Genomic DNA, 529445 nt, shown 5'->3' with positions numbered 1-529445 from the left:
CTCGTGATGGCCAGCGCGATGGCAGTGTCTTCCGCCTCCAGAGCGGATGGGACTTTAACAGAAGCAGCGTTTAAGATTCGCCTCTCTCCGGTCACTACACTCACTACGTATAGCTGTTCAGTTCTGTTTTGCTGCATCTACGTACACTGCAGTTTTGTCGTTGTGATATCTTGTCCTGCAGGGCCCTAGCTCTGGCAGACCGCCTTCCCTCATGTCTACCTGCTAATATGTTCTTTGGAATTGGCTTCACTATCAAACGACGCCTAATAGCCTGCCGCAATGGAATTCTTCCCGCTGATTCCATGAGGGGGTTCAACCCCAGATTGTGTAATATTTGCCTACCCACCTCCGTGCGAGATAAAACGGGCCTGCTGTGCAATTTTGGTGAGCCTCAATAAGCTCTTCAAGGTATTGTAGATGCCCAAGTTGAGCATTTGTTCAGTGCTGGCATACTTAGGGAGTCCCTAGAGCCGCCTTATATGCAGTACGTATTATGCTGTTGATTTTTGCTCTTATCCGAAAGGCGTAGGTGGTAGTATGGGAAGGAGTATACAATGCGGCTGACCAGGAAGGCTTCAGTCAGCCGCATAGATCTCCCTCCTTCATTCCGTGATGTCGCGTGGCTACGCGCCTAAGCAGGCCGCATATCTGGCGGGCCGTGGCTTGCAGCCTCGCTATCGCCTCAGAATTGTGGTATTATGCTGCACCAGCATTCCTAGGACTCGTATCGTTAAGACTGGCGGGACTGGTCCATCCTCCATAATCACCTGTATGGGGGTAACCGCATCTCCCGCCGTCCCAGTTTTGGCAGATTTGTTTCTAATTATTAGTCATTCAGATTTTTAGGAGAGCACGCAAGTCCGTTACGCCGGAGGAAGCTCTGCACCGTGTCAGCTGCTTTTTGGAGTGCATCTGTGATTTCCCCATCCGATCCACTGTTAGTCCAAATGGTGATATCATCCGCGCATATGGAGTGCTTGATAAGCGGTAGTTTCCCTAGGAGGGAGGGGAGAGTTCGCATGGTGACATTGAACAAGAAGGGCGAGAGGACCGCACCCTGAGGAGTGCCCCTGGTCCCTAAAGGAACTTTCCACTCGTAACTTCCCCTAGGTGAAACTCGGCTGTCCTTTCTTTAAGGAAATCCGCAATGTAGCTATGCATTCGCTGTCCTACATTGCATTTCGGATAAATTGGCTAGGATCGATTCGTGGGCCACGTTGTCAAAGCTTTGCTAACGTCCAGTCCAAGAATAGTGCGTGTAGCTCTAATGGGACCTGGATGGAGAATGTCGTTTTGAATTTGCCAGCATGAATCATGTGTGGATAGATTTGGCCTAAAACCGATCATGGTATCCGGAAAGAGCTTCTCTTTTCTACGTATTCATTGAGTCTGTTTAAGATAACGTGCTCCATAACTTTACCGAGACACGATGTTAGAGAAATAGGACGGAGGATTTTCCAGATCTAGCTTTTTGCCTGGCTTGGGTATGAAAATTACTTTAGCGTGCTTCCAACTGGTCGGTATTGTTCCCTCTTTCCAGTGGTTGTTGAAGAGCTCGGTGACCTGCTTTACAGAGTTGTCGTCTAAATTGCGCAACATTTTATTAGTGATTCTATCTTCACCGGCTGCTGCCGTGCTTTTGATTTGGTTTAGGACTGCCCTAACCTCAGATTCTGTAATATCTCATATCGAGTACCTCATTGTTTTCCCCGGTATAGGTATCTATTGTTGGGAGATCCGTGGTAGTGTTAAAGTAACGTTCCTTGAGCTGTTTAATAAGGGAATCATTGTCTCCTGGAAAGGAGTGCACTACCCTCTGTAGGTTTTTATGCGATGTTGTTTTGGTCTGATTAGGATCGATTAGGTGTTTGAGGAGGAACCACGTATTCTTGCATCCTAGCTGCCCGTTTAAACGATCACACATTTGATGCCAGTGCTCTTTACTGAGCTGTCGGGAGTATTGCTCAATCTCTCTTTCGATGTAAGCGAATCGCTTACGAAGATTTCTGTTGTGTTTGTGCATGAGCCATCGTTTTTGAAGGCTTTTCTGTGCTTGCCACAGGTGGACTAGCCTAGAGTCTGGGATCGGACCGTCTTCCTCAGTTTCCACTTCCGTGGTTGCACTATGTGCATCTTGCACGAGGGTGGACACCCACTCTTCGAGGTTGGTGATCGACGCAGGTTTATGTGTACTGTGGATATAACAAAAAGAGTCCCACCCCGTGTGCTTAACTTTAGGCCTATATCTTTTATAGCCCTTAGAGGAAATTGTGGTGGTCAAAATGTAGTGATCGCTTCCCACATTTGCCTCCGTATTCTCCCATGTGACATGCTCAATGTTTCTCACGAAAGTTAAATCGGGTGAGGCGTTATGGTTAACACTGTTACCTATGCGCGTAGGGCGTTCCGGGTCGTTTAGTAGGGTAAAGCCGAGATTTTGAGCGGTCTGCCAGATCTGTGTACCCCTCTTTTCGCATTTTTGATAGCCCCAAGCCGAGTGTTGGGCGTTAAAATCGCCGAGCACTACAAGTGGGGCTCTGTTAGCGTATTTGTAGGCTTTATCCATTAGTTTGGACGCAGCTTGGCTCTTGTCTTTTGGGGGGCTATATACGTTTAGAATGTATGAGCTTTGATCGGATCGTCGCTTTGGTAGAATTTTGACAAAGGTATAAGATAATGCATCGCATTCTAAATCTATTCGATTAGCCGTTAAATTTCTATGGATCATGAGTGCAGTGGCCGGAGAGACGCCTGCGGGTGGGATTTCATTATAGGCTGTAAAGCCAGATAGTTTAACCTCAACTCTCGTTTCCTGGAGGGCCAGGATATCATGTATAATTTGGTGATTTTGGATTACGTATTCCAGAGCTCGGCGTTTTCGACCGAAGCCTCTGCAGTTCCATTGCCATATTGTTATGGGTGCGCCAGCCATCACGAACGCTTGTGAGGGTTCCACTCGCGCTGAGCTAGCACTGTGTGATCTAATTGGGCCTCCTGCAGGGCGTCGAGCCTCGAGGTTGCGCGTGGTAGTTTGTCGCTATCGCTTACGGCAAATCTGTGGCCTCCGGATTTCAAATTGCGGATGGGCCGGAAGTGCTTCTTGTGCCCGTTCTAGTCCAGTGTGAATCACAAGTGCTTTTACTGTCATACGTAGAGCAGAAATACTATCTGTCTGTTGTTTAATTTGCATAACCTGGCTGGCCATACTAGTCATATTAGTCATTACATTTCCAACATAGCTTCAGCTTTGTTATTCGCGAGTCTGGCATTTCTACTTTTTCTCTCTTTTCCACAATCGACTCTACCGGGCTAACTGACTTTCGTTTTGCAATCCGGACATGCTCAGTTTCCATGCTAGCATTCGCTGCTGCCTCACGTTCAACGCAGGTCACAGTTCCGCTCGCGTTTTGAATATGTGAAGTACTGGTAGGTTTTTGTTCGTTTTCCAGCCGTAGAATTTTGTCATTGGCCGCTGCCAATTGTTGTTGAAGCAATTTTACCTGTTCCACCAGCTCCCTCACCTGTGGATCTTGTGGTGACTTGGGCAGGGACGGCGCTGCAGACTTGCTGCCCCCACAGGCTCCTTCAGTGGCTCTGGAGCCTGATTGGCCCGCTCGTGGTCGTGATGCCGATCGTTCTCTCCGTGGCCGGGCTTCCAAGGAAGCTCCTTGCTGGGGGTTTCCTTGTGGTGTTGTATCGGCTTGGTAACCCGATGTGTCGCTTTCCCAGGCTAACCGCTTGCTGGTCTCTTCTTGCTCGGTGCTGCCATGCCTAGACGAAGATCTTCCCCGACTCTGGCTCCGGCCCGACAGTGGAGGGAAGGATTCTGATCGGTCTCGAAAGGTCTCCTGGGTTCTCTGTTTGGAGCGGGATGGCCTGTCCATTATAGCGGTTGGAGTTTCTTTCTGGCTATTTGCGATGCTTGTTGTATCCTTGCTAGTATGTTTGGACTGAATAAAACGATACTTGCAGCTGCGACTGCGGGTCAGGTGTTTACCGTGGCAAACTATGCATAGCGGAGTGCACTTTGGCTTTTCTCCCTCTGGTGGCGATGAATGCTCCTCTCCACACCTTCGGCTCTTGGGGCAAGCGGTCGTGGTAGTGGGCATACGTCTGCGCGGTGCCCCAGCTTCCAGCAGTTGAAGCATGCCTCCGGCCTCTCCCTGAATGGGTACACATTCAAGGTAAAGCATCCATACCGAACGGGTCTCGGTAGGTCCTTTCCGGCTAAAGTGATCACGAGGTGTTTGGACTTGCCCAGTCTTCTCGCGTTCACTGTTGGTAGCTGTGGGTTCTTCTTCGCAAGCTCAGATTGGATCGCCTGGTCTGTCTCGTCTGTGTAGGCTTTGTACACTGCCCCACGTACGGAATCGTCAGGGGCAGGCACATATGCCGACACCGGCATTTCGATGTTATATTTTTCACTGCGTAGTTGTCCGATAGTCCTGTATGCGTCCGCCCGCTCTCGGTCCGGCGTGCTAATGGTGATAGTGTTCTTAATAGGGTGCACTCTCACCTGGTCGGCTTGTTCGGCTTGCATGACATCGATTGTGATGGTCGAGTGAATCGATTCCAAGAGCGCAGCGAGGCCAATGTTGGTTAAGTCCACAGCACACTTGGGCCGAAGCACAATCTTGTAATCTTCTTCAGGCAGGCGGGGCATAGGTTTCCGTCGCGGCAGTCGCGGCGGACGCACCTTGCGCTTGGCGGGAGCCGATGCGCCCGTGAGGCCCACCTCTGCGGTAGGCTCGGAAAGGTCGCTTTTCTTGCGTCCGAAACGCTTTTGCAGGTCTAGCGGGTCCAGCGGGTTGGTCGATCCTTTTGGGTGCTGCCACGTCCCATCGTTAAGCTCAGCAGGGTCAATATCCTTGCCTTCGACGGTACATTACATTCTTGACTGCTCGATACAGGCTGGTGAAGCGAAGCGTCGTTAGGCCGGGCTTCGCGTCGGTAGCGCCGGACCCAGCGTCGGAGCAGCGTGGCGCTTGCAGAAATCGGTTAAAAGCCGAACATCTTGCTTTGCCGGTTCTTCCAAAGGTCCGTGTGCGTGTCGGACCACTTAGCGAAGGTCCCTGGCAAAATTGATCAGGCTACTTGGGCCGGTTGCGGAGATATTCTCGAAAAGGTACCGAGCGCATGCGAGATGCGTCCGTACCCGCGAGAGCTCAACCGCGTTCCCTCTTTGCAGGATGAAAGTGTTTATTTGGCTGAACTTGTGGCCGGAAAATGAGAACTAGAACTACAGCAATACACGCTGTACAATGATAGCGGCGAACAGGGCGTCGTCCGTCGATCAACTGACAAGTGGTGAAGCGCGTCGGCTTTTATACAGGCGCTATCGAACTTTCCAGCGATATCGCTGCTTGTTGCGCATGTTCTAGAATAAGCTCGAGCGTTCGCGTCTTGCGCGCAATCTTAACAAAACGATCTACTAATCTCGTGAAGCTTCTCGAACACTGAGGCGCGGTTCGCGCTGAGCGTCGCTGGCAGTTTTTGTGGGCGAAAACGGAATACAACAAAGTGATAATAAGGAACGCACGTGGCAATGCCCCCCTCTGAAAAAGCATCGCCCCGATGCTTAAAACAGAACATGGGGGGGGGGGGGGGTATGGTCAATGCATGCAACAATAAATAGCAAAAAAAGAAAGTACAATAAACAATAATCGCAAGCAAGTACAATAATAAAGGAAAAGTACAGCCATCAGATCACTAACGCGCGTAATACGGCTTGAGGCGCACGACATGGACGACTTCAGGTCGTGCACGGCGCTGCTGAGAGTTCGTAATGCCGTCAGGGACAACCTCGTAGTCGAGTGCGCCGAGGCGTCGGAGTACTCTGTACGGTCCGAAGTATCGTCGAAGAAGCTTCTCACTAAGTCCCCGTCGGCGTATTGGCGTCCATAACCACACACGGTCACCGGGTTGGTATTCCATGTGGCGTCGTCGAAGGTTGTAGCGGCGGCTGTCAGTCGTCTGCTGGTTCTTAATCCGTAGGCGGGCGAGCTGTCGTGCTTCTTCGGCGCGCTGTAGGTAGGTGGTCACGTCGATGTTTTCCTCGTCGGTCACGTTTGGTAACATGGCGTCGAGCGTCGTTGCCGGGCTCCGTCCGTAGACCAACTTGTATGGCGTCATGTGCGTCGTTTCCTGTACGGCCGTGTTGTACGCGAAGGTCACGTACGGAAGGATGGCATCCCACGTCTTGTGTTCGACGTCAACGTACATGGCCAGCATGTCGGCGATGGTCTTATTTAGACGCTCGGTGAGGCCGTTGGTCTGTGGGTGGTACGCGGTGGTCCGGCGGTGGCTTGTGTGGCTGTATTCCAAGATCGCCTGAGTTAGGTCAGCCGTAAACGCCGTACCTCTGTCCAGGGGCGTAGCCAGAAATTTTTTTCGGGGGGGGGGTTCAACCATAGTTTATGTATGTTCGTGCGTGCGTTTGTATGTGTGCGTGTGTATATACGCAAGCAAAACTGAAAAATTTCGGGGGGGGGGTTTGAACCCCCCAACCCCCCCCCTTGGCTACGCCCCTGCCTCTGTCGGTGATGAGAACCTCTGGGGCGCCGTGTCGAAGGACGATGCTCTCAACGAAGAACTTGGCTACCTCAGCGGCACTGCCTTTGGGCAGGGCTTTTGTTTCGGCGTAGCGGGTGAGGTAGTCGGTGGCCACGACGATCCATTTATTTCCGCAAGTCGACGTTGGGAACGGCCCCAGGAGGTCCATCCCGATCTGCTGGAATGGTCGCCGAGGAGGCTTGATCGGCTGGAGGAAGCCGGCTGGTCTTGTGGCCGGTGTCTTTCGTCGCTGACAGTCTCGGCACGTCCTTACGTAGCGAGTGACGTCGGCGGCAAGGCGTGGCCAGTAGTACTTTTCCTGTACTCGTGCGAGCGTGCGGGAAAGTCCGAGGTGTCCAGCCGTCGGGTCGTCGTGCAGGGCATGCAGAATTTCTGGTCGCAGTCCTGAAGGTACAACGACGAGGTAGCTGGCTCGGGCAGGAGAGAAGTTCTTCTTTACGAGGACGTTGTTTTTCAAGGAAAATGATGCCAACCCTCGCCTGAATACTTTTGGGACAACGATGGTCCTGCCCTCCAGGTATTCAAACTAGACTCTTCAGCTCCGGGTCGGCTCGCTGTTGTTCGGCGAAGTCGTCGGTACTTATATGGCTCCCAAGAAGCTGTCATCATCGTGGCCGTCGGGCGGGTGGTGGGTCGACGGGGGCACGAGACAAGCAGTCGGCGTCGGAGTGTTTCTTTCCGGACATGTAAACGACGGTAATGTCGAATTGAAGTCGTAGGCTCCACCGTGCGAGCGACCTGAAGGGTCCTTCAAGTTAGCTAGCCAACACAATGCGTGGTGGTCGCTCACAACTTTGAAGGGCCTGCCGTAGAGGTAGGGGCGATAACTTGGATCTAGCCCAGATGATCGCTAGGCACTCCTTTTCCGTGTGGAATAGTTCGCTTCTGCCTTTGATAGCGACCGGCTAGCATAACTGACTGGACCCTTTCCTGCCGGCAGTCCTCTTCTGCACAAGGACGGCGCGAGTCCTACGACGCGCTTGCGTCGGTGTGGATTTTCCGTATCGGCGTATCATCGAAATGCGCTAGTATCGGAGGCATCTGAAGGCGTCGTTTCAGTTCTTTCAACATGCTTCGCCTTGCGCCGTTTCCCACTTGAATGCACGCATAGGTCGGCAAAAAGTGTGGAGCTCACTCAGACTCACTCATGAAATATATTTTGCTGAGAGCTCACTCGGACTCAGACTCACACCAAATTTTTCTCCACCGGACTCTACATCGGACTCAGACTCACTGAAATTTTTCTCAGCCGGACTCACTCGGACTCCAAACTCACCAAATAATTACTCACTCGAACTCACTCAGACTCAGTACTCACGGCTCTATCTGAGTCTGAGTGAGTCGACATCATGAGTCGGGTTAGCGTATAATTTGGCTTTCTGACCATGGTGTCAATGCGACTTTAACACCAATATCTGGCGTAATTGATGCTCTACTTGGGCACCACCTTTTGACCTCGTACCTTCAAATATAAGTTATCAGTGGTTGCAGTCCAGTAAGGACATTTTTTGAAAGAGGTAACTTCCAGATATATTTTTATCAAGAATTTTCTGTGAAAGAGATTGCGGGGGGAGGTGAACCTGCCCCCCCCCCAATACGTAACTCACGCCTTTGATTGATAAATATAGAGCTGGTGTATCAACGCTAGTGCTTTGAAGTATGTGTGAGTCGGCGGGAGTATAAACGTGAGCCGACATAGGGCTGATAGTAATGGTGAAGTTGTGTAGAAATAACGATAGGTCGGCAAAAAGTGTGGTGCTCACTCAGACTCACTCATGAAAATATATTTTGCCCTGAGAGCTCCTCGGACTCAGACTCACCAAATTTTTTCTCCACCGGACTCACTCGGACTCAGACTCACTGAAATTTTTCTCAGCCGGACTCACTCGGACTCAAGCTCACCAAAATATTACTCACTCGAACTCACTCAGACTCAGACTCACGGCTCGATCTGAGTCTGAGTGAGTGTGAGTGAGTTCGACTCATGAGTGAGTTTGCCGACCTATGATGGCACGTTCGCTCTTCGTGAGGTGAGTTAGCGGCTCGGCGATTCGTGAAATTCCTTGACGAAGCGCCTGTAGTAGGCGCACAAGCCGAGAAAACGGCGCACGGATTTGGTGTCGCTGGGTGGCGGGAAGGCAGCGATGGCAGCTGTTTTACGCGGGTCTGGGCGAACACCATCCCTGCTGATAACGTGACCCAAAAACAAGAGCTCCTCGTACGCGAAGCGGCACTTTTCAGGCTTCAAAGTGAGGCCGGAGGTCTTGATTGTTTCAAGTACAGGCTTCAAGGCGCTGGAGGTGTTTCGTCGAAGCTTGAGGCAAACACAACGACGTCGTCCAAGTACACGAGGCACGTCTGCCACTTCAAGCCAGCCAGCACTGTGTCCATAACACGTTGGAATGTCGCAGGTGCCGAACAAAGACCGAAGGGCATGACCTTGAACTCGAAGGAGGGCCGTCTGGTGTTATAAAGGCCGTCTTTTCTCGCTCTCTCTCGTCGACCTCGATTTGCCAGTAGCGGTCTTGAGGTCCATCGACGAAAGTACTTCGCGTTGTGGAGTCGATCCAGGGCGTCGTCTATCCGTGGTAGAGGGTACACGTCCCCCTTCGTGATTTTGTTCAGGCGACGATAATCGACGCAGAAACGTAGGGTTCCAATCCTTCTTCCTCACTAACACTACGGGAGACGCCCACGGACTCTTGGACGGCTGGATGATGTCGTCGCGTAGCATTTCGTCGACTTGCTTCTTAACGGCGTCCCTTTCTCGCGTCGAAACCCGGTAGGGACTCTGACGGAGTGGTCGAGCATTTCCTTCCGTATGATACGGTGTTTAGCAAGGGGCGTTTGCCGGACCCGTGATGACGACGAGAAAACAGTCCTTGTATTCTTCAGAAGGCATCGGAGCTGTTGGTGTTGGCGGGCGGGAAGGCTTGGATTTACGTCGAAGGATGGCTCAGGCATTGCGGTTGTCGTTGTAGCTTCGTCAGAATCTGAAAAGGCAAACGCATCGCTGACAGCCAAGATTTCTTCGATGTACGCAATCGTCGTGCCCCTGCTCAGGTGTCTGTATTCTTGGCTGAAATTTGTTAGCATCACGCTTCCTTTCCCTTCATACAGCCGAGCAATGCCTCTTGCGACGCAAATGTCACGGTCTAGCAGCAAACCCTGATCGCTCTCGATGACACCTTCGATGCATTCAGCCGTTCGGTGCCGACGGGAATTATGATGCTGATCTAGGAGGAATGGTGACTTGATCCTCGAGCACGTTCAAGGCATGTTGACATGGGTTTGTATCCGGCGGTGTCGCTTTCTCCGACGATAGGGTTATCGACTTGGTTCTTAAGTCGATGACGGCGCCGTGGTCACTTAGGAAGTCCATTCCAAGTATCACATCCCTGGAGCAGTTTTGTAGGATTACAAAGCTCGCAGGATAAGTCCGGTTGTTGATAGTGACTCTCGCCGTGCAGACACCAATCGGCGTTATTAGATGGCCTCCAGCGGTCCGGATCTCGGGGCCTTCCCAAGCAGTCCTAACTTCTTCAGCTTCGCGGCGAACGGTCCATTGATGACAGAATAGTCGGCTCCGGTGTCGACGAGAGCTGTGACGCTGTGGCCGTCGATAAGGACGTCGAGGTCGCTAGTTCGTCGTCTTGCATTGCAGTTAGGTCGTGGCGTCGGGTCACGGCTACGTCGGTTTGTTCCGCTGCTTCCCCGTTGCGTTGTCAGGTCCACTTCGGTCCGCGAGGCTTCGTCGTCAGGGCTCTGTCTGGTTCGCGTCGGGTCTTGAAGGTTTCGTCGTGGCGTCGTCGTCGGCGGCGGAGGATCTTCGATGTTTCGTCGTACAGCAACCGCACCTCCATCGGTTGCTGCCCTTAGTTTTCCGGATACGGGCTAGGCGACCGGCCCCGGAACGGTGCCAGTGTACTGGCGGCGTTGGGGAGAGGCGTAGCGGCATGGGCGACGGGCGATCCGGGAAGGTCCTCGGGGGGTCCACTGCGCTCCTGCCAGATAGTCGGCGATGTCAACGTGGTCGTTCACCCTGCTGTGGACGCGGCGCGTCGATGGCGAACCCGCGGCAGTCCCATCCGTCGATACTGCAGCGGCGGTAGGTGGTGGCCGGCTTCTCCGCAGTGGTAGCAGAGTGGACGATGGTCGGGGGCGCGCCAAACGTCCGGTCTTCCTCGGCGTGTATCGCTGGCCGGTTGGCGGGCGGTATGGCGTAGGTGGTGGCGGCGGTGGTGCCTGGCGGCGGAACTCCTGTGGGCGGCGCGGCGACTTGACGCGGGCGCGGAGGGCGGGGCGTTGCGTCGGGCTGCAGCAGCATAACTCATTGCTTGAAGCTGCGGCGTGCCGGCTGAGGTACACCCAGTGACTCTTTGATTTCCTCGCGGACAATGTCTGCGATCGAATCCACTTGAGGCTGCGGCGAAGGTAACAGCTTGCGCAACTCCTCCCGCACGATCGCTCGGATGGTTTCGCGCAAGTCGTCGGTGGCTAGTGAGTGCACTTCGGAATAGGTTGCAGACAGCGGCGAGCGGTTGTACTGTTTCGTCCGCATGTCCAGTGTCTTTTCAATAGTCGTAGCCTCGGTGAGGAATTCGGCGACCGTCGGTGGGCGGGTTGCGGACAAGTCCCGCGAAAAGTTCTTGTTTGACACCCCGCATGAGCAGGCGAACTTTTTTGTCCTCCGCCATCGCAGCGTCGGCCTGACGGAAAAGTCGAGTCATCTCTTCCGTGAAGATGGTGACGTTTTCGTTGGCAGCTGCACCCGGGTCTCCAGCAAAGCAGCGGCCTTTTCCTTGCGAACGATGCTCGCGAAGGTATTGAGGAACGTCGTCCGAAAGAGGTCCCAGGATTGAAGGCTCGATTCATGGTTTTCGAACCACGTCTTCGCGGCGTCTTCTAAGTAGAAGTAGACGTGGCGCAGCTTCTCTTCAGTGTCCCAGTGGTTGAAGGCGGCGACTCGCTCATACGTCTCCAGCCAGCTCTCCGGGTCTTCAAACGACGATCCACCGGAAAGTTGGTGGCTCCCTTGGCTGTTGCATCACTACCGTTGTAGGTGGCAGGGAGTCTGTCATCGTCTCGGTGGTAGATGTGACGGTCTTCGGCTGCCTGGCGTTTTCGGGAAGGAGCCCGTACTCTGGTTGTAGTCCCTTCTGCCGGCGGCTGGTTCGAGGATCCGGGTTGACCTTAGAGTCGGCTTCTTCGCGGCTTGGGCTTGGGTCAGCGCTCCGCGGTGGCGTCTGGATCATGAAGCAGCACCTCCACCAGATGTCACGTGGTCGTGACGTCGACGAAGGCAGCAGTCGGCGTTTGCAGGATGAAAGTGTTTATTTGGCCGAACTTGTGGCCGGAAAATGAGAACTAGAACTACAGCAATACACGCTGTACAATGATAGCGGCGAACAGGGCGTCGTCCGTCGATCAACTGACAAGTGGTGAAGCGCGTCGGCTTTTATACAGGCGCTATCGAACTTTCACAGCGATATCGCTGCTTGTTGCGCATGTTCTAGAATAAGCTCGAGCGTTTCGCGTCTTGCGCGCAATCTTAACAAAACGATCTACTAATCTCGTGAAGCTTCTCGAACACTGAGGCGCGGTTCGCGCTGAGCGTCGCTGGCAGTTTTGTGGGCGAAAACGGAATACAACAAAAGTGATAATAAGGAACGCACGTGCAATATCAATCTAGCTACACGACCGCGAGTGCGCCATGAGCGTGGCATGTAAATAATATCGTACATGACATGCATGTCATGGTTTTCATCTTACCACGTGTCAGTTATGTTGTCGCCATGCAGAAATGTCTTGTCATACCAGTTCTCGTATATATCCCTTCATTTAAACGGCCGCGAGCGCCCCGAGACCCATGTCATGTAAATCATGCTGCACATGACATGCGCGTCATGATTTGCATGTTCGGACGAGTAATATGTTCTTCATGAACTCTTGTCACGCCGTAGCAATTTTGGTATATATGAAATTAACGTAACGGCCGCAAGAGCCCAAAGGCTGTGAAATGTAAAGTATACCGTTCATGACATGCGTGTCATGATAAAATTTTCATGATATACCTGTCATTTTGTTCGTAATAAGGCCATGTTATGACACACCAATTTTGTATAGATTCCATTAACGAAACGGCCAGAGAGCCCAAAGGTCGTAGGCGGATAGATAGATAGATAGATAGATAGATAGATAGATAGATAGATAGATAGATAGATAGATAGATAGATAGATAGATAGATAGATAGATAGATAGATAGATAGATAGATAGATAGATAGATAGATAGATAGATAGATACAGTGATGTGATTGATTGAAGCTGTTTTGGAGCAGGTTTTTGGAGCAGGAAAAGGGGCTTTTGGAGCAGCCAAAAACGCGTTTCTGGAGCAGGGAAAACTGACTTTTGGAGCAGCTAAAAGCTCACTGCCAAGTAGAAAAAGGGACCGTGTGAAGCAAAACAGCCAACTAAGGAGGAACTCTTTTGAAATAAAAGTTCTGTCCAATAATGGGTGTTGCATAACACCACTGGATCACCGAACAGCCCCGTAAGTGTAATCATTGACGTTGCGGTCTTATCAGGCCCGTAGCCAGGGGAGGGGGGGCGCCTAGGGGCCCGCCCCCCTGAAGTTTTGTATCGAGCTCAAAGTCGCAGAAGTTCGCTAAGAATGCTTCGCATTTAAAAAAAACTGGAGCTCACTTACTCAAGAAAAATATTTTGCTCCGAGAGCTCACTGTGACTCAGACTCACCACATTTCCCTCATCCGGACTACCTAAACCTTTTATCGACCAGACTCACATCGAGCTCAAACTTTTTTTATTTAAATAGAAAAAAAATAACATCAGAACGTAGGCTACATTAGAGCCGGCTATCTCACCAACAAGAAGAAAGAGGCCATAACAAGAAAAATGAAACAAACGAAAAAATAGAAAAGAAAAACAATCAGCTGAACTACGCACATATGCAACATGCGTCGTAAACTTAGCACTTGCAGAGTCCAAGGGTAGAGTCTAGCACATAAACGGTTGTGTCACATAACACCTCGGATGCAGTCCACAAAGCCAGTCTCCCATATAAGGACATATGACATGACTAGAAAGTATTCTCAATAATACAATGCTATGAGAGCAAAGAGCCATCACAATCGTAAGCAGTTCATTAAGTCTGTATCAAGCTGCCCGATCAGGCCCATATAGAATAATAATACCGCTCTCTAGAACTGACGCTGCATGGAAGCTCCGCGTGCTTGCTCGTCAATGCACCACGTCGCAATGGAAACGAGCCGCACTTCAAGCATGAGCGACTATATTCCCTGGACCCAACTCTCAGCCTTCAAATTCCTCCAGGCCTTCGTCGAGGTGACGCTACCCTCCTGTGCAGGTTATGGTTGGGGTGTCGCATTTACGCGCGCATACGCGTGCCGCATAGGAATGGACGACACCGCATCATGTGACCACTGCGGCAGTGATGAAACAATTCAACATATTCTGTGCGACTGCCCACAGTACTGTTCAGAGAGACAGTCACTTTGCAACGCGCTCGATAAGTTGGACGAACCGCACTCTGTCGGAAGAAAGAATCCTGCGCCATCGACCGGACCAAACGTCACAGAAAAAAAGACGGCAGATCCCACGAATTGTGGGATCGATGTAATGCGAAGCAGCCAGCAAGAGCTGCATACATCGTCTTGTATGTCATTGAGGGAAATGCGTGTCATGGTTTTCATGTTAACTCCTATTATTTATGTTCGTCACACAGTCACGTCGCGCAATACCAATTTCGGGGTAGATCAAGCTAGCGAAACGGCCGCCAGCGCCCCATGAGCGTGGCACGTAAGTCATGCTGTGCATGACATGCGTGTCATGGTTTTCATGTTAACTCCTATTATTTATGTTCGTCACACAGTCACGTCCGCGCAATTACCAATTTCGGGGTAGATCAAGCCAGCGAAACGGCCGCCAGCGCCCCATGAGCGTGGCACGTAAGTCATGCTGTGCATGACATGCGTGTCATGGTTTTCATGTTAACTCCTATTATTTATGTTCGTCACACAGTCACGTCGCGCAATACCAATTTCGGGGTAGATCAAGCTAGCGAAACGGCCGCCAGCGCCCCATGAGCGTGGCACGTAAGTCATGCTGTACATGACATGCGTGTCATGATTTCATGTTAACCTCGTGTTATTTATGTTCACCACACAGTCACGTCGGCAGATACCAATTTTGGTGTATATAAAGCTAGCGAAAACGGCCGCCAGCGCACCATGAGCGTGGCACGTAAGTCGTGCTGTACATGACATGTGCTACTGCGTCAATTGTGTACTACAAAGTCAGGAATCGGATGGAAACCCGTCTGGTCGGAAGGACAGCACCTTCCAGCAAAGACATGAAAGAAAGAAGAAGCTTGCATCGAACGTGCTGGCCAAACACACAGAAGACTGACCCCAAAATGGACTGGGATGATGGCAAGAAGAGAAAAGAACTGACTTCTCAGCTTCATCTCGACTCGCTGACAATCCAGACAATGGCGCACATGCTTAATCCTAATGGTGGCAACTTCCCACATGTGCACACACGTTGTCTGTCATATTTTTTAAAACATTCGTAACCAGACTGTTTGCACATTCTTTATTCATTGTGAACAAGGCTCCCTTTAATGTGAACATTCATGGTCGTGTCATTGAAAGCTGGTCCCCATGGTGTACTGAAAAGTTTCAGCACAGATCAACCGCCTGGAGGCTATCTGCAAGCTGTGCTAGTTTCTAAGGGTGAAGCCACTTGGAAAAATCCCGCCAAGTGGACCAAGAGCCACCTCGTGTAAGAGCAAAGGTCGCTGTGATGCTGTATGTTTGTCGCGTGTCACACAACCTGGAAAAGACTGGCAAGCGAGCAGATTCTTCTCTGCCCGTTTGAAGCTGTCTAGACCAGTGGTTCTCAAGTGGGGTTTCTGCGAAAAGTAGGGGTGTCTGCAGATACCCATTTAAATAAAAACTGCTGCATGCTTGTGTTGTGAGCCCCTCCCCAACTCTCACTGCAAGGGGTCCCCTCATCTATTCCACCGGTCCACATGGCTGAGAAACACTGGTCTAGACTTTGCAGAATGACAAATCCTTGACTCCGGAAAGCACCAGCCTGTATCGTAAAACACCGAAGAAAGTATGTCAAATGCCAGACGGGAGTGGTCTACGATATTCCCCTGTCATGTGGCAAGAAGGGCCGAACTGAGCAATGCCTCCGACAGCATTGCAATAATGTTAGCAATGGCCCAGACATTGCTTCTGATTATTACGACGTCTTTTAATATTTTCATAGCAGCTATTAATCAAAGACGTTATTATTCCATCATAAAAATCCATACACCCCTATCGCGATGCTAATTAATATCATGCATGATTAGTAGTGGGTATCGAGAGCAGTGAGTAGCATAAGAAAGCGCACGAGGAGGCACACCGTACTACCTGGTCATTGCAGCTGTAAGCCACACAGCAATCAGTCTGGCCAGTTTTGCACCCAATAAAAGCTGTGTCGCTGCTTCTCCGCGCATCTTCCAGAGCGCTAGTGGTGTGTGCAGCTAGGTTCAATTGCCCAAGACAAAACAAGCTGCGATCTGCACGTCACTTGACTTGCAGTGCATAATCACAGCCTTCGAGGAGGCTCTCTAGCTGATCGTCCACGAGCCGGGCTCTTCCCTGAAAATAGAACCACACTTGGTTTGAACGAACAGAGAGCACGCAACGTGGTCGAAATGCTCCACTCGTGACCGAACAAGTTCGTTTGCCTAGGCCAAATCACACCAAGTTAGGTTTTAAAATGAAAACTTTTTTTAGGAAAACCTCACCAATCTCAAAAAATCGCCTCAGCGTTAATAACTCGAGTCAAAGCCAAGGGGCGTAGCCAGAAATTTTTTTCGGGGGGCGTTTCAACCATACCTTTTGTATGTTCGTGCGTGCGTTTGTATGTGTGCGTGTATATATACGCAAGCAAAACTGAAAATTTTCGGGGGGGGCGGGTTTGAACCCCCCCCCCCCCCCTTGGCTACGCCCCTGTCAAAGCCGATTGGGGAACTCACGTTTTCGTTTTTTCGCCGGTCCTGGCAGGCACGCATCTCCGGCCGAGTCGTCCCTCATGCAGTCTCTTCCAAACAGGGCACGCTCAAGTTCTGTGCGCCATCCGTCGTGGCGCCGCGGCTTTTCTTCGCGAAGACATCGTGGTTGTTTCCGCAGGCCGGATCAGACAAGGCACCAGACTTCGCGCTTAGGACTACGTACACATCACTTTAACACAGCCGACGCGTTGGTTGCCATCAGTGGTTAGAGCACTGGTCTTGTAAACCAGGGGTCGTGAGTTCAATCCTCACTGGTGGCTGATAATGTTGTATATTTTTTCTTTTGTCTGTGTGCGTCTTTTTTATTAACAACATCCTCGACCGTGGGAATACGCGGAGCATCCCTAAATTGGAGCCAAGTGTAGTGGACGCGTGGTCGGGTATGTGTGTGCGTTCTCGGGATTACCACCCGTGGTGTGTATGGTGTCACGTGGGCGTGACGTCGACGAAGACAGCAGTCGGCGTTTGCAGGATGAAACTGTTTATTTGCCGAACTTGCGGCCGAAAATGAGAACTAGAACTACAGCAATACACGCTGTACAATGATAGCGGCGAACAGGGCGTCGTCCGTCGATCACTGACAAGCGGTCAAGCGCGTCGGCTTTTATACAGGCGCTATGGAACTTTCCAGCAATATCGCTGGTGGCGGCGTTATCTCTCGACAAAGCTGGAACATTCGCGTGCGGCGCGCAATCTTAACAAAACGATCTACTAAAATCGTGAAGCTTCTCGAACACTGCTTCGCGGCCAGCGTCGAGCGTTGATACCGTCCTTGCTGGTCAAACTCGAACACATCAAAATAAAAGAAGGAGCGGGCGTGCATTGCCCCCCCCCCCCCCCTCTGAAAAAGCATCGTCCCGATGCTTGCAACAGACCATGGAAAGGAAAAAAACAAGTGCATACACAAATAAATTACAATAACAAAGGAAAAGTAGAGTCCCCAGGTTCGCTAACGCGCAAAAAACGGCTTAAGGCGCACGACATGGACGACTTCAGGTCGTGCGCGGCGTCGCTGGGAGTTCGTAATGCCGTCCTGAACGACCTCGTAGTCAAGAGCGCCGTGACGTCGAAGCACCTTGTATGGGCCGAAGTATCGCCGAAGAAGTTTTTCACTGAGCCCACGTCGTCGTATCGGCGTCCAGACCCACACACGGTCACCGGGTTGGTACTCCATGTGGCGTCGTCGAAGATTATAGTGACGGCTGTCGGCCCTCTGCTTGTTCTTGATGCGCAGGCGGGCGAGCTGTCGAGCTTCTTCGGCGCGTTGCAAATAGGCGGCAACGTCGAGATCGTCTTCGTCGGTGGCGGTTGGTAGCATTCCGTCGAGCGCCGTTGCCGAGCTCCTTCCGGTAGACTAGCTTGTACGGCGTCATTTGCGTCGTTTCTTGCATGGCCGTGTTGTATGCGAAGGTCACATACGGAAGGATGGCATCCCACGTCTTGTGTTCGACGTCGACATACATGGCCCCGCAATGTCGGCGATGGTCTTGTTTAACCGCTCGGTGAGGCCATTGGTCTGTGGGTGGTATACGCTGTGGTCCGGCGGTGGCTTGTTTGGCTGTATCTCAGTATTGCCGGAGTTAGGTCAGCAGTAAACGCCGTACCTCTGTCGGTGATGAGGACCTCTGGGGCGCCATGATGCAGGAGCATATGCAGCTTTTCTGGACACCAGCGGCCTAGTTCGCGTGAATGACACCACGTGGCGTATCGACCTTAAAGAATTCAAAAGTCCCCGCCATGACGTATGCAGTGACGCGGCACTAAATAAAAGAGAATTCAAAAGAAACAGTACACAGGCCACGAGACTGTCGCTTCACCTCGGTGCGCAGAAAAGAGCGCTGTTTGTCGACGTTATCTCGACGGCGACGACTGGCAATGAATTGGCAGTTTTTCTAGACGTGCCGTGCCAAATGTCTGGCCGTTATAGACGCGCCCACGATGTATCAGAGAATCGCAGTTTTTTTTATTTGTTTGTTTGCTTAGTTTCTTGCGCTGCCGTACCGGTGAGCTTTTGGAGCAGCATGCTGCTTTCTCCGAGTTTCTTTTGAGCTAGCGGGAAGCATTATGTTTGGGTACGAACAGGATATTGTGGTTGCATAATAACCGAATTTCCTTTGGGTACCACTTAGGTGCTGCTCGTTTGCTCGTTGCGTTACCTCAAATTAAAACTGGATAAGTTTGAGAACGCTAGGAATGAGAGTAAAAAAAGGAAGTTAAAGATAGTTTTTATTTGTTTTCATTTATTTCTTATTGAAATGTGACTGCCATCGCAAGCTTGGCGCCGTCTAAGCGGGTGTGCAAAAATGACACAGTCGTTGAAAGATGACCTTGTACACCGGAAAATGTGAACTTGGTTAGTTTTTTTTTTGTTAGGAATGAACGTATGGTAGAACATATACGACTGACGTGTTGTGTAATAATCTCTAGATCTGCTGTCTATCCCGCTAAAAAAGGCACTTATCTATCCTAATTGCATTTCTTCTTTTTTCTTTCTTTTTTTTCCTTTTTTTTTCTCACGGTCGACTGACCTCATATGCTCGAGGTGATTGTCTTGAATCCTGTTGGCGCAGATACACCAATAGGTTACTCTAATGGGCTGGAAGTTCTCCTGAAGCTCTCCTATCATGTTCTGTAGGCGCAGTCCTCTTTCAACTTTGCACTACAGCCAGCACAAATTCGATCATGAATCACCTACTGGCTCAATCGTCCGCTTCGATCAGCACAAAGAATTTCTGAAGAGCGAATTTTGGCGTTTTTGCGCTGACAACAACGATTGTTAATGCAACATAATATAGTAACTGTTCCTACAATCTCTCAAACCACTTCTTTATTCTGTATCACTCGTGATGTAGAGTACAAAATGCAATTGACTTGCTCAACAACGGGTCACAAGAAACACCAGAGAAAAGCGAACCCTTTAATTCCCCCTTCTTTCGTTCACCCAGCATATGAAAATTTCTTCCATTGTGAGTGGAGCTCCTTCTGTTGCCACGAAGATGTGCAGGCGTTCCAAAGGAAATCTTAAGCCTTTCTTTTCCAGGAGGTTCCCTTAAGAGAACGATGGTGCTTATGCGCACAGGAATTTTGATTAGTAGTTTTTCACTCGTAGCAATGACTGAAAAAATACCAGTCTTCAGCCAGATAAAGCCTAGCGAAATCTGCTTTTTCCCTTAATATCTACTGCTTTTCAAGCAGTAGTCTTCTTCCTCTGAAGCCCAACGGAAAATGACCCATGTCGAATAGAATGATTACAGCTCCGCTCGAGGGTCTTCAAAACCGGAGCTTTTTTTTGTACTTCATGATGCAAAATATCAGCCGCGTATTGAATCCTGGAATCTTCTGGCTTGATAGGAATGTCAAAGCTGCGAAGACATTCCTGGCTGGGATTCTTTTTTGGCTCAAACGTGTAGGCCCACCTTGAAAGTACCTTCCACTGTATCGGGTAGTTTTGTCTCTATTGCAGATAAGGAAATCATAGTAAAATAGATAGTAAGAAATATATATTTCAATATTAAATTTTACTGCAACATAAAGTTTCAATAGAAATACGCGCGAAAGCGACTAAGAAAAATTAATAATATTTCAGAAGACACGATAACTGGCATGTAGCCTCGACTTTAATAATAGGGATATCTGCACACAGGTGGAAAGTCTGGTTAATGCGCATCGATAGCACAGTGCTATCATAGATGCACGCGTTTTAGAAAACACCCTCTAGACATGGTATTCCCTCTCAGCTTTGTCTGAATGGAAATAGGTCAAAGAATTGAATTCCTGTGAATCTGATAACATGTTATTTTTTTCTTAGATTAGGCCCTAAATCTGCCCTAAATGGTGGCTCTGCGCTGTACAGCACACTCGTGTGCTTTACAGCGCAGAGCCACCATTTAGGGCAGATTTTGTAGTGACGCGGAAATTACCTCCTTGATAGTGAGAAAGTTCAAATATGTATACACAGTAACCTTCTCAATATTTACTTATGGACAAATATTTGGGATCGTGGAACATGAGGTGAGCATGAGTGAGGTCACGCATTTTTAGAGTAAATACTTACTCTATCACTATATATATTCGCGATGTGCTTTCTTAAAGGGTCTGACAACCGACCGAAATGTGTCACAAGACCCTGGCTGTGAATTACAGTGACATAAACGAGCTTTTTTTATTCACCATATGATTAGGATTTGTATTGTTGAACTGCGCTTTGAAAGTCACAACGGCATGTCGCGTTGCCTGACGGGCAAGCCTTCATAGTGCACGAATGAGATGTGCAGAATGCTGTACGCAGTCCGCTGCTATTTACTAAAGAAAAAAATGCGTTTAAAATGAATCCGCACGTTATTAGGCATTCTCGATTTATTCTGTGCTTATAAAAGAGTAAAAGGAGTTGACGTTGAGAGGTGGCGTTGCCTTCGCGACTACTAGTGAACGCATGTCGAGCAACGGCGCATGCGCGCGGCGCTTTCTACATTGATTGAACTTCCAGGTAGCACACATCAAAAACCGGAAAAAAGGCATTCCGTACCGCTGGGGCTGTGGCATGGGCTTCGCAAGACACTGACCTACGTAGGCGGTGTCACGGCTGAAACGTTAGTAAAGGCATCTTTTCTTTTTTTAGTGAGTGCTACCCGCAAGGCATTCTCTACACACACGCACACACATTATATATATATATATATATATATATATATATATATATATATATATATATATATATAGTGCATTACCGACACGTTAGTCATAAGCCTGAGGCGAACAAGCAAGACGAGCTTGATCTGTTCATTAGTTTGATGAACCGTAATTAGGCTTGGCTCGGGAACACAGTGCGGAGGGCAATCTAGTGAGCGTCGAATACTTGCCTCATTGAATCGGTAAGCAGAACTGTAAAGCGAAAAGCGCTAGTTAGTTTTGAAGTCTTCTTCCTCGCTGTTTTCATTCACTCTGTTGTACATTGCTGCTATCATGGGTACCTCTCAAGGGAAAGTCATCAGTAAAGACAACATGCACGTGTCCATGCCTGGACTTCCCTCTTATTTACTCCCTCTTATTACTCTTTCAACGGCGTGAAGTGGCGTTGTGGCATGAAGGGCAGTGTGTAATCGGCTAATATTCCCTATGAAATTACCTATGCTTTTCAGGAAAGCAGCGTACACTAAAGAACGTGTTGAAGGGTGTCGTTTCGCCTCACAAAAACAGTCCTGATATCGTGCATGCCTCTCGATTGCATTATCGCCGCGCGCCCGGCACTTCCAGGTCACAGATGGCATGCACGTTATGAGCGTGAGACAGCATTTTTCATAGGAAAGTGGCAAGTGCCGAGAATTCAAGAAAGGAAACGCAAGCCAGCAGCAAAGCAGCCGGTTGAAGATCTCTCGTCGTTGCTATGGCAATGGCGCGCGCGGGCGCGCTCGCTTCCGAGTCTACTTGCCTACCGTTTCGCCGTCTGTTCCGTGCACACCGGTCCCCGCCGCCGGGCTGCGCCAGTCAGCAAGGGGGGGGGGGGGGGTTGGGTAAAGGGAGGGGGCACTTGCTGAAGGCCTTGACAGTTTGAGAGAAACACCTATTCTCATTATTCTTGTCGGTAAAACACCGCCTCCGTCAAACTTTTGGGAGCGGAGGCGGGCCCTACAGGCATACCCCCTAGCTACGGGCATGGCCTCTGGACTCCTAGGTGGCCCCGGTCGGTCTACGAAACTTCTTCCGAAGTACCACGGCCCGTACCGTGTGGTCTAGCAAGCCTCGCACTTCATATACGCCGTCAAGTCGCTTGAGACTTATTGTAATCAAACAATGTCGAGGCATGAGATTGTGCATATGGACCTGCTAAAGCCTCACTGTCACTGTGCAGCTGTCCGTAATTAGCCAGGATGGCTCTTTTTCGGAGGGGAAGTAAATGTAATGCAAAAGAGCAGCACTACTTGCAGAAGCAGAGAACGCTGCTCCCGTAGAAGAAAAGGCGACGATTCGACAATACAAGCTTTGCGTTGGTTCTACTATTACTGGTTACGTTTCTGCGTCGTCTCTAATAGTAGAGTACTTCTTTAAAACGCTTCATTATATTACAAATGGCTGCCCTTATGCTTCCGTTGGTTTCGTTTTGTATTGCCTTCTTATGGTTGAGGTTAACTAAAATGTGGGTTCTTTTTCTTGGTTATTAGGTAATGGGTTGCGTGGTAATAAAAAATAAAACATTTAAAGTTTACTTGCTCCATTTCCAAAAGCGAAACCGAAACTGCAGCAAATATCTTGGGTGCAATGCTCCAGCGAAAAAACAGGCAACTAAATCTTCAGCAGCGTTGTACTAGTAATAATAATTGCTGGAGTTCTACGTGCCCAAACCATAATATGTTTATGAGGCGTGCCGTAGAGGAGGGCTGCGGAAATTTCGACCACTTCAGGTTCGTAACGTGCATCTAAAACCAAGTACACGAGCCTCTAGCATTTTCGCCTTGTTCAAAAATGCTGGAGCCGCCGTCAAACCTGTGCCCTTTGGGTAAGCAGCCGAGCACCGTAACCGCTGTACCACCGCGGCAACATAAGCAATTCTGAGAGAGACAAAAAAAAAGAAAAAAATCGCATTGGGATTCGAACCAAGGCCCCAGCGCTTGCGCGCAAACAGCCGGCACGGATGATCAACCCATTCAGCCACAGCGCGCGGCGGCTAGCCCGTGATACGATAGCTATTATAAAGATACTATGGTCAAACTATCCTTGCAAACGCTCCTTGCAAGTGTCCCCACCTTCCAAAGAGCAGAAACAGAATGCAAAAGTGAAAACAGCTGCTTTCTGTTTGCAAAAATGCGCTGTAGACCATAATTCGATGTTTCACAGCGCAAGGAACGAGGACGACATTGGAAAACACACACAGCGCTGAACTTACAACTGACTATATTTTCAAAACTTACAGCAATATATATGCGCTCTTCACCAGGAAACAAAAAGAATAGAGCAATGAAGCATACAAAAAATTCCAGAAAATATCGTAGAAGCCCAAACAATTTTGAAACGTGATAAAAAGTGCACGACTGCAGCTTCGCTTGCTCTTTCGAGCAACGAAAGTGAATTTCTCGTGATCGCAAAATATATGTGATATCGATGATGGGTTGTTGTTTCCTGCGACTACAATTTTTTGTACACCAGGCCTGCAATTGTCGCGTGACCAAAATCACGTAACATCGCACATCTACTTATGTGACTACAATCACGTAACAACTAGCCACGTGACTAAAAATCACGTAAAATCAAGTATTTAGTCTCGCCACTAAAATCCCGTAACGTCACGTAACTATTGACGTGACGTGTTGGCGCCAAAAACTTCGGAACAACCGGGTGCGCGGGGCAACCTCAGCGTCTGCACTGGACTCTGATAAAGATGTACTTTCTCTCTCACGTGACTAAAATCCCATCACGTAACTACTAGTGACGCGATATTTCCCCTTCAGAAACCACGCAACAAGTGCGTACTCTGGGGAACCGACCGAAACCTGAGAAGAATAGATTATCCAAGCCTAGCCATATCCTATAATACTATACTAGCAAAAACCTTGCACCTCTAGTAATAGCTTGGTATTACTAGCAAAACCTTAGAAGAAGCAAGGTCGAACGCTAGCTCCGCTTTCGGTTCCAGCCTTGCGCAACCTGCTGCGCACATTTTCATTTACAGATGTTTAAAACGGCATCTTATTGAGGTACGTTGAGGTGGGCTGCGAGTGCGTGCGAAAAGCTGCTGAATTACAGGATTTTCGTTTTGTAACTGGGAGCACCAGTCCCTGGACTTCCCGAAAGCTTTGATCCACACACGTCATATCACACGGACGTATCCAATGCAGCGCACAGTGCTTTGTGATGTTAAAGGAGAAGGCATGCTGGTTTTTTTTCTGTTCACGTAGGGCGATAGATATGATAAGAGATGAATAAAAATCCCAGTTTCACCGCAGGGACGATGAAATGAGTGCGATAGCAACAAATTAAGTAAAGCTGGCAGCTATCTCTTCTAGATCCAGTCTCGCGTAACTCTACAAAATGGTGCTGTAAGAGAACACAGCCACTCCAGGTAGGAAAGGGGATTTCGCACAGTCTCTGAGTTGAGAGCGCAGCATGTAGAAGGGTATATGAGCCGTCCGCTGATGCTTGTCGAGACAGCAATTTTGATTTCATTAAAGTTAAGGCGAAATCATTGCACTGCTGTTTGAAAAAGAACAAATATTTTTTCCTATTCTTTGATTGGCTTAATTATCTGTTGGTCTCATTAGTAGTGTCTAACAAAAAAAAAAAGAACCCCTCGAAAAATTCCACTTCCTTCGTTAAGATTACGACAGACACTTGCGTTAGCCCTAAAGTAAAAAGCAACTGCAAAAACGTCTAACTTTGTCATTTAATTACTATGCCTCGCTTGTCTAAGCTTAGTTCGCTTCCTTTACGTTGCTGATTTGTAGGTACCTCAGAAGATCGTAACGACGTCATGAGAAGGGAGAAATAAGTTTCCACCACAATACGCGTACAAAAGTTCGAAAGAGCTTTGTTCACCATAACTTGATCAGGCGTTCTGTTCCTTAGGACGTTTATAAAAGAATAAAGTAAGAATTACAAATGTAGATCCGAACGATGTGATACGCGTGGAGTGTTTAAACATACACTAAAAAAGTCGTATAATAAAGAGAAAAAGAAACGGCAGCTCAAGATTACAGTCAAGAACCGAAACCGAAACGAAAGCTCTTTTTTGTTTCGGCGGCGACATCCTGTGCGAAGCTGTGGAACTAAGTCACGGGCTGAAAAAAAAATGCTGATCCGTCGCCAGGAATCGAACCGATGACGGCGCGGTTATGCCGCGCTCTGAACTTGAGCGGTCAACTCGCTCGGCCACAATGGACGCCGTGTCGCCTGTGGTAAGCAAGGGTTTATCAATTTACCACAAACATTTGAGCGACCGCGCTTCAAAAAACGCGTTAGGGAACAATGTTATGCCAATTGCGGCAAGTTGAGAATGGCTTTAAACGAAAGCTGAGTGTCAGGACTACATGTGATTTCCTGACCATTAACATAACTTGCTTAGTTTTACGACAGTGACCGTTTTTGTCTCGAAAAACAGGCCACATTTTCCGTCGTTTCCATAGACTCCCATTGTACAATCTTTAACTGCTCTGGGAACAAAATTGAAGCTTACTGCAACATGATCGCTGCAGTCCTCTCGTGCGTTTAGGTTCCCAGAAGCGCTCTGTTGTCTGCGTTTTTCAACATTCACCCTCTACACTTAATTATTCGGGAAAAACTCGCCAGTTCCATTGAAAACGCGCTAGCTTCGCGCCGGGGCCGCCAGGGGCGCTGGCTGCGATGTGTCCACAAAAGCTGGATATGGATGTTCTCAACGAAGAACTTCGCTACCTCGGCGGCACTGCCTCTGGGTAGGGCCCTTGTCTCGGCGTAGCGGGTGAGGTAGTCGGTAGCTACGACGATCCATTTGTTTCCGGTATTGGACGTCGGGAACGGCCCCAGTAAGTCCATCCCAATTTGCTGGAACGGCCGTCGAGGTGGCTCGATAGGCTGCAGAAGTCCGGCTGGCCTAGTCGGCGGTGTCCTGCGTCGCTGACAGTCCCGGCAGGTCTTGACGTAGCGAGTTACGTCGGCGACAAGGCGCGGCCAGTAGTACTTGTGGAGATAGGTTTGCACTAGGCTTACCTACGAGCGCGACCATGTAGGGACGCGACGTTCTCCACTGCCGCTGCGTGCGACGACGCTGGGGCCGGGTTCGTCGTTTTCTCCGACACGGCGCAGAAACCACGCACGAGGCAGGGTAACAACAACAACGGGTTTATTAACCCAAGATGCAGCACAGTGCGACACTCATGGGCTTGCAGGCCGTATAGGGAACTCCGCAAGACCGAGCAAGTACGCTTGCCTACGGCGCCACGACTATCACACAAAGGGCAGCAGTCGAGCACACGAACGAGAAGCCGCCTGCTAGAACAGCGCGTCAACCTCTCGTCAAGGCCTGAGAGCATCTGACGCGGGCAAGCCCGCGCCAGACAGAAGCGAGCTCAAGGGGGAAGGGGGTTGTTACTGGCGGCCAATGAGAACAGGCGTTGCGCAGTGACGTAAGCTAGCTTGGTGGCGTGAGCATGTGAGCATGTCGAGGCATGCCCGGACGCGTGCCCGCGCGCCGGGAGGCCGACGCATGGCTCGCACCAGACAAAGAGGCCTGGCGCTGCCGCCGTGGTCACCATACCGCCGATTAGCGGCGGCGGCGGCGGTCCCCGGCGCTCGAGCCGCGCAGGGCTAACACGCGGGCTAGCTGGGGGAACGAGGTGCCAAAGGGGAGGGCGCGCTCGATTCCCACATACTTTTCCTGTATTCTTGCGAGCGTGCGAGAAACACCCAGGTGTCCAGACGTCGGGTCGTCATGCAGAGCCTGGAGGACCTCTGGTCGCAATGTCGAAGGCACTACGAGAAGGGAATCGGCTCGAAGCGGCGAGAAGTTCTTCTTAAGGAGAACACGGTTGCGCAAGAAAAACGACGTCAGTCCTAGCGTGAATACCTTGGGAACAACGGTGGTCCTGCCCTCGAGGTATTCCACAAGGCCCCTGAGTTCTGGGTCCGCTCGCTGTCGTTCGGCGAAGTCTTCGGCACTTATGGTTCCCAAGAAGCAGTCATCCTCCATGTCGTCCTGCGGCGGTGGGTCGACGAGGGCGCGGGACAGGCAGTAAGCGTCGCAGTGTTTTCTTCCGGACTTCGGTTATGTCAAATTCTTGAAGTCGTAGGCTCCACCGTGCGAGGCGACCTGAAGGGTCCTTCAAGTTAGCTAGCCAACACAAGGCGTGGTGGTCGCTCACAACTTTGAAGGGCCGGCCGTAGAGGTAAGGGCGAAACTTCGATGTAGCCCAGATGATGGCCAGGCACTCCTTTTCTGTTGAGTAGTTGATTTCTGCCTTATAACTGATGACCCTTTCGAATCCGTCGGTCTTTTGCACAAGGACGGCGCCGAGTCCTACGCTGCTTGCGTCGGTGTGGATTTCCGTATTGGCGTATTCGTCGAAATGCGCAAGTATGGGAGGCGTCTGCAGGCGTCGTTTCAATTCTTGAAATGCTTGAACTTGCGACGTTTCCCACCTGAATTCGACGTCGGCCTTCGTGAGTTGCGTCAGTGGCTCGGCGATCCGTGAAAATTCCTTGATGAAACGTCTGTAATAGGCGCACAAGCCGAGAAAATGGCGTACGGCCTTCTTATCGGTGGGCGTCGGGAAGTCAGCGATGGCAGCTGTTTTCCGAGGGTCCGGGCGAACACCATCCTTGCTGATCACGTGACCCAAGAACAAGAGCTCCTAGTACGCGAAGCGGCACTTTTCAGGCTTCAAGGTGAGTCCGGAGGTCTTGATTGCTTGAAGTACAACTTTAAGGCGCCGAAGGTTTTCGTCGAAGTTTGAGGAAAACACAACGACGTCGTCCAAGTATACGAGGCACGTCTGCCACTTCAAGCCGGCCAGTACTGTATCCATACCCCTTGAAAAGTCGCAGGTGCCGAGCAAAGACCAAAGGGCATGACCTTGAACTCGAACGGGCCGTCTGGTGTTATAAAAGCAGTCTTTTCTCGGTCTCTCTCGTCGACTTCTATTTGCCAGTAACCGGTCTTGAGGTCCATCGACGAAAAGTACTTTGCGTTGTGTAATCGATCCAGGGTGTCGTCTATCCGGGGAAGGGGATACACGTCCTTCTTCGTGACTTTGTTCAGGCGACGATAATCCACGCAAGAACGTAGAGTCCCATCCTTCTTCTTCACTAGCACCACCGGGGATGCCCACGGACTCTTCGACGGCTGGATGATGTCGTCGCGTAGCATTTCGTCGACCTGTTTCTTCACGGCCTCGCGTTCCCGCGTCGAAACTCTGTACGGGCTCTGACGGAGTGGTCTGACGCTTTCCTCTGTTATGATGCGATGTTTTGCCACGGGAGTCTGCCTAATTCTTGACGACGACGAAAAGCAGTCCTTGTATTGCAAGAGCAGGGTTTTGAGCTGTTCTTGTTTGTGCTTCTGAAGGCTGGGATTGATGTCGAAAGCTGGTTGCGGCGCTTTATTCGTCGGAGTAGGCTCGGGAGAATCGGTGAGGCCGAAAGCATTGCTGGCTTCTACGATTTCTTCGATGTAGGCGACCGTCGTGCCTTTGCTCACGTGCTTGTACTCGTTGCTGAAATTCGTGAGCATAACTGTTGCTTTCCCTGCCCGCAGCTCTGCTACTCCTCTTGCGACGCAAATCTTGCGGTTAATCAAGTGGTGCTGGTCGCCTTCAACAACGCCTTCCAGGTCTGCTGATCTCTGAGTGCCGACGGAAATGATGACGCTGGAGCGAGGGGGAATGGTGACCTGGTCTTCCAGCACATTCAAGGCGTGCTTTCTTGGCGGAGTGTGCGGCGGTAGTGCCTTTTCCGTGGGCAGTGTTATTGACTTAGACCTCAGGTCGATGATTGCACCATGAAGGCCTAAGAAGTCCATACCAAGGATGACATCTCTCGAGCAACGCGGCAGGATTACGAAGTTCGCGGGATAAATCCGGTTGTTAATGGCGAGTCTCGCTGTGCAGATTCCCTCCGGCGTTACGAGGTGACCTCCAGCTGTCCGGATTTCGGGGCCTTCCCAGGCTGTCCTAACTTTCTTCAGCTTCGTGGCGAACGGTCCACTGATGACAGAATAGTCGGCTCCGGTGTCGACGAGGGCTGTGACGCTGTGGCCGTCGATAAGAACGTCGAGGTCGCTAGTTCGTCGTCTTGCGTTGCAGTTAGGTCGTGGCGTCGGGTCACGGCTACGTCGGTTTGTTCCGCTGCTTCCACGTTACGTCGTCAGGTCTACTTCGGTCCGCGAGGTTTCGTCGTCAGGGGTTCGCGTCGTGTCCTGAAGCCTTCGTCGTGGCGGCGGCGTCGGCGGCGGAGGGTCTTCGGTATTTCGTCGTACAGCAACCGCACCTCCATCGGTTGCTGCCCTTAGTTTTCCGGATGCGGGCTAGGTGACCGGCCCCGGGTTGGGCCAGTGTATGGTCGGCGTTGGGCAGAGGCGTAGCGGCCTGGCGACGGCGATCGGGAAGGTCCTCGGGGGGTCCACTGCGCTCCTGCCAGATAGTCGGCGATCAGGGGCGTAGCCAGAAATTTTTTTCGGGGGGGGGGGGGGTTCAACCATACTTTATGTATGTTCGTGCGTGTGTTTGTACGTGTGCGTGCCTATATACGCAAGCAAAATTGAAAAATTTCGGGGGGGGGTCGAACCCCCCCAACCCCCCCCCCTTGGCTACGCCCCTGTCGGCGATGTCACGTGGTCGTTCACCCTGCTGTGGACGGGGCGCGTCGACGGCGAACCCACGCAGTCCCGTCTGTCGATAATGGCAGCGGCGGTAGGTGTGGCCGGCTTCTCCGCAGTGGTAGCAGAGTGGACGATGGTCAGGGGCGCGCCAAACGTCGGTCTTCCTCGGCGTGTATCGCTGACCGGCTGGCGGGCGGTATGACGTCGGTCGTGGCGGCGGTGGTGCCTGGCGGCGGATCTGCTGGTGCGGCGCGGCGTCTTGACGTGGGCGAGGAGGGGGGGGGGGCGTTGCGTCGGGCTGCAGCAGCATGGCTCATTGCTTGCAGCTGCGGCGGTGCCGGCTGAGGAACACCCAGTCACTGTTGGATTTCCTCGCGTACAACGTCCGCAATCGACGTCAGTTCGGGCTGTGCAAAAGGTGCGAGCTTTCGCAGCTCCTCTCGCACGATGGCTCGGATCGTTTCGCGCAAGTCGTCGGAGCCGAGGGCATGAACTGCTGCGCTGTCTTGGAATGCGCGGCGATTCTACTGTCGGGTGCGCATCTCGAGCGTCTTCTCGATGGCCGTTGCTTCCGAGACGAATTCTTGAACTGTCGATGGGGGGTTCCGCATCAGCCCGGCGAAGAGCTCCTGTTTGACTCCTCGCATAAGAAAGCGGACCTTCTTGTCGGGCATGGCAGGGTCTGCATGACGGAACAGCCTTGTCATCTCTTCCGTGAAGAGCGCCACGTTTTCGTTCGGCATCTGCACGCGGGTCTCGAGCAGAGCCTCAGCACGCTCTTTCCGGACGACGCTCGTGAATGTCGCGAGGAACCTGGCGCGAAAGGTGTCCCACGTTGTCAGGGTTCGCTCTTGGTTCTCGAACCAGGTACGAGCGGCGTCTTCCAAGGCAAAGTACGCATGTCATATAGCTTGTCTTCGCTTGTCCAACCATTGAAATGAGTGACTCGGTTGTAGGCTTCGAGCCAGCTTTCCGAGTCTTCAAATGACGACCCGCGGAAGGTTGGCGGCTCCTTGGGCTGCCGGAGAAGGATCGGCGCAGGCTGTACGGGGTCGGTCATCGTCGCTGCGGTCGATGTTGGGATCTGGGGCTGCCTGGTTTTTTCGAGAAGGAGCCCGTACTCTGGCTGCAGTCCCTTCTGCCTGCGGCTCGTTCGACGATCCGGGCTTTCTTTGCCGTCGTCGTCGTCGCGGCTTGGGCTTGGGTCAGCGCTTCGCGGGGGCGTCCGGATCATGGAAGAAGCAGCACCTCCACCAGATGTCACGTGGTCGTGACGTCGACGAAGACAGCAGTCGGCGTTTGCAGGATAAAACTGTTTATTTGGCCGAACTTGTGGCCGGAAAATGAGAACTAGAACTACAGCAATACACGCTGTACAATGATAGCGGCGAACAGGGCGTCGTCCGTCGATCAACTGACAAGCGGTCAAGCGCGTCGGCTTTTATACAGGCGCTATGGAACTTTCCAGCAATATCGCTGGTGGCGGCGTTATCTCTCGACAAAGCTGGAACATTCGCGTGCGGCGCGCAATCTTACCAAAACGATCTACTAAAATCGTGAAGCTTCTCGAACACTGCTCCGCGGCCAGCGTCGAGCGTTGATAACCGTCCTTGCTGGTCAAACTCGAACACATCAAAATAAAAGAAGGAGCAGGCGTGGCAATGGGCTGAATTTTGAGTTTATGCACCACTACTTCCCGCCATCAGACATTACCTACAGATCAAACCAATACCCAAAAACACCCTGGCGGGCAGACACGACGCCAGGAGAAAAGCCAGAGCAGATAGGCTAAGCGAAAAGCACAAGCAAGACCAAACCGCGGTCTTCGTCGATACCGCGCCAGCCAGGGACACAACACATACACCCTGAGTGCCGTGGACGGAGAATTCAAAATCGTAAATGTGGCTTCCACTAGAGCCGCATCAATCCAGGAGGCCGAAGAAATGGCCATAGCGCTGGCCATTATGAATCCAACTACCCAACGAACTTACAAATATGTATAAAGATGACAGGAGATTGTCAGCTTTGGAAAGGGAAGTGTGGGACTAAATACAGCCAAGGTTCTGAGAAACTTCAATGAGAATGACAGAACCAAAATCAATCTGGTCTGGGTCCCTGCTCACTCGGGAAACCCCGGTAACGAGGAGGCGCATAAAGTGGCCCGCAGGGTTAGCAAACCGGGTCGCGCTGTCCTTGGAACCGGGCCCCCCGATAGGAGAGGCAGTGACCTCCTATAACGAACTTACAAATATGTATAAAGATGACAGGAGATTGTACCCCATATCGTACAGCAACCTCACGAGAGCGCAGGCCACTATCCTTCGCCGAATTCAAACGAACACCTTAACCACTCCTCACCGCTTAGCGATATTCACAGGCGGATAGGTTGAGTCTATAACATGCAAAAATTGCGACAAAAATGTCATAGCAAACCAAAGTCACATTCTCTGGGAATGCGAGGGCCTTCCCCCACCCAGAGAGCTTCTGCCAGCAGAAAGCAGTCATTGCATGGGCAGAAGAGGTCGTCGCAGACAAGCGGCCAGCTCCAAACCCATGAAGTTTATTTTAATAAAGTTGTATCCTCCTCCCTCGGGATTACCAGGCACTATGAAGCAGGGGCGTAGCCAAGGGCGGGGGTCGGGGGGTTCAACCCCGCCCCCCGAAATTTTTCAGTTTTGCTTGCGTATATGCACGCACACAAACAAATGCACGCACGAACATACATCAAGTATGGTTGAACCCCCCACCCCCGAAAAAAATTGCTGGCTACGCCCCTGCTCTGAAGGGTGGTTATCAGGGGCGTAGCAAAGGGGGGAGGGGGTTCAACCCCCCCCCCCCGAAATTTTTCAATTTTGCTTGCATATTATACATGCACACATACAAACACACGCACGAACATACATATATTCATGTATGGTTGAACCCCCCCCCCCCGAAAAAAATTTCTGGCTACGCCCCTGGTGGTTATAGTGCGACGTAATACCATTATGTATACACATTACGAACATCTGGTTGGGCAACCAGATGTTGGTTTTATGTAAAATTTACACCATTTCCGACTAAAGGGAACCATGTTGGGATATGCGAAGCAGCGCATGGGTCGATTAAAGTTCCGTTCGTCACGGGCACCTTGCCCGATGTTAACGCGTCCTTGCAAGTGGAGCACACCGTGAATTCACTGTAGTTGCTGTTACTCGTCCCGAACTCTTGTTGGAGCACGCCACACGGGTTCATCGCGCGTCTGCAGAATCTCGTTCCCCGACGCCATCACGTGATTGCTGATAGAGTGTAAGGGGGAGAAGCCACAGCGTCTTACCCAGCCCCTAGCTTACACAGGCCCGAACGCGCTAGCGCATGCCAGCGCGTTACCAAGCAACCCTGGCCGACTGCTGACGATTGGCTTATTATCACTGGGAAATAGCCGGCAGCCGACTTCACTGGCCACCAGGCATACGAAAAGGGTCGGCCGGAGATGCGCTGTAACTACGTCGGCACTAGGTCGGCTAAAAGTACCGCGACCGTCCTGCCCGCCGCCATATTTGGTCCAGCGCGGCCGACGCTGCGGCGGCGCGGTGTTGATTTCACGCGGAGTAACGCATGTTTTACGCATTGCTTGCGCTTTTGCAGTCCCGAATGAAGCATGCCGTTGTTCTCTTACTGATTAGGAAAGAAAGAGCCGCAGTTTTCACTTGCCTACACGCCAGGGGCGTAGCCAGGGGGGAGGGGGGCTTATGGGGCTTCAGCCCCCCCCCCCCCCCCCCCCGAAATTTTTCGTGCTCTCATACACCACCAACCAGCGGCGTCACCCGCGTGGTGGGATTTACTGGGCTTGAAGTGTTAGCAGAGCCCTCAAGTGTTAGCAGAAGCAAATTTGATATCGCGGGCTCTATACACAGCTGGCTCAAAAGTGGATGATGACACAAAACATCAACTGCTAGCTTCTCCTTTGATTCCTCCGCCATGCTATATGTTTAAGTCTATGAACGATTTTAAGCAGAAACGAAGTTTACGTGGCTTGCCTGGACATGTACCGATGGCTTAGGTATACTGAGCGCTTCAAGAGGGTGCATTTTTCCGAGTGCGTGTCCTTTTTAGCAGAAGTGAGATTGGCAAGGGTCAACATGCGCGCACTAAGGCCCTCGTACCCAAGCCATTTCCAAAGTGGAAGCACGCCCTCGAAGTCTTCGGTGCACATGAAATCACTAAATATCACACCGACGCTCATCTGGTAGCCGATAGTTTTCTTCAAACCTTCTCAGGATGTGTGCCCAGTGTTGTTGATCAACTGGACCATGGCAGACAAATTCAAATAACCCAGGTGAAAATGATTCCCATTCCCAGCTGGATTATGAAACCTGGAAATCTTTCCAGGCTGGAAAATTTCCCAGCTGGAAATGGGAAAATTTCCAGCCTGGAAAAATTTCCAGGTTCCATAACCCAGCTGGGAATGGAAATATTTCCAGCAAATATTTCCAGCAGGAAATGGCAAAATTTCTAGTTGGAATCCTTCATTCCCAGCTGGAAATGGAAGAGTTTCCAGATTTGACCTCGCATCGCATGCATCTTATCATGGTTCCTACAGGACCTGTTCGTCCAGTGAACTGCACACAGTCAAAGAGCATGGTGGTGAAATTTAACAGCATTTATTTGAACGCTTGTAGCAAGTGTTGGAACATATCTCGAGATATAGAATGAGTTTGCTCATATCCTCGTACACCACCTGAAAAAAAATATTTATACATAGTGAGCAAACATCAAAACCACAATGACCCATAAAACGCAATTCTAGCAAAAGTATAGTTTTACCAAATCACATGAACAGCATCAATACAGCTTTCAGAAGCAGTACCACAATACAAAGTCAATGCAGTGCAAAGCAAAGGTGAGCAAGATCTGATGAGCACTGCGGTTCATACTGTAGGTGCTATGTAACGATTATTTATATCGACCTTAAACTACTCCGAATAGGGGTCCAATGAGTTCACTTGAACATATGCAATTACTCGCGTGTGTTGCATAGACGCATGCGCACCAGTAGGCACAAGCATTGCACGGCACAGGGCTACTGGAGACAAAGGCTGCTTACACAAACCGTAGTGTACTTCGCGCATATATAAACATTACACGCAGCCAGGTAACATGACACCGTGACAAAGAAGCCCACAAACATTCGGGACAAACATTCACTTATACTTGAAATATATAAGTGCATCTTACCTCAAAATGGAACAATTAGGGCTGAGAAAATCGCTGTCACTTGATCGGCGCTGGTGTAGCCAAGACATCGCACACAGTATACAGCAATAAAAACCGTTCGAACATGCTGGTCATCACTCGTAACACTTTCCAGAGATAAACCTGACCACAAAGAACTATTCCATGTAACTGTCGCACAGATCTTCATCAAGGAAACTCCCTAGAGTAGCGAACACCGAGCACACACACGCACAGATATCACCAATATCACCACGACTAGCCGCCATGTGCTGTACGAAACTGTGGCTGACTGCGGCGACGTAATAATTTATGCGGTCTATCGGACCGCTTTCATTAATGGTGTTAACCTTAAAAAAAAGAAATATAACTTTTGTACGCTGTACTTATATTACCGAGTAGGTTATTATTTAGCATTAACGTCATAAGTCGCCGAGAAATGATACGAGAATAGAGCTACTGAGATGCCAACAAACATCGCGGCAGTGCGGCGTTTTTCATGGCCGCGGCGTCGGAGGGAGCAAGTACACATTGTAGAGCAAGTTAGCAAAGTTCACTGCTATTCGATCGTGGCACTCAATGGCGAATGCTGAAAATAATGCCCCTTTTCATAAGGAAGTAACTACTATTGTTTAAACACTAGCTATTGGCGCAACGGCTCAATGAGGAACTGAGCAAGCACCTGGTTGGACGTATACAGTTGTAACATTTGTAATGCCGTGTCGACCGGGCGCACGACTACTGAAAAGGTCAAATAAAAGTGCGTGTTACCCCAGCCATACATATTTTTCAATTTTTTTGCAACCCAGCCGTACGGGGCGCGGAAGATCGCGGTTGTAAAATGTATCCAATTGCCATGTGATGAATATTCAATGTGGTTCTCAGACATGGATGTTTCAGGGAGACCCCTTGCATTCAAAGGAAGAGGGGGTGGGTGGGTTATACGCAATATGCAGCGTGTGAAATAGATGCCTTTTATTTCTACGTGGCAAAGAATGGTCAGGCAAAAGTGCCGCGTCAATTCGATCTGAACAACTTGTCAATAAATTCTCTAGTCTGCAGCCACATTCAACCTGTTTATCGCGATGTTTGTTTTTGGATATATGCAAGCCTGGAAAAAGCATGCTCGCATATGTCGTAGAAAACTGCAACAGAAACTTTACAGCCACCTCATGACGGAGAAACATAAGTCAGCTCCGTCGTACTGTACAAATGTAATGCAGTGAAGCATACCAAAAACCAGAAGGGGCCGCTGTCACGGGACATAGTGGGCCTTCAAAAAACTCTCTCTTTTTTTGCAAGCTTATTTGGGTTTTGCAGACCCCGAAGAATGACCTCGCAGACCCCCATTTGAGAACCACTGTTCTAAGTCATGTCTAAATGCACGGTCTGCATTATACACTTAATCTGCTATCACTTAATTGTATGCAGATCAATCTTTGGGCAGCTGGAATTCCTTTTGTCAACTATACCACTTCCTCGCTCGAACAGGAAAATTTGATTCTGAGCAAATTATTTCCCAACTGAAGCTGGAAAATTTTCCAGCTGGAAATATAACTTCCCAACTGGAACTGGAAACGTCAAGCTGGAAATGGCTTTCCAGTCGGGAATTATTTCCATATCCATGCTGGAAATACCATTTCCAGCCTGGAATGGGTTTCATTCCCAGCTGGAAATACAATTTCCAGCTGGGAATTGGAAAATTTCCAGCCTGAAGAGCGATTTCCAGCTGAAAACCAGGCTGGATACCCGTTTTCCAGCTGGGAATTCACATCCCATTTTCACGTGGGAAGAGAGACCCGAAGGAAGTTACAGCCTATTGTTGAGACAGTTCTCTTTTGTGGGCGGCAAGGTGTGGCTCTTCGTGGACATAGAGACAGTGGTCCCATGTATTCAAGCACAGCCTCCTCTACAAATACAGGCAACTTCAGAGCGCTGCTTCACATGCGCGCGGATTGTGGCGACACAGATCTAAAAAAGCATTTGGAAAGTTGCCCAAATAAGGCCTCATATTTTAGTACAGATGTACAGGGGTGGTCAAAAGTTCCCAGGCCGCAACGCCCGGCCGCGGAGCAGCGGCTCGCTACTATCGGGGCGCTGCCATCGCAATCATGCCTTGGCGCACACTGGCGTCCAGCGTGTGCGTGGAAGGGGAGGGGGAGGGGGATGTATCCTTCTCTCTCTTTGTTGCTCTCCTTCATAAGGAAGCTAGGTATAAACTACTACTGTGCAGCGCTGCTCATTCCACTGAGATGTTCCAACTAGCCCCAACACAAGCTCTTCTGAATATATTTTGGGCTCCGACCAAGCTCGTATGCAGCGAAATGGCCTGCGAAGACGGCTGATAGAAACACCGCAGTGTCAATGGAAAGTTAAACGCACGATATTGTTATCCAGGAAGCCGAAAACCACGGTAATGTATATGGTGCCTAGCTAAATGTGGCCGCAATCATGATGCGTCAGTTTTCCGGAAGACTGCCGCCTCGCTACACGCTGCACAGTAGTAAAACATCGACGAGCGGACAGTGAGGGAACATGACGCACCAAGTTTATATGTCGCTTTCTTATCAAGGAGAGCAAGAAATGGAGAGGGGTGCCCCTCCCCCTTCACGCACACGCTCGACGCCAGCGCGCGCCAAGGCGTGATTGCGATGAGAGCGCCCCGATAGCAGCGAGCTGCTGCTCCTCAGCCGCGCGTTGCGGCCTGGGAACTTTTGACCACCCCTGTACATCTGTGTACTAAAAATTTTAGTTGCTTGGGAACGCGCTGGCATGCGCTAGCGCGTTCGGGCCTGTGTAAGCTAGGGGCTGGGTAAGACGCTGTGGCCTCTCCCCCTTACACTCTATCAGCAATCACGTGATGGCGTCGGGGAACGAGATTCTGCAGACGCGCGATGAACCCGCGTGGCGTGCTCCAACAAGAGTTCGGGACGAGTAACAGCAACTACAGTGAATTCACGGTGTTCTCCACTTGCAAGGACGCGTTAACATCGGGCAAGGTGCCCGTGACGAACGGAACTTTAATCGACCCATGCGCTGCTTCGCATATCCCAACATGGTTCCCTTTAGTGGGAAATGGTGTAAATTTTACATAAAACCAACATCTGGTTGCCCAACCAGATGTTCGTAGCCAGAAATTTTTTTCAGGGGGGGGGGTTCAACCATACATGAATGTATGTTCGTGCGTGTGTTTGTATGTGTGCATGTATAATATTCAAGCAAAATTGAAAAATTTCGGGGGGGGGGGGGGTTGAACCCCCCCCCGCCCCCTTTGCTACGCCCCTGATAACCACCCTTCAGAGCAGGGGCGTAGCCAGCAATTTTTTTCGGGGGTGGGGGGTTCAACCATACTTGATGTATGTTCGTGCGTGCATTTGTCTGTGTGCGTGTATATACGCAAGCAAAACTGAAAAATTTCGGGGGGGGGGGGGTTGAACCCCCCGACCCCTGCCCTTGGCTACGCCCCTGCTTCATAGTGCCTCGTAATCCCGAGGGAGGAGGATACAACTTTATTAAAATAAACTTCATGGGTTTGGAGCTGGCCGCTTGTCTGCGACGACGTCTTCTGCCCATGCAATGACTGCTTTCTGCTGGCAGAAGCTCTCTGGGTTGGGGAAGGCCCTCGCATTCCCAGAGGATGTGACTTTGGTTTGCTATGGCATTTTTGTCGCAGTTTTTGCATGTTATAGACTCAACCTCTCCGCCTGTGAATATCGCTAAGCAGTGAGGAGTGGTTAAGGTGATCGTTTGAATTCGGCGAAGGATAGTGGGCTGCGCTCTCGTGAGGTTGCTGTACGGTATGGGGTACAATCTCCTGACATCTTTATACATATTTGTAAGTTCGTTATAGGAGGTCACTGCCTCTCCTATCGGGGGGCCCGGTTCCAAGGACAGCGCGACCCGGTTTGCTAACCCTGCGGCGGGCCACTTTATGCGCCTCCTCGTTAGGGCCCGCTCACGCTAGCGGCACGGCAGCCAGCCGTCTGCCGCTTTCCGTTCTCAGGCTGCCGTGCGCAAGCGATTTCGTTCGCGCACGTCAGCCGTTCTTTGCCGTAGGAAGAATAGGGGGGCGATCGGAGATCTCTGTTCTGCGCCGTTCGTTCGCGTTCGTTCTGATGATCGCACGCGATTGGCTGAAGCCGGACAACTCACGCCACTCTAAGGGGCGTGGCCATTTCTTTTTTTTGCTTGATGTTTTCTTTTTTGGTGACGTCATGCCGCGTCATAACGAGCATGTCGTCTGCTAAAAGTGAACGGAGTGCGAGACCGTTCGCTCGCGTTCTCTCGAGCGAACAATGGCGTCGCACGGCAGTATTTCGAGTGATGCGGTGGTTGCGGCTGCCGCAACAGCTGATTTTGAGAAAATGGCGCTTGCAACGGTGCTTCCTTGCTACGTTGGCGTTTCTCGAAGCAGACGCAGAATGGTAGGAGGTGCGAAATGCGTTTGAAGAGATGAGCGAGTGTGAATTCCGGCGTCGCTTTCGTTTCTCGAAACGTACTGTACCTTGGTTGTGCGACGATCTCGGCCCCGTCATCGGGTGCCAACGAACCAGTGGGATTTAACAGAGCGGGAGGCGTGTGCGCGCTGAGATTTTTTGCGATCGGATGCTTCCAGCGAGCTGTCGGCTGCGAGGAATTCAGCGGCCTGTCGCAGTCGTCCGTCAGGAACACGCCATTACTGTCGTTCGCGGGCAAAAACGGTGGGTGGCCTTTTCCGGAGACCACAGACGCGAAGAGCGAACAAAGGCGGCGTTCGCGCGGCTCGGGAAGATTCCCGTTGTGGTCGGGTGCCTGGATGGTACGCTCATCGCAATCCCGAAGACCCATGGCCTGAGCTCCGCGGACACGACGTATTACATGTCGGGGAAGGGACTCTACGCATTCAACACCATGATCGTGAGTATTATTCATGCATTGTATGCGTAGCGAATTGTTTCATTTATATCGCTTAAACTTTCCCCTTTACTGAGGCTGTTGCAACTGAGTATAGTGGGAGCGGTATTTTCGATCTATCCAAAACGGGAATTGGTTCGTTTCAGGGCACTTCGCTTAGGATAAGCGATGAAATCATGTGACGCGGAGTACACTTTGGTTCAGCGGCCTGCACAGTGCATAATATTACCGTTGCTCGTTCGCCATGTGTACCCGAAGCTTGATTCTCGATTTGTATTTGTTGAGATTAGCGCTCCCAGAATGTGCCGTAGTATGTCCTTATTGTTCATTGTCGTGATGGACGTTACATGGATCAATACATGGATGGATGAATAAGCTTTATTTCGGTCCCTCGGAACGCGCCCTAGCACGTACATTAAATACGCATTGTTTCATAACCCTTTTTTCAGTCGAAGTTTTTCGTGTTGTAGATATTTTGTGATACATTGCCTTAAACATACAGCAGTAATTTGGTTAAAAGGCTTTGGTGGCTGGAAGATGGGTTGTTCCAAGCAGTAAACATGCAGACTACCCTTTGACACTGCATTGTCCTCGTGTTAGAACTTATGGTACAAGTCCTACCCTGTCGATGATTTGTCCATAGCTATGTTTCAACAGTCAGTAACAGTGAAGACAGATGTAGTTACATTAACATAATACCCAACATTGTACCCAAGGTCATTTATGGGTACAATTTTGACTGAATTGAATTCTGCAGACATGTGATGCCGACCTCTGGATGTCAGTCCATGTTTCCTGGGGTCATGTCATGACTCGTGGGTATGGCAGGGGAGCCCTCTCCGTCAGCACCAGGAAGCAAAACTTCGGCTTGCTTGGTAAGTGCTGTCAATGCTTGCCACATTCAAGACGTTATCACTACAGCTGTCATGCCGACCTCGTGCAGGAGACTCCAGCTATACATTAGAACCGTGGTTCCTGACACCAGTGCCCGGACGACCAGCTCGTGGCACCCCTGATAACCACAACAAGGCCCACACCGCCATGCGCAATGCTGTGGAGTGGTGCATCGCTGTAAGCTTGTGCACAGCTGCTCAAGCATCATTGCTGCTTGTGCAGCTCTGCACGACATTGCGTTGGCGGCACATGAGCCTGTTCTCGAAGGGGACGATGACGACACCGACGATGCTGAGCTGCTGCCAGCAGCAGCTGAGCTACCACCACCACAACGGGAGCCAGCAGCAGCGCAACCGTGTAGTGAACCTGTTTCAAGAACCACAGGGCCTGCATGCTTGAGCACCTGCGCAGAGTACGCCGCCGCCTGCAACGACCTCGGCAGCATTGTGTGGTGCGTGTTTGTCTTTGTTCATTGTGTTTGTCACTGTGTTTTTTTTTACTACACTTCAAATGTTTGCTACACATATCAACGAAACAGCGTTCTCCTATCAATGAATAACCCCCTTGAATAGGTTGGCAAAAAATGTGAAGCTCACCCTGACTCACTCGTGAAATATATTTTGCTCTTGGGGCTCACTCGAACTCAGACTCACCAAAATTTTCCTCAGGCGGATTCACTCGGACTCAGGCTCACTAAAATGTTTTCACCCGGACTCGAACTCACCAATGTATTACTCACTTGGACTCGCAGCTCGATCTGAATCTGAGTGAGTCGACTCATGAGTGAGTTTGCCGACCTATGCCCCCTTGTCACACAACGCCATGCTGATGAAATGCTTCGACCAGGTTGTAAAATATGGCGCTTCACACTAAGCACAAGTGAGAGCTCAACTGTGAATGGCACATGGTGCCATTCACAGCCAAAGTGGTAACCTGAAAAGGCTGTTTGAATCAGGACAGCAACATGCGGTAGCTTTAGTGCAACAAGAATGGTGCCTGTAAATGAAGTGAACAACATGGGTGGTGTCAGAATTGAAATTTTATTACAAGTATCATGAGCAATGCACATAAAAAGCAAAATAAATAAACATCCCTTAAATTTAATGCCAAGGAAAAGAATATAAAAGTAGCTTCCTTTTATAATATACAAATGGAGTTATTACAAAGTGCCTGCTGCTCCTCTGCAGCAACACACGCGTCTCGCAGCACGAAAGTCATTGTATTACATGAAAACAAGGCACAGTCGAACCGGTATTAATCGAACTCGCAAAAAAAATGCAAGTTGTTGGTTGCTGATATGTCTTCCTCTATTATTGATTTCTGTTTGTACCCAATCCTATTGTCTAAACACTTCTAAGCAACAGAACACGTATTCGACAACTATTTTTTGGTCTTGCAATATTTCAAAATTGTTGTGCAACCTAGACCGTTCACAAACGCATTTCTTTTTTTCTAGGATGTGTAAAAATCGATAGAAAACGTACAGTGTGCCACAATATTCTACACGTATACACTATAAACATAAAGATACACTACAGTGCACTATGCGCATATACTACAAAATTGCTGAATGCATGACTTTGTATAATGAGATTTTAAAAAATGACATGGCAAAACATGATTTATAAATGAAACCACACTGTGCTATGCACATGTACTACAAAACTGCTGAATGCATCACCTCACACGATGAGATTAAAAAGAAATGACATCGCAGGACACGATTTACCATTGAGCTACACTTTACTATGTACAATGAAACAGCACATCAGTGCTTCTGGTATGCAGAAAAAGAAAATTAACTGAGAAAAAATTGCAGGGCACCATTGAAGCAAGCCAGCGTATCATAGCTCGTGATGTGAACAAAAATAAATCTACATATATGTACAACTAGTCTTTACAAATCACTGTGCAGGTGCCTTCCGCTGCAATGAGGGCCCGGGCGAGGGTACCAACGCCTTGCAATTCGTGGACCACGTCATCGAGAAGTTGAACCTGGCGCAGCTTTCCAATGATGCCTGGCCCTGCCGCCTGGTGTTTGCGGCTAGTAACTCCAGCGCCTCGGCCTGCCGGTTGCCCCCATCTCGCAGCTGCGGCATGAGCTGGAAACCAAGAAATATGTTGCCATTATCATCTATAAATTTCCTGCTACCGACTCTTCGCTGGAAGCTTCTGTTCGTGAAGAGTTTCAGTGTGTACAACAATTTCCTCTCTGTTGAAAATCCACTGACCCAACGGCATCCATGAATGGTGCTTGGTTCACCGCGCAACCAACGCACTTCGTTTGGACAGACCAAAGCGGTGCCGGAATTCATTTTCGCTCATCTCATCAAACGCATCCCACGCCTCTAACCACCTCTGCATGAGAAGCAACCAAACAGCCCTTTTCAGGGCTACACAATCGTTTGCCCGGCTTTACCGATGACCGACACAATCTCCTTCCGAAACCCTAGCTGCTGCAGTATGCAAAACATACAGCAAGCAGGTGTAACACAGGTGCAAACATGTGCATTTGTGTATGATGGCTATGTGAAAAAGCTATATAACGAGCTTGCATTTTGAACAGTATATTTAGCAATAGCACATTTTCATTTCACTTTTGAAGCAATTGACAAAATAGGGAAACATTTCAAGATGAACATTTTTGCAATGCTACCTTTTTGCTACATTTCACCATAACTGCAAGGCAGGACACCTGTTTATTCCATCTGACAGTTATGCATACAACTAGCTCCTGCAACCGTTTGCCAAAATTTTTTTGTGCAGCCTTTTGTCTTTATGCCCACAGATGTCATCTCTTCACAAACATATGCCTGCACGCATGAGCATCACCTGTGAGCATGTAACACCATCTACAGTTAATCAAAAACATCAGTGAAACTTACGTGTTGGGGCACGGGGAAGATCCTGGGCCACATCCTCTTCAGCCACACCATCAGCAGCTGGAGCAGGGCTCACCTGTTATAGTAAGAAGTTTCTTGATTGACACACTGAGTGCAATAAGAAGTATGGAGTGGAAGTGGACAATAGCAATGTTTTTTTTTAGAATGTTTCAACAGCGGCATGCTATGACACACAGACTTCGGAGAGAGGGGTGGAGGGAGGCAAGCCTACTGGCTACGCACCTCACTCGACTCGAGGGTCTGAGAAATGGGTTGGAACACGTAGGGTGCTCTAATGAGCTTCGAAATATAGTTCGCGGCTGTTCTTTCGTCATCACCGCAAATGTGGCTGTTTTGCTTTCTGTTCTGAGCGGCACAACGTGTTAGCACCTCAGACAACGCGGCGGCCGGGTGATTCACTCGATATTGTTTGAAAAAGTAAAACTTACAGCGCGTAATGGCTCGAAGCAAATGAGCACACTAATTCGCAGCATACAAGTAACAATGATATTCTAAGCCAGTGCTTACCGATTCAGATCACCCGAACTTTGGGCCTCGCGTACTGTCGACCCGCGCGGTCCCTGTCAAGCACGACGCGGCCGCGGTAACCCGTAATCTGGCCGCCTCCGGTGCCGCTGTAAAGCACAAGCGGGACGTGTAAGATGACCGACCACAATACAATTGTGCTCGCACTCACCTCTGCTGCTCTCGGAGTTTGGCAAGGCTGTGGTGTTACGCGCAGGGACTTCGTTCAAAAGCGCTACCAGCTCCTGCCACATGTCGTCCCGGTCCTCCCTCGTGAACGACGGCTCCAGCGGGCACGACAGCGTCGCGATCTGTGGGTGCTCTTTCACAAAAGCCAGCAGAAGCTCCTTTTGACGATCCGACACCCGAGAACCAACGCAGACGTTGCGATGGGACGACATTTTGAAACTGCGTCAGCCGCTACTTTTCTCTTTTTTTTTTCGCGTGCGCGACACCATCTAGCGACGACGTCGAAAAAAAACTAACATTATTAAATATCATTACTCAAAGCTGTTGCCGTTTGAAAGAGTGTTTGAGCTTGAGAAGCGAAAACAATAATTTTCTGTAAAGTAATTATATTTATTAAAAGGCGAGAAACGCTTCACGGTCCCCATGCCGACGTCACAGGATGCGCGTCTACTTCCGGAAAGCTCTCCGCTTCACGATTGGCTGTTCTCTTCCTCTCGGCGGTTCTAGGCGGGAGAGCTGCGCCTCCTCTCACTTTTGTGACGTAGGCACCGCAGAACGAACGCGAACGAACAAAGATCTCCGATCGCCCCATAGAGTTTCCTACAATAATACCTAGAGGGAAATCTGGCGCTAGTGAGCTGTTGGATGCAAGGGAATGACGGTATATGTGAGCTTCGGATTGGCTTTGAGTGACTTGAAAATTACCCTGCTGATCGGATTTGTTTGTTCAGTTTCGTTTTCTTGGCCCGTCCGCGGTTGACGATGTCATGATGGTCGCTCTTTATTTATTCGGAGTTATTTATTCAGTGGCCGAATACATGTGGTTGCAATGGTTGTAGCGTTATTGCGTTGTAACATGTTTGTGGGTGTGGTGTGTTCGTGTGTGTCATACGTACTGGTCGCATCATTGGTAGTGACGGCAAGTGGATGTGAAAGTAGTGAAAGTAGTAGTTCTACGTTATGTGTGTCAGATGCCTTGCACTCTCTTTCCTTTTTTGTTGTTTGCGTCGAAGAACTCGCAGTCACGTTGTGCGTACATTCCTCGTTGACGTGATCGTGAGCTACGAACAGTACTGAATCACTAGTGTCCACGTGCCAGCTGATTGGTAATGGGGTCTAACCACCCAAGGTGATCCAGCTGGTTGCAGGGGTTAGCAAAAAGATGCGGGGTGTCTCATCTGGTAAAGTCGATGCGTCTTATTGTGCCCTGCACAGTCGATCTGGTGTCGCTTGCGCAGTGCGCTTGTTATGTGGTCCGGTTTAGGAGTTCAATTTGTGAACTGCTGCCGCTTTTTACCTAACAGCGTTCATCGTTCTGTTCAACGGCGTTGTTTTGTTGCGTGGTAGGTGCCAAGACAAGGAAAGCAGCGCTAGCTCGTGAGAAAAGGCACAGGATTCGAGCGGCGAAAGTTTCAACGTAGAAAAGGTGAGGAACCGTTCTTACTTGACAAAACGATTGTGAGTTAACGGTATTGAGAATGCCTGGCAACTTAAAGTGGGTCGTATTGGCAAGTACTTGCTTGATGGCTTGTTTTACCTTTGTGTACCGCACGTTGCACTTGTAGTTATCGCTGGACGCTGCTGTGAAATTCTCTTTGTCTGTGCTTGTTTTTGCCCAGTTTCTTCAATGCTATTACACTGTGCACGCTATAGTCGCGTGAAAGCGTGACGAGTATAATGTTTGTCTCCGTGAGTGTTGCGGTTGAACAGTCTTGAAATATACTGAGTATGTGCAGCGCAATGGTACGAAGACAAGAGAAGACACACAAACCATAGAGTTTCCTACAATACTTACTAGAGGGAACTCTGGCGCTAGTGTCTATGGGAGCTGCAATGCATCGCGCTTCAGCCAGCATGGGAATCATGGGTAGTACACGGATTTGTCTAAACTTCGTTCTTTCGGCTCCGTTTGGCTCCGCGTCGCCTGCATCCGCTTTGTTGAAAAACGAAGTTCAGCAAAAATCAGCAGTTTCACTTCACCACTTTAACTTCTTTAGGCTCACCGATTCAAATCTGGTCACGAAGTTCATAACGATCCATTCTTTTATCCGAAAGAAAACCAAAACATAGCAATAAACAAAGCCACAAGTGCGTTCGAAGCCCACAAGCACGAAGACTAGGCAAATCCGTGTACTACCCATCATTCCCATGGTGGCTGAACGATCGCAGCGCCAGAGTTCCCTCTAGGTCATTTTAGGAAACTCTATGACACAAACGACATTGACTGTCTTCTCTTGTCTTCGAACCATTGCGCTGCACATACTAAGTATATTTCAAGACATGTACCAACTCGCCCATCAACGGATCCTTCGGGTGAACAGCTTTGATGTAGCGCAAAACGATACACGGACGCGGGAAGGCACATAAGGACACAACACAGCGCTACTAGAAACAACATACCTCACTGCCAACGTTGCGTTTTCTGACGTTACAGCTTCTGTAACGTTTTATGCGACTCCAAATGGCAGATCCCTTGGCCGAGATGCCGTCAAACCAGACCACTTATAAACCATAATCGCCAAGCAGACAGTTGAACTTGGGGATCACTGAGAGACATGCACGAAAAAAGTCGCTCTACCTGAAGGAAATCTGGACAAAGATAATACTCATGTCAATGCTTATGCAAGAAACCCAACTTCTTAGGCGGCAATGCTTTCGATGGCTTGCTAATACACAGATCACTGAATGCATCAATAAGTTCAGCTTAACAATTAGACGAGTGATCTCATCTTTATAGTGACGATCAATGACTGTGTTGTGAAACAAAGCTTGGCAACCACACGCAGGAATGTGGAGAGTTAGAGACTCTTCAGGCAGCTGTGTCCGTGAGTCATTTAGTGCTACAAAGCTGTTAAAGTGATTTGCCAACAAGCTCACATTGCAACCCTCGGCGTAGGCGAGCCGGCATGATGGTTGCTTGAAAATACCTCAAATTATTCATAGAAAAAGGCAGAGGAAGAAAAAGGTGTTTGACCTTTGGGACTGTGTGAGTTGCGTGTCACTGCATGAGGTGTTATGTGTAATAGTTCTATTGAAAATGTTGTTTCATATTTACAAGTGTAATGAACGTGACTTACCATCTCTGTACTGCCGTGCTTTGGTGCTGTTATTGTGGGATGCGTTCGAACAGGGCAGGAGTTCAATTGCAGGGCAGGCGTGAAGTGACGAGAAATCGTTCAACAAAGAATGCCACTGGACCCAATGAGGGGGCTTGTTTAAAAACATCGTTAGTTCAATTGTGAGCCTTGAGTTTCAAAAATGGCATTTCTTGCATAGTGAAATTTTATGTGCCATGCCAACAGTGCGACTTCTTTTACTGTGGGGTAATGTCTACTGAAGAATGCATTGCTTTCCACTCTCTTTGGCCTACTGGGTAAAGGCATCTGCCCTTATCCCAGCGTTTCCCAGGGGGAACCACGAGGAGGTGAGAGTGGTGGGGCTAAGCTAAGCCCCTCCCCCCACAATTTTTGTGTGCCCACAAGCAGCACCAAGTTTGCCAATTGTATCATTATAGTAGCGCTGAGATTCATTCGCAGCAACCACAATAAATTACAAGTTGCACTAATATTTGCATGAATCGCCTGGTCAGATGACCTGGATATCGTAAATGAAAGAAAGGTGGTAATTATGTAACTGGCTTTGGAAGAGCCACATTGTCAAAACAGTAAACAGTACAACATAACTACACACAAGTAGTGGCTCTCGCTGACTTTGCATGAGCCACATTGTCAAAACAGTAAACAGTACAACATAACTACACAAAAGCAGTGGCTCTCGCTGACTTTGCATGAGCCACATTGTCAAAACAGTAAACAGCACAACATAACTACACAAAGTAGTGGCTTTCGCTGACTTTGCATGAGCCACATTTTCAAAACATTAAACAGTCCAACATAACTACACAAAAGCAGTGGCTCTCGCTAGCTTTGCATGAGCCACATTGTCAAAACAGTAAACAGTACAACATAACTACACACAAGTAGTGGCTCTCGCTGACTTTGCATGAGCCACATTGTCAAAACAGTAAACAGCACAACATAACTACACAAAGTAGTGGCTTTCGCTGACTTTGCATGAGCCACATTGTCAAAACAGTAAACAGCACAACATAACTACACAAAGTAGTGGCTTTCGCTGACTTTGCATGAGCCACATTTTCATAACATTAAACAGTCCAACGTAACTACACAAAAGCAGTGGCTCTCGCTGGCTTTGCATGAGCCACATTGTCAAAACAGTAAACAGTACAACATAACTACACACAAGTAGTGGCTCTCGCTGACTTTGCATGAGCCACATTGTCAAAACAGTAAACAGTACAACATAACTACACAAAAGCAGTGGCTCTTGCTGACTTTGCATGAGCCACATTGTCAAAACAGTAAACAGTACAACATAACTACACAAAGAAATGGCTCTCGCTGGCTTTGCATGAGCCACTTTGTCAAAACAGTGAATAGTTACAAACAAGCGGGGACTCTCCCTGACTCTGCATGTGCAGCCTTGTGCTGTTGCTTAATGGTTCACTGGTGCACAAATAACACGCGTTTAGTCAACATGTGCCTCAGGTATGCACCACGCTCCTGTGCTGTGCGGCGGCGGCCAATTTCCTTCAGGCGGAGTGTTATGTACTTCTTCTGCAAAACTTTAGTGAGGCTTATCACATGCTGTGGGTCCTCAATGTAGTGACGAGAATCATTGAGAATGGCCTGATGTTGCCTTGCAAATTCTTGGAAGGCCCTAAGTGTTGTCATGTGAACACTCTCCCCTGTTTGGCTGCCTTTGCGAATCACTGCCTCAGCTGCATGCATAGCTGCGTGCACAAAACGTGACGGTTCTACAAGGCCACCATTATTCCTGATAAAAGTCAGCAAGCTAGTGACAGTGTCACTGGTCAGCATTGCTGCACAGTCTACACAGTGAAGATGTTTGCTGACTGACCTGACTACAAATCCTCCGATGTAACTAACTACCTGACTGGCATATTCGCTCAAAGCGAAGTAGTCGTGTTCAAGCAGGGGATCCTCCAGTGCAGCTGGCTGCTCTTCACTGCTGTGACTGAAGGTGCTGCTGGGGTGCACCTGGCTTCGGGAAAGGCATATCCCTTCGGTCTCTGCTGTCGCATTGGCATTCTTTGAAGCCAGGACAGCAGCATGAACGATGGTCTGCCTGTAGGCGTGCCGGAATTGTGCAGCCGAAGGGTTGTTGTTCCAGCCGCCTCGCTGCCGAATGCAACTAAAGTACATCTCCAGCGGGTCCTGGTTGAGGTGTCGCGTGCAGATGTACCTGTAAACAAGAGGCAAAGTAGCATCTTGCCATCTTGGTACCTCATACACACACACACACACACACGCGCGCACGCGCGACCCCATCACTTGTGCTTGTCCTACCCACTCATATCACTACGCCTGTCACCAGGTGCCTTTACTTTCTTTTTTTTTCTGGCAGTGCCATGACAGTGGTCATGGGTGTCCAGATGTTTAAGTTCAGCTGCCATGACATCTTATGCATGGGCAGCAGTAATTCTGAATAGTGGCCACAAAGCAGAGATTGGAGTAAAAATAAATGTGTGTGCTAATTGCAGGCTCCCTGTGTGAAAACATTTTCCCACAACAAAGCAGAAAACTGGGCGAGTTGGCATGGATTCATTGTTAGCAGAGTGCACACACTGACGACAGAGACAGAAAACAACATGACACAAGCAGTCACTTTCAACCTGCCATTTAGATACTGCACTGGCTCCTGCCTTCCTGTCATGCCTCTTGCTTTTGCATGTGGGCTGTTCTTTTTGTTTAATGTATACACATAATGTTTCAGCAGTGATATTGACTTATTGCGTTGGTTTTCTTGCAGTCAGCAGGGTCTTTATTCATCCATTCTTTAAGTATTCCTTCAGAAATCATACGTAACATTACCGTGAGCACGAGTTGAAAATGCTGAACTTGAACTGTAATTAAATGCAGGTTATTGCAAGATAATTTCATGCCCACTGCAGTGGATTAAAGAAGTTGCACCAACACGTCTGATATTCACTTGTGCTGCAAAGGACACATATAGTGAAATAACGCTGAGGAAGTGCTCATGAGCTTCCAGAGGAACACCTAATTGTGACGGATAGATTTAACATGGCTCTAAAGATGTCTAAACTAAGTAGGTGTGTGAGCACATAAGGTGAAGAGTAAAAGGATAACTTGTGATGTGCGCTAAGAATGTGAAAGATCTGTTGAAAGGGAATGACGAATTTGAAATGTTGCACTACATTACTTTCTCACCTTGGCCCTCGTCTGTGAAAGAGTGTCGAGGCTCATGCACTATTAAATGCCGTGTTTGGAGCAGACGCCTCTGGTGAGGGTCCGCGGCACAGCACAAGCCCTTTGGACTTAAGAACATGAAATGTACAGACATCACAATTGTAAAACTGCTTTGGTGTTGCACTGTACTGTGTCAAGAAGGAATGCCTGATAACTTTGAGTGCACGGCTGGCACGTTGAAAGGAACTTTGTTTTTTCCCTCACAGCCCCTTCTTGACAATCCACTAAGACATGGAGCATGGTCAACTTCTACCACAGGTTGGAGATGCAGAACCAGCAGCAAGTAACGCATTTCTCGGCTCAAAGGTTTGTACACTTGCATCACAAGTCATCATGCAAGGCTTCTCACCAGGATTGAGTATTGCAAACAAATAAGCCTGGGGCTTCCAACACAGGGTAGCAGTTATGTAAGTAAATTATGAAATGCCTGCATGGCATAAAATTCTTGAAATTTGAAACAGCCAGAGTGCTGCATGCCCTTTTTCTCACTGAAACCACACTTCAGAAGAGAGGGGAAGAAAACGTCTACGCCAATGTGATGTGCATTCATTTTTTTTTAATTTAGTGCATGCTGCAGTCTGCAGACCAAGCAGGAGGGTCCCAAAAAGGGTCAACATAGTGAAAGAAGTGAACAAGTTATACAGCAAGTTATGATAAGCATGAGTACTGAAAGACATTGGAACATCTATAACTGGTTTGGATTTTGTCAAAGGTTGCGATAGTCCAAACACTGCATACCAACCAGAAGCAAACCTGCATGCGCCAGCGTCACTACACATAAGGCTCTTTATTCCTGCATTGCAATCGTGGCCACAACACAGGTGACAGACAGCCAGCATACTGATCCCGTGCCACCAGACAACCAACAGAAACATAGGTGTTTCTGTTGCAAGGCCTCTTCTCTCTTTGCTTGCTTTGTTGTGAGGCAGAGAACATGCGTGTTGATCTTGCTACTCATACCAATGTTACTTTAAGTGTCCTAAGTGTTTTTCTTGCGATAATGTGCACCCCACTGTCATGTCGAGGCTGGACAGGCAGCTGTGTTGATGTGTTCCATGTAGTTATATGCTGTGTGTCCTGTTGTGGACTGAAATTTCGAGAGGTGCATGTCCTTTGTAGCTTGTTTGAATTTCTGCTTCACATGCAAGAATAATGACTTCCTCATTGGCTAAAGAGGAAAGTGACATTGTCCTTATGTAAAAAGTACATATATCACTGAAGTTAGACCGCACATGCTATGTGAGGTCCGTTGCAACTGCCATGTAGGGACATTAATGCTTTGGGTGGATGCCTTCAAGGGGTGCCAAAGTAGCTCATAATTAACATTGCCACCGTTAAGTTATACGCCAAACCACAGCATTGGCAGTTTAATTTCCTGCTTACGTGACAGAGACCTACTCTTTAAAGGACAGTAGAGCTACAAAAAAAAACTTTGGCTCTCACTGGTCCTCTGATAACACATTTCAGTTTCATGCATCACAACATAACTGAGAGCACAACTGGGAGAACTAAAAAGGCTAAGTAACGCTTTGCTCTACAAAGGTAATTACTTCACTACGCATTTCTTTTTTTTTTGCCATGTCCATGTACTGCCAACATGGTAATTCACTACAACTTACATATATGTGTTCTCACCTGCAGAGGTTGGCATCAAAGAGTTTTTCTGCCAGCAGGGAGACACTCTTGAGGGTAAATGCCATCGCGATGACAGACATTCTCCTGCCGTCCTGGGCAACGAGCCGTTCATTTGCCAACCGCAGCTCCATCAGTTCTTGGCCAGCAGCCTCCATGGACCTCTCTTTGGTGAGTGAATGTTGATGGCCGCAGGGGAGCCTTGAAACCAGCAGCAACAGGATTGCTGGAGTTCAGCAGGTCAAATGCACTGCAAGGGAAATAATAGTTATTAAATCAGATTACGCACCACCACATAAATTCAAAAGGACATTTTTAGATGTGCATGCAAACTTTCAAAAAAGATTGAAAGATCCTGCAGTCTGTGCAGTTACAATATTTGAGACTGTTCTTGTAAAGTTCAGCATTCTTTGAACTTTCAGCTTCACTTCACATTTCCTCAAATTTTTTCAAAAAAGGTTTGAAAACCTGCACTTGATAAGACGCTCCAATGCCCACAATCAGCCTAAGGAAAGTTATCAAAGTACTTGAGATGTTCACAATTGTAGTGAATGATGCTTGTTATTATGTTGTACTGAAATGCAGCAAGAAGGATAGCACACGAACGTGAGAAGGAAGAAATGTTTTTTCTTTTTTCTTGAGTTTCTTCTCATGCTCTTGCTCAATGTATTCAACATTATTTACTTGTAACGTTACTTTCACTTCTGGTAGGTTTCCAATATCCATTGAGGTGAAGCATTATTCTCAGTGTTGAATACAAATGTGGTTGCAGGGCTCAGTTATTATGTGAATATTTTATCCACATAACCTAGACAATGCTACTACTAATCTGTATGCTTGCATCTGAATGACTGTTGCACACCTGACGCACATTGCTTTCTTTTTTCCAACATCATTTAATGTAACACAGATACGACTTTGTGGCATCATGCCGCTTGTATACACTCGTATGCTGCACCCGACAGAGTCCACTTATGCTTGCCTGTATGGGATGTAATGACCCTGAATAGCGTCATTTCATTCCTGTGAATGAACGGTTCATCCATGATGTAAAGTGTGTTTTTCTTTCGTGTTCCTTTTCCAAAGATTTGTAGAAATTAATGTTCAAACTTTTATTATTAACCTGTCTACCAGCGGTGCATAGTGTAATATCTTGCGAAATTTTTTTATTGCTATTTCACAGCAGAAATATATTTATTAAACCTGTGCATCTAACAGTTGTGACCCATTAAACTTGTATTCTTGCCTAATATATATGCTTCACATTTATGCTGCTGAGAAAAAATGGTGACCACATGTGGTGTTCATCAACATTCATCAGGATCATGTGGAACTTTTTATTGCTGCTGTTACCTTTGATGCAATTGATAACAAAGTATTGTATTTAGATGCATTGTGCACCTGCTTTATTTACACTGCTCCACAACAGCTTCTAGTAATGCTCCTTGTATAAAAATATTTGCTGGGTGTATTTATTACACACAAAGAGAACTGATTGAGACGGAGGAATGGCCCGCCATTCTATGTAGACCTGTGTGCCCTTTCGAAGTAGTCAACATTCACTTTCTCTCTTAACTTCTCTGTACTACAATGTTTCAAATTCCAATAAATTTGCGTCTTATTGTTGAGTACATGTTGTCTACTCATTTCCTTATAAACAATTAAAAAAATACTACATTTACTCAATAGTAACGCGACCACTATTGTAACACGGGTGGCGACTTCTCATTGCGTCCAGGAAGAAAAAATAGAATTACGGTATTCGATTGTAACACGAGGATCGACTTAGGTAGCAAAAATGTGGAAAAAAACTCTCGTTACCTTCAAGTGAGTAAGGTAAACGCTGTACATACTTTCAATCTTGACTATTTCTTGCCGACATTATTGGAGAATTGAACGTTTCTCTGCAAAAGCACTTCGTAACAGGGGATTTTCTCTTATGGAACAATTTGGCAGAGCAGATGCATCTAATTCTAACATGTTCACATACATTTCCTCCATCCCTCGGCTGTACAATGCATAATAGCAGTTATCTATGTTGAATGCAAACTTTCTTGTGTAATACAGAAAGGAAGGTATGCAGGTGGATCTTAATTGTGTGCTTGCTTCTCAACAACCTGCTCACATAAATATCGATCTGTTCTATACCTTTCTCTTAATTAAGCTGATATTTGCCTTCGTTTGACTTCTGCCAAGTGTTTCCCCAAACTTGTTATGTAATAGAAATAGAAAGTAAATTAATTCGTTTTTTTTTTTGGAGTTATTAGCAACTAACATTAGCAATTATTGATCAATATCATCCTGAGAAATGTGAACGTGTGGTTGAAATGTTGGACAACTAAGTGTAGGAATACAGTTGAAGCTTCCTTACCGGTCTACCATGGCCACAAACTTGGCTGTACCCTTGCAACCATGGAAACCTGGCAGCTTCAGCAAGGAAGCAAACTCCAGTGCCTTGCTCACGGAGCTGCTGAATGTCTGGGCCGCCAGCTTCACCTTCATGATCTGATCAGGGCAAGCAGAGCACAATCGTAGAATTATGCATGAACACATGCAGGGGGGATAATTTCTTTGCCTCATGTTACTGTTGCTTTGTTCTAGACATAGAAAAGAAGTGTGATTGTTTTTGAGGAGAATCACATTAATACTGTTCTTGCACTATTAAAGTGCATATAGCCAACCTGTATATATCATCTGTTGTCCCTCTTTTACGTAGTAAACACTAAAAGGGATCTCATCACTGCTGCCTCCATCCATATGTCTGAAAAAATGTTGCAATGGCGCCAGCAGAGCAGTAAACAGCATGCTTGAATGACGTGCCTTCTTCGTTAAAAAAATTGCATTGCAACACCTGGAATATACATTATACAGTAGAAGAAGCTCATTAATTCGACCCACGGAAATTCAAAAACTCAGATAATTCAAACGTGTTCTCTGCTTCTGGCCAGCATATACATTGTTTAATGATGTCATACTCTAGTTACTTCAGTCACATTTGACCACGGCTTCGTTAATTTGGACAATCCTCATAGTGCGCTGAGCGTGAAGCACTGCTAACGTGCGACGCAACTCAGCAAAAGTGGCGGTTGGGGACGACCCAAATGAGGCAGTGCACTTCGCGTTGCTATCTTCATCAGTTAGTGCCACGATGTTGTCCACATGTGGATTCAACACTCAGCAGCTTCGTTTTGCCTTGATGCAATGCACGCACAGTGTCACAAAACTAGGCTTGTGCGAATAGTAAATTTAGGTTCGAAGCGAATAGTGATTTTGGTCGAATAATTTCGAATCGAATTCGAATAGTATATATGACATATTATTAAAAAAAAAGAGCATATTTGTCATGACCCAACCAATCTGCAAAACGTTTTTTTAATTGTAACAACGCATGCGCAAATGTCATTATTTTTGGTTCAAAGGAAGTGGAAGTAACTTTCAAGAGCAGCAGGATTTGGCTTTCGGTAGAATGCAAGTGATAACCTGTAAAATGTGTTACGTTTTAAAATTTACTATACTAAGCCAGTATAACAAGTTTTTAAACTTAAAAAATGATGATTCATGTGAATTAATATGTTCATTTAACCTTGAAGTGGGGCTTCGCGGCGGTGCGGATTCTCCCGGGAAAGGTGTATTCACGGTATAGCACTCCTCCACTGCAGTGAAACCACCTTTACAGGAGGGTACAAGCGGACAGTGCGATTTTCTCTGTAAAGGTGTATTCACGGTATAGCACCCCTCACTGCAGTGAAATCACCTTTACAGAAGGAGTTACACGCGGACTGATATACACCTATTCGTTCATTTCGAATACTTCGAAATTTTCAACAATTTAAATTCGAATCGAAGCGAATTCGAATGCTGTATTATTCGTTCGAATATTCGAAGTGCTCGAATATTCGCACAAGCCTACACAAAACATGTCGGAAGCTGTTGAAGATGATGAGCTTTCAGCCGCGGTCTGCATGCTGGCATAAAACACACTTGCTACATCACGATGGACGAACGATAAGTTGCTGGCCATTTTACCTGTGAAAGAACTTATTGCCGAATCTGCATGGTGGTGTTGGTGGCAGCGGTAATAGGCTCTAGCGGTAATAAGGGAGGGATGCAGAGCATGTTTTGGGCTCATTAAACTCGGGAGTCTTGGCCCATGGTCACATAGTGGACGAAGCCATGGGATAAGTATTGCGTCTTTTACCCTGTTTTTTTTGCAAAATAAGTACAGGGTGTGCATATTCATCAAGAAAATGATGAAAGTATGTTGATGTTACTGGCATTCATTTACTGTTGGCTTGATACTTTCTAAAATTCGACATTCAAATAATTTGGACATTTCTTCCAGTCTCGTAAAATCCGAATAAGCAAGCTTTTACTCTAGTATTATTGATCGTAACCATTTGTGGAGTTGTCATCACTATTAAAGTTGGACCCTCTTTGAAAAATGTGGCTATGTACCTGATTACAGTACATGCATTATGTCAGGTGACCTCACCTGCTGGTAGTAGGCGATGTGGGCCTTTGTAAGCTTGTTGGCTGCACGCAGACCTTCCCTCTCCTGCAGTTCTTGTAGTGCCTTTATGTGCTTCCAGAGCACTGTCTGTGAAAACAAATTGTGCTAAGGGTTAATTGGGTGTATGCTAACCTTTCTGCAACTGTAGTGCCTTTCTATGTGTAGTTATAACATTTATATTTTTCATTTTGTGGTGTTATCATGTAATCATACAAATGCATGTGCCTCTTTGAATTGGATCTTATGTGATTGCTGAAATGTTTATCATTATTACATTCAGGTTGCCAGTAGTGCTGACAGCTGGCGCCTACATTAATTGAAGGGTACATAATCCACAGTTTCTCCCACCATTGTGCTGTGCACCGGCAGAAAACATATTGCTCTTTTTGTAACCCATTACAGTGCACACATTTTTAAATTAATTTGCCTGATGACATGGGCAATATCAAGAGCAAATGACAAAATGAACTAGTGCAGCAGCTCAATTTCTTGAAAGTGTTCATGTACAGTTAATGTTCCACACTTAAATGCGATTTCAATGTGAAAATCAGGGGTCACGACATCAGCCAGCAGCCCTGAAGCTTCACAGCCTCCACAGCCATACTGCTCATCATAATTCATTACTTGGGCAAACTCCTCCATTTCTACAAAACGCATTAATCCTCACTATTGATTGCATCCTTGGGTTGCTGAACAATTTAAATTACGCATGCAGGTACAGTGCTTTCACAGCATCATCAGTATTTCAGCATTCAGTGTTTAAGTGGTACTGTTTGGTGCAAAAAAAAATCATTAATTAGAATTTTTATTTTAAGTGAACAGTAGCTGCATATCACATAACTTGTCCAGATCACTTTTTCAGTTCACATAAAAATTCCAGTCATGAATGAAGCCCAAACTTGCATTTCGCTTGTGATAACAAGACCTGCCAACAAACAAATGATACATCATTTAATAAAAATGGGGTTGATACCACAAAATTTAATGTATGATGTAATGATATAACCCACCTACTTCCTGAATGGGCAATAAAGAGGATTACAAAAGCTTAGCACCCATGCTGCCAAATTTCTGAAAAGGGTGCAGTACCAGAAATGTCAGTGCAAACATATTGGGAATAAAGGACATATACACACTGCTATAGACCCCTGCATTTCCCTGTCCTTAACTATATAGCAAAAAATGCTTTGTTCAGTCCCCCTCAGATATCTGTTTCCAGGAAAGCAGGGATGCTACCTAGAGATTAAGTTGGTTGAAAAATATTTATGCCACACAAAAAAGTATTCTACAATACAAATGTCATTGAAAGGTGGTTCACAGGGTAAGTGAGTATTACTGGCAAATAGAGAAAATGGCTGTAAATAAGTTGAAGAAGTACGACTACTTTACAATATGCTTTTGGCACACTTAAGATAAATCGCATAGAAGGTTGTATTGTGCAATGCATTGCAAAGAACATGAGGCCCTTCTAAAGCACCAAAGTCTACAGACATGGAAATCTGCAATGTTGATTCATTATTGCAGTGCAGGTGCTCACAAAATGTAATGTATTCTTTTAAAATAATGTATTCGTTTGAAAGCCACAATGATCTTGAAAAATAGAACATTTCTTACCCCGTAAGTTTTGCTCAGCAGAACTCCCTTGTCACCAAGAAGGTTCCGAAGTAGCTTCAGGGCATGGCAGGCATCGAACAGGAAGAAGATGACTTCGTCTTCCTTGCTTGGATGAGGGAAGAACGTCTTCAAGTTCGCAAACGTGTGCTCATGAACATGGCAGCCGAGCAGTTTTGCCATCGTAACATTGGCAGCAAGGCAGTCGCACACAACAGCGACCACTTCCAAGCCGCATTCAGTGATGCAGCAAATGGCCTCAACGACTAGGTTCTTGAGCACCTCTCCAGAGAGTCCCGCTGAAAGGAAATAGCCAAATGGCATTTTCCAGGGTGCTGCTACGCCAACTACCATAAAGACGAGTGCATCAGTCGCCAGTGGCACATTGTCCGCATCGATGGGGCCCTGGCTGTTACCCAGGTCGACAAAGCCAATGAGGCGGCCACTGGGTGTGTCTAGCTCGCAACCTTTTTTATGCTCATTCCATCGAGCACAATAGAGCAGAGGCGCTCTCTCGGGGCATCATTTTTGTGCTTCACTTTCAGGTCATCCAGAACTTCGGTAGTGAACCCTGGCCAACCTTTGACGACTTTGAGCCATTGCCTAATTACTTGTACACTTGGCATTGGAAACAGTGTTTTCAGGTATTCGTAGGCACGTGGCGAGTAGTAATGCACAGTCATCGCAAACTTCATCTCTTCACTGTATCTTCTGCCACGAGGTTGCTCTGCTGCATTTTTGCTCCAGTTTTTCATTATTTCTAATGGCAGGTTTCCAAACTCTTCCAATTTTTTCTGTGCTTCATCTGACAACATGTTCCTTCTTCTCATTTCACTAATGATATTTTGTAGATTCTCATTCCTCCCTTTTGCTCTTGCTGCCTTTACCTCTAGTACCTTAATCTTTTTTCTTGCTGATGTGAGCATTTCACCCAGCCTCTTCACCTTTTCTTCTGGGCACTCCCTGGAGCTGTAATCATGGTCAGAGAGGCTTGCTGTTTGTTCAGCACTCGTCGATGGCTGTTGCGAAAGGTCGATTATTGTCGGCGAGTCATGCCTGGCAAGGTCTTTAGAGCTGCTGGCTTGTGGCACATCCTGGAAGACATCAGAAAAACACCTCTGTGTACAAAGAAATGTGCAGCCGACATGATCTATAAAGTGTTCCTTTGCGGAAATGTTTCGGTGTGATCACTGAAGCAATTTTACTATCATGGTGATTTGTAATTGTCTCTCTGTGCTTCGTACACTAACCTTGTGACTAAATTAAGTCACTGGGCGTTATGTTTGCGTACCCACTTATGAATGCCTGGCCCTAATGTTCAAGTTTAATTTCTGCTTTCACGCTGTCATTAGAAGTGCCTAAGGTCGCTGTTGTAGTTCTGTGCACAAAAACATTCTTGGAAGGACACATTACTGCTGTGGCTTCTTACATTCCACATTTGACCACCTCAGTGCACACTGGTCACAAAAATAGAACTTGAATTGTAACGCATTATAAGTTTAAGGTACCATGAAACTGTTCAAAAATGTGGGAAAAACACAAAGTGAACACTGGCTTCCATAAATGGTTTCTTCGAATGGTGTAAAGATGCTCCCTTTTCTGGTTCAGAAGCTGGATGCTTGAAGCAAGAACGTGTGTGCAAGCTAGCTGAACCTCTTTTAGCATAGGTGACCGATTTTTGTACAGAGTCGGGAACACGCACACCGATTCTTTTTATTTGCCTTTTGTATTCATCACTTGGAAAACATTGCTACAACTGAAATGCAGGGAAAGTGTAGTATTCCTGAAAGCCTATTAGAAAAACATTAGGCTGTCCTTGAGGCACGAAACGTCTTTCATATGGATGATGCTTAAAGCAGCAGAAAGCTTACAGCCTGCTTTTCTAGTACGTGTGAGCATTGTTTTACAGTTTCAAAACATCTTTTCTGAATTATGCCTGCCTTGAATGTCTGTAGCATCCTTGCTTTAAGTACTAGTCTTTCAGAATGTGTACCATTTCCCCGCTTCTTGAAACGAACATTTACATTGTGCCCTTCCTATTTGGGTTTTGTACTATAAACCCACAATAATGACAAGACCATACCACCTCCTTAAGGAAAGTAACGACGATTGCTGATGTGCACAATTTTTTGCATATTTTCGTCTGTGCAATTAACCTGTCCAGTTGAGTTGTTTTGTGTAGTAATGCCTTCAGATTTTTGCACTATGATGCAACTTTATATCATTAAAGTTGTATCGCTTTTGTTGCTCTACAACGTATGCCTCCAGGTTTTAATAAAATTATTACATAAGCAAACATACATGTGTGCTTTCACTGGACTTCGGATGTTCAAACTGTGAAGGCACAGCACCCTCCTGTAGCAGACGTTTCTGCAGACCGCTCCTAAAGTCCTCTGGCCTGAAGTGTGCGGAACACAGCATGTGATGGCTTGCGGGCTTAAAGCCTGGCTGTCGCATGGCATCAAGCCATTTCTGCAGGAGAGGTGGGTTTTCCAGTGGGAACCTGCATGAGTTATAAAAAAAAAACAATGCAACTGAAGTCAAAATAAAAATAAATTTGGTACAATATGAACATGCTTTCTCCTCGTAATTTTTTTTCTTTTTACAGCTTCAGCGGGTGACTCGAGGACTGCTAATAATATTGGCTTCATCTGAATTCCTGCCGAGCATTTAATTGTCAAGAAGCGCTTCACAATGTGTAGAAACTTTTTATTGCCTAACTTCCTTCTCTGTAACATCACAGTATTCACCGCTGTAGAAGGAATGAAGCAACTAGAACAGCCGTAAAGTAACGCGCGAACGGCGGACGAATAACGCTTCCACTCTAATTTCGTGTTTGGATGCTTGGCTCCGTTTTGTTTCTCATACCTCGGCCAACAGAAGCGAATAAGCATTTTTCCATCGCTTACCTGTGGTGCGACAAGTCTGTTCTCCCGGGTTCGTACTCTTGTGAGCAATACAGGTAAGCACAACGCCAAGGCATCGTGACGGTAGTTCAAGTACCGGCACTTTGCGCGGGCGCACGATTGAGCAGACGACAGTTGCACAAGTTTCTTCTCGCGCAAACTGCGTCATGTTGTACCTGCCAGAGCGCTTAATTTTGAACATTGTGTAATAAAATACCAAAATAATAGCAGTAATGAGCCTCAATCTTAAATGTCAAAAACCATTATCAACGTACTGCTGAATCTGGAAGAGAAACCAACGGCTGCGCTCTAGCACTGTGTCGCTAGGTTCATGTTTACTTAAAACTTACGTTATGCTTTCATTTAAAGTTTTCCGTAAGCGTAATTTTTTAAATCAGACTATATAACAAACTGTACAAGTCTTTCGCGCTAACAATATATTTAGAGAAAATGGGTTTTTGAAGGCGTATCTACGTTTCGATCCAAGCCTCGCTCAACACCAGCCAACACAAGCCTCGCAGACACATATCCCGTCATTCCCATCGCGCCAACAGCGCCCCTTAACAAATTCGCATAGACGGTGGCGCCAGATTTCCCTCTAGGTATTATTGTAGGAAACTCTATGGATCGCCCCCCCATTTTCTTGCCGTTCTGCGGCTGCCGGAGACCACCGTGGCCAATCAGCGACGGAGGAGCGGTTGCCATGACTACGGCGCGCCGCGTCGTCTGCTTTCGGCTTTCCGCGTCATGTGCGTCTGCCGCGGGACGCTTCGAGCTGCTTGCTTTCTGCTCCCCGTTTTTCAAGCTAGAAGTGCGCATGTCGTTCGTGTCATTGCCAGGCATGGTTCCAGCAGTCAATAGAGCCTTTTAGTCTGCCCGGCATTAAAAAAAGCGTCGCGTAAAACCAAATAAAGTGTCCCCAAGCTGGCGCCAGGTCAAGTGGCGCCAGCTATGGAGGATAAGAAACAACTAACAAACGCGTAATCCATGTCCTCCGAGCATTCGGACGCGCTCATCTCGACTCGCTAAGCCTAGAGCATTGATTATTTGAGCACGGCTCTCAAAAACGGGGCTGAATCGACACGAATACTTTGCTGTCGAAGCTTAAGGACATGATTCTAAAGCAAATGGAAGCATCAGTTCGGAGCTTACACGCTACAGAGCGCACGGCGGCCACTTGATAGATTCGAGGTGGACGACAACCGCTTTTGGAACTGCGGCCATGTTTTTCGGAGACTCGCCGGCGAAGCTTGCCGTGCAAAGTAGGACAGCTCTCGCGCGTGCGGCGACGGCGGATGTTCTGCGGCGCCGTGCCGTTGCGGCAGGCTTGCCGCTAGCGTGAGCGGGCAGCGGGCCCTTACCGGGGTTTCCCGAGTGAGCAGGGACCCAGACCAGATTGATTTTGGTTCTGTCATTCTCATTGAAGTTCTCATTGAAGGCTGTATTTAGTCCCACACTTCCCTTTACAAAGCTGACAATCTCCTGTCATCTTTATACATATTTGTAAGTTCGTTGGGTAGTTGGATTCATAATGGCCAGCGCTATGGCCATTTCTTCGGCCTCCTTGATTGATGCGGCTCTAGTGGAAGCCACATTTACGATTTTGAATTCTCCGTCCACTGCACTCAGGGTGTATGTGTTGTGTCCCTGGCTGGCGCGGTATCGACGAAGACCGCGGTTTGGTCTTGCTTGTGCTTTTCGCTTAGCCTATCTGCTCTGGCTTTTCTCCTGGCGTCGTGTCTGCCCGCCAGGGTGTTTTTGGATCTGTAGGAAATGTCTGATGGCGGGAAGTAGTGGTGCATAAACTCAAAATTCAGCCCATACACACCACGGGTGGTAATCCCGAGAACACACACACATACCCGACCACGAGGGATGTTGTTAATAAAAAAGACGCACACAGACAAAAGAAAAAAATATACAACATAATCAGCCACCAGTGAGGATTGAACTCACGACCCCTGGTTTACAAGACCAGTGCTCTAACCACTGAGCTATGATGGCAACCAGCGCGACGGCTGTGTTAAAGTGATGTGTACGTAGTACGTAGTCCTAAGCCAAGCTCTGCCGCGCGAAGTCTGGTACCTTGTCTGATCCGGCCTGCGGAAACAACCACGATGTCTTCGCGAAGAAAAGCCGCGGCGCCACGACGGCTGAGCGCACAGAACTTGAGCGTGCCCTGTTTTGGAAGAGATTGCATGAGCGACGACTCGGCCGGAGATGCGTGCCTGCCAGGACCGGCGAAAAAACGAAAACGTGAGTTCCCCAATCGGCTTTGACTCGAGTTATTAATGCTGAGGCGATTTTTTGAGATTGGTGAGGTTTTCCTTAAAAAAAGTTTTCATTTTAAAACTAACTTGGTGTGATTTGGCCTAGGCAAACGAACTTGTTCGGTCACGAGTGGAGCATTTCGACCGCGTTGCGTGCTCTCTGTTCGTTCACACCAAGTGTGGTTTTATTTTCAGGGAAGAGCCGGCTCGTGGACGATCAGCTAGAGAGCCTCCTCGAAGGCTTTGATTATGCACTGCAAGTCAAGTGTCGTGCAGATCGCAGCTTGTTTTGTCTTGGGCAATTGCACCTAGCTGCACACACCACTAGCGCTCTGGAAGATGCGCGGAGAAGCAGCGACACAGCTTTTATTGGGTGCAAAACTGGCCAGACTGATTGCTGTGTGGCTTACAGCTGCAATGACCAGGTAGTACGGTGTGCCTCTTTGTGCGCTTTCTTATGCTACTCACTGCTCTCGATACCCACTACTAATCATGTATGATATTAATTTAGCTTCGCGATAGGGGTGTGTTGGATTTTTATGATGGCATAATAACGTCTTTGATTTAATAGCTGCTATGAAGATATTAAAAGACGTCGTAATAATCAGAAGCAATGTCTGGGCCATTGCTAACATTATTGTAATGCTGTCGGAGGCATTGCTCAGTTCGGCCCTTCTTGCCACATGACAGGGGAATATCGTAGACCACTCCCGTCTGGCATTTGACATACTTTCTTTCGTGTTTTACGATACAGGCTGGTGCTTTCCGGAGTCAAGGATTTGTCATTCTGCAAAGTCTAGACCAGTGTTTCTCAGCCATGTGGACCGGTGGAATAGATGAGGGACCCCTTGCAGTGAGAGTTGGGGAGGGGCTCACAACACAGCATGCAGCAGTTTTTATTTAAATGGGTATCTGCAGACACCCCTACTTTTCGCAGAACCTCACTTGAAAACCACTGGTCTAGACAGCTTCAAACGGGCAGAGAAGAATCTGCTCGCTTGCCAGTCTTTTCCAGGTTATGTGACACGCAACAAACATACGGCATCACAGCGACCTTTGCTCTTACACGAGGTGGCTCTTGGTCCACTTGGCGGGATTTTTTCAAAGTGGCTTCACCCTTAGAAACTAGCACAGCTTGCAGATAGCCTCCAGGCGGTTGATCTGCTTGCTGAAACTCTCCGGTACACCATGGGGACCAGCTTTGAATGACACGACCATGAATGTTCACATAAAAGGGAGCCTTGTTCACAATGATAAAAGAATGTGCAAACAGTCTGGTTACGAATGTTTTAAAAAATATGACAGACAACGTGTGTGCACATGTGGGAAGTTGCCACCATTAGGATTAAGCATGTGCGCCATTGTCTGGATTGTCAGCGAGTCGAGATGAAGCTGAAAAGTCAAGTTCTTTTCTCTTTGCCTCATCCCAGTCCATTTTGGGGTCAGTTGCTTCTGTGTGTTTGGCCAGCACGTTCGATGCAAGCTTCTTCTTTCTTACATGTCTTTGCTGGAAGGTGCTGTCCTTCCGACCAGACGGGTTTCCATCCGATTCCTGACTTGGTAGTACACAATTGACGCAGTAGCACAAAGAACCACATGGACCCCGAAAGACGGGACTCTGTGTTCATTGGACGGGATCGCATCTATGTACAACACTGTGCAAAGGAAAAGTTAGAGGGGAATCCGATCGATCAAACAGGTTTCCTTCTCTGACAAACAGATTGAGGGCAACTGTTTCATTTCGGCTGTGTTTTGGGTTCAGCCACATTCGAGAATATTGGTTCGGGCTCCATGCCCAAATTCCAGTTTGGATTTTGTTCGACACCGTGATGCTAGGGCATAAAGTGTTTTTATTTAGTGAAAGCTCGATGTGTCCCAAGGCGCAAGTGTGGCAGGCGTGACACGATGGCACCACGTGACCAGGCAAAGGTTCAAAGGGCTCGAGCCAGAGGTTGAGCCTACAGTGGAGTTGCATGCTTGTTTCCACATCCTCCTCATGTGAGGAGAGAGACAGAGCAAGTTGTACAGGAGCCTACCAAGTGTGGAAGTTCAGCACATGACCACCAACAACAACAACGAGGGGACAAATCACTTCAACGGAACAGTGTGCGCATAGTCTCGCTTGTGGCAGCCATTCGTTTTAAGTGGTACGAATGGTTGGCAAAGTGTAATCGACCTTGAAAATGTGTTTTTCAGTGGCACTGTTTGGATGCAACCTTGTGTGTGGACGAGGATGTGCGGCTCGCCCTGTCCGACACCAAGTCAGCCTTGCTCGCAGTGGCAGAGGTGTTGGAGTCGTGTGTGGTGTTGCAAGTGCTGCTTTCACCAGCCCATGTGCATTGCCTGAGCCATGCCAGTGACTCGCCACGCAACTCTGTGAACCGACAAGTGCAGACCCTCATTCATCATTTCTTTGGCATCAGTCACGTTTCAGGTGTGTGTATTTTGATGGCTCTTTATTAGTGCAGCGTATGGTGGCCCCCACCCCAGCTGGAGCATAGCTATGAAATGCTCAACTTGCAGGGTGTCAGTACACTCATATGCATAAGGCGCGCTCAAATATCAGTAATGTGCACTTGGGAATAAATGAAATGAAAACCAGTCAGTCATGACCACCATCTCCTGTAAGCATGATTTTACTTGTACAGTTTATTTTGGCCTTGCATCATATAACAGTGTGAAGTTGCACTCATTACTTCTAAAATGTGTTCTGCTTTGTCATTCACCATTTGTGGTCTACCTGCCCACAAGGACCCATCAAACAGAGGCCCCGTCTTTCAATCTTTAGGAGCGCTTTTAATCACATTTTTTGAAAAGGGGCTAATGGACTTGAGTGTTGGATCTTTTCATCACAAGCAAAACTACTAGTATTCGAATGTCTCTTCTCTGGCAGCTTCCAAATGTCTTCTCGTACTCATCTTGTATGTCACATGTTCAGGCAAATGGGTTAAAGTGCTCACTTACTCATTCCAAATCGCTCTAGACTACCTCTGTCAATCTAACCATATTAGCGTGCTCAAGGCCATTCAGTATGGCACAGTTAGATTTGTTTATACAGCTTGTTCTTGTTTCATCGGGGTCCCTGCTCCGAAATCCATAGCTGATCTCGAGCTTTACAATGAAAGGTTTCTTGTCTGTGTTTATATCGTGAATGTTATTGCACCTCTCACATCATTTAAATGGAATTTTCTCAACGGATAAGTCACCACAAGGCCGTCGGTTCACTGCCAACATATTTATGTATCCTCTGTCTAAACAGCAAGAGTGTAGAACAGCTTGCCTGCCTGTGTACTCTAGTGACCCAAGCAAACTCAAGGAATCATCAGGTAAAGTTTGTTTGCCCTCGTGCAATGCCCCTAATGGGGGCAATACATAATAAATTGTTGCTTCTGCATAGCGGCAGCATTGGCCACCTGAAGTGATGCACAGTACATGATCATGCTGCTGTTCATAAAGAAAAGGCCAAGTCTATTGCTGTTATCGTGTCAGCCAGCCTGGGCAATTTAGAATGGCTTGGTTAAGTAAACGACAGGTAAACGGGAGTGTGTTTCAACATTTATTCAAAAGGCATCACTGCACATTGCTGACACACCTATGCAGTCTGCTTGTATGTGCACAGTCATTGCAATGGAAGTTGCTGTAAATGTCTTGCCACTGCAGTTCACATAGTCCTCACCATTTCATGCATCCACTCCATGCACCAGGTGCGACGATCTGCACAGCGCATGTCTTATACAGTCATTGTTTTTCTCACAGGGCACACGGAAAAGTTTCAGAGGCAGGACCTTGATTTGCTCTATGCCAGGATTGCGGCTGCTCAGTCGTTGCAGCCAGATGTAGATGTGGACGCTGTTCAACATGCGTCATTGCGGCCAACACTGCGGCCATACCAAAAGCAAGTGGTCAGTTGGATGCTGAAGCGAGAACAGCCCATCGCCCGTACCTCGACGGAAAATTTCCTGTACATGCCACTGGTTGACTGCTATGGGAAACTACTTTACTACAACAAATACGCAGGCTTGTGAGAATGCTTTAACCATTTACATTATTTTCCGTTGCAAAACTTTCGCTCCCTAATTTCAGTTTTAGTTGCAGGCAATGTGATTCTACTCTGCCTGTTTTTGAGTTGCCTACAAATATGTGAAAGAGAAGTTGGGTCAGAACTGACAATTGGGCGAGTTGGTGTACTTCTATCCTGAACGAATACTAGCGCGACTAAAACGAGGACGAGATTAGAAAAGACAGACAACAGCGCTGACTCGCAACTAAAGTTTATTCCGAAAAGAAGCAGAATAAATAGCAACTGGAAACCTAAGAAAAGAAACATCCATCACGCATGCTCAAAGTGACAAAACAAACAAAGAAAGTCTCTGTGGCTGATGAGACGGGGACGTGACGCAAGCTATCCGTGAGGTATGATACTTCCGCATCTGATAGTGCCAACAAAGGCTGACTGATGCAATTACCACCTTCCAGTGACATGTAAAACGCCTCCATGATCTCCCGTGAGCGCTGCTCTCTGTGGCAATGCAAGATTTCCGTTTTATCAAAGCAAGGTTTACAAGCACTTCTTTGACAATGAATGGCTAAATGGGAACCTGTGCCGTTTTTGACATTACGCGCATGCTCCTGGATTCTGATCTTTGCGCACCGACTGGTTTGCCCAATGTAAAACATGTTGCAAGAACATAGAATTTTATATACTGCATTAGTTTCGACAATCAACAAACTTATTCCTGTGTTTTACCGCGCAGTTTTGCCGTTTGTCTTAATTTTCTTCGTTTAACTTCCTTTGCACAGCTGGACATACCTGCCGCATTTTGTGGCCAACACTGAAGACGACATCAACTTGGTACCTACTACCCACATTTTTAATTCCATGCGACAGCCTATGCATATAAGGAATCACTGCTACATTCTTTCGAATAGTAGTGTGATTATCTTCTGTTTCCTTCTGCCCAGCATTTACTCTCTTTGCCACTTTTTCGCAGGCCCACGAGATAACCCATTCAGGGTAACGTGCTTCTTTAAGTCTTGAAACCTGCTTTGTGAAGCTTTGTTGCATTTTGTGGTAACAAGATTTGAACAATGAAGACTGAATGCATGAAACACTAATGCCACTTTTTACCACTTTCGAGTGATCAGATGAATATGCAAGCAAACGCTTATCTGCTCTAGGGGAATACTCCCAACAAACGTGATCTTCTGCTGAAAAAAATAGACTTACATCTAGAAATCGCAACTTATTTTCAGTCGGCAATTCACACGTGAAACTGAGCCCCCTGCCACATTCCCTAAACAATTTGAGAACATCGATTACTCTTCTTTGTACATCAAAAGTCTTAACAATAACTAAAAAGTAGAGCTGTGCGAATAGCAAAATTTTGGGTGCGAAGCGAATTCGAATAATAAAGATTGAGTGAGAATCGAATAGAATATTTTCGAATAATTTTCGAATATTTCTCAGACATTTTTCGAATAGTTTGAAGTGAAATTACAGAAAAAGTTGCAGAGAATCTCTAAGTATGTTCTTGTGAGATAGCAACATGAAAGTGTTTCTTTTCGCTAGGTTGATGAAGTGCTGGTGGGGTCATATTTCATAGTTGTCTTTCTTATCAAGAGTGAGGCAATGTAGATGCCGAATTGTATTTATGTACATGATTTGGTGCAACCAAAGTGTTGACGACAACACTTTACGCGTGATAGGCAGAGATGCCATTTCCTCAGCCTCTCCTTCTCTTTCAACTTCTGTGGAAGGCCAACTGATGTGGCGGACAAGGGTGTGCTCCCTTGAAGTCCGGAGTTCCAAATCTGCCTCGTAGACGTCGATATATAAGAACGTCTGAAATTTTGGATGCTAAAAAGCTTCGGCTTCCGATTTTTTCGACTTCCTTCCCAAATTTCAGGTCCAAAACAGCATTAATTGAGCCCCCAACTCTGCCACATCTTTCATCTCCATATTGGAACCAGCGCTTTCTTGAGTTAATACATTTGCGACCATAGCGGAGCTTGAAAGGCAGCTTTGCCGCAATACGGGGGTGTGATGAGGTGAAGCATGTTGAAAATCTAGGGACCACTTCTAAACGGACGTTGACTGTCTCTTGGCTAAGTTCGACCGTAACGGCCCTTGAAAGGCAGCTTTGCCGCAATACGGGGGTGTGAGGAGGTGAAGCATATTGAAAATCTAGGGACCACTTCCAATCAGACGTTGACTGTCTCTTGCCTAAGTTCGACCGTAACGGAGCTTGAAAGACAGCTTTGCCGCAATACGAGGGTGTGATGAGGTGAAGCATAATAAAAAATCTAGGGACCACTTCCAACCGGACTTTGTCTCTTGGCTAAGTTCGACCATAACGGAGCTTGAGACAGCTTTGCCGCAACACGAGAGTGTAATGAGGTGAAGCATATTGAAAATCTGAAGGGGTCACTTTCAAGCGGACATTGACTGCATTTGTTTTTGGGAAGTTTGAATAGTAAAATTTCAGTGCGAATCGAATCGAATAGCAAACACTATTCGAAAAATATTCGAAATTTCGAATATTCGCACACCCCTACTAAAAAGTGTGAACTGCCAACTGAAAATAAGTTGCGATTTCTAGATGTAAGTCTATTTTTTTCAGCGGAAGATCACGTTTGTTGGGAGTATTCCCCTAGAGCAGATAAGCGTTTGCTTGCATATTCATCTGATCACTCGAAAGTGGTAAAAAGTGGCATTAGTGTTTCATGCATTCAGTCTTCATTGTTCAAATCTTGTTACCACAAAATGCAACAAAGCTTCACAAAGCAGGTTTCAAGACTTAAAGAAGCACGTTACCCTGAATGGGTTATCTCGTGGGCCTGCGAAAAAGTGGCAAAGAGAGTAAATGCTGGGCAGAAGGAAACAGAAGATAATCACACTACTATTCGAAAGAATGTAGCAGTGATTCCTTATATGCATAGGCTGTCGCATGGAATTAAAAATGTGGGTAGTAGGTACCAAGTTGATGTCGTCTTCAGTGTTGGCCACAAAATGCGGCAGGTATGTCCAGCTGTGCAAAGGAAGTTAAACGAAGAAAATTAAGACAAACGGCAAAACTGCGCGGTAAAACACAGGAATAAGTTTGTTGATTGTCGAAACTAATGCAGTATATAAAATTCTATGTTCTTGCAACAAGTTTTACATTGGGCAAACCAGTTGGTGCGCAAAGATCAGAATCCAGGAGCATGCGCGTAATGTCAAAAACGGCACAGGTTCCCATTTAGCCATTCATTGTCAAAGAAGTGCTTGTAAACCTTGCTTTGATAAAACGGAAATCTTGCATTGCCACAGAGAGCAGCGCTCACGGGAGATCATGGAGGCGTTTTACATGTCACTGGAAGGTGGTAATTGCATCAGTCAGCCTTTGTTGGCACTATCAGATGCGGAAGTATCATACCTCACGGATAGCTTGCATCACATCCCCGTACAGAGACTTTCTTTGTTTGTTTTGTCACTTTGAGCATGCGTGATGGATGTTTCTTTTCTTAGGTTTCCAGTTGCTATTTATTCTGCTTCTTTTCGGAATAAACTTTAGTTGCGAGTCAGCGCTGTTGTCTGTCTTTTCTAATCTCGTCCTCGTTTTAGTCGCGCTAGTATTCGTTCAGGAGAGAAGTTGGGGCTGGCAATAGTTACTCTAAATCACACACTTTGTGTGAAGGCAGCACAAATTTCTTTTATGGCAGTAGCGATTATGTTGACAGCACATTTTTGCTGCCACGTATCAAGTGCGAGAGCGATGATGCTTCACATGTGCGAGTGAAAGCGCGCCCCTCCAGTGGCTTCTGCAAGGCTCGGGGAGGGTCTTAGGGCTGCGTGCTTACTTTGAGCGGCCGAGCCTTTGTCCCGTGTGCTCATCACAAAGTTTGCATGCAAGTCATAGACAGCACAAAGGGCGCTTCACTCTGAAGTTGAACTAGTGCGGAGGCAGGGACGAAGAACACATTTTATTCTTCCGACAACCCTCAAGCATGCATGCAAGACCGGGGAAAGTAAAATAACATGGTTTCTACAAACACCACTTAATCAAATCCTATCAACCAGAAAGCTATATTTCATTTTCACAGAAACTGCGCAAAAAACATAGACAAAGGGAGAAGGAAACAACAGCACAAGCGCATGCTAACAACTGAATTTTTTTATTGAAAACACCAAACTATATAGGGCAAAAACCACGTGTGCATGATTAACACCACATTGGACCTACATGGGCGCATCAACATAACCAATCAGTGCTTTGTGTAATGCTACGGAGGACTTGGCAACACAGCTGTCTCCAGCTTTAAAAATAAAATAGGCTTCAACAAGCTCATGTGTCGTGCGTTCCTTGCCCCGCGCAAGAACCTTGGTTCCTCGGAAAACCGGGCTGCAATACGATCACGGCAATGTAACGGCATGCTTGTTGAAGGCTGTCCCTTCGTCGATAACCGGTGATAACTGGTGGATAACCGAGAAAGAAAGTTGGAGGGCACTGCACAGAAGTGGGTTGAGTGTAAGGCCACGCATAGGGACGGTCTATCAGACTGTGGTAAGGGAGAAGTTTACTCCATTTCTCTCTCTTGTGGTAACAACTATATCGGGCAGACTGACCGTTGTCTTAATGAGGGGTTGAATGACCACCGGTTATCAATGAAAGGACTGCCTTCAACAAGCATGCCGTTACATTGCCGTGATCGTATTGCAGCCCGGTTTTCCGAGGAACCAAGGTTCTTGCGCGGGGCAAGGAACGCACGACACATGAGCTTGTTGAAGCCTATTTTATTTTTAAAGCTGGAGACAGCTGTGTTGCCAAGTCCTCCGTAGCATTACACAAAGCACTGATTGGTTATGTTGATGCGCCCATGTAGGTCCAATGTGGTGTTTATCATGCACACGTGGTTTTTGCCCTATATAGTTTGGTGTTTTCAATAAAAAAATTCAGTTGTTAGTATGCGCTTGTGCTGTTGTTTCCTTCTCCCTTTGTCTACGTTTTTTGCGCAGGTTCCCTGAAAATGAAATACCAACTCACCCAACACTCTATTCTTCTGAGAAATGGTCACGGAAGGAACGCTGATACAACGATCACTAAATTTCTGTATCTACATAGCCTCACCCAGTTCCCGAGCCTCCTTGTGTTTACTCTTCCGCAATATGCATGCATTGCCCAGCAATGGTTCACACGTGCATTCCTTACAGTGATACGGCGAATGAGATGCAGTCCCATTTTTGATAGACAAGGCGTGCTCTGGTAAGCAGTCACCAGCCAGTTTGGCCGATATACATCTTGCCGCAGCTCCGTGGAATTTCGTACACAACAGTTGAACATTTGGTGAAACGCATTTTCTTTGTGTGTTCTGTTGTACATGAAGAACGCAGGATCAGAGGGTAAAACTCTATTGAGCTGCTCGTAGTTGGAGAGCAGACTGCCCCGGTGGAGGAGGTTTACAATACAGGGTGGGAAACGCGATTCTTTAGTTCACGGTGGCTGCACATAATTGACAGCCATGCACACGCAGAGGCCATGTGGTCTCTCACTACACGTTAACGTTGTTAAACACTCACATTTTGCCGTTGCTTACATTTGTGTGGCTTTTTTAGTTCCCAACATGTTCTTTTGCACAGTCAGGACTCTTAGCAGATGACACTTGAGCACAAATACGAGAAAGTTTTCTAGGAGCCGAAAACACTACCGGCATGTTAGGGCAGCGCCTCCTGTATCTTTCTGTGCCTGTGCGAAGGAGAGGAGAGCAATGGGAACCGCCCGTTGGCGTTAGTGCGGCTTTCAGCCGCCACACGCCACCACTGGAGTAGAGCCGCCGTCACGCTGTCGCTCACGGAAACACAGGCCGTGGCTGCATTTGCAGCTGTTATATGATTGCGTTTTTTGCTGTATTTGTGCTGTTTGAAGTATAATCAAAACTTTTGTCAACGGTAATAGTGTAGCACTTGTCGCTTTTGGCAACGAGCCCATTTTAAAGGCATGTGTCGTTAGTGGCTATTGCTGATCGAGGCGCTCGCACGTCGTCTGCTCAGCCGATGTGAGTGCAGGCAAGTGATGCATGTCACCATTGAGTTTGCTTGTCTAAGAGTCGGTTTTTCAATGTCTAAGAGTCTATTTATGAAAGCAGTGTTTGCCAGTAGCAAATACTGAAAGCTTGGGCGCTCCAAGAGCCCCGATGCATGCTAACGTTTACTGGTGTAGCAGACTACACTCAAGCCTGGAGTGTATGCGCTAAAAAATAGCACGAAATGTCACTCGGCTGCTTCCAAGGACGCACGGGATGTCATGTTCGCTTTGTGAATCTTTTGACTAGTACATTTGTTGCCATTGAGAGGAAGCAACAGCTGGTGCCAGAAAATGAGGAACTATGCCATGCGATTCCATCATTTCAGAGCTTAAAGTACTTTTATCGTGATGGTACGAAAAACAAGCAAAAACAGCTCCTTCTGCTGTGTACTTCTTGCAACACTGCCCTATCTATGGGAAGAGACGCTGTTCAAGTAAGTCGTAGTGTGGACTCTTAACTTGAGCTAATGCTACACGCGTAAAAAGTGCGGCCTCCAGTCAGTGCTGTCAATTAGTAACATGATACTTTGCAAACATGCCCGTAGAAATCACTGCGAAAATAGAGAGGTCATTAAGGCGAAAGCCTTGGGTGCCTGATCAAACATGAAAATTGACCGTCTGTGTCGGCGGTGGCAACACGAGTGATGCAAAAAATCATCACGTGACGGCGTCACATATTGCCAAAATTTGTGAATTCATTATGGCGTCACTATATGATGCCATGATGACGTCATCACGGGACATCGTGGTTTTGCACTGCCTCTGTGATTGGTGGGCCGATCACGGAGACAGTGCAAAACCAAATTAGGTCCAGAAAGCTTTCGGAGAGGGCGGGGGACTGAAGAAAAAGAAGGAGAAGATGGCTTTCGCCGTCGAGTCGTCTTAGACAAATGCATAAGACGACTTTGTGCTCTTGTTTTCAATATGAACGTGCTGCGATTCCCGACTTTCATTGATTGCGCCATTTCAATGGCGTAAAATAAAAGCAATGATTGCGGGCATTCAAGCCTATGCCAACTCTTTCACGAAAGGGGCTTTTCTGCGAAATGTTTAGCTGTGTCGTACTTGTCGGTGACGTTGAATACGTAGTTGCAGAGAAGTGGCCTCAGGACTGATATAAGGTCCATGAGCCTGTGCTCGTTGCTGTCATTGCCCTTAAGCAACTTTGAAGAACAAAGAGCTGGCACGGCGCAGTCCACTAAGGTAGTCAGGGGCTTCTCCAAGGTCTGATCCTCCTGCAAGGCACATTCAGCAAAAGCTTTTAAAAGGTCCAGAACAAAAAGAAGTTGATCCGATGGCTATAGGAGCCCACCTCGGGTATTGGCTCTCGGTGAATGGGAGGATCGGGTGGTTGCTCACCGGCTTCGTGCACAAAGCAATGCAGTTCTCGCAATCATACTTCCTTACAATCCTTGCAGTGTAGCCCCCCACATAGGCGATAGCCGAAACCTGAAGCGATGGCAAGTGCTGTGGCAAAATTGCAGTAATAAGTCTCCGCAGCACCAATCTTGCTCTCAAGAGCTGCGGCACTGCTTGCACAGTCGATGTCAGAACAGGAATTGAAGCGGAAGCTCGTTGTGCAGAGGAAAGTTTACCATCCACTACATGTCCCGACATTGCAGCATGTTCTTTGAGGGCAATATTGGAGGCTGCATTCGATGCAGCAATGACAGTCTGCAATAGCTTGTCGAGACCTGACAGTGCAGCTCGAACGTCCCACACATCGTTGCACCCGGATGACATTCGCAAACTTCAAAAGAGGATTCAATTGGATTGCCGCTAAATTTTCATGTCAGCACTAAAAAGAACTTCAAAAAGAACTTCAGCACAAAAAGGAAATTCAAATGCAATTTTCGCAGCAGCAGCACGGTCAGACCGACTGCATGCGGCATACGTGCCTGAGAAAGCCTCTGAGAAGCACGAATGCAATTAAACTCGGATGCAAACACGAATTCCTGAGCTTCGTAATACGCGCGGCCGTTCAGCGCCAGCTTCGCGTAATCTACTCGCCGCCATGCGGCAGCGCGCTCGTCGGCCTGAGTTCCCCCAGGCACTGAAAAAATAGAGAAGGCACTGGTTATGCCTAGATGGCACATTTTTTGAGGAATGAGCTACCCTGTGTATGTAGGGAAATGAAGACAGGACGCATCTTGTTATCGCTTGCTTGGAAAGCATCATTCATTGCACTGCCCAACTTCCTTTAATGATGCTTCGCAGACAGGTCCTAACAGAAAGGAAGGGAAACCAGCCTAGAAATTTGTAGTTGGAAGCTTCACAATGGGCAGAGTGAAATGGCAAAAATTCTTTCTGGGCACGAGGATGATACATCCAACAGACATGGTCTTCCTTAATCGGGAAAAGAATATCTACAAATTGCACTTAGTCAGTGGGAGGAAGCTCATGAGTAAACCTTAGCCCTTGTTCGAGTGCCTTATGACGTCCGTGGCATATTCAAAGTAAACACAACTTGGTTGTTTTCTCAAAACAAGGGAAGTATTGAAACACCCTCAAAACCTTGTCACTTACTGTTTCGAGGCCATGTTGAAAAGGACAGTGTTGCACAACACACATGATCCTTTCTTCTCTACATCATGAGAGGAAGTAAACCTTGCTTCAAGGCGAGCTAACAAAACTTTCAACCGCAACTTCAACATTGTTCATAAAAAGCACCTCCCCATTTTTGTCTATACAAGACTGTGGCGACACAGTGCACTCAAACCGGCGCAGCCTCCGCCTCGTCACTATCTAACCCGGCGTGACACGGCTGCATGCTACACCACGCCTCAGATGAGGGACAGCGCCACCGCAGCGTCATCGGAGGTTTACGTCACTGACGGTGGCTATAAAACCAAGCTGCAAGCTTGGAAGTGATCATTCCTTCGCTACCCGACTGAGCGCAGCGTCGGTATGCTCGCCCCGCCGCTGCTGCTACTGCACTAATAAACAGTCGTTACGTTTTATGTTGGGATGCGTCCTTCTATCGACACGGCATCCTACATCTGGTGACCCGGAAAACGAACACACCGCACCACCATGGCCGACCTGGAAGCGCTTGCCGCTCTTCACCAACATGTATAAGAACTTCAAGATCAACTGCAGGCCCTGCAGCAGCAACATCCTGGCAACGTCTCCACACCCCTGGCCGTACCTGCTGGTGCCGCTGAGGAAGTCAGCGCCCATGCTGCCTCATACGACACCTGGCGTGTCGCTGTCAAGCTTCCGCCGTTTTGGGCGGAATCGCCCGAGGTCTGGTTCGCCCAGGTGGAAGCCCAGTTCTCCCTGGCGCACATCACGCAAGACCGGACCCGCTACGATTACGTCGTCACCCACCTGGATGCATGTTATGCCAGCGAGGTCCGGGATATCCTTGCCAACCCACCAACAGCTAACCTCTATGAACACCTAAAGACTGCACCCATCCGCCACCTGTCACTCTCGGAAGAACAGAAGGTACGACAACTTCAGTCCGCAGAGCTTGCCGAGCGCAAACCTTCGCAGCTCCTGCGCCACATGCGTGTGCTTGCGGGCAACATGCAAGTCCAGGATTCCTTCCTGCGAGTGCTTTGGCTCCAACGACTCCCCCCGCACGCCCAGGCAATTCTGCAGGCTCAGGTTAGGCTGCCTCTCGACGAACTTGCGGAGATTGCTGATCGCGTCATCGAGGCCTCCTTGCTGCAGTTCTCGCCCACCATCCAGGCTGTCGCCGCATCGCTGAACACCACAGAGCTTGCGCGCTGTATCGACGACATCGATCGACAGCTCGCCTCTATTCAACAACGCCTGGGTGAACGTCTCCCGATGCACCAGCACCGCCACTCTCAAAGCCGTGACCATAACACCACTTCGTCGCGGCAACCCGAAAACGGCAAGTGTTACTACCACCGACGCTTCGGGGACAGAGCCCGGCAATGTCGACCACCCTGTTCCGCTGGGCATGCGGAAAACGCCAACGGCAGCTCGTAGAGACGGCCGCAAGCTGCCAACCCGGAGGCCGTCAAATCTTTGTCACCGACCAAATCACGAAGCAGCGGTTCCTTGTCGACAGCGGTTCCGACATTTGCTGCTACCCGCAATCCCATCTTCAAGGTCCTCGTCCGCCTACATCTTTCGAGCTCAGTGCGGCAAACCGCTCCACAATCAAGATGTACGGCTCGCTCCGTCTGCACATCCAGCTCAGAAACTTACACCGTGACCTCCACTGGAATTTCGTCATTGCCAAGGTCGCCGAGCCAATCATCGGCTCAGACTTTCTGGCGTACTATAACCTCCTCCCGGACTGCCGCAACGACCTCCTCAACGACGCGACAACGGGACACTCCACACCAGGCCAGCGAAAGACCGCCCAACAGCCAAGCATCAAGGCACTCAGTGTCGACAATCATTTGCCGTACCACGCCATCCTCGCCGAATTTCCTGGATTGACGCGCCTAGCGGACTGCCACGTAAAGTGCAGCACACCACCGTGCACTACATCCCGACCACTTCAGGCCCCCCGGTTTTCTGCCGTGCTTGTCGCCTTGCCCCGGACCGCATGCGCATAGCTAAAGCAGAGTTCGAGGCCATGCTCCGCGAAGGAATCGCCCGCCGCTCTAACGGTCCATGGGCCTCGCCACTTCACCTTGTCCCGAAGAAGACCGAAGGCTGGCGGCCCTGTGGGGACTACTGTGCCATCAACGCGCGCACCATCCCGGACGGGTACCCCGTCCACCACATACAAGACTTCGCCCATCGCATTCATGGCTGCCACGTGTTCTCCGTGCTAGACTTGATGAAGGCCTACACACAGATACCCGTCAATACGGATGACGTCTCGAAAACAGCAATCATCACTCCCTTTGGCTTGTTCGAGTTTCCCTTCATGAGCTTCAGCCTGAGGAACGCTGGACAAACCTTTCAGCGCTTCATCGACGAAGTCGTCCGTGGTCTCGACTTCTGCTTCATTTACCTCGACGACATACTGGTATTTTCCAGCGATGCCGAAGAGCACCACAGGCACCTTTGTCTGCTGTTCCAACGCCTCGATGACCACGGTCTACTCGTCAATACCCAAAAAAGTACGCTAGGTGCTACCATCGTCCGCTTCCTCGGCCGTGAAGTTTCATCTGAGGGAACTCGGCCCTTGCCCCAACGTATCTCGGACCTGCAAGATTACCCTCAACCAACCACCGCTAAAGATCTTCGCCGTTTCCTCGGCATGCTGAACTTTTACGGGCATTTCTTGCCACACGCAGCCGACTACCAGGCTCCCCTCCATGATGCTTTGGCTGGCCTACGAGGAAACCAACCCGTCACGTGGACACCGACGTTAGCTAAAACTTTCGAAGAATGCAAAGCCGCCCTCTGCACCGCCGCGCTTCTCACCCATCCCGTGCCAAACGCTCCCTTGAGACTCTTCACGGACGCATCTAGCTTTGCCATCAGCACCGCCCTCATGCAACGCATGGACAACACCTGGTATCCCTTGGCGTTCTTCTCCAAGAAACTCGCAGCTTGGAAAACAACCACTTCAGTCGCCAGTTCCACTGACGAAACCACGACCACCGCCCCGACAAGTTTGCCAGCCTACTACAGAGAACTTCTGGCGATATACGAAGCAGTGCAACACTTTCGACATATTCTCGAAGCACAGAACTGCACCATCTATACTGACCACAAGCCTCTTACCTACGCCTTCTCTCAGCGTCGCGACAAGCTCCCGCCTGTACAGCAGAACCAACTCTCGTTCATTGCACAGTTCACCACCGACATCCAACATGTCAGCGGGAAAGACAATGTGGTCACCGGCGCGCTTTCACGTGTAGCAGCTATCAGCTCTGTGCAGATAACAGCGGACGTCCTCGCCGAGGCTCAGACTACGGATGCCGAACTGCAGGAACTTCTCAAGGGCAGGTCCTCACTACAGCTGCAACAAGTTCCCATACCAGGGTCAACAACCACAATCTGTTGCGACATGTCGACAGGACAAAGCAGGCCCTAAGTGCCCCTGTCCCATCGCCGTGGTCTTTTCAACCAGCTTCAGAACCTCAGCCATCCCAGCATACACGCCTCTACACGCCTCGTGGCTGACCGCTATGTCTGGCCCTCCATGCAGCGGGATTGTCGCACCTGGGCGCACTCCTGTATTTAATGCCAACGCGCTAAAGTCACCAGACGTCGCGTCACCACTTGGAACATTCCCTCAGCCCTCCGGTCGGTTTGAGCACATCCACCTCGACATCATACGACCCTTTCCCCCGGCTGGACCCTATCGCTACTGCCTCACCACCATCGATCGGTACACTCGATGGCCCGAGGCATGGCCCCTCGAGGGAAACACCGCGAAAGACATCGCCTCAGCCTTTTTCACCAGCTGGATTGCTCGTTTCGGCGCCCCACTCCGCGTAACCACCGACCAAGGACAACAGTTCGAGTCGCACCTTTTCAGGCTCCTTGGGCTGACCATCGGTTTCAAACGCTTGAGGACCACCAGTTACCACCTCTGTGCCAACGGAATGATCGAGCGTTTCCACCGAAAGTTCAAAGCAGCCATTATGGGCCACCCGGACTCAACCTGGCTCGAGGCCATCCCAGCCGTCATCCTCGGTTTTCGCGCCACCTTCAAGCCGGACATCCACGCTACACCAGCAGAGTTCGTCTACGGGGAACCACTCCGTCTCCCAGGTGAATTTCTCGCTGCGCTGCCATCCAGCACTACGACGTCAGATCCCACCGACTTCGTCGCCCGGCTCCAATGCACCATCGCCGCCTTACGCCCTTCACCTGCAGCCCACCACTGCAAGCCTACACCTTTCGTGTTCAAGGAGCTAGCATCGTGCACGCACGCCTTCCTCCGTGACGACACTGTCCGCAGGCCTTTCCAGCCACCCTACAGCAGACCCTACCTGGTCATCCATCGCGACAACAAAAATTTCATTCTGCACCTGAACGGGAACGACGTCTGCGTCTCGATTGACCGGCTCAAGCCCGCATACATCGCTTCGAACGAACCGGGCAGCGCCACTCCATCCACAGGCATCTACGTATTTACCCGCATAGTTTGCGCCCTCGCATAATTTGCGCACCCCTAATATTTAGCCAGCTTTGCTAAAAAAAAAATATTTACTCGCATATTTTGCGCTCCCCGCCCCGCTCGAGCCAGCTCGCCGGCCCGCGCGCACGGGGAAACTTTGAACGGCCGCGGCCCTCACCGAGCAGGCGAGCGCAGTCATACACAAGACAGGCTGCGAGTGCGAAGTCCCTTCTTCCGATTACTTCGTTCTATTCTCCGGAAACCGCCGAGACCGTACCAACCTACCCGAACACCAAACCTGTTCACGGGTTGTCGGAACTGTTCGAGCGTTCTCCCGCCGTGAGAATGCATGCACGCGACACGGCACGGACTACTTTCTGCATCGGAGGCGTGCGAGGGTCAGCCGCGCCAACATTTCCCCTCGCTGACCCTCCTCCTCTGCGTCCACGCTGCGACGCAGCCTTCGTTGATTTCGGAAGTTAAGGTTTCGCGATCAGCCAGTTGCGTTTTCACTGTTCTCTGCCGCTGGGCTACAATAACTATTCGGCAAAATTCAAGCTCACTGTTATAGAATTTGCCTAAGGAAACGGGAACCGTGCCGCAGAAGAGTTCGCTTTTTAATACAAGACCGGGAAGGAGAGCGTTCCGAGGACCGAAGCATGGAAAGTTTCCTGCCGTTGAAGAATACCTTTTCAAATATGTGCGAGAGCTTAGGCCCACCGGTATCGCCGTGCCGTGGCACTTCGTTACTCCCAGCATTGTCGCGAAGAGCTTCAAGACGCTTCAACGCACTCGACGGAAGGACGACGCGCTTTGGGAGGGCGGTGACAGCGGCCGCGGCGATGATTCTCAGTCGGACTTCTCAACCAGTGATTCTGACTAGACCGTGCATGACCGAATCTGGCTGGTTAAAGTACGTGCTAATTCTGTTAAAAACCCTTCGTTTGCGCTATAATTTATTTTCTTCTTTAATGTATTATATCGCACGTGTTAGCTAACACGTGCGATATAATACATTAAAGAAGAAAATAAATTATAGCACAAACGAAGGGTTTTTAACAGAATTAGCACGTACTTTAACCAGCCAGATTCGGTCATGCACGGTCTAGTCAGAATCACTGGTTGAGAAGTCCGACTGAGAATCATCGCCGCGGCCGCTGTCACCGCCCTCCCAAAGCGCGTCGTCCTTCCGTCGAGTGCGTTGAAGCGTCTTGAAGCTCTTCGCGACAATGCTGGGAGTAACGAAGTGCCACGGCACGGCGATACCGGTGGGCCTAAGCTCTCGCACTAGGACTATATATTGTGCGTTATTTCAGATGTGCTCGCGAAATCTCCGCGTAATTTGCGCACCCCCTTTTTGGAGCTCCAAATTCACGAAAAAAAGTGCGCAAATTATGCGAGTAAATACGGTATCCACAGCCGCCGACGTCGCAGCCCGCTCCAGTCACGACACGCTCTGGACGTCTGGTACGCCTCCCAGATTTCTACAGACCCTGAGGGCTCCGCACTCCGCGGGGGTGGGGGTGATGTGGCGAGACAGTGTGCACAAACTGGCAAAGCCTCCGCCTCGTCACTATCTAGCCTGGCGTGACATGGCTGCATGCTACACCACGCCTAAGATAAGGGATAGCGCCACCGCAGCGTCACTGGAGGCTTACGTCACCGACGGTGGCTATAAAACCAAGCTGCCAAGCTCAGAAGTGATCATTCCTTCGCTACCCGACTGAGCACAGCGTCGGTATGCTTGCCTCGCTACTCCTACTGCACTAATAAACAGTCATTACGTTTTATGTTGGGATGTGTCCTTCTATCAACACAGCATCCCACAAGACCAAACAGCCATAAAAAGCTCTTCGTAGGGTATCAAATAAAACAGCTCTTCTACATCTATAGAGAAAAAGTACCGAGCGGAGCGGTTGTCTTCAAAAAACTTAATAACGTCACCGGAATTCTTGACCATAAAGGGATCACCAAAAGCTAGACTGTTCAACTGTTAAAGGCCAACTCTGGCGATTTTTTGGCCATGTCAAAGTAACGGTGCTTTTATGTTCCTGAGATGCTCCTGTCACGGGCCCGATAGCAGAAATACTCGGCAAATTGGAGAATAATTTTAAATAAGCAAAAAAGCGCAACACCGAAACCCAACCGAGCATACTACCTTCGCATGACGTCTAAGTGGGGACAAAACCGGAAATCATGCAAGGCATGCCGGTCCCGCCAGCGCGTAGTATGAAAGCTGCGAAAGCAGCGAAGAGCAGACGCTCAGTAGCTCAGTTGAAAGTAGACTCCGTCGGAAATCTTGTGTGTGACTGACCGTGTCACGTGCACAAGCTGAGCTGTCGGAAAATAACAGCTGCGATTCCAACGCATTTGGAGGCCAACTATAATGGCCATTCCCCTTCGATGAAATGGAACACACCTGTTTAGCTCTTTGCTTGCCTGGTTGCGCATTCCACCGCCAGATGGCACCACCTGTTCAGGCAGCTCAAGTTTGTGGGGACATGATCGGGTAAAATGCTATTGCTGAGAAGTTTGCAGACTAATTCTAAAGCAAAGTTTGAGATTGGGCTAGTTGGTAATCCATCTTCAACAATCAGCGCAAGAACGGACAAGGGACAAGAAAGGGAACATAGACGAGCGCTGTCTTACAACTGAGGGTTTATTGAAAAAACGCACATGTATATATGTCATCATACCACGTCACGTGAGCGCTCACAAAAAATCGCGTAACTATCGTGAACAGGTTAAGCAGAAACCACTTATCGGACATGAAGAAATACATAATGAACGAATGCGCAGAAAGGCCACCGAAAAGCATATCAGTGGTGTGGATCATAGTTTACGCTGTCAAGAAAAGCCAGCTCTTTCGGGGTCAAGGCAACCGAGGGCTTGCTGACGCAGTTACCTTTGGCGATTATCGAGGCCTCAATGATCACTATGGTTTGATCATTTGCATGTTTGGCCAGGACCCCGGTCTCTTCGAATGCTGGCGTACAGCCGCACTGGGAATAGTGCTGGGCAAGGAACCCGTCATTCCTCTTTTGTACCTTCAAATTGTGTTCTTGTAACCTGACGTTCAAGCATCTCCTGGTCTGTCCAACATATTTTAGACCACAGGAAAGGGGAACACTGTACACAACTTTGTCGGCACATTCAACAAAATGGTTTTTATGTTCGCCCTTACACTTGTGCGGCGCCTGCTTCACGGGGCATGTCCTAGCACACAACTGATGCAGTTTGTGCGGCGCGGAAAATATGACAGAAACACCCGAACGTAGGCCTATCTTCTTAAGCCTATGTGACACACGATGCAAGTAAGGAATGACTGCCACCTTCTGCCTTGATGCTGGCTGTCCTTCGCCAACTCTGTTGGCTATTCTGATTCTTCTTCGCAACGCCTCCGCCACTGAAATCAGCAGATGCGTCGGCTAACCCGCTTCCTCAAAACGAGCTATTCCCGCTCTGAAGCTGCCGTCAACAGCGTGAGGGCAGGATCTGGTGAGTGCATTCCAAAGACCAGTGTGCACGATAGCCCTTTTCACGAGCTTGCTCTGGGCTGACCCAAATGGCAGAAGTGGCTTATTTGCCCATGGTTCGTACACAGGTGATTGCCTGAAAGGGTGAACTTCATGTCTAAGAAACGCAACGAACCATTTTCCGGGACTTCATGAGTAAGCGACAATGGACTTAGGCACTCTTTGAATATAGCCAACGTGTCGTGAACAGAAGAATCAAAAGCAGCGTCATCACAATCTATTAAAATAAGGTAGTCATCCACATACCGAAAGCATTTTTGAACCCGTGATTCTGAAAGCTGGCCGCAGACCTTCCTGTCTAGGTGTGCAAGAAACTGATCGCTTAAAGCTGGGGCTATGCAAGAGCCAATGCACACGCCGGTTTTTTACCACCGACACACCGTACCAGTTGGCAACATTCGTAGCAGTTGGCAACATATAGGGGACAACTGCTAGTCGGATTTTTTCCCGATCTTCCTTCAACCTCTGCTTCTTTGCCACAGCGACCACGTAAAGAATGCTGCTTTCAGCAACTCAGCAACATGATTGTTCAGGCTGTCATGTATCGGCTGAATACAACTTCTCCAAGACTTTCTTCAAGCAAAACATGAGAATCATCAGTTTTACCGTCTCGGAATGTGCAGAATCGTACAACAACAGTTTTTGAACCTCTTAAAAACAGCGCAAAAGGAAACGACGCGGATGAGAGATGATTTAAGGACACACCACAGTTCTGATGTGCAACTGAATTTTATTTGATACTGCATGCAGACACTGACAACCTATCGTGCACCGATGTGACCACTCTTTATACACGGGACGTCAGAAAGCCCCCATCTCGAATCCAAAAACATACCAAACAAGCCTAAAAATGTCAGGCACTTCCACGGGTTATGGTAGGGAGTGTTCCCAAAATAGGTACTCGCTGTCATCTAAGGCAATGCAAGGAGAGCTGATGCACTGTTCGCCCCTCTCTCTAATGTTAAATGCCTCAGTTATCTCTGACTTTGGTGAACTGATTGCATCTCTCTGTGATGAAATACAGGCTCTGCAAAACGAGCTACATCTATGTGCTTGAGTCATCCATCAGGTGCACCCTTACCTGACCCTGTAGGCCACATCGCTTGTTGATGATGTGTTTTATGATGCAAGGGCCTAGTGAGGCGTCTTAGTTTGCCAGGATGGCTATACAGTAGAACCCCGCTGTTACGTTCCTCACTGCTGCGTTTTCCCGGCTGTTATGTCGTTTTCCGCCGGTCCCGGCATAGCTCCCATAGGATACAATGTATTGGGAACCCCGCTGTTACGTCATAACTGTCGGACCGTTTCCGTATGATACGTCGCGAAGTGCGCTCGGAGCCGACCGAGTGACTACCGAAGAGAGCAGCCATGGTGCATTCTCACGCAGCTTGGCCTGGTTTGACGGTAATATTAGCCGCATTAGAGGCGCAAGCAACAAGATCTTTCAATTGATGCAAACAAAAGCATGGCCTTCGAGATTCGTATTGCAAAGATGGCGTCTATAACGTAATTGCTCGCAAAAGCAAGGCCTTCGAGATTGGCATTTACTAATAACAAAAGCATAGCCTTTGAGATTTGTATTGCACAAACATGGCGTCTATGACGTAATTGCTTGCGAAAGCAAGGCCTTCGAAATTGGCATTCACTTCTGCCATCGCGTTGGCGTAGACTCATCATCATCGTTATTTGTCGGAGGACTGGAGGAGTTCGAGCTGGTTGGAGCTCGCATGGTCATGCGCGCGGTTCGCGGGCGGTCGGACTCGCCGCGCTGGTCGTGATTGCGTGTGCTTAGTTCTTTCATGCCTATAGCTGTTGGTGTTAAAAAAAATCACATACGTTGATTACATTACTGTGGATGAGGCCGTCCCCACCTCCGCATTTCTATCCATTGTCTAGATCGCGGCTGAGCATGCCAATTTTCGTGCTGCTTGTAAGCACTGAAAGAAAATTCTGTACCAGTAAATATTTTGTCGTTTTTCCTGTTTTTCGGCTCTTACGTTTCACGTCTGTTACGTTTATTTCCTACGGTCCCTTCAAAAACGTATCAGTGGGGTTCTACTGTATTAAGAAGATAATCATCCACTGGTGCCTTTTTGAAAACACCAAGGCTTACCTTGCATCAAGGATGGGCTGTATAGCTCTCATTGGTTGCTCTCTTGCGCTTCACATAGGTGGTGGCTCAGTGTGCTGTGATGATGGTGCACAGAATGCAGATGCTGTTGGCAGCTGTACAGCGTGATACACACACATCACCTCAGCAGGAAAATTTTTAAAACATTGTTTTATCAACAGCCATTCAACCTATGAGGAGTGGCTCGGTGGTTACAGTGCTTGGCTGCTGACCCAAAGACACAGGTTTGAACTCGGTTGCAGCGGTCACACTTTGATGGAGGTGAAATGCCAGGAGCAGTGACGTTAACGAGTGGTTGAAATTATCTCTCATTTCCCGAGTGCATTGCATTTGCATGCTAAGCCCCATAAACTAAGCTACGTAGCAAAGAAATTGGGTTTCCTACAATAACCGTCTGGCTTGTATGGTGGTGCTTCAGTTAATTTGTTTCTTGCTTCCTCTGTGCAGTGAGAAAACGACATAAAGTTAGAACAAACAAAACTTTTAAGGTTGTCATCTGGATGCCCCGAAAATGGCCAAGCTAGATTATGGCGATGCCTCATGGTTTGATGTTGCAGCTTTGTCGAAAAGAAGATGGACTTTGCGGCCACATCTAGACCTGGTGGCATCTTGGCCGATGAAATGGGACTTGGCAAGACAGTGGAGATGCTGGCATGCATCCTGCTGCACCCAATGCCCACCTGTGATGAAGCCACGGTGGGTGCAAAAGTTTATTGGGTGTCGTCATAACATTACATAAAGCAAGCACGGGTCGCTACACTTGGCAGTGGGAAGCAGTGCAAGTAACGTCATCAGGATATGAATAAAGTTGTACTAGAAGGGGCAAGGAAGTGGCTATGGATTAAGGGTCATACTATGAATCTCTGGTAGGGGTGCGACGAGGCTTAGACTGTTTGGTAAAGGGGCACTATACAAATGAGCAAAATACTAAGATGATTCACTGTACAGGAGGCCTTGCTGCTATTACAGCGCCGCAGCAAATATTCTGGCATGCAAAAAACTGTATAGAAACCATTCGATGTGGAGGGATGAGCCACTTGAAGTTTTACATTTTGTGTCATTAAACTCTGCAAACACTGGACTTGACAAATGAACATGACCACTAATTTTCAGCTAAAAATGCTAACCTGAGACGCTATGTACACAATTGTGTACACCGCTTGTTTCTGCTACTTGTGTCGACTAGGGGCTAAGAAAAAGCAAGACATATTGAGCTTTGGATGAATTGAACCTCCTGCATAATAAATTTCTCCTCATTTAACTTCAGTTTACAGTGTACTGTTGCATATGATCATTTTGTGAAGGCACCACCACGTTCGACGTGCCGTTTCCTGTGAGCCATGTGAAAAGTGTAATTTTTCTTTCCTAAAAATGGACATCACCAAAAATGAATTTGCACTATATTTCTAGCCTGAGATTTTCTACTACCGTATTTATTCGAATCTAAGCCGATGTTTTTTTCGAAAAAACGATGTGCGAAAGTGGGGGGGTCGGCTTAGATTCGAGTACAATGATTAAGTCTTTTTCTTTCCTGGCTTTGCAAATTTCGGGGGTCGGCTTAGAATAGGGGCATGGTAGATTCGAGTAAATACGGTATTTATGCCAAAATAGAGCATGGATGACTTCAGGATAAATATTAATGAGAACTAACAGACAATAATGCCAAGGAAAGTATAGGGGATGTTATTTGCAGTAATTAGGATATAAATGTGAAGAAAGTAAAGTGGACGAAAAGATAACTTGCCGCCGGCAGGGACCGAAACTACAACCTTCGAATAATGTGTCCGATGTTCTACCACTGAGCTGCAGTGGCGGTCATCCTCCCGTCCACATTTCTGGTGTATATATGTGCATTTAAGCCTAGGAGTGTCAGTTAGCGCCAATCGCAGCCATGGCGGCAAGTGTGGAACACTCTTTTTCCGCATCGGCACTGGCTAACACTCCTCGGTTTAAACGCACATATATACGCCATAAAGTGGACGGGAGGACAACCGCCGCAGTAGCTCAGTGGTAGAACATCGGACACGTTATTCGAAGGTTGCAGTTTCGGTCCCTGCTGACGGCAAGTTATCTTTTCGTCCACTTTACTTTCTTCTCATTTCTATCCTAATTACTGCAAATAACATCCCCTGCACTCTCCTTGGCATTGTTGTCAGTTAGTTCTCATTAATATTGTGTCTAACAAAAAAAAAGAGCTCTTAAAAGTTGTCTTCTTTCCTTCATTCAGGATAAATACATATTTAATTACAACTTAATTAGGATTAGTAACACACATAAATTAACATATTATGACATTATTTTTGTTATAATAGAACACTGAGTGCCTTGAAATCAATTACGCACACTTCTTCACAGGTGGCGTCGGGGTATTTTTCGTATATGTCTTTTTTTTCTTTGTCATTGCTGTGATGTAAGGAGAAGTGTTGCAGTGATAGTATCTGTGTGATACAGACTGATGGATGAATGACAGGAACGCCAAGACCATGTCTCAGTGCAGAGCGATGCTGCATCTCAGTGAATTGCTCCTTAGCCATAGTGTACACCTGCAGTATCTTGTAAATAAAATAAATACAGGCGTGCAGGGACTCACCTGCATGCATGCTGTGCTGTCACTACATGTTCACTGCAATTAATGTGGCTTGCTTATTACACCTAAAAATACAGCAGAACCTTCATTACATGTCTCCCGGTTCTGCGACGACCCGCATTTTTCAACGAATCGGTTCGGTCCCGGCAATACACCCATAGAAATATAATGCATTAAAAACCTCAGTTATATGACGCAATTTTACGACTCTCGGATGCCATTCAAGAAAAAAAATCGCCTTTTTTACTCTATTCTAATGCCGCCCAAATATTCACGAGTGCAAAATAAAAGCTTACGTGCCCCTCAGTTGAAGATTAGGAAGAAATTAAGTGAGAGAGCTACACTATGCCTTCTTAGAATAGAAAGTTTATTCTGGCGTTCATGTGCTTCTCTGATCCAGCTTTCCTGGCTTTAAGATCGCTTCTGGATACGCCTCGATGGTGTGTGCATCCTAGGGCCGTTACCTAGATAAGCTCGTTCTACATGGAGTAGCTTCAGATAGTTCATCTTTGAGATGCATCCGGATATTTTCACATTTTTGGCCTGTGGAAACTTCCCCTGGTCGAAATGCAGCTGAAGATCTGCTCCCTTTGTTTGCGACACTCGCAGTCAAGCCTTGAGAACACAAAAAGAACGTGATCCAGCTATCTTCAGCGTGCAAAATAACTTTTCCTTAATTTGAGCATCCAAGCCCAAAAAGCCCAAAAACATGAAATTTGGTGTCGTCTCTATGGCTTCCCCATCAAGATAGAGTTGTGTTCGCTTATGTATTCTTTGGTCTGATGCGTAGGCGCCCACCTTTCACGAGGCCACTTCACACTATAGGCTAGGCAGGAAATCCTTTCCAGATCCACACAGAGAGCTAACTGGGAAGCAGGAGATGGCCCTCCGACTCCTCCAGACTATAGATAGTTCCCGTCGCCAGTATACGGACATTTCGCTAAACTGCTCAGCGTGCGATCAGCTAGCAACTTTTTCTCATTTAATGTGCCGGTGCCCCGCTTGCGCATTTGCACAACAAAGCATCACGTCTTAAAGTGCATCGCAAGTCCAGATCTTGCGAAACGACTCCAGGCAGTCCGGGGAGCCTGCGAAGCGATCGGGAACCTTTGGCTCCCAACCCCTTCACGGGTTTTTAGGAACCCTCGTCTCAGGACACAATAAAGTTCCTCTGTCTGTCTGATGCGTAGGTAGGTCGACTTGGAAGGGGCTCACTTAATGCTTCTGTCGTGAAGGCCTTGGGGTCTTGCCGGTTGGTGTGCGAGCCTCGAGTGGTCCATAGCTTGATGTCATCCACTTGTGCCACTTTGCATAGGCCGATGTTGAAAAGGAGCCAGCCTTGAGGGGTGCCTCGTCTCGGTGGCTAGTATGGGAGTGAGCATGTTCTACCTCTCCCAACATGCATTGCTTAACCCCTTAAGTGCTTTGGACGAGCAGGGCTCGTCCTAGTGGAATAGGTACACCTCTCTAGCGTTCAGGAGGAGAAGCGCTCGTCCACAGCTCAGATTTCGTGTAATCCACCAGATGGCAGCATTTTCTTAACAATTTATTTTTCTCCTGCGGAAAGAGCGTGGTTTTTGTGTGAAAAGATGGCTTGTGGTGGCGGCGACCCATGCATATCTGGCTCGGCAACGCGAAAAAGAAGCTTTTCATTTTCGCCATCTTCTTCGAGTGATGATGATTCGGATACAGATGTTTATCTTGTGTCCGGAAGTGAAGGCAGCGATGGCGGTGAATTGAGCAGCTCCTCCGGTGATAATGGAAGACAGAAAACGGGAAAATGTCGAGAATGGAAACTCGCTTTTGGTGCAGGAGCTGCAACAAGCTGCTTTGCGTTATTCCGTGTTTTGAAATTTTCCACACATTCCCGAAGCTTCCCATGTCCAATAGCCCAAGGGTGCTTAGCCTACACAAGTGAAGGAAGATGTGGCGTCTGCAACTGTTTTCTTTATAACCTTATTTTTATCAGCAACAGGCAGCTGGTTTCCTATGCATTGTCCAGAAATAAACTTTATTGTGTTGATTTGACTAAGTATGTGGTACAAATATTTTTTACACATCGACTACCTACTTTTTAGTACAATCAGATTCGAAATCAACAATAAATAAAATTGGCACTTTTGGATGGGAAATTTTCAAAAAAAAAATAAAGCACTTAAGGGGTTAAAAGGGTCATGAAGCACCCCTTGGCTTGTTGAAAAAACACATCCTGCGGAAAGCTGACACAGCTATGAACCGCTCAGCCAAATATTGCAGTTGTGTGCACCGCGTAAAGGCTACAAGCGGAGTGCGAAGTTGCTGTTTTATCAGGCGCCCTCTTTTCAAACAGAGGCCGGTTCTCACTCTCGTCGGTGGGTGGGGCATCTGTCAGTTGATGTCATGTATCTGTTTCTCCGCCTCGCAAGAGACATAGCATCCTTATTGGCCAATAGCCAACATAAATCAAGAGCGGTGTTTGGATCAGATGCGCTTGTTCCCGTTGACACTGTGTATAATAGTTGTAATTAAATAAACAGGCTGAAATATGGAAAAACTTGGTTGCGAGTTTTCAAAAAGGTGACTCACTTCTGGTAGAGGCCAACTGTCGTCTGCTGAGCTCGGCGCGCCCACGCACGTTCGAGCGTAACCTAAATTTGGCCACACTGCCTTTTTGGTATCGCAGCCTCTTGTGCCTCGCCTGTTTTGATTAGTTTTGAATGTCATAACTGGCTTCAAATTTTACAAAACTTGTGTATGGCATTGAGTTCTAACTCCACGGATCTCGTGCTGACTTGATCAGTGCATGCACAGATTTAGTTACAAGCAGGTTCATAATTAACAGGCCGGAGAGCGGCCCCTCTTGAACCATGAGGGTTCGATTATAGCCGAGGGTTTTAACACTATTATTCTTTTGACAGAGAATGCACACAATCATTTAACTTTTGGATAATACACTTCACGTCAACGATATCCCGAAGATGGATTCAGTGGTAATGTCGAAATAATACAACCTGAATTCCACTGTCAATAACTCACTGAGAGCACATTTGCTTCCAGTCGTCTTCAAAGAACAACCATTGGCGTGTGTTTACGCTTACGTAAGGCCACTATGTAATTTGTGTGGCGTCATGCAGGACAATGTGAACACCTTCGGCTCCGAAGTCTTTGGTTCGTCGTGTCGTGCCGTTATGAAAATGATAAGCGTGTGCCCTCTTTGAGTGCTTCTCCGTATATCAACAGTGCTTCGCTCGCCTGAAATTCGTGGATACCAGCGTGACAAAGGTATCTTCAGTTGGCCGAACGTATGTGCATTCCATGGGTGTATGCTGTGGGGCAATTTTAGTAATTTCTGCCGAGAGTTGCACGCGTCCAGTGGCAGCAGCGTGTTCTGAGCTGTTCTAAGACTGCCTGTGTTTGCATTGTAGGGGTCTGGGCCAGCCGCCGCGCAGAACCCCTCAGAGACGAGGACGAGACACTGAGCAACACGTCTTTATCATTCCAAGACTCGGCCGCGACTCACTGTCACCGGCCACTGAGCGCGAGCTGTGAGCGTGTCCGTGTCCATCGTTCTCTTCTACCGTTTGTGCGCTCGCGGCTGCCGCTCCCATAGCACATAAAAGTTACACACGCATCCGCCACAGTTACAAGGATATTTAAAGTGCGCCTACTGTCGCGAGCTGAACGATAAACTGTTTCCGCACTTAGCACTTATTTGCAATTCACGCTTTAGCGTGGCATACAGTGGTTCTCTATAACTGATATTTTGTATTTAGTTGCTTTCATACTTGTAGACTACCTACTATCTTAATAATTAAACATTATTATTAGGCATCACACCACCACGTTAAAGCCAATGCCAAAAGTGTGCACTGATGTCAAGCTAATCTAGTAACGTTGGTCAAGCACAACATCCACAAATTTACGAGTGGCATGTCTCCTGCAAAATAAAAAAGTTAATGCACTTGCACTTCTCCCTTGTGAACGTCCATGTGTACTTGGCACTCCCCTTGCACAGATGACGCAGTACGAATTAAAAAAAAAGTATGTATTAGAGTCCTCCTCAGTGAAACAGCTGTTCTCCAGAAAATAATGGTTCGTTTGAATTGCTAGTATACTATATTCAGAGCAGTAGGCAGGTTGGCTTGTTCACAGAATTTTACATGCATAACACAGAAACAGGAAGACTATAGCAAATAGGTACAAAACTGGAAAAACTCAGTCATATATGCATTCCCTCGTCCACCTGCACATTATGTTGAAGTTCACTTATACAACAGTCACCTTCAATTATGCTGCGATTGATGAAATATCACCCGACCTACGTTAGAACACAGTGATGACGTGTTGCCTAACCTCCTGTCATCTATTTCTCTTCCACAGTGTGTTCTAATGTGTAAATCATGTGTTCTACTTCTTTGGTAATAAAACACTAGCCGTTATGTATATTTCCATTTTTGTGCACAGAAACTGCACCCAATACTGAACACATCGAACAACATATAGAGTACAGCCCAAGCACTATATATAATTCATAGCAGTAAAGCAACTTGAAAGTAATGTGTAAAACCTCCTCGTAATGCCTACTGACATGTGCACTTCACAGTGCCAGTATCTAAGCACAATCCAAAGAAATGGGATGCACAAGGAACTTGGTGTCAGCCTACACATGAAGGCAACTAAATTAGTACAGTAAGGCTAGCTTTACTTTTGAGAAATATGCAACCATGCAGATAGGCATGTTCTAGTTTTTTATTGCATTAGTTTGCACTATGGCATCAAAACATGTCGCACATGATCATACAGTTGAGTTTCCTGCAGAAAAGTATAAAATTGATTGTAGATCCACTTACCACAATTTATAAAAGCATTCAGAAATGCCCACGAAATGACAACGCTGCCTTCATATACTATTGCTCCACAGATTTACTCACAGATATCTGAAAACTAACATAAATTTCTAGAATTATGCTTGGGAGCTTGTCGGCGTTATCACATGACTACAGTGTACCAATACTTCTATTATGCATAATTAGTACATCTATGTTTACAATATATCCATGCCAGCCAGTGCCATCTGCAACTTAAAGTTCTTCATATTTAATTCCTCACTTCATGGCTTATGCATAATTACCATATTGAAAATTAAGCCCAGCGTTATGGCTTCAAGATCAACTTGAAATTCGGCAATCATGTGCCCAAAAATTAAAAATTTCCTATAAATAGTGGCTGATGGCTTGGCACATTGGATTCTAGGACTTGATACGCCATGAGGTTGAATAAAATTTGACCACGCACATATAGAGGCTGTAAAGCAGTCGGGACCTAGGTTCATAGTTAAAGAAAGCGGGAAAACAAACCCACAACACACATAGAAATGAAGAAGACAGGACGACGTGGTACTAGCAACTGAAGTTTAATGCGTATATGTTTTTACATGTTTTTACTCTTTCTGCGACTGCGTGATTTTTTAATTTTGTAGTTTTTTCATACTATATCTGTATATCTTTCTGTGGTTTGCATTAAACTTCAGTTGCTAGTATCGCATCGTCCTGTGCCTTTCATTCTCATTTCTCTGTGTTGCAGGGTTTTTTTCCCGCACTTTCCTTAACTAGAATACATATCAACTCGCCCCATGTACTGTCCATTTTAGGATAAAGTGTGCTGAATATAGCCGGTTCCACTAAGTGTCATTTTTAACAATGTGAAATTTTCAAATGCACATGCTACTGGAAAGGTTGCACACAGTATCATGCATAACACTCTGCATCAATCCCGGTATTTGCCCAAGTGCTGTAAGATGTAAGAAATGTTCATGATAGTGTACAGTGAGGCACAGTGGAGTGTTCCCACAATACACTGTCTCGTACACAAGCAGTGGGCGAGCAGCTCTTGCTGGTTTGCCAGAAATGTCTTCCTGAAAATGATACAAAAAAGAAGTTCATTAAGCTTTCTGTGTCCATAAAAATGAATTTCTTGCCAAGGACTCATAGTTGATTATACTTATTGCAGACTTTTTTAACAAAACATGAAACAAATACAAAATTGTGAGGCTGCTAAGTACTATCTTGTGAACTTTTCACTTGAAGTACACATGGCGAAAAATACCTAAAGGTAAAGAAATGCGAAACAACACCAGAAGTGTAACTCTTGTCCTGTGTACCACCATTCGGGTAGATTTCGATGTCATCAAGTTAGCATTATAGTGTAAAGGGGTGTGTATGTTCGTGAGGTTCACTTTGTATTTAAACACGTTGGACACTAGATTCTTGTTCAGCCACAGCTGCTCTGTTTAGGACTGAAGATTGGGCGACTTGGCATTGATTCATGGCAAAAATGAACAGCGTACTTGTAATGAGGACAAAAGAAGACCTGGACACAATACCAGTGCTTTTACCTTGTCAGAAATTGTGTCAACAGTGAGGATACTGTGTACAGATCATAAATACTATGGCAACATCATGAAAAACAAAATAACAAGAGGGAAGAAACAAGGTGATTCAACAACGATGTTCAACAGGTTCCGCTGAATTATATCAATGTGAATAAAACAGCCTTGCACAACTAATACATCTCCTAAAGGCTATAACTATGCATATGTAACCCTGGCAAGTTCCAGTACTGATATGCGACTAATGAAGTGACAATACCATAAAATGCATGTTCTTCACAACACACACTGTCACTTAGCGGATGTCTGTCACATCATTGGCCATAATTATGTTTCATCATATGTTCACAATTATGTGACGATTGTGTCACCTGTTAACGTGCACAAATTGACATTGAGACGAAAGATCAAAACAAGCAAATCAGGCATGAAAACAGAATTAATAGAAAACAAATTTGGCTTCAATACACATTTCATCACATGACAGTGTGATAATAGCGGCTTTTTTTTTTGCTTTAGTGTGTACTCCTTGAAAGCACTCTGCTTCATTTGTGCTTTATCGCAAAGAGAAAAATTATGTTGTACAAACATCGTATTTCAAGACACACTCGCGCATCGATTGGCTGGCCGTGTAAAGCATGTGAGACGGGAGTTTCTAAACACGCATTACAAATCGTCACTATGTGAGCTTAATGACTTTTCTTCTTTTTTATTTTTCATTGCACTTTTCACTCGACGCAATGTGCAGAACGACACCTACGGCTGCCCAAGCGACGATAAGAACGCATGAACAGAGGAAACATAAGTATTACTTACCATTTGTGTTCCTGATGGTGCCGCAAACGCAGCGTGCCCATCATCTGCTTGGTAATATACACAGCGGCAGGCTTGCTTGAGTCGCCGGGTCATTGTCGCACCATCGCACTCGCAGTACGGCATGTTGCACTGTCGTCAAACCACGCATTTCACATCCAGTGGTGAGAGCAGGTACAAAACGCGCACATACGGCCGACACAGCTGGGCAGTTCAGAAACGGCGTACACAAGGCTGAGGTATTCCCATGACTGCATTGCTTGGGCAACCTGCATGCTTCTGGGGCCAGCCTAAAACGACTCCCTTCTTGCGTTTCTTTCTTTTAGATTCAAAGCATCTCTTGCTCGAGGCTATGTCCCATGGCATGGTAGTCCGCACTCACATTACGCATGTGCAACTCTCCTCCTTCCCTCTCTCCAACAGCTGCGCGTTACTCTCTCCACTTCTCTACCAGCACCTGCTTGCGCTTCTCCTGCGTTCTCGCTTCTGCTCTCGCGGCGCATGCGCTACTCTCCTCCTCTAGTCTCCTCTCCTTCAAGTGGTAGAGCGCTGCACGCGTTCAGTCCAGCGCTTGCTTTGGTTGACTTCTATGAAATGGGGGCTCGACATGCCGAAATTCTCTCCTGCGCCGCGATGATGCGCGTCCCCTCTCTCTCTCCTCTCCTGCGCTGCCTCCCTCTCACGCGTGGAGCCTGTAGACCGCGTTCCCCGCTCGCCCTGTGAGAATAGACCTTTTTCAAGCAATCCCATAACCCCCGCAGGCGCGCGAAGCACTATGGGAAAAGTGTGTACGGCGAGTCCGCCGGCTGTTCCGTCGCTCGCTGCTCGTTGGTGCCGCGGGAGTACCAAACGAAAAAAAAAAACACGTCGCTGATGGTCGACTATTATTAAATCCTAAATACTGCACGTCTGAATGCACCTGCATGTATCTCTACGCATAAAATTCGAAAGGAATGATGCAGTCAGTGTAGGTATTACAGAGCGGATGTATACCGGATGTAGCAGTTAAACGGCATGCGAGTTATCATGTGCCGATACATGCAGTCAGAACGTGCTATTGTGAGCAATGTGAGCTGGAACACCGAATTCATATTTATTCAATGATTACTTGTTCACAAGCAGCTATGGCATTTAATGCCATAGCGGCTCGTGGCCTTGTTTAACCAAACTGTATAGGTGTTACGGTGTTCAGGTATAAGATGACTATTTGATTTTAATTGACAAGTCATGCGATGTACAAAGAGCACATTCTAAAAGTGTTTAAAGAAAAAGGAAAAGGGATGTGACTAGAATTCACTTGCGAGGTGCCTTGCTCTGATAATTTGCAGTTTTTTAATACTACATGTTTTAAGTTTCACTGCGGATCATGTTTGCGGGCAGTATAGTCCGTGTTCAGTGAAATCGGTGTTTAATTTCGCGTCGTCACATTAGAATATTGTTAAACGAGGAATCGTGATGTCATGGTTACGCACGGCATTGGAAAAAAACTTGCGCACATAAGATGAGCAGTAGTTTCCAGCTGCAAAGTGATCGCCTTAAAAGGTGGGATATTCTGCGTATCGTTGCATCGGTTTGCGAGAATTGGTTCTCATGGCAAAGAAAGATTAATACAGACATCCTCCATCCGTGAGTAATGAAGAAACTAGAAATTTTGCAGTTATTCCACATATGTATGAGAAGTCCCATGACCTGCCGAATGTAGAGAAAATATGTGGGGGTGAATGTTGTGTTTGCCGCCCCAAATAAGCTTTGTCGCATTAAAGTCGCAGGGGTCTGCGGTGGGCAAAGAAAAATGCGGTCAGAGGCATGCCAATTGTTTTGTAAATTGTGTAGGAGTTAACCGCAAATTTCTATTTCTTGTGTCCACATGTACATTGGCCAGACTGGTCGATAAATTAACACGCGCCTCAGCGAGCGTCGAAATTCATTGAATGGAGCCGTGTCATCTCACGTCGCTCTGTCAGTCATGCAAATGTAATCCCATATTCGAAAGCACAGTAATTTTGTACCATCAACCTAATCAGACAACGCGAGAAATTTCGGAGGCATATCATGTCACAAATAACGCCACACGTTGTGTCAGTCAACGTTCTCAGTAGTTACAAGACAAGGAATTCAATTTGATTAATCGACCCTAAAGACGTGCCTTAGTTGTTTGACTATTTGTGCCTCGTTATGACATGCGGGATGCACCCCTATTTTTGTATATATGCTTTTTCTCACGCGTGTGATAAACTTTCACTTGTGAGTGAGTGCTAGATGGTTTGTGCGTTTCCTTCCTTGTACTGCATTTTTTCTTTTTTCATTACCTGTAGTTATAGTACCAATGAAGGTTAGTAGGCAGTTATCGTTCTTTACATGTATGGTGCGAGCGACGCAGTGAATGTATCTCATTTCCCCAAATGCCGACTACACGATGTCGATGGACGTTGATTCCAAATGCATCTGCGAATCATGCACCACTCCTGCACTTCATAGGCAACCGACTTGTATTTTTTTTTATTTATGCCGTTAGGCGCACTGGCAAAAAAAAATAAATAAGAGATGACGCTTCTGAGCCGCTCAGCTGGTCCATCAGTGGGACAGATGGAAATCGTCGAGAGGCCGTCGCAGCTAAACACTGAAGTTCGTGATTGAATTGCACAGTAACGTGTTGCACCTTCCCAAGTTCACTGCGTCTAAGAAGTCCTGGCACGGCGCAAGCGGAAAGCTACAGGGCGGCCCGTGCGCTCGTCGCGGCTGCTGCGGCGGCCACTGACCTTGCGGTGTACGCACTTTTCCCATGAGAGCTTGCTCGCCTGTTGGTGGCGCTCGTGTGCTTGAAAAACGGCCAGGCTAGAGGGAAGACACGACGCGCGTAGTGTTCCTCTTCGCGTTCCACGACGCGAGGTCGGTAGCAAGCCCAACAAACGCCAACGGAACGCGATCGTGCAATTGCACCGGCTTCGCATCGCCTCATGGTCCCCTTTAGTGGGAGATGGTGTAATTTTTTTTGCTTTTTTTTCCTTCGCGCGCGCATACGGCGCGATGCTTTCTCCCACCTCGCTTGTATTCGATGCATCTGATTGTCTGATTCCCTCGCTCTTGCCGACGAGTAGGCGGGCCGCAGCCATCGGAAGGTCGAAGGGCATGTTATCTCATTTCCTCCCATTCACAGCGGCCGCTTAAAGAGAATCGCGTTTTTTACAGCGAAAGCTGTTATGAGATCATTTCACCGGCCGTTTTTGGCGCCGTAGTTGTCCACCGCCGCCGCCGGTGTCCGTAACCACTATCGCTCAAAATAAGAAAAAAAAAAAAACGAAATAAGAAAAAATTCCGGGATGGAACGAGGTTCGAACGTGGGTCCTCTGCGTGGGAGCCCAGTATTCAACCTCTGAGCCATGCCGGTGCTTGAAACTGCTTTGCAGAAAGGTCCTATACAGGCTTCATGTCGGGAAGGAACCACATTAGCATATGCAATATAGCGTGGTAGAAGAGTAAAATAAGCACCAAGCGTCGCACAGCGCGAATTCTGTAACCAGGCGTCACACAATGCGAATTGCGCAATGAGAAGGTTGTTGAATGCTTCCAACCCATTACAAAGGACTCCGCCATAATTCTTCATCGTCATCAGGCACAGCATCAACAAAGTGTGCATAATGCCTTACATGCGTTGAGCAGGTACCACGGCTCTCCGTAGAATGACGAAAAATGGCATAATGCCTGCTTTCCTACTTCTCAAAAATTACAAGATTTATAGTGTAGTGGGTTCCTCGCAAGTGCACTTGTATTGGTTGCCAAGGAAGCCCATAAGCACATGATCCATTTCCTCAGGGTCTCAGTAAAGTTCTCCCCCCCCTCTCTCTCTCCCACGTCAACGTTTGTTATACAGCATAGCGGGCGAGGGAAATAGCGACCGGGCGTCACCCAATGCAAATTACATAACTGGTGGGCCGTTTAAAGCTTCCAACCGATTACAAAGGGCCTAGCCATAGTTCTTCATCGTCATCAGTCGTCGCGTCAACAAAGTGCACATAATTCTTTACAGACGTGTAGCTGGTGCCTCGTTTCTCCGCAGAATGACGAGAATAATGGCTTAGTGGGTGCTTCCCAACTTCACAAAAATTGTGATTTATGGCGTAGTGGGTACCTTGCTAGTGTACTTGTATTAGTAGCCCCAAGAGAGCTTACAACGTGCTCTAGAAACGCCGCTCTTCCAGCTTTCGCTGTGACTGTGCTGCGGTTTCAGCGCAGGCCTGGTGTTTTTTTTCTTTTGCATCGCGTTTTCTCCGCACGGGATTTTATCGGTGCGTTGAGGCAGGCTGCCTTGGCCAGTTTGTTATCTAAAAGCGTATACTGGGTGCGCATGCCGTGCCAATCGGCCACATCGAGGGCTTGCTGGCTTTTCCTTTTAGTTTAATTTTGATTTGATGGAAAAATGACATAAGCGAAGTCATTCTGTGGTCGAAGTGCTCTGTGAACCCGAGCCCAACAATCCAAGGTGTGCCCTCTGCAGCATTCCGTACGACAATGTATATCAGTCAACGAGATAAAGAAATTATTAATTAGTGCATTCATGAATTTATTAAGCATTCTGAGAAATTTCTGCCTTCTTATGACAACACACTTCTTCCCCCTGCACAGCTGCATGCATGCCCGCCAGCACTGAAGGCATTGTAGAGAGCTTCAGAAACAAATAAAAAGAAAGCATGACAGAGGAGGTGAAATGGGAGTTTTTGGTCTTGTTCATGATGAATGACGTTAGATTGTGAATTTGCCTCCTTTCTCCCGCCTTTTATCCACATAATTTCTTAACAAAGTAAAATTGAGGATGCAGAGCCTTATTAACACACCTAATTACACTCTACGGGAGTATGGTCCAGATTCAGGTACTAGTACCTAAGGAGGACTGCAGCCCTTAAAACAGTCCAATTAGGCTAGTTTGCGTTTGCAGTGTATCGCACACACAACCTCCGTTTCCTACGGTCAGTGGCAGCTGCCGGTTCCCAAGTTGTAGACCTTAGTGGTGTGTCACTATAAGGGTCGAAACCCATTTCCCGTGTCGTACGTTCAATCCACGCTTGGAGCGTGGGATCCATCAACATGCTGTTACGCCTGCTGCTGACTCGAAAACAAGCTGCACACAGAGGACGTAAGCATGCGCGCTTCCAAGCAAGTAGGCGTGCGACTAAGGGAAACATAGTGGATTAGACGACAGTACCAATGCATATAGATCGCGTCAGTGCCTAAACCTCAGACACGATACACCGCGCCAGACCGCGCAGCGAGAAGCAGCCAACTGGAACTATTAGCTGTCAGCAGCACCCGTCAACACCGCTAAGTTACGCGGAAAGGAAACCACACGACATTGAAGCGAGGTGACGTAATGAGCTGGGCAGGGCACCTCCAACGGCGCTGCCCTCTCCTCCGGAATGAAGCGAGTTGAGAGGGAATGCATCATGTAGATATAGCGATCGCTATATCTCCGGTCCTACTTTAGCTTTTCGAAAAAAGCAGGTCTCAGTTTCACCGCAAGGCCGAAACAATGAATGCGATAACAAGAAATTGAAATGTCACACAAAGAACCAGAAGCAGCTCGACACTTGCAGCGTACTGCTGAAGCACAAAGAAGGACGCCCTAAAAGAACACACAGGCATGCACAGGGCAAGCGTGAACTAACAACTGTCACAGTTGTTACGTCTCTGTGCTTGAGCAACACGCTGCAAGTGTCGACAATGGAGAATCAGACTCTCTTAGATATTTCTTCTTCTTTTAATTAAACTGCGGCGCGCGGAGTGAGCCCCTGCGTCTCTTGCCACACGGGGGCATCTGATGCAAGGTGTGCCCGGTGTTCTTTGTTTTTTTTTCTTCCACATCACGAGTGGGTACAAAAAATGGCCATTTTGTCGTGCGTGTCTCAAGGACAGTTTTCAAACCGAAAGAAAATTAGGAGCGTTGCTTGATAGAAAACATTCTCACACTCCTCCGAGATTTACTTACCACCAGCGGTACATGGTGTATATAAAAGCTCGCCGTTAATTTGTCGGCGCATACATGGCGGGTGGTTGAGTTGTCTAACGCAGTGCACTGGGGAATGAGGGGTTGCTGGTTCGAATCCGCGGTCAGGTACTTCAGAATTTTTTTCTTTTGCTTTATTTGTCTTGGTGCCTTTTATATATATATATATACATATACATATCCGGGTCATGACGGCGACGGCAAAAATCAGCCGAGAGTGTCCATATAATTGTTATTGCAATAAAATTCTTTCGGCTATATATTCCTGGGAAGGGTCTGGCTCATTCCAAGGTGTTTTTCACGCCAAGCGCGAGGGGTGATTCATGACCCCTTTAAGGAGCCTTGCATGTACCAGTATGTTCTGTGTGCACACCCGATGTCCTCGAGGGCCTCATTCTTGAATGTCGAGTGCGAGCTTTGTCCGGACTTCCCAGTTCAGGACTTAGCCTTTGAGCAGCAGGAAGACCCCTTGTGCCAATACTCCTTTCCTGAAGGCAAACACTGTGTATGGAAGCAAACCGTTTTGCTGCTCTATGCATGTCTTTAGTCTGTTGAGGACGACTCACTTGAATATTGTGCCCAGGCATGAGGCGAGTGAGATGGGCCGTACTTGTAGTTCGCATGGTTTACCCGGCTTTGGTATTACAATTATGCTTGCCGTTTTCCATTCCGAGGGTAGTCGATCACGGGGTTTCCATAACACGTCTTTCAAGAAATCGGTTAGCTCTTGGTTGGCCGCATCACTCGGGTTTCTCAGCATCGCGTTGGTAATCGAATTTAGGCCAGGTGACATGTTTTGCTTCAATGTCTGCAAAGGTTTCCGTTTGCTCTGTTTTAAATCTTGGTTTCCTTGGCCGTGATAATCCCTGAAGCTAGGTGAGGGTGCCTGTGCTTCCACGGTATAGGGAGTAGTCCTCTTCTGTGCCTGGGTATTCTCCCATGAGTTTCTTCATTCGTTTCTGCACGCATGCTGGAGGGGTCCAGCATGCAACGAAGGATAGCCCAGGTCTTTTTGATGCTTCGGGAGTCGCAGAGAGTTTACCAGTCGTTGTTATTGAGCTCTCTGGCATAGGCATTTGCTGTCCGGCATTGTAGCTTGTGGTGTTGTTTTTGTTGCTGCGAGTGCTTTGCTGGACTTTTGCGGACACCCAGAGGTGTGCCAGGTGGTTGTCTACTGCCGACGCCTCTGGTGTGGTGCGATATTCTTTGGTAGGGGTATTGTATGTGTCTTTAAGGAAAACACTCCATTCTCCTGCCCAGGTTGGTGTTAGAAATGCTGTCTGTGGTTGGTCCCTGTAATTTATTCCAGTAAGTGAGCTTTGCCGTCCCCAGGAATTGGCGTACTTTTGCCCTATGTAAGGAAGCTAGTGTCACGGATTCGGGTGGTTCCAGGCGATGGACACAGACAAAGACTCATGGCACAGCACAACACATTTATCAAACAAATGCATGGCACACAGAAAATGTACAGAAATGCCAATGACTGCAAACAAACTGAAGCTTGACACATACTGCACTACTGTAGCCTTAGTTCAGATGGTGCTTCGGGCCGACCTACTTGTTGCAGCCGACTTGGTTCATTGCCAAAGTCAAGTTTGTCGTCATTCCTGTTCGGTCATCCGTCATGGCTCACGATGCTCTCACCAGTCTTAGTGTCCACTCTGCAGCCTGATGAGTTGGTCGTTGCCTGTCCATACAGTTCGTTGTAATGCTGGCCTGACTACTAGGCCCGTTAGGCCTAAAATCATCATCGGCTTGTTCCCAGTTCACTTCTCCTTGTTTTCCTTTGCGGCTTGGTTCACCTCCCGCTTCTAGAATCTTCTAAGCATGCGCTCGTGCCTACTCGAACACTTTTTCGTCGTCTTTTTGCCTCCGAAGGGCTCTCACTCATGACATCTAGCTTCATGGCGATACGTGAGGATCTTTTTTTAAAATTTTTCCTGCATTGGAGGCTGTGATCTCCAAGTCAGACCTGGTCAACAACTTGTCGCCCAGACCCAACGGCGGGGGGGGGGTTCAGGCCAGAGGGTTCCTGGGATCCTACCACCTTCAGTAACTAGCCACTCGTCAATAAATGTTGTTGTTGGGGTGCAGGTTATACACGAGAAAATACTCTTATCTTTGCAGCTGAGCATCATGACATAATTAATTGGCTGGGATGCAAGTCTTTTTAAGCCTCACCTTCTTTCTCGTATGTGTATACAGGGTGTCTACCGACCGGGAATTCTCAGGGATTTTGGATAGTCTGGAAAAACTCGGGGAAAACTCAGGGAAATTGTGCTCCCATCAGGGAAAATCCACAGTAACTTTATTGAAAGGGAACGAAAATTGCGGTAAAGCTGGCTCGAGGTTTTGTGAACGCATTTTTCAAATAGAACGGCTGCTGCGGCTGCGGGGAAGGGGTGAACCTCGATGCTCTCCTCGCCTTCGGAGCGGTGGAATGGGAGACAATGCGTGGCATGCGGGAACTATGAACCACGGCACATCGTATCGCGCATTGTTGTCAGGGTGTTCTGTGACTTCACCGTGTGCTCTGTATTCTTTGTCGCGCGTGCTGTGCATTAGCACCCGATTGTAAAGTAAGAAGCATGATTAGTTGTAGAGGCGGTAGAGTAGATGTAACGAGCTTGAGTCAAGGCTAGTATCTTGCAAGCCAACCCGATCGGCGAGATAAAAGACGACGACGCTTGTTGGCGGTTATCGGAGAGCTCACTCACTCTGATCCTGAGCTGCAAAGATGCCATTTAGGACTCTGTGAAGAATAGAATAAATTTCCAGGCGAGAGCGAGCGTAACTAACAGGCCCATTTACAGCAAGTGAAAGCTTTTTCTTTTTTTTTTCCCCCCGGTGAGGGGCACTGCTGAAACAACTTTTAGGCAGTCGACCGATATTTTTGGGGGCTGCAGCTCGCAATTATCAGCCACGCCACTGCTTATGTGGATGTTTTGCTACAAAGCCGAATTACAAAACTTTTCAGAGCCAGTCCCACTTGCTCGATTCGGCGCGCGATGTCGGAGGACAGAAACGTGGCCACCATAATCGAATGTGCCGTAATTCAGACTGTTGCCGTGCTTTCATGCGATCTTAGCCCGCAGCTATTTTGCTCCAGCGAATTTTTTGCCTTCGCCATGATCTTCCTTATCAAGTCCAAATCGCGATTATATCACCCCGCACATCGTATACTCTGTGTGCGAGTGAAAGTGCGCGAGCGCTGCCGACGAACGGGGCGTAAGCAGAGATGTGACGAGCTGACCGTCTCCTTCGTGCGATGGCCGCACGGAGATAGGAGCCAGAGAGTTGGGAGGGGGGTGTGCTGCGTGAGTCCAACAGGAAGTGCATACTTTGTACCAGCGGGTGTGGTCGCGTGTGCCGCGATATCTTTAGAGGGGATCAGCAGACGACTCATACCATTGTGGGTGTTGTGCTCTAATTGCAAAACTGCCGTTAAAGCCATAGCAGTGACGGATCCAAGGGGGGGGGGTAGCGACGATCGCCTCGACGCCCCCCCCCCCCCCCCCCAAGTCAGCCTTCGCCCCCTCCCTTCAGTGCCTGTCGTCCACCTCCTTTGTCAGGCTGCCTGTTGAGTTTGCCCCTTTGTCAGGTTGCTTGGCTACACTGCCCAGAAGGGGTAAAGAGAATCTTGTCCGTGCTCTCTCCTAATCGCTCTACCATTTCCTGCTTCCCTATGCACATTTCCAACGAAGGCTTCTTAGGCGCCGCCATAATCCCCTCTGGGCTGTTGCAAATATGCGTGACCCCCCAATATGCACTGCTGAGGCAGTGGCTTCAGCCTTTCTAACCCCCCCCCCCTACTTGATCGGATGCTGGAACCCCCCCTCCCCCACGCCTTCCTATGTAGACACCTGGATCTGCCCCTGAGCCATAGATAGGTCACTTCTGTTACTGCAGTGACTTCAAGGAGTGAGCTGCTAGCCTATACTTGTATAAAATTCCTATTTGTTGCTATCGGCTTTCATTATTTCGCTCTCGCGGAGAAACTGTGACTTATTTTTCTAACATGCGACGGTTTTCGAAGTTGCGCGTTCGTGGAGACCAAATGGTTCGGCTGGGCAACGTGATAGCGAAGGCGTCGCACACTCTGGTCAATGCGTGAGGATTTGACAACATGCAGCAGCAGAATAAGCGCAATTCCACAGTGCGTTAAACCTGCATTTGTTTTGTCTCTACACATGCCACTCTGGCAAGGCATCTAATTGTGATTGCTGCACTTCAGGCTCAACATGATTTTTTTTTCACGCAAAAAAAAGGTTTTTTGATGTTGCCGCATTAGTCAAGCATTCTTGTGGCATTTTCAGTTTAAAATTAATCCTTCGGTAACTATGCCTTGCATGAAAGGTTGAATTTCAGTTTAACGAACTTTCTATATAACGATTTTGAGACCTATCGCTGAAGGGATTGAAGCGGTCTCAAAATCACTCATAGAAAGCAAGCAAGCACATAATGCTGAAGTTTACCTATCGTTACTTAAACTAGTCCTGACGCTAAACTATTTTGAATTTGATTCGTCCTACTACCTACAAACTTTCGGCACTAGTATGGGAACCCCTTTTGCGCCAACATACGCCAACATTTTTATGGGACACTTAGAATCGAAGCTGTTGGAGTCATGTCCAGTGAAGCCTTCCACCTATCTCCGTTACATAGACGACATATTTATCATATGGGAACATGGCGTAAGTACACTAAACGCATTCGTTGACCACTGTAACAAGTTTCACTCCAGTATTAAATTCACCATGCACCATTCTTCCAGTGAAATTAACTTCCTAGACATGACGGTGTCTATTGAAGCAGGAAAATTAAAGACGACGCTTTACAGAAAACCAACAGACAGCCAGCAATACCTAGATTACACTAGTCATCACCCGTGTCACTGCAAAAAAGGGATATTTGTAGGACAGGCGAGGCGTATAAGAAGGATCTGTAGCGAAATTACCCGCATGATGCTCTAAACAAGGTCTTCAACGAAGCATGTCAACGAGATAGGAAATCATCACTAGCTCAAAGGGCCCCCGTAGCACAGCCTAACCAGCCGCCAGCATTTATAACCAAATACTCAAATGCGCTACCAAACATAAATAATGTCCTCCATAAGTATTACCCAATACTGGCAAGCAACGAGCGCCTTAGAAAAGCGTTTCCCGGAGTACCAAAGGTCGTGTGTCGCCGCAATAGGAATTTTAAGGACATGTTAGTGCATGCAAAAGTAAACCCTCATTCTACTGCCCACATAACACCTTGTTCTCGTCCAAGATGTAAGACTTGTAAGCACCTTCAAGATGACGTTATAGTTAAAAGCACCGGAAGTGATTACGTTCATCATATAAAATCTAGTTTTACCTGCACTAGTTCAAACGTTATCTACATGATCGAATGTTCATATTGTCAAAAATGGTACATTGGCGAAACGGGACAACCTGTTAATATTAGATTAAACGGGCATCGCGCGGACACGGCGAAAAAGTTACCCAAAGCAGTGGCACAGCATTTTAATGTAGCAGGTCACAACTTCGAAGATCTCAAACTTTACATACTTCAGTCAAACTTCCGGTCCCCAAGAGACAGAAAATATACAGTCGTACCTTATTCACAAGTTCAATACACTCCAGCCAGCAGGCATCAACGTTTCTAAGGGGGCTCTTGAATCTATTCGGTATGGTACATACACAATGAAAACGAATGAGAGTTAAGCCCTTCTTCTAGGCATTTTGAACCTACTATTGTTAAAATGCCACGTGCTTCCATTGACAATCATTCAGTGAAACGTACACCCTCCCGTCCCCCCCCCCCCCCCCGCCCCCCGCTTTTTACAGCGAAAGCTGTTATGAGATCATTTCACCGGCCGTTTTTGGCGCCGTAGTTGTCCGCCGCCGCCGCCGCCGCCGCCGCCGGTGTCCGTAACCAGTATCGCTCGAAATAAGAAAAAAAACTAAATAAGAAAAAAATTCCAGGATGGAACGAGGTTCGAACCCGGGCCCTCTGCGTGGGAGCCCAGTATTCAACCTCTGAGCCATGCCGGTGCTTGAAACCGCTTTGTTAAAAGGTCCTATACAGGCTTCATGTCGGGAAGGAACCACATTAGCATATGCAATATAGCGTGGTAGAAGAGTAAAATAAGCACCAAGCGTCGCACAACGCGAATTCTGTAACCAGGTGTCACACAATGCGAATTGCGCAACGAGTAGGTTGTTGAATGCTTCCAACCCATTACAAAGGACCCTGCCATAATTCTTCATCGTCATCAGGCACAGCATCAACAAAGTGCGCATAATGCCTTACATGGGTTGAGCAGGTACCAATGCTCTCCGTAGAATGACGAAAAATGGCAGAGTTCCTGCTGCCCTACTTCTCAAAAATTACAATGATTTATAGCGTAGTGGGTTCCTCGCAAGTGCACTTGTATTGGTTGCCAAGGAAGCCCATAAGCGCATGATCCACTTCCTCTGGGTCTCAGTAAAATTACAATGATTTATAGCGTAGTGGGTTCCTCGCAAGGGCACTTGTATTGTTTGCCAAGGAAGCCCATAAGCGCATGATCCATTTCCTCGGGGTCTCAGTAAAGTTCTTCGCCCCCCCCCGTCTCTTTCCCACGTCAACGTATGTTATACAGCATGACGGGAGAGGGAAATGGCGACCGGGCGTCACCCAATGCAAATTACATAACTGGTGGGCCGTTTAAAGATTCCAACCCATTACAAAGGGCTGAGCCATAATCCTTCATCGTCACCAGTCGTCGCGTGAACAAAGTGCACATAATGCCTTACAGAGGTGTAGCTGGTGCCTCGCTTCTCCGCAGAATGAAGAATAATGGCTTAGTAGGTGCTTCCAAACTTCACAAAAATGTTGATTTATGGCGTAGTGGGTACCTTTCTAGTGTACTTGTATTGTAGCCCCAAGAGAGCTTAACGGGCTCTAGAAACGCCGCTCTTCCAGCTTTCGCTGTGACTGTGCTGCGGTTTTAGCGCAGGCCTGGCGTTTTTTGTTCCTTTTTTTTGCGTTTTTTATGACTCATCCAGTCGTCGCGGTGGCCTCCCCCCCCCCTCCCCACCCCTTCTCCCTTCTTTAGGAGAGAGCAAGAAGCATATACACACGATAGCTAAGGAAACCAGTTCCAGCCTTGAAGAAGACAAGTCCACTTGTCGAAACGTTGGCTCGAGCACCCACCCCCTGTTTACGGATTTTTTCATCGCAGCTTCCATCTTCCACTTCCTGCCGTTTTTTGGATTCCCTCTGACACTTGCGCTTCACAACCAGGGTGTCACAAAGCTAAGCTGCTTCGATTTAGTGAAAGAGATGTAACAGTCATCAGGGAAAATGAGGCTGTTTGTAGGTGAACACACTTACAGAGTACAAAGAAAGATAGTACAGGACATACAAAACAAAGAGAAACAGGCATACACAAAGCTACAAAGTACATCTTGGCAATTTGTTACAAAAGAAGAGTTTCAACGTTGGGTACAAAGAGGCAAGGCCACTGTAGGGGAGAGGCTTGGTGGCAACGGTACAGGAGGCACTTGCACTCCACAAGTGACGACAGATGACACGACAGTAAACGCTGGGCCTGGTGGAGGGCATTGGTCGTTGACCTGGAGACGCAGGTGGGCCTAGATCGTGGGTGCTTGCAACGATTCGCAAATGCCAAGAACTGGGAAGAAGCTCGACAAGGTGCCAGAAACCCTTATCTTTCCCTCGTGGGGGGTGCTCAAGTGCCACAGGTGTGGTACATCACCTTCGTCGTCTTCTAGTTGCCGTCGCCACTCCACTCGCACACATCATCATGCATGGCAAGAAATGCAAAACTGGGGAAAAAAACATGCTTCGTTGGGAGCTTATGTCATGTCATGCGCGAGGTGGACGCAAGACATGGGAATAGCACATCAGTTGCGCTGAAAGGCTTTCATGTTGGTTGGCAGCTGCTGTATATGGTTATCAATGCCATTTGCTTCTTTGTGTGCAACTCTGTAGATGTTGGTGTTGTGCCCCTTGTAGAGCGACCAGTGTGGTGATTTGCCCCCGACCCGGGTGGAGTGCCCCGAGTGCCATGCCTACCACCACGTGGCATGTCCTCCTGGTGAGAAAAGCCTCTGCCCACACTGCTGGGTGGACCCTGCTAAGGTGAGTGCAAACCTTTAGGACATAATTGGCAGGCAGAAACAGTACTGGTTGCTTGCAGTGGGTTCACGCAGCTCTGCGTGCTTGTTGGGTGCACAGAGGTGCAGTTGTCCTGCAGGTGGCACATGTTCGAGTCAGTAATATTGTCTTTATTCTCAAACCCATAGCATGATGTCAGTTGGCACCCTAAACAAAATAGGGACAAGACCAAAGGAAGGGCATATTCTTCTGCGTACTCACCCAGCTCACCACTTGGGCAGCATCACCAAATATAAGACGTAACTGAGGCATCAAGGTGAGCGCAGGGGATGAGGCACATTATAGAGCTTGTGCCACTGAATGCAGCATTAGCTGCTGGGTGTGTCCAGATAAGATCGAACACGAGGTCCCGGTCACCATTCCCGATTTTCATGAAATTTGCTGTAGGTCTAGGCATTACACCCAGAACAATGGTTTCGAAGTTAGTTTTGCGAAAAAAAAATTTGTTCGCCTGAAAAAAAAATATACAAATTTTGGCCACAAAAAACACTTTTCCGCCATTTTCGCGATTTCTGTATTTCGAGCGCACCTAGGGAAAAAACGGTGCACTTCTTGGTCACAATATTTATTCCCCTCAAAGAACAAATGAAATGCAATCTTATGAGTCTATTATTTTCCTTGTTTGTCGAAGCACTTTTGAAGAAAAAAATCACAAACTTGGCAAATCGCACAAAATACCTGTATTTGAGGAATTTATTGCTGCAAACAAGTTAAAGCGAGGATAACAAAAATCAATACATATTAACTTTGATACCTTCGCTCTCTTTTACAATAACTTTCGTGGTTTTATCACGCTCCATTTTACTCGATAAGTGGGCTGAAACATAAGTAATTTACCAAAAACGCCGAACTTTGAAAATAGTTTTCTCAAAAAGGCCATTTTTAATTTTTTTTTAAATCCCTCTGATTGAAGTCAAGGACGTCATCTATCATTCTGCCTAAAGAAAACGTTGCATTATTTTGGTTGCTAACAAGCTATAATGCGTCAAATGTGACCAAGTCAGCCTAGCGGCCGCGTTGTTCCTTCTGTGCCGAAACTTAAGATATGAATTGTCGTAAATACTTGCACGTGACATAATCACAAATCAGCAGCTCCACACCAACAAATGCGCAGCCAGGTGTCATGGTTTAGCAAGCTTTGTCTTGCGATCAGCCACTTTACAAACCCGCAGTAGCGGCCGCTCGATGCTGCGGGCGCTGTCATTACATGAGTGCCGCTTCGACTGCAGATGAGCTCCGCTTGCGCGCCAAACTACGCTCAGAGGACGAACAAGAGAAGGAATGCATCATTACTGCTCACTACTGCTTTAAGTGGCCGTTACCGATGTCTGTCGAGATAGCGTGTTCGCCAGTGCTTGCGACCGTCCCCGTCTCAACGGCGCCCCTTATGGTCCCTTGCCCGACAAAATAACTGGTAAGCAAGCGACGACAGGCCTCGCACGCGGAGCGACGTTATCACATGTGCCCTTCGCGTGACGGTGACGGCCGGGTCGTTTCATCTCTGCTTCAACCGCGTTCGTCCCTAGCGCTAGCACACTTTTACTCGCACGTGAAACAGACGATGCGTAAGCGATGTTATCGGTTTGGACTCTGTACAGATCAGCGGCGACCGCAAAATCCCGCTAACAGTGTCCATATAATTGCTATCGCAGTACCCCCCCCCGTTGAGTAGATCTCCCGGATTCCGTTTCTCCAAACTTGGCAGGTATGCAGTACAGATGCATAGAGAGGTGGTGCACTAAAAGAAGTGCTACCACAGTAGATAACTCGTGTGTGTGGGTCTTGTTTGGAATGTGGGTGATATATTGCCCTCTATCAGGTGTGTGGAAGCGCTGTGGCTCAGCTGTGAAACGATTCAAGTAAGCGCACTTGTCATCTACATGTTACTCGATTGCTGCGCATAAGATGAACCACTGCAATTGGCAACGAAAGGTGCTGGCACCTTCTAGTGCCAACAGGTGGCAGCACACATCTTTCATAGCACCAGTGCAGGAGACCCATCATGCATAGTGCAATAGAGGTGTGATATTTTATTAAAAAGAAGGAAAAGACCTATCCTAGACAACATTGCATTCATTTCTTTGTTGGTATTGTCAGCGCTCATCAGGAGATGCAGATTTGCAGTTGGCAGTTAGTGCGCAGATCTTAGTGTATTCTTGTCAGGTGCTGAATGAATTCACAAGGTTCTACTGCATGTTTATTTTTATTTATTTATTTAAAGAGTCCTTGCAGGCCTCGTTAGAGGCATTGGGTAAGGGGGGCATCACAAAAAATAAAAGATCATACGTAATGAATGCATATCATACAGGATGAAATGGCTCAAAGCACACATACCTCTTTTTGAACACATCAAAATGTTGGCCAGCAATATTTAATTCAGAACTCTTTCAGACATGGCTGTGACAATGGGCCCACTGGAGGGAAGTAAAAGGCCTTCATTTCTTCAGGCGGAGCTGTTTAATAAGCCGGGCCTTGGATGATCGTCATCACGAGCCTCTCCTTCTGCTTTGCTCCTAGGACATGTGTACCGATCTGCCCCGCACGGGATGCAATCACTGTGAACCACTTGGCTATCCAGGCATGCTAACAGAGCATATCATAGCCTTGTAGAGTAATAATAAAGAGTCACAGTTTCGCCGCAACGGCGAAGCAATGAATGCAATAGCAACAAATTGGAATGTAACGCGAAGAACGGAAAGCAGCTCGAAATTACCAGCGCGTCGCTCGAGCCCAAAGGACACACGAAAAGAACGCACACAGGACGAGCGCGAACTATCATGCGTCACAGCTCGACACTTGAAGCGCACTGCAGAAACATAAAGCAGGACGCACGAAACGAACGAACAGGCATACACAGGACGAGCGCGAACTAAATGTCGCAGTTGTTACTTATTTCTGTTTGAACAGCGCGCTCCTTTTGCAAATGCGGCCGCTGCAGCGAGCGAAGTGACCTTCGTACGCTCTGTGACTTCAGCACGGACATCGCGGGTAAAGCACAAGAAATACAACCCCCCGCTCAACCCCGCGCCTGCCCCCCTTCTTTCCTTGGGATAAGCGCACGAAGGTGACCACGCCCTGTTGGGCAAAGAGCATCGGCGTTCGCAGGAGCGGGGCGGCGACCTTTAAAGCCCAGCGCACTCCTTGCGCCATCTCGCTGGTAATGAAGAAATGCTTATAAGCGCCTGCCGTCTCTGAGTCCGGCCAGCGGTAAAGGGTGTGTATATAACACTCGCTGTTAGCTACGCGGATGATCTGCATTTCGTGGCGTAGTGGCTAGCGCCACGCGCTGCCGAGCGAGAGGTCCCTGGTTCGATTCCGTGCTTCGGAAGCATTTTTCTGAATTATTTTTCTTTGGGGCTTTTATGTATATATATATATATATATATATATATATATATATATATATATATATATATATATACGCACACACACACACACATACATACATACATATACAGCGCATGACGGCGGTGGCGACGGGGACGGACAAAAACCAGCCGAAACTGCCCATGTAATTGCTATTGCAATAATAATATCTGGGGTTTAACGTCCCAAAACCACGATGTGATTATGAGGCACGCCGTAGTGGAGGGCTCCGGAAGTTTCGACCACGTGGGGTTCTTTAACGTGCACCTAAATCTAAGTACACGGGCCGCAAACATTTTTGCCTCGATTGAAAATGCAGCCGCCACGGCTGGGATTCGATCCCGCAACCTTCAGGATAGCAGTCGAGCGCCATAACCACTAGACCACCGTGGCGGGGCAGACTTGTAGAGTAGGGTATGCCAAGGGGGTGGGAAGAAAGAGTAAAGCATAACATAGAAAGAAAGAAAGAAATAGATAGAGAAAAAGAGGGAGAAAGAGGAAACTGAAGAGACGCAAGGACGACAGAGAAGAAGCGTCCTTCACAGTCGGCTGAAGCTTCCCACGGAACGAAGGTGATGCTTGCCTGCTCTTGAGGTTTCAGCCAAGGATTAAGTAGCTGTTTTTGGTTTTATTGTCCTTTCATTGTTTATCATAATGCAATAGTTGTTTGATAGGTGTTTTTGTGCAGTTCAGACTTCGCTTGGACCAGGGGCTTTCCTCTGGTCAGAGTATTTTTTCTTACGCAACGGCATCTCATCCGTTCCGGTGGCTCTAGTCCTGACGGCATCATTCGGATGAAGAACCCGAAAGCCATTCAGACGGAATTGCGGTCGGCGACGACCCAGTACATAACAGAGGTCCGCCAGAGGAGGTATAATCGGCTTTTCCCCAGACCACTCCTGTGTGCAAGATCTTCTAAAGTGCTCGATGTTTGCATCCAATCCGGTGAGCACGTTCATACCTCCACATTTAGCATGCACCAGAGGTCTAGTCCGTGGCATTGATGCCAACATGACACCATCTGAAGTACTACAATTGTTTTCTCCAGCAGGTGTTTATCAGTGTGGACATGTGGTTGACAAGAACAAAATACGGAGTCCGTCATAGTAACATTTGCAGGGTCGGTATGACCATCAGAAATTAAGGCATGCCCTCTAATTTGCAGAGTCGAACCTCTTTCCCCTCAACCTCTCCAGTGCGTAAAGTGCTGGCATTATGGGCACGCCATAAAAGGTCTGCTGTCAAGTGTAGAGTATGTGGGGAGGATCACAATGCTAGTGAGTGTCAAAGCAAGGCACAAAAGTGTTGCCTATGTAACGAAGCTGTTCTGCAAAGACATGTGAGCTGCAAATTCTTGAGATAGCTGAACGAAGACGCTGTTCTTGTAGGGAAGCAGTAGCTGAAATACTGGCACGCACACAAGTTTCGTGGAAATTTGCACTTTTTATCATACGAGGACGGACTGAGTACACACAAACACAGAGCACAGACTAACAACTGTTTTTTTTTCAAGACATTTTCCTCACATATACAGTCAAATCTCGTTACAACGAACACCACATTAACGAACATTTCAAATTAACGAACTTTTAAGAAATCCCGTGCCGACTGCTCATAGTTTCAATGTAAAAATATTTCACTACTACGAACTTCAGAATAACGAACATTTCAGAATAACGACCGTTATTTAATTCCCGTGTAATCTTAACAACGCCTCAGTACTACGAACTTATATCCCGAAATGCGAGGATTCTTCGATTTCAGTGTATCGGTCATGGCAGTCGGAGCTGTAAGGTAGCAGACGACGCAGCGCGAAGAGCGGATGCCCTCCCGCTAAAACCTGAGATGGCACGGGAGGAGAAAGACGAGGGCGGAGAACTTTTTTTTTTTTTTTTCCCTTCGTTGCGGAATGGTTGCGGAGGGCGACAACGCATCAGGTTTTGTAAAGGCCCAACTGCATGCATAGCACGCAGCTACAGTGTACTAGAATGGGGCAGTGGGCTCACTGCCGTATCCCTGCGCCGCGCCGCCGCGGCCCTCTCCGCGTCGACAGCTTGAGCGCCCGCCAGGGGCGCTGCCGCCAGTTTCTCCTGAAAACTCTTGCGGGGTGTGGAGCGTGTCCCCTTGGTCGGTGGGGGTTAGGCTGGTTACGCTGTAGTTGCGGGGGTATCAACAAACGCGGGGTTGGTGGCGGGGAGAGGGCCACCACAATGACACAAAAAGAGATCACAAAAAAAATGAGGAGGGGAGGGAGTCGAGCATTTTATTCTTTTTTTTTTAAACTGATCCAAGTAGTTGAAGCTACTGTTTCCATTTGTGTGTGCCCTGCAGCGCATGTTCACTCCGTTCATTCGCTTGAAGGACCTTTGTCGGCACCCCGCGTGCCGCTTTACTGCACTTATATATGCTTGTTTTTCTGAAGGATCGGCATCTGTGTCTATCCGCAAATCCTTGTGCGCTGTGTCCTTGTCTGTTTTCTTTCTTCGTCCCTGTCTAGTCGCGCTTACCACTCTTCATGCATATCCGCAAATCGCAACTGTCTCAAAGACGGCCCGCCGCTGCATCTGGACGGGAGGGACGCGCTTTTTTACAGCCTCAGGCGGTCGTGCACATAGAGCATGCAGCGTACGTGCAGAGAAATTTCTGGGGCTGCGTTTGACAACAAAAAACAGCTGGACCCAACGAAGCTAGGAGTGGCCGCAGAGTCAAGTGTGAAAGCAATAAAAGCAAGAAAACGCGCGAGGGTGGTGACAACAAAACCATACTCGTGCTTTAGTAAAAAAAAAAGGGGGGGGGGTTAGGGGTACTTCTAAAAAAATAATAAAGAATGCTGGTACGTCGTTGCTTGTTTCGCTATCGAAGTCCTAAGCACAGAACTATACTGACGGATGAAACGGGCTGGATAGTGACGTACAGAAAAAGGAGATGTAGATGGGGGCTGAAGTAGCTCTCATTAGGAAGCGGGGGAGGTCCAAAGGGATTGGGCTCTCTTTGGGATGCCCCAGTTGCTGGTAGGTCGACGTTGTCGTCGGCTGTCGACTGCAAACATCGCCGGCGTTTCTTGCTGTCCTTTATTTTTCATTTTCGTAGTCGACTAGCAGATGTTCATACACGTTTGTTGCATCTGTTTATTGTTCGACCACGAGTGACATTTTCGGCATTGATAATTCATATTGTGATATGGCAAACATTTGCGCATACATAGGCAGGGTTTTGTGTATATAAAATCAGTATGTCAGTGCGTGACACTGTCGAGTGTTTCTTCGTGTCCTGTTTTATCCGCGCTGGTGCAATTCCAAGGTGCAATAAAAACGTGTACGCACGTGATACATGTTACTTGTTATGTACTCATATTAACTATGTATAAATATTTTTTTATTGGGTATACGAGTCCAACTGCAGTTTTGGTAACCTTGTACGATCTACGTCTGTAAATAAAAAAATTTTCAAGCGTACGGTGCGGATACATTTATTACGAAGCCGAGTGATTCCGCCCATTATTGATTCGCGAAAAAAAAAAAAGAACATTAAGTGGGTTAGTTACACAGACCAGCTAGATCATATATACGCGAAAAAATTTTTTAAATGAGGCGTTGTTTATATTCGGCATAGTGGGGCTCGAAAGGCGGGAGTGAAGTCGCTATGACAGCTACAGTGGCGAAAGTGCATTGAAAATCGTATCGATCAGCCGGACAAAAAAAAAAAAAACCGAACGCCCCACCCTGTTATTGCAGCGGCTGCGTGGAGGAGCATTCATTTATGCAATAGCCGCTTAAAACATCGCTCGCCCTCCGTAAATCAGTCACAACGACAGTAATTTATTTCACAACACACAGAAAACTTGCATCAAAAGAACTTCCGTGAGTTGCGCACCGTAAGATTGACTTTTCTTGCGCGCAAAACAACAACGCGCGCTATCCGCGCCCTGCAACCCGCCGGAAAGTTTCAGATAGATAGATAGATAGATAATGTGGCCAAGTACCCTTTGCAACGGGTGGACTCAATAAAGTGTCCTAGCCATATATGAAAAAAAAACCATGAAGGAAAAGAAAACATGAGTTAAAAAAACACACACACACAGACACGTCAGAATTCAGAGGTCACACACTTCCAGCGCCGTGAGTGTCCGCCGTGAGTGTCCGCCTTGTGTCCCTCCACCACACTTCGAGGCGAGCTTTCGTGGTGCGCACACTTTTGCCACAGCGGTTTCCCTCCGCATCGAGAAATCCGAGGGCTTGCGGCAGAGTGGTGCCCTCTGCCGTAGGGGGAGTCAGCTTCGAACAGCGTAGGAGCAAGTGCTCGATGGTCTCGCGCTCGCCACCGCAGGACCTGCACACCGCCGCGCGCGTCTCGGGGGCGCAATCAAAACGGCTTCGATAGTCGAGAGTGCGCAGCGCACCCGCCCGAGCCTCGAAGAGGAGGGCACCACCACAGCTGTTGTCGTACAGCGCTGGCTCCGTCGCAATATCTTCCTTGTTTTCCCGGTAGAGGTTGAGGGTAGTCTTGGGGAGCATGGCTGAACGCCACATTTCTCCCTCCGCCTCGCGAACCCGGTCACGAATGCCTTTAGCAGTCTCTCGCTCAGGTCCAGTTTCGACATAGTCGAGGAGGCCGTATTTCCGCCTCAAGAACATCACTCTGGACCTCCATTGAGTGCGGATGCCCTTGATGTAAATGTAACGAAAGAGCCTGCGTGCCCACCTGTTGTCATTCATGGTCCGTAGCCGACATTCGAACGAGATTTTGCTGCTGGCCTCTCGAGCCTCGAACGAAGACCATCCGACATCCCCCTGGATAGCCTCCACGGCGACACGGCCATGGCATCCCAAGGCTATGCGGCCCACCTCTCGTTGCCCACGTTCCAGCCAATCCCGTGTTGGGGCTGACAGACATATGGCCGAGTTAGCGTAGGTAAGCGCAGGCACATGCACGGCTTTCCACAGGTCGCGCACCATGTGGTATCGGCTGCAGCCCCACAGGCATTGTCGACGCAGTATGCGGTTGGCTCGCTGTGCCACTTGTCTCAAGTGGTTTTCATGCCCCGCTATGAGCTTGTCTGAGGTGGACAGTATCACGCCTAGATAGCGATATTCCTCCAGTCTGGGAAGCTCCTCGCCATTTGGTAGTACCAGAGCAGCCTCGCCACAATCACCAGAGAACCGGAGCACCGCGGACTTCTTCGGATTGAAGGCCAGGCCTAGAGTGTCCAGGTGGTTGGCTGATGTCTCGACCAGATGCTGCAGTTGCGCCTTATTTTCGGCCAGTAGCACGAGGTCATCCGCGAAAACGAGGCCGGGGAGTGTCCAAGTCGTTGGGGTGCCGTCGTCGGACCAGTTGAGCTTGAACCCCACACCTGAATCCAGGAGGGCATGTTCCAGACCAGCTGTATATAACATATACAGCAATGGGGACAGAGGGCAGCCTTGTTTCAGTCCCCGCTGTACTGTTACTGGGCGCGTGCGTGTTCCACCAAAGGTGGTTTCAACTGTGTTGCCAGTGTAGAGTCGGCGCAGTAGTTCGATCCACACAGGCGGCATATTGAGGTCTTCCATCCGAGATAGAAGGTGTCCGTGTGGCACGCTATCGTACGCCTTGGCCACGTCCAGAAAGCAGGCGATTAGCCCACGCGATTCCCTGCGTGCAATCTCGATGCTCTGTATGAGCACAAAGAGATTGTCCTCTCCTCGCCGATTCCGACGGAAGCCATTTTGCAGCTCAGTAAGTGGTCCCTGCGTCTCCGCCCACCCACTCATCCATCTCTTTATGACCTGTGTGAACAGTCTGTACAGCACACTGGTGACGGTAAGTGGTCTATAGTCGTGTAGTTGGTCACTGTTGCCTCCCCTCTTGGGCACCAGGCACACCTTGCCGCGGCGCCAGTCCTCTGGGATGGGGTCACCACGAATAATGCCGGTGAAGATGGACGCCAAGGTCTCTCTTGCATTCTGTCCAAGCCGTTTCACTAGCCCAGGTGGAATTTCATCCAGACCTTTGGCGCTGTGGGCTCCAATGTTGGACATGGCTCGGTCGATTGCCACACGGGACACCTTCCACTCGCACTCCGCCGTGGTGTCGTTGTCCATCTCGCATCCTTCTTCACGAGGCTGGTATGGCACTCCCTGTTGTTCTGGCGACGGGTTGTCATACATTCGCTGCATGTGGATCGTCAAGTGTTCTTCCAGGTCTGCGACAGCGTGACCTGTTGCGTCTCGGAGAGTAGGAATGGGGGCCTCGCGGTTGAGCGACGAGATATATGTCCAGAATTTGCGCGGTCCGTTGTTGCCAGCTTCTGTGATTGCACGCAGTTGTTTTTGATTGCTTTCCGCGATTTTTTTCTGGACCATCTGTTGCATGTCTCTCTTGGTGCGCAAAACGCTGTGAGCCGCGCCGCCTGTCGGCGGCGACATGAAGTGCGTCACGCTCCGCCGCTCAGTGAGCGCACTATAAACTTCTAGAACACTGTACCAGGCCCCGGAAAGTCTCAAGTTCCAGCGATCGCCGCAGAGGGCGAAAAAATCGACCGCGGCGAGTTCCAGCTTCAAACACCGGGAGTGGATCTACTAACCTCTGCGTTAGGATAACATGGCGACGTTGTGGTGGCCGCCATTCGCGCTATTTGACTTTTTATGTGGGGGCGCCCTCGTCGGGCCCAAACTTGTAATCTACATGTAATCACGAAAGAAATGGAAATAGAGAAGAAAACTATTTGTTGGAAAGGAAAGAAAAAGCCAAAAAGTTGGTGGAACAAAGAAATCCGGGAAGCGATCGAGATGCGACGTCAGGCATCACGGGAGCACAGACAGGCAAAAAAGGAGAAGCGGCCACAGGACGAAGTCAACCAAAATATGGGAAATATATTTAGAGCAAAAATCCATTGTGCAGAAATTAGTCGAGGCAAAAATTAAAGGTGAAAGTGAACGCTGGATGACAGAGATTCGCGAAAAGAAGAAGGCCGCGCCTAGGATATTTTGGAGCCACCTAAAAGCGCTGGGTAGGAAGTCTGTCACAATGCAACAACATATGGTAGATGAAGGAGGAAATAAATTGGAAGGATATGAAGCGCTAGGTTACATCCGAAAGATAACAGCCGATTCGTTTTAAAAAGGTCCCCCAGGGGATTCCCCCGGTGAGTAAAAGTACGCAAAGGAGTGCAACCGACGAAGATGTAGTACTAGAGAATTTCAATTGGAAGAAGGCCGAAGGAAAAATTCCTAAGCGCACTACTCCGGGCTTAGATGGGGTTCCCGTCAGCCTCATTAACGAACTCGGACATAACACTAAAGAAGCACTGCTGAAAGCCGTAGAAAAGTGCTTACAGGAGAGGGAAATACCAGACAGTTGGAGAAAAAGTAGAATGAACTTAATCTATAAAGGCAAGGGAGAAAAGGATAACATTCGCTCGTATAGACCGCTAACAATTACATCGGTGCTATACAGGTTGGCGATGCAGGCAGTAAAATTAAAAATAGAAGCGTGGGTAGAACAAAATGATATTTTGGGAGAACTTCAGAATGGATTTCGAATCGACAGGCGGTTAGACGATAATCTGTTTGTTCTTACCCAGTGTATAGAAATATCTAAAATAGAAAACAGGCCCTTATACGTAGCTTATCTAGATATCACCGGGGCGTATGACAACGTTAATCAGGAAATTTTGTGGGATATATTGAAGGAAGTGGGCATAGGTGACGACTGTGTACAGCTTTTGAGGGAAATATACCGAGGAAATACAGTTTGTATAGAATGGGAAGGAATAAGTAGCAAGGACAGCGTTGAAATTAGCAAGGGGCTGAGACAGGGATGCCCTTTGTCCCCGCTGTTATTCATGCTGTACATGGCGAGGATGGAAAAAGCGCTAGAAGGTAGCAACATTGGATTTAATTGTCACACAAACAGGCCGGAGCGATGGTTGAGCAGAAGCTTCCAGGTCTATTTTATGCTGATGATATTGTCTTATTTGCGGACAGTCAAGATGATATACAGCGACTGGCAGATATATGCGGAAGGGAGTGTGAGGCTCTAGGACTAGGATTTAGTGCAACAAAATGTGGATTGATGGTATTCAATGATCACGGAGACCATACGGTATTAATACAGGGCCAAAAAATACCGAGGGTAAGCGAGTACAAGTACCTCGGAGTATGGGTAAATGAGGGGGATAGATATATGGAGGTACAAGAGAAAGCATCGGTAGCAAAGGGAAAGAGGAATGCTGCAATTATGAAGCACAGAGCTTTATGGGGATACAATAGGTACGAGGTGCTTCGAGGGCTGTGGAAGGGTGTGATGGTTCCGGGGCTTACATTTGGGAACTCAGTGGTGTGCATGAAGTCAGAGGTGCAATCAGGAATGGATGTAAATCAAAGGACGGTGGGCCGCCTCGCGTTGGGCGCTCACGGGAAGACGACAAATGAGGCGGTAAAGGGTGATATGGGATGGACAGGCTTTGAAGTGAGGGAAGCGCAGAGCAAATGAGATTCGAAGAGAGGCTGAGGAAAATGAAGAAGAGTAGATGGGCAGAGAAGGTTTTCAGGTATTTGTATAGAAAAAGCGTTGACACGCAGTGGAGAAAAAGAACTAGGAGGCTCACCAGTAAATATACGGCTAGCAGTGCGGGCGATATGGCAACAAGGAGCATTAAGCGGAATGTCAGAGAGGCGGAGAGGACTTATTGGATGGCAGCGATGGAAAAGAAGCCGGCTCTGAGTAACTACCGAAGGGAAAAAACGAAATAAGGAGGGAAAGGTTTTATGATAATTCAAGGGGAAGCGCTTTACTGTTTGAAGCAAGGTCGGGCTGCCTTAGAACGCGTAGTTATAAAGCGAGATTCAGTAACGAAGAAGAACAATGTACCTGCTGCGGGGGAACTAAGGAAACGATGGAACATGTACTGGTTGAATGTGGCGATATTCACCCAGGTATACGTGTGGGCACGAGTCTACATGAAGCTTTGGGTTTTAGGGACAACAATGGAAAGCTGAACACGTCCGCGATAGAAATAAGTAAGAGACGGTTAGAGTATTGGTGGCAGAAAAGTAGAGATAAAGAACAAAAATAAATAATGGGGGAAAAATAAGGTCATTCTGCCTTAAGAGGCAGAGAGATTGACCGTGAATTTATATTTTTTGGTATAATAACATAGATTTAATCAATGTAGATAAGGTGTTAGGCCAACATGAAACAAGGAAGCTTTTTTTTTTTTTTTTTTTTTCTTCGAGCCTGGTGGCAGACATGTCACCGCCCCGTTTTAAAGGGGACGCTCATAGCATCCATCCATCCATCCAACTTCAAATTAAAATATTCTTGAAATAAGGAAGTTTAGTTGTTTGCTTACTGTTGCACTTCAATAAACAAATTGCTGTTTATACGAAGTGGCCTTGCCTTGCCAGGTACCACGTCATCAATCTTTTGTAATAGTTTTTGCTCCAACAGACTCGTAGTTGTCAGCAGCCTATCGGCATCATTATCTTCATTTCAAAATATACGGCGGCGCAACGACAGGTAACGGTTCGCCGTGCATTGGGATGGGTCTCGCGCTGTTTCGTTTCGCTGTAAATGTTTCGAGCCACTGCCGGCCGACACACTCGCTTTGTTCTGTTCGTTTTGACTCGTTAAAATCCTTTCGCGAAGTGCATTCAGCTGACTTCAGGGGAACGAAGGGACCGTTGAAGCTTTCACCGGGTGACACTCGTTTCAAGCCCGAGAATATACGGACCGGTGAGTAAAAACCAGGAGGTTAAACCTCCTTTTTGGTAAAAACCCATTGCTTCAGTTTTTTTTAACCAATGGCTTTGTGTGGGTGTCACACGGAGGCGACGCACTACAATATTCAATTTTTCAACGTCATACTCTGTCGTTGAGAAAACGTGCGTTTCTTGCGGCGTGGCTTCACGTGGGAGCGGGTTGCTGAGTTATCGTTCGGTTAACATTAACCAGGCCACTGCAATAAATAAAGGGAGGCAATTGCATCACCAACGCCTCGCATGTATCTTCGTAACTAGCCCGTATATCAGTGCAAAAAACACATGAGTTATAGTTTGCCGGATCGCATTTGAGAAGCCAGGTTTAGAGGTCTCATTTCTCCTGCTGTCAGTTTAGGTTATCTGTACTACACATTTAGTGTAACAAAAGCTTCACATAATTATGAGTGTACTTTCACTTTAGTGTGATAAAAAACCGTCACTATAATCAGAAATATCTTTTTTTTTTCTGCTGTAGCCTCCTGGCCTGACAAGGAAACAGCTGTGTGCAATGAGCAAGGCACCTGTTACATGACACGCCTTGTAAAGAAGCTAGCCCGAGTGATACAACATGCATTATAAGGTACGTTTACATATATGTATAACAAACCACTGTTTTTGTTCACTATATTTATATGTTTACTTTTACAAAATGTAATATTTCATTGATTGTGCTTATCAATATCTTGTGATGTCATTAATTGTTTTTCCAGGATTGCCAGGCAACGACAGGGTGACTACCCCCGAATGTCCACTCTGCAAGTGCGGCGAAACATGTGAACGTCTGCTACAACAGGTCATCTTGAACCTCACGCTTCCAATGCTGTATTTGTGAATGGTTTACCAGGCATCTCATGGAGGTGTGCCTACAATCGTCCACCAGCATTAGCTGTCTACTGTGTCATGCAATCTACACCGCAATAGCGTTGAAATTGAGCACTAGCTCCGTGCATTAGTTACGTTACCTGGCACTGCTGAGCTAAACGACGCAGGTTTTATACCCAGCCACGGTGGTCACATTTCATTGGGGGCGAAATGCAAAGACACTCGTGTGCTTAGATCTGCGTCTGAAGTTCAGGGAAAGACGGAAGCTTGAAGAGACTAAAATTTGTGAACAAGAGGTGTCGCTGAAGCAAATGTTTCGACAAGCAGTCTTGTCTTCTTCAAGGCTACAACTGCGTTTGGACTAGAGTTGCCCAGTACTGCATGATTCATAATCATATCATGGTTTGCATGTGAATCATCAGAAATTATAAATTTAAAGGTAAATATATAGAAGTCTGTCTGGCTGGGCAAGATTATAAGAATAAAAAGACTCTCCAGCCACATTTAATCATTAGTCTTCTTAATTTAAAAAAACTAAGAGACCAAACGGGTCTCGAAACGTAGGGTCAGTTTTTTTTTAAATTATAAATCACATTACAAAACGAACATCACGGCAGTGAGGGGAATTAACAGTCTTTCCAACATCTAATAATATCTGGGGTTTAACGTCCCAAAATAACGATACGCCGTAGTGGAGGGCTCCGGAAATTTCGACCACCTGGGGTTCTTTGACGTGCACCTAAACCTAAGTACACGGGCCTCAAACATTTTCGCCTCCACTGAAAATACAGCCGCCGCGCAACGTAAATGCAACATTTAGTTGTGCCTTACGAGACAGTTTAAAAGCTATGCTCAAAACTGTTTTGCCTTAATTAACTTTGTTTAGATCATATAAGTTTACAAAAAGATACGACAAAGCTTTACAAGGCTGTGCTCAATTACATTAGCCTTTGCACATATGTTCAATGGGCTCCTTCAAATTATTTACAGCTAATAACAAATTATAAGTGTGGCGAGCACTTCTTCCAGCACAGCTTCACCAAGCACATTTACGTTGTCGTGATGAGTGAGATTGTGTTCAGTGAGTATGGTAGTGTTTTCTTTTTTTACATAGCAGAGGGTCTGCAGTATGTACATAAGGGTCTGCAGTATGTACTAAATAAAACGTCCCAAATTTGTTTGAACACACCTACTTCTGCTGTTTGTTTAAACTAACATGTCACAGTTGTAGCACCTACCACTATGAAGTGAAAGTCTGTGAACTACTGTCACGAAAAAAACCTAGGAAATCGAAGAGGTAATTTAAAACACACATGAACTTGGACTTATCCACAGCCACACTACAAGATTTTACGTATTGTCACGGGGTCGTGACGTCGACGAAAGCAGCAGTCGGTGTGTCCAAGATGAAACTTTTTATTCGGCCAAACTTGTGGCCGGGAAACGAAAAGTCAAACTACAGCAATACACATTGCACGTCGGCCGTCGATAAACTGATCTGTGGCAAGGCGCGTCGGCATTTATACCTGCGGCATCGAACATTCGAGCATTATCACTGGTGGCTGCGTTAGTTCGACAATAAACTGAGCTGTTTGCAATTGCACGCTCCAGCCTAACAGAAGATCCTAAAATAATCTGGAATGTTCCCAGACATTCTGGCACGGTTTGCGCAACGCAGTAACTACACGTGCAATTGGCCAATAACATAAAACATAGAAAGAAAGGAGCGCATGTGGCAGTATTTCAAGCCGGAGCTTCTAAAAGTAGCAGGGAGAATACATACTTGAGCTCCCAAGCCCAAATATATTGAAAAAGTAAATAACACAATAACAAGTATGCAATATATATATGACCTTTATTTATCCAGCATTGGCACAGGTTCACATCATTCCCCACAGTTTGATTTCGTGAGTGTTTGCTTGCAATAGAGTGCTCAAGTTCTGTCGAGATGTCTATGTGATGCAGAGATTGTGCTTACGGCTGAGCAGTTGTTTAGTGTTCTGTGCAAACACCAACAAAGATGTATACACTGCATGCCTAAAGCTTATTTTCTTAGAATTGTGCTTCTAGAATCTGTAAGCACTCGCCTTATATCTCTGTTTCTTTAGCATTCATCTACGCTGCATACTCAGCAGTCCGATTACTACTAGCGCCAAGAAATTCTAGCTGTAGAAACAAAATGAGCCTGAAATATTTTCTTCCACCTATTACCTGAATACGTAATACCTATGGTATGGCTTCACGGCCGAGAATTTAGCCGAGAAATTCGTGCCTGCCCTGTAGACACAACGCGATATCCCTTATTTGTAACGCATTCAAGGTGACATCGCAGAGCGAGAAAGATGCAGAACTGTACGCATCCGCGATTGTTTAGGTAAAAGATTAATCAAAACTACATTGCTCTCACTGCGCCAACTATCTGTCGGCGTAGCGCACGTTTCGTTTCCGACTCCACACCATGCACTCAAAGATCAACACAACCTGACAAGCGCCGCATAACTAAATGAAGGATAAGACCCTTGTCCTAAAGCTATGCTGTTAAAACCCAGACGCTGCTACACAATGAGAGCAACGTTCTTTCAGCGATCTCGGTGTTCAGTTATATGCACATATTTGTCAGCTTTCGACGTGTATGAGTGACTTGTTTAGCTTGGACCTGACTGTATACATTGCTTGTACCAGCTTGGGCACTCACAATAAACGATGCAAACCTTACTTGATTGACGTTGTTTTTGCCAGTCGAGGCCAGTTTGGTCACCTGGCGATAAATATTACACACGCGAGCAGCGATTTAGCAACGACAAAGAATAAAATACCACAGGGAGCAAAAAGTGCAGTAGCGCGACCAGGGCGATCCAACCGCAAAAACGCGTTAATCTAATGATGATGATAGTACTTGCAAGGTCAATCTAAATAGGTCGCGAAACTCGGAACGAAAAGTGGTCGGAAACCTATTGCGACAAACATCAACACCCGCGTGACGATTAAAGCGCTACTAGGTGAGGGGGGGACAAATAATGAAAACAAAAAATTAATTAAGCGTTTATTTTCATTAGTTTTAATTTTATTTGTCACGAATTAAATTAGTAGATTACTTTAATCAAACTTTAGTCTTGGGTATGTGGTTGAGTGGCCAATTTTTTTCGTTTATTTTCAGAAACAGCGGGCACATGCAGGCAGTCCGGTAACATGGGCCAACGGTTTTGCGCATTTTGAGATGCAAATGGCGTCGCTCGTTCTTGCGCAGATTTGTGCCTGTCGTCCGTAGGTGATTTCCTCGCATAAGCGTTGTTTTCTAGTCGCGGTACTGGCAGAAGGTAATATAGCCCATCGCAGCCATCGGGAACCGTTTCAGTGACTGTGTTTTGCCAGCGCACGGCCGGCGTGCTGTCGCCCTTCGGGACGATGAGTCCGCCACGCCACGTGAAGAAACGCTGCGCTGTCTATGGATGCATGAGCAACACGTGTGCAAGGTTTGTGTGTGTGATGATGTGGATTGTGTGGCCGTGACGGGGCGAAGAGAGAACGACAGTTCTGCTCTGCGGTACGCCTTGGAGGGGAAGACGACGAAAAGGAAGCGCGAGCGGGGCGTGCGGCTCGAGGAGTTGGAGCGCGACACGGTTGGAACGGCAGCCGCTGGTCGGCGGCTCGGGTCGCGACATCGCTTAACCAGGCGTCCGGCAGCCATGCGGACCTGGTGAGCCTGATTCCCGCTCTGTGCCCGGTGCTGACACAGAGACCGGCAGCCTAGTCTGTCCCTGGCCTGAGGTCCTGGGGCCCGAGTGGTGTCACGAGGTGGCCGCGGCTCATGTTGGCGACGGGCAGCTAACCTGCGCTGCAGTGGCCTGGTGATCTACCGGCCTGCAGTGCCATCATCACCACCACTACCACCTCGCCACGGTCAAGGCAGCGTGACTGTTGACTGCCAAGGAGTACCGGTGACGACCGACCTCGCGGCAGCGGCAAGAGTTCATAACGGCGAGTAGGACAGTTTGTGTTCGAGGCGTGTAGGACGTTTAGGATGTAAATAAGGAATGCTGTAGTGTGTTGTGTGTGAATCGTCAGAGTTATCGGTTGTGTTAGTCTGTGTTGTGTGTACAGAATCACCTGACTGCCGGTTGAATTATTTCGGATCCTGGGCCCACATTACACCATCACAGTGTGCACGTTGAATTGTTATCCTACTTCTGATTTCTGTGTTATATATTTTGGGGTAATATCCTGTTCAACTGCAATATTTCGCCAATAAAGTACACCTTATTTATCAAATCTGTCTTTTTCGTCTTCCCGTTATCTTGCAGGCTTCCATTATGGAGCCGTCATAGTGATAAGAGAAAGAACATGCAGCTATAAAAAAAGTAAGAAGCGGCGCCCTGTCAAAAAATTTCATAATTTCGCGCCATTCGCGTTAAAACGTGACGTCATTTCCGGTTCCGGTTGTGACGTCATCTTTTTCTTTTTTTTTAATTCTGTTTGTCCCCTCCTCACATAGATGGCGACTGTTGCAACAACTAGCCACCGGCTTGACACGTGGGCTTCTACGGAAGTTACGCTACCAGTTTACATATACCTTGGTACTTGCAGCGCCATCTCGCCTCGCTCTATTACAGTTCAGTACGCCGCCGCTACCCTTATTTCCGTACTACAGTCAAAGGTACAGTTTCCGTTCTCTAAAGTTGTAGATGTTCTCTGACTGTACACGCAGCTTACGAGCGAAGGCGGCTGCGACAAACGGGCTCCGTCGCGCTGCTCGATTGAAAACTATTGCGCGCACGCAGGCAAATTGCGAAAAAGAATTACAGAGTAGATGAATGACAACATGCCAAATTTATTAATGTCTTGTTTGAGATAAAGATGCCATAAAAGCGTTTCGGGACTTCCTTTTTTCGCAATCTTATGTTTAACCGCGGCAGTAGTATCTGCTGTGATCCCATGGGGCGCCCGGAAGCGTACGCTGCCTACGCTACGTCGCACTTTGCAAACTGCGTTATGTTGGGGTTAGTCCACGAGGCGCATCTCGACAACGTTTCCTCTTGCTGTCATAGAACGTTTAAGAAAAGCCGCAGCGCCTCACATCGTTGCTTCGCAGGGAGAAGGGCTACCTCACACGACGACGATGTTGACATTGCAGCAAGCTACCACCAATGCAGCAAGCTACCACCGAAACATCAAAACGAACCGTCGATCATAAATAACGACAAAATACGGCCGCTGCCTCGCTCTCCGCGTGAGATGGGGCTGTAAAGAAGGTAGTCTATAACTTGCATTCCTTGAAGTACGCGCCGATTGGAAGCATCACGAGCAAATTGCAACCGAAGCAAGGGTCAGAGATGCTGCCATGTTGTTGGATATCGTCATGCTCACTTCCGGGCGACAAGCGATGTTTTCTGGCTTTCCAGAAACCTGGGATGCCTTTCGTGCTTTTCGCGCTTGGCCAGTGGTCAGAACGACGGTCCGCTCGCGTTATCAGCGCGATCAGCCAGCCGTGTGGAATCGGAAATAGCATCGTTTCGCGATTGCACCCCTGCGACAAGCGACGGCGATGGATGGCCCTCCGCGACAGCAAATCCTGTCGGCCGTCGCTCAAAACTCGCGTGCATGCAGTTGGGCCTTAAAGGATTGCAGCGATGACATGGACGACGATGTCACGGTAGCACCCGAAGATCGCGACGAGTCCGTGTCGGCCACAGATGCGTTGGACTACTTGAGGAAACTCCGCATATTCATAGAAAAAAGCGGAACAGCGACCGAAGCGGCGGATAAAAATGCGGACGGTCTAGAATCGTTCGTGACGCAGAGTTTGTGCTGCACCCATCAAAAAATGATCACGGACTATTTCAAATAAACGTGCCTTGTCTGACGTTCACGTGTGCATTGTTGTGAGAAACGAGTTCAAGGACGTACCGTTGCAAAGGTAGGACGTTTGCGTTACTGAAATTCTATTGTTATGGTAAATTTTTGGGCTTTCACTATAACGACCTTTCAGAATAACTATCATTTTTCCGCGGTCCCCTGAAGTTCGTTATACCGAGATTTCACTGTATACCCAAAGGAAAGCATCGCAAAACCCGAAGCAAGATAAAATATTCAAATGGGCATGCACATGACAAGAGTTAATTTGTTCCTATGAAGTGGATTTCTTTTGAAGAAAGATTAATGGATGGTGCGCTATTACATTCGTCGGCATGTGCCTGTGTCATCATATAAGATTCGGTTATAACTTTTTCCATTTTATTCTGAACCTGCGACAAGATTGTGGTTTTCTCGAAAAGCGGCTCACATTTACACTGCGAAACGTGTTGCTGATTGCCCGGATGCGTGATTAGTTGACTGCGCTTGTCTGCGCTCTGTGTTTGTGTGTATTCAGTCCGTCCTCGTGCGATAAAAAGCGCGAATTTCCAAGATGCAACACCAACGAGCCCCTGTAGCTGCTCTTGTTTCTAGTTTTCTAGTTCTAGTTCATGGGGCTTTCGTGTTCCTGACCTCCCCCCTCTTCCTCGTGTTTACTTCTTCGTGGAATGCATCGCAGAAGAAAGAGCAAGAGCTCGAACTCTCACATATGCATTGAACAAAGGTCTGATATCGCTGGTTATTTTAGCAGTATTAGGAATAATGGCGCCTACAGAAAAAACTGCTCGGAGGCTGTGCAAGATGCTGCGTGTGGAAAGCTGCAGACAGGTATGTTTCTACCACCAATGCATTGAAGTAACATCTGCCAACGTATTGGAAAAAGAAGCTTCAAAAATGATGACGTGCCATTTTCACAAGATGGCAGAAGCTCTTGGGGAGCAAAACTGGAAAAACAGCTTTTCGATGTTACCTCTGAAAACCAAGAATAAACGCAAAGACGGACAAGGCCATATTAATCTTTCGGAGTGCCAGCTACCGGTGAAGGTGCAATGCACGATCGACAAGGGACCAAAGTTTGCGGTAAAACCCACTGTAAAACCGGCAAAGTTGATCGGAGTCGTACATTGGATTGCTAATCAAGTTCCAGAAGGAAAGAGAGAGGCAACAATCTCGGAAACCATGGGCTGAGTCATGCGGTATTCAAAACCAAAAAATCGAGGATGTGCTGTTAAAGAAACAGTCAACTATCTCACACACGCCAACTTGAAGCTGCTGCTAATGGACAAGACCGCAAGGTTTGTGGCCATGAAGAAAGATGAACAAAAGGCGACAGAAGCAATTATGAAGAACTTTGAAGCTACGGACTACGATGAAAGAAATCTAAAGCTGGTGCAAAATTTGACTGTAAAAACATGTGAAAGACTTGGCCTCAACAAGCTAAGAACGAAGGTAAAAGGAAGTAGTGAACTCACCCTAAACCCGTTTTTCAACATTAAGATGCATAAAGAAAACCGCCCCTTTCGAATGATCGTCGAGGACAAAGGAACATGGCAACGATGTGTGGCTGTGTACCTAAAAACGCATCTGTCTGTTCTGCCAATAGAAGACCCATGCATGCTACGTGGATCCGAGGAAGTGATCGCCTTCATCAAGGAAAGTGAGCCAATTATGTGTTTTTCTATTGACGTTAAATATATGTTTTACAATATATCACAACCGGCAGCTATCCAAGCCGTTGAAGAGTGCATAGAGTCGTTCGGTGAAAGGGCTTTCGAAAAATAATGTGGAACCAGTGTGCACGGTTTTATTGAACTTCTAAAACTCTATCTCTCTTCTAAAACTCTATCTGCAATCACTGTTTCTTGAATACAGAGGTGGTGTGTACACGCAGCGAGACGGAATCTGTATTGGCTCATGCTTAGCTCCTTTTCTGTGCAATCTTTTTATGGCAAAGGGAGACCGACTTTTAATGCCGTTTTTGAATGAGATGCATGTGAAAGCTTGCTTTAGATATGTGGATGACTTTCTGCTTTGCGTACCATACGAAAAAGCGGCTTCTGTTGACGTGGAAAAAATCTTGCATAAGGTCACACAGGCTTTTCCAGGGCTAGAATTCACATTTGAAATGCCAACTGAGTCTTCTTTAAAGTTTCTAGATGTTCATATTTTTCTAAATTGTGATCATACATGTTGGATGTACTTAACAAAAGGAATAAAGGCCATCATGAGATACAGTGCTGCGCATTCAAAGTTAATCAAATGGGGAGTAGCATCTTCTAGTCTAAAGCAAAGTGTGCAGAAATTCTGTCCTCATAACCCTTTTAGTCACGGTGTGTACAATTGTACACATCAACTTCGAAGTCGCATCATGCACCGCGTGTTTCTTCAAATGGCCTGAAACTTAGTGTGCACATTCGTACAGGCTTCCTAAGTGGACAACTAGCGCTTATTTAACTTCAATATGCTGTATATTGCTGCAGACGATCACTTTGCTAGAGACACTACCATGTTCGACGATCGTTCGACGTGCGACGTTCCAGGACCAACGTCAAGAGTATTTTTTTAATTTTTTCCTTCGCTCGAAAAGCATACAACCAAAAAAGAAACTGTGCATGCATTTTGGGCCTAATAGTTGATTCCTTTTATGCAAGGATTGAAGCTGACTGATTGCAGAATAATTAGATATTTAATTACACACTAATTAACATTAATTACTGTAACTCACACAAAACAACGCATTCCTTAATTTTATTTCTTGGAATGTAATACTGAGTGCCTTGAAATCATGCCATGGAAATTTGATGCATTTGCAGACAGTGCATCATAGTAATTCGTGACTGAAAGGGATAAAATAGCGCAGAGCGTCAACATACAGGTGGAAAGGCTGAAGTGCAGTGAATTTCCTGATTGTGTGATTGCGTCGGTGGCTGAAAAGCTGTTAAAGACAATTAGCGTAAAAAAGAATGGTAAAAGTGACGAATCCACTACTGAAAAAGCAAGTCCGATAGTTCTGCCATATATCCACACAGTCTCACATAAGCTAAAAAAGATTGCAAATGCACAGAATGTCAAACTGATTTTCTCGGCTCCGGAAAAACTAATAGGAATGTGTCGAAAAGTTAATGGCTGCAAGGAAAGAAGCCAGAGTAACATTTGCAGTATAAACCACGTTAGAAAGTTTGTGGAATGCAATAAGGGAGTAGTTTATGACATTCCTTTGACATGCGGTAGGAGATACGTCGGACAGACGGAAAGGTGTTTAAATACAAGATTAAGAGAACATCGAAATAACTGTCAACTAATCACGCATCCGGGAAATCTAGCAACACATGTTTCACAGTGTAAATGTGAGCCGCTTTTTGAGAAAACCACAATCTTGTTGCAGGTTCACGATAAAACGGAACGAGTTATAACCGAATCTTATATGATGACACAGGCACATGCCGACAAATATATCAGCGCACCACCCATTAATCCTTCTTCAAAAGAAATCCACTTCATAGGAACCAATAAACTCTTGTCATGCGCATGCCCATTTGAATATTTTATCTTGCTTCGGGTTTTGCGATGCTTTCCTTTGGGTATATATGCGAGGAAAATGTCTCGAAATAAAACAGTTGTTAGTCCGCGCTCTGTGTTTGCGTGTACTCGGTCCGTCCTCGTACAATAAAAAGCACGAATTTCCAAGATGCAACACCAACTAGCCCCTGTAGCTGCTCTTAACGCACACAAGGTTACACTGGTGTTACAGCCCGCCATATTCCACCAATGGAAGGGTCTCTCTCCGTTTCTGTGGCAGAAGCCATCGAGGAGGCCTCGCTGGGAACCTTTGTGAGTCGTTAGCCCAAATACTCACGAACCAGATGGCCCAAATATTAGGCACAGCGGAAAATCTCAGCCTAACACCTCACAATAGTGACAGTTCAGGACCTTCAAAGGAGGCAGTCTCGCCTCGGGGTGCTCAGTCTCAAAGTGAGGTCGTCAGGGATGACGTGCAGGACTCAGATGAGACGGATCCCCGATCGCTAAAGCACTCACAATCACCTTTGGCCAAGAAAGGTACTACAAAGACCAACAAGTACCAGAAGCCTGTCTAAAGCTGATTTTCTGAAAGAAAGTATTTTAAGCGAGGCACTCGCCGAGTCTATTTTAGCGAAACCATATGGTCACTTAAGATTCTTCACTGGAACTGCCAATCCATTTGCACGGCTGCAACCGATTTGATATACTTGGCATCGAAATTCACTCCAGATATCATTGCTCTACAAGAAACGTGCCTTTCAATGCATCAGTCTTTTCGATTAAATAGATTGAGATCTTTCCGGCAGACCGTCCATTGAAAGGCGGAGGTCTGGCATTTTTTATCAATAATCGAGTAAGTCTCGAGGCAAAAATTGCATATAAGCATATGTCACTTGAAAGCGAAATTTTCGCCTTGGAAATGATGTTGCCAGGCTGCCCGCCTCTCTTGTTATTCAATGTGTACTTCCCTACAGGTCTGCAAGATACTCGATGTTTGGACGCTGTAGTAACATCTGTTTGTAGGGATAAAATTGTGGTGGGCGATTTCAACTTGCATTGTACGTGTTGGGGATTTTGCACCAATCGGTGTGGTAAACGATTGTGGGAGGGGACGTCAGATAACAACCTGCGTTGCCTTAATTCTAGAATGCCTACCTTTATTTTTGATCGATCTCGCTCGGCCTTGGATGTAAGCTTTGTGAGTTGGTCACTCACTAGTGTATCGTGAACAGCCTTGGAGTGTGGCACCAACAGCGATCACTTTCCAGTAATGTTTGAGATCTTTTGCCCCATGACACTGTCACGTTCTCAGACTCGAGTATTTATTAATTATAACAAATTTAAAAAAGATCTAGAAACTGCTTTGGCCATCAATTCTGAAGACGAGAAGATACAAAAGCTATGAGACTAAGTGCATTGATCGAAAGAACGTACAAAAAGGTAGAATTTGTTGTTGAAACTGTAAAGAGTACAACCCATAGTCCTTGGTGGAATTCAGACTGTGCACACGATTTCCGATGATGACAGGTAAGTTTGGAAAAAACTTATGTATAACCAGTGCCCCCAAAATTGGTCTTATTACAAGTTTTACGCTGCAAGTTTTAAATGCACAGTTTCTTTAGCTAAAGAAGAATATGATAGGACACACCATGACTGCCTTTCAAAACCTAAGAACAAAAATGCTCTGTTTAGGTTTATGAGACCACGTAAAATTCTGCCATCCCCAACTAATATAGATTGCGAAATTATGTCGTCACATGAAATGAAGAAATCTTTGGAAGTCATAGCTAAAGGCCTGCAGTGTCGATTTACATCAAGTCATACAATTTGCAAATACCAGCGTTAATCATGGATTTTACTATAGTTACATTGGAAGAATTAGCTCAAGGGATTCAAGATTTGCCCTCGTCAACTGCAGGTTCAGACGGAACTACAGTTACTATGATAAAAATATTATTCAAGTTATCACCATGTGACCTCCTGAACACTGTGAATTATTCGTTAAATTACACCTGGATTCCATACAATTGGAAACTAGCTAAAATAATTCTGATACAAAAGCGACAAGGATGAAGCTATAACATAGAAAACATACGACTTATTTCTGTTACTTCGAATATGGTAAAACTCTTTGAGAGGGTGCTCCATAAAAGAATTACAATAATCTGGTTGGTGGAAGTATTGAATCCACATCCAATTGGCTATTGAGCAGTAGACTGCTCCATATGGTGCGCACACGCAGACTTGGAAAGCCGCATTCAGCTTGCTTGAAAAAGAAGGCAACATGCTGCTCTAGTGACACTAGATATAGCCAAAGCATATGACAGTGTGGAACATTCAGTTTTATCGCACATCTTACAGAGCCACAATCTCCCACAATATATTGCCATATAACCTTTGCATACGTTGATATACCGGTGCTGATTGACGGTTATGCGGTTAGTGCTTTAGTGGATACCGGGGCTGACTATTCGATTTTAAGCGGGAAAATGGCCGCTCTTCTGAAGAAAGTAATTATGCCCTGGCGTGGCTCACAGATGAATGGCTGGTGGACACGTCATCACTCTGCTGGGAACCTGCGCGAGTAGAGTTCGGATTTGTGGTTCTACTTTCGTAGCAAGTTGCCTTGTCCTACGTGACTGTTCCTGCGAGGTCATTCTTGGTGTTGATTTCCTGCAGGAGTATGGAGCTGTTATTGATCTCCAAGAGCATCGCATCACCTTCTCAGCCGACCTAGCAATCGACAGGCTGGACGATCAACGGCATGCCAACGTTCTTCGTCTTTCCACTGACACTGTAACGCTCCTTCCACGAGCCAGTGTCATAGTTGACGTCACATGCTGTGGATTACGAAATGGTGAAGCAGTTGCAGAAAGTAACTTGGAACATCTGCTCACCCAAGGTGTTTGTGCGGCACGGAGTATCATACTGTTTCATGATGGCCGATCTCAACTGCTTATTACGAATTTCAGTAACGAACATCGACACCTTTTCACTTCATTAGCGTTTGCAGATGAAATAGCAAACGTTCGGAACTGCTTCACATCTGAAGCAGTCGAGCCTGCAGATGCATCACTGGCCAATATCGATATAAATTCTGACATGTCGTCCGATAACGAGACAACACTGCGGAAGCTCTTGCTTAAATTCAAGTCATGCTTCACCAATTCTTCTAAGGTGCAGCAGACTTTCCTCACTAGGCACAGGATAATCACTTACGATGACGCATGCCCAATACACCAGCAGCCTTACCGCGTGTCAACGAAAGAACGTGAAGCGATTTGATACGCAAGTCCGAGAAATGCTTGACGATGGCATCTTCAAACCTTCCAACAGCGCCTGGTCATCTCCAGTCGTCCTAGTCAAAAAGAAAGACGGAACGCTACGCTTTTGCGTCGACTACTGGAAGTTGAACAACGTGACTAAAAGGACGTGTACCCGCTCGCATGCATCGACGACTCATTAGATAGGCTACACCGTGCCCAATATTCTTCCTCTCTGGATTTAAAAAGCAGGTATTGGCAGATTGAGGTAGATGAGAGAGACCGCGAGAAAATGGCCTTTGTGACTCCCGACGGCCTTTATGAATTTCGAGTACTTCCTTTTGGCTTGTGTTCAGCACCGGCAACTTTCCAGCAAATGATGGACACTGTACTCTCTGGAATGAAGTGGCAGACTTGTCTCGTGTACCTCGACGATGTAGTCGTCTTTTCTGAAACGTGCGAGCAACATCTCCATCGCGTGCGAAGTGTGCTAGAGGCTATTCGATCAGTAGATCTCACACTCAAACCATAAAAGTGTCACTTTGGTTATGAAGAGCTCAAGTTCCTCGGCCATGTAGTGAGCGCCAGAGGAGTCCGACTTGATCCTGACAAGCTTACTGCTGTAGCCACATTTCCGGCTCCTACTGACAAGAAAGCCATCCGGCGCTTCCTGGGCTTGTGCGCCTATTATCAACGATTTATTAAAGGCTTTTGATGATTTATTAAAGGCCTCTCTACCTTACTGCTTTATTAAAGGCTTTTCGAAGATAGCGGAACCCTTGACTCACCTTACAAGAAACGACATGCCATTTGTCTGGGATAATGAGCAACAGGCTGCTTTTGCCAAACTACGACAGAGCATGCAGTCAGCACCCGTTCTTGCACATTTTGACGATGATGCTGACACAGAGGTGCATACTGACGCCAGTAACATAGGCCTCACCGCAGTGCTCGTCCAGCATCAACACGGAGAGGAAAGAGTAATAGCCTACACCAGCCGCTGCCTGTCCCGTGCCAAGGCGAATTACTCGACCACAGAGAAAGAGTGTCTCGCAGTCGTATGGGCGATCACCAAGTTTCGCCCTTACCTCTATGGTCGTCGATTCAAAGTGGTGACGGACCACCATGCCCTCTGTTGGTCGGCAAACAGACGTGATCTCTCGGGACAACTGGCCCGGTGGAGCTGGCACCCACAGGAATTTGATGTGAACATCATTAATAAGTCTGGCCGGAAGCACGAAGACGCTGGTACACTCGTATGCACCCATTCATCTCGTCAGTCAGGAGGCAGAGGACGATGACAGTTTCCTGGGCTCTCTTAGCTCATCGGACATGAGCAGACGGCAGCGAGATGATGAAGAAATTCGACCGGTCATCGATTATTTGGAGGGTCGTAGCGCAGTTATACCAGGCCATCTATCCTGCGTGTTGATATCCTTCTGCCTCCGAGACAATGTCCTGTACAAGAAAAACACCCGTTCTGCGAGCCGCGCTTACCTCCTCGTGGTTTCGAGGGACATGTGGGACGACGTCCTCTTCGCTTGTCATGACGAGCCCACATCTGGCCAGCTAGGCTACTCACGAACACTCGCCAGAGTAGGCGACACTTACTATTGGCCCAGACTTTCAGCAAGCGTCAAGCAGTACGTCAAAGGCTGTCGTGAATGCCAGCACCGGAAGACATCCCGTAAGCCGGCTGGGCTACTTCAACCAATTGACCCTTCTCATAAGCCATTTGGCCAAGTCCGCATGGACCTTTTCGGCCCGTTTCCTCTGTCTACCGACGGCAACAAATGGATGATTGTCGCAACTGACTATCTGACACAGTATGCCGAGACAGAGGCGATCCCACAAGCCACAGCTTCCGAGGTAGCGCAGTTCTTCATGTGCCACATCGTCCTGCATCACGGTGCTCCCTCTACAGTAATAACAGATAGAGGCACAGCATTCACTGTGCAGCTTATGGATGAAGTTTTTTGACTAAGCAACGCTAAATATCGAAAGATGTCTGCTTACCATCCGCAGAGCAACGGACTTACTGAGCAACTAAATAAGACAGTCACAGACATGATCTCCATGTACATCGACGTCCAGCACAAAACATGGGATCGGATTTTACCTTACGTGATGTTTGCTTATAACACCGCCGTTCAAGAGACAACGCAATTCACACCATTTTGCCTTCTCTACGGCCGCGAAGTTCAGACGATGTGGGATGCTATGCTTCCTTGTCAAGACGCTGATCAGTTAACAACTGACGCCGAACAATTTGCAGAGCGTGCCGAGGAAGCTCGCCAGCTCACGTAGCTGCACATCGGTCTGCAGCAACAGGCAGATGCAAGACGCTACAACGTTCGCCACAGAGACGTATCCTACAGTCCAGGAGAGCAAGTTTGGTGTGGACCCCTGTTCATCGCCGCGGCCACTCCGAAAAGTTCCTAAGCAGATACTTCAGTCCGTATAAAGTGTTACGCCGCGTGAGTAACGTGAACTACGAAGTGGTTCCGGACACTGCGTCGTCAACACGAACACAACAAAGACAACCGAGCTCTGACATAGTTCATGTCGTGCGCATGAAGCCTTAGTTTGTGCGTTCATAATTTCTCCTACCGTTCATTTTCTCCCCCTCCTATTTGCGCCACTGACAAAGGCACTTTTGTCAGCATAAAAATACGCTATTTCGTCATTTTAGCATTAACATATTTAAGCTTAAACAATATTTAAACACTACCAATCGTTCAAACATGTTGACCATGCAAATACTATAGGTAGCGAGGCAGCGCCATCTCTGGCAGAAAAAGAGAAACTGGGGTGTAAGCAGCGCGCTTTTTTCCTTCTCTCCGCCGCGTTGCTGCTCGCTTCTGTGCACGTGCAGAGCTCTCGCGGTGCACTTGCGGTGCCTCACAATGTACCGCTTGCTGTGCGGCTTCAAAACGATTTTCAAGCTTGACTGGCACTTCCGAAAAGCGAACTTGATAAAATGAGAAAGGCTCGTCAATCACGTTAACGGTGAAGAGCAGACGATCGACGACAACGACGCCCGACTCAAAGCCAAATGCATTTCCCAAGTTGCGATTACACCGTGTAGGACGTATACCTCGAGGTAAGTCTCATTCTGTCATGTTAAAGATGAATAATGGTCCACATGCACTCCGAAATGAAGCCGTACATGCTATCGATGTTCTGCGGCGTGGACTACGAATCATGATTGTTGTTTTGATATGGCATGCTTATAGTAGCAGTCGTGTACTTTCGTGAACAAACGTTTGCGGCGTGCGAAAAAAAGATTATACGGCCATGGCACTGCTTCCTGAGAAGGTTAGAGTCAAGTCCTCCGTGCCGCTGGAGAATCACCCGCCGATTAAGACGTGAGGCAGCTAGCTGAGCTTTAACCACTGTGAAGCAAGATGAACTGCTCGCCTCATTTTTTCGGCACTCGCGTCATGCTTGCAGTCTCTTTTTATGATATCGACATGACAGGCGTATAGAACCTGCTGCGTGAACGCGGCTAGAAGATCGCACAAAGTCAGGAGGTGGTTACTTCAAGGTTGCAATTGCAAAGCGTGTATTAAGTGCCAGTTATATTTAGCGGCTTAAATATATATATGACCCTAATAAAGTGACAAAAACAAAGCAAACCTGCAGAACGATGTCAAAGCTTGCTGCAAATGCACAGACGTCCATTCCGGTGTGATAAAGCAGCCTTCCCGACGCGTGAATTGCAGGCGCCGTACTTCTGACAATGTGCCGAGTTCAGTTGAATTCAACCAACCGCGCAATGCTAACGGTATAACGCGAATGTGAACGTTCAACAACGACGGGTAGGTCTCACGAACACGGAGAATCAAAACACAAAGTTGCTTCACCTACAACCGTAACTGGACTTTAACAATACGAGAAGACAGCGAGTAATCATTAATGTAGTCGCTGCGTGCATGCGCCGCGTTACTTACCGATTCAGGTAGTCGGAACGAACGAAAGCGATGAACTCAGACAGCCAAAATAGAAGGCGAGACAGCGCTGTCAGCTATCCACGCTTGCCGCCTTTATTTCTCGTACGACACGCCCAGGAAACGATACAGTTTAACACGTGAATCGTGTGCCTTGGTGTTGTCTGCACTGTTGTGGCTGGTCGCTAAACCGCAATACTTCGGACCACGCTTGCGCTTCCGCGGGGTCGCTTCTGCCATCGCGGAAATGCGCAGCTTCGCACAGCAAGCCTCTCGGTTCAACGTACCCAGCTGACGGCCCCCCAGTTACCTGCACCGAGAGAAGAACGCGTGCGCACGTGCGCCAGCGTGCGCTACCACTACCGTGAAAGGGGCTGAGTCGGCCGCGCAGAAGGTTCAGAGCTTTCCGACAGAGCCGCAGCGCGGCTGGCGCGGCGCTATCGTCGCGCCGCAAACTTGAGCTTGGGTTCCCTATGGGAATTAGTAGGGTGGTTGTACTGCACGAGATATGTCGCCAAGCTACTATCCTTTGACCTTGGTAACGTGTTTTGAGTACTTTTGCAGTTCTTTTAATGCATCTGATAACATCAGCTTTATAGGGCGTTCATTCTTAACTCGATGAAACTATCAAGATGACTTCCCTACGTTGAGGAATTACAGGAATGGAATCGAACTGCCTGGCCATTCCCAGAGCGGGAATGGGCTAAGTTTTTGTTGCAATAGCAATTATATGGACAGTCTCGGCTGGATTTTGCCGTCGCCGTCGCCGTCATTCACCGTATATGTATAAGTATGTATAAGTATGTATGTATGTATGTCTGTATGTGGTGTATGTATATATAATATATATGTGTGTGTGTGTGTGTGTGTGTGTGTATATACAAAGTCCCAAAGAAAAATAATTAGGAAAATGCTTCTGAAGCGCGGAATCGAACCAGCGACCTGTCGTTCCGCAGCGCGTGGCGCTAACCACTATGCTAGAAAGCGCAGATCCTTCAGGTAGCTAACAGCGAGCGTTATATACACACCCTTTACTGCTGGCAGGACTCAAAGATGGCAGGCGCTTATAAGCGTTTCTTCATTACCAGCGAGATGGTGCGAGGAGCGCGACTGGCGGATTTAAAAGTCGTCGGCGAGCTCGCTCGCTTCTTCTTATATTTGCGCAGAGAGAACCTTGCCTTTCCGCTGTCTGCTCGCGCGGTTTTCTCGTGGTGAGGGGAAGAGGGATGTTTCGAGCTTTCACCGTTATGTCCGCGCTCATGTTACGGAGCGTACGAAAGTCACTCGAGCTCAAGGGACGCCGCTAAACGAACAAACAGAAGATGAGCGCGAACTATCAAGTGTCACAGCTCGACACTTGAAGCACGCTAGTTTCCTTCGCTGCTTCGGCCGCGTTTGCAACAGGAGCACTGTTCAAACTGAGAGTATCCATTGGCGAGCCTCACTTCGTATAGCATTAGTTTCTTGCTATCGCATTCATTGCTTCGCCCTTGCGGCGAAACTGTGACTTTTTTCATTCCGAGGAATTGAAAGGAATGGAAATGCGGCAAGTTCTAATTCCCCGGAATGGAATTGGAATGGAATGGAGGCGCCCATTCCGCAACACTCCTTCCCACCCACTGCAACGTGCTCAGCCATAATTCTTCATCATCATCAGCCACAGCACAAGTGCAGATAATGCCTTACAGATGTGTAGCGGGTACCGCCATTCTCCGAAGAATGACGAAAAATGTCATAGTGGGAACTTCGCTACTTCAGAAAAATTGCGATTAGTTATGACGTAGTGGGTACCTTGCATGTGTACTTGTATTAGTTGCCCCAAGAGGCAACAACGGGCTCTACAAAGTCCGCTCTTCCAGATTTTGCTGTGACAGTTCTGCATGCTCCACGCATGCCTGGCAATCTTTTTACAGCGAAAGCTGTTATGAGATCATTTCACCGGCCATTTTTGGCGCCGTAGTTGTCCGCCGCCGCCACCGCCGCCGGTGTCCATAACCAGTATCGCTCGAAATAAGAAAAAAATTCCAGGGTGGAACGAGGTTCGAACCTGGGCCCTCTGCGTGGGAGCCCAGTATTCAACCTCTGAGCAATGCCGGTGCTTGAAACTGCTTTGCAAAAAGGTCCTATACAGGCTTCATGTCGGGAAGGAACCACATTAGCATATGCAATATAGCGTGGTAGAAGAGTAAAATAAGCACCAAGCGTCGCACAGCGCGAATTCTGTAACCAGGCGTCACACAATGCGAATTGCGTAACGAGTAGGTTGTTGAATGCTTCCCAACCCATTACAAAGGGCTCTGCCATAATTCTTCATCGTCATCAGGCACAGCATCAACAAAGTGCGCATAATGCCTTACATGTGTTTAGCAGGTACCAACGCTCTCCGTAGAATGACAAAAAATGGCACAGTGCCTGCTTCCCTACTTCCCAAAAATTACAATGATTTATAGCGTAGTGGTTTCCTCGCAAGTGCACTTGTATTGGTTGCCAAGGAAGCCCATAAGCGCATGATCCACTTCCTCGGGGTCCCAGTAAAATTACAATGATTCATAGCGTAGTGGGTTCCTCGCAAGTGCACTTGTATTGGTTGCCAAGGAAGCCCATAAGCGCATGATCCATTTCTTCAGGGTCTCAGTAAAGTTCTTCGCCCCCCCCCCCCTCTCTCTCCCACGTCAGCGTATGTTATACAGCATGACGGGAGAGGGAAATAGCGACCGGGCGTCACCCAATGCAAATTACATAACTGGTGGGCCGTTTAAAGATTCCAACCCATTACAAAGGGCTGAGCCATAATTCTTCATCGTCATCAGTCGTCGCGTCAACAAAGTGCACATGATGCCTTACAGACGTGTAGCTGGTGTCTCGCTTCTCCGCAGAATGACGAATAATGGCATAGTAAGTGCTTCCCAACTTCACAAAAATTGTGATTTATGGCGTAGTGGGTACCTTTCTGTGTACTTGTATTGTAGCCCCAAGAGAGCTTACAACGGGCTCTAGAAACGTCGCTCTTCAAGCTTTCGCTGTGACTGTGCTGCGGTTTCAGCGCAGGCCTGGCGTTTTTTTATCAGAACAGCGGTCTCGCACATCACAGAGTACACTCAATGACGTGCTGCTTCTGAGATCGTGCTCACTCCCTTGACACAAAACATTGAGCCTACTAAAAAAATTCGTCTTTGTCTTGTGAGAAAATAAATACTATGACTTTCAAATGAATACTGGTTTGTGCTAGTTAGGAATACGTGGTACAGTTACTTCCACTCCTCTGAAGAACGTGTTTTACCCTTGTCCCACTTTCTTAAAAGGAGGGCAAGTAACTACATCACAAATCCAATGTTTTTTTTAGGATTGCCTTACCTTCGATTTTTTTTTCATACAAAAAAAAAAAACGTTACAAACTGTTACAGAACGTTTTTTTTTTTTTTTTTCGTTCCGGAACAGAAATGCAACGGAACTTTTTTCGCTGGAACGAAAATAAAACCGAAACGAAAAACATTTCGTTCCGACACCCTGCCCCTGTGTCACTTTTGTTTAGAAATGGAATCAATAGAACACTATGTTTTATCATGTCGCCGATACAGCTTACTAAGAAAAAGACTTCTTGTTATCCCATTCGCTAACCTGGGGCTGAACTTGACAATTGACAATGTGCTTACCTTCGGTGCTTCAGCTCTGGGCTTCAGCCACAGGAACCCGTTTGACGCCGTTTGTAGATACCGTCACGAAACAAAACGAGTACGACTTGAAATTCCAAGTTGTATAAGTATTTTTATAATAGTTATGACTTAAGAGAAAGAAAATAAAGGTTTTATTATTATTCTAATTTCTATTCCGGACAACGATTAAAGTGTCTGATCTGAATGTCTGAAGAATAATTATTGCACTCTTTCCTTATTACGTTATCAATGTTCAATACTGAAAATACCTAAAAAAAATCATGAGATCAATTCTTGGCCAATCCCCCTGCAGAGTGGGTATGTGGCAGTGGTTACCCTTGTTTCAGGCTAGTGAGAACCTGGCATAATTTTTTTCAGATGATTTTGCAGTCCCTAGGGAGCTAGATGCTGACTGTACAATCAGCTCAGTACATGCAGCAGTGGTTACATAAGTGAGCTGGCATCACGTTTCCATCACCATTGGTGGAAGAGAAGCGCAGTAGTGCTTGTTTTAATGATGATGATGTCAAGGAAAATGAAAGTGGGCAAACCGGTTGCCACCACAGGGACACTGCTGTCGGCATAGGTCGACAAAAAGTGTGGAGCTCACCCAGCCTCACTCATGAAATATATTTTGCCTTTAGGGCTCACTCGGACTCAGACTCACTGAATTTTTCTCAACCGGACTCACTTGGACTCAAACTTGCCAAAATATTGCTCACTGGGACTCACTCAGACTCGCAGCTCAAGCTGAGTCTGAGTGAGTCGACTCATGAGTCCATTAGCGTATAATTAACTTTTTCAACCATAGTGTCAAGGCTCTTTGACATCAATATCTCATAATTGGTGCTCTATGGTGCGTTTTGATCTCGTACCTTGAATTTCGAGTTATTGATGGCGACAATCCAGTAAGTACATTTTTATTGCAAAAGATGACTCACACGAGATGTTTTTATCAAGAACTTTCCGTGAAAGGATTTGCTGGAGGGAGGTCAAAGCCCCCTGACCCCTCTGTAACTCAAGCCTCTGATCAATAAATATTGAGGTGGCATACGAACGCTAGTGCTTTGAAGCATGTGTGAGTTGCGGAAGTATAAACGTGAGCTGACTCAAAGCTGATAGTAATGCTGAAGTTTAGTAGATAGGTTGGCAAAAAGATGTGGAGCTCACTCAGACTCACTCGTGAAATATATTTTGCCCTCCAAGCTCACTCGGACTCAGAATCACCAAAATTTTCCTCATCCGGACTCACTTCAACTCAGAATCGGGAAAATATTACTCGGCCTGAGTCTGAGTGAGTTTGCCAACCCATGGCTGTGGGTGAAGCTTCTTTGTGCCTTTCCTTTCGGGCACCAAGTGCTTCTCCAAGGATTCCATCTCGTGGCGAGGCTCGATAGCGTTAAGACTTGTTCTTCTTTTCTGGCAGGAGAAGATAGGAGTGAAGACCACCCTGATAGTGTCACCATCAAGCATTAGCTTCCAGTGGCTGGAAGAGATTGAACGACACCAGAAGGATGATGCGCTGCGTGTGATGGAATATCGGGGTGTACAGAACCACGGCTTTGTCTCGCCACTGACATTTGCCAAGTATGACATTGTGCTGACCACTTATGAGGTGCTCAAGAAGGAGCTCAACTTCACCGACTTGCCACACATCAACAGTGAGTACCTTCTTCCTCTTTTGACCGTGCTTTATCTGCAGATGCCTCAGTAAAGCTGCTGTTGAAGCACTACATTTTCTATGCTTCCTGTGCAGTGGAGCACTGGTCTTAGATTGTATCAGTCTTAGGTTTGCAGAAGCAGTGGTCTTTCTGTTATCATCGTTAATGCTCATTGATCCAAGCCGAAACTTACTTTGGAGAGTTTGGTGTTTCTAAAACTGAATGTAGAACTGGCGACAGTAGTTTACAGAACGTCGGCTCCATGGCTAGTGTGAATTTCTGCTCCTTTAATATGCTACACTTTTTATTTAGTGGACAACTGCGAAGGTGGCAAACGCTACTGTAGGCTGAAATGTGTAGCGTGTAGAGGCTTTGTTCCCAGGCCTAGGGAAAATTCAGCATTTTTGCAAATCTTGTGTGTTGCACACTTTTGTAACTGGCTGTAGTACATGTTATGCTATGGAAAATAAAAGGCTTGGTTTTGCTCCTGGTATTCATGCAAATGGTCAGTGTTCACAATGGCAATGGTGGGTTGCACCAGAATGCTACGCTTGTGACTTTCCATGCCAAGCTGTTCAAAAATGGCTTTAGTTCAGTTCCCAACTAAGTGGACAGCCTGTTTACTTTATCCTCAAGGTAATGTGAGTTTCCGCACTGTTGTGCCATTCAAAAACCATTCCTCTTTCTCTGAGGCTTCCCCATGGTCTGTGGCATTCCACAGGGTTCCCTGCTCGGACCTCTTCTCGTTATTCATGATTTGGTAAAAATTTAACTGTACGTGGTTGACTGCATGATGTCTTCGGATATAGATAGTGGCAGCGACTAGCTACGTCTGCCTTTGAAAGAATTGTAAAATAGTGTAGTGACTGGCAGATGGCTATCAACTTTGACAAAACACTTTTTATGAAAATCGCACGCAGGTGTAGTGTTTTACGTCTGCCATGCTAGTCATACCATAAAGTTGTATCCCCATCTTGGATTTGTTAATAAATAAATAACTAAATTTTACTGGATTGATCATGTGTGCATGCAGTCGTCGTAATTACTTGCCTCGTGAGAATGGGATGCATGCATAAGTGCATTCCCACTCGCCTCTGCTCACCTGATTTCAGAAGACGCCTCGATTATTCCAAGTCTCATGCAGCACCTGTTGGAACATTGTTCAATGTTTTTCTTTGGCTTGTGGTGGCGCTAGTACACTCTGCAAAACATGGATGAGAGAACTTGCAATTTGCGAGGAAAACCATGGCAGAGAATATTTGGGTCGTTTGGTTGAAGCAGCCATGTTGCAAGGATGCTACTGCTTTTGTTGAAAGAAAGCGTAATTAAGCTGACAGGAGCTCCTTTTTGATACCATGCACATTGCAAGTACGTTAATTAGGGCTGTGTGAATATTAAATTTTCAGCTGCAAAGCAACTTTCATTAACACAGTAAAAGCTCGTTGATTTGACCCTCGTTCATTGAGAAATCGAATCATTCGGACGTGTTTCCTGGTCCCGGCCAGCATATGCATTGCTCAATGGAACTCTTGTTAATGTGGTCACATTTGGCCGCAACCTGGTTAATTCGGACGATCCTCGGAGCACGCCGAGCGCAAAGTGCCGCAAAAGAGTGAAAAGGACGTTTGCAGGCAATTGAAATGAGGTGGCTCTGTCTGCATTGCTATCCGTTAGTGACTACGGTTTTGTCCATATGCACATCCAGCACTCAGCAGCATTGCCTTAACTAGATGCAATGTGCACGCGATTTCACAAAACTCAAGCATGGCGGAAGCTGTTGAATTGCTTTCAGCTGTGGCTGGTATGCTGGCATAAAACTCTTTTGCTACGTCGTCATGGACGAGCTATGAGTTGCCGGGTAGTTTGCCCGTGAAAGAAGTATCATTACGTGTGCGTGGTTTTGGTGGCGGTACGCAATAAGGGGGGAGGGGTGCAGAGTACATCTTGGGCCAGTGAAACACTGGTCGCATAGAGAACGAGGAATTACGGCTTTTATGCAGCTCTTATGGAAAAATAAGTATAGGGTTTGCGTACTTATCAAGAAAATGTATTGATGTCATTTCGATAATTCTGCATTCAGTTAATTCGGACATTTTTTCCAGTCCCTTGAAATCCGAATTAACTAGCTTTTACTGTAATAACCAAGTGCAAGTTGAATCGAGTATTTTTGAAAATGTTTTTGAATACGAATGGTAAAAGCGCTGACTTGTTTGCCTAGCAGAGGTGAAAAAGTGAGGTTGTCGTGCATCACATAATATGCCCACACTGCTGCATTATTGCAGTGCCACATCACAAAGGCCTTTTGGCATGTCACCATTCCTGCTGACAACACGCTCACTTGTCTTGCGTCTAATTCTTTCGGATGGGGGTGAATGACAACTGATGCATCTGGGAATAATGCTGGGTTTCTTCATTATTTTCATACGTTTCTTCCCCACGTGGCACTCTATTGCAACACTGTGCTCGGCCCCACGTGTGATGCCGCGTTCGGGCCACTACACTGGAATGCTGGCACAACATTAGCAAGAGCACTCTGGGAGGGGAAGAGGGAACCAATTTGTCTAGTATCTGTGCACCAAGTTTTGTGAAATTTAGCACAGGTATGTAATTCTCTGTGCCGGTTTCAATACTTACTTTTTGTGGTGTTTGATTATTACGAATAGTATGAGCACCTTGCATATCGAATATTCAAAGTTTTGGATGTTTGCACACCTCGAATGTTATGTGCACTTGAACTATGCTAGTAGGGAGCTCACCCAAACGGTTGCAGGCTTATAGTAGCTGGCTGCAACATCTATGTTTTGAGGCTGTAAAAGAATAGCATGCTCAACACACTAGAAGCCTGATCGGGTATGTTGGCCACAGCTGCTAACCTATGCCCCTCATGTGCTTATGGGACTTTTCACGATGTCATTTGCAGCGTGAATGCCAAAGCCACGTTCATGAGGAAACGGCACGCCTGCTAGTTCACTAAATGGCATAAATAAGTAAGCCATGGGCACAAGAGAAGCCTAAACTACTAGCAACAGTTGGTTCAGACTAATTATTAGGGCCTCGGGTAAGCAACGTAACCATCTCAACAAATGTGAATGAAACTGCAGTGTCACTGCCGTCCCACTGATATAAAATTCGAAAATTGCTTTGTTGGTGTAGCCTAAGCATATAGTCATAGAGTGACAACAAAAATAGCACATTCACATTCACTGTGGTCGCTAAAAGGCAGAAGAAATAGAAGTCTTGCTTCAAATAACCGTCTTTTGTGTGTATGTGCTCAAGTACTGGGAGACTTTCTCGGTATATGTATATATGTATATACGTCTGCCCTTATGACGGGACACGAGATTCAATTTGTCCGTCATTTTGAGATGCCCAAAAAGCTGACAATTTTTACCTCTTACACATTTCCTTGACGCAGGAGCAGCATTTGTCGGCTGCCCTGGCATGCGCGGGTTGATGTTGGGCTTTATGGGACCTCATGGCAGTGGCAACAATGTACCTAGAGTGTCCACATAATTGCCAAGGGGTGGCTATGCTGGGTGTGGTGATCATGTGCATACCTCCTCGCCCACTGCAGAGGTACTGCAAGTGGCTGTCTAAGTGCAGACCACAAACATGAAATCAGGGCTGCTGTTTTCGTGATAATGGGCATACATCTCCAGTGGACTTGCACGTTTGCAACTCTCTGAAATGAGAATGACGCAGCCTGCACTGTCAACCCAACCTGGGTGAGGCACCACTGCGTTGGTGGCAACACCAGCTTGTTGTGGGGCAGCCTTCGTTGTATTCACTGAAATAAAAAAGATACTTAAAAGTGAGCACAGCACTGCTTGACAGAGCAAGCCCAGATCTTCAAGTGTGGTCAAGTGTTGTCGCATCCACCAGGATGCATGAGCAGTGGCTATGAAGATGGTTGTCAATGGTTCAAAGGTATACCTTAGCTGCATTCAGCATTGTGCCTTCATTGGCTCCCAGGTGCACAAACATGCGTCTCCCGAATGGTGATTCGGCTGCTTTACTGGAATCCCGTGGCATGGTCACACGTACTTTTATTCCCACATTATGGCTGTTCCTGTGCAGAGCCTTGTCAAATCACACATCAATCGAGCAAGAGCTGTCAAGGCACTGGTTTGAGCCACACTGTCTTTCACAATGCGCCTAGCTGCCAATAACCGGCAACTTGAAGTATTGTAGTACTTGCGCTTGTCCGTCTCTCCTTTTTTCGTCCCCGATTGTTTTTGCGCAAGTACTACAATGAATTCGTTCCAACTAGGCCGGCTAGCAGTTTTGCTTCAACTTGAAGTACATGCAGGACCACACACAAAAATGACATCCTTATTGAGACATGCAGTGTTTTACATACAGTTGAACCCCTTTATAACAGAGAGTTACGTATAAGAGGCGCCTACGTAGAAAGAGAGCTTGGTCAGAACATGGTGCCCTGCTTATAAGAGACTTCTCCCATAAGGCACAAGAACTGCTCCCCAGTGTGTGTCTCTTATAAAGGGGTTCAACTTATGTACAAAATTGCGCTTAATGAGAAATCCAATAATGGTTTCTACCTGTTTATTTGATTACAAGAGCCAAATACAGGAACGCAAGGCAGTAACTTCTATGCATGCCGGCTGAACGATTCTCTTCAGTCATTACTGCCCAAAAAGGCATTGTGCACGCAATCTTGTTTTTCTGCAGCCAAATGGGGGATAATGTGCTCGCCTGAAACTCGCAAAGCATTGCAGGTCTTTTCAAAAGCAGACACTAAAGGCAAGGGGCAGAGAGCATGCATATTTCGGTGCTTTGCAATTGTTTATCTATTTAACAATCTTGCGAGATGTCACAGGACGGAAGGCAGACATTTATAAATACCAAACAGTCGATCAAAGCAATGATATAATGCGAAATGCAGGAAAACTAGTCACTGTCAGCACTCAAAAGGAGTGTTGCAGTAAAGGGCTAATCAGTTCTTGAAGTTTCAATGAAGCGATAGTGCCCGACATCGGTGAGGCTCTAACGACAAGTGGTGCAGCCCTGCTCCCATTCACTTGGCAAAAAGTGCTGCTGTGTGTGGGTGGAGAATATTTGAAAGATGCACTCATGCTGGAGCAGTGCGGTAACAGTTGCCCCCTTGTCCATTCTTTGTCAAATAAAGCATTGTCATGCTGTCGGAGTCTCCTCATTTTGTGCTGCTAAAAAATTGCCTTTTTGCTGCTCAGCAGATCACTAAGCATTATAGGGAATCTTAGGCTTCTAGTGCTCAATCACCAAGTGCTTTCTGCTAAGTTTAATATGTATATCATTAATCACATCATTAAGATTTGCTATGTTTTGTGCACAAAAAAAATCTAGATACCAGTGTGGCCTCAGTGAGCAGAATAAAGGTGTCAAATGCGAGAGCCGGCCATTTTCTTTCTTGCTGCAGCGTGTTCGCTTAAGAAACCCTGTCCAGCGCTGAGCAAGCCTTGTGCATCACCCCAGGTGCTGAGAGCCGGTCCTTTCGGAAGCCACGCAGGTTCCGGCCTGTGCCCTGCCCCTTGACGGCATTGCTCTGGTGGCGCGTGTGTCTAGACGAGGCCCAGATGGTCGAAGGCACGGCCACCAAGGCAGCTCAGATGGCCCTCAAGCTGTCGGCAGTCCATCGCTGGTGTGTCACTGGAACACCCGTCCAGAAAAGCCTGCACGGTCAGTGTGGTGGCACCTCAAGTGCCAGCCCCATTGGTTGATGGCAATATTCGAGCTGCTGCTATAAAATAGGCGCAGCCTTGGCCTCGCCTGGCTTTCACTAGCCATATGCCCTGCTGGTCCAGTTGCATTATATTTCAAAGCTTGAAGGGGCACCAGTACATTGGTCCATTTAGATTGCTAAGTGTTTCTTTGAAAACTCTACTGTCTTTCGGGAAGAAGAGGCACGGATGTCACAAGTTTAAAATCAAGTCATTGCGCCATATTTCTGCTATGTGCAACAAAATGAAGCTAATAAAGTAGTCTTTCGTACAGATTGAAATATTGCACATAGAGGTTGTACATAGAAATAATGAAAAATTAAATGTCCTCTGGAACACAAGGACAACATAACAAAGCGGGAGTAAACATAGATGCTTGAGCAAAAATACTGCAGTAAAAAAAAATCAAAGATATACAAAACATGGCTCATTGCCTCTTTTCTTACTTTGAAAAGTTTGGTACACATGTCTGCAAAACTTTTTTTTTTTTTGGTGTGCTTCAAAACAGGTGCAGTACTCGTGCCCCATGGTGCCTGTGCCACTCAATGAAACAGTTTTGCACAGTAGTAAAGCACTTCTCTAATAGCTTGTTGAGACTCTTTCAAATAGAAATAAAACAATGTGAGCAAACAGCAAGCCTCTTTGCCTACTCGTGAGAGAAGCTAATGTGAAACTACGCTCATCTACGAGTACTGGCTCCGAGGTCGACCCTCGTCCAAATTGCTCTTTGAAATAAAATCCGAGCTGTCAAAGTCACCTTCGGACTCCTCGCTGCTCGACTCATAAAAAAAAATCGGCCGTCGAAGCAGCCGAGTCACGCGATTCACGTCAGTTTTCTTGCGCGGCCTGACACGAGCCCGATGCCACGGTCCTCTACGTTCGCTGCTGCCGCTACCCGCAAATTTCTCTCTCATGTATCGCTGCCTTCCGGGAAAATGCCAAACTATGCCGAAACCGAAAGGCTAGGGATAAAACAACACGCTATATTAAGCAATACATGTAAAAACGAATGTAAATTTGAACGTGGCAGCGCACGGAAAGCATGTGTGATTGATGCACCAAGGTCCCGAAAGAGTTGATTTTGCCGTTATAGGTTTAGACATTAAGATAAGAGAAAGCCAGTAGTGCCAATCAGAAATGTTGTTATGTGCTGGCAGTCTTATTCAGCAGTCTCTTGAGAGTGCGAGAATCCCACACTTGAAGTAATGTATTCTCTGCTAGAAAACCTGGTCTGAAAGAAGCTCCATTTGAATGGCATAACCAGCAAACTAGTGTACTTCTACAGCCACCAGCTCTAGCCAGCCCACAAAAGAAGCACTTTTCTGTGCACCCTGTGTGAGCTCTCTCCTCCTACTCCCCTCCCTGATCCAGTGTAGCCCGCTCTGGTTAAATTAAAACTTGTGTGCTCTCTCACAGCCAGTGATTACTATTTCTCAAGCCAAAGATTTTGTTTGTAATCATGCCATTGCTGTGCCTGTGGGCTGCATCCCCATCTGGTTTTTCTAGCAGTGTTATCCTGCCTTTCAGTTCCTTCATCTCCAAAGGTGCTAATGTTTACACGGAGGACCTCAAAATTCTAAGCTCCAGCAAACAGCACTTTGACATGCTGTGAGCTAGGCACGTTGCCACAGCCCTTTGTGGTCTCTTGTCGGGCTGACAACGCAACACGACTGCAGGGGCTCGTGCGCGTTTTCTCATTGCATTGTGCGGCGTCACCTCTGAATGAGTAAGCAAACTTGTTTTACTTGAGTCTCACACCGGAAGGTGGGCAAAGGACTGCAAAAGCTTTGCAGCAAAGCGAGCCCCATTGCTGTGTCCTTCGTGGCCGGCATCAGCCCACCTTATATGTATTTGCTTTTCAGGTGGCACTCATTTACACATTCATGCAGTCATTCTGTGTCCTCTTGTGTGTTCACACTGCCAGAGAGCTGAAATGATATGCAGCAGCACATTGCAGTGATTTGCTTGGTGCTTTGTTGCAAGTTCTCACTCGATGAAACTTGTTTCCCTGCATAGACTTGTATGGCCTGCTGTTGTTTCTTGGTGAGGAACCCTACGATGTGAGATTATGGTGGAATGAATGCCTTTTGATGCCATACTGCCATGGGGACCCTGAGCCACTTGTCACTGCACTCTCAAGGTGCTTCAGGAGGACCCTCAAGGAGAACGTCCTCGAGCAGGTGTGCCACAATGGGATACACTGGATGTCCTTGTTTTGATACTAGTTGCAGCTTTCTAGCTGTGTAACTGGTTAGTGTGACTGGTTATAAGGGAGCTGCTGCACTACAAAAAGCAGACATTTTGAAGAACTGCATATTTATCATCATCATTGTCCTTCAACAATCATTGTTCGAGGAGGCCTGGCATGTCTGCATTGCACTCACGCATGTTCATGAGAGATACAACTATTGTTTTTATTTTTATCTCCAGTCTGAAAAAAAAATGATGGTAGCTTTGCTCTAGTGGTGCCAAGCCTGAAAGAAGAGTCTCTCTACCTTTGTATGTCCCTCTATTTCACATGTTTTCGTTTCACACTCACGCCTGCTGTAAATGGTAGTGGGGCTTGCCCAATTACCCGCTTGAGTTTTCTGGTGACACCGCACAAACTACGGCTGTGAAAACTCTCAGATGTGAAGACATGCATGGGTCAAGCGTTTCAATCTTTTCAAAACTAAGTGTTTACAGTGAAACCTCAGTGATACGATCACAGCTCATACGAATTTCAGGCTGATAAGAATTTTTCGTTGTTTCCGGGCCAAGGCCCATTGGCCTGCAATGTAATGGAGTACGGCTGTTGCGAACCGATTTTCACCCAGCGACGTTTGATACGAACGTACGCTACCGCCCAGGTACGAAGAGGTGCTGTCTGCGCTGTCGCGAAAGACGTGCCAAGCACGTGCGAGCGCGGGAACGCAAGCGTGGGCATGCGCGCTGCACCGCCAAATCGTCAGAATCACGGTGTGAGAAAAACACTTTTTTTCTTACGGTCAGAATAAACCTTCAGAGACTCATCACGACCTCCGACATTGTGTGCGCAAATCTTTGAGGCTCTTATGTGCCTTCGCGCTTCGATTACAGAGGACATTAGCGCCATGCTTCTTTTCTAACGCGTCGACGCGGGCTACCGTTGCTGTACTGTGTTTACACGTGCCTGCTTCGTGCATCAGACATCCTATGAGAGGTGGACGAGGACCGGAAGAAGGCAAGGACGGTCTTGGCGAAGGAGTCAGGCCTCACAACGTCAACATGCGCGACCGTTGAGGTCGCACTTGTGCGGGCACGGCCGTAAATCTCCAAAAGAACCTCCCCAACACCTCCGCGATAACAAAAATCATAACAGAGGACCGTGGTCCTCTAATTTTGTGGCCTTGATCCATCGCGTCAAAGCGCTTCTTTCCCTACTTTCACTGCAGTACTCCGTTGTCATGCAAAAAAGCATACTAAAACTTGGAAGGGGCTACTGCTGTCGCGGGTCACAAGGCACCTGGTTCATTAATTAAATACACGCGTCCGGGCCGTACATTTACGAGTGCTGGTGTGATTATCGACATATAAAAACTTAACTGACAATCATTCAAGGTTCTTCCTGACTTTGCTGCGGCCCTAAAAAACAATAAATTAAAATGTATGCCAGCTTTCTTTTGTCGGATGCTAATTTTCCATGCTTTCTGGTGATACGAATTTCGGATGATACGAATATATTTGGCGGTCCCGTGAGATTCGTATCACCGAGGTTTCACTGTATTGTGTAGTGATAATGACGAGGGTATCAAGTATGCTGGCAGATCCATTTCTCAAGTTTTTTAGACTCTAATTAGAGGAACTTCAAGTGGCTAGTTTAAGAATATTTTGCATAAGTTTCGATTTGGCAAATCATTTGATTTATACATGAAAAAAGTGAAGTGTACAGACCGCACCACTTCAAATCTGTCTTGTATTGTTAAAAAATGGACATCCGTGATAGCACAAAATTATAAGTAATAATTGGCCTGCTTTGAAAGCAGACTCGGCTTCATTCTTGGGGCACACTGTGGAGAGCACTGTAATCTTCTAAGCAGGCATTTATGCACTTTGCTTTGCATATTTCTTGTGCGTATAGCTTTTTTCATAGTTCGGGAAAAATTATGTGAATGTTAGTGTAATTAAAAACAACTTCATCGAGTATTTCTGGGAATTTCACTCTACATGCACAGTCATATCTTTGCTCTAAAATGAATATTTGCTATCTTGCATAACAGCATTGCTATATTGTTAACTGCACTTCAGGAAATGCTTTGAGAAACTTAAATTGACTTCCAACAGTCTGCCATTAGCCTCCTCTGTGTAAGGCATTTTTTTTTTAGTTTGACTCCAGTTACCGATGTGGAACACACCCAGTAATTGTTGCATGGCACTGTATACAGTTGCATAATATCCAGTGGTTTTGCCACCAAAAATCAGAAGAGGTGGGTGTTATCTGTGTATTTTTTTTCTAAGTTGCCAGGTGAAATATCAGCATTTCCTTGATAGGAGTGGCACAGAAAATTTTCACTGCCAAGTTATGTTTAAAGCAAGTTAGTAATGTTCAAATGAAATGCTAACATCAAAATGCTGTCCGTGCTCATGCGCCTTGTTTGGAGCTACATCTATGAAGCTTTCATTTAGGCAGAGTGTATACGAAGCCCCGCTAACCTTTTTCAGATTGGCATTCCACCACAGGACAGCATTTTTCACACTCTCAACTTCTCTCCCGTCGAAGAAGTTTTCTACGAGCGGCAAGCTGACCAGTGTGCAGCAGCATTCAGGGAACAAGTTTGCAAATTTCCCAACCACAGCATCAGGATTGAACAACTGGACAGGCATTCTGTTGGACTGGTGAGTCTGCCTTCCCGCTGTGCCTTCTTGTGAGACACTGATTGCAGCACAGCCTTGCTCCTCCTGAAAATGGGGGTACCCCACCACGCTTTGCGTGTGCAGGATCAGCCGCACAAAAACCCTTCGTCGAGTGCAAGACTGGCATTGTTTACTTACGAGTCGCCCAGGTGGATGTTGTTGTGAGGGGTTCGAAACACATAAAAACAACAGTCGGAACATTCAAGCTGTCCCTGCACATTCGTGAGCTGTGCAAAGAAAACACATGTGTGGGACTTTCAAAAGTGAAGCATTTCTCAGTCTTTGAGCAGCTATGACTTTGTGCTCTCGCAGCCATTTCGTTAACACGATCCACATATATCACAATTGCTATGGCATGACAAGAGTGCATGAACAACATATGACAAGTTGTAACATGCAAATCATGAGATTCATATCATGGACGGCATAATTTACATGACGCGGTTTTTAAGCGCTCGCAGCAGGTCTATTCACTGAATGTATACCAAAATAGCTATGACCAGAGCCATATATACCCTTCGGGAGAGTTTGGCGATTCTTTCATCTCGCCGTGCCCCGCCCCAGCGCCACCCTCTTCTCGTGACGTAAACCCTCTCTCCTCGCCGGCACCGGCGGGCGGTAGCGCAGCGCAGAGTGGCGTAGTCTGGCAGAGCCGCGACGGTGAGGCGCCGGCGCACCACGTTTACACAATTGCTGAGGAGCGTGCGTAGGTTGCGAAGCTCTTGTGCGAAGCTGCATCTGATCTCGCGCGCGTATTCATGGTGACTGCTCCTCATTCATGCATGAATTAGTTGCGTGCGATGGGCTGTTGTTGCACGGTTGGCTGCTACAAACAGCAGCGTGCACAGTTTCCGCCTTTTTAGGCTTCCCAAGGAAAAGAAGCGACAACGCCTTTGGATTAGAAACATCAGACGCAGCAAATGGACCCCGACCAACTGCTTCATGTGTGGAGATAGGTTTGCGAAACGCTTACCCTACGAGGCGACCGTGAAGGGACGCGACGTTCTCCACTGCCGCAGCGAACAAAGACGCTACGGCCGGGTTCGTCGACTCCGGCACGGCGCAGGAAAGGCACTCGAGGCAGGATGTCAACAAACAACATGGGTTTATTAACCCAAGATGCAGCACAGTACGACAGTCACGGGCTTGCAGGCCGTAAGGGGAACTCCTCAAGACCGATCGAGTACGCTTGCCAGCGGCGCTGCGACCATCACACAAAGGGCAGCACTCGAGCACACGAACGAGAAGCCGCCTGCTAGAACAGCGCGTCAACCTCTCGTGCTAGCCTGAGAGCATCTCTCGCGGGCAAGCCCGCGCCAGACAGAAGCGAGCTCAAGGGGGAAGGGGGTTGTCACTGGCGGCCAATGAAGACAGGCGTTGCGCAGTGACGTAAGCTAGCTTGATGGCGTGAGCATGTGAGCATGTCCAGGCATGCCCGGACGCGTGCCCGTGCGCAGGGAAGCCGACGCATGGCTCGCACCAGACAAAGAGGCCTGGCGCTGCCGCCGTGGTCGCCAAACTGCCGATTAACGGCGGTCCTTGGCGCTCGAGCCGCGCGGGGCCAACACACATGCTAGCTGGGGAACGAGGCGCCAAAGGGGAAGGCGCGCTCAATTCCCACATTCCCCCCACCTAAAGACCGAGGCCAGCCTGTGAAAGAGGCTGTCCGAGGCCAACTGGCAAGGTCAGCTCAGCCGCAAGGCGGCTGGCGAACGGGGCAAAGTCCAACAGGGGGGGTGTCGTCTTCCCGAAGGTACAAGCCCAAAGGTCGGCCATGGCCACACAAAAGTTCCACCAAAAGTTCCACCAGAAGTTCCACCACCAGGGAGAGCCTACTGCCGGAAGAAGGTCCGCAGCCCAGGAGGATCGGGGAAGACTGCACAAGGGCGGGCAGCCAGCCCGCTTGAAGTTCGCCGGACTGGAGAGGTTGGCAGCCGGGAACGTACGAGGCGTGGCTGCCAGTTGCGTGCGGCAGCCAACCGCCGAAAGTCGCTGGGACGAGGACCACACAGGAACAGCAGGCCGGAACAGCAGGCAGCCAGGAACGGAGGCCGGAGGGACCACGCTCGGGCCTGGGCCAAAGCTTGAGTGGGCGAACCAGTCGCCGAGGGCGGCTGCCGAAGCTGCTAGGTGGGCCAGGCAGGATGGAGGTGGCTGCAGGGCAGAAGGCAGGAACGAGACCACAGCCGGGAGGACCAGGGAACAGCAGGCCATCAGGTTCAGCAACAGGCTGGCAGCCTGGTAGAGCCAGGCGCAGGGAGACGACTGGGCGACGCAGGAGTGCACAGTAGTGCCCCCGGCATAGCCGGCTTGCCAAAAAGGGGTGCCTGCCTGACAGTGCTGCCCAACAAAGGGGCGCTTGCCAGGTTATGGCTTGGACAACACGTCAGAGGGTATTTTCGGCCAAGAGGGCCTTCTACCACTTCCAGACGTCCAGCTACCTGTCAGTGGGAGAAAGGTTGCTTAGGTGCGCTTCCGCAGGTTGTACCGATGGCGTGGCTTGGAGCCAGCCTTCTCACGGTTTTCCTGCGGTTCGGTGACCGCCTCCCCCTCTCCCAAGTTGCTGCCGCGGGCAACGAAAGGGTTTGAGGGCGGCTGCATGAGCCCGGGGGTCTTGCCCGCACGAGACTGCACGCATTGTCACACGAGGAGTGAAGAGCGTCACGTTTAATGCCTGGCCAGGTAGCAGAGCGGCACAACTTTTAGAAAGTCTTACGGCCACTCGCATGTCCGGCCAACCGCGAGTCGTGGAAATAGCCGAGGGTGGCTTTCCCGAGACTGCGGGGTACCCCCACCTTGAAAGACTCCTTGGGAGCTTCCATCCAGTGGGATGTGGAGCGCAGGAGAACTCCGCCGGCGACAAACAGATGCGAATCCAACGTGCCCGCAGCAATACCAGACTGCGTAAACGGCACACGGCGCCGACAGCAATACCAGACTGTCAATACGCGCCCGCTCCTTGGGAGCACGGCTCTTGGAGCCCGAAACGGATCGCACTGCTGTGCCTTTGGTGTCTCTTCTCTGCTTAAGAGGATACCAACTGACGTGACGTGCTCACCCGAGGCGATCGACTCGGACAGTCACTTTGCCGTCGGGGTTCGCGCCTTTCGACCCACTGGAGCCAGAGGCCCCGCAGTCTACTCGATGCGATTGCTCTCAGGAGTGGCGAACACAAGTGTCAAACAGAAACGGGGGCACGCGGCAAGGCGTGAGTCACGACGTTTGAACTCCCTTTCCGGTAGCGCACAACGAAGTTGTAGCGCTGCAGAGTCAACGCCCAGCGCGCGAGGTGGACCGAGGGCTCGCGCAAGCGCTTAAGCCAGACGAGCGCCATGGGGTCCGTTTCCTCCACCAATGGCACTCCATTGACATAGCAGACAAGCTTCCGGCGAGCGAAATCTCGAGTGGCGTCCCGAACTTAAAAGGCAGCGGCAGCCACTACGAGGGTTGCAAGTGGTTGTAGGGCGCCGAAAGGGACGACCCCGTAGCCACCGCTTGGGAAGTCATTCACGATACCCGTGCGCGCGAGAAAGACGCGACCGATAATCACGGGCAGCGAAAGACCAGGAAGATGCACAAAGCACTGTCAGCGCGCGCGATTCTCCCAAGGCACAACCAACCGCGAAGCACCGCACGAAACAGCGGTGCTGCTCACGAGATGGAAGGCAATGTTTTGCCTGGAGCCGTGCCGCAATTGTGTGCAGCGGCTCCGAGGCAGGCGCCGCCATTCGACGGTCGCGCGCCTGTTCTCCGCCGTGCACGCTAGACCTAAAGGGGCCAATAAACGGCACGGAGAAGAGTAGGGTTTCCGCACCGACGCAACCGACAGATGCATGATGCCTCATACGACAGGCAAACGAATCGACAACGGAGCACGGTGGCTCACCTTTGCCGAAAGCGTCGCCAAGGCGCGCATGAGGAAAATGATCGTCGGAAAACGCGGCGACGGTGTCGCCTATGCGAGCGGCTCGCGGACGACACTCAACCCTTTACGCTCGTGACAACGATGGGCCAGCAAGCGTGTGAATGCCAGGACCATGTGGCCTAGGAAGGGACGCTCCGGTGCGGCGGTTTGGTCACTCAGCTGCGCTGCTAACAAAGGAAGGCCAGCGAGCGGAGACGACGCATTGGAGGGGCCCGAAAGCACGTACTCCGCGTGTCTCGAACAGCTGAGAAAACCCGATACTGGCTAGGCTAGGACTGTAGTCCACCTTCGAGCGGTCATCACCAAAGGAAGCCCCAAGACGGGATCTCTCCCGGTGGCCGAAAGCCGAGGGCCGCTAAGGCGAGCTTACCTCGTGCTGCCGGCGTCGTCCGCATCGAACGAGATCAAGTCCGTCGCCACGGGATCGAGCAGGTACGAGCGCCTCGAGAGGGACTGCTCCGCTGCCATGCCGAAACCAAGTTGGGCGCCAGTTATGTGGAGATAGGTTTGCGAAACGCTTACCCTACGAGGCGACTGTGAAGGGACGCGACGTTCTCCACTGCCGCAGCGAACAAAGACGCTACGGCCGGGTTCGTCGACTCCGGCACGGCGCAGAAAAGGCACTCGAGGCAGGATGTCAACAAACAACACGGGTTTATTAACCCAAGATGCAGCACAGTACAACAGTCACGGGCTTGCAGGCCGTAAGGGGAACTCCGCAAGACCGAACGAGTACGCTTGCCAGCGGCGCTACGACCATCACACAAAGGGCAGCAGTCGAGCACACGAACGAGAAGCCGCCTGCTAGAACAGCGCGTCAACCTCTCGTCAAGGCCTGAGAGCATCTGACGCGGGCAAGCCTGCGCCAGACAGAAGTGAGCTCAAGGGGGAAGGGGGTTGTCACTGGCGGCCAATGAGAACAGGCGTTGCGCAGTGACGTAAGCTAGCTTGGTGGCGTGAGCATGTGAGCATGTCCAGGCATGCCCGGACGCGTGCCCGCGCGCAGGGAAGCCGACGCATGGCTCGCACCAGACAAAGAGGCCTGGCGCTGCCGCCCTGGTCGCCAAACTGCCGATTAACGGCGGTCCCCGGCGCTCGAGCCGCGCGGGGCCAACACACGCGCTAGCTGGGGAACGAGGCACCAAAGGGGAGGGCGCACTCAATTCCCACACATGTTATGCGAAATACGTACTTGAGTATTTCGCTTGAATATTGCTGGGTATTGTAAACAGCGTACCATTAACACAAACTTATTATTCGTTGTGTAATGGGGCCCTTTCAGGTGCACAAACTTCAAAAATCATTTGGTCACGCTGAAAAAAGGAGTTTTATGGTTCACGTTTCGAACGCTTGGGCAGATTGAAATTTTGCACCGATCACGCTATAGGTGTCAAGCGTGATGTGTTGCGTTTACGTAATTAATCGCGCGTTCTGAGCACGAGCTTGAGATGTTACCATTATGTTGTGAGGGGAAGATTTATTTCGATATCGCAGGTTAATGCCGCCACATGATGATTTGCACTGCCTCCGTGATCAGCCCACCGATCACGGAGGCATGCAAAACAAGATGAGGTGTAGAAAGCTTGCGGTACCTCCGATCTTGGAGGCAGTGTGAAACCATGTTAGGTCCACCAAGCTTTTCGAGAGGGGGGGGGGGGGTGAGGAGCAATACATCGACTGAAGAAAGGAAGACTGCTTTCACCTTCGAGTGGTCTTAGGCAAATGCATAAGGGACCCTGTGAGTTTTTTGCTCTTATTAGAGAGTTTTAGTGCCGAGGACTCCAAGCCGCTTGCTTATGCACGCTCTTGCGTTCCAAGGTCAGAGCCATTGCAAGCTTTCTGAACGTCCCTGGGTCTTGCATTGCCTCCGTGATTGGTGGGCCGATCACAGAGGCTGTGCAAAGCGCTGATGTCATGTGATGACAATATCAGATGACGTAATGTAATCCAACGTCAGCGTGGCGTGGACGCGTCACAAATTTGAGCTATCTACGACGTCCTGGTGACGTCATCACAGGATATTTTGCCTCACTCGAGTTGGCGCTGAAGCCTTGGGACTCCAGTCAATTCGCACGTTTCATGAGGCATCTAAGGCGTTCGCCCAAAGAGCAGTGCTTCAATGACCATGACATTCAACAGCGTGAATTCTGCTTGCATGAACACCCCCATACTGTTGAAAGCGCAAGCATTGGGGATCTGATTTCTGACTGTACAGATCTTGCGCACTTGCCGGTACTCCGCTCCCAAAGCAAATAAAGAAATCAATGTTGTATATATAGCACACTCAACAGTTCAACGCCAACTTCGGAGCGAGCATCATCGCAGGGTCGAAAAACTTCTCACGAGATCACTGTGCAGAGAAGCGCCAGCCAAACTGTACTAAACATCTTCAGCGTCAGAAACATTACCAAGCGTCGTTATTATTGAACCTAAGCTTCAAAAATATTAATCAAGAAAACAAACCAAAACAGACACAAACCCACAGGTCTCCTAAAACAAAAAGTCACCGATGATTATGATAGTCCCTCATGCGAATTCTGAGTGCAGCTTTGTGTTGAGGCAATGCCAACTGTGTTTGAAGTTCTGGCTATCTGCATTGGAACATTTGTTACATATTGCCACAGAAACTGCCATTGCTTGAGTCCTACGCACACCACTCTGTGCATTGCAGGCGTCGCAAAGCAAGCGAAATGCTGACATCGACAAGCGAGACAGTCGCAGTGCACCCACCAGTCCTGCATGTGCACGCGCTACAACCGAAGGGCAAACATGCGTGACGGAGGAAGAAAGCAATGTTAGAGGCCAGTGGCTCGTGATATCTATGAAGCGTGGAAACTTGGGCAAGTTGGTAGGTCATAATTGAATACAGTAAAAGCTCGTTAATTCGGATTTCTAGGGACCGGAAAAAATGTCCGAATTAACCGAATGTCCGAATTATCGAATGGTCGAAATAAACACAATAAATGCACGAGTTTTTTCAACATACCTTTACTTAACAAAGTAATCGCGGATGCTTGTCTGTTTTCGAGCAGAAATTCGCGCGGACACAATTTTTCTGAGCCCTTCAAGGTGCTCAGCAGCTCGCATGATGTCTGCAGTACCGCAAAAGTTTCACCCGTCATCCACGCTTTTCGGTTGGCACGGTAATCCACGGGAAGATTGTTGATGTTCTTAAAGCAGCGTGGCTTTTGAACCTTTCCGATAACGAGAAGCGGCAAGCGCTCTGTTGCCGTCACGTTGGGGGATAAAAGTACGGTTACTCGTTCCTTGCTTCTTGCTGCCGATTGAAGGATCCCCTTTCATCACTCTTCATCACTTCTTGTCGGGAGAGCCCGTTATTCAGAGCACGCAAAATTTCTACTTTGGTGGTGAAGTCCTTGGCCTCATACTTGGGCCGCTTCGCCGGCGTTGCCATCGGCGGAGAGTGCGGTCGCACGAGAAGTCAGCACAAAAGCACCAGCAACGATCAAGCTAAAGGAGCCGTACAGAAACGTTCCTCGATAAATCGGCGATCAACGATGCAGCACACCCATGGCACACCAACAGGAACAAAGCAACAAAACCCACACGCGAAAATAAGGCGCTTCAACCAGTCTCAATCCAAGCCAAGTCAATAATTGATGTCCATGGCGATGCTGCGTTTGAGCTTCACTTTTGTTCCGAATTGTTCTTTTTTCGTTTTCGAGCCTCGCCAGCGGCCCGAAAGTCGCCGAATTATCCGATTTGCGGTCAAATCTGTCCGAAATAACGAGCGCCCAGTCTCATAGAGTGATGCGTATATTTACAGGGACCAGATGACGTGTCCGAATTAACCGATTTTCCGAATTAACGAGAGTCGAATTAACGAGCTTTTACTGTATACGAACAGCGCAACTGACAAGGACAAAGGAAGGTAACAACACACAGCGCTGTGTGTTGTTACCTTCCTTTGTCCTTGTCAGTTGCGCTGTTCGTATATTCACTCGTGATATCGACAGACTCCGCGTTCTCTGTCTTTCGTCCTCGTTCGCCCTATCAGTTACGCCGACATCGATGCCGAACAACGCAGGAACGGGTGCCTAACAGCTGCACTCTAACAGCACAGCGCACATTGTAGAACGTCGTGGACTCGAATCGGCTTACACAACTCTAGAAGTCAGTTTCTTTATGATTTGGGCACACATAATTCTCCCCATATTCTACGTTAAACTTGTATAACAATGTGCTTGCACAATTTCGCTTTCGCAATTTGTTTAGCAGCGCTAGATTTCACAAATGAACAGCGCGTACATAACCTCAGCCGTGTGCCCGTCGCGCGTAAGGACATGGTGGACGGCGCCGGAGCAGAGGCGTGGCGGTGACATGAACGACGTCATCACTGCGCCGCAATGTCACTGCCCCGCCCATTCGCCAGACTCTTCCCATATACGGCTCTGGCTATGACATGACAGGACTGTATGACAAACATAAATGACAGGTCCTAACACGCAAATCATGACATGCATCTAGTGTACCGCATAACTTACACGACACTGTCTTCATGCACTTCTTGCCTTTTTGTTGACATGATATATACCAAAATTTGTATGCCATTACATGAGCGCTTGACGAACATAAATGACATATCATGCATTGTATATTCCAGAATGTACGTTTCATTAGCATGGTATATCCCTTTCCAACCCCACGACCAGTGTACTGGACATAAGAAAAAAAGCGTTGCAGAAGACCAGCCGAAGCCAAAACCGGTGTGATGAGGTTTATTGATATAATGAAGTCGCAATGAGGTCGCAACGAAAAAGGACCGTACGGTAACACAGTGCAAGGCTGGCAAAAGCGGCACAGGCTCTACTGCAATCAGAACACGGGTCGTTTTTGTCCTCTTTCACAGGCACATACTCGTTCGTGCATCTGCTCCGCTACAATACCCCCGGGGTGAAGCGTAGCCATCCTGGCGACTCGGGAGTACGTAGCATGAGGGGGTCATAGTAGGCCTTGGGACGGTCGACGTGTGCGGTCTCGCATCCTTGACAGCGCAAATCTGGCGATTGTGTGAGGTGCTCGACGATGCAGTTCACCGGCGAGGTGGCGTGAATGACACGGTACGGACCATGGTACCGCGCCAGAAGTTTAGAGGAAAGGCCAGGGACGTGGGGGTACCCAAAGCCAAACAAGGGAGCCAGCAGGAAACGTAGGAGCTGGGTGATGAACGTCGTCGTCATGTCTTTTGTCGACCTTAAGCTCAGTGGCGGATCCCCTCCGCCCCCCGCGCGCTTTTCACCTCACCGAAGGCAATTTTTCAGAACGTGGAATTTTTTCAGGTGGTCGCTGTGGCCATCCCAATCCGAGGCTACGAAACCACCCCTCACACAGCCAGCACTTTTGTTAAGAGTGAAACAGGCTTTCTGGAAAACATTTCTTCTGCGTCCTGCATCTTTCAAATACGCACCGACAAGCACAAGCCTCAACTATTTTGCTAAAGCAACTGCTGCCTTTATGGAAGCGAGCTAACGTTTCCTCCCCACTCCCAGGGCCATCCGCTCTTCAGGAAAGCGAGGGCTCTTCCATTCTCCCTTCCTTTCCTCAGAAGTCTGTTCAGTGTCATTCAAACTGGCATCTTTCGTGCCCCAGAGCGTGCTTTGCTATGCTTTTATAGGGGGCAGAACAAGTTACCTTTCAGTCAACCTTCAGCGGCTGGTGCAAAAAAAAAAAAAAAAGAAGGCAGTGGTGCTGTGAATTATATTTGCCGAATTGTCGCCGAGCAAGCCTCCGAGAGCAGGTGCGCGGGGTATAATCGAGCGCGACTCCGAAAGCTCTGTTTGACCGTCCGTCAGGCTGCAGAGAGTAGAAAGGGCATTTTCTGGCAACACGACCGGCCAGAAACGTTTCTGAGAAAAAAAAAAAGACAGGTGGTAGGACCGTTAGATCGCAGGAGTCTTCATTCTTAACACTTTCTTGGCCGCACCTATTTCCATTGATAGTATGTTATCGATGACTTCAAGTTGACTTCAAAGATTACTTCAAAAAAAAAAGGTGAAAAAGAAAAGAACACCAGGCCTGCACTGAAACCGCAGCACAGTCACAGCGAAAGCTGGAAGAGCGGCGTTTCTAGAGCCCATTGTGAGCGCTCTTGGGGCTACTAATACAAGTACACTAGCAATGTACCCACTACGCCATAAATCACAATTTTTGTGAAGTTGGGAAGCACTTACTATGCCATTATTCGTCATTCTGCGGAGAAGCGAGACACCAGCTACACGTCTGTAAGGCATTATGTGCACTTTGTTGACGCGGCGACTGATGGAGATGAAGAATTATGGCTCAGCCCTTTGTAATGGGTTGGAATCTTTAAACGGCCCACCAGTTATGTAATTTGCATTGGGTGACGCCCGGTCGCTATTTCCCTCTCCTGCCATGCTGTAAACATACGTTGACGTGGGAGAGAAGGGGGGGGGGGGGCGAAGAACTTTATTGCGACCCCGAGGAAATGGATCATGTGCTTATGGGCTTCCTTGGCAGCCAGTACAAGTGCACTTGCGAGGAACGCACTACGCTATAAATCATTGTAAGTTTTGAGAAGTAGGAAAGCAGGCATTATGCCATTTTTCGTCATTCTACGGAGAGCCGTGGTACCTGCTAAACGCATGTAAGACATTATGCGCTCTTTGTTGATGCTGTGTGTCATGAGTAAGGAGAGGACGTATGGACGACGAAGACGACGAAGTAGGAGGAGAAGCACGGGGAACAGGCACGAGCGCGTGCAGGGTAGCACACGGCGCGATGCGCGTGACACGAGCCGTAAACGAAGGCAGCAGTTTGATGAGCTGGCATTGTTTGCGTGGCTACTGAAGAAGAAGGTCGCATTGGCAGCTACGTTCTGTCAACGGGAAGGCAGCGAGCGTTCGATTCCGGAGGCCGTGACGCTGGCACTCCGTGGCGTGGCCGTTGACCTCGACGACGCTCGGGCGAGGCTCCTCGGAGGTGCTGCAGCACCTTGCGGCAATTCCGGATGCACCAGCAGCAGTCCCCCTTCAAGCTTCAGCCAGCAACAATCCCCGGGACGCCACGTCATCATGTACAGCAGGGGCCTAGCTCGTACTTAGGCCTAAGCGGCAGCGACGCCTGGCCACGTCAGCGTCCGGAAAGAGGCTTACGGCAGCGTGGCCAACCGTCACGTATCGGAGCGACAATTGAAGAGGATCGTGGGATACATCGACTGCGGATCCAACCCCACGGACACGGGACTTATGGAGTTTCACGGAACCAAGTAAGCGTGTTCCATCCAGACTACGATTCGACGGCGAGGCCTACGTGGCCAGACACTCTAGTAGCGACGCTAGTCATAGGTTTAAAAGTACTGAGAGTTGTGTTTGTTGACTTTCGCATATTTCCTTTGTGTTTGTAAGATTTTTTCTATTAGTTGTTTTGAGTGTTTTCTTATAGTTTTTCTTGTGTGCAATTAAATTATGTTTGCTGTGCCTACCTGCGCCTTCTCAATCTATCTACAACGCACACGCCTCCGAGATCGGTGACACTGTGCCTGATGACGATGAAGAATTATGGCGGAGCCCTTTGTAATGGGTTGGAAGCATTCAACAACCTTCTCATTGCGCAATTCGCATTGTGTGACGCCTGGTTACAGAATTCGCGTTGTGCGACGCTTGGTGCTTATTTTACTCTTCTACCACGCTCTATTGCATATGTTAATGTGGTTCCTTCCCGACATGAAGCCTGTATAGGACCTTTTTGCAAAGCAGTTTCAAGCACCGGCATGGCTCAGAGGTTGAATACTGGGCTCCCACGCAGAGGGCCCAGGTTCGGACCCCGTTCCATCCTGGAATTTTTTTCTTATTTCGAGCGATAGTGGTTACGGACACCGGCGGCGGCGGCGGCGGACAACTACGGCACCAAAAACGGCCGCTGAAATGATCTCATAACAGCTTTCGCTGTAAAACAGGTGGTAGGACCGTTAGATCGCAGGAGTCTTCTTCATTCTTAAAGTTAAAGTGGATATGTGAGTTGCCCAGCGGTCGTTAACTTCGGATAAAGCAGAGATGGATTATCTTGGTGCTTACTAAAATGACCGCCTCGTGTAAGGGCTTGCCACGAGAAGTCAAAAGTGTTTTCTTTCATGGGCTCTGGTATGAATGAAAAACTGTCAGTTGCCAGTTAGCGCTGGTGCCGTCGCCTCGTCTTTTGGGCTCCCCGTTTCTTGGGCACATTTTTTCTTCCAATGATACCAAGAAGCCCAACATTCCAGTTTCCTCAAAAAAAAAAAAAAAAAAGGCCAAGGGTAGGGGGGGGGGTAACAAAGGGAGGCTTACTGCGAAACTACATTCAAGGAATACTAGAGCTCGCTGTTGTGGGAATACTCATTTATCGAGCAGGTGGCCTGCCCTTTCCTCTTTCACTCTCCTCTTCCCAATGACACTGATCCGTGTTCACTAATCTTTAGCGGAAATATGCGTTTTCTTCATCATCAAACCAATACTGTTCATTCATTAAGTGGCAGCGCCAACCCACGACAACGAACGAGAATGGAATGCAAGGGACCAGACAAGCGACGACTCGTTGCTTAGCTTACTGACGAAAAGGCAGTTACATGATTTGCAAACTTTCAACTAACTTTATTTTTTCGCCGTCAACAATATATGCCATCAGTCACATGGTCACAACGCTAATCACTTTTCACTGTCAGATCACAACAAGCCACGCAAGAATCTCTTTTCACCATGCAATAAGGAAACAGTAGGCTGGCTAACACGCGCGTTTCCTCTAGTTGATATAAAATAGGCTTCCAAAAGTTCCCGTGCGGTGCTATCTTGGCTTCGGCCCAAAACTGATCGCTCGGAAATTCGGTACGCACATGCAATGTCGGACATGCGCTGGTAAATGCGCGTTCTCTTTATTAATTATGGTCAATTCATGTTCCCTTGCACGAACGTTGATGCACCTTCCACGTTCATTTGCGAAACTAAAGTCCATGCCATTATCGCGGAACACTTTTAACGCATCGAGAACAATGCATCCTCGTACAGCTTTGACATAAATAATCAAATATTCCGCTAAAAACCGAAAAACATTTCAAGTAAACCATTTCCAGTTTTTCTATAAACTCTGGCCAAGCAAATAGCTCTGAGCATTGAGGCAAACGTCAAGCCAATACATAACCCATAATTCTGCACATACGTGGCGCTTTCGTATCAGATAAATGTATTGGAAGGTACAATTTCCAACAATGTTTTAGGAGGTATTGTGCTATTATTTCCGAACTTGTCTTTAACATTATCATCACAGATACACAATTTTCAGCTGTTAGCTAGTGTGAGGAATCGAGTAGTAGAAGTACATGTCTAGTGAAAACACCACAACCCACTGGATTTTTTTCTCTGAAATGCCCACTTGAGAATTCAGTATGACAAGTGGGTCGCAGATCTTTAGCCTCAAAAGCTGATTCTGAATAAAGCGAGCTATATGTTGTCGCCACGTGGTTCTTTGAGTAAAAGTGGCTCGCCTTTGTTTGGGCGCTTTTTGCAAGAAAATTACACTTCAAGTTCAATATGCATGTTTTCATTGGTTTATGGGGTTTAACGTTCCAAAGCGACTCAGGCTATGCCCTAGTGGAAGGCTCCGGATAATTTCGACCGCCTGGAGCTCTTTAATAACTCGGTTAAGACGAATTCTCGCTTATGTCGAACAACAGAGAACTGTTTGTTTGGTTTCCCATAGACTCAATACGAAAAAAAATTCGCTTAAGACGAACCGCCCAACTGTACTCTTCTGTTAAGACGAACTTTCGCGGTGATTGACAACGCTGGCGATTCTGCGAAACGAACACTGCAGTCTTGGTGGAGCATTCAGGCGACCGAGAAAAAGCAAAAAAGCAAAAAAAAAATTGCTTCCCCGAGCAAAGACTCAAATCGCGACGCGGAGGGCGCGAGATAAATGAAAACGGATAAAGCCGGTATTCCCCCTCACCCCCAGTCTGTGGGTGGGGAAGGTGCGGTCTTTATCAGCAAAGAAAGCAACAAAAAGAGTAGGGGGATTTACAACTGGGACCCCCAAGCCATTGCGTCCATTGCGACGGGAACAAAACTTGTCTGCGCATTACAATCATCGCCATCACACAATGACGTAGGACCTGTGTGCGGTGTATCTGTTTCCAGTGAAGTGCAAATTGTGATGAGCCATTTTGACTATGGAAGTGCACGACAAAGGAAGGCTATTTTGTACACTGAATATAGCTGCATGTGCGCGAGGCTTGTGACCGTGAGTAGCCCGATGGGATATCTTCAGCTGCACATCGATCAGGAAAAGTTACTACGGGCCGAAAACAGGAAAATATCCGGACCTCGAAGAAAACCTTGCAGACTTTCTTAAGCAACTCAGCGTATCACGACTTTGTCAAGGCAACAGCACGCAACCGAGGCATATCCAGAAGTGATCTTAGAGCCAGCAAAACAGGCTCACAGAAGAAAAGAAACTGCCAGGACAATAAATTTATATTATTTGAAGGAAAATTGTGCTTCTCTCGCTCTCTCTTTTTTTTTTGTAATCGTCAACATAGGAGCGTGCTATAGTTTTATCATTAAAATGTGGTAGCAGTATCTTCATGGATCTTTTTATTTTTGAACCCGTGAAATCAGGCACTCGTACGTTTCGTCTAAATACTCTGCTTGTAGCTTTTATCTAGGTGAGCCAAATAAATGCTTTTTCATGTCTTTTTGCCCCCATTGTAAGTCTACTCCAGTCAGTGTTTCAAGTAACATATTTGGATGCACTTGGCATGTTAGCATCTCTCTTTTTGGGGGCACTTCTGATAAGCCGAACTCCTGATAAGACGGACAGATGACCGCGGTCCCTTCGAGTTCATCTTAATGGGTGTCTACTCTATGTGCGAAATCGCACAGTACACGGGCCTCTAGCTTTTTAATTGCCTCCATAGAAATGCGAGCCTGGCCGTGGTTGAATCTGCGTCGTTCGGGCTAGTAGCCTTCCACCGTAACCATTAAGCCATTGCGGCAGCTCCACAAGGTGCATATTTCTTGTTTTGTTAATCGAAGAATACAGACGTTCTGAAGTGATCAACTTAAGTAATTCCACAGCGGGATGCCCTGCAGTCTGTCATCTATTTTCCCCCTTTTTTTTTCTTACTGGCATGTCATGCGACATTAACCCACAAAGCCGCCTTCTTTTTACCAGCAGTGATAATATGCAGTCACCTAGAAGCGAGATCAACTTTTCGGAGTGTTGTCCGTCCTCACCCCAGCTATTGCAAAATGCATCTAGCATTTTCACGTTAAATTAACAGATTCAAATAGGCTGGATTGATAAGACAGCAAAAACTGTTGAACCAGAGCACTCTAGTGTAAGAAGCGATACGCAACGTAAGCGCGTCACTGTTCACCTCATATACAGTTGGCGTCAGAAGTTTAGAGGCGACTAAGTCTGCATCTGACAAAACTTTGAATTTAGCGATTTGTGAGTGTACTCGGTCGAAATACACAGTACATGTTGTTAGCTCATTTTTTAACACTGCGAAATCTAAATTCAATGGTGCCTGCCAAAGCAATCAGGATATTCAGTTTTTACTTATGTTTCATGGTCCATAAACTTTTGACGCTTGCTGCACATGTATACATCTCATTTCTCACGGAGTTAAGCACGCGAGCAGCCATTTAGGCATTAATGCTTACTTTTAATGCTCCCGATAATTTTAAACAAATCGGCCGTGCGGACGATAAAAAAAATGACAAAAGAAACAACGAAAATTGTACGTCTTAAAAAAAATGATATTCAGCTTGTTAACTGCAGAGTGAGTGTAGTTTACATGTAGCCACACACTTACGATCATGTTTACATCGTTTAGACTGGCTGGTATAAAAACAGCTGGTTGAAACAGCATCGACAACCGCTAGGTAAAGGTAATTAATTACTCATACTTAGCTGATCATTGCAAAAGAGTGTCAAATTTGTGAGCCAGTTTGGCCTGATTCAAAGATTTTCTTTGCTTACAGAAACAAAATTGCACGTAATATAACAGAAGCCTTACATATCAGGAGACGTTCAGGTAATTGTGTAAGCGAGCCATAAAGCTTACTAACGAAGAATTTTCACATGGCAGTGTCACGTGATTATTTTGTGGTTCCTGTGCGTTTTGTAGACAAAATACTTTATTTTGCAAATTGGTTGTACAATGTGATATTTTTTTTGTATGGCCTTACTCACGTGCGCTAGAGTTTGCAAATCATGTAACTGCCTTTTCGTCAGTAAGCTAAGCAACGAGTCGTCGCTTGTCTGGTCCCTTGCATTCCATTCTCGTTCGTTGTCGTGGGTTGGCGCTGCCACTTAATGAATGAACAGTATTGGTTTGATGATGAAGAAAACGCATATTTCCGCTAAAGATTAGTGAACACGGATCAGTGTCATTGGGAAGAGGAGAGTGAAAGAGGAAAGGGCAGGCCACCTGCTCGATAAATGAGTATTCCCACAACAGCGAGCTCTAGTATTCCTTGAATGTAGTTTCGCAGTAAGCCTCCCTTTGTTACCCCCCCCCCCCTACCCTTGGCTCTTTTTTTTTTTTTTTGAGGAAACTGGAATGTTGGGCTTCTTGGTATCATTGGAAGAAAAAATGTGCCCAAGAAACGGGGAGCCCGAAAGACGAGGCGACGGCACCAGCGCTAACTGGCAACTGACAGTTTTTCATTCATACCAGAGCCCATGAAAGAAAACGCTTTTGACTTCTCGTGGCAAGCCCTTACACGAGGCGGTCATTTTAGTAAGCACCAAGATAATCCATCTCTGCTTTATCCGAAGTTAACGACCGCTGGGCAACTCACTTATCCACTTTAACTTTAAGAATGAAGAAGACTCCTGCTATCTAACGGTCCTACCACCTGCTTTTTCTTTTTAACCTTTTTTTTTTCGGAAACGTTTCTGGCCGGTCGTGTAGCCGGAAAATGCCCTTTCTACTCTCCGTAGCCTAAGGACGGTGAAACAGAGCTTTTGGCGTCGCGCTCGATTATACCCTGTGCACTTGCAAGAAGGTCCTCCCAAGTACACCGTTATACAGGTGCCGAGCGGGAATTGATGAATGTCTGCAGAATTTTGTTGAATGGACTGATTCGACACGCTCAATTGCTCTCGTAAGCTTGCTCGGTGGCACTTCTCTTGGACCAGTATTTAAGCAGCAGTGCAATACTGTCGGAGGATACTCTCACTGAGGACTCTCAGGTGCCACTGCAGACTGTCAGCTCCGAAGTCCCATTTTTCGTCTCCGCCCAATCTCCATCGTGGTCTTCGGGCACCCATGGAAGGAACCGTTACTCCGGCCTACTAGCACTTGGAAGATTGAACCGCCGGTGACCAGCTTTTTATCCAAGTTTCCTGGGTTCCTACTGCGTTGACCAATGCGTAAGTTTTTCAAAATTTTGTTATTAATAATCCTTGCGTATGAAATGCTGCGGGTAAAATGTATGGCGCTGTCCTTTGTGTATCGCCTAACAAAGTTTTAATCAAGTGAAAGCCATATTTTGCGTTTATCAGGCGTGTTTAAAGCGCGTCCACATTTGTGAACAGACGTTGTGAGCGTAGAGCACTCGGTCCCCCATTCGGGTGCATAAATCAGTAGTGTGCGTGGAGATTTGTGGGTGCTTTCTTTCATGTTTCCCAGCATGTCATCTCGCTTATATCGTTTTTACCTCCCCAGATGGTTTAGTGCTTTATTATTTTATACATAGTGAGGAACATACAGTCCTTTGTGATGACATGTAAGCGAATGGCCTAGGCGAAACACTCCTAATACTGCTTGTATACAACTGCGCAGCAGTTACGTATTTTTGCAAAACGGTATTTCGCTGTACTGAAAAGATGTGTCTGATGAAATGGAAAAATAAACGCGTACAAAAGGCAATGAGTACGGCACACGGGAGGTCTATCAAAATACAACTGATTGAAGCAGGGTTTGGCCAAAAAATTAACCAGATCTAGCACAAATCGAAATGATACCAGGGAATACAGCACGAAATTAGACCAAAAGCTCTATAGACCAGACCAGCCCACACTATTAAAGGAGTACTTACATGATTTTGGGACATCGTAAAAGAGACATTTCTTGTTTCTTTGGTATGCAGCGTTAACACTGTCCACACACCGGTGTTGGACAGCATGTGCAAAATATTTCACTTTGATTTTAAAGTTTTCACCGCTGAGCATTAGCAAGACAGGCTCACCGCAGTGGTTATTATTCGGACGAGTCAACGCAATTCCACTGAGTTTGCGAACTCTGCGTCCTGCATGCAGCCTAAATAGCAGAAATCCCTGTCAGGGTCAGTGGACGGTAATTCAATCATCGCTATTTACGTGGACCTCGAGCAGTATGACTCATGACTGATCTGCCACTTGTACAACCAGTCCGTGGCGAGTTGCTGTCTCCCCCTCACGTCACACTGCGATGACACGTCACTGAGAAGCCGCCCCCTCGATATCGAAACCGAAAGTGTTTTTTTAGAGTTCTCGACACCCGTGGTCTTATTTAGAGTGAAAATTCAGAAATATTTAAAATTCGTGTCGGTACTCCTTTAAATAGAGCTAGTAAAAGCTAGTAAATGCATGCACCTAATAGTTTTGAGCCTATTTTACAACCTCCCGGGCATCTCTTACTAGACAGCAGCTAGTAAGCGCTATTGTTACTAGCCAGGGATGATATCTTGGTGTTTTAACTTGGAAACTACTGAGCCACCTTCTTCGTAGACGGTTCTAATCTTATGAAAAATTTCAACAGTCTAATTTTTTTATTACGTTGGAAGAACTGTTACAGCTATGTGATTGCACGCATACATGCAAAAAGTAGGGTACAAAATATTCGGTATCAAATATTCATCATCCCTTCACATCACTTCACTTTATTTTCCTTACAAACGTCACATTTGAGGTATTACATGAGGAGTGGGGTTTACAGAGTTCTTCAAATTCGTGGCTCCATACATTTATTAAGTAGTGCTACATCTTAGTTTTATTGTAAATGTTGTTGAACGGGTGATTTCGGCAATGTTGCGGGGCAGGCCATTCCAATCAGTTGTAGTCTAAATTCCATGGCTATACCATACGAAGAACTTAGAATGGGCTAATCGCTTGAGTTTTTACTATTCACTTGCTAGCCCAGTAGTGAATTTCACTAACCTGCAGTTTCTTATCTTCCACTGCCAAGACGGTAGTGCTTTTGTGACTAATAAACGGTTAGTATTAGATTGAGGGACCATGGTGTTGGGTTAGTGATGTTGCCGGCCTTTCTCTTTTAAGAGTGTAGCTGCCAGTAGGGGACAGGAGAAAATGGTTTTGATTACCTCCCGAAATTTTCTAAAGTTAGAAATGCGATACATTTGCGAAAAAAAATGGCAAAGTCGAGTGTTGTGCTTCAAATGCAATATTTGCTTGTTCCTGCATTACATTAGAGAGTTTTAGCTAGTTACAGAAATACAGTGCGCATTTACACTACCGTATGGCGGTAGCACTCCTCCTTTCCCGGTTCATGGTTTCCTTGTTGTGCTGCAGATGACGAGACGAGGACGGTAGGTCGATACAGGGACACAGGACAGGTGGTGCACAAACTTACAACTTGTAAGTTTGTGCAGTTGTAAGTTTGTGCACCACCTGTCCTGTGTCCCTGTATCGACCTACCGTCCTCGTCTCGTCATCTGCAGCACAACAAGGAAACCATGAACGACCACCAACTAGCCCAATTCATCGCTCTTCTTTCCCGGTTGCCGACCTTTTGCGGGTGAAGGCACCCCAACACCACAAAAGCTTTTTCACCAAGTTACCAAGTGTTTTTTACCAAGTTACGCTAATGCCGTGCCGTACACGGTACGGTGTCACCGCACCGCTCCTGCTTTCTCTTTTGTGCATTTGCTGCCCCTAATTCCAGTGAGGGTGCATCAGCACTACAAATGCTTTTCTTCAAAAATGACTGTGGAATTGTCACGCCTCAGTGCTGCCTCTCAGTCTATGTATGGTGAAGGAAGAACCTGTTGTTCGGGGCACGCACAGTAACTGGTACTGGGAGCTGCAAAAGCACAATGAGCTAGAAAGGAGGAGTGGTACGGTAATACTGTACCGTATATGGCACGGTATTACCGTAATTTTCTAAAACGCTCTATTCGTTTCTTGTATTGCTACCATGCTTGCAAACAATTTTGTACGTTTGTGTAATCATTTGTACCGTTTAAAAATGAAAACTGTTTTACAATTTCTTGTCTGCACTTCTGAAACCATTCCAAAAGATGTGTTGCAAAGATTCAGCTTTGTTTCGCTTACACTTTTTTCTTCGGTAGTGAAAAACGGTTAGTGTGAATTATACCTCCGTTTTCTTTCTTCTTACAGAAATTACTGTGAAGAATGAAGCGGGCGAGTACTAAAACAATCGACAGTTTCTTCCGTCCAGCCGCCAAGAAGACTCTCCAAGAAGACTCTCAAGCCTGTCGTACGGAGACTCCATTCCCCGCTCCTTCGTTGCACGTGGATAAGATTGATGCTAATGATGACTGCATGCAGAACGCCGAACACAAAAGCAAAAGATAGGACACCAAGCTCTTGACAGCCAGTGAGAGTGGAGGCACTTCCATGGTGTCGGGTTTCTTTGGGCATTGGAAACTTCGTGGAAAAGCAAGTTGACAACTTCTCCCCAGAGGTGTTTGCTGGAGTCCCATTGGCAGCTGCCAGAAAATTATAGCTTCCCGCACTCCGTCCACAAGAAAGGGGGCAAAGAGGAACAAAGATATTTGAGCAGCTTAAATTTGCTTAAATTTGAGTGGCTTGTTCTGTCGGACAGTCAGGAAGGTCTATATTGCAAATACTGCGAATTGTTCGCAACAGGCATCGTTGGAGGCTACCAAAGAAATGTTCCACTTCAGAAACTTGTGACGAAACCGCTCAGGACATTTGCGAGGCTACTAGGCAAGGATGGCGATCTTCCTTGGCATGAAGCCACCAGATACCACAAGGAAGCAGTGGAAGCCGCAAAGAACTTTCTTGAGTGTGCTGGTGCACCAGAAAGAGATGTCGTGAACCAAGTTCGCAAACCTTCAGTGACTGAAAACAGTGACTGAGAACAAGAGTGTCGCGAACCTTCAAGTGACTGAAAATAGAAACCGTCTGATACACATCATAGAAAGCATCATATTTCTGGGGCGTCAAGGCATACCGCTTCGTGGACATAGAGATGATGGCTCGCTTCTCGACAACTCACAAGAGGCTTCGCCAGTCGCTAACGAGATAAATTTTCGTGAACTATTGCGCTTTCGGGTCTCCAGTGGTGACATGGAACTCGAGAGGCATCTCGCCAATGCGTCATCTCGGGCAACATATATAAGCAAGACAACCCAGAATGAACTAATCACGTGCTGTGCAGAAGAGGTACTTTCTAGGATAATTCAACAGGTACAAGAATCCGGCATGTACAGTGTTATGTTTGATGAAACTACTGATGTTGCTCATATGTCACAACAGTGTCTTGTTTTGCAATATGTCCACAACAACATCATTCGAGAAGACTTTGTACAGTTCGTAGACATTCGTAGCGATATTGGTAGCACGGCTGTTGGCTCTGGTATAAGTGAGCCCGTTGTGACAGGAAGGACCCTCGGGCAACAAGTTATTAAGGCACTGAAGGCATTAGGAGTTGATCTCGAAAAGTGCGTTGGTACAGGTACCGATGGCTGCAGCGCCATGGTCTCTCAGATTTGGGGCGCTGTATCTGAAATGAAACGCTCAGCACCCAATGCTGTGCACTGTCCTTGCTTCAACCACGCACTAAACTTGTCGCTGTCAAAATCATCAAGGCTACAGTCCATTAGAAATGCTGTTGGTGTTATGAAAGAGGTGATTTCTTTTTTTACAGCGTCACCGAAATGAAATATTGTTTTGAAAACCATCCTTGGTGGTCAACTGAAAGGTCTTTGTGAAACGAGATGGATTGAGAGGCACGACGGCGTTATCAGATTTCGTGATTCACTTGGGACCATGGTCGAGGCTTTGATCTCCACTTGGACTGAAATGCACAGTTCGGCGAAAGCTAAAACACTCCTTGCCGCCATAAAAGGCGGCGAATTCCTCGTTACTATTATCTGCTTGGCAGACATGCTGGCCCATACGCTTCCGCTCAGTCGTCTCTTCCAGAAACAGTGTGTTGACGTCCAAACGGCCAAGAAAGCATTGGTGGACACCATGGTTGTTCTTGATAAGCGAAGAGTGGACTCTGCCGAAACATTTTCACAACTCTACAAGGACGCCGTCGCCCTGGCAGATGAAACAGAGATTCGGTCGCCACGCATTACTAAAAGACAGACGTACAGATGCAATGCCCCTATGCCTGATGTAGAGAGCTACTATAGGACGGCAGTCTACGCTCCATTACTGGACAATATGTTCACTGACTTAAAATCGCGATTCACTGTTGAGGTGGAAAGTGCGTACGAACTTTGTCTTTTTGTGCCGTCCCAAATTCACGCTACAAAACAGGACGATAAAAAGCATCTCGCAAGTATTTCTCAGCACTATTCCGCGTTCGTGGGCACAAATGCGTCAACGACAGCAGAGATTGTTAAAGCTAAGCTACATCTATGGCGACAGAAATGGATGCGCGAGGTCGAAGACAGAGGGGAAATTCCCACTACCGCTGCGGGAGCACTGGACATGTGCGACAGGGAAATCTTTCCTTTAATCCACACATTTCTTCAGATACTGGCCACTCTACCTGTAAGTGTGGCCAGTACCAAAAGGTCTTTTTCTGCTTTACGATGTCTGAAGACGTGGATGCATTCTCAAAAGGGTGAAGAGCGTTTGACTGGACTGGCATCGTTACATGCTCATAGGGACACTGCCATTGACACGTGTAAAGTGATTGAGCGGTTCTCAACCAAATATAGTGCACAGCGGAGGTTAGAGCTTGTGATTTAAGCAGCCTCCATAGTTTGAGTATTTACAAGCTTAATTGCTGAAGATACCAACCCCACATGCTTTTCTAACAAACCTGTGAACCTTTTTATCACGAATATACACATTTATTCGTGTGTAAATATCGTTTTTCTGCTGCACATGTTTCTTTTTGACTCTTGTTTTGGTTGTTAAGATTGCTGCCATTTCTTATGCAGTTATGCAGTTATGTTTACTTTTAGTAAACGTTATTGTAGTTGTTTTGTATCTCTCTAGATACCTCATTGTGCTTGTTGTGCATGACTCATGAATGATGAGTGTTGCTCTACTTTCCTATATACCAAGCTCGGTGAGACTTTTGGTGTAATTCTGGAAATTGCCGCTCTATGCTGGTTAATGCTGCTTGCGTGATTTGCCTAATTCCCTCTCGTGTTCATATTTGTCGCCGATATTACCCAGATTGCTGCGTAAACTTTTAGATTTTAGTGATATTACAAAATTCGACCATGCCCACCATGTCAATAAATTGTTTTCAAAACTGCACGTGGTTTTCTGCGAGGTATTATTTTAGATAATGAAATGGCACTGAGCAATGCAACTGAGAACAAAAATAATGAGCATTTGGTTACTAACGTGAAGTTTTAAAGTTGGGCATTGCCCCCCCCCCCCCAAAGCAAGCGCCTGGATCCGCCCCTGCTTGAGCTTCACCTGTCAGGGAACGAGCCAACTGACGGCAGTCTTCGGAGTATCTGGCGACTTCAGAAACTGGAGTGCACTCAGAGGCATCAGGGCGGTTTGTGAGTGTGGTGTCCAGTGGGTGGGTAGGTTCGTGGCCGTACAAGAGAAACAGGGGTGAGACAGCTGCGCATTGCGCATTTTTGATACGATTTCGTTTTCCTGCGCCATGCTGCTCCAAAAGCATAAAAATCGTAAAAATTGCGCCCAACTGCGCCGGAACAGCCTCACAAGCAAGAATTTTCAAGCCCGTGTCAGTTTCAGCATGGGAAAACGTAACTTTAGGAGCAGCGCCAGGAATACGTTCGCAGAACACGTTAACACGCCCAAGCGTGTCTTTCTATTCGCCTTTGTAATGGAGGCTTCCTTAGTGCTGTGATAATCGCTTCTGAGCAGTTGTAAATATATGTGACCCCCCCCCCCCCCGAAAAAAAAAAATGCGCTGCCGCTCCGCTAGCTTGCTGCTTCTCAGTAGGCTGTGTGTTCTGGCGCTACCGTCAACTGTCGCGTAGCGAAAACTATCGAGTGGCATACGTAGTGCGGAGCGGGGTTGTTCACTCTCAGTTTCTTTATTGTGCATAGCTTGTTCCTCTGCGAGCTACTGTTTTGATGTCGACGCTGCTGCGTGTGTTCTCCCGCAATGAGCAAAGGTGAGTATTTTTCGTGTGGATAGAGCAAATATTTTCGGCTGCATGCGTTAACCTCGTTAAAACATACCTGCCGTGAACGCGGCTTAACTATGCATTAAATGGTAGTAGGCACTAACCACCAAGTTCCGATTTACATCTTCTGGCTTGCGCCGATGCCGCCAAGGAGGAAATAAATGCAGTGCCGCTGTAAACAGTGCCTCAAGTGCGTACGACAAAGGCTTTTTTGTTTGTTTGTTTGCCGCAGCGCTGTTTCAGGCTGTCTCGTACGACCGTCCTATAGCGCATGGTGGCGACATCAAGGAGTGTTTCGAAACTATTACGCTTACAACGGCGCTACGCTTGCAGCGCCGTGCGCGCATGCGTTTGACGACTTAGTGTTTGAGCGGTAAGGTTTCTTGGCGCTCGCGACCCATTCTTGAAGGCGGTGCCGCACGAGGTGGCAGCGAACGATGGTGCAGCGCGCTTTTGTTATCACCTATTAAAAGCGTGCAGTACACTTGACGCTACGCCACCCGCGCGGCTGAGCAGATAGCTGAAGGCGCTTTATTGTGATGGGGTGCTTATAGGCTTACGCATTCCACGAAGGGGAACACTGACTTACAGGAAGCTCTGGGGAAGCTTGAAAAGCTAAATAAGCAGACCAACAAGAAGTCAAAGCAGTAATGTGCTAAATGGTATTGCTTATCTAAAGCAAGGACCTACTGCTGTGTGACTACAATTCTTGTGCAATCAGTTTTTTTTTATTATTTGAGAAGTGTGATGTTTTTTCTTTTGTTTTCAAATGTAAAGTGAACCTAGTTGGAAAAACTTTTTTCATCTATTTCATATGTTGTTACTCGGGTTATATAAATTGCGTGGTTTGTAAAAAAGTAGTGTAGTTCATACCTGGTGATAATCTGTTAAAAAAATCTTTCTCCAAAGGCTGTTTGAATGTTATGTGTATTCTAAGCCGATTAAAATATGTGCTTGTTCCTCCAAGCTGCTACAAATTTGTTTTTTCAAGCTCCAAAAACGACATAATAAATGCCGCTAACTGCTCCCAAACAAAGTTCTCCTGCTCCTAAATTGAAATTTTGCTGCTCCCAAAACTGCTCCCAAATCAATTTCAGCCGTCTCACCCCTGGAGAAAGAACGGGGAAAAGCCGGTAGTCGCTTGCATCGCGGTGTTGTGAGTGAACGTAACAAAAGGTAGTACAGATTCCCAGTTAGTGTGGTCGGAGGAGGTATACATCCTCAACATGTCACCGAGTGTGCGGTTGAACCGCTCGATGAGAGCATTTGTCTGTGGATGGTAGGTGGTGGATTTCCGGTGAATGATGTTGCATACAGCGAGGAGGGCTTGGATGACCTCCAACAGCAACACGTGACCCCTGTCACTGAGTAGTTCCCGCGGAGCACCATGGCATAGAATGAAGCTGCGAAGAATTAAAAGTGCAACATCACGGGCGGTCGCTGCCGGGAGAGCTACAGTCTCTGCATAGCACGTCATATGATCAACGCCGACAATAATCCACCGGTTTCCAGAGCCACTATACGGGAGGGGGCCGTAGAGGTCAATACCCACACGGTCAAATGGGCGAGCCTGGCACGGGAGCGGCTGCAACGTGCCAGTAAGGTGTCGCGGAGGTCTCTTGTTTTGTTGGCATGTAGTGCAAGACTGAACGTATTCCTGCACAAAGCGATACATTCCTCGCCATTAGTATCGCTGACGCAGCCTTTCGTAGGTTTTCAGGACGCCAGCGTGAGCACTTTGGGGATCTTCATGGAAATTCGCGCGGATGTCGGAGCGCATATCACTAGGGACAGCAAGGAGCCACTTCCAACTACCTGGCATGTAGCTGCGGCAGTACAGAATGTTGTCTCGCACGGAAAAGTGGACTGCTTGGCGGCGTAGCGCTCTCGTCGAAGGGACAGCAGACAGGTCAATAAGGTAGTCAAGCAACAAGGCAAGGTATGGGTCTTTACGCTGCTCCGAAAACATGTCAGTGGTTCCGAGTGGTGACAAGGTGGTAAAGAGGGGTGACAGAGAAGCCACATCTGGTGTTATTGGCGAGTGGGAGAGTGTATCCGCATGCTTGCGACCGGAACACTATACGACACGAATATCGTATTCCTGCAATCGGAAGTGCCCAACGGCCCAGGCGTCCCGACGGGTCTTTCAAGGTGGAAAGCCAACAGAGAGCGTGGTGGTCTGTAACCACATCGAAAGGCCGGGCTGTAAAGGTACGGGTGAAATTTCGCCAATGCCCAGATTATCGCCAAGCACTCCTTCTCTGTCACGGAGTAGTTTAATTCAGCCTTCTTGAGAGCACGACTTGCATAAACGACAGCGTATTCACCTTGGATGCCTTTCCGTTGGGCCAAAACTGCACCAAGAGCAATGCCACTTGCATCGGTGTGAATTTCTGTGGGAGCAGTAGGGTTGTAGTGACGAAGGATAGGTGGTGAGGTCAACAGGCGGCGCAACTGGCGAAGTGTATCATCACATGCAGGTGACCATGCAGAGATACCTTTGCTGGTGGCAAGCAGACTCGTCAAAGGTGCGATGATGGACGTGAAGTTGCGCACGAAGCAGCGAAAATAGGAGCAGAGGCCGACAAAATTTCTGAGGGCTTTCATCGATGTGGGCTTTGGGAATTCGGCGACAGCTCGAAGCTTATCGGGATACGGAAGAACGCCGTCTTTTGAGATGACATGTCCCAAGATGGTTAGCTTCCGTGCTGCAAAGTGGCACTTCTTGGTGTTAAGTTGTAGGCTCGTAGAAGTTAGGCACGTGAGAATTTCATGCAGACGAGCAAGGTGTGTCGGGAAATCTGCTGAAAAGACTACTATGTTGTCCAGGTAACACAAGCAAGTCTTCCACTTGTGGCCTCGAAGGATGGTATCGATCATGCGCTCAAATGTTGCAGGCGCATTGCAGAGCCCAAATGGCATGACGTTGAACTCATATAGGCCATCGGGCGTTACAAAGGCTGTTTTAGGGCGATCACACTCAGCCATTGGCACCAGCCAATACCCAGAACACAGATCCAAGGATGTAAAGTACTCGGCGCCTTGTAAACAGTCAAGAGCATCGTCTATTTCCGGTAGCGGGTAGACGTCTTTTATCATAATTTTGTTTAAGCGGTGATATTCAACCCAAAATCAAATGGTGCCATCTTTTTTCTTGACCAATACCACAGGTGATGACCAAGGACTTTGAGAAGGCTGTATGACTCCACGTTGAAGCATGTCATCCACTTGCTGCGTAATGACGCAGCGCTCTTCGGCGGAAACGTGGTAAGGCCGCTGTCGCAGGGGCGAGTGGGAGCCGGTGTCGATAGTATGACTGATAGTCGTGGTGCGGCCTAACGAAGGTTGTTGAAAGTCGAAAGAAGAGATGAACTTGTCAAGGAGAGGAACAAGTTGGCGGCGATGAGAGGGGGGGAGGTTTGCATCAATGGCGTCATCGAATGCTGACGAACTTGATGGCTGAGATGCAGGAGTGATTGTGGCAATGTGACAACATGTGGTGTCATCGGGAAGATCAAGATCACCGATGCGGTCAACAGGTTGCACATATCCTAAAGTTTCACCACGGATTAAGGCAATGGGGTAGTTGCAGTGGTTTGTAACCAGCATTATGGTTGACCCAGATGCAGTTATGAGAACGGCAAACGGGAGAACGATGCCCTCGCGTTCATTAAACACTGGAAATGGCGTAAACACTACCGTGGCATCAGGTTGAGCAGTACACGAAAGGGTAATAGGGACTGAAGCTTCTGGAGGCAAGATGGTGTCAGCATCAACGATGAGGTTGCAGGGAAGAAGAGAGCGGTGGAGCGATGAAAATTCACATGTTGGCACAAGGGACACTTCCACATGTGAACAATCGATGATAGCTTCATGACGTGAAAGGAAATCTCAACCCAGGATGAGGTCGTGAGAGCAAGGTGGCAGAACAAAAAATTCGACGATGTACATAATAGACAGTTGTAGTTAGCGGGCTTAGCGGAATAGTGGGATCGAAACGCGCATGCGCGGTAACCTATACAACCCGTAGCGTTAACCGTACGCACGCTATTTTTCAGATTTAGCGTTACCGTGTTTGCGTGGTTAACATAGTGTACGTAAAACATGCCGGTGGTTTTGGACGCCCGCTTTGAACTGAACTTAGCGTTGATGTGGACGGATTCACTTCTTTCACAGCAAGCAATTGTGTAGAATGGCTTCGCTTGCCTTCAGGTAGCTTCAACGCCCGAATATTATGGATAACTTAGTGTTATTTTTGAAATCGCTTCCTATTTCGAACATCCCTAGGCCTAACTAGGAGATTGGTGTAAACAAATCCAACACGCAAAATTTTTTATTTTGTATCTATTTACTTTTATTGTTGTTAAAAAAAGTAGTAATGTTGCTTCGTGCACGGATACAAATGAGCATTCTTAGTTTTTTTTCTTTTTACTTTTTTAACACATTCACCTTCCTCCAGGTGGCGCCACCGTCCCAGCTTGGGCACGTAAGCCATCCCGTAAACATTATCCCGCTAAACTAAAACGCGCTGTCAGCAACAAACGTTTGCACCGCGGTAACGCTATTCCCTTAACCCCCGCTATCACGCTAACGCTAAACTATAACTGTCTAATGTCTTGGATGACGACGCGCACCATACACACAGCTGAGGAATGAATGCGTTGCGCGCTAGCCATGTACAGCACCATGCCACAGAGAGATGTTGTCACTTTCTTGAGTCTCCGACAAAAGTTTGTGTTCATCATCACAGAAATGGCGGCCCCGGTATCTACACGCACTAGTGCGGCGGCTCCCTCAACATCGACATCAATAACGTTTTGCGACAAAAATGGAGGCCTTGAGAATTGTGCACAAGTTGCAGTTCTTGCCTCTGGAACTGCACTGATTAGTTTCCCTCATCAGAAGGCGGTCGACGACGCATAGGCGATGGCGACTGGCAACGAGGAGAAGGGAAACAAGCACTTTCTGAGCGGCGATCCGAGTCGGAGTGCCTCTGTTCAGATGCAGGTGGTGTGGCATGTTGCAGCGCGTAGGTAGAGTTAGGCGTACGCAGGTTTGGGACGGCGGCGGCAGAAGACGCGCGCAATATGGCCAGCAACGCCACACGCGAAGCAGATAGGGTGGTTGTCATGGGTGCGCCACGCATCTATGGACAGAAGAAGGCGAGGCGGGATGCGGTGGGGGCCGCGCGACCACAGTTGCGTAGCTGAGAGGGGAAGATGGAGCAGGCGGTGCGTAGCCGGCACTTGAGAGGGAGGACGGCATGGAAGTGCACGGGTAAGGGGCCGGAACTGCAGGTAGGGCCTCACAAATTTGGGTGTGTATGGCCTGCTGCAGTGTCAGAGGCAGGCTTGCGGTGGGCGCGTCGCTATGAGGCAGCAGGGAGAGCTGTCAGGCCACTTCCTCACTTATAAAGTCCTTGATCTGGTTAGTAAGTGTTCCCTTGCAAACGTTGCCGTTTGCGACTGCGACGGCCGAGATCGAATCTGGTGGTGGGAGACTTTGCCGGGTGATAGAACGCTGACAGCGCAATTCATCAAAGCTCTGGCACAGGCTTACGAGCACTTCCACAGTGGTCGGGCTTTTCGCCAGCAACATCTGGAATTCGCCATCTTCGATACCCTTGAGGATGTGTCTGATCTTCTCGTCTTCCGGCATAGATGGGTTATCCTGCCTGCAGAGGTCTACAACATCCTCAATGTAACTGGGAAATGTCTCGTCAGGCTGCTGTGCTCGGTGGCATAGATGATGGTCAGCACAGAGCTTGCGGACCTCTGGTCAGCCGAATGCTTCAGTCACGAGGGTCTTGAAGGCTGACCAGTTGGCGATGACGGATTGGCGGTTGGTAAACCAAAGTTTAGCGATGTCAGCCAAGTAAAAGATAATGTAGTCGAGCTTAGAGTCGTCGTCCCACTTGTTGCTGGTGCTTACGCGTTCGTATAAGGAGAGCCAGTGTTCGACGTCGTGCTCACCACTTCTGCTGAAGATGGGGGGGTCTCGTTGACGGGCAGCGCTGGGGCAGGGGGACGGGGCAACCGATGGTGCTGGCTGGGCAGCGACTGCGTCAGTCATGTTATCCGGTGGTCTCTCACCTAACTTGCGAGAACGGAGCTCCAGGTCTGTTTGGAGACCTCCGCAACCTCCACCAAATGCGATGAGGTTTATTGATGTAATGAAGTCACAACGAGGTCGCCACGAAAAAGGACCGTACGGTAACACAGTGCAAGGCTGGCAGAAACAGCACACGCTCTCGCGCAGTCAGAACGTGGGTCATTTTCGTCCTCTTTCACAGGCGCATACTCGTTCGTGCATCTGCTCCACTGCACTGGAACCATTTTTGCGGCTTCTATCAGAGGTGAGCGACATCTTTTGTAATGTAGGTCCTCCCTCACCTACATTGTCTTGCAGGCGTTCCTTAGAGTAAGGGCATTGTCCATGAGGAAAATCGGGCGCTTGAGATGCTCAAGTAAGGGACATTATTTTAGGAGCTGTGCTATTCATGGATTTAACTGATGTTCTCTTGAAACAATGTTGCGAATAGGTAGCCTTTGCAATCAGAAGTTTGCTCACAATGCAAGAATGTATTTATGTCCAGTATACTGGACACTAGAATGCCATTGGCACGCATCGTGCCAATGGCATGGAGGGGAAAAAAAAATCTAGGAGAGAGCGTCATATGACAATCTTGAAACCCAGCTACAAAAAATGAAGCAGAAGCATGCTGAGAATTGTAAAAAGAGCATGGATCATGAGGAGGGAGAGGCATCGAAGGAGGTTGGCTTGTGGACGCTAGGTGCGCGCACTCGTCAATTTGTTTCATGAGCCCAGCAAACTAGAAACGGTTTTTTTATTTTTCTCGGGTCAAAACAAACGGTTGTTGTGTTTTTCCTGGGCAGAGCAAAATTCAAGAGAGAAAGCGGAATGTGTGTGCCCATAAGCGAAATGAATAAAACCCAGTGTCCAGTATACGGGGCATCCCGTGAAAACCGTCTCCTTAATTTTTGTGCATACTTTTCAGTACCCTAGAAAAAAATGTAAGAAAAACTCTTTCCTACCCTGCAAAAAACTCCGGACGGAAAAGGATATATGAGATAGTACATGCGTGCATGCATGACAAACATGTGATAGTGAACTACACGTCATGACATGAATGCTTTTGTTTGCCTCAAGGACAAACAATGCGATGTATGCAGCTCCTTGCTGACTGCTTCGCATTACATCGATTACCACAGTGCATGGGATGTGCCGGATCTTTTTTTCAAACTTTTTTAGCACTGTCATTTCTGTGTGATCTTGCCAGCTGATGTAACGGGTCGAGGGAAAGACTGGCTCTTGCCCTAGAAAAGAAACGAGACCACGCGCTTCTTCTTCTCCACTCGAGAGCTGGCTCGGTGGTCACACTTTTCAGGAGCCAGCTACTCGTTGGTTTATTAAAGGACCCAATACGTCTAAAGTCTCGTGACAAACTGGTGGAGGTGTGAGGTAGCCCTCATGGATGTTGCAGACCCATCCAGGGAGCCGCCCTACCAGCCCAGTGCCAGTCAACACTCCCAGCATAGGGGCAGCCACCGAATCAGGGGATTGCCTCCGGAAGTCGCCGATACGGTTCCCACCACTTCGACATGTATGACCAGCACTTCTGTGCAAACTGCTCCAACCGGCATGGAAGGCGCAATGTTGAACCGGTATACATTTGAGAGCCCATGGGTCCCGACGACGTTCCATGGCATGGCTCTCGAAGACGTCGAGGACTAGATGGTCGACTTCGAGCTCGTAGCCACCTTGAACCAATAGGACAGTGCGGCAAAACTGGGACATGTCTATTTCTACCCAGAGGACAGGGCACGTACCAGAACCGTGAGGAGCAACTGACATTGTGGCGTGAATTCTGTTGTAGGCTTCTGAAGACCTACACCAGTGCCGATCTCCAAGAACGAGCGATTCAGGCCCGCGTCAAGTTGCCAAACGAACTTCTGACCACATACCTCGAAGACATGACGCCCCTGTTCAGACGAGCTGACCAAAGAATGGCGGAGGACAAGAAGTTGCGTTATCTGATGCGCGGGGTCAAGGAGCAGCTCTTTGCCAGCCTAGTGCGGAGCCCTCCAAAGACGGTCGTGGAGTTCTTGTCTGAGGCTGTGACCATGGAAAAATGCTGCAGCAGTGATCCAACCTGTATGAGAGGCACGTCAACAGCATCTCCGCTGCTGACATTTTCACCGCCATGGAACCATCAATGACTGCCTACGAGAACTCATCCGTTCTGTAGTGTGTGAAGAGTTGCAAAAGGCTGGCGTAACGCCTCATGCTATGCTCAGCTCTATTGCAAATTAAAGACGAGCTGCACCAGGCCCTCCGGGACACCTTGCGTCCTGATAGCGCTGCGCCCGCTCCTTCTGAATACCGCCGCGAGACGATCTACGCTGAAGCCTTAAAGCGCCCTGCTGCCTCTATGCTGCTGTTTGTTCGTTGCCCTCCTACTGTGTCACTTCAGTCGGCGCAGCCCATACCATACTACGAAGATAGGTCCGTGCTGCGCCAATCACCCACCATTCAGATCAGCCAGTCGACTACATCGACGACAGGCGCACGTCTCCTCGGAAGTCGGATGTTTGACGCACACCCGACCCCCGACCTCTGAGCTTTCACTGTGGTGAAGCTGATAACTTGTACTGCCAGTGCCCATACCGCCACCGTAGTCTTCGTGGCTTCTCTGCGTACTCACCGCCACCCCAGTACGGTCAGCAACCACGGGTCATTGAAGACTACCTCTCTCAGCAGCGCGCCCCACCACCTGCCAGGTGACAGTCGCGCTCGCCGCCGCAGCGGTATTCTACCGCACGGTTGCCCAGTCCCCGCCAGGAAAACTAACTGAAGTGACCTCTGGGGCTGGGGTCTCTGATGGTCGAAGTGCTGAAGACCTCTGATTGACACAGATGCAGTGATACTGATTCGACATCACCTGCTGCTGCATGGGACGACTCGACGTACCAGTGACGATTGATGGTTATGCGGTTAATGCGTTGTTGGACACCAGCGCAGACTATTCTATATTGAGTGGAAAACTGGCATCACAGCTGAAAAAACGCCAGGCCTGCGCGGAAAGCGCAGCACAGTCACAGCGAAAGCTCGAAGAGCGGCATTTATAGAGCCGGTTATAAACTCTCTTGTGGCTACTAATACAAGTAAATTAGCAACGTACCCACTATACCACAAATCATAATTTTTGGGAAGTTGGGAAGCACCCACCACGACGACATTATTCGTTATTCTGCGGAAAAGCGAGGTACCATATATAAGGCATTATGTGCATTTTGTTTGTCAGACTCGACGATACACTTGACGATCCACAACCACGTTCACTACACACCCTTTATTCACCGCGCCACATATCCAACATGTCCGACCTCCGTCTCGTACCCCCTCCCTGCTCTTCCCGTATTCCCGTGCGCCCCCTCGCTGCTCACCCGACACTCGCGCCATCTTGTTCCTCCGCCATCAACCACACACAGCCTCCGAGACCCGCACCCAACACACGCGCACTCCTCACTCCCCTATCTCTCACAACTCTCCCCCCCCCCTCAAAGTGTGAATCCGTGGTGGAAGGGAGAAGTAATGGTTCGTGGTACAGCACTAACTGATCAGCATGGGCGATGGTTCGACGACGTCCCGTTGCTGGGTCACTGAGGATGAAGTCATTTTCACCAATCTGCTTGACCACCCGATAAGGTCCACCACGCCGCGGTGCCAACTTGGCCGAAACACCCTTGGCTGCATCACTCAAAGTGTGTGTGTCCAAGAGCACAAGGTCACCTTCTTTGATGGTCGTTGACTGTCGATGGCGATCATAACTTGACTTCTGAGCCTGCCAGGCAGCTGCTTGATGCTTCTTAGCATACTTCATGGCTTCTCCAAAGCACTGCCTCAGTTCTGCAGCAAGTGCATGGTGTGCTGCTTCTGGAGGCTCCGTATCATCCTTGTCGCCTGCAGGTTCCCACGGAGTGCGCAACTCTCTGCCATAGCAAAGCAATGCTGGAGTATATCCGGTGACCACGCTCTCCGCCGTGCGCATGGCAAGGCCAATCTCGGGTATATGGTGGTCCCAGTCTTTGTGGTTAGTGCAGTATGCTCGTAGACACTGTTTAATCGTGCCATTGTGGCGCTCCACCATTTGTCCAGCCGGCCGGTAAGGCACAGTATGCCGATCCTTGATTCCCCAGTGTTTCAGAAGATTGCGCCATAATGTGCTAACGAAGGGCTTCCCGTTGTCGCTGGTGATGGCCACGGGTGCCCCATGGCGGCAGAAAACTTGGACCATGCACTCCAATATTTTTGCACTGGTTGCTGCTCGTAGAGGGAACAACTCGGGAAACTTAGTGAACTTGTCGATGACTACTAGCAAGTATTTGTGGCCCCGAGGTGTAGAGGGCAAAGGCCCAATGGTGTCAACACTGAGCTCTTCCATGGGTGCTGTCGCCCACTGACCGCTCATCAGGCCTTCAGGCTTTTTGCGTCGAGGTTTTGTGCGCTGACAGATAGCACAGCCCTGCACATACCTTGATATGTCTGCCCGCATGCCCAGCCAGACAAATTGTGCAGCTACACGTCTCAAGGTTTTGAAAAACCCTGCGTGGGCGGCCGTGCGGTGATCATGCGCCATTTTCAATGCCAGGTGCTGAAGGTGAGAAGGCAGCCATGGTACCTTTTTGTTGCCTCTTAGCTGAACTAGCAGTCCATTTGGCTCCAGTTCTGTTGTTTCTGCCAGATTATGGAAAAGACGATGATCAGGGTCTGAATTTGGGAGCATAACCCCTTGGACCACGGTTTTCAGTTTTGAGAGACGGCTGTCACGAGCCTGCTCTTGTACAAGTTGTCCGGTGTCACTTAAAGGTGTCGTATCGTCCTCCAAGGCGACTGCTATTTGCTCAAATGTAATCTTCCCTTCAGGTTCTTGTGCAGCAATGGGAAACAGTTTCTCGGGCAGGCTGTCACTGGGGTGGTCTTCACCTTGAAGAGGGGCTCTACTCAGGGCATCTGCGGGTATATTTGCTAGCCCCCGTCTGTGTTTTATTTTGCAACTGAAACCCTGCAGGCGAAGGACCCAACGCTTGACCCTGGGCGAAGCTTGGTCGGTGCAGAACATCCATGACAAGGACGAGTGGTCACAGTGTATCTCGAACTCCGTAAACTCAAGATACGCCCTGAATTTGTCCACTGCCCACACCACTGCAAGGCACTCCCACTCCTGGACAGTATAGTGGCTTTCGGCCTCTGTGAAAACCCTGCTAATGAAGGAAATGGGCTGCAGTCCATCAGGGCCAGCCTGCAATAGCACAGCTGCAATGCCAATGCCACTTGCATCCGTCTCCACCACAAAGGGTCGATTTAGATCTGGAAGGCTCATAACTGCATCCTGAGCTAAGGAATGCCTGAGTGCGGTGAAAGCTCACTCTTGGCTCTCTTCCCACCGCCATGGCTCGTTTTTCTTCAGAAGGACAGTGAGTGGATGTGCCGTCAGTGAGAAGTGTGGTATGAAGCTGCGATAATAACCAGCAAGTCCCAGGAAAGCCTGCAACTGTTTAATCGTGGTGGGTGTTGGATAATCCAGTACCGCCCGCACTTTCTCTTCATCTGGTCTGCACTGCCCAGGGGAGATGACGTGGCCCAAAAACTTAAGGGACTGACGGCACACCTGCATTTTATCAGGGTTAATCGTAAGGCCAGCATTCTCAATACGCTGCAACACCTCCCTTACATGCTCGACATGGCTCTCGAGACTTTCAGAGTAGACAAGGACATCGTCCAGAAACGCCATGGCGAAGTCGTGATTTATTCCTTGCAACAGCCGGTCCATCAAGGTCTGGAATAATGCCGGGCCACCTGCCACCCCGAAGGGCATTCTCGTAAACTCAAATGTGCCCTGGTGGCAGATAAAGGCTGTTTTGGCAATGTCAGCCTCAGACATGGGAATCTGAAAAAACCCCTGGGAAAGGTCGAAGCTTGAGAACCACACTGCACGGCCCAATTGCGCTAGCAGCCAGTCCGTTCGAGGCATTGGGTAGGCAGGTACTCGGGTACGTGCGTTCAGCGGCCGGTAGTCCACAGCAAGCCGGTAGCCTCCAGACTTCTTGGCCACAAGCACTGGGGCGCTAGTCCAAGGGCTGGTGCTAGGTCTTATAAGGCCCTTTTCCAAAAGGTCATTCACACATCCTTCAATGATCTCTTGCTTTTTTGCATTTACTGGCCGCAACTTGCATCTCACAGGCGCACTATCTCCAGTGTCAATGGAGTGCTGAGCGAGGGAGGTACATCCAGGAATTGCAGTAAACAAATGAGAGAAGTCATCGAGCACCTTATTCATGGTCTGTATGCCTTCGTCAGCTGGAAAAGTTCCCGTGCCTGGTACAACAAGCACTTCTTCAAAGAGGCCCTGCAGGCAATAAGATTCGCCGTCTTCCTCTATCGCGAGCGCAGCAGTCACATCTCTTTCACGCTTTGCAAATGGCACAATGCACTGCGGGTCAGTTCCAGTAGTCCACCCACCCAGCGCTACATGTAGGAATATGCCTGTCGCATTCAAAAAGTCTCTGCCAAGCACAATGTCCCGGCACAAATCTGGCACGCACAGGAAACGTTGTATGCGGCTGCTTGTGGCCCACTGTATCTTGCACTTTAGGGATGTGGTTGACCGCAACCAACCTGTTGCCAGTCAGAGTGCTCGTTCCTGTGTCCTGGGTTTGGCGCCCGTCGCCTCGGCCACCCTTGCCGCTGGTGTTCCAAGCAAGCTCACACTTGAGCCTGTATCCAGCAGGGCCAAGAATGTAGTCTGCCCAATTCGCACTTCCAGGAGAGGCCCTCTGTTGCCGGCCAAGGCCGCCACTCGCAGCGCTGTCTCGTAGGTGCTAGCCGGAGTAGCACCTACCATCTCCCGTTTCCCGGGCACTGTGAGCGGATATGTCCGATTCTGTTGCATAGGTAGCAGCGGCGCGGGCCGCTACGCCGACCCGAAGGGCACTCGCGGGCAATGTGACCGACGCCTCCGCAGCGATGGCAGGTGACTCCACCGGAGTCGAGCGGTTGATATCCTTGCGGCTGTGGCGGCGCTGGGAAATGAGGCCTTGTAGCAAAAGCGGGCGATCTGTGCAACTGGTCCCGGTGGTAGGACGGCTGTATTGCCGCGGGGTGCAATGGCCAGTAAGATGCCGCCGACGGATGCTGCAACAGTGCGGTAGCCGCCGCCATCGTCACTCCAGGCCTCGCTCCTGACAGGCGGGCCACATTTACAGATGGCTGGAAGGCGAGGTCCCGCGCAACTTGATCGGTTGGAGGTGGCGGTGGCTTGTACTGGAACCGCCTCCAATAACGCTCCATGAGGCCGTCAGTTGCCTTTGCCAGCTCCACGAGATTGGCAAACTGCTTGCCTTCCACCAAATCTTGGAGTTGCGGATGCATCTGCCGTAACACACGGTCAACCTTTTCAGATTCCGGCACTTCACCGCCGATCCGGTCATAATACGCCGCGATCGTGTAGATGAACTCTTTTAGGTTTTCTTCGGGGTGTTGAGTGCGGAGCTCAAGTTCTTGTGTCAGGCGCCGCTTCGCGTCAATCGAAGAAAACTCCGCTATGAACGACGCCCTGAAGTCATCCCACTATGAAAACGACTTCACGAAACGCAGCTATAACTTCGCGCTACCCTCCAGTGCAGCAGGCACGACGTGGCTAAGCCTTCTGTCGGCGCCGATCCCAGTCACCAGGCAAAAGGTCTCCAGCTGGTCGAGAAATTCCTCGGGGGACTGCGTGTCACTGAATCCCGTGAACCTCGGGGGTTGACTTCCCGCGGACCGCGGAGCACAGTCACCTGTCGGAATGCCGCCGCCGTCATGGGGCCTGCAGGCATGGGTTCGGCCGTCATGAGTCTTTGTCTAACGGCCGCCGCGATTTGCTCACGCTGTATGGCGGAGCCGTTTGTTTGCCCCAGCAGATGTTGAAGCAGCTCCTCCGGCACATTCACCACGTCCATCTCTGTTGTCATGTCGATCCCGGATGAGCCCCAACTTGTCAGACTCCTCACTCCCCTATCTCTCACATGTTGATGCGACGGTTGATGACGATGAAGAATTATAGCTCAGCCCTTTGTAATGGGTTGGAAGCTTTGAACGACCCACTAGTTACATAATTCATATTGTGTGACGCCCGTTATTTAACTGTCCCACCACGCTTTATAACACACGTTAACCGGAGAAACGGAGAGCGAGAGACAGAGAAAGAGAGAGGGAATTAACTTTATTGAGACCCTGAGGAAATGGATCATGGGAGCCTTATGGGCTTCCTTGGCAACCAATAGAAGTGCACTTGCGAGGAACCCACTACGCTATAAATCATAATTTTTGTGAAGTAGGGAAGCAGCCACTATGCAATTTTTCATCATTCTGCGGAGAACCGTGGTACTTTGTTGATGCTGTGGCTGATGACGATAAAGAATTATCGCAGATGCCTTTGTAATGGGTTGGAAGCATTCAAAACCCACTCGTTGCGCAATTCGCATTGTGTGACGCCCGGTTACAGAATTCGCGTTTGTGTGATGCCTGGTTGTTATTTTACTCTTCTACCACACTACATTACATATGTTAATGCGGTTCCTTCCCGACATGAAGCCTGTATAGGGTCTTTTTGCAACGCAGTTTCAAGGTTTCAAGCACCGGCATGGCTCAGAGGTAGAACACTGGGCTCCCACGCAGAGGGCTGAGGTTCGAACCTCGTTCCATCCTGGAAATTTTTTCTTATTTCGTGCGATAGCGGTTACGGACATCGGCGGCAGCGGCGGACAACTACGACGCCAAAAACAGCCGTTGAAATGATCTCATAACAGCTTTCGCTGTAAAAAGTAATCACGCCGTGGCATAACTCGCAGATTCGGACAGCTGGTGGCCATGTCGTTACTCCGCTGGGCGCCTGCGCTACTAGGGTTTACATTCAAGGATATACATTCGTAACATGCTGCTTTGTCCTACGCGATTGCGCCCGCGACATTATTCCTGGAGTTTACTTTCTACAGGAGCATGGTGCTATAATTGATCTGCAAGAGCATGTTCTCAGCCGAGCACGTTCTCAGCCGTTCTGCACGTTCTCAGCATCGACGCGCAGGACTACGAATGGCATGTCAACGTACTTCGTGTTTCTGCAGACAGTGTAACGCTTCCTCCACAAGCAAGTGTCCTGGTTGACATCACATGCTGTGGTTTGGGCGATGGTGAAGCAGTGGCCGACACAAACTTAGAATACCTACTGAAACAAGGCATTTGTGTAGCTAGAAGTGTCATACAGCTTCGTGGTGGCCGATCGTAATTGCCTGTTACAAACTTTAGCAACTAGCGTCGACACCTTTTCCACAGCACTTCGATAATGTTTGCCAACGAAGTAGCAAGCGTTAACGACTGTTTCACGACGGAAGCAGTGGACACCGCAGACATGTCACTTGGTAACATCGACAACAATCCTGCACTGTCGACCGATAACCAGACTGCGCTGCGCACACTCTTGTTGGAATTCAGGTCCTGCTTCGCAAGTTCCTCAAAGGTGCGACAGACATCCATCACTCTGCACCGGATCATCACGCACGAGGACGCATGCCCAATAAACCAGCACCCTTACTGCGTGTCGGCAAAAGAATGTGAAGCAATGCATACGCAAGTCCATGAGATGCTTGACGATGGCGTCATCGAACCGTTCATCCAACAGCTCGTGGTCGTCTCCAGTCGCCCTTGTGAAAAAGAAAGACGGGACGCCACATTTTTGCGCCAACTACCGGGAGCTTAACAATGTCACTAAAAGGGATGTGCACCCACTGACTCGTATCGGCGACTCGTTAGATAGACTTCGCCGTGTCCACTATTTGTCTTCTCTCGACCTGAAAAGCAGGTACTGGAAAATCGAGGTAGATGAGCAAGACCGCTAGAAAACAGCCTTCAGGACTGCAGGTGGCCTCTACCAATTTCGAGTACTACCTTTCGGCTTGTGTTCAGTGCTGGCAACATTCCAGCAAATGATGGACACTGTCCTCACAGGACTGAAGTGGCAGACTTGTCTTGTGTACGTTGACGATGTGGTGGTATTTTCTGCAACGTTTGAGCAACATCTTCACCGCCTGCGGAGTGTGCTAGAAGCTATCCGATCGGCAGACCTCACACTGAAGCCAGAAAAGTGCCACTTCGGTTATGAGAAGCTCAAGTTTCTTGGGCATGTAGTATGCGCCAAAGGGGTCCGGCCCGATCCAGACAAGCTTGCCGCTGTGGCCGCGTTACCAGCTCCTGTCGATAAGAAAGCCGTCCGGCGCTTCCTTGGTTTGTGCGCCTACAATCGCAGGTTTATTCACGGCTTTTCACAGATAGCGGAACCCCTGACTTGCCTCACAAGGGACGACACGCCAATTATCTGGGATGATGAGCAACAGGCGGCTTTTGCTGAACTGCGACAGCGCATGCAATCAGCACCCATTTCGACGATGATGCTGATACAGAAGTGCATACTGACCCCAGTAACATTGGTCTCGATGCAGTGCTCATTCAGCGTCAAGATGGCGTGGAAAGAGTCATAGCCTATGCCAGCCGTTCACTATCCTGTGCTGAGGTGAACTGTTCGACTACCGAGAAAGAGTGCCTCGCAGTCGTTTGGGCAATCACCAAGTTTCACCCCTACCTTCATGGTCGCCCTTTCAAAGTAGTGACGGACCACCATGCCCTCTGTTGGTTGTCAAACATGTGCGACCCTTCAGGACGACTAACATGGTGGAGCTTGCGGCTACAGGAATTTGACGTCGCCGTCGTTTATAAGTCTGGCCGTAAGCATGAAGATGCTGACACACTGTCGCGCACACCCATTCATCTCGTCAGTCAGGGAGCAGAGAACGATGACTGTTTCCTGGGTGTCATCAGCTCGTCGGACTTGAGCAGTCGGCAGCGAGATGATGGAGAGATTCTACCGATCATTGATTATGAATCAGATGCTCTATTTTTCTTGAAATACACCAAGAAAGGTACAGAAGCCAAAGGTATAGCAATACCTGACAAAAGGCCTCTGTACCGGTTTTACAGAAATGTTAAACAACAAATACCCCGCACTTAGAGGACCGCAGCACAGCCATGCCACGCCATCTGTTCCGCTCGCTGACGTCATTCTGTCTGCAAGATGGCGTGCTGTATAAAATGAACGCCCATTCGAATGACCTTGCTTACCTCCTGGTGGTTCCCAGAGACATGCACGGCGACGGCCTCTTTGCTTGCCACGACGAATCCACCTCTGGCCACCTTGGATTCTCGAGAACACTTTCCAGAGTAAGTGAGAGGTATTATTGGAGTGGACTTACGGCAAGCGTCAAACAGTACGTTAAAGGCTGTCGTGCACGCCAGCGCCGAAAGAAGTTTAACCGGCTCAGCCCATTGAGGCACCTTGCACACGCTTCGACCAAGTCGGCATCTCAAACCATTTCTCGTCTGCTGGTGGCAACAAACGGGTTGCGACTGAACACGCTACACTGAGACGCAGGCGATCCCACGAGCCACGGCTTCCGAGGTAGCGCAATTCTTCATGTGCCACACCGTGTTGCATCGCGGTGCTTCGTCCAGTGTAATAACAGACAGTGGGACAGCATTCACGGCGCAGCTTACGGAGGAGGTTTTTGAACTAAGCAACACCAGACACCGAAAGACGACCGCGTACCATCCACAGACCAAGAGACTTACCGAACGACTGAATAAGACGCTCGCAGACATGATCGTAATAGAACTTGTTCTTGGGCTAGTTGCTTACTTGTCATATTGAAGATACTTAGCGCAACTTGGCATTCACTCGAGAAACACACTCACATTCACACACGCTTCCACTCAAGAACACACCCCACACACAGCACTCACTACCAACTGTTTATTGTGCGGGGCTGATCATCCGCAGGAGCAGTGATCAACAAAGAAATGCATGTGCAGTGAGCCACCAAGTGATGCAAGATCCAGCCACACCCGAACAAAACAACAAAGGATAAAGAAAACAGAAAAGACCAGCTAGGAGCACTTCTAGCCTCGAGAAAAGCGATTTCCTTCTGAAACAAAACCACTAGCGAGGGCTTGCTAACACACCGATCCTTATTTTTTTCTATAACGAAAGACGTGCTGATGCTTTGACGCTTCTTCCGAGAACCTGCGTGTTTGAAAACCGTGGTTCACACCCACGTGCTGCAGCATTTCCCACAAGATGCGCGTATTTTTCTTAGTTTTTTTGCGCATGCTCCCTTAGCCGGTCATTCAAGCACCTTTCGGTTTGACCGACGTACACTTTTTGTCATTGGTTTTCAAGTTCACCACGCACTAACAGGCCAGAGAGCTACTGCTTACACACCTCCTATGCTCTCCTACCCAGATACAGTGTTTTCTCTGCTGCAGGCTAAACACGCAATCACTATATTGCTTGGAAGACTAGTGGGAGTAGCATTGTTTCTTACTAAATAATGCACTCTAATCGGCTAAGCTAGCGGCAAGACAATTTGCTTCCTCAACTTGCAAAAATGGTTGTAGAAATAACAAGCACAGTTGTGACATTAGCCATAACAGTAAAACCCAAACACCACATGCACGAAAAGTCTGTGAGCAACAAAAAAGGCCCTTCACACTGCTGTACATGTGTCCAGTGATTGGGTATTGCATAAATGGTAATGTGCTTACGGGAAAGATAAAAGTGCACAATGGTATTTGCGCCATCATGCAGGAGCTTCTTATTGATGTTCTTGTAGCTATATGGTGACCCGCTACCTGTTTGACAAGCAAAGAGTGACTCCATTCAATTACAAAAGGGACGAGCAAAAACCACTGACAGCACAGCATATGAAGGACTTTTGTGTCAAGCAATCAACCCGATTGGATTGTTTTGAAGGGAAAATATTACACCCTGAACCGAAAAGAGAAAAATTTTGAGATACTGGCCGCATTGGAATGTGACAAGGGTAGTCATAGTGAATAAACTTTCAAGCAAATACTTTTGTGTATACATTTTTGCTGCTACATTATATGCATCTGTAATAAGAAATTTGCAAATGTATCAAAGCATCTTAAAAGGGTGATGGACCACCCCTCGGGCTTGGTGAGAAAACACATCCAGCAGGTAGTAGATGCAGCTGTGAACAGCTCACTCTATGAACAGTCCTGCGGGGCAAGCAGAGAAGCAGAGCGTGAAGATATCATTTTCTCAAGTGCACTCTCTTCATCCAGAGGCCCATCGTCACTCTATTCAGTGGGCGGGGCACCTGCTGTCTGACGTCAAACTGGCATGGTATTGGCCAATAGCCAACATAAATCGAGGGCGCCATTTGGATCAGGTGCGCTTCTTTCCCTGGGGCGCCGTATAGTGTGCTAACACGACACAGTAGCCACACTTGCGCAGTGGGAGAGAGCGTTTTCATGACGCACACTGATGTAACTTGTTTCCCTCACGCACACTCGTCAGGTCGAGAGAAAGTGCTGTGCGACAAACCCCCGTAGCTCCGCTTGTTCTTGACGGATTCGAAATTTTTGTTCCTGAGGCTGAGGTCATTCGATGATTGCTTGGAAACGTGGTTCAGGACCCGTATGGAAAATATTGTGTATCAGATACAATTGCAGTAGCATCTTGCATCTGTAACTCAAATACCTGGTATCGGTCTTTGCGCAGCGCACGAAATTGACAAGGACACAAGAGAAGAGGACGAGACAAGCGCTGATCTTCAACTGAAAGATTTTATTTGAAAAGACAAATATATATATATACAGAAACACACGTGCCACGCAAGATTACGCTCGCAAGATTGCGCAAAGATGGATAAGTTCCAACTCGCCCGCCTATCAATCCTACCTGGTATCGGATTGTGATACAATTTTACATAGTACCTTTGTCCATCCCTGCTGTCTGCCAACTGTACATGTGTGGCCTGCAGTGGGCCACGCTGACTCCTCTGAGATTTCAGTCGGTCTGCTTGTGCCTTTCATTTCGATGTGTCAACTATCACGTTATGGTTCATAATTCAAGCAATTCTCTGAAATAATCAAAGTTAATTGTACATCCATTCTTGAATGTCTTTTTTCCATTCCGTCATCATTGCTGCACAGCTCGAGTGAACACAATTGCTTCACTAAAAAAATTGGGAAATGCTACTCAAGGAATTTTTTTATTTTATTTATTTATTATTATTATTAACGTTTTTTACATTCACCCACTGTTATGGCAGCCCACCTTGAAGTTTTTAGGACAACTTTCGGTACAACGTCCAATTTTTTGCACTGTGATGCAATTAACCATTAATACGTTTAGAACGTATTAACTATATTTTAATGTCGGGACTCTGCGGGCGCTCGTGTGTATAATTGTGTCCCATGACGACAGACCCTTCCAAGTGTTTGGATATTTCGGTGCTTGGCACCTTTGCATTGGGGTGAAAGCAACTTTTGGGAGCCGGCTGCCAATGAAATGGCACCCGAGAGCACTGGCTGAAAGAGAACCAACATGGCAGAGGCTGTGGCTTCAAGTAGCACACCTGCAAAGGGAGTGGGAAGTGCTTCAGCTCGTTCTCAGATGTCTTCCTCTGAGCCTGTACTGACCGTCAAGCAATGAAACTTGAGCTCTATCTGCCGAGCTTTCTGTGCTAGTGTGTGATCAATTTTACAGAGAGTTGCATAGCTTTTGCTCTGTACCAGGACAATGGGCAAAATGTAGGACTGTTTGCCTAATCGGGCGTCCTGGTCCCCTTTGCACTAGTAATGATGTCCTATGAGGCAAAAAGGCCTGCATTTTACCCACTGTCCTGGTAAAGAACAAAACCCATCCTTCTTTATTTACGGGCCATTAATCACTCACATTCTTTCCCATCAACTGTAGAATGCCAGAAACTTACTAGAAAGTGCAGATAAAATTTGTTAGTAAACGCAGAAAATTAGAACCTGGAAAGTCTTAACTTAAAATGTTCAGAGCCCAGTAATCAGTTAAATAAAACTTGTGATGATGACATAAGCAATAAAGAAGATAACGGCACTCCCCGCATGCTAATGAAATCTTGGGGATTATTTCATCCAGATCCAAGTCTTACAAGTACCAATAAAAAAGGTGCCAAAAATGGCATGCCGAGAAAAGCACATTTTGAAGGTAAAATTGAAAGCTTGTCATGTGTGAAAAATCAGCTTTTTTATTATCATTTCTTCCTTCATGGGAGCTTGGAAATGATGTTTATTTTGAGACAGTGCACAGTTGTGTGCTGCAGTGAACTGGTCCGACTGTCTGCCATTGCAGCTGCTGCAGCCACTGGTTCGCTTGCGACAGGCCTGCTGCCATCCACGTGCTGTGCGGGGGGCCTTCCTGCCCATGAGGACCGAGTAAGCTGCTCCGCTTGGCTATTCAGCACTTTGACCGTTTCTGTCCGTCTGTCGTCTCTTTGTATGTACCAAAATTAGTATGAAAGGCTTGAGTGTATGTGATTCGTGCGTCACGACATGAATAACGTGACTTGCCCTCATGGTGAAACCCTTTCCAAGTCACGTGTGGCACATACCCGTGGTATGCTGATGGGCACCACCCTGTGGGCTCTGAAAAGGCACACTCCGGAATACACACGGACACGCCGTAGTGCAAACAAACAGCTGGACAACGGCCAGCTTGCAGCCGAATCTAACAAATTGCCGGTAATAATACTGTCCGACAGTACGTACGTTGGTGCTCCAAGTGTCAACGCGGGAAGAGCCCACCTCACACAGTCACTCTATTGTATGCGTTGAGGCAGTGACGCATTGATTAGAAAATGGCCACGTGTGAAGCCGAGCACCAACAACAACCGTCCTCTTAATTCGCTGGCGCTCCCGTCTGTGCCCTGTCCATGCTACAATACAAATAATCCAATATAATGCCAATACAAGTCACAGGCAACATAACACATACAATGCACGTTCGACTTACGTCCGTCCACGAATGCTGCCTAACCCCAGAGAGAGAAAGCGCTCTTCTTCGAGCACTAGCGTAACCTCGCTTCCCACCTAGCGCGCGACCACAGTGCCATCTCTTGCTCGGTTAACCACGTCAACTAGAACTAATGCAGGCATGCGCCACGAGGCGAAAACGACTTTGCAGGGACTATGGCTCCCTCACACTCTTAACGCACGAAAGCATGCCGTGTCGTTGAAACTCCGGTGTCAGCATCGGCACAGCAACGAATGAAAATCACGGCTCAAGCCGCAATCGAACCCAGGCATTCTGTGTGACAGTCCAGTATTCTACCACAGGGCCACATCAGTGCTTCAAACTGCCTAGGAAAAAGACCACATACAAGCATTACTATGAAATAATCGTTGGCAGTGTTGGCTATCCGCTTTTGTGTAAGAAGCATTACATACGTACACCTATGACTCTGCAAGCTGCAGTCACATGCTGCTCGAATACGCCGACAACCGGTATTTATGGTATGCACGTCATCGCAATGTAGCATGCACTTTGTAGTGATAAAACTGACATCTCTGCTCTAACTTGTTGTTTTGTGAACACAAGAGAACATATTTACGACCTAGAATCATGGCAGTTGCAACTATAACTATATGCTTGCTCATGGTTGTGCATTAAAAATCAATTCGGCCACATTGGTGGCTTTGTAACTTTGATCTCACAAAAATAATGCAACGTGTTTTTAGATTAAGTTAGATCATGTGCTTAGCTTAAATTCTGGGGAGTGTAAAGAAAATAAAAGGAGACATGTCCTTACTTAAGCATTTTTGGTGTGCAGTTGACATCATTCTCAACAATTATTTTTGGCACACTTGTTAACCTGATGTGTGGCAATGCTCTTGAATATTTTGCACATTTTGACTGTCATACAAGTGGAGCAAAAAAAGTTTTGAAATTAGGGCATTATTGAGCACTGTGCCATATTCATGATTTTTTTCTTTAAAATAAGGGCTGCAATACTTCAAGGTAACAGCATTTGCTAAACTTGCGCTATTCATAGTATGCCAAGAAATAGTATAACCTCGTTACAACAGATCTGCTTACAACAGACATTCGAACACTACAGACCAATTTGCGGCATTATGCCACCCTCCCTATCTGTTCTATTGATTGAGCTTTGTTTACAATGGATTCTGTTACAACGGACATTCGGATGTAATTGACTAAAATGTCAGGCCAGCAAGGTGGTCAGGGCCCCTTTACAGTGGACTTTTCTACCACGGACATTCCAAATTCGATAACTTCCAACTTCAAACATCGCTTGGTATACTTTCGGGACGGGAACAGCGCGCTGGATGTCGACATACCTATTTAAGAACAAAGGCCGCCAATCTCCGGTCTGTCAATGATCAGTTATGCCTAGCCGCGGCGACAAACAATTCAGCGCGCAGCATGCTTGGTCTTGCGTTCTGGGGAAGCAACGTGCAACATTGCTAGCCACTGCCACCACTGCTCCGAGCGGTTCCAAGGAGCCAGCGGGCGATGTGATTCGTTCCTTGCGACGGAGCACATTGCGGCTTCTTCACTTTCGCATGTCTCCTAGCGTAATGTTCTTGCCTGCAACGTTCGGATTCATCTCATACGTGGGCGCCGTGAGCATAATTATAGCCACGACTTTGAGCAGAAAGCTTGGCAACAATGTGCGTGACCGCTCTGCCCTATGTTTCAAAGTACGTCATGCTCGATCGCAAGTACAAAAAGTTGTCCCCGGATGGTCTTCGACATGAGGTCCAAAGTGTTGATAAGCAGAACCGCTAACCGCGGCTCCGACGAGTCAACGCTATTAGTCTGTTCAAGACGTGCGTCTGCGATGTTCGTGACGAATGTGGCGTGATATCATAATCTGATGATAGAGCTTCCGCTTGAAGCTGCCAAAGTAAAGCATAATTATATCCTAAATTATCGTCGACCTGTGAACACAGAATGCGTCACGTCACTAAGTAGTGCAATTTTCGACAGCCGTGACCTCGCGACGCACAGGCAGCAGACGCTCTCCCGGAGCGAGCATCGGTCCAGTGGCGAGACATGCTGGAGCAACATGGCAGAAGCAGCCAATTGGAGGCCTCGAAACAAACATCAAACGTCTGCTTTTTGTACGCTTGTTTCTCAATGGAGGAGCTAACTGAAGTGGGGGTTTTGAATATGGAGAATTGCTCTTTCCGACAAGCGCATAATGGCGCTGCCAGGTTGCGCCGTTGCGGACCTATTATTTTACAGCAAAAGCTGTTATGAGATCAGAACAAGGGCCGTTTTTGGCGCCTTAGTTGTCCACCGTTGCCGCTGGTGTCCGTAACCACTATCGCTCGAAATAAGAAAAAAAACTAAATAAGAAGAAAATTCCAGGATGGAACGAGGTACGAACCTGGGGCCTCTGCGTGAGAGCCCAGTATCCTACCTCAGAGCCATGCCAGTGCTTGAAACTGCTAAGCAAAAAGACCCTATACAGGCTTCATGTCGGGAAGGAACCACATTACCATATATAATGTAGTGTGGTAGATGAGTAAAATAACAGCCGGGCGTCACACAATGCGATTTGCGCAACGAGGGGGTTGTTGAATGCGTCAAACCCATTACAAAGGCCCCTGCTATAATTGCGACAGCTGCAGCATCAACAAAGGGCATATTATGCCTTACAGGTGTTTAGCGGGTACCACGGTTCTCCGCAGAATGATAAAAAATTGCATAGTGGCTGCTTCCCTACTTGACCAAAATTATGATGATTTATAGCGTAGTGGGTTCCTCGCAAGTGCACTTCTACTGGTTGCCAAGGAAGCCCATGAGGTATCCATCATCAATTTCCTCAGGGTCTCAATAAAGTTATTTCCCTCTCTCTCTCTTTCTCACGTTAACTTATGTTATAAAGCGTGGCGGGAGAGTTAAATAACCACCGGGCGTCACACAATGCGAATTACGTAACTAGTGGGTCGTTTAAAGCTTCCAACCCATTACAAAGGGCTCAGCCATAATTCTTCATCGTCATCAACCGTCGCATCAACAAAGTGCACATGATGCCTTACAGATGGTAGGTATCTCGCTTCTCTGCAGAATGACGAATAATGTTGTGGTGGGTGCTTCCCAACTTCACAAAAATTATGATTTGTAGCATAGTGGGTACGTTGCTAGTATACTTGTATTAGTAGCCACAAGAGAGTTTGTAACGGGCTCTAGATATTCCGCTCTTCCAGCTTTCGCTGTGACTGCGCTGCGCTTTCCGCACAGGCCTGGCGTTTTTTGTTTTGTCTGAGTTTTTTATATGTTATGTGGGCACATACAAAGTGCACGGAATGGAAAATTTGATTTCCAGAAAATGCTCCCAGCACGCTAAAAAAATATTTGAAGGTGGCGGCGTGCGGCTGTCCTCTTTGCTCACTGCAGTATTTTTGGATTTCATGGCCGAATTTAATGCGAACTATAAATATTGTGTCCGAAAGTTTTGCTGCTGGCTTTAATATGCATTACTGTGAATTACATCCATGCTTTTTTATGCCGTCCTCAAAAGGGGAAAAAAATGTGAAAAAATGGCAAACACAGCCCAAATAAAAAAAGTCTGCTAAGTTTGATGTGCCTTGGTGCCTTTTCTTTTTCACACGGGAACTTCAAAACAGTGTCAAATGTAGAAAAGAGCCGTTGTAACATTTCTGCAGAAGATCTTTGTCCTACTGGCAGCTCAAAAGAAGATAAAAATTGGTAAAGAAGCAAGTTTTTTCAATAAAGCTCATTTTCAAAAAATAAAGTAAACTCCGGTCTCAATGTTGACAATTTTTTATCGAAGAACATCGATGTCATTGAAAACACGGTTTTAATATGTCCTCATTTGCTTTGTTCACGAGATATAACAGGCCAAAATGACCCTTGCTGTGTGTGCTCACTTCAGTGCGATTGATGGTTGTTATCAGCTAGCACTGTGCGTAAATGTACAGTTTTAATTATTTTGCTGCAACAACACTTTGCTCTGGTGTTTTGTCGTCAAGAAAAATGTATTCTCAGATTTTATTTGTATCTAGCGTGTGCAGGGGTGGGCTGCTGCTGCTCTCTGAAGGGCTAACGCGTACGCAGTTTGCAGCCTACAACCTCAACTTACCCCCCGCCATTATTCGCTAATCGGAAGCACGCGACACACCACGAGCGCATGGTTTAGATGACTTTGCCAAAACTCGCCTTACACACCAAACAAAGCATGTGTATGCAGCAACAGGCCACCTTAATCTGTAACTAAATGCCACAATCAGCAGGCGCACTGTTACGGAGGGGCTTTTTCACTGCCTGCTTGCTTCCCTTCAATTACGTGCATTACACGCTCTAACCATCTTCCCCATTCGACGTACACTGTGCCTAAACAACATTTGTAAAAAGTGGTTTCAGTCATTCCTGAGGCTGTTTATTTCGCCTCCCACTATCACATGTTTTCGGCGTCGCAGATAACGTCTTCCTGTATCACCTCAACGCTTCCTCAGCGTTTCAGCAGCCAGAAAACATGCAGTGCGGCATGACTAAGAAATAAGTGGCCAAAGTTGCCCAATTTGTGATGTTTTGTCAGCACTCTACTAAAGGGTTTTCCCACGTCGAGAACAGCAGAAGTCACTGGTGGCGCCAGGACGGGCATATCCTTAATTTTGACAACGATGTGTGGTCCACACATTAATTATCGCAGCACAGAGCATTTAGACACCCTTAGTCATAAAATGTGAAACCGTGAGGAGTTCTGGAAACTCATTCGTGACAGCAGCACAGAAGTGAGAGAATGTGTGCGGCGCTGTTCGGTATAAACGTTTCGACTTGGCTTAGCTATTCACTACACGCAATGAGCGCGGCCCATGGCTAGGTGCAAGTATTCTGTGCAGATTATTTACGCATTCACAAAAATAGGATTGCTGAGAAAAACATTTTCGTTGCTGCTTTTGTTGTTGCCTACCTCCAGAAGCTACTGCCATAGGCTGAGGACCTTCGTGACACCTGCTAGTATATCTTTACGCACCTCAAGAAAAACCTGTCTACATCTATGAGGACTGCGATGAGGTATACCAGGCATTTCTTCAGGAAGAAGAAGCAATTGATATCTTGAACAGGTGCGCCCACCTTTCCTCTAATGCTTGTAGGCAAGGTTGTAGGCTGCAAACTGTGTACAGGTTAGCCCTTTTAGAGGGCTGCAGCAGCCCACTTTCACACGTGCTAGACTCAAATAAAATCTGAGAACACATTTTTCTTGACGACATGCCGCCAGAGCAATGTTTTTCTGCAGCAAAATAATTAAAACTGTAGATTTACGCACAATGCAAGCTGATAATAACGATCAATCGCACTGAAGTAAGAGCACACAGTAAGGGTCAATTTTGGTCCATTATATCTCGTCAACAAAGCAAATGAGGACATATGATATTAAAACCGTGTTTTCACTGACATAAGCGCTCATCGATAAAAAATTGTTGTCAAAATTGAGACCGCAATTTTTTAATTTTATTTTTTGAAAATGAGCTTTTTGAAAAAGCTGCCTTGTTTAACTATTTTTTTCTTCTTTTGCACTGGCCATAGGAAAACGATCTTCTGCAGAAATGTTGCAAAGGCTATTTTCTATATTTGACACTGTTTTGAAGTTTCTGTGTGAAATTGGAAACGCGCCAAAGTGCACCATTCTTAGCAAACTTTCTTCATTTGGGCTGTGTTTGGCATTTTTTCACATTTTTTTCCTTTTGAGGAGAGCATAAAGAAAGCATTCATGTAATTCACAGTAATGCGTACTAAAAGAAGCAGAAAATTTTTCAACACAACCTTTATAGTTTGCGTTAAATTCGGCCGTGAAATCCGAATTTATTGTGGTGAGCTAAGTAGGACACCCGCGCGGCCACCTACAAATATTTTTCTGACGCGCTGGGAGCGTTTCTTCAAAATAAAATGTTCGGTTCTGTGCACTTTGAATGTGCCCACATAACATATAAAAAACCCAGGCAGAACAAAAATATCAACAGGACAGGCATGTTCGATCTCTCGTGGAATCACCCTACAGAAACTGAAAATGTGACTTTCAGAAAAATCGATTTTTCTTAAATTTTCCACGATAAGAAAACTGCGTCCTCCATTAAGAATAAATCTGTTCTTTGACTGCGTTTTTGACTCGGAACTCTCTCCGGTTGTAAAAGATCCATTCAGTGTTTACATGAAAGTCTGTGGTAAGAGTTCTTGGAGAGAGCTGAGCTAGTTGGTAAGTATTCATTCTAAAAAGACAGGGCATACACAAACACGGACACAAGAAAGAAGTCGGGACGTTTGTGGTGTCCTGACTTCTTTCTTGTGTCCATGTTTGTGTCTTTTTAGAATGAGTTCTTGGATTTTGCATAGTCCCTTTACAACAGACCAAAATCCCCTTCACTGTGAAGGTCTGTTGTAATGAGGTTATACTGCATTGATACCAACAGCTACAACAGTATTTTCTGAAGGATCTCCTCAAAGTCCCATTTCTGTCCAATTCGTAAACGGCGGTTCTGGCTTGGTGGAGACTTCAGAATATTTTTGACGAAGGCAAGTTTTTTTCCGTGAAACTAGCATCGGTGGTGTTCTCCTGGCGTCTTAGGCAGAAAAAAAAAAATATATATATATATATATATATATATATATATATGTGTGTGTGTGTGTGTGTGTGTGTGTGTGTGTGCGTGTATATTTTTGCGGGGGAGGGTAAGTAAAGAGAGCCATTCTTGTGAACATACTTTTTAGGTCAGGGTGGACGATTGGGCTAGTTGGTGATGGAGTTTTTTTTTTAAGTGAATAAAACTGTGCGTAGGACAGAAGACAGGCATACAGGACAACTGCTGACTAACAAGTGAATTTATTGAAGACACAAAAACTGCCACTTCTAACAAGGCACATGCGCACTCCAAAAGCTCTTTATCCGCCCAGGTTCATTCAAGCACTTATCTGGGCCGAGCCTCATAATCACTGTGCTCGTCTTTTTCATCATGTCGTCTGTGCAATGAACCGTGATAAGTTAACAGCTTGTGTGAAACAACTTTTGTTTTTCTTTGATGATAATGTACCAACAAGCCCAAATTTCAACTGAGCTGATCTTTTGTTATGTTAGTTTTGCAAATTGCATCCACAGGTTATGCCATTGGTAGCCCAGGTACACTGGACCCGACAAGGATCACAATGTAGCATTAGTAACTCAGCACGAGACGGCCTCACTTAACTGCACAAGAAATCCATATTTTTAGACCTGCACTTTTTTCCTCCCTCCTGTATCCTTCGCATGCAGTGTCTTTTTTGACGGCATCTTCAGTGCACACGTGCACTGGCAGAGTATAACGACATTGGTGGTACATGCATAGTAACAGTGCTATGTACGCTTTTGGGTACAGCTGCTTCATTCTACATATCCGGGTTCACATACGTGTATAGCAGTGTATGATGCATTGACCTTGCTTGCACTAATTGTGTATCCCCAAGAAATTTTGTAATTGCGATATCATTGATTACTGTTGAGTCACATATACAGCTCTGAGCTTGAAACCTGTTTAAAAAAAAAAAAAAAAGAAATTCTAATATCTGACAATACCTACGGTGGCCTTAATTGCCCCTGTTGCTAAATTTTCATATATTTGTTTATGCAAAGAACTGCACCAGAATCAGTTCACTTGATGGTGAGCAAAAATTTTTTTTTTTTAATTTACATAAAAACTCCAAAAGTAAATGAAGCACTGATCTTGGCCTCTATTTGTGTTTGGCTTGCACTAAAGGCAGATATCAAATTTGTAATAGTAATAGACCTTATGTAAAATCTGCTGCCATCTAGCGGCCGCCGTGCGCATTTCCGCCATGTTAAAGGCTAGGCGCGCTCCGCATATGTAGACACAGAGCGTACGTATCAACGTGTGACGGCTGATACGAACAGCAGTGCCAACATATTTTCGTGTGCAGTGTTGCTCAGATTGAGGAAATTGGGCTGCTGAAAAAAGCAGATCGTTCCGTGACTCTGATTGCCGCTTACGACTAACGCCGTGTTTATGTTCGCCGTTATTAATAGATGCGCTATGGGACAGCATTGGCACTCATCGGAGAATACTCTTTCGTGTCATGCCGGAACGAGACAGTTTTCGCGCCGTGTGCTTCCAGGCATAGACAAACCGGCTTCGTGTACATGCTTCAAAGCTGCATCGCGGCTATTCGCGCATGCCTGCACAGCTGTTGACAGCATTACTTTGTTTATTACATTGCGATAACAATAACATGGTACTATACAGGTAGCTCGTGTGCATCTTCAGTTCTCAGCGAACGGACAGATTGTGCTAGAGTGTCTCGTTTGTAGTTTTGTTTTCGATTGTGGAGTTTAACGTAGCGTTTGTTGGGTTGCTTTGCTCACGTACTGCTTCACTATATATGCGTATTTTTCAAGCATTTCATGTGCTATCACTGCCAAATTCAGAGGCACGGCCCGTTTGTCCTGGCAGGCCTCCCCCCCCCCTTATTTTTTCTTTATTTATTCCCCAAGTAGAGCACATATCAAGTTCTCCCAAAAGCTGATCCCCCTTTGAAAAAATCCTGTATCAACCCCCATGTGCTATGAAATGTCAACAGATCAGGGGCGTAGCCCGAAATTTTTTTCGGGGCGAGGGGGGGGGGGTTCAACCATACTTTATGTACATTCGTGCATGCGTTTATTTGTGTGCAAAATAGAAAATTTTCGGGAGGAGTTTGAACCCCCTCCGCCACCCCCCAGCCCCTTGGCTACGCCCCTGCAACAGATGCTTCAAGTGTGTAGGACTTCTGGTGTGAAATTGAAAAAAATGCTGCTCCGGGAAATATGTTACATTCGACCGTGAGTGCATTACCTTTGGTTACGCACTGAGGTGGTTTCACAAGTGTTCAGTCGGTGACGCAACTGTCTTGCTGCAATGAATTGAAACTGAAAGGCGCCTGTAAGCCCCGAGGGCAACGATGTGAACGCGAATATTCTTGGCAGATCGCGTTCTTTGCGAGCACGTGCCGGAAGGACATTCTATAAAATATCAGCTAATCGGCACCTACTTCTTGGAGCAACTAAAACTTTTTATGTTCACTTTTCATGCGCGTGAGATGCGGAAAGGTTAATCCTGCGGTAATTCAATACATAACATACGTCGGTGACTACAGCAGCGAAATATTTTTTTATTTCAAAAATAAAAAAGAGGTCAACGTTTTATTTAAAATTAGGTGCACAATACATCAGGTCGACGTAGGCTGCCTCTTATGAAATGCGCTTTGAAATGGGTCACCAGCACTTATCGTCATCGCTGTGCCTAGCCGTGTCGCGCGCTAAAGCCTCTTCCCAACCATCCTACACTACATGTGTAATACTCAGATAGTTAACAGCGCTTTATTCGCTACACTGAATACGGACAGACAAAATTTGTAACCTAGCACAAAGCTTCATTCTCAACGACGACATGCCATATATATACATGTGACTCGGTGACAAACTTGTACCTTCTTCTCGTTGTTAGGCAGTTATTTGCACGTAATAACTGTGAACGTAATAACTAGGAAATGCCGGTAACGTGTACAGGCCCTCACACACACGTCTGATGTTTTTATGCATCGATTACCTACTATCAAAGCAGATGCAAGCAAGTTATAGCAGCGACAGCAGTACGATTCGTACACAAGCCTCCAACATGGCGCCGAATCGGTAGCTTCTTCAAAGCTCCGACAGATGGCAGCAATTTTCTTCTAGTGCTTCTAGTGCACACTTCTTCTAGTGCTTCTCGCGGCCCTCCCCATAGTCACGTGGTCGTGACTGTGAAGAAGGTGGCACTCAAGCTATTAGGGATGAAACTCTTTAATTGGGCCAACTTGTGCCCAGGAAATGAAAAGTACAAGCAGTACACGTTCTACACTGATAGCGGCGATCACAGCATCGGACGTCAGTAATCTGATCTGCGGTAAGGCGCATCGGCATTTGTACATGGGGCACAGAAGATTCCAGCCTTATCATTGGTGGCTGCAGTAGTTCCAGAATAAACTATGCTGTTCTCGTTGCGTGCTCAAGCTTATCAGAAAATTCTAAAATAATCTAGAAGGTTCCCAGACACTCTGGCACGGTTTGTGCAAGGCAGTAATTACACATGTAACGGACCAGTTACATAAAAATGTAAAAAGAAGTGTGCGTGACAATAGAGCAGTATCTACGAATTGAAACGACAAGACATTACAACACCTTTGGCTGATTTCCTCACTCCAGTTTCTCTTTTACAACAAGAGGCTCCTCCTGTGATGACATTTGTCATTGTGTGTGTAGTGTTGGGAATTGACAGAATTAAAAACAAGTCTAGCAGTGAAATTCTTATTGAGCATTGGCCACAGAAGACTTAGCTCTTGCCACCCATGGTCAGCACGCATCACTTCACATGTGCTTCAAGATGAGCATTGGCACTGATGATGTTTTATTGCATGCACTCAAATGTTTTGCTGTAGGATATTAACTCGGTATGGCTCGCATTTATGCAGTGGCACAGAACATGGAACAAATGTATGCATCATTGTGTTGTGAACCTAATTAGGTCACGAACCATGTTACCATTTGTTTTGTCGGGCTTTACGATTGCTGTGTTGCTGTTTTAGTCAGTATTGCCTGCATAGCACTGAGGTATGGCAACATTTTTAGAGAACCGTGTTGCCATCACGGCACTTCCTTCCGAGTCGTAATACAAGCGAGTCCTCTCAGGTGGTTGCAAGCAGCAGTAAGGCTTCTTGTGACCAGGCCGTTGTGCCGTCATCTTTCATATTCAACAATGGTGAATAGTTAATTCTGGAATTGTCATTGAGTGAGATGAAGAGAGCCTTGCTGTGACTCGCTTCACATGTGTGTGACAGCTGCAGTTGATGTGAGCTTTTGGTCTGCAGCTCGTTAACTATGGAGGAACTGTTGACATCGCTGATCAAAAAAACAACAGTGGAATGTGAAGAAGCACATCGACGAATGGTGTCTTCTATGAATGGTGAGTGGTACTTTCCAAACAGCTTCTCATTTCGGTACTACATAATAAAAACGCATACTGCTGTCACATGCTGTGCCGTATTGCACAGCATGTGACAGCTGCAGCAAAAACATCATGAACTTGAAAATGGGAGTAGCAGGGACACACCAAACTTATTTTTCTGTAAGTGGGCATGCTTTTTTGACGTCCTTGTCTCTGACTTGACGTGTCGTGGGAAGTGATGACAATGCGCTGCGCATGCGTGGAAAGTCTTGTGCGGCAATGTACAGAGGCGTCCACTTCCACCTTGAACATCGCACCATGCGACCAGTGCTCCGTGGAGCGCCTCTCTTTGCGGGCGCTTGGGGAACTAGCGCGCAGCTGTAGGTGGGGCCTTCGTCGTGTCGTGTGCTAAAGAGTGGCGCTTGCAGGGCAGATAACCCGCACTTTTGAATTAGTGCATTGCCTTCAAACTCCCATTAACCATTTTGCTCCCATTGTCATGAGATTTCGTACCAAAATGACCTGTGGCAGCTATACTCGTCATCAACAAAAATTTGTCCCACATGGAACCAATGAAGAAGACTATACTGGTTGTGTTTCTTGATTCTAGATGGCCAAATTGGCCCAGTTGTGTCTCAGCTGTCATTTTATAGCCATGTTTCATTGCCATGCGGTGAAGCCATCTTCCAGTTATCTTTTTTTACGCAATTAGCCAACTAAAGGAACCCCATTGAATTGAAAAATGGTGCCGTTTTATTCAGAAAAAAAAAAAGAGTTGAACAAAAAACATTTTTTGGTACAATTTTCTTTTTTTACGGTAGCGACTGGGTTAAATGATGAATTTTTGTGTTTTACTTTCCTGGAGTTTATGAAGTACATTACAGGCATTGAACGAGCTGCAGTGCGACTGATTATCCACACATTGGTTGACTCAGTTGGATGCCGACTAAGTGGGTGGTGGCACAAAGCACCTTGCTGATGCCACAGGGTTTGCATGCATTCAACTGTTCCTTCTAAACAAGCCACTGCTCAAGGATCTGTAGAATGGTGGTGAGAGGCTGTTCCAGCACCAGAACCTAATTCCAACTGTCCTTTTCTTCTGTGCTGCTTGTGTCCGGGGGTCATCCATACTCTGAACTTGGGCACGTCTTTCATCATCTTTCCAGCTTAGTCGGCAACTGCCCCGTGGAAGGCACACTTTGCGATCACCAAACTGCTTGTTTGTCATTAATTTTCCTGGTGTGTGTGTGCAATTCATGTTTGCGTTACATATAAAGAGGGCTGCGAAATATTTTAATGAAGCCTTCATCGAAAGTCTTTTACGTTTGTTTTGTACAGCTGATGCAAGGGGCTGTGTTCTTGAATGGAGAGCAGCCAGTTTACGATGAATGGTCACTTGCAGGCATCGCCGGTATCCACATCATCCGGGGCGAGAGGAGGGCGGCTGCGGACGTGTACCGAGAAGTGCTCTGGTCGGTCAAGGACCACAGCAGGAACATCAAGACCGACCGGCTGCAGCAGCTGCATGCCCTGCACAACCTGGCCCAGCTGCTGGATGATGTCAGATGCAGTGGTGCCACTCCTACAAGCAGTTTCCTCGATCCTGCTCGTCAGGTGTGGACAGACTCCACAGCGTCCCAGAGAGTTTCCTACATTCCACAGGCCCCCAACGATGACAAACTGCACGAGGAGGCAGCCAAGTTGCGAGAGTCCTACTTGGAAGGCTACCTGAGCACTGTTGGCTCAGCCAAGAAGCAGCTCGTGCAGACGACCCACGCAGTTCAAGAAACCATCCACAAGTTTTCGCTCCCCAAAAGCCGGCCGTGGTGGAACACCCTTTTGAGGGCAAGCATCGAAAGCGGTAAAGACGAATGGCTCCTTAGGAAGGTTAAGGACGACCTGGAATCGAAAAAGTCCCATCTCAAGTCTTCAAGGATCGGTGACCAGTAAGTGCGATTACGCCATGTGCGTAGCAAGGCTGACAATATTTCACTGCAGAAACAGTGGCTAGATGAGAAAAGTGGCCTTAAAACGCCCTTGACATCGACAGTGTTGGTCTATCTGACAAAAACAGCATTCGCATATGCTCTGAAATAGCTGAAATGAGCCTCTTGGCAAAACTTGTCCACTAATTATCGGCCTTGTTTGTCGAAGAAATGCAGGCAACATTTGGGAAGGACAGGTACACATCAATGTGTGCTCATTTCAGTGATACAAAGATTATTTCTTTCATGCTAGAGGAGGTAGTTTATTAGCTAGAATGAACATTGTATTATTTTTTCTTATAATACACTGCAGACCCAGCAAGGCAGGAGGGGCATAAGCGTGCACTATGAACAGATATAAGAAAAAGAGAAGGAAATGAACACTAATACATTTCGTTAATAAGATGTAAAATACACTGCAATAATGGACACTTGGAAGCTTAAGAGAACCAGGATTATTGCCCATGCACCACAACACATAGGAGCAAATAATATATTAGCAGAATAACATAATGTACAAAAGGTGCATGGAAAACAATGACACATTCCACAACCTATTTCATCAATAGTTTCAGTGCTCCATATTCGAGTGAGTTATTCCAGTCGGTTATGGTGCAGGTGAGTTCTCGTGAGATAAGGTGTTCAGGTATGAGGGTGCACTTCGTCAGCAAGAAAATGAATTTAGGTCTATGAATTTTTCTTTGTAAACTTAATGTTTGAATGTTATTAGCTGGTAGGGGAGTCATTTGGGTGATGTTTAGAAAGAGTTAATCAGGGCCACTGTGCGTTGGATCATTTCCAGAGCGTTATAGTTGATTAAAGGATTCCACTCTAGTGGAGGACGGATGAGGGAGTAATGTGTTGTTAATCAAGGGATAGGGGGAGCCTGTTTTAATTGATGTCTCAGAAAACAAAGCTTTCGGAAGTCTGCCTCGCCGATGTTAGAAACACAGGTGTTCCAGGATACCCAGCTATTATTATTCACAAACTTCTGTGAGAGGTGCACAAGCGATGCTATGGAAAGCAGATAAATTGTTAATTTTTCTAGTGATTTTTAGAAAAGCCGATTTGTTAGCATTTAGTTCCCTGTGCCATTTGGAACACCACAATTTTGAAGGTACGAATGAAGTGCGCTTTGGTCTTCACTGCAGGTTATTTCGATAAGCAATACCAAGTCACCTGCAAACAGCCTCATCTGTACGGGGATTTAATTACATTAACAAAGTCATTAATATGACATTAATAAATCAACAAATAAAGACTTCCTATACACAAATAATGGAACACCTTCTCTGCCCATCCCACCCAAAGCTCTTTCTTGGCTCCCCCTTGTGGAAGAACCCTGTGCGCATGCCTGTCAATTAAGTATGGGCATTTTGAAACAACGAGATGCCCATTGCTCAAGTGCAAGTTGTTTGATGTCAGCCTTTGAGCTGAAGGACAGAGATTGCACCCAAATGTGGAGCCATACATTCTCTGGGAAAAACCGCTGGGGGCAGCGGATTGATTGGCTTTGAACTGCAGGGGATGTGTTTGCTGAAAGGAAACTTCTTTTTTCTTTTTCATAAGTAAAGGTCCTTCACCTCTAAACCATAGAAGATGTGCTGGCATACCAGGAGCACCATAAACTATGACAGCTCTCACGCATCCATTTTGCTGCAAGAGTTTGTCACGACGTCAAGACACACGAGGTGGTCATGTTTCGAGGGTTGCTTTTGCTTGCTCCCACGCCAATGTGGAAAGGGACGTATCAAGATGTCGCAACTCGGTGCAGGCTCTTGGAAGGCAAAGCTGCTTTCAAAAAGCTATGACTATGCAAGGCTGCTCTGATAGCTGACATCATTCTTTTCATTGTCCCACACCTTCATTATGCTAGTGGCATAATATAGTATTTTGCATACTAGTTGGGCTAGTCGAAATGTATACTAGTTAAAAATAATATGTCCAAACTCAGTGAGCTAAGAAAACCGTGCCACGCTCAGGTTGACGCTGTGCTTCACAGAGTGACACTTTCTTGTGGCATCATCTGCTTCAGTGGGGGGTCACATGCTGCAGCCTCCAAGTTTTGTGCACCAAAGTCACCCTTTGGCAGTAACTGTTTACCGGTAATGTGTTGCTGTTGACCAGTTGCTTTGTTATGCTGATGTCTAGCTTTCACTTGTGCAAGGTCGCTTTTCACATGGTTACAGTTGCTGAAATGAACACGGTTGCTACTAATAAAGAAATGGCATTTAGGCAGTAAAAGAAAAGCAAAGAAATACCTATTATGGAGGCAGCTAATGCCAATATACGTGTAACAGACGTACAATATCTCCTTCCTACAAATTTTCTTGTCTTGGCACCATAGGTCGGCAAACTCACTCATGAGTCGACTCACTCAGACTCACTCAGACTCATACCGAGACGTGAGTCTGAGTCTGAGTGAGTCCGGTTGAGTAAAGTTTTTGTGAGTCTGAGTCCGAGTGAGTTCGGTTGGGAAACATTTTGGTGAGTCTGAGTCCGAGTGAGTCCGGCTGAGGAAAATTTTGGTGAGTCTGAGTCCGAGTGAGCCCTAAGGGCAAAATATATTGCATGAGTGAGTCTGAGTGAGCTTCAGAATTTTTGCCGACCTATGGTCCCATCTACTCAACTTTAGCATTACTATCAGCCCTATGTCAGCTCACGTTTATACTCCCGTATACTCCCGCATACTTCAACGCACTACCATTCATATGTCAGCTTAATATTTATTGATCAGAGGCGTGAGTTGAGGAGGGAGAGGGGGAGGAGGTGCCTTGACCCCCCTCCCCCGCAAACTTTTTCACGGGAAGTTACTGATAAAAATATCTCGTGTGAGTCATGACTTTCAATAAAAAGGTCCTTATTGAACTGCGAACTCAGATAACTCGTATTTGAAGGTACGAGATCAAAAGGTGTTAAGTAGCGCACCGATTATGCGAGATATTGGCGTTAAAGAGCATTGATATTATGGTAGAAAAAGGATAATTTAATGCTAACGGACTCACGAGTCTACTCACTCAGACTCACTCAGACTCACATCGAGCCGTGAGTCTGAGTCTGAGTGAGTTCGAGCAAATAAAATTTTGGTGATTCTGAGTCCGAGTGAGTCCGGTTGAGAAAAATTATAGTGAGTCTGAGTCCGAGTGAGTCCGGATGAGGAAAAGTTTGGTGAGTCTGAGTCCGAGTGAGCCCTGAGGGTAAGATATGTTTCGTGAGTGAGTCTGAGTGAGCTCCAGATTTTTTGCCGACCTATGCTTGGCACTGCGGTTATTGCTATCTGTGGTTATTTATGGCTACCTACAGTTATTGCTATACGGATATCACACAGAAAAGGCGCTAATGCTGCATCTTCTTGGGGCTGGCCAGTTGGCAGGCGTCGACCAATAAAAAGAATGATGCAGTTAAAACTCGATCTAACAAAACCCAATTTTACAAAGTTCCCAATCTAACGAAGAGATTTCCATTCCCTGGCAGGTGCCCATATGAACAAAACATTTAGCAAAGTTTTTCCCAAAACAGATTTCTTTATAATTTTGACACAAATGGCTTTTTCTTTGAACGTGCACTCTAACGCTGTTGAGTTAAAATGCGTAGCTGCCATAGTTGTGAGCATAGTTTTCTTTTTACGAGGCTGCACGCAGCACCCATGCACTAAAGTGTGGACTGCCAGTAGCTTGCCCGAGGGGGCTTTCGTTAGTGTATGTGAAAACTGGCCCTTTTGTGCCTGCTTGCACAAGTTGGTTGTCCCCAGCTGGGCTTAGCTACCTGGTCATGTGAGGAGGCTCCAGGTTAACAATTGTACATTTCTAAGGGCCCATTTTATGAACTTCCCAGCTTGACTAAATATAAATAATTTGGTCATCACTTTGAGTTTCAGCTGTATGCATAATTGAGAAAATCCGAATGGGACATTTTAAAACTCTGTCTGCCTTGTCTTACATTCCTATCGCATGTAAATTGATTCTGATCTGTCTTCCTCATTTTTCTTTCACTGGGACATCTTGTTTATGTTTGTAACACTATGGAGCTCGAAGGAATAGGAATAGGAACAGATGTATGTACAATTGGTTAAGCGAGCAGCACTGCTGATAGGAACAGCTCACGCCAGTCTATCTTGTTGCCGTCCTTTTCTTCGTCTTGTAGACCGCGATGCCACTGGTACGTAGCAATATTGACTGCCTTGTAGCATTGGCTGTCCTTGAGTCAAGGCTACGGAGATAACTCACAGTAAGGGCACTGGAAAAAAATTCGGCAGATCCCATGCCTTCTAGGAATTGGTTTCATGCGAAGCAGTCGGCGAGTAATTGTCTATTCTGCATTTTCTGGTTTTGGGCCAAGCATTACGAGGTGGATCGACATATTTTTTAAGTGCAGTAGTTGAGTGCACAGTGTGGGCTTACCAGGAATGTCCACTACACTGGAGTTTAAAAGGCCAACTTATGGTCTGACGTAACGTCAGCACACACGTTACAGTATAACCTCATTACAACACACGTCATAGTGAAGAGGATTTTGGTCTGTTGTAAAGGGAGTTGTAAAATCCAAGTACTGTTACCACAGAATTTTATGTAAACGCTGAATGGTTCTGTTATAACTGGAGAGAATTACGAGTCACAAACGCAGTCAACGTACGGATTTATTCTTAATGGGGGACATGGCTTTCTTACCACGGGAAATAACAAAAAAAATTCTGAAATTTTCTGAAAGTCACATTTTCAGTTTCTGTAGCCCTTTTTCTATTTGATTCCAAAATATATCTTCACTGAAAACTACGTAGAAGTGTATATTTGAAGAAAAACAATGCTCAAAAAGACAAGAGAGGGTACACACACAGCGCTGCACTCACAACTGTCTTTGTGTTCCCTCTTTTTGGTCTTTTGTCTTTTTGAGTGCTGTTTGTCTTCAAATATGAACAAGCACCAACTAGCCCAACTTGCCATTTTGTTACTACATAGAAGTGCTGTAAAAAATTTGTTGCGCCTGCCGAGGTGGCGAAAATAGCCAAGGTGGCGAAAAAAAACAAGCGTTTTTCAAAAAATTATAGCTCTACAACGGCGCAACCGGGCACCGCCATTCTGGGCTCGTCGGAAAGAGCATTTCTCTGTATTGAAATTCCCCACTTCAGCTAGCTCCTCCATTCAGAAATAAGCGTACAAAAACCAAATGTTTGACGTTCGTTTCAAGACCTCCGATTGGCTGCTTCTGCCATGTTGCTCCAGCTCGTCTCGCCATTGGACCGATGCTCGCTTCAAGAGAGTGTCTGCTGCTTGTGCGTCGCGAGGTTACGGCTGTCAAAAATTGCGCTACTTAGTGACGCGTTGTGTGTTCATGGGTCGACAATCATTTGGGATATAATTACAGTTTACTTTGGCAGCTTCAAGCGGAAGCTCAATCATCAGATTACGATATCGCGCTGCACTCGTCACGAACATCGCAGACGCGCGTCTCGAACCGACTGCCCCGGTTAGCGGTTCTGCTCATCAGCACTTTGGACCTCGTGATGAAGACCATCCGGGGACAACTCCTTGTACTCGCGATCGAGCATGACGTACTTTGAAACATCGGGCACCGCGGCCACGCACATCGCAGCTGAGCTTTATCTGCTTGAAGTCATGGCTAGGCCTAACTACGCTCACGGCGTGCGCGCCCACGTACGAGACGAATTCGAACTTTGCAGGCAAGAACATCACGTAGGCGATGTAGGGGACATGCGAAGGCACAGAAGCCGCAATGTGCTCCGTCGCAAGCGACGTATCACATCGCCTGCTGGCTCCTCAAAACCGCGGATGGGCAATTTACGCTTCGGCAGCGTACCCCCCCGCCGGCCAAGCTCACCGTGCTGTGACCACTCAGAGCAGCGGTAGCAGCGGCTAGCAGTTTCACGCGTTGGCACCCCAAAACGCAAGACCAAGCACGCTGCGCGCCGATTTTTCGTCGCCGCGGCTAGGCATAACCAATCATTGGCAGACCAGAGATCAGCGGCCTTTGTTCTTAAACCGGTACGTCGATATCCGGCGCGGCTTTCCCGTCCCAAAAGTATACCAAGCGATGTTTGAAGTCGGAAGTTATTGAATTTGGGATGTCCATGGTAAAAAAGTCCGCTCTACAGGAGTCCTGGCCACCTTGCTGGCCTGACATTTTAGTCAATGATATCCGAATGTCCGTTGCACCAGAATTCGTTGTAAACGAAGCTCAATCAATAGAACAAATAGGGAGGTTGGCATTACGCCACAAATTGGTCTCTAATATTCGAATGTGTGTTGTAAGCAGGTCCGCTGTAACGAGGTTATACATTGAAGCAAATTGAAGGTTATGGTGCTTTGATGTGAATATCATGTGTAACTCTCGTTAGCATATTCCTGCGGGGTCGAGCCACGCTTGACTACAGCTTGCTGAGTCGTAGGAATACAAATGTAATGTTTATTAATAAGACGGCTATAACTATAAAAGCAGAGCCAACATTGGAACTCCAATTGACATTAACCCCTACATGACACCTATATCATAGGAGTGCATATGTAATCTTTATTGCTTTCTTGTAAAATTAGATAGCCAGCACGACAACCACTATTGACGTTGCACCGACATTACACCTGCACATGTTTGTGTACAGCGCGAGGAACGACGAAGACCGAAAGAACAGAAGGGACAAGGACGAGCGCTGACTCGCAACTGAAAAGATTTATTGAATAACACATGTACGTAAAAGCAGAAAACATACAACACTGCGCAAACATGCTGCCGTACCAACTAGCCCAACTTTCAATACTGTTACACCTGCACAGGCTGTTTTACAGCGAAAGCTGTTATGAGATCACAATAAGGGCCGTTTTTGGCGCCATTGTTGTCCGCCGCCGGTGTCCGCAACTGCTATCGCTCGAAATAAGAAAAAATTTCCAGGATGGAACGGGGGTTCGAACCTGGGCCCTCTGCATTGGAGCCCAGTATTCGACGTCAGAGCCATGCCAGTGCTTGAAACTGCTTTGCAAAAGGACCCTACACAGGCTTCATGTCGGGAAGGAACCGCATTAAAGGGACACTAAAGGCAACAATAACAGAGAGCTGAGCTAGTTGGCAAGTATTCATTCTAAAAAGACAGGGCGTGCAAACACGGACACAAGAAAGAAGTCAGGACACCACAAACGCCGACTAACAACTGAAGAGACGCACAACGGCTGAAAAGAAAGAAGGCACGAAAACTTATCTGCGCATGTCCATGCAACAGGCGAACCTATCAATCCGGCACGTGTGGCGGTCTACGTGGAAGATAACTGTTAAGGCATTTGATTTCATCTTTATGCAAGTTAATCGACGGTTGGCTCACGCATGCGCTACCACTATTCTCGATATGCCATGCTTCAATCATCAGGCGCGTTTCTTCATTTCTATGACGGTACAACACTGCGCATTCATCGAATTTCGGCGTGCACTTACAATCTCGACAATGCAAAGATAGATTAGAAGGTGAGCCTCCTGTTAGCGATCTCTTATGTTCCAACAATCTCTGGTTAATGCATCGGCCCGTTTGTCCTACGTAGAAGCGGCCGCAGCTGAAAGGGACCTTATACACCACACTCGTACGGCAATCAGTGAATTTGTTGGTGTGTTTTACAAAACAAATATCGGTCCGCTTCTTTTCTTTTACTGGCTCAATCTTCCTCTGCACAGCGGCACAAATCTTACCTAGCTTATTGGCAGCCGTGAAAACAACATTAACGCCGTATCTACTTCCTACTTTCTTTAGCCTGTGAGATACACAATGAATGTACGGTATACCTACGACACGTTTCTTCCTATCGCTTTCTGCAACCATGCTTGGACTTAACACAATAGACTTCTTTAAATGTTCAGCGACCGTGGCCACTGCATCACGAGGATACCCTACATCTAAAAGACGCGTAACCTGTGCGTTAAAGCTATCATTCATTTTGTGCTCACACGACTTGGTGAGGGCTGATTTAAGGCAAGACATGGCGATGCCGTTTTTTACAACCTTTGAGTGCTTCGACGAAAAATTTAACAGCGGTTTCGAAGATCTAGGAGAATACTGCCAGCACACGTGGTTCTTCTGGAACATTAAGGAAATGTCTAGAAATTGTATTTTATTATTCTGAGGCACCTCTTTAGTAAAGCTCAGCCCACCTCCATTTAATTCAAATTTTTCGCTCATGGAAGTTACCACGTTTTCAAAGTCCTCACCACTACAAAAGATCAAGTAATCGTCCACATAACGAAAAACCTTAATAACCGAATTACCTAAGGCGCCTTCCGAAAGATTGTCAATCTTGCTAAGGTATAAATCACTAAGAACCGGCGCAACCTTAGAACCAATACATATCCCTGATTTCTGCACATAAACGCCTTCCTTCCAACATACAAGCGTCGACTTTAAATACATGGAAAGGATTTCTAGAAATGCCCCGGTAGAAACACCACATTTATCGGTGAAAACCGTCAGGTGCGCTTGTTCGTTAATACATTCATTAACACAATTTAACAAGTCCTCATGCGGCAAAGAATAATACAGGTCTTCAATATCCATACTAAAAGCTTTACATACTAAAAGCTTTACAACAGCCGGGGTTCTCCTCTGAGAGGAACTGAACTAGTGCCTGAGAATTACGCATACGAAAAGGGTCTAAAAAACTCAAAGAGGTTAAACAGTTCTGCAGATAACTAGATACAGCGACTTGCCAGGTGCCTTGCTCTGAAACGATTGCTCGAAAGGGGATCTCGTTCTTATGTGTTTTGGCTGAAAAAAACAATTCCAAAGTAAGTGATTTAGCCTTCTTGACATTACAAGCTATTCTCTCAAGATTATGTCTTAACAAAAGGTCGACAGCATGTTGCCTAACTACTGATGGCTTAAGTTTTATCGTCCTAAAATTCTTTTCTATGGCTGCTAATGCTTTTTCTGAGAACAAACTGTCCGGCATAATTACAAAATACCCTTCCTTATCTGAAATTACCGGCCTGAGTTTCTTCTCGACACAGTAATTAACCAAAGGCCGGATAGGATCAGAACACTTGAGATGCATATTAGAACCCTTGATGCTAGCAACGCAGTCTGAAATGCAGTGGGAACGCTCTTCTTCAGGAACAAGTCTAGTGATTGTACGGGGCAAACTTAAAACGTCTATTGGTTTCAGGTTCACCTTAAAACAGTATTTAGGACCTTAAAACAGTATTGTGTTAAGTCCGAGCATGGTTGCAGAAAGCGATAGGAAGACACGTGTCGTAGGTATACCGTACATTCATCGCGTATCTCACAGGCTAAAGAAAGTAGGAAGTAGATACGGCGTTAATGTTGTTTTCACGGCTGCCAATAAGCTAGGTAAGATTTGTGCCGCTGTGCAGAGGAAGATTGAGCTAGTAAAAGAAAAGAAGCGGACCGATATTTGTTTCGTAAAACACACCAACAAATTCACTGATTGCCGTACGAGTGTGGTGTATAAGGTCCCTTTCAGCTGCGGCCGCTTCTACGTAGGACAAACGGGCCGATGCATTAACCAGAGATTGTTGGAACATAAGAGATCGCTAACAGGAGGCTCACCTTCTAATCTATCTTTGCATTGTCGAGATTGTAAGTGCACGCCGAAATTCGATGAATGCGCAGTGTTGTACCGTCATAGAAATGAAGAAACGCGCCTGATGATTGAAGCATGGCATATCGAGAATAGTGGTAGCGCATGCGTGAGCCAACCGTCGATTAACTTGCATAAAGATGAAATCAAATGCCTTAACAGTTATCTTCCACATAGACCGCCACGCGTGCCGGATTGATAGGTTCGCCTGTTGCATGGGCATGCGCAGATAAGTTTTCGTGCCTTCTTTCTTTTCAGCCGTTGTGCGTCTCTTCAGTTGTTAGTCGGCGTTTGTGGTGTCCTGACTTCTTTCTTGTGTCCGTGTTTGCACGCCCTGTCTTTTTAGAATGACTAAAGGCAAATAACAATTTATGTCAGAGTGAAAGCTCAAATGTATGACAACGTCTAAAACGGCAGTATTATCAACAGCAGTGCCCTACTTACCGAGAAATTAAGCTAAACGTTTCACACGATGAGCGCCACGAGTGGGACATTTTGCAAGTGATCCCGATGACGTGGGAGAGTCTGAATACAATTAATCACTCGTAATCAAACTAGCTGCAATAAAAAAAAGAACCTTCCATGCATCAAGACATGTAATAAAATGCTGCTTGTTCGTTTCTGTTTGAATTATGGAAAAAAGAACCTCTTTGACATTGTCATGGGGAATGGTTCAGAAGTTCTGTTTTCGCCGAACTGCACTTCGCCCAGCACCCTGCTTCGCTCACGCGGTCACGTCTCAGTGGTAGTTTGAGTATCACGTACTGCCGCGTGTGTTTTGCACGCTCGTGAAAGTCGCTCTGACAGAAAGTTCGACAAAATACCACATGCATGTGATGTTGCCGGATGCCCAAATGGTGCACGCCGCCAGTGCAAGCCACCGCGCAGTAAAGGCGGGCAACGTTGGGCATGGCAACAGTGACGTGTGAAATACTGCTTTCAGGCAGGTGATTTGAAGTGCGCTAACGCGATGCGAACCACTAAAACGTGATTTTATTTCAAAATAAGCACTTCCTTGGCACAAAAGTAGCACTACGAGGTTTCTGGACCGCTATTTCAACAATCAACGTCGATTTAATATTTGCCTTTAGTGTCCCTTTAACATATGTAATGTAGCGTGGTAGAAGAGTAAAATAACAACCAGGCTTCACACAACGCAAGTTCTGTAACCAGGCGTCACATAATGCGAATTGCACGAGTGAATTGTTGAATGATTCCAACCCATTACAAAAGGGCTCTGCCATAATTCTTCATTGTCATCAGCCACAGCATCAAAAAAGTGCTCATAATGCCTTACAGGCGTTTAGCGGGTACCACGGTTCTCCGCAGAATGACGAAAAATGGCATAGTGGCTGCTTCTCTACTTCACAAAAATTATGATGATTTATAGCGTAGTGGGTTCCTCGCAAGTGCACTTCTATTGATTGCCAAGGAAGGCCATGAGGCCCCCATGATCCATTTCTTCAGGGTCTCAATAAAGTTCTTTCCCTCTCTCTTTCTCACGGTAACCTATGTTATATAGCGTGGTGGGAGAGTGAAATAACGACCAGGCGTCACACAATGCTAATTACATAACTAGTGGGTCGTTTAAAGCTTCCAACCCATTACAAAGGGCTCAGCCATAATTCTTCATCATCTTCAGTAGTTGCATCAACGCATTGCACATAATGCCTTACAGATGGTAGCTCGCTTCACCGCAGAATGACGAATAATGGCTTGGTGGGTGGTTCCCAACTTCACAAAAATTATGATTTGTGGCGTAGAGGGTACGTTGCCAGTGTACTTGCCCCAAGAGAGTTTATAACGGGCTCCAGAAATGCCGCTCTTCCAGCTTTCGCTGTGACTGTGCTGCACTTTCCGCTCAGGCCTGGCGTTTTTTTTCCAAACCAGTTTCTACACCTGGCGTGGCTCTCTGGTAGAATACCTGACTGTCACGCAGAATGCTTGGGTTCGATTCCTGCCGAGATCCTAATCTTTATTCTTTGCATTCGTCGAGTCAACGCTGCCGTTGTCGGTTTCTCTTAACACTCTCGCATTTAAATTACCAATGTCTGTTCTCGCCGTTCCTGGGAAGATATAAAGTGTCGATCACCTGTGTCGCATACCCGTACACCACGACCCGTAGTAAACAGGTATGTGTCACGCGTGTCTGGACGAAAGGGCGTGACGACGTACACGACAGGATTTTCACGTTATTCATGTCATGACCAGACAGTCATATTCGTCCAATCCTCTTACCCTCCCATGCCACTTTTGTTCTACACCAAGTTAAGGAGGCAATCAAGAGAGCACCCAGACGTAGGCGGCTTAAAGGGCCTAGGGTTCCCTAAGAAATGCTTTGCATTTAATACCAAATGAACAGTTGACACTTCAATGATGATAACTGCTCACATTGTACAAATCATAAACAAAACTTGAAAGATTTTGTTAGTTTTCACAAAAAGCTATATAAAAAAAGAAAGTTTGCACAGGCTGGGTTAACGGCTTGAACTAATAGATTCTGCGACTTTGCCATGTGAGTAGTGTCAACCATTTTCAATATTTTGGGAGCACATGACTGCATTTCATTCAGTCAGTTGTAAAGAACCAAGGCTCTCAGGTGTGGATGACTCTGTGTGTAATAATAGCCATGAAATCTTGAGCAAGCGCTATGGTGAAAGATAATCGGACAAGGTTTGGAGGCCTTGCTCAGTCGCGACCCAACATTCAAGATGGTGGGGGAAGAATCTCTAAGAAGAATGCACACCTGTGCTTCTAAGAAATGCTTTATTGAATATGCATGTGTTCACTGTTTTTACTAAACCGGAGGGTGTCCTCGTGGGAAATTCATGTGTTATGACAAGAGGGCAAGACGTTCTTCAAATGTTCCGACAATTTGTGACGACTCAGCATGCAACCCTGAGGCATCACACTGTAACAGTACTACGAAATCATGCACATAATATTTGACCAATACCTAAAATGTAGCCATCATTATACTATTTAGAAGCATTTTGTTGGCTGCTGACTAACTCTCTGCGCAAGAGTGCCTGCACAGCGGCTGTTACAAGTGCAGCTGTAGTGGTGTGGTGCAGATTTCACGATAAGCTTGCTGTAAGCTGTCCATTCCCCTGGCATTTGATTAGTAGCTTCAACTGGCCACAGGTTCAGCACAGCTCATGGATTGCAGTATGTGATGGACACACAGCTGCGGCAACTGGAGGCAGCCAGGGAGGAGCTGATGGGTGCAGTCCAGGCTCTCTCAGCCAACCCATCATCGCCCAACGAGGTCTCCGCAGCTGTCGAATGCCATCTCAGACCAAGCAAGAAGAAAAGAGACAAGTAAGGCTGTTTATCCGCTTGGCTAATAAGCTGTGCAAACAGCAAAATTCTGAGTGCAAAGCGAATTCAAATATTAAAATGTAAGTGTGAATGGAATCGAATATTTTGCAAATATTTTTTCAATACTTCAAAGCGAAATGACAGGAAAAAAAGACTTTGTTGTAGCCATAAGTCGGCAAAAAATGTGAAACTCACTAACACTCACTCATGAAATATATTTTGCTCTTAGGGCTCACTCGAACTCAGACTCACCGAAATATTCCTCATCCAATCTCACCCAGACTTGAGATTCACATAAAGTTTTCTCAACCAGACTCACTTGGACTCAAATTCACATAAAATACTGCTCACTAGGACTGACTCAGACTCATGGCTCGATCCGAGTCTGAGCGAGTTGACTCATGAGTCCATTAACCTATATTTAACTCTTTCGACCATAGCGTGAAGGCTCTTTAACATCAATATCTCTCATAATTGGTGCTCTGCTTGATGTGTTTTGATCTCACACCTTCAAACACAAGTTATCAATGTTTACTATCCAATAAGGCCACTTTTATTGAAAGAGATGACTCGCATGCGATATTGTTATCAAGAACTTCCTGGGAAAGATTTTGCCGCAGCACTATCAAGCCCCTCCCCCGCCTCCCTCATTTTGCAACTCACGCCTCTGGTCAATAAATATTGAGATGGTGCATGAACGCTAGTGCTTTGAAGTATGTATGAGTAGACCTGAGCGTAAACGTGAGCCGACATAAGGCTGATAGTGATGCTGAAGTGGAGTAGATAGAACCATATGTCGGCAAAAAATTGCGGAGCTCTGTCAGACTCACTCATTAATTATATTTTGCCCCGCCACGGTGGTCTCATGGTTATGGTGCTCGACTGCTGACCCGAAGGTTGCGGGATCGAATCCCAGCTGCCGCGGCTGCATTTTCGATGGAGGCAAAAATGTTTGAGGTCTACGTACTTATGGTGAATTCCATTGGAAGATTCGGAGCACTTCCGGTAGCAGTTTTTCTGCTCCATTCGGAGCAAGTCTGTTCCATTGGGGTGTGTTCAGATAAGAACGTCAGTGCATGTCCGTCGACCCCCTGTAATTTCGCGAAAAAAATATATTTCGTTGTCCGCGTCCCCAAGACCACAAAACCACTTTTAGTCTCGCGAAAAAAATTTCACCTTCCTTAGAAAAATTTAGAAGTCTCCACTGAGCCGCAACCGCCTTTTTCGAATTTCGCGGAAATGGGATTTCGATGAGATGCCACAAAAAAACTATTGCAGCTGTAGGTCTGACAAATTTTCTCTACATACTACGGATAGCTTAAGTTGACGAAACATTATTACTTTGCAGTTTTGATGCTGTTCTTTTAAGAAAAATATTCGCAAAATCGGCACAATGTTCAATAATGCCCAAATTTAAGGTTTTTTTTTTCTCCGCGCGTATAAACGCCAGACTTCCCAAAATTTTTGAGAACATTGCCATATGTTAGCTTAATAAATGAGCCGAACGAAATCGCTGAGAGTGACTTGAAACGTTAACGAGAAATGTTCAACTGAGGACAAGTCTCTAAAAATGCAATATTTCGAAGGTCATTTAAAAAAAAACACCATCTTCGATTTTCTTTAAACGCTTCATAACTAAAGCCAAGCACGTGTTCTAACTTAATCTGTAGAAACATGTTGCATTATTTTTGTGAGGTAGGAGTTATGAAGCACGAAAAGTGGCTAAATTGACGTAAACTGAGTAAGCCAACATTGAGCAAGCATGGAGCAATAATTTCCATTATCATTATTTTTAGGTCGTGAATGTGTTCTGTGGATTGACGGATTGACAGAAAAAAAGAGGAACAGTTGGTTCTGAAGAGCAAATTATTACTACGTTTCACGCAAATAAAAAAAAACTTCTACATGGGTCCCAGCCACTGAGCATGCCGCGATGCTGAGTCACACGCTTCGCAGGAATCGCTTTCAAAATCTTTTGCGCATGCGAGCCTGCGTACTGCTCACAGAGGTGGCTGGAGAGGATCCACGGCTGGATGTTTATCGCTTCCCATGGCACGTCGGTAATGTGATAACGCAGACGGTGCGTGGCGGCACAAGCGGCGCTTCTGGAGCCCGACCGCGCTCGCGCGCTCCCTAACAAAAAAGAAAGAAGAAAGAACATAAAACACAAACTCTTCATAACTAAAACCAACCACGTGTTCTAACTTAATCTGTAAAAACATGTTGCATTAGTTTTGTGAGGTAGGACTTATGAAGCACGAAATGTGGCCAAATTGACGTAAACAGAGTAACCACAAGATAAGCGAGCATGGAGCAATAGTTTCCATTATTATTTTTAGGTCCTCAGTGCGTACTGTTGTGCTCGAGGGACAAGAGCTTGACAGAGAAAACCAATGAGTTGCCTTAAAGTGCAAAGTTGTTCATGTGCGTGCGTGCACGCGTCGAAGTTTTGGTCCATATGTAAGGACTAACCGCAAGATTTCTAAAAATGTAGTCGAGTCGTGCTCTCGGAAGGAACAGTTTATTTATGCCTGATGTATACACAGGGCGTCAGAGTCATAAGTCATAGTCAGACAAGTTAGACAGTCACTCACGTCCCTGAAGCAGTTGTGTTTTTTGCTCCTGGTGAAGCAACCTTGTGATCTTGATTACATGCAGCAAGGGGGGCGCCTTGCGCTAAGTGTTAGTTGCACCCAGGGTGACCGTCGTGGAAAGCCGCGGTCATGCGAGTACCACCCACAAGAGTTCACAACACTTTTTATACTTAGCATGTGCATTATTGTTGGTGACGTTCAGTGTCATGTCTTCTTTGTTACGCCTGTATCACTGCGTTCTTCGGAACGATGCTTCCTGCTTCTTTACACGAGGCATGGTTGTCACTCAATAAAATTGACCTAATTTCGTAATGAACGTTTTTCATTTTGTAGAGAATCATTTTTAGCTGAAGAAGCTCCGTTGTAGAGTTATTCTTGTTTCATGCGCTGAAAAGCAGCGTCTAATCCGGCACTTTCTTCTTTGGACATTCGGCTGTTCTTGCAACAAGCAATTCGTTGCGCTCTTGGCTGACGCGCGTCCACTGCCACATGTGCCACGACTGAATGCAATGCGCTGGACAGATGCACTGTCACTTCTTTGTTTTCATTTCCCTGAAGGCTTTCAAGTCAGCACTTGGAAGGTGAATCAGCGTCACATTCTGTAGCGTTGTGTTGAGAACATCAACCATGTCTTTCGCGAACTTAATAACTGATGTGGCGGAGCTGCGGAGGTTGTGTAAGGTTGCGTGATGCTTGACGACGCCCCCAATTCCATCGCAAGCATTCTTGCCGTGCCCCGCTGCGGAAAATTGCCACTGCACCGAGGCGTATTTGGTAGCTGTAAGTTCGTAACGTGGCGTTTTGGGCGTGTTGGTATGTTGTACTGAAGATTATGGCGCACGAAAGACACGGACAAAGGAAGACGTGACACACACAGGCGCTATGTGTGTGTCACGTCTTCCTTTGTCCGTGTCTTTCGTGCGCTATAATCTTCTGTAAGTTCGTGAAGCTGGTACCTGTTCTTGAAATGGCTCGGGGCACCATCACTGACGTATGTAACATGTGCATATAAAGGAGCAACACCCTCGAGCCACTCGTGCACCTTTTCGAGAGCGTAGCATGCGTGGGCGGAGTCGTGGCTAGTGTCATCGCTTATAAGAGCGCAGCTGCGGGTTCCTTTTCTAGTCATGACGACGCATGTGAAGATGGAGACTTGGGTTTTTTGCCAGTGATATGACTGAACTTCTCCCAAATTTGCACTTTAAGGCAACTCATTGGTTTTTTCTGTCAAGCTCTTGTCTCTCGAGCACAACAAAACACATTGAGGACCTAAAGATAATGATAATGGAAATTATTGCTCCATGCTTGCTCAGTGTTGGCTTACTCAGTTTACGTCAATTTAGCCACTTTTCGTGCTTCATAACTCCTACCTCACAAAAATAATGCAACATGTTTCTACAGATTAAGTTAGAACACGTGCTTGGCTTTAGTTATGAAGCGTTTAAAGAAAATCGAAGATGGTGTTTTTTTTTAAATGACCTTCGAAATATTGCATTTTTAGAGACTTGTCCTCAGTTGAACATTTCTCGTTAACGTTTCAAGTCACTCTCAGCGATTTCGTTCGGCTCATTTATTAAGCTAACATATGGCAATGTTCTCAAAAATTTTGGGAAGTCTGGCGTTTATACGCGCGGAGAAAAAAAAAACCTTAAATTTGGGCATTATTGAACATTGTGCCGATTTTGCGAATATTTTTCTTAAAAGAACAGCATCAAAACTGCAAAGTAATAATGTTTCGTCAACTTAAGCTATCCGTAGTATGTAGAGAAAATTTGTCAGACCTACAGCTGCAATAGCTTTTTTGTGGCATCTCATCGAAATCCCATTTCCGCGAAATTAGAAAAAGGCGGTTGCGGCTCAGTGGAGACTTCTAAATTTTTTTAAGGAAGGTGAATTTTTTTTTCGCGAGACTAAAAGTGGTTTTGTGGTCTTGGGGACGCGGACAACGAAATATATTTTCTTTCAGCGAAATTACAGGGGGTCGACAGACATGCATCGACGTTCTTATCTGAACACACCCATTGGCAGATTGAGAGTGCTCCCTGTGCGTTTCATTGGCAGATCCGGAGCAGCTCCGCCGCCAGATTCACTCCACGGAGCAGCTCTCTCTACTCCGCGAAAAATGGTGGATTCGACCGGAAGTCGCAAGCTCCCCGCACGTGCGCAGAGCATGGTGTATCGCGGGCGTGGTGCAATGCACTGTCTGACTGCGTTCGTTCTCTACGCTCGCGCTCGTGAAGGCGAAAACGTCGTGAAACGCGGGGAATGCTGGACGCTTGCAAAGCAGATGTGTGCTAGCGCCCCCTACCATTTACTCTGGCAAGGGCGCTTGTGTTTCATTGGCAGATTTCCTTCGTCTGCACTCCGCCAGAGTGGAGTGCTCCAGCGCAGAGTTCGTCGGCAACTCCAAATCCGCCAATGGAATTCACCATCAGATTTAGGTGCACATTACAGAACCCCAGGTGGTTGAAATTTCCGGAGCCCTCCACTAGGGCGTCTCTCATAATCATACCGTGGTTTTGGGACGTTACACCCCAGATATTATTATTAATATTATTATTATCATTAATTATATTTTGCCCTTAGGGCTGACTGAGACTCAGACTCGCCAAAATTTTCGTCATCCTCGGACTCAGACTCACGAAAATATTACTCGGCCTGACTCACTCAGACTCATACTCACGGCTAAATCTGAGTCTGAGTGAGTCTTAGTGAATCGACCTATGGTTGTAGCGCAGCAAAGGACATGGCCACTGGAAAGAAACGTATGACAACACTCAGTGCTAACACACACAGCGCTCTGTTAGCTCTCTATGTCCTCATACGTTTCTTTCTGGTGTCCACGTCCTCTGCCACACTACAACAAAATTTAAGAAAATGACCCACTACCAACAAGCCCACGTATCCACCCTTACAGAAAAAAATGTTGCAGAGGATCTCTAAGCATATTCTTACAAGGTAGCAACATGAAAGCGTTTCTTTTGGCTAGGTTGGTGAAGTGCAGGAGGGGTGGTGTTCCCTAGTTGTCTTATCAAGAATGAGGCAATGCAGAGGCCGTATTTTATTTATTTACGTGAATTGGTGCAACCAATGTGGTGTCAAAAACACTTTACATGTAAAAGGAAAAGACGCTATTTCCTCAACCTCTCCTCCTCCCTCAACTTCTGTGGCGGACATGGGCACACTCCCTTCGAGTCTGGAGTTCCTCATCTGCCCCATATAAATGTCAATGTCTAAGAACATCTGAAGTATCCGACGCTGAAACTCTTCGGCATCCGATTTTTTGGACTTTCTGCCCAAATTCCAGGTCCGGAATGGCCTTAATGAAAGCCTTCACCTCTCACATCTATCATCTCGTAGGTTCGAACCAGCTCTTTCAAGAGTCGATCCGTTTGCGGCTGCAGCAGAGTCCGAAAGGCAGCTTTGCCACAATGCCAAAGTGTGATGCAGTGAAACATATAAGTGTGATGCAGTGAAACATATAGAAAATCTGAAGGGACCATTGTCACGGCCCAGTGCGGCAATGTCTTTACGGATAAGCACCGGAACGCGCCCAACACTTATGATAAGCATCTTCAGCTTACCGCTCAGTAGTATATGTGGTCTAGCGCAGTGGTATGCGTATAACCCGAACGCGCCGCACCGCCTTTAACGACTTAGCGGTCTCTTTGTGTGAGCCCCCTAAATGCCGCACAGACGCGTTGCCTTCACAAATGAAAGCAGCTCGCCATCGCCGCACCCATGTGCGGTCAGGCATCACGAACATTTTCATCACAAACGCATGTGTACGGTACAGCAAGCGCTTTGGCAGTGATGGCTTCAGCTTAGTTGGCAATGTGCTACACACAACTAGGAAAGATTGGCTTCACGCAGCAGCAAATGTTGCATATCGGTGGAGATTCAGTGACGCATGGGCGCATCATTTACGTACACACACGCATTGGGGAAAGCCAGACGAGTCGTCCGCTCTTCCACCAGTCTTTGTGTTCCGCGTCATCGTTTTCAGACTCGCCATGCGAGAGAGCCATAATCTATTCCACGCCTTGCTGGCATCGGCGGCGCTCATCACGAGACGCAAATTTGCAATTGGCAGTTGGCACGTAGTTAAGCGGGGTTTGTGGCAGGTACCGAATGTATTCACGAGAGCTTGGGCGTGCACCAAAATGCCTGATAAGTGTTGTAGGAGGCATTAAAGCTATTTCGGACGTGGCTGTAACGATTTGACCGCTTGAGCGAGATTAAAAAGCATGAACTTGTCTTTTCGGACTGCCCGATTTTTCTAACGATTTCACGGTCCCTTCCCTAGAGAGTCCAAAAAATCAGACGTTGACTGTATTTATCTTCTGCATGTTCGAATACTTGAGATAGTAAAATTCCGGTGCAAATCGAATCGAATAGCAAAGACTAGTATTTGAAAAATATTCGAGAGTTAGAATATTCGCACAGCCCTACTAATAACTCGGACATCGTGTGCAGTTGACACTCATATTTGTTTTCCTTTTCAGTGTGACTAGGTTTCTTCGACTAAAAATGTTACATATGTTGTGTATAGCTTGGTGAATGATGCACCTGAATGTATTGGAACGTTCTAGAATTCTAACCAGATTGCATGCACAGCACAAACAGTAGAGTACATTTTGGAACACATGTGACCACAAGCAACTCGCGCGTAAATAGCAGATTCATGACAACCAACAATTGTGCTCACCACTATTGCTACCCTGTGAGTGTTTCATCTTACTGGGCCCAGTTTCGTTCAGTGAAATAGCTGCTGCCTTTGGTCTAGTGGTTATGGTGCTTGACTGCTGACCCAAAGGTCGCAGGATCAAATCCCGGCCTTGGTGGCTGCATTTCAATGGAGGCAAAATGCTGGAAGCCCGTAAGCTTAGATTTAGGTGCACGTTAAATGGGCTGTAAAAGTGTTACCATGAGATTTGTTAAAATCTTCGTTGAAACTGCAAGGCTGAGCTGGTCACATTTGACACATTGTAAGTTGTTGGGTACTCAAATAATGCATTTTTTTTAGGCAGAATCGTAGACTGCATTATTGACATTATATAGTGGGATTTTCAAAACAAAAATTTATAAATGCCTTTCTTTTAGTTATTTTCAAAATTTCATTGTTTGCGGTAAACGGCTTATATTCAGCAAGCTTTTAAATAGAGCTCTGCGAATATTGGCTTGGTGATGCGCTTACGGTAGGGACACGTTACAAAGTACACAGGACACAGTGTTAACAGGGCGAGCGCAAACTTCAGCGCTCGTCCTGCTCGTTTGCGCTCGTCCTGTTAACACTGTGTCCTGTGTACTTTGTAACGTGTCCCTACTGTAAGCGCATCACCAAGCCAACATGAACCAACTAGCCCCTTTCATCGCATTACTGTGCGAATAGCAAAATTTTGGGTGCAAAGCGAATTCGAATTTCGAAGTGTGAGTGCGAATCAAATCGAATATTTTTCAAATATTTCTTGAAAATATCTAGAATATTTTTTTAATACTTCGATGTGAAATTGCAGAAAAAAAAAAAGTTAGAGAGGATTCCTAAGCATATTCTTATGAGATAGCAACATGAAAGTGTTTCTTTTCGCTAGGTTGATGAAGCACTGGTGGGGTGGTGTTTCATAGTTGTCTTATCAAGAATTAAGCAATGTAGAGGCCGAATTCTAGTTATGTACATGATTTGGTGCAACCAAAGTGTTGCCGACAACACTTTACATGTGATAGGCAAAGATGCCATTTCCTCAGCCTCTCCTCCTCTTTCAACTTCTGTGGAAGCCCAACTGATGTGGCGGACAAGGGTGTGTTCCCTTCAAGTCCGGAGTTCCAAATCTGCCTTGTAGACGTCGATATATAAGAACATCTGAAGTTTTGGATGCTAAAAAGCTTCGGCTTCCGATTTTTCGGACTTCCTGCCCAAATTTCAGGACCAAAACAGCATTTATTGAGCCCCCACCTCTGCCACATCTTTCATCTCCATGTTAGAACCAGCGTTTTCTTGAGTTTATACACTTGCGACCGTAGCGGAGCTTGAAAGGCAGCTTTGCCGCAATACCGGGGTGTGATGAGGTGAAGCATGTTGAAAATCTAGGGGCCACTTCCAATCTGACGATGACTATATCTTGGCAAAGTTCGACCATAACCGAGCTTGAAAGGCAGCTTTGCCGCAATACGAGAGTGTAATGAGGTGAAGCATATTGAAAATCTGAAGGGGTCACTTTCAATCGGACGTTGACTGTATTTGTCTTTGGGAAGTTCGAATAGTACAGTTCTAGTGCGAATCGAATCGAATAGCAAACACTATTCGAAAAATATTCGAAATTTGGAATATTCACACACCCCTACTTTTAAAACACAGCAGCAGTTGTGAGAACCATGAAAATTATGCTGCTCCACAGGAATAAATTATTTTGAAAAGTCATGGTAAACGGAGATAATGAAGCATTTGGAGAAAGGAACTTGAATGGCCAGAGGTGGAAGGATTACAAGATGCCTTCCAAAGCCAGCCGCTGTGTAGAAAGTGTGTGCCACAAAAGGCTTCGTTTGATGCCAAGAAAGTGGCCCATGTGCACCATGTATTGTAACCTTTGCACGCCAGCCTCATTCTCAAAGCAAATTGTGTGTGCAGGTGCCAGTACTGCATTGTGCATGAGCTGTTCAACTTGTACGAGGGCCGCCTGTTCTGCTTCTCTGAGGACACCGTACATGAAGAGGCTCAGGACAAAGAGGATGCCTTGTTTGGCACGCTCCGACGGGGCAACTGGGGCGACAGCAACGTGGAAAAGATCATCAAAAGTTTGAACAAGAGTTCGTCTCTGGCAGGTGCTCCCTTTTCATTCGCACCACTTTTTCCATTTCAACTGAAGCTAATCATTTCCTAGCAGGATTTGCATAAAGCCTTGACACCAGTGACGGAAATTTTTGCTTTCTGTACTTGGTCATTTTATTTGCACTGCTGTGTTTCTCGGATGTAATATGCAAATTCAACATTTACTGCAGCTCCAGCAGCACACAGCATTTATTTACGGGCCCTTGCTCAGTGTTCTGGTCCAGTCAGTACTCAAATTTTCATGCTGGTGGGGGATCACAATTTGTTGTGAAGTGAAACCTTGTGTGCAAGGTTTTATGCTGTGTTGCATTATGCTTTCCATCTACATGCCATTCCACTGCTGCTGTCTCTTTGCTTCCTTCACTCATCCTGCATGATTCACAGAACGTTATACAGTCGAACCCACTTATAACGATCCCAGATATAACGATCTATCGGTTATAACGACCATATTTCGGTGCACTTACGATTTTCCTATGCTACCCATTGAAACTGCGTCCACATATAGCGAACATTTTTCAGACCCTCCTACTTTTACAACGAACACTTCAGACACGGTCGCGGTAAAAATATGGCGTATACGAAGCGAAAAAAAGTTAAAGCATGCCTTCTAAAGCGTGAGAGGCGCGCGCTCGCGCGTACCCCGGTCCAGTTTACTCGTGACGAAGATACCCGAGATCGGCGAGCACCGCACGCGCTGCTTTCGGACGCTACGAGCGAGGTCGCTCGCTTTCCGGTCGTTGCTTCAGTGGCAGAATGGCAGTGGGGAATAGAAAAAAAAGAAAAAGAAACAGTAGGCAGCATGAAGCCTTGCAGTCAGCTTTCGCACGGCAACCTTTCCTGGCACCGTTCTCTGCAGCTACGACCGCCTACCATGAACCTATGCCTTGGAACGCAAGAATCCATAAAATGCAATAAGCGATGACGGCGACAACTTTTCGGCGCTTAAATGTTCACTGCGTCGACGTCACAATGTGCCGCAAAATGTCTCATCTTTTCGGTAATGGCAGAGACCGGCCGATCAATGATTACGACTTCCGCGCAATTGCGGCGATTCCTTCACGGACAAGCATCAGAAGAGAGCGAAGGCGATGTGGCGGCCGGCGATGAACGTGCCATTATGATTTATCGCCGACAACCTTATCACAGTCATCTGCAGCTATCGGCTCGGCTGCACGTGTGGCGTAAACTGTTCGGGGTGACGGCGGTACAAGCAGTACGAGCAGGGGCGTAGCCAGGGGGGGGGTTGGGGGGGTTCAAACCCCCCCCGAAATTTTTCAGTTTTGCTTGTGTATATATACACTCACACATACAAACGCACGCACGAACATGCATAAAGTATGGTTGAACCCCCCCCCGAAAAAAATTTCTGGCTACGCCCCTGAGTACGAGCGCGCGATGCCATTGCCGGTCGAAAGTTCGCTTCCGCCGCGCCGTGCGAGATAAAGTGCACGTCGCTTCGTGTAAACGAAACTAGCTCGCTGGTGTTGAGCGACACAGGCACCGAGAAACGTTGATGCACTTACAGCGAGCGTATACAGCGTGTTTTATTAGGCGGCAACCCAAGCGCGCCGCGCCTGTCGTGCAGGGCCGTCAGAGCATCGCGGAGATGTAGAGTGCGCGTTGCTTCCAAAATGTTTGTCTTCGCCACGTTGAACGAACAGGCCGCTCGTCGCACCCGTGCACGCTCCGAAGTGAAACGGGCACAAAGAGCGCACAAATGCGCGCACAAATGCAAGCGGCCCGGCAGTGATGGCGTGAGCCGAGTAGGCGACGCGCTGCACGCAACTAGCCAGGGATGATCGGCTCCACGTAGCGGTACCGCGGTTCAATGAAACGTTGTCGCTTCACTGCAAAGGCGGTTTAATTCAATCGTGCACGCAGCGGGCCTCGCTTCACAACGCGAAAAGGCCTAACTTCTCACCGGAGGAGTTGTTAGCACTTTTCAATAAAAATGCGCAGAAAAAAAAAGCGGCTTGGTCGCTAAATGCACGTTTTTGAGGGCGAGTCCATTTACAACGAACTACTGATATAACGACCAGTTTTCGCGGCACTTTCGAGTTCGTTATAAACGGGTTCGACTGTACCGCCATTTTGAACTAAGTACTTTCTGTAAGTGGCGGGCATGATTTTGTGGTCCTCAGCCTAATCTTTTTTTTCATGCATGCATGCGATCTTAGCCCAACCACCAATAAATGGCGCAGATCCTGTAAAAATCTGCACGTATGTAACCAAAGGTATGGTTTAGTGCTTCACGGATCCAATAGATCTCTACCGGGTAAGTCGCACTGTGGTAACTATGTCATGGTGTGGCCTCACCAGCATAACTTTACTGGCATGCGTGCAGTGGCTGTGGTTCTCAAAACAGCACAGCTTCTGGCACAGCATAGTACTACAGTCACATAATGCTTGGTGCACGTTTTTCTTTTTTTTTTTCTCTTGAACCTCTACAATCATGTTATTGTTAGCAAAATTGGTTGTGGTGTGTGCTGCCAGAGAACATATGGGTGTGTGGTAAACTGCGTGATTAAGATTTAGCCATGCTGGCTGGCTGTTTAGCTTGAGGAAGTTAACCCATGTGGTGTTCTATGCAAGGAACATTGGCATCATTTTAAATATGCGCCGCGTTTGTTGTGGCGTGTAGTACGAGGTGAAAGGCAGCGACATTACCGGCTCATTTTCACAAATGTTGAAATTGACAACATTGTGTGTGCTGTGTGATCAACAATCGTGTTGGCATGTGTTGTGTTTAATAGGATCAGTCACAGTGTCTGGTTGTCAATGAAGCTTAAAATTCGTTATTTTATTGTAAAGGTAAAAGTGACTTTGACGCAATCATCTGTGAATGTGTGCATCTCAGTGTTGTCTGGGATCTGTGCAGAAATAAATGTTGTACATAATCTCTGGGCTGAAAGGCACAACTTTGCGTGAGCTTTTAACATGTTTTACCGTTGCCAAAGCTTCATGTATGCTTTGCCAGGGAGAATGCACGAACCCACTAGCGGAGATCTGATTGGTGTTAAAGGACCGACAACCGATTTTTCTCAACCCAGTTTTTTATGGCGCAATAGAAAGCTCACCCTTGTAGTGTTTGTAGCCGCAGCGGTTAATCCCAAAAGCGCGTGGTTATTTTATTAGCAGTATTTTTTTATCTTAAGAGTCCCTGAACTGTACGTACATATCCTCCAGCAACGCTATGAAGCAATAGCAATGCCGATAGCCCTCCTTGCATTATGCTCAAGGTTTTTCTGTCACAAGAGTGGGTGAAACTGTGGTTACCACCTTCATATTGACATTTTCTACCGTTTTGGAATATAAAAAGCAGGTAGAATAAGATTTTCGAACACTTGTCGTCACGCAAGATCTCTTTACCGCCTCGCAACTGTGGGGATTGAGGCTTGCCCGTCGCCATTGCGCGGGTTTTTTTTTGCCTGTTTCTGCCATTCTCATGTCCGATCATGCCGCTCCCCTCCTCCGCCGTCCTACGGCACTGGACGAGCGGGGGTGACGTTAACCCCCCTCACCCTGGCGCCGGATCTCGACGGTGACGCCGCATTCGAGTCTCGCGTGCTCACGTCTCGCGAGACGTTTTGCGTGGCGGGAGGGTCAGTGGTCAGACTCTCTCTGGACCTCGTAGGGTAAGCATGTATTTTCTTTCCCGTCCGTCAGCTCCTTTGTTTGGGCTCTCTCGGACGGAGTTCGCTAACGGTGCCTTGCGCCAGCGGCGAGCGCTTACCTTACATTGTCCTTTTCCGAACGCTAGGCTGAAGAGCGGTGCGGTGCATTCGCACGTGGTCATACTACGCCGAAACCGTACCTATCGAAGCCAACGCGAGCGGAGTTTGCCCTTGCTCGAGCGATCGGGCCCTGTGGTCACAGATCGTAACAGTACGCAGCATAGTCGCGAGGGTCCGTTTCCCTCAGCAGCATGTCGCCGTGAGCCCTTTTGCCCGCGGAGACGTGCTTGCGGCACCCTTTGTGTTGTACTTTCGCCCGTGGCATGGTTAAGCCTGTTTTGCTTCTCCCGCCGCCTTTGGGAGCAGGCGTTGTACTGCGTTTTGTGGTGTTGCCGCAGGCATTAAAGTGTTGCGGATGTCGAGAGCAGTACTGTGTACTTGCCACGCTGCGCTCGGCGCCTTGTTGCGCTTGAACGTACGTGTGCAGCGGCGCGCTAGTTCACGCGAGGCGATGGCAGACGCGGCCCTGTGGCTCGCTAAGTCCGAACCCACGCTAGTGGCCGTACTCCTGTGAGATACGTGCACACTACACAACCTAGGCGCATGTGGCTTCTGCAATTAGTTCTGGCAACGCGTCGTCGGAGGTAATCACGGAGGCCACGAGGTGCTGTTCTTACTTTTCCAACATGTCAGCAGGTCCCGCTAGGCCCTCAGCTAACAACGTTCTTGCTGCCGCTCATGAGCATCGGGTCATACGACAAGTGAAGGCGGCACCACTGTTCTGCTCAGTGCAAACGAATGCATATCTGCATGTTTTAGGTTAGAAGACATTATAATAAAAAATTGGCCACGTATCTGCGTGCTTCGCTGCAAATTCCGTCGAAAGACGATAGACGAGCGCTGCGTTATACTGTATATGCTACCTTTATGTAGCAGAGTTGCGCATAGGTCTGGCTAGCAACCACAGCTATGCGGCGAAGACACGCTCCATTTTTGCAGGCGACATGCCTACTGGGTCACCGATCGGCAAGTCTGGCGTGTCGAAGACCGGTGATTAACTTTACTGTGAATGACTAGTGCCAATCCAGTTCGCTGCGGCGGCGTGATCGAGAAATACAAGAATTGACCCGAGCGTCAGCTTCTCCGCAACGCTTGGTTGCTAGCCGCGTTTGGAAGACAGATGTGCAACTCTGCTACCTAAAGGTAGCATATACAGTAACTCTATGCTGCGTGAGATATGGGCGCCATCTCGGGAAACATGAGCTTGTGCAGAGGGTTTCTTTCCTCCGTGGCAGAGGGCGTTATACCCCATGAAGTGGACGGTGGGATGGCCGCCGCGGTAGCTGAGTTGGTAGAGCATCGGACGCGTTATTCGAAGGTCGCATGTTCGGTCCCTGCCCGCGGCAAGTTATCTTTTCGTCCACTTTTCTTTCTTCACATTTACCTTACATTTACTACTAATAACATCCCCTATACATTCCTTGGCATTATTGTCTGTTACTTCTCATTAATATTGTGTATAACAAACAAAAACGAGCCCTTAAGATTTCCACTTCTTTCCTTCATTCATAGCGAGGGTCTCGTTCTGGCAGACTTGATGCTTTCAGGTAGTATGCGAGGGATTATTGGTCAGCTGCCAGCTCGTAATAAGTTCACATGCTACGTGACTCCAACAGGCAGAAAAAAGAGTGTTCCACACTCGCCATCATGGCTACTGGCGGCGCTGGCTGACACTCCCACGTTTAATGTACATATATACCCCATAAAGTGGACGGGGGGATGGCCGCTGCAGTAGCTCAGTTGGTAGAGCATCGGACGCATTATTCGAAGGTCGCAGGTTCGGTCCCTGCCCACGGCAAGTCATCTTTTCGTCCACTTTTCTTTCTTCACATTTACCTTACATTTACTACTAATAACATCCCATATACTTTCCTTGGCATTATTGTCTGTTAGTGCTCATTATTATTGTGTATAACAAAAAGAAAAGGCGAAAGGAGGAGGCCGCCGGCTCCTTCGTTCCTGCTCTCCGAGCCGATGGTAACGCGGAGAGCGTAGGAGAAAGAGAGAGAAAAAAAGAAATAAACAAAGCCGTTCCACAAGTTGGAGAACGCGCCCAGCAGGAGTACAGTCCGAGCCCTCTCGCCCTCACGTTTTCCGAGCGTTTCGGGTGTCGGGTGAGGCGCGGTGTCACGAAGGTCGCAGGGCTCAGCGAGTGCCGAAGCGCGCCTTCCAGCTAGCGCGGCGTTCGATATATCCGATGGCGGGTAAAACTACCGTTCAATATAGACGTGCGAATTTCTATACTTTTACAAAGGATTTTCAAGGGGATAAATTAGGAGTTCGATGTAGCCGAAAATTTGATATATGTGGGTTCGATATATCCGTGTTAGACTGTGTAGGCAATAGTACTTCTTTGTTGCACCAGTAAAGAGGGGACATTTAAGTTGAAAGCCAATTTCTATATGCTGCAGCTTGAGAAAACAGCACTTTGCAGAAACTTCTATCGAAGCAATGCAGACAGACGCAGCACTGCTACAGAAAAAGGTTTGGCCGGTGGAACTTTTTAAGCACCTGCTCTGAGGATGGAGCTTGTGGGTTTGACATCAAACTGTATGCAAACAGGGAGAGGTGTATTTGCAGTGACTCCTGGGAGAGTAAGGAGCTGAGCCTAGGTCGTTTATCATGCGTCTGAAAAATCAAGCTACACACGGACGCCACAGTTATTCCCATGGTGAAACTTGTGGCGCACAAAAGAGACATGGACAAAGTGATGACAGGACGATGCGCTTACTTCCAACAGAATGTTTATTAACCCCTTAAGTGCTTTATTTTTTTGAAAATTTCCCAACCAAAAGTGACTATTTTTTTTATTGCTGATTTCGAATCTGATTGTACTAGAAAATAGCTAGTCGATGTTAAAAAAATATTTGTACCACATACTTAGTCAAATCAAAACACGGAATAACGCAAGGGGGCCTGTTGCAGCTCCTGCACCAAAAGCGAGTTTCCTTTCTCAATTTTTTCCCGTTTTCTCCTCGCTTCCGAGAGCAAACGAAGCACATTTGAAGAAACTGCTGAATATATTCCATAAGGTCATCTGGCAATGACAAGTTGAAAGCCTTGCTTGGAATGACCAAGAATGGAAAGCGAGGAGGCTTCACAGGAGGATTGTCCGCATCAAGCAGGATCCACTGGCGAGCACTCGCGATGTTCGCTTCCGAGCTGTTTTCATCATCACCGGAGGAGATGCTCAATTCACCGCCTTCGCTGTCTTCACTTCCGGACACAAGATAAACATCTGTATCCGAATAATCATCACTCGAAGAAGATGAGGAAAACGAAAAGCCTCTTTTCGTGTTGACGAGCCAGTTATGCATAGGTGCCCGCCACCGAAAGCCATCTTTTCATACAAAAACCGCGCTATTTCCGCAGGAGAAAAATAAATTGCCAAGTAAATGCTGCCATCTGGTGGATTACACGCAATCTAAGCTGTAGAAGAGCGCCTCTTGCCCTGAACGCTAGAGGGGAGTACCTGTTCCGCTAGGACGAGCTCTGCTCGTCCAAAGCAGTTTGGGGACAGTTTGGGCAGGTCGTCCAAAGCAGTTAAGGGGTTAAACAGAGGCGAAACATATACAGTCGAACCCGTTTATAACGAACTCGGAAGTGCCGCGAAAACTGGTCATTATATCAGTAGTTCGTTGTAAATGGACTCGCCCTCAAAAACATGCATTTAGCGACCAAGCCGCTTTTTTTTTTCTGCGCATTTTTATTGAAAAATGCTAACAACTCCTCCGGTGAGAAGTTAGGCCTTTTCGCGTTGTGAAGCGAGGCCCGCTGCGTGCACGAGTGAATTAAACCGACTTTGCAGTGAACCGACACCGTTTCAATGAACCGCGGCACCGCTACGTGGAGCCGATCATCCCTGGCTAGTTGTGTGCAGCGCGTCGCCTACTCGGCTCACGCCATCACTGCCCGGCCGCTTGCATTTGTACGCGCATTTGTGCGCTCTTTGTGCCCGCTTCACTTCGGACCGTGCACGGGTGCAGCGAGCGGCCTGTTCGTTCAACGTGGCGAAGACAAGCATTTTGCAAGCAATGCGCACTTTACGTCTCCGCGATGCTCTGACGGCCCTGCACGACAGGTGCGGCGCGCTTGGGTTGCCGCCCAATGCATCAACGTTTTTCGGTGCCCGTGTCGCTCAACACCAGCGAGCTAGTTTCGTTTACACGAAGCGACGCGCACTTTATCTCGCACGGCGCGGCGGCGGCGAACTTTCGAACGGCAATGGCATCGTGCGCTTGTACTGCTTGTACCGCCGTCACCCCGAACAGTTTACGCCACACGTGCAGCCGAGCCGATAGCTGCAGATGACTGTGATAAGGTTGTCGGCGATAAATCATAATGGCACATTCATCGCCGGCCGCCACATCGCCTTCGCTCTCTTCTGATGCTTATCCTGAAGGAATCGCCGCAATCGCGCGGAAGTCGTAATCACTGATCGGCCGGTCTCTACCATTGCCGAAAAGAAAGACATTTCGCGGCATATTGTGACGTCGACGCAGTGAACATTTAAGCGCCGAAAAGTTATCGCGGTCATCGCTTATTGCATTTTATGGCTTCTTGCGTTCCAAGGCATAGGTTCATCGTAGGCGGTCGTAGCTGCAGAGAATGGCGGTTGCCGTGCGAAAGCTGACTGCAAGGCTTCATGCTGCCTATCATTTTTCTTTCTTGCTTTCTTTTTTCTTTTTATTCCCCACTGCCATTCTGCCACTGACGAAACGACTGGAAAGCGAGCGACGTCGCTCGTAGCGTCCGAAAGCAGCGCGTGCGGTGCTCGCCGATCTCGGGTATCTTCGTCAGGAGTAAACTGGACCGGGGCACGCGCAAGCACGCGCCTCTCATGCTTTAGAAGGCCTAATTTAACTTTTTTTCGCTTCGTATATGCCATATTTTTACCGCGACTGTGTCTGAAGTGTTCGTTGTAAAAGTAGGAGGCTTTGAAAAATGTTCGCTATATGTGGACGCAATTTCAATGGGTAGCATAGGAAAATCGTAAGTGCATCGAAATATGGCCGTTATAACCGACAGATCGTTATATCTGGGATCGTTATAAGTGGGTTCGACTGTACGTTGTGGTAGCCTCGATACTCACCGGAGTCCAAGACCACCACGAGTTCAGGCTTAGCGAGCCACAGGGCTGCATCCACTGTCGCCTGCTCATGTGTAGCGCACCACTCCGCGCGTGCTCAGCTAGCAAAGGTGTTGAGCGCCGCGCAGCAAAACGGACAGTGTTCGATCTAACAACACAGACACAAACACTTTATTTGCCTTTGGCCGCACCCAACACAACATCCGCTCCCAGGACACAGGGAAGTAAAGGGCTTCCCACGTGAATGGTACACCAAGGGCAACCGCGAGCACGTCACAGCTGGCAATGGCGAGCTTTGACACGCCTCTCGAGAAGAGGTCCCTCGTGGCTATGCTGTGCACTCTCAAGATGACCACTGGGCCTGGTCGTGAGAGCTAGGGCAAATCTCAGTACACATGGGCCTCCGGCAAGTGCGGCTCAGCGTAGTATGACCATGCATGAGCACTAGGCACCGTTCTCTGGCTTAACACTTTCGTGACCGCGCCTATTCCCATCGATAGTATGTTATCGATGACTTCAAGATCAAGTTTTGGCACTCTCTGAGCGGTTCTGGACAGCTAACGCAATACAAAGCATAAAATAACATGTTTTTTATCAGTTTTGTTTGCGAGTTTGTTTTTTCCACCGTGGGGAGATTTTTAAAGCTCATTCGCAGTCGGGTAGGTGAGCGCTCGTTGTTTCAGACTTCGCGTCGACGCCGCTCGCGGGTGCTCCACAGAAACAGCAAATATCGACGGATTCCGATTAATATGAGCGGGAATCTCTGGATGATGGTAGCAGCACATGCACGGAAGACGACTTCGATTCGCCAGGCTTCAGTACGGATGGCGAAAGTGCGTCAAACCTCCCCGGAACATCAGCAGCTATCCGCCGGTAAGTTTCGTCTTCTCCTCGGGTCGTTTTATCGTCGATGTAAACGTATCCAGTGCGTTCTAAAAATAACAGCTCTTATCTGCAAGGTGTTAACTTCATTCGGGCGGGAGCATTTGGCGCTGGCTGCAGAAAGAGCGCAGTTCTCTTCACGAAGACGGCGCGGAGCGGACTTTGACCCAACGCTCCGGTGTGCTGCGCGGCGGCGTCTTCATGTTGTTTTTTAGCGCAGAAGTCGTCAGAGAGACATGCAACCACACAGATAAGTATGCGTGGATGCATACTTTCGAAAAGCCAACATACAGTGAGAGGGACGGATCCATGGAGGGACATTACTGAAGAGAAGATGAGCAAGTTCGTCTCACTCCATGTGTACATGCTAATCGTTGAAGTCCCGCGCTTGCATTGGTGTTGGGGTCGACGACACGTATTTCCAGGCCTTCGTCTACCGTCAGTGATGCCACGGAAAAGTCAACGCTTCTTGAGTGTCTCTGATCTGAAGAAGACGACCGTCGCATCCCACGAGAATCTTCACCATGTGTCTTCTCTATTGCAACACATGAACGATTTTTCTACGCTATCTTTTAACCCCGCCGGAACCTTTCAGTGAATGAGAAAATGGTGAAATATGAAGGTCGGTATGGTATTCGGCAGTATATGAGCGAGAAAGAGGTCAAATAAGAGTACAATTATGGATTTTTGCAGATTTGGAACAGGCTACACTGTTCATTTCAACAAATACACAGGAAAATTGAAAAATACCAGAACTGCAAACTATGCTAGGAAAGCTGAACAGAAAAAAAAAATTTTTTCCCGAAACATGCGCAGCCAGCCTTTGTTTCACCGCGTCGAGAACCTGCATCGCGTGGTGGCATGATAGGCACTAGTGCCTATATTCTTGTATTTATGTAAATAATCTTTGTACTTACAGAGCTTATATTTCCACTATTATTCAACGAGGGCGTTGCGTTCAAAACGTATATTTCGATTTTTTTTAATGTTTAACTTTTGCAGAGTAGCATTGATGTTTTTATGAATCTTTCTTTCTTTTTGATGCATTTTTCTTTGTTTGATAATTTTTTTATTTTATTGGAAATAAAACCGTTGTTTGAAATTAATACTGTTGGAAAGACCAATTCTTCCTCTATCATTTGATACCCTACACTTTAGCATCAATTATAATTCTTTGGCAGGGAAAAAATATTTCCTAGACTAGCCAAAAACAACCGATTTTTCCGCGGTCACAAAAGTGTTAATGTACGGAACTGGAGCTCACACAAAAGTAAACATGCCCGCTGAGGATGCCGAGGATGCCAAGGCACCCAGGCAGGCTACAGTAGAGCACTGCACGAGCTGTGATTTCCGGGCCTGGGCCAGGCCCGAGCCCGAAACACATTCAAGTTTACCCGCCTAAACCCAGCCCGGTGGCTCAAAGCGAGACCCAGGCCCGGCCCAAACCCAAGAAAATCTTTCACCTACCCAGCCCGGCCCGACTGCAAATGGGACCCGACAGGGGCCCAAGCCAATAATTTAGGTGGTGTTGCCCAAACATGGAATCGACAGCAAGTCGTTTTAAGAAGCAAATATCTACTATCCGTTGGCACATTATTCGCTGACAATTATACTTTAACCTGCGATAATTCCTTGTACAAAAGGGCCGCATTGAGCGGACATACTGGGTATGATGAACATTTGTCTGGTAGTGGTATACTGTACCAATTTTTTCTGCAAATGCAATGGGAATCGTCAAGAGCATGTTCTAGCAGATATTGTAGCTAGGAAAGTGATTTGCAGCATGAGTTCACTTTCAATAGGGAGCGCAATAAAGACAGAGGACAGGATGCTCTCTTCAATTTCTGTTTTTATTGCACTCTCTATTGAAATTTAATGCGTGCTCTACCAACAAAGCCAACCATGCACTCTTCTGAATATGGAGCTGCTGTCTTCAGCATAGTAGCACCTTACCACAGCAAGAGAAATAGAGGGAAAAAGCCAAATTTATAGCCTTTGTTGTAAACACACTAACCTTGACCAAATTATAACGAACCGCGTGCTCCACGTGTAGTTTTAGAAATATGTACAAGTAGCCGAAAGGAAGCAAAAAAATATTCATCATAGCGTTCTTTTCATATATCACACCACTGCTTGAACACGTAGTCTATAAATTTTATGGCATAGTTTATAGTTATTCCTTAGCATGTTAATCTGCAAAAAGGCTAACTATCAAGACATTCCGTCTTTAAAGGGTTCCTTACCAGGCCACATAGCAAATTTTAGTTATATGCTGGAAGTTGTTGTGTGCCGAATGAAGAGCATTATGGCGCAAGAATTTTTCAAATAGGTTCATTACGAGCTGAGAAAAACCATAATTTGTAGCGGTGCGAAACCATGATGCGAGGAGGCGAGCTTCAAAACCACTCACCCCGTGCAGCCTTCGCAAGCCAAATCCCTTTCCTGCGCTCTTCGGCAGCGGACGCATGAACATGTCATGCACATGCATAGTCACGTGCGCATGACGTGCCCGAGCCGTGTTGCACGGCCGCTGCCTCTTTTTTTTTTTTATGTAGCGGCCGTGGGCATTGTGTCGGTTTCCGTACTGCCTGTGTCTGTGGGACAGACGTGAAAGCTGAGGCATTTGTATGGGCACGAGATTAGCGGTATCGAGAGCCACATTAACATTTAGGTAGACGCGGGAGAATAAAGGAGCCTAATGAGGGCTCGAACATGCCAGAAAATTACTTTTGTTGTCAGGGCTGGCGTCTGCTTGACACGCAAACCACGAGCACATGAACGCATTCGAAACGGATGCAGATTAGTCCCGCATCTTGCTGCGATTCGCAGTAAGAAAAAGAAAAACACGCACACATTCCATTTCTGTGTTTTATTATTTCTCTCAAATTTTGTTCATCTGTACAAGCTACAAATTACACAAACTACACATGTTGCATCAAATAATTATCGCAGTGTCGTGTGGGAGACGTCAGAGTACAGACGTCTACGTAGAGGAGCAACGTCAGAGCAGCGACAACTTCGTAGGGCCATTCCTAGTGTCATCCCCTCCTTCTTTGGGCGTGCGCCCACGAGACGAAGGGAAAGCGACCTTCAGCTTGAAATTTGACCTATCTCCGTGGCGTGTAGCATTGCAAATTTTGACAGGCACGATTGTGAATGCCCAGTGTATGCATTGCGCTCGTCAGTCCAAATTGGTCAGACCTGGTGAGGGGCCCTGTCTTTAAGCACACCATGCGCTGTTGCATCACATATTCTGCTTGCGCTTGCCACAGGGGCGCACATCAGCTTTGCGAATTGTGCAGGCATTGGCAGTTGTTGTTCTTACCTTCCACCACTGGAGCAAAATTAGGACGTCTTCGTGGACCTCTGCAGAGTAAACGTAGCTGTCCAGCTCATCCCTTCGTTCTTGTTCCCGAACATCGTGCCACTCTTCAATGTCATCTATAAAACTCCTTTATTTAGGGCTCCTCCTTGCAGTTTTCAGCAGTGTATGTTATGAACGGTTTGCACCGTGCTCTTTTTTTTTCCATATTGTGATGATGTATGCCTTCCTAACAATGTTGTACCGGTATAAGGTGGCCATTGGACTACGCGGGTAGGGCTGGCAGGAGGTGGACGAAGTGATTTCGATCTATTTTCAGGGTTTGTTCCATCTTTTTAATAAAGGCGTGAATAAGCTTCTCAACGCTTAACGATTGGATGCATATGGTTTGTGACACCACTCGGCAAGGAATTCGTAACTGTCTTTTTTTTTAAGCCAGATATTTCATCAAGCAAATATACTTTGCCCCCACACCATGTTTAATGGACATATGCTATTCCTGCACATTCCAACACTGTTGTGACAGTATCACGTAGCTCTCGCACTGTATAGCACAGGGGCCTCAAACACGTGGCCCACGGGCTGCATGTGGCCAGCAGCCTGCATGTGACTGTCTTCATCCCATTTTTAAAATTTTCTTTATGAGTACGTTGAGCTACACAGGCATGACAGGTCTAAAGCAATTTTTTCGTGAGGCACCCCCTGCAGTCACCATGTTTTGATACATAACTGTGAAACAAAACTATATTTCAGAATTGGCGTCCAGTTTTTAGTCATTTTGGAGATAGGTATCGATATGTTGTTGGAATGCTGCCGCCAAATCTCCTTCAGAAATGACCCATATATGAGACATGGGAAAGGTCTTCTTTGAAATGGCAACGTTAGCTGACATTTTGTATAACCCGCTCTAACTTTGTCTCACCGTCCTGGCCTTTGTGGGAGTAAATAAATTTTCGTGAAGGTGACCAGTTAGCTGAGGGGAGCTCAGACATCAACACTGTGGGCACACAAAGGAGGCTGTGCATGTCCATCTCGCGTCACATGATCACTGAGACCTGTGACAGAGTCACGGAAAAAGAATGTGCCTTTATAGGGATCCATGTAACAACACTCTGCACAGACCTTTCATTTTAATGGAGGGCTGGAACTTTCAAGAACGTTTGCCCACTTTGAAACTCTGTGATCACTCTTGTGATGATAAGTTATGGGTATAAATTTATTACGTATATTACATTTAGTAATGCGATTAAAGAATAACACGGGATATAAAATAATAACGAATGCAAATAAATGACGGAATAGCAAGATGTCAACTATATAAGCGCCTGGGCTATTTACTTTTAGCTCACCCGTTTCAGATAAATCAAGTAGCCTCATATGCAAGAAGCAAAAGAAGTTCAATACTTGTCCCTCATAAAACTTGTACATAAAAAAACCGTTTTTTCTAGATAAAATGTGAAACATATATGTATGCACAATGTACATGGAACAAACTTAAAGGTGCATTAAAGAGAAAAACGATTTTTCTTTTATCAGTAAATTACTCTTTTACAACTCAAAAACCACCACGCCTTCCGCAACAAGACTTTTGGTAAGTGAGGAAACGCGCAAAAAGAAAATGCGGGTGGCAACGCCACCTGGAAATTTGCGCAGCTAGCGCCGGGATGCCATAGATTTTGATGGCGTCTAGTGGGGCCTACGTAGTTCCTTATCGGTAAAAATGAGGTACATTGACCTCTGAGGGGGCCACAGACTAAACATCATGTCCCCAAAATACGACAAATGCACTTTGAAGTTCATAACATCACGCACGGAGATTTCGGCGCGAAATAATAAAATGGAACTTTAACCTTGATTTTATTTATTAATAAACTTATAATGGTGAAATTAATGACATTCGAGTTCTCAGAGTACACTTTATCACTCTGAACTGATTCATTGTTTCACTTTAGTGTCCCTTTAAGAATTGAGCAAAGACCCCAGCCCGCCACCTCAAACCTGCGCCCGACCCTAAGCCTGGAGCTCTAGACCCGAGCCCGGCCCATGTGCCGAGCCCAGGTTCTCGGGTAGGCCCAAGCCCATGCAGTGCTCTAGGCTACAGTCCGGCGATTACCAAAGGGGACGTCGGACAAGAAGGATACACGTGCTTGCCCAGCATTGTCCGAGGAGAGAGAGGGTCCCGGCCAGGGTTGCCACTGACTTTCCAGTCAATGTCGCCAAACGATGAGCAAAAAGTCGACATTTTTCTTCAAATTTCACCAAAATGTCGCCACTCTAGATATGTGCGGCACGCCAAGTAATAAGAATTGAAAATTAAGTGTAGCCCTGTAGAACCATCCGTAACTCCTAAATTATACTGACGTTTTCCAGTGGCATCGCCAGCTTTACCTTGGGAGTGCTTGGGGTGTCTGGTTCTCCGACTAGCCGTGAGATGGGCTTGTTCGCGCAGGGATTACCGGCCGTTATGAATGGAACGATATCCTTCCATCGCAGTCCACTCGTTGGAAGGGTGACAGTGTGGTAAACCTCGTGTGAAAAGCACCACAGCTTTATGTCCCCTTACATGAATTAAAAGCTTTATTGAAGGTAATACGACAGAAGTCTTAAAAGAACCAATCATTGGTGATTACTATATCTTTTGAGTCCGAACTAACATGATACCAGGCGCCTCTGCCCATTTCTTATAGTAACTTAAATGAAAGAATGTAAAATGGCATATAGCAATTGTTTTTACTGCACATGCTCACCGAGAACAGCAAAAAATACCCGAGTAAATAATGTTTCATTGCACACACGCCACGCATCCGCCACTTGGCCATAAGTGTCCCTAGGTACTTGACCCCGACGCACTTCCCGGGTATCACGGAAGGGACACTATTGGTAAATGATGGAAGCCCCAGGATAATTCGCCGTCATTTGGCGAAGAACTTCCTCCGAAACAATGTAGTTTGTCGACGCCTTTTACTGCAAACGAAGGCCACATTTGACCCCTAAGATAGACTCTAAAAGGTCCAGCTTCATCTTATTGCAAAGTTCTGTGTTAGTCAAGGTTACATGAGAAAAGACTCTTTCCGCTTCGGAGTTTGAGATCGGAAGTGTCAGGATCCTGATGGCTCTAATGGCGAGCGCTGAGAGAGAGCATACACCAGCAGCGTCCCTGAATGCTAGCGCCTCATACCATAAGCTTGTGGTGGAATCAGCTTCAGTTGAAGCAACTACAGAGAGAAGCAGTCGCTACGAAAAGAGAGAGATGGCATGCACAGCCTTCCTTCAGATAAATTAAACAATATCATTGCAGTGCAATCATACGTCCAATGATCGAACAACTTAATTACAAAGCAACGGAAATAACTTGATCGAAAGTACTGCGTGACCTTTACAGTGCCCGCACCACGCTTTCTGTGCAGTCAAGCTTACACTACACATTTGCCTCAATGCAGTTTCCGAAGGCTGCCCAGAGAAGCCGACTTCTCGGTCTGCCAGAAAAGTACATTAATAACAAAAATAAACTCTACATACAGATATAGGGGGGTACTGCAGCAGTGACAAAGTCATCAAGCTATTCAGAAAAGTTGGAGCGACGGTCGGAATACACAGCCTACCCGTCGTCTAGCCACTTCAGACCGAAACTTTAGAGAAGCTTAAAGCCCCTAAAGAACTAAGTCTAACACCACCACCTCGCGGCACGCGAAGCAATCCGCCGACTAACATTTTGCTGGGAGTTTGCTGGGGGAGGCACCAGTACCTCCGGGATCTAGATTAATTGAGGCAATCCACACGAGAAACAGAATGGGCGTACTGGATTACCTGTAAAGTGCACCTTCTACTGCTGAGTCCAAAACCAAGAAAAATAGAAAAATGATGGTTGATCCCTCCGTCGTAGGAATCGGAATAACACGAAAGTAAAGCGTGCCCTTACAGAAGTAACTGAATGTTTACTGTACATTGATATGAGAGTTTGTGCAATGTATACTGATGTCTGGCAGTGATAGCACCATTTAACGTGGATGCACCCACTTTGATGATTAGTGGTACATCTCCATACCGACTACTAACATCCATGTTAAATGATTAAACAAACCCTTGTGGTAGCTGTAGTAGTTAACGGTGAAAGCGTAATCAGAGAACAAGGTGTTATAGCCAGAACAGCATCGCATATTGGATGCAGAACTTGATCGCCATCCCGCAGCATGTTAAAATGTGATTGAACACCACGGCCGGACTAGAGGGGAACGCAAAGTGCGTCGTGCCACCCCGGTAGCCTGGCCGCGATGTTTCTTGGGGCGAGCGCGTGAGCGGGGAACGCGGTGTTAAAGCCAGGTGAGGCAGGCACGCGTCGCAGAGCTATTTTTGGTTTGGATTAGCGTGATGCTACGAGCGAGGCCGACGGTTTTATGACGCTTGGGCTAAGATCACCACCTCGCGATGTGTTAAGGCATTGACAAAATTGAACTTCTATTGAAAACGCGCCGAATGGGACGGACGTGTAATGCGTTGCAGGTGCTAATCGCGGAGGCCACAGTAATGACGAATTACTTTACTTTACCGCTCCCAGAGGGCATAGGGATGGTCTATTAAAATTTTTAATTGATTAATCATTAATCGATTTAGCCTTTAATCGATTAATTGCTTTCGGTGGAATGTTTTAATCGATTAATCGTAGTTTCTTGTTGGTACTTTAAAACCGATATCTCTTTGTTTGAGAGGCATCGTTCGTGTTTGATATGGGCCCAAATCTTTTTATCAGATGCGCTGACGATAGAAAATTCCCACTGTAGAAAGTGTCGATGACGACCCCCTTCTGTCCAGTGTGTCAAAATTCCCACTTTCGCACACTGAACACTAGGGGCCCGTCGTCGTTGGTTGATGTCGCGGATTCAAGCATCTGTGGTCATCATCCCTGGACTATTAGGCAGCAGGTCGTATTTTCTCGAAGCCTGCCTACTCGAGCTCATCGAAACCGGAGGAGGCGCGTTCGGGAACCACACTGGTTGGAAAGTCGCAGTTGAAACATGCAGTGTGGTGGAGGGTGAGGAAATCCCGAGAAAGGTAAAAGAGAGACGAGGAGGATGAGGAATTAAATAAGACGCTCGCTCTCGTAAGCGCGGCATCTTTTCTCGGTTTGTCGGTTAGATGTTGTGGAATCCCTACATAATACTATAATTGTGGACTGACGCGATCTTTTCCTTGAGGTCACCCATGCAGAGATTACATAGAAACATACTGGCCTCAAACAGACCATCGGTACAGGCAACTGCGGGAATGACATGAGTTTCTGCCTCCCGGCTAAAATAAACAGCAGCTGCGCCAGTATACGCCGCAGGTTTCATCTGATCGGTGCCTTAACGCGGCGCCACTCGCACCTTTTCAATCGTACGTACAGCCTGAACGGTGAGCGCTGTCTCGTGTATCAGATATTACAACATAAATTCCTTCTTTCTTGTCACAGCAGAAGACGTGGGCGTCTAGCTGAAAGCTGTATTTCTCCCTAAATATGCAACCATACAGTATTACTAATTTCTACAAGGTCACTTCTTCAATAGTAATGCACTGGATGCTAGACGTTCGGTAAACCGACGTGTAAAGTTGCGGATTACATAAAGGGTCTATAAGACCCTTTTCACAATTCGCAAGTGCGCATTCCTGCGCTACATTTTCTCTCAACTAATGGCAGCAACTTTCGTGCTTCAAGTAGAGACGAGGTCGTAGTTGCACGTGCTGTCTATTATGCGTGTTCGTGTCAAGAGAGCCGAGTCTACATTTCCGCGTCCCAGCGCACGCAAGCCGCGCTGGAACACTCTGTTTGAAGAAGTGACTAGCTGTCATTAATTGCGCTAGCTGCATCGAAGGAAAGCTAGCTGAACAATTAATGAAGATGGTATACACCCTACAAGACGGACAGCTGGGCTAGTTGGTAACAGCATATTAAAAGATGGCTACCAGTGTCCTTGTCCTCTTTACTCTAGAGAATGTGTCTTATTATGTATATAAGGATTACGTAATCCTCTCCCCATCATCGTACTTCATCACTCTTTTTCCCCCGTTGCGTTTTCCCCGGTGCAGAGTAGCAGTCAGGGGCGTACTAGCTCAGGTCACCCTCTCTGCCTTATATTTTCTCTCTCTCTTTCATTGGTAAAGAATATTTTATTTGCTAAAGAGTAAAATAGAAAGGCACTAAGAACCAATCGGGAAATAAGCAGCGCATATTACAATGCCGCACTTACACAAGAAACGAGCAAAATGTGAGGGTTGAATAAACTACAAAGAAAGTTGCGATTGACACTACAGGCGGCGAAAACTACTCGTTTATCAAATGTAAAGAGAGATGCATTTATGCGGCAACACGATGAAACAGCGCGGCAAAAAACGAACACGAACAACATATGCAACAAGACGATGCGCCGGCACGTATGAGGCAGTAGAGCCGGAGAGAAGCGGGCAAATTCATTTCTGCCTCTATGGGGTGGAGCCACCTCCTGCCCGGGCTTGAAGCATTGCGGAGTGCTTGGAGTTGGACGCCGTAGGCGACGGAGATCAGAGCGAGTTCATATCTTTCTCTATGGGGTATGGCCCCCGCCAGCTCCGGGCTTGTTCTGCTAGCGCAGAAAGATGCGCTGTAGTGAAAGCAGTGAAAGAGAGGCAATGTGCACGGCATCTGCGTCTCAGGATAGCGCGCCTCTCACTCATGTGTTCCGGCCAAGGGGCGAGGTAGGGGCCGGAGGGGGGGTGGTGTTGTAGTCGATTAATCGAATAGTTTTAATCGATTAATTCGATTAATCGAATAGTTTTACTCGATTAATTCGATTAATCGAGTGACGGAAATCGATGACGATTAATCGATTAATTATGGGTCTTTAATCGATTAATCGTTCATCGATTTTACCATCCCTAAGAGGGCAACACCACCCAGCCAACCGGGAGAGTGGTAGATATAAAAGGCTCGTTTGTAAAGCTTCCAGGGTCTGTGACCGTGGCGCAGTGGACAGCATGCCCGGCATCTTGTGTTGCAGTCCGAGCGGTCGTGGGTTCGATGCCCGTTGTCGGAACTTTTTTCTTTGCCATCTGATCGTGTAAATTTTGTCGATGTCATTTCCATGACGGTAATACGTCACTGAAGTCCTGGTGGACCCTGGCATAAAACACTTTCGTGTTAAAATGTCGATCATTCATTGGGAAGACAATGAGCATAGAATGCACAACTCATTCCAGACCTAAACTGAAAATCGCCAAAAATTCGCCATGTCACCATGCACAATTTTAGGTTGCCACGGGCTTCTCAAATTCACCAATTTGGCGAAAAGTAGCCACTAGTGGCAACCCTGGTCCTGGGGCACGCGTGTCTTGGTTGGTCTCGCGACTCCGAGACTGCACTCATCGCCACCACGAGAATCGCCGCATGGCGAAAGATGGTGCCACTTGCCATCACGGGAGAGGGAAGGGATTAGCAGAACGGCAAAATGCCTGCACAGAGGCTTCGGGCGCGCCTCATATCTCCACAGTGTTGACCAGTGCGCACAGGCGCCGAGAGTCCTGGCTGGGCCGACAAAGCAAAATTAAATGCAACGATAACTAGGGGGCGGGAGCAGATTGAGTAAAACCCTTGAAACACGCTATACATTGACACGTGCGGAGCCATGCCACTGCGTTTTGTTTAAGAATGCAAACCCTTTCTCCATTAGGTCAATAGGCACTTTGCTGATACAAGAAGTTCCCGCTTTCGTGATTTCCACTGCCTCAATATTCTCACGGGTTGTTTTGTTGTTGCTAGTGCCAATGACGATGCAATTATGAAGTGAAGGTGCACAACCACAGGTCCTGCAATGCTGACTAAGATGACCGGCTGCTATGTCCCGAGAACTGTTAACATGCTCGCGAAGTCTGTTATTTAGGCACCTGCTGGTTTGTCCGATATATTTCTTTCTACATGACAGTGGAAAAGAATACACGACGTTTTTCAACACAAATCGAGAGGGTTTCTACGTTTTGTGATGCATGAAAAGCACGCCGATTTGTAGCTTGCCCCACGAAGCTTCGAAAGTTTGTTCGGTGTGGGAGGAAACACCCGTATTTTCGCCTTGCTGGCTACCTTCTTGAGTCGGTGTGATTGTCGTGCGTGTACGGGATAACAGAGACGCGTTGCTGGCTTATGTAATCGTTGGTGCCACCTGAGGATTTGTGCTTGTTCTGTTGACTGTCCTTAAAAGTCCTTCAGCTACTGAAGTGATGACATGCTGAGGGTAGCCTGCTGTAATCAAACGATTTCTTTGGGCAAGAAAGCCGGCCTCGCATGCGTACGAACAGGATTTACTTAAAGCATTTCTTAGGGTGAGTTTAGTGATCCCACGTTTGACGAGCTTGGAACTTTGTCACTTTGTTTGTCCGTGCCTTTTTTTGTGCACCACAAGTTTCAACATGCATCACCACCAACAAGCCCATTCTACCGTCCTTTCAAGTTATAGTTATTCCCATTCTTCTTTATCTGTTGTAAAGGCGGGTACAAGTCGTATGCAGCGAATTACGTTATGTGATGAAATTTACCATACTTAGCCGATGTAACTTGCTCTGCCTTGAGTCGTGCCTTCACAGCAGTGCGAATTCTGTTTGAAGAGGTGGCTGTGCTGCAGTGAAAGCTTCTCTTGAAGCGGGCAGAATCAAGGCCTCCTACTTCACCGGTATGTCTTCCTCGGCTTCTTTTCCCATCATCCCGCGGTCACGATTCTCACTGACCGACCCATGTCCACGTTTTTAACATGAAAGTGTTTTATGCCGGGGTCCACCAAGACTTTCATGACGTATTTCCATCACGGAAATACGTCAGCAAAATGAACGCCATCAAATGGCAAAGAAAAAAAACTATAAGAAAAAGTTCGCTGGCAGGAGTCGAACCCATGACCTCTCGGTCCGCGTTGATGACTGGCGGGCACTTAGCACACTGAGCTACCGCCAGACACATAACTCAGGCTAAATGAACGCGCCTTTTATCTTTCACACTTTCCTCTCACAGTGTTGGATGGATAGATGCTATGAGCGGCCCCTTTATAACGGGGTGGTGATGTGTGCCACCAGGCTCGAAAAAAAAAAAAAGGAAACGCGCCGTTGCTCGGCGCGTTTTATATAGAAGTGAAGTGTAATTTCATTTAACACACCGCGGTGGCTTTAGCCCGAGCCTCACTCATAGCATCCATCCATATCGAAAAATACCTCTCCGACACTCGCCTGGCTGTCGCACCGCGTTCTCCGCTCGCCCTGTGAGCTAGTGCAATCATGCATCTGTTTTGAGAGAGCTTCAAAACAACAAAGCAGAATGAAATAAAACGAGACCATTGAATAATAATGCTTACTTACTCTCAAATTCATAGTCTTCGACGGAGCATTGATGTGCGTTTGAGACACACACCGACTTATCACCACGCTTCCGTCCTCAGTGAGAAGTACTTTACCACTGCGTTGCGCTCAATATGACTTCCAACACGGGATCGTGTGGCCTCACGAGTTTAAAGATTTCGCATCCCTTCCACTAGCCCTTATTTCTACAACTAAACTCTGTAATCTCACTGGGGGATGTTCCAAAATAAGAAAATAATATTAATTACAGAAATGAAGCAAGTTGAAGCCGTTCGCATCATTAAACTCGTGAGGCCACACGCTCCCTTGTTGCAAGTCCGATTGAGCGCGACTGTACAAGACCTTCCACGTACAGAAGCTTGCCTTTATTAATGTTTACTCATTGTGAAGGAAAAAACAGCGCTACAAATGGACGAGGACTAAGGAAGAATACACGACACGGGCGCTGAACTCGCAACTGAACTTTATTGGAAAACACACGCACACATATATACAGCAGCTGACTCGGTCACATGACCCTCCATATCGTCTGCGCAGCAGAGCAAACCAGATCTACATAACTAACAACTCATGACGAATCTATACATTTGTAAGAACATCCGATAAAAAAAGAAAAAAAAGAGAACAACAACCCATCTATATAAAAGCCTGCATAGCATTCCACAAAAAAACGCTATTAACGCGGCAGCATTGAATCCAGGTATCTAACCTCTTTTTCACTAAGGGCAACCGACGGTTTGCTCACGCACCCTTCCCCTTCCCTTTCAGTGTAAAATGCTTCCATCACCTCCCTAGTGCACTTGTCCCGATGGCCAAACAAACACGTGGTTTCCTGCGCCGTGGGCTGGCAGCCACACTCTCTACAGTGAGCCGGCAAATGTAAACCTCCGGAAGCCGTTAACGATGATGGGTGTTCCTTTAGTCTTACATTAACGCACCGCCCAGATTGTCCTATATACACCCTCCCGCATGATAATGGCAACCTATAAACAACACAAGACTTACAATGAACATATCTATTCTTCTTTCTGTCCGGACAGAAAGTACATGTTTTGCGCACCCCCGAAGTTCTTGCATGCAAGCGGGGGCAAATTGAGGACATCTTGTTGGGAGCAGACATTACAACACGCACCCCATACCTACTCGCCGCATTCTTCAATCCATGGGAAAACTTATGCACGTAGGGGACCACAACCGGTCTCTTTTCATTGCGCAGGCCTTCTTTTTTCCTACGTGTGTGATTCCCTTCTTTGACCCACTTGATTAGATTTTGGCAGCTTCTTAAGATTTCCGCATCAGGGTAGCCCGCCCACTTAAGCCTTTCAACTTGACTCATGAAACTTTCTTTTAACGCATGCGCGCACGTTTTCTGGAGCGCAGCTCGCAACGCAGTATAAATAATGCTGGACTTAACTATCTTGGAATGACCTGAGGTAAACGGCAAGATACCCTTTATGGGTATCTTGCGCCTGTGTCGTGTATTCTTCCTTAGTCCTCGTCCATTTGTAGCGCTGTTTTTTCCTTCCCAATGATGAATCACCAACTAGCCCAAGTTTCTCTTCAAGTAATGTTTACTCCCCTGAAAAATTTATCCAAACCTTCAACTGTGTGAAAACCAGTCAGCAGTTGCAGAACACATGCAGACGACACCATGCTTGCACAAACAGCCGCGCTATGCTGCGCGTGTGGTCTGGGAGGGAACGCTATCACCCCAGGGACGCAGAAACAGCCGCGTTGGCGCTGAATGCCGCCGCGCTGGTGGAGCCGCTTATGCAAGTGCAGTGTGCCCATACAGATGACATACCAGTATGCTTTGTTTTGCTGTCATTGCTACTATACGCGAGCAGGCTTTGCTCCCGTGAAGAGACAAGCGTGTGGCACAGCGCCGTTGCAAAAGATGGATGGATGAATGAATGCAAAGCTTTATTGAACAATCGTTTTTTTTTCTTCTGCTGAGAAAAAAAAGCGGTCCACTGCTGTTCGTCGTTGTTCTCAGTCGTTTGAATGGTCTATATTTTGTTAGCTGCGTGGGACGACTTCCTCATTGCGGGGACTTTTTTAGAGATGCATGATTATTTTCTGTTCTTCAAAATAAACTAGCACGTATATAATTGCTAAATCTGGTGCACTGCTACTTCGCATTGCACTAATAAGGGTCATTTTCAAATGATGCCCGATGCAAACGTGAGCTGTTACCATTGAACGACATTGAAATAGAGTAAATGCAAACGTCTTGCCTACATATTGTTCCAAAATGTCAAGTTGGGTGAGTGGACGCGTACTCTCGCCTTCAATAAACGGCGCAGATGAAAAACGAACACAAGAAATGGCGGAAAGACACACAGCGCTGCACACCGAACTGAAAGTTTATTGGATTTTAAAACTCTCGCGTTAATGAGGTGTTCCATGGCAGGGCTATGTATAGGCCGTCGTCCATTCCAGAGAATCCTTCCGCGTTCGACGTCATTCCACTGACCACGCTTTCTTTTTCAGCAACTTCTGTATGCAAGTGATTGACAACTTCTTTTCTTGAGCTTTGGCACTCATCTGTTCGATATGGAAGGAGCCGGCAAAACACGAACAAGTGATCTACCTTTCAAAGAGGGAGCGACTAGCTTGTACGATGAATAATACGAAAATATGGTCGGCATGGCTGTCGGTCGCAGCACCTTGCGCTCTACCTTGAAGTCGACCTGCTTGAAGTGAACGAAGTGAATCTCAGACTTCTTCGCAGTTACTGATCTGCACCGCGCCACACAACAGGTCTCGGGCATCGCGGTTATCGTGAAATGTGCAATCAAATTAGACACTCACTGATAGAGCCCACGCAAAAAGAACCACACCTTTTCTACCTCGTAAGCAAGCGTACAGCTGCTCCTTTCCAGCAAGAGCGTTTGCTTGCTCTCGCTCAAGCCAACGCTCCGAGCGTTCGCTTACGTGCGGCCGTGGATTGCGGGCATCAAGGCACCCTATGGCTTACCATTGTGCAGCGCCCCTGCGGTAGCGTCTCAAAAGTCTGCATGTCACGCGTTCCCCCACTGAAAACGCGCCCAATCGGCAGGCCGCACCTCTTTTTTTTTTATAGCGGCTGGGATCAGTGCTTATTATGTGCTTGTTGATGCCATATTTGCGCGGGATTCACCATGTGCGGTGTGCACGTATATCGGCGCTTTGTCAGGCTTTCTTTGCCTTTACGTCGATCCCCTAGGCAACTATGTATACTGGTTGTCTGAAATAAATATGATATGATATGATATGATATGATATGATATGATATGATATGTTAAGAACTTCAGCTACCGCAAGGGTTAAATCATAATCATGGCCGTTAGTCGTTGGTACGGAGATGTGCCACTAGGCGTCAACGTGAGTGCGTTCACATCAGGCGGTGCTACATCTGCCAAACAACAGTAGACATTATACGAGCTCTGATATACCAATGCACTATAATCAATCAACTACTGTGACAACACGTTTCACTTTCGTGTTATATACCGATTTTCTCAACAATGCTGCCCCTGGTCCTTTTTGTCATCCATTGCATGAACCTTAATTTCGCCTCAAGTTTGTTTCCTCCAAGTGGCAGAGTGTAATAGTTGTTAGGTACATTGATGATTTGGGAATGCCCATCATATACGCTCCAGCCCATTTATATTCTTTGGTGACTTTCCTTTGGGTTGGTATTGTACAGATTCGTGCGTCTGGTTGCCACTTGTGAGCCCTTGTTTTCTCACCGTCTTTGTCTTCTGCGTATTTATTTTCAGCCCACCTTCACCATTTGTCACCATCAATACTGAAGACCACAATACCATTTTTAAAGCATAGCTTGCTGAGTTATTTCTTTTCTTTCCAAACTAGTCATCCGAATACTTTTTCTAGACATGCAGTGCTGGCCTTGGAGAGAGTGGATCTCTCTGCCTGACCCCTCGATTGATTGGCATTTTTTTCTTTCCTGACGGAGAAGAAGGGTCCTTGTAGACGGCGGCCACAGCATTTACATATTTCTCGGGTACTCATTGCTAATGCAGTGCTTTCAGAACTGCCTTCCTAGTCTATGAAAGCAATATAAACAGGTTTGTTGTACTTAGTAGATACCTGAAATACCTGATCGATCACGTGGCTATGATCCATTTTAGCATATCCTTTCCTCAAGCCAGCTTGTTCTCTAGGCTCATTAAAGTCAAGTGTTTCTCTTATCTTATTCAAAATTACCTTCACGAATAATGTGGACGATGCTGAGCTGCTGGGTCGGTAATTCAGCTCTGCTACGTTCTTATGTAATGTGAAGCAACGTATAGTCCACTAGTCTCTCCTTTATCTTAGGCCCCAGTAGTTTTGATGAGTAGATGAAGTGCTTGCATGTAATACTCACACTACCCATCCCCGCATGCATGCCTAGCCATGACTTGGACGAAAAAGAGATAGCTCCCTGGGGACACCAAAAGGTCCAAGAAAGCACGATTTCTCACACAGTTCTAGAGTACCAATAGGCAACAGAAGGAGATGTTGCGACGAGGGCTGCCTTAACGTTTGCGATCTTGCTGGCTGGCTTCTGCAATCACATTGGCAACAATGGTCTGGATCTAGTTGTGGATGGGGAATGTTGACGATAGACAGTGTTCATGCGTCACAAACTGTCCTGGTTTGGTCTAGTGTACATCAATACCATATCTGTTGGCATGGCATTGCTCTGTTAAACCATATGCTAGTGTCTGATGAATTGTGCCTGTCAGCACTTGTTCGATCATGGTGGCCAGAGAAGTCCCAGCACGATCACCCAACAGGACGTGTGGTGTACCGTCCCAGAGAGAAGGTTTCAATGTCTCAGGCTGAGCATGGAAGAGCGGTCTGTATGTGCCGTGATTGACTGCTGGCAGCATTGTGGGAAAGGGTTCGACTAGTACTATGCCAGTGATGGGCAACGTGCGATGGCTTGAAACAGGCCAGCCATCGGCACACTTTGCAAGAGGCAATGTACTTGGCCACAATGGTAGAGAACCAAGTGGTGAGCAGATGGCTTTGAGGACTTGCATATGTGGTGAACGGGGGAACCCACCAGTGTCCATTGGTATTGCAACTGTATCTTAAGTGGCCATATTTGTTGACATAGTCTGGCATGGGGAACAACACGCTGGCACCAGGCGGACTGGGTGTAGTCATTGCGAGACAGCATGTCCATAACAGCTAGCTGGGCTAATTTAAGTGAAGATGTAGCTGCATGATCACTTGATGAGCAATCAAGAGACATGCTTAATGATAATGGCAGGCACCAATTTGGCACAGCAGAAAGCCTGCATCTAGAGAAGTATGAAATTTTGGACACCTAGCGTATTGCAGACTTGTGTCAAAATGCGAAAACGTCTAAAAATACCACTGGAATTGCTGGCATGCAGAATAACAATGACAAAACATTAGTACTACTAAATAAACAAATTCAGTGTGGTTGTCCAACTGCGTCATTTGCTGCAATCCAATCTCTCTGCGCCTATTCAAGTTCAACTTGCGTGCCAGAGTTCACTTTTATTCAAGCATAAATGACACAGCTGCGTTTCTGACCCAAAATATTCTTGTTTTGGCACAAAACCCATCAGTAGCTTTTCCACGATTGCCATGGGAGCCCTCCCCGCCCCCTGTTTGTACCGATGCTGTTTTGCTCATTATAATCGGCCTAACCGAAGTGTATGCACGTGATCACTGCTATCGATGGTTTTACACGCATGTGGCCTGGAACAGGCAATAATACACATTTAAACTTTTTAGCGTGCACGAAAGACAAGGACAAGAATGAGACACATGAGCGCGAACTCTCAACTGTTTATGTTTGAAAAGATCGATACATATAAGTACCCAAAAACCCGCATAGAGCATGTGCAGCGCAAGTCATGTGACACACTGTCAGTAGGGCTAAAAAGAATGAAAAAAAAAAAACTCCTGATCTGTTAGAGCCACCGAAGGGTGACTGATGCATTTTTTTGCACACCTATTGATATAAACAAAAGGCTTCCGTAAATTCACATGTTAGTTTGTCTTTATCTGCAAACAAGATATCTGTATCATGAAAAAATTGCCAGGCCTGCGCGGAAAGCGCAGCACAGTCACAGCGAAAGCTGGAAGAGCGGCATTTCTAGAGCCCGTTGTAAACTCTCTTGGGGCTACTAATACAAGAACACTAGCAATGTACCCACTACGCCATAAATCACAATATTTGTGAAATTGGGAAGCACCTACAACGCCATTATTCGTCATTGTTAGCAGAAGCGAGGTTCCAGCTACACATATGTAAAGCATTATGTGCACTTTGTTTACGTGACGACTGATGACGATGAAGAATTGTGGCTCAGCCCTTTATAATGGGTTGGAAGCTTTAACCGGCTCGCCAGTTACGTAATTCGCATTGTGTGACGCCCGGTCGCTATTTAACTCTCGCACCATGCAATAAACATACATTGACGTGAGAAAGAGAGACAGAGAGAGGGGGGAAGAACTTTATTGAGACCTTGAGGAAATGGATGATGGGCTCATGGGCTTCCTTGGCAACCAATGCAAGTGCACTTGCGAGGAACCCACTGCGCTATAAATCATAATTTCTGTGAAGTAGGGAAGCAGTCACTATGCCATTTTTCGTCATTCAACGGAGAGCCGTGGTACCCGCTAAAAACATGTAAGGCATTATGCGCACTTTGTTGGTGTTGTGCCTGATGACGATGAAGAATTATTGCAGAGCCCCTTGTAGTGGGTTGGAGGCATCCAACAGCCCACTCGTTGCGCAATTCGCATTGTGTGACGCCTGGTTACAGAATTCGCGTTGTGTGGTGCGTGGTTGTTATTTCACTCTTCTACCACACTAAGTTACATATGTTAATGTGGTTCCTTCTGGACATGAAGCCTGTATAGCGTCATTTTGCAAGGCAGTTCCAAGCACCGGCATGTCTCTGAGGTACAACACTGGGCTCCCACGCAGAGGGCCCAGGTTCGAACCCCGTTCCATCCTGGAAATTTTTTCTTATTTCGTTTTTTTTTTCTTATTTCGAGCGATAGTGGTTACGGACACCGGCGGCGGCGGCGGCGGTGGCGGACAACTACGCCACCAAAAACGGCCGTTGAAATGATCTCATAACAGCTTTCGCTGTAAAACGGGTTCACAATGGCATGATTTACAATGATTAGACAAGTGGCATTACTGGCAATAATACTTTGACAGGCGATCTTTTTTCCGAGCCACTTTGCGTATCGTAATGTGGTGTCATGCGGCTGCTATTTTAGGCACCGCATGATCTAAACAGCTTCTTTACCCCAATAAGAACGTGCTAAAGTTTGATATTTCGCAAAAAGATAATCTTCCACGACAGTTGTGCTGCGGAAGGTTTCCCGGTGTACTGGCGGTAATGCAAAGCCCGTATGCCCGTTAGCACATGTCCGGACTCCCACTTGCGGGCATCAAAGTGCTCACCGCTTGTCTGGATTGCAAAACTGACAAGACGCAATGGCGTACCAGTGAGTACAGAAACTGAGCTATGCGGATGTTAACACGCTGAGAGCCACAAACGACGCGTGACCACTCATTATAAACTGCGTTTAAACACTGTCCATATCACCATCATTTACCACAAGAGGCGAGACAAGTCGACCTAGAAAACTTGCCAAGTAATTCTCATCCACATGTCACAAACTACACTTGCGAGCGTGCCGATTGCTCACTGAGGAGGCGTGTGAATTTCTCACATTGCAGATGGTGGCTCCGCTAGGTCTGAAGTATAGTGCAAGATTATTTCTCTAAATTAATAAATTATTGGGAAGTATTTGGTTGAGCTAGTTCTCAGCACTCGCACAAACCTAGTACTCCTCTCGTAGAACCCAGCCTGAAAACCCCTGCAACAATGTGGTGGTGCAGGGTGGCAGCATCCGGTCCCTTCTTGAAAACTGGGCTAGGGCATGGCATTTTGACAGACACCTGCCACTCGCTGCATGCGAAATGCTCATCTGGTCGCTTATGGTACACTGCAGTGCACATCTTGCATATTGCGGTGAAGCCAGAATATGCAGCCTGGTTGTTGGCTGCTCTCCTTGTTTTTATTGCAGCAGCATTTCCGGTTTGCACCCTAGTAAGAATATGCAGCAACAAGTTGCAGACTTAATATTTTATTGCTCCAAGTGATCCCAAACTCTGTTTTGTCTGCTCTGTACCGAAACAGTTTCTTCCTGCTCCAAATCTGCTCCGAAGCGACTTTCTCCCTGCTCCAAAAATTTCTCCAAATACAAAACTGGCTGAACCACCACTGAAATTGCACACCTTGATGACAAGCATTCTACATGATACTCTGTCATGTCCGCTTTGTTTTTGCTTCCACTAGAAGTGTTCCTGTGTACATGGTGTACTGGAATGGCACAGTGCGTCATCTAGAAATGAAAACATGGCCCTTTTTTGTGACGATGCCCTGCGGGGCTGGAGCACACCGATCTACTGTGTCTCTGTGGTTTTTAATAATTTTAATAATTTAGAAATTTTTGGTAAGTGGATATACAAAGCCTCCGTGATTCGCAGTCGCCATTGCTGTGCGAGTCGTGCATGTCCGTGGGAAACTTGTCGATTGCTTCCTGCTCTTTCTTTTTCATGCCTCATTAGCAAATTTTTGTGTGTGCATGGCATCATCACTGTTTGCGGAAGCCTGATGCATTGCAGTTCTTGCAGAACAATTACAACTCCAGCTAGTTCAGATTCAGCACCCCCAGTACGTTGCGGGAACACCGAGCTGCATTCCTGCACTCGGGCACCCCTTTGAGGAGTAAACTTTTGAATTTTCTTTCGTTTTTTTTTTCTTTAGCGAAACCCCTCTCCCGACCGATGCAGATGCAAGGTGCTCAAGATCGCAGAAAACAGCGCAAAAACAAATGCAGAGACAAACTCTGTGCGTTTGCCCGTTGTTTTACAATCACGAAATACCAAGTAGCTCAAATTACCGTGCTCGAGAAGTGCTCGTGAAACTCACCTGACACTGTTAATGTGATCCTTCCTCGTGTGTTTTGTCGCATAACTTCATATTACTGTAACAACCAGACAGGCGTACAGGTGCTGTCAAATGCGTAGGGACCGCGAGGCACAAGCAAAAGCTGAATATTTGCGCTGCGCTGCTTCGGCAGGAAGCTTTAAATTGAGATTTCTGGCATGTTCTAAAGCATGCTAGCAATATGTACTGTTCAGTTCGACTGAATGCAGTCACAAATCGCTGGGAAATTCCAAGATTTCTCAGATGTAGTCAATAGACTGCATTTTTTTTCTTCTTCAGTTGTGTTACGTGACTGTTTTACTCAATAAATACAGAAAGTTGAGCCCTTGAGTTATGCACACCGCGGTGCCCTCTGGGTGGTGTCGTAGCAAGAGGGACCGCGGTTCTCCCATTGGTTTGCTGCGCAGGCGACACACTTGTCTCGTTCCAGCACACCTTAGTGCTAAGCTGCATAAACAGCTCGACCACTTGTTGAATGTTCCTATGGAAGCCCTGCTACCGTGTATGTGTTTTATCTTGGTCTCCTGCACCGTGCCACGTGGTTGACATCCGCAGTCGTGTCATCTCCAGCAATTCCTACTCGGTGCAGTGCACCCGCAGTGTCACAAACACGGAGGTTGCTTGGCTTGCATGGGCACTGGTCGACACCATACTTTCGTCACCTTAGAGAGCATGTCTCGTTTGCATTTTCTTTCTGGTTCACAGGCATTCTTTTAGATCTGTTCCTCTTGTTTCAGCTCACACCTTGTCTGCTGAACTAATATTATGACTTAGCTGGATCTCTTAATTCTCCATGCCTGCCGCAGGGGACAGTGTCCTGTGCAGTGATGGTCAAGTGCACGTCCAGCTCTTTGCTGCTTTGAAGAAAGAATTTCGGGTAAGTGCTCAAGTGGGGACGACTGCCCGAGCATGTGCTTTGCTCTTTTTTCCTTTTCAATCTTGGTGAAGGAATGTTAAATTAAAATATCTTGAGGAGCTACTTGGTGTAGTCTTGTAAACGATGGGTAACTGCACAAAACTAGGATCACGAAAGAAGACGCTCAAAACAGGTCGAGTGCATACTACCAACTGATCTACTATCTCGCATAGGTGTTAAAAGAGCACAAATGTGCAGGCACGATCAGTAAAAAAAAAAAAACCAGACGTTTCAGTGCTGTAGAGTGACACAGGTGCGTCACAGGCATTACCTCTTCTTTTGACAAAATGTGCTTCTAAAATACCTTGTGCACTTGTGTTCTTGCCCAAAATCTTGGTAAGATTAAATTGTGCCTCGCAGTTGCAGGCAGCACAGTGTGCGTGTATACTGGCCATTTCATTATTTTTGATGATGAGCTGATGTTCCCATGCACAGTGAACAATCATTTACAAGAGTATTATGCTGCAGTGGAAGTGCTGCATGCTGCGTTCAGCTCCTTTACATCGCCAAGGATGTGGAAAGTGCAAAGCATGTAAGGCAGCTATTCAATATGTGCCATGTATATTGCTAGTTGCACTTTTGAATCAAGGATTTGCATATGTATGCCCTTTTGTTAAATTGGTAGGCACAGCGACGAGGATTGCGACGAGGTGATGGGGTGATTACCATTGCACCCCGCAGGTTAGGAGTTGTATACAGGATCCCTTTAACCTGCGGGGCATCTTACATTGGGCAGACGGGCAGGTGCCTGAACAAAAGGCTTCAGGAACACAAAAATTTGTGTAGTAGGGTTGCAATCGAAGGGAATCTCGCTCAGCACTGCTATGATTGTAAATGTAACCGAAATTTCAGGGACACTTCCATTGTGGTGCACAGCAAGGACAAAAACAGAAGAACTATCATTGAAGCTTACAGTATGATGTCGGGGAAGTTTGGCGCATGCATTAGCTCCCCATCTATAGCACTCACAGAAAGAAAGTGGCATGTTTAGCGACACAAACATAAATGTAATCGGAGCATAAGTGACTTCTGTGATACAGACAAGAAAAGTTTGAATTAGATTTATGCACGTGTTTCACTGCATAGATAGCACCAATGCTTGGCTCGTGCGTGGTTTGCCTACAGTGCCCTCTCTTTCGTATGTTACGTCTTTTCTACCTCTCCTTTTTGACCTTCTTTTTTTCAATAAATCCAGTTGTTAGATGCGCTTCGTCTGTGTTGTCCATGTTTTTTCGTCCTCAACTCTGCAGCGCTAAAAAAAAATTTTTCTACAGATGTATATAACGCTCGCCATTAGCTTTGTGGGCGATCTGCGTTTCGTGGCGTAGTGGCTAGCGCTACGCGCTGCCGAGCGAGAGGTCCCTGGTTCGATTCTGCGCTTCGGAAGAGTTTTTCTGAATTATTTTTCTTTGGGGCATTTATATATATATACATACTTATACATATACGGTGCATGACGGCGGCGGCGACGGACAAAAACCAGCCGAGACTGTCCATATAATTTCTATCGCAATAATAATAAAAGAAGCGCTCGTGGCAATACTGTGGCATCCGTGTCGCTGATTTGCAGGCAATGCGAGCAGTGTACATGAGCGTCAGGGACTATGTGGGAGCCCTTGACGAGCTGGAGATGGCCACTGTCCGGCTGGAAATGCCTACTGAGGAAGTGGAGGAGGAGCCTGTGCCCCTCAATGTGCTCAGGCCGTGGCAGGTGATTCCTTCACTTTTTCCTCTCCTTTTATTTTCCTGGTGGCAACCTTCTGTGGCTATCCAGCCATTTTTGCATATATCATACTTGGGTATACCACGTTTGGTCATAGTGGCAATATGGTGTGCTGGTCTGCACAGCAAAGCAATGCTCACTCTCAAAATAATATGCAATAAATCAAGCTGCTTTTGCATCCTCTGCATGCTTACATCATGTCTTACTATACCTCATCTAAGATGCCTCCACTTTCGTCACATCTTATCAATAGCCATTCTCAATTTATCACTGGCTCCAATGCAGTGCACTACGGGGATTCCACTCCTTCATCAACTGTGCCAAAGTGCACCAAAACGGATGTACTGCACCATCCTGATAAAATTCACATAAATTGTGCCAAACTTCACCAGGGTCTCGTATTTGACAGTTTACATCACCGGCAATCGGACCACCGATGTGTCAAAACAAGTGCAACTTGATTTTTGGGTCACGAAAGTGGCAGCCACAGACCAAGGATTATAACGCAGACAAAACAGGGCTCGTGCGTGCATCTACATAAAGCGACGATGTCATGCACGGTACCGGTGCAGATTCCGTTGTGCAAGTAACAGCAGAATGCGCTGTCCGCAGAGGCTCGTGACTTCTAGGCCAATTGGCGGCAATGCATCGGTTCACGTCACAGGTAGCTCGTTTCAAGCACTGCACAGCACGTAATTAAGGCAATATTCAGTAATCGGTCAAACTGATCAATACAATCGATCGCCTTCGGGGAATGCATAAGAGGGGACCGTGGGAACGTTGAGCACGGGGGTGTAATGGGGGCCCTCGCCCTGCAAGCCCCTCCACAGTTCCCCCACACCCATGCAATGAGGCACCATTGTGTGTGCCGGCGTTTGTCTGCCACTTGTGCTGATTTAAAGTGCAACATTTTATTAAGGCAAAAGCCTTAGATGCCTTGTCAAAGGCAAAAATTTTCCTTCGGTGCTGTCGGTGTCAACGCAAGTGATGCAAAAAAGTCACACGATGACATCACCGTATGACATCACAGATGGCCAAAATTTGTGACACGATCACGAGGTCGTCATGATGTGACATTTTCGCCCGGTCAAAGGAGGCAGTGCAAAACCATGTTAGGTGCCGAAAGCTTTTGTAATGTTCTGAGGATCAACACATCGACTGAGAAGAGACCACCCTCGAGTCGTCTTAGAGGTGAAGGGACACCCTGTGAATTGTTACAGTATAGTGTAGATAAGAAATGGCTATGATGTCACTACACATTGCCTAGCAACCACTTGGCACAGCTGTGCCTCGCTTCACAAACTGGGAAAGCGAGGAGGGTAAAGCATGGCATAGCCACGTATTTTTTTAACGTGAACTCAATAGCCGTGCACTTTGACGACCACATGGAGAGTTTCATTTCATAATACTATACAATTTTATTGATCCAATATTCTTTTTATTTGCTTGTGTAAAAAAAAAAAGCTTTCAAAGAGATTATTCCACAACATCCACTTGCACGACGCTGTTATTTTTGCATAACCGAGTGAAATAATCAGTGCTCTGGAGAATATTTTCTCCGTGAGATTTGCGGCGGATTGAGTAGCTCTTCATAAGAGTTTGTGATAATTATTCAGGTGTCTGAACGTAAATGCAACTTGCTTCTCCAGTGGGCTCCCGAATGGGACATTACCTGCTACAAAGTGCTTCCAAATGCAAAATTACCTGCTACAGAGTGCTTCAATATGTTGCTTTTTGTGGCTCCAAAGTGCTTCAAAATGGAAATTTTTTTGCTCCAGAAATTGCTCCAAATCGGAAGTGTGCACTGTGAAAATTAGTTTGGTGGTATTGCGGCCAACTATGGCTTAGCTACAGTCAAACCTTGTTAATACGTACCCGCTTTAAACGTACTAACGGTTAAAACGTAGTTGCGACGAATCCCCGACCGAGTCCCATAGAGCCCAATGCATTCGCTGACCGCTTAAGCCGTAGTGGTTCGCCCTATGACTACCGGTTAGTGCGTACCCTGCGTACCGCGATAACTTTTTGTGCCATAAAATTTTACTGCGCCGCTCAACTTCCCGACGCCAGAATGTGCCGCCAAAGGTCTTCCGCCTTTTTGAGAAGTGCGCAGATCAGTCGATCCCCGATTCCGACTTCTGCGCGATTGCGGCGACGTATTTGCGGGTAAGCATCGGGAAAGAATGAAGGCGAGGTGGCGGCCACCGACCTATCGCCGACAACCTTATCGCAATAAGTATCTTCAGGTATCTGCTCGGGCACGCGTGCGGCGCAGCGCTACTTTTTAAGCTTACTGCACGCTTTTATTAGGCGACAACCTGAACGTGCTGAGCCGCCGATCGCTGCCGGTTCGTTGTGCGCGGCCGTCTTCAAGGCTGAAGTTGAATTAATGGCACAAATGCTCGGGCAGGGACGAAGAACTTCAGCCATGTACCAACTAGCCCGACTGCAAACGCTACTAAGCCGTCATCAGGCGCGCACCGCTTTGTAGAAGCGAAAGCAGATCGCTGTTGCGTAGTTAGCGTTGCGGGTCGCGGGCGCCGAGAAACCTCGCTGCATTGACGCTATCACACTAAACGCACATGTACAATACAGCAAGCGTAGCGCGGTTGTAACCATACTGCACACTTTTATTAGGTGACCACCCAACGCGCCTCCGTCCGCTGCCAGGACCGCTAGAGCATCGCGGAGTGCGCATCGCTTGCATGAAGCTCGTCATCGCTGCGTTAACCGAACAAGCTACTCGCCGCATCTGTGCACGATCTGGAGCGAAGTGGGTACGAACAACATTCCCACGATAAATGCGCGCGTGTGGCACAGCAAGCGGCCCGGTAGTGACGGCGTGAGCCGGGTAGGTGACGCGCTGCACGCAACTAGCCGGGAGGCGATCGGCTCCACGCGGCCGTACCGCTTTTCACTGGAACTGTGTCAGTTTTCGTTTAGTAGCAGATCGCGGTTAGACGCACGCACATATACCGCGGAAAGCAGGCACTGTCCGTTCTGTCGCTACGTCGGTCACTGCGTTGACCGCGTATCCCGGACCCTGCAATACTTTCGAAATGCTCTTCGGCGTCGCCACTACGCCCTATCGGGCGGTCGTGCGAGTGTGCCAGGATCTTTTCTCCACTTTCGCAAAAAGAAGGAAAAGGCTTTGCGGTGGGTACTTTAGGCAATATTTGCTGTGGCACTCTATTTATTTGCTGGCGGTGATGGCGTACGCTAGGAAATGCAAATTTGTACTTGGGTGTTTAATGCGTACTACCGTTTAGTGCGTAGTTATGCCGCGTTCCCGGCAGGTACGTATTAACGAGGTTTCACTGTACAACAACGCCTTGTCTTTCCACAGGTGCCAGAACAGTGGTCAAAGCTTCTCTGTGAAAAGGACTTGTACCAGAATGATCTCAAGAAAAAGCTGGGCCAGCTTTTCTACCTGAAAAACCTTGAAAAGGTATGCACGATTAGGGATACAACCTTTGAAATATATGCACAACTGCTTTTATTGGCGACTTAAATTCTTCAGATGAATCTATTTCAGGAAAAGATTGTCGTAATTTTTTTTAGGGGGACCATAAAGGGACAAAAAAAGTCAGTTGTGTTGTTACATACACATAGTTTATTCATGAGTAAGAGCAAGATAAATTCTAAGAAAAGCTTATACATGAACTGGTATAGCGCATTACGGGGAAGAAGAAACGGCCCGTAATGCGCTATACCAGTTCAAGTACGACGAACCAACTCGCCCAATCTTCAACACTTGTGAAGCTTATACAACTGTTCAAAAATTGTATGTTGCAATAAACATAGTTCACAGATGTATAAATATCAGTGCATGAAGTGGCATCAAATGGAAACACTCAGCAGTGTCTCGCTGTGTGAGATGTCGCTTGTTGATCAACATCTTAACTTGTAAGTAGCCCTCGTATGACACGTCCAATCAATCCGATTCTGATTTGGCAGTCTCGCAGCAGAGCAACCGGCGCGCACATCCATAGCGCAAGCGGGTGAGTCCAGAAAGAAGCGAGAACAAGTGAGAGGCCGATAATCTTCCTTTGCCAACGTGACAGAAGCGGGTTTTGCGAGTCCCCTAAAAAAAAAACGCAACCACCGCGGCATCATTTGTGTAAGTCAGTACCTGTGGGCAAACCGGTGTAATCGCACCCTGGTGAGAGTAACAAAGTGGTTACCCTTTGAGAGATTCTAAACCAGACAGCCATCACTTGTCAAAATGGTCAATGACATACACGTAAGTCCATTTTGAAGGTGTTCGTTGACCCTGAAAGGGTTAAGACTGATGTGTCACCGCATGCCCTTCTTCTTAATGTGATCCTCTTCAAGCAATTGTGATCCCATTGTGCCATCAGTTCTACATATTGGTCATCAAGCTCACATTTGCAAGTCTTGCACTGAGTGACTAAATGCACATTTTTTATATTTTTTAAAGACAGCTTGTGTTCCCGTGCACAGTCATTAATGCATCTCCCAACGTAACATTGGAATTGCACGGACAACACCAATTACACAGCTCACCTGCTGGTTAGCAAGCATATCCACGTTTTCTGGTGGCTTTTCTTAAAATTTTTGGCTTGGTATAGGCAATCCAGCCGGGCAGGAAGTATCTGTGGTACTTGTGAGCAGTCTCATGTTGTGGCACATTGTGTGAATGCAAGGCACCAGTTCAAGTTTCCTTCCTGCTTGGACACTCCTGTGGGGCTCTGGGAGATTGCTGCACACAGGTGGCAAGCTGGTCAACCTTTTTTTCAAGCATGCAGCGCGGTGCTGGTTCCTGGTGGCGAAATTTGGTGACAGGGCACGTCAGCCAGCGAATGGGAATGCGTCGTGTGGAATTGCATTGCTTCCTGATCATTTCTGCCTATTTCCTACAGTGAGTGGTTGGGGCACGCTAGTGTGTGAACTGTCCATTCTTTGGCAAGCATTTCCTGAGGATTTTACAGCCTGTAGCCCAAGTGGAAAAGAAGTGGCCAGCAAGTGCTATCTAGAAGGCTGTGCTTGATGGTCATGCAAATGCCAAAATAGGCAAAGCTGTCAAACTCAGTGTGACGATCACTGTCAAAAGTAATTTATCTTGCAAAGTTAATCAGCGCGAAAGACACACATACGGGACCAGTGCAAGTGCATGTTTCTTGTGTGTTTGTCCTTGCGCAACTCAGCACTGGTCTTGTGTCTTTCGTGTTGATTAACTTTGCAGGGTGTTGCACAAATTTGCCCAAATTAAAGCTCTCCAAAAGGTCATTTAGCAGCATTTTTTTTTTCACAAATGCAACAATTAACTATACTATAGTCAGAGGCACACAAGCTTGCACCAGTGCACTCCAGGTGAATGTAGTGAGCCGGATGGCTGATGACCCTGGGAACATTGGTGAGTGGGACTCTTTCTTGAGCTGCTGTGCTTCAGTCATCCAGACTTTTCAAGTTGCATGTTTAAGTGTCGTATCGAACGATTCAATTGATGTGAATTTTGACATCTTTTTGCACCATCGTGTACGCATGGGAGGGAGGCAAACTTGTGTTGCGTCTGGCAGTCTCGGGACGGCCGGTGCAAACAGGACACGGACGAGAAAGGGAAGCGATGACACGGGCGCTTTTTCTCGTGGCCGCCCCGAGTGACTTGCCCCCTTTGCACCCATTGAGGCCCTTGAGGTGGGAAACTGTTTGTGGGTTTTTGTGAGGCAGTTGTCAGTTATTTCCTGAGAAGCCAGGCAGGTAACGACGCCAAGTGCTACATCGAAAGGACATCACTGTAGTGTAGGAGCCTGAATGTGTCTCAGACAGAAAAATGCCTGTCTCTCTGGCGTTCTTCCAGTAGCAAATTCAGTCGGCAACCCCCTGTGATTTAACATTTGCACGCGTTGGAAGAAATTGCTGACCTAAAAAACAAGAAAACTCTTCACGACAGCCATTCAAACACATGGTGGTAGCAGACGAGGTCCATTGAGCTTCAAAGCTTCACTGATTTGGAGTGACTGTGGCCACATTCCAACAAACATGATCTCTTGCAAAAAGTAGCAAATCTGAAGGCTGAGTGGGAGAAATTTTGTGCGTGAATGCCATCCCTTTCCCCGTCAGTAAAGATCATCCCAACAGAGGCTGGAATATATTTAATGCAGTAATCATAGCTACAGCTAAGGTTAGTCTGTCGACTCATTTCTGAAAGCCTTTCATCCAAAGCATCTTTAGATGAAAGAGCACTGCGCTAGAACCAGTGCAAAACTCCTTTCCCTCCAAATGAGACAAAGGTTGGCTTTAAAGGGCCCCTCACCAGGTTTGACAATTTTGAGATAACGAGCGCAATGCATACACTGGGCGTTCACGATCACGTCTGCCAAAATTTGCAACGCTACGCGCCGTGGAAATGGGTCAAATTTCAAGGTGAACGCTGCTTGCCCTTCCACTCGCGGGCACGCGCTTTAGAGAATGAGGGGATGACGTACATGAGAAAATGGCCCTACGTAGATGGTAGTGCTGTGACGTCGCTCCTCTACATAGACGACTGTGCTCTGACGTCGCCAACAGTACCACGTGACACTGCGATAATTATTTGACACGACATGTGTAGTTTGTGTAATTTGTTGCTTGAATAGAATAATAAAACTCGAGAGAAATAATGGGACACACAAAGGGAATGTGTGCATCTTTTTCATTTTTTTTCGTGAATTGCAGCGAGATGCGGGGCTAATGTGCCTCCCTTTCCCGTGCGTTCGTGTCCCCGTGATTAACGCATCGAGCAGACGCCAGCCCTGGAAACAAAAGTGATGTTCTGGCGCGTTCGAGCACTCATTATGCTCATTTATTCTACTGCGTCCAAATAAACGTTAATGCGGCACTGGCTCATGATACCGCCACTCTCATGCCCGTACAAATGTCTCAACTTTCATGCCCGTCCCGCAGAAACAGGCAGTACACCACAGGGAACGCCGACAAAACGCCCACGGCCGCTACATAAAAAAAAGGTAGCGGCCGTGCAACGCCGCTCGCGTGCTCGGGCTGGCTCGGGCACGTCATGCGCACGTGACCATGCATGCGCACGACGTGTTCATGCGTATGTGTCAAGTGAAGAGGGCAGGGAAGGGATTTGGCTTGCTAAGGCTACACGGGGCGAGTGGCAAGGGTTTGAAACTCGCCTCCTCACATCATGGTTTCGCGCCGCTACAAATTATTGTTTTTCTCAGCTCGTAATGAACCGATTTGAAAAATTCTTGCGGCATACTGCTCTTCATTCGGCACACAACAACTTCCAGCGTCTAACTAAAATTTGCTATGTGGCCTGGTGAGGGGCCCTGGACAGCCGCCTATCCTATGTCCACTGCAGAACCAAGGCGAGATTTTATCAGGGCAAATTTCTTAATTTCATCTAACCCTTTGCCGTCTCTTGGTATTCATTATGACACCCACATTGTCTATCTCTCCTGCTCAGGTCCGTCTTTTTCCTTTTGATATCTACTAGGAGCCTTTGTTTCATCTTCTACTGACTCCGGTTGTTCAGCACTCGTTTGCCACAATGCCCAGCATCATCTTTGTCTTCTTCGTAATACCGTGAAACAAATCTTATGCATTTATGGAGAAGCAGCAACTACTATAAGCCTGGAAATAAGCTATAAAAGCATCTTTCAAGATTTTATTGAGAATTGGTTGCTGACAAGCAAGGCATGTTTTCTGTAGGAGCTACTGCCATGAACAGATTTGTCTGTAAAAAATGCTCTTGAAATCCACTGATTGATTTTGCTAATTGTTCGCTGAACCGTTGCGCACCACCGGTTGTGCTTCCTCGTTTTGTTTTGACCGCATGTCTTGACTTTCCATGCACACATGCATATTTGCTCTTTTACATCCTGCACTGTGCACCTGTTAGTGCTTTGCCACAGTGTTGCATGTCGTGATCATTTTCAGCAGCAGGTACTTTGGCTAAAAAACGCTGGGCACATGTGCTTGTGTCGGTATCTGAGAGACCTTTGTCCGGTTGAAACAGCTGAGCTAGATATTAAGATAAAAAAATGTGCTGTCATTTCTTTCGTACATCAACTGTCCCATCGATTTAAGAAAATAGCAAAAAGTTTCAATGTCGACTACTTTTTTCCTCAAACCTAAAACCAGAGTAGCACGATGCCAAATTGAATGGCTTGCGCTCAGTCCAAAGAACACGTAACATCATAATAGAACTTTTTGTTGGGCTAGTTGGTACATGCTTACTGAAAAACCAAAAAGACGCGTACCATCAAGGAAAAAGTAAGGACAGGACAGGGTTTTTCAGTAAACACATAACATCGCACACCATGAAAACAAAAACAGTTACCGTATTTACTCGCATAATGATCGCACTTTTTTTTTTTTTAAATTGACGCAAATTTCGGGGTGCGATCATTACGCGGGGTAAATTTTTCGCGAAATATTTTGAGCACCGAAAACGCAAACAAGTCGCGTATCGGAATTCTTACGATAGCCATCTTGAACATAACCAAAAATAAAAGTAGAGTAAGGCTTACCTTTGTAATAAACGCACACATTACGCAGGAACTACATGCATTGCATATTGCCCTATTTTTTTCATTCACTGACCCCCTAACTTTCATTCAGAGTTTGAAGCGTCACTGGCGTCAGTGTCGTCGCCGCTCGATTCCCTGTCGGAACCGGCAGTGTCATCACAGTCCCACAGAAGGTTACCTTCCGTTCCGTCGAGCGCATTCGATATGCCTGTCTTCTTGAAGCTGTTGGCAACAGTTTTGTTCTTGCCAGTTTTGGTTTCGCGGAAAGCCCGGCGCGTGCTGTTGGTAGCTATGAGCTTCTCACGCTGATTTTTCCAATACCTAATTCTGATTTTGTCGACGCCGAAATGCCTGCCGGCAGCGCGGTTGCCGTGCTCGAGCACGTAACCGCCTTCAGCTTAAACGCGGCAGTAAAACTCGCGTATCGCCCCATCGTGAACCGGCACTCAAACAAGCCCACGAGGCGCATCTCGACAACGTTTCCTCTTGTTGTCATGAAACGTTTAAGAAAAGCCGCAGCGCCTCACATCGCTGCTTCGCAACGAGAAGGGCTACCTCACTCGACGACGATGTTGACATTGCAGCAAGCTACCACAAATGCAGCAAGCTACCACCGAAACATCAAAACGAACCGTCGATCACAATTAGCGACAAAATACGGCCGCTGCCTCGCTCTCCACGTGAGATGGGGCTGTAAAGAAGGTAGTCCATAACTTGCTTTCCTTGAAGTACACGCCGATTGGAAGCATAAAGAGCAAATTGCAACCGAAGCAAAAGCGAGGATCAGGGATGCTGCCATGTTGCCGGAAATCGTCACACTCACTTCCGGGCGACAAGCGATTTTTTCTGGTTTCCCAAAAACCTGCGACGCGACAAGCGACGGCGATGGATGGCCCTCCGCGACAGCAAATCCTGTCGCTCGTCTCCGTCGCTCGAAAATCGCGTGCATGCGGTTGGGCCGGTTGGGCCTTAACACTGCGGGATATCAAAACCACGTGATCAAAACAAACATGGCGGCTGGCGGAGCTAAGCGAACGCATTTTTTCTCGTAAGTCATGGAGGTCGTGAGTGGGTCATGCGCGTCAGAACAGTTTCTTCCGTCGAAATAATGAATTATTTTGTTTAAATCGGTAAATTTGCGGCAACAGCATAGCCATGTTTAAAGGACAGAAACAGAGATGGGCGCGTTCAGCTGCCACAGACGTAGAAACACATGGCGGGCATGTGGTGAAAACTACGGCATTTGTCTTTACTGCTATCCTAAGATGGCACGCTTCCGCCAACGGTGGGCAAAAATTAGGAATCTGTTTGGTGCGTGCAGTTCACTTGGTGAGTCTTGAAGAGTTATTTACGTAACGTTCGACAGATGGTAAACATGATGATCATCAGCTAGACTTGGCACACGGCATATCGCTGCGGCAAGTTCGGGGTGCGATCATTACGCGGGGGAAAAAAAAATCGAATTTTGACGACAAAATTTAGGGGTGCGATCATTACGCGAGTGCGATCATTATGCGAGTAAATACGGTAAGCCTCAGTTGCATGAAGGCAAGGCACCTTTGTTTTCAGTGTCAGGAATTTCAACAAAGCTCTTTCTTAAGTTGGTTCTGTGGAGATAGGCTTGCGAGACGCTTACCCTATACGAGGCGACCGAGAAGGGACGCGACGTTCTCCACTGCCGCCGTGAACAAAGACGCTACGGCCGTGTTCGTCGACTCTCCAGCTCGGCGCAGAAAAGGCACTCGAGGCAGGATGTCAACAAACACGGGTTTCTTAACCAAAGATGCAGCACAGTACGACAGTCACGGGCTTGCAGGCCGTAAAGGGAACTCCGCAAGACCGATCGAGTACGCTTGCCAGCGGCGCTACGACTATCACACAAAGGGCAGCAGTCGAGCACATGAACGAGAAGGCGCCTGCTAGAGCAGCGCGTCAACCTCTCGTGCCGGCCTGAGAGCATCTCCCGCGGGCAAGCCAGCGCCAGACAGAAGCGAGCTCAAGGGCGAAGGGGGTTGTCACTGGCGGCCAATAAGGACAGGCATTGCGCAGTGACGTGGGCTAGCGTGGTGGTGCAAGCATGCCCCGGGCATGTCCGTACATGTGGCTTATGCGGGGAAGACCAACGCATGGCTCGCACAGAGCAAAAAGGCCTGGCGGCGTAGCCACAGTAGCCATGTCGCCGATTAACGGCGGTTCCCGGCACTCAAGCCGCACGGGGCCAGCACACACGCTAGCTGGGGAACGAGGCGCCAAAGGGGAGGGCGCGCTCGATTCCCACAGTTCACAGAATAACCGCGTAGCGTTGCAGGGGGCAACTGTGAGCAGCTACATGTCTGTGGGAATCCATTCTAATCAATAGCATTGGAATTGCGAAGGGTGAGCTCTGTGGTGCCCTCTTTGTTTCTCACCCTTTAAAGGATGGCCTATCTACTTCGTGAACAATCAAGATCGATTGCTAGAAAAGTGAGAACTTGTTGCAGTTAGTACTGCCTGACGTACAGCTGGCACGGCTACTCGTGCTTGACGCAAGGCGACAATAAAAACACCCTGTCAGACACTGATGCCACGCACATGCCGCTCTAAATTGCCCAAAATAGTGCACTGGGAACTTTCGTGCATGCGAAAGTTTACCGAATTAATTTTGAGGAGCTCCGATTTAACTGGCACCAAGCTTATTTAGTCTGAGATTACATCGTGATGGTGCAGTCCTGCCTGGCTTCGCTCTCCTGTCTTTGCTTTACTGTCCTTTGAGGTTGAAACACAGAGCCTATATCCAAGTTCACTCGTCTTGTGCTCTGCAAACGTGGCTTTCCTCTTGCGGTACGATCGTTTCTCCAAGAGGTGCAAGGAGCTCTTTCGTCCAGCTTCTGTATGACTGCTGTTCTTTTCAGTTTCACTGACCCACTTGTTTGTGCTTTCAAGTGCTGCCTTGACAAGAGTTTGTGGTGCATTTTTCTTACTCACGTCTTGTACTGTGGGCCGTCAATGATTGTGTGCTATGCTTCTGTCGTTTAGCTGCAGTGCAGCTGGCCACAACAGGAGGGGCTGTTCTGTAGACGGCCAGAAATCTATGACACGCATCCTCCGCAGTTGTTCCTACTTTCATGTGGTAATTGACTGATCTCTAGAAAGTGCCTACAAAGTTCTTGGCTGCGCCGTTTGTTGCTGGATGATTTGGCGGTGAAAAAGTTTGTTCAACTCCATTCATGTTAAAAGGCAGGGTGTGCAAACACGGACACAAGAGACAAGTCAAGATGCCACAAATCAACTGAAAAAGCACGCAGCGGCAGTAATGAAAGTAGGTGCGAAACCTTATCTGTGCATGCCGAGGCAAGAGGCAACACCTATCAATCCGGCATGCATAAGGATCAAAGTGAGAGTTCAGGCATTTGATTTCTTCTTCATGCAAGTCCACAGGTTGGCCCACCTCTATTATCGCTATGCCATGCCTCAACCTTTAGAGATGTTTCTTCATTCCTGTGCCTGCACAAAACTGCGCATTCTTCAGATTTGGCATGCATTTACACTCTCAACAATGTAAAGATGGATTAAAGGGTGAGCCTCTGGTTGGCGATCTCTTATGTTCCAATAATCTCTGGTTAACACAGCGGCCCGTCTGTCCTACTAAAAAGCGGCCGCAGCTAAAGAGGACGTTATACACCACACCTGTAAGGCAACCTGTGAATTTGTTGGTGTGTTGTAAGAAATAAATGTCAATCCGGTTCCTGTCCTGCTCATTCTTTCCCTGCACAGAGGCACGTATCGTACTTAGCTTAATGGCAGCCGTAAGAATAACATTAACGCCCTATCTACTCCCACTTTCTTTAGCCTGTGGGATACGCAATGAATGTAAGGAGTACTACCTTCAACACGTCTGTTACTATTTGTTACTGCTGCTTTCGGCAACCCTGCTCAGACTTAACAAACCGGGCTTTTTTAAATGTTCAGCAACAGTGGCCACTGAAAGGCACGTATCTAAAAGACGCATAACCTGTGCGTTAAAGCCTGGTGAGAGAAGACTTAAGGCATGACATGGCTATACCGTTTCTATAAGCTTAGTATGCTTCTTCGAGAATATTGCCAGCATACATGGTTCTTCTGAAATGTTAAGGAAATGTGAAGTTCAGCCCTCCTCCATTGAATTCAAATTGTTCAGTCCCTGAGATAATCACAGATTCAAGGTCGTCACAGCTACAAAAAATCAAGTAATTGTCCATTGTGGGAATTGAGCGCGCCCACCCCTTTGGCGCCTCGTTCCCCAGCTAGCGCGTGTGTTGGGCTCGCGCGGCTCGAGCGCCGGGGACCGCCGTTAATCGGCGGTATGGCGACCGCGGCGGCAGCGCCAGCCATGCGTCGCTTCCCGGCGCGCGGGCACGCGTCCGGGCATGCCTCGACATGCTCACATGCTCACGCCACCAAGCTAGCTTACGTCACTGCGCAACGCCGTTCCTCATTGGCCGCCAGTGACAACCCCCCTTTCCCCCTTGAGCTCGCTTCTGTCTGGCGCGGGCTTGCCCGCGTCAGAGATGCTCTCAGGCTAGCACGAGAGGTTGACGCGCTGCTCTAGCAGGCGGCTTCTCGTTCGTGTGCTCGACTGCTGCCCTTTTTGTGATAGTCGTAGCGCCGCTGGCAAGCGTACTCGATCGGTCTTGCGGAGTTCCCTTTACGGCCTGCAAGCCCGTGACTTTCGTACTGTGCTGCATCTTGGGTTAATAAACCCGTGTTGTTTGTTGACATCCTGCCTCGAGTGCCTTTTCTGCGCCGTGCCGGAGTCGACGAACCCGGCCGTAACGTCTTTGTTCGCTGCGGCAGTGGAGAACGTCGCGTCTCTTGCCAGTCGCCTCGTAGGGTAAGCGTCTTGCAAACCTATCTCCACACCATGTAACAAAAAAACCTTAATAATGGAATTAAAGGTGTCCTCTAAACGTTTCTCAATATTGCTAAGGTGTAAATCACTAAGAATTAGGGCAACCTTAGAGCCAGTGCAAATATTCTCCGAGATCTCCTAACCACTGTTAAACTTGCACAAAAAGCATCCAACTCAATCCTTAGCTTGAATTTTACACCCACAGGCTTCGTATATGTTCTTGCCAGAATACCAAGAAATGATGAGTTTCATTTTAGCCATAAATCTACGCATTGCATATGCAAAAAACAACCTCACAGCCAGCGAGGAGGCCTAACCAGCTTTTCTCCTCAAAACTTGATTGTAGACAGTGGCTGGAGCTCGTGTTGCCAGTGTAGGTGAAAAAAGAAATACGCACGCCATGCTTGTCTGCCCCAGGCTGGCAGCCACAGGGGTGAGTTCAGTCCCGAGCCGTGCCCCATCTGCCAGAATCCACTGGGCCGTCGTTGGAGTGTGATGCAGTGTGGCCACAACTTCTGCCTGGACTGCATCAAGATCGTGGGCAGCTCTCCGTCGTGCATGCGCAGTGGCAGCCTGCTGTGTGCCGTCTGCAGAAGCAGCTGTGCTCATGGGGACGTCTTCTACGTCGACACTGCTCCACCACCCACCTCCCACTCCAGATTCTCGGTCAAGGTCAGTGTCCTGAACAAGCATTGATAGGGATAGAAACAGCACTTAGACAAAAGAGGGCACAGGCCAACTGGTGTGCCAACCACAGTGAGCACAGCTGTGTTGGCGAAACATTGTGCCCCATCTTGCACAGTTTTTCTCAGCACACCATCAGTTGCGCTCATAGACGAGTAGCTCAACGTATGTCTTGCAGGTGATCACTTTTTAGGTTGTTTTTTTTTACCTCACCAATGCAACTGCAGCAGCATGTCTTCAAAGAACACTCCCTCTCTTTGCTTCCTGGTTTTCAAAAGGTACACACAGGGTGTTTTTTTTTTCTTCTTTTCTTTAAACAACGTCGATGTTCCATAAAGACGCTATGACAGTACGGCATCTGTTGTTTTCATGCACAAACCCTCAATAGAGGCAGAAACACCTCGCTGCTGCTAAAGTTACTTTGAAGAGACTAATTTACAGAAGCTCGGTAATTACCTTCTTATGATCAACTTGAAACATTATCTAATGTTTTGTTCAGGATCCAAGATAATTTTGAGGTTCAGTTTGGAGCAATGCTGATATGCCAGCGTCTCTTGAGCAGGGACAGTGATGAGCGCACCAAGGCTGCTGCTGGGTGCACACTGTATCCGAGCAAACGCAGAAGAAATGGTGGGCTGCAGCTGATATCAGCTTTTGGAAAAATAAGTACATTCTTATCTTTGCCCTTGCTTGCTAGGTTTCTTTGAACAAATACTGTTGGGAAGCGTTCTTTTGTTGTTGTTGAATCCAGAATGGCATCTAGAACCAGGCAGAAGAGCTTTTAGTTCAAGCACCTTGCCCAACTCTATCCTTTAAACTTTAATTGAAATTGGCGCATATGAAACAATCAAAGTAATCGGCAGTATTTTTTCGGATGATATTGTAACGGTCATGCGAAAGGCAGAGAGTAAAGAGCTTTGCAAGGTCGCAGTGCACTAGCGCCATCGTCCATCTCCTCTGAATTTCATCACAACTCGCTGTAACAGTTGTAGTGGAAGGTGCTCGACACCCGAAAATGGAGGTTGAACCCCAAGTTCTTCGACGGACTGAATCCAGCTAGGTCGAGCATGTTCCCCACCGTAGACGCCCCTCTCCACTTCTGCACCACCAGCCAGTTCTGCTCCACAACCTGTCCCTTCGCCGGAAGACCACACGAAGACGTCGAGGCATGGCTCATCCATTACAAACGGGTGAGCGCCGCCAACAAGTGGGAGATCGCTTTACAGCTTTCAAACGTCATGTTCTTTCTAACGGATACTGCTTTAGTATGGCACAAGAATCATGAGGAAACGTTAACGACATGGGACAGATTTGTTTCCGAAATCAAAGAGTGCTTCGGCGACTCCACAACGAAAAAGAAAAGGGCAGAACAGACGCAACATACGCAAGTGCCAGGCGAGACCTGCACGACCTGCATTGAACAAGTTGTGAACTGTGCAGGACTCTGGAATGTCAGAGGAAGACAGAGTATCCTAAACAAAATTACCGAGGATGTTTACAATTTCCTCATACACCCTGACTTCCGTTGCTGATGTCATTCGCACTGTCGAACAACTCGACGAGACGCATCACGGCCAAGTTTGGCAGCAGGCTAGCCAATGTGACAACAGTTGCAAGCATAGACAGCAACCAGTGTCTCGATCTTGCATCAACGATCCGACAAATAGTCCGTGAAGAGCTCGGCCTGCACACGCAAGTGACACACCCAAGCACTCATCACTCCCACCTGCTGCCAAAGTTCGAGCCAAACGTTGCGTCCTTCTCTTCATAGCAGGTGGCGAAGGGCATTGAGGATCTCGAGCCTCGACAGCAGCCACGTCTCTACTATAGAGGCAGTTATGTTTTTCCTTGTTCGTTTTCTCCTTGATGTGGATTGAAGTTCCGTCAAGGAGATGATCGACGTCGATGAAGCAGGAGGCAGGTTGGAGGTAATAAAAACTTGAAGGTATGTTGCAGCGAAATATTTACAGTCATATGTACAGCTTGCTGAAGCACACTGATGATAACATAGACATCAACAGCATCTTACTCTTCTACTTAACTTTTCTTAAGTTAGAGCCTAGAACACTGTTACAGCATACGACGAACCGAGTCTCACTGTTCGACCACCAAGTGGTTACGACCCAGACAAAAGTTGCATCGTACAGAGTCTTACTGATCGATCAGTTAAGTGATTACAGCCTAGACTGAAGGGAAACGAATTCCGTCCAGTCTTTAGTACCTTGCGGTAAACAAAGAAAAGGGGAGGTGGCCACTGCTGGTCCGCCTCAACATTCCCTTATCCAATCCGTTTATCCTCAGATTAGGCCACTCCCTACTGGGCTGTCCCTAATCTCGACAGCAGTGTCTTTACAGTGTAGACAGGCGTTTTGGCACTCTTTCCCATCATGGCTCTCCCTCTCCTTATCTCACGCTTTCAGGGATTCTCACGGTCGAAATACATCGGGATTGTAGCCCTGGTGCATTCACGCCATTTTCCCACACTCATCGAGTTGAACCCACGGGGCCGGTCGTTAAACGGTTCCGGGAAACAAAAGGCATTTGCGTGTCCTTGCCTCCCTCGCATTCGGACCGTGCATTGCTGCGAAAGCTCATGTCGGTCGTTAAAGTGTCCCCTCGAGCGACGGCGGAGAGCAGGAGATGTTTGCCCGCCTCATCTTCCCACGCGTTCGGGCCGCTCTTTCCCAAGCCGGCCTCTGAGAAGGGGATGTCGCTTAACCGCAACGCCTGAGGGCCAGCGGGGGAGACGAGCTGCTCAAAGGAAGCCGTTTGCTTTCCATTGATAATTGCACAGCCGCAGAGAGAGAGCCGAGAAAGAAGCTTTGTATAACGTACAGTGCCGCGCCGTCCCTTCTGCCCGATCGACTTAAGAGCGGCAAAGCATAACAGAGGCCCTATCTATGAACAGCTGTGTTTCTATTCCTAAGACCCTGTGACCGATTACGGCAGGCTGCGACAAGGACAGCACCGACCCCATTACCTTGACGCGACTTACGATCGCTACGGCGGATTTCAGCGAGCGGTAGAGACCCGCATGGCAACAAACTTGCTTGCCACCAGCAGCGACCAAGAATTCGTTTCGACAAATGTAGTGTGAACCGCGACCCTCCCGTGTGCTACAAGTGCAATTCCACGGGACATATAGCTCGGTATTGTCGTCAATGCCGCCAATCACGAAGGACACCACCCATGTTCTCGCCACCAAGAACCGGTACGTCATATGACCTGCAGATGACAAATTTATTTCCAAGGGACCGTTTTTCACACAGACCAGACGTATCGCTTCGCCAGCATCTGAGTGGAGTTTGACATCTAACCGTCCCCATCGCTCGCTGTCCCCTCAATGCCGTTCTTCCCCTCCGCCGCCGGAAAACTAGCGTTCGCGGCCAATGGAGGTGAGTTTGCCGGACGGTCTTTGCAAGATATATCTCTGCCTGTTGTGATGCTCAAAAACAAAGTCAATGTGTTGATTGACGGAATACCAACGGTGGCATTATAGATACTGGTGCGACTGTGTCTGTGATGAGCCTCGCCTTCAAAAACCGTGTAGGCCACAAAGTTACGTTTTCTTGCAACGACGCCATTGCCTTTCATGAAGTAGGTGGCAAGTGGCTTCATCCCCTTGGTGTCTGTGCTGTGAGTGTTTTGTTGGCTCGAAAGTGTTTGTATATCAGAATTCCTTGTTCTTTTGCACTGTTCGCACAACGTCATTCTTGGCATCAACTTTCTTGAACAATGCGGCACTTCTGTTGACTTTGGTAATGGCAAAAAATGCTAAACAAGTTATTTGTACTGGCAATTTCTGAACAAAGCTCGCGTGGTGAAGACAGCAAAACACTCAATGTGATTGATGAAGTGATTGCACTGTCCTGGTGCCTGACACTTGTTCGTGTCTCTTCAATTGCCGTTGATGCTGCTTGTGTTGGCCTTGTAGTTGGGCCTCTCAGCATAAACTGTGCTAAAAAGAACATACTTGTGCCCTGTTCTGTTGTGTGCATCACGGAAGGAGTCGCAACATTGTGGGCACTGAACTGTTCCGCAACACCGGTTGTCCTTCCTCGTGGTATGAAGATCGCTCTCTTCGATGAAGCCTCATGCAACTCAATAGTGGCACTAACTGTGGACCTCATCGCTTCTGCCTCTCCTTGCAATAACTGCTATCCTGAAGAGCTAATGCTTGGTATGATCAGCAAGGCTCTCTGTACAACGGAACGGCAGATGCTGGTGCAGGTCGCTTCCCGACATGTTGCTGCATTCAACTTTACACATGGAGATGCAACACTTCAGTTACCATCGGCCCGCGCTCGCCACAGGATAGGCACCGGCTCAGCACACCCCATCCGCTAGAAGCCCTACCGAGTGTCATCCTCCGAGCGCAAAGTTGTGGTCGAACAAGTAAAGAACACGATGAACAAAGGTGTCGTTCAAGAGTCCTGGTGTGAAAAAAAGATGGTTCCTGGAGATTCTGTGTCGATTACAGACGTCTAAACGCTGTGACAAAGAAGGATGCCTATCCCCTACCGAGAATTGATGTAATTGATTACTTACACGCTGCTTCTTATTTTTCAACACTGTGTTTGCGATCGGAGTATTGGCAAATACCTATGGAACCTGAAGACAAGGAAAAGACTGCTTTCGTGACTCCTGATGGCCTATTCGAATTTAATGTTATGCCTTTTGGCCTTTGCAATGCTCCTGCCACCTTTGAAAGATTTATGGACACAGTACTACGTGGTCTAAAGTGGGGGATATGCATGTGTTACCTCGATGACGTTGTAATGTTTGGTCGTACGTTTGAAGAACATAACAACTGTCTCAGCCTTGTTCTCGACTGCATTGAAAAAGCTGGGCTGGTCCTAAATTCAAAGAAATGTCAGTTTGGCAAATGCCAAACACTGGTTCTGGGACACTTAGTCGACAAGGATGGCGTCAGACCTGATCCTCGTAAAATTGAAGCAGTGAGCTCCTTCAAAACACACAATCAGCACGAGAACATTTCTCACTTATTGGCCTGTGTTCGTATTTTCATCGTTTTGTTCCTCGGTTTGCAGAGATCGTATACCCAATGACAAGTATCCTGCGATAGGATGCGACCTTCAATTGGACACCAGAGTGTGATGCCTGATTCTCCCAACTTAAGTTTACACTAGTATCAGCACCACTCTTGCGTCACTTCGATACATCCTGCCCGATTGAAGTTGACACTGACGCTAGCGGAATTGAGATAGGAGCGGTGCTTGTACAGTGTCACAGTGGCGCAGAGCATGTCATTGCATATGCCAGCCGTTGCCTTAGCATATCTGAACACAATTACACGGTTACGGAACAGGAATGCCTGGCAGCTGTTTTCGCCGTGCAGAAGTTCCGTGTTACCTTTACGGAAGACCATTCAAGGTGACTGCCGACCATCATTCCTTATGCTGGCTTTGCGTGATCCCTCTGGTCGCCTCGCACGTTGGGTGCTGCACCTTCAGGAATATGACTTTACGGTGTCGTACAAGAGTGGCCGTCTTCCCGCTGATGCAGACTGCCTCGGATTTCTCTTGCAACTAGCGACTGCGATGCCGAAAACTTTGATGACTGTCTCGCTGCTGTTACTAGTACTTTTCCCGACGCGGCCAACTTTCATTGAGAACAACACAACGATGTCACCCTAGATCCGCTTTTTGTCACCGCCCGTACTTCCCATAGCAGCGGTCGCTTTATTGTTTGTGATAAGTTGCTTTAAAAGACTAACTACTCTAAGCCTGAGACTCTCCGCTCCGACGTTCTACGCGCCATGCATGACGATGCGACATCCGGCCATTTCGGTTTCGTACTAATGCTGCACCACACGCAGGAACGCTTTTACTCGACAAAGATGTACGAAACAACCAAGCGTAATGTTGCTGGTTGCGAAACGTGCCGACGTCACAAGCTACCGGCCACCGTGGTGCCAGGTCCCCTTTGGCCATTGACACCACATAGTACGCCTTTCGAACAAGTAGGAATTGACCCTTTGGGTCCATTCTCATTATCTAACAATAGAAACCGTTAGATAATCGTCTGCGTGGACCATCTTACATGGTATGCCGAAACCGCAGCCATACCCTCTTCCACCGCGGTTTCTGTGATGGTCTTTCTGCTGCATTCTGTGGTCCTTGGTCATGGTCCACCACATGTTATTATCAGCGACCGTTCACTGCCCATGCCGTTGCAGAATTACTTCGTGTGGGCACTTCACAGTCCCCTCATTCCACACCCTATCATCTGCAGACAAATGGCCTCGTTGAATGGACAAACAGAACACTGACCAACATGCTTGCCAACTCCAATCATAAGAACTGGGACGACGTGCTGCCTTTTATCACTTACGCGTACAACATGGCGAAACATGAAACAACGGACTTTAGCCCATTTTATCTCCTGTACGCAAGGTTACCCTAAAGCCCTCTCAACACTTTTTTATCCTTTATTATGCACAATGACGATTCTGTATCGAAGACCTCGTGCCTCGCGAAAGAAGCCCGTCGAATAGCTCGTCTTCGGACTCTGGCCTCACAATGTCATTCGAAAGAGCAATACAACGACTGTCAACGAACAAGTAACATTCAAAAAAGGTGATTTGGTGTTGCTTTGGGCACCGCAACACAAGCATGGATTGTGTCAAAAGCTTTTGTCACAGTATTTGAGCCCATTTGTAGTTGCGGATCGTCTCAGCCAGCTTACTTATGTAATGGCTCGTCTCCTGTGCAATGGTCGACAATCAGGCAGAATGCAGCTCACTCATATTGCTCACCTGAAACCTTTCTACCCTCCTTGCCCATCCTGACTTGCATAACGGGCTTCGTCTGCTTGGGGGGGAATGTAACAGACGTGCAAAAGGCAGCGAGGAAGAAGATAAGAACGAAGAGCTTTGCAAATAAAGCCATTTCATCACGACTCGCTGTAACAATATGTTATGATGATGACGTTAGTAATGAAACAGACCGAGCTGCGACATGCACAGAGTAAAGAACGTGCAACAGGCAGTGGCTGCTCTCCGGCCTGTGCCCACATAGCTTGTGGCCCAGATTGAGAGGACGAGTGGGCTAAAAAAGATGTGTGCATATGTCTCATTGACATGAAAACTTTATGCTCTCTACATCATAAGGGTTTTGCAAGGCAGTGAGCTGCTTTAGCTTTGCTTGCTCTATTGCTAGTTTTCATTTAAGACAACATGGTCAGTGCGTACCCAACAATTGCAACAGGCAGCACATGTATTGAACAATCACGTACCTATTCATAGACGGTGGCGAAATGTAGAGGTGAAGCCTTGCTGCAGTGCATGGGATGGCAAGAGTGCTTTGCTACTGAGGGACTCACCACTTTGAGGGGGCCAGAATGTTTATTCAAAGAGTCGCCCATAATGACTGCTCATGCAGTATTAAAGATAATGGGAGTTAAAATAAGAAGCACAGGCTCTGAAAATCCAGAGTGTAGGTGGAGAATTCTAGAGGGACTGGAGTATACAGAGACAAAAGACAAATTACACCACTCGCTACATATGCTCAGTTCCAAACATGTGCAAAAAGCCAGTGTCTGTAGGGCTGGCGAAGGGTGTGATACATGACGGGGACTAATAGGCATCTGAGAGTGTTCAAATATGGCATGGGATATAATGAAGCATTTGGGAAGCCTTGTGGGTAAATTTCAGGCAGCAATCACTTATACAGCATTTCTCGCATTGGTGTTGCTCAGATTGGCATATATCTGTGAAACATTGTTATTGTATGAGTGCAGTGTTTGTAGACTTCATGTTAGATACTTTATATATATCTGTGCTGATCACCACATATATATATATATAAATAGAGAGAGAGAGAGACGCACAACTTAGCAGTTATCTTAATCTTATATTTGCCAACGTTTTCGACAGGTAGGCCAGCCTTCATCAGGACTAGCCCTGATGAAGACCGACCCACCTGTCGAAACTCTTGGCAAATAGAATCAAGATAACCGCTAAGTTGTGTCTGTGTCTCTTCTCTTTGCAAGTATGTTTGGCCCATTGCAAAAAAATCTCTTCTGTATATATGTAACTATTTCAGTGGCAGTCCAACCAGTCAAACTGACATTGTTGAGGAATAAACTAATGATTACCACTCAGTTGTGAAAATCATATTCATTCTTCATTATCTGGCCCTTTGAACAACTGTATACCGCATGAATATGTATATAATCTTTGGCAAATGATTATGGCATAGAAAATGTGACTCATTCCAGGGCAGCCACACTACGAAGATTGGTGGCATCATAGAGACAATTCTGGAAATCAGGGCCGATGATCCCAGTGCCAAAGCCCTTGTGTTCTCCAGCGTGAGTGTTTAAGCTCTCCTGCATGCTCATAACATTGCTTCTGAATTATCCTAAGAGAGTACTTAGTGATTGGTTACAAGCATACTTTGTTTAATTGACTATTGTTGTAATTTCCCATCATGTGTTGGTCATAGGATAACTTATTCCCCTCCATGATTAAAAGAAGTATGACTGAAGAAAATAAAACTAGGCCAGAACATAGCACTGCTAATTGTCTCAGAGTATGAGATAGCACACTTAGATGATGATGACATCTCAACAGCCGTGCATGCCTATGGGCAACCTTGCAAACTCATGTGACATTTCTATGCACCTCCCGTTAATCTTCATGTGCTGCCTAGTTTCTCCGGTTTTATATCGGACCAACCGGGGGGTGCATAAACATTCGCTTGCGTGAACAGCTACCAAGAGTGAACTTATGTCCCTGTCGACGTGATTCTAAGTGACTGGCTCCTCTGTTATATTCTGGTGTTTATCTAGCACCTGTTGCGCACTCTTGTTGAAGGTTGTCCATCTTATTTTGTTGTTGTTTTCCGGTGGACACATGTTGCTGATCTACATAAGCTTGGTGTTATTTCATTAAACAAACAGTTGTCAGTACCACTTCTTATTCCTTTCTGTGCCCCGTGTGGTTTTGCGGCTACCTTTGCTAATCAAAGTATCGCTTCTACTGCACGCGTGCCTTCAGAACTGCGCTGTTTCCTTTCTTTCCTACCTGTGGTCATCTCTACCGTGGTTCAGTACGCAGCGGTTGCGGCAAGCAAAGTATCGCTTCTACTGCACACGTGCCTTCAGAACTGCGCTGTTTCCTTTCTTTCCTACCTGTGGTCATCTCTACCGTGGTTCAGTACGCAGCGGTTGCGGCAAGCAAAGTATCGCTTCTACTGCACACGTGCCTTCAGAACTGCGCTGTTTCCTTTCTTTCCTACCTGTGGTCATCTCTACCGTGGTTCAGTACGCAGCGGTTGCGGCAAGCAAAGTATCGCTTCTACTGCACACGTGCCTTCAGAACTGCGCCGTTTCCATTCTTTCCTACCTGTGGTCATCTCTACCGTGGTTCAGCACGCAGTGGTTGCGGCAAGCAAAGTATCGCTTCTACTGCACACGTGCCTTCAGAACTGCGCCGTTTCCTTTCTTTCCTACCTGTGGTCATCTCTACCGTGGTTCAGTGCGCAGCGGTTGCGGCAAGCAAAGTATCGCTTCTACTGCACACGTGCCTTCAGAACTGCGCCGTTTCCATTCTTTCCTACCTGTGGTCATCTCTACCGTGGTTCAGTACGCAGCGGTTGCGGCAAGCAAAGTATCGCTTCTACTGCACACGTGCCTTCAGAACTGCGCCGTTTCCTTTCTTTCCTACCTGTGGTCATCTCTACCGTGGTTCAGTACGCAGCGGTTGTGGCAAGCAAAGTATCGCTTCTACTGCACACGTGCCTTCAGAACTGCGCCGTTTCCTTTCTTTCCTACCTGTGGTCATCTCTACCGTGGTTCAGTACGCAGCGGTTGCGGCAAGCAAAGTATCGCTTCTACTGCACACGTGCCTTCAGAACTGCGCCGTTTCCTTTCTTTCCTACCTGTGGTCATCTCTACCGTGGTTCAGTACGCAGCGGTTGCGGCAAGCAAAGTATCGCTTCTACTGCACACGTGCCTTCAGAACTGCGCCGTATCCTTTCTTTCCTACCTGTGGTCATCTCTACCGTGGTTCAGTACGCAGCGGTTGCGGCAAGCAAAGTATCGCTTCTACTGCACACGTGCCTTCAGAACTGCGCCGTATCCTTTCTTTCCTACCTGTGGTCATCTCTACCGTGGTTCAGTACGCAGCGGTTGCGGCAAGCAAAGTATCGCTTCTACTGCACACGTGCCTTCAGAACTGCGCCGTATCCTTTCTTTCCTACCTGTGGTCATCTCTACCGTGGTTCAGTACGCAGCGGTTGCGGCAAGCAAAGTATCGCTTCTACTGCACACGTGCCTTCAGAACTGCGCCGTATCCTTTCTTTCCTACCTGTGGTCATCTCTACCGTGGTTCAGTACGCAGCGGTTGCGGCAAGCAAAGTATCGCTTCTACTGCACACGTGCCTTCAGAACTGCGCCGTATCCTTTCTTTCCTACCTGTGGTCATCTCTACCGTGGTTCAGTACGCAGCGGTTGCGGCAAGCAAAGTATCGCTTCTACTGCACACGTGCCTTCAGAACTGCGCCGTATCCTTTCTTTCCTACCTGTGGTCATCTCTACCGTGGTTCAGTACGCAGCGGTTGCGGCAAGCAAAGTATCGCTTCTACTGCACACGTGCCTTCAGAACTGCGCCGTATCCTTTCTTTCCTACCTGTGGTCATCTCTACCGTGGTTCAGTACGCAGCGGTTGCGGCAAGCAAAGTATCGCTTCTACTGCACACGTGCCTTCAGAACTGCGCCGTTTCCTTTCTTTCCTACCTGTGGTCATCTCTACCGTGGTTCAGTACGCAGCGGTTGTGGCAAGCAAAGTATCGCTTCTACTGCACACGTGCCTTCAGAACTGCGCTGTTTCCTTTCTTTCCTACCTGTGGTCATCTCTACCGTGTTTCAGTACGCAGCGGTTGCGCCAAGCAAAGTATCGCTTCTACTGCACACGTGCCTTCAGAACTGCGTTGTTCTTTCCTATCTCTGATCTTATCTACCGTGCAGGGTTTGTGCAGGTCCTTGAAAACCTTGAAAACCCTTGAATTTTTAAAGTACATTTTCAAGGCCCTTGAAGGTCCTGAAATTGTATTCTCTCCCTGAAAACCCTTGAATTTCAGGACGAGTGCAGTCTAAAGTCCACAGTGCGGCCTGATTTCTGTTGTAGATTAGCGTCAATGCGGCGAACTTTCCATTTCAGAAATAGCACGCCGTTTGAGTTTGCATGTGTTCTGTTTGTTCATGCCTTCACCCATCGGTGCATCTCGTCTTGTTCTCTCTACCTACTTATCTCTCTTGACCACTTCACTCTTGCCTCCTGCTTTGATGCTGCTTTCTCCCTGTCAGGTTGTGTGTTGGGAACTACTTTAGATGGCATCATGACTAGACTTGTCTGCAGTATAACAATACAGTTAAAACTCTGTCTAACAAAAACAGATTTTACGTATTCCCCATTGTAAGGAAGAAATGTGCATTCCCCGGCGGGTGCTCATAAGGTTCAACATTGTTGTCAACCCAAACTAATGAAACTAACTTGGAACCAAATGCGATTTAGCAAAGTCTTTTCTGAAATAAATTAGTAAAAAGAAGCGCTAATGTTTTTGCTTTTTACACCGATGGCTTTTTTCTTCAAATACGGGCACTGACGATATTGCATTAAAACATCTGTCACCCATAGTCCTGAGCCTGGTTTTACACGCCACCCACATGCACAGATGCTACTATGGGTGGTGGTAGTTCATTGTTCCTGTCAATGCTTCCACAGGGACACTACTGTGTGCTTTCATTATTTCATGATTTATGCGACAGATGACATTAATCGCATCTTTCTTGCTCACATAATCACTGCATACGTTCTCCCTGTCTTCGCATTTTAGCTGCATGTCATATTTCACGTGACTGTCTGCCTGGCCTGCATCGCCTGGACCACATGTGTGAGGCTCAATGCTCTGCACACCTGAACAGACTTTTCACACGAGCACGCGTGGGTTAGTGGCAAAAACAATGCCGTGGTAAATGTGGGTGTCTTTGTGTTACAATTTTAGTTTTCAAGAACTCAAAAAACCCCTTTCTGGATTTTACAAACCTCCCGATTTAACAAAGTAATTTGAGCATGGTGATGACTTTGTTAAATCGAGTTCCAACTGTACATGTATAAGCACAATAAATATATAAATATAGTCGGAATTTGAAACATTGTTTAGTAAAACAAAATCCCCACTTGGACGCCATTTTTCAGACCTTGAAAAACGTGTGACCGGCCCTTGAAAGTCCTTGAATATCCTTGAATTTTCTTCTTTGAAACCTGTATAAGCCCTGACCATGGTTCAATACGCGGTGGTTACAGCAAGCAAAGTATCTCTTTTACACTTGAGGCACATTGCGTACTTTCTGAGTTTTCTGGTCACCCATGATTGTGTCCACACGACCGCGAACTTTAGAACATTGTGGTTGTCGTCTGCGGTTGCAGGACTAGTGTTGATGAGCAACATGTTTGCTTTTAGTGCTAAGCCAGGTGGGAGTTCTTGAAGAACGACTCTACCGCGGTTGTAAGCACATCAAACCCACCGGCTGCATCATGGTGGATCTGTTTCCACCGAACATCTCAATTGTGAAAAACTTGTCGTGATGTTCGTAAGTAGCGGAAAGTGTATCTCAGGTAAAGACATGGGTCTTGCATTGTGGCCACATTGCTCTGGAAGTCACAAGTCAACAAGAAATCGTTGAGTTGCGATTGGAAATTCGTGGCAATCCTAGGCAAACGCCCTTTTGTTATGTGGCAGCACTTGCGAAAACTTTGTTGAAGCCGAAGTACCAAAAAACATTATTTGTTGTGACAAGACATCTTTTGCATTGTTTTCTATGGGCAGCTGGCGAGGAATAGCGAATTCTTCGTTGTCATGGAAACGTCATTGCAGCGGTGCTCAGCGGGATTCCACTGTAAGGCAGAAAAACTTGTATTAATTCATCAAACCTTCTGCATATTGCTGCGTACCTGTTGCATCGTGATCCAGAAGGCAAAGAGAAGGACCTCACCTAACAAGTTGACATATTCAAGTCTTTCCCATAACATATTTGGTGGAGCGGTGTGATCCCCATCCTCGCCATGGAACTCTGCAGCGGATGTTCGCTCGCGGCTTTTAGCAGGACTCGACTGCATCCCCTCCAGTCGTCACCCCTGCCTGCCACCCCAGCGGCCGCAAAAACTTGCATCACGCTACCCTGGTGTGTTGTCGGGCCTCGATGGTTCCGATGTCGAACAATGGCTGTACAAACACATCAGCACCAGTTACTGGTGAAATCCCACACTCACGCTCACGAATGTCATCTGTTACCTCGGCGGAACCCGTCGTGCCTGCTTTGACACCCACGAGCGTGACATTACAAGCTGGGACAGCTTCAAGGAAAAGATCCGGGAGCTTTTTGGAAACCCTTCTGGTCGTCGACTCGCCGCAAAGCATGAATTATCAACTCACGTGCAAACTTCCACTGAGTCCTACATCAGTTATGTTCAGAACGTCCTAGCACTCAGCCACAAAGCCGACGAAAACACGTCCGAGCCAGAAAAAGTTGTGCACATCTTCAAGGGTATCACCAATGACGTGTTTAACCTGCTGGTGTTCAATAACATTGCGTCTGTCGATGCGATACTTCAAGAATGTCCCCACCTGGAACAAGCTAAAAGTAGGCGCATCTCACATCAGTTCCAGCGCCTTCCGAATACCGCAGTGACGTTATCTTGCCTCGACACATATCGTCCAGCATCTGCCTGCGATAACTTACCACGACTTGTCAAGCGTGAACTTGAAGCGGCCGCTCCTGCTACAGTGGCACCAAGGTCCCCTGACCCTGCTCCTTCAATCTCCTTACCCCTAATTCAAGCATTCGTACGACAGTAAATCGCCAGCAGGGGTATTTACTCCATTTCGATGCCTCCCCGTACCAACTTCCAGCCACAATTCACGACTGTACATAGCACTACTGTATGTAACAATATAGTCTGAGTACTGCTTCACTTATTTTGGTCATCAAAAAAAAAAAAGTAGAGCTGTGCGAATAGCAAAATTTTGGGTGCGAAGCGAATTCGAATATTGAAGTGTGAGTTCGAATCGAATCGAATATTTTTCGAATATTTCTCGAATATTTCTCGAATATTTTTCGAATACTTCGAAGTGAAATTGCAGAAAGAAAAAGTTAGAGAGGATTCCCAAGCATGTTCTTATGAGATAGCAACATGAAAGTGTTTCTTTTCACTAGGTTGGTGAAGCACTGGCGGGGTGGTGTTTCATAGTTGTCTTATCAAGAATGAGGCAATGTAGAGGCCAAATTGTATTTATGTACATGATTTGGTGCAACCAAAGTGTTGCCGACAACACTTTACACGTGATAGGCAGAGATGCCATTTCCTCAGCCTCTCCTTCTCATTCAACTTCTGTGGAAGGCCAACTGATGTGGCAGACAAGGGTGTGCTCCCTTCAAGTCTGGAGTTCCAAATCTGCCTCGTAGACGTCGATATATAAGAACATCTGAAATTTTGGATGCTAAAAAGCTTCGGCTTCCGATTTTTCAGACTTCCTGCCCAAATTTCAGGTCCAAAACAGCATTAATTGAGCCCCCACCTCTGCCACATCTTTCATCTCCATATTGGAACCAGCGTTTCCTTGAGTTGATCCATTTGCAACCGTAACAGAGCTTGAAAGGCAGCTTTGCCGCAATACCGGGGTGTGATGAGGTGAAGCAAATTGAAAAGCTAGGGGCCACTTTCAATCGGACTTTAACTGTGTCTTGGCAAAGTTCGACTGTAACGGAGCTTGAAAGGCAGCTTTGCCGCTATACCGAGGTGTGATGAGGTGAAGCATATTGAAAATCAGAAGAGTGGTAAGTTGGGCTAGTTGGTAATGATCCATACTTAATGTAACTGCGCAAAAAACAGACGGAAACACGAAGGGCGAGAAAAGGACAAACTGCGCTTGTTTGTCCTTTTCTCGTCCTTCGTGTTTCCGTTCGTTTTTTGCGCAGTTACATTAAGTATGGATCATATTGAAAATCTAGGGGCCACTTCCAAGTGGACGTTGACTATGTATTGGCAAAGTTAGACCGTAACGGAGCTTGAAAGGCAGCTTTGCTGCTATACGAGAGTGTAATGAGGTGAAGCATATTGAAAATCTGAAGAGGTCACTTTCAATCGGACGTTGACTCTATTTGTTTTTGGGAAGTTCGAATAGTTCGAATAGTAAAATTCCAGTGTGAATCGAATCGAATAGCAAACGCTATTCGAAAAATATTCGAAATTTCGAATATTCGCACACCCCTAAAAAAAAAGATGAAAGAAAAAAAAATGCCTTGACAAACGCCTCTGCAATACGTACATCCAGTGAGTTGTTAAGGCACTCTTTTGTATGCATGCACTTTGAACTTGCCTTGCACAGTGTCAATTCATTCAAAGACCAGCGTTCTTGCTGTCCTGTCTTTTTATCTTGTGCTGGAAAATGTCATATTCTATTTTCCCCACTTTCTGCCATGACTTATTGGCATTAATTGAAGCAGCCATAGCTTCCATGTGGATTATCTTACGGCCTCGATCATGAGTAGCACCAGGTCAGTGGCCTCTCCGAGATCTTAACTCTTCAGGTGCACTTGAAGCATCTACCTCTCAGGGTAAGCATAAATAATTTTCAAGTTATGTCTCATACCTTCATGTTCATGCGATGTGTTTTTTTTTTTTTGGCAATTTAGCACTGTCAAGCAAAATGAAGTTGCCTTCGATTACACTTGTCCTCATGTTACTGATGTAAATACAAGCACATCTCTTGAAATCGAATAACTTACTATAGTACTTAAGGAGTCAGGAGAGGCCCCGCCCAGACGACCGAAGTGCGGCAGCCGATCGCCTGCGCGACTAAAGAAATAGTCCCGCTCATGACGTCAGTCCCGAGTGCGTGCCCATTGGTGCAGGCTTGTGTTCATCTGCCTTTGAGGAGGAAATGCCACTGACTTCTAAACTTGCATCCGACTATAGTCATTTCAAGAACCAATAAATAAGAGGGCTTTAAGGTTATTGATGCTTACCTTCAGAGGTGGAAGCTTCTTCAGTTGGAGTAGCACAGGCACACCCACTTGGACGTCCTCCATTTCAAGCTAGAACCTTCTTAAAGGGGTACTGGCACAAAAATTTTGACCTCGCGTTTTTTTGCTGCAATGTGTTGCTGGGGGCCTGTTAGTCATAACACGGCACATCGTTTGCTGCAGCGCGCGACAGATAATTAATTACAGGCTCCTCATTACCGACCAGTGTCAGTTTCGGTTTCAAAAACGACAAGCCTCCGGGTGCAACTATCACCACCTAGCGGCTGCAGCGCTCGATCACGTCAGCACACAGAAGTGTGACGCACTTCCGCGCTGTTCGCGTCGTCTCCTCGCATTCGCACGCTTGCCGCACGTGCTGCGCGATGACGTCGCCATCATCGTCCTTGTTGTCGTCGTCCTTCTCATTGTCGTCTGTTGGCGACGATTTTCTTGAGACACCAACAGCGCAGCAGTGAGCGCGTCAAAACAAAAATGGCGGCTACAACGTCATCACAACTTGTTGTACCGGCTACAACGGTTACGTAGGGGAAGTAGGGGAGTCATCTCGGGTCACCTCCAAGGGTGTCAATGCAATAGGTGCGCCCTATAATGCTGGATCGCGCACGCGAACTTCAATACTCATATAAAATACCTTCCAAGCTTTATTCGCTGTCGATATTTTGCAGATGATACACGCACGTACACGGAAATCGATCCAGCAGGCTATCTCGGCCGCTAAATTTTGTGTCAGTACCCCTTTAATAAAAGGTACTCATTCAAAGAGTTATCCCCACATGCTCTCTTGCCATCCACACTGCATGCCATTCTTGAGTACCGACAACTGGGCGAGTTGGTACTGATCCATGACTGTTTTTTGTGCAACACACACATGGACTAGATAGAAGTAGACACCACGGGTGCAAACTCGCAACTGTTTTATTTGAAACAACAAAAGGCACTTTTATCTTCAAGGCACACACATGCCCCCCGCCAGTGGACCCAAAAATCTGCGAGACAAAACAAATAAACACGTAATCATCAACCCTACGTCATGGACAAAACATCAAAAAACACACACACACTTGAGGCTGACCTCACACATCCATAGCATGATTCCTACACGTGCTTTTCAAGAAGTCAAATTCCTCATCGGACATCGTGATGGAAGCTTGGCTTACACACTTTTCTCCCATACTTCTAATACGGAATGCTTCAATTATCTTGCGGTTTACTTTTTGTCTGCCTGTTGACAGTACGTAAAAAATTGTGTGCACTCACACGAACTGCAATGATTCACCAGATGAGTTCGTGCTACACTACGTAATGCGGAGTCGTGCTCCCTCAACCTGGTGTTTGTGCACCTTCCAGGCTGCCCAACATAGGATCTGCCGCAACTGAAAGGAATCTGGTAAAGCACTCCTGTTTTGCAAGACTGGTATGCTTGGCTGTGTAACCTTGGCTCAGTGTTTGTTATGTACTTTTATTGTGTAACAGCATATTCCTAAACAAACCGTCTTTCTAAGTGAACCCTCTGAAACTTCAGCACTGCACAAAGTTAACGAATGCGTGTCAAAACGTGAGAAACTCAAAGCAGCACGTGGTCTTACCAACCACATGGCTGTTGCATCTTCCCGTTGCCCCAAAGAAGTTCGCAGCGTAGTGAAGTGGACTTGCGGAACAGTGCCCAGGGACATGGCAGATGTCAGAATTTCTTTCTTACATAAAAGAAGAATTATTCGGATTAAAATTTCAGAAATGAATCTCCTTTGTATATGAGTGCAAGCGTGCATTTTTACTTGAACCACATCACCAATCTGCATGTGCCTGAACATCAGTCATTGCACACATTTTTCTACGTTTGCGCCCCTTCCTCTTCGGAACTACTTGGTCCTTACTGGCATCTATCCAGTCATGGGATGTGGTGACTTGTAGAACTTTTAAGATATGGTCAGAATGGGCACAGACGAGCGCATGTCAATGGGAGCAAGTAAGAGAGTGTCATTCTAGCAACCAGCAGAGAGTTAATTGTGTTTTTAATGGGCTTCTTTTTTTCAGCAACCTAGGTTTCACCCACTACGGCAGCATTCCAATGACTGCTAAGGACGTAAAATTTTTTCTTGCAAAAATACTGCAGGAGGGCAAATGGTGCCCTAAAATCTGAGAGGGTCGAGCACAGTGTCTGGGGGGACATTAACATGGAATGACCCCTAAGGGACTGTGTGAATTTTTAGTTTAGAAGTCGGAATTTTCTTTTTGGATTGTTGCTGGACTTGCAGGTGTCTGAGATGCTCCTACATTGAGCAGACCTGCTGCATAACTTGTTCAGAGAAAGAACACCACTGCCACCTGTTATGCTCAGCAGGTCGAGGTTGCCAGATGAGCAGCCATGTGCTCTGCATGTTTTCTGGCATGATGTGGCTGGATGCACTGCAGAAACATGACCTGGGCCACTTCATCGGCACCTTCAGCTTGGCTTTGGAAAATGTTCAGCCATTTTCCAACGCTCGCAAAAGTGCCTTGTATGATGCATTCTTCACGAAAAATGTATTTTTTATAGAAATGCTTTTTGCACACACAAACGTCCGGCAAGCTAAAAGAGAACGTATTCACTTCTTGATGCGGTATTGCCCGTTTCCACTTGTTGCAGCCACTGGGCAAAGTGAACAATGATACTTTTTCAGCCATTCCTCCGTAGGCCAAGTGACAGCGCAGCACACGGCAAATCTTCAGCATCGTCTGTCAAGCTGCCGCTAACTATTCATCACATCCTAAGACGATTACAGGCTCAGATAATGCTGCACATCCGCAATAAAAACACAACGCCAACCTCACCGTTTCCCGAGTATTGGTGGTGCCATCTCGCAGTCACAGCTTTCTTATAGCATGATGGAAATGTTTCAAGACCAGTAAAAAGTACAGAGGGACTCTGGTGTTAGGGACCAAACTTAGGTTTGTTCCCTACCTGCAGTAATGTTTTTTATGCATCCACTTTAATTGTTCTCATGTTGTGCGTGGCAAAAAGAGTTGGAGCATGAGGTTGCCATATTCCCAGGCGACCTTATTTTCATACAGAGGTCTGTGCTCACTCTCTTCGGAGCTGCCAGCACCTGCTGTTTGGCGTCACACAATAGAGGGCGTGCTAGTGGCCAATAAGCTTACATAAACAGGAGCGGCGTTTGGATCAGATGTGCTTCTTGCCATAGGGTGATGCCACGTTCTGGCACCATGCTCTGTAGTCTGCTAATGTTACACATTGAGCCACACATGCGCACTGGCATGACTTCTTTCCCTCTGTGCAGCTGCTTCCAGTGCGCTTGTCGGGACGAGAGAAGAACGAAAGGGCTTAAAGCTTGCGACAAATCACTGTCGAAATTTTTGTGGCAATCGATTCGTGAGGCAATGTACTCCGATACTGAAGTCATTCAATGATTACTCCGAGGAGTTGTTCAGGACTAGAGATGTACGCCGCCGCCTGTTTTTGCTCACACCGCTGGCGCCGCCGCCGAAGTCCCGAGAGAGATCACGCCGCCGCTGCCGCCAGGACAATAATTGCGGCGCGCCGCCGTTAGTCTTTTCTTTTAACCCGAACAGGCAATAGGGACATAAAATACATCACTGCACCGGGGAAGCTCTTCTTGATGTGTCTATGTAAGGGACTGCCCATTTCAGCCGCCGCTGATTGGCCGGAGCTCTGCAAACAGCGCGCTCTCGGTTTCCGGTTTTCTTCTGCAACGTCATTTTGACGTCACGAAGCTTTCACAACTGTCGACAAAAATAAGAGGGACGGAATGTGCTTCAATCACGGAGAAAAAAAAACAGCAGATAGCGGAGGTAGTTGTTAAGTATTGATGTTAAAAAGACAGGACGTGCCAAAGCGAACACAAGACAGAAGTCAAGAAAATTAACAGTTATTTCCCACGTCGACCGCCACGTGCACCCGATTGATAGATATCGCCTCTTGCCTGGGAATGTGCAGTTAAGTATTTGCGTCTACCTCCTTTTCCGCCGCTGCATCATTTTTCAGTTGTTAGCGGCGCTTGCGTTGCCTTGACTACTCTCTTAGGTCCGTGTTTGTTGCCCTGTCTTTTAAAAGGGCCCCAAAGCAACCTCTGAAAATACAATACATACTGGACAGTTTGCTCTAAGTCGCACAGAGCTTGGCACAGCGAAGCACGGGCCCGTGGCCGCTCGTACTCTCCGTCCACCGACATGTCTAGATTTGAGATCCGCGGCCTCCTCTTCGAGAGTAAAGACACCCCCCGAAATTTTTTCATGCTTTAACTTTTCGGGTGGCAATAAAATACTTTCACGCATTCACAGCGACCACTAGTTGCCAAAGTTAGCCGTTATACACACAAACACCCCTCGAAAAAACTTCCTGGGTACGGCCCTGTGCACTTTCTTTGGACGTCCCATGACTCTGGACACGATCGGGCGCAGCCAGGCTATGCACTATAGAGCGGAGGTTGCAGGCGATGTCTCCATTGGTGGGCGTGGCTTAGATACCGCGCAGGCGCTGCTTCGCCAAGTGGTGCGGTATCTGGTAGCTAGACGACGCGATCCTTACTTCTTCTATCTCTTTTCTCTCTCTTTCGTTGATGCTCTCTCTGTCTCTCTTTGTTCTTTCTCTCTATTTCTCTCCTTCTTTCTGTGCTACGCTTTACTCTCTCCCCTCCTCCTCACCGTCACATATCTCCTCCACATCCTCGCTTCCTGTATGCTCATGCTATGCTCTCCTAGCGCCTGAATAGCCGTGTGGTAAGACGCTCGAGTGCCGTCGGATCGAGGATACGCAGGTTGGAATCCGGCCTCATGAGGAATTTTTTCCTTTCTCTTTCTTTATATCTTTCTTTCCGACTCTCTGTTTGTTTCTTTCTTTATTTCTCCCCCTCTAACTCGTTCTCTCCCCCATTAAGGTTATTACAGGCCCCACCGTAGTTGGGTCTGCTCATATTCTGTGGAACATGCCCATTCATGATGATGATGGTTTTTGGCAAGGTCAAACTCTTTACACCGAGCTAGAATTGCTTCGCTGTTAAAAAACGAGCGCTTTATTCTGTATTGGCATTTCTCGTCTTTGTGGTGCACTTAGTGACGCCAGAACAGTGATTCACCTGACATCATTCGGGCACATACTCTCGATAGGTCCACATATGAGATATATCACTTGTGAATTGTCTCTCACTCTACGTTGCGATGCAGTCGCTGACCCATTCTTCCTTGTCTTGCATGACCATTGTGCGCGATCAACTGCTTTCACTCCATTCTGTGAGTTTTTCCGACTGCGCAACAGATATAACAGGGTGTAGTGGACAAGCGCGAAATCTTCATGGGCTCAATGCTTAGTGGTGACATTGTAGGCGTGTTTTATAAAGAAATAAGTGGCGAGGAGATATCACCTGTAAGAAGGGTAGTGAAGGCAATAACGAAACTAATGAAAAAGGCGCCAGATTATTTGGTTCTTCCAACGGACGAACTTTTTACAGCGAAGACAGTGCAGCTCTCCAGAAAGAAAGTGAGCCCGCCTCCACGGTTCTTCAGTATATTTTTATTGCGATAGCAATTATATAGACACTTTGGGCAGGTTTTAACCGTCGCCGTCAAGTTTCGTATAAAGCCCAAATCTATAACATCGCTCCGCGTATCGTATGTTCTACCCGCGAGTAAAAGCTACAGAGCGCTTGCAAGGAATACAGCTGCCGCAGAGATGAAACAAGCTGGCCATCTTCGTCACACGGAGGGCGCATTTGATAACATCAACCCGTGTGCGAGGCCTGCCGTCGATTGCTCCTCAATGAGCACCGAACGCCCCGCCCGACTTTCGCTTGACGAAGGAGTATGAGCGGACGCCGGGGGAGGGGGGGCTGCGTGGCTTGAGTAGCAACTGTGAACGTTCTGATCTGGCGTGCGCGCTATCTCGGCAGATATCGGCAAACGGCTCGATTACGCTTCTACGCGCTGTGATCTCACCACTTCATGCTGTAACCACCAATACGATAAACTTAACAAAAACCGCTTATCTGCTAGGAGCGGCCGTATTTCAATACACCAGCATTTTGTAACGTTACGAGAGATCTGATCAAAAAGTTAGCTACTAGCCATTATTCGTACATCATTACGACATATTTCTATCGCATTTACAGCTTCGCTTTTTCGTTGAAACACATTTTTTTTTTTTCGAAATTCAAGGGACCAATTTCTCTCCTCCACGAACTCTCAAATCTACCCCCTTCCCCCCTGTGCGCAGCGCCGCTGCCGATCCGATGAACCCCGCGCCGTTCACGCGCCTCCACTGGAGGTGGAAACACTGGCGCGCCGCCGCCGGCAATTTTGGGACCAGCGCACATGTCTATTCAGGACCCCCTAAGGACTACAGTGTCGCCCGTATCTTCTTTGGCTTCACTGTATGTTGGTCTCATTGTGTTATGTCTAACAAAAAAAACGAGCTCTCGATCCATCTTCCTTCTTTCATTCATAGCGAGGGTCTTGTGCCTTGGGTAGTATGCGATGGTTTATTGGTGAGCTGCCAGCTTGAAATAATATCACATGCTACGTGACGCCAGATGCCAAAGACACCTGTTGTCATGGCTACGAGTGGCGCTGGCTCTCAGGTTTACATGTGCGAAAATACCCAATAAAGCAATTGGTTATCCGAAGGTTTGGCCCCCGGCAAGTTGTCTTTTCATCTGCTTCAATTTCTTTCCATTTATATCATAATTACACACTACAGTTAAAGACTTCCTTGGCTCCATTGTCTGTTGGTCTCATTTGGCTGTGTCTAACAAAGGAAACAAGCCCTTGATCGATTGCCCTTCTTTCGCTCATTTATAGTGAGGGTCTTGTTCCGGCAGACTAGACGCCTTCCAGTAGTATGCAAGGGTTTATTGGTCAGCTGCCAGCTCGTAAAAGAAGGTGACATGCTACGTGATGCCAAGGTGCAAAAAAGGAGTGGTTATTGAGTGCCATTTATGTCATAGTTAGTAGACCACAAATAATGTCCTCCCTCGGCTTCACTAGGTAGTGCAGCAGTCAAGAGCAACCGGGACTGCCCCTCTGCAGAGCTTGTCAGTGGAGCCTAGCTGCGTTTCATGTCTTGCGGCCAAAATGACCCATGATCCGTTCAGAGCACTATGCTTTTTAAGCACCTGCTTCGCAGGCAGTGGGCGAACCATTTATTGAGAGAGTGGTGCTGGTGACCAGGGCACCACCACTAGAATCTACAAAGCAGCTGCTAAGCATTGCCTCTTGTTTGCCTCAGATCTGGCATGCCAGAGTATTGTAATCATAGGTGATTTAAACGAGCTCCACTTACATCTGTATGTGTTCTCAACGCTTACCTCTGATCTTTGTGTGCAGCTGTGCCACACTGATGCAATGCTTTGGCACCTTGCTATTGAGTTAGTTATCTAGGAACATCACTATGCCATGTTGTAGCCAACTGGCACATGCACCATGGCACACACAGGCTGGCACACGGCAGACTGAGTGAGACAGCTGAGTCCGCACAATGCTACAGGTATCTCAGTGACAGCACTGGCATGCACTGCATTTGATCTAAGCAGTTACATTGGGTGAATTCGTGCACGATTCCAGCGGAAGACATCCTCTCAATTGCGTGCACCGCTTTCTTGATTTTGTGACATATGCAAAGTACTTGAAGCTTCAAAGGCTTTTCAAGTGCTTGGCATTTGTTGCTAAGCCAGACTCTTAGCAGTGTTAAGGGTTTCCTTCACCTCTTGGCTCTGCAGAAAACCCATACGTTCTGTTCTATGTCTTTCAGTGGTCTATAGTAGTTGACGTCTTGAAGAAAGCACTGGAAGCAAATCAGGTGTCCTACATCACTCTTAAGCCAGGACCAAACTTCAAGGTTTGTGTACATATTTCTAGCATTACCATTTCGCTATTCTAGGTAACTGCACATTTCATAGCTGGATACCCCCATACTCTGAGTCTTTCACTTTCCTCTGAAGGAAAATCTTCAACTACTTTAGGTCCTAACCAGAAGAGACTCACAAGCGCTTTACTTTTCTGAAACATGCACCCTGCACTCTATTAAAATACGCATCAATATACTAAGGAAGCTTTTTCTATGTAAATCATTGCTGCTTTCATTCCTGCATCATTGATTCTTTCTTATTGAAAACAATTGTCACTTGGGAACAAACTCAAGTGTAAAATATTTGAAACTGCTAAAGCTGTCATTTTCTGCGAAGGAAACTTGGAATAGATGCGCATATTTAACGAACTCTTTGTGTTAGCGAATAATCATTTATGCATGTGTTGCGGTTTTGTTGCGAGATTGTATGCTTCCCACCCTGTAACAGCCTGGAAAGGGATCGCATTGTGAACCAACAAGTAGTGAGTGTCTGTGTTTGTTTTAAATGTCATTCACTGCACAACATTTGTGCATGTCGATGGCTTGTGAGCACTTGTAAGCTGGTTTGCCTGCTCTCCTGGTATCACTGTTGTGTGTGGTCAGACGGAAGTAAGGGGTGAGTAGTGTGCAAGTACTGCAGTGCAGAGTATGCGTGAGAGCTCCCTGTCAGTATTGCTCGGTATTTTTGAAAGAAAGACAACAAAAGCTTTTTTTTTTCTTTGCTGCATCTTTACGAAATGGCTGTCTGCATTGCTTAGTGTGGGGAAGTGCTGGGTACGCATGCAGTGGTGACAGTTCATGATGACTGAGGGGCGCGAAAAAACGGCACACAAAGAAAAGAAGTACACAGGACGACGCCGTTTGTGTGCCGTTTTTTCGCGCCCCTCAGTCATCATGAACAAATACCAACTCGCCCAACTTTTTACTTTACTCAGTGGTGACAGGTTGGCACTTTGCCGCTCCCATTGCTGGCTGCCATTATTACTAATTGCGAGCCTGGATTGCCTCAATCGGCAGAGCGGCAGTCACTAGCACTTGTGATCCCAGTAGGAGGGAACAGTCATCATTGTGCACACTCACTGATTTTATGCACAAACATGAGTGGGACACTGTATATGAGAGTGCACATTTGTCATGATCTCTAATGTGCCATCACATGTAGAAAGGTATTTAATCTGCAAGTATGGTACTATAGTTTGTTTTTACCAGAAGAGAGTCGTGGTAAATGTACGCAAGACTACATTCATGTCGTCACATATTGTCTCTGTCTGTCCCGAGTTGGTCTTAAAAAGAAGAACAGCTTGTGCTGGCTTCTTTATTACATATTTTACTTACATCTACGCTGTGACAGTAAAGTTGGCACACAGAACAATGCATTGATGGTGATTGCATAGTTGAGTGTTTTTCTTGGGACTCATTGGGCAGTCTTCTACCGTAAAATGCCGAGCAGTCGCCCCCCTCTCTTTTTCGGGAGATCTGAAATAAGCACCAGTGACCGAGCAAGCGCCGCCCCCCCCTCCCCCTCCTCCCCTGCGGCCACTTTTTTTTCAAGACGAGCATCGCTTGTGTAAAAAGAACCACAAGAGTGAGTACACTGAATGCATATCTAATGTTTATGAAATTTTGTTGTCACGTGGCCGGCCGTATATTGGTCAATCCGGTCGCTGCTTCAACGGTTTGACAGCGACGAGGGGGAATAAAAATTGTAAATAAATAAAGCATTTTATTAGAGAAGTGGATGGGCATTTTTTTACTTTTAGCGGCTCTCCCGCCACCATCCTTAATTTCGGTCCGGGACCGAGCAAGCCCCCCCCCCCCAAATCTGGTCGGATTATGCTTTACCGTAAGGGGGGCGCTTGCTCGGCATTTTATGGTACATGGCTATGCCTTGCTGGCACAGCGCAGCACACGACTCCTGCATTAGGTGGAAGCCTGGACAACTTCCAGGCACAGTGAAAGATCAGACCTATGTATATTTATAATGTACTTCTTCATCATCATCACAACTGTCTGGCCTGGTTGCCTTGCATCTTAAAGGGGTCGTGAAAAGAAATGAAAGTGCCCAGCCGTAATTTTCACTGTGGCGTAATAGTCACTCCGTACTTTATAACGCCCATTTGAAATCCTAGTCTCCTTGCACTCCTAAAACAACAATGCCGCACCGTCAGCCGCCGCAGGCACAAATCGGGTGATGTCATCTTAAAACATTTGAAATTGTAAAAATATTGCTAACCTTTGTTTGCTCTAAGCTAGGAAGTAATAAAATAATATGGCAGTTTTTTAGTAGTGCTCAAAGCCCAAAAGCCGACGGTAAAGGAACTCGAGAGGCGTGTCAACGACGCCCGTCCCAGCTTCTAGAACTCTCTGACCAACGGTGTGCTGGTCTCGACTCCATCGATTCGGGGCGATATTTATCTACTCATGTTACCCTACAGGCCCCAGTGGAGCATTGAGTAGGGGGGGGGGGGGTTACAGAAAAATCACAATACATAAAGCATAAAAAGAAATTATAACGAAGAAGAAAACAAAGAAAATTGTACAATGCAAGGGAGAAGAACAAGCACTATAAGCAAATGCAGCAAAATACAAAATGGAAAAAAAAAAATGAAGCATATTTATACAAAATCAAGGGAACATATAAACTTGTAGTTGCTCATGAAATTTGGCCGGATCTCTCAAAGAAACTATTTCATCCGGAAGGCTATTCCAAAGTGCGATGGCGCGTGGCAATGCAGAGTTATTGAATGACTGTGTGTTGCCGAAGATGCGTCTGAAACTGAGGTGATTATGAAGTCGACTAGATATACGAGAAGGAATGTCAAGCGAGAGACGACTGGTCCACGAGTTGTAGTATACTTATGGAGGAGGCATAGACGGGTGACAGAGCGGAGGGAATCCAAGTTAGTAAGGGTAATATCGCGTTTGATTTGGGTGATGCTGGAGTGGCGATTATACATTGAAGTGATGAAGCGGGCTGCACGATTTTGGATGGATTCCAGTTTATCTATTAGGTATTGCTGATGCGGAGACCAGATCGACGAAGCGTATTCCAGCTGAGGGCGTACAAACATTTGGTAGGCCTGTTGCCGAATGGTAGATAGGGAATGATGCAGATTCCGGCGCAAGAATCCCAGTGTTCTGTTTGCTTTCGCGCATATCTTGTCGATGTGAGTACACCAGGAAAGATTAGTACAAAGATGAACACCAAGGTATTTGTAAGTAGATGAACGGGGAATTTCAGCTGAACAGATAGAGTAAGAAAAGTTAAAAACCGATTTTTTACGGATGAAAGAAAGTACGCAGCACTTAGATGTGTTAAGCGTCATTTGCCAACGGTCACACCACTGATTTATTAAGTCAAGGTCCTTTTGTAAATGTACGTGGTCTCCTTCAGAGCTAATAGTTCTGTACACTACGCAGTCATCCGCGAAAAGACGAATTGAGGAAGAAGTGTTACAAGGCAAATCATTAATATAAATCAGAAAAAGAAGAGGGCCTAACACACTGCCCTGGGGCACACCTGATGAAACAAATGAAGTAGACGAGCTGAAGTTATTGTCAAATGTAAACTGCTGTCGACTGGATAAAAAATTTCGAAGCCAAGATAATGTTGATGAGTCGAGCTTAAGTGCAGACAACTTAGCTATTAGGCGACAATGGGCAACTCTGTCAAATGCTTTCGCATAGTCTAAAAAGATGCAGTGAACAATTTGATTACTATTCATGCCGTTATGTAAATCAGACGTAAATTCTAATAGCTGAGTATCACAAGATAGCGCTTTCCGAAAACCATGCTGATTTAGAAAGAAAAAGTTATTTGACTCAAGATGGCTGTATATATGGGAGGTGGTGATGTGTTCAAGCAGCTTGCAACAGATGCATGTTAGCGAAATGGGGCGGTAGTTACCGGGTGAGTGTTTGTTACCATCCTTGAATATCGGAATAACCTTTGCTATCTTCTAGTCAGTGGGAAGTTGACCAGTAGATAAAGACTGTTGAAAAATGTGGCATAAAATTTGACTGGACGAAGCGGATGTGTTTTTAAGTACCTTGGAATTAATATTGTCAACACCACACGATGTAGACAGCTTTAGACCATGTATAAGTTTAGATATGCCTTCAACAGTAACACTGATAGGAGACATGAAGCAGTGCTCACGATCGGGAACACTGGGAACCGAAGAAGAGTCTTCATTAGTAAAAATTGAACAAGAAAACGAATTGAAGGTTGAAGCACACTCAGATGCAGAGACAGGAACATTATCGGCGTTATGTAATGTAACAATGTCACTGCCACGGTCAGGCGAAATGGCACGCCAAAACTTTTTAGGGTTAGTGAATAAAAGTGAAGACAGGTCAGCGGAAAAATATTTCTTTTTCGCTTCGCTAATCGCAAGGCAGTAAGATTTTAAGCAGTCTTTATACATCGACCATGACTTAGAAGATGATAACCTTTTAGCGGAAGCATATAACCTTTTCTTTTTATTTCTGAGCGATCTAAGCGATTTATTAAACCCTGGGTTAGATTTATCATTAGAGATTGTTATTAGTGGAACATGTTTATCTATGAGGAGCGCCATAATATTTCTAAAGGAATTCCAGTTATCCTGAACAGACCTGTAGGTGAATGAGGGAAGAAATGTATTGTGTAGGAAGACATCAAGTTCAGCGTTCATTTGATCGTAATTTGCCTTGCTATAATCCCTGATTACCTTGCGCTGAACACCCGGAAATTTTAGTGGAATATTAATTGAAAACTGTAGAAGGTTGTGATCGCTAAAACCGTCTAATTGCACAATTGGACCTATGGTATGTGGCTCTGTTGTCAGAATAAGATCTAAAATATTAGTATCGCGAGTGGGCTCTGAGACAAGCTGGGTGAAATTAAAGTCAAAACATAGTTCGATGAATTCACTTGATGTACTGATCGAAGAAGACATGCGAGACCAATTAATATCAGGAAAATTAAAATCACCAAATAAGTACATTTTTCTGGTGGGAAACAGGTCAAGAGCCCTGGAAACACTTTTGTGAAGCTCAGACACGAAAAGGCGGTCAGAGGAAGGAGGGTGATAGCATACGCCCATCAATAATTTTCCAGGTATGGTAGGACAGGCGACCCAGACTATATCAAGGGGAGTGTCAGTATCGACAAGGAAGGAAGGTATTGATGGCTAACAGCACGCCCTTTTTATGTGCCCGGTCATGGCGATAAATGGAGTACTGATTTGAAGCATGATATAGCTCAGTGTCGCATACGTCAGCGTGAAGCCAAGTCTGGGTTAGCAAAAGAATATCTGATTTACTGTCCTCGAGATATGAATCAAGCAAGACACGTTTCGGTAACAAGCTGCGAATATTAGTAAATGATACTGAAGGAGAACATGAAGTAGACGGCTGCTGAACATTAGCACTGCGTACATCGGCAACTAGCTATCTAGCGGTTACTACGGTGTCAGAACAAGTGTCATAGATATATGTAGTATTATCGATACGAAGTTTGTCGACATTCAGTTTGAAAGGACAATTCCGTTCCCTAGCAAACTGAAGCAGTTTCCTGCGTGCTTGCCGTGTTGCTTGCGAAAAATCTTCTCTAATAGAGATGCCAGTATTTTTCAGCCAATGTGCATCAGCGAGGATTGCTTGTTTGTCCTTAAAAAACGTAAGCTTAGCAATTATCGGCCTACATTTGTTTGAAGCAAATTTACCCAGCCGGTGCACACGTTCATATTGAGAACTGGTAGTGGTGATCGCGAACTTATCTGAGCATACGGCGATAATTTTACTTTCAGAAGTTTCCCAGCTTTCTCTGTCCTCGTCGGGAATTCCAAAGAACAATAAGTTGCACCGTCGCATTCTATTTTCCGCCTCATCACACCTTGATACTACTGCTTGAAGTTGATCAGAAATAGAACCAATAGCACCATCAGCAAAGTTGGATGAAGGAGGGGCATTAGAAACCAGCTTTGCTTCCAGAGTGACCACTCTCATGGTCAAGCTTTTGATTTCTTTATCAGTAGCATCCTGCTTTTCTTTTATCCCCTTAATTTCACCAATTATTGTATTCTGACCCGCTTCAAGCCTACGCACTGTTTCAAGAACGATTGCGAGTGTTTCCTCGACGCTAGGGCCGGGATTTGATTCAATGTCACCTGAAAGCAACAACAATAACGATGCAAACTTCCGGCACAGGCATGAAAGAAACAGCAATGTACGAAACATTTTATCACGCAGGTCAGTAGGGCACGACACCACAACAAGGCAGTAATGGCAACTTTTTAAACAGTGGGCAAATGCAGTGAATGCTCATTTTGTAATTTTGTGTAGCAATAAAATCGCCGCGTGTATTAGCACGTCGTGTACCCAACCTTTCATTGTCTTTCGAGGCAGAAAATGACGAGTACTTTTCCGAACGTGACTGTAGGTCTTGCAGCGTGGGACAAAATATTTTTTACCCATTGCAGGTTCACAGAACTATTCGTGCCGCAAGAAACCATGCAAAAGTAACACACGTGCACCAACACAAAGCACAGAAGTATTGGCAACTGCACACGGCATGCGCAAACGGTGGCAATCCCTACAGTAACTCTATGCCCCAACAACCCTCGAAGGTTGGCCGAAATGCGTGCAAGTACTCGACACGTTTTCAGCACGGTGGAGCGAGACCACTTATGTTTCTCCACCATTGCTCTAACCTACTATGCTGCAGCTCGGGAGGGCAGCACGGTCAGCAGCGTGCATGACGTCGTTACGGTACGACCTACTATGGCTCAGCATGCCTCGCTGCATTGCCATGTTTTGTCGACAACAGAAATATTTGATTGGCTGACTAAGATGACGTGAGCTGTAGAGTTGAGGGGAAGCACGCTGGGAAATCGACATTGTGCTTTTATGGCTGCTACATCAACCCAGACAACGAAACGAGTCGAGATATATTGGTGAATGGACGGCCGGTGTTCCGAATACACGTGTAGTTGAAAATTCTCGGAAAACATTTCACGACCCCTTTAAAATACGTATAGGTTGTAGTGCTTTTGAAGGGCTATGACAGTGTCCTCGTTGGCCAGTTCAGGGCCTGGCCCCACCTCTTCTCACCTCACAGCCTCAGTAGGTGTGCCCTCTTGTTGGACTCAGTGATGCTGTTAGCTTCAAACTAAAACTAAAGGTGTTTAAGATGAGCCATTGAACTCTGGTAGTTGGCCCAATGTGTATGTTGCCATTGCATAGTGCAGGTGCGGTCAGTGTTGACTTGCCACCACTGTTATGTTTGTGGCAGCTGGCGTTCAAAACAATGAGCAAAGTTTATTTGGCCTGAAAAGCCTGGAGGCACCAACGGGGACAGCGTGCGAGTGGACCGAGGACAGCGCAGTTGATATATCCGTGGTGTCTCACAGACAAAGCACAGTCTTGTTCAATCAGCTGGGGCTGGTTTGTGCTGCCTGCGTGGTCCCACTATCACAATGCGTCTAATCTTTTCTGCCCTGTGAAGGAATACCTTCAACAAAACACGCGTTTGAAACCCTGGACTGTACCAGTGCATGTGGTTCTATTTCCAGAATAATTTAGCCCTGTTCAGGCACGACCCTTCAGTCATGGTCCTGGTGCTTCCACTTTCGTTGGGAGCTAAGGGCCTCAACCTGACTGAAGCCACACATGTGCTCCTCGTCGAACCCATTCTCAATCTCGGGGATGAGCTGCAAGCCATAGGGAGGGTTCATCGTATTGGGCAAACACGGTGAGAATTCTTGGTTCCTTTTGGCCTTACATGAGAGCCATGTGACACATGATAACCATGACATGTAAGTGATTGCTATTGAAGGCAGCTAGGTTACACTTCACAGTATCCAACCAGTGTTATACTGCAAGAGATATACCCTTGATATGCAATCTTTGCTTGATTGAAACACTCGGCTCGCTTGATACTCTCTAATGCAAAACTTGAGTGCAGTAGGAATGGCTCTGCTCGGCCAGTTTGTTTAGCAGACTTCCATTGGTTCAGAAAGATGAGAATGTGTGGCGCTTACATGGAGCCCTGTTAAAGGAGTACTGACATAAATTTTAAAATTTTTCGCATTGTTGCTCTAAATAAAAATACTAGTGTCAAGAAACCTCAAACTAGTATTGTGGTGCCTGGGAATGCATCGTATATATTTTAATTACCGCTACCTGAAAAAGACACTTTCGGTTTCCATATCGAGAGGGTGGCTTCTCAGTGACGTTTCATAGCACTGTGACCTCTCGGGGATACAGGAACGCGTGACGTACTAGCGGCAAATCCGTCATCTGCTCGTGGTGCGCATAAACAACGATGAGTGAATTGTCGTCCAGTGACCCTGACAGTGATTTCTGCGACTTAGGCTGCAGACAGGACTCAGAACTCGCATACTCTGGGGAACTGTCTTGACTCGTCGAGATAATGTCTATTACAGTGGGGCTGGCTTGCAGATGCTCAGCGACGAAAACTTCAGAGTCAAATTAAGATATTTTATACGTGTTCTCCTACTCTGGTGTGTGGACAGCGTTGACACTGTATACCAAGGAAACGAAAAATGTCCCTTTAGCGATGTCTCAAAATCGTGTCAGCAGTCCCTTAGGTTACCATGCTCCAACCGCAAAGCAGGGCATGGCAGTGGAGCGTTTCTGGCCCAAAATACTCTTGTTCTGGCACCCAACACGCACGGCTTTTTCCATATTGCCCCCCATCTATAACACTCCACATTATAATCGGCCTAACCATAGTGTGTGCATGTGATTGGCTCTTGATAAGGTGCTGGTGACAGTACACGATTGTACAGTGAAAGCTTCACCGTTTCGCAAAGTCATTCATCGCGTCGCAAGGAGTGTCCTGCTGGCCTTGGCAGAAGAAGGCTCTTGGTTCTCAGCCAGCTCGAATGCTGCAGCTGCTGCTCTTTCATCCCTGCATCTCTCTCACTCCAAGAGAGGCTGCGCTCGCTTGGAGCCTGCTGAAACACCGCAGCAACTCCACGTGCAAGCATCACGCCGTTCTAGTGCTTCATGGCAGCTCAGACATGAACCGCTCACACAGCCCGGGCAGTACCCACAAAAACAACTTTTGCAACTGCTATACAGCATCACTAATTACAACATGGTTCGGTAATTGTGCATTTTTTTCTTGTGCCCATTATGCTAGGTTGTCGTAAGATTTTTAAGATCACGCTACAGCACATGTTGGACTCAAATATCATCGTCTACTCCGTAATAAATGGGGCAAAATAATAAAAAAAAACATGGTTGATCCCTCCGTCATAGGAATCAGAATAACACAAAAGTAAAGCGTGCCCTTACAGAAGTAACTGAATGTTTGCTGTACATTCATATAAGAGAGTTTGCACAATGTATATTGATGTCTGGCAGCTATAGCACCGTTTAACGTGGATATACCCACTTTGATGAGTGGTGGTACATCTCCATCCCGATGACTAACATCCATGCTAAATGATTAAACAAACCCTTGTGGTAGCTGTAGTAGTTAACGGCGAAAGCGTAATCGGTAGGGGTGAGCGAATATTCGAAATTTCAAATATTTTTCGAATAATGTTTGCTATTCGATTCGATTCGCACTGGAATTTTACTATTCGAACTATTCGAACTTCCCAAAAACAAATGCAGTCAACGTCCGATTGAAAGTGACCCCTTCAAAATTTTAATATGCTTCACCTCATTACACTCTCGTATTGCGGCAAAGCTGCCTTTCAAGCTCCGTTACGGTTGAACTTTGCCAAGACACAGTCAACGTCCAATTGGAAGTGGTCCCTAGATTTTTCAATATGCTTCACCTCATCACACCCCAGTATTGCGGCAAAGCTGCCTTTCAAGCTCTGCTACGGTCGCAAATGTATTAACTCAAGAAAACGCTGGTTCCAACATGGAGATTAAAGATGTGGCAGAGGTGGGGGCTCAATTAATGCTGTTTTGGATCTGAAATTTGGGCAGAAAGTCCGAAAAATTGGAAGCCGAAGCTTTTTAGCATCCAAAACTTCAGATGTTCTTATATATCGGCGTCTACGAGGCAGATTTGGAACTCCAGACTTGAAGGGAGCACATCCTTGTCCGCCACATCAGTTGGGCTTTCACAGAAGTTGAAAGAGGAGGAGAGGCTGAGGAAATGGCATCTTTGCCTATCACGTGTAAAGTGTTGTCGGCAACACTTTGGTTGCACCAAATCATGTACATAAATACAACTCGGCCTCTACATTGCCTCATTCTTGATAAGACAACTATGAAACACCACCCCACCAGTGCTTCATCAACCTAGCAAAAAGAAACACTTTCATGTTGCTATCTCACAAGAATATATGCTTAGAGATTCTCTGCAACTTTTTTCTGTAATTTCACTTCGAAGTATTCGAAAAATAGTCTAGAAATATTCGAAAAATATTCGATTCGATTCGCACTCACACTTCAATATTCGAATTCGCTTCGCACCCAAAATTTTGCTATTCGCACAGCTCTAGTAATGACGAATTACTTTACCTTACTGCTCCCAGAGGGCAACACCACCCCGCTGACCGGGAGAGTGGTAGATATAAAAGGCGCGTTCGTAAAGCCTCTGCAGTCTGTGACTGCGGCGCAGTGGATAGCGTGCCGGGCATTTGTTGTTGCTGATTGCGCGGTCATGGGTTCGATGCCCATTGATGGAACTTTTTTTCTTTGCCGTCTGATCGTGCATATTTTTTCGACGTCATTTCCGTGACGGAAATACGTCACTGAAGTCTTGGTGGACCCCGGCATAAAACACTTTTGTGTTAAAAACAAAACACACAAATCTCGTTAGTGCCGGTGTATGCTTCCAGGTTTAATTAAGATGGCCTGCCACACGTCCATGCTTTCTTCATGTCGAAAAAATGATTGCTTCGGCGTAATTTATGTCCTTTGTTTGAGGCCCTAAAATGTCGTGCACTCCTAACTTCCTTAGAACCTGCCCTTTTTATCACACCTGTTGCTAGGGTTGCTACCTTACCACTAGAAAAAAAAACGGCTCTTCAAAAGGGGGGGAAACATGCGATGTCATGTATTGTAACATTGTTTGCCTAGTCACAAGTCAGCATAATGTATATGTAGACAAAAAAGAAAACCGAGCTAACCAACTAATTCTGTTGGCATAAAAATAAATGCCGTCTACATAAGTGCCCTCCACTTGGGACGCCCCAGCAATTATTATTAAATACATGTTGTCCATGGCCAGAAGCCAGCTCTCGTTCTCAGGTTCAGATCTCCATTCTTTCAGAACAGACATTGACATAATTTTCGCTGCTTCGAAGGTGGATAATTTATGCTCGTGGTGCAAGCATGTAACCACTAACGTTCATTTTTTGCTCTAGTTAAATGATTGGTATAACTGGAGGGATCAATTACTTTGCGTTTTTATGGGTACAAGATTCGTTGAAAATTGCGTGAGAGTTTTGGTGACTGACAAAAATATTTAGTATCTTCAAAGTTGCTTTATTTGTGCTCATAAAATGCACAAAATAAATAAATAAAATGAATAATTGTGTACGATAGCCAAAAAAAGCTGGCCAATGATGGCTGGTCTTCGGTGTGGAACGGCAACTGGCCCACTGTCTCGAAAACCGGCCGGGCCAGTCTAAAACTGGGCAGGTGGCAACGCTACCTTTGCGCACAGAATGACAATTGTGAGCACGCAAGAGGAAACTGAAGTGGCGCTGGCACAGTGCATTGTTGCCTGACCTGTAGGTGCTGCACATTTCCCCTTGCAGACACTGACGCATTGTGAGCCACAAAAAACACATGCCTGTACTCACATACTGTCCATTATAAAATGCCGTTTGGACAGCCATTGTCATCATCAGTCGCTAAAAAAAAAGGCCGCACAAGTCGCTCTCAGCCTGCAAGACTTCCCAACTGATTGCCACAGCCTCGTTTCAAATCACACTTGCGAGCATGCTCAGCACACAGCCACCGTGTCTGCAAATTGCATTATGACGAGCCTGGAGTGGAACAGCGGCAGGAGGGGGGCAAAGATATCAGAACACAACACACAAGTTCAAAAAAGAATGCTGCTGAGACAAAACGTACTTTTATTCAACCTTCACATTAGACGTGTGCCTAATAATAATTGACATGGCATTACAAATCTTACTTCTATAGGCACCAGACAGTGGAGTTTTCCAAGGCGACTGAAGCACCAGAGCGCACAGCCTAGCGGACAAAACAAGCACCATTGAGCGGGCCCAACAATATTTTCAGAAGTTGAGTTTTGCGTAGGCAAGAAACACGCGTGTTGACCGCTCATTGTCTCGTCACCAAAAAAGAACGAGGCCCTAAGGCGAGGCGAACCAGCTTTGGTACAGCACATGGAGGCTAGTCGTGGTGCCTTTCTTGCATGTTACCAAGGAATGGCTAATTTTGGTCAGTTTCACAAGACTTGTTCGAGCAGTTGTTGCTGCACCATGCGGTGTCTTGGCTCTTCTATTTGGTGGTTTCAAGTCCCGGATGTCCTCTGGCTTCATTAGGTACTGTGCCCTGCTGTATGCGATGTGTACATATGTGTCAAGTGCATGCCAGCTTGTATAAGCTCCCCCCTGTGCCATTTAACATCATTGTGCCTCATGGCACACATGCGTCTGTGCACCATACGTCGACTCAGAGAATAGTTCAAAGTGCACATTAATCCAGCTAGCCAACCAATTGGGCTGTGCCAGTGGGTTGAAGGCTGCCATCCATGTGGTTCTGGTAAAACCATACTTATTCTATAATTGAGTGCTTTAATTTTCACTCGTTATGCATAAATATTTTTTTCAGGTGATGTACAAGGATATGTGCATACACATTCTGCATCTCAAGACATGTTGCTGTGAGAATTCAAATAAATGTCAAGTTTCACCACCATTTTATGCTTAGCTCACTGGACCAGCATGTTTTGCAGTTGATAAAAGTAGGAACCAACCAAGCACTGAGAGGCAGCTCATATGATTATATTTTATGTGAACGTTCCAGCTGGGAGGAATTACCAGTGTCCAGCAACCGGTCGCTCACCTCTTCATAACCTCGGGTGTGCTGTTATGAAGCCAGAATATGACATTTCATGCCGGGTTGTTGGCTGTTCTCTGTCTGTTGGTCCTGTCTCCACATTGCACTAGCATTTCTTGTTTGCAGGCTTAATATTCTATTGCTTCAAGTGATCCCAAACTCCATTAGGTCAGCTCCAAACCTACTCCAAAACATAATTTCTTCAGCTCCATACGTGCTCCGAAACACAGTTCCTTCTGCTCCACTTCTGCTCTAAAATGGCTTTTTTCCTGCCCCTAAAACTGCTCCAGTTCCTAAATTGGCTGGACATTCTAGCCACTGCTGCGGGAACATCCTGGCAGTAGCATCGAGGCTCAGTGTTGGCAGCTTTGGGTTTTCTTAGCAGCATGTTTATTTATATTTAATACTCTCGGCGAAAAATGCCATCGAAGACATGAGTGGTTACAATAATTAATATATCCCCATCAGCGGCGGTTTCTACAATTATACACATCAACTACGGAGGCGTATCACGCACTGTGTATTTCATCAAATAGCTTGAAAAGCAGTGAGCACATTTGTACAGGCTTCCTGAGTGGACAAGTGGCAGTCATTTAACCTCATTGTGATGCACATTGCTGCATAGGATTGCTTTGCTGTTGCTGGAGACACTACCATGTTCGACCATCTTTCATCACGAAAGAAATTTCAACAGCGCGGGAATAAACACGAATGCACAAAAAGAGAGCTGACACGGACAAGCGCTGAAACGTGAAAAAGGGCCCAACGTACTAGAGACATAACCGATCTACGTTTCGGCCCGTTTGGGCGATCGTTCAGTCTGCCACATTCCAGCACCAACGTCAAGAGTACTATTTTTCTTTGCTCGAAACGAACACAACCAAAAAACAAACTGGGCATGCATTTTGAGTCTACTATTTGATTCTTTTTATGCAATAATTGAAGCTGACTGATAGCAGAATCATTAGATATTAATTACATGCTAATTAACATTAATTGCTTGGTTGCACAAAACGATGCATTACTTCATTTTCTTTATTGGGATGTAATCTCAAGTGCCTTGGAGTTATGTTGTGTCAGTATGACACATTTTCAGATAGTCCATCATAATTTTTGCCTGCAGGGTGCATTGAACTTGGGCAACGCGTTGTCTCTCCACATTATACATACAAGGTAAAAAGAAATTGAGCGAATATTTGCAGTCTCCCAGTCAAGTACAGTGTTAGCCAATGTTTCGCAGAAGGGTGTGTCCAGATAAGATCGAACACGAGGTCCCAGGCACCATTCCCGATTTTGATGAAATTTACTGCAGGTCTAGGCATTACATCTAGAACAATGGTTTCGAAGTTACTTTCGCGAAAAAAAATATTGTTCACTCTAAAAAAATATATATAAATTTCGGCTGCAAAAAAAACACTTTTCCGTCAATTTCGCGATTTCTGAATTTTGAGCGCTCCTAGGGGAAAAAACGGTGCACTTCTTCGTCACAATATTTGTTCCCCTCAAAGAACAAGTGAAATACAATCTTATGAGTCTATTATTTCTCTTGCTTGGTCGAAGCACCTTTGAAGAAAAAAATCCCAAACTTGGCAAATTGCACAAAATACTTGTATTTCAGGAATTAATTGTTGCAAACAAGTAAAAGTGAGGATAATAAAAATTGGTACATATTAACTTTGATGCCTTCGCTCTCTTTTAAAATAATTTTCGTGGTTTTATCGCATTCTGTTTTACTTGTTAATTAGGCTGAAACGTAAGTGATTTACCAAGAACGCCGAACTTTGAAAATAGTTTTCTCAAAAAGGCTATTCTTACTTTTTTTTTTAAATCACAATGATTGAAGTCAAGGACGCCATCTACCATTCTGCATAAAAAAACGTTGCATTATTTTGGTTGCTAACAAGTTATAAGGCATCAAATGTGACCAAGTCAGCCTAGTGGCCGCGTCGTTCGTTCTGTGCTGAAACTTAAGATATGAATTGTCGTAAATACTCGCACGTGACATAATCACAAATCAGCAGCTCCACACCAACAAATGCGCAGCCAGGTGTCATGGTTCAGCAAGCTTTGTCTTGAGATCAGCAGCTTGACAAACCCGCAGCAGCGGCCGCTCGATGCTGCGGGCGCTCACATTACATGAGTGCCGCTTCAACTGCGGATGAGCTCCGTTTGCACGCCAAACTACACTCAGAGGATGAACGAGAGAAAGAATGCATCACTGTGAAATCTAAAGGCTGTTAAGTGCCAACAAAAGCCACATTATACAATGAAATCGCTACCGGAAATTTTGCAATGACCGCCTCCAGTAGTGCGATCATGTGTTGCTTCCTCTCTTCTGATGGCCTAAAGATAATTAGGTTCACTCTATCAGCAATATCTGACACAAAAGCAAGCCACTGACATCTAAAGAAAGCTGTCATACGTGCTTCCGATGGTCGAACAACTCAAACTGCAGTTGTTCTCAATCTCGTCCAACACTTGTGTCAGCCGACTGGGAAAAGAAGTGTGTCCAAGTCCTTTGCATCATTAAAGCACCACTTTTACAATACTGTATTGTTGTGCGTCTGCAGATATAATGTTCAACGCAAGCCGAGCGTTTATCACGTTATTTTGCGGCTGCGGGCATAACAGCAGGGAAAACAAATACATGCGTGCTGTATTGAAGGCGCTCACTGCAAAAGTTGCCGGCAGAGTTTTCGTTGCCTATAATAACATCTGTTGGCACTTGACAGCCTTTAACTTTCACCATTATGCATTCCTTCTCTCGTTCGTCCTCTGAGCGTAGTTTGATGCACAAGTGGAGCTCATCCGCAGTCGAAGCGGCACTCATGTAATGTGAGCACCCGCAGCATCGAGCGGCCGCTGCTGTGAGTTTGTCAAGCTGCTGATCTCAAGACAAAGCTTGCTGAGCCATGACACCTAACTGCGTATTTGTTGGTGTGGAGCTGCTGATTTGTGATTATGTCACGTACAAGTATTTTCGACAATTTATATCCGAGTTTCAGCCCATAACGAACGACGCGGCCGCTGGCTGACTTGGTCACATTTGACGCCTTATAACTTGTTAGCAACCAAAATAATGCAATGTTTTTTTTTATGCAGAATGATAGGTGACGTCCTTGACTTCAATCAGAGTGACTTTTAAAAAAATTGAAAATGGCCTTTTTGAGAAAACTATTTTCAAAGTTCGGCGTTTTTGGTAAATTACTTACGTTTCAGCCCAATTATCGAGTGAAGCGGAGCGCGATAAAACCACGAAAATTATTTTAAAAGAGAGCGAAGGTATCAAAGTTAATATGTACCAATTTTTATTATCCTCACTTTTACTTGTTTGCAGCTATAAATTCCTGAAATACAGGTATTTTGTGCAATTTGCCAAGTTTGTGATTTTTTTCTTCAAAAGTGCTTGGACAAGCAAGAGAAATAATAAACTCATAAGATTGTATTTCTTTTGTTCTTTGAGGGGAATAAATATTGTGACCAAGAAGTGCACCGTTTTTTCCCTAGGCGCGTTCAAAATTCAGAAATCGCACAATTGGCGGAAAAGTGTTTTTTGTGCCCAAAATTTATATATTTTTTTCAGGCGAACAATTTTTTTTCGCGATACTAACTTTGAAACCATTCTTCTGGATGTAATGCCTACAACTACAGCAAATTTCATCAAAATCGGGAATGGTGACCGGGACCTCGTGTTCGATCTTATCTGGACACACCCAGAAGAGCTTGCTGTCAGTGATGGTGGCGTCACGTGAGGGCAATAAACTAATGAAAGAGCACTATGCGATTCCTGCCTTATTACAATGATCCGCATGGTTTGAAATGTACTGAGGTCAGAGGCCATCGTGAAATGAGTTATTTTTCGTTGAGGTTAATCTCGCAGCATGGCTAGAAAAGCATGGATCGAGTCAGCTTGTGCTAGTTGAAGTGAAGGTTTAATAAGGCCAACCTCAAGAGGAGTGGAGGAGAAGAGCCGGCCTTGGTGGGCAACGGGATTCACCAGGTCGGAGCATTTTGAGCTGGCCAGTGCAATGCATGTGACGAGCAGCAAGAAATGACCCTACGTCGCTCCTCTACGTAGACATCAGTGCTCTGATGTCGCCCACAGTAGCACATGACGCTGCAAATATCATCCGAGGCGACATGTGTAATTTCTGTAATCTGTTGCTTGAATAGATGAATGAGAGTTGAGAGAAATTAGAAAACAAACAGCATGTGTGTGTTTTTATTTTTTACTTTGAATCGCAGCGAAATGCGAGACTAATCTGCCTCTGCTTCACATGCATCCGTGTTCTCACCATTTCCGTGTTGTGCAGGCACCAGCGCTAACAACGCTTGGCGCGTTTTTGGTGCTTTGGTGCAACGTCCCTGACAGCAGTTCCAGCAGTGCGATACGGTGTGTCACAGTAAAATCCATAATTCGTGCCAGCGTCTCCAAACCTGTGCGCACTGAGGGATCCATCCCGCAGAAAAAGGCAGTACATTACAAAATGCCAAAACAACACAACACCACTCGTGTGCTCGTGCACATGACCTTGTGTGCTGTCATGGTCTCTGTAGGTGATGAGACACGAAACAGGAATTGTGTGGAGCACGAAAAATTCTTTATAACTGAAAAAAACTGAAATATGCGGAACCCCAGTAGCAAAAGACACGCAAAATGTACTATAACACTCCCATACACACTATATGCAAAAACCAGAGAGTCATATTTACAGTGCATCACATGTGCATGTCCTTGCTGTAGCTGGGGCTTCGGTGTCGATTCGTAAGGCTTGTCGCGTCATTCGTACTCGGTTGTCAGCTGCACCGTCGGGTCCCCACAGTGTCGGGTCCCCGCAGCGGCTGTACCGCTCGTCCTTCTGGTACGCAGCCTATGGCGTGTAGCCACAGGACATCTGGCGCGTCTTCACGAGGATGGTGTCACTGGGCCCAGCTAGACTCCTGGTAGCAGCTCACAGGGCGTTGCTGCAAAGGCTGGGGCATGTCCTTGCCAGGAGCTCTGCCAGCGGTCTTCAGGCGAATGCCATGCCATTGCAACCGCTCTTCTCGTTCCAACAAGCGCTCTGTCCTTCTCCATCCCAGCCACTTGGCCTCTCGTGCCCATTTTTCTTTACTTGTTCTTCGCGTTCTTTTCAAAATTCGGTCTTTTTCTTTTTTTTATTCTGTATTCCTTCATTGGAAACACACATTCTTTTATCTTAGTACTTCTTCCTCTTCTTCTCCATGTTTTGGCCACAAGCCAATATACTCATGACAGTAGCACGCATGACGTGTGGATGCGTCTGCATCGTGTGATCCTCCATCTCCGATACTGAAGAGGGCAGGGAAGGAACTTGGCTTGCGAAGGTTACGCGGGGCAAATGGCAACTCGCATGATGCTTCAAAATATTGGTTTTCTCAGCTCGTAATGAACCAATTCGAAAAATTCTTGTGGTACAACAGTCTTTAATAAGCATGGAGCAACTGCCAGTGTCTAACTACAATTGCTTATGTGACCTTGTGAGGGTTCCTATAAGGAAGGAACCAGGGTGAATGCAGGTCCCTTTGACCTTATAGTTAGGTACGTAACCATGATGCACCTTTTCTCTAAAAGTACCTTCTTTTCTCTTATTCTCATTTTCTGCCCTCCGTGTGATATGGTTCTTGGGAGAAGTACAATGGCAGATGTGCCACCTCCGGAAGATCATGGCTGTTACCCCTTCCTGTCAAAATGACTGACACCAGTATTCACCCTGAGTACAGCATTTGGGACACCAGTAGCTTCCTTTTACCCTTTGTCTACACTTTTGAGCTTGGTGGAGACAGTGCTAAGAAAGGCAGTTGCTGCCCTGCATGTCCTCTGGCAACAAGGGCATTGCCAGAACTTTTTTTTTTTTGAGGGGGGAGAGGGAGTTGAACCTCCTAAACCACCCCACTAGCTATGCCATGCTGTGCGCATTTCATTGCGCATAGCATGGCATGGCATGTTGCTACGTTACACTCGGCAGAACCACTCGTGTTTGGGTTCACATGCAGCTTGTTCTCAACCTCACTGCAAAAGTTATCTCTCCTTAATTTATTGAAATTAGCAGTACATCCTTTTAATGTTCAGAAGCATACAAAGTTTGAATGCACTTTTTATGAATCTAATAGCTGCTGCAGTGGTATAGTGCTGACGCGAGAGACGTGGTTTCGATGCCGACCACGGCAGCCACATTTCACTGGAGGCGAAATGCTAGAGGCCCACGTAGTGTGCAATTTTAGTGCACCTAAAGAACCCCGGGTGATCGAAGTTATATCTCTTTGTAACTCGGGGCTCAGCACTCTTCATTCATTGCGCTTAAACTTTTGGTGGGTCAGCGCTTGCTCATCCGTTTGCCAGAAGTTGGGACCATCTTATTTCGAAATGGCCTGACAATGGGGCCTTCAAAGAGCATGACAACAACATTAGGCACAGGCAGTGTATGGAGTACTGTGCTCATCCGCTACAAGGTCTACAACTTGACCAAGGTGTCTGGGTGCTCAGTGTGCTGTATGATTGCTGAGTAGTGGTCAGCATCATGGAAAAGCTGAATGGTGCAATTCAATGGCCCACTTGTTCCATTTGAGGGCACAGTCACAAGTGCTGGAGACAGCGGAGCGAACTGACATAGGAACAGAGCAGGGTTGCTGCTGGGTAAACTTGGAAAAAAGCCAGAACTCGGGCTGAAAGTAGCCAAAAGTAGCCATGCCACCTAGTTTTATAGCCAGGTTTGTGGCCAAATATAAGTGGTATTATGAATATCGCTTTTATTATTGAATAATAATAAATATAATTTTGTATAAACAAAAACACAGATATAAGAGCAAATTTTTTTTCCCTCTTGCTTGATCTTCAGGCGACAGGTAAGTTGCAAATAAATGAATAAATAATAATAAGTTCAGTGCACCTGCATATAGTTTATGTAGATTAGAGTTGTTGCCACAGACAGAGAACATGGCTTATCTATAATAGATGCAGTTCTTGTGAGTGTAACTTTGAACATCCTGGCCAGCAGCTCAGCGGAAACATTATACGTTGAAACTGCTATTGTTGAAGCCACAGAATGAACTGATTTGAGTGCAGCTTCAAGTTGTGAAATCTGCTTGAAGAGCAACCTAGCATTATTTTGTTGCGAATCTCTCTTTTTGTCAATTTTACACGAAAAAAACGTGCTGTGCATCAGGCTTAGAAACTAGCCCGCGGAGTCACCATAGGTGGCGGGAAGCATGAGTAGAACACTAGCCATGCATTTGCCAACATGCACGCCACTGCGTCACTCTGTCTTTGCAGCGCATTGCGTTGGGTTGCCTCGATGCGCATGAGCAGGGGGAGGACAAGTGGCGGACACAACAATAAAGTGTGGAAACAATGTATTTTATCTGGCAGTAATAGCTACTAAATGCGCCAAAATAAAAGTAGCCATGGAGTCACTATATGAAATGTTCATTGCCGGATGGGTTCATCAAGTAGCCAATTTGGCAACCCTGCTCCAGAGGCTCTTTGGGAAAATGTGCCTTCCTTGCCAGCAGAGTGCCCAGTAATGGTGCATGCTGGGACTTCACTGTCCACAGTACGCTCAATCCGGACGGTGCATCTGTATGCCAAAGACTGGGCTTGTAATTATCCTGTCATCAGTCCACCTCATAGGTGCAGCGGGCACTTCGAACCCTACTATTGTCAGTAACGACTTATCGTTCCTCCATTATATCACTCTGTGCAAAATATGGAGGAAAGAAGAATACTTTTAAGGGCTCGTTTTTTTTTGTTAGACACAATATTAAGGAGAACTAACAGACAGCAATGTCAAGGAAAGTATAGGGGGTGTTATTTGTAGTAATTGGAATATAAATGTGAAGAAAGTAAAGTGGACGAAAAGATAACCTGCCGCCGGCAGGGACCGAACCTGCGACCTTCGAATAACGCGTCCGGTGCTCTACCACTGAGCTACGGCGGCGGTCATCTCCCCGTCCACTTTATAGGGTATATATGTGGATTAAACTTGGGAGTGTTAGTCAGCGCCGATCGCAGCCATGGCGGCGAGTGTGGAACACTCTTTTTTCTGCCTTTTTGGCGTCACGTGCTACGTGACGCCAAAAAGGCAGAAACACATATTGCCACATATTTTGCACCTCTGTGCAAAATATGTGGCAATAAAGTGAGTGGGGTATTTGTCTGCCAATATATGATGTATGCTGTTGTTTTGTTCACTACAATTATTGCTGGCTAGGGTTTTTGTCGCACATTGGTGTTTCTTTTTTACACAGACCTGGCCAGGACTGCACACGTCTGAGCTACAGTCATGGACCACACTTTTAGCAGGTCATTTTTAATGGGGCAAGTGTTATTTCAGATTCCAGTTTTGAATTGCGTCACAACATACAGTTTATGCTGTTCTAGTGTGCCTGTCCATGAATATTGCATTTCATCTGCAAACTCTGCAGCAAAGAAAGTGGCAAGCTGCGGCAAACAATTGATCGTGGTAACTCCAGTGCCCAGTAATGTGTGTTTTGTAGCTGTATTCAAGATTTTAATTGTAAGGCTGCCAGTAAGCTGCAGGGATTGAAAGCTCTTTGTTTTGTGTTCATTTGTGCAGGAAGACTTACATTCATCACTTTATGGTGAAGAATACCATAGAGGAACGCATTGCCGACTTCTTCAGGTCACCACAGGCATCTCGGAGCTGCCTAGAGGACCATGCAAAGATGACTATCAATGACCTCAAGAACCTATTCAAGTGAACTCCACATACGCTATTTTGATTACACAGTGATACACCGCTGGTGATGTCTGCATTTGAATTTATTGGTTACATGTATCTGGAGTCTCTGAAATTGCAACCAAGAACATGTCTGCTGGAAAAAAAAAACTGGACACACTGAAAAAACAAGGACTTTTTGCCTTTGCCAACTTGTACACTATCAATCTCCCCACCTGTGCAAGTCATTAAAAGATAGTACTAATTTTTTTATCCTTACTTTACTACTGCTAGGAATCCATGAGAGATCGAACATGCATATCCACTTCATATTTCCGTTTTGTCTCTTTTTTTATGTTATGTAGGCATAATAAAAGTCCACAAAGCCGAAAATTTTTATTTTAGGAAAATACTCCAGGCACAGCAGTAAAATATCTGAAGGTGGCGACACGGGGCCCCGTTATTGCTTACCGCAATATTTTCTGATTTCATGTCTGAATTTAAAGGAGTCCTGACACAAAAATTTTCGCCCCGCGTTTTTTTGCTGCAGTGTGTTGCTGGGGGCCTGTTAATCATAACACGGCACATCGTTCGCTGCAGCGCGCGACAGATAATTAATTACAAGCTCCTCATTACCGACACAGACTTAGTTTCGGTTTGACAGAGCTCCAAAAACGGCAAGCCGCCGCGTGCAACTATCACCACCTAGCGAGTGAAACGCTCGGTCACGTGAGCACACAGAACGGTGGCGCATTTCCGCGCGGTCTGTTGTCGTCGGGCTCATCGTCGTCTGATGGCGACGATTTTCTTGCGGCGGGGATCGAAGGAATTTTCGACGTGGCGAATCACTTCAGGTTTGACCCGCTGGCGAGGAGCGATTCGTCGGGAAGCCCGTCAAAACAGAAATGGCGGCTACGACGTCATCGTAACTTGTACCGGCTGCAACGTAGGGGAAGTAGGGGGGTCACCTCGGGTCACCTCCGAGGGTGTCAATGCACTAGGTGCGGCCTATAATGCTGGATCGCGCTCGCGAATTTCAAAATTCATATAAAATACCTTCCAAGCTTTATTCGCTGTCGATATTTTGCAGATGGTACACGCACGTACACGGGAATCGATCCAGCAGGCTATCTCGGCCGCGAAATTTTGTGTCAGTACCCCTTTAATGCAAACTATAAAAGTTTTGTTGAAAATCTTATCTGGTGGTTTTAATACGCATCACTGTGAATTACAACCATGCATGCGCTTTCCCTGTGCTGTCCACAAAAGAAAGAAATGTGAAAAAATTGCAGACATGGCCCAAATAAAAAGTCACAGTTTCGCCTTAAAGGTGAAGCAATGAATGCGATAGCAAGAAATTGGAATCTCACAGGAAGAACGGCAAGCAGCTAGAAACTTGCTGCGTGCTGCTCGAGCACAGAGGACGCAGGAAAAGAAAACACACAAGGCGAGTGCGAACTAACAATTGTCACAGCTCGGCACTTGCAGCGCGCTTCTCAAACACAAAGAAGGCACGAAAAGAACGCATACATAGGACGAGCGGGAACCGTCACAGTTGTTGCTTCAACTAACCCCTGCTTTGGCTCTTCTAGCTAGCAGATCACTCCTTTCGCAAACGCGGCCGCTGCAGCGAGCAAAGTGACCTTCGTGTGGTCTATAGCTTCAACGCAAACTTTGCGGTGAAAGCGCAAGACGTACAAAACTCCCGCTCGAGAGATAATCGCGCGAGCACGGTCGACCACGTAAAAAGTGCAAGTCGAAGGTGCACATCCTGTATGTAAAAGTGCAAGTCGAAGGTGCACATCCCAACTCCAGCGAAACACTATAGAGAGTTTTAAGAATTGGGGACCCAAGACACTGGGTCCCCAAGTTGCGTTGGGTAGGCTGCTCTTGCGTTCGAAAGAGCAGTATAATTGGGTCTAACGCAAGCTGCGTTGGGTCAAACGCACGGGGCGCCACACGTGGCGAAATTAAAATCATGCGAGACACTCCGTTTAGGCCCGCGCTGCGTCTGCGTCGTCTCGCTGGGGACCCAAGACGCCTTGGGAACCCACGCTAGTTTCCGATTTCTGGGTATTGGGTCGACGCAAGTGTAAGAGCCCAAGAATATATGGCTTGGGTTGTGCGCATGCGCCCTGGCGGCTCGCGAGCTTCTTGGGTCCCCAAGCTCCTTGGTGCCCCAATTCTCAAACTCTCTACTATAAAGATTTAGAATTGAGAATCCAAGAAATTTGCGAGCTGCCAGGACGCATACGCAGAACGCAAGCCACTCTCGGACTCTTGCGCTCGCATTGTCCCAAGACCATGCAGCGCCTTCCTTTGGGCGGCAAACAAAACCGCGGAGCACGCGACCTCAAGAGAAGAAAATAAAGACGGCGCTTGGCAGTGGCACGTGAAGCCACGGCTCGCGTTTCCTGCGGGCGTGGATTCTGGTCACTAAGATAAAATTTCATTTGGCTCTATTTGGTACATATTCCTGAGGCTAAAATTACAGCGCAAACGCACTGCTTCGCGTATCTAATACACTATCATCCTTGCTACGCGTTTTTGGTTTACAGCTGTTGTGTGCGCATCTGCGGTAAGTTTCATTGTCGTATGAAAGAATAAAGCAGTTGTATAGTGGTTGTGTCGTACGTTTCTTTCCTTCGTGAGTGTCTTGTGCGTTTGTGCTGTAATTTTAGCCTCAGGATTCTGGTCGCGGTGTAACATATATATATTCTGGTTCAGCCGTCTCGTTTCTTCCCTCCTGTGGCATGTCTACAACGGCCAAAGTGTTCCCACTAGCTCGCACCACCATGAGCCACGTACGGGACGCTCTTCTTTTTCGCTGGCCGACTGGCCACGAGTGACGTACGGTGACGCTGCAACTCCAAAATGGAAAACTAGCGTGTGTCGCCAGAGATATACGACGCAAACGCAGCGCGGGCAACCATGCAATATGACCCGCGTCTCGCTCGTCTCGCGTAACTTTAAAGGTGCACTGACACAAAAATTTTGCACCTTGTTTTTTTTTTTTTTTTTTTTTTTGTTGCAATAGATAGCTTATGATCCACTTATCACGACTGCAAACCTCGTTTGCACGAGTGCGCAACGGTTATTTATTTATAGACGTTTTTAGAGCGCCCAGTCGCAGTTTCGGTTTCAAAGAGCACCGAGCTAGGCAGCACTACTTCCGGAGGACGGGTGAACACAGCTGGCCACGTGACCACGCAAAATTGTGACGTAGGCGACCCGCGAGAGCGGGTGCGGCGGGCGCCGCACTTACGGTTCGTCTGCTATACGCCAGTTCGTCTGACGCGGGACGCTTCGAGCTGCTTGCTTTTTGATCCGCGTTTTTCACGCTAGAAGTGCGGACGTCGTCTGTGTCGTTGCCAGGCATAGTTCACCTTTTCAAATCCTCACGCCAGGGGGGCGCCATATTGAAATGCGCGCCGCCTAACGTGCAAGATTGGCGAAATCGCAATCTTGGGCTGCGCGTACTCTAGCCGCCGCGCTATCCATTGGTGTGAGATCTCTGCTAAAGCCTGTGTTTGCTGATTTTTCGTTTCTTTAGACTGTTTTGTTTGATATCGTCGCTGCCACTGACCGATTCGTCGCTGTCTGAACCGTTTCTGCGGCGCGCATTCGCGCTTGCAACGCAAGAATGAGCTCCGCGTCTGCGAACGGCAGTGCTTCGTCGTCGGTACCAGTAGCAGCAAGCGTAGTAGAAGGTCGATCACGGCGTGAAGTGTTAATAATCGGTAACTAGAATGTTCTTGCAGCTGTCTACCGATTTCCTTTATTGGCGTACTAAACGTCTACGGATCATTCATCAGTTTCAACCTCCGCGCATACTCGTTCGTGACGCGTAAGTTTGTCAGCTGTAAACTGTAAACACCACACAATTCGTCTTCACAGATACCTTGACCTACATTCACCCCAACGACGTCGAAGACCAGGTCCAGGACACGTGTGAGTGGCCAGAAATACGGCAAGTGAACATTGTTAACTATCGTTGAGGCGAATGTGTGGGGTCTTTGCCAGGTGTGCAACTGCGAGGCACTGGAGTCGCACAACTACGTGCAGTCTGGCTGGGTGGGTCAGTCACTGGAACACAATGTCAAGGAAAAAAAATCACAGCATATCCACGGGGTGAATGATGATGAGTGGGGCGAAGCTACGGAGGGAATCATCTGTAAACCGTGAAACTCTTCCGTGAAATGCGCCCAGTACATAATATAAAGAGTGTGAAACATCGTGTATATATTAAACATCAAACTTTTATTGTACTGTTGGTTTACGTGGTCCCTTCATTATCACTTGTGATCGGTGAAATGCAAGCAAGAAGTCCGCTCCCGAGCGAAAGAGCGCCAAGAGCGACCGCATTCCCCGCTCGCCCTGTGCGAATTAAAGGCAAGGCTAGAGGGAAGACAGGACGCGCGTTCCACGACGCGAGGTCGGTAGCATGCCCAACGAAAGCCAACGGAACGCGATCGTGCAAGTGCTCCGGCTTCGCATCGCCTCATGGTTCCATTTAGCGTCCCAAAACCAAATATATTGCTCAAGATGTGCCTTGCGTTTTTCGTAGAAATAATTTCTTTATCATGTACATTAAGACGAAAAGTTGAAAGCTCACTAGAGTGTATCGCCCGCAAAGTATGTCTTTTAGTGTGATTTAACTCTCGTACGGCAGGGTCCTCGCGCCGTTGCCGGTCCACCTCGCCCGTTGACGATCGGGCGAGGTGGCTACATACAACTACTACTACTACACTTTAAGAAAAACATCTGGCGTTCTTTCGTTCTGCTTTTACAAAACATCTGGCGTCTTTCGTTGGTTTATTTCATCAATCAACGGCGTCTTGAACAAAATTTTTATTGTTTAATCACGCACAGGAGAAATCTCACCAGGCACTACCTTGGAGGTAAACAATGGCTGCTAATGGGAATGAGAGACAGAAGAAGTCGGCTTTTAGCTAACACTTACACTTCTACTTCTACTAACATTTCCTACTGGAACATGCCAATGGCTGCTAATGGGGAATGAGAGACAGAAGAATTCGGCATTTAGTTAACGCGCACGCTGCGAATTTTTTATTGTTCAACAACGCACAGGAGAAATCTCCCACCGGCACCACATTGGAGGGCAAAGCGTAAGACTTGTTGCGGACTACTACGATGACGACGACTACGAGGGACGAACGGGTGCCGCCTTAAGGAGCTTCGCCCCTAAAAGTCGTGCTGGTGAAGAGGAATGTGACACCGTCGCAAGCCGTGAACAGTAGGCCCCATCGCGCGTGGGTTGCCGCGAGGCCCTCCGGTGAAGTACGGCGCGCGCAGGCTGCACATGCGTAACCGGACAAGGCGGAGTTTGCAGCCGTGTCGGCCGCTGTATTATGGACGATATGATGTACGAATCCGTAACATTCTTACGAGTTACTAGGTGAGTCATCAGTGGCTTACGTACCCCCCTATCCAGGGTGCTGCACGGGAATGTTGTTCTCGTTGGTTTTCTTGCCGCCAATGAAATACCGGGAACATAGGCGTGACGATGGCAACACGCGGAAGTTCTTCCGATTTACTGAAGCCACCCACTGCTGCCGCAATTCAGGCGACGAAGGAAAACGACGCAGCGCGAACATGCCACATTTGCACTCATCGCGTGGCGTACTGTGCTGCGGACACACGATTGCACCTAAAATATTGCTCTTCTGCTGCTTGTTCGTTCACTCGTACACGACACAGTGATGGCCAGATGACTTGCTATGCGAATGCTGTAAATTTTCTGCCATGATAGTCACTTCGTATCGGAGACGGGCGCACAACAGTCACACAAACGCGTACCAAAGCAACACAAACACGGCAGTGGCGCAGCCCAAAGCACGATGGCAACACTGAGAGCATACCCTCTACCCCTGCAGCTGACTGGTTCGAGGCTGCTCCTGTGAAAATGTGTATAGAGCGTTTTAGTCTGTCGGGCATTACAAAAGGCGTCGCGTAAAACCAAATAAAGTGTCCCCAAGGTGGCACTAGGTCAAGTGGCGCCAGCTATGGAGGATTAGAAACAACTAACAAACGCGTAATCTGTCCTCCGGAAGCGCCCATTTCGACTCTTTAACCCTACAGCATCGATTATTTGACTATGGCTCTCAAAAACGGCGCCGAATCGGGACGAATACATTGCTGTCGAAGCTTAAGGACATGAATCTAAAGCAAATGGAAGCATCAGTTCGGAGCTTACACGATACAGAGCGCACGGCGGCCACTTGATAGATTCGAAGTGGACGACAACCGTTTTTGACAGCGCGGCCATGTTTTTCGGAGGCGCGAATGCCTCGCCGGAGAAGCTTGCCGTGCACGTTAGACAGCTCTCGCGCGTGCGGCGACGGCCGATGTTCTGCGGCACCACGCCGTTGCGGCAGGCTTGCCGCTAGCGTGAGCGGGCCATAACATCTGCCAAATGGCACGACGAGCGAACAGCGGAAGGAAGCACAACCAGCACACGCAAAGCCGCAGGCACGGATGAAGAAATGGCAGGTAGCACAAGCGCACAAGAGCAAGGGCACAACCAGCAACCAGCCAACACAAACTCGTGACGTAAGTTTGTTTACATATCCGCCGCGTTGATGTCGGCGTCGCGGGGAGCTCGCATCTCGCTCAGTCGCGCGGCATGCACTTTAATATTGATTTTAAATATGTTCTAGGCTATATTGGCCCTTGATATTTCGTAAACGTTGTTTACTCGCCTTCGAAATTTTGTGTCAGTGCTCCTTTAATTTCGCCACGTGTGCCGTCCCGTGCGTTTCATCCAACGGCGCGCGCATTTGTATTCTTTCATTAGTATCCAGGAGAACGAATTTTAAAAGCCCTTGCAAGACGCCGGTGTCGTCAAAGATGTGGCTGTTATCGGTGCCTACCAGATGTCACACGTCTGGCTTGTCAACCTGCAGACAGATGAGGCCAAAAAGCAGCTTGTGGAAGCAGGACGCTCGGTTGTCAAGGACCGGCTGTGCATCGTCATTGACCCTAACAGGCAAGAGGTGCGTGTAAGGTTGCACTGGCTGGCGTTAGATGTTTCTAATGAAACCATTCGCAGGACATTTAGCGAGTATGGTACAGGAGGTGACAAACGACAGGTGGAAGGATTTGAATGTGCTGACGAAGTTTGTGAGGCTATTTCTGAAGGAAGCTTGTGTTGCACTTGACGATATTCCGCATCAGATTCGTCTTGGCAGCGGTAAAGCGTTTATTGTTGCGCCAGGGCGAGCCCCGTTGTGCCTTCGCTGCAGACATACGGGCCATATATACGGCAGGGTTCCAAAATGCAACGGACGTCATCAAGCTTGGCCAGGGGGCGCTGCGTCGCACGCCTTTCGCCGCCTTTCTTGCAACAACCGGTCGCTTCTCTCCCCGCACCTGCCTTTTGATAGCGCTGTATCAGCACGTTCACGCACCCTGCACGCGCTGTTGTCTGCTCGCCGTGCACGTGCAGCTTCACCTGTCGCTTGCTCTGAAGGTTTAGAAAGATCCCAGAGATGGAAAAAAACGTTTTTACGGTGGGAATCTCACCAGAGGAGGACGGTTGATCGACCACCTTTTCGGGACCGAGCAGGTCGTCAAGGACGCGATGCTGTTCACGGTTAACGTGATTGACGAGCCTTTCTCCTTTTATCAAGTTCGCTTTTCGGAAGTGCCAGTCAAGCTTGAAGATCCTTTTGAAGCCGCACTGCAAGCGGTACATTGTGCCGTTGTCAGATGGGAGGAGACGCGGCGCCCGGAGGCGCTTTGTCCCAGAGTTCTACGATACTCATCAACCCATCATTATCCGTACGTCTATCCCGGCACTACCTCCCCCCCCCCCCCCCCCGGGTTGGGGAGGGGAAGATTTGTTTCGAAAAGACGGTCCTTGCCTGGACACGGGGGCTACCGCTCGGCGCAAAGCGCCAAACAGACGTAGCCAGTCTCACGGCCCCACGCCAGAGAGACTCGGCCATGGGGCTACAGTTTGGTGCGGCAACTTCAGTCGCCGCACACAAAACAGACGTACCCAAGAAATACCGCACGGCTGGAAGCCGGCGGTGTCTTACCCGGACGGGGGGGCCACAGTTTTGTGCACTGAACTGTGACCGCATAGGGGCTAACGTTTGGCGCGGCTAGGGTGGCTAGTATACACAAATTTCACAAGGAGGCTGCCATTTTTAAAGCACTCCACCGCCGCAGCGCCGTCTATCGTCTGCGACGTTTCGCCGCCCTTCCGGTGTGTGGGGTTCCGCGGCGGTGTATGCAGCGTATGCGCTTGGTTCACAAGGTATTGCTGTTCTTCGCGGTACACGGGCAAAACAGGGCAACGCTTTTCGAGTGTAAAGGCGCTGATAAATAATCGCTAAGCTTGCAGCTTCAAAATGGCTGAAACAGCAAGCAGCGGCGGCCCACGAGACGTTCCCGCAGCAGCGCCGACGATGAGAATAATGCCATTGCAGTTCTTAAGCAGCATGTGTAAATTGGTAATTGCTTTGTATGTTTTGGTATAGCTGGCCGGGTGAGGTTCTTGGAATAATCACTATAAAAGAGCGTTAACACTTAGGACAACTGTCGAAGTATAATCGGAGAAACGTAAATGGAGACGAGCGAACACGTAGGCCATTGTCTGGCTGCGCGCTAGGTGCGCGGATTAGTGTTTAAGATGTCTCCCGGGTTTCCGTGCCGTGATTATTCAAGTTCAACGTAACTCTAATCCCTAACAGACCATTTTGGTTCCGCTTGGCACGTTGCAATACAATGTTCACGGAACGACAGGAGCACAAACACCGATGCCTGTGTTTATTCGTGTCGCCGTCGTAGCTTGTGGCCTCTGATCGTTGCACAGGATAAGGAACAGAAGTACGACGGGTGAGCTCAAAGTTCGGCGTAGAAACAACGCCGATGATAAAATAAAAATAAGCCTGTTGCACATCTGGAAGCGTGGCATGGCGTGCGTTCGCTTCGGCGTGAGCCGCCGCCACTAGCGATACGCCGAAAGGGCGCTCGTTTTTGGTAACATTACTGTCAATTTGTTTTCTGGCGAGTATTTCAGAAGCATTACGACAAGCGCACGTGTCCAGGTAACGACCTGGCTTTAACGAACGTGGGCCGATTGTACACGACACCCAGACTGCCGCGCGAAAAAAAAAGTGCGGTTGTCATAGCGCTACCCCAGTTATCGTCACAAAATTGACAAGTCGAGAAAGAACGTGCTCTCGACGATACGTTAGAAACGCGTACCTACGCCAAAGAACACATGTCATGCAGGCCTTTCTGTCATGTAGATTGAAAAGTGCCCATTCAATAATCTCGAAATTGCACGCACTAAGATGAAACATTTTCTAGCCGCAGCCATTGTAAATCATGTGCTGTAGCATAGAAATCAGAGAGGTTCATGAGAACAACTCTTGGCCAAACGTTTTGTGTATTAATCGTCAGCCTTGACATTGGTTCTCTTTGATGCAGATGATAAAGTGTACCAGCACCCAAGCACAATCACAAGCTGGTGTGGTGACTTGGAGAAATGGCCATAAGTGCAGACACCCCATATAATAATATACTATTTGTCGGAGAAGGCGTGCGACCTGGAGAAGCGAAGTCATTTAAAAACATAGTGCACTTCGCATGCCTTGGCTGCCAGTCTTTCAGGCTTCCGTAGCTGTTGCCGCAGCCAAACACAGCGCAGTGGTAGCTTGTCGACCTGTTCTCGTCCGACATTTCGATTTGCGGCAGCACAATTGTTTCAGCGCGTCGAAAAATGGAAACACGCTGACCTCTCACGCCCCACGCAGTGCAAAACTCGGGAATCCGCACACACCAGCGGCAGCGGTCGGCCGAGGTGGAGAGAGAGAAAGCGGTGAAAATACACCGGTTCGAGGCTACGCTCCTCCTCTCCGTGAAAACGGTCTATAACTCGTTGGGCTAGTTGGTGCTTTGCATCAAGGAATTATACCAGCCGAAAACAGACGAACACAGGAAACGGTGAAGGAGACAGGAAAGCGGCCGCTTTCCTGTCTCCTTCACTGTTTGCTGTGTTCGTCTGTTTTCGGAGTGGTATAGTTCCTTGATAGGGTGGCTAGCGCGGCAACTACCCAGGGGGTACCGCGTGGCTGAAAGCCAGCGGTGTCCTACCCGGACAAGGGGGCCGCCGTTCGGCGCGACGAACATTGTGAAGCGCCGCAAGTGCACCGCGAGAGCTCTGCACGTGCACAGAAGCGAGCGGCAACGCGGTGGAGAGAAGGGAAAACGCGCGCTGCTTACCACAACACTATTACCACGGCCACCTGAATCAGGGCGCGCGGCAGCAACACCGCCGCGCGCCCCGATCCAGGTGGCCGTGTGCTTACACTCCAGTTTCTATTTTTCTGCCTGAGATGTCGCTGCCTGTCGGCAGTGCACTTCTGTTTGAGGCCCGTGCTGGAGCGATCCGCACTCGGGTGTATCGGCGTCACTTCGACCCGTCGTTGGCTGACGGCACTGTGCAGTGCAGGACATGCGGGAAAGACGAGGAGAGCATTGAACACATGGTGCTTCACTGCGAACGCCTGTGTCCTCGTCAGACAGATGGCGCCACACTACCGGAGGCACTCGGCTTTGTGAAAGACTGGCGCATCGGGTGGACGCGGCCGACGCGGCAGCCGCGATACCAACGTGCACCCCCTGGCAGCGACAGCAATAACAAAAGCAAGGCTTCTACAGTGGTGGTCAGGGAGACAGTGAACAATTGTGATGTTCATGGACCAGCTGGTGTGATTTTTCTTTCTTTCTCTCTCTTTTTTTTAAAATTTATTTTCTCGTTCCGGTCAGGACACTAAAAGGTGCCCCCCCCCCCCCGGTATAAAGGGGAAGACCACAGACATCATCATCATCAGCAGCAGCAGACAGCTTCTCCGAAATCTAGGCAAAGCGTTTTCAACGAAATCTTTTATAAGGCAATTAAGGAAGCCGATAAACACCCATTGGTGATCGTGGGTGACTTTATCGCCCCCAGCTACCACTGGGGTTACGCTCGCAAAGTTCCTAAAGGTAGGAAATTGGCAGAACTCATATCCACTCTCCGTCTATCACTCCTCACAGACCCGACGAAGCCCACTAGAGTTGGGAATTCCGTAAACCGAGATACTTGCCCGGATCTAACACTGGTTAAAAACATCTCCCATGTGACATGGGAGAACTTATGTTACCGCATTTCACCATTGCGTACTTTAATTTTGCACTGAGGGGAGAAATTTTGCTTTTGGCTGGGTCTTCGCCATTATCTCAACATTTTATGAAGACCAAAGTGACCAGCAAACAGGGCGGGTGGAAATAAAAAAAACACGATCAGAGATTGTACAAGAAGGCTGAAGCTCGTTTTGTGCGAATCATTTGTGCATGGCGCTATTATGATAAAATGTACACCAATAAAATGAACCTTGATATTCTTGTGTCTAGCCCTGTTTTACAAAATGCGAAAATGCACATAATCAATGCAAATACACGCTTTAAACTGTTTCTTGAAGAATGGAGTTTTTTATAATTTGTCATTAAAGTATACTACGTGCCTTCACTGTGCTGTTCTGCTCTTTCGTAGTCACTTCAGTCTACGACTAAAGTGACAAAGTTTGCTTTCTATAGCCTTTGTCAAGCATTCACGCCCAAAAGCACAATAAGAGATGTAATGTTACGATACACACAAAAACAATGTTTCTAGCACATTATTCTAAGTAAAGGGTAAGAGAATGACGCTTGTTATGATGGTGTAGATTGCGGTGAACCGGCGCGAGGTACTTATTTTTTGTGTTCAAAATACGTGTCTTGCGTTAGGGCCGAAGCATATACAATGCTGGATAAACTTGGAGGACAGCGCTAATTCTTCGAAGCCATAAACAGCGACTCGCAAAGTGACTACCTGCAAGCGCGACTAACCTAGACGCGTCGAAGCCAACGGTCCGGCCCATCTCGCTAGCGTGACGTCACATCGGCGTTCGGAGGCCTTGATATTTTTGCTAGGTGGCTTTTGCCGATCGGGCCGTCGCCCGAGAAACGCGCGCGAACCATCCCCCCCCCCCCCTAGTGTTTTCATTTTTCGCCGGCGCTATCAGCTAGCAGAATCGCTATCACCTACCAGCCAACACATAGGGCCGCCGCCCGCGCGGCGGCAGGTTGGGAGAGGATATAGAGGAGGAAAGCGCCGGAATGGAGGAGAGTCTCGCTTCCTTCTATATTAAAGGGGCTTTAGGACCCGTGTGTTAGAGTACTGGTGGCGCAAAATTAGGGAGAAAGGACAAAAATAAATATTGGAAAAAAATAAGGCCGCTCTGCCGTAAAGGGGTATTCAGACGGGGGACAAATCCTCGGGGGATAAGGCGGAGCCTAGTGACGTCAACTCGCGAGGAGAAGTCTCCACAAATGTCCCCACTCACACGGACGAGGCGAACGGAGGGGGGACCAGTCTTACTAGACTACTCAGGTGGCTTGTACCCAGTGTTGTACGGAACGGCGTTCCAAGGAACGACGTTCCAGGAACTAGTTCCTTTTTGGAGGAACGCCACCGTTCCATTGAGGATCGGGGGAACTGTAACGGTAACTCATTATGTTTACGTAGGAACGGCATAGGGAACGGCGTTCCTTCTGCAAACGTTCCTCGGCATTGAAAAGGCGACCGCACACAGCGCATCATGCAGAACAGGGTGGATTGGCGAAAGCGTGAGTCGCAAGAATCTATACCGCTTGCCTGTCACTTGACTATGCTCCATCTTGATTTTCATTTTCAGGCTCCCGCCGGGGCCACAGGGAAGCGCGCGATGTCAAAACCGCGACCATGCGCGGGAGGGACAGCTTTTTTTTCTAATCTTATATATTTTTTTTTGTATGAACCAGTCTGACAGCACTCACGGGTCGTTCTGGAGCGTAGACACACCTTGGAGATCTTTTGCTTGACATTCGAGAATCATCGAACCATATTGTAAGGCTGCCGCCATGAAAGGGCACGCAATTTTTAGGGGCGAAGCTCCTTAAAGCGGCACCCGTTCGTCCCCGTCGTAGTGCGTAACCAGTCTTAACGCTAGTACCAGATCTTGACCTCCAAGGTGGTGCCGCTGGGAGATTTCTCCTGTGCGTTGTTGAACAGTAAAAAATTCGCAGCGTGCGCGTTAACTAAAAGCCGAATTCTTCTGTCTCTCATTCCCCATTAGCAGCCATTGGCATGTTCCAGTAGGAAACGTTAGTAGAAGTAGAAGTGTAAGTGTTAGCTAAAAGCCGACTTCTTCTGTCTCTCATTCCCATTAGCAGCCATTGTTTACCTCCAAGATAGTGCCTGGTGAGATTTCTCCTGTGCGTGATTAAACAATAAAAATTTTGTTCAAAACGCCGTTGATTGATGAAATAAACCAACGAAAGACGCCAGATGTTTTCTAAAAGCAAAACGAAAAGACGCCAGATGTTTCTAAAGCAAAACGAAAAGACGCCAGCTGCTTAACGAAATACGCCAGATGTTTTCTAAAGCAATGGTTTTCTAAACAATGAAAATTCACAGCGTACATGTAAAATTAAAGTGAGCTGCAAGTCGTCATAACTCTCATCGAACCTTTAGTATAAACGCGCCCGATCTCACGTCGGTGATGATGTACTGGGCAGAATTCACGGAAGATTCACGGTTTACCGATGAACCTCCGCAGCTTCGCCCACTCATTATCATTCACTCCGTGGATATGCTGTGATTTTTTTTTTACCTCGGCGACATTTTTGTTCGGCCAACTCAAAAGTAGCTTTTGTGTGTGTAAGTGTGTGGGGGGAAAGGGGAGGGGGGGTCTGCGTATTGGAGTGGTTCTGCTACGCGTCCCCGTGGCCTTTTCGGCATAGGGAAAAGTGGAGGAGTCGACTTACCGTAGTCGAGGCGCCTACGCATGGTTCCGCGGAGTTTTCAAACGGCGCGAATCATCGTCGCGAATCTGGTGTAGCACCGACGTGCTAACCACCGAAATCCCGCGTGGTGAGCTCCCACTGCGCGTGAATGGTCTTCCGTTCCAACGTAACGGTGGCGAAGTTCAGTTTGGTTCTACCCCTTGGGAGTGAGCGCCTTGCCGCGTGCGGCGTACTCTTCCGACATTTTATTGGTTTTATGTTCGCGCGCTGCCGACTGCGAAGCTTCGGCCTAGTTCCTGAGAATGTTCCTCTCGTCGCGTGATCTTTAGCGGCTGGCTCGATCGTCCCTTTAGTATCTTGTGCATGCCGCCGGCAGCGATCGACAAATCTGTCTTCTGACACGCGGTTGCGTGGATAGCGGGGAAGAAGACCGAAACGCAGTGGACGCGTGTGCTGCAGTGGCGCCCGTCCGGTGCCTTCGATGGTTTCGTCTGGGCAGACATCCCTTCAACATGCGAGTTATCTCCGCGGATATTGGTCTAGAACATTTATTATAGTTCATTTCGACAGCCGCCGCACCGATAACGACTGTCATGCAATAAACGATACGCGCACATCGAGTGCTACAATCTTGTTGCACCCTGCCCTCGCCCTTACGACCACGGTTGACTTGTCCCTGTTTGTGTACAACACGGCAGTACCCTCAAGCACTTGATGAAACGGCTCTTCAACATTGCCAACCAAGTGCTGACGAGACAACGGGTTTCTCAGTCGGATACCAACATCGAGATGCAACTCTTGCTGAGTGCGAACAAGGGGCTTTACTAAGTTGCGAATATGTATCCTGGGCATTATTTTCTACTCACACTGCGATATTGAATCAGCACTCATTAAACTCCTATGCATTGTTATTTTCGATGTCGTTTCGTGTGCAAGAAATTTATATTGGTGCATCTGTGGGAATTTCTATTTGAATATCTGAAGCGCAGTATTCTGACGGCGCATCTGAAGACTGACGTAGAATGTTGCACTTGTAATAGACGAGCACGAAAGTTGCAGTTAGGCACATGTCTTTAGTATGGCCGGTGGTCTCTAAAAAAGTTGGTCTAGGAGCGTTTCTTTAGATTCATTTTACCCATATAACTTACTGCCGGCGATGCCAAATTCGCGAAATATATGTAGCTAAATGTTAGCTTTCAATTGCTCACTTTATTTCGCCTCAGGGTTATATGGCACTATATTTTGGTTAAAATTTCAATGTAACGTTAATGTAACGACACGTTCCAATTTTCGAAATGTAACTGGAACGAGTTCCTTTCATACTAAAGGAACTTGTAACGGGAACTCGTTCCAATATTGGGAAGGAACGGGGAACGAGCTTTCGTTCCTGTTTTGGAGGAACGTGTACAACACTGCTTGTACCACCCGTTTGATGAGCAACGTTTTGAGATTACTTCAGTTGGCAAAGAGCGCGGCTTTCCAGTGGCGCGGAGCGGCTCGCCGCGATCGCCAATCAGGCGGGGGCGCTGCGGTCGCGTTAGAATCGTCTGCTACTGCTCTACTGATTGAAAGGGGTCGACAAGCTACTACCACAACGATACAACGATGAACTCGATGTGGTAGTCGCTCTCATTTCACCTGGCTCGAGCGAAACGCGCGTCTTAGTTGTATCTGAGCATTATAACAATGTAAGACGACATGAAAAAAAAAAGTTAAAGATAAGGCGAACACTGCACGGTGCGCTTACCCTCATTCCGTTTCCCGTTGTAACCGGCATTAATTTCTCGCCAGTATATGCGCAAATCATATTAGGCTCCCGTAATGCTCAATCATATTCCAAAATCACCTGAATGCGTATTACGCCTGCTGTTAAAGCCTACCAAATCAAAAACCAGCAAGAAAGCCAGAAAAACCCGTCTTGTCATTGCCATTCAATTTCGTGAAACAGAATGCAACAGGTACATTATTTGCAGTGACGTATTTAGGAGTGTGTGCGATTGTTCGAAAATTTCGATATTCAAATGGAACAGTGCCTTCTTCGATTCTGTCATCGAATCGAATAGCAGTCATTTGTAAGCCCGAATATTTTATGAATATTTCAAAACGTCAACTGCAATGAAGCAAGGCCAAAATTGGCGCAAAAGTACGATAACTGTCATCCCTGTAACTGTCATTCCAGTTCCTCCCGCCATACGTCCACAAATATGCTGTGTACCTATAGCAATGTGCGCCCATTCTAATACGTATCAACCTTCTTTTACAGCAAAACTGTATATGAGTATGGGCGAAACCTAAATTTTCAACATGAATTTTCGGCAATGTATATACTTTCATGTATTTATGTACCACTCACACGGGCCGTGAAGGGCCTGCTGTATATATGGAATGCCCTTCTAACTGCCATCGTCCTAACCGACCTTTCTTTCTGGCATTACTTCTCATGTAATGTCTAGTTTTGACACCTTTGAGTATAATAAATAAATAAATAAATAAATTATAAAGATGTTTATTGGCGGACACTCGGCGAAGATGAACGACAGCGACAGTCAAGGCGGGGCCGACTCTGCACGAACTGCCTTCTCTCCGAAGAGGGCAACCCACTAAGAAGGAGCTGGAGAGGACGACTCACTTCAGAGTTCCAAAGCTTCGCTACAATTACTCCGGGCACGAAAAGGGAGCCGCCTGGCGACCTAACAACTTGTCACAATGAGCGGGTCATGGTAGGCCTTGAGGCGCTCCACGTTTACAATGTCGCGCCCTCGACGGCGCATGTCCGAGGATGGATCGATGGGTTCGATCAGGTAGTTTACAGGGGATGTGCGTTCAACGACACGGTAGGGGCCTTCGTATTTGGGCAGTAGTTTTGAAGAGAGGCCAGTTGCATTGTAGGGATCGAGAGCCATACGGGCGCTCCAGGGCGGAACGTCGGCTCAGAAGTGATTCTGTCACCGCTAAGGCTCCTCTGCCGCTCTTGGTCATGCGTAGTGAAGGTCTTGGCAAGTTCGCGACACTCTTCAGCAAGTCGGGCGGTAGCAGAAATCGGCGCACACTCAGACCGATCCGGCTTGTATGGAAGGATTGTGTCGATTCTGTGCGGGGGTGCCTGCCATACAATAAGAAAAAGGGAGAAAAACCAGTGGTGCTCTGAGCGGCGGTATTGTAGGCGTAGGTGACGAAGGGCAGAATGGCATCCCAATTGGTGTGATCGGCGGCGACGTACATGGAGAGCATGTCGCCGAGCGTACGGTTAAAGCGTTCGGTGAGGCCATTCATCTGCGGGTGGTAAGCAGTAGTTTAGTGGTGAACAACGTTGCACTCTTTTAGAATGGCTTCGACGACTTCTGACAAGAAGACACGGCCTCGATCACTGAGCAGCTCCTGAGGTGGACCGTGAGGTAGCATGAATCGGTGCAGCAGGAAGGAGGCAACATCGCGCGCTGTAGCCGCTGGGAGGGCGGCAGTTTCAGCGTCGTGAGGTGGTCTACAGCGACGATGGCCCAGCGGTTACCAGCGGACGTCAGAGGAAGTGGCCCATACAAATCGATGCCAACACGCCCAAACGGCCGGTCAGGGCAAGGTAGAGGTTGCAGAACTGTCGGCGACAGGTGCGTTGAAGTCTTGCGGCGCTGACAATCGATGCAGGAGCGAACGAACTTCTTCACGTAGCGGTACATGAGCCCCTGCTGAGCGATAGCCTCCTCTGCAACTCGAGCGCAAGACGCACAAGCGTGGAATAGGCAGCCCGCACCGTAGGTGGCCTACAGTACATGGTCATGACACACGGAGGACAGTCGTCACAGCAGGATCGTGGGACAAATTTTATTACCAAATTAGTTATTGCTGCGTTCAAGTAAAACTTCGCCTGACTTGTTTGTTTCCCAGTCTGCAGCCGACAATAACCACTGTCGAAAGTGGGGGGGCGGAGCCCCCCCAACATTTCTCAGTGGGGGGGCTAGCGCCCCCCTTGCCCCCCCCCCCCCCGTATATACGCCTATGTAAATTGGCCCCTTTGGCTGGTTATTGCTATTCTTTACTGCGCTGTAACAAGACTGAATATTTTACGGCGAAAGCTTCCGATTCCTGATCAAATGTGAAAATTCACCGTCGGCGTCCCTAGTCGGCAGCGTCAACACGAGTGATGCAAAAAATCATCACACGAAGACGTCACCTTATGACGTCCTCATGACACCACAGAGCGCCAATATTTGTGACGTCATAACGTCACGTCACATGATGACGTCATCACATGACATCGTCGGTTTGCATTGCCTCCGTGATCGCTGGGCCGATCACGAAGGCAATGCAAAACCAGGCGATGTGTAAAAAGCTTGCAATGCCTCCGATCCTGTAGGCGGTGCAAAGCCACGTTACGTCCAAAAAGCATTCGGAAGGAGGCGGGGAACATCGACTGAACATCGATGAACAAAAAGAAGATGGATTTCGCCTTCGAGTCATCTTAGGCAAATGCATAGGTGTGCGCAAGGTTCACCTTCAGGGGGGCCGAAGGTTCATCGCAGCGCCCCCCCTCCCTATAAGTCAATGTGTGGGGCACACTTTGCGCCCCCCCTGAGGTGACTAGGAGGGCGGCCGCCCTCCCCCCCCCCCGAAAATTTTTTCGTACTGTCATGTACCCCCGACGAAACCAGCCACCTGCGCCAGAAATTATCTGGATTTTTTCTAGAATTCCTTTCCACAGTCGAAAAGACACTTCGGTGTGAACATTGCTTATTTGGGCTGGCTGTCGTCGCTACGCAGATGCCGGCCCTGTAACTGGCTGCCATGCTGACTGCGCAGAGCATGACCGCCAGAAGTACCCTGCAAACAGAGGCGTAGTGCCATGGATTGCCATTTTGCGACGCAGCGACGCGCTCATTATGCAAAGCCACGTTACGTCCAAAAAGCATTCGGAAGGAGGCGGGGAACGTCGACTGAACATCGATGAACAAAAAGAAGATGGATTTCGCCTTCGAGTCATCTTAGGCAAATGCATAGGCGTGCGCAAGGTTCACCTTCAGGGGGGCCGAAGGTTCATCGCAGCGCCCCCCCTCCCTATAAGTCAATGTGTGGGGCACACTTTGCGCCCCCCCTGAGGTGACTAGGAGGGCGGCCGCCCCCCCCCCCCCCCGAAAATTTTTTCGTACTGTCATGTACCCCCGACGAAACCAGCCACCTGCGCCAGAAATTATCTGGATTTTTTCTAGAATTCCTTTCCACAGTCGAAAAGACACTTCGGTGTGAACATTGCTTATTTGGGCTGGCTGTCGTCGCTACGCAGATGCCGGCCCTGTAACTGGCTGCCATGCTGACTGCGCAGAGCATGACCGCCAGAAGTACCCTGCAAACAGAGGCGTAGTGCCATGGATTGCCATTTTGCGACGCAGCGACGCGCTCATTAACGGGCTCTGCTCTCCCATGCTGATGCCGTGCTACCACGATTGAGTAACTTTTGTTGACTAGCCTGACGCTCGGGATTTAGCTATAGAGAAGGTACTGTGAATACATCGTTGCGGCGGGGACGTCTTGAACTGAAAGGATTATATATTGTGCTAGCGGAGGACCCAAAAAGGGGGTGGTCATATTTGACAGCTGTCCAGGGAAGTTTCGTTCTCTTGCCCCTGTACGGAGAGCGGGGAGTTGTTTTTGACAGTCACTTCGTCTTTTTAACTACTGCCCCTCAAACGCGGGCGAAAAGTACAGTACTTCACAGCAGGCACGTAGCCAGAATTTTTTTTCGGGGGGGGGGGGGGGGGCCCAAGGCCTAATTATTCGAAAAGAATGTCTTTTCATGGCAAAAAGAAAAAAAGTTGCCCGGGAATATAAAAGGCTGGACGAATTTCGGGGGGGGCCTGGGCCCCCCGGCCCCCCCCCCCCCCCCTTGCCTACGTGCCTGCTTCACAGTAAGCCCATTTCGTTGCTCTGAAGGACTTTTGACAAAAAGTCGTGTGTCTGTTACGGATTGCCATATTTGCGACCCGGCGCCACGCCGAATAACGGACGCCGCTGACCGGCGGGACCGCTTGACCATGAGAGGGTTATTTTGTCTTTATAACAGAAGGGGTATTTTTCTTCGAACGTTCGCCGCTGACGTTTGATCCTTTGTACCTGTACCGGCGGCGACGGCAGGTCGTTGAAGGCCGCGATGTACCCCGAACAAGGTATATACTGCAAGACGCACCGACTGAGAGCCAAGGAAATGGACCACGGAGAAAACAGCACGTGGGCAAGCCGATGCGATCGCTTTACATTAACAGGTTGTCACTTTCGCTCAGTTGAATACCCTCCCATAACTAAAAAGGGGCGTGGTCAATATATTTTTAGGGCCGAGTCAGTAACAATGAAACGCGCATGATTGGACCCATGTGGAGGTCCCTTTTCTCCCAGTAAGAGAAGCGGGGGACACGAAGGGATATCGCCCTGTTAAAGGCCAACTCCGGCGATTTTTTGGCCATGTCGAAGTAATGGTGCTTTTATGTTCCTGAGACGCTCCTGTTACGGGCCCGATAGCAGAAATACTCGGCAAATTGGAGAATAATTTTAAATAAGCAAAAAAAAAAAACGCAACACCGAAACCGAACCGAGTGTACTGTCTACGTATGACGTAGATGTTGTTACGAACGAACCGGAAATCGTGCAAGGCATGCCGGTCACGCCGGCGCGGAGTATGAATACTGTGACAGCCGGGACGACCAGCGAAGCGCCGGCCAAACCAACGCTGTCTGTCGATGTGTAAACAGCAGACGCTCGCTCTGGCGGCCGAAGCGCCGAAGTTAGCGGTGCCCTCGGCTGCGTCGCTTCCGCCGCCTTCCCAATACTGACGTCACAGACGCAATGTTGCCAATAATTGTGGGAAGCCAGGAGGGTGTTTGCAGACAATCTTTAAAATTCATTTCCAAACAATCTGCGCATGTCTCAAGCCTGTAATTTGGCATAAATGACGGAAGCGTGCAAAGGAACGTACCCAGCGAATTTCATTGAGATCCATCGACATCGAAAAATCGCCGGAGTTGGCCTTTAATCAGTCTAGTTGCTTGTCTAACATGGTGTAGAAAAAAAGCAGCAAATATCCCTTCTGGAAGTTTTTAGTGTGGCTCTATGTCGACTGGCCACCTAAACTTAGCCGTTCGTCTAGTTGAGATGCGTAATTAATATCTGCAACGTAGGCATCGGAACTTCAATCTCAAGTTAGCTCAACTTGCTTGAGATCGCCTTCAAGCACTAGCTCCCGGAAAGATCAACGTTGAAACTGCCGACATCGCAGACGTGCCAGACCTCTCTGTGACTTCTCTCATCCGATCGTCGGGGACTCAACGCTTCCGGTCATCGCACGTATGCCTTCATCTGTTTATACTTTCAAACTTTCACATCTTTAGCTACTGTTATCTCTATTAACGTCCGGTGTTAACCTAGATGTACAGCCTGCGTTAAAATCTACTACTGTTTGTTAATTGTGTGATACTTGCCTCTTGTAGGCTGACTGATCGATTTTATACGTATGTTAGTTATGTTGGGTTTTATGGCTAAAAAATACGTGTGCTAGTTTGCTTTAAGTGTTGTAATTTTGAAATTCCTTGATCTGCGATACCGCTAAATTAAAGTTGTTGTTTTGTTTTCCAAACACGTCTCTGATCTCTTCGCTGTGTTTGCTTGCGTACGGAACAACCTAACCTGCTGTCATTCCCGTCGCCGACTTCGCGCTGGTGACGCTGGAGTGGCAACTTGTAACAGTGTCACTGCACATTAACGCCTTTGCGGAAGATGTCCCCATCACGTAAAGGACTTTAGAGTGCCCTTGTGTCAGGGCTATAAAACGATGAAATCCCCGTGTGCCGCGCGGGCTGGTAATGAGAAAAGCGCTCCGTTTCCATGAGATAATCGCAGGTGCAGGATGTACAGATCTCTTTGGATGCAAAAATGTTCTAAAATACGGGTGAATCCATGATTGTAAAAGGTTTACTCCAATTTAACAAAAGAATTATTAACAAAATGACATAGACGTTTCGCCACATATGCACCCATGCACACCCCTGCACACCCCTGCACAGGACATAGCTTCGACTCAAACGACGCGACGACGTTGGCTCGTGAACCAAAGTGAGGCAAAGGAGAACTACTGGCATCGTGGTTCATTCGTCTTAAACCATCGGCTTGCAACGACAGCCGCGGCCCCCTACTGGACGTTTACAAGGACGTATGCGGCACTGGTCGATCTCCGCTCATTTGTTGCCAGTGTATATATACTGAGAATGCCACCTGCATAGGTGGCGAAACTAGACTCCCGAGAAAAAAAATGCCCCCACCTCCCCGAAGGGAATCGTGAGGAAATGCGAATGCGTTTCTTGCGCCGAGAGTACACGGCGTAGTAATTTTAATGGCGTAAAGCTGTACACATCGACGCGCTCAAGTGTCTCCCTTTTGGGCGCCTCTTTCAACAAACGCTTCCTACGTGCGTTCGTAATCACCACAGGGATGTTGCCACCGCCTTCAATGCAGCACAAACGCGTTTAGAACGCGCTGTTTTCAGGCTGTGCCAAGGCAGCACAAACGCGGTGGCGCAGGGAGGAGAGAGAGCGAACGAGGAGAGAAGGAGCGGCGAAGCACTGCACCTACCCTCTCCTATACACTCTCTCCACACACGCGGGAGCTCCGCCGAGCTCCCGCGATGCGAGCGCCCTCACACGCCAGAGCGCAACGTTTATAGATACTTTTTCAGTTCCGTATCTCCTCGCGGCGCGCGTAGGGAGGAGGCGGCCTGTCGCCGCACCCGCCACCACAGCGCTGCAGTCGCGCTTTGCGCTAGGAGAGCGAGGGTCGTCTGCTAGCACGAAGGGCTTCTTCGCATGAGCTATTGCACACGGCCGAATGAGAATTGCGCGAACGCTGTACTTGGTCTTTACTCTTCTTACTTAACATTAATTGGACATTTACTTCAATTTGTGCGCGTTATATTGCTCACAAACTTGAAAAGGCCTGTACAGACACGCTTCGCAGGTGTCAGTTTTGGGCAATGACAACGTGCTCGCATCGCTCTGCGCCTTTCCATGTCCGTTTCGTTAACACTACACTAGTTTGGCTGCTCCAAAAATACGAATTTCAAACGTAGAAAACTAAGGGTTACATAACATCTCTCATACACGGGGAAATTTACAACATTTTGTAGTACGAATCAAACATTGCTCTATCAACATACTCGAATTATTCGCCGAGAATTTTTCGCGGTTGGCAAGCGTGTCCCGGATTGGAAGCGTGTCCAAGCGTGTCCCGGAGTAATTCTAGTGCGTTCGTTAACACGAAAAAATGTGGTCTAGCCAAGAGCACACCATGTTCTGGCGTAATAATTTTGCAACTTCGCGTTATGTGACGTTTTCGAAAGCCTTGCATTGTACGAAATGATTATGTGCATTTGTATTGTTTCAAAACGACAAGCAACATGCATTTTGGTCAATTAATTCGAACATGGTGGCATCGCAAAAAATATTACATTGTGAAAGCAAACCGAGATCCTTAATTGGTATGCAAAATGAACGTGGAAATTTTTTACACGCGTAGATACTGCACTGCATTGTTGGCAGGCAGTAGCATAACCAGGCATTATATTCGGGGAGGGGGGGGCAGGCCCGTAGCCAGGGGGGGGGGGCCCTGGGCCCCCCCCGGCTCAAAAATTTTGAAGTATGTGTTTTTACCAAAAATAAATAATGAAAATAGGTGTTGTTCTCAAATAGTCAAGGTTTTCAGCAAGTACCCCCCAACCCCGAAAAAAAAATTCCGGGCTACGGACCTGGGGGGGTTCAATCACATTTTTTGTGTGTTCGTGCATGTGTTTGTAAGAGTGCGTGGATATATACACATGCAAAATCGAAAAGTATCGGACGAGGAAGTTTGACCCCACCCCCTTCCTGGCTACGCTTGTGTTGGCAGGTTTGCTGCCAGCTAATTGTTAAAGCTTGCTTTCTTGCGCTCTCTCTATGCCCTAATGGTACTGCTGTTTTCCAAGCATTTGGCTTGCGCACAGAAGTGCATGGAAGTAAATAAAAGTGAGGCCAACAGTGTTTGTGCCCCTCGTTATAAGAGCATTCAGCACACCCCAAAACAGGTCACCAAAAAATGCGTCCTTGCTAGCATGCTTGATAGCACGCTCTACCGTACGTGCTTACGTGCAAGCAGTTTCTCTGAAAGGCTACCACTGACACATTCGCGCACAGTGACCAGCATGGACTCAAGCGGCAGGGAATCCCGCCCACCAAGGGCATCGTATTTGCAGACCTCGCAACGCGTTGTTTTCTTCAATTTGAAAGCCACGTAGCCTGCCAGGTAACAAAAGGCCGTTGCTTCTGGTAATGGTGCACAGTACCCACGGTCGTCAGAAGTACCTAAGAGGTCACGGAATGGCATGGACATAAGCTGTTGGCACACTTTCTCTTTCATCGCATGTTTCTGGACGAGGACTTCACGACGCTTTTTTTTTTTTTTTTTGCACAGATGCTTTCAAATGCACTAAGCAAGGTACAAGTGGCTAAACTTGGTCGCTATGGTATATGGTCTTGCATGTTTTTCTCCGCGGTTTATCGGCGTGAGAAATAGCTTGCACCCAGCTTTCAAGATGCTGCGGATCGGGCGGCGGCGCAAAAAAGTGCCGCTTTTCTACCCGCTGGCACAGCCGGGCACGAAACAAGTTGGCATCGCAAAGCTTGAAAACTGCTTGACTTCCTGTGGCAAGGAATGCTCGGTTGTCTGAATTCACCGAAGTCGTCGAGAGTAACCTCGCGCATGCACAGCCAACACACTCAGGAAAAACATTCCATGTCAGCCCCGCACGCGGCGAAGCAACTACGAGAAAGAACACGTGTGCCCGCGCGCGCGACAGCGCTATTCACGACTGTGGCGCCCTCTCACTGCCTGGGTAAAAGTGGCGGCCGCCTTCGGCGGAGGAGTTACGGAACTGAAAAAGTATCTATAAACGTTGCCAGAGCGCGCTCCTCCTCTCCACTCACTCTCCGCTACTCCGCCCGTACCACATGCTCCGGTTGCTAGGGGCGAGGATAAGCGCGCGCTCCCGCAGCTGTTGCTATGGGAGAGGGAGTGAGAGCGGAGAGGCGCGCGGACACCGACCGACGCCCGACATAGCCCGACTAAGAAATGCATTCGCATTTAAAACTGCTCTGCAATCCCATCCGATGCAGGAAGACTCGCCAGCACTCTTGCAGACTGCTCGACTCCTTGGCTCGTCGCACGCTAGCTTTTACTTTTGAACTTATTGTGTTATAATTAGCCACTGTTAAAGGCCAACTCCGGCGATTTTTCAAGGTCGATGGATCTCAGTGAAATTCGCTGGGTACGTTCCTTTGCACGTTTCCGTCATTTATGCCAAATTACAGGCTTGAGACATGCGCAGATTGTTTGCAAATGAATTTTAAAGATTGTCTGCAAACGCCCTCCTGGCTTCCCACAATTATTGGCAACATTGCGTCTGTGATGTCAGTGTTGGCAAGGCGGCGGAAGTGACGCAGCCGAGGGCACCGCTAACTTCGGCGCTTAGGCCGCTACAGCGAGCGTCTGCTGTGCACAAGGCGACAGACAGCGTTGGTTTGGCCGGCGCTTCGCTGGTCGTCCCGGCTGTCACAGTTTTCATACTCCGCGCCGGCGTGACCGGCACGCCTTGCACGACTTCCGGTTCGTTCGTAACAACGTCTACGTCATACGTAGACAGTACACTCGGTTGGGTTTCGGTTTCGGTGTTGCGCTTTTTTGCTTATTTAAAATTATTCTCCAATTTGCCGAGTATTTCTGCTATCGGGCCCGTAACAGGAGCGTCTCAGGAACATAAAAGCACCATTACTTTGAGATGGCCAAAAAATCGCCGGAGTTGACCTTTAAGCATATGCTTTTGAACTGTTAGCGAATTGCGACTCGAGCCTCCCCCGAAAAAAATTTCTGGCTACGCCGCTGCCCGCGAGTCTTTTTAGTACAGTGACCACATCACGTCCTATCAGGAGTCGACCGTTGAAAGTGATTTCCGCTATGTTATTGCATATATATCTTACTACGACTTTTGGTGCGAAAGCTTTGTATTTATCTACGTTAATATGATTACACTAATTCTGTTCAGCATACTCATTCAAATGACCGGGAACGAGTCAGCAAACGTTGATTTATTAACGTATGGGCTAAAATATGCAAAAAAAAAAAAAAAACTCCGCACAACCTACAAAATATTTCATATCACCGCCGTGCAACCCCTTTTGGCACGTGCTCTCAACCTTCTCATTTCTTGTTTAAACTTCAAGTACTTACGACGCGCTTACACGGCAGCTGCTGAAAGCTTGGATTTAATCAAGGGTTGTTGCCTGTCACGACCATTTATTTTAGGGGCGAAGCTCCTTAAGGCGGCACCCGTTCGTCCCTCGTAGTCGTCGTCGTCGTCGTAGTGGTAGTAGTAGTAGTCGTAGTCCGTAACAAGTCTTACGCTTTGACCTCCAAGGTGGTGCCGGTGGGAGATTTTTCCTGTGCGTTGTTGAACAATAAAAAATTCGCAGCGTGCGCGTTAACTAAAAGCCGAATTCTTCTGTCTCTCATTCCCCATTAGCAGCCATTGGCATGTTCCAGTAGGAAACGTTAGTAGAAGTAGAAGTGTAAGTGTTAGCTAAAAGCCGACTTCTTCTGTCTCTCATTCCCATTAGCAGCCATTGTTTACCTCCAAGGTAGTGCCTGGTGAGATTTCTCCTGTGCGTGATTAAACAATAAAAATTTTGTTCAAAACGCCGTTGATTGATGAAATAAACCAACGAAAGACGCCAGATGTTTTGTAAAAGCAAAACGAAAGAACGCCAGATGTTTCTAAAGCAAAACGAAAAGACGCCAGCTGCTTAACGAAAGACGCCAGATTTTTCTAAAGCAATGGTTTTCTAAACAATGAAAATTCACAGCGTAAATGTAAAATTAAAGTGAGCTGTAAATTAAAGTGACTAGCACCTGCAACGCGTTTACGCGTCCGTCCCATTCGGCGCGTTTTCAATAGAAGTTGAATTTTGTCAATGCTTTAACACATCGCGATGTGGCGACCTTTGCCCAAGCGTCGTAAAAGCGTCGGCCTCGCTCAGCATCACGCTAATACAAACCAAAAATAGCTCTGCGACGCGCGCCTGCCTCACCTGGCTGTAACACCGCGTTCTATGCTCACGCGCTCGCCCCGAGAAAAATCGCGGCCGGGCTACCGAGGCGGCACGACGCGCTTTGCGTTTCCCTCTAGTCCGGCCGTGGTGTTCAATCACCTTTTAACATGCCGCGGGATGGCGACCAAGTTCTGCGTCCAATATGCGACGCTCTTCTGGCTATCACACCTCGTTCTCTGATTACGCTTTCACCGTTAACTACTACAGCTACCACAAGGGTTTGTTTAATCATTTAACATGGACCTTAGTCGTCAGGATGGAGATGTACCACCAATCATCAAAGTATACACGTTAAACGGCACATCAATATACAGTGTGGAAACTCTCTTATATGAATGTACAGCAGACATTCAATTACTTCTGTGAGGGCACGCTTTACTTTCGTGTTATTCCGATTCCTATGACGGAGGGATCAACCGTGTTTTTTCCTACTCCTTCCATATCGAACAGCAAACAGTATTAACTAGACGAGTGCCAAAGCTCAAGAAAAGAAGTCAATCCCTTGCGTGCAGAAGTTGCTGAAACAGAAAGCGTGGTGACTGGGATGACGTCGAACGCGGAAGGAGTCTCTGGACTGGACGACCGCCTATACACAGCCCTGCCGTGGAAGACCGCGTTAAAACGCGAGAGTTAAAACAGTTCGGTGTGCAGCGCTGTGTGTCTTTCCGCCATTTCTTGTTTTCGTTTTTCATCTGCGCTGTTTCTTCAGGACGTGAGTACGCGCCAACTCGCCCAACTTGCCATTTTGGTACAACATGTAGGCAAGACGTTTGCAATTTACTGTGTCAGTAATGTAGTTCAATGGTAACAACTCATGTTTGAATCGGGTGTCATTTAAAAATGGCACTTATTAGCGCAATGCGAAGCAGACATACACCAGATTTAGCAAGTATATACGTGGGAGATATACCACGTCACACTAGTTTATTTTGAAGAGCAGAAAGTAATCACGCATCTCTAAAAAAGCCCCCGCAATGAGGAAGTCGTCCATGCAGATAACAAAAGCTAGAGCATTCAAACAACTGATGACATCAACGAACAGCAGTGGACCACTTTTGCTGCCACTAGAAGAAAAAAAAAAAAAGAACGATTGTTCATAAAGTTCATTCATCCATGTATCTTTTGGCAGTGGCGCTGTACAGCACGCTTATAGGTGTGTCTTCATGGGAGCATGCCCTTCTCGCGTATAGTAGCAATAACCGCAAAGGAAACCATACTGATACGTCATCTAGCGTGTCTTGCACATAAATAGCCGAAATGCAATCACTGGTCAACGTGAGGCGACTGTAATTACCACTAAAACGAATGCACGCAGCCGGCTGGCCGCCAGTGCGAGTGGGTTTTCTTTACCGTTGTGCAGCGCTGCGGCGGCGGGAGCAAGAACTAGCGCTGTCACCGGCGCGTTCGGCAGGCCGCACTAGAGTCAGTGGAAAATCAGAGTACCGCAAAGGTAGGCTGCACGCGGGCAACATTGGGTGGCGGCGGCCATGTCCCTTCCAGACCGTCCGGCGCGTTGCTAGCGTGTGTTGAGAAGTGACCGATCTTTTAGCCTCAGTGCCGTGTTACGCTCGGCAGAACGGCATTATGTGTGTGTTTCTTCAAGAGGATATTGGAAGTGATTTCGAGTCATCGACAGGCATGAATCGACAGCGCGGTTAGCGGTGTAACTAATGAAACGTACGGCGAATGTTGCCATGTGCTCGCGAATTCTCTTCATGGCTTCATCGGTCTCTTTTCGTGTCACGCCCGGGCGTGTTCGCTAGGTCCGGATCTGTAAACATAGTTGCATTAGCGCAGTGACATCGTGCGAGGTGCCATTTACTTCGACATTTGGTGAATCCTGACTGTTTGCGCTAGCTTTGCAGTCGGTGTTCAGGTTCACTGCACTCGAGAACGTTATCAAACAACATCGAGAATATTCAACATTGCGTCCTTCGACTGACCGCTGACGCATAGCTTGCTTGCGCACCGTGCTTGCTGCTCAACTGGTTGATATGTGTAATAGAAGTTGTGTGTGTACGGCAATTGGAAGTTGTGCGCGACGTCTTAATTCGGAACGCCAGCAGCCGAATGCACGGGCGAATCGGCGTGCGGTAGGTAAGGTGCATCTTATCTTACGATACGTAGAAAATAGGACATCAAAAATTATTGACATCACTACTTAATTGTTTCATTTCCTATTTCTTGTCTCCTAATATTCCCAACGTTGCAATGAATTTGCAAATATTTTGCTGTGTTCTGATAAACAGTTGTTTTTTTGTTTGTTTTTTTGGCGTTGCCAGCGCGTAAACAGCTGGGGTTCGGTTTCGGCACTGCTGCACTTTTTTTTTTTATCATAATGCACTCTTATTAAAACTTCCTCGGCACGGTGCTCTATGTTCTTTTGATCAGAAATAGCACATCCCGGAATTTTTAAAGCGCATGCTGCTGCAACACAGTATGTATATAGACCTAGGGCTCGCAGAAAATCTACTCCCGCAATGCGTGGGATCTGCTTTTTTTTTGCTGTGACCATTTCTCACCAACTATACAGTATTTTAAGGGTACGCTCGGTGCAATGCAGCATTAGCAGCATTTTTTTGCAACAAATGTAAAAATACGCTTTATAACATTGCCTTATACCAAGTTTATCAACAGAGTTCCACGCTTCTGTTTTGTGCAATGCCAAAGATCATGCCACAATTGCCTTCAAGGTATACCAGTAAACAGTTATTATTTTAATAAATCTTCGATTTCGCTCTCGTGCGTGACACGCTTTTAACTCGGATAGCACGCGTAATCTGTTCAACAGATCGATATATAAACAGCCGAGCAAATAGAAAGGTATGTAGTTTTCAATATCGCTGACCATAGCGAACCGAAAAGGTGAAGTATCCTATCGCATGACATCTTTTCCAGCAAAGTTAGTGTAGTTCACTGCAGGAAGGAGTGTTATTCGAGGGGGGCGAATTTTTTAAGGCCAACTATGCAGCCACGTAGAACGGCGCTCTTTGACATTATTTTTCCCACACGGCAAACGAGATTCCCAGAGTAGCTCACCAGTAACGTTCGATTGATGGTGAGCTACTCTCTTCTGGCATCGGCATGCAGTGGCGTAGCCAGGGGGTGGCACACCAGGCCCATGCCCCCCCCCCCCCCCGAAAAAAATGTCTGCTTACGCCCCTGTCTGCATGACGCGTTTAAAAAAGCGACGAAGTACTTCTGGGGACCGTGGTACTGCTAAATGTCCGGCCACGCTCTGCACTGAACGCCCCTGCACCCAAAGAGCTTGGAAGGGATATGGCGGCGAGAGGTCACGTGACGCGAGTAAGCCAATCGCGTCAGCGGCGGCGCGCGGAAAACAGATGCGATACTCTGAAATTTTTCCAGTGACTCTAGGCCGCACGAGCAGCCTTCACGTAGCGAACGCGCGAGCGAAGCGCGGCACCCGTGGCGGTGTTTTGTAAGCATTCCTAAAACGGACGGAGGCGGTCCGTCCGTTTGAGTCGCACGTGACTATTTTTATAGTCAGTGTGAGTACGCGATTCGTCGCGGCGCTCATCACGGCTCACATTGACCAATCGCGTGCGACTCAAACGGACGGACCGCCTCCGTCTATTTTAGGAATGCTTACAAAATTTACCCTACCCAGAGTCCACGTTGCCCGAGTCCCCTGTCTGACGTCACACGCGAGAGGGCGCCACTCAAACATCTCGAGGCAAATACAGGGGACGCTCATATCATCCATCCATCCATCCATCGTGGATTTCTCCGCGGCGGAAGCCGCGCCAAAGTGGCGAGCGTCTGCTACGTGCCTGAAATTTTGGCCGCTATTAACCAGGATTGTGGGAATTTGGGCCAAAACCAAAATTGTGGGAATACTTAATACTGCGTCACTGCAACATAATACTGCAGCGACTCATCGCACAGGGAACGGGCGTTGTGAAACGAGGATTTTGTACATTTACTTTCAGCTGGTCTGTCACCACAATGGTCTACACTTACGCGGCTGCTTGAGGACCGCATTCTGCGCGCACTTCATCGTGAGAGAAGGCGCTTAATTTGCAGTAGGGTGCGAATTTGGGCTGGTTGGTGCATGACTTCAAGTAGAAAACAGCGCTACGAGACGGGACAAAGAAAGGGCACAAACACGGCGCTGACTATCAACCAAATGTGCTTTATTCCACCAGTCCGCATATTAGTCATGGTGGAGTACAAATATGCGGACTGGTGGAATAAAGCACATTTGGTTGATAGTCAGCGCCGTGTTTGTGCCCTTTCTTTGTCCCGTCTCGTAGCGCTGTTTTATACTTAAAGCGCTTAATTTACTTTCGTGTGGAATGACGAACGTTAATTTGCTGCAGGAGAGAATAAAATGGAGATAACCAAGAGAACGTAGCAGATATGCACGTAGTAAATGGGCAGCACTTGCTAACACGCTTGCGCCCTTCATATCCTTTATTTCGTGCGTTAGATTTGTTTTACAAGGCTGCCTCCCGCGCTCTGCTGTTTCAAGCCTTTTCATGCGAAGCCTAATGTGTCCGTCGGCGTGGCCGCGGCACCAAAAACAAAAAATTACACGCGTAACTCGCGTCTCGTTCACTTGGTCTACCCGAAAATTGGCATGGAGGGGCACGAATGTATGCCTGACATGACCTATAGGTCATAGCACGGCCGCTGGATGAAAAAGCGCGCTTTTAGATGCGAAGTATCTTAAGGCGGAGCTCAATCCGGTGGTGGTGGTGGTGGTGTGCGGCGGGACCGCCCTTACTGCGCATGCGCATACCCTCTCCACACACCTTCTCTCCACTTCCCCTCACCATTCCCCATGTCCTCTACCCCTTTCCCTCTCCACTCACCCTCTCCCCTCCCCATACCCCTCTCCCTTCCCCTCTCCCCTCCCCTCTCTACTTCCCCTCTACCCTCCCCCTTTCCACTCTTCCTCTGAAACGCGGGCTAGACATGCCGAAATTATCTCCTGCGCAACGCCGCGATGAGCTCGAGCGCATGCGCGTCCCCTCCCCTTCTCTCTCCTCTCCTACGCTGACCCCCTCTCGCCCGCCTGTCGACCGCGTTCCCCGCTCGCCCTGTGATAATTAATAACCAGGCTAGATCGTGGTGGTGGTGAAAAACTTTATTATAAAAGAGAGTGTATGAGCCCCTGAAAGGGCCCTACAGACTAGGTGACATCCTCAGTCCGGGACGTCATTGGACGACACCGCTGCTCTAGCTCGCGCAATGAGGGCTTGTTGGGCCCCCAGGTCAGAGCAGCTAAGCAGCGTCGCCTCCCAGTCCTCTCGCGTAAGGTTGGGGAGGGGGGGAATGGCTGTGTTCAGCTGGCAGGCCCATACCATGTGGTAGACGTCGGCTGTCTCCCCACAGTGCTTGAACCTGCCAGTGACTGCTGGATCGAAGTATTGTAATATGGCCGGGCATAGTAATGTTCGTTTGAAGTCGGCGTAGGATTCTTTCTCCCGCCTTATCCAGACCCTTGGCGGGGGGTGGATACCGGCAATGCTGGGAACGATAGTGCTCTGCAATTTCTTTGTACCTGAGCAGCGGCGGTTGTGGGTTCCAGTCCATAGGGTTCAAATGAGGTACCCGGGGAATGAGCGCTCGGGCAGCCGCGTCTGCGGCCTCGTTCCCTCGAAGTCCCTGATGGCCTGGGGTCCATACCAAGCGTTTTGGGGTGGGTTCGGCGAACCTTGTGCTCGCATGCAGAATTTCGTAGGCAAGGGGTGAAATTTCCCCTGCCAGGTAGCGGGCGCAGGCTTTGCGAGAATCAGTAATGATTACATTAGAAGTTTTGTGCGAGAGAGCTAACGCTATAGCGACCTCCTCCGCCTGTGTTGAGTTGCGGGCCCTAAAGGAAAGGCCATCCACCTGCGTTTCCTTGTGGAATACTGCTGCCGTATAGTACCCCCTCGCTCCCGGTCCGGCGACGTCCACGTAGTAAACTCCTGCGTTACTACCGTGCCGTGTTTCTAGCGCTCGAACGCGCGCTTCCCGTCTTCCCTGGTGCAACTCCGAGTCCATGTTTCTGGGTAGAGGCTCGACGAAAAGCTTGTGCCTCCAAAGCTCCGGTACCCTGAGCGTGTCCTCTGTTTCATGGTCGTGTTGTATATAGAGGCGAGCGAGAAGGCGCCGACCTGAAGGCGTCTGCGCAAGCCGAGTGTACTGGTTGACTAGATGGGCTTCCGTGAGCTCCTGGAGCGAGTTGATCACGCCAGGTGCGGTCAAACGCGCATTGGATGTTGTGATTGGAAGGCCCAGGGCCCGTTTGGTGGCCTTTCGTATTATTGCGTCTATGCGCTCGGCATCGTGTGTCGTAAGCCGGAGATAGGGAACGGAGTACAGGATTCTGCTGGTGATGAAGGCCTGGGAGAGCCGAAGCGCATCCCTACCTCGCAGTCCTCCACGCTTATTTGAGACGCGGTGAATCATCCGACCTACCAGTTCGCCAGTCTTTTTGAGTTTGGTGATAGTTGTGTCGATCTTGAGGCGACTGTGAATGTACATGCCGAGGATTCTGATTTCTTCTGCCTCGCGAATGGGTCCCCCTGAGAGGGCCAGGCAGATGCGTGTCTTGTCTTTGAGGTTGGCTTTGATATGTACAAATTCGGATTTAGCTGGGGCGCACTGGAGCCCACACGCCGACGCATAAGATTCGACAGCGGAGGCAGCCTGTTGGAGACAGGCCTCAATTTCTCCCAGGTTCCCATGTGTGCTCCATACCAGGGGCGTAGCCAAGGCGGGGGGTTGGGGGGGTTCAAACCCCCCCCGAAATTTTTCAGTTTTGCTTGCGTATATATACACGCACACATACAAACGCACGCACGAACATACATAAAGTATGGTTGAACCCCCCCCCCCCCTCCCCGAAAAATATTTCTGGCTACGCCCCTGCTCCATACTGAAATATCATCGGCATACAACGCATGTTGGATGCCTGGTATCCGAGCCAGCTCTCTCGAAAGGTACATCAAAGCGATGTTAAAAAGTAGCGGCGAGAGGACCGCTCCTTGTGGTGTGCCTCTTGTATCCATGAGGTAGGGACCGTATTCGTCATCCTCAATGCACAGAAGGGCCTCCCTATCAGACAAGAAATCTCGTATGTAGGAAAAGGTCCTGCTGCCGCAGTTTGTGGTGTTGAGATTGTCCAGGATAGCACTATGCTTGACATTGTCGAAGGCGCCTTTCAGGTCTAGGGCGAGGACGACCTTATCATTGCTGCGCATAGTTGCAGGCTGTATTACTTCGCGATGGAGTTGTAGTAGAACGTCTTGTGCCGATTTGTGTGGTCGGAAGCCATACATGGTGTCAGCAAAGGCACCTGTGCGCTCGAGATACGATGAGAGTCGATCTCGAACCATGGTTTCCATAAGCTTTCCTGCACATGATGTGAGAGAAATGGGACGTACGTTATCGGTGTTGATAAGGCTAGGTGGAAGATACGACGCGCGTAGCGTCCCTCTTCGCGTTCCACGACGCGAGGTCGGTAGTATGCCCAACGAACGCCAACGGAACGCGATCGTGCAAGTGCTCCGGCTTCGCATCGCCTCATGGTCCCCTTTAGCGGGAGATGGTGTAATTTTTTCATCCAGCGGCCGTGGTCATAGCATCACTAACTTGACATGCTTGCCATTTGCGTAACGACTTACAATAATAATATGGCGTGTGGCGCGCAAACCCGCTTTCTTCGGCCAGAAACAATTCTGACGATGTGTGGTCCGACGATTTGTCTCCGTCAGGTGATAAAAACGTGGTGGTCACCAATATCGATGCCAACATGCAAGACTTACCCATACATTTTGAAGAACTGACCGCATAGGCAAAATCTATGTAAAATAAAACATGAAAAAAAAAACACGGTCCCTTATGCAATTCGCCTGAGACGACTCGAAAACGAAAGCCATCTTGTTCTTTTTCGTCACTCGATGCACTGATCCTCCCCCGCCCCTCTCCGAAAGCTTTCTGCACATAACGCGGTTTCGGACTGCCCACAGGATCGAAGACGTTGCAAGCTTTCTGCACCTCACCTGCTTTTACATTGCCTCCGTGATCGGCCCCAGATGACAGAGGCAATGCAAAGCGACCGTATGATGTGATTGCGTCATTATATGACGTCACGATGACGTCGTAGTGGAGTCACAAATTTTGTCGATCTGTGACGTCATGGTGAGGTCGTCACGTGATGATTTTGTGCATCGCTCGTGTTGGCGACGCGGGACGCCGACGGTCAATTTTCGTGTTTGATGAGGCATCTAAGGCTTCTGCCTTAAAAAAAAAAAAACTTGAGAAACCAAAGTAATTGAACTGGTAACAGTGCAACATCGTGTATGCCTCACTTCATGTTACGAGCGATCGCCCGAAAACAAACGGGATTCTCAGCTCAGAGCAGCTGATTGCACGCGTCTGCGGGACAAAAGAGGCTTGCTTTACCCGTCTGATCATGTCTTCATACTTGTTAAAGAGATGACCAGACACGCTGTTAAAGTGCTCCGGAGCTTCAGCATGAAAGTGTGGTGGAAGCTATATTGAGCTCAACAGGAAAAAGCGGGAAATTGCAGTCGGGTGCCCTGTTGACGCAGTCTCTGAACCGCGCGAGCGCCAACCTCTGAGAAGCGTGAAAACATCTGAACTTGAGAATGAGTTGTTCGAAACTGTTCTCGTTTGGTATGGTGAAGGCTTGAAGCAATGCACGCATCTCGAGCGAACGTTTCATACTGACGTTCAGCGATCCCTGTAGATAGAAAACAAGGCCGACGCATGAGTGAACGCGGCTGGCTCCGAAACATATATTATCGCATCTTGCATTTTTGCAGGCTAGGTACATAAGAGATCTCTGTATTTGAACAATTTTTTAAGTGATTGAGAGATTACACTTTCATATTTGTAAACTTCTTATCGTATTTTCGTACAGGCAGCTATTTCACTTGTACAGCAAGAATGGGGGTACTTGTAACTTTATTTCATGATATCTGAATATTTGTAAAGCATTTTCTAAATTACTTATGCAAAACCTTGTGGAATAAGTTTACCTGGCATTGCTTTTCTTTCAAATGTTTGCGCACGGGGAGGCTTGCTGTACGCTACCTCAGAAGCAAAAATAAGCCAACAGCATTGCGGTCGTATGGCCGTCTCTGCTCTTTCTTTTGTTTCCCTTACGGTGTGCTTTGTTCACAATAAAGTGCTAGGGGAGGTTAACAAATCGTCGAATAAAGCGGTGTGGCTAACAAACGACTGGCGACCTTTTCTTTCTCGCCTTTATAGATTAAAGGGACTGTCTACCGCTCAGAAAAATTTTTCTGATTGTGGTGAAAATGAGAAGATCGTTCGTCACATCGGCGGCAACGAGCATGCTTTTGCCCCATAAAAAAGGAATTATATTTTTAATTTGATGTTGAAAATCATAAAAGAATGACCGCTAGCGTCACCCAACGACGATGTCGTTCAACCTACTGGTAGGACAAGAAATCCTGTCAGGCAGACTCATTTTGCTTAAAAACAAACATGTATGACTTGAAATTGTATTTTACGCACTTGAGGCACCTTTCGGTTGCGTCAGAGAGTAATTTTTTGCTTTTTTAAATGCGAAGCATTTATTAGCGAACTTCTGCGACTTTGAGCGTATCTATCTGTCTATCTATCTATCTAGCCGCCTACGACTTTGTGTTCTCCTGGCCGTTTCGTTAATGGGATGTCTTTTTCTCACGCATCCAAAAAGGCGCCCGGTGGCGCTGCTTGCGGCGCCGTCTTCGATTTTGTCTGCTTCAACTCATGCGCTATGCCAAGCGGCTCTCCACGCTGGTCGTACTATGCCGCTGTATTGTTGTTAGGATGTCTCACATGTGCTGCGCTGTGAAGGAGCGCATTTATTCTCTTTTTCATGAATCGACTTGGCTTGAATTGCGGCAGCAGTGCTAAAATAAACGCATAGACTGCGATTACAGCAAAACAGGTGTTCTGTAATCGTATAGTAAGGCTTCATTTAACCGCTAGCGCGCTGAAAACGACTGTTATATTGATTACAATAGTGTTCAGCGAAAATAAAGTAATCCTACAGAAATCACATGTGCTTTCGGTTTTAATTTTTACCGGCACTACAATCGTCATCGCGTCCACCAACCAATGTTGTGGGTATGTTTCACGCCAATGGAAGAAGACCGAACGCAGATCGAAAAATTCTGTTTTAAAAATTTCTACTCACTTTCCAGAGAAACCGCTGCAAGGTTGGACACTTCAGACGGTACGCTTTCTATTGCGGTACAAAACAGAAAAGCGATGAAGGACGGTAGACAGTCCCTTTAAGTTGATCCTACTTTTTCGCCAACTGTCCGGCATCTGCCTGTCCTGTAAGTATTGTTCTAAGGCCTTCAACAGTGCTTCTTTAGTGTTATGTCCTAGTTCGTTGATGAGGCTGACGGAAACCCCATCTAAGCCCGGGGCAGTGCGCTTTGGAATTTTTCCTTTGGCCTTCTTCCTGTTGAAATTCTCAAGTACTAGCTCTTCCTCGGTAGCGCTCTCCTTGGTACTTTCACTCACCGGGGAAATCCCCTGGGCACTCTTTTTCAGACAGATCGGCTGTTACCTTTTCAGTGTATTAACCGAGCGCTTCCAATTGATTTCCTCCTTCATCCACAGTATGTAGATGCATTGTGTGAGACTTCCTGCCATGGTGCGACTCCAAGATATCCCTATCTGCAGCCTTCTTTTTTTCGTGAATCTCTGTCACCCAGCGATCACTTCTTTGCTTCGATCAATATCTGTGCAATAGGTTTTTTCTCTAAATATATTTTCCATCTCTTGCGCACTTTGTCCTGCGACTGCTTTGACTTTTTTTTTTTTTGTCTATTTCTGCTTCCACGATGCTTCACGTCTCTTCTCGATCGCTGCTCGAATTTCCTCGTTCCGTTAGCTTTTGGCTTTCGCTTTCCTTTCCAGCAAATTATTTGCTTCTCTTTCAAAGCAAATTGTTTGCTTTCTTATTCCACTCGTCATTACATGCTCACTACACCTCCAGTCCTTGCCTGGTATTTTGCTTACCACTTGATCGCAGGGGCGTAGCCAAGGGGGGGGTTGGGGGGGTTCAAACCCCCCCCGAAATTTTTCAGTTTTGCTTGCGTATATATACACGCACACATACAAACACACGCACGAACATACATAAAGTATGGTTGAACCCCCCCCGAAAAAAATTTCTGGCTACGCCCCTGCTTGATCGACTCTTGCGGCTATATTTGTTATTTGTTTGTCATTTAAATACGAGCTGCCAAACTTTGATTCTACGCTCTCTTTTCCAGTTCCATTTCTAATATTATGCGTTTATGATCAATAACCGAGCTGTTAATCCCCTCTTCGTAATTTCTCTCAGTTTGTGATATATTCCTTCTGTCATGAGAAAATAATCCAATGGCCTGTTTCCAGCTTCCTTCATGTATGTCATGTCTCCGAACAGGATGATTTCGGTTAATTACTCTGCTTACGCAATCTTATTTTGCGTCCGCATCTTTTTTTCCCACTTAACTGCGCCGGAGGTGCTCTTCACGTACACATTTGGCGCCGCCATGAACCCCTACCCTTCTTTCGCCCAAACATAAATTTCCAATACGTGGTGGCCCTTCTGAAGCAGTGTTTCGGTGAGGACCGCATAAACACCCATCTGTTTTTACTGTAGAGTGCCATGTGTCAGCAATGCCACACATACCAAGGCATTGGACAGGGCTAGTTGGTACATTGTCAAAATGGATAAAAAACCAATGGGAAACACGGGACACAGTGAGAAGAAAACTACGAGACAGGCTGGCCCGCCTGTCCCGTCTCCTCTCGCTGTGTCCTGTGTTTCCCGCTGTGTTTTTTTTATCCATTTTGGTAATCATTGTCACTTTATCCACTTGACAATCATTGTCACTTGAGAAACGACGAGCTAAGCCCTCTTAGTACTTCCCGTCTCAATCAATGGCTGTCTGCTTATTTTGTTTCTTCCCATGTTCATATGAGGCGTCACGCCGCTTAGTGAAGCCCGATTTAATCGAACTCTACGGACCTGGGTGGGTCGCTTGCTTTGCACTGAACGCACTACCAGAGTACTTAGCGATTCATATCGTCTGTTCCAAGTCCGCCGGCACGTATACACCTCTTGTACGTGCCTCGCAAGCTAAGCCCAGTGGCAGACATTGCTTGGTGCTTAGCTAATTGAAACTGCTTCCAAATGCGCTGTCGTTACTATCCGTCTGTCAGCCCGACGCACTACAACAGCGGTGAGCACCAGGTACTCGCAGAGCTTGGCCATACCTTACAACAACCACAGCGCTAAGAAGTGCTTCTCCGCTGCATAGTTACCGACGGCGGTGGTCTCGCGGTCATATCGGCACCGTAGTTCTTCGAAATTGGATTAATTGAGGCAGTTTATCGGGAGATTTATGGCCGTGATCGTACAACCGGGAATACAGGTCAGAAATCGGGAGTCTCCCGGGGAAATCGGGAGAGTTGGCAGGTATGTCGCACATGTTTTCCTTTCTTGTGCACGAAAACGTCACCACTTGTGCAAATTTTCAGCTGCCAGTCTTTTGCCTTCGTTCTGAGAAGCCTTCCCAAGGCAACGAGGGAAGCCCTGACAACACCGGGTCACACTGCCCAATCAATCAAATACATTCAATCGAATATTTGATGGAACAAGTGCGAGCTTCGTCGACGAACTCAGTTCTCATCTTCCCTTGTATTTGCAAGGGTTGACGCTTGGGCAAGTTGGTGTGGATTCATTTCAAAAAGTTAACAGCGCAGGAACGATTAGGAAGGGACGAGACAACAAATGTAAAGAGCGCTGACTTCCAACTAGTCTTTATTTCGGTGAGGTGTGGGAAAAAGTATATCGGTCAAACGGGCAGATGCCTAAATGACCGCTTGCGCGAACACCACAATAACGTCTTCAATACGGTCCAGGGTCACATCGGCATTCATTGCCGTGACTGCGGGTGTACACCCGGCTTCAATCAGAGCAAAGTGATGGCGAGGCATAGGGATCAGCTAACTCGCGAAGTTATTGAAGCCGATTTCATACATAAGCTAGGTGATAAGTGCGTTAGTGCTCCCTCTATTGCGCTTCTAAATCAAGAAATGATTACCTGGCTGGGTTTTAGGGCACACGTGGTGATATGCGCGCTGTATTGGAGATGATGAGGAAACGATGGCAGCACCTGTACATCCTTTCTTTCTTTTCTTGTCTAGCGCCCTCTCCCTTGCCATGTATATATGCACTTCTTATCGAAATAAAGACTAGTTGGAAGTCAGCGCTCTTTACCTTTGTTGTCTCGTCCCTTCCTAATTGTTCTTGCGCTGTTAACTTTTTGAAATGAACCCTTGAATTTATTTGATTTGACTTCCATGCAGTTTCGATATGCGCATTTTTTTTTTTCACCAGATGAATGTCATGCATGTGAAAGAGAGCATGCATTTATTTGTCGGTGTTAGCATATCTATGGCTTAAAAGGCACAGCAAGTAAATAAATAAGCACTGGTGAAATGAGAAGACTGGGCTAGATAAGTAGCTTACATTGTAAACTCAAAAACACACAAGTCAGACTTTTGTTAGACATTTTCACTGCTAAGCAAACTAAAGCATTTTGAAGAGACCTGCCAGAGACAGACTCGAGCATTTGAATACGATTTTGAAATACAATTCACAAAATCTGGTGCCTGGTGGACAAAAAGCCTTCATATTGCACTCATTCAGATTGTCTGCTGTTGTTGAGGCACGACATAATTACAGCCTGTATATCAATGGCCACTTTGTTATCACCATTGCGCTGCCTTTGCGGTAACTAGAGGAACCAGAAACACAAGCAATGTAACATAGCAACGCTACTTTCTTATATACAGGGCCTCACTTGTCTGCCAGTGCATAACCAATATTGCGCCCAGCTACTACAGCTTTGTGGCATATGTTGTGTGTACAACTTAAAGGGACACTAAAGAGAAACAATGAATTGGTTTAGATTGATAAAGTGTGCTCGGAGAACTCTTGTGTAGTTTATTTTACCACCATAGGTTTATTATTAGCGGAGAAAACCAACTTCAAAGTTTTCATTTTTAAATTTCGCGCCGAACTTTGTAATTCACGACATAAAACATTTCAAAGAGCATTAACATATTTTGGCGCCACTGGCTCGACGAAATTTCCACAAACTCGTTTTATCAAGTCTCTGGCACCCTCAGAGGACAATGTACTTCGATTTAACCAATTAGGAACTACGTAGGCCCAAGCAGGCGCCGTTAAAAATGTGACGTCACGGCAAATGGTGCGGGAATTCCAAGGTGGCATCGCCACCTGTATTTTCTTTTTGCGCGTTTTCTCGCTTATTAAGCGTCTTCTTGCAGCAAGCGTGCTGTTTTTGGTATTGTGGAAGACCACTTTACTAATGCGAGAAAAATCGTTTTGCTCTTTAGTGTCCCTTTAATCAGCGCTGCAGATAATAAAATTCTGATCTTTCGTGGTGTTTTCCCATTACGATTCCATGAAGAGATGAAAAATTCGTGTGTTGCAGGAGCCAATGTTTCAACAAGCGGTCTTCCTCAAGGTAGGCAGACAAGACCGCTTGTCAAAACGTTGGCGGCCCGTGTTCACGAACCTCTTCGATCTGCCTTTCTTGCATTTCATAATTAGACACTGCTTTCTATAGCAGTAAACTGGTGCCATAAGAAATGTTTGTCCGTTGGATTCGAGTGGAAAGGAATTTCTAAAAAATCTACTCAAGACAGTCTCCGGTAATCGTGACAATTCTCAATCCAGATTACAAATGAGTGTGCATTGAAAAGATATGTACTCTGGCTGCTCAAATGTTGTATACAGATGAAACGTGCAATGGTACAGTCACCTGTAGCTCATACAGGAAATGTGGTTTCAATATCCGATTTATAATCGCAATGGCAAGTAACGATTGTATTGCCATGCAAGCTTATTTTACAAGCTTGACACTTATCTCGTCGGCAACAATTTTCTTGACACCTTGCTCAGATCTCAAGTGCAGGTCGCAACATAACAGGGTTTGGCATAAGTTGTGAAGCGGCCCGCCTTTTACAGCTGCCGCCCGGATGAGTCTTAAAGGGACACTAAAGAGCAAAACGATTTTTCTCGCATTAGTAAAGTAGATACCAAAAACACTGCGCTTGCTGCAAGAAGACGCTTAATAAGCGATAAAACACGCAAGAAAATACAGGTGGTGACGCCACCTTGAAATTCCCGCACCATTTGCCGTGACGTCACATTTTTAACGGCGCCTGCTTAGGCCTATGTAGTTCCTAATTGGTTAAATCGAAGTACATTGTCCTCTGAGGGGGCCAGACTTGACATAACGAGTTTGTGGAAATTTCGTCGAGCCAGTGGCACCAAAATACGTTAAATGATCTTTGAAATCTTTTACGTCACAAATTACTAAGTTAGGCGCGAAATTTAAAAATGAAACATTGAACTTGGTTTTCTCCTCTAATAATAAGGCCGCGCCTATAGTGCCGGCAGCCGGCATATTATCCCGAAAAAAAAGTTGCCGGCAGTTTTTCCCTATTGGATGCCCATTACCATGTGACTTATCTGCCGGCACATTTCCGGTGAGCCTGTCGTGCCGGCAATACATGTGCATGATTGTGCATGATGCCCGTGTCACTGCGGCACTTTGCCTGGCTTCGAGAGACGTTTCAACGCTATAGACATCGATGGTTTTCCACAAACGAGAGTACATTATTTTCCTGTTGCTCAGTGAAGGCCCTCTGCGCCCTTCGGGCGCGGAAAACTAATCGTGGCTTCGCCCTCGCTTCGCGAGTGCGGCCATTTCGCTGACGCTCAATGGCCGGTTGGCAGGGTCACGGTCACGCGCTACTGGCCGCTGTCGCGGCCACGCGCTGTTTAGCCCGCGCGCCTGCCCCTTCGGGGCAGGCGTACGGGCTGGTCAACTAGAGGAGTCAATGGACGCCCGAGGCTGGCATCTCCGGTATCGCGAGGCCGCCAATCCATCGTCAATTTGACTGTGACTGCAGGAAACGTGCACTTCTTGTGTTACCAAGTGGCAGCGACCAGAAAAAGAGCCACGTTCACGCGGAGCGCCGTTACCGACTACACGTGCGGACAGCCGATGGCGTACGATCAGACACACGAACAAAAGCTCGAAAGGGGCCGTCCCGCAGAGGTCACGTGGTCGCGGGTGGCCAATAGGAAAGAACTGCCGGTAACCCGTCGACCGATATAATTGACCGGCAGCCGGCAGTATAGACACTACCTAATAATAAACCTATGGTGGTGAAATAAACTACACAAGAGTTCTCCGAGCCCACTTTATCAATCTAAACCAATTCATTGTTTCTCTTTAGTGTCCCTTTAAGCACGCATTGTAGTCTCGTTGATTTAAGGAGACACAGTAAAGTGCGCCTACTACTCGTGCTGAACATTACAGGAAACAGCCTCGTTTCCTTGGCCTGATAGTTCTGGCACCTCCTAATTTCTGCTGGGCAGCTGTGCCCAACAAAAAATGGCAGACGTGTCTGGTGTTGCCAGAGCTCGAAGAGCCCTATTTCCCCACAGTATGCAGCCAATCCGACAACTCGTATTGATATGTGAGGGGTGCGTAACGGAGGTCCTTCGTTCTGGCCAGTCATCAAGGGAAGAGCGGTTTTGAATATGAAAGTGGGCAACCAAGTCAGCGATAAAGCGGCTTTAAAGCAAACAATTAGTTCTGTCTAGACCCAAGCGTGTACTCACAAACTAGCCACTATCCACAGAAAATTGTTTCGTTTCACAGATTTCCACGTAAGAAGGGACAAAGCTTGAACATCTGCAAGTGTTCAGACACTCCGCTTTATTGCCGTAGTTGTTCCTTCCAAACTTTTTCCTGGCATCACATCCACAGCACAACTAAGTACATTATGTCAGCAGAGCAATAAAAAGGTCATCGCTACATGAATGACAGTTGTTGGCTTTATTTGTGTGCTGCTTTTATGTTGGTGCACAGTGAGGTTGCCTCTGGAAGCTGTTGTTTCAAGGTGATTGAAATTCATGTGAATTCTTTTTCAGGAGGATTGAATTGATATGAACCCGTGCAATTTACACACACTCTGAACTATCTATTTCTCTACAGGCTTTTGCAATGAATTTTTCTTTTGAGGTGTGAGCTGCAGTTGAAGAGATGAGTCATTTTTTATTACCTTCACAGGGTGCCTCTGAACAAACTCCTCGTAATGTCCAGGATAGAGACAATTTTTGTCGAGGATACATATGCTGTAGTGTGATGAGGGCACTTAAATAAGTATAAATAAATATCGGCGACACAAGGCGACATTCAAATCGCACCATTTTGCTCAGAATTCAAGCTAGGCAGTCTTCCGCAATGTGTGCATAGGAATGTACATCACAGTTCAGTTCCGCTCATGGTAGTCATTCAGAAATAAAAATGCTATATTACACGTGTATGTACATGACCCCTCCCCATATGTCACCACCAGTGTTTAAGAAAGAAGGAGTTCGTCGAAGATGTTTTTACCTGCGACTTGACTTAGATGACGGGGGCGTAATCCACCATGAGGAGGCACACACACACACACTTGGCACACACACACACACGCGGCGTCAGATGTGCACGCTGGCTACGTCGCTGCGGGCGGCCACCTTGCGGTGCCGCGTGTCCGGCAGTGCGTAGCGCAGCTTGTCCCAGAACCTCTTTTCGCCCCAGCGCAGGAAAGTGCTGGACTTGAGCCAGAGCCGAATGTCCGGGTCCAGCTCCTTGAACGAGACGCGGCCGAGGAAGATGACGACCAGGCTGCGCCGCCGCACCCCGTGGTGGGTGGACTTGAACTCGTACCGGCACCACTCGCTCTTCAGGAAGTGCTCCGAGAGGATCACTATAGTCCGCCGGCTGCTCTCCACGGCCTCGCTTATGGCGTCCGTCAGGTACCCGCCCGCCATGGGCAGGTCGCGGTAGTGAAGGCACAGTCGGTACGCCGGGCTGCCGCACTCCAGCTCGGGCGCCAGGATCTGCGCGACGAACGCCTCGTCTTTCTTGCTGTACGAGACGAACGCGTCGAACAGCTTCTCCTCCTCCGCTTCGGCGCGCTGGAACACGCGCACGCCGCACCGGGTGTACAGCCAGACGCTCATGGGGCGGCGGTACGCCAGGCCTACGCACACCAGGCACACCAGCGCGAGCAGCAGCACACCCGCCACCACCAGCACGGGCAGGAGCAGCGGGTGGCGCCCGTGCTGACCGCCGCTCGCCTCCTCGGACGCATTGGTGCACGAGGTGGCATTGTTCCAGAGGGGCAGCACGGCCGTCTCGTTGTGCACGCAGTGGACACTGAACAAGTCCCGCACCCGGTCCCCCACGAAGTCGGCCAACTCGTGCACGAAGCGACACTCGCACGTCCACGGGTTGTCGGCCAGCCGCACGTCGCTCAGCTCGGCCAGGCTGGCGGGCAGGGCCATCTGGACGATGTAGTTGTGGTCCAGGTGCAGCACTCGCAGAGACCGGAGAGCGGCGAACGTGGCGTTGCCGATGCTCGCCAGCTGGTTGTGCGAGAGATACAGTTCCCTCAGCTCCCCGAGCCCGTCGAACTCGAATCCGTGCAGCGTGGCCAGTCGGTTGCGCTCCAGCCGCAGCACCCGGAGCGTACGCAAACCGCTGAACGTTCGGTTGTTGATGGTGTGCACGTTACTGCTGTTCAGGTGCAGCACCTTCATGTTCTTGCGACCGATGTAGGTGTGGCTAGACAACGTGGGTATGTCGTTACCGTCCAGGTACAGCTCGGTCACGTCCATCGGCAGCTGCTTGGGGACAGCGCCGTGCGCTCGGCCGCTGCAGTCCACGATGTTTGTGTTCCAGCTCTGGTCGTAGTAACAGGTGCAGTTGTCTGGGCATACCATCTCACAGTCGCAAGCGTCGAAGTCGCAGCAGTGGCAGAGCGCGAAGCAGTGGTTGCGGTAGCGGCACAGGAACTCGGACGACTGCGCCTCCACCAGCGGCAGGGCGGCCCTCCGGCGGCCGAAGCTGAGCCGGCACACGACGTCGGCCAGGTCGACCACGCGCGGGTACTGCCGCGAGTCGTCCAGGCTGCCCAAGCGCTGCAGCCACTCCATGTGGCAGTCGCATAGGTACGGGTTGCCGGCCACCATGAACTGCGGAAGCGGCCGGCTGGCGGGCACCTCGCTGAGCCGGAACATGGTCATGTCAAGCGTGTCCAGCCGGTTGTCCGTCAAGTCGACGCGCGTCAGGTTCTGTTTGCCGAGGAAGGTGAAGGGCTGAAGGCGGCGCAGCTGGTTTCCCTTCAGGAAGACAATCTCGATGCCGTTGGGCAAGGAGGACGAGTCGAGCTCGGTGAGCCGGTTGTGCGACACGTCCAGCGTCCTCAGCTTCAAAATGGACTCCAGCTCAAAGTAGTTCCCCAACGCCTCTACCTGATTGTCGTGGATGTCGAGCCACTGCAGGCCGATGGGAATGAGCGCATAGTCGAACCATCGCACACGATTGGCCGAGATGTTGAGCATGATGAGGTCGTGCAGGTTACTAAAAAGGCCATTCACGTCGTCCAAGAAATTCGAGTCTAAGCGCAACGCGTGCAGGTCGGGGACATCGTCGAATGTGCCTTGTTCGATGGACTGAATTCCATTGCGAGCCAAGTTGAGTATGCGCAGGGACGGCAGCTCGCGGAAGGCACCTTGGCTCAGGTTGCCGATGTGGTTGCCCATCAGGTTGAGGCCGTACAGCTGGCGCAGCCCCTGGTAGGAAGCGTTGTGGATGTCCGAGATGACGTTGTCGGCCACGTCGAGCGAGCGAAGCAGCTGCAGCGTCTGCACCACCCGGGGCACGGCCGGCAGCCGGTTTCCGGCCAGGATGATCTCTTGCAGGTTGGACGCGTTGTGGAAGGCGTCCGCTGCCAGGGACTCGAGCCGGTTGTGGTCCACGTACAGCCCGCCGAGCGACGACAGCCCCGAGAAGGTGTGACTAGCCACGCGCGTGAGCCGGTTGTGGCTTAGGACTAGCGTGTGCAGGTTGTAGAGCGAGCTGAAAGCCGCGTCGGCCACGGACTCGATCAGGTTGTGCTGCAGGTCGAGCGTTTGCAAGTTGTGCAGAGACCGAAACGCGGCCCCGTCCAGCCTGGTGAGCCGGTTGTGCGACAGATCGAGCGCCGCGAGACGCGTCAGGTCGGCCAGGGTCTGGGGCTGTGCGAGCCAGCCGGAAGCGAGCTGGTTGTGCGCCAGGTCGAGCATCGTCAACTGATGCAGGCCCGCGAACAGAGCCGGGGGCAGAGCGCTCAGCGAGTTGTTCCGCAGGTAAAGCTCGGCCAGCGACGCCTCGGCCGGCTGCAGGAACCGCGGCGGCAGGCCGACGAGCGCGTTGTGCGCCAGGTCGAGGCTCTGCAGCCGCGAAAGGCCCAACAGGGCCCCTTGTTCGGCGCGCGCGATCTGGTTGTGGTCGAGCTTGAGGTGGCGCAGTTGGCGCAGCGAGGCGAACGCCTTTTCGGGCAGCAGGCGCAGCTTGTTGTGGGCCGCGTCCAGCTTGTGCAGAAGCGGAGAACAGCGCGTCTCCGCGAATCCCATCCGAGTGGCGTCCGCGAAACGGTTGTGCGTCACGTTGAGCAGCGCGAGTTGGACGAGGGGACAGAGGATCGATGGCGGCAAGTAGTCCATGTTGTTGCGGCTCAGGTCGAGCGCGACGAGCTGCTGCAGGGGCGCCAGGCTGTCGGCCGCGAGGCGCAGCGACATTCCCCACTCGGTGCTGTGCGTGCGCAGGCTCAGGTTGTGCAGCTCGCCGAGGCCGGAGAAGGCGAGCGCCGGCACGCTGCTCACCTTGCAGCGCTCGATGGCGAGCGAGCGCAGCCCGCTCAGGTGGCCGAACGAGCCGTTGCTCAGCTCGCTCGGCACGAGCAAGTCGTCGCATCGCACCGTGAGCCGCGCCGTGTGTCCCGGCTGGATGAGGCTGAAGTTGGTCGGTTCGGGGCCGCCGCTCAGGGAGCGCACGGCGCAGGTGAGCGCCACTCCGGTGGCGTCCAGCGGCTCCCAGCGGCAGTCCTCGGGGGCCACGTAGCGAGCCGCGACGCTGGGCTGCACGCCCAGCCACCAGAGCAGCAGCAGGGCCAGCACAGCCCGCCTCATCGCGTTGGCCGCATAGTCACCCGGCGGCGGCACATCACACTCCGCTGGCCTCCTCCTCGACTGGAATGACCGGTTGGCGCGTCGCCGGGGTGCTGGGTCGGCCTCACTGCGCCCACCCAGGGGGAGGCCGGCTGCTGCTCAGCCCGCCGCCGCCGCGCACCCCTCGTCGACCTGCGAGGGAATTTCTTTGTTCACCTCCGCCAGTGTGACCACCGATCCCTGCTTTCTGGGCTGGCCTTTGTGCGGTGCAAGAAATGACGCGCAAACCCCCTCTGGTTACGGTACGAGCAGCGACCACATTTGCGCCTGTTCGCGTTACCAGTACCAGCGCCTCCTCTACGTTTTAGGAGGCGTTGCCTGTACTCGGGAATTCTGCGAAAGATCCCGCTGTAGAATTAACGCAGTAATTTGTGGCCAGAAGACACTGAGAACGCGACAGTCGTAGAAAACCTCATCTATGGGTCACATCCCGCCTTCACATCACTGTCATTTCGGGCAACATCTTTTTTGATTTGGAGAGTGCTTTTCGCGTGACGTAGCCGTTCCAAAACGGATGATTGAAAAAAAATTACCAGCACTTATCGGTATTGGTTATTTGTGGATCAAAAACTTATGTAAGTACGATCCCACGCCTACCTTTGCCGAAGAAGACGTCTTTATAAACTCTGAGTTTGACTTGGTGAAAGGTAATTTCTACCAACACAGTCCTAAATGAAAAAGAAATTATTTTGCATTGTTTTGAAAAGCTGCTTTGCATTTTTGTTGACTTGAAGAAAGCTTTTGGTTGGTGTGAAAGCATCATAAATAGAATCAACGGCACTAATCCATAATTACCTATAAGTTATTGTTGAACACTTTGAAAAGCATGCCTGATCAAATGTCGCTTCCGTGCGGCTTCCGAAGGACACATCGAGATAACTGGCTCGGCAGTGCCGCCCCCGAGCAATCTGATCTGGTTATCGGCGATATATATTGATGACGTAGGCGTGATGTAATTGATAAAAGTGTGTTCATTTCATGTGGAAATTAACGGCAACAAAATGCTTTAAAGACTCTCATTGCAGCGATGACGTCGCAGAATATAAAATGTAGAAATTTCGATTTAGACAGCTGTCTGATGTCTACCGTGTTTCCAACTGATCGAAAAGAATGAAAAATGTATTGCGCCGAAATATAGAACGCCGAAACCGTTATCTGGGTCGCATTTCCCCGCAGTCGTTTACTGCACTCACAAACATATTCGAGCACAGAAATTATGACGGAAAGTCTGTTCTCGCCTGAGCTTCTGCGCAAAAGAGCTCTCGTGGTGGTTATGGTGTGGAACGAATTGCCCAGGGGCGTAGCCAGAAATTTTTTCGGGGGGAGGGGGGGTTTCAACCATACATTATGTATGTTCGTGCGTGCGTTTGTATGTGTGCATGTATATATATGCAAGCAAAACTGAAAAATTTCGGGGGGAGTTTGACCCCCCCCCAACCCCCCCCCCCCTTGGCTACGCCCCTGGAATTGTCTGTGTTCTTAGATTTAAGTGCACCTCAAAGAAATTTCCGAAGCCCTCCAGTACGGCCAGCCAGACATATTTCTCGGGGGGGGGGGGGGGGGGTCAAACGTACTGTATGTATGTTCGTGCGTGCGTTTGTATGTGTGCATGTATATACCAAGGCTTCTCGGTTTTTAGACGGCAGCACCTGCAGTCCGCTTTCCTTTTTTATGTGCTGGTAGAAGAAGTACAGAAACAGTGGGGGTTCTGGCAGGGCTCTTCAAATCAGCTCATCTTCCAGGGCCGGGCCATTTGCGCAGTAAAAAGGAAAAGCAAGCGCAAAATAACTAGGCAAGTTCGTTTGCCGTCCACAAGTGTTGAAGATTGGGCGAGTTGGTTCGTCGTGCTTGAACTGGTATAGCGCATTACGGAGAAGAAGAAACGGCCGAGCAGACCGACACAAGAGGACATAGCGCTCTGTCCTCTTGTGTCGGTCTGCTCGGCCGTTTCTTCTTCTCTGTAATGCGCTATACCAGTTCAAGTTCGTTTGCCGCATATTTGTGCATTGGAGACGGGCGGCATTGGTTGCGTGTGCAGAAGCGGGCATTGTCCGAGACAGCCTTTCAAATGCGAAGCATTTCCTGGGGGGGGGGGGGGGGGGGGGCGAATCTTTGGCGCTTTGAGCGTTTCTTTTCTTTCTTATCTATCTATCTATCTATCTATCTATCTATCTATCTATCTATCTATCTATCTATCTATCTATCTATCTATCTATCTATCTATCTATCTATCTAGCCGCCTACGTCTGGGTGCTCTCGTGATCCCCTCTTTAACTTGGTGCAGACCAAAATTAGCGTGGGAGGGTAAGAGGACGTGACGAATATGACTGCCTGGTCATGACATGAATGACGGGAAAATCCGGTCGCGTACGTCGTCAAACGTATAAAACACAGTATGGTTGGCAGTTACTAGAAAATGATTTGCCACGACTTCTAAATAATTTATGCAGAAAGAACATTATTCTAGAAAACATTACAAAAAAGCAATTTTTGAACATTTCCTTTACGAAGATGCTTAGTATTCCTAAATAAATGCATTGTTTCTTGCACATAACAAAGCAGAAAACTGGGCGAGTTGGTATGTATTCATCGTCACAGGATAGCGCGCACTTACAACGGGGACAAAGGGAGAAGAACACGACAACACAAGCACTAACTTTCAACTAAAGTTTATTCAAGGAAAAACGGAAGAGAAGAAAATAACACAAAATACCGCGCATGCGTCACTGCGCAGAAAACATAACTAAATTATAAGCCACACATAATATCAAAGCCTAACAACATGCCAGACGTCATTATCTGTTAGTGCCAGACGTCATTGGCACTAACAGATAAAGAACTGTCTTTTCTTGGCCACACTGATTAGCGCCTTGCAACGGTGAACAGATTGGTTATCAACTACCATGTTGTTAGGCTTTGATATTATGTGTGGCTTATAATTTAGTTATGTTTTCTGCGCAGTGACGCATGCGCGGTATTTTGTGTTATTTTCTTCTCTTCCGTTTTTCCTTGAATAAACTTTAGTTGAAAGTTAGCGCTTGTGTTGTCGTGTTCTCCCTTTGTCCCCCTTGTAAGTGCGCGCTATCCTGTGACGATGCATTGTTTCTTGTTTGATTAAAGTATTTACCTAATGTGGTTACGTCACTTTTTTATAACATGATGACCATGTATTCTGATTACATTGTAGCTGATGTTTCATTTTGCCGTCTTTCATTTTGTATCCGCGACATAAATCACGGAGTTGTATTATAATGTTCTTTTTTCTGTTGTTGGTGCTTATTGTAGCAGTTGCTTGTATTGTTTAAGCTTATATTGTATTACGGCTTTCCACTGTGCGATTTGTTTAGGTTTTCTTTTTACTTTATGCCTTCTTTTCATGCTGCTGCGATACCGCCAAGGTGTTTGTTTCTTAAACACACTATCGAAAGATAGTTTTTACCGCGGGCTCCTCGGCTATCACGTCTTGTTTTGATGGCGAAAGTAAATTGAATTGAATTTACAAACCCTTTCCTCCAGACACATGTGGTGCATACCCGTTTACCACGGGCCATGGTATATGGGTATGCTCCATAGGTGATTGAAAGTTTATATCTACCAAAGAACGGCGACAACAGACATTGGTAAAAACCAGTGTCGTATGCGTTACCGAAAAACAGTAACTAAATACGTCACTCGTTACACTAAAGAAAAAGGAACGCGTTACCGCCCTACGTTACCCACAAAAAAAGTTAACGCGTTACCGTTACCGTTACTGCAAAAAAGTAACGAACGTTACTTCTGCCGTTACTCCATAGTCAGAAATCTCAATCAGTACGTCTTCGCAGCAGGAACGTACCATAGCAACTTTATAAAGCTCTTATTTATATTTCCCATAAAAGTTCTAGCCGAAAGAACAATTTTACTCGAAGTACTGATTTAATTTTAACGACAATAATTTGCACAAATGCTTTGTACCTTGGCAGTACTGCCTGAAGTTGCCTGTATAGTTAATGTGACGGCTTCTGACTATGCGGAAGTCATTTTTTCGCAGTGGGACAACAAAATAAAAGTGATCGATTTCATCGTCGACGTTCTCCGCATAAAACATCACTGAGCAAATTTGCAGTAATTACGACGGCGCGCTTTTACTTACAAAATAAATGCGCAAATTTTTTAGCAGTAAAGAAATTCTTAAATGGAATAAATCTAGGGAAAAGTATTTGCGCGCATGGACGTTCTTTTTTTTTAATTTAACTTGTATTATTACCACGAATACGGCGTTTGTGTATGTGAAGGTGTTTAGCGTTAGCCTCGCTCGCACGAATTCAATAACTAGAAACGTAGTCGCAGTTGCAGACAGCAAGAAGCATAACTAATTTTGAATACTGAATTTATGAACAGTGCTAGAGTATTGCAGGGACAACCTCCTAATGAAACTACTAAATGCTGAATGTAAGCAACAGCTGCATTTCAAAGCTGTCATCGTACAGCTTGACTCGCTTCTTAGCGAATACGTCCGCACATATATGCTAAATAGGAGCTCGAGGGATGCGCTATATGGTACTCGTGTAATCACTGTCAGGAAGAGCTGGTGAACGCGCGGAAAGTTTTCCTTGAACCCGCTCAACGCAATGTCATGCGGCACAAACGGTACTGAGACAGTCTCTCATCTTCACACGGCGATGATGTCAAGAAGGCACTTCCGAAGAAGTCATCCTCCGCTGTGTTGGAGCTCACACCTAGCCTTGACGTCCGTAAGCCGAGGAAATCTCGAGAGCTCACTTTTGACGGATACGAGGACTGCATTTCACTTCACTTCATCGATAATCAACGACAACTTGAAACTCCATAGCCAATCAACGACAACTGAAACTCGATAGCAAGGTAGCCGAAACTATAGCAGGTTCGTTTAATAAATTTCGGCAGTTTGCTCCCCATTGCAATTTCCCACACGGAAAAAAGGACCCCGTGCGGGATCGCTTTGTCAACGATTGGCGGGCCGACAGCAGTCTGCCGCAGCGACAAAATAACTGTAGCGAGTATGAATGACGAGAGAGGGACAAAATAACGCCGGGACGAGCTCTGAAAAAGGCGCTCCTACAAGACGAACTAATTGTGTATAAGACTGCGAGGATAACGGAAATGAAAAGTAACGAGTAACGTGAGACCTCACGTTACCGAAAAATAGTAACGAAAGTACGTTACCCGTTACAGTTCCGAAATAGTAACGAGTACGTTACTAAGTTACTGAAAAAAGTAACGCGTTACCGGTAACGCCGTTACTTGTAATGCGTTACCGCCAACACTGGTAAAAACCGACACCTGCAGCGTTGACCCGACAAATGCAAAGAATAAGAATTATGATCTCAGCAGGAATCGAGCCCAAGCATTCTGCGTGGCAGTCAGGTATTCTGCCACAGAGCCATGCCAGGTCTGGAAACTGCTTTGGAAAAACACCCTGCGCAAGCGTAATGTCGGTGCAACGTCAATTGTGGTTGTGATGCTGGCTATCTAATTTCATTACAAAGCAATAAGCGCTACATATGTACTCCTACGATGCAGGCGTCATATCAGGTTAACGTCTGGGATTCCAGTGTTGGCTCCGCTTTTATAGCAGTCTAATAGACATTTCATTTGTTCCTATGATTCAGCAAGCCATATATTCAAGCGTTGCTCGACCCAGGATCAATATGCTAACGAAAGTTACGTACAATATTCACATCATCGCGCCATAAAGTGCACTGCTTCAATAATACTGACGTATGTGCTCTAACGTGAGTGCTGACGTTACTTCACACCATAAGTTACCCTTTAAACTCAATTGTTGTCGACGTGCCTGGTAAGCCCACGGTGTGCGCACTTACTAAAACACGTCGATCCATCCCGTAACTCTTGACTCAAAGCAAAAAAAAAGAGAAAGAAATGCGGCATAGAACTACTCCCTGACTGCTTCGCATGAAACCGATTCGCACACGGTGGGGGATTTGCCGAATTTGTGTTTTCTTTTTTTGCCGCTCAATACAGGCCCGTAGCCAGCCCCCCCCCCCCCCCCCGAAATTTTTCTGATACATGGTGTTTTACCGAAAATAAATAATGAAAATAGGCGTTTTTCTCAAATAGTCAAGGCTTTCAGCAAGTGCCCCCCCCCCCAAAAAAAAAAAAAAAAATTCCTGGCTACGGGCCTGGCTCAATATATCCGTGAAAGTGATCTGAGCAAATGATGTTAAAAGCGGGCAAGAAATCGATGCAGGGCAAATAAAAAACGGAAGGTCGTTCGCCGTCTCATTCCACGCCATGCATCTCAAATGCATTCGAAAAAAATCGTGCTCACTTAGTGCACTTATTTCGGAGAGAGAAAAAAAATTTTGGTCACGTGGGAGCCTTCGGAATTTCGCAGTGAATGAGAAAATTTATTCCCAGAATATCGTTCCCCTTTGCAATAACAATTTCTTGTTAAGCAAAGGCGTTTGTGTAAGGTGTTCGGTGTATCGCTGCAATTTTTCTCACGCCTCCAGAAATTTTGTCAAATTATTGCTTGTTTGCATTTTTGCTCTCCTTGGTATGTGTATCGAGCGTGTAATGTGCAACTGCAACTGCGCATGCGTATCAGCCATGGTGTCCCTTTATATGCGCGAGCCTTACCTGAATAAAGGTCTTTCGTTTGGTCGCATTCGCACTTGATACATGGTGTCAGAAGTGGCTCGCTTCCTGGGGGGCGGAACCTGACTTGTTTGTACAACGCGGGCCCACGAGAAGATGGAATGAGTGAAGCCTCCGGATCCCCTGCTCCTAGCCGGCAACATCTCGAAAAACTGGGACCGTTTCAAACAGAAGTTTGACCTGTTTCTTACGGCAACGGAATCTCAAAAGGAACCGAGGTCAGAAGCCGCAAAGACAGCTCTGCTGCTGAGTGCTGCAGGTGATGACGCACTGGAGGTATTTAATAACTTTACATTTCTGGAGAGCGAAAACAAAGAGGACTATGCCACAGTTCTCAAGAAATTCCAAGAGCAGCAGAATGAGGTTCATGAACGTTTCGTTCAAGGACGTGGGAGGCCAAGCTCGCCCTCGAGGACCCGGAAGACCAGCGACAACTTGTCATCAGGGCCAATAGGGCAGTTGCAGCCAGAGGGTTCCTGGACTAGGGAGCCCTCCCACCTTAGGGTGATACCGAGCATTGCTCGGAACACTGTTTCACAAATAAACGTTTATTTCTCTCTCTCTCTCTCTCTCTCTCGCATTTAAATTACCAATGTCTGTTCTCGCTGTTCCCGAGTAGATATAAACTGCCAATCACCTGTGGCGCATACCCGTACACCGCGGCCCGTGGTAAACGGGTATGCGCCACACGTGTCTGGAGGAAGGGGTTTGACCACGTACGCGACAGGATTTTCACGTTATTCATGTCATGACCCGACAGTAATATTCGTCAAGTCCTCTTACCCTCCCATGCCAGTTTTGGTCTACACCAAGTTAAGGGCATTAAGGGGGCGGTCATGAGAGCACCCAGACGTGTAGGCGGCTAGATAGATAGATAGAAACGGTCAAAGTGCCAAAGGTTCGCTAAGAAATGCTTCGCATTTAAAAACACAGACGCCGCTTTGAGCTCCCCGTGACGACACTGATTTTGAGGGTGTCTGCTGGAGAGCCTACCTAATCGTTTGTCGGTGAAAATTGTTTGCATCACATTCTGAGAGATCCAAAGTCTTAAGACTGCAAGTTTCACTGAACACTGTGGCCAAAATACGCAGACTTTCAAGTTCGTGACGTCACACTGACGTTCACGTGCGCAAGTTTCGGGCCGACATTCAAACTCCGACCTTAATTTTTTCTCGCAATAATTATGCTATCATGGCGTAATTAGGGACAGTCCTGAAAGAATAATTTATGCAAGAAAATAATATTCCCCACTGGCGCACATTCACGATGGGAAACCTACATGAACCGGTTTCCGCCGGAAAAAAGACTTTCGGCGTGGAGGGCCGCTGTCGCCTGCTCTTTCACGGCCATTCTGGAGCTGTAAACATTCGGCAGAAGTCTGCCTGGTTGGGTAATAGACTAACGGCGAAAAAGAGAACCCGACGTTTCGAAGCCCGACCGGCTTCTTCTTCGGGGGTGAGAGACGCACGGCACTTGTATACGCCTCCTTGCCGACACTCGTCGCAAGCCTCGCTTACAGCAACGCAACTGGAACTTCTGCTTGACGGCAAGGAAGGCGCGAGCCGCTTACGAGCCCAGACATTGCTTGTTGCTCGGGAGAGCATCGACGCGGTTAAGCTTACTGAAGTACAAAAAAGACGCATACCATTAGGGAAGGATTGAAGACAGAACAGAAAAAGGGCGTCACTCGCAACTGACTTGAGTCTCAGAAAAGCAGCGACATATAGCCGCAACAACCATGCGCAAAGCACCTCAGGCGCCCGTTAAAATAAGGATCGAAAGAAACTAAGCCCGCCATAGCACGCAGAGTGTGTGTCACATTCTCCTTATCGCGTGTATTTTGACGAGCGTGTGATGTGGTTGCATGCCGCTGAGAGTGAAGTTTTCGTCTTGAATCGTTCCTTCGGCAAGCACCGACTAGCTCAAGGACGAGTTTTACTCAACGCGGTCAAGCTTTAAAGCGTTTTCCGAGCGAAGCTTGTATTGTTTCACAAGTGTCGTTGGCGTTGTATATAGGTGTGGCCGCCAAAAATAAAATTAAATTAAAAGAAAACCCGGCGCCCGCGAATAAATGCGGACCTCGAAGGTTAGGCGTGCTCCGTTCACACGCGCCGTTTCCAATAACAGATGTCCTCTCTGCGATCAGCCGTTTCTGCAGATACGGCAGTCTGACCCGGGGCGCCACGTGTCATTGTTTCCCGGACCGCTGTACAACCACGGAATGCGTTGCGCTGATGTATAACCACGTGTATGACTGCAACGAAAGGAAGAAGACCCACGCAATCTCCCGATGGGGCCTTGTGCTACTCCAAGAAATTAGTAGCAGAAGGGCGCCACTTGGTGGTTTGTCGCAATAAATGACGCCTCTTGAGTAAAAAAAACTAGCACTTGTTCCGTGCACGAATAAAACCGATGAGCGAAGCTCCTTAGAAATGGGACGCATGCGCCTGGTCTCGCGGCTGGCTTTCATGAAGGCGGTACGGTGGGGAGAGCGTCTGCTGCGCTCGGTGGCGTTAACGACTGAGCGAGGGCGGCGCGCGCAGCGCAGGGAGAGGGAGACAGGTGGGAGAGGGGTGCGAGCGCTGATGCGGCGGGGAGCTTCGACGGCGGCGACGGATCGCCGCCCGCAGCGTTAGGGAGCAAGGATTGGGGCTAGAGCAACTCGGCCCGTGCCCGGGACTCGTTCAAATTTACCCGCCCGAGCCCAGCCCGGCGACTAAAAGCGACAGCCGGACCCGGCCCGCCCCGGCCCGACCCGGCCCGACCAGATATCGGGCCGGACAGAGGCCCGAGCCAATAATCTATGTGGTTTTGCCCGGACATAGAATCGACCGCAAGGCTTTTTAAGTGGCAAATATCTATGCACGCTTGGCGCATGCTTTGCTAGCAAGTATACCTTAACCTACGGTACTTTCTTGTAAAAAGGGGCTGGCTCACCGTGGAAACAGTTAAGCGGACATATTGGGCACGATGAACGTTTGTTCGGCAGTGGTATACTGTACTTGATTTTCTGCGAATACAGTCGGGATCATCAAGAGCATTTTGTAGGAGATATTGTCGGAAGAAAAGTGATTTGCAGCTTGAGTCCGGTTTCAATAAGGAGCGCAATAAGTACAGAGGGGGGCAGAGAACAGAACGTTCTCTTCACTTTGTTTTTATTGCGCTCTCTATTGAAATTTAAATGGGCACGAAAGTGAAACAGTGAATCGACTTAGATTGATAAATTGTACTCTGAGAAATCTAATGTCGTTAATTTCACTAACACAAATGCATTAATGAAGGCGAAAACCAAGGTCAAAGTTTCATTTTTAAGTTTCGCGCCAAAATCTCCACGCGTGACAACACGGATTTCAAAATTTTCGTATTTTGGCGACTTTGGCTTGTCGAAATTTCCTGAAGCTTCGTATGTTAAGTCCATGGCCTCCTCGAAAGACAATGCACTTCATTCTTACCGAGTAGGAACTACGTCAACGCCGTCAAATTCTATGGCGTCTCGGTGTTTGGTGCGGGAATTTCAAGGTGGCGTCACCAGCCGTAATTTTTTTTTGCGCGTTTTGTCGCTTACCATGCGTCTTCTCGCGGCAGGCGTCTTGAATTGTGAAAGAGTAATTTACTACTAACATTGTTCTTCTCTTTAGTGTCCCTTTAAAGCGTGCTGTAACGACAAAGCCAACCGTGCACCCTTCTGTATATCTAGCACATATATCTTCATCATAGTGGCACCTTGCCACATCAAGAGAAATAGAGGAAGAAAGCCAAATTTATTACATTCGTTGTAAATACACTACCCTAGACAAAAATGATAACGAACCGCGCGCACCACGTGTACTTTGGAAATATGTATAAGAAGCCGAATGAAAAAAAAAAAAAACTATTTGTCACAGCATTCTTTTCATATATCACACCACTGCCATTATATACAGTATATAAGTTTTCTTGGCATAGTTTGTAGTTTATCTGCTCCCATGTTATTGTACAAAAAATAAAATTACAAAGAGATTCCGCTATAAGCACGCCATGCGCCGTTGCATCACATGTCCTGCCGCGCTGAAGTTTCTTGCACTGCTTGCGCTGGCCGCAGGGGCGCACATCTGCCTTGCGAAATGTGAAGGCGTCGGCAGTCGTAGTTTTTAATTTCCACCACTGGAGCAAATTTAGGATATCTTTTTTAAACCTCTGCAGAATGAAAATAGCTGTTCAAGCCAGATATTTCGTCAAGCGAATATACTTTGCCTACCTGAATATGCATGTTTAATGGACTTATGCTATTCATGCACATTCCCACGCTGTTGTGGCAGTATCATGTAGCTCGCGCACTACATATATAGTGCAGGGGTCTCAAACACGGCCCGCGGACCTCTTTCTAGCGGCCTGCGGCCCGCACATGACTGTCTTCGTCCCATTTTTTTTTTTATTTATAAGTACGTTCTTGAGCTACACAGGCGTGGCAGGCCTAAATGATTCTTTTTTTCGTGAGGCACCGCCTGCAGCCACCATGTAGTGATGCATAACCGTGAAACAAAGCTCTATATTGCAGAATTGGCGTCCAGATTTTAGTCATTTTGGAGACAGGTATCGATATGTTGGTGGAATCTTGCCGCCGAATACCTTTCAGAAATCATTCATATATGAAATATTAAAAATATCTTTCAAATGGCAACGTCAGCCTACTCCTACACCTCCCCCCCCACTCCTACCTTCGTCTATGTTCTGGCCATTGCGGAAGTAAATTTTCGTGAATGCGGCCCGTTAGCTGAGGCGAGTTTGAGACCCCCGATATAGCGGAACAAGACGAAAGCTCAGACGCTAACAATGTGGGCACACGAAGCAGGCTGTGCATGTCCATCTTGCGTCACATGACCTCTGGCAGCCGAGACGGAGCTACGGATTTTATGCAACGAGACTCGGTGCAGTCTTCTCTTTTAGTGGAGGGCTGGAACTTTCAAGAACGTTTCCCCGCCTTTGAGCTCCGTGATCGCACTTGCGATGATAAGTTATATGTATAAATTCATTATACTACATTTATTACGGCGATTACAGAATAACATTTGGGATATAAAATATTAACGAACGCAAATAAAGTAAAAATATAGTGAGATGTTAACTACATAAGCGCCTGGTCTATTTACTTTTAGCTCGCCCGTTTCAGATAAATCAAATAGCCCCATATGCAAGAAGCACAAGAAGATCAGTACTTGTCGCTCATAAAACTTCTCCAACTAGCTTGCCCCACATAAAAAAAAATCATTTTGTCGAGATCAAATGTGAAACGTGTATGTACGCGCAACGTATGAGGAACACACTTGAAGGGACACTAAAGAAAAAAAGCAATTCTATTATCAGTAAATTACTCTTAAAATTCCATAATCACCACGCTCGCTGCGAAAATGGTCTTGGTAAGCGCGAAAACGCGCAAAAAGAAAATGCGGGTACCGACTCCACCTTGATAATCGTGCAACAAACACCGTGATGTCATAGGTTCTGACGGCTTCGACTGGGATCTACGTAGTCCCTAATCGGTAAAAAGTACATTGACCTCTGAGAGGGCCATAGACTTGACATAACAAGTTTCAAGAAGTTTCTTTGACCCAATGTCTCCAAAATACGGCAAATACAGCTTGAAATCCGTGACGTCACACGCGGAGATCTCAGCGTGAAATTTAAAAATTGAACTTTGCCCTTGAGTTTCTCCTTACGATGATGAAACTGATTACATTCGAGCTCTCAGAGAACACTTTATCAGTCTTAACCGATTCATTGTATCACTTTAGTGTCCCTTTTAAAACTGAGCAAAGTCCCAGCCCAGCCCGGCCCGAACCGAGCCCGCCACCTCAAACCCGGGCTCGGCCCTAAGCCCGGAGCTTCAGACCCGAGCCCGGCCCGGGCCCGCCATGAAAGCTACTTTACCCGGCCCGGGTTTTCGGGTAGGCCCGAGCCCGTGCAGTGCTCTAATTGGAGCCCCAAGGAGCTTGGGGACCCAAGAAGCTTGCGAGCCGCCAGGGCGCATGCGCAGAACCCAAGCCGCTCTTGCGCTCGCGTTGGCCCAAGACGCAAAAATCGAAAACTAGCGTGGGTCCCCAAGGTGTCTTGGGTCACCAGCGAGACGACGCAGACGCAACGCGCGCCACGACGCAGTATGAACCGCGTCTCGCATGATTTCAATTTCGCAACCTGTGGCGCTCCGTGCGCTTGACCCAACGCAGCCTGCGTTCGGCCCAATTCTCACTCTGCTGATCATAGGCGTGCGCAGGGTCCCCCTCCAGTTGGGGGAGGGGGGGGCGAAGGTTCGCTGCAGCGCCCCCCCTCCCAATTATTTCAATGTATGGCGCTGACATTGCGCCCCCCCCCCTCGAGTCGCAGCCCCCCTCCCTATTATGTGAATGTGTGGGGCTGACTTTGCGCCCCCCCCCCCTCTGCGGGCCTAAGGAGCTTCGCTCCTAAAAAATTACTCCAAGCTTCTTAATTGATTTGGTCATTGCAATTTTGTATGGGCCTATAGGGTAACGTAACTTAGTAACTGAAGGGATCTGCCGAGAGCTCGGAAAAGGACACATTTTCTTTTTGTTTCATTTAACATTAAATTGTTCTTGGTGGACCAGTCACAAAGCTTATAACATGTGTTGGCCGCTAAAGCGTCGAGAGTACTAAAATTTTTTCCAGTAAAATATAGTGTGCAGTCATGAGCATATATTATGACGTTACAATTTTCACCAATTTTGATTATGTATGTAGTATAAAAACAATAAAGGCCCCAGAATACTACGTTGTGGCACCCCGGTTTTAATTGGTTGTGTACACGATTTGAAGCCATTTATCTCAACGTACTGAGACCGCGCACTCAGATATGAGTGCATAAGTTTGAGTGGTAGTACCCTAAATTTATTTATTTATTTAATTTATTTATGCATGCTGTCAATCCCAGGGGATTATAACAGGTGGACAATCTAAGGCAGTGATTAAGTACAGTAAATAGAAAAAGAAAAAAAAATAAGAAATTAACAACAAAAAAAGAAAACTACAAGCACACTTGTCGAAGTACAAACACATTGGCACGTTACTTAAATAACAAAGAAGATCACATAACACCATATTAAGTTTGCGAGGCTATCAAGTCGCCTTCTACTAGTTTTGAGAAAGTGGCTAAGGATGTGCTACTGGTAATGGAGGGGGACAGGTTGTTCCATTCTCTGATCGCAAGCGGGAAGAACGAGAACTTGAAAGCATCTGTGTGAAATCTGTAACGGGCAAGGGTATGAGAGTATTTGTGGCGGGTAGTTCTAGCTGCGGATAGCTTTATGTAGCGGGACTTGTCTATGTTCAGGTGACCGTGTAACAGTTGGTACATTAGCTTTAAGCGTGTCAATATCGCCCGGTTTTTTATGGTTAGTAGTCCAGCCTTCTTAAGCAATTCCGTAGGCGAATCTGTTCGGTTAAATTTGTTAAAAATGACCCTAAGCGCTTTTCGTTGAACACATTCGAGCTTGCTGGATAGTTTTTTTTTTTGTGTACGGGAACCAGGCAGTTTTTGCGTACTCCAGGATATGTCGAATAAGTGTATTATAGGCCAGTAACTTTGTGTGTGGTGGTGCTTGCTGTAATCGCCTTTTTATAAATAACAGTCTTTTTAGCGCAGATGATGTGATATAATGAATATGAGCGTCCCACCGTAGGTCATGTGACAGAATTACTCCTAGATACAAGTTATGTTTCGTGACTTTAGAAAGGGTAGCTGAATTGATGACGGAATTGAAATCGGATGAATGCTTTTTTTCTAGTTATGGATGAGAGCGCGGACTTTTTTTCGTTGATGTTCATTTGCCAATCACCAAGCTGAAACCGCGTATTTAAGGCTGTGTGGTCATCGTGTGAGTTGATTTCTTTGTATAGGATACAGTCATTTGCAAATAACCTGAATCCAACATTAACAGATGACGGCAGATCGTTAACGAAAAGTAAGAATAATACCGGCGCCAAAACGCTGCCTTGCGGTACGCCAGAGGTCACCGGTACGATTGAAGATTGGACATGGTTTTATTCTACAAACTTTGAGGAAGTTAGTAATCCAGTCAAGAATTTGGCCCTTGCCCAGAGAAAGTTGGAGTTTCAAGATGAGTTTGCCATGCGACACCCGATCAAATGCTTTCGAGAAATCTAGCAGAATAAGATCAATTTGTTTTTGATGATCGATGCTTAATGAGGCGTCATGGACCATTTCAATGAGTTGTGTTACTGTAGACATGCCCTGGCGGAAGCCGTGTTGAAAGAGGGATAGTATTTTGTGTTCTTCGAGGTGTTGCGTTATGTGCTTTAAGATTGTGTGTTCGATCATTTTACCAACCGTACATGTTAATGAGATGGGCCGATAATTGGAAGGTTCCTTTTTATTTCTGGACTTGTGTATAGGAATCAGTTTTGCTATTTTCCAATCCTTTGGTAGGATACGCAACGACAATGATCGGTTAAAAAGCAGGCACAGGTATTTTGATATCCACTCGGCATATCTTTTTAAAAACGCGTTAGGTATGTTGTCAGGTTCGGAACTTTTTTTGCCATCCAACTTCAATAGTAAGTTGAAGACTCCCACTTCTGATACGAATTTTGTTGGGGAACTTTTTATGAACCGAGGTAGAGTTTTCTCAAAATAAGTAGATTTGGTTGCCTTTATTTTATTTTTCGTGTCAGTTATATGCTTAATAGATTTATCGCCTCTAATTTCTATGTTAGGCTGTTTTCCGTCATCAATTGTAAAAATTTATTGGAAATAGCTATTTAATGCGTTTGCAGAATAGGCATTTTCTTCAGGCATTTCTTGGGTCATTTTGCGGACCTTAATTGGCATTCATGTACTGCCAAAATTTTGTTGGGGAACTTTTTATGAACCGAGGTAGAGTTTTCTCAAAATAAATAGACTTGGCTGCCTTTATTTTATTTTTCATGTTAGTTATGCCTGCGCTCAGATTTTGTCGGCTTAAATATTCGGTTTCTCTTTTCGATTTTTCCTCAAACGCTTCACCTTTCTTTTAGCATGCGTAACGTTACGTGTGACCCACGGATTCATCTTTCTGGTCTTCTTTTTTTTTTCGATGGAACGTGGTTTTGCAAGCAATAAAGAACAATTTCTTCGAATTTATGCCACAACATTTCCATAGTTGCAGTGAAGTCAGAGGCTAATTGTTGAAATGATGGGAATTCGTCGAACAGTGAGTCATGTATTGCTACGTCATCAGCTTTACTAAAGTCTGGTAATGTTTCCTCTGCGTATGCAGGCGTTTTACTGTCATTTATAGCTATCCTACAGTAAGCTATTTCATGGTCTGAAATGCCATCTAGTACTTCTATCTTTGCTTCATGTATCGGAAAGTTATCAGTGAGAAAGATTAAATCCAGCACACTCGAGTTGTATCCCTGTACACGTGCGTCACTATTTGTGAAAGCTTTAAAGAACGCATTAAATCGTAAATGATTTCTGAGCAGGCGCTGTGGTACTGCATTGATTCCCAGTTGAAGTCAGGCAGATTAAAGTGCCCCACTAGAATAACTCTGACATTAGATGCATGACGCCGCATGTACGTGCATAGAGCATCTATACACTCAAGGTTCATAGCATTCCATAGCATTCTAATTTATTTAATAACAGTTCATGATATACGCGATAAAAGGCTTTACTAAATTCCAAGTACAATGCAAGTGTCAAAAGTCCTTTTTCGATATTGCATAGTATTTCTTTCTGTGCTAATAAAGCACTTTCTAGTGAAAGTTTCTTTCTGAAACCATATTGGCATTCGGTTATTAAATTGTATTTTCTCGAGAAACTGTCAATTCTATCGTTTATTACTTTTTCAAGGCGTTTCGATAAGTGTAGGTATTGGGCGATAATTGCTTAAGTTGTTTTTATCTCCCGACTTATATATTGCAGTAACTTTCGCTAGTTGCATGTTGGTTGGGAACATAGCTGTTGATAACACTAAGTTGCATATATGTGCTATATGAGGTCTAATATATACTTTATTGGTAGCATTTTTATGCCGTCAGGATCACCGCTCCGACTATTTTTTGTTCTACCAAATAGCGTAATTACTTCAGATGTGGAAGTCGGTTTAAGAAAACGCGTGTTTAATAACGGAGTAATCTCAGTTGTTTGTGCGCTCTGATTGACATTTCCTATTATCACAAAGCAGTCATTAAATTTTTCTGCAAGGCTGATTCCATTTAATATCCTTCCACATATTTCAAGATTATCTATCAGGGGCTCCTTTCTTCAGTATAACTAAGTAAAAAATACGGCTGTATTTTTGACCCGTTTATTTTTCGAGATAGGGTCGGACACATTAAAAAAGAACATTAAGCAGCTTCACTGACGTCGCGAAGGCTGGTTAATTTAAAAATATTTGGGGTTTTACGTGCCAAAACTGCGACCATGTGGCACGCCGTAGTGGAAGGCACCCGGTGTTCTTAACGCACACTGCCATCGCACAGTACTCGCCTCGGGCCTCTAGCATTTCGCCTCCATCGAAATGCGGCCGGGATCGAAGCCACGACCTTCGACCGTAACCGCTACACTGGGAAGAGGCGCGAAGGCTGGAGGAGCTGGTGGTCGCTGCAAACGAGACGAACATTCTCCCGCCCAGCTCAGGCTCGTCAGGCTTGCAGCGGGGCTAGAAAGTGCGCACGACGATCTCAAGGGCTTTAACACATCCGATGTTAAAATAATCCGGGCCTTATCGCCAGCGCTGGCCGTGACGTCACCAGAACCTGTTCGTGTATGCTAGCAAGTGCGCGTGCTTCCTCCTCCGAGGAGAGAAGAGCCGACAAACTGCGAAGAAACGAGCGAGGATGTCACTCCGCTATCACGCAATATACTCGCGGCTATACGTGTTCGTTGTAGACTCGTACTCAAGTGCAACACCTCAACTAAATTTCTGCACCCATAGATTCGTGAGGCAATACAGTGCGACACTGTAGTCAATCGATGATTACTCCACTACGGAGCCCTCCACTGCGGCGTCTCTCATATCGTGGTTTTGGGACATTAAACCCCAACAATTATTTGATTACTAGGAAAAAAAAGTGGTTTCCTTTAAAGGGACTTTTCTATTTTTATGGACCAACAACTGGCCACGTATGATCAGATCCTGGTGGAAATGAAATGAAAAGCATCCTTTCGCGATCAAATGGCGTCACAAGAAACCGGTATGTCGCGCAGCCTAGCGGAAGAAGCTGGAGTTGTTCACTTTGCTGTCTGATGCTTTCATGAGTGCTCGCATATGCATTGTCATAGACCCCCGCTCTGTGCTTACGTGGTACGAGGAGCTGAGAAGCGGCGCTGTCCTAGTGGCAACTAGTGGAACACATGGTGGAACATGTCGAGCAGCAAAACACAGGAAATGAGATCGGCACGAAGCGCTCACCTCCCACTGTTTGCAGCATGTGTACACGACTTCATATAGTCGCCGCACATGGAAAAATTTTGATCATAAATGTTTCACGGCGTTTTCCGCATTACTGATGAGACACTGTGACCGGTGAGCTTTCCGTTGCGCCAAAGAGGCACCATAAATGCGAGAATATCCAGTACACTGGACACCAGGATGCAATCGGCGCGCATCGTGCTAAACATGGAGGAAAACTAGGCGTCACGTGATAATAAAAAAATGGAGCATGCTGGGAATTCTACCAAAAGCACGAGCAGCTGCGTCTCAGGAGGTTGGCTTGTGGACGATAAGCGCGCTCCCTCCTGGGATTTTTGCCCCTTCATGGTGCTGACCGTGAGAAACCTTTGTTTTTCTTTTTCTCTGGTCAAAACAAACACTTTTGTGCTTTGTAAGACAATTAACCTTCTGACAGGACCAAAAGCAACATTCTTTCAAGGAAGAAAGCATCATGTCTGTACCCGTAAGTGCAACAAATGAGTCCCAGTCACTGGACACGGTTCTCCCGTGAAAACCAGTGTCCTTTATTTCTTGCATGCTTTTCAATAGTCTCTTAGCTCGAAAAGAACATTAAAAAATTTGTTGTGCCGTACGAAAAAATCGGGACGGAAAGGGATGTATGTCTTATATGAAGATGTTAACATGCGAGCCCCCCCTCCCCCCCCCCCACCTAAGCCGAACAAAATTTCTGGCTGCGGCACTGGCTCCATGGTTAACGTTAGTATTGTCTGGTATTGTTTAACAGGCAGGAAGTGTCAATTCTAGCATCTTACGACAAATGTATTAACAGTACTGATAATTGCGCTCTTTGAGACATAGTCTGGCACCAAGTGTTTGGTCAGTCGATCACGCAGCCATCTGCCAAAGGGAAGTCACGTGAGTGGTCTACATCAACACGAAAATACTGAGCATGCCGCTACGGCTGATATTAAATGGTGTGAAGTATGAAAAGTCTGTTTGAGAGGACTGCAAGTTTTGACGACGGATAGGCCCACGAATGAATACTACTTAGATGAGTGTCACATGAAAATCTCACGCTCAAGCTAGTTAAGTTGTGCTCTGAAGATACTATAATGTCTGTATGTTGTACTTGTTGGGGGACGAACGCTCACCAGAAATATTGGAATCACCTTGGCTATCCGCCAATTTTCTTTGAATTAGACACGTGCGCATCGTACACGAGAAATTTATTCGAATGCGTTTAAATGAGAATTTCAGTGGATCCCTGCTTCGTCGATGGCTACCGGAGACATCTTCATCGCCGAGATAAATGTGCAATTCAGAGTACGTAAACAGCGGAACTTGGACAACATCGGGACAGGACTTATGAGGCGTCACGTGGACGTGCCCGAATAAGTCAGCATCGTTTTCGTGACCTTCAACTGATATTCGATATAGGTACTTCTTTTCGTTCGTGTTGAGGTGCTCGTTAGTTATTTTATAGTTGTTATAACAAGTACGAACCTCGTTTTCCAGATAATTGCCGCTCAAAAAGAAGCGTCGGCGGACAGTTGTACTTGCACAATACAAGCCCATATGTGCATAGAATTCTTTTTTGCTTTCGCGTGGATGTTCTGAAGTAATATCCGAGCAAAAGGTGAGGTCAGGTGTTGTGCAATTAATGAGAAATCTATAGCCAAGTGGTACGTACAGATGATCTAGTCAATATATAGACAATGTCGAACGGGTGTCAATTACTCGTTCAAGTTCACTTGAGAAGACACGTTTGGTGGAGTGACGATAACTGTTTGTGCAATGCCCAAGAGCGAGGCGAGATGGGATAATTCCGATGAGACGCATTTTGGCTGTTAATGATTGGAATTATATTGACGTCTATTAACGCTCACACAGGCGATACATGTTTTTCTGAGCGACTAAATTTGAGAGCATCTCTGCCTCAATAAAATAGCAGTTGGACAACCGACAAGCTTGTCGAATCACCGTGTTTAGAACAGAAACGTGTCATAAAGCGGGAATATTGCTGTTTAATTATTTACGATCGGATCATTGCGACCCCCGAAGGAAGTACCTAGATTTCGGACACATTTTCGATGGAGGCGAAAATATTTGAGGCCCGTGTACTTGGATTTAGGCGCACGTTAAAGAACCCCCAGGTGGTCGAAATTTCCGGAGCCCTCTACTACGGCGTCTCTCATAATCATATCGTGACAATATTATTATTATTATTAGATTTCAGACGAGGAAGCTTCCTCGGCGAATGTGTTCCATTTAAAGGCCGAGCTTTTTTTGAGCTCGCTCGATGAACATGCTGGCGTTATTGCGAGGCAGAGACACTCTAGTCACACGAGCCAATCTTTTTAGGCGGATACACAAATAAGGAGGCCGGTTGATAATGGAAAGCAAGACAGTACCATGTCCGAAGCCGCCTTGTTGTTATCCAAGCAGTGGCGGAAAGAATCCAAAACGAGCCGTGGTGGACGGAAGCAGCATTGCGGCGCTCTCACTGCCGGGGGATACCGATAACATCGAAGCGGGGGCTCTTTGTCCGAGCGACCAGTTTTTCCAGTTCGTGTGCCGCCGGGGTCGACGGATCGCGCCAGCAGCCGGCTTGCAGGTCGCCGCCGCAGCAGCAGTCGGTTGGCATCGTTGCGAGCGGCGATGAGCAGCCTCGTTTGTACAACATTTATTGGGGCCGTCACGCTATAAAAGAAATGGACGTACAAATGTACCTCTTTTTGTTTATTAATTACCTTCGCTGACACGTCACCAAACGCGCAGTAACGGTACACAGGTCACGCATCTTTCATGCTTACTTTACTCGTCCGCAAAGCGTGTGATGAAGATATTCCCGAACGGCCTGTGCCCGTTGACACCGCCATTGCCAAAGCAACCTCACGGCATCGTCTTCGTGCACCACCTCGTTCAGCGTTCTTTGAAGAATGAATTAAGGACGCGCCGTCTCAGCAATCTCCAAGAGGACGTGCCCTATGGAATTTCGACGCACGAAGCAGTGCTTTCCCTTCAATATAGCGCGTAATATATATATATATATATGAAGAACAGGCATACGTTATGGTGCTCGGCTGCTGGCCCGAAGGTCGCGGGCTCAATCTCGGCCGCGGCGGTCGGATTTCGATGGAGGCGAAATGGTAGAGGCGCCCGTGTACTGTGTGCTATGTCAGTGCACGTTAAAGAACATCAGACGGTCAAAATTTCTGGAGCCCCTCACTACGGCGTCTCTCATAATCATATCGTGGTTTTGGGACGTAAAACCCTAGATATTATTAAAAAAAAAGACCAGGCACGGCTTCTTTGAGGCGGTTAGAAACCGAAGAGCTGGCCAAGTGCGACTCGGGGCAAAGAGGAAACGAAATTGAAGCATGACGGCGCGCGGCCGACCTTGAACAGTCAGGCCAGTCATCCTCCCACAAAGCATATGCTATAAATCAAACTGAGACCTCCCTTGAATCACCCAAGTCACCAATGTGCATGCGCGTCGGCAGGATTTTGCCTTTGGGGGTGCAAACCTGTGTTACATCGCGGCTGGGGGAGGGGGGGGGGGGTGAGAGAGCTGGCATAGCTTGGGTGGGGGGCAAGTGCTGGTGTGGCTTGAGGGGGGCAAGTGCCCCTTTTGCACCCCCCTGCCTACGCCCATGCCAATGTGGTTAAATCTTTGACAGCTGCGCAAATAAAGCTGCTATCAAATGGTCTTTCTGTCCCGCCTCTGGAAAAATTGACAAGTTTCAGCTTTTCCAAGATTTGGACAACTTTGCCAGAACCTTGCGTTTAAAGGAATATTTTCATCACCGAAGCAGCTCACAAGCAAACCAATTTTTCGATAAATCATGGACTCCAAGCGAGCAACGAGACAAATATTGAGACATTTCAGCCTATCAGAAACAGCAACAGGGAGGCTTTGCGCAGCTTGAGTGACAGCCAAAGCATCATTGTCAAACCGGCCGATAAGGGTGGTCGTACTCGGCCGGACTGACTACATAAAGGAAGGGCTTCGCCAATCGGCCGATGAGAATTTCTACAAGGAACTCCCTTGTGAACAGGAACATGAAAGAGAAATTAAGGCCTCATTACGTAAAAGCGGTAAGATCTTACGCTCAAAACGATGTACTCCTCTCCTGACTGCTTTGATTTACTACCAATATACACAAGATTAACAATCCCGGCTGGTTTCTCGCAATGACACCGCCACAGAAAAAATCCCTTGTTGCACCGATTATCTCATTAGGCATATACCACAATCATTCGTTAATGCGTTAATGCAGAATCATTCCCATCGTATGTGAAAAATACCAGCCACTTCCTTCGAGAACTCTCAAACCTTGTAGTACCACCAGGAAGCTATTTGGTCACCATCGCTGTACACAAACATTCCCCACACCGAACGAATCGCCGCCACAAGCGCAGCATATGGAAAAGGTAACAGAGACTGCTGCGCCGCGCGGTGCACGAGCCGCTCCCACCTGCCCCGCACGGAAGTGACGTCATGCGTTTTCCGGTTAGGCGCGCCGTTTGAATACGCCATGAATTTGCCGAGTCAGCCGAGTCGGCAAGCGAGTATGCCTCCACATCGGCCTCCCGTCAGCCGGACTTGCTGCCGCTGCACTGCTGGTGGTCCCGTCTACAGGCCCTTTGATATTGGATGTTTGATGACCCTCGTATAATTGGCTATATTATAATGATACGCTGTTTTAAGAATCGACGCACTTTTTCGGCGAGACGCAGGAGGACACGCAAAATTCAGATGCAGCTAGCTGCATCTTTTTTTCCGGCATCCACGTCAAGAATGTTGATTTGCACGGTTTATCACGGATTTGCACGGTTTATATAATAAGTGGCTCTTTAATTATGCTAATCGCGTTCTTGGTTTCCTGCGACGTAATATCCGATTAGCACCCGCCTCAAACTTCTAACCTACTGCTCCTTAGTAAGACCGAAGCTCGAATATGCAAGTGCCCTGTGGGACCCATACCCACATAATCACATTGCCATGCTTGAATCAGTGCAGAACCGTGCCGTACGTTTCATTTTTTCGGACTATTCCTACAAATCTAGCTCATCGAAACTCAAATCCCAAGCCAACCTTCCCAGCCTTATATCACGCCGTCGAGTCGCTCGCCTTTCTCTCTTTCATAAGTTCTTTCACAAGCCACCCCAAGCCGATCTCATTGCTCCCGCACATCGCCACTCAAGCCGGATCAACCACGAAAAGACCGTATACCCCCCTCGAGCTCACACTGTCTCCCATGCCTCCTCATTCTTCAACCAGACATCAAGGGACTGGAATGACCTTCCCACCAAGGCAGTGGTTCATTCCGACCTAGCCATCTTCAAACGCATCATAGAAGAACTGTTTTTGTAGATATGCCCACCCCTCATGTAAAACCCCTTCCTTTAGGGGCCTTTGAGGTATCATAAATAAATAAATAAATAAATAAATAAATAATAAATAAATAAATAAATAAATAAATAAATAAGGCTCCAACGACAGGAAGACGCACTGCTACAGACGTGGTCTCAGAAGTGAGTCACTGGGCGCCTAGATTTCGCGAACGGCTCGTGGTGGTGTACTATCGCGATGAAAAGAAACGCGAGCAGCGTAAAGCGTGGCTTTCGGGGCAGTCGAACTTCAGCATGCTTTGAATATCGGTGGATGAATCTGTGCTTTCGGCCGGCGTCACCGTAGCGCTATAATTTTGCTCCGGCTGGCGCTATCGCATTGCGTGGGTGTTCCGAGTGCAAGGCATGACTGGAAGATGATAACCATAACAAATAATGATGGTCAAGTTTCCTCCCATCATTTTCTTTAGCAGCTAGCAGTCACTGTTTCTCTTCGCCACGCTGAATATGCAACACGAAACCTTGTTATGTCGCTCAGTGTACCGTGATGCTCTAGGCTACACTGTACTCTAGGCGATCAGCACTCGATAAACGATGCCCAATGGCAAGAGCCGACTGCCTTAGTCCACATAACTATAAAACAGTGCCGCACAGTTTGTCTGCCTTGCTGAATATCACGGCCGGTGACAGCACAGCATGATTTACCTAGCAACGGATGATAACAGCCGATACGTGTTCGCATTTTACGAAAAACCTGCAGTGCAGGAGCATTGGCCATCGGAGATCACAGGCTTGATAAAAACACTTCGCAGCCGCACTGAGATTTCCTGTGCGTCCGGATATGCACACGAACTGTGCAACAACATTTATTTCATCGTCAACCTTACCCTTCGCGACAAGCAAAATGAGGTACTCGCTTGCAAGGACACTCTCACCCTCGACAACACCACGTTTTTACAACGCAAACAAGAAAATGCAGTACTTCCAACAAGAAGGCAACAATCCGCACATCACAGTGAGAAACACTGCCGCACATCTATTTACTCGCGGCTGCCATGTTTGCCACTGTTACCTTTCGCAGCGCCCCCTGGATTTAAGGTGGTTGCGATATGTCATTAATTAATAAATGTACATTAACTAACTCGTTTAAAACTTCTTGTTTAATATTTTTGTGGGTTTAATACAATATAAAGTAATAATCTGTCATTTGAGTTGTTCTAAGTTTATTTTAATGAGGTCACGTCACTTTCGTGCGGTGCAGGAGCCAGTCCTGTGTGGGATCGGCTCGTTCACCGCGCGGCGCACGAGACGCTCCCAAAAGGTAAATAGACCAGGAAGTGCGATGAAAGAGCTTTAGAGGTGCTCCTAAATCTTGTACTCAAACATAATCACTTTGAATTCGACCGTAAGTATTACCTGCAAGCAGTGTTGTATGCGTTACAGAACAAAAGTAATAAAATACGTTACTCGTTACGCTAACGAAAAAGGAACGCGTTACCGCACTACGTTACCCATAAAAAAAGTTAACTCGTTACCGTTACCGTTACCGAAAAAAAGTTATGGACGTTACTTCTGCCGTTACTCTATGATCAGAAATCTTAAACTGTTTACATAAGCACTGTTTAGTCGAAGACGATGGTACAAAGTTTCCAGATGTCGAAGAATTCTGCAACTGCAGTTTACAGTTTACGGTACCGCTTCGGTGAAACCGAAAATCCGTACTGTAATAACTGTGGCTCCATAGAAACTATCGAGCATATTTTGTTTGAGTGCCGAGCGTATGCCGAAGAGCGTGTGCTCTATGAACATTGCATGCTTATGCTGACCAAAAGAACTCTATCAATTGACTGTGCCTTGGGCCCTTTACCCTGCGCCACACAACAGAGGCAAGCGATGAAACTACTATTCAGATATTTAGAGAGCATCGGTCAGCTCGACAAACTTTAATGGCACCTTGAAAGCACGTAATAAGTCACTGTCAGCAGGTCGATTTCACGAAAGATCAAAAAACCGTGCGTACTCGATGTTTCCGATTTTCCTGATAACTTTGTGTGTTGACTGCACAGCACGAAATCGCAGTTCGTTTTCAAATAAAAATTTTTTTCAAGACAGGAAAATTCTGCAAGCGTCGCCGGTTGACGACGACCAGTTTACGAAGAGTGCGTTTTCGTAAATTCGCAACCACGCTGGCAGTTACTGAAGCTATATATTACAAATATCTTTCCTTTTAGCGGAAGTAGAAGTAAAGAGAAAATAGTTCTTATCATTTCATGGAATTCTGAGCAAATTATGTATTTTTAAAAATTCACGAAAAACGCTGCGTTTTTGAAAATCAGTCATATTTGGGACGCTATGGCTACTTCTGTGAACATCTTAGCTTCTTCATATTTGCAGTATGAATAAGCCTTTATGTGAATAATGAACCTCTGCATTTGTATTTCTCTAATAGTTTTCAAAGTAGTAAATTTTCATGTTCGAAACACCAAAATGACAAAAGTGCTCCTCGATTCAAAAATCTATAATAAAAAAACCCCAATCTCAATTTTGTTCAGTCCCCCAAAATGTTCTCAAAGGACTGTAGAATGATATTATGACAAAACATGTTGCATCATTTTTATTAGAACAAAAGCAGAAGATGTCAAGCATTGTGTTTCCAGAGCGTGGTGGCTACTGCGTAAAGGACATCTCTAGTAACAAGAAAATACAGTAACACGACTTTTTTCTTCTCTGAGCTTCGCTAAACAACATTAATGATCTGTTGTTGGAGAGTGGGAACTGTTTTGTAAAGAAAAAGATCGTTCCAATTAAATGCATTTGCGTGGTTTGCGACTTCACGCCAGTGTTAAACATCCCCCAGTCAACAGTAGGCACTTTCAGTTATAGCCTCCTTTTCTTTCATCTATTTCAGTTGAGTATAATTCATATCTTGCATGCTAAAGAACGCACTCCCTCCATGTGTCTCTTATGATGTTGTGCTGTGCCAGAATTGAGAGTATTAAAGGCAAGGTCTCTTCATCAATGGAAATGAATTTCTGGAGAGTGGTCGTCAAGAGGTTTGGTTTTTGTTGGCCCAAATGTGTACATTGTGAAACCTTATGTGGTCAATGCAGAGTTTAAAAAGAATCGATTACGTGAAGATTGGTGGCAGCCGTTCTGACCACGGACAAAACACGTCTTGTTTGCATTGCATTTGCTTTTCTTTGCATGTCCTTGTAACTCTTGAAGCAGTGCTGGCAGATCTGGTCTCCCTCTTGAATTGAGCGCGCATCCTACTTCATGACCCCCCGCAAAAGAAACTCGATCCGATATCTTCTACACAACGAAGATTCCGCTGCAGCGGAATTTTCTTTTTGTGCACCATGAGGTAGTCCGTACAAAAAACTCGGTCATGGCTATAACGCGTACCCATAACCACCTTTAGAGCGTAGGACAGTGATCGCACCAAAGTGAAGCACAATCTGGATGCTTAACTTCTATCTCAGGTGGTGTTTGGCTGACTGGCACAGCCGTGCTCGTTGCTGTCTGCTCAGGCGGGCGTCTATCGCGCCGCCCTTTGCACCTGTAACGCATGCTACTCCGTTTACACGAAGGTATGTAGCGCGGGCCACTCGATCCGCCACACGAACCGCACGGTGCGGATCCAGAGACCGGGCGGGAGAGCGACGAGCGGCGAAAAATGTATCGTGTAACCAACGCAATCGACACCCCAGCATTTTCTCGTGCAGAGCGACAAAGCCTGGCAAACCATGTGTGGCTGCTGTGCTTAGGTTGCACTGCGGTACTCGCCGTTCACCACTGTCGCCATTTGCGATTTCTCACATTCTTACAATGCATGATCGACTCAGCTACACAAATTTCGCGTTTAGCTTCGTTGCTTTTATGTAAGCGCATTTACTCAAAAAAATTATCCAGAGGAAGGAAAATGTCCGTGCTGCCCGTCGACGAGGAAATAAGTGGTGTCGCAAATGCATTTAATTGAAACGATCGTTTTCTTTACAAAACAGTTCCCACTTTCCGACAATAGATCATTAATGTTGTTTAGCGAAGCTCAGAGAAGAAAAAAAGACGTGTTACTGTATTTTCTTGTTACTAGAGATGTCCTTTACGCAGTAGCTACCACGTTCTGGAAACACAATGTTTGAGATTTTCTGCTTTTGTTCTAATAAAAATGATGCAACATGTTTTTTCATAATATCATTCTGCAGTCCTTTCAGAACATTTTGGGGGACTTTGAACAAAATTGAGATTGGTTTTTTTTATTATAGATTTTTGAATCGAGGAGCACTTTTGTCTTTTTGGTGTTTCGAGCATGAAAATTTATTACTTTGAAAATTATTAGAAAAATACAAATGCAGAGGTTCATTATTCACATAAAGGCCTATTCATACTGCAAATATGAACAAGCTAAGATGTTCACAGAAGTAGCCATAGCGTCCCAAATTTGACTGATTTTCCAAAACGCAGCGTTTTTCGTGAATTTTTAAAAATACATAATTTACTCAGAATTCCATGCGTCAAGACGTTTATTAGCGGGCACTCGGCGACGGCGACAGTCAAAAGCGGGGCCGACTCTCTGCACGAGGAGCGTGCTCTCAGAGAAGAGGCGACCCACTAGAAGGCGCTCGAGCCGCCTGGCGACCTAGCAGCTTGTCACTATGAGCGGGTCATGGTAGGGCTTCAGGTGCTCCACATTGACAATGTCGCACCCTCGACGGCGCATGTCCGAAGATGGTTCGATGGGTTCGATCAGGTAGTTGACCGGGGATGTGCGTTCCACGACACCGTAGGGGCCTTCGTATTTGGGCAGTAGTTTGGAAGAGAGGCCAGTTGCAGTGGTCGGGACCGAGAGCCACACGAGCGCTCCAGGGAGGAACGTGGACTCAGAAGTGGTGGTGTCACCGCGAATGCTCTTCTGCCGCTCTTGTTCGTGCGTTGTAAAGGTCTTCGCAAGCTCGCGACATTCTTCGGCAAGCCTGGCTGTGTCCGAAATAGGCACACATTCAGATTGATCTGGCTTGTAGGGAAGGATGGTGTCGATTGTGTGCGACGGGTGCCTGCCGTACAATAAGAAAAATGGTGAGAAACCAGTAGTGCTCTGAGAGGCGGTATTGTAGGCGTACGTGACGAAGGGCAGAATGGCATCCCAATTTGTGTGGTCGGCGGCGACGTACATCGAGAGCATGTCGCCGAGCGTGCGGTTAAAGCGTTCGGTAAGGCCATTCGTCTGCGGGTGGTAAGCAGTAGTTTTGCGGTGAACAACGTTGCACTCTTTGAGAATGGCTTTCACGACTTCCGACAAGAAGACACGGCCTCGATCACTGAGCAGCTCCTGGGGCGGACCGTGACGCAGCATGAATCGGTGGAGCAGGAAGGAGGCCACATCGCGCGCTGTAGCCGCAGGGAGGGCGGCAGTTTCAGCGTATCGCGTGAGGTGGTCTACAGCGACGATGACCCAGCGGTTATCAGCGGATGTCAGAGGAAGTGGCCCATACAGATCGATGCCAACGCGCCCAAACGGTCGGTCAGGGCAAGGTAGAGGGTGCAGACCTGCCGGCGACAGGTGCGTTGAAGTTTTGCGGCGCTGACAGTCGATGCAGGAGCGAACGAACTTCTGCACGTAGCGGTATACATCCCTCGCCAAAAGTACCGTTGGCGAATGCGGTGGTAGGTTTTCGATACGCCAGAGTGTGCACACTGCGGATCAAAGTGGAACGACTCGCATATGTCAGAACGCAGACTGCGGGGTATTACTAGTAGCCACCGGCGGCCGTCGCCGTTGTAATTGCGTCGATGGAGCAGGTCGTCGCGAACGGCGAAATGGTGGGCTTGACGACGCAACGCGCGAGTAGATGGTGTGGCCGACGGATCAGTGAGTAAGTCTATCAGTGAGGCAATCCATTGGTCCTTGCGCTGTTCGGTAGCAATGGTGTGAATGTCGATGGAAGAAACGGCAAAGTGAGACACTGAGCTGTGGGCATGCATCTTCGTCAGGCAAGGGAGAGCGCGACAGGGCGTCGGCGTCAGCATGTTGGCGTCCGTTGCGGTACAGCACGTGGATGTCGTAGTCTTGCAGGCCAAGTGCCCAACGGGCGAGATGGCCTGAGGGATCCTTCAACGACGACAACCAGCACAGTGCATGATGGTCGGTGACAACATCAAATGGGCGACCATACAAATAAGGCCGAAACTTCGCAAGGGCCCAGATGATTGCCAGGCATTCTTTCTTCGTGACGGTAGTTGGTCTCGGCTTTAGTAAGCGTACGGCTTGCATATGCCACGACATATTCTGGGAACCCAGGTTTGCGCTGCGCAAGGACAGCGCCGAGGCCAACACCGCTGGCGTCCGTGTGTACCTCTGTAGGGGCCGTTGGGTCCTAGTGGCGTAGTATGGGAGGAGACGTCAACAAACGACGCAGCTTTGCGAAAGCGTCGTCGCACTGTGACGACCACGAATTGAGGCGCCCGTTGCTGCCAAGGAGCTTCGTCAGCGGCGATATGATAGTCGCGAAGTTTCGGATAAAGCGCCGAAAGTAGGAGCATAATCCTACGAAACTGCGCAGTTCCTTGACGGACGTAGGCTTGGGGAACTCTGTCACGGCCCGAAGCTTGGCTGGATCAGGGAGAATTCCGTCCTTGGACACGACGTATCCTAGTATCGTCAGCTGCCGTGCTGCAAATCGGCACTTCTTTAGATTCAGTTGTAGCCCGGCCTCGCTCAAACGCGTCAAAACATGCCGCAGGCGTTGAAGATGCGTGGAGAAGTCCGGGGCGAAAACGACGACGTCGTCGAGGTAGCACAGGCACGTGTGCCATTTCAAGTTGCGCAGAACGGTATCCATCATGCGCTCAAAGGTCGCGGGCGCATTGCACAGCCCAAACGGCATGACGTTAAACTCGTATACAAGCCGTCGGGTGTGACAAACGCTGTCTTCGGTCGAGCGTCATCAGCCATGGGGACTTGCCAGTACCCTGAGCGCAAATCGAGCGATGAAAAAAATTCTGCTCCTTGCAGGCTGTCAATGGCGTCGTCTATTCGAGGTAGGGGATAAACGTCCTTACGGGTAATCTTATTGAGTCGTCGGTAGTCCACACAGAACCGCACAGAGCCGTCCTTCTTCGCAACGAGAACGACAGGAGAAGCCCACGGGCTGTTTTGGAGGGTCGAATAACATCGCGGCGAAGCATGTCTTCGACTTGCTCGTTAATTACACGACGCTCTGCTGGCGATACGCGATATGGACGTTGCCGCAGTGGTGGTTGGGTGCCAGTGTCGATGCGATGCGTGACAGCAGGCGTGCGGCCGAGAGAAGTTTGCGCGACATCGAACGAAGAACGAAATTCTTCCAACAGGCATAGAAGCTGGGAACGCTCGACGGATGTAAGGTTGTCAGCAATCGAGGAACCAAATACATCAGCGGGTGACGAATCAGATGTGGAAACAGCACTGAGCGAACGGGAGCTGGCGCAGTGCGTGTCACCCGGTGCGTCCATAACTTGTGCGTCTTCGAGGGCTTCCGCTCTGGCGAGACATTCCCCTCGCACCAATGTAACAATGTACGGGGATGGGTTCGTAACAAAAATATCGGTGTCGCCCTGAGTGACTTGCACGGTCGCAAATGGCACCAGCAAGCCTTTCCTGTTGAAAACGCGGTCAGATGGAGAAAGGAGTGCAACGGTGTCGGCGAGACCGGTGCAATAGACTGACACAGCCGTTGACGAGTTTGCAGGAAGTGTGGTGTCGTCTTTGACGAGTACCTTGGTCGCAGCCGGTAGACTGTCCGCCGGTAGACTGTCCGCCGGCATCAAATCTGGGAATGGTGGTGGGCTGGTGGTATTCCGGCATGACCTCCGCGATTTCCTGCTCGATTTCCCGGCGTAGGGGAGGCAGCAGTGTGGTCGACGGCTGCTCAACATATACTGCGGGTGAGCGAAGGCCAGTAGAGAAAACTGGTGGGCAATTTCCTCGCGCACGAAGGACTTGATCTCGGCGAGTAAGACGGAGTGGTCCGACGTGGCCGACAAGCCAGCGAGATCGGCGTCGCGTGATGGAGGTCGACGCGTCATCAGCCGCTGCCGGCGCAGCTCCTCGTAGCTTTGGCACAGTGTGATGACCTCGGCCACAGTGCGAGGGTTTTTGGCGAGCACCATGGTGAAGGCATCGTCGTCGATGCCTTTCATAACGTTCCGGATCTTGTCGGACTCAGACATTGTCGCATTGGCTTTCTTGCACAAGTCGAGCACGTCTTCAATGTAGCTCGTGAAAGACTCGCCGGCCTGCTGGGCTCGTTCACGTAAACGCTGTTCGGCTTGCAGCTTGCGGACGGCAGGGTGGCCAAACACGTCGATGATGGCGGTCTTGAAAGCCGACCACGTAGCGAAATCGGATGCGTGGTTGTTGTACCATAGGCCGGCAACACCCGCGAGGTAGAAAACGAGGTTGCTCAGTTTGCCTGCCTCGTCCCATTTATTGGGGACGCTCACACGCTCGTAGACCGCGAGCCAGTCCTCGACGTCGGTGCCATCCGCGCCGGTGAAGACAGGAGGGTCGCGGATGCGGGGGACACCTGGACATGGCGTCGGTGCAAGAGGAGGCGTTTGCTGGGCGGCGTCTTGAGTCATGGTAGCAGGCACGGTACGGGATCGAAGCTCCAAGGGCATCGAATGCGGACCGTAGTTGTTGAAAGGGCGCAGCACTCTCCACCAAATTGTCAAGACGTTTATTAGCGGGCACTCGGCGACGGCGACAGTCAAAAGCGGGGCCGACTCTCTGCACGAGGAGCGTGCTCTCAGAGAAGAGGCGACCCACTAGAAGGCGCTCGAGAGGACGACCCATTACCGACTACGAACGCTTCGCTACACATGAAATGATAAGAGCTATTTCCTCTTTACTTCTACTTCCACTAAAAGGAAAGATATTTATAATGTATAGCTTCAGTAACTGCCAGCGTGGTTGCGAATTTACGAAAACGCACTCTTCGTAAACTGGTCGTCGTCAACCGGCGACGCTTGCAGAATTTTCCTGCGTTGAAAAAATTTTTTATATGAAAACGAACTGCGGTTTTGTGCTGTGCAGTCATATGTGCACAACATACAAAATTATCAGGAAAATCGGAAACATCAAGTATACACCGTTTTTTTGATCTTTCGTGGAATCGACCAGCACACGTCCCCGCCCAAGAGACAAAAAACTCAGCTTGTGTTTTTACCTCTTTTTTATTCTATTTTAACTTTTTATATTTTTTTCTACATACCTCTCTCTCTGTGTCTTTCAGTCCCCATTCCCCTTCCCCACGCAGAGTAGCAAGTCAGCGAATTTACACACGCCGGCTAAATTCTCTGCCTTTCAATAAAGAGCTCAGAAATCTTAATCAGCGCACCTTCGTAGCGGGAACGTACAATAGCAACTTTATAAAGCTCATATTTATATTTCACATAAAAGTTCTAGCCGAAACAATAATTTTACTCGAAGTACTGATTTACTTTTAACGAGAATGATTTGCACAAATGCGCTGTACCTTGGTAGTACTGCCTAAAGTTGCCTGTATAGTTACATGTGACGGCTTCTGACTCTGCGGAAGCCATTTTTTCGCAGTGGGACAAAAAAAATAAAAGTGACCGATTTCATCGTCAGCGTTCTTCGCAAAGTAAACGTCACTGGGAAATTTGCAGTAATTATGACGGCATGCTTTTACTTCCAAAATAAATGCACAATTTTTTTAGCAGTAAGGAAATGCTTAAATGGCATAAATCTGGGGAAAAGTATTTGCGCGCATGGAAGTGTTTTTTTCCAGTTTAACTTGTATTATTACCGCAAATATGGCGTCTGTGTACGTGAAGGTGTTCAGCGTTAGCCTCGCTCGCAAGAATTCAATAACCAGGAACGTAGTCGCAGTTGCAGATAGCAAGAAGCAAAACTAATTTTGAATACTGAATTTGTGAACAGTCCTAGAGTATTGCAGGGACAACTTCCTAATGTAACTACTAAGTGCTGAATGTAAGCAACAGCTGCATTTCAAAGGTGTCACCGGACAGCTTGACTCCATTCTTAGCGAATACTTCCGCACCTATATGCTAAATAAGAGCTCCACGGATGCGCTATATGGTACTCGTGTAATCACTGTCAGGAAGAGTTGGTGAACGCGCGGAAAGTTTTCCTTGAGCCCGCTCAACGCAGTGTCATGTGGCACCAAAGGTACTGAGACAGTCTCTAATCTTCAGATGGCGATGATGTCGGGAAGGCATTTCCGAAGAAGTCATTCTCCGTTGTGTTGGAGCTCACACCGAGCCTTGATGTCCATAAGCCAAGAAAATCTCGAGAGCTCACTTTTGACGGTTCCGAGGACTGCATTTCGCTTCACTTCATCGACAATCAAGGACAACTTGAAACTCGATAGCCAATCAACGACGACTGAAACTCGATATAGCAAGGTAGCCGAAACTATAGCACATCCGTTTATTAAATTCCGCCAATTTGCTCCCTATTGCAATTTCCCAAGCGCAAAAAAGGACCCCGTGCGGGGTCGCTGTGTCAACGCTTGGCGGGCCGACAGCAGTCTACCGCAGCCACAAAATAACTGAAGCAAACTGCCAGTACGGATGAAGAGAGCGAGAGACAAAATAACATCGGGGCGAGCTCTGAGAAAGGCGCTTCCACAAGACGAACTAATTTTATGTAAGAGTGCGAGGATAATTGGAATGAAAACTAACGAGTAACGTGAGACCTCACGTTATCGAAAAATGGCAACGAAATTACGTTACCCGTTACAGTTCCGAAATGGTAACGAGTACGTTACCAAGTTACTGAAAAAAGTAACGCGTTACCGGTAACGCCGTTACTTGTAACACGTTACCGCCAACACTGCCTACAAGTCAACAGAACTGCCATGGGAACCAAAATGGCTCGAAAGTATGCAACTTTTCATGGCATCATTAGAGATCCCTTTTCTTTAAAATTCTCCGTCCGAACCGATATTTTACCGACGTTTTCTTCATTATATATTTTTCGTGTGGGCTGATGGTGAGATCGTAACCTTTCAAAGTTCATCTCCGACTTTAACTCGCTGTACCCTTGGATAACTTTTACGCACACATGCATACTCGCACGAGTGTTCATTTCCTGTATGTCACTGTATCGGTCAATGGCACCACCAGCATCTCCACTTCCCTATATAAAAACAGTTATGTTTTTTCTTGTTCGTTTTCTCCTTGATGTGGATTGAAGTCCCGTCAAGGAGATGATCGACGTCGATGAAGCAGGAGGCAGGTTGGAGGTAATGAAAACTTGAAGGTATATTGTAGCGAAATATTTACAGTCATATGTACATCTTGCCGAAGCACACTGATGATAACATAGACATCAACAGCGTCTTACTCTTCTACTTAACTTTTCTTAAGTTAGAGCCTAGAACACTGTTACTACATACGAAGAACCGAGTCTCACTGTGAACCGAGACCACCAAGTGGTTACGGCCCAGACGAAAGTTGCATCGTACGGAGTCTTACTGATCGATCAGTTAAGTGATTACAGCCTAGACTGAAGGGAAACGAATTCCGTCCAGTCTTAAGTACCTTGCGGTAAACAAAGAAAAGGGGAGGTGGCCACTGGTGGTCCGCCTCGGCATTCCCTTATCCAATCCGTTTATCCTCAGATTAAGCCACTCCCAACCGGGCTGTCCTTAATCTCGACAGCAGTGTCATTACAGTGCAGACAGGCGTTTTGGCACTCTTTCCCATCATGGCTCTCCCTCTCCTTATCCCACGCTCTCAGGGATTCTCACGGTCGAAATACATCTGTATCTTAGCCCTGGTGCGTTCACGCCATTTTCCCATACGCATCGAGTTGAACTCGCGGAGCCAGTCGTTAAATGGTTTTGGGAAAGAAAAGGCGTCTGCGTGACCCTGCCTCCCACGCATTCGACCTTGCATTGTTGCGAAAGCACATGTCGGACGTTGTTGGGGTCACGCATACTGTCGCCTCGAGCGACGGCATAGAGCGGGGGATGTCCTCCTCATTTTCGCACACATTCGGGCCGCCGACCTCTGAGAACGGTCGCTTGACCGCAACCCATGCTGGCCATCGCTGCTCAAAGGAAGCCGTTTGCTTTCTCTTGATAATTGCACAGCCAAAGACCAGGCAGGGGGAGAGCCGAGAAAGAAGCTTTGTACGACGTACCGTGCCGTGCCGTCCCGTCCCGTCTGCACAATCGACTTATGAGCGGCCAAAACCTAACACGTCCCCCCTAAAGAGTACGCTGGGCTGTTCTACGCTCAGTGATACGATAAAGCACTGCCGCGATTAGGTCGCTGGACTTTCTAACCATACAACAGTCTACACAAACATTAAAAACAATTGCAAGACAATAAGATAGGAGAATACAAGAAATGTAAACAAGTACATGCTAAACAATCAAGCACACCATTGCTGCTTCAAGCAGTATGATCACTAGTGTCTGTTTCTTGAATTCACAATCACACAGTCGACAATATACAGCAGCAAGTGGGCAGGAACATTCACGTCCCCCCCAGTTGGCATGGCACTGTTATTCTGATGGCTTTCATAAATTATTCTGGAGCCTTGATAATGCATCAGCATTACCGTTACATACGCCCTTCCGATGTTGTACCGACACATGATATCGCTGTAAAGCCAGCGCCCATCTTGTCAATTTCGCCCCGCGCGGAGTCGAAGTTGTAAGGTACGACAGCGGATTGTGGTCGGAAACGACGTTTACTATGGCACCGAAAAGCCAGTAGTCAAACTTCTTTAAGGCCCATATTATTGCGAACGCTTCCCTCTCAATGGTCGACCAGCGCATCTGGGTCGGTGAGAAGCGGTGGCTTGCAAAGGCGATAGGCTTCTCTTGCCCCTCGGCTGACATTTGCGCCAAACATGCTCCCGCCGCCGTAGCTGATGCGTCTTTGAAAAGCCAGTAGGGCTGAGATGGCTCTGGAGTGTTAAGCGCCACGGCCTCGCACAAAGATCGTTTGAGAATCTCAAATGCCGCCTGGGCTTCCTCCGGCCAGGGTATCTTATTAGGTACCGCTTTCTTTGTTAACAGCGTGAGCGGGCTCGTCACCTCTGCGTATCCTCGGACGTACTCGCGATAGTAGCCGCAAAGTCCTAACAGGCTGCGTAGTTCCTTTTTGGTGCGTGGTGGTACCAGGTTCTTAATCGCTGCTATTTTTTCAGGGTCTGGTGCATGTGTCCATGAACCGACAATATGCCCCAGGTAATGTGTGTGGGATTGCGCAATCTGACACTTCTCCGGACTGGCTTTCAGTCCCGCCTTCTCTAAGACCTTAAGAACAATGTCTAGATGCTTTAAGTGCTCCTCCCAAGTGCTAGCAAAAATAGCAATATCATCAAGGTGTGCCGTGGCATACATTTGATGTTGCGACAAGAGTTTATTCACCATTCTTTGAAAGGTTGCCGCGGATTTTTTTAGCCCGAAAGGCATCACTTTCCATGCGTACTGACCCTCATGCGTTACAAACGCGGTGAATTTCTGACTCTTCTCTTCCATCGGTACCTGCCAGTACCCGCGCCTAAGGTCCACTACCGTAATGAACTACGCTCTGCCTACTCGGAAAATCAATTCCTGAGGATTCATCATAGGGAACGCATCCACTTTGGTGACAGCATTTAACGCCCTATAGTCCACACACATGCGGGTAGTCCCATCTTTTTTAGGGGCGAAGCTCCTTAAGGCGGCACCCGTTCGTCCCTCGTAGTCGTCGTCGTAGTCCGTAACAAGTCTTACGCTTTGACCTCCAAGGTGGTGCCGGTGGGAGATTTTTCCTGTGCGTTGTTGAACAATAAAAAATTCGCAGCGTGCGCGTTAACTAAAAGCCGAATTCTTCTGTCACTCATTCCCCATTAGCAGCCATTGGCATGTTCCAGTAGGAAACGTTAGTAGAAGTAGAAGTGTAAGTGTTAGCTAAAAGCCGACTTCTTCTGTCTCTCATTCCCATTAGCAGCCATTGTTTACCTCCAAGGTAGTGCCTGGTGAGATTTCTCCTGTGCGTGATTAAACAATAAAAATTTTGTTCAAAACGCCGTTGATTGATGAAATAAACCAACGAAAGACGCCAGCTGTTTTGTAAAAGCAAAACGAAAGAACGCCAGATGTTTCTAAAGCAAAACGAAAAGACGCCAGCTGCTTAACGAAAGACGCCAGATTTTTCTAAAGCAATGGTTTTCTAAACAATGAAAATTCACAGCGTACATGTAAAATTAAAGTGAGCTGCAAGTCGTCATAACTCATCGAACGTTTAGTATAAACGCGCCCGATCTCACGTCGGTGATGATGTACTGGGCAGAATTCACGGAAGATTCACGGTTTACCGATGAACCTTCCGCAGCTTCGCCCACTCATCATCATTCACTCCGTGGATATGCTGTGATTTTTTCCGACGCATACTACCGGGTGTGCGAACTCACTCTCCGTGGGGTAGATCAACTTCGAAGTCAAAAGTTCGTCAACTTGCCGGCTGACTTCCTTCTTTAATAGTTCCGGCACCCGATAAGAAAACACCTTTTTTGGCTGGTGGCCCGGTTCTATTTCTATCTTATGTTCGTCTACCTTCGCTATACCCGGGGTGCCGTCAAAGAGTGTGCAATGTCTTTGGAACACCGCCTGTACTTCCGCCTGTGCGTCAGCATCAAGGTGAGCAACCTTCTAGCTCGTTAGCACTAGCTCTTCCCGCTTTATAGTGGTTGGTTGTGGAGCACATTCCACCTCCCCAAAATCATGGTCCTCAGCGAAGACGACCCCAATATGACTGACCCTTGCATAGTAAGGTCGAATGTTGTTGGCGTGGACACTTTTCACCTTTCCCTCAGATGTTTCAACACGGTAAGAATGTTCGCGCTCACGTCCAACCACTGTGAATGGGCCTAGCCATTTAGGTGAAATCTTACAATTCCGATCATTGTCGAAAACCACAACTTGGTCGCCAACGTTAAAAGCTTTGAGCCTGGTGCTGCGATTATACGCACTGGCGTAACTCTCCTGATGAGTTGCACTCATTAGCTCAGCAATATTAGCGGCAGCCTCGAGCTGCTCCTTAAGTTGCTGTAAATACTTAGCGGGGCTTTCTCTCAATGTTGCCGGCACCGGCATATCTCCCGTCCACGTCCTCTGCAGTATTAGAAGCGGTCCCGTGGGATTCCTTCCATACAATAGACGAAACGGAGCTACTCCTGTTACCTCATGGGGAACTTCCCGATAAGCCCATAAAACCATTGGGATCAATTTGTCCCAATTCTTGGAGTCTCTCTGAATGACATGATACAACATGTTTTTCAGTACTCGATTCCACCTCTCTACAACTCCATTACTCTCTGGGTGTTCTGGGGTTGAGAATCTTGGTGTGCAGCCTAATTTCTCCAGCATCGTTCGCGTGAGCTGAGATTTGAAATTAGTGCCTTGATCGGAGCAGATCATCTCCGGAACGCCTGTGCGACTGAAGATCTCAATCAGTGCATCACAAGTCGCCTTAGCTGTCAAAGAGCGCAGTGGGACCACCTCTGGCCACCTCGTGCAAAGGTCCACTAAGCACAGCGCGTACTTATGCCCTCTCGCTGACGGTGTGTCCAGGGGTCCGATTACATCTACATTGACAACTTGGAAAGGGTGTTCGGGTCTAGTGAGCGGAGTTATAGGCACCCTATCCGTGCGACGCCTGTCTGAACGAATTTGACATTCATGGCACGAACGACAATGCTCTAATATCTCCTTCGCCATACCCGGCCAAAAGAAGTTATACTTAATGCGAGCTTTTGTTTTCTTTGGTCCTAGATGCCCCCCACATAGTGACTCATGAGCTAAGTGCATCACCTCAGTGCGCTTATCTTTGGGGACAACCAGCTGACTCACTCGGGTGCCTGCTATTGACTCGTAGTGGTATAACAGTCCGTCTGAAATGAACATGCCGGATTTCCCACTACGAGCGTCATCCCAACATTTTAGGGGCGAAGCTCCTTAAGGCGGCACCCGTTCGTCCCTCGTAGTCGTAGTCGTAGTGCGTAACCAGTCTTACGCTTTGACCTCCAAGGTGGTGCCGGTGGGAGATTTTTCCTGTGCGTTGTTGAACAATAAAAAATTCGCAGCGTTAGCTAAAAGCCGACTTCTTCTGTCTCTCATTCCCATTAGCAGCCATTCTTTACCTCCAAGGTAGTGCCTGGTGAGATTTCTCCTGTGCGTGATTAAACAATAAAAAATTTTGTTCAAAACGCCGTTGATTGATGAAATAAACCAACGAAAGACGCCAGATGTTTTGTAAAAGCAAAACGAAAGAACGCCAGATGTTTCTAAAGCAAAACGAAAAGACGCCAGCTGCTTAACGAAAGACGCCAGATGTTTTCTAAAGCAATGGCTTTCTAAACAATGAAAATTCACGGCGTACATGTAAAATTAAAGTGAGCTGCAAGTCTTCATAACTCATCGAACCTTTAGTATAAACGCGCCCGATCTCACGTCGGTGATGATGTACTGGGCAGAATTCACGGAAGATTCACGGTTTACCGATGAACCTCCGCAGCTTCGCCCACTCATCATCATTCACTCCGTGGATATGCTGCGATTTCTTTTTTTAGCGTAGCGTCGTCCAACTGCAATTTGCGGAACTCTTCTCTTTGGCCTAACGACGCCTCCCTTTCTTCATCAATTTGCGCATCTTCCCCGGAAACGTCTTTTTCCTCCAAGGTAAGATTGCAGGCCACTACTTTTGGTTTCTCTACTGCTTGTTCTGCCTCATGAGCAGGCTCGGCCGGTGCTCGACATGGGTGCCAGAGGGCTGCTGGCCTTCAACAAAAGTTTCCAATCTTCCTCGGTCAACAAACAATCTGTGCCCTCGACGAGCTCATCAGTTAACGCGCAGAGTAGGTCGACGCTCTGAGGCTGCGTCACCACTCGCGAACTATTTAATTTTACCGGCAACGTAGCTAGCCTTGCCTCGATAGTTTTACCAAAAGCAGACACCAATCTTACCGTGCCAGACGGCTCTACTAAACTTCTCGGAAGCAGACTCTCCCGAATGACAGTTATCTCACTCCCTGTATCGAAAATCGCATCTGCGGATTGTTGTGCCAGAGCACCTGACCGAACGGGGAAGCGAACAAACACCTGCACTTCGTTGGAAGTTCACGGCATCGCGGTCAGCGTTTGCCTTGCGACCAAGAAAAGGGCCAACACCTGCTACCTAAAGGACTGCTCGACAGACTAAGAGGACGTCAACACCTGCTACCGAAAGGGCTGCTCGACAGACTAAGAGGACGTCAACACCTGCTACCTAAAGGGCTGCTCGACAGAGTAAGAGGACGTCAACACCTGCTACCTAAAGGGCTGCTCGACAGACTAAGGGGACGTCAACACCTGCTACCTAAAGGACTGCTCGACAGACTAAGAGGACGTCAACACCTGCTACCGAAAGGGCTGCTCGACAGACTAAGAGGACGTAAACACCTGCTACCTAAAGGGCTGCTCGACAGAGTAAGAGGACGTCAACACCTGCTACCTAAAGGGCTGCTCGACAGAGTAAGAGGACGTCAACACCTGCTACCTAAAGGGCTGCTCGACAGAGTAAGAGGACGTCAACACCTGCTACCTAAAGGGCTGCTCGACAGACTAAGGGGACGTCAACACCTGCTACCTAAAGGACTGCTCGACAGACTAAGAGGACGTCAACACCTGCTACCGAAAGGGCTGCTCGACAGACTAAGAGGACGTAAACACCTGCTACCTAAAGGGCTGCTCGACAGAGTAAGAGGACGTCAACACCTGCTACCTAAAGGGCTGCTCGACAGACTAAGAGGACGTTAACACCTGCTACCTAAAGGGCTGCTCGACAGACTTAGGGGACGTCAACACCTGCTACCTAAAGGGCTGCTCGACATACTAAGAGGACGTCAACACCTGCTACCTAAAGGGCTGCTCGACATACTAAGAGGACGTCAACACCTGGGACCAAAGAGCCACCCTGTCAACAATGGACTGGTCCCCTATTTAAGACCGGGCTGGTCCGTTGTTAGAGACGCCCCAGCCGACTTGGTCGTGCTGGCAGGCTCTGTGTAGCGCTGTTTGTTCCTGCGTGTTGAAAGAGGCACCTCGCGATCTCATGCGGTAACCCGGCGGCCTTCCGCGACGGATCTTCGCCAGTTTCTCGCAGGCTTTCGGTGAGGTTTTCCCTCTTTTTTGACGCTCTTCTCTTTTTCAGGATAGGCTAGCTTTAACCTCAGTTTTTTCTAGGGTAGGCTAGCCAGTCCTGTGCGCTGCCGCCTCGTGGTCTCTACCGCGATGGCGGCCCCTCAGCAGCTTCGGCCGCTGACGTTCTACGGTCGTGTTCCTAAGGGCACGACCAACGTTGACATCTGCAAGGAGCTCGTGAAGCGGTTCTCGCCAAACGAGCTCAAGTGTGTTCAAGACTTTGGAGCCGGCAGATTTGAAGTTACCTTTGCGAACATGGCGGCAGTTGAGCGTTTTCTTGCCAAGTCTGTCGTCACGGTTCGTAATGTAGAAGTTAAGTTCGAGTACCGCGGTGTTCGAGTGAAGACCGTGCGCGTGTTGGGCTACCCAGCCGATGCCAGTGACTCCGCGCTCCTTAACGGGTTGGCGGCGTACGGCAAAGTGCTCGGTGTAGACTACGAGCACGTTCCGGATTTTAAGAGTGTCCTGACAGGCAACCGACGCGTACGTGTCGAGATGGCGCGACCTGTTCCCAACCTCCTTCCGGTGGGGAGCAGGATCGTCCAGTGCGAGTACGACGGCGTCGTTCGCCTGTGTCGTAGGTGCTTTTTCCCGGGGCACCACGCAGCCGACTGCAAGGTCCCACAGTGCGAGCGTTGCGCTGAGTTCGGGCACGCCCGTTGCGAAGCAGTATGCAAACGCTGCGGTGAGGACCATGCTCTGTCTGCCTGCAAGGTGCGCACGTATTCGTCCGTCGCTGCGCGTGCTCCTGCTCGTGTTTCTTCTACACAGGTGACGAGCGGTGCAGCTGAAATCCAGGAGGCGCCTTCGAAAGGTCCCGAGGGCTCCCCCCTGCCAGAGAGGGAGCCAGTTGGTGCAGAGGCTCCCGGAGGGGGCGAGCAGGGTCGGAGGCCGGAGTTAGCTGAGGCTTCCGCCCCTTCCGCCGCCTTGCCGCCGCTGGTCGCTCCTACGGACGTGCCTGCGGCCCCTGCCGACGTGCCTGCAGTCCCTGCTGACGCGCCTGCAGCCGAGGAGGACCGGGAGCAGGCCATGGATGCGGAGGCGTGGAGGGTGGTTCGAGGGAAGAAGCGCCGGGCGCGGTCCAGGGACTCTTCACACGAGCGGCCGGCGGCGGCTGCGCGCGGCGGACCCGGTGACTTGGAGGAGGGCCTGCCTGGCGTGAAGCGCACCGCAGCGACGGATTCGGACGCGGAGTCAACCCAGTCCACCGTCAAGGGCAGTACCGTGGGTGAGAAGAGCTTCTCTTCTTGCCCATTCTGTGGTCTAGGCAGTTGTGGTGGTGATTGTTCACCCATGTCTGACCCAGTGTACTCGTCCACACACGAGGACTCCTCCTCTGACGAGGAGGGTTCTCATTAGCTTTCCACGGTAGCTTTCAGTGGGGCTAGTATTCTCAGGTACTAGCCTTCCCCATTTCCCCCCCTTTTTTCTTGTTTTCTCGCTCTCCTAGTCCCTTCTTGTTCCTAGCCTTGCCCCCCCCTTTTTCTTTCATCATGGCTACTCCTTCTTTAACTGTAGCTACTTTCAATTGTCGTGGGATTTCCCGAGCAGCTAAACAGGCTGAGGTTATTCACTTAGCTCGGTCTCGAAAAATAGACATCCTCGTTTTACAGGAAACATTCGTGTCTAGACTTGGTCAGATTTACAACTTTGATAGACAGTTTGGCACCAAATCCTACTGGAGTTATGGCGCGGCGCAATGTCGGGGGGTCGCCATCATTTTGATGCCACGATTCACCGGCTCTGTGCTGCGTCACGCCAGGGATTCGGAGGGCCGCGTTCTGTCAGTGGATCTTGACTCTGGTATTCGGATTGTGAACATTTATGCTCCCACTCGAGGGAAGGAACAAAAGGATTTCTTTCCCTCGTTAGATCCATATTTGGTTGGCCCTTCTCGAATTATTTTAGTCGGCGATTTTAACTGTGTCCTCTAACAAGTGGATCGCGTTTCCCTTAAGGGAACTCCAAAGTATAGAGACAGGAAAGGCGACTTAGAGCTGCGGGAGCTTGTTGATGAGCTCGGACTGGTCGATGCCTGGCGCACCCTTCGCCCTGTACAGTCAGGAATGACCTGGACAGGGAGGGGCAGCCGATCAAGGATCGACCGTTTTTATGTCTCGCCATCGCTAGTTCCTAGCATGCATTCCTCTTGGTTGTGTTCTTCCGCTTTGAGTGACCACTGCCTCCTTGCTTTGAGATTCGCCGATCCCAACCTCGTAGCACAGGGCAAGAGACCGTGGCGTCTGAACCCACGGCTCTTAAAAGATAAAGAAGCCGCTAAAGATGTTGCTGGACTTCTTTGCCGTTCGCTGCTAGATGGACAGGACTTAGGCGGCAGCGAATGGGATGCGGTGAAGGCCAGTGTCGCGGAGTGCTTTCCCCCGCAGGGGCGTCTGGGCAAGCAGGCGTTTGGTGTGTAGCGACACCACGGACCCGAGCTAACGGGGGGGTTTCGATCCCCTCCCACGCCTAGCCGTGCGTGGCATTGCCGTGTCCGGGGAAAAGGGGATCCTGGGGGTTGAGCCGACGCCGGGTGATTGGACCTTTAAGGCCCCCCGGCAGAGGCAACACACCCCTTTGGCCCCGGCTTCACGTAGACGGCACCCCTGGGCTGACCCACCCAGGGGAAACCGGCAGTCGCCTTTTCCTGTCTCTCTCGCCTCATCTTCGTCTTTCTCTCTCACTTTTAAACTTTCCTGTCTACTTCTCCCTTCTCGTTACTTCCGATTTTTCCTGGCGGCAAGGGTTAACCGTGTGTGGCTCCCAACCTTGGGTAGACCATATTAGGTTATAGTGACGGCGTACTGCTGGCGTTGCGCAGACTTTTCGCATGTTCTGCCACGTCCCCCTGTTGGGCTCCGTGGTGGGTGGTAGGCGCCGTTGCCGAACAAGCGACTTTTTCAATGGGACCCTCAAACCCCTCTTCCACCGATCGTGCCCCAAAAAGGGTACGCACCGATGCATCTCAATTCTTTTGGCCCAAAAACAACGACAATTTTCCGAAATACCACGTGGTTCACTGTGAACAATCATCTGAAAAAGCTAGAGCCATTTCACCTTTTCTTGTTGCTAAGTGCTTGAAAGACACCATAGGAACGGGATATAAGGCCACAAGGATGGCAAGCGGGGACCTACTCCTCGAATTAAAAGACAAGGAACAGTACCTTAATTTGTCACATCTAGTCGCGTTTGGAAACATCCCCGTCTCTGTGAGCGCGCACAGGACCATGAACACTGTCAAAGGTGTAGTGTCCGATGAGGACCTGATTGGCCTCAGCGAGGAAGAACTACTAGATGGATGGAAAGATTCAAATGTCACTCATGTCCAAAGGATCAAGATAAGGCGCGACAACACCGAAATACTGACCAAGCATTTGATACTTACTTTTGCCTCCAGCACACTACCCGAAAACATTGAAACCGGCTACGTCAAGCTTGCTGTACGACCTTTTATACCAAACCCGCGGCGATGCTTTAAATGTCAAAGATTTGGTCACGCGTCTCAAAGCTGCCGAGGGCAGCTCACCTGTGCAAAATGCGGAACGACGGGTCATTCTGTTGATGACTGCGCTGGTGATGGGACTCACTGCGCGAACTGTGAAGGTGATCACCCTGCGTACTCCAGGGCCTGCCCGGCCTGGAAGAAAGAGAAAGAAATACTCACGATAAAAGTAAAAGAAAACGTAACGTTCCGCGAAGCACGACAGCGAGTTTCATCGTCATTTCCACCAAGAACATCTTTTGCTGAAGTGGTGCGACGGGGGGCAGCACCACAACGGCCTATCGCGTTTGCCCGGACCACTCGCAGCGTGCCGAGGCAAACGCCACCCGCCCCCATGGTGGGAGCAGCGAAGGCTGCCCCGCCTACTCTGAATCTGACCACACCGGCGGCCACTACAAGCTCCGGCACCGTAGAGGCCAAGGAGAGCACACCGCCCTCCGGCTCGGTGGCGTCCAAGACTTCGTCACACCAGGCGAAGTCCCCACCTGCCAAGCCAGAGATCCCGGCGACTCCAGGGTCGTCGGGTCTCACGACCACGCCTCGCCAGGCGAGGTCGGACAAACAAGCCAGCAGCTCGCATACGCGGGCGTCCAGTGCCTCAAACGAGGCAATGGACACAACTCCGGTGCCTCTGGTACCGAAAGAGCGGTGTAGCTCCCTGGAGCGCGCTAAGAAAACCAAAAAGCCGATAATGGGGCCCGACGACAGCCCTGCTGCTTGAGCTCTAAATTTCGGCCTAAAGAACACCCACTTCCTTCTCGTACACACAGCACTACCTGACATCCAATATGGAAGCACAAATTATACAATGGAACGTGAGAGGACTGCTTAGAAATCTCGACGATGTCCAAGAACTCTTACACAAACATACACCAAAGGTGCTGTGTGTACAAGAAACACACTTAAAATCCAAACACATGAACTTTCTCCGCAGCTACATTATTTTCCGGAAGGACCGGGATGATGCCATCGCGCCATCCGGAGGTGTAGCGGTTATAGTTAATCAAGGAGTAGCATGCGCACATTTACCACTTCGAACTTCCCTTGAGGCAGTGGCTGTTCGAGCGGTTCTTTTGAACAAACTCGTCACCATTTGCTCTCTCTATATACCTCCACATTACCAACTGCAAAAACATGAATTTCAGTCTTTAATAGATGAGCTCCCTGAACCTTACCTTGTACTTGGGGACTTTAATGCGCATAGCTGTCTATGGGGTGACTCCCGCTGCGATGCGCGAGGTCGTCTAATTGAACAGTTCCTTTTCTCTTCTGGCACGTGTCTCTTGAATAAAAAAGAGCCAACATACTATAGCCTTGCGAACAATACCTACTCGTCCATAGACCTCAGCATCACATCTCCATCACTTCTGCCCCTTCTAACATGGAAAGTCATTAATAATCCCTATGGAAGTGACCATTTTCCTATAGTTCTGAGCACCCCAATAGTTAGTGAATGTCCTCCACAGGTCCCCAAATGGCAAATTGACAAAGCCGATTGGGAACAGTTTCGTAAAATGGCTCTCTTAAGTTGGACCAACATGCGTGCTCTAAGCATAGATGAAGCTGTAGACTACTTTACAGCTTTTTTGATTGATGCCGCAATGAAGTGTATCCCACAAACAGCTGGACTGCCCGGCAAACGACGTGTGCCATGGTGGAACACTGAGTGTCGAAACGCGCGCAAAAAACAAAATAAAGCATGGAGGCTGCTTCGGGACTCGCCGACAGCCGAGAATCTGGACAGTTTTAAAAGCATAAAGTCACAAGGCAGGAGAACTCGCCGACAGGCAAGAAGACAAAGTTGGCAGAAATTTTTATCGGGAATTAACTCATATACACAGGAGGCTAAAGTCTGGAACATGGTTAGTAGGGTAGCAGGCCGACAAGCGCATTCACTTCCCCTAGTAAACACACAAGGTGACAGCTTAGAAGACCAGGCGAACTTCCTAGGTGCACACTTCGAACAGGTGTCGAGCTCGTCACACTACACGGAAGCTTTCCAACGACACAAAGCAAAAATCGAACAACAGAAACTAGAGCGCAAATCCACAAAACACGAGGAAGCATACAATGAACCTTTCGGCTTAGCTGAGCTACAGACATCGCTGAACTCATGCAATAAATCCGCCCCAGGTTCCGACCGTGTTGTATATGAAATGTTGAAACACCTGCCTTCTGAAACCCAAAAAACCCTCCTTTCCCTGTACAATGCTGTTTGGTTTTCCGGCGAGATCCCCTCGGCCTGGAAAGAAGCCATCATAATTCCGATTCTGAAGCAGGGTAAGGACCCATCCTCAGTATCCAGTTACAGGCCAATAGCCCTAACAAGTTGTCTGTGCAAGGTTTTTGAAAAAATGATAAATCGGCGGCTTCTACATTTCCTCGAAGCCAGCAACTCACTTGACCCATACCAGTGCGGTTTTCGAGAGGGTAGATCTACCTCTGACCACCTTATCCGTATCGAGGCACAAATTCGCGACGCTTTTGTTCACAAGCAATTCTTCCTTTCGGTGTTCCTCGATATGGAAAAGGCCTACGACACCACATGGCGATTTGGAATATTAAGAGACCTATCCCACTTAGGTGTCCGAGGAAAGATGTTGACCATAATCGAAAGCTATCTCTCCAATCGCACGTTCCGTGTTCGAGTGGGTAATGTCTTGTCCCGAATATTTGTCCAGGAAACTGGAGTGCCGCAAGGTGGTGTTCTGAGTTGCACACTTTTTATTATAAAAATGAATTCCCTACGTCTGTGTATTCCACGGAATATGTTTTATTGCACATATGTTGACGACGTGCAGATCGGTTATAAATCTTGCAACCTTTCAATGTGCGAGCGGCAGGTGCAACTTGGTTTAAACAAGGTAACCAAATGGGCAGACGAGAACGGGTTCAGCCTTAACCCGCAAAAAAGTACTTGCGTATTATTCTCAAGAAAGAGAGGCCTACATCCCGATCCAGACATTGATCTGCATGGTCAGCGGCTACCTGTGAAAACGGAGCATAAATTCCTCGGCGTAATTCTAGACACGAAACTAAGCTTCATATCACACATAAAGTATATAAAGAACAAGTGCATAAAAACCATGAACATTCTAAAGGTACTGTCACGCACTACGTGGGGTTGTGACAAGACGTGTCTGATGAATCTTTATAAAAGCCTCATACGCACGCGCCTAGATTATGGGGCGATAATATATCAGTCTGCGACAGCAAGCGCGTTGAAGATGCTTGACCCTGTCCACCACTCGGGCATTCGTATTTCTACGGGTGCTTTTCGCACCAGCCCCGTGGAAAGCCTCTACGTCGAATCGAACGAGTGGTCTCTCCACCTGCAGCGATCCTACATGTCGTTTCTATACTATCTCAAAGTGAACGCAGACAAAGAACACCCCTCACACCCCACAATAAATGATTTATCTAGTTCTGCCCTTTTCGACCACCGTCCTTCGATGCGACAGCCCTACTCACTTCGTGTGAGGGGCTTAGCTCAGGAAACGGGTGGGCCACTTTCCGAACACTGTCTATTGGCTCCCGCTGCACAACTACCGCCGTGGCGGTGGCAGCTTATAGACTGCGATCTTTCTTTCATGGAAGTAACGAAACACGCGCCTATTGCACATATCCGTACATACTTCCTCGAACTACAACACAAATACACTTGTGCAGAATTCTTTACAGACGCCTCAAAGTCCAATATTTCTGTGTCTTACGCAGCCGTCGGGCCATCCTTTACGGATTCCGGTATTCTACACCCTGAATCAAGTATCTTCACGGCAGAAGCTTACGCGATACTTGCGGCCGTTAAACACATTCAACAATTAAAACTACAAAAGGCAGTGATTTACACAGATTGTCTAAGCGTGGTAAAAGCCTTAAAAACTCTGAAAAGACACAAAAACCCCGTCTTTGTCTCGCTGTATTCTCTTTTAAGCACGATATACGCACTCGAACAACATGTCATAGTGTGCTGGGTGCCAGGGCACCGCGAGATTCAAGGCAACGTGTTGGCGGACCAGCTAGCAGCATCCGCCCACGAAAACAGTCACAATACATCCTTAGCTATTCCCCCACTAGACCTAAAACACTTCCTGAAAAGAAAGCTCAGAGCCTTTTGGCAGACCACATGGGATATGCATACACGAAATAAGCTACACGTTGTCAAACCGCATCTCGGTAACTGGCCGCCAGTATCAAAATCACGCCACACAGAAGTTACACTCTGCAGACTTAGGATCGGTCACACATACAGTACACACACACACCTTCTGTCCGGTGGCGAGCCACCTTTATGTGATAGATGTGGTCAGCCACTCACTGTCCTTCACGTCCTCATTCAGTGCAAGGAACTCGATGCTATCAGAAAAAAGCACTTTTTATTACCCTACCGGCAGCAATTTCCATTTCATCCTTCAATGTTCATCGGTAGGGACCCGCTTTTTACATATCAGTCACTGTCTGCTTTTTTAAACGACGTACAGAGTTTTCATGTCATATATCAAGGTGATCCGTAGCACGGCCTCTAAACAGAGGTCGCTGCTGCGGTGAATACGCTAAAGACAGCACTTGCCTCGCGGCCCTTGGACTCAAGGGCATTGACGAGGCATTCGTGCTGATGTCATATCTTCATAGTCTTATTCTTGCGACCACTTGCCATTCATTCCACTATACATATTTCACGTCACTGTCATGATTTTAATATATATATATATATATATATATATATATATATATATATATATATATATATATATATATATATATATATATATATATATGTTTTACCCGCCTTTAGCGCGAGGAATTTTAAGGCCCCTTTACAGCTACTTACCACAACCATTGCTCACATATCCTTTGTCTCATGAACTGGCGCTCTTTGGCCATCAATTGGCCCTTGCGCCATTAAACACCACATATTATCATCATCATCGCGGAGTGCTTTCGGGAGTGGGGCAAGCGGCGGGCACGCGAGGAGCGTGCTGAGATCAAAATCGTCTCAGACGCTATCCTCCTGCTCTCAAAGCCGCTGTCCGGTGGCCCCGGAGTAACCGCGGCCCTGACTTCGCTTCGCAAAGAACTTAGAGTCCTGCTTCAGCGACGCTGGGACCGCTTGCGAGCCACAGCGCGCGCTGAGCAGTGGGAAATGGAGGCATGGTGTAGCAGGAATGTTCTTCGTAGGCACCTAGCTCGAAAGAGAGCGGTTATGACCTCTCTCACAGATCCAAGTACTGGCAATCTTGTCGAAACGCAGGACGGAGTATTGGAGCTGGCGCGGCAGTTCTACAAGAACCTTTATGCCAAGCCACCTCCCTCCCCGTACTCGTTTCCTTTCGTTAAGTCCTATGAACAGGTCGATATCTGCGACTCCCCACTTGTTGAGGAGGAGCTCCTTGCAGCCCTGAAATCTATGAAGCGCAATCGCAGCCCAGGCTCGGATAGCTTGACCGTTGAATTTTACGTCAAGTTTTGGAAGGTTTTGGGGAAGCCTTTTACCACTCTTGTAAACAGGCTCCTCCGCGAGGGGATCCTGTCAGCAACTCAAAGGGAAGGGCTTATCACTCTCCTGTGCAAGGACGAGTCGAGACGCACTGACCTGAGAGCCTGGCGGCCCATCACCCTTCTGAACTGCGATTACAAGCTCATAGCTAAGTGCCTGTCCGTAAGACTCACTCCAGTGCTAAGCACGGTTTTGGGTCCGTACCAGGCATGCTGTGTTCCAGGGCGGTCCTGCCAGCTTCACGGCTTTGCTATCAGGGACCTGATCGAATGGGCGAATGCACGGAATCTCAGCGGCATTCTCTGCTCATTCGATCAAGAAAAGGCGTTTGATGTTATCAGTCACAGGTACGTTTTCAAGGTTTTAAGAGAGGCCGGCTTCAGCGGCCTGGTTAGGGCTCTCTATTCTCGTCCCAGCTCGGCTGTTGTAATACAGGATCGCATCTCGGAGCCTTTCAGCGAGGGTCGTGGAGTTAGGCAGGGGGACCCGCTCTCACCTGCCCTCTATGTGCTCGCGTTTGAGCCGCTCCTGCAGAGGCTTTCCAGTGACAACAGCATCGGTAGGTTTCCCCTTCCACCAGGTTCCCCTCCTGTCGCACTGTTCGCTTACGCAGATGACCTCTCCATTGTCGTCCCTGACGAGGCCACAGTTTGCACCGTCCTAGACGTCATGGAGGGGTACTGCTCGGCGAGCGGAGCCAGGATAAACAGGTCCAAGAGTGTAGTCATGTATTTAAACTCCGCTCCTTCCAGTCTGCGCCCTGTTCACGGCTTACCCGTGCAACAACGCCTACGTATTTTGGGTTTCCATTTCGAACCGGATGGCCTGACTACTGAAAACTGGAGGCTGGCTAAGCAAAAGCTGACCGACAGAATTCAGGAAATCAGTGTTTTGGGATGTCCATTGACGGCCAGGGTAACGATCATTCGATCGCTGCTCTTTTCTTTTCTGACCTATGTAGCTTCCGTTATGCCGGTTGCAACCCGAACCAAGCTAGTCTTGGAGGGGCTCCTTTTTCGTTTCCTATGGAGTGGCTCATCTATGTATGTGGCGCGTCCTGTGATCAAGTTGCCCAGGAATAAGGGAGGACTCGGAATTCCCGACCTGGGCATCGTGGCCACTGCGCTGCATCTCAGATGGACACGGGTAGCTCTCGAATCGGATATGCTCCTAACTCGAAGCTTTGCGTCGTTTTTCCTGAGCACACGACTGCGGTTGTTCTCGCCGGAGGCATTCTCTAACTCAGTGCCTCGGGCGGGAACTCCTTCACCCTTCTATGCGGGGGCCGCCTCCACTCTGGCTCGTCTCCGTGAGGCCAACCCAGGGATAGAGCTAGATTCTCTCGAGCTCCATGATCTAGTCGACTTACTCACACCGGACCTCCCGGCCCACTGTGTGAGATATGACCTGTCCCGCCACAGTCCTAACTGGAAGCTCATCACTGCCAGTTTTCTGGATGCCAAGCGCTCTACATTCATGTACCGCCTGGCAAGAGGGTGCCTGCCCATAACATTCAGGCCCTTCACGAAAATCCCTACCAGAGGAAAGTGTCCGTTTTGTGGCAGTAGGGAGGACTTGGTTCACATCTTCTCTCAGTGTGCACTCCCAGCAGCCCTCCTTCAAAGGATAGCTAGCTTGTATGGCCACCCCGGAGTTCCATTCGAAACCGTTCGGTTTTTGCATCCCCTGCCTGCGCAAGCGGTTAACCAGTACGTGCTTCTTCTCGTCGAGTGCTCTTACCAAGTTTGGGTGGCACGGTGCGCTGCCGTTTTCGATGGGAGGCAGCCTGGTCTTCGTGAAGTACTTGCAAAAGTGCGGAAGGAGATCTGGTTTGTTCTCCACCGGTAATGGCAGCGTTTGGGCGTTAAGAAGTTTCTCGAAACCTGGCACCGTCCAGCAGTCATCTTTAGTGAGTCAGGAGGGCAGATCACCATTAACTTTTAAGATGGCTCTCTCTAAGGTACACCGATCTGGCCTAGCGTGCCAGTCACTTGTGTCTGCGGAACCAACAGCCCGAGCCGGTCTGGGTGCATGCGACTTCTGTTGCTACACCGCGGTGATGACGGTCGAGGTTTCCGCTGTTGCTTACCCGGGCTCTGCATGCGCCCGGGTAATGCAGTCGCCTTGTTGGGCTCCACCCACGAGGTCCTTGTCGGGCGTTTCCGTTCTGTTCTCGGCGACTCTGTTCGCTGCGACGAACGGCGGCCCCCTTGTCCGAGTAGGACACCGCTGGCTTTCGGCCACGCGGTACTCCCTGGGTACGTCTAGTCTGTGTGCGGCGACTAAGGTTGCCGCGCCAAACGGTAGCCCCTATGCGGTCGCAGTTCAGTGCGCGACGATTGGACTCGTCGAGCCGAACTGCGGCCCCCCCGTCCCGGTAGGACCCCGCCGGCTTCCGGCCGTGCGGTATTTCTCGGGTACGTCTGTTTTGTGTGCGGCGACTGAAGTTGCAGCACCAAACTGTAGCCCCATGGCCGAGTCTCTCTGGCGTGGGGCCGTGAGACTGGCTACGTCTGTTTGGCGCTTTGCGCCGAGCGGTAGCCCCCTTGTCCGGGCAGGGACCGTCTTTCCGAAACAAATCTTCCCCTCCTCAACCCGGGGGGGAGGCGGTACCGGGATAGACGTACGGATGATGATGGGTTGATGAGTGTCGTAGAACTCTGGGACAAAGCGCCTCCGGGTGCCGCGTCTCCTCCCATCTGACAACGGTACCTGCTATTTCTGCTATAAACGTTGTTACGTTTTGTAAACGTTTTGCCTCTTTGCTCTGCTCCTCCGCGATAAGTCCGATCTTCGGCTACATCGGCTCGCCAGCCTCCCGGCTTTCATCGTCACGCAACCCCCATTCCTAACAGTGGTTGGCAGCGCTGGGATACGCTACCTTCATCTCATCGTTCGACACGCTGGGATACGCTACCTCATCTCATCGTTGGACCAGGTGGGATACGCTACCCTCATCTCCGTTTGGCTGCACGGGATATGCTGCCCTGATCTCAACGGTTGGAAAGTTGGATCGGATCCCTGCAGGCCCGAGGAGCGAGGACGCTCAAGACACCGCTCGACGGCAGCCACGAGTTCGACCGGAGTCAGCTACTTTGGTTGGGTGAGTGCCCAACGTTTACTGGTCATTTCGCCAGACCTCTCTAGCACAGGCAGATGTTAGGAGAGAGTTTTGTGTTTTTGTTTGATTCATTTTACTCACTTTGAACCACGATATTAGTTTTAAAGTAAGAGTAAATGTTGTAGAAAGGCATCACGAGGGACGAGATCGCGATGTAGAAGTACCTAGTACAGGACCTCCTTGAAGTTTGTGACGACTTGGGCATTTCCGCCGGGTCCGCAAAAACAAAGCAAGCGATTCTCGCGGTGATGCGGGTGGAGAATGTGACGATAGAGGAGGCTGACGAGACTTGGGAGGATATTTGCGAGAAAAAGCGAAAGGCGGAGGAACGCGAGATGCGCGAAAGGCGGAAGGCAGAGGAACGCGAAAGGCGCGAAAGGCGGAAGGCAGAGGAGCGCGAAATGCGCGAAAGGCGGAAGGCAGAGGAGCGCGAAAGGCGTGAAAAGCGGGAGGCCCAGGAACGCGAAAGGCGCGAAGAGAGGCAGGCTCAGAGGCGTCGCGGGGAGCGAGAGCATGCTCTTAAAACGAGAGAGCTTAATCGTAAAATTGAGGCGATTAAGTGGCAGCGAGCACGATACTGTCTCCCCGTCTTCAAGTCAGGCGTGAACATTGAGACTTTCCTCTTTTGCTTTAGGACTGTCTGCGAGGAGGTTGGCGTTAGCCGAGACCTTTGGTTGGAGAGGCTTGTCACGTTGCTGCCGCGCCAAACTGCATGCGTTTTGGAGCGCTTATCCGCTGAGGAAGCGCAAGACTTTGATAAGGCCAAAGAAGCCTTGTTGTGCCACTTCGCAGCTCCAGGTCCTGCTAACTGCGAAAGTCGAGACAGTAAAGATAGCGCTGAGGCGCGTCGTAGGGCGCTAGAGGCTGAGGCCCATCGCGAAGCGCTAGAGGCCGAGGCCCGTCGCGAGGCGCGTGAGGACGAAGCGCGTCGAAAGGCGCAACAGGATGAGGCGCGCCGCAGAGATCACGAGGTCAAGAAGCGTCGCCAAGAGCGAGAGGCTGAGGCACTTCGAAGGGCGAAAGCAGACGAGGCGCTTCGAAAAGCGAAAGAGGCGCGACAACGAGATGCGCTTCGCGTGGCGCGAGAGGCTGAGGCGCTCCGCGGGAAGCGTGAGGATGACGCGCGTCGCATGGCGCTAGAGGCTGAGACCCAAAACGAAGCGCTAGAAGCTGCGACCCGCCGCGAAGCGCTAGAGGCCGAGGCCCGTCGTAAGGCGCATGAGGACGCCGAGTCGCGTCGCGTGGCGCTAGAGGAGGAAGCGCGTCAGCGAGCGCGACAACAAGAGGCACTTCGCGTGGCGCGAGAGGCTGAGGCGCTCTGCAGGGCGCGTGAGGATGAGGCGCGTCGGAAAGCGCAGGAGGACGAGGCGCGCCGCAGAGACCAAGAGGTCGTGAAGCGTCGCGAAGAGCGAGAGGCGGAGGTGCTTCGAAGGGCGAAAGTGGACGAGGCACTTCGTAAAGCGCTAGAGGCGGAGGCCCATCGCGCGGCGCTACAGGCCGAGGCGCGCCGCGAAGACCAAGAGGTCGAGAAACGTCGCGACGTGCTAGAGGCTGAAGCTCCTCGCGAGGAGCAGGACGCCGAAGTGCGTCATAGTGATGAGAAGGCCGACTTCGAAGGCCAAAGAAAAGGTTGTACTCGTGACATTAGTACACCGCCACGAATTGAGACATCTCAAGGCGAGCCGGCGAGGTTAGAAACCGTCGGAACTATCGTTCTGCCAGAAGGGCAGACACCGATAAACGATCCCGAGGATCAGCTGGTTGAGCAGTCTCAAGCTTTGGCAAAGCAAATCGAATGCAGCGTACTTGCGAGTACGAGGGCCAATGCTGCGAGCGTTGCGAGCCGTTCGGACAGAAAAAGGCGTTGGCGAAAACGCGTGAAGGCGAACGCGAGAGCGACGAGTGGCATTAAAGGGGTACTGACACCTTTTTTCGAAGGCGAGTGTACTCCGCCATACTAATATCCTGTATGCAGAGGCGGCTCTGAGCAAGTGTGAAGCTCGGCAAATGCTGATAAGATATTTAATTTTGATATTAAAGTCAATTTTTCCATGGCGCACCTACCGACATCGACACTAGCTTGACGTCAGGCTACAGTACTAATTCTGGTGACTTCACGCAGCAGTCTGGCTAGTTGTGATGACGTCAGGTACCGAAACTTCCAAGATGGCCACTTGTGCGTCACCAAAACATTCAAAATGGCCGCTTCTACGTCACCAACGGAGCCACGTTGCGGAGCGGCCGTGGAAACGTCACTGTATATTGTGTGAGCACGTGACGAGAAGCTCATACCGTGTTGTGACGTCAGGGTACAGTAGGAACCGAAACTAGCTTTTAAAAACACACTGTAATTACTTCTTCAGGGTGCACTCGCGCTTAGCACTACCTTTTCTAGGGTCTTGAAGGCTTGGCCTTTCGTTCGCCGCAAAATAACGACAAGTGAAAATTTTCGTGTCAGTACCCCTTTAAGCGCACTAAAGTGGCTAGGCGCGATGACGTCATCTCTCGAGACGCCAAGCTCCAGGTTGGGCCCAACAAATCGAGAAGGCCCGCTAAGCAAAGATCGAAGTTGAGACAGCTGCGGAGATTTGGCGTCAGGCACAGTAAAGTGGCCCAGCGCGATGACGTCATCTCTCGAGACGCCAGGTTAAAGGCTGGGCTTCAGATCAGGAGGAGGCCCACCAGGAGAAAGGTCAGGCAGGAAATTCCAAGAATGCCTGCTGGAAAAAGTCTCAAGTTGAGACTCCTGCGGAAACCGAGATTAGGCGTGAAGCGCGTCGCGAAGAAAAGAATTTCAGTGAAATTCAGACGTCGAAGTCTTCACCTGGTCTCAACCTTTTCACGGCCTAGTCGGGGCAGGAGCGCAGCGAAGTGTCGCGTACACCTGATTAGCGACAAAGGCTGTTCCCCACAGTGGCAAAAGGGTAACGGCGTAGCCCGGGGGAGTACAATGGGCAGACAAAGCCGCTGGTATGCCGGTTTGTCTGAGTTCGGCGGACACGGTACAAACGTCGCCACTACTCAGTGTTTCGGACAGGTGTGTTCCCTGTCCCTTTGTCGGGGTCGGACCCCTCGAAAAGTGTGGAATGCGCGGCTCCCCAGAGTTCGTCTAAAAGGGTGCGTTTGGAGACACCGCGGGATAACCGCAGCATAAAGATGGACTGACATCTTGAAAGAACTTAGTTTGTTAATGTTTGCTAACGAATTGAGGAGTGAAATTTCGTAAATTGTCACTTTCCTCCTCATTGTGGCGGACATTGAGACATTTGTTTCGTTATTTGTTTCCTTTGTTAATATTTAGAAGCATCACCGTTAGCGCTCGTGTAGAGAGCTGTGAATTGTTTTAACGGAGATGTAGGCTGAGTGTTAAAAGCCTCCGAATAGGATACCTTTGTTTTGGTATTTAGAAGCGCGAGCTTTAGCACGGGTGAGAAGAGCTGTTCGCTGTGTTTACAGAGATGAAGGCTGAATGTGAAAAGCCTCTGTTTAACATGCCTTCTTACGTGTTTTTCAGTACGTGTTAGTATGCGCGTCAGTGTGATTTTAGTTTCTCCTTGTTTTGTGTTAAACGCGTGAGTTTGATTTTCAGTTTTTCTTTCGTATTTAGTTTGAAGCGCTTTGTTTTCTTAGTGTAATACTCATTTGCCAAGTGCAATGAGCGAGAGCGTTTTAGCGAAAGGCTAATGTTCTTTATCTTGAAATGTTTGTTGATAAGCATTCAGAACACTTGCGAGTGGTGCCAAGGCGCACGATTTAGGGAGCACTTAGTGAAGTGTTTGTAGTTTTGGGGCAAAATTGAGTCTTCCCCAGCTGCTCCGATTGTCCCCAATCTGCCGATATCACCATTGAGAATCGCTCGCGAAGACATTCTGATTGATTTTAGCAGTGTCACGTAATGACACTTAGCTGTAGAGGCACGTCCTCATTTTGGTATTCTTCCTGAGATACGTTGCTCGTGATGTTTTAATTTTAGCTTAGCGTAGTCTCTAGGAAATGTTTTGTTCTTTTATGCTGGTCTGGCGATTTGATGAGCATTTGGAGGGCACTTGCTTTGGCCGGAGTGGTTTGGCTTTGTGTTGCTTCTTGGCAGTTCCAGTAAACCGCTGCTGAGCCGTGGAGGTCACTCCTCGAGGAAAGCGAGGTACAACCACAGTTGACAACGGTCAACCAGCATCGCATCATCCGAGCTGCGTTTGACAGCTCGCACTCTGGATGCATTGTCTTGTGGCGGGGGTGCTGTTGTGCCAGAGCACCTGACCGAACGGGGAAGCGAACAAACACCTGCACTCCGTTGGAAGTTCACGGCATCGCAGTCAGCGTTTGCCCTGCGACCAAGAAAAGGGCCAACACCTGCTACCTAAAGGACTGCTCGACAGACTAAGAGGACGTCAACACCTGCTACCGAAAGGGCTGCTCGACAGAGTAAGAGGACGTCAACACCTGCTACCTAAAGGGCTGCTCGACAGACTAAGAGGACGTCAACACCTGCTACCTAAAAGGCTGCTCGACAGACTAAGGGGACGTCAACACCTGCTACCTAAAGGGCTGCTCGACATACTAAGAGGACGTCAACACCTGCTACCTAAAGCGCTGCTCGACATACTAAGAGGACGTCAGCACCTGGGACCAAAGAGCCGCCCTGTCAACAGTGGACTGGTCCCTAGCTATTTAAGACCGGGCTGGTCCGTTGTTAGAGACGCCCCAGACGACTTGGTCGTGCTGGCAGGCTCTGTCCTGCTATAACCTGCTATTACGTGCTATTTCTGCTATAAACGTTGTTACGTTTTGTAAACGTTTTGCCTCTTTGCTCTGCTCCTCCGCGATAAGTCCGATCTTCGGCTACATCGGCTCGCCAGCCTCCCGGCTTTCATCGTCGCGAAAACCCCCATTCTTAACAGGATACATCTGCACATGATACAGGAATTAACTGCAGTTTATTTGTGCCATCACCCTCGTGTTTCAGAGACTTCACCTTTGCGCTAAGGACTCCATTGGGTATTTCAATTTCCGTCTCGTGGGTTAAAATTACCTTTTGGACCTTCCGCTTTGGCTCGGTAGCCTTCTTCGGGTTGCTCTCCTTATCACTAGCCTTCGGGCACTCTTTAGCGAAATGGCCTGAGCCGTGACATAAGTGGCACTTCAGAGCCCCCTTTTCTACTCGTGTCGCCGGCTTTTGCCCCATTTCTACACTTGGTTGCTTTGAAGCATGCCCTTTCCCTTTCGCTTGTTCGAAAGTTTGGAGCACTTTAGCGATCTCAGTTGGCCTAAGCCATCCCTCGCCTTCCCTTAATCTCACATACTCCAGACCCTCCGTACTTAGTCCCGACTTTATACGGTCAGCAACCATGAGTTCGGCCATCACTTCTACCGTGTCGGCCTCTCTCACTTGGAGGTAGTAGGAGAAATAAGTTTTCACGCGGGACGCGAACTGCGCCCACGTCTCTTCCTTTCGCTTTACTGCTCGTTCAAACCTCTGCAGATACTCCGCCGGAGAAAGCTTCAGTTCCGTCAGCACTGCTACTTTAACTGCCTCGTAATCTGCACTTTCTTCAGGGTTGAGGTTACGCAGTAGGTAACGAACTCGTTCAGTTAGTGCTGGTATAACCAAATGCACGCGGCTCTCATACGGTACTTGGTAGGTAGCAAACAGTTTTTCTACCTCCTCAAACCATAATGGCACATCCGCGTCACTCGGCAGGCGAAACCCTTTCAGCACTTTTGCACATTGCTGGACAGAATCGAAACACCGTCGCCTCTGATCACCCGTCTCCGACCCAGAGTTGGACAACGTGCTATTGAGACGTTCCGCGTTCATTCTAGTTTGCAATAGCTTTTCGTACTCAATCTGGAGATTGAGCCTTTGGATTTCAAGTTCGAGCGTTCTCGTTTCACTTGAATTCAGCAAAACCTGAGATGCCTGCTGCATCGATTCTTGCCTCTCAGTAGGCACTCTCGCCTCAGCTGGTTTATCGGAATTTAGACTACCATCATTTGATGGCTCTCGCCTCCGATCCATATCCGCTACACTCGCACCCTCATCTCCATTAAACTCCATTGTTTCAGTACCCCCGCGTGTTCTCACCATGTGCTCTACACATAAACTGCCATGCCAACTTGAGAAAGACGCAAGAAATCCTGCTCACCCTTTGCTGAATGCTGTGTCGTCCCTGGATCTCCTCCACGGCGCCGGAGTTGACTGCTGTGGGATCGTCTCGACGTTGCCGCTGGTGGCTGTTGGATGCCTTGCCCCTCGGGTCTTCTCAGTGCTGGTCCAGTGTATGGCGCTGTAGAGCTCGCCGATCCTGTCGACTGCGCCAGTTATGTTTTTTCTTGTTCGTTTTCTCCTTGACGTGGATTGAACTCCCGTCAAGGAGGTGATCGACGTCGATGAAGCAGGAGGCAGGTTGGAGGTAATGAAAACTTGAAGGTATATTGTAGCGAAATATTTACAGTCATATGTACATCTTGCCGAAGCACAGTGATGATAACATAGACATCAACAGCGTCTTACTCTTCTACTTAACTTTTCTTAAGTTAGAGCCTAGAACACTGTTACTACATACGAAGAACCGAGTCTCACTGTTCGACCACTAAGTGGTTACGGCCCAGACGAAAGTTGCATCGTACGGAGTCTTACTGATCGATCAGTTAAGTGATTACAACCTAGACTGAAGGGAAACGAATTCCGTCCAGTCTTAAGTACCTTGCGGTAAACAAAGAAAAGGGGAGGTGGCCACTGGTGGTCCGCCTCGGCATTCCCTTATCCAATCCGTTTATCCTGAGATTAAGCCACTCCCTACCGGGCTGTCCTTAATCTCGACAGCAGTGTCATTACAGTGCAGACAGGCGTTTTGGCACTCTTTCCCATCATGGCTCTCCCTCTCCTTATCTCACGCTCTCAGGGATTCTCACGGTCGAAATACATCTGTATCTTAGCCCTGGTGCGTTCACGCCATTTTCCCATACGCATCGAGTTGAACTCGCGGAGCCAGTCGTTAAATGGTTCTGGGAAAGAAAAGGCGTCTGCGTGACCCTGCCTCCCACGCATTCGACCTTGCATTGTTGCGAAAGCACATGTCGGACGTTGTTGGGGTCACGCATACTGTCGCCTCGAGCGACGGCATAGAGCGGGGGATGTCCTCCTCATTTTCCCACACATTCGGGCCGCCGACCTCTGAGAACGGTCGCTTGACCGCAACCCATGCTGGCCATCGCTGCTCAAAGGAAGCCGTTTGCTTTCTCTTGATAATTGCACAGCCAAGGACCAGGCAGGGGGAGAGCCGAGAAAGAAGCTTTGTACGACGTACCGTGCCGCGCCGTCCCGTTCCGCCTGCACAATCGACTTATGAGCGGCCAAAACCTAACAAAAACCAATCAACAATATCTGCATTTCCACAGCAGTCACTGCAAAACAGGTGTCCCCGACTCTCAAGCCCACAGATACAGGAGAATTTTATCTGAAATTACATAATTTGACACCGACGCACAGGAATCGAGAGCATCGTCAAAAGTACTTCGAAAAAAGCATTCTCGGTGCAACTGAGCGCGCTAGCTCTTTGGACCGAGGGGTCGCAATGGATGCCAAATGCGGAAATAAGGGCAGAACGTCAGGGGCAAATTCAATCCTCACGTGCTCCGCCGCAGCCCGTCGGGTAAACTCAAGTAGTCACTTAACATAAGTAGTAAACATAAGTAGTCAACTCTGCCGTTTTTCAAACCCCGCCTAAGACCGAAGAAATAAAGCTGGTCAGGGCGAAAACACGCAAAAGCGACCTCTGTCAGGGAAGAAACCTCGTCGCAGGGTGACCACAAATTCAGCCTATTCCTATTCGGATGGTCTGATCACATCACCAAATTAGCAGCCGACACTACTAAATCACTTGGTTACATCAGACGTTCCCTTTCCTCGTGTCCCTCATCCACGCGAGAACGACCTTATGAAACATTTATACAAAGTAAGCTTGAATATGCCTCAGCCCTCATCAAGCATACCTCATTAACGCTTTAGAATCTATACAGCACCGTGCGGCTAGATTATCTCTTCTAGGTACGGCCGCGATGAAAGCATCAGTGCCATAAAGTCATCATTGGGACTCGAGTCATTGTCGTTCCGTCGGAGGATTGCAAAGCTGTGCTTGTTCCATCGGCTTTCCTATAACTTCCCACATCTTCGCGGTAAACTCTTTATCCCACCAAGCCGTACATCTCGTCGCCTTTTTAACTCCTGCAGCGTCCAGCGTTTGCACGGTTCTACGTCTTCTTAATTTTAATCAATCTTTTTTCCCAACAGCCATTGCAGAATGGAACATTTTGCCAGACTGCGTTGTTGTTGAGCGAAACCCCATTGCGTTTAAGCAGTTGCTCACTGATCATCTCACGCTGTAAAATTCATTTACACTGTTCTCTTCTTTTTTCGCTTTTATATGCCTCGTTCAAATTATACCTTTTTTTTTGTGCTTCTAAATAAGTTTGCGTTTCTCTGTTATATGTTTCAGTATTATGATCCGATATGTTTATAACTCCTTATGTAACCCCCCCCCCCTTTATGTAATACCCCGAGAGGGGCCTTTAAGGAAAAATAAATTATGATGATGATGATGATAACATTAAAGACGACCTGAATTGTGATTCCGCCGATGTGGTATACAAAATGTGCAAACAGGAATATATTGGACAGACAGAAACCACGGTCCGTTTACACGTGACAGGTCTTCCTAATTTGCCGTTCTCCAAACACCTGACTCGTTTGAGCGCATCTAGCTGTGTTTTCCTGCATTCAAACACGCGAACAGCAGGAATCATACTTCATTAACAAATTCAAATCACTCTCCCACGAAATCGACGAGAGCCCTGGGCGTCTTCTGACGTGCCTCCGTGACCAACCGTGGCACCCAGAAAGGCAATTTATAGGTTAATTCATTTATACTTATGTGAGTTCGGACAAAGCCGCTGGTGAGGATCAGGTAACATGAGATCTGTCGGTGGACAGATTGTGTTAGAAAAACTGGCCACCCTCTGTACGAAATGTCTCCCAAAGGGGAGGACACCGGCGTAGGCGTGAGCAGGGTTGCCCATCAGGGGGGGCAAAGGCTCGTCGCAACGCCCCCCCCCCACCCTACTAAGTCAACGTATGGGGCAGACTTTGCGCCCCCCCCCCTCTTAGGTGGCTAGAAGGGTCAATGTACGGGGCAGATTTTGCGCCCCCCCCCTCTTAGGTGATTAGGCCCCCCCCCCCCCCCTGTGCGCACGCCTATGGACACCGAAATCTTGGAAGAATGCTAATATCATCTTAATTCATAAGAAAGGGGAATTACAGGCCCATCAGCTTACTGTCTACAAGCTATCAAAGACAGTAGCTAATAGAACTAAGACAACATTAAAATTCAATCAGCCAAAGGACCAAGCAGAATTTCGTCAATTTCGCCAAGGACCAAGCAGAATTTGGTCTACTCGACAATAGACCACATTCACGCTATCAATCAGGTGATAGAGAAATGCGTGGAATACAACCAACCCCTGTATATAGCGCCTTCATAGATTACGAGAAGGCATTTGATTCGGCCGAGATATCAGCACTAATAATGCAGGCACTGCGGAATCAGAACGTCAACGAACCACATATAAACACATTGAAAGAAATCCACAGCGGCTCCACAGCCACCATAGTCCTCCATAAAGAGAGCGACAAAATCCCAATAAAGAAGTGTGTAAGACAGCTGGGAGACACGATCTCCCCAATGCCCGCGTGCCTACAGGATATTTTCAGGGCTATAGCGTTAGGGATACGAGTTAATGGAGAGTACCTTAGTAATTAACCTGCGATTCGCTGATGACATTGCATTGATGAGTAACTCGGGGACGAATCGCAAATCATGATTACTGAATTGGACAAGGAATGCAGAACAGTAGGTCTGAAAAGTAATACGCAGAAAAACTAAAGTAATCTTCAACAGTGTTGGAATTCACAGAACAGCGCTTTGCTATAGGTAGCGAGGCGGTTGTAAAGGAATACTTAGGACAGCTAGCTGAACCATGAAACTGAAGTAACTAGAAGGATGAGACGGAGCTCATTCGGCAAGCACTCTCAAATCATGAGTGGTAGTTTACCACTATCACTCAAGAGGAAGGTATATAACAGCTGCATCTTACCGGTACTCACCTACGGAGCAGAAACCTGGAGGCTTACAAAGAAGGCGACGCAACGAGCAATGGAAAGGAAAATGATAGGTGTAACATTAAGGGACAAGAAGAGAGCAGAGTGGGTCAGGGAACAAACGGGTGTTAAGGACATCTTAGTCGAAATCAAGGAGAAATGGACACGGGCAGGGCATGTGGCGCGTAGGCAAGACAACCGCTGGTCATTAAGAGTAACTGACTGGATTCCAAGAGACGCGCCAGGGGGAGACAGGTGAGCCGATGAGAATAAGAGGTTTGCGGGTATAACGTGGCAGCAGCAGCACGCACAGGACCGCGTTCATTGGCGTAACATGGGAGAGGCCATTGCCCTACAGTGGGCGGGTTCATGATGGTGATGATGAGTTCGTACATTGGGGACGCCAAATAACCGATCGAGCGCGTGATGCTGTGTCGCTTATTCCAATCCCGCGCCGACAGTCACCGCCGAACGACTCGTCAAATTGCGCCACCACCTAGCGTCCACTAAAGACGTCAACACAAATAAATTGTTAAAGTGATCGAGCTCTTTAATTTCAAGCTTTGAAGAACAATGCCTGCCAATATTGATGTTCAGCTATAGCAATTCTATATTTCTTCATGCGCTGAAAACATTTCTGAATTCCCTCAGCTTGCTGTTTGCTCCCTCTCGTCCTCTTGTGACGTTTCGTTCCGTGCCCGCCTCCGTTTTGTGACGGAACGCTTACAAAATAACCCCTTAGTCGCCAAAGGTACATTATTTTGTGAATAACAATTCGAACCGCACCATCGCATTTCTTTTTCTTTTTTTTTTCTTGCGCCGTAACTTTCGTGTAGCGCCTGTTTCCTTAAATGTTGAGCCTTATAAATCTCTTTTATTGCGATGTACAGCCAGCGAAAGGTCAACGGGAAACTACTGTGCCGTTCTTGGTTGTTATAACAACTACTGAAAAAAGGAAACTGCTGTCTGAATAAGTATGCGACGTGCATCGCCAAACGCGGAGTGTGTGCGGTTGCAAACTCTTGAAGGTAGTACATCGTTTGTGTTACGTTACAAGTTCTACATCGGCAAGTGCCGCAATATATCCGTAATTCCCAGTGTTCCTCGCAGTCAAATGTCAGTCGGAATTATCGGATATGGCCAGACTTGCGAACAAGCATAAGCGGTAAATTGGGGCCCTGTCCGACAAAGTGCAAAACATCTAAGTACCACTTGAGTAGCCACCTGAGTTGTCTTCGCTTCGTTTCATTATTATATTTTAATATTGTTAGTGGGTCTAATCTACAGCGAAGGAGTAGCAGCGACAACAACAACGGAGTATAAAGGAAGAGAAGAACGACGTGCAGTACTGGCTGACACTCGCCGTCCAGCTGGTGCGCTGACGTTGCTGACCCTCTGTGGGCGGCGATGCGTTAGCGCGAGAAGCGCGGCCTCGTTCGAAGTCCTCCCCGGTGTTCTGGCTCGCTGATCTGTTACGGGGTGTCGGTCGCGGTTCGGGCGGTAGTGTTTTTGTGATTTTTCTTTCGACTTCCAACCTTTTCTGATCTTATTGTACTGAGAGTACCTGATGTCTCTCTCTTCTCCAGGTCAGAGGACTTTCCTCTGGACGGCCTCTCTTCCCACTAATGACATGCCTATAGAGGCTTTTTTGCGCAGTGGTATCCACAGCGTTCCTGTTGCTCTAGTGCCGACCAATGGGGGATTGGATTAATCCGAGTGAAGAATCCGAAGGTCATTCAGGAGGAACTGCGGAAAGCAACCTCACACTACCAGAGTATCACCGATGTTCGACAGTTTGGCAGGGGTGGTATTCTGTGTTGCTCGCCGGACCAAGCCTGTGTATCCGACCTGTTAAAGTGCACATCGTTTGCATCCCATCCGGTGAGCCCATTTATTCCTGCTCATCTCGCTTGCGTTAAAGGCTTAGTTCGTGGAGTTGACTCGAGCCTGTGCGCTTCAGAGGTCTTGGAAATGTTTGCTGCTGCCGGGGCCATATCAGTGTATCGCTGTTCAAGAGTATCTGACAATCAAAGAGTCCCCACAGAATCAGTCATTGTGACATTTGCCGGCATAAATAGGCCCACAGAGATTAAGGCGTGGCCCTTAATATATAGAGTTGAGGCACTTGCTCCCCGTCCACTGCAATGCGTTCAGTGTTGGCGATATGGTCACTCCATTAAGGGATGCCGATCATCTCCTCGATGCCGCATATGCGGAGAAGACCATGACACTAAAACATGTGCTTCTCAGAGCGAAAGGTGCTGTCTGTGTCAAGGTTCCCACCCAGCCGATCATTCAAACTGCCTAGCGAGAGCTCAAGAGCTTCAAATTTTAGAAATTATAGAAAGGAAGCGATGCTCACGCCGCGAAGCTCGAGCTATAGTATTAGAGAGATCCTGCGGATATGCTGAAGCTGCTGCTCGTCATTCGCAAGCCATGGATACAACTACAGGCGAGGTTGTAGCCGCTGCGGTTGAGAAGGCAATGTCGAAAGTACTGAGCGCACTTTTTGAAAATCTTTCAGAGACAATTGGACAAGTTATGACAGATCATATGACACAAATCTTGAAAGTTGCAGGGCGCACTGCACTTCATACAGGCGTCATGCCCAACCATGAGGAACTAACAGAGGATCCTGTGATAGAAGCCGTATCTGGCGCTTCTGATGACAACGAGACTACAACATCTCGTTTCGAACAGGAGGGTGGTAGTATCTCGGAGACCACGTCCGAAAGCTTAGAAAGTATGGATTTGGACATTAGAGCCACTAAGCGTCGAGCTGCCCCTTACTCCCCGAAATCCGTTCTCTTACATAGACTGAAAACAAAAAATGTCAAGATCACAGTCCATCGAAGAAGGAAGATTTCTTAAAAGACAGCATTCTCCAGAAAGCTGTTGAAACTGCTGGTTTACAGTCAACATAGGTTCATTAAAAGTACTACAGTGGAATTGCCGATCAATTTTTTCCGCAGCAACTGATTTGTTACACCTTTGTGCAGAACTTTCTCCAGATTTAGTTCTATTGCAAGAAACCTGGCTTTCTACAGAAAAAAGTTTCAATCTAAATAATTACCATTGCTTTCGTTTGGATCGCCCTTCTTGTCGAGGGGGCTTAGCGTGTTTTATCTCTAAAAACATCTGTCATAAAGCGAAGATTACCCACCATTCCATATCTACAGAAAGTGAAATATTGGCAGTAGACGTAAATATTCCTGGCTGGACACCGTTTTCCATAGTCAATGTATATTTTCCTGCAGGCGTTACGAGTACTAATTCTCTGGATTCCGCACTAGCAGCATGCAGAAAGAACATAATAATAGCAGGAGATTTTAACTCTCACCACATATCGTGGGGTTACCGATCCGATGCCGGTGGTAAACGGCTGCTAGAATGGTCCAGCTTGAATGGTCTTCAGTGTGTAAATTCCAGAACCCCTACTTATGTATCTGGCCTATCACGTTCTGTCATAGACCTGACATTTTCAAGCTCCGGTTGCATCATTTCGTCTTGGTCTGCCATCACTTCGGCCACAAACAGTGATCACCAACCAATATTTTTTGAAATAGCGTGCCCACTTACGTCATTAAGCAAATGTGTTCGCAATTATGTCAATTACAACAAATTTAAAGATTCATTACGGTCACTCTTAAACAAGCAAACAGGACTAAGTGACCAAGTAAAGGTACTTAATTTCTGTCAACTATTAGGAGATAGTATGAAAAAAATTCGGCAGATCCCACGTACCGTGGGAGTCGATGTTATGCGAAGCATGCGGCGGCGGGTTGGTGACTGTTTTTACTGAGCGACACGTTAGAAAATGACGCTAAAGATTTGTATATATTTTATACGCACACATATATAAGTTGAAGAGCCGCATATGTGTTATATAACCAGTTGTTTACGGTTGGATAACGCTGCCAATGGCAAAGTGGGTATTACCAACACCAGAAGCGGTAAGCTGATATGTAGTGCTTATACGTGTCCCGAGAACGCACGCACGTTTCACGAACCCGTGTGCATGTATGCAAGAAGTTCTTGACAGTTCTTGAACAAGGGCATCATCACCGAGATCAGTGAGCACCAGCAGCTGGTCATGACTTGTTATAGGATACGGTCGTGATCGCGGTGACGAGGGGTCCATGTGTAGTGAAGTATGTGGTATAATAGAGCTGCTGGAAGTCGTGGATGCCTCGGTCATTTCGTCGACTAATTGTCTGTCGACAGAGCCGGCGACATGTCGGAACCCGAAGCCACCCTTCGCGTTGGTGAGGCATAAGCCGTCGAGGCTGGTAGGCCTGGATAGTGCTACGTAGACCAACATCAGTGGATGGTGTTTGTCGTATTCGTAGACTACCTGGGCGTATGTGGACTACGTAGCCTAGTCTACAAAGCGGCTGTCAATCAATCTGACATCATCCTCGGTCAGCATGAGGCCATCGCCCAGCCTCGTAAGAAATGAAGAGGACACTGCGTCGTTCTGATGGACGAAGTGCACTTTACGGTGCGGTGATGTGGATATCATATGTAACTTTCGTTAATGTATTCCTCCGGGGTCGAGCAATGCTTCAATATAGCTTGCTGAATCATAGGAATACAAACGTAATGTTTATTAGACTGCCATAAAAGCGGAGCCAACACTGGAACTACAGACGTTAATCTGATATGACGCCTGTATCTTAGGAGTACACATCGTAGGAGTATCATGTAGTGTTTATTGCTTTCTTGTAAGATTAGATAGCCAGCACCACAACCACAATTGACGTTGCACCGTTTTACGCCTGAGTAGGCTGTTTTTCCAAACCACTTTATAGACCTGGCGTGGCTCAGTGGTAGAATACCTCATTGCCACGCAGAATGCTTGGGTTCGATTCCTGCTGGGACCCTAATTTTCATTCTTTCCATTCGTTGAGTCAACGCTGCCGATGTTGGTTTTCGTTAACGCTCTAGCATTTAAGTTACCAATGTCGGTTCGCGCCGTTCCTGGGTAGATATAAACTGTCAATCACCTGTGGCGCATACCCGTACACCGCGGCCCGTGGTAAACGGGTATGTGCCACACGTGTCTAGTGGAAAGGGTTTGACGACGTATGCGACAGGATTTTAGCGTTATTCATGTCATGACCCGGCAGTCATATTCGTCAAATCCTCTTACCCTACCATGCAAATTTTGGTCTACACCAAGTTAAGGGGGTGATCATGAGAGCACCCAGACGTAGGCGGCTAGATAGATAGATAGATAGATAGATAGATAGATAGATAGATAGATAGATACGTAGATAGAAACGCTCAAAGTGCCAGAGGTTCGCTAAAAAATGCTTCGCATTTAAAAGCTCAATTCAGCGTGCAGTCAACTAAAGGCGGCGCTCATGCGCCATGGTGGAATCCTGACTGTGATCGCGACTACAGGCGGCGTAAAGCAGCTTGGAAAAAATTACTTTACAACCAGTGTCCACGTAACTGGAAAGATTATAAATATGCTGCTGCTACATTTAAACAGACTATTAGCAAAGCCAAAGAAGATTATAACTCCAAACGATACAGGTATATGTCAGAGACAAAAAATAAGAAAGCATTATTTAGGTTTCTGAGACACAGAAAGATTGTTCCCCCACCAATAAATTTAGAATCAGCTTGTTTATCAGCCGTAGAATTGGTTCAGTCACTGGAAACAGTTGCGAAAGGATTGGAGTGTCGCTTCACATCGGTGTTACCCTACGATTTGTCTGTTACAGAAAAAGCCAACGAATATAAGGCAGCGACCTTAGAAGAAACAACGGAAGTAGTAAAGTCACTGCCAGGCTCAGCACCGGGCCCAGATAATATAACTGCAGCCATGATAAAAATTATGTTTGATTTATCTCCCATCGATCTCTGTAACTTTCTAAATTTTTCTATAGAAAATGCCTGGATTCACCCAGAGTGGAAAGTTGCCAAAGTAGTACCGCTGCTTAAAAAACAGGGCGCTGGTTATGCAATAGATAACATTCGGCCTATTTCCCTCACGTCGAACCTCGTAAAACTAATAGAGCGATTATTGTCTATATATAGACATCTTGAAGAATGGATTGAAGCAAAACATATACTGAATGAATCGCAAATTGGATTCCGCCCTGGTCGCTCTATTTGGTGTGCCCATGTTGATTTGGAAAGTAGAATTAAACTTGCTCGGCACAAAAAACAGTATGCCGCCCTAGTGACCTTAGATATTGCGAAGGCATATGACAGCGTAGAACACGCCATCTTGATTAGTAAACTCCGAAGTGTAAATGTTCCTGAATATATAATTGCATGGATAGAAAATTTTCTAAGTGGACGCACATTTTATTCCTCGCAGAATGGGTTATCTTCTCAAAAATACAAGCAAACAAGGGGAGTTCCTCAAGGGTCAGTTCTCTCGCCCATTTTATTCAACATATTACTAAGTTCGATTCCGTCGCGTAACGACGTGCAAGTGTATGTATACGGGGATGATATTGCATTCTTTGCATCCTCCAGTGATATACATTCGCTGTACAACATTCTACAGTCATATTTGAATGAGATCGAAATATGGCTTAATGACCTGAATTTGTCTCTGAATGTTAACAAAAGTGCTCTTCTTGCTTTTCCATTGACTTTCCCCGTGCATATCGCACTTATGTACGGCCACGCCTTTATTCCACAGGTCGATTCATTAAAATATTTGGGTATAATATACACGCCTAATCTTAATTGGAGCTCGCACATTGAGTACATTGCAGCTAAAGGTTTACGTGCAATTGGATTATTAAGACGAATCAGCAGCACTCGTTTTGGAATGCGTAGAAAAACAATGTTAATGATCTATTGCATGTATGTACGTCCAATATTAGAGTTTGGATGCATTTTGTTCTGTGGGGGACCTGCTTATAAATTACGCCCTCTTCTAACTTAGAACGTGAGGCGTTACGTTTATGTCTCGGACTTTCAAAATTTGTAGCTAATAATATACTTTACCATGAAACAAACCTGCCATGTCTTCAAACTAGGTTTAGAATTTTAACAGTTCAAACATTTCTAAACATATATGCCTCCCACCACAGACGCTCCCAATATGTATTTCTTAGGGAGCCGTCTACATTTTTTGAAAGTGAATGGTCTCGACTGCATCACCCTCAAATAATTTTCGTGCAAAAGCTCCTGGAGCCATTACAAGTGACATTTAGTGATATAATATACCCAAACGCACTCAAACACACAGCTGTAATAGAATATGATGACATATTTCCAAAAAATGCTAAGTTATTGCCCATTAGATATTTAAATGGGTTGTTGGAAGACCACCTTAAAAACGTACGGATAAATTCAGTAATAGCCACAGATGCTTCTGTTACTGATGAGAAGGCAGGGGTGGGAATTTATTCAGCAGCACTAAATTGGTCATTCTCCCTTCGTTTGCCCGACTTCACACCAATATTCCAGGCAGAATTAATCGCAATTATTCTTGCTTTGCGGAAACTTCCAGTACATATCTCTTCAGCAGTTATATTAACGGATTCCTTGTCTGTGTGTACGGCATTAGCAGTGCCACAGCCGTCGAGCTGCCTAACAGAACTTTTCTCATATATGCCCAATCACGTACGGCACGTCCGGTTGGTTTGGGTACCAGGCCACACTGGACTGATATTAAATGAAGCGGCGGACACTCTGGCGGCAGCATCCCTCACAGGACCGATCATAAATATTCTGAGGCCGTCTTGTAATAACACGATCGCACGATTCCGAAATTTTCGTATGCAAGTAGAACGTACTAATTCTTCTGTCCTAAACAATACAGATTTTCAGCACCTTAGGTTTTCGTGGAATAGCACATGGTGTAGTACAAGGCAATTTGAAGTAACGTTAACTAGACTGCGATGCAGAATACCGTCACTAAATTTTTATTTACACAGGCCTGGTTTCGTTCCTTCCCCTAACTGTAATTATTGTAATCAAGCAGAAACAATAGAGCACTACTTCACAGAATGTCGAAGATACCAAAACATAAGGCAAAGAATTCTAAAACCTCCTTCTCAAAAACTTGGCCTTGAGTTTTCCACATCGGCGTTACTCTCCCTGGGGGCGTCGGCACTAGGGCAATGCAACAGGGGCGTATATGATGCCATATTCATTTATATTAAAGAAACAAAGAGACTGCCATGTTAATATTATAATTAGATATATCATTTCATTCCCTTACTTAAATTTCTGTAATTACTTATTTATTTAATTCTATTATTTAACACTCGTTTAATTAACATTCCATTTAAAAAAAGGAAAAAATCAAAATTGCCCCAACATTTTTTATTTATTTTTTTACTATAAATTATCTTTTCACATATTCCTTTTATTTTATTTTTTTTTCACAAAGTCTACTGCCGCACGCTTCGTGGCCGATCCCCCGTAGTGGGTTGAGCTATTCCCTTAAGGAACCAACCAACCAAAGTGCCTTACTGCCTTACGAATAAAGCTCTCTTACAAACCTCGTAACAGAGTGGTGGAGCTGCGGGGTACGTGAGCACCGAACAACGGAATCGCTACACTTTGACCCCCGTCGGAGTCGTCGCCTTGCGGGACTTCCGCCCGCCTCAGCAGGAGACATGCTACCGGGAACTCAAACACCGAGGTCAGTGGCCCCATCGCAACTCTACAAGGAGCCACCCTGCTTTGCCGGGACTGCCAGTGAGGACGTCGACGAGTGGTTGAAGCAGTACAAAAGGGTGAGCAAACTAAACAGCTGGGACTCAGCAGCTCAGCTGTCACATGTTGTGCTATCTCTCACGAATACTGCGCTCCTGTGGTACGACAACCACGAAGACACGCTCACGACGTGGGAAATATTTGAAGAGGAACTGAAAAAGTGCTTTGGAGATTCAATCACGAAAAAGAAGCGAGCCGAACAGACTCTGTCCCAAAGGGCCCAGCTCCAAGGCGAGACATGTACCATGTACATAGAAGAGATTCTTAAGCTGTGTAGACTCGTGAACCCCAGCATGTCCGAAGAAGATAAGGTGGGGCATCTTCTGAAAGGCATAGCCGAAGATGTGTATCAGTTTCTCATTGCCAAAGAAAATCTGACATCTGTGGCCGAGGTAATGCAACACTGCCGCACGTTCGAAGCACTGAAGATGCGTCGTATTGCACCGAAATTCGGCCGCCTGGCTAATGTACCGACCGTGGCCAGCGTCGAAGCTAGCTCACCATTCGACCTTTCATCAACGATGCGGCAGATTGTACGGGAGGAACTGCTCCGCTGCCACGAAATCAGCCGTTTCGGTGGTGACGACTCCCGAGGCAATGAGCCCGGACTACCGCCTATGTCGTGGCAACCATCCGTTAACGCAGCAGACGTGGACAATTACTAAGCCGTGCCACAGTCTGGACCCGCAAGCCGACCTCGTTTCAACAGCGAGCAGCAGCGCCGCAACACTTCTCCGACGCCGCGGTTGCACCCTACGTATGCAGCGACGAGGGTGTACAGAGACCACGATGATCGGGACGGATATCCAGTGCTTGCTGACCGAACCGAGGGGTTTCAGCAGCATCGCGCATTTCGGCCTCCTCCCCGTGTGTGCTACAGCTGCGGTCTCCCAGGTCACATCTCCAGGTTTTGCGACCGTCGCCGACTATACCGAGAAGAGCCCTCACCAGCATCCTACCAGGCAAATTATCGACACTTCACCCCGTCATGGCCAACACGTCCACCTGCCAGTCGTCGATTCCGTCAAGGTAACTTCCGGAACCCGTCACCAGCCTCTGACCGCAGCTTAACGCCTCCGCCTGCCCCACGTGCTGCGCGATCTCCGTCGCCACGGCGTCGCCTCCCATCACCACATCCGGAAAACTAGGCAGTGCGGCCGATGGGGGTAAGGATCGCCGGATACTGTGCGCTGCCAAACGATATACGTCCGACAGCCTTCATGCTGAAAAACAAAGTTCACGTGTGCGTGGATGGTGTGCCTACTATGGCTCTTGTGGATACTGGCGCAACGATTTCGGTTATGAGCCTTAGTTTCAAAGCTTTACTAGGACAAAAAGTTATGTTTCACTGGAACTATACATAGACGTTTTCTAGCGTTAGTGGTGACACGTTGTGCCCGGTTGGTGTTTGCACTGCTGATGTGTGTTTGTGCGGCAAAATATTCAGTACTGAATTCGCCGTTATTCCTCAATCTACGCACGATATTATTTTAGGCATAGATTTCTTGCGGGAGTGTGGTGCAACTGTTGACTGTCGAAGTGGGGAGTTGTCGGTACACGACGAAGTTATGACCGGACTCATGGAGAGCTCGCCACGCCGCCAAGAGAGTGCTTTTTGTGTAGCTGAGGATGTCGTCGTGCCCGCACAATGTACTGTCCGCGTCCCGGTCATTTGCTCGGGCACCGCTCCTGCAACATTTGACGCCGCAACGGAACCCCTTCACTCAGCCTGTATAAAGAAGAATGTTTTGGTGCCGCATTGCATAGTATCAGTAGTTGAAGGACGTTCCGGATTATGGACGATGAACTACACGGCCCAGCCCATACTTCTACCTTCTGGCATGAAGCTCGCGCTCTTCAAGGAAGAAACACCGACTTTCCTGGCTGTACTCGAAGCTGCTGCAGACGAGCCCCTCCATTCCTGCCCTTCGGAATCGAAGCTACTTCAGATGGTGGACAAGTCACTCAGCACGAGCGAGCGCCACACGTTACTGGATGTTTTAACCAAGCACGCAGAAGTGTTCGACTTCTCGCAAGACGGTAAGACGTCCCCAATTCCGACGTCTCGAGTCCGCCATCGTATAAATACAGGGTCAGCGCACCCTATACGACAGAACCCGTATCGCGTGGCACCCGATGAACGTAAGATAATTGGTAAGCAAGTTGAAGAAATGCTGCAGAAGGGAGTAATTCAGGAGTCCGCGAGCCCTTGGGCTGCACCGGTTATTCTCGTCAAAAAGAAAGATGGCAGTTGGCGATTTTGTGTAGATTATCGGCGGCTGAACAGCATTGCGAAGAAAGATGTCTACCCGCTTCCGCGTATAGACGATGCGTTGGACTGTCTTCATTCGGCTTCTTACTTTTCTTCTGTCGACCTGAGATCCGGTTATTGGCAAATACCGATGCATAACGAAGACAAAGAAAAAACAGCGTTCGTGACACCCGACGGACTTTTTGAATTCAACGTTATGCCATTCGGCTTGTGTAACGCCCCTGCCACCTTTGAACGCTTCATGGACACCATTCTGCGAGGTTTAAAATGGGAGATATGCATGTGCTATCTCGACGATGTTATCATCTTTGGTCGTACCTTTGACGAGCACAACGCGCGTCTCGGCACTGTCCTCAGCTGCATAAAGAAGGCTTGTCTTGTGCTTAACTCCAAAAAGTGCCATTTCGGTGAACGCCAAGCTTTGGTGTTGGGACATCTCGTGGATAAAGACGGCGTCAGGCCCGACCCTGCAAAAACGGAGGCTGTTGAAGCATTTGAGCCACCTCAGTCTGAAAGAACTTCGCAGCTTCTTGGGGTTATGCTCCTACTTCAGGCGATTCATTCATCGCTTTGCTGACGTCGCTTATCCCTTGACAAGCCTCCTGCACAAGAACGCCCCATTCGAGTGGACGCCCGAGTGTTCTGCTTCCTTTCGACAACTGAAGTTTCTGCTGACGTCGCAGCCGATACTCCGACACTTCAATCCCTCAGCGCCAACGGAGCTCCACACAGATGCGAGTGGTGTAGGTCTTGGTGCTGTTCTTGTTCAGCGCTTAGACAACAAGGAACATGTCATCGCCTACGCAAGTCGGTCTTTAAGCAAACCCGAGCGTAACTACACGGTTACTGAACAGGAATGCCTCGCTGTTATTTTTGCTGTGCAGCGGTTTCGGTCGTACCTTTACGGGAGAGAGTTTACGATCATCACCGACCATCACTCTCTTTGCTGGCTCGTCAGTCTTCGTGATCCGTCGGGACGCCTTGCACGATGGGCCCTGCGATTGCAAGAGTACAGCTTCACTGTCTCCTACAAGAGCGGGCGACGGCATGCTGATGCCGATTGCCTTTCCAGGATGCCTCTTCGTGCAACGGAATGTGACGCTGACAGTTTTGACCATTTAATTGCAACCGTACATCGAGATCTCCCAGATGTCGCAACCTTCGCAAAAGAACAGCGCGAAGATTCAAGTTTAGAGCCACTTTTCTCTGCCGCTAAACCGTCAACAGCGTGCCATTTTTGTGTTCGAGATGGGTTGCTGTATAAGAAGAATTTCTCCGCGACAGGTGCACAGTTTCTTCTCGTGGTGCCAGAAGCCCTCCGCTCTTCTGTTTTGCGCGTCGTGCACGATGACCCAACTTCAGGTCACCTAGGATCCACGCGAACACTCCATCGTGCCAAAGAAAGATTTTACTGGCCTCAAATGCGCAAGACAACGGAGACATACGTAGCCAGCTGTGCCGAGTGCCAAAGTCACAAGAGACCTACTGCTGCCCCAGCCGGTTACCTAAAGCCCGTGGTGCCACCCAGATCACCTTTTGAACAAGTAGGCATCGACCTGATAGGACCATTCACGTTCATCCAAAGGCAACCGTTGGATCATAGTATGCGCCGACTACCTGACTCGATTCTGCAACTGCAAACGCAGTGTCACATTTTGTACTGCAGTCAATAATACTTCGCCATGGCCCCCCTCGCGTGATCATTAGTGATCGTGGCCGTCAATTCACAGCTGATATTGTTGAAGAACTTCTACGTCTGTGTGCCTCAAATCTGCGACACTCAACGCCCTATCACCCTCAGACCAATGGCTTGACTGAGCGCACGAATAGAACTCTTGTGAACATGATGTCCATGTACGTGAGCTCGGACCACAAGAACTGGGACGAAGTGCTGCCGTTCGTCACGTACGCATATAATACCGCGCAGCATGAGACCACTGGATACAGCCCGTTTTTCCTCCTTTACGCTCGTTCACCGAGGTACACTTTGGACACTATCTTTGCTTTCTGCAGTCACAACGACGCTTGTATCGCGGAAACCCTCTGCCGGGCGGAGGAGGCTCGGCGCCTCGCCCGATTGCGTACTCTAGCTTCACAAGAGCACTATAAATCCCGGTATGATAGTCGACACCGTCAGGTCACCTACAATCCTGGTGACCTAGTGTGGTTATGGACTCCGGTGCGCAAACGTGGACTGAGTCAAAAACTCCTCGCTGACTATGCTGGACCGTTTGTTGTGGCAGAGCGCCTTAGTGAGTTGAATTATAGGATTGCACGCCTAACTGCCAGTGGAAGACGGTCATCCAAGACCGAAGTCACGCATATAGCACGCCTGAAGCCCTTTACTCAGCGACCCTCCAACTGACTTCTCGCCCGGAGGGCTTCGTCTGCAAGAGGAGCAATGTTAGTGGGTCTAATCTACAGCGAAGGAGTAGCAGCGACAACAACAACGGAGTAGAAAGGAAGAGAAGAACGACGTGCAGTACTGCCTGACACTCGCCGTCCAGTGCCTTACTGCCTTACGAATAAAGCTCTCTTACAAACCTCGTAACAATATGATGATCGCTGCAGTTGATGTATACCGGTATTAGCACGGACGAGAAATCCCTCACTTTGCAGCGGGATAACCGGCATCATACATTTAATTATTGCTCCGTACCAGCCTTGTAAAACCCGAACGTTCAGTGAACACTGCATCAAAAGGACGGGGCGAGATCTTTGTCGTGAGGTTACAACTTCCGTAAGACAGCAGGGTGCATCGTATACGATGTGCGATATGAAAGCCGAATAGTAAAAAAAAAATTCTGTCGCTTCGTGCGTAGAAATACCTCAGGAAAACAAACTTTTACGTGGTCAAGAACCGTGTCCGACAAGTAGCGCAATGATATACAACATAGTTAATTCTCTTCTAAGCGCGATACAAAAACCACGTTGTTACGCTTGTCTAGTGTTTCTTGAACTGCCAATTTTGCTCCTTAGCTTTGCGAACGACAGCAAGAATTTCGCAAGAACAGTACATCTGGCATACGAAGTTATAAAAAACACCATCTCCGCTAAAGAGGACCATGAGGCGATGCGAAACAGCGTTTCGGCATGTCGAGCCCGCGTTTCAGAGGGGAAGTGGAGAGGAAGAAAGTGGGAGAGGGGACGGGGAGAGGGGGTAGGGTAGAGGGGAGATGTGAAGGGAGAGAGGGGAGGGGAGAGGAGGTGTGTGGAGAGGGTTTGCGCATGCGCAGTAAGGGTGGTCCGCTGATGTCGAGAAGAGCTCTGGTGGGCGAGGCTGGCTGTTGCGTTCTGGAGGACACAAGCATGTCTTGAGCGTGGACACTGATAATGACACAGCTGGTATTCGTGTGAGAAATGAACGAGGTTGGAAGGCTTTGCAGGGTCGACAGCTGGGATTTCGTAGGCGTCGTATTCTTCGTCGTGAGTGGTACACGCCGTGCAAGCAGTTTGCATGCCCGTTGATTGATGCTGATTGGGCGCTGCCTCTCTTCCTGCAGAGTACAAGGGGTGGTTCCGTGTCTTTTTGAGCGTTTTATGTGATGTCGGAGTTGTTTTGCCAACCTTTTGCAATCACATTTTAGCTGTTCACTGTCAAGCGTAGTAGGTAAAGGGATGCCTGCGTAATATGACATTAGGTTTATTTCTGGAGCTTCTCTAGCGAGCAGAATTGATAATTAAAAAAGGCAGAAGTTCAGGGGAAGATGGACGCTTAAGGAGATGAGAAATTCTTCGACAAGGTGTGTCGCTGGAGTCAGCGCTTCGACAAGCAAACTCGTCTTCTTGAAAGCTGTGAATTGACAAGTCCGCTTGTCGAAATGGCTCCAGCGACACCCCGTGTGCAATAATTTCTTATCTCTTCAAGCTTCCATCCTCCCCTGAACTTCTGCCTTTTTTGAATTATCAATTCTGCTCGCTAGAGAAGCTCCAGAAATAAACCTAATGTCATATTACGCAGGCATCCCTTTACCTACTACGCTTGACAGTGAACAGCTAAAATGTGATTGCAAAAGGTTGGCATGATGCAACGAATTGACTAGGGCAAGCTCCTCAACAAGCTGGTTTGCATGAAAAATAAATGTCTAAAAAAGCTCTTAAAAAGATCTAGCAAGAAGTTTTTTAGAATTATTGCAAGCAGTTTTCTAGACTTCTAATAACGTGGCGTTAGCACAGCTACAGGAAGTTTTCAAGCTGCTTACGTCTAAATAACATCTCAACTAAACTTCTAATATACTTTTGGAGTTTCCTTTCTAGATGTTTAGTAGAAGTTTTCTAGCTTTTCTTGTGTTTCGTGGGAGGAGGAAGGTTTGGAGGCAGTATTAAATCTCAGTTTATCTCAACGACCAGATAGTTAAAACTGTCAAGATGTTCACCTTCAAGTACACTCTTAATCATGTCCTGCTTAAAGTTGCAGTCTATAGCCCGGAAACGAGACGAAAAATCTAACGCCTATAGACTGTTTGTTTAGCCGGCACAACCTGTAGGCGGTGCCGCCCGCAGCCGTCCCACGGCGTAGTAGTTTTCTCAGCGGCTCATCTCATAGGCGGGACTCCGATAGGCCGGAGATTTTTCGTCTCGAATCCCGGCTAGTTACAAGGCCGGCTATGGAGATCTCCTCGCTTCGCGTGAGCCTAGCTACAGCGCGTCCCAGCTACTGCACGTCCTAGCTATAGGCGGTGTATGAAGCGGCGAAACAAAAAATTGATTTTAAGTCACCTTTTAAGCTCTAATCGGGGATTTGGTGCCTGAGACACATATTTTATGACATACATAATCCATACTATACACATATTACATTCAGAAGTAAAGCACAGAAAAATTCACAACAAACACTCGCGGATTCGAACTCGCGAACACTCGATCAGCAAGCGCGTACGCTAACCACTACACCACATCACGCCGCGGCGACAGTAGTAAAAGAACGGGTTTATATGTACCAACGGGTCGCTACACACACTGGCGTATTAGTGCAGTGGAGATCGTTATTAGGCAGTTTTAGAATAGCGTACGCAAAGCTTTGCGTTGGCTCTTCGCGCAACTGCGCATGCGTCGTACGATAAGCGCTTGCGGGCTCCCGTTAAGTGACGAAAATAGCGGGCCGCAAACGCTAACGCTAACTTAGCGTACGCTATTCTAAAACTGCCTATTATACATGCAGCGTTCACTGATACGTAAGGAGACATTTTTAAGTGACATTTTAAGCGGTATTGTCGGCAATATGTATAATATGCGAACACGCTCGAGCAGGTGCGGTGTGACGCGCACGCACTGCAGATGAACTTCACTTATAAAGATACTCATCTTGGTTCTAGTGCACGTCGCTTCCCCTCAAACGAATGACACTACTCCCGCAGATATTATTTTTGCTTCAACAGAAAGTGCGGCCCACGTTTCGGTCGACCATGGAAGCGAGGAGGTAAAGCTGACTGCATGCAGCTTCACGGTCGCTCGGCGGACTGCGCCGCGGAAGAAATGCCTCTCACATGCGCTCACTTTGGACGACACTCGCGCGACAGACGTGACTCGTGAAGTGGACTGTCCACGCTAAAGACAAGGCGGCTCGCCATTCGCCGTTGTCTGGCACGCAGTACGCAGGCGGGAATTGGCTGCTAACGTGAACTGGATCTTATATCCGGCAGTAGTTATCGCCGAAATATTTGCGACGTTCTGTTACGACTCCATCAGTGGCCATATTTTTTAGAACATCTCGATTCATGCTGGTATAGCGGTCCCGCCGTGCAATTTAAGTCACCTTATACTCGTCTCAAAGCGGAGAATTCGCTAAACTCACACTGGATGATACAATATTTTTCACATAAGTTTACTAGAATATTTTCTGGAAGCGCGAGTCCATGCAATGTACTATACGCAGTATTTGTGCGAAAGGCACCTTCATAGGCGTGCAGTGCCTAACTGTATACAAGTTTCACCTTTCAATAAATTTCATATTTCGCCGCGAATAATACGGCGGTACACGCAAAATTGGCGAGCTACATCCACACAGCTGCATTTGCATGCGCACGCGACTGGGGTATGTTAGTTTGTTGTGCTATACAGTGCATGGGATAGCCTTCTGGGGTTTTTTTACTTGTACTCGCACTTAATTTTTTATGTGCGGATTACTGAGAGGTGTTGCGCACATTAGAAATTCAGAACGTAGTATAGTGGTACAATAATGGAAAATGAATTTGACACCATTGAGTAATAGGTTCTAGTGTTGCAGAGCTATGCGCAGATGCTAAAAGACAACGTATGGCCTATGAAGGATGCAACTTTTGGTGCAAGCTGGATTTTTAATTTTTTTTATTGCGCACATACAAAGCGGTTGCGCCTCAGTGTGGCAGTCGTCACGAGGAACTTAAACTGCTAAACTATGATTTATTATCCCAAGAAAGTTAACGTAGAGTGGCCACTTGTCGAACATGAGGGTGTTTAACGATTTCTGAACTTTTTAGGCCAATGAAGCGATGTTATTACGAGGTACACCCACCGGCGTGCGCACTTCGCGCTGTCACATATGTACGTTCCAGAGGACGGTAATTTATGTATGCAAAAATTATTTTTCAGACCTAGGCATATGCATGGATTTAGGAGAAAAGCGTGAACGGTTTTGCGAAATCTAGAAACCTCGTGGAAGCTCTACTGCTCGCACTTGATTTCGACAGCATGTCGTTGCTTTTTAGTAGAGCATTAAATTAGCTTTGTACATTGCCTTCCGGTGACGGGCTAGCAGACGCACGCGCGTAAGGGTCTTTCCTTTCTGTCTAGCCTCGCACGCCACCGGAGGGCTCACATTGTTGTGCAAATAAAAATTATTATTATTATTATTATTATTATTATTATTATTATTATTATTATTATTATTATTATTATTATTATTATTATTATTATTATTATTATTATTATTATTATTATTATTATTATTATTATTATTATTATTATTGTACACGGCAATATGTCTTCCGCAACTTGAGTATGCGTCCGTGATATGGAATGGCATTGCTCAATCCAGCGGTAACACCATTGAACGAGTCCAGAAAAAATTCCTCAGCATATATAACCATCGCTTTGCTAAAAATGACTCTGGATCTCGTTCAAATACTGCTGAGTCATTATCACTGCCATCACTTCACTGCCGACGAAATCGTTCTGATCTCTTATTTCTCTACAAGCTAGTCCACGGTTTCATATCCTGCCCTGTACTTCTCAATTGTGTTAATTTTCGAATTCCGCGTAAGTTAACCAGAGAGAACAGACCGTTTCATGTACCCGCCTGCTTCTTCCAACACTCTACCGTTCACAGAATACAAAGTCTTTATAATATTAATTTTCTTGATCTTGACGTTTTTCATAGTCCACAATCACTGTTTTTATCCGAGCTTTGCACTGTTTTGACATAGTATGGCACAGTGTACAAAGTCTTCCCTTCTCCGTCTTTCCGCATAGTTGTATATGTGCAATCTAATTTTTTATTCCCCTTCAATATTTCTCATATTGTCTTATTTTACTCCTCCCCTTTAGTGTTCATTTCTCTTTGTCTACGTGTTTTTGCTCTTTTTATTTCTGAAGACTGTCTGTATTGTATTGTTTATTTTTATTGATTTTATTTTTGCGTGCGCCTGCACAAAGACCTCACGGTTGTTCCTGGGCACGTTAAATAAATGATTGATTGATTGATTGATTGATTATTATTATTATTATTATTATTATTATTATTATTATTATTATTATTATTATTATTATTATTATTATTATTATTATTATTATTATTATTATTTCACGGCAAACGATTCGCGCATTTGTCCAAGGAAGCATTTTGTTTTTCATCATTACCAACCTATTTTATGTCCACTTGAGGGCGAAGGTCTCTTCACTAATCCCCCATTGATCCTATCCAGCGTATTCATTACTATTTTTTGTGTGTTTGTGGCATGCACAAGAACCAAGAAAGCAATCAGGTTGCGGTATCCCTAATGCGGACTTCCTTGACGTCAAATGGCACGCCGTGTAGTGGTTGATTGTTGGCTAACGGAGTTTTAGAATTGTGTACGCAGACGTTGCGTTGGCTGGGCACGTACGCTATACTGTATTCGGAAAGTAACGTGCGTATACCAGTGTCTAGTCTTCGACAGATGCGCAGTGGCAACAAACACAAGAAATTGTGCACACGAAGCTCTGGGTACCGAATTTTAATAGTGCCTAATTTTAACCACTTGGGATTTTTTTAACGTGAACCGATTACATCACATAGGAGAGTTTTTACGCTCAGTTCCCCCTTGATGGTTACCTAGAGTAACTACTACAAGTAACTTGGAAACTATAAGCATGAGGTGTGTTTAGACATGCGTATAAAACTTCGCATTCTTTTTTTTTTAAGTAACGGCGGTTAAAGCATGGACGCACCATGTTCCTCGTAAATGTATCGTTCAGCGGAATCATTTTCGTTGAGAATGACTTGACTGGCCCTATCACCTTCATAGTTCAACAGTATACCTGCTGTGTGTAGTGTGTATAAGCATGCAAGAAACAGGTACTACTCACGTGTAAAAATAACTATTTATTGTAAAAAAATACAAACAGCGCTAAAAGCAAGGCTCAGCGCTGAAGGAAACGATAAACGTGACATCCGATGTTTTTTCGGACAAATATATGCTGGTGCTTTTGATCGTTTCAATGATCGTTTTTGATGTTTCAATGATCACTTCTTTTGATCGTTTCAATGTTTCTTCAGCAGCTTCCCGCCGGCAAAACACCTGGGAAACAACAGGGTATTTCTCATTGCACTCTGCACAAGACGAAGTATTGAGCATACCCAGTTGGGTATGTGAGGACCTCAATATAGTACATTATCAAGCACAAAATAATCGTTGTTTAAATAGATAGCGTCACAGAAGTTGGAAATTACAATAGTGTTTTCAGAAGCTGCTAGTGAAGCCCTTATAGTATTTTAACCATAAACTTACCACAGTTATGAAAGAAAGCTTAACATCATTTCCTCTGAAATACTCGTCGACCTCCACGAAATAAATACATGCGGGCATTGAACATCTGACCGAAGATGACTTTGACTTTGTGGAGCTTCTCCATGAAACTTCCAGTTTTTTTAGAAGTGAAGCTCTGTTTCGAATGCCGGCTGCAAGTGAAAACCACAGCACAGTCGCAATTTGGTGAGAATCACGTACAAGGAAAGCGGCTTTACAATAGGCTCACGATTCATTCGTTAAGTAAATAAGATTTTTAGATGGGAGTGAAACGCACAAAAAAGAAAATGAATAAAAAAACACAAGAAGAAAGATCGTATGCTCAGTTACGGCATTGTAAACAACACCACGGCCGGTGTTGCTGCTACTGCTGCTGCTGGAGACCCTGTAAGGTGTCAGCTCCTGGCCAGTTGCTCGATAAAACTGCGCCTGGCTCTTGTGTCAGAAGGTTTTGTCACCTGCAAACGTATTCAAATTCTGTGTATACTATCACGAGGATGAACAACAATTATATCCCTTATTACGACTGCTGTATGAATTTCACTTCTCTCTAATAACATTAACAAGGATCAATCCAACATAAATAATAAGCTGCCAACGAAAACAACAATACTTTTATACAACCACGGTTATATATCGGTGTTGCATCGCATGAAATGATGGATGAGAGAACAAAAATGCCATCAACTAGCTAACGTCTAAATTACATATGACGCATTACTTTACCTTCATCGAGATCAGCAATTTGCATAGGCACCACAGCTGGTGCATGATGCACTGATGTACTTGTCCACACTTCACTTGGCACTGCATAAGACCAATGGGCAAATGTGACCCGAAACCACAGAAATCAGTGAAGGGGCACAGTAAATACGCAAATGTATTCACGAGCATGAATGAGGCTGGCTTTAAAACTTGTTAGAAATTAGGCAGCAAAACGCGTTTTAAAGACTGTCGCTATTCAGAAAGTCAAATTGCTGATTTTTCCTCCTAAAAACAAGAGATGCCGCTAGTCGTATCTATGAGCGCCTGATCCAATGAAACGGTACTAACGTCTTCGGTGCTCGTAAGTGCAGTTTTATTACTTTTTGATTGCGGAAAAACTTTTCCGCTTCCCAAAGGTAATCAAAGAAATGTAAATGCGAAGTGTAACGACCTATCATGAAAGGATGTCTTAACATCATTCAACTGCTAGCAAAAATATGCTTCCTTTGATTGCCGCATTGTATCATTGACCATAAATGCAGAGGACAGTTGCTAGCCGAAAGATAAGAAGCCATGCGAGAGCTAAAATTAGACAGCTTGTCAAGCAACACAAAGTGATTTTCTCGATGACGCCTGTCAAGAGCGACGAAAGCCTCTGAACTGTATGAGAGTTCACAATAAATGCGACCAGCACGACAACACGTGCGCGACTATAGAGACGGATGACCATTACAACAAAGATAAGTACTCGTATACTCGTATAGTTACTCGTACGCATATACGCATAGTTATTTCAAAAGCCGGCAAAAGAATATTCTGGCAGCTCAATACCGTCATTCATATATATCAGCGCAAGCATGCAACAACGTGAACGCTAACAGCACGAGTATATATGTGAAGAAAGAAGAACACTCACCCAGGTAGGTACGATGCGCCGGGCTGTGTCCGAAATGTGCGCACCAGCGAGACAGAAATGGCGCGAAAGCGTCGTGTAATCCTGCGTCAACTGCTTGCGTGTAGCCAGTGCACGTGCAAGGGGATGTCGCTATGTCCTCGCAACACCCCCTTAATATTGAGATAAGAGAATTTTTCCATGGCGGCCGAGTACCGGCTCACGCGGCACGCTCAACAAACCACACCAACCTATTAAGCATCCGCCGCTGTCGTGGAATGCGCTAAAACTAACCACTCGCGCCAAAAACGCAACCCCCTTCCCGTCGCACAATATCTTCGAACTCCCGTTTTTACCTCCGTCCTTTCTTTTCCCTTCGCAAAAACAGCAGGAGCGGAGTGCAACGGAGAGCGTAGCAGCCCCTATTCTCTCTCGCGCACGCAAGAGAGAGTGCGTAGTTAGCTCCATGCATGGAGGAATGGCTCCATGCGTATAACTCCTCGCAGCATAGCTCGCCTTTGCGGCTGACGCTGTCGGTGCATGCGTATGCACCGACGCTTGCGCTGACAAGTTATAACACGCGGGAGCATACGCTGAGCTGTAGCCAGGATTCTCACTTACGCGGCCCACACCGACGCGCGACTAATACTGCACGTTTTTTATATACACTTGTCACGGCTAACTCCTTTTCGAAGGCCTACTATAGCCGGGAGTTTTCCTGAGTTTTGAAGCGTCCCGCCTACAGGGCATGAGGTAGCCAGGACTTGATTAAGAGTGTAGAGTGTCTCTGTGAATAAAACATTTCTCTTTATCTCTCCCTGACGAACAGTGCTCGAAGACGGGACACAGTTTAGGCCTGGACAATGCAACGACGCTGGCCCGTGAACAAAAGAGGGAAAAAGGAAATTCCTCGAATCCTGGTGAACACGTCGTGACGCCTCGGCGTGAAACACCATCCGTGGTCTCCTGCCAGACGTTTGCAGGGACCTGTGTGTGGAGTAGACAGGTCGACATTTCCTCATTTCTGTCAGTATGTACTGAAGATGCAATTGGCATAGGTGGCGTAATGTTTGTACCTTTTATTGTTAATTTATTTTGCTAAGCGGGAGTACTTTTTTAATTTGGGCTCGAGGCTGTACGTTTGGAAACTATACATGCTCACGCAATAACTATTTTGAAAAATGTCGATTAGTAAAAGTGTCATGACAGAGCGGGCGCAGCAAATTAACAAAGAAGGGTGCAACGCCAACTTGCCCCGAAGCCCGTTTTGCAAAGCAGAACAGAGGTACGCTTTTCTTATGGAGCGGCCGTAAGCGTACAAACTGTAGGCGCCTAATATAATAATAATAATAATAATAATAATAATAATAACTTCTTTATTTCCATCAACGATGGAGGAGACTGCGGGTAAAAGTTGCTTGAAACACAAGCAACTTGACAGAGGCCCACAGCCACCTCTACAATGCAGGCAGCGATGGCACAGTTTCACAAAAGAAAAGAAAATCATATAGAACACAATATTGAGAATACAAATATATCCAAAAAATTATACAATTTCATACAAAAAAAAACAAAAAAAAACAGCCACAACAGTAAAAAAGAATGAAGAAAGTAATATTTTTCTCCTATTTACTATGTGAGCATGGATTGATGAAATGTTCGCGCAGTGTTCGTGCAGAAGTTATCTGCAAATCAATTTGTAATTTATGAAATGAATTTAAAAGGGTTGGTAGCGTGTATGATATTCGCTGCATAGAATAATTTGCCCGCGCAGTGACCACCTTCCACTGTTCTATGTGACGAGTGCCATATGAATGAGTGTTTTTAGCAAGATTAGATAACTCATGGAAAATCTTTAAGTTTTCCTTTATTTCTCGTTTAAACGCTAGACTTAACTTATAATTGTAAAGGTTAAACACACGGATGATATTTCCTTTCAAAAATAAATCTGAGGTATGGGAATTATAGGGTACATTGAAAAGTGCTCGTAGAAACTTTTTCTGCAGTATATGAAGTCTTTCAAGATTGGTATATGTGGTCGTACCCCATACCAAAAAACAATAATATAAGGAAGAAAAAAAGAGTGCATTGTAAACAAGAAGCTTCATTTTAAAAGGTAATATAAATCTGTGAAGCGCCATCATACCGACCACACGAGATAACTTCCCTAAAACCGATTCGATGTGTACATCCCAAATCATATTTTGTGTGAAGGTAACGCCCAGTATTTTTACACTCTTACTATTTCGATTGTTTCATGTGCATAAAGGAGAGTGATGTGATCGCAGCTTATCTGCTTAGATTTCGGTCTGAAAACCACGGCGTTTGTCTTTTTTGTATTAATTTGCAGAACGTTTGCTGCTGACCATTCTTGGAGAGCCTTCAGGGCAGTGTTGGCGTTGCTCTGAAGGCTACCAAGTTCAGGTGACGAAAAAAATAGACTAGCGTCGTCAGCGTACATGACGTATTTCGCATCACTGTAGATATTTACCAGGTCATTTATGTAAACTATAAAAAGAAATGGGCCGAGAATACTGCCTTGAGGAACGCCTCTACTGATATGTTTTAAGTCTGAACGGCAATTTTCAATCTGAACGTATTGATAGCGATGATCAAGGTAAGACTTCAGGAGGTTTAAGCAGTGCCCGCGAATACCGTAAGTTTCAAGTTTTTCAAGTAATATGGAATGATGGATGCAATCAAATGCTTTAGTGAAATCAATGTAAAGGCCGAGCACAAGATTCTTGCTTTCAAATTGTGATAAAATGAATTCTTTTTGTTGTAGTAAGGCTAACTCAGTAGACAGGCGTTTCCTAAATCCAAATTGGGCTGTAGAGATAAGATTGTGCTTATCGAAAAATTTAGACATTTGCATATGTATAAGTTTCTCCAGCCCTTTAGATAATACTGGTAATATCGAAATAGGCCTATAATTTTTTATATCGTTTACGTCTCCTTTCTTAAAAAGCACAGAAACTCTTGCGATCTGCATCCTCCTGGGAAAGATAGCGCTCGCCAAAGACAGATTAAAAATATAGGTGAGATATGGACAAATGATATCAAGCACATACTTGATTGGACGAACCTGCATGCCCTCAACATCGCAACTTGAGCTATTTTTAAGTGAAAGAAAAACTGACAGTACTTCAGACTCTGTAAATGGGTGAAGGAAAAAGGAAGATGGATTCCTATCTGGCGGGAATTAGGACGATAAGCACATATTAAAAGGCAACTGCAATAATCAGTAATAATATTTGATAAAATTAGAAAGTTAAAGGAGCACTGATATCAAATTTACGCATGTCAAGTTTTTTGCATCCACGATTAGTTATCTACCCCCTAGCAGCAATTCGCGACCCAAAATGCCACTGAGGGACGAATAACTGTCTGTTTTATTGATTTAGATCACCTGTATCTAGCACGATTCAAAACGGCCGGCAAGCCCGCCATTTTTTAGCGCCTGCAGCGCCACCTCCCGACCGCGCCCCAGCAGCAGTGAAGCCGTGTGTTAGTGTACGGTTGTCTGTGCAGCTGGTCCGGTTGATAACAGTTAAAATTTCCACCTGTTTGTGCATGGTTTTTACTAGGCACTCCCTACCAAAGTTTCTCCGTTCGCTGGCACAAAGGTCACTCGACAGATTCGCAGCTCGAAGTAAAGTCCGTAGTCCGTAGGCCGTGGTCGCGCGCTGATTCGACTTGCAATGGCGAGACACCTGTATCCACATTCTTTTTCAACTCATTGCTGCCGTAGTTCAGCGCAGAGAGCCGTAAAGCAGAAAAATGTCGATTGCAGCATGCAGCGGCGAATGTGAGTGAGACATCTCCCGAAAGCTTCAATCGAAACTAAAGTTACACGGCCCACGAAGCTTTATCGCCGTTAAAAAGACTAAAAAAAATCGCTTGCGACTAGTTCGTACATAACTTTCAGGGCTTGTCTCATCTCTTCTTTGCCGTCCTTCCTGGTTTGCACTGAAGTTTTCAGCTTGAAAGAAAAAAAGGGCTGTCACATGAAGTCGAGTGGTATATGCGGCGACAGAAAACGCACACAACGGGACACTATGACAACTACGAGATACACGACGCGAACGAAGTTTCAGGGGCTTTAACACGACGCGCAAACCGGCGCAATCGGCCGCAAGCACACACTCGCGTACTCGCGAGTGTTGATATGGTGGTGCCATCTAGTTAATCAGCCTGCAAACGCTCCTTTCCGCGCGCAGTAAATTGCATAAATAGCCGTCGTATTCTTTCGTAGAAGTATTCAAAATAAACACAAAACAATATCCGCAAGTTTTTAATTGTGCAGATGCTTCTTTAGGATTGATATGTGATGGCAAGAATGACAACGTTCCAAGATGTCAGCGTTCTTGTGGTTATAGGTCTCGCGGCCCAGCTTTTCCTCTAGAGTCAGTATATTAACTCTATGACAGGGCGTGGTCGCTTTCGTGCGCTTATCTCGAGGAAAGAAGGGGGGCGTCCGGTGGGGTGCTTCGCTTCGCTCGCTGCAGCGGCCGCGTCTGCGAAAGAAGCGCGCTGTTCAAACAGAAATAAGTAACAACTGTGACAATTAGTTCGCGCTCGTCTTGTGTGTACCTGTTCGTTCGTTTCGTGCGTCCTGCTTTATGTTTGAGCAGTGCGCTTCAAGTGTCGAGCTGTGACGCATTAGTTGGCGCTCGTCCTGTGTGCGTTCTTTTCGCGCGTCCTTTGGGCTCGAGCGACGCGCTGGCAATTTCGAGCTGCTTTCCGTTCTTCGCGTTACATTACAATTTATTGCTATCGCATTCATTGCTTCGCCGTTGCGGCGAAACTGTGACTTTTTTCTTAATTTCAGTGCAGACTATTTTGGTGAAATCTGAAAATAATAGATTGCTTTGATCTTGTACTGATTGTAAACTGCTGCTTTGGCGGCAGTTATATGTGAATGTGGTTGCTTTTATAATTTGGTGCTCAAATTTATCGCTTTTATATCACTTATGCCGCAAACGCTGGTATTTTAACTATATAGCTCATCTTACTTAGTATTCAATGACCATCCATCTGCGTAATTATTTGTTCCTTGCAATATGCAGTGATTATTGTATGTGCAATTTTAATACCAAATAATTGATATTTATGCAACGCATTAATGGTACTTTATACTCCAGGAGTGGTTTAGAATATTTTGCCATCTGCTCCGAAAACACCAATAGCTGCTCCAAATGAGCATTTTTTCTGCTCCAGAATCTGCTCCAAAAAGCAAAATGTCGCTTCCATCACTGGGCACGGGAACGAGTGCGGGAAGAAGAGGAGGGACGTTGGATGCACAGTATGGTGGAGAAGTCGACGCTGACAGTCTACCGGTGCCACAAGAACAGTATTGGTATGGTGTACCTGTACGCCAACTCCACTGGAGTAAACTACTCTTTGAGGCGAGAGTTGGTGCACTCCGTACACTTGTGCGCCTCAGTACCATAAACAATGATGTCAGTAATGTGCGGTGTCGAGTGTGTGGAAAGGAGGACGAGCATATGTGGTTCTGCGGTGTAGCCCAGCGGTCGCGAGTGGGGCCCCTTTAGAAACTGCTCTGGGCTTCGAACAGGCTGGAGGTGACGACGGTCGGTCTGGTGTGGATGGAGCCGCAGTCGCTGCGACGAAGGGACGACTCGAATGCTGGCGAGCGGCGGTTGTGGCGAGACCTGTTAAGGCATCGCGGTTCTCTCATTTATCTTATTTACTTTTCCTTTGTATTCTTTTAGTTGTTCCTACCTTTTATTTTACTGTAATTGGTAGGCAGTAGAACGTCCTGTTGGCTAGGGCGTCGTTTCCACGCCCACCCGATTCAAAGGGTTGGCCGCATCATCATCATCATGTCTATGGAAAGGAGTGACGCGAGGCTCAGCTGCTCAGCTAACATTTCGTCTGCTAGGCGCACACGTTCAGTCATTCCTTGTGGTCACCAGCATCGCCGTCAAAAATGATAGTGTTGAAGACGAAATTCTGGATCTTGGAATCGCCGCGATTCGCGACGTCGCGAATCATTTTCGCTTCGACGCTTTGCAAAACAGCGATTCAAAAATGGACGCCGTTCCAAACAGCAACGAGGAGATGCCCGGGGACGCACACTTGGCCCATGGTCGCTGGTGTGTCTCAATTAGCTATATTAGATCATTTTAGCGTGCACGGCATTCCGGTATACCCAAAGGGGTCTATGGAATATCGGTATAGCGAATGCACACCAGGAGAGAAATAGAATGCGATAGGTTTCTACAATAACAATTCTGTGCTTGCAAAGTTCCTCTTTGCGCCGTCAGGTGGCCCCACCTATCCGGCCTCTCACGGCTCTGCAGTAAACCGGTATTACGCTAGCGCAACGAAGTCTACGGACGAACTAAAATTCACTATTAACGCTATACCAGCGTGTTACTTGTTAGCGAACTTTGATAGCTTGTCGGCGTGTCGGCGTGTGCCTCACGACACACTCATTCCGCTTTTTTACGAACACACGTCGAATCATGCTGTTTCTTTTCGCGTGTGTTTTCTTGGTGGTTTGCGTCTTGTAATTTTATGAAATCATTCAAAGCGGCGCGACGAAGATCAGGCATGAAGAGTAAGAGCGTTTCCAGGCGTCGGCGCCATGATAAAAACAATCGAATCGTCGACGACATCGCTACTAGTGCATCGTCACTCAGGACGGTATGTGCCACACCGAACACGTCACAACAGTGTCCATGTCGCAGGATGATGAAAGCCTCCTGGAGCTTTCGTACGCTCTTTGCCCTCGAAATAAAATAACTTCCAGGTCACGGACGCCGTTCAAACTTGGTCAAAAATACCTATGCACACCGAACAACCGAATAAAGGACACATCTCGCGCTTGAAATTATATGTCAGTGCTGAGTGCCCCTTTAATCGTGCAAGGGGCATCACTGCAGTGCCCCTTGCACGTGACGTCACAGACAGGTTCTTTGCGCTTGTTCACAAACATGGCGGCCACCGTGACTCTCATTAGAGTGTTTCAGCGGAGGACACCCAGTCGTTCCCTCCCCGCGCTTTCTTTTGTGCTCTCCCCGCTTTCTTCTGTTCGCCAGCTGCGCCAAGGGGGAAGACAAAGGATTGGAGGGGGCACCCGAACTAATCTGATGTCACCGTTTCTTTATGGTGGCTATATAGTTTCTTGCTCGGCGCGTTCGAGCAAGAGTTCACCCTGCGTCTCAACAACGTTGGTCTCAACCTGTTTGGTCACAAAGATGGCGGCCACGGTGACGTCAGTGCAAGCTATGTATCTTGATACTGCCGTCGAGAGTAAAGTCCCAAGATTTTTCCCTGCTCTTCTTGTCGAGAGTACCGAAATTCGCTCATTTTAGTGAAGAAATGGTTTTGAAAGATTGATCAGAAGTAGAGGTATTGATTTAGGAATGCATGGAAAAGTTTCGCGCGTTTTGCACTTTGTTCGCGGCGCGGAGGTGTGTTTTTATCACAGAGCGGCTGGCTGACACCAGAGTACATGGGATCTGCTTCTTGATATTGACTTCTTTGTGTGGTCCGTTTATTTAGCGCTGCTCTGTCAAACTTTGTTGTTAATTTTAGTATTGACTGTGCTGTAAGAACCTGGGTGTTCTCATGGACTAGCACCCGGTATGTGATTTAATTAGTATCTTTGTTCTCAGTTTTCGTGTCTGTGGCATGATTTATAGTTCTCATGTACCACTTTTTTTGCTAAATTATGCAGGAAGCAATCAGCTGAATCCTTGCGTCGTCAGTGGATCTGATGAATGGTCCTTCGTGAATGGTTCCCGGCGACTGCGCTTCCTTCGTTGGTTGCGCATCATTTTGTAGCATTCTGGGCTTCATTTTGACACGCTGCGCTTAAAACTTGAGTGCTGTTGATTTCACGTGATCTGTCTTCTGCTTTGTTTATTAGTGGATTTTTGCATATTTGTTTTTTCTTGTATTGCTTTTCCAAATGCTGGATCATCAACCGAAAACTGCAGCTTATTGTGAATAAATGAAATAATAAAAACTCAAGCGGTCTCTCGAATTCCATCTGAGCTCTGTGAAAAAAAATACACAGTGATTCTGCAGTGTCTGCATGAGAAGTCCTTCGTGTAACCAACGCGTGACACGATCAGCATAGAGTAAAGAAACTAACAGCGGAGGAAAGAAAAAATACTCCCGCCTGCATCTCACTGAAATTCCGTCCAGATGGAGTAAAATTCGTAAAATACTCCGGAGGTGCCACGAAAAAACTCCGGATAGCCGGAGTGAAAGAACAGCAAAATATACTCCGAAGGTGCCACACAGTCACATCCGGCCAGCCGGGGTGAAAGAATGACAAAAGATACTCCAGAGGTGCCGCGAAAAAACTCCGGCCAGCCGGAGTGAAAAAACAGCGAAAAATACTCCGAAGATGCCACGCAAGCACTCCGGCCCGCCGGAGTGAGAGAGCAGCAAAAAAAAAAAAATACTCCGGAGGCGTCACGCAATAACTCCGGCCAGCCGGAGTAAAAGGTTTACTCTGGAAGTCAGCAGTATAAAAAACTTCCAATGGGGGCGGGGAGGGGTCGCTAGAGGACAAGCATTTTACTCCGACCTGAGAGTTCTTTTTTAAAGACGATAGTCTTTCTTGGGGAACTTAAACGCAGAAATTTTGGTCTGTCTTTCTGTCTGTCTTTCTGTCTGTCTTTCTGTTTGTCGGCACGTCCCTCGATTCAGCCACTCGGCCAAAGTTGAACCACTTGCCCAAGGGCCAGCCATCGTGAACGGCTGACTAGGTTCATACTTGTGTACATTGTTGATCAAAAAGCAAACATTACGCATATCTGAGGCGCAACATCACTAGGTAAGTATTAGGTGGTGTGTTCCTTTAATAGAAAATACTGTTACGGGAAGACGACAGAAGAAGGCTGTATTTACAGTATTTACACAACCATAGAGGTAGGGGTGAAACCAAGATGGCGAAAGCAGCAACGAACACGTCCTCTTCCTCTTCGTCCTCTAGGTAAGCGGCACATAACATTACCCGCCGGCGGTGAAAGCACCGACTTGGTGCGCCCGGGCAAAGACGGTCGCGAGGATACGCGTCGGTGGGTTCCGGTATGTGATAGGGCTACAGACGGACAACGTGAACAATGTCGGTGCGGGGCTGAGTCGACGAGGACGAAGACAATGGCTCGATTTCATATGTCACGTCGGTCGATCACTTGGCGGCATACACGGTATGGTCCGGTGTACGGGAAGAGGAGCTTTTCAGAAAGCCCAACACGTCGTGCTGGAGACCAAAGGAGGACAAGAGATCCAGGAAGAAAGTGGGTGTTTCTGTGACGGCGATCGTAGCGAGATTGTTGGCCCGCTTGCGATTCGGTTAACCGAACGCGCGCAACTTGACGTGCATGATCGGCACGGGCAATAGCTTCTTGAGCGTACTCAGCAGGTGGGTACATGGAAGGCGGCATCATCGCGTCCAGCGTATCTATGTATAACAATACATAGATACGTAATTCTAGAGACCCTAGTTTCTTAAGCTGCGCTGAAAATGCGACTGCGCCGAAACTTGGCTTCCTCCGTGCCCTCTGCACGAGCTCATTGTTGTGTTTCGGTTTCGGTTCAGTATTGCACTGTACGAGTGCCATGGGGTGCCGCTCTGGCATTCCTGCTTTACCTAAGCGACGTGAATATAAAAGAGTGTGTGGAGAGTACTCGTTGAGTGCGGACGTTTCTTCTGCTTCGGCGCTTCGCGCCAAACCGCGTGTTCGGGCTGGCTGGCGTCCCCGCCGGTCGCGTTGGCCACCGCCGGTCTTCGCCTGCTGCTGCGCCGGGACTACCAGCCCGCAACACAGCATTCACGTTTCCCGACGTATTGCCAGATGGCGTTCATATCTCACGCAACGCCTCTTCTATCGTCTTTAGACGACATTTGCAGCGAAGCACGCAGATACGCGGCCAATTTTTTACAGTGTAGCTTTAAAAATCTGCCGGTTAGCACAGAAGTCGGACGAAAATGAAAGACAACTCTCTACCGCAGCTGTGCGGCGCGTAAGCAACGCCTCGAATGCCGTCCATAAGTGTCCTCACTTTCTCGCGCTTTTTTTCGGTTTTTATTATTTATTTTAAATGCATACATGAACTCACAAGGTCACAAAAATTACAGGCTAACAACGGCTACATAGAGGAGCAATATGCTTGTCTGCGTCTTCTGCTCTCACGCGTGATTTTTTGCCAGCCAGAATGGCGAGCAGAGGTAGCCGGTGCGGAATCAGGCACTGATTTGCAGCGTCCTCTTCGTTGGGAACGAAAATAGTTCGATATGGCTCAGCACACATCGAGCATTGAAAAATCAAAAGCTCACCTCCACTCGTACGTCGTAGTCCATGGTTTTCAATTGCACTATATGCATTTACCGATAATGTCCAAAGGTTCCATCGCACACATCAATTCTTTCAGACCACACACTGACCACTCGCGAGCTACTTCCTGCCAAGCGACGAGCAACTCCTTTTGAAACACATGTTATTACACTTTCAATCCTACAGAAACCCCAGAACGACACACGATCGTCACTTGTCCTCATGTTCACGCGCGTGCTGGCGATACGCTTTCCTAGCAGACGACAACCAGTGACGAACTGATTGGCGCTTGCAGTCTCACTGTCTATAAAAGGTCCATTCGATTCACCCTGCACTATCTGAACTGGTTCGTGGTGGTGACGTCAGAGTGCCGTCGTCGTGCAGGGAACGTTTCAGAAAGTGCAGCAGCAACGAGATGCCGAAACGAATACGAGAGTGCAGATGTCGTGCAAGCCCTCTGCTACGGTCGGCTGTCTCGCGAATTGTGCAGGTTGTGATTCGTAAAAGTGGCCGCCGCTTACGCTGCCTGGCATTTCAAACTACCGGAAAACATTCACTGAAGTATTCCTTGGGCGCCGTTAAAATAGCCACGAATGCAGTCGGCTGCGTCGTCTGCTGCGGTTACAGCCATCTTGTGCTGCACGGACTCGGCACTACCTCACGAGTAAGTGCAGGGAATTCGTGAACTGGTCTTGCACGACGGCTGCACTTTTTTGAAACGAATACCGCGGTGCCGACGCCGCCATGTTGAACTCGTGAAACGAATGCCGGAGTGCAGCACCACCGTGAACCGGTTCACGAAGTGCAGGTGAAACGAATGGACCTAAAGTGTGCGTGCGCTCGCGCCTGTGTGCGTGTGTGTGTGTGTGTGGGGGGGGGGGGTACTGTTCCCCGCGTGGTGTCCAAGGGACGAAACGGAACTTGTTTCCGGCGCAAGCAGCTGTGTCTTCTCTGTTCTTTTTTTACTTTTTTTTAGTAGATCTCGCAATTCGGTTTTCAGCGAAAAGAAGGGCTGAGCGGGTCGGTCTTTCTCGAATGCCTTGAGGCTAAAAGGGCTCGAAGTTTTGTTGAATGCTTACGTTAACAAAAGTCGCTGCATGCCGGTAGCGTCGCGAATCTCAAGAACGAAAGCCATCCGAAGCAGATCCGAAGCCTGTACTTCCCATCATTCCCATGGTGGTTGAAGCGCCGCTCAAGGAGCCCGCGTAGACACTAGCGCCAGATTCCCCTCTAGGTATTATAGTAAGAAAGTCTATGTATATGTCCCACTGACTCATGAGAGTGTTTTCAAAAATTACACCATCTCCCGCTAAAGGAGACCATGAGGCGATGCGAAGCCGGAGCACTTGCACGATTGCGTTCCGTTGGCGCTCGCTGGGCATGCTACCGACCTCGGGCATGCTACCAACCTCGCGTCGTGGAACGCGAAGAGGAACACTACGCGCGTCGTGTCTTCCCTCTAGCCTGGCCGTTAATTCTCACAGGGCGAGCGGGGAACGCGATCGACACGCGCGCGAGAGGGAGGCAGCGTAGGAGAGGAGAGAGAGGGGGAGGGGAAGCGCATGCGCTGGCGCCATCGCGGTGCTGCGCAGGAGAGAATTTCGGCATGTCGAGCCCGCATTTCAGTCAACCGAAGCAAGCGCTGGACTGAACGCGCGCAGCGCTCTACCACTTGAAGGAGAGGAGACTAGAGGAGAAGAGTAGCGCATGCGCCGCGAGAGCAGAAGCGAGAACGCAGGAGAAGCGCAAGCAGGTGCTGGTAGAGAAGTGGAGAGAGTAACGCGCAGCTTTTGGAGAGAGGGAAGGCGGAGAGTTTCGCATGCGTAGTGTGAGTGCGGACTACCAGGCCGCGGGACATACCCCCGAGCAAGAGATGTTTCGCATCTAAAAGTGGGAAAACAGTGTCCCACTGTCTCATGAAGGCACCATCTCGACATTGCATCAACGCGTATTTGGGATGGAAACGGCCGAAACAAGTGGCAGAGTATCGCTTCTCAAGCAGTGCCGAGGAGAGTTGTGCGGTCCTCATTTCCAGCAGAACACCACCTGCACCTGCGCCTATTGTGAGCCTTCACAACGCCGTGGTCTGTTCCTGTAAAGCTTACTTCACCGCATGCACCAACCATTTTTTTTGTCCATTTGCCTGTCCTTGCTTTGGCTGTCGAAATTTTCGAGTACGGCTGTTGTCCCTGAATGTGTGCCTACTTGGCAAGAGTTATATGATATCAAGAAAAACATTTCCACGCACGAATATCCGTGATTGCGCTGAGGGATGTGCGTGTCAATTTCGCAGGGGATTGTGTTTCGATGCATTCATTGGTCAAGTTATTTCGCAAATTTACAAAAACACGTGATGACTGGAAGCTAAAATGGCCTCTCTGAAAAACCAGAAAAGGAGGAAATTATCCGGCATTTAGATTGGTAGGTTTTTTCTATCTGAACAAGAGGAAAATTCAGAACCTATCATTAAAAATTTGTAGAAATTCAGCGCCATTTTAACACTACTTCCGCCCTTTGAAAGCGTGGTAAAAGAATTCTCCACGAGATTACGAAGACTTGGGTAAGATATGAGCCACTTAGCGAACGCTAATTGCAACGGGTGATGTGGGAGAAAAATTTTCCTGCAGACGGAAAAGTGGGACGTATGTGTCTCACTGTCGCATAAAGGGTTAAACAGCTGTAGTTTGAGAGGTTTTACAGACAGGAAGAGAAACACAAGTAAACATAGGTTAGCACATCGTATTTATACAAGCAGGCAAAAAAAAATGAACTATGGTTGCCGTTCTTGGAGAACAGCGGCCGCCGCATTGAAACATGCAGACGGACACGTAGGCGACAATCCTAACAGTGCGCCGCTGGCTCGACAGAGGGCGAGAGCAGCAGCGCCACCATACCAGCTCACAGACACGCAGACCACATAACATACGACACATGCTAGATAACCGCCGCAGCTCACGTCCGGCGGCATTAACTTTTGATATCGAAATATATCTGCCCCTAACATCACGGTAACGTCCCAAGCTCTTGCTCATTAACAGACCGAGAAGACTTTACGAAATTAAAATTATTGTTTGAACTTACCATAACCCAATGGACAACGAATATCCTGACGACGTCCGAAGAAGAGCCTAACGTCCGCGTCCCAGAACGGCGGTTCACGGGGCGTGCAGCGGACGTCGCGCTTTGGATGTCCAAAAAAGGTCTTCCGACAGACGTCCAAGAATATATGGCACGTGGACGTTTTCAATAATCCAGGCGTGGATATCAAGAGGACGTCGACAGGAGATGGCCGTGCGGACATTTCAAAGCTGTTTGGATGCAAACCGCTACACGCTAGTTCATCTGACAATGCGTGAAACTGATTTTGCAACATATGGAAACCGCCGCTAATTTTTATCTTTCGGAAAATATGTGATTGAGGAAATAATTTCATGGATAATTGTGCGAGCATGTATGCATTGCATTCGTGGCATTTCTCGCGATTATTTACGTGCTTAGGAGAAAGGTGAATGGGTGACGCACATACGTAAACGTGACTGCAGTTTCTTCCCACGAAACACAAAACCTCTAAAAAACGTCTTAGTTTACGAGAAGACCAAAAATGTATGCATTTTTTAAATATAGCATTAATTCGCCCCTCAAATGTGCTTGCATACTCTTTATTAGCATTTTCAACAGCTACGGCATACCCAGAGTCTATTTTGCCAAAGAAGTTCATAACGCCTAGTTCGAGACATTTTTCAGACATTTTGCCTGAAAGTACGAGTGCACAACGACTATCTCAATGATTCTTCGAATGTTTTCTCGAGAAGGGCCAATATACAAAAACGGCATGTCAAAAGAGCGGTTACCGTCGGTTTTACTTAAACAAATGACGCAGACAACCATACCCCCAAAATAATTTGTTTCACAACGATGCCTCTAACAGCACGCTCGCACAGCAGCGACTGACAACAGTAGTAAAACCGTAAAACCGGCAAAACGCAGGCACGCACGCAGCGCACCCGGCGCACCATGCGGCGCACCGTGCAATCAGCTTCGGCGGCACTCATGTTGAAACGTGTCCTTCGCGATCGTGCTGTGCACCGGCGACTGCGGAGGCGCTGTTGGCGTCGTCGCGTCGTTTTGCGTTGGCAGCAGCTCGACTGTCATCGTTTCGCATTTTGTGTAGCGTGCCAGCTTTTCTGTACGGTTCACTGGCTGTTATCTGGCATGAAGTAACTGTGCTCATGCCATTTGCCGCATATTTTCCATCAGTGATTCGTGAAACAAGCTCTACTGTGTGTTTTCGCCGACGGTCCGTTACAACAATGGCCTGATCTGCTCGCCACCTTCGTTGCAGCTAGCAAGCAGCTATTCGGATAACCTACTTCTTTCGGTAAAGTGAAATTAAGTGTGCCTGACTTTTCGTCATTACTGCTAGAACTTTTGACAGTTCTTTGCTGGTGGTTGAATCTTGGTCGAACGCGAAACTATATACGGAGGACGCGCCGTTGCGAATCGTAAGCCAGACTTACTCGCCCTATTCCAGGTCGGTCATCTTGTTCTTCTGCGGGTTACAGCTCGTGTGTGGCATGCCGGCCTGTCGCTGACAAATAGTGCAACGATTCTACAACAGGTGCCTCGCTTTGTGAGTAGTTATGATTGTCGTTAATAAATACATGACAGCATGTGTGCACATCTGTAATTGGAAATCTGTCTTTAGAATGACTTGATGCTCAATTATTTGTTGTAAATTATACCTAGCTTACTTGCTTCTTCTTGTATGCAGCTTTTCTTCACCGCTGTTTGTACAAGACATGAGGCCCGAGACCACGCCAGAATTGTGTGAAAGCCAGCGCAGTTTCTTTGACGGGACCTGGAGTGCATTCATGCAGAACTTGAATTTATGTTGCTGCGGCGTCAATCAGCTTCACCTTGTGCGGTCACCTTCTGTCGTATTTTGTGCCACATTCGGTGCGCTTTATTCATTAATAAAGCCGATTTTACAAGATCATTGGATAATTTATTGTTTCTGATAAGCATGATTATTTGTGCGCCATACACTAAACGTCATTTATGAAGTACGTGTTCGTCGGCAGGATAACCGGTGGTCATTAAGGGTAACTGACTGGATTCCAAGAGAGGGCAAACGCGTGAGGGGAAGACAGAAAATTAGGTGGGTAGATGAGATTAAGAAGTTTGCAGGTATAACGTGGCAACAGAAAGCACAGGACCGGGTTGATTGGCGGAACATGGGAGAGGCCTTTGCCCTGCAGTGGGCGTAGACAGGCTGATGATGATGATGATGATGATGTTCATCCTCTGCATGTTCAGATTTATTATTTGTTCAGTAGTAAACCGATGTGAATTCTACATGGAAACTGGATATAAGTGGTGTGTAGAAGAAAAGTAAGGACACAAAGAAGCGCTTGTTTGTGTCCTTACTTTTATTGTCTGCGTCTCGATTTTTGAGCTGTATTTACAATGAGCCCATTGGTGCCCCGCTGGATATAGTGAGGCTTTTGGTCATTATCACGTCCAGAGCTATACTTTCTGTGGATTTTTGGGCACCTTCAGGATGTGATATCCTGAAGCTAGGTGCCAAAAATACACAGAAAGTCCAGCTCTGCACGTGATAATGACCAAAAGCCTCACCGTGTCCAGCATATGGGTCATTCCACGGACGTTTTCTGGACGTCGGGTAAGATTTTTACTGAATTTGCATACGTCCAAGCACGTCCGAATATCCGGTTTTGACGCCCGGTGGGATTAACTCGGGATGTTCAATTCCTTTGCGCCATATAGTCCTGCGGACGTCCCGTTGAACGTCCCACGGTATTTGTCGTGCATCCGCCGGATGTACGTAATGTCCAGTAAAGTGGTCCGATAGACGTCCCAAAGTTATTGGTTGCCCATTGGGAAGTTATATAAATGCAATACATGACAGGCAAAATTTAAATCTGCCGAAGCGTTCAATAAGGGAATCCGACAACTCCCTTTTTCAGCGCATCAAAATGATTTCAAAGTTTGTGTGCGTGAAAGGCCGCATTGCAAAACGAATCATAATTTTGTGTGAATGGCGCAATGTTTCAATATACACTCAGTGGAGTAGCCAGAAAATTTATTTTTTCAGGGGCGGGGGGGGGGGAAGGGGGCGCTGGCATGCCAACACACATACACATGTATGTACAAGCACTCGAATCTCAATTCGCTAACTGTTCAAAAGTATGTGCTTAACAGTAGCTAACTATAACAAAAATTCAAAATTAAGCAAAAGCTTTATTTCTTTATTATTTATTTATTTATTTATTTATTTATTTATTTACTTATTTATTTATGATACCTTACAGGGCCCAACAGGGCATTGAGTAAGGGGAGCAAGTACAAAGCAAAATATCAGAGAAAAATACATCAATAAATACAGGGAAATAAATAACAAGGAAAAAAATACGAAGAAAAAGAGTACAGTGCAGTTAGAGAACTTTTTTCCCCCTCATTTTCCTTTTTTTTACACACGGCAAAAAAACAGCAAATGACAGCAAGGGAAAAAAGCAAATATATATATATACATATATATGTATGTATACAGTGCAAAACATTTTCACAAACAGCATTTCTTATTCCATGAACAAAAAAAAATTATTATCGCCAATCACACACACTCGCAAAAGGATGCAGTAAGACTTCGCGAATAATTACAAAAAAGAAAAAGTTATGGTGATGACATGGCACTATTTCAAGAAATGCTTATGCAATTGGTCAAGAAATGCTTGATGGTTAGTGATAGATGCAATATTGTCGGGAAGATCATTTCATAGAACAATGGCTCGGGGAAGTGGTGCTGATGAATTGAAAGCGTTTGTTCGTCCACTTATGCGTTTAATGCTATATTGATTATGCAAGCGGCGTGATATGCGTGAAGGCGCTTCCAATGGTAAGGGAGATGGCCTGATGCTGTAGCGATATTTATGGAATAAATGATAAAAGAGCAATGGAACGACGTACATTTAATGGCACAAGTGCTATGTCATGTTTGATCTGCGTTATACTGGAATGTGGGCTGTAGTTGGAAGTAATGAAACGAGCGGCTCTGTTTTGTACAGACTCAAGCTTGTTAGTCAGGTAGATTTGATGAGGAGACCACAGTGACGAAGCATATTCTAATTGCGGACGAACGATGGTTTCATAGGTGAGTTGCCTGGCTGCTTGGTGATTTCCGCAAGTTCCGGCGCAGGTATCCAAGTGACCTGGAAGCCTTGGCAGTAATGGTGTTGATATGCATGTCCCATGAAAGATTATGCTTGAGATGGACGCCTAAATATTTGTACGATGATGCCTGGGATACTAATGTGTTATCTATGAGGCATGAAAAATCGGAATTGATGCGCTTGCGGCTGAAAGTGACAACCTTGCATTTAGTAGAGTAAAGACTCATCTGCCATCTGTCACACCGCTTTGTAATTAATATGAGGTCATTTTGAAGGGCGATGTGATCTTCAGTGAATTTAATTGAGCGGTAAATGATGCAATCGTCAGCGAAAAGACGTAGGTTAGAAGATATGCCTGTGGGTAAATCGTTAATGTACACTCTAAAAACTGAAACTCCTGCAGTGAGAGTTATAGAGCTGTGTTACTCCCACAGATCTCATTATACTCTCTCTCAGGGAGGCGCTTTACTCTCTTTTGGCCAGGAGGAGTGAAAAGGCCTTTCACTCCTCCTGGCGAAAGAGAGTAAAATGCCTGTTTCACTCCCGCATCCCACGAGAGAGTAAAAGGTTCTTTTACTCTCTTGCCATATAAAAGCTTGTTTCAGAGCTTGTTTTAGTCTTGCAACTCTCCAAATATAACGAGCTGTAAAGAAAAGTTCGTGCAGTCTAATATCTTTGGCAGTAGCTCAATCGATGAAGTGACGGCGATAGATTCCTCGTCAACTTATCGCGACGAAAACCGCTGACATGCACAAAGAATCTGCGATCATAAATGTACGCGATTATACTCACACGTACGCACACTCTGAGTCAGGACCTAGTTATTAACTGACTAGAGGCGGCACGCCGCAGCGTACGCAATAAAATGATGTGGACAGAAAGCACGAGAAAAAAAGAAAAAAAAGGGGGGGGACTCTTAGTTTCGCCTTTAAAACGCGACAGCGATATTTGTACACACGCATGGTCGCGCGCACACACACACACACACACACACAAACACACATACACACACACACACACACACACACACACACACACACACACACACACTATCGCCTTCTCAATCGCTAGCTTGCCTGCGCTTCTCGATGGAGACGTATGCACAGTGCCGCAAGGAAAGCCAAAGTGCAAACGCCCTCTCTCTCTTTGCATCTACCTCGACTTTTCGCTCACGACCAATCAACGCTGCTCTTTCGCTCAGAACCAATGACGCCGACGCCGCCGACACCGGAATTTCTGCGAGACGAGCTCTTTGACGCTATCGCGTCCAAAAAAAAAAGATATATATAAACGCGACTTCCTTCAAGCAGCCGCTAAACGGGAGGGCTGTTACATGAGCCGCCGAGAGAAACGCGATAACGCAACCTTACGACGCAGGCACGTAGGCGCGAGCGAGGAAAGACAAAATAAAAAAAACAGACACACACACACACACACACACACACACACGCGCGCGCGCGCGCACCAGGAGAGGAGAAGCGTGCGTGCTCAAGTCCAAGTCTCGCCGTCGCCCGTCGCTGCCTTCGCCATTTTCTCCCGTTGCCCGGTCATCGAAGTTTCCGAATTGCTCAGCTGTGTCGGCAGTGCGTGCCCGTGTCCTGTGTGTGCGCGACTCTGATCTCAACGCTGGACGTGAACGGCATTTAGCGACGGCAGTGCAACATCGCGTACTGTGAGCGTGTTCGTGTTGGTTTCATGATGGTCTGAAGACTCAAGCGTGCTTGCACCTTCGTGTATTCGTGTTCGGCCAGCACCTGGTTAGGCACAGTCGGAAATGCGAACGGTAAGTGGTGCTTCTGTGTTCTCAGTTTCGCGTCGCTCACGTGTGTAGTGCTGCACAGTGTGTCGCGTGGAAAGTACAATAAAAAGCAGAATGGAAAAGCATTACGCGCACATACGTGTGATGCCTGATGCGCGTTTAAAAAGCTTTTGTGAAGGCACACGCTTCGCACGGCCAGTCTATCGAAGAGCGGGTACGCCTCAATGAAGACAATTTGTGTTATACAATTTCTTTGCTTGCCATAAAGCGTGAATGCGGCAGCGTGCTTTCAGAAAATATAAACAAGCTAGAGGCCGCGGTCATCACTCCGTCATGTGTGCATTAAGGCTAACTTTTGTTTTCAGTTGATTCAGTTATTGTAGTTGTCAGCCTCGGTTGTACGATGGTTGCGGTGCTCGGCTGCCGACCCGAATGTCGCGGCTTCGATCTCGGCCGCGGCGGTAGCATTTCGGTGGAGGCGAAACGCTAAACGCCTGTGTACTCTGCGATGTCAGTGCACGTTAAAGAAAACAGATGGGCGAAACTTCCGGAGCCCTTCGTTGCGCCCTTCACTTTTTTAGAAAAACGCCTATTTTCATAATTCATTTTCGGTAAAACACCCCCCTCCATCAGAATTTCGCTCCCCCCCCTTCCCCTGTGGCTACGGGCCTGGCGTACGCTATTCCAAATCTCCCTAATATTAGTAAGTGGGAATACTTTTTTATAACAATTTTGCATTGCGCACTTTGTTCGTCTCTAAGACAAAAAAGAAACAGCATATCATATATAGGGTAATAACGTCATTAGGTTGGACTAGAACGAATAAATTATGCTGCAGAGATATGATTATGGCCATATTATGTGAAAGTTGTCTGCTAAGTGACAGCGTTTATGGTGAAGCACGTGCATTTTACGATATTGTGACTTAATTCGTGACAATTTTGTGACATAATTAGTGACATCTTGAACTTTCCTGAATTTCATGTGGATATTCTCATCGAGTTGAAGATGTGCGAGCTGTGCCAGGCTTATTCAGCCACATCACTGCAAGTCAGCTCAATGCAATACTGATGGCAGAGGGACAATAATTTAAAAAATGTGACTCTCATAAGACTATTATGAAGCTTTGAAGCAAGGCTAAGCAGCCATTAAACATTATCACAGTTAAAAAAAACTAATGTTCAGCAAGAACAGAACACCTTTCGTCATTTTTATGGTTCACTTCTTTAAGTCATATGTAAGCTTCCTACCTTCATGCTTCTTGATGAATGTGAATATTGTGTTTAGTGCAGCACCAGAAGCAGTAGATAATGGCACGCAGATCACCAGATGACTCTATCGCAAATTCTCAAAGGATGTGCTGTTGTGCACCTACTCCTTGCTGTATCATGCTTTGTTTTGAGCTCTTTCATTAGCATGATACACGGCAAAAAACTTTAATTTATCAGAAACTCAAATGCTGTGTTTTTGACGAAATGGTAGGTGTGGAGTGAACTTGAAGCCACAAGTATTTGCTTTCTAGTCTCGCACAGGCAGTGAAATTTGTGGTTGGCTGTAGGTTGGCTGTAGGTTATGAATGTTTGTGCAGTTGGCAACACTACACTACTGCACTTGATGTGTATATTTGTAAATGCTGCAAGACTTAAAATGAAGGAAGGAAAGAAAGAAATAGATGGGAAGACAGGCAGGTTAGCCACTTCTCAAACTGGCTGGCCATGCTGTGCAAAGGAAGAGGGTACGAGGAGTAAAGGATAATACAAAAAAAACTTTACAGAAAAAGAACAAAGCAGGAAAGAAGAGTATGATGCCTCGTAAAATCTAACCTAAGCTCACTTTTGCGTAAGAAGCACAGCAGCACTTTCAATGCTAACATCCAACGAGAGCAGCAATGAAAAAGCTCTGGAATCTGTTTTCCCTGAGATAAAAAAAAAATGCTTTATCTACACTGCCAGTTTTGTATTATGTACTGAATTAGTTCTTGGTGTTCGAGTGCATTAGGATAATAAATTTAGAGTTAAAAGATTGTTACATGCATGGACGTCTAAGTGAATTTATGCCGGTTATCTGAATTAGGTATTGGTGCGCTTTACAGCTGTTTAGTGCAGCATGAAATAGTGAGTCACTGCAAAAAATCTGTACTTTTTTTTTCTTTGCAGATGGTGCTCAAGATGGCACATGCAACGCTATGCAGCTGTGGACACCAGCAGCTTGATAAGAACTTTTGAAGCTCATCTGGATGCTTCACAGAACCTGGGTTGGTAGCAGTAATCTCGTTAGGAGAGAGTGATCAAATAGAATCCATTTCTGAATTGTGCAATGCATACCTGTGTTTAATGAAGCAAGTCATTGATACATTGGAAACATTGAGAGTATCACTATTTTGAGTCCAATGTCATGGTAGCTCTTATCTCAGTCATCCGATACAGTATGCAGAATCTGCACCTGCACTCTGTCACGCCTATAACACTATATTGAATTTACAGTGGAGTGCCTCGATAATAGACACCTGTAGCATGACACTGACTGTATTGTGAGGGATTCATAGTGTTCCTGGCGAAATGGTCAGTACTTATATAACGGCAGTGCTAAGAAGACAAGGACAAGAAAGTGCACATCAAGAGCGCTTACTCACAACTGAAAGCTTTATTGCCTAAACTTGAACCTCGCCTATTACCCGCCAACTAGTTCGCATTCCCGTTTTGCTTCAAACGGTAAGTATTGTGATGCATTACCTTAACAATGAAGTGGCATATACATCGATATACATTGAAGCTCACCAGCGCATTGTTATTATGGTGTTTAACTTTATTTTTGTGTTCGGTAGTTGCAAAACCGTTCACAAATTTGCGACACAAATGTTAGTCCTGTTGTGAGTCACAGCAGGACTAACATAGGATGAGCTGCATGCGCCTTGTGATTTAAGTTATCATTGTTAGGAAAATTTTTACATTCATTTCCACTTGATAGTTATGTTAATTGCTTGTCTAGTTTGTGTTGGCTAGGGGAGATTTAAGGTAGCAGTAAGCAGCATATAAAATTTTCAGTATGCACACATTTCATAGTTGGCAGAAGCAGGATGGTGCAGTGCTTACAGGCAGGTGGTATGTGCACAGCTGGTTTAGTCCGAAGTGCTGTGAGAAAGACAACATCTAGATGTTGCTTTGGCATAAACAGAGTTTTATATTTAAATGTAAAGTAAAAAATCGAGGCTGTCCACTGTGGCATGCCTCATAATACTATATATCTATATTTTGTCCCGTCTAGCCTAGGATTTTAAATAATTTATTTGGGAGAACTTGCACTAAGTTTTGAGGATAAATGAATTATTTTTGTAATAGGAGTTGCCTCCACAAAACAACAAGCATCACTGCACACTAGCTATTGTACCTTGTTCTTTTGCTAGGTGTATAAAAACATGGCAGCAAAACATGGACAAGCAACTGAGCCTCGTCTTTCTGTATTATAATGCTGCGTCTTTCTAGATATTACAAGAATGAAAGTGTGCTGCACACTCATTGCATATCTCACAAGAAAATACTTGGCAGCTTCTTAATTTTGTATTTTTCTGTTTTTTCGGAAAAGTCTGCAGTAAGAGCAGAGTGGGTATTTTGTATGGATGCAGAAAGCTTAATGGACTTCTTTGCTTGATATCTTTTTCAGGAAGACTCAACACTTTTGGCAAAGCAGCAACAGCTCTGGCCCACCTGTTTGTCTACAAGACGGTCTCTTCTGTGAACACTCCTGTGCCTTACAGTATACTATACTGATGATCTTGTACATCTCTCAGTATTTAGGATTGTCAGCACTTGGACTGCTGCACTGTGTTATGCACGGTGCTGAGTCCAAACTTTCCAATAACAGTGTGCATTTGAAAATTTTACATGGCTTGAAAGGATGCTGAATGTAAACTAATTTAATTTACTAAGCATGGTTCTTGACTGTTTTACAGCCGTTATTTATTCCCTGTTCAATTTTTATTCAACCTCATGGCATGTCCAGTCCTTGGCTCTAATGTGCCAAGCCACCACCAGTATTGATGGGCAATTTTTAATTCAAAGCATGTTATTGCCTAACTCCGAGGTAACTTTCCTGTCACGGTATTCGCGGATTCATTTTCAATGTGGCACTTCTGCATGAGCCATAAATTGAGCTGTTGAAGGTGACGAGGAACCAATTTTCCGGTCGCATTTCATGGCACTAGCTGGCATGTAAATATTGTAATCATTGGTCTACTATTTATGCATAATAATACGGGTGAATAGGGTTGCGAAATAATGCCATGTTCCCAAGCTTAACATTATAAATTTACATTATTTCTTAAAAATATGTGAATAAAGGCGACTGTGTTTACAAACCTTGGCAGATGGATCTATGGTCGACACCACAGGTCTTTATACAAAACATTGAACTGCACAATCATGCGTAACATCTTTTCATGCCTGAGGGCAAACTAATGCAATATATAAGAAAAATGGTACACCACCATGCCTAAGTGTTGCAAGCCTTTATTACTTATCGAGTTGGCTTCATGTGTAAGCAGACACCAAGTTCTCTGTGCATCAGGGGCATGGGCAGAAATTTTTTTCGGGGGGGGGGGGGGGGTCGTTTCCTTGATTTGAAGTGGGAGCCGGGCAGGCAGATGTGTTCAGTTGTCATTTTGGGCTCTGTATACCATAGCAAAAAAAAATTTCGAGGGGGGGGGGGGAGGCCCGGTGTGCCCCCCTGGCTACGCCACTGCTGTGCATGCCATCTCCTTGGATTGTACTTGCATACTGGCATTTCAAAGTTTATGTGCCTTGCTTTGTGATGAATTTTCGAACTATACTTTCATAATATTTTACTGCTGTGAATTAGTGCTCAGGTTGCATTGTGTATGTTGTTTCATCTGTTCATTAATGAGCATAGGTTCTGTGGTAGATGAAAATGTATAATTTACATTGACATTGTGAATGTTATTGTTTTGATTCCAATAAAGTGCTACAACCAGCATTTATTGTATCATTTGAAGTTTTAAGAATTTGTAATGCATTCAAACAAAAAAGTCCTTGTAGATGTAAAAGAAATTGTTCAGGCTCTGATATATAGGTCGTGGTTCTCAGCCATGGATGTTTTGGAGACCCCTTGTGGACTGGTGGAAGTGATGAGGGACCCCTTGCAGTGAGAAGTAAGGAGGGGGGGGGGGGTGAGGGCTTATAATTTAGCCCAACATGCAGCGTGAAATAGGTGCCTTGCGTTTCTCCGTGGCAAAGAATTGTCAAACTAAAGTGCCACGCCAATTCAATCTCAACAGCTTGCCACTAAGTTGTGCGATCTGCCGCCACATTTCAGCTGCTTCTCGCTACGCTTTCTCTTCAAATATGCAAGCCTGGAAAAGCACATGTGGTAGAAAATTGCAGTAAAAGCTTTACAGCCATCTCATGGAAAGCATAAGTCAGCTCCGCCGCAATGCATAACCGTTATGCGGTGAAGCAAAACAAAAAAAATAGTGGGGGCCGCTGTCATTGGACAAATTGTTTCTTCAAAAAAGGCGTATTTTCTTTTTTGTTTGAAGATGCGTTTCGCGGACCCCCAGAAATGGCTTCGCTGACCCCCCCCCCCCCCTTGAGAACCACTGCATGCTACAGATAATGCTTGCGTTACCAGATGGGTTTAACCGATGATTCTTGCAAAACATCGTGCAAATAAGCGACAGGCAGTAAACGGAAACAGATCAACTGTGATCGAACATTGATGGGTTGATCATTTATCAATGGTCGCATAATTTGTAGATTTGGAATCAACTACAGGTACACGAGGTAGTAGGAGTGCACACGGCACCCACTTTTTTCAGTTTTTATTTATCTGCTGCACTCATGTTCGTGCTATGTGTAATCCTGAATCACGAAAAAGTCAAGTTGTGTCCTGCCGTGACAAAAATATCCTAATTAAAATGACACCTTATTTTCTGAAGAACAGCTGTTTCACTGAGGCATACAATAATGCCTTTTTTTTTTTAATAGGTACTGCACAATCTCTTCAGGAGTAGTGCCAACTACACGCGGACGTTCGCAATACAGAGGCGCAACAGTATTATCTTTTCTATTTTAAGGGAGACATGTCACTCGCGAATTAATGGACATCGTGCTTAACCTTGGTGGACGCCTTCGACATACATTTTAACGGCGGCGTGATACGGAAGAGTAAAGGTTACTTAGTAAAAGGTAGCTAGTCTCCGAGTATAAAAGCAATTAAATACTGACTATGACTAATTCAGAAGCACTGTATGTCGTGCTTCAGCGCGCGTAAGTGCTCATCACGCAAATATTCGTCTAACTGCTCAGAGCCCATGTAACACAAAACCTCTAAAAGACGTCTCGAAACGGCTACGGACGGCTATAGACGTCTTGGTTTACGAGAAGATCAAGAATAGACATTTTTGCAAAATAAAGCACTTGCCTCTCAAATATCCCTGCGTACTGTTTATTACCGTTTTCAACAGCTACGACATAGCCAGAGTGTATTCTTCCAAAAAAGTCCACAACGTCTACTTTGAGACATTTTTAGACATTCTGGGGGAAAGTGCGCGCGCAACGACTATTTAAATGATTCTTCAAATGTTTTGTCCACGAGCGCAAAGACGCCAAAACGGCATGTCTAAAGAGCGGTGACTGTCGCTTTAGTGAAAGAAGAGACGCAGAAAACAAAGCCCTCAAAATAATTGGTTTCGCTCCGCAAGGCGCGTTTCTATCAGCAGTTTGGTAAGTATATGGCCGCGCAACGCTCGCGCAACAGCGAACGATGGCAGATACACCTATAGTGGCAGGAATGTTCACTAAATATTGAGCAATAGGCGGGATTATTTTGTGAGAACCGTTGTGTCTTTTCTGTTGAATAGTGACGCTGTGCTCAGCTCGGTCAAGTGAAGAGTGAGGCTTGTTTCAGAATACTTGTTTCTTCCTCCCCCTTTCCTGCCCTTTCCCCTCTTCCTCCACTAGTTCGCGCCAGCCGCCAGTTCGCGGCGGTTGCGGCGGCTCGATCACAGAGCTAGGCGACGGCCGGCGGTGATTTGCGTTTTGTGTAGCGTTGTCAGCTTTTGTTTGTGAACGGATGAACGGATTACGGGCTGTTTGGCATCAAGTAACGGTGATCATACTGTCTGTCGCATATTTTCCATCAGTGTTTGGTGAAACAAGCTTTACTGTGCTTTTTGCGACGGTACGTTCGTCGGTACGTTCGTTTCAAGAAGCGATTGTTCTGCTCACCACCTTCGTTGCAGCCAGACAAACAGCTAAGAACGTGTGCACGTTCGGATAGAGTGCTTTTTTCGGTAAGTGCACCTGACCTTTCGTCATTTTTACTGAAAGGTTTTAGCATTGTGATTAAACTGTGAACAGTTCTTTGCTGGGTTGAACCGCGTGGTCGAACGCGAAACTATAGTATACGCGCCGGTGCGAATCGTAAGCCAGACTGACTCGCCCTATTTTGAGTAATTATATTTTGCGCGTTACAGCTCGTGGCTCCACGCACGCACGCTAGTGACAGGCCGACATAGTTTAGGCAAGCATGCTTACAACTACGCCGGCCTGTCGCTGACAAAGTGTCAAAGCTTCTACCGTAGGCGCCTCGCCTGTAGGTGCGGTTATGATTGATTGTCGTTTCTTAATTCATTACAGCATTTTATCATATCTGTAATTGGAAATGTTTCTTTAGAGTGACTTGATGATCTGTTATTTGCTGTAAATCCTGCGTAGCTTACTTGCTTTCTCTGTATGCAGCTTTTCTTCACTGCTGTTTGTGCAAGATATTGGGCCTGAGACCATGCCAGCTAATGCGGAAGCCAGTGCAGTTTCTTTGACGAGACTTGGAGTGCATTCATGCAGAATTTTATTTACGTCGCTGCCGTGCCACTCAGCTTCACCTTGTGCGGTCACCAAGCTTCCGACGTGTTTTGTGCCACATTTGGTTGTGCTTTATTCATTAATAAAGCCGATTTGACAACATCATGGGATAATTTATTGTTGCTGAGAAGCGCGATTATTTATTTGCGCGCCATCCGCTAAACGTCATTTATGTAGTACAGTATACGTGTTGATCCCCTGCGTACGTGTTCAAATTTATTATAAACCGATGTCTTTTACATGAAAATTGGATATGTATGGTGTGCTGAAGTAGCCAATAATTCACGCGGCATATATGAGCGACCGCAACAACTTGATTCGGTCCGCAATAAACGCGAGTAAACTCAGCGTCGAAAACTTATATATGCAACAGTGGGGACATGCGTGGGTGAACAGGTATGTACGTATGTTAGTGATCTTGCTTGATTGTTTGGTCACTTGCTCGACGACTGACATAGGAAGTGTGAGAAAAACAGGAAAGTGCTCTCGCGGGAGCTCTTTCGGTCCCTTCAATCTCTATCTTCCTATGGTAGCCGTCAGGCTGCCGACCAAACATCTGCAAAGACAGTTATATTAGTTTATTTTATATTTCGAAAGTCCAAAATTTCGAAAACGGCGAAAAAACAAGAACGTCTATAAAACGTCTTATCTTGGTCTTTTCAAAACGTCTTCTAAAGACGTCAACTAGCGGGACATTAGCACAGCTATCAGACGTCGGATAGACGTCTACGGCTACGGGAATGTCTTGACCAAGACGTCTATTAGCCCTTTTTGATAGCCGTTCAAGACGTCTTTTAGACGGGAAATAGCTTCTTTTGTGTTACATGGGAGGTGCCGCTGACCCTGCGTGCAGATCGCAACAGCACCTACACGCGCAATAAATGCACATGCTTGTATAGGTGCACGCTAAAATACCCTTGGAACTCTGACATCGACGTATGTAACAAAAATATGCGACATATGATGGTCTTCGAACAGCTGAGAACGCACTGCCGACACTTGCAGCTCGCGGCAAAAATAACCAAAACTGCTCCAACAGCACACGCTCGTAGAATACACATACGTGAGTTTCGCTACCTAAACGTACTTGTCACGCCGGTATGAGCAAATTTTTGGGCGAGCGAGACATCCACGATGTATGGTGAACACACAAAAAACACACGTTATCATTTCTCTTGCGGCACGACAAACGACGAACGGAAGTCGGAGCTGAAGGTGCTAACGGTGGCCTTCGTGAGTTCATGGCGCCGCGCTAACTATTTAATAGCCTAATCCACGCGCAAACACACGCCGATGATGCAAAAAAAGAAGTAGCAAGCTCCGCCCTCTCGTTGCAAACCACTTTGTAAATATATAAGGCCGTGAAAAATCAACGAAGCACGCGGTGGCTCTGTGGCGTAGTAGTTAGAGTGTCTGCTTTCGGTGCTTGTGGTCATGAGTTCGATTCCTGTGTCGTGTGTGAAGTGTATGTGTTGTTATATGTGCGTGTTTACATTGATGTCCATTTTCTAATTACCCCTAGAGATAAGTATTACAGAAATTATTCCGTGAAACGCTGTTCGAGTGCCAAAATTTTTCTTTTTCGCAGCCGCTTTGTGTGCCGTAGCTGCCGCCACGTCAAGTTGCGCCAGCTATGGAGGATAAAAACAACTACCGACACATAATGTATGACCTTCGAGATTCCGGGATTGTCACTCGCTAAGCCTACATCGTTGAGTATGGCTCTCGAAAACGGTGCCGAATCGACACGAATACCTTGATGTCGAAGCTTAAGGACGTGAAACTAAAGCAAATAAAAGCATCAGTTCGTAGATAACGAGCGACAGAGCGCGTGACGGCCACTTGATAGATTCGAGGTGGGCGGCAATCGCTTTCGGCGGCGCGGCCATGTTTACCGGGCGTGCGTATGCGCAGTTCACACCCGGTATTCCGGTGCAAAGCATTTTGCGTATAGCGGTGTGCCGGACAGACTAAAATCCTCTAATGTATGCGTTTCGGTTGCGAGCGCTCTACGTGTTTTGGTTGCGTGAATGTGTGCGCGTATGAATGTGCCATTTTCTGTGCTCGATGAATTTTATTTCAAAGCTGTTTCAACGTGATAGCTTTACTCCCTCGGAGGAGTGCTTTCACTCTACCGCAGACGGAGTACTGTACTTCATGAGGAGGCGTTGAATCACACCCTGTCTAGAGGGAGTTGTTTCACCCCGGAAAAGGGAGTGCCCAGCGGGACAAGCCAAAACTCTCACAAAGGGCGTCGGGGCACTCCCTTTCTTCTAAGAGTGTATATTAGGAACAGTAAAGGACCAAGGACACTGCCCTGAGGCACACCTGATGTTACATCACAGAGAGAGGAGGTAAAACTGTTAGCTGAAGTAAACTGCTGACGGAAAGAAAGTTACGAAGCCATGATAGTGTTAAAGAATCCAGACAGAGAGCTGATAATTTCGACAATAAACGTGAGTGCGCCACACAGTCAAAGGCTTTAGCAAAATCTAAAAAAATACAGTCCGTTTGAAGATTAGCGTCCATGTTAGAGTGCAAGTCAGTTGTGAATTCTAGCAGCTGCGTGTCACATGACAGTCCTTTTCTGAAACCGTGTTGCCGAGGAAAAAAGAAGGAATTATGTTCAAGATGAGCGTAAATATGGGAGGCGATAATGTGTTCAAGTAACTTACAGCAAATGCATGTTAGCGATATGGGTCGGTAGTCTTGCGGGGAATTTTTATTACCGCTTTTGAAAAGAGGGATGACCTTGACGATCCTCCAGTCCGTGGGTAATGAGCCTGATGATAATGATTGCTGAAAAATGTAGCAAAGAATTTTACTTGTTATTAGGACTGTGTTTTTTAATATTTTAGAGTTAATGTTGTCAACTCCAGCACTGGTTGCACGAATGACCAGGCGAGGTTGGCAAGTCCCGAGAGCCAAGGAGTCGAGCACTCCCGCAGAGTGCTGGCGAGTCTTCTTGCGTCGGATGGTAGTGCAGAGCAGTTTTTCGGCGACAGCCTATATAGTTTCACCAACTATGCATGCAGGCAGTATACACTACAGTATACACTCTCAGTATACACTAGCAACAAATGAGCGGAGATCGACCATGTGTCACATAGCTCCTTGTAAACGTCCGTTAGGGGGGCCGCAGTGCTGTTGCAAAGGACAAATGAACCACCATTCCAGATTTTTTTTTGTGCCCAACCTTCGTTGACAAGCCAATGTCGCCGCATCGTTTAGGTCAAAGCTGTGTCCTGTGCAGGGCCGTGTCGAAGTTGTCGCCTGTCGAAACGTCTATGTCATTTTGTTAATAATTGTTTGGTTAAATCGGAGTAAACCTTTTACAATCATGAATTCACCCGTCTTTTGGAACATTCTTGCGTCTAAATCAGGGTGTCGTAACGAAATGTTTTTCGTTTCGGTTTTAGTTTCGTTTCACCGCAAAAAGTTCCGTTTCGTTTCTGTTCCGGAACGAAAAAAAAAAAAACGTTCCGTAACGGTTCGTAACGGTTTTTTTTCTTTGTATAAAAAAAAGTATGAAAAAGGTAAAGCAATCATTAAAAAAAACATTGGATTTGTGATGTAGTTACCTGCTCTCCTCTTAAAGTGGGACAAGGGTAAAACACGTTCTTCAGAGGAGCGGAAGTAACTGTACCACGTATTCCTACCAAGTAGCGCAAACCAGTATTCATTTCAAAGTCATAGTATTTATTTTCTCACAAGAAAAATACGAATTTTTTTTAGTTGGCTTATTTCTTTGTGTTAAGGGAGTGAGCACGATCTCAGAAGCAGCACGTCATTGAGTGTACTCTCTGATGTGCGAGACCGCTGTTCTGATAAAAAGATGGCCAGGCCTGCGTGAAACACGCAGGAAGTCACAGCAAAGGCTAGAAGAGTGGACTTTGTAGAGCCCGTTGTTATCTCTTGGGGCAACTAATATAAGTAAACATGCAACGTACCCACTACGTCATAAATCGTCGCAATTTTTCTGAAGTAGCGAAATTCCCACTATGCCATTTTTCTTCATTCTTCGGAGAATCGCGGTACCCGCTACACATCTGTAAGGTATTATCTGCACTTTGTGCTGTGGCTGATAATGAAGAATTATGGCTGAGCACTTTGCAGTGGGTGGGAAGGAGTGTTGCGGAATGGGCGCCTCCATTCGATTCCAATTCCATTCCGGGGAATTAGAACTTGCCGCAATTCCATTCCTTTCAATTCCTCGGAATGAAAAAAACTCAGCCCATTGGCACTCAGGGAATGGCCTGGCAGTCCGATTCCATTCCTGTAATTCCTCAACGTAGGAAAGGCATCTATAGTTTTATCGAGTTAAGAATGAACGCCCCATAAAGCTGATGTCATCAAATGCATTAAGAACTGCAAAAGTACGCAAAACACGTTGCCAAGGTCGAGGAATAGTAGCTTGGTGACATATATCGTGCAGTACAACCACCCTACTAATTCCCATAGGGGCAGTTCTCCCACTACCGATAGTATTTGCGTGGTCAACATGTTTGAACGAATGGTGGTGTTTCAATATTGTTTAAGCTTAAATCTGTTAATGCTGAAATGACGACATAGCGTATTTTTATGCTGACAAAAGCGTCTTTGCATCGAATACGGAACACTGGGCCGCACTGCCCGTCAGCACTCAAGCTTGTCAAACGCGTCTCGCAAGCATGAAGGGTGAGGAGAACTTTCTGTGTTCGCCTGTGCGCAGGTATGCAATGTCTTCCTTGTCGCAAAGGTTATTTACGTGTGTAAGGTACTAAACTGCTCGTGAGATAAAGGTCAGTCTGTGCATAGAGTATTCGCCACTTTCGGGTGGGGGTATCAATGGGAACCAACGCGCAGGGGTAATTTGTTTCTCCCTTCGGTATCTGCCGGGATAATGCATTTGTTTGTACACTAACTTATGCCTCCGTTTGTAGTAGGCGCGTTGCTTATAAATGTATCGTGCTTGTAATCAGCTAAGCCATTTTAAAAATACTGCTTTAGTGTTAACTTGCGAGGCTCTGACTTACTAATGTTTGAAGCTTGAAAAACAGCACGTAGACGAAAACGTCCTCTATTTTCGGAAAAAGACGTAATTCCATTCCCATTCCATTCTTCCGAGCGTTGTCCCCATTCCATTGCGGGGTCGCGAAAATGTTGAAGATTCCGGAGTCATTCCAATTCCGGAGTGGTAACTCCGCAACACTGGTGGGAAGCATTAAACCACACACTCTTTGCGCTATTAGCATTGTGTGATGACTGGTTGTTATTTTACTCTTCTGCCACCCCTATATTACATATGTTAACGCGATTCCTTGCCCGACATGACGCCTATGTAGAGTATTTTTGCGATGGAGTTATAAGCACCAGCGTGACACTGTGGTGGAAGACCCGACAGCCACTCAGAGGGCGCGGATCCTAGAAATTTGTTTCTCATTTAATTTTTTCTTATACCACGCGATAGCGGTCACGTACACCGGCGGCTGCGGACAACTATGGAGCCAAAATCGGCTGTTGTGATCTCATAACAGCTTTCGCTGTAACAAACTTCAGCGCCGACAATGCCCTCTCCACTTTGGCCTGCTTGACAGGCGCGCAAAAGTCCACTTGCGTTAATATGAACATCTGTGGTTGCCACTGTTCTCGTTTTTCGCACAATTTCAACATATCTTTGGATTTCCTGTCTGAGGTACGCGCTAATACTATGCCCTGAGATATGCTCACATTGCATGAGCTCAGTTGTTCCGGATTGCGAAATTTTCTCGTGAACCGAAAAACGATTGAAAAAATTTCGGCTTCACTCCGGAACGAAATAATAAATAACGTTTCGGTTACGTTTTCGTTCCGGTCAAAAATATAGTTTTTTTTTTTTTCGTTTTTCGTTTTCGGTTTTCGTTCCGTTCCGACACTCTGGTCTAAAGAAATGTATGCATCCTGCACCAGCGATTTTCTCATGGGAACGGAGCGATGTCTTCGTTCCCAGCCCGCACGGCACACGGCCATTTCATAGTATTGATGAGCAATAACAGACAATAATGCCAAGTATAGGGGATGTTATAAGTAGAAAATGTAAGGTAAATGTGAAGAAAGAAAAGTGGACCGGAAACGTGTATGTGTGCAGTGACACACGACAAAGGAATATCTCCCTCCGGGCAATGCTCCTTTTCGGGAAAGCAGATCCCGCACAGACTTTTCGAACGTAGAGTGTGCTGTCGCGCACAACGTGCACAACTCAACAATGCAACCTTTCAGCGAAGGCTCCGTGGGTGCCGCGTAATCTCATCTGTAATGTTGTAAATATGTGTGACCCCCCCCCCCCCCCAAATGCTCCGCCGAGGCAGTGACGTCACCCTTTGTACGCTCCATGGTATGCCCGCATCAAGTTACTAGCGCCGCCACGTTGAATTCCGGCAGTGTCATATTTGCTTTGTGAATGTGTGGTGCATTAGGCTGCACAGTGAACAAGAGCCCCAACTACAACAGCGTGTTCTTTTTATCTCTCTTCTCTCCTGTTGATTTAACGAGCAGCGCCTTTTTTTTTTTTAAAGACGATAGTCTTTCTTGGGGAACTTAAACGCAGAAATTTTGGTCTGTCTGTCTGTCACCCGATTCAGCCACCCGACCAAAGTCGAACCGCTTGCTTACCGCCCACCCATCTTGATCTGGTACGGCTGTTCATACTTGTGAACGTTGCCGATCAAAAAGTAAATATTACGCATATCTGAGGCGCAACATCACTAGGTATTAGGTGATGTGTTCCTTTAATAGAAAATACATAGATACGTAATTCTAGAGACCCTAGTTTCTTAAGCTGCGCTGAAAATGCGACGCGTCAACGAAAGCCGAAAGAACTTTCCTCCTCCGTGCCCTCTACACAAGCTCGTTTCCCGATGTATTGCCAGGTGGCGCCCATACCTCACGCAGCGCTCCTCTATTACAGCCTCTATCGTCTTTCGACGACATTTGCAGGCGAAGCACGCAGATACGCGGCTAATTTTTTTCTGTTCTCTTACTCTTTTTTTTTTTTGTGGCGCTCACCTGAGAAACCGCAGCAAATCGCGGAGACCACAAACTAGCTAAGGACCTTAGTGCGGTGCCGTGTGCTATCTGCGCAACTTCTTTCGGAAAAGGCTCCTTCAGAGCAACGAAATGGGCTTACTGCTAAGTACATACTTTTGCCCAAGAACATAGAAAACGACTCCCCGCTGTGCGTACAAGAACAAGAGAACGAAACGTCCCTGGCCAGCTGTCAAAGATGACAACCCGCTTTTTGGGCCCTCCGCTAGCAAAACATAATACTTCAAAACGTACCCGCCGCAACGGTACCGTCTTTGGCAACGCCCCCGCAATGCAGTGCCGTCATTTCCGGTACAGTCGGGCAACTCGGTTGTCCTCAGCGTTTTTTTAGGTCACCTGTGCACTTGTTTACATTTCAAAAATGGCGTCGTTTGACTCTGCTGGACGAGCTGCTGGTCTGCTTCTTGCTCAAAGCAATAACGAGAGTTCCGACAGCAGCAGCGATGACGAACCGTACGTCCTCTACGAAATGATGTTTAAAGAAATGTTCCCTGACGCGCTGTGCGCGCGCCCAGATGTTATCCGCTATACGTCGAAGAAATTTCCATGTGCTCGTCCACATTTGTCAGCGCAACACAAGAAAACGGCACGCCTGCTTGACGCCACCGCGTGGTCGAAATGCGCGCTTTGCATGCTTTGCATCGGCGACCCATGGAAATGCACGGAGCGAAAGCAGAAATAGTTTCCGGAGCCGGTTTACGTCACGTATGCATCAGATGCGCCTCGGTTGCGTGCTAGGTAGGATACCGCAAAAACACCTCGCGGAAGCCCTCCAGGGCATTTCTGTGAGTATACTTTCGAAAGTAACTGTGTTCTTTACTGTCAAAATAATCATTTTCGACGAAGTGAAAGCACAAGACAGTCTACAGTCGCTCTCTCTTTGCAGAAAACCGAGCACCCGCTTCACGCGGTCATCGCGTTGGAGACCCCTGAACCGGCTTCTTGCGTGAAAGGTAGTCAGTCGCTGAGTGCAAAACACGTGAAATATCTCGTTAGAGTAGCCTGCCTGTATAACCAAACGGAGCATAACAGAAAGAAGCCTCAAGCCAGCGATCGCACGGGTTCGCGACGACGGACGGTGCCTCTGCATGTATGAGCGTCTGCATGTATGTTCGTACTGATGGTTTCGCCTTTGCTACGAGCGCGTTTTGGCACCGCGCTGTGAAATTTAGGCCGCAAAATATGAGAATTTGTGAGTACACAAACAACTACTGTTGCGCGGACGCTATCAGAGCAGTTCGAACACAATTTCGTGACAACTGCGGCTTCGGCGCGCATGGCTACTTTGTGATGTGCCGTCCCGACGATTCAGTGTTTTTTTTTTTCGGTCTAAATTCGGGTACGTTTCAATGTCACTTGACAAGTTGTCTCGCACTGCGTATTGATCGGTCTTCTCAGCGAGTAAGTACCGCTGCTTCTGTTTCTTTATTCAGTGCATTCGTTTCGTTTGGTGCTCACACAACACGTGAGCAAATGCGACGCCTTTTTTTTAAATGCTCCTTACCTTCCCTTTGCATTCTAGTGAACTTGCCGCTCTCTGTCATCAACAAATTCATAGACCAAAGCTTCACCACTTTGAGATTGCTGCTGGAAGGAGAACCAGTTTACGAGACCGAGCATGTAGCAGCATGCAGCGCCAAGAAAAAGAAAGAAAATACAGTAAACGTTTGCCGGACTTGTTCTGCAAGCGTCGGCTGTGAACTAGGACCCACGTGAACTTGAAATAGCGGTGAATAAAATAGAAGTTATTGCAGCAACCAGCAGCCGCAAAACAGGATAGTAATTATTTGGCAAGTACCCCAGCAATTTTGGCAGCAGTGTCATGTCTAACGCCAACAGGGTGGCATCTTTCTCACGTAAATAAATGAGGCTCCAAGAAAATACATGGGGTTGGAGAGGCCCAACGTGAGTTTGAGAGTGGCACAAATAAATTTGGGCTTTTCAGCACATCGTGTTTGCGTCAGGGGAACGCAAGCTCGACTGAAAAAATGTTATTGCAAACATAAATGCAGCACATAGCCGGAGCACTTGACTCTCTCGCTAGTCCACCAGCAAACGTCGCGTAGCTTATGAAGGCGAAAGCCTTAGATGCCTCTTCAAACGGGAAGGTTGACCGTCGGCGGCGTCAAGACTAGTGACGCAAAAAATAATAGTCACGTGATGACGTCACCATATGACGTCATCAAGACGTCACAGATCTCCTAAATTTGTAACTTCATTATGACATCACCATGACGTGACATAACGTGATGTCACATTATGACGTATTCACACGACATGGTCCTTTTGCATTGCCTCCGTGATTGGTGGGCCGATCACGGAGGCAATGCAAAATTCATATAGCTTATGAAGCAATGCAAAACATATGTAGCTTACGAAAGCGAAAGCCCTAAATGCCTCATCAAATGGGAAGATTGCCCGTCGGCGTCCCACGTCAATACGAGTGATGCAAAAAATAATCGTCACGTGATGGTGTCACCATGTGACGTCATGACGTCACAGATCGCCAAAATATGTAGCGTCATTCTGACGTCACATAACGTTACGTCACATGATGACGTATTCGTACGTCATGGTCGCTTGCATTGCCTCCGTGATCGGTCACGGATGCCGTGCAAAACCGCGTTAAATGCAGAACGCTTTTGGAGGAGGGCGCGGGAGAATCAGTACATCGACTGACAAGAAGATGGCTTTCGCCTTCTAGTCATCTTTAGCGAATGCATAAGGGACCCTGTGCGTTTTTTAATTCAACGTATCTAAACAATGACTTGCGCATCTGCAGCCGATTTCGTGGACGCTGAGCACGGGGCCGACGATCAAGAGGTCGGACGGGAGGGTTCTGAGATGGCATCGCACGTGGTAGAAGGTAGCGCTGTTACCATCCTGTGGCAGATAGATCATTTGCCGGCGGGAACCGCGCGCGAGCCATCGTCTCAGTGCGCGCTGTCTGCTACTCACCGAACATCGCAGGCCCGACGCAGTAACGAAAGTCTTCGTCGCGGAAGTGCTTGTTGCACAGAAGACTCGAAGCCGATGGCTACTTGCCGGTTCTTAGCTTTACAACCCATGCTTCACGCAGCTTCTTGTCCCGCGGTTACCGGTACAGGCTGACACTGGGCTCCGTTGCGTAAGCGCGGCACTGCGGCACCGAGCGGTAGAGCCCCATGTTCGTCGCCTTCGGAGGCAGCCACTTTATTACAATGGTTTCAATTGAGTAGAAAATGAGAGAAAACTTCCGAATTTGAACAGACCGCAGCGCATAAGGGACTTGAAACTCGTTTTCAAAGCACGCGGCAGTGCTCCACAAGCAGCCGACGCGGCCGCTGAGACCACGTGATCCTGCCAAGCACGTCACGCCGATGGTGGCGCCGGCGTTTCCAGTGGCGGGCCTCGAGGCCAATACATGTAGAGAGAACGGAAGATTTTATTGCTAGTTTATTGTTGGAGACTCATTCAGTGTGCTTCAGGGGTTCTCACTGTTTGTTGTGGGCTTTTCGCAGATTTTTCTTGTGTGTAATTAAATCACGTGTGCTATGCCTCCCAGCGTCCTCTCAATCAAGGAGGTTTAAAAAGAATTGCTGGAGTGGCGATTATTTCGCAAATGTGAAGCCGTGCCCACCAAAAGATGGCGGCTGCGCCCGCCATCTTAGTAGGGGCATGATAAATCATCGGCGTTTGGCGAAGGAAAGCGAGCGTTTTCCTCGAACGCCACACGAGTTTAATATGGCAACTTTTACGGGTCAGATACTGCTCCAAGTGTGTCTTTGTATTACTAGTTTTGGTGAATAATCCTCAAAATCAGGGCAAATTTTATTGGAGATCAATCGCCAATACTCCCCTCGACGGGTTACTTTTGTCGGCAACAACGTTCTTTTATTTTATAATTACGTAGTATTTACTCTGACAGATCAAAGCCATTTCATCTCTAAGTAGGCACCACCAGAAAAGAGCATGTTTTCGAGCTCTTTGGTGGGCAAAAGCTGGCTTCACTTGTGCTGGCAAGGCGTTGCAAGAGCTTCCACTCCAGAATTTTTTTTAAACCTCCTTGCTCTCAATCCATCTCCAAAACGCACGCCCCCGAGATCTGTGACCGACAGGCAGGGGATATAACAAAAATACTGACCCTCACTTACTCCACCTGTGGTAAGCCCGCCGAGGCCTTGTCGAACGCTGGAAACGTAACAAATGCAACAGAAAACTCAAGATCAAGACTGCAAATATCACTAAAGAAGCAGAGGACTATGCCGAGCACCTAGGGAGACAAAATTGGCACCAAGCTTGCAATCGCCTGCAAGGGACGTTGAGCACCAAACGTACCTGGGCGGTGCTAAAAACGCTCCTCGTGAACAAGTTAAACGGGAACCACTAGACAATGTCCAGCGCCTTATATGTAATTACCAGGGGACAGAAGAAGAAGTCATATATGAAGCTAAGGTGCAGTCTCTCGGAACAGATCGCAACAGAACAGTGGACCAAAAATTCAATGTATACAAAGGTCGCCCCAATCATGAACTAGACCACCCTTTCACTGCAGCAGAAATATATGTGGCCTTGAGTAACCTTACTTGCAACACTGCTCCGGGCAAGGACCAAATCAACAACAAAATTATTCGTAACCTTGATGGCCTAACACTTAATTCGCTTCTTGATTATATCAACACATGTTGGGAAGAAGGGCGAGTTCCACTGGAGTGGAAACACGCCGAAGTAACTATGATACCCAAACCCAACGAGCCATTGACCACTCAGAATCTTCACCCTATATCTCTCTCTTCGTGTACGGGAAAGCTTTATGAGCATATGGTTCTCAATCACCTCACCCCGTACCTTGAAGAAAATGGATACATTGCGAACACCATGTTTGGTTTCAGGTTCAATCATTCTGTCCAAGACGTCCTCCTACAACTTAAAGAAGTGACCAATTAGACACAGCAAGCGAGCCATCCTCGCCCTTGATGTAAAAGGTGCTTTTGACAGTGTCTCCCATGACATCTTTCACCATCTAAATCTTTACAACTGTGGGGAGAAAATGTACCAGTATGTCCGGAATTTACTCACCGCCAGGACAGCGACTGTAGGACTAGGAAATCTTCGCTCAGAAAAATTCACACTACCATCTAAAGGGACACCACAAGGCTCTGTTATATGACCAATGCTCTTCAACTTACTGAGGTAAAAGAAACAGCGCAAACACTCAAGACGCCCCACATAGAGACGACACGGACACACAAGCGCTTGTGCCTCCGTGTCTTCTCTATGTGGGGTGTCTTGAGTGTTTGCGCTGTTTCTTTTACCTCAGTAATATGTACCAGCTAGGCCCAAATGAAGTATTATTGAAGTTCTCTTCAACTTAGCCATGAGCTCGCTGCCTAACGAACTAAAACAAATAAAAGGTATCAAGCACGCACTTTATGCGAATGACCTCACAATTTGGACCACAGGTGCATCTACCAGAACCCAACAACAATAATAATAATATTATCTGGGATTTAACGTCCCAAAACCACGATATGATTATGAGACGCCGTAGTGGAGGGCTCCGGAAATTTCGACCACCTGAGGTTCTTTAACGTGCATCTAAATCTAAGTACGCGGGCCTCAAACATTTTCGCCTCCATCGAAAATGCAGCCGCCGCGGCCGGGATTCGATCCCGCGACCTTCGGGTCAGCAGCCGAGCACCATAACCACTAGACCACCGTGGCGGGGCACCGGAACCCAACAGGATCAGCTGTAAGAAGCGGTGCAAATCACTGAGCAATACCTTGAAATTTGGGGTCTCTCGTGCGCACCAGAAAAATCAGAACTCTTGATATTACGGAGACGCACGCGAGGCCGCCCGCCGCAGGATGTCCTGGATCCTGAAGTGACGCCAGAGTCTCCACACTACACATCCTCGGTGGAAACGGTGGAGCGGATGTAGAAAAGCTACAATGAACAGTTCAGCAAGTAAGGCACCCATCAAGAGAGTTGCAAGCAAACACCATGGACTGAAAGAGGAGCACTGCATAATTATGATTCAAGCGTTACTCACAAGCACCATAACCTACGGGACATGAAGAACGTAACAAGGTGAACATGCTCATCCGCAAAGCCTATAAAATTGCCATGGGACTTTCGCCGACCACATCCACGACAAAACACTTCAAGATGGAGTTCACAATACCTGGCAAGAGTTAAGTGAAGTGCAAAAGGTGATACAAATGGAAAGACTAAAGCTTACAAAAACGGGACAAGCACTTCTAAGGAACCTTGGCTATACAGTCAAAAAAGAACAACACCTGCCCCAGTCTATTCCCCACGAAATCAAGGATAAAATACATGTGTCTACAATACCTAGGAACATGGACCCGGAACATGATAAGGGAAGAAGACAAGCATGAGCACAATTGCTACAGCAGAGGCTAGCGAGCTATAACAACGAGAGCGTACGATACACGGATGCTGCTAAATACCGAGGAGTAAAATATGTAGCCAGCGTGGTGGATGAAACAGGTAGAGAGCTTGCTGCTGCTTCGACACATGAAAATGATGTAACCACCGCAGAGGAACTGGGCATTGCATCAGCTATCAGTACAAGTTCTTTGTCAGTAACCATCGTGACGGACTTACAAGAAGCGTGTCGAAGATTCCTAAAAAATGCCAGGCCTGCGCGGAAAGCGCAGCACAGTCACAGCGAAAGCTGGAAGAGCGGCATTTCTAGAGCCCGTTGTAAACTCTCTTGGGGCTACTAATACAAATACACTAGCAAGGTACCCACTACGCCATAAATCACAATATTTGTGAAATTGGGAAGCACCTACTACGCCATTATTCGTCATTGTGCGCAGAAGCGAGGTTCCAGCTACACATATGTGAGGCATTATGTGCCCTTTGTTTACGTGACGATTGATGACGATGAAGAATTGCGGCTCAGCCCTTTGTAATGGGTTGGAAGCTTTAAACGGCTCACCAGTTACGTAATTCGCATTGTGTGACGCCCTGTCGCTATTTAACTCTCCCACAACATACATTGACGTGAGAAAGAGAGACAGAGAGAAGGGGGAAGAACTTTATTGAGACCCTGAGGAAATGGATGATGGGCTTATGGGCTTCCTTGGCAACCAATGCAAGTGCACTTGCGAGGAACCAACTACGCTATCAATCATCGTAATGTCTGTGAAATGGAAATGTTTACGTGACGTCTGATGACGATGAAGAATTGTGGCTCAGCCCTTTGTAATGGGCTGGAAGCTTTAAACGGCTCGCCAGTTACGTAATTCGCATTGTGTGACGCCCGGTCGCTATTTAACTCTCCCACCATGCAATAAACATACATTGACGTGAGAAAGAGAGACAGAGAGAGGGGGGAAGAACTTTATTGAGACCCTGAGGAAATGGATGATGGGCTCATTATTTATTTATTTATTTATTTATTTATTTGGTTTGAATACATAGAAAACACGAAGACAAAGAGGAAACAGGGAGAGAACAGGCTGACAACTGCTACCTAAAGGGGCACAACGCCTGCCTGCTCATTTGGGAAAGGGGAAACATTGGGGAAAGGAAGATAGGGGGGAAAGAAAAAGGAAAGAAAATAGGTATGAAAAAAACAAATAACACGGACTTCCTTGGCAACCAATGCAAGTGCACTTGCGAGGAACCCACTACGCTATAAATCATAATTTCTGTGAAGTACGGAAGCAGCCACTATGCCATTTTTCGTCATTCAACGGAGAGCCGTGGTACCCGCTAAAAACATGTAAGGCATTATGCGCACTTTGTTGGTGTTGTGCCTGATGACGATGAAGAATTATTGCAGAGCCCCTTGTAGTGGGTTGGAAGCATCCAACAGCCCACTCGTTGCTCAATTCGCATTGTGTGACGCTGCTCAATTCGCACACAATTCGCATTGTGTGACGCCTGGTTACAGAATTCGCGTTGTGTGGTGCGTGGTTGTTATTTCAATCTTCTACCACACTAAATTACATATGTTAATGTGGTTCCTTCTGGGCATGAAGCCTGTATAGCATCGTTTTGCAAGGCAGTTCCAAGCACCGGCATGGCTCTGAGGTATAACATTGGGCTCCCGCGCAGAGGGCCCAGGTTCGAACCCCGTTCCATCCTGGAAATTTTTTCTTACTTCGTTTTTTTTTCTTATTTCAAGCGATAGTGGTTACGGACACCGGCAGCGGCGGCGGCGGACAACTACGCTACCAAAAACGGCCGTTGAAATGATCTCATAACAGCTTTCGCTGTAAAAGGAACAATTAGCAGATCAGCCCTTCAAGTTTTCCTCAAGTGCAACTTCGAAGACTCGGGTATCCACTGGACACGGTAGCATGAATCTCCAGCGGGGGAACCGAGCGGCGCATGCCACAGCCCGAAAGCATACACACCGGACTATCCCGCAGCAATATTCGGACATCAGAAACGCAGAGGAGCGAATAGCGAGAATATTCAGAAATACTCGCGCACTACGGGAAGCAACAACGCCACTATCCACCTGCTCACAAAAGGCTGACTAGAGAGCAAGCAGTTACTTGGAGAAAGCTCCAGGCAGGAACCTATCTGCACGGTACACTACTCCATGCAATGTACCCCAGCAACTTCAGTAGGAACTGCAGATACTGCCCGGAGAGTGCTAACACCTTTTACTACATGGTATGGGGATGCCGAAACAACCCAAGTATCCCGCCCATAGACAAACAGAGCATCAGAGAAAATCCGGAAGACCAGTGGGAGGCGTTGCTGATGTCACTAAACCCTGGGGACCAACTCCAGCTGGTGGACAGGACTAGGGCATCAGCTGGCCATGGTTACCTGGAATAAGGAAGTCACCCACCTCTTGGTGAAGAGAACGCGCGCCCAGGTGGTCGGACAATAAAGTTTAATTCTCTCTCTATCTGGGGTATTACCGTATTTACTCGAATTTAGGCAGGCCCCGATTCTAAGCCGACCCCCGAAATTCGCAAGGCCAGAAAAAAAAAACTTAATCATTGTACTCGAATCTAAGCCAACCCCCCCCCCCCCCCCCCACACACACTTTCGCACATCATTTTTTCGAAAAAAACATCGGCTTAGATTCGAGTAAATACAGTACGTGGCAAAACCAGGATATGATTATGAGGATTCCGGAAATGTCGGCCATCTGGTGTTATTTGACGTGCACTGACATTGCACAGTACACGGGCCTCTACCATTTCGCCTCCACCGAAATGTGACTACCCCGGCCGGGATCTAACCCGCGACCTTCGGGTCAGCAGCCGAGTACCGTAACCACTGATCCACCACGGCGGACAAACAGGCAGGGCCATCACTGAGAGCCAACACGTGTCTCTGGCTTTGCTGCCAGTCAAGTACAAGTTGTACAAAGCGGGACATATGTGCGTTCATGCCAGCGTATCGAATACTATAAAAGGGGGAGTTTGACAGATGAACCCCTACCTACCATAGAAAGCAATTCAAACAGTCAATATTAGACAGCGTTTGTCAAGAAATTCCAGGATATTCAAGGAAAGAAAGTTGCAGGACGTTCATGGGCCTTCAAATGGTACCTTTCAATTTTCAAGGACCTGTACGCACCGACATTGATAGCACTTAAAAATGCTTAAATATGATTGAATATTTGTCTTATTGTTGGAGTTGTTAAATTAGCACGCACGCACGCACGCACGCACGCACACACACACACACACACACACACACTCACACACACACACACACACACACACACACACAAAGAATTCTCAGCCTGTGCGGAACACACAGCACAGCACAACCTAGAAGAGACCGTCGAAAATCTTGGGAGCTTACTGCAAGTACTGAGCACAGAAAGCAGTTCTTTGATGCACATTTATTTACAGAAATACTGCAAGTTGTGCTTTCTGATCCGGAGAGTATGTTGTGAACGATATTCAGTTTGACACTGTAGACACAATTGTTGTTTAGAAACAGAGTTCATACAACACACTGATGTATCAAAAAATTTTACTATTACACAAAGTTTTAGCTAGTACCACAAAATTCCGAGCAAGCGCCCCCTCCAATTTCACTGCGAATTTCAAATTTCCCTGCCGTTCCGGGGAAGTGCCTCGCCCCCTCCCTTCCACACCTCCCACTCTAGACCCAAATCATGCACCGCGTCCACTGGCCTGCTTGAATCTCATCCAATCCTGCTTGCAGCCCTATCTCGAAGCGCCTGTGCTTGAAGTTTATCAACATTTGATATTTTCCCCCCATATAATGGTCGCATCTGAACTTAGCGCCAAGCACCTATGGTGATTTTCAGGGTCCTATTAGCAAAAGCATGACTTTCGAGATCTGTTTTCCAAGATGGTATCTATGACAACATAGCCAGCAAAAGTAAACTCTCCGAGATCTAAGTTTGTAGCTTAGATCTGTTTCGTTGGCTTATCATCAGAGGTGCTTCCATGCCACGCTTCTCCTGGTCTGATCGCAGTCTGATCGTGTTGCCATGTGTTCCTTGTTTGTTAGCTATCGTTGTAATGCACTGTGCCATTGACAAGAGCGAGAAGACTTCTGAGGAAGTTCACACGCATTCCATTTTTTGTTTTTTTATAGCGGGAAAACTTTGCTGACACCATCTTGAATTTGCTTCCATCCAGGCAATGCGTCCATGTCCGTTTGCTCGTACTAAAGCGTGTTATATATGAAGTGCCTAAAAACAACAGTTCACTCAATGACCACGACGTTAAAGGGACCCAGGTGGTCGAAATTTCCGGAGCCCTCCACTACGGCATGCCTCATAAACATACCGTGCATTTAGCAGGCAGAAACCCAGCAATTATTATTGTTATCGATGATTGCAAGCATGATTCTGACAGTGCCTGGAGCGAAAAAGGTGCCTGCTGCCCTTGCTTCAATACTTAAGCTTTGCTGCATCTCCAGGCGGATCACGTAAAAAATATCACGGCAGACTCGCACTTCTGGTCCCAAGCCTGAAGGAACAGCATAGCTGGGCGGCCTTTTTTGTTTCCCTCTATTCTTCACTTTCTTTCTCCCTCTGTCTATTTCTTTGTCTCTCTTTCTCGCTCGCTCTTTGTTTTTTTTCACTTCCCTTTATTTATCTATTTCTCGCTTCCTCTTTCTATCTCTATCTCTGCTCTCTCTTGTTTCTATCTCTTTCTCTGTCTTTCTATCTGTTTTCTCCTACCCTTTCTTTCTACGTCTTTCCTTCTCTCTCTCTGCACTCGTCGTCTCGCCTATCCGACTTCTTGTATAAAACAGCGGACAAATCGACGCAGCGGCCAGCAAAGTAGAAGACAAAGAAGGGACAAAGAGAGCACACACCAGCCGATTGTGATGAACGCGCTAGAAAGGTAGACGCCGTTCATGATGATGATAGTTTCTATTAACACTTTCGTGACCGCACCTACTGCCATCGAAAGTATGCTATCGATGACTACAAATTCAAACTTTGGCGCTGAACAGCTAACGCCATTTAAAGGGTAAAAGAGACATGCAATAATTTATCAGTTTAGCTTCTGAGTTTTTTTTTTTCCGCCGTGGGGGGATTTTTAAAGCTCCTTTGCAGTTGGAGAGCTCGTGGTTTCGGTTATGGCGTCGATGTCGCTCGCAGGTGCTCTATGAAAACAGCGAATTTTGACGGATTCCGATGAATCTGAGCGTCAATCTCATGATGATGGTAGCAGCACATACACGGAAGAAACGACTTCGATTCGTCAGACTTCAGTACGGACAGCGATAGTGCATCAAACCGCCCTGGAACATCAGCAGGTGTCCACCGGTAAGTTTCGCTCTCTCCAAGGGCTGTTTTATCGCTTCCGCTCATTGATGTAAACGTATCCAGTGTGTACTTTATAAAGGTCACAGCTACTATCTGCAAGGTGTCAACTTTGTTCGAGCGGGAGCATTTGGTGCCGACTGCAGAAAACAGAGTCCTCTCCGCAAAGACGGCGTGGAGTGGACCTTGACCTAGCGCTGCAGAGTGCCACGCGGTGGCTTCTTCGTGTTGTGTTTTACGGCAGAAGTCGTCAGAGAGATATGCAACCACACAAATAAGAATGCGTGGATGCATATTTTCGAAAAGCCAACGCACAGTGAGAGGGACGGATCCTGCAGGGAGGTCACTGAGGAGGAGATGCGCATGTTAGTCGGACTTCTGGTGTACACAGGAATCGCCCAAGTTCCGCACCTGCATTGCTGTTGGACTCAGTCGACGAAACATATTTCCAGGCCTCCTTCCACCATCAGTGATGCCACGGAAAAAGTTCAAGGCATTGCTTGCCTCCTTGAGTGTCTCTGATCCGGAGAAGACGACCATTGCATCCCACAGGAAGTTTAACCACATGTCTTCTCTACTGAAACATGTGAACGACTCACCCGCGCTATCTTTTCAACCTCGTTGGAACCTTTCTGTGGATGAGAAAATGGTGAAATCTAAAGGTCAGTCTGGTATTGGGCAGTACATGAGGGACAAAGTAGTCATGGGTTTTGCAGATTGCATGATATAAATCATGGGTTTCGCAGATTCGGAAACGGGGTACAGCTCAGGGTGCCCAGCACCAGGGGTGTAGCCAGGGGGGGGGGGGGGGGCGTGTTCAAAACCCCCTCGCCCCGAAAATTTGCAATTTTGCTTGTGTATATATGCACGCACACATACAAACGCAGGCAGGAACATACATGAAGTATGGTTGACACCCCCGCCCCCCCGCAAAAAAATTTCGCAGTGACTATTCTGTGGTCCAGACCACAGAATAGAGTGCAGCTTTATTCTGTCGACCAGACCACAGAATAGAGTGCAGCTTTATTCTGTGGTCCACACAATAAACTTGCGCGCTGTGGGCTGTGCGGAAATGTTCTGTAGCCCAAGCAGCCCACCTCTCTTGACGACGGTTTTCTGTCACAAATTGCAAGGGTCCATTCTGTGGTCTGGTCCACAGAACATGCGCTGTTAATGCCCTCAGAAGGAACTGAGCCCACCCCATGAAGACTTCGATTTGCCAACGCTCGAGCTCCCTTGACGACAGCTTCTCTCGCGAATCTCAATATGTGCTCGCCGTTTTGTGAATCGCTATTGAAGACGCGTATGCGTGAAAGATTCCAATGTTTTGACATATGCCAGTATTGATATCAGCCGCAGATAAACTTGTTATTGTGAACGGAAGCAGCAAAACGAATGCCTATAATGATAACAAATGACAACGGTTCTAAAATTTCGTGAACCTGATCTATCGCGTGCGGAACACTAAAGTCACTTTCACCACAGTACGTTTGTGTCATGTGAAAAAGTGCACAAACATTTGCACGGGATACTCGAACTTTGAGCAATCCTTCTGAATGGGCGCGGCCATAAATCACCCGTAAAAGAACGCTAATGCCACCGCGAAAAGAAAACAATAAAAAAAAAATCACAGCATATCCACGGGGTGAATGATGATGAGTGGGGCGAAGCTACGGAGGGAATCATCTGTAAACCGTGAAACTCTTCCGTGAAATGCGCCCAGTACATAATATAAAGAGTGTGAAACATCGTGTATATATTAAACATCAAACTTTTATTGTACTGTTGGTTTACGTGGTCCCTTCATTATCACTTGTGATCGGTGAAATGCAAGGAAGAAGTCCGCTCCCGAGCGAAAGAGCGCCAAGAGCGACCGCATTCCCCGCTCGCCCTGTGCGAATTAAAGGCAAGGCTAGAGGGAAGACAGGACGCGCGTTCCACGACGCGAGGTCGGTAGCATGCCCAACGAAAGCCAACGGAACGCGATCGTGCAAGTGCTCCGGCTTCGCATCGCCTCATGGTTCCATTTAGCGTCCCAAAACCAAACATATTGCTCAAGGTGTGCCTTGCGTTTTTCGTAGAAATAATTTCTTTATCATGTACATTAAGACGAAAAGTTGAAAGCTCACTAGAGTGTATCGCCCGCAAAGTATGTCTTTTAGTGTGATTTAACTCTCGTACGGCAGGGTCCTCGCGCCGTTGCCGGTCCACCTCGCCCGTTGACGATCGGGCGAGGTGGCTACATGCAACTACTAATACTACACTTTAAGAAAAACATCTGGCGTTCTTTCGTTCTGCTTTTACAAAACATCTGGCGTCTTTCGTTGGTTTATTTCATCAATCAACGGTGTTTTGAACAAAATTTTTATTGTTTAATCACGCACAGGAGAAATCTCACCAGGCACTACCTTGGAGAGAGAGAGAGAGAAATGTTTTAATGAAAAGCTGGAGCAGCCATTGTTTACCTTGGAGGTAAACAATGGCTGCTAATGGCAATGAGAGACAGAAGAAGTCGGCTTTTAGCTAACACTTACACTTCTACTTCTACTAACGTTTCCTACTGGAACATGCCAATGGCTGCTAATGGGGAATGAGAGACAGAAGAATTCGGCTTTTAGTTAACGCGCACGCTGCGATTTTTTTATTGTTCAACAACGCACAGGAGAAATCTCCCACCGGCACCACCTTGGAGGTCAAAGCGTAAGACTTGTTACTCACTACTACGACCACGACGAGGGACGAACGGGTGCCGCCTTAAGGAGCTTCGCCCCTAATAACAAATCAGGGGCGTAGGCAGAAATTTTTTTCGGGGGGGGCACCTCCTTGATCTGTAGTGGGGACGAGCAGGCAGATGTGGTCGAGTGTCATTTTCTGCTCTGTATGCTATGGCAAAAAAAAATTTCGGGGGGGGGCACGGGCCCGGGTGTGCCCTAACGTGGCTACGCCCCTGTAACAAATGACAGCGTGTATAAAATTTTCTGGCCTTGATCCATCGAGTACGCAACGCTTAAGCCACTTTCGCCGCAGTACACTTGTGTCAAGCAAAAAAAAAAAAGCGCAGTAAGATTGGCGAGAACCTACTAGTTGTCACTGGACACAGCACACTTTGTCACTTAATTAGATACACTTGCATGCGCCGTATAATTACGAGTACTTGTATGATCGTCAACGTCTGAAAACTTTACAGAAACAGCTAAAATAGCCCCTTGCCAATCTCAGTGCACTTTTTTTGCACGACATTAGTGCACTGCGGCGAAAGTGACTAAAGTGTGTCCTGACGCGAGAGATCAGGGCCAGACTATTTTAGTAGTGTCGCCCTCTGTCGTTATGATTCCCTTCTCGCGGTGGCGTTGACGCTGTTCTTAAGGAGATCTGTGGCTGTGTTCGCACAATCGGGGGGATCGCTCAAAATTTGAGACTCCCGTGCAGATCTTAGTGCACATTTTCTTTTTGCATGACACAGATGTACTGTGGTGAAAGTGACTTAAGTGTTCCGCTCTCGATAGATCAGGTCCAGAAATTTTTAGAACCGCTGTCATTTGTTATTATACGCCTTCTTTTTGCTGCTTCAATTCACGACAAGTTTACCTGCTTTGGCATGTCAGACCAGCAAGCATGCCAAAGGTGGGCTTCGCCTTCGTATTTCGAACCTTTCACGCATAAGCGTCTTCCATCTCGCGTACTATGCCCGGAAATGGCCTCCTTGGTCCGGACTTATTCACAAAGCTGTCGTCAAGAGAGGAGGGCGCAGTGCTTATTCTGTGAATGAGACCACAGAATAAACCCTACCAATTTGTAAGAGAAACCCGTCATCAAGAGAGGTGGGCTGTTTGGGCTACAGCGATGTCTGGTGCGCACGGTCCACAGCACAAGTCTAGGGTGGCTCTAACAAGTCTCTTTGGTGTGGTCCACAAAATAAAGCTGCACTTTATTTTGTGGTCTAGTTCACAGAATAAAGCTGCAGTTTACCCTGTGGTCTGGTCCACAGAATAGATTGGGACTCTATTCTGTGGTCTGGTGCGCAGAAACCGTCGTCAAGAGAGGTGGGCTGCTTGGGCTACAGAACATTTCAGCACAGCCCACAGCGCGCAAGTTTATTGTGTGGTCCACAGAATAAAGCTGCACTCTATTCTGTGGTCTGGTCCACAGAATAAAGCTGCACTCTATTCTGTGGTCTGGACCACAGAATAGTCACTGCGAAAAAATTTCTGGCTACGCCCCTGCCCAGCACCAACCACAAAAAATTAAAAAATACCAGAACTGCAAACTATGCTACGAAGAAAGGAAAGTTGAGCGGAAAAAAAAATGTTTTCTGCGGACCATGTGCAGCCAACCTTTGTTTCACCACGTCAAGGAACTCCTTCGCGGGATGGCATGATAGGCACTAGTGCTTTTATTTTTGTATTTATGTAAACAACTTTTGTATTTGCAGATCTTATAATTGCGGTATTATTCTATAAGGCCTTTGTGTTCAAAACGTATATTTCGATTTATTTTACGTTTACCCTGTGCACATAGCATTGGTGTTTTTTTTTCTTTTTGTTACATTTTTTCTTTGTTTTAAAGAGCCCCTCACCAGGTTTGACAATTTTGAGCTAACGAGCGCAATGCATACACTGGGCGTTCACGATCATGTCTGCCAAAATTTGCAACGCTACGCGCCACGGAAATGGATCAAATTTCAAGGTGAACGCTGCTTGCCCTTCCTCTCGCGGGCGCGCCCAGAGAATGAGGGGATGACGTACATGAGAAAATGGCCCTACGTAGATGGTAGTGCTGTGACGTCGCTCCTCTACATAGACGACTGTGCTCTGACGTCGCCAAAAGTAGCACGTGACACTGCGATAATTATTTGACACGACGTGTATTCTGTATAATTTGTTGCTTAGATAGAATAATAAAACTTGACAGAAATAATGAGACACACAAAGGGAACGTGTGCGTCTTTTTCATTTTAAATCAGTGATGCTACCGAGGACTTCCGATTTGGAGCAATTTTTGGAGCAGCAAAATTTCCATTTTGGAGCACTTTGGAGCAGCAATAATTTCCACTTTGGAGCACTTTGGAGCAGATAATTTTGCATTTGGGAGCACTCTGGAGCAGATAATTTTACATGTTGGAGTGCACTAGAGAAGTAAATTGCATTAACGTTCAAGCATCTAAATAATTATTATGGGGCTCTTATGAAGAGCTAAAAATATTTCGATTCAATGCAAATCTCATGGAAAAAATCATCTCAGGAGTACTCGATATTTCACTCGATAATGCAAAAATAAGGGCTCATGCAGTTGAGTGTTCTGCATTAACCTCTTCGGTGATTATTTTCGACACAAGCAAATAAACAAAATACCGGATCAATAAAATTGTACTTTTCGAAATAAAACTCTAAATACATCTATGTGGTTATCAGCAGACGTGGTAGAACACAGTGACGTACAACAGTGCCTCAATGCTAAAGAGTCGCACTGTCCCTAATGCATTCCCCTAAGACGACTCCAAGGCGAAAGCCAGGTTCTTTTTTCTCCTCGATCGATGTGTTGATCCTCCCCTCCCTCTCTGCAAGCTTTAATTCTGCACCTCACCTGGTTTTGCACTGCGTCCATGATCGGCGCACTGATCACGGAAGCAGTGCAAAGCGGCGATGTCATGTGATGACGTCATCACATGACATTACGACACATGACGCCATGATGACGTCACTAGTTCTGAAGATCTATGACGTCGTGATGACGCTATCACGTGATGATTATTTTTTGCATAAATCGATTGACGCCGCCGACGGTCAATTTTCGTGTTTGATGAAGCATAGATCTAAGGTCTTCGCATTAATATTGCGTATTGAACGTTAACAGCCTGGCCATTAACAACCTGGCTTTATATACCAAACTGTCCTCCATCATGTCACCACTGTGCTGTGCGCGAAATAGCTTCGCTTATCATCCACTTCACGTGAAATGGCTCCTCAATTTTTTTTTTCAATTTTTATTGCGATAGCAATTATATGGACACTCTCGGCGGGTTTTCACCGTAGCCGTTGCCGTACTTTTCCGTATAAAGTCCAAACTGATAACATCACCTCGCGCCACCCCGCGCATTCTACCCGCGGGTAAAAGCTCACGAGCGCTGGCAACGAACGCGGCTGAAGCGGAGATTAAACGAGCCGGCCGTCTCCGTCGCACGGAGAGCCCGTGCGATAACATCTTCCCGCGCGAGCGGGCTTGCCGTCGATTGCTCATAAGAGAGGAAACGTCTCTCTTTGATGGGCCCGCCCGTCTTTCGTAAGGAGCATGAAGGGACGCCAGGGGAGGGGTGGGGGAACTGCATCGCTCGAAGGGAGCAGGCGCTGGCGCGCGCGCTATCTCGAGGCATCAGGAGACGGCTCGTAAATCTGCTGTGCTTTCACCGCCTACTTCGCGTTTAGAGAACTCACAGCCCGAAAACCGCTTCGGTTCCTGGAGCGACCATATTCTCTTAAACCAGCGTTTTGTGGAGTTACGCGAGATCAGATCCAAAAGAGTTAGCTCCTAGCCTTACTTCGTATAACAATACAATTTGTTGGTATCGCATTCGTTGCTTCACCCTTAAGCGAAACTGCGTTTTCTTAACCGTCAGCTATTGACCCTGGAAAGCGAGGAGCGAACGTGTAACATGGCGTAGCCACTTCACAGTGGGCCGTCAGCGACGGGCCCGCTACTGACAGCAGCGCATATTAAAACGCAGTTGCGGCTGCTCCGACCAGGAGGCATGTTTTTATTAATGAGATGACATTTTATTGCGATAGCAATTATATGGATACTCTCCACGGGGTTTTGCCGTCATGTCCCATATAAAGTCCAAATTGATAGCATCCCCCCGCGCGTCGTATGTACTACCGCGAGTAAAAGCGCGCGAGCGGTGCCGACGAACGCGGCCGAAAAATAAATCAAACGAGCTGGCCCATTTCCGTCGCTCGGAGGGCGCATGCGCAACATCACCCCGCTCGGGCGGCCTGCCGTCGAAAGAGGGGAAACGCCCCGCCCGTCTTGCACGAGCATGAAAAGACACGAAGGGAGGGGGAAGGTTCGCTCGAGTAGCAACTTTGAACTTTGATTCTAAGGGCGCGGTGGCGATCGCTGGCCAGCGCGCTATCTCGGCAGCCATCAGCGGGCGGCTCGTATGCTCTTCTACGTGCTGCGCTCTCAACGCAAAGACACTGTGCGTAAAGAGCATCTTTCCCTGGAACGGCCGTATTCGCTTACTCTAGCGTTTCGTAGATACGCGAGATGGGATTCATGCTATCGCATTCATTGCTTCATCCTTGCGGTGGAGCTGTGACTTTCCTTAAAAAAAGCAAGCAATGAGTTCATTTCGGAACCCTATAGCACTGACGAGCTCGAAAGGGCAGGGCCTTTTGGGGTATTTACCGCAGAGTGATTACAAACCCGGATGTGCTGGTGGAAGGAATTACGAAAAAGTCTTTCTGTATGAAGACCCATGGATAAAGTATATCTGAGGAAAAGTGTCAATGCGTTCGCACCATTCACGTGCTCTTCCATAGACGCGAAGCACGAAGAATTCGATATTGTTCCATATACCTATTGCTAGTGATCCCAGACTTGATTCCGCGATGTCCAGAAACAAGTGACAGACCTTTTAGCGGCACGCGTGTAGTTATTACTGAGCATTGCTTTCATTACGGGCCGTGCGACGCTTGAAACAAGCTATCAGCAGCGTTTCTGGAAGCGGCAACGTCCGCCGATCAATCGCAACCACACTTCCACGCTGCCGATTGGCCTAGACGTCACGAGCATCTGCGGAGAGCGTGTTTTGCTGTCGAGCCGACTTGCACAACAAAAGCTGCGTCGGCACCGTGCATGGCGTCATGGCTTATTCGGCACGCATGCGCGAGCGCTGTTTATTTAACGGAATAATTATTGGTCCGTGATTGTAACTTTGACGGCCCCAAGATCAAGCTGCACATACTTTGACGCGCCGCCGGTGCGATCGCCGGTGATAGACGCCCCCAAACCCGAGACTCTGGCGCAGTTTGGCGCAATTTTCGTCGATATTATCAGGATGGCGCAGTAAATACAATTTGGCGCACTTTGGCGCAGTTGGCGCAGGAGTGGAATCACTGCATTTTTTTTCGTGAATTGCAGTGAGATGCGGGGCTAATGTGCCTCCGTTTCCCACGCGTTCGTGTCCCCGTGGTTAGCGCATCGAGCAAACGCCAGCCCCTTCGAGCATTCATTATGCTCATTTATTCTACCCCAAGTTAATCATGATACCGCCCCTCTCGTGCCCGTACAAATGTCGCAACTTTCATGCCCGTCCCGCAGAAGCAGGCAGTACACCACAGACAACGCCGACAGAACGCCCGACAGAACGCCCACGGCCGCTACATAAAAAAAAAAAAAAAAAAAAAAGGTAGCGGCCATGCAACGCCGCTCGCGTGCTCGGGCTGGCACGTCATGCGCACGTGACCATGCATGCGCATGACGTGTCCATGCGCATGGGTGTAGGCAGGGTGTGCAAAAGGGTCACTTGCCCCCCACCCTGCCCCGCCACGGTGGTCTAGTGGTTATGGCGCTCGACTGCTGACCCGAAGGTCGCGGGATCGAATCCCGGCCGCGGCGGCTGCATTTTCGATGGAGGCGAAAATGTTTGAGGCCCGTGTACTTAGATTTAGGTGCACGTTAAAGAACCCCAGGTGGTCGAAATTTCCGGAGCCCTCCACTACGGCGTCTCTCATAATCATATGGTGGTTTTGGGACGTTAAACCCCAGATATTAATTATTAATTATTTGCCCCCCACCCAAGCTATGCCAGCTCTCTCCCCCTCCCCCAGCCGTGATGTAACACGGGTTTGCACCCCCCAAGGCAAAATCCTGCCGACGCCCATGTCCATGCGTATATGTCAAGTGAAGAGGGCGGGGAAGGGATTTGGCTTTCGAAGGCTACAAGGGGCGAGTGGCAAGGGTTTGAAACTCGCCTCCTTGCATCGTGGTTTCGCGCCGCTACAAATTATTGTTTTTCTCAGCTCGTAATGAACCGATTTAAAAAATTCTTGCGGCATACTGCCCTTCATTCGGCACACAACTTCCAGCGTCTAACTAAAATTTGCTATGTGGCTTGGTGAGGGGCCCTTTAATAATATTTTGATAACATTCGAAATCTGTTGTTTGAAACTAAAGGACCCCTGATAGCGAAATTTTTGTGATTTTTTAAATGTAACTTGTAGCCTTGTGTCAGGTAATGCCGAATTGAATCGTAAATGCTCCAACGTGTCATATAATTATTGCTTGCATTGCTAATTGTGGCCAATTTTAACGTCACGTCGAAACGCCTGCCTAAAATTGTAAGAAACTGGCGCCCCACAGCAGGGGAGCGCCAAGACCACGTATGCTCAAGCTTTGGTGACGTTGACAGTGCAGTTTTAACCATTTGAGACGCTATGTACACAATTTTGTACACCACTTGTTTTTGCTATTTGTGTCAACTAGAGGCTAAGAAAGAGCAAGATATATTGAGCTTTGGATGAATTGAACCTCCTGCATATTAAGTTTGTTTTCGTTTAACTTCATCTTGCAGTGTACTTTTGCATATGATCACTTTGCCGAATGGACTACCACGTTCAACGAGTCGTACGATGTGCCGCTTCCTGCCAGCCATGTGAAAAGTGTAATTTTTCTTTGCTCGAAATGGAAAGAAAAAATTAATTTGCAATATATTTCTAGCCTCATATTTCATTCTATTTATGCGAAAACAGAGCATGATTGACTTCAGCATAAATAGACATTTAATTACAACTTAATTAGGATTAGTCACTATAACACACATAAATGAACATATTATGGCATTATTTTTGTTGCAATAGAATATTGCGTGCCTTGAAATAACTTTGTATCGATCTGACGCATTTACAGACAGTTTTTCATAGGCGGCGCCTGAAAGGGTTAATATCTAGAGTGCCTCGATGCGCGCGCCTCCGCTTAGAGTGGTGTTAGCTTTTGAAAGGGCAGGTGCCGCCTCCTCGGCCTTGGCGGCAGTGTGGGCGCCATTTTGAATCCCCCGCCCGGTCACTTGTGCATGGGAGAGTATTTCGGCCGCGCGTTAAAAAAGTCACGTGGTACAGAGATGCTCCGCGTGCGGCGGTCGCGGTTGCCTAGGTGAAGAAGACGCGGCCGCGGCGGCACTCCGACCGTCGTTGGGTTCTGCGGCAGTGCCATGTTTCCTTTTGTTATTACAATGTATTCAGTGGGCATTGAGATGACGCAGTAACTGCATGAGCTGCAGGACTGCATCAGCTGCACGTGACAGTGCACAAATGCAACATTCATGGGTAAAATTTAGCACAGCTTCACTGACTTGGCGTCGCGAAGACTGATGAAACTGCGGAGCTGGTGCCTTTTCCTTGGCTTTGGGGTGCCTTTTTTACTAAGTACTATTTTAGCTGTCGATACAGCGATGATGACGCCGCTAAACGGTCCACGAGCTCCTGCTTTGGCCACTCGCAAGCCAGGATCGGCTTCCCTTCGTTGCTGGGCGGCCGACGTCTCTCTTCCCGATGAGTTTTGTCGTGCAGTTGCCGCGACACGCCTCCCTCACTCGAAACTCGGTGTCGGCCCGCCATCGTTGGGCTCATGCTCTAGCAAATTCACATCATATTTCCCGCCGCACCGCTTCTTCTCCCGAAGACAGAATCTTGTTCGTACTCGCCATACTCGTCGCCGAACGTCGTAATGCTCTGCGCCGACAGTACACGCTTTTGTACTGCTTTGTTCACGCAGAATTTATTCTTGCAGCACCAACGAAATGAAGCAATGTTAGTGCTGTTAAATCAAGGTGTGCGGTCTAGAGGTAGGGAGCACTCTTGTAAGCTCAGTGCGAGCAGTCCGGCCGCATTAGAATTAACACCACAATTAAAGCACGATATGCAACACGTACGAACTGACGGTCGGATGTCAACAAGCATGCACGCTAGCAATAAACAAAGATAATGAAGATGTGCGTCTATCCTAGCCTCTCCTAACTCCATCGCACTGTATGTGTTAGTAGTCAGGGAACACCAAGCCCAGCTTTTAGGGGCGAAGCTCCTTATAGCGGCACCCGTTCGTCCCTCGTAGCGTAGTATGTAACCAGTCTTACGCTTTGACCTGCAAGGTGGTGCCGGTGGGAGATTTTTCCTGTGCGTTGTTGAACAATAAAAAATTCGCAGCGTTAGCTAAAAGCCGACTTCTTCTGTCTCTCATTCCCATTAGCAGCCATTCTTTACCTCCAAGGTAGTGCCTGGTGAGATTTCTCCTCTGCGTGATTAAACAATAAAAATTTTGTTCAAAACGCCGTTGATTGAAACCAACAAAAGACGCCAGATGTTTTGCAAAAGCAAAACGAAAGAACGCCAGATGTTTCTAAAGCAAAACGAAAAGACGCCAGCTGCTTAACGAAAGACGCCAGATGTTTTCTAAGCAATGGTTTTCTAAACAATGAAAATTCACAGCGTACATGTAAAATTAAAGTGCGCTGCAAGTCGTCATAACTCATCGAACCTTTAGTATAAACGCGCCCGATCTCACGTCGGTGATGATGTACTGGGCAGAATTCACGGAAGATTCACGGTTCACCGATGAACCTCCGCAGCTTCGCCCACTCATCATCATTCACTCCGTGGATATGCTGTGATTTTTACTCTGCCGAAATAACATAACACTACCGCAGAAGGGGAACGCATACTATCGATACGATGGCCGGAGCCACCGCGTCTACGCGTCTCGCCGGTCTCGCTCGCCTGGCAACGGCCAGACCCCCGCCAGAGGGCCGCACCGGCCGCACTTTTTTAACGCGCTGAGGAAATACTCTCCCCTTGTGCATGGCGCGCGTGCTGTTTTTAGGTCGGTGCTCGTTTCCCTCCAGTTTTATGCGCTCGCTACCGTCACCATGGCCGGGTGTTGCGTGCCGCAGTGCACCGATCATTCCAGAAACGCAGGGAGCTGTATCGTTTTAGAAGATACGAGGTTTCTTTGGACAGTAAAAATCAAACGTGACAAGCGGCATCCGAAGAACACATTATGCACTTGCAGCGTAAGTTTCCGGCCGGTATTTCGAATGCACATGCAAGGATAACTTCTGCCGGTGTTAACCTTGCGTAATAAATGGACACACTGATATAAGCTACATGCTTAAAATGCTTTAGTTCACGTGTGCATGAATCCTGCATTTTTCTTCGCAAACATTCTTTACTGCACTTGGTTGGTCCTGTATCTTCCTTTGATTTTTGCTTTCGCTATTTTTGTGATTTGAAATGTATCATGGAATATATATCCTTCTTTTTTCCTAATAATAATTATTTCTGAGAATTTACGTCCCAAAAACCCCGACATGATTATGAGAGGCGCCGTATATAGTGGAAGGCTCCCGAAATTTTGACCATCTGTTGTTCTTTAACGTACACCTAAATCTAAGTACACGGGCCTGTCATTTCACCTAGCTCCATCGAAATGCATGGGGCCGCTGCGGCAGGGATTCCATCCCGCAACCTTCGGGTCACCAGTCAAGCACCATAACTAAAACCACGCAGGGTTGTTGTTTTTTACATTCCTTTCCATGTTTCAAGTACGCCTTCTGTGCTGGTCTGATGCCCATGTATGTATGTGTGCAGTTAAATGTTTTTTATCCTTCCCTGTTTCTGTGTTTCAAGGTTACATTTTCGTCCTGTCTTAAATAATTACGCAGTTCTTGTCTTTTTTAATCATTTACGATCACTGTGAATCGACTAGTGGCAGTTGTGTTTTACTGCGTAATTTGCGTTTTATTTGTGTGATTGCTTCTGTCAGCGCAGCTTTAATGCACACTAATAAATTGCCTGTACACTGGATATTAACGCACGCGCGCACACACACACACACCTACACACACACGCACGCACACACACACACACACGCACACATACATACACACACACATACACACACACACACACACACACACATTCAGTATTTTATTTCTTAGAGCAAGCAAAATTTATTTATTAATAACGTAAGCCCTGAAGGCTCATACGGGAATGCGCATACAAACAGTTCTCGCGAAGCGTCTATACAAAGAAGACACATGAAAACAAGAAGACGGGGAAGCATTGTGTACAGTAGACACGCTATGTCAGTAAAAAAATACAAGAAACAAAGTCAAGTTGTACAATGAGTACGTCATGGAAAATCAGTTAATGAAATAAAAACTCACAGGCTCCCTTATGCGTTCGCTTAAGACGGCTCGAAAGCGAAAGCCATCTTCTTCTTCTCAGTTTTTTGCGCCCAAAGCGCGGTTTTGCATTGCCTCCAAGATCGGAGGCACCTCACCTGGTTTTGCACTGCCTCCGTGATCTGCCCACTTTTGACCAAGCTACGATGTCATGTGATAACGGCATCATATGACGTCACGCCAAAATTTGTGAAGCCATGATGACGTCATATTGTGACGTCATCACGTGACGATGATTTTTCGCATCCCTCGTCCCCAACGTCGCGGCACGCCGACGCCGTAGACGCGGCCCGCCGACGGTCAAATTTCGCGTTTGATGAGGCATTTAAAGGTTTCGCCTTAAAAAATACGTCCGCCACGGTGGTATGGTGGTGACGGAGCTCGGCTGCTGACCCGAAAGTCACGGGTTCGATCCCGGCCGCGGCGGTCGCATTTAGGTGGAGGCGAAATGCTAGAGGCCCGTGTACTGTGCGATGTCAGTGCAGGTTAACGAACACCGGATGGTCAAAATTCATGGAGCCCTCAACTACGGCGTGACTCATAATCATATCATGATTCTGGCAAGTAAAACCCCAGATATTAATGGAAGAGTCAAATAAACGACGCCGTGCATCTGCAGCACAAAGTGTTAAACAGTATTGGAAACACTCAATAATATGTGCATGCAATTGGGTATGCGAGAAAACCTGCAGATACAGAAAAAGAAACTGCAGATACAAAAAGAAGGAAAAACGCACTGATACTGCGCGCATGCAAAGTTTTACGGCATACTACTCAACAACGTATTCATCGTTTTGATAAGGGCTCAAGGTGCAACTCGAGTGCCGATACAGTAGCGGCTACATTGTGAGCAAGAAATGTCAGCAATAATAATCATAAAGCAGCTTTCGTTTCATTTTAGCAGGATATTCGCACCATACTGCCCCTCGGCCCTTTATTCTGTGTACAATATGTATGATGCGATTTATAATAAACGAGTAAATTGCTTGCAAACTTAGCAAAATGAGCCACCTTAATCGCGCTTAGGTAGCTTCGCAACACTAAATTGTGTGTGTTCAGATACATATACTGCTGCTGCTGCTGACATGCATACAAATACTTTAAACGATTGTTTGTGTATTTGGAATGCAGAGCTTACGATAAATTAAGTAAGGCTTTAGAGTTTGTCCTTTCCGGCGTAAGGAAGAGGGTTGGTTTTTAATATAACAGAGTCTACGTCTACCTCTAGCGCATAACACATGCACAGGCCGTCAGCTTACATGAATTACATGCTTCCTTAATAAACATTTAGGCAACAACAGCAATAAAAGCTGCCCAAGCTTCAAAAAAGAAACGAAAAAGAGAAAGCTCACTAGCGTGTACTTATTTCCGGACGTATCCGCGCACCGCGAGCGCTTCGTGTAGCGCGTTTCGCATGCTGCCGAGCTGCGGCGGGATTCGCAATGGCGGCCGTCGTAGCAGACGACGCGCCTGTCCTCACCCTCAGCGGAGGGCGCGGGCATCAAGGCACCCTATTAATATCGGGGCCCCATGCGTGGCAACAAATGAAACGATTTGGGTGCTTCGGTATGAGTTAAGCCTGTTAAGAGTGTGTCACCTCCGGAGTAAGCAGCCAAAACCACCTTGAGAGCAGCCCGACAACAGAGCAAGAGAGGCGAGCAACAATAGCCCTCGTCGGGTGCCAGTCGTGGTATTGTGTGCGCCCCGCGAATCTTCTGCGACATCGACAATCCTTGCTTTTCTTGTGAAACGTGATGGGGCCTTCATCTACGTCATACCAGTGGCGACATCGCGAGGTGCTGCCAACTTGGATGAGCACTCACACTTACTTTAAAACCAAATTAAAATATCTTAAAGGCAACGTTCGCCTCTAATAATCAGCCAGAAGGGCCTCCGTATACGGGACAATCAAACAACACAAACGTCTCGAGATTTCAATTTTAGTGTCAGGGGCCTAAAAGGATCCCTGACAGCGAAAATTTTCTCAGCGACTTTTTTACTGTAATTTGTAGCTTTGTGTCTGGTAATTCCGGAACTGAATCGTAAATGCTCTAACGCATCATCGTATAATTAATGCGCTAGCGTCGATCAGTTCTTCTATCATTATTTTACCCTACACTTTACCATCAATCAATTTCTGCGGCAGGCTGAGCCGTCACTAGCCGTGAGCAGGCTGCGCATCGAATGTGAGTATTTTGGCAATCACGGCTGGCAGTCTTGTCGATCTAGCACTCAAGAACGTACAGCTCTAGAGCTGACCAATGAAAGTGCAATACAGCCTTTTTATAATCCGCAAGCATGCTTTCCTGCACTGCGTATTGGCCCAACTAAGGGCAGCACCTGTCGTGCTTAAAGTGGAGACGAGGTCGCACGTGCTGGGGCTTGTCAATCCGCCTTTTTCACGACGCCCCGGCGCATGCGCTCTTCCCTAGCGGCAAAGTCGCGAAACGTCTCCTCATCTCCGAGGCTTTGCTTCTGGCAATATCGGTTCTCCCGGCCCCAGCCAAGCCCCTACCAAAATGGCAGAGGGCAGCACAGGAAAACGAAAGAGGCAGATTACGCGTGTTTATATCAAGAGAGCTGAGTCTACATTTTCCGCGTCATAGCGCAAACAAACTGCGATTGAACACGTTTTTTGCCGAAATTACTAGCCGCCATTAGTTGGGCTAACTGCATCGCAGGAAAGCTAGCTTTACAATCATGAAAAGGGTCTATTAATTTGTGAACAGTCTTCATGCCATTCCTGGCTGTACAAGAAGCGTGCAAGGGCAGCGCGTGGCTCTGAAATTAAATGGGACCAGTGTGTCAGCCCAGTGATAAAACTCGGCCAATCCACATGTTCACGATAAAATATTACCACACCAAACACATGAACAGTAAGAGTGAACAGGACACTGCTATCCTGTCCACCTTCCTTTTGTCCACGTTTTAACCCTTTGAGGGTCCAATTTTTTCAGCAAATGCGACCTCCCAGGGTCGATTTTTAGGGGCGAAGCACCTTGGGGTCCGTTGTTGTCTGTCTGTCACGGCACATCGGTTATGTGCCCCTAAAAGGTGTGTGATCGCCTGTGGTGGAGATCCACGCATCTCCACCATGCCAAACCACCGTAAAAACACCGACATTTAAGTGCCCATCAATCAAAGCATATGACAGCACAATGCACGCTGCAGTGAAAATACACGAGCAGGCACTGCGGTGCAAATGCGTATATAAGCGCGTTTCAGACCACACATTCTCTTTCTGCCATGGTTGAAAACGAACGTGAATGCGCTCTTGCCCGCGAAAGGCAACGCCGACAACAACTACTCCGGAGGTGAGGGCGCGGGAAGCGGCAACTCAACGGCAACGCCGACAACAACCTACCCCGGAGTTGAAGGCGACACAAGCTGCGGCTAAACGCCAGAAGCGTTGCCTACCGGAGATGGGAGGCACCGATGCACGGTTGAAGCGCGATTTTCTCGACCGGAGCTTCGGGCACAACTGCAAAGTGTGTGATCGCCTGTGGTTTGATAACGCATTGACCAAAATCGCCAACATACGAAACGATCTGTCGCGAGCCAACGCCATCACAGTGCTGCAGCAAGAATTCTCTGGTGGTGATCACAGTGAATACATGGTTTGCCCAACGTGCAAAGCTTTCTTGGTATCTGGCAAGGTCCCTACAATGCGTGTAAAGTACGGTTACTGCTACACGCCCAAACCAGAGCATCTGCCCGCGCTGAACCCCGTAGAAGAACAGTCAATTGCTCCGCGGCTCCCGTTCATGAGGATCAGGCGTTTACACAGTGGGCAATGCCAAGCAGGGGCGTAGCCAGAAATTTTTTTCGGGGGGGGGGGGGGGGGGGGGGTTCAACCATACATTATGTATGTTCGTGCATGTGTTTGTATGTGTGCATGTATATATATGCAAGCAAAATTGAAAAATTTCGGGGGGGGGGGGGGGGTTGAACCCCCCCAACCCCCCCCCCTTGGCTACGCCCCTGATGCCAAGGGTGATTTATAATAACAACAAATGATCCCCAGTGCTTCGCCCACTCGTCATGATTCGTGATGATGTGTCATGATGCGTGGATTTTTTATTGCTGATTTAAATTCTTCAGGCGAATTTATTTCAGAAAAAAATTGTCGCAATTTTTTAGGTTGACCATAAAGTGACGAAAAAAAAAATCGTTTGTGTTGTTACATCACGCGGTTTATTCGTGAGTAACAGCAAGATAAATTCTACAGAAAAGTTTCTACAACTGTTAAAAAATTACGCCTTGCAATAAACGTCTGTGTAGTTCACAGATGTACAAAAATAAGAGGACGAAGTTGCGTCAAATGGACACACGGAGGGAAGTCACCTTTGATACAGTCGGCATTGTCTCGCTGTGCACGCTTTTCAGATGTCACTCATTTATCAACATTTGAGTCTGAACTCGTAAGTAACTCTATTCAATGATTCGGCAGTCGAGCAGAGATTCCTCCAAATCGCCGCTAGACTCACTCGCAGCAGAGGAACCTGTGCACACTTCAATAACACAAGTGAACTGCATGGGTGCGTGCATCGAAGAAGACTGCGTGGTTGTGTGTGCATCCGAAAAGCAAAAACAAGTCAGAAACCTATA

The 529445-nt window shown here is 47.4% G+C and overlaps 2 protein-coding genes, 2 long non-coding RNA genes and 1 other non-coding gene across 7 annotated transcripts; 2 read left to right on the top strand and 3 right to left on the bottom strand.

Moving 5' to 3' along the window:
• Positions 1-42957: 42957 nt before the first annotated feature.
• Positions 42958-44773, bottom strand: LOC125758815 (uncharacterized). The gene is made up of 4 exons (XR_007416443.1): positions 44543-44773; positions 44374-44480; positions 43849-43921; positions 42958-43065 (listed from the first exon to the last, which is right to left on the bottom strand). It is a non-coding gene; the product is annotated as an uncharacterized LOC125758815 (long non-coding RNA).
• Positions 44774-45306: 533 nt separating this feature from the next.
• Positions 45307-54133, top strand: LOC119397036 (uncharacterized). Its single transcript, XR_005184528.2, has 3 exons — positions 45307-45985; positions 51077-51176; positions 52512-54133. It is a non-coding gene; the product is annotated as an uncharacterized LOC119397036 (long non-coding RNA).
• A 9327-nt stretch (positions 54134-63460) lies between these two features.
• Positions 63461-63533, bottom strand: Trnat-ugu (transfer RNA threonine (anticodon UGU)). The gene has a single exon. It is a non-coding gene; the product is annotated as a tRNA-Thr (tRNA).
• A 44-nt stretch (positions 63534-63577) lies between these two features.
• On the top strand, positions 63578-332768 carry LOC119397034 (E3 ubiquitin-protein ligase SHPRH). Of its 3 annotated transcripts, none has more exons than XM_037664460.2 (23): positions 63578-63785; positions 63995-64224; positions 65996-66233; positions 67556-67820; positions 87094-87232; positions 110312-110437; positions 146069-146303; positions 151776-151979; positions 154037-154200; positions 156701-156874; positions 202425-202507; positions 213993-214087; positions 215472-216015; positions 228783-228959; positions 238179-238372; positions 270566-270636; positions 272246-272386; positions 275745-275846; positions 286181-286435; positions 294689-294781; positions 310278-310364; positions 317930-318108; positions 331979-332768. In XM_037664460.2, the coding sequence occupies exons 1-23, from the start codon at positions 63647-63649 to the stop codon at positions 332121-332123; spliced, it is 4080 nt and encodes a 1359-aa protein (XP_037520388.1). In that variant the 5' UTR covers positions 63578-63646; the 3' UTR covers positions 332124-332768. The 3 variants fall into 3 exon arrangements, with proteins under 3 accessions (XP_037520388.1, XP_037520389.1, XP_037520390.1); XM_037664461.2 differs by lacking the exon at positions 331979-332768 and adding an exon at positions 323157-323247; XM_037664462.2 differs by lacking the exon at positions 151776-151979.
• Positions 332769-375879: 43111 nt separating this feature from the next.
• LOC119397033 (toll-like receptor Tollo) lies at positions 375880-380386 on the bottom strand. The gene has a single exon (XM_037664459.2). It carries the CDS (start codon positions 380195-380197, stop codon positions 376679-376681), a length of 3519 nt encoding a protein of 1172 aa, XP_037520387.1. The 5' UTR covers positions 380198-380386; the 3' UTR covers positions 375880-376678.
• Between the last annotated feature and the right edge of the window lie 149059 nt (positions 380387-529445).

This window comes from Rhipicephalus sanguineus, chromosome 6 (genome assembly GCF_013339695.2).
Source record: "Rhipicephalus sanguineus isolate Rsan-2018 chromosome 6, BIME_Rsan_1.4, whole genome shotgun sequence".
Lineage (NCBI taxonomy): Eukaryota > Metazoa > Arthropoda > Arachnida > Ixodida > Ixodidae > Rhipicephalus > Rhipicephalus sanguineus.
The sequence above is the reverse complement of the archived record's forward strand: the minus strand, read 5'-3'. Positions and strand labels throughout refer to the sequence as shown.

What these genes read in the sequence shown, in the direction of transcription:
- LOC119397034 (XM_037664460.2), top strand. Translation starts at nt 63,647, where the DNA reads ATGTCTTCGCGAAGAAAAGCCGCGGCGCCACGACGGCTGAGCGCACAG. An exon ending in TGGCATCAGTCACGTTTCAG is followed by an intron (nt 66,234 to 67,555) that starts GTGTGTGTATTT and finishes TTTTTCTCACAG; the next exon opens with GGCACACGGAAAAGTTTCAG. An exon ending in AAGCCCTTGTGTTCTCCAGC is followed by an intron (nt 294,782 to 310,277) that starts GTGAGTGTTTAA and finishes TATGTCTTTCAG; the next exon opens with TGGTCTATAGTAGTTGACGT.
- LOC119397033 (XM_037664459.2), bottom strand. Translation starts at nt 380,197, where the DNA reads ATGAGGCGGGCTGTGCTGGCCCTGCTGCTGCTCTGGTGGCTGGGCGTG.